Below are 510,000 nucleotides of genomic sequence, written 5' to 3'. Positions count from 1 at the left end.
ATCCAGTGTAGGTCGCCTGCCCCATAGACACACACTGCTCGCCGGTAAGAACCTGAGCAAGGAGGATAAGGGGCCCCCTTACTGATGTCTCCTTCACTGTAGGACCATTTCACCAACCTTGGAATGGCGTTCATGTCCGTCAGGTCAAATTTAGCACTAAAGGGGACTGACCCTGGGACTCCTGGCATCCGGTGCAGAGTGGCCCACAAATGTTCGTCTGGGCTATAAGTATCTTTGGACCACTCTATCAGTGCTTTTGCCATTGGATCTTCAAAAAGATGTTGAACAAACTCTCTGGTGACCACAATGTATGCGTTCCCAGTGAACATGGGGGAGCTTTGTGGAGGGGGGGTCTTTGCAGTGGAGGTTCTCACCACAGAATTCGTCACTTCGTGCCGGTACTTCCACCGGCCCTTTTTGCTCTCTGACGGTTTCTCTGACTCCATGTTGTTTTTCCCATTCAAAAGCTTTAGAGCATGGACAATCTCTGCGTTGGTTTTGATGGGGAAATCTGTCCCACAGGTGTTCAGGAGGTATTTCCAATGTACTTTGCTCTGAAGGAGGTCTTCCATGCAGTTCAAATCAGCTTGGACCCTGGACCACGAAGCATACACAACACGCTCCAGCTTAGATGCCACAAAGACATTCCCAAAGCAGGAGGCAATGGCCCGGACTGCCTCTTGGAAAGGTTCTGGGGCCTTCCTGTCAACGTGGACGCAGTACACATTCTGGGGGGCATAGATGGACCTCAACAGTCTCTCAAACATTTCAATCTGATCATGGACCACCATGGAGTAAGCGATGGGGAAATCCTCCTCCTCTTTGCTCAATGGGAACTCGATAAACCTCCGGCTTTCTTTGAAGAGTCCACAGTCCTCAGTCATGTTCAGGTACTCTTTCTCTCCCAGGAGAGCCCTTCTGTTTTTGAGTTGCAGCCTGCTCAGAATAGCCTTCTCGATCTCTTTGGGGTCCCCTCTGCTGATCCGTGAGCAGCTGATATTTCCCTTGGGAGCGAGTCTCACAGACTGGTAGAGCCTGTCTTTGCAGAACTGAATCCCAGGGTCTGCGATGTCTTTCCCCAAGTGGCTGAAGTCACACTGCCAAGTGGAGTATTTCAGAAGGCCAGTGGCAAACAGCATCAGGCTCCCAAACACCAGCAGGCGTGAGATTCGACCCAGGAACTTTCTTTCAAACCAATACATTTTGGGGGGCAGGGTGCAGAGAAGGACCCTGATAGTGAAGCCCAAAATCCTTTTCCCAGGCCAGTAAACTCCTGAGCCTACTCAAAGGTTTCTTGTCCACATCACCTAGGCAGCCACAGGTGCTCTAAGCAGTGCTTCCTCAGTCCAGCCTGCCTCATATCTGTGCTGCTGCCAAAGGTAACCTGAGAGCTCAGATGAGCTGTCAGGCGTCACCCAGGGAGGGAGGGAAGAGGCTTGTTTCACAGCAACGTCTTTTCGCCCTGGAGATGTTGCAATCCAGTGCAAAATGAAAAACAGGACGTATGGGAGGTTTAAAAGAGGCTTAACTTTCCATTAGAGCATCTGTGAACTTTAATAAGTTACTGGATTTTCTGGTAGATCTGGGATTCTAAATATTGTCTGTACCAAGAAGAATATAATGTGAAAGGTGGCATTTGTGATTATCGGGATCCAGTGGGGGCGGGGGAGACAGGTGTGGTTCCAATTGTGGAACTGCCTTCGCCGAAAGACTCATCTGGCATCTGCACTGTGTCTTTTCCGTATCAGGTGAATCATTACATTTTCAAAAATCTCCCCAGACTTTTTAGTTTCAGTTATTTCCAAGATGGGGTGGGAAACATTTCCCAGCCCAAGGGCCGCATTGCCTCATGGACAGTCTTCCAGGGGCCACTTGCTGGGGGGCGGGGCATAGGCAAAAGTGGGTGGGGCAACTGAGACATTGTCTTACCTGTGTAACATAGGCTACATTCCTACCAAGGGGAATGCACACAAACACACAACTCCATTCTCCATCCAGGCAAAGGACAGGTGTGGTTGTGGTTCAAGGACATGTTCCAGCCAGGCAAACACACTTGAGGAGGGCTGGTGATGGGTGTGGATTGGGGAGATAACTGCCATTTGGGGAGTGGGCTTGGCCTGAGGAGAGGTCCAAAAGCAGGATTCAAAGGCCTGACTTTTGCTTGTTTTCCTCTTCCTCTCCCACACCTGCCCTTTTCCCTTGGGGGTAAACTGCTCCAAAAGTCTTTCTGACCGAAGAGTCTACTGCATACTTTGAATATAAAAATATTTGTATAATATAGTGTATTTGTATAGTATAGTTAGTATATTTTTCTCTGCCTTTTCTCAATGCATTTGGACCCCTCTTAAGATATCATAATCAAATTTTGCACGATGGTTTCCTAAGAGCAAGGTTTCATCTAAGCTTGGATACAACTGGGTGCCATTTTGAATTAAAATAGTGGACTGAACCTTTCAAAACTGGGTTGAGTTTAACCTGATTTCAAAACTGCACTGCTTTTTTGTTGTTTGTTATTTAGAATTTCCAAGAAATGCCAGACACAACCAACTTGTTCTGTTTTGTTATGCATGATCTTGTTGAGATTCCTGCATTGCAGGGGATTGGACTAGATGACCGTTGAAGTCCCTTCCAGCTCTATAGTTCTATGATACTAGTGGGTTACAAATGCTTTGAATGGATGGATGGATGGATGAATTAAAAGCCAGGCCATGTCCACAGCTGCCAAGTGTCAATGTGTAACAAAAGAGACAGCATTTTGTTTTTTTGCTTTATTTTGGCAAAACTTGGAGAGAGGAGGGGAGGTGGTTTACTGATTAACTAAGAAGTCTTTCATTTTCTTGACAACCCTGTGATCCATTCACCACCCCCACCCCCACCACCCCCAATGCAATTCAACTCTCCCTTACTGTGACTTTTTATTCCTGTGTATTTGCTTCCTCTCTAGTCCATGGTAGTGCAGTCAAAAGGATAGTAAATTATCTGACTAAACATTGTTGACAGATCTTAGCTATCGTAAGGGTTTGATCCCTACCCAAACTATATATTTTAGCAGAGGCTCCCAAACTTATTTGGCTGACTGCCCCCTTTTCAGGAAAAAAATTACTTGCTGTCCCCTGGAAACCTACCTCCTTTAAGCCTCCAGGAGTGAAGGGGTGGGATTGGCACCGTAGCCTGGCTGCCATTGGCCAAATAGGCAGACAAGCTGCGATCCACTTTCCGGGCCTGGGTGAAGCTGAAAAGAGTTCACCCAAGCCCAGGAAAACCCCTTGCCTCCAGCACGACTGCTGGATCCAGGAGAGGTGTTGTCGCTGTCCCGCATTGGCACCCAACCTGGTGGTAAGTGTCATTTAGGGACGTGGGTGGCGCTGTGGTCTAAACCACTGAGCCTCCTGGGCTTGCCGATCAGAAGGTCAGTGGTTCAAATCTGTGCAACGGGGCGAGCTCCCATTGCTCTGTCTCAGTTCCTGCCAACCTAGCAGTTCAAAAGCACACCAGTGCAAGTAGATAAATAGGGACTGCTGCGGCAGGAAGGTAAAGGGCGTTTCCATGTGCTCTAGGTTCCATCATATCTTGAAGAACCCAGGCAAGCCGTAGGTCTACTGGTTTGTCAGCCATTGGCTGGATTATGGAGTTTAGTATGCTAGCACAGGCTGAACTGTACAAAGGGCAGATAAACATAACATGATATAGAGATTCAGATGTTTTCATTTCACAAGCACACGTTGCAGGGACTTGGCCCTTAGTGAATCTATGTCTCAGCACGTTTGTTGGAAAGACATTAAACCTAGCTCTAATGAAGGCATATCGGTGAGACGCGGCCATAAGCGATGTTAAGTAGGACGGAGTGCGGTAGATAGGGGTTATGCTGAAATTTAACGGCGAACAGGCTCCACCACCAGCTACGAAATTTTGGTATAGCTCCGCATCATCCAGCCTTTGATTTATACACCTTTTTGCCACATTTAGATCCAGTTTGAGCAATTCAGTGGGCGAGATCTCATAGGACTGCAATTTGGCAAGGATTTTTCCTGACCACAAATTTGTGAAGTCATCTCGCCACATGCACTGAATGAGATAGTGGTTCGGGAGTTTATGCCATAGGGATATCCAATAGATCAAAACTCTCCTCCATATAACTAACTCCACTGACGGGATCTTCATTTCTAAGTGAATAGCCGCATTACTTACGCATGTTGGTAATTTTAAAAGTCGGCGTAAGAATTGGCTTTGAAGTGACTCTAAAGGTGAGAGGTTTGCAAAGGCAGCCCATAAAGGTGCCGCATAGGCCATTGTGGCCATCACTTTGATGCTATACACTTTCAGGGCCGCAGGGATGAATAAGGCCCCCTCAGAGTAGAAAAAACGAAGGAGGGAGTGTGATAGGGCTTTTGTCTTGTTTTGAAGATATTCAACATGCGCTTTCCACCCTAAATTATATTGAAAATAAATTCCTAAATATTTAAATTTGTGTACTTGTTCGATTTTCGTGCCCTCCAGTTTCCATGAATAAAGTATTCGACTCCTTGAAAATATCAGTACTTTGGACTTGGTGTGGTTAATAGACAGATGATTAGAATGGCAATATGTCGCAAAAATCTTTAGTGCCCTCCTTAAACCCACTCTGGAGTAAGAGAGTAGTACCGCATCATCTGCGTAGAGAAGTAAAGGACAGCGGTAATCTGCTATACGAGGGGAGTGGACAAATTTATGTGAGACGGCTAATGGGTTCCTCATATCACTGATAAATAAGTTAAAAAGAAGTGGGGCTAAAATACAACCCTGGCGTACACGCTTATTTACTGGCACTGGGTTAGTCAGGTCTCCAGCGGGGGATAATCTCACCCTGGCCACGGACCCGGCGTGAAGTTGGGAAATAAGCCACAGGAGCCTTCTATCTATTCCCCAACTGGCAAGTTTATCCCATAGTAATTTCCTCGGGATACTATCAAACGCAGCTTTCAAATCTATGAAAGCTGCGCAAAGTTGGCCCCGTCTAGGTGTCGAGTATTTCCGGGCTAAGTGATAAAGAATAATTGCCTGGTCTGTTTTGGATCGGTTTAATCTAAATCCAGCTTGCTCATGTCCAATCAGGTCAGCCTCAGCTGACCACTTCATCAACCTTGCCAGCAAAAAACGGGCATATATTTTCCCAATGGACGATAGCAGACTGATATTCCGATAATTCCCTGGGTCACCGGGAGGGCCTTTTTTGTAGATAGGAATTATAATGGCCTCCTTCCACATTCCTGGAATTAAGCCCGTGGTATTTATTGCGTCGAACGTTTTAGCTAAAATCCCTGCCCACCATGCCGAATGAAGCTTTATAGCCTCAACAGGGACCAAATCTGGCCCAGGGGAGTTCCATCATAGGTTCCATCATAGTGTTCCAAGCGGTTTAGTCGTGCTGGCCACATGACCCGGAAAGCTGTCTGTGGACAAACACTGGCTCCCTTAGCCTGACAGTGAGATGAGCGCCACAACCACATAGTTGCCTTTGACTGGACTTCATTGTCCAGGGGTCCTTTACCTTTACCTTTTAAATGTCATTACATAACAGATGAAACATGACCAATTTTTCAAAATTCTCTTCTCTTCTCTTCTCTTCTCTTCTCTTCTTTATGCTTCCACCACCCCCTTATTTTTATTCAACACCCCCCCCAATTGCACCAGAGGCTACTACTGCCCCCCTGGATCATTTCAGCACCCCCAGGAGGCAGAATCACCCACTTTGGATAGCACTGTATTAGAAGATAATAATGATACACTTTTGAGGCAAAAGGCCAGTAGGAATCACAGTGGAACATATGCTGCTTTAACTGAACAGAAACTGATTCTACAATCTAAAAAACATTATTAACTTTAATAAAACCCCAAATTTGCTGTGAGAAAAAAGGAAACACCAGAAAAGAATTTTAACTGGAAAAGAAAGAAACAGAGCTTGAATGGAAGCAGTAATTTAAGTGAGTTTGAGATTAATGAAGTAGAGTTTGAGAAAATGAAGACCTTGATTGGGTGATCTATGTTGATCTTGAGAACAAAGGACCACATTACTTCCATCTGTTAGATGATGATGATTCCATAGAAAATTAAGGAGCAGTGTGAAAAGTCACCATAATTAAAATGGAGTCAAAAGGAGAGAGTAGTTTTTGCATCACTTTCATCACTCTTGAAAGTCATCCTGCTCCTTCTTTCATCAGTCTTTTCAGATTTGCTCTTCAGGAAATATTGCTGGCGACAGGCTTTGCCTGCTCTCACCTTCCTGTTGGGTTAAGATTGTCCATATGGCCAAACTTAAGAACACTGGAAGAACCTGCAGGATCAGGCCAATGCCTATCTAGCCCTGCATCCTATTCTCACAGTGGCCAACCAGATACCTGTGGGAAAGCAGGACTCAGTACAAGAGCTCTCTCTGCTTCTGTACTTTCCAGAAGTGGCATTCAGAAGCCTCTGGCTGTGGAGGCAGAGCAGAGCCACAAAGGCTAAAGGACCCCTGACAGTTAAGTCCAGTTGCGATAACCCTTTCTTCCATGAAATTGCCTAATCCAGTTTTAAAGCCACGCAAGTTGCTTTTTGAAGATGCATACAAGTATGCAGCCACAGATGGGGCCAGTGTGGTGAGGGTAGAATCATAGAATCGTAGAGTTGGAAGGGAACCTAAGGGTCATCTAGTCCAACCCCCCCCCCTGCAGGGCAGGGATCACAGCTAAAGAGTCCATGACAGACGACCATCTAAGTTCTGTTTAAAAACCTCCAAAGAAGGGTAGCACCTCAGAGCCATCCTCTTGCAGATTTAAAGCTAGACCATGCCCTGCCCTGTCCCAGTGCCAGGCACTGGCTCTGTAGCTTTGCCCCGCCCCACCAGCTCTGCTCTGCTGCTGTAGTTGCTCACCTACTCTGGGCCAACAGCTGAACTCCAAGTAAAATTCCACACAGGGGAACATGAGAAGCCGTGTTTAATGAGGCGGCTTGTTTCTTCTGTTAATGAATTACCAAATATGTACAAGTGATCAAAATCAGTTTCTTTCCCCATGTACATTATTTGTTTCTTTTAAAATGCATCCTTTACAACATTAAGTTCCAGCAGGGAACATCTAGCATTGATTAAACAAAAAAAATTGATTTGGGGTAGATTTATAAAAGCCCTATTGAGCATTAACAGAATAAGTTAACAGCACCAAAGTACAATTAAGTACTTCTAAGTTAGTACTAAGAAGGACCTCCTCTCCCCATATGAACTGACTCAGACCCTGCGATCATCATCTGAGGCCCTTCTTCATGCGCCTCCTCCGTAAGAGGTCTGGAGGTGGCAAAGGAGAACCCGGCCTTTTCTGCAGTGGCTCCTCATTTGTGGAATGCTCTCCCCAGGGAGCTTCGCCTGGCACCTTCACTACATATCTTTAGGCATCAGGCAAAAACTTTCCTTTATATCCAAGCCTTTGGCCTTTAACCATCTGTGGCCTTTTAGAAGTGGGTGGGAATTTTTTTTAATGTATTTTTCTTTCCTCTTGGTTTGACTGTATCTATGTGGGTTTTATTGTCTGTCTGCCTGTCACTTTGGGTTGCCTCGGACAAGATGAAATGACTAACAAAGGTAATAAATAAAAGGTTTATGATGCATGACAACAAGGGCGCTCCAAGAACATAGAAAAGAAGTTGGTTTAGCAAATTTAAAGGCATTGCTCTTTTTTTAACTGCTTCCGCATACTTCAAGGAGTGTCTTCTTCAACATATTCCTGCCCATTCAGCTCGGGGAGGCTTTTGTTGATATCCAGTCCTTTCAGGAGGAGTTAAATCTGGGGTTGCTAGCATGGAAACCACAAGCACAATGGCACCCTCTGTGCCTTCCCCTGGCATCCACAAATCGTCCGAGTCCCTCCCTTCCCCTGGTTGCAAGGTAGTAAAGGAGGTTACCATTTTCTTCCTTGAAAAGGACATAGAGCTGAAAGAGGAAGTAGAAAGGAGCTCTTTCCCGCTTTCAGCTCTATGTGCTTTTTTCTAGCTGGCCACTGCGAGAACAGGTTGCTGGATGAGATAGGCCATTGGCCTGATCCTGCAGGTTCTTCTTATGTTCTCAGAGCCCTTCATCCAGCAGGTCTTGATGTCTTTTCAGCATCAGGCAAAGGCCTTTTTTCTTTAGCTCAGGTGTCTATCCAGCATGCTTTATATCTGGCCTTAGTTCTATTTTTAGGGTTGCTTTCTGCTGGATTTTGCCAACCTATTTTATGGATGCTGCTTCTGTGATTTTTGTGTCAGCGTTATGGTTCATTTTTTCCTTTTGGTGCTCAGGTCAGGAGTGCCATTGTTTATGTAACCAAAATGCTAGTTTCCATGTGCACAAAGCTCAGTTAGCAAAATTACTACAATGCCTTGCTCTGGTGCCATGAAGGAACACACAGGGCAAGCCAGGCCAGTTGTCTCAGCACCAAGGAGAGCTCCTAATGAGCCACTTGCTCTGATGCAGGTCAGAAATGAACCAGGCCTTCTGAACCTCTGCATCCAGTTTGCCTTCCTCCTAGGCTCTGCCCTCCTTTGCGAACTAGAGTGTCTTAAAAGACTTGATCCTCTAGACTGAGGGGAATGTAAATTTCTTTTCTCCATGGACTTCCACCTGGAGCACTCCCTGCACCATTGCACTGGTGAGACACTCCATACCTCAACCCAGGGGTAGGCACCCATGGTTATCCTGGCTCTGGTTCCATGGGCCTTGGCACTCTTGGATCTAGTTCAGCCAGCTCCAGCTAGCTAGTGGTCCCCAATCACTGCCATTGAGCCAGGAACCAAGTCTGCCCCCCCTTTTTTTGCTGGTTGAGACTGTAGTTTGGTGTCCTGGTCACTACTATGCTTCAGGGGGGAAATGTCTTTAGAAATTGGGGTTGTGTGGACTCAAAAGCAGCCTAATGAGGGTTGAGTATGGATCAATGGGCAAGGAATCCTGACTGGATGGAATGGAGTGTCCTGGATGACAGCATGACTAGCTGGTAAACAGCCTGAACAGAAACACTCCACACTGCAACAGTTTGTTGCTGGTCCCATCTGTTGTTAACTTCTTTTATTTTCCTTGTTGAGTTTTATTGCATTTGTTTCAAACTGCATCACACTCTAGGTGCAGTGTACTGAAGTATGGCTTATAAACCACCAAATAAATATATAAAAACCATGTTCCTCCCTCCCTCTATCCATTTCCAACAGCAAGTAAAGGCGTGGCAGGTTTTTGTCTCTGTCCAACTGGACTTAGACTGGTATTTATTGCAAACTATAACTGTGGGTTATTTGCTCTGATGTTTTTATATATGTGTTTATGCTTCATGATGTTACTGTGCTTTTATGGTTGTGGTACAGTAACTTTGAGGATTATATAGCAGAAACTGACAAAGAAATATCCACCCATACCAGTAAATGACTGGAGGCAGGGCGGTGAGCAGCACTCTGGGGTGAGCTGGGAGCCACAGAACTTAAGAGTAAATCAGAACCATGGGGCAAGCCAGGAGTCAAGACCAAAGAACTACCAAAGGTTGCCAGAAGACCCTGCTACTCAAAGAATCATACAATTGTAGAATAGGAAAGGACTCCAGTGATCATCTAGTCCAACCCCTTGCAATGCAGGAATCACGGCTAAAGAATCGTTGACAGATGGCCATCCAGCCTCTGTTTAAAAACATCAAATGAAAGAGTCCACCACCTTTCCATGTAGTCCATGCCACTGTTGAACAGCTACTACTGTTCTTCCTCATGTTTAGTCTGAATCTCTTTTCTTGACATTTGAATCCATTGATTGGGGTTCTACCAGATGGAGCATGTGGCAGCCCTTCAGATATTTGAAGATGGCTATCCTATCACCTCTCAGTCTTCTCTTCTACCCGACTCCCTCAACTGCTCCTCATGAGGCTTGCTTTCCAAACCTTTTGGCATCTTGGTCGTCCACCACTGTATACATTCCAGCAGGAATCCTGGGAGATGGTTATGCAAGATCTCATGGAACCCAGATGGCCCTGCAAGCTCTCACAAGATCTTATGAGAACATCCCAGAGTTTGTGTGCTGAGTGGGCCTTCAAAGCTCTCCACCTTGCTTACTGGGCAAAGCCTGCTCAGTGCACTGGCTCCAGAATCCGAAGGATGTTCATGTGTGGGTGGTTCCAAGGGTTTGAATATATATGGTGTCTTCGTGGAACTGAACTCTTGCATAAGATGCCACTGTACTAAATATGTGCAACTTGGACGCTAGGCTGGGCTTGGTAAGGTTCTTCTAACTTTCATTCTGTTACCATATCAGGATTCCCTTTGCGTGCTGCAGGTGTGCATACAGTCTTCATACGAAGGAAGGAAAGGCATCCTGTTTCCACCAATGTGCTGTTTACTAGAAGAATTTGGACACGCAGCTGTGTGACTCATGCTATATAAGCAAGGAATAAGTGATTCATTATTGGCACATGGGGTGCGGAGGAGAGTATTTCTTCACTTACTGGGCTTCTTAGATACCCTATCTTAACGAGTACATTATGATCCAACCTGATAAGCCTTCCAGTAACCTCCTCATTGCTATTTTCTACTTCCTGCATGTTCTTGCTTTAGAAATAAGAATCCCCAATTAACGAAACACAAAAGCCCTTTGGTATAAGAGTGCTGTGATCCCAAATACATGGTGAATATTCACAAAGAAAACAATGCCCGACCTGAAGAATTTGGAGCAAATGATTCAGCAGAGGAAACACAGCCCAGAATAACTAAGGAGATAGTACAAGAATACTTGGCTAGTTTAGATGTATTCAAGTCTCCAGGCCCAGGTGAACTGCACCCAAGAGTATTAAAAGAACTGGCAGATGTGATCTCAGAACCACTGGCAGTCATCTTTGAGAATTCCTGGAGAACAGGCGAAGTCCCGGCAGACTGGAGGAGGGCAAATGTTGTCCCTATTTTCAAAAAGGGAAAAAGAGAGGACCCAAATAATTACCGCCAAGTCAGTCTGACATCAATACCAGGGAAGATTCTGGAGCAGATCATTAAGCAAACAGTCTGTGAGCACCTAGAAAGGAATACTGTGATCATCAAAAGTCAGCATGGATTTCTGAAAAATAAGTCATGTCAGACTAACCTGATCTCGTTTTTTGACAGAATTACAAGCCTGGTAGATGAAGGGAATGCAGTGGATGTAGCCTACTGTCAGGGAACTGCCATCGGAGAGACAGGTGGTGGACAGGCTCCAGGAGAATAGGAGAGAATCTGCAGCAGAAGAGGGAACCAGCAGGGGGAGTGCAGGAGTCACAGCGGAGGGGAGGCTCTGGGATGCTTCCAGTGAGAGTAGTGGAGAGGTAACGGGACCCCCGTTGGGAACTCCCACCCTTCGCTGGAAACTGTCACGCAGAGAGTCACGAAGGCGCATGTCCGTCAAACAGCTTTTATGTTGGCGTAAATTCCGTAGACGCCCACTGTCAGATTCTACCAGCGACTGACGGAGTCATGCTTTGGGGGCTCCGTTAGTGCATCGGTTTGGATGACCAGCCAAACCCCAGAGGGATCAAGCTTTTACGCACAAGCAGCTCATTATCCCATCACACCTACCTTGATTTCAGCAAGGCATTTGACAAGGTGCCCCATGATATTCTTGTAAAGAAGCTGGTAAAATGCGGTCTTGACTATGCTACCACTCAGTGGATTTGTAACTGTCTGACTGACCAAACCCAAAGGGTGCTCATCAATGGTTCCTCTTCATCCTGGAGAAGAGTGACTAGTGGGGTGCCACAGGGTTCTGTCTTGGGCCCGGTCTTATTCAACATCTTTATCAACGACTTGGATGATGGACTCAAGGGCATCCTGATCAAATTTGCAGATGACACCAAACTGGGAGGGGTGGCTAACACCCCAGAGGACAGGATCACACTTCAAAACGACCTTGACAGATTAGAGAACTGGGCCAAAACAAACAAGATGAATTTTAACAGGGAGAAATGTAAAGTATTGCACTTGGGCAAAAAAAATGAGAGGCACAAATACAAGATGGGTGACACCTGGCTTGAGAGCAGTACATGTGAAAAGGATCTAGGAGTCTTGGTTGACCACAAACTTGACATGAGCCAACAGTGTGATGTGGCAGCTAAAAAAGCCAATGCAATTCTGGGCTGCATAAATAGGAGTATTGCATCTAGATCAAGGGAAGTAATAGTGCCACTGTATTCTGCTCTGGTCAGACCTCACCTGGAGTACTGTGTCCAGTTCTGGGCACCACAGTTCAAGAAGGACACGGACAAACTGGAACGTGTCCAGAGGAGGGCAACCAAAATGGTCAAAGGCCTTGAAACGATGCCTTATGAAGAACGGCTAAGGGAGCTGGGCATGTTTAGCCTGGAGAAGAAGAGGTTAAGGGGTGATATGATAGCCATGTTCAAATATATAAAAGGATGTCACATAGAGGAGGGAAAAAGGTTGTTTTCTGCTGCTCCAGAGAAGCGGACACGGAGCAATGGTTCCAAACTACAAGAAAGAAGATTCCACCTAAACATTAGGAAGGACTTCCTGACAGTAAGAGCTGTTTGACAGTGGAATTTGCTGCCAAGGAGTGTGGTGGAGTCTCCTTCTTTGGAGGTCTTTAAGCAGAGGCTTGACAACCATATGTCAGGAGTGCTCTGATGGTGTTTCCTGCTTGGCAGGGGGTTGGACTCGATGGCCCTTGTGGTCTCTTCCGATTCTATGATTCTATGATTCTACTTCAAGGGTTCACAGCTTTTTGTTTCTTTTTTTTAAATCATCGTTGATTTATTCATCACCTTCCAAACAGGCTCCACAATGAGACTGACACATAATATTAAAAACTGTTATAAACAAAACAAACAAACAAACAAACCCAGATGAATTTTAAACAAGACTAAAACAATTCTAAGAAACAGCCACACTCATGGTAAAAAGATCAATTTATCCAGCTTTTTAACTTGTTCTCTAGATCATTGAAGAGTTCCATTAACGCAGGTGTCTTCAACCTTTCCAAGCCCAGGACCCACTTTTCAGCACAAACATGTGTTTGGGGAACAATTTATTCATATCTTGCCAGATAATTGCATGGTGGCTGTGCTCCTACTGTGAGCCACCTTGCATCAGGCTGAGTCCCAACCCACCAGCTGAAGACCAGTGCTATGCAGTCCATTTTTATCCATGGCTCCTTCGGCCAGTGAGCCAGATCAGCTTTTACTGGTGAGTGTGGCTACTCACTTTTCAATCCCTTGAAAAGTGATCGACACCTGTCAAAGTTCAAAGGAGGCTGCTGTGACCACCAATCAGCTGATCAAGTGGTCCAATAAAGTCCATTTGGAGGAAGCAGCTTCAAAGTGGACTGAAAAGCAGCCCCACCTTGGCTTGGCTTTAGCTGTGGATTGCAACTTCTCACAGTCCACAGCTTTCACTCCTACCAGCCAGCCACACGTCTCTGGCTCCCTGGCACCCTTGGGTGGCTTTCTAAACATGGATCCTCATTGTTCATTGTTATCATTGTCCTAAATAACAAATACTCCTATTAATCCTGGCTGTATGTGCATGTTTGGTGGTGCAAAAAGGTGTGTCAGCTTCCAACAGAGATCTGTGTCTGCTAGGCAGTTCCTGGAACCTCAGCAGGTATTGGCTCGCTACCACCTCCACCTGCCCCCCCCCATAACTTTCTCAGAAGCTAGCTTGGTGCAACTACGGGATTAATAACAAGGGGATGGGAAGGGAGGTGGTGAATTGGGCATTCATTAGCTGCAGTTACCGTAGTTCAGAATGCTGCAGCACAATTGCTGGCAGGAGGAAGACCTTGTCAGCATATGACACCTGTGCTTAGAGATCTGCAATGGTTGCTGATTTGCTGCTGGGCCACGTTCAAGGTGTTACTATTAGCATATGAAGCCCTGAACAATTTGGCACCAGATTATCTGACAGTTCATTTTACCCTGTATGGGCCTACTCAAGCGTCTAGACTGGTGAAATTGGCAGTATTACAGACGCCACATTCTGCACATGTAAGAATTTGACCTTTTAGTGTGGCAGCACCAACACTTTGGTACTCCCTGCCTAATGCTACTAAGCAGTGTGCTCTTTCCCGCTCCGGCTGAAAACATTTTTGTTTAGGCAAGTCTATCCAGATGCATGGAAACTTGATGCAAGTTCTTGATGCAAGTTCTCATCAGGTTTTAGGCTATTGTTATTTTAACTTTTGGTATGGCTTAAATTATTGTTAAATTTATTTTAATTTTAATTTTATTACCGATCATTTTATTGTTTTATCTTTTCTGTAAACTGCTTTGAGGTTTGTTGACAATCAAGCAGTGCATAAATTATATTAAATAAAGAAACAAATGCCACTCTTTTGAATTGTGTCCACTCCCAAAGGAAGTGTTAATGGAAAACCTAGCATCTGGTCAGAACATGTCTGAAAAAGGTATGTTTTCTTTCTGTTTTTAAAGGAGGAGGAGTTTGTACAGATGTGTAGATGTAAGGGGTCATAGTGACATCCACGTGGCACACAAACCTCAAGAGAAGGGCTTAGCCCTAGAGTGGGGCACCTCCATGAGCAACTTTCAGGCAGCCCCATCCCAGAAGGAGGTGAGTGCCACATGGGAGACCCGCGTTTGAATCCCGTCTCAGCCTTGGAGCTCCCTGGGTGCCATCTTGGGCCAGTCACTGCCTCTTAGCCTGACCTACCTCACAGGGTTGTTGTGGGGATTAAATGAGGAAGAGGAGAACCATGTACACCACCTTGAGCTCCTTGGAGAAAAAGGTAGGATACAAATGCTATGAATACAATTCATAAATTTTTAAAATGCAGGTTGTTTATTCTACCACCTGCACCCATACACCATCCTGCCTGGTGTATCAGGGGTGTTAAGATCAGGGGTCAGCAACATTTTTGGGGCATGGGCCGGTTCGCGATTCTGCAGATGCCACAGTGGGCCAGAGTGTGTGCGCGCATGCATGCATGCATGCATAAACACCATTTCCAGCACTCCTTCCAGCACGGAGGAGGCATGCACAGCTTCCCACTGGCTGGAGGAGCTTCTTGCAGCCAATGGGAAGCCACCCAGCATCCCGGAAGGCAGTCCTCGCTCTGCTCCACGCTGGGAGCCGACTGAGCGGGCGGCAGGGGTCCATGGGCTGGTTAAACAACCTCCACGGGCTGCTTCCGGCCCATGGGCCTTAGGTTGCCTATGCCTGCTTAGGATGTGTTTTGAGGGCCCACCTCCTAGGAACGCATCAGAGGAACAGGTGGGAGTGGAGGATGGTAAGCAGACTCCCTGCCTGCTCCTCAGCAAGGCCTCTCCTCTGTTAATTGAGTGCTCTGCATACGGACATAAGAACAGAGGAAACTGCTTTCTAATGAGTTGGATCTTTGGTCCATCTAGCTCAGCATTGCCAACTGGAGATGTCAGGATTTACACCTTGGATTGCTGCATGCAAAGCAGATATTCTACCACTGGCCTACAGCCATTCCTCACACCAATGATAGGTACTTGTAGTTGTAGTAGTATTATGACGTCCTTCCCTGCTCCCCTTTTTAGTTTTCTGCGTAGAACATTTTCTGTGGAATTGCACCATCTGGTGGTGGAAGAAACATTTTCATGTTGCAGTCAGAGATGCAAAAATTGATAAAATCATAGAATTTTAGAACTGTAGAGTTGCAAGGGACCACAAGGGTCCAAACCCTCTGCAGCGCAATGGTCTTTTGCCTAACGTGGGGCTCAAGCCCACATCCTTGAGATTAAGAGCCTATTGACTGAGGTATTTTAGGACTGATATATTTGGCACAAGGTCACCTTTTTTTGGTCTAGGAGAATGTTTTTTAAAAGATATGGATGTGGCAAGGGTTACTTTCCAGTTGAGGCAGCATGGAATGTATAAGAAGTTGGTGTATTCAAAAGCAAACTACGTTGCCTGGATTTCTTTGTTTCTTTCCGAAGTAATCATAGATGCAAAGTTAAAATTGTCATAAGTTGGAAGGAATGGCCTGACTTGGAATAGAGAAGCTTCATATGTTCCATGATCTCTTGACCATGGCACCCTAGGATGGGCAACCTATCTTTGCCTTCTCAGGCAGCTAATTTTGTGTGTCATGAGAAGCAAGCGAAAGATTAATTAATCTATTTATTATTGTGTGTTGATTTGGCAAGCTTTGTACTGCTCAACTTGACTTTGAGACAGGCCCTATTTGTGCCCCAGGCCCTAAAAGGGCTTGGGCTGGTCCTGTGGAGAGTATCAGAATAGCACTTTGCAAGGCCCGCTACAGAAGATAATAACATAATAAAATCCAAAACAGTAACGATTAATTAATTGCACATTTATTCAAAATCCAGTTAAAACTATTTCATAGAATCATAGATCATAGGCATACACAGTTGGAAGGGACCCCAAGAGTCATCTAGTCCAAGCCCTGAAATGCAAGAATCACTGCTAAGGAATTTCTGATCTCTGCTTAAAAACCTCTAGTGAAGGAGAGTCTACCATCCTCTGTCAAACAGACCTAGCAGCAGAAAGTTATTCCTAATGTGTAGTCAGACTCTCCTTTCCATCTTCCATGTGACAGCCCTTGAGATATTTGCAGATGGCTATCATATCTCCTCTCAGTCTCCTCTTTTCCAGGCTGAACATGCCCAGCTCCCTCAACCATTCCTCATGAGGCTTGGTTTCCAGACCCTTGATCATCTTGGTGACCCTCCTCTGCACATGTTTGAGCTTGTTAATGTCCTTATTCTGGTGCCCAGAAGTGGACACAGGACTGCAGGTGTGGTCTGGCCAAGGCAGAATAGAGTGGCGTTGTCATCACACCTTCGAGTTGCATTAAGCTTGTGGTCTACTGAGACCCCTATGTTTATACACTGCTTAATACAAAACAGCCTCTAAATAGTTTACAAAAATAATAAAGAAAATATAAATCAAATAAAAAGAAAAAAAGGCAAAGGATCCCTGACAGTTAAGTCCAGTCGCAGACGACTCTGGGGTTGCGGCACTCATCTTGCTTTACAGGCCGAGGGAGCCGGCGTTTGTCCACAAACAGTTTTTCCAGGTCATGTGGCCAGCATGACTAAGCTGCTTCTGGCGCAACAGAACACCGAAACCAGAGCAGCACATGGAAACAGCGTTTACCTTCCCGCTGGAGTGGTACCTATTTATCTACTTGCACTTTTGGGGCGTGCTTTCTAACTGCTATGTTGGCAGGAGCTGCGACCGAGCAACGGGAGCTCACCCCGTCACGGGGATTCAAACCGCTGACCTTCTGATCGGCAAGCCCAAGAGGCTCAGTGGTTTAGACCACAGCACCACCCGCATGCCCATTTGTCTCTATAGTGACACCACCCGCGTCCCGTATAAAACAAATAACAAACCATAAACATATCTCAATAAAACTACAACAGTCCTTATATAATACAATAAAATCTTAGAAAGGCAACAACATAACAGCAGGATTGGTGCTTCTACAGAATCAATCTTTTAGTGTGGCAGCACCAGCACTTTGGAACTTCCTGCCTATTGACAGTAAGCAGATTCCTTCACTGGACTCTTTTTGGCACTAGACAAGCCGATACAGATATATAGAAGGCTGATGTGTGCTTTAAACTTTTTTGGGGGGCTTATTGCTGGTTTTATTTTAATGTTTTAAATAGTTGTGTTTAACTGCTTCTACTGATGAATTTGTTGTTTTTTTATCATTGTAAACCACTTTGAGGTTTCACAATCAAGTGGTATAATAAATCTGCTGAAATAAAATTAAGATGAGTTCCCCCCCCCAAAAAAAGTGCCAGATTGAACCTAAGGCCTCCTGCTCTCAAAGCAGGTACTCTACTCTAAGCTATGTCATGTTTATATCCCACCCTTTAAATCAGCCCTGGAGAAACAGGACCCCTCCAGAAGTTGTTGGACTTCAATACCCATCAGCCCCAGTCAGCATGGCAAATGGTCAGGGAGGGTGGGATTTGTAGTCCAACAGCATCCTAGCGATCCACCAAGTTATCCATCCCCGTTTAAAATTAAAGGTGTGGCTGAAATGTTACCAGACTTCGCATTTATGGAACTCAGCAGCCCCAACTTATGCCAGTGGATCAGGGTGTCCTCAGTGCGGGGCATTTCCACAAGGAAAACCACGTGCCCAGAGAGGGCAGACCACATAATGAATGCCGCATGGAGTTTGGCTCTGAGCGAGCTGCAATTTCCAAGCATTCAAATGGCAACCCCATGCAGAAGACATTATCAAGGAAAGATCACATGCACCTGCTTGGATATGGGGCTTGCCCAGCTGCAAAGAAATGTTTTAGCACTTGAAAAGGGGAGCCAGTGAGGGAGGCAGAAATCTGAATGGGTACAGCAGCCTGGCAGAAAGGAGTGGGGAGGGGATGCTGTCCTTTGGAAAGGCTGACACCACTTGACAGACCACCCCTGACCCACCAAACCCTTGCCCACTCCCCTTTACTCAGACTATACACCTGCAAATAAAAATAATTTACAAAAACATCTTATTTTCACTGGTGAAATGTTGGGTGCTACCATGAGATCACATAGGAAGGTTTGGTTGTTGTTTTTAAGAAAGAGGTTTGCAACTGTTTTCAGAAGCTTGTTTTGAGAAGAAAGAGCAAGATATAAATTTAATAAATAATGACAGGAAGAGACAAAAACAGGATACAGGTTTACATAAAATTTATGTGTGGAAATGAACATGTCCAGATGCCAATTTAGAAGTCATTAATAAAATTTTGCTGTCCACCACTTTGAGAGCCTCTGGGCTAAAAAGCTGTAAAAAGAGACCAGAACATGATTCTTCCACCTACAGAAAGCTTGTTACGGCTTTTACTTCCTCTAGATAGTTAAGTTTGACCGCCTTCGCAGCACTCCACCAGGACCAAGGCCGACCCCTGTGGGGCCGATCTGAGGACCTCACTAAACCATCCAATCATAGACAGCATTAACACTTTAAAGAGTGTTATCTCACCTTGGAGTGGGGAGAGAGAGCCTGGGACCAGGTGACCTGCTGTGCGCCTGCTCAGTCTGCTGTCCAGGTGCTGCTACCCATTGATGGGCCTGTTCATGGCCTCCACACTGCATTCCATTCTTGTTGTTCCTTATCTTTAAACTGGTAGCTTATTTCAAGTGTTCCTTTTGCATGGGGGGATGCTACTTTGGGAACTCCACCAGGGATCCCAGCCATGTTAATTCAGCCTTGTCTGATCTTCTTCCCATCCCAGCTCCTCGCATTTTGAAATCCAAAGTTGCTGACATGCATTCCAGGATGAATGGAACGAAACACAGCAGCATATCCGGCACTAACTTAACATGCCCCTGATACAGGCTTAAAACACAACCTGCCAAGGGGATGTGCAAATGCCCTCCTGGTCGGGTCATGCCCCCTTGAGCATCTTAATTTGCAGAAATTTGCTGATGCAGATGCACTCTTGGCATCCATCCAGCATATCTTTATTGGTGCATTTCCCAAGATCTGCTCCAGCTTGCCTAAGGTCTGCCTAGTCATTAGTTCATCATTAAAGCACGATGAGGCCTTGCTAATGGGTTTTTGCTGTTCCAGCTGCTGCGCTGAGAGCTTCTTACTAGGTTTTGCTCTTTCCACATCTATGACTGATGTGGCGATGCTCGAGGTTGAGAGGGAATGTTCAAAGGGAGCCAGTAGTCTTTCTTTTCCACTTTCCCCCATGCAATAATAATCAGAGCAGGAAGGTAGGAAGATGTGAGCACTTTCCTTTGACATTAGCAAAATGATGGGTTCAGCTTGTCCTGGCATCCCACTGGCAAAGTCCCACTGGCTGAGCCAAAAGGGGTTTGCAGCTGATCACTGCCACTGCTGAGGCCTGTGCAGAGGGCATCTGTCAGAGATTTGACCTCTGACATACATTAAAAACCCTTTATGCCAGAACTTGTGAGGCCCCCCCCCAAAAAAACAGATTTCTAATAGTTATAAAAGTTATACTTGAACAAAATAAAGTCCAGGGGTCTCTTCCCTGCTCAGCCATGACTGCGAGCCAGTCGTTGCCTCTCAGTCTAACCTACCTTGCAGGGTTGCTGTGAGGATAAAATGGGGAGAGGGAAAAACATGTATGCTCCCTCGTACCTACGGGACCACCTCTCCTGGTATGCCCCCACAGAGAAACTTACAGTCTTCAAATAAAAACATCTTGAAGGTCCCAGGCCACAGAGAGGTTAGGCTGGCCTCAACTAGAGCCAGGGCTTTTTCGGTTGTGGCTCCGACCTGGTGGAACACTCTGTCACAAGAGACCAGGGCCCTGCGGGACTTGACATCTTTCCGCAGGGCCTGCAAGACAGAGCTGTTCCGCCAGGCCTTTGGCCAGGGCACAGCCTGACTCCCTCCCTCGGCAATCTTCGCGGAGCTCTGGCCCAATGGTGGCCAGTGGCTTGAATTTAATTAATTTTATAATGAATGATTTTAGAGTGTTGTTTGTGCTGTACTTTTGTACTGTTTTATTGTTGTTATCCACCCTGAGCCCGGCTTCAGCTGGGGAGGGCGGGATATAAATAAAATTTATTATTATTATTATTATTATTATTATTATTATTGAGCAAAGCTACAGGGAACCAGGCAGAGGGCCTTCTCGGTAGTGGCACCCGCCCTGTGGGACGCCCTCCCATCAGATGTCAAAGCGATAAATAACTACCTGACATTCAGAAGACATCTTAAGGCAGCCCTGTTCAGGGAAGTTTTTAATCTGTGATATTTTAGTGTATTTCTGGTTTTTATGGAAGCCGCCCAGAGTGGCTGGGGAAACCCAGCCAGATGGGCGGGGTACAAATAATAAATTATTATTATTATTATTATAGCAAAGTCACAGAATCATAGAGTCCAGGGGTCTATTCCCTGCTCAGCCATGACTGCGAGCCAGTCGTTGCCTCTCAGTCTAACCTACCTTGCAGGGTTGCTGTGAGGATAAAATGGGGAAAGGGAAAAACATGTATGCTCCCTTGAGCAAAGTCACAGAATCATAGAGTTGGAAGGGACCCCCAAGGGTCATCTAGTCCAGCCCCCTGCAGTGCGGTCACAGGATCCCAAGCCCCCTTGTTCCCTGGACACAGTCACACATGCACAAAAGGCCTTCAACTATGCCAGCTGGAATCACTTTTGGGCACAGGAAGGGGCAGAGGAAAACATTGCTCCCTCAACCTTGTGACGGCTGCTATGAGCTGGCAGAGCTCTGCCTATAGTGGTGTCTGTTTCCTGAAGGGTTGGATTGGTCTCTTACTGAGCATTTGATAACTATAAGGAGTCTATTCCACCCTTATAAGTAAATGGTTGCCATTCATGAGGCTTGAATGAGTGTGTGTGTGTGTGTGTAAGATAGTTTGTGTGCATATCTACAATCTCATTTTCAGAGATAAAACCTTTGCACTGCAGCTTGTATTAGCGACGGGAATCCCATGGCAACCCTGCCCATGTTCTCCTGTGATGTTTTCCTTTAAGCAGAATGTAGTGGTTTAAATATAGCTTGATAGTCAGCTGACATTTTTATGTTCCGAAGTTGTTCATTGCCAGGGAGATAAATATATATGAATTTAAAAAGGTCTGGAATACATTTAATGACTCCCCTTTGCTGGCACCTCTTTTGATTGCCTTCTGTGCTGGAAAGGACTTGACTTCTCATTCCTGATTTCACTGCACCTCCATGACTGTGGTAAATATCAGGTTCTTTTGCTCCCAGCTGAGACTGTTCCCACTTCTCCTGAGTGTCGAAAGGACAGACACTAAGCAGGTGAGATGATTGTTGCTTTCATGGAGGCAGTGCCTGTGGGTGAAAATTAACAGGAGGGCTTCTGACCTTCCGTGTTCTGTCTGCAACAATTTTTGTCAACCCAAAAGAGGGAGTGGAAAATACAAAGAGGCAATCAATGGCAGAGGGCCTGGCCTGGCTCCGGGGTGCCTCTTCTGCAGGCATAGGCAGACTCAGCCCTCCAGATGTTTTGGGACTACAATTCCCATTATCCCTAGCTAACAGGACCAGGGCCGAGTTTGCCTATGCCTGGTCTTCTGCATAGCCTCATATTTCCTATGTTTTGTTAGGAAAGGAGTTGTGGTCCATCACAGCCTTCCCCAACTTGTGTCCTCCACAACTTTTGGACTTCAATAGCCATACAATGCTGGAGCTGATGGGAGTTTTAGCCCCAAACTCTGGAGGACAGAAGGCTGGCAAAGGCTGGCCTTTGGAGCTCCCAGGAAATCCTACCGCTCCAGCCCTTTCTTCCTTGGACTGTGATCAAAACTAAACTTTCAGAAGAGTTGGGGTGCTCCTAGGCAGGTACTTACTGTGGAATCCGTACTGCCATTGAAAGCAGTTGATACACTGTTGGGACTCCAGATAAATGGCTTGCCAATGTGAAAGCACCATAAGACTGCATCCCTTGTGCCATTGGATATGCAGGTTCTGCACCATACAGAATGTGATGATCTGGCAGCACCTCATTAGCACAGGATCACCTGCCTGAAGGGGCACTCTTCCTCCACTTGCAGTTTAAGTGCCTGCACAGTCACTGCCTTATCAGCCTCCTAAAGGTGAACCAGGAATCCTTATGATACAAGAAATAGCCTGGGAGCTGCTTCTGTAGGTCTCTTCCCACACTGATCCAGGAATATTTCGACACATGAAGCACATAGGCAAGACCAAGAACATGGATGCCTATGGCGTGATTTTTACTGGGATGAAAGTAATGTCTAGGTGATAAGAGAGAATTTCAAGTCAGTCACAAAGAAACTCACGAAAAAGTGAAGCCTCAACACCACTTCAAAAAACTTTATTTTCCACGGCAGGGACAAGAAATCACTTGGCATTGGCTGTGTGTGAGTGTTTTTTTTTTTTTTTCCTTTTTCTCTACTTAATCTCCAGAGAAACACTGCAATGTTAAAGCCTATGATCATCAGGAACTCACAAAGGCTGCAGGTGAAACTCTGTGTGGTCTCTCTCTCCCTTTTTAGCCCTGAGCGTCTAAGAAAAAGGAAAGAAAGGAACTCCTGCTGACAAAACTACAAAACTTCTGGTTTTCAGTTCTAAGAAAGAGATGGAAATGAAATAACATTGAGAGGTGAGTCATCAGTGAAGCATGAAGCACTGTGGAATTCAACAGTCAGGCTTAACACTTTTTGTTTTTGAGTTATTGGGAAACTGTTATTTTTAGCTATCACTGATGGGGATGTCAGAAAAGTTGGCTTGCAGAAGAATAGATGAAAAGGAAACTTTTTGCAGAAGACAACACACCTGCTTAGAAACTCATTTGTGTTGACGTCTATATTCATTCATTTCCACAACACTAACCAAAAAATATAAGGCTGGCTCAATATATTTTGCTGCCTGAAGCAGGGTGGCAAATGGCACCCAAGATCAGCTAAGTTATTAAAATCTGAGTGTAATAACAATATTTAATATTTACATTTAATATTTATTTTGGAAACAACCTGCCCAACTTTTCTGTCAGCATTTATGCCAGTGGCTTACAATATAAACAACAAAACAGTAAAAACAAAGACAAAAAAGAGGAGGGGAAACCTGTGGCCCTCCAGATGTTGGACTACAACTCCCATCAGCTCCAGGAAGCAGAGCCAGTGGCAAAGGAGGATGGAAACTGAAGTCCTGTAATAGCTGGAGAGATGCAGGTTGTGGAAGGGTCGGCCTGCTTAGTGATTAGCCATGTATGGAGGCAGCATCTCTCAGGAACCGGCAACAAGCAGTGACTGCTGCCATTTTCATCCACTGCGTGTGAGCATCCTAGAAGCATCGGTCTAGCCATCGCTTGATACAGAAAGTTAGGCTAGATCAGGCAGGGGAAGCTGGTGCCCTCCCATCAGATTCAGCCAGCCTGGTTGATGGTATCAAGAGATTATGGGAGTTGTGGTGCGGCAACATCTGGAGGGAACCAGGCTCCTTATCCCTGGCATATGTTAAAGGCAAAGGATCAGCTCTTAGAAATGCTCAGCATGAGCATCAAACTCCAAATCCAACTGCCTGTGCTTTGAATTCATGACCTATTGGTAAGGAGGTGGAAGCCAACTAGGCAGGTGAAAGGATGTGGCTAAGTAGCAAAACATCTGTTTTGCATGCAGAAGGTCCCAGGCTGAATCTCTAGGCAAGCATCACGATGGGTTTGCAGAACCAGGAAAGTGCCAACCTCAGCAACACTGGAAGGTTTGGGAAACAAAGTGCACAGTTAAACTATGGAACTCGCTCCCACAGGAGGCAGTGAAGGCCACCAATTTGGATGACTTTAAAGTCTGGTGTTTCTCTTCACAATCAGCAATGCTTAATGTATGAGAGGGGGCAATGAGGAATTGGTACATAAAACATGAATATCCTTCATGTTACTGACTGCTCGACTAATCACTGAAAAAACCTCAAAGCTGGCAGTCAACTTTCCACAGACTTTTGTATATTATAATTTATTTAATTTATATGCCACCCTTTATCCAAAGATCCTAGGGCAGTTAAGCATATAATTTATGCAGCATAATACACAGCATAATAATAAAATAATCACAATAACAGTATCCCTCCCACATTTAATGGGCCATTGATTATTTATTTTATTCAAGTTTGCATGACAACACACCCTCTGTTGTGGAGATTAGCCTGGGAAAAGGTGGGGAGACGATGATGTACAATAAGATGACCATCGCAGAGGAAGGCCAGGATAAAAATATGTTTTCACCTGGTGCCTAAACATATATAATGATGGCGCCACGTGAGCTTCTCTGGGGAGAGCATTCTACAGTTGTGGAGCCACTGCAGAAAAGGCACGTTCTGCACAAAATGCTTGCAGAAAATTGACATTCAATGTAAAATTGGCTAAAGCAAAAGCAAAATAAAGCTCACTGGGTGACCTTGAGCCAGTCACCCCCTCTCAGCTTGAACCTACCTTGCAGGGTTGTTATGAGGGTAAAATAGGAAGGAGAAGGACTGTGTACACCACTTCGAACTCCTTAGAGCATGGGTTGGCAAACTAAGGGCCGGGGGCCGGATCTGGCCCAATCACCTTCTCAATCCGGCCCACAGACAGTCCGGGAATCAGCGTGTTTTTACATGAGTAGAATGTGTGCTTTTATTTAAAATGCATCTCTGGGTTATTTGTAGGGCATAGGAATTCATTCATTTCCCCCCCTGCAAAAATAGTCCGCCCCCCCCTCAAAGGTTTGAGGGACAGTGGACCAGCTCCCTGCTGAAAAAAGTTTGCTGACCCCTGCCTTAGAGGAAATGTGAAACATGAATATTAAATAAATTTCTTTTAACTTTTTTTTGCTACTCAAAGCCCACCTGTGGAATATGTTAAGGGACGTATACAAGGCCTTCATATTTTTTTTTTAAATGGTTTTTATTAAAGAATTTCTTGGGTTACATAAGTACATATAGCATCTCTGCTTTCAGTTCCTAGAGTCCTTTCTACAAGTCAGTTATAGTCAATGTGAGACACTAATGTTTTAGACAAGATAAGGTTGGGGAAGAAGAGAGGTGGGCAGAGAGAAGGGAAGAGAGAGGAGAGGGGTTGTGAACATTCATTATTTTCATTCTTAGTGTACTTTCAGTTTCACATGAGTGCGGTGCTCTTTCTATTCATTTATTAGAGGGGGGGCAGGGCCTGTTTGCTGCTATCCAAAAGGTTTGGATTTGGGGGCAATCTCACCACATGTGGAGGTATGTGCCTGTAGAGGTGCAACCTCTCCAACATTTTGGTGATGTTCCTGGGTGTATCAGTGCCCAATTCTGTGGTGTTAGGTAACGTCTATAGATAAGTTTCAAGGTGAGTTCCCTTCTTTTGGCTGACATGGATTTCAAGGGAGGTTTAGACCAGTTTAGTCCACTGGGTAGGGTTTATTTCGTAGCCTATGTCATGCTCCCATTGTTTTTTGATTGAGATGAGAGGGGTTATGGGATTCTGGAGTAGTATTTTGTATATTGTGGATACCGTCCACTTGCCATGTCCTTTTGGTGCCAGGAGAAGGTTTTCAAAGGTGGTCAAGGGCCTAGTGGCTGCTGTTCCTACTGCTGGGTTGTTTAAGAAGGCGTACAGTTGGTAGTGTGTTATCCAGGGTATTTGGGTGTCTCCTAGTTTGTCTTGTATTTCTTGTGTTGGTATGAGTTTATTATTTTGTAGAAGTATGATAGCCAGTACAGTATAAGCCTTTGGCTTGCCAAGGTTTTATTTGGAAGTTTTGGAATATTGGATGGTGGGCCAGGGGGGTTAGTGGGGCTGGGGACAGTTTACCTACCTTTTCTTTCCATGCTTTAAGCATGGACTGTGTGAACCTGTTTAGCACTGTGAGGATTTTCCTTAGTTTGTTTTAGAGAAATGGGTGCGCAGTGACAGGGGTGTTTTCAGTTGTGTCTATCTCCAAGTTCCATCTTGTCTTCTAGAATGTATGGCTGGTGATGTAGTACAGTTCTATATTGGGAATAGTCAGTGGAGACTGAGGTGCATAGGATACATGGTTTTATTTGCACATGTATACAATCTGAGCATTGGATGGAGGGGCTCACATCATAAACACCCCAATAGATATTGCTTTCATTTTCAGTTTCAGGGAAGCCCCCAAGCCACAGTGTTGGAGTCCAGCGCACAGCAAGATATGTCTCTGTCTCCCAAACTTGTAACATCAGCAAAACTCCCCCCCCCAGCCCCATTCTTGGCCTATTGTTCTTCAACCTAGGATGACACAACACCCAGCCAGGTGAGGTGAAAAAGCCCCCCCCCCCATTTGTCTCTATAAAGGTAAAGGTAAAGGACCCCTGAGAGTTAAGTCCAGCCATGAACGACTCTGGGGTTGCGGTGCTCATCTCGCTTTATTGGCCGAGGGAGCCGGCGTACAGCTTCCAGGTCATGTGGCCAGCATGACTAAGCAGCTTCTGGTGAAACCAGAGCAGCGCACAGAAATGCTGTTTACCTTCCTGCCAGAGCGGTACCTATTTATCTACTTGAACTTTGACGTGCTTTCAAACTGCTAGGTGGGCAGGAGCAGGGACCGAGCAACGGGAGCTCACCCCGTCACGGGGATTCGAACCGCTGACCTCCTGATTGGCAAGCCCAAGAGGCTCAGTAGTTTAGACCACAGCACCACCCGCCTCCCCATTTGTCTCTATAGTGAATGGTAAATGGCAGTACCTAGCTGGCCAACCAAGCCATTACCTTCATGAAGGAACTGATTTGGTTGGTTTCCTCTAATAGAGTCTAACCTCACATACACAAAATCACAGGTTTGGGAGGCTCCTGCGGGTATCATCCAGACTGACATTCCCTCCTCCCAACTCATAACATAGCTTGGAGGATATGGTCTCTGTTGTAGATGAGGTTGATGCTGTTCAGGGGCTGTGATGCGAATGTTTCCCTGTTTTTATGGCACAAATGAAATGTAGCATGATAGAGTCACAGCAAGATTCTGTTGGGAAAAGTAAGTACCAAGCCCATTAAATGAATTGATTAGAATACTTTATTTTAGCTAAGTGGGACCGATAATGTGCAGAAACTCTCAGTCTGTGCAAGCTGTTAGGAAGACAAACATTTTGGTAATTAAATATTGTGTTGCGGTAATTGATTTTCTGATAACTGTGCCGTGCAAGATAAATTTGGAAATACAGAACCTAAGACTATTCTCATGGGATGTGGGAGAAGGATATTTATGGTTTGTGGATTTTGTTTTCCTGCTTAAAACTTATCAGTGAGGTTTGCATATTAAAGCTTCCCACCCCACCTACACACTCCCAAATTTAGATGAAGACATTATGAACACTGTTGCCTCAAAGGCATAAGCAAGGATAATTAACTACGAACCCCAAAATTGTGGTTCCCTTCCAAACCTGTGCCAAGGTTTTGCAGTTGTTTTGCAGTGAAAAGTCTTGTGTTTTGCAGTCATTGATACATCAAACCTGGGATTCGTAGTTAACACCCACAAATTCAGTATTGTCTGGTTCTTTCCAAACCTGTGCCAAAGTCTGGCAATAGTTTTGCAGGAAGCACATCAAGGCCAGATAACCAAACTTAGAATAATAGAATTGTAGAATTGGAAGGGACCTGAAAGGTCACCAAGTCCAACCCCCTGCAATAAAGGAATCTCAGCTACAGCATCTATGACATCCCACAGTGCACCTGAACTATCAAAGGTTTTCTGTGGGTTTTAGGTAGGGAGGTACAGAATGCTCACCGCCATTAAAAAGGTCATTAAGTGGTATAAGAGTTGTATAGGGCATCTTCAGTTTCATTGTAGACAAAATCCACCAGCATCTCTAAAGTCAGGTATGTGTGCTATCAGGGGGCTGATTTTAGCTTACTCTCAGCTCCAGAGATGGTTCAATTTTCAAGATTTCCCCGGTGCTGATTTCGGGGGCCCTGGGTGCTCCAGCCCCCACCAGCTTCCCCATGAAGGGGCTAGGCACCCACAGTTTTTTTGCTGGGGCTGTGCACACTGCGGGGGCATGTGCACCTGACACCTGCATGCCCATCAGGCACACACTCTGGCAGGTGTGCTGACATCAGATGCACAAGCACCAGCAGCGTGCACAGCCCCAGAGTCCTGGGGAGGCCTGTCCCATGACTTAGTTGGCTGCCAGGCTTGGCAATGCCCTTGTTTTTTTAAAAATGATAATATCATAGACTCATAGAAATGCAGAGTTGGGAGACCCCAAGGGTCATCTAGTCCAAGTCCTTGCAATGTAGGAATCACAGCTAAATAATCCCTGACAGATGGCCATGCAACCTCTGTGTAAAATCATCCAGTAAAAGGGAGTCCACTGTCTTCTGAGGAAGTCTGTTCCACTCTCAAACAGCTCTTCTTGCCATCAGTTCAAATGAATGATAAATAGGCTGGGAACATACATTTAATTGATTTGGTCATTAGTTAGATTAATGGTCTTTAAAAAGCTTAATTGGCTAAAATGGTGACCTGTTTCCAGGCAGATTTTTTTAAAAAATGATGGAATGCAAGTGCTTATAAAAACTGCAAATACATAAAAGAGGCACAACCTCATTCTAAGACATGCATGTTTAGCATCTAAAAATAAAGTATGTTTCTTGCTTTGGAACTATTCTTTTTAACCATACAAAAATTTCATTGATAATCAATTAAGTGGCTAAGGATGCAGTCTTATACTAAACAACTTCTACCAAAGTTGATGGGACTTACTTCTCAGTATTCATGAACAGGGCTGCACAGTATGGTGGTAACCCTATAACACTTTCCTTGAAGTAAGTGGAACTCGATGAAAGAACTATGAGTTCAATTCTGGTACTAAGTCCAAGGGTGCTTCCAGACTGTTGTCATTTGGTGGGGGGTGGGCAGATTCAAACACATACTGGCAATTTTAAGCTGCATAATTAAAGTTGATTTGGTGCTCTTGTGTAGCAAACCTGCTCCCCCAACTTAAACTTTCTGTCATAAGGAAAATGTGAAGAAAATGCACAACAAAGCATGGGATAACAATTTTTTGAGGCAATATCATGTAACCTCCCAAACCAATAAGAATGAATAAATAGCTGCTGTCATCCAGCCTCCCCCAAGCTCTATGCTAACAGATTATTTATTTATTTTATTTAATAAGATTTATATACTGTACTGCTTGATTGCAAAACAACAACCTCAGAGCAGTTTACAAAAAGAAGAAAACAATAAAATTATATCAGTAAAAAGAAGTTATTCAACAATAAGCTGAAAGCAGATTAAAACATGTATCAACATCCTACAGATCTGTGGAGGCTTGCCCCAGCCAAAAAAGCTCAACAAGAACTTTGCTCAAAACAAGAAAGTTTGCTCAAAAGAAACGGTGAAAGAATGGTGTCTCCTCCCCACGGAGAACTACCTGCAGCTCACGGGGCTCTCGCAGGGCCCCTGCCTCGATCTCGGTATGATCATAGTGTGTTTTAGGGAGCAATTAGGCATGCAAGGAGCGCTCTTGACTCGAGATGCAGGCCCTATGCATATATCATGGGCCTGACAATAAAATTCACAACCACTTTGTGGAGCTGCCAACATTTTAGAAAACAACTCCTTCAAGAAGGGGAATAAAAATATGGAGAGTTGGGAAGTTTTTATTAATAGACATTTCTGCACAAGTCTGCTGAATTGTGAAAGCAAAGCACCTGCTTTCTGAATATGGTAGCTGAAATGTATGTGGGTTTCTACGAGATCAGATGTAGCAATTACAGCAAGAGACTGTATTGTGCTGATGGCTAACAAAACTGAACTGAACTGCCAAACAGGGGCAATGCAGCTGCTTTTATGTATTTCTGAAGGCCTGGGCCACTCCCACCCTCAACGTGACTGGCTGTCAAATACCCCAAGGAGCGAATCATAACCCAGAGCTTAAAAGCCTATGCCAGTAGCCCAAACCCTGACAATACTACGTGATCGGATATCCTTTATCCTTTATTGCAGGCATGTCCAAAGTCCATTTCGGGGGCCTAATCTGGCCCACTGGTTGGTTTAAACCAGCCCCTGTGGCAGTTTATTTCAATCCTTAAAAAAGCTCAAAAACTTCAATCCTAAAAAAGGGTTAACAACTTTGGTCGGCCCTCACGGCCCTTCACTTCATCAAATCTGGCCCTCTTTAGAAAATTTTGGACACCACTGCTTTACTGAATCAAACACAGGGCTCAGGATCCTACTCCAGACTCCGGCTTGGGCAAACACAGAACCCTGCCTACATAGCAGTAGCCAGACATTTTGAAGGACAGGATCACCAAGGCTCTCCTCCCTCTGCTCTCGATCAGCTGCTTTGCCCCATCACAAGCTCTTTGTCATACTGGCCTGGCAAGAGCTGAACTTGTCCAGGGCCTCTGGGCCCAGACACCTTTCCTGCTGTCCTCTTACTGCGGCAGGTAGTGCTCTGAGAAGGAGCCAGAGGAGGGGATATAGTGACCGAGGAAGGGGGAGAGATGAGCTCAATTATTCCTCCCCCCAAAAGATTAAGGAAACGGGGCCACAGGTCAGTGCATACCCTCCAAGTGTCCCTATTTTCTAGGCACAGTGCTGGAATTACAAAAGCCATCTCAGCTTATGATTTGATCCCGGAATGTCCCTCTTTCCCTCGCCAGTGCTGCTGAGCTTGGGGAGCAGGATGAGCCAGCGTTCGTCCTGATTCTGCAAGGGAGCATCCTGTTGCCTCTCCATGGCTTCTTCATGGCTGCCGCTGCCGGCCTCCTCCCTTGCCAGCAAAGATCCCCTGTGCTGTGAACAGAAAAATCTAGCAACCTAAAAGCAACACAACAGGCTAATAATTTGATTACAACACTTTATATAGCTACAAAATTGTATCTTCATTCAGAGTCAAGTGGCATACAATATATACAAGGTAACACCAACTAATGTGACTTCAGAGAATTTCCCAAAGTAGGACCTCTTATTTGCTGAGGAAGAAAGTTTGAAACAGTCGGTTATCCAGGAAGTGCTGTCCTGCTGGAGCTCCCACTTCAGCGTGTTCACTGCTAAATATATGAATAAGTCGTGAATATAACCAGCCGCATCTGTGCTGTGGTTGGGATTTTATATTTACTTTGGAAGGCATGTTGCCTCGAGCTTGAATCATTCTCTGTTTGATACACCATTGAAAATGTCCCCTACTTTGGGAAATTCTTTGAAGTCGCATTAGTTGGTGTTACCTTGCATATATATGTAATTCCAGGACTGTGCCTGGAAAATAGGGACACTTGGAGCCTGTCGTGTTGCTTTAGGTTGCCAGGCCTCCTCCCTTGGGCAGCTCATAGTGGCTGCTGGAGAGCAGGTGAGGAAATGGGGAGGCTGCCACCACAAAGGCCCAGCTCTGAGGGACAGGCAAAGGGAAGGGCCGCCCTGGGCAGGAAGAAAGGGGGAGCAGAGTGGAGCCCAAGGAGTCTTGATTTGTTTTGTGCATCCGTGTCTTGAGTCTGCAAGGGAGCATCCTGTCCCTTTCTAAAATGTATTGATTGATGTGTGGTTCTCTTTTTGTAAATCTACGAAGAGTAAAACAAATTCTGATCTGGATTAAGGGGTTTTCTCAGGACAAGGGCAGGTCTGTGTGCTGTGTTCCATCCCGTGGGTGTAGGGGTGGGAGAAATGCTCTGGGGGTTGAGATGAGGAGAAAAATGTGGCCGAGGAGGGTGAGTTGTGGGGGAACGAGAAATGTCCCTATTTTCATCTGAGGAATGTGGGAGGGTATGCCACAGGGTGGATTGAGGGAGGGGGGAATGTATGTGCACAGCCCTAATGAGAATTGAGAATAATACTGGCAAATGCTGCTTTTGTATTATGTGACTAATTCAAATGGATCTCTATGCACTTTCTATGTTTCCTTAAAATATGTGATAGCAGCCTTTTTTTTTTTTTAATTGCACTGGAGATGCAAACCGTGGGATGTGTGGTGTGTGTGTGTGTGTGTGTGAGAGAGAGAGAGAGAGAGAGAGAGAGAGAGAGTCCTTGAGGCTCTGCTTTGAATGAAAGATGCTTCAGTATTTAGGGATTAGTTTGGCCTTCATCTCTGCCAGGTATGAATTCTAAAACAGTGAGGCTTAAAAAGAAAAGACAAAAAACACTTCCTTCCTCCCCTGCATGGACTAGTTCTGCTACTTTATATGCAGAGAATTGTCACAGAGCATGTTTACATGGTTCCAGTGCAATGATGGGAAAATGGCCTGTTCATTCATATAATTGCATTCTATCTCTGTGTAGCCTCTCTGCACTCCGTTCGGCACCTGAGGTTCTGCACTGGCCTCACCTGTCTAATGAGGTCTGGCAGGTGGGCACAAGGGGCAGAATGAAAACTCTCTGGAGTTTTATTTTATTCACCTTCCCTCTGGCCTCGACATTTACAGACCACTTTTCTTTCTTCATTTATTAAATATATAGCCAGCTCTTCTCCCAAAGAAGCCCAGCAAAAAAAAAGGTTAAAGCAATAAAAAGAAGGGGACTGCTGCAACCAGTAAGTTGTTTGGAATTAAGAGTAATGGCTTTCCAGAAATTTATGCTAGAAATTTAACACTGTGTGTCATTTGCCGTTTAACTGTACAGGCAGTACTAATTGCCAGAAAACCTCTTCTTTCTACTTAGTTTAGAGGCCATTCTTTTCCATGCTAGGGCAGGGCTGACACCATGGGTGACTGGTGCCCATTGGTGCAGGGGTAGGGGGTGGAGGGCAGAAGGCAAGGATAGAGGCCAACATTAGGTGGAGCCAGAGACAATGATAAGCAGAGCCAACCAATTCTAGTTTTGCACCCATCCTCCTCCAACCCTTGCTGAGTTCTGCAAGTGACAACACCTGACACTATGGAGGAGGAAATGCATCATCAGTCCTGCCCACTGGCCTGGCTATAAGAAAGAAGGCAGGCAGGTGGGGGCTGGTTGAAAGCACACTGAGCTTGGTGGGCAGTGCCCCACTTGCCCTAATAGTCTAGTAGGCTCCATTGGTTAGCACTGTTGCTGGGCTACAGTTCTCATCGTCCCTAGCTGTTAACCATGAATAGGGTTTCTGCAGAAGAACTTTCTGGTGGATTGTGCCCTGCTAGCATTCCAGGCTGGTGGAATGATTGTAGTTGTAATGATGAAACTGCAAAATTAGTGTTTAGAGACCCCAACTGCTTTTTAAGGGAAAGCATTAGTCAGCCTACTGAGAGGATGCACAGTCCACTTGATTGAACTGGATTCTTATGGCTTTGTTCATCCTTATCTCCTCAGAACAGCATGGAGAATCCACACTCTACCTCCCCTCTTTGCACCAAAAAGCATACATTTTTATTTTTTTTATTTTGCACAACTACTTACTATTTCTCTCTCTCTACATCAAAGCTTCTGGGATGACAGAGCTCAATTTGCTATGCAAGGATGTATTTATTCATCAGCTCTGCAGCTTTTTCCTGGGGGTCCATTTGAGGATCCCTTCCACTATCTTTCTGTGGACACCCCTTTCCACTGCTTACCTCATGGAATGAATATTAATCTCAAAATGCTGCCTGTGGACTTGAATCTTGCCTCACTTGGGGCGAGAGTACAAAAAATACCCTTTTACAGCAGCACTATTCTTTCCTTGATATTTGATCCATTTTTTTGGATCCCTTAGAGTGACAGCAATTTGACATCTGTGCAAGCCAGGAGATTCCCACCCCCAACTCCTATCTTTCAGGGCTGCAACACACTGTGGACTCATGTTCAGCTTGTGGTCCACCAAGACCACTTAGATGCTTTTCACATGTACTGCTAGTAAGACAGGTGTCCCCCATCCTATATATGTGCAGCTGGTTCTTCCTCTCCAAGTGCAGAACCTTACATTTGTCCCTATTGAAATTCATTTTGTTTGTTGGGGCCCAGCTCTCCAATATGTTAAGGTCATTTTGAATTCTGATTCTGTCCTCTGCAGCATTAGCTCCCCCTCCCAGTCTGGTGTCATCTGCATATTGGATGAGCATCCCCTCAATTCCTTCATCCAAGTTGTTTATAAAGACATTAAACAACAACAGGCCCAGGACAGAACCCTTTTTCCCCAGGATGATGAAGGACCCTTAATGAGTACTTTTTGCGTTTGGTCAGTCAACCTGCTACCAAACCACCCAACAGTTACCTCATTCAACCCACATTTTACCAGCTTCCTCACAAGAATATCATGGGGGACTTTGTCAAAGCCCTACTGAAGATACACTACATCCACCATATTCTACTGATCCACCAAGCTTGTAACTTCATCAAAAAAGAAAAAAAGAAATGAGATTAGTCTGGCATGACTTGTTTTTGAGAAACCCATGCTGTTTCTTGATAATCACAGCATCCTTTTTTTCTAAGTGATCACAGGCCGTCTTTTGAATTATCTGTTCTAGTACCTTTCTTAGAATCAATATCAAGCTCACTGGTCAGTAGGTACCTGGGTCTTCTCCCCTCCCCCCTTTTAAAGATGGGGACATTTTCCCACCTCCAGTCTGCAGAACCTTACCTGTTCTCTAACAATTCTCAAAGATTATAGAGAAAGGCTCTGAGATTACAATCGCAAGTACCCTTGAGTGCAGCTCATCAGGCCCTGGAGATTTGAATTCATTTAAGGTATCTAGGTGTTCCCTTCCTACCTCTTTTCCTATCTTGGGCTGCAGCTCCTTCCTAACATCATTTATTCTGTTATCACCAGGTTGGGCATCACTTTTCTTTCAGGTGAAGACAGAGGCAAAGTAGGTGTTGAGTAGTTCTGCCTTCTCTCTGTCACCCAATAGCATTTCTCTGTGTTCCCCATGCAAAGGAACCTACCACATGCTTGTTCTTCCTCTCACTTCGGACATAGCCAAAAAAACCTTTACAGTATTATTGTTTTATCCCTAACTCTCTCTTGCAAGTCTGAGCTCATTCTGAGCTTTAGCCAGCCTGGCTTTCCCCCTGCAACTGTTGACTACTTGTGTATACTCCTCCTTTGTGATTTCCCCTTTCTTCCATTTCTTATACATGCCCTTCTTAGCTCATTTGTAAGCTCCTTATGCAGCCACATTGGTTTCCTTAGATGCCTCCCACTTTTCTTTCTTGCTGATATTGTTTGCATTTGGGCCTTCAATATTTCTCCATGGACTCCCTTCCCTTTGAGTATTTCTGACCAGTAGCTCCTTCAGGTTTTGTTTTTGTTATTGTTATTTTGAAATTTTGAAACCTTCTTAAAGTCCAAGAGTGCATGTCTGACTACATTCAGCTTTTCCTTGCCTGTGTATCATGAAATCCAAGTTTCTGAGTGCTTCTACTTTGTCAATCAGTTCCTCCTTGTTGGTGAGGACCAGGTCAACCACACTTCCACAACTCTGCCACCTACATTTTTTATTTCTTCTGTTGTTTACTACCTCATCAGCCCACCCACTATAAATCCTGGCAACCCATATGTTATTTCATAGTTGAAGGAACTATGTATATCTTAAGAAGAAGTGCCTTCCCAGCCTCAAGCCAGATAAGATCAACTGGTGACAGGAAAGACTCCTGTAATGCTAGGGAGCTGTTCATGGTGCTGGAATAAGATGCTTTCAGCTTTCATTGCCAGTTTACTAGGTCCATCTTGCTCTATGACACCATGGTTTCTTTTCTCTGGCTATCAGTTATTTATTCATTCAAGTGCTTATATCCCACTTAATATAGCAGTGAACTGTAAGGGAGACACAGAGATCTAAATAGTGACCATTATTTGTGGTGCGACACTCCTTTTGCTTGTATTTATTTTTGATTCAGATTTGTCATGGCCAATAGCTAGGAGAATAAAGTCATTTTGATTGGATTTATATCCCACTTTTCAAGGCAAAAGACTTCACAAAGTAGCTTAGTATAGCTTAAATCCCATCCATAAATAATAATATTCAGTAAAATCAGCCTTTACCTAAACATAACCTTAATGCAAATATTAAAAACAAGTTTAAAATAATACAAACCTGACACAACGCTATAAGAACAGGCTAAAACCCAGCACGGCATCTGAAGTAGGGCAGGGTGTTCAGATATGAACATATAGTATAGGAAAAGCAGGCCACAGCCTTCCTTAGACTTTAAATAATGATGATAATATTGAAAACCATCTGACTTCCCTGTGAAATTTTCCCTAAAATGCAGCCAGAAACTGCTGGCTTTCATAACTACTGGCACAACAGCACTACAGATTTAAGCCATTTCCAGATTGGTTTTACTGTCAGGACTTACTTCTCAGCTCATGAGAATGATCCCCAGGAGCACCATTTCAGGTTTAAGTAAAAGGGTATGAAGAAAAGATTAACGGAAACCTACTCAGGGATCCATTCAAGATGCAACTGCAACATAAGCACGTGTATTTTTAAGAGCATTTGTTGCATTTGCATTTTAATATCTCATTATCAACACAGGTCACACAGCAGCCTCCCCCTCCCCTCTGCTTGTTTGTTTTTAAATAAAAGGATTCATGCCTTTGGCATTCATACGTAGGTAGTTCACAAGCCCCTCCAATGTTTATAACAGTTAGGGAGCATGATTGACTTGAGCAGAGATATAGATGCTCCTGAGAAACAATCACAGCTGGTCTAAAACATTTTTGAGGGGAGGTTCCCCCTACTCTTCCTAAATGGCACCCCTTGTTCTGTTTCTTTCTTTCCCATTTTGCTTATTCACACAGCCACTTTTAGGACTTCCTCTGCATCTATTCAGATTACACAAATGAACATACAATTTGAAGAGCACTGGAAGACGCTCTGTCTGCCAGATGAGTAAATGCATGTGGACAATTTTTACCATGGCATTGAAAACTGTTAGAACTGGGGCAGTGTGCAGAAAATTTGTGTGCTGCCAGCAATAGCCCTATCATGAGATTGTGTGAGTTGGATTTAGGGGGTGGATTTGTGGCACCATTTATGGGGGCCAACTTGGAAACAAACAATTTACACTCATGGGGCACAGTCCCCTGGGATGTTCTCCTGTCCAAACCTTGCTAAAGTGAACGGGAGGCAGCTTAAGAGTACAGTGAACCATCAAACCCCTTTCTCTTCTTTCAAATGTTCACTCTCCAACATTCCTACCTTTCAGGAGTGACACTCCACAATGGAATCTGAAAGATCAAAGTTCAAATTCCTGCTCAGACAGTGCACGACTGCCAATGCCACCAATGCAGTATGGCGCAAAGTGCCACCCATACTCAGAGTTTGTAGTCAGCATTGTTGTATCTCCTCCAAACCTCTGCCAAATGGTTTTTTCCCCTTGTTTTGTGCCATAAACCCTGGGTTTCTGACACCACCAGCAAGCATGCATCCAGTTCTCCCAATGGCCAACCAGATAACCTGTGGGAAACCATCAAGCAGGATTCATGCACAAGAACCTTCTCCCCTCCTGTGGTTTCCAGCAACTGATATTCAGAAGCATGGCTGCCTCTGACTGTGGAGGCTGAGCAGAGCCATCATGGCAGGTATCCCTTGATAGCCCTCTCCTCCTCCATGAATTTAACTAATCCTCCTTTAAAGCCATCCACGCTAATAGCCATCCCTGCCTCCTGGGGGAGAGGGACTGTTGGCAACATCACCGCAAGTGAGTTTCTACATTCAGGTGAAACCGTCAAGCTCCCTTGTTGTTTTTGCCATTGCCATGTGCAATGTTGCTGAATTAATCTTTTACATTTACATCCCTCTTTTTTTCACCAAGGAGCTATAATTTAGGTTTACCAGACGTCCCCATTTCCTGGGGACAGTCCCTGAATTTGCGAATAAGTCCCTGGACAAATTTCATCCCTGGAACGTCCCTGGATTTCATCTAATGTCCCTGGGAAATGCAGCAGCGGCAGTCTCAGCAGCCTGGAGCAGTTGTCTCTGGCTGGCTTCAGGAGCTGCTTGGAAGTCCCCATGTGATGGTGGTGGAGGGGCTCTCAGGTGCAGCTTCTGGGCTGCCTCCACCTTCCCTGACCCCAGAAACTAAGCTGTGAAGGGAGGCTTCACGCTGCCTATTGGAGCAGCCTCCCAATTCCTACTTGCGTGCAAGCAGGAGGGGGCAGGGATCTCTCAGGCAACGGGAAGCCTCCCTTCCCAGCTGAGGGATCCCTGTCCCCACCTGCTTGCATCAGCAGCGTAGCGTGGGTTGTCAGCACCCGGGGCAAGGCAAGTAATTTGCGCCCCCTAACCCGGGGCAAGGCAAGTAATTTGTGCCCCCTAACCCGGGGCAAGGCAAGTAATTTACGCCCCTAACCCCTAACCTGCTGCCGCTGCCAGCTTCTTCTTGCTGCTGCCTGGGCTGGGGTATTTACGGTAAGGTAGCCACGGCGGCGGCGGTGGTGGCGGGTCCGTGTCAGGTGATCTGAGGCGAGTTGCCGCTGGCGCTGCCGCCCAAATGACGATGCCGCTTGCCCAGAGGAGGAGGAGGGCAGAGAGGCGAGGAAAATGCAACATGGCCCAGCAGCTGCAGCAGCAGCGGCGGCGGCGGGGCTGTGAGGAGGGGCTGCCTGGCGCGGCCCTGACGCATGGGGACCGCGGCGAGTGCCGAGAGCCGCTGCCTGCCGGACGCCTTCAGCCCGGATGTGCGCACAGCTCGTCGGTTCCGTGAGACATGGGGCTCTGCTACAGCCTGCGCCCGAGGCACTTCAGCGACTCTGGAGGCGGCGAGCGCGCCCCCCAGATGTTGCACCCGGTGTGGCCGGCCCCCCCTGCACCCCCCACGCTAAGCCACTGGCTTGCATGCAAGTAGGAGTGGGATTGGGGCTGCTCTGATTGGGAAGGGAGGCATCACACTGCCCAAGCCTCACCACTGCTGCCGCTCTCGGCCCTCCTTCTCCGCCTTCCATGCCTGACCCACGGCACACCGCTTCCCCACCACCACCACCGAAGAACCAACAACTCAGGGGCTGCTCAGGCTCATGGAGAAATGAGATAGAAGCTCGGAGGAAGGGGAAATGTGGCAGTTGAGGTCAAGGTGGCGGCCACCCCTCTGCCACTGCCATCGCGGCAGCATCAACGTCCCAAATGTGTAGTATTTATTTAATAATTAAAGTGACCCTGGATTCATTGAAAAAAATGTGGTAACCTTGCTATAATTACATTTTAATGGTTGCCTTTTCCATTTTCTTTTTTTAAAGCTTTCCCCCTATTTTATCTGTGGACACTTGACATGACATGACATGACATGGCTGCCCTTTCCATGGACTTTCCCCCTCTTGTGTGTGTGGAGGCCGCCTCGAGTAATCAGTCTTGCAGTTTGGGTCTGCCGCCTGGCGCCGCCGAAGGAGGAGCCCGCCGCCCCATCACCTCGGGTGGGCCGGGCCTGGCTGGTGCGCCGCGGCGGCGGCGGCGGCGGCGGCGGCGGCGACTTCATGGGGACGGCAGCGGCGGCGGCGGCGGCGGGGGCTGGCGGAGGCGGCGGCGTCGCGGGCTGGGCGGAGGCGCCGGCGGCGGCAGCCTGGTGGTGACGGGTCGAGCCCGGCCGGCCGGCCAGCGGCAGGTGAGGAGGCGCGCCTGCTCGGCTTCTGCCCTCGGGCGGGAGGCAGGGGACTGGGCGGCGGCGCGTCTCCTCCCCTCGGGCGCAGCCTCCCGGGTCGCCCCCGCCGGCCTGCCGGCCTGCCTGCCTTCGCGGCCGAGCCCAGCAGCAGCAGCAGCAGGAGGAGGAGGAGGCGGCAGCTGCAGCCGCCCGGCGGGGGAGGCGAGCGCGGGCCCCGAGCGGGAGGGCGGCGGGCGGCGGGCGGGCGGGCGGGCGGGGGGGTCTCCTTCGCGGCCGCCGCTCCCTTCCTCTGCTCCTCGCTCGCCTCGCCTTGATTTGAGAGAGAGAGAGAGAGAGGGGGCAGCGGAGAGAGAAGCCGGGCGGGTTGGCGAGGGGAAGAAGGCAGTGTCTGCATTGCAGAAGCTCCGTCTCTCTCTCTCTCTCCCTCTCTCCCCCCCCCCCCCGCCCGCCTCTCGCAGCTGCTCGGAAATGCCTTCCTGAGCCGGGATGCTGGAGCTTGGCTCGAGGAGGAGCAGGTAAGGGAAAAGAGCCAGAGTCTGCTGGACCCTGCTTGGTTTTTCAGCAAGCAAATAAATGGGTGATGTACCAAGGTGTGTGTTTGGGGGGGGGGTGTATCTAGTAGGTTGCTGGACTGATCATGGCTCCCCAGCATTTGAGAACACCCTCCGTATAGTGGAGGTGATGGGCCCCCACTGGCAAAGAGGAGACCATGAAAAGAAAGGCTGCTAGGCCACCCTGCTGCTAGTTGCCTGTACATCCGTTGCGCTGGTGCCGATATGTGTGGGTCCACATAGGCACATGGGCTGTGTACTGTTCTCTTCCTCTGCCTCCCTCTGCTGCCTGCAAAAGACGACCTGGCAAGGATCAGAGTGAATAAGCATCTGACAGTTACGAACAGGGGAACAGAGTGCAATGAGCTATCATGTGCCTGTCGAACGTGATGCATCTGCAACAGCAGCTAAGAGGGAAACTGGGTTTTGGGTTTTGTGTGCATGTGTGCTTTGGCATGATTCTGATTTCTTTGAAAGTGCCACTGGATCACTGCAGAAATGTCACACCTGTAGATGTTTCTATGGAGACCCTCCTGAAGCCGAAGGCTGGGGTGGTAGCCTGTGCCGTAGCTTCCCACCACATGCCAAGAGGATATGTGGCTTCACAGAAAAAGAATATGGTCCTGTTTGCTACAGAAATGGTACTGGGCTCTTTGGTCTTCAGTGGTACTCTGGCAACAGAGTGTGGGAAAAGATGTTGTCACTTGACCCTTCAGATTTGGCCAGGGCCGATGATGTCATCTGGTAACAAACTCTTGTGTCTTCATCAGCCTCTTCTTTCTCCCCCCCTCCCCCACAACAGTGCAGTAATTAGCAACACTTAACCTGGGCCTGTGGCATACAATTAAATGCAAATAGCCAATAAATTAGAAGAAAATGAATATGTGTCTTAAAAAAGGTATTTCAGAATGCTTAAATTATGGAATGGATATTTGGAATGGTCTGGGTAGTTCTGCATGAAACAACTGAAGACATGATTGGTTTTAACCAGTTAGCTGTTGACAGAGGCTAGCATTCTTTCACCCTAGCAATATGAAAAAAGTAGGTCCATTCTATATGAGAACTCGTTTGTTTTCATATCTTGAAATTTTATTTAACTCTTAAATAAACTGGTACTTAAATGTTTGCTTGTTTTGCACTCAATCTAGAATTATTCATGTCTAATATTTGTTAATGTATAGATAACGTCTCTCTAGCAAAAGGCCAGATTCCACATAAGGTATGGTGGGCAATTGTGCAGTGTAGAGGACTCTCAATTCTTTTTCTCTCTCTTGACCCTTGTGAGATGCTTCTGGTAGGCCAGTGAATATAGTTGTTTGGCTTTTTTCCTGGAGGATACGAATTGGGTCCTGGCTCATTACTGGGTGTCAAGGTGCCTCTCGGGCTCATTTCCCACTCTGTTAAAACAGGGGTATTATGAAGAGGAACAAGAAATCTTATTATTCTTGAGTCTAAAAATATAGCAGATGAGAAAAAATGTTACTTGCTCTTTTGATTTTTTAAATTATTTTCAGTGCAAATTGATCATATTGTTCCTTAATATTTTTTTAGTAATGAGATCAGAATTTGACCTCCACATGCATAAGTATTTTGCACTGTAATGGAAGTACAGTGGTACCTCGGGTTAAGTACTTAATTCGTTCCGGAGGTCCATTCTTAACCTGAAACTGTTCTTAACCTGAAGCACCACTTTAGCTAATGGGGCCTCCTGCTGCCACCGCACAATTTCTGTTCTCATCCTGAAGCAAAGTTTTTAACCCGAGGTACTATTTCTGGGTTAGCGGAGTCTGTAACCTGAAGTGTCTGTAACCTGAAGCATATGTAACCCAAGGTACCACTGTATGTATCTCTAAGTGTAATATGTGTGTTTCTGTTTTGTCTTGTTCTTTATTTGCAGTGCTGTCTATTCGTGTCATGCACATCATGCCTATAATCCTGTACCTGCTTACTTCAGAGTAAGCTCCATTAAACTCATTGAGACTTGCTTCTGAGTAAATGTGTAGGAGTGCTTTATGATTGTACTTCTGCTGTTTATGTCAGACAATATTCATGTATCTGTCCTATAGCTAGGATATTTGGGCCAAGAAGGAGATACACTGAGTTGCAATGGAGGCATTTAATTCAGTCTGTCAGAAGGCTTTTATATGTTACAGGTATTTGTTTTAAGGAGCATGTACATCCCATTGAATTCGGTGGTGCTTACTCTGAGGTAGGTTGTCGGATTGCAGCCTAAGAAAATAAGTTGAGGGGAAATCTGTATTTTATCATTTGTATTTGTTTTCGTTAGACCAATAGGACTGATTCTCACCAGCATGTCTGGGTGTCAGACAGAAGGAAGTTGTTGTATCTTCATTTTTCAATCTGGTGGTATGAAATAAACTTTCAAACTGTGGTAGAGATAAACATTTTCTCAGATATTACATTAATAATTTTGTTTTTGTTTTAAATGACACATTTTCAGTTATTGATATGGATTTAATGGTCTGCAGTGATAATTGTTATGAAGCAAGCAGAGTCCATTAGAAATTACAGTTGTATTTCATAGAAAGTATAGTCGCATAACACCCCCTCTTAGCTCTTTGTGTCTCTGTTTATAACATTTAAGCTTTCATATGGAAGGAGTCTGGAGCTGTGGCCAGTGTTAGAAACTCAAATATGTAAGGTAATTGCCAAATGGCACCATAAACCTAGGTTACGGTTGCCACAGAAGAAGGTGCCATTTCCCCCCACAATGAGCCTTATTGTTACAATTATTTTTCATTTCATTTCTATACCAACACATTAAAAATCAAATAAAACAATCCCAAATAAAACAAATTCAAGCTTCAAGGAAAATATTTCAGATGCTTCTCTAAGTGACATTTTGCTTTCCCCATATTTATTTATCTACTTAATTTATAGAGCTGCCCCATAGCAGAAGCCAGTGTGATTAGAGTGTTGGACCTGGGAGATCAGGCTTCAAATCTCCACTCAGTCATGAAGCTCACTGGGCCAGTCACAACTTCTTAACCTACCTCACAGGGTCGTTGTAGAGATTAACTGAGGAGGGAAGAGAACTATGTATTCCTTGGAGGAAAAGGTGGGATATAAATGCAATAAATAAGCTCTTCTGCTTAAGAAAGAAGAGGGGCCAGCCAGGTGGAGATGTCCATTGCCAACCTGGCATCCAGGTATCTCCAGGTTGCAGTTGGACCCACGGCAGTTGCAAAACATGCCCAGCTAATTGTGAACACTGGCTGGCACTCTCCAACAGATCCTTGGGAGGTTTGAATAGGAGAGAGCATTCCTTTCCATATGTCCTTTCATTATCTAGTGATGGAAAGATCTCTCTTCCAGTCCCTCTTCAGCCAGACTTGAGTGGATAAATTATAGTATAAGAAAGCTGGGCTTACCTTCCACTCCAGCAATAAATATTCCATCCCTAGTGCTTTTCTGAATGGTGAAATGGGACCAATAATGACCTCACAGGCTTCTTTTCTATTTGGAGGCTGATCCTAAGACTGAAGTACCTCACCAGACTCCTGTGTAAGCTTAGCAGTCGTGGGATAAAAGGAGAAGCAGAGAGTAGAACTCAATGGAAAGTTCTCCCAATGGAGAAATGTTGAAAATGGAATCCTTCAAAGACTGATATTGGGACCTATGGTTTTTAACGTGCATAAATGACCTAGAGTTAGGGTAAGCAACAAGATAACCAAGCTTGCTGCTGATACAAAATTGTTCAGAGTGGTTAATGCAAAAAGGGATTGTGTAGAGGCCCAGCAGTAAAATGGCAAATGAAATTCAGTGTAAGCAAATGTAAAGTGATGCACAGTGGGACAAAGTAGCTAATTTGGCATATATGCCCATGGCGAATGAAGAGGAACAAGAGCTTGAGGTCATAATGGATAGCTCAATCATGATGTTGACCCAGCTCTGAATTCCCTGTTAGGCATAATTAGGAAAGCAGTATATTCCTTTTCTTATCACAATCCTGTTATACAGCCACATTTCAAATACAGAACATAGTTCTGGTTACCTCACCTCATAAAGGATATTGTAGAACTGGAAAAGTTTCTGAAGAGGGTAACAAGAATTATCATGAACTGGGAGCAACTCTCCTATGAGGATATGTGATAACATTTGGTTTAGAGAACAGGGAAGTAAAAGGAGACATAAAGGAGGTGCATAAGATTATTCCTGGTGTGGAGAAATGGATATAGAGAAGGTTTTTCTCTTTCTCTCATCACACTAGAACACAGGGCCATCCAAAGAAGAAGAAAATAAAGTACTTCTTCACACAGTACATAGTTTGTGTAATTTGCTGCCACGTGATTTAGTGATGGTCACCAACTTGGATGGCTTTAGACAAATTAATGGAGGATCAGGGTCTCTTGCAAATGCCATCTTCTCAGGAGGTCCCTTGTGCACAATATAGGAATCAAGTCTTTAGTGCTCTATAACTTCCCCTTTGGAGTTCCCTCCTGTTAAATACAGTGGTGCCTCGCAAGATGAAATTAATTCGTTCTGCGAGTTTTTTCGTCTAGCGAATTTTTCGTCTTGCGAAGCACGAAATCCCATAGGAATGCATTGAAATTCAATTAATGCGTTCCTATGGTCAAAAAAAGTCCAAACAAAGCCAAATTTGGTACAAAAAGAGTTTATTAACTGCTCTTTAAAGTCACACATATTGTGAAAAGAGCATTTCAAAAATTGAAGGAACAATAAATTAAGTTTCTAAACATGACAGAAAAACATTTAAAAATCAACAAAGTGTACAGTACATTTTCTAAGACTCTGGGGGACCACTCGAAGAAGGTTCCTCTTCCACTCTTTGCTTCTTGCTGAAGAACCTGTCCATGGTCTGCTGCTTCTTCCGCCTTTTCAGCACCTCCCTGAAAGGCTTTTTAGATTGAGATATTGGTCATGTCATATTGAACCACACCACAGCTTAATTAAACTCTGTTTTAATTTGAACAAGACCATGCTTTGCTCCCCTGTTCCATTTCAGCCCACCGAGAAGGAAATCAGAGACTGGCTTGCTAAGTGTGAAGCAGCATTCATGGTTTGTCCGCTAACAAACCACAGTGTTAATTCAAGGATTGTTGGAAGACAAGCAAGTAAGGAATGTTGGTTTGCATGCTGCTGTTCCCCCAGCCACCCACCACACAGAAATTCAAACCCAGAATTTTTTTTTAAAAAAAACATGGCCCAATGGTCACAGAAAATCATAAAAATTCAAAAAAAAAAAAAAACTGCACAAGCTCCCAGATTCTTGCAAACCCCTCCCCAACTGTTCCCCCAGCCACCCACCACACAGAAATTCAAACCCAGATTTTTTTTAAAAAAAACAACATGGCCCAATGGTCACAGAAAATCATAAAAATTCAAAAAAAAAAAACCCCACAAGCTCCCAGATTCTTGCAAACCCCTCCCCAACTGTTCCCCCAGCCACCCACCACACAGAAATTCAAACCCAGATTTTTTTTAAAAAAAAACAACATGGCCCAATGGTCACAGAAAATCATAAAAATTCAAAAAACCCCCCACAAGCTCCCAGATTCTTGCAAACCCCTCCCCAACTGTTCCCCCAGCCACCCACCACACAGAAATTCAAACCCAGAATTCTTTTTAAAAAAAAAAAAACATGGCCCAATGGTCACAGAAAATCATAAAAATTAAAAAAAACCCACAAGCTCCCAGATTCTTGCAAACCCCTCCCCAACTGTTCCCCCAGCCGCCCACCACACAGAAATTCAAACCCAGATTTTTTTTAAAAAAAACAACATGGCCCAATGGTCACAGAAAATCATAAAAATTCAAAAAAAAAAAACAAACCCACAAGCTCCCAGATTCTTGCAAACCCCTCCCCAACTGTTCCCCCAGCCACCCACCACACAGAAATTCAAACCCAGAATTTTTTTTAAAAAAAGAACAACATGGCCCAATGGTCACAAAAAATCATAAAAATTCAAAAAAACAACAACAACACACACACAAGCTCCCAGATTCTTGCAACCCCCCCCCCCAAACACCAAGTCCTTGAATTCCAAACACCCCAACCCAAAATCCAGAAACCACAAAAAAGTTTTAAATGTTTAACTTACCAAATGGATGCAAAAGAAGTTTTGGAAAAGCTTCAAAAATCACCAAAGTCCTCAAAAACCTGAAAAAAGGCTACCAAACCGCGTGCTATCAGTTGCTCCTCGAAGTCAAGTCGCAACTGCACCTCTTCAAGCAATGCACCCTTGGTTTTAACGGTTTTACAAAAAAGGAAACAAAGTTGCTAAACGTTTTCGTCTTGCGAAGCAAGCCCATAGGGAAATTCGTCTTGCGAAGCACCTCAAAAAACGGAAAACTTTCGTCTAGCGAGTTTTTCGTCTTCCAAGGCATTCGTCTTGCGGGGCACCACTGTATTAGATAGGTGCTGCCTTCGTTGTCTTTTCAGCACCTGCTGAAGGCCTTCCTCTTTCAACAAGCCTTATACAGTGGTACCTCTGGTTACGTACTAATTCCTTCTGGAGGTCTGTTCTTAACCTGAAACTGTTCTTAACCTGAAGCACCACTTTAGCTAATGGGGCCTCCTGCTGCCGCCACCGTGTGATTTCTGTTCTCATCCTGAAGCAAAGTTCTTAACCCGAGGTAATATTTCTGGGTTAGTGGAGTCTGTAACCTGAAGCGTATGTAACCTGAAGTGTATGTAACCTGAGGTACCACTGTAATGGGAGATCTTTTCCAGTATGCATCTGTATTGGAATTGTTTTTAGTTTCTTTAAGATGTTTTGTTTTGCTGCTTGTGTGTTTGCTACTCTGGAATCCTTTTGGGGGGAATAGTGGGATATAAATTTAATACATAGAATAAATAATCAAATAATAAATACGGCTATCAAGAACTACAATCAAGGGAAGTATTAGTACTGCTCCATTCCTCCTTGGTCAGACCACAGTTTAAGAAGAATATGGACAAGAAGAATATAGACAAATTGGAACGTGTGCAGAGGAGGGTGACCAACAGGATCAAGGGTCTGGAAACCAAGCCTTCTGAGGAGCACTTGAAGGAACGGGGTATGTTTAGCCTGGAAAAAAGGAGACTGAGAGGAGATACAATAGCCATCCTCATATATCTGAAGGGCTGTCACATGGAAGAGGGAACAAGCTTGTCTTCTGCTTCAAGTTATAAGACAGGAGATTCTGACCAAACATCAGAAAGAACTTTCTGACAGTAAGAGCTGTTCGACAGTGGAATGGACTCCCTTGGGAGTTTGTGCGCTCTCCTTCACTGGAGGTTTTAAAGCAAAGTTTGGATGGCCCTGTGTCATGGAGGCTTTAGCTGAGATTCCTGCACTGGGGTCCCTTGCAACTCTACCATTCTATGATTCTACTAGCTATGCTGAATATGTCCTCTCTCCACTATTGGAGGTCGTATGCCTCTGTATACCACTTGTATACTCAAGTAGGACTCACAAGTGGGCAGAATGCCACGGCATCCTACGCGTAAGCTTCCAATAGGTACCTGGTTGGTCAGGGCTCTTCCTAGGTCTGTTACCCACAGTTATGGTAGCACATCACAAAATATGTGTAGTTGTAGATGGTTTATCCAGTGCAAATGTTTAGTGATGGAGTTGCAAGTATATAGTATAAGAATTTTTAAAAATAAGTTATATTGTGTGTAATAACCTTATTGTACTTTTAGGCCTGCGGTTCAATCTGCATCTGAATGGTGCTGGATGGGGGAATTTTTAATTTTTCCATCTTACTGAATGCCCTACTTTAATAAGAATTTGCTTTACTGTGTTGCCTTAAGTAAAATGAATTAATGCTTTAAAACGAAAAATCAGTGGTTTTAAAATTCATTCTTCAAAAGAGCTGGTAGAAAGCAGCGAAAGCAGCAATCTGTATTTTTCTAAGGAGTAAGATTGGAACTTGGTCAGTGAATCTTTCATAATTTAAGGCTGTGGCTTCCCTTCTTCTTTTCAATTTTTAAAAGACTTTTTAGATTGAGATATTGGTCATGTCATATTGAACCACACCACAGCTTAATTAAACTCTGTTTTAATTTGAACAAGACCATGCTTTGCTCCCCTGTTCCATTTCAGCCCACCGAGAAGGAAATCAGAGACTGGCTTGCTAAGTGTGAAGCAGCATTCATGGTTTGTCCGCTAACAAACCACAGTGTTAATTCAAGGATTGTTGGAAGACAAGCAAGTAAGGAATGTTGGTTTGCATGCTGCTGTAGCTCCTGGCACACTGATGAAAAGAGTGGGCGAGGAGCAAAGTGCACTTTTACATTATTTTATTTGTTTGCTGTCCTTAAAATGAGTCAAGGACAATGAACATCAATCATATAAAATATACAAAATGTTTTATACAATACAGTAAACTAAAATTATATAAAACAAAACAAAACAGCACCTTTAAGAATTTTAATTGATCATTTAAAACAAATATTTGTAAGTTGCTGATGAGGAGCCATACACTTATTTATCAGATTGTGGCAGCCTGAGCAAATAACAATGTTTTCAGTTGGTGTATGAAACCTAACTGTGTGTGGAACAGATGCACTTCTAAATGTGGATCGTTCCACAGTTGGGACCCTAAAACAGATAAAGCTTTTCTATACATCCCTTCAACCCCAGACTTGGTGGGGAATGCAAGCAGAGCCCCCGCCCTCTTAGGTTTTGAATTGGTTGGTAGTGGAGGAGGTGCTCCTGCAGATATTTGGGCCCCAAGCTGTATATCATTTTGCAAACCACCGTTGACACTTATATCAAGCCTAGTAGCATACAGGCAGCCGTTGCAGAACTTTGTAAGGTGATCCTACCTCATAGAACCAGTTCATAACTTGTCAGCCACATTCAGTCATAGTTGCTGGTTCTGGGCCATTTTCAAGTGCATCTCCATGTGGAGCGCACTGCAATAATCCAAACATGAGGTCACTGAAGTATGGATTTCAGCTAGCAGGATCTCCCAGTCCAGGAATGGGCCTACCTAGTGAAAGGCTCTACTTGCCACCTAGACCTCCAATGATGACTCTTGATCAGTGCCCACAATGACCGCTCCCCACTTTAAAAACGGGGGGCGCCCTTTGCGTGGACGCGCGCAGCCCTGGATCTGGAGTGGCTCCATCAACATAGGCTTTGCCTTCCCTCAGGTGGGATACCTGGAGGTCCCCGCCTACCCCAGTGAGTTGTCCAATCCCACCTGGGGGAAGTGTTGCCAGGGAAACCAGGCCAGGTAGGGGGAGGGATTACCTGCCCACACAATAGAGGGTGGGTCTTAATTGGTAATCCTCACTTGGCTCCAGAGCTTCTTGATCAGGGACTCTTGATCAGGGACTCTTGATCAGTGCCCACAAACGGTGAACCTGCTCCATCCAGGGGGAGTGCTGCTCCACTCAAACAGAGCATCTTACCAATTATCAGCATTTTCTGCTTTTATCCTTGCACTTTAGAATGCCTTTCCCTCTGCCATATGTGAAATATTATCAGTTGTTTGCTTCAGAGGTCTTGTAATGCTGTATCTTTTTGTGCAGTTTCCCTGATTCCTAGGATTATCACTAGAATTCTGTTTTTAACTGTTTTATGATATTTTACTGTGTTTATGTTGATTTGTATTGTTTGAACACTGCTTGGAAATGTTTAAATCAGTAGCTTAAAAATAAAAGGGTAAAGGTAAAGGATCCCTGACAGTTGAGTCCAGTTGCAAACGGAGCCAGCGTTTGTCCACAGACATTTTTCCTGGGTCATGTGGCAGACATGACTAAGCCGCTTCTGGCGAGCCAGAGCAGCGCACAGAAACGCCGTTTACCTTCCCGCCAGAGCGGTACCTATTTATCTACTTGCACTTTGAAGTGCTTTCGAACTGCTAGGTTGGCAGGAGCAGAGACTGAGCAACGGGACCTCACCCCGTCGCGGGGATTTGAACCGCCGACCTTCCGATCGGCAAGTCCAAGCTGCACAGTGGTTTAGACCACAGCACCCCCGTGTCCCTTAGCTTAAAAATAGATTTGGGGCAGGGATCTTGTCTTTTTTTTTTTGTTTATGCAACTTTATAAAGCACCATTTACCTGGTTATGCTGTTTAAACAGTAAAAGTGTCATTTAATCTTTTTTAAAAATGTAGCGTACAAAATAGTGTAGTGCAAGTTGCTGAAAGGAAATGGTGTTAGTTGAAAGAGATTTGGAATGGAATGTACCAAAGTCCTTAAAGAAAGCAGCATTGCCTCATGGAACTCTCTCTAGACACCTTGGGAAAGCTATTCTGTTGCTTCAATCAAGGGAAGGAGAGAGGGCACTTTTTGCTACCGGGAGTCTGCCTAACTAATGTGCATCTCATTTAACTGTAGTACCTCATACTGTAGTTCCTTCATAAGGGAGGCCTTTGGGAAACGACTGTACTTACTGAGGTCCGCAATACTTCCTGCTTAAAGTGTTTTGTGTTCACTTTAATTTTCAGTTGTAGTGAATGCCTTTCATTGCTCTGTTCTGTGACGAAAATTGTCTATAGGATGGAATTTTGAAAAATACTTTCGCATTTGCTAGTGTTTGGCGAACTCTACTCATTTCCTTTCCTGCAGTCTCTGTCTCCAGGGGCCATCAGAATATTGGAGTTAGAAAATGCAGTCATCGCGGGATGTGTGTGTGTGTTGTTAATTAAATAGTTGATATTACAACTGGAAGGAAATAAAGAGTGATTGTAACATAACTGGTCAAAGCAGACAAAAGGAAAACACCAGGTACAGAGGATGTACAGTAGTAGCAACAGCTTGTCCAACAGCTGCTCCTTTTCACCCAATCCTAGGGTGAGTCTATATGATCATTGCCAGTGGAGAAAGCATGTCACAAGTTGAGAATTTTCTAATTATCTCATAGTTGTTTGTTTTAATGAATATGCCCCACCCATGTGATGAAAATAATTGTGATGATTTACATTGAGACTTTATCTGTCCCCGATGAGATGAATTTGCGTATTGGATTTACAGTACAATTGCAATTTATGCGCATTTAACACATGTGGTTTCAACTTTATATGGATGAAATCTGGCCAGTTGAAATCACACAAATTAAATGCACAGAAAGCTTAAAAGCTCCTTTTGCTCAGGGTTCTTTTAACACAGAAAGAGCTTTTAAGTTCTTGCTTCCTTAGGGAGCAAGGTCCGCTCAGCACACAGCTCCAGAAAGGTAAGGATGGTCACACAGGGCCATTCCAAGGTTTCAGTATACATGTTTTTGCTTATACGGACCATCCCCGAATTGTAACCCCTGCACAAGACACAATGGTACTGTATTTGGTTTTTAGTATATATGTGCGTGCTTTTAGAATGCAATGTATTTCAACATTCTTCTCTGAATGGAAATGCAGAATAAAAATATGATTGAAAAATAAGAGTTTTTTTAAAAAAAACCTATTTTTTGTTATTGTTTATCTTCAGCTCTAGATAATCCCCATCCTGATCAAGAACACATGGGGAGACGGTCCGATGGCCATGTTTTTCAAAATTATAGCTTAGTAATTCAACTTCCCTGAAAAATGAAAAGGCCCTTTTAAAGTTAGTTTACCTGGGATAGGTTATAAGTGTTCCTCAGGAACTTTGATTTATTTCAGAAGGTGAATAATATTGCAAAACCCTGAGAATTTAAGTAGTTTGCTAGCTTCTGAGAATTTGGAAATTATGAAGTTGATTTAAAAATCACATCTTCTGTTTTATGTGTTTCAGTTTTAATTCTTAAGGGACACTTCTCTGAACCTTCCACTTATATGTTAAGGGCCAAACTAAGCAGTTGAAGGCTGCAATCCTATACACTTTTACCTGGAATAGGATTGCACTGCAAGCAATGTTAGAAACTGAGATATAAAAGCTACCGGTAGGTGCCAAATGGCATCTTAAACCTAGGTTTCAGTTGCCACAATGATATGGCTAGACATATATATTTTTTACTCAATTAGAAAAGCAAATGAAGAAAAGGTGTGGGATTTAGCTGAAGATGGAATAAACGCTGTGCACAAAAGGCAAGTTATTTTAGAACAAAGAAGCAATCAAGTGGAAAAGCAGTCCAGAAGAGATGTGACTGCAGCTTCATTCTAGCAAAAGTAAAAACCAAGTCTCTTTTACTTAATTAGAGCAGGATGTTTTCAAAAACCTGTATTTTTATAAATTTGTGAACAACTTTGCATAGAGAATTTATTTGGGTTGGGGTGTTGTTGTTTTTTTGCAATTTGTGGTATTTGGAGGGTTGAAACCAGCCATACCAAAACAGGTTATACAGTGGAACTTAAATTTAGGCATGTATAGGACAGTAGCACCCAGTGAACTCCATGGCTGAGTGAGGATTTGAACCCAGGTCTCCCAGGTCGTAGACCTACAAACACTCTAACCACTACACCACACTGGCTCTCACTGAGGTGAACCTTTTTTCTTCTACATTTTGTAGAGTCGCAGCTTCTCTGATAGGTGGAGCTGTCAGTGAGGGACATTGGCTCACTGTGTCCACTCATGTCCACATGATTATTTGCAAAATGCGAATGTTTTTATTTCTGTAAAGCAAGGCTCTTCCCTGTAAATCAGTGGTGGCCAAACTCGGCCCTCCAGATGTTTTGGGACTACAATTCCCATTATCCCTGACCAGTGGTTCTGTTAGCTAGGGATGATGGGAGTTGTAGTCTCAAAACATCTGGAGGGCCGAGTTTGGCCACCACTGCTGTAAATGGTACAGGAGCAGTCCTGCAAATCTTTTTAAAAGAAGGGTGATGCTCCACCATTTCAAAATCCTTGGTTTCTTTGAAGGTTTGCCCCCACCCCAAATTATCATTGCAGCTATAGTGTGTTAACTCCATAAGTGTGGATGGGAGAAAATCTTTGGGAAATGTTTGCACATTGTTGTTTTTTAAAGCGACCCTTTTATATTGATAACTAGGATTTAGCATGAAATCCCTCATAAGTGGTTGATACAAACCCTAACAGTGTGACGCGGCAGCTAAAAAAGCCAATGCAATTCTGGGCTGCATCAATAGGAGTATTGCATCTAGATCAAGGGAAGTAATAGTGCCACTGTATTCTGCTCTGGTCAGACCTCACCTGGAGTACTGTGTCCAGTTCTGGGCACCACAGTTCAAGAAGGACACTGACAAACTGGAACGTGTCCAGAGGAGGGCAACCAAAATGGTCAAAGGCCTGGAAACGATGCCTTATGAGGAACGGCTAAGGGAGCTGTGCATGTTTAGCCTGGAGAAGAGGAGGTTAAGGGGTGGTATGATAGCCATGTTCAAATATATAAAAGGATGTCACATAGAGGAGGGAGAAAGGTTGTTTTCTGTTGCTCCAGAGAAGCGGACACGGAGCAATGGCTCCAAACTACAAGAAAGAAGATTCCACCTAAACATTAGGAAGAACTTCCTGACAGTAAGAGCTGTTTGACAGTGGAATTTGCTGCCAAGGAGTGTGGTGGAGTCTCCTTCTTTGGAGGTCTTTAAGCAGAGGCTTGACAACCATATGTCAGGAGTGCTCTGATGGTGTTTCCTGCTTGGCAGGGGGTTGGACTCGAGGGCCCTTGTGGTCTCTTCCAACTCTATGATTCTATGATTCTATGATTTCTTCTGACATAAAAAAATGGAGTTTCCTTAAGAAGAGGCACTTCTTTATTTCATTTTTCACTTCCAATAAAGAAATGCAAGTACCGTAATACTGACCACTTGTAATTTGAATTATAAAACGTTGATAGGTCATCCTGGCATCCCTTGCACTTAAAAGATCATACAATTACATCCCCCTTTCTTCTGTTTCTCAAAGATTCAATTTTATAGCATGTGCGCCAGTTTAGAGCTTGTTTCCCACACTGCAAAACTATAATTTTCTCTTTGAACAGCCTTATCTCCCCTCCTGCTCCCCCCACCCCACAAGAGAGAAGCAATCCATTCGCTTGCAAACTACCTGCACAGATTGCTCTTTAAGGGGAGAGGTGAAAAGCAGGGTGCTCCCTGCCCCCTCCCCTCCTGCAAGAGAGAAGCAATCCCTTTAACTCTTCCCAGTTTGCAAACCATTTGTTTGCAAATTGTACAACAATGGAAATGTTCCCTCTTCAGCAAATCAACAGGAGAGAGCCTGTGGAAAGGGAGCCTTTGGCTCTCCTGCCCAGCCAGAGGAGATCTCTATTGCAAACCATGTGACTGGAAATCTCAATTTGGTCTCAAGAGGGCGGTTCTGAGTCATGACTGGCAACTGGTTCATTTTGGCGACTGGTTCTGAGTCATGACTGGTTCATTTTGGCGACTGCAAGACACAAAGATGCAGACCTACAATAAAATGTTGCAAGTGTATCCGCAGCCCATAACAGGAATGTCCAAATTCACAGCTCCAACTAGCCTTGCAGTCCCTTTCGAGACCTCCTGAAAGCATCTCTCAGTGCAGAGAAAAGCTCAGGATTTTGACTGTCTCTCAGCCCTGAGCCAGAGCTCTCTATAGCTTGGAGTGGGAAAGTCCAGGGTAGAGTTTTTAAATCTCATGTTATAAACCCCAGACCTTAATGCTAATCACCAGGCTACTTTCAAAGTGCTAGGGGGTCAAGGAAGTCCATCCTTTCTTCCTCTTTTTCATCATACAGTAGATGCTTTAGAAATCTCGTGGCTCAGTTGCCCTTAGTCTTTCTTAGGCACACACTCCCTTACCAACTTCTAGTTTATTTAGACCCAATTTTTTCCTTCCATGTGGTAGAAGTGAGAGCTGCACATAGAAAACAAGAGAGGAATCTAGGGTATAGAAGCCTATCCTGATAAGGATGCACTGCAGTGTTGGGGATACACTGTACTATTTTATTCTTTTGATGAAGGGTAGTATATAAATTTAATTAATTAATTAATTAATTAATCAATTATTATTATTATTATTATTATTATTATTATTATTATTATTTGTGGTGAGGCTTTATTTGTTTATTTTTAAAAAGCAATCTTTTTGTTATACACGCAGGCTTGGGTCGAGAGACAGCGGAGTCCCCTTCTGGGGGTGAAGTCAAATTGCTGCATTAGCAACCCCCAAGTGACCTCACCAGCATCCAGGCCTGGGTGGTGTGTATGGCGGTGCTGGGCTGCCCAGATGACAAGGGTCCTCACTGCTGTGGTCCATAGGAAAGCAGAGTAAGATGTTTGGCACTAGCTTTGCAGGAGTGCCCAGAAGGAGGCATGCAGGGCACCATCCAACCCCCTTAGGGACTCCACTACAGATTTGTGTTGAGCTATTTCTTCTCCCAAAGATATCCCACAAAGCAGTGGACGTTTTGGATAATAGTTTTTCTTTTCCTAGATGGGCTACTTTCCCAGGGCGGTGAGCCGCATCTGCCCTCACTTCGCTCTATAGCACATGCAGCAGGGCTGAGCAATGTCAGGCTTTCAACATTGTGATATATCACCAGTTAAACCAGGCATAGGCAAACTTGGCCCCCCAGATGTTTTGGGACTACAACTCCCATCATCCCTAGCTAATAGGACCAGTGGTCAGGGATGATGGGAATTGTAGTCTCAAAACATCTGGAGGGCTGAGTTTGCCTATGCCCGAGTTAAGCATTGCAATATATCATGATAGAAATATGTAGAGGTAAACAGGGTAATATCCTGGCTATTTAGGGGTCTAAAACTGAAACATTTTTTCTTACCTTTAACATACTGCTGCAACTATTACAGTGGTACCTCGAGTTACAAATGCCTCAGGTTACAAACGCTTCAGGTTACAAACTCTGCTAACCTGGAAGAGTTACCTCGAGTTGAGAACTTTGCCCCAGGATGAGAACAGAAATGGTGTGCTGGCGGTGCAGCGGCAGGAAGAGGCCCCATTAGCGAAAGCACGCCTCTAGTTTCAGGTTAAGAACGGACCTCCGGAATGAATTAAGTTCATAACTAGAGGTACCACTGTATTTTATAGTACAGAGCAACAGGGGTGGCAGGAAACATGGGAGAAGTGATGACCGGATCCACATTTTCCACCAGATCATGTTTTTTTGTGTAGCACACACGTACATAGTGACTCAGGATGTATCGCCATGTTGAATATTATGAAACTGTTACCACGGTTTGGATATCAAACAGATTTGGACGATGTATTGATACAACGCCCAGTCCTAATGTGCAGAAACTGCCTTCTTGACCTACTATTGGGCTCATCTAGTCCATCCAATGGAGCCTGTCTTCCCATGCAAGGGAAGTTCCTAACTCACAGAGGGTTTGAGTCCCATCAGCTGCCCACACCGGGTTTAACTGGCCAATCAAAGCCATTCCTGGGATTGTGGCCACTGTTGCAGGCTGGCAGTGCAGGGTGGGGTGGGGATCAAAGCTGGGCAAACGACCCCAGAAGGAGCCCACCAGAGGTGCTACCCCTCCCCCAACACCCCATATACCCCTTGTTGAGCAACAACAGCTCTAGCAACTTTTGTTGTTGTTGAACATTAAGTTGTTATACCACTGATTTAAAAAAATACAAGTGTTCTTGATTTACTCAGATTTGTTCATTTTTAAATAATTGAACACAAAAGTCTTTCCTAGATTTTTTTAAAAATTCAAGTAAAACTAAGTCATCTCCGCCAAGCTAAGCAGTTGGCTCCTTACCTCTCTCGCCCTGACCTAGCCACTGTGATCCACGCGACGGTCACCTCCAGACTGGATTATTGTAACTCGCTCTACGTGGGGCTGCCCTTGAGACTGACCCAGAAACTCCAGCGGGTGCAAGACTCCTTACGGGGTCCTCACTGCGAGATCACATTCATCCGGTGCTATACCAGCTGCACTGGCTCCCGGTGGAGTACAGGATCAGGTTTAAGGTGCTGGTTTTAACCTTCAAAGCCCTATACGGCCTAGGACCCTCGTACCTACGGGACCGCCTCTCCTGGTATGCCCCACAGAGGAACTTACGGTCTTCAAATAAAAACACCTTGAAGGTCCCAAGCCACAGAGAGGTTAGGCTGGCCTCAACTAGAGCCAGGGCTTTTTCGGCTGCGGCTCCAACCTGGTGGAACGCTCTGTCACAAGAGACTAGGGCCCTGCAGGACTTGACATCTTTCCGCAGGGCCTGCAAGACAGAGCTGTTCCACCTGGCCTTTGGTTTGGACTCAGTCTGACTCCCTCCTTTGGCAATCTTTACAAAACTTTCGTTTATGGTTGCCATCAATTTTGATTTTAATTAATTTTTATAATGTTTTTATAATGTTGTACTGTTTTAGTGTTGTTAGCCGCCCTGAGCCCAGCTTCGGCTGGGGAGGGCGGGATATAAATAAAATTTATTATTATTATTATTATTATTATTATTATTATTATTATTATGCTTTGAATATCAAACAGCATTTTTGAAGATCAAGGAAGCTATTAGTTTAGTCTTAATTTCCGCAAATAAATGTAATTACAATAATTTTTTAACCAAAGTTTTAATGAATCTTGTAAGGAGGATAAAGAAAAACAGGTATTGAAGACTTTCAGATACAATTTTATAGAATAATTAGTATTTGTCACAGTTCCATGCAGCTGTTGCATGATCGGACACCTAAACTGTTGTAGTTGTGAGAACTGCAACAATCACATGAGAGCTGCCTCTGCAAATAAATGGTAAACAAATCAATTGGTAATCTCAACTAATGATGTGTGTTGGCCCTTTGAGGCTAGGGCAGGTATTAATTGCCTATATAGCAAATAGTTATGGTTAAGAAGGTCAAGGGAGTGTACAAACACCACTTTTTTTTAGTAAAACAGTACTTTTACTAAATCAAATGTATTCAGTTTGCCTTTCTGATGTGGAAATCCAAACCAGCTAAAATAACTTTAGTTTTAAATACTTTAAAATACTAGCCATACAAATCTGAACAATAATAAATACAAGCGAAAGGGGTGTCGTGCCACAAATAATGGTCTCTATTTAGATCTCTGCGTCTCCCTTACAGTTCATGGCTATATTGTCCAGAGTTTCATTTCTGATCTTTTTGGCCACCCAAGTAGAAAAGGCAAATTTATAAGTCACTGAAGTGATAGGACCAGGGCTGTCTTAAGCATATCAGGCCCCTCGGCCGCCACACCCAGCGAGTGGGTCTGGTAGATGCTGTCCACCATGGCAAGTGCACAGAGGCTCCTGTGGGTGCGGATGAACGGGAGAGCGCGCGCACCCACAAGCGCACACCTAGCTGCTGCTGCTGCTCCCGCTGCTGCCAGCCATATAGTTGGAGGGGCGGGCACAGCTTCTATCCTAAGCCTCTGCAGGGATCGCTGTCCTCCCGTGGAGGCTTGGGAGGCAAGCTGCACACCCACCAGCCATATGGTTGACGGGGCACAGCTGGCAGGCATGCAGGGAAAGGGGAGGCCACCGGCAAAGCCGTGCAGCCTGCTGGGACACCCCTGGGAGGCCAGCACCCTGGCACAACGCACCACTAAGCTCAATAGGAAAGATGGCTCTGGATAGGACCTTCTGTGCCAGGGAGACATCTTTCCTGTATGGAAAGAAATCGGCTCCTGGGTCCAATGTGTAGTAAGTAGTGCAAGATGTCTTCCCTGTGCAGTTTCTCACATAAACTATGTCTTCATTCGGTACTCTGTTGTATTGTCCATCCAGGACGGTAGAGGGCATAGCTTTGAAAACACAGCCTCAAGAAAAGTGAGGCTGGCCAGAGATTTGACAAGTAATTGGCTCCAAAATAGACCGTTTTTAGAAGGGGGAACCAAGGAAAGCATTTAGAGGATTTGATTGGTGCAGATTGTGTAGTGATTTTGTCCAGTGGCACCAATCTCTTAATTGATGTGAAGTGGAAATGTAAAATCTTTTGAAACTTGGTTAAATTTAATACTGAAAAAAATTAATAAAGTCGTACCTTGGTTGCTGAACGCCTTGGTACTCAGATGTTTTGGCTCCCGAACGCCGCACACCTGGAAGTGAGTGTTCTGGTTTGTGAATGTTTTTTGGAAGCTGAATGTCTGACGCAACTTCTGATTGAGTGCAGGAAGCTCCTGCTGCCAATCAGAAGCCATGCCTTGGTTTTCAGACAGTTCCGGGAGTCGAACAGACTCTTAGAACGGATTAAGTTCGACAACCAAGGTACCACTGTACTGAAAAAATTGTTACTGTGACCCACCTAACCTATTGTATTTTCAAATCTGTGAGTGCAAAGGAAGTTGTGTGCACGTTGGACATTGAACATCTTTTGTAAACGAGGGCTATGGGAGTTAGTCAAAAAGTTGCTTCTTCTGGGTGAATATAGTATGTCTGGGAGAAAAACCATTTTCAGTACAAATGCCCTTTAATAGTAGTGGGTAGGTTTTCACACTGGTGGTGAGTCTGGAAGTTCTTGAGATTCACACTTTCACATTCATCATAATTTTTGATTTTGAGAGTGTGGTGATAAAATACAACTGTGATCTCTTTCAATTAGTGCTGTGAATTAGGGATGCAATGATATGGCGCATCCAGATTTAACAGCGTTGGTCTCCTCTCAATCTTTGCTTTGTTAAATTAGGTCATTGAATATATTGCTTTCTAAATATGAATAGAAGCACCAGAGAGCCTTCAAATGTAGTTAAAATATCTTATAAAAACTATAGCAGGACTGATATAGATCTTACGATGTGCAAATCATTATAATTATCAACTGCAGGAGAAATAAACTACTTATAATAAGAAGCCTGATACCAGGAGGGATGGAAGTCAATAGGTGCGTAGAAGAATGATTCAAATATTTAAAGATATAAAGATATAAATGAGAAGACAAAGAAACGTAATGGAAATTGATATTATTTACATATTATGTTTAGATATTTATTTAGGTTTTTTTATGTGTGTCGGGTTCAGAAGGAGAGACACAGGAGGGGGAGCAAATGGAGAGTGAGGAGGAGGAGTCCGAGGGGGGCGCAGGCAGTGACAGTGGAAAGAGTTATTCCACAAGCCTCTCCAGCGAATCGGAGGACTCACAGAAGGGAGCGCCGATGGCCAGAGCGAGGGGGGTTCCAGGGGGGAAGCCCCAGGAGGAAGGGGCCAGCGGGGAGTCCCTGAGCAGCAGTTGGAAATCAGGACCAGCTTCCCCACCAGAGCGCAGTGGGGAGGGGGAGTCCCAGGAATCGGGACCAGTGCTCTCACCACCAGCGGGAGGAGAGGAGTCAGGTTTGGTCACGCCCACATCAGGAAGCGGGGAAACGGTCAGGAGGAAGGCTACCGGCTGGGCGCGCGCGCCAAGTTCAAATGTACAGGCGAGCGGCACAGCAGGGAGCCCGGGTAGGGAGCCAGGTCCTAAAGCCCGCCGGAAGGAAGGGGAAGACCAAGGGGGGTCAGCGTCAGAGGAGTCCAGGAAGGAGGAGACCCCAGAGGGCAGAAGGACCCAGCGAAGGAAAGAACAGCGTAGGAGGTGGAGCCGGGCTAGGATCTTAAACTGGTGTGGGAGGAGCAGTGAGTCAGAGGGGACTTAGCCGGTCTAGCGTCGAGACGTGGGTCTGCGCGCCCAGAGCTTTGAAATGGAAACTAAACTTCAATAAAGACTTTTGTATATTATATCCACCGGGCGTTGGTCCTCTGTGAGCTGGGATCTAGAGGCAGACCTGACAATGTGTTTTGGTATTTTTTGCAACTGTTGTAACTGTTGATTTGTTTTTCTTTTTGGTGATTCAAGTGAAAAATAATAAAAAGAATTTTAAAAAAATAAAAAAATAAAAAGGAAGCCGCTGGACACAATGGAATATGGGAAGTTAAAAAAATACAGAAATATAACTGGGGCTTCCTCCTCTTTTCTGGATTTGATGACTTGGGGCTTTGGGGACCTTTGGCAGAACCTTGGCAGCAAGTCTTTCTAACTAGGACTGACCTGAGAAAGGATGAAGAGACCCCCCGAGACTTGAAGACCAACAAAATGGATTACCAACAGAACAGGCAGGGAGAGACTGAAATAGATTTAAAGGCCTCCGATGTGAGAAATCCGGGCTAGGGATCTTAGAAGAGGACAGCTATTTGGGAAGGGATAGATACCTGGGGCAGGGAGGGAAGGGGAAAAGTAGAATTTAAAACTTTATGATTTTTGGGTTTTTATAATGTTGATTCATATTTTAATACAAAAAAGGGGAAATTTTTGGTATAAGAATTTTGATCGATCTTAGAATAAGGATCTAATGTATATAAGCAAAGGATTATTGAATTGGGCCTAACAAAAAGAATCAAATTTAAACACAATAAGAACAGGATTGGGGAAGGAAACAAGAACTTGCTGAATTTAATATGGAAATTGGGATGTATGGGGGGGTGGGGGGAAGTCAGGGAAAGAGGGTTATGAAAGCAAGGATATGAAAGCATTCATATGTGTGTTGTGTGTGTGTGTGTTGTTATAAAATGTGAAAATCCAATAATTTTTTTTTTTTTAAAAAAAATCTTATAAAAACATTAAACTTCACCCTGATCTGTATTCAGGACTTTGTCCTCCCCCCTTCCCCTCCTTCCTTCCCTTTCCCTTGATCAAAGAGGGCAGGTTTCTTCTGAGCATTTCTCACAGTGATGAATGGCTGATTCACATAATTTTGTGCTTGTGTACAGTGCCAGCTGACCTTGGGCATGCACACAGATGCATGGGAAATGAAATGTTATATATGAACCGGACAATCACAGATGTAGATCTGCAGCCATTTCTGTTCTTGCCACAGCCATTCAGTCTCATTAATGTCAGTGGATTGGTGAAATTGATTAGCCCAGCTAGCAATTGTCTTATATCCCAATCTGTGCCACTTTTTATGGAAAACTTCAAAAATAAAACTATTTTTAAAACAAATGATATATTAACACTGCATGTTTGTTGACATAATGTCACCTTAAGAACAGAAAAGGAGTTTTGCTGGATAAGACCAGTCTAGCCCATCATTCTGTTCCCTCTGTCCCTGCTCACCAACGACTAGTATGCTGCTTCTGATCCTGAAAATAACATCTAGCCAACCTGCATAGTAGCCATTGATAGCCTTTTCCTCCATGGGTTAATGTAGTTCCCTTTTAATATAAGCTAGTTATTGCCATCACATTTTGTGGTAGGAAATTCCATAATTTAACTGGGGGTGGGGTGGTTAAAGTTATTATTTGATATAAAATGTGTAAAAAGTACGAGGTCCTTTTGTGGGATTGTTGTCCTTTATGCCAGAGGAAATGATTTTAAAAATGAGGGAATATGAAAACTGAGAGTGATGAGCATCAATTCTTTTAGGATCCTTGAAAGCATTTTAAAACCACTGTAATAAAAGCTTAAATGAATTGCTGGAAAAAGTTTGAACAATTATAAGAGGATGCCAGTTTGGTTAACGAACAGAATGAAGGAAGCTGTAAAAGGTAAGAGGGCTTCCTTTAAAATTAGGAAGTCATATGAGGAAAATATGAAAGAGCATGAATTTTGGCCAAAAAAAAAAGTAAGTTGACAATTTGGCAATAAAAAGGATTTTGGAGATTTATTACTAAAAAAAGCTACAACAAACAAGAGCAAGGGCGACAGAATCACTTGGAGAGAACTGGAGTTTAGGATACATGGGAGTCATGTCCACTGATCTTTCTAAGCTGCTTTTCAACTTTTCCCTCACTTTGTGATAGAGCCTTCTGCGCTAGGCTACTGTACCTTGTTAGTGTGACTCTTGGAAGTGGGGGCAGCACCCAAAACCTCTCACATGCCCCTCTCATGCCATTAGCTCTTCAGATGAAATTTTGCTCTTTATGCTTGTTTTCAGACGTTGGATATTATTTATGTCTGAGGTCTTTTCTGTAGTGTGTTACTTGGAGGTCACTTGCTCCTTCTTGATTTTAGAAAAGTGGTAAAACAACCTTATTTAAAAGGCCTTTGGGGGTTTTGAAGGAATTGCAGCAGTTTTATGAATTTCTGCTACAGTACTTGTTTTATTCTCCGGTGGACCTGGGTGATCTATCGATACACGAGGGCCGGAGCCTGGGGGCTGCTTCACCCAGCGCTATATTGCGGCTGAAGCAGCCCCCTCTCCTGAGTCCCTCTGCCACCGGAGGGTGAAGTCGCCACAGCGCTCTGGCCCTCATACCGCAGAGGGAGGAGCACGCTGACATGGGGAGGCACTGGAGCCCATGCAGCTGGTTCCTCCCTTCTTGAAACTTTTCCACTGAGGGGCGTGGGACTTTAGCAAAGCCCCCACTCCGACTTTTCCGATGAGCTGGAGGCAGGGGGCTTGATCAGCTGAGAAGTGGGCTTCCTTGAACCACCTGCTTCTCAGTCAATCAAGCCCCCCCCCCGGCTCATGTGAGGTAAAGTGGGGGCTTTGTTAAACTGCTCCGCTGAGGGGCATGCGGCTGCCCACACCCTTCAGCAGAGCAGTTTAAAGAAACCGGCCACCTGTGTCACCTGCTTCAGTCCCTTAGCCCGGACAGGCAGACGCTGGAGGAGGAGTCAGAGTCTTTGCCCTGTGCCTTGCGGGGCTGGGCTCCTTCCGTGCGCTGGGCGCTGGAGGAGGCTGCGGATTTGCCTGCCTGGCCTTGACAGGAATAGGCAGAAGCTGCGCACGGTGATGCTAATGGTTTCTTTGGCCAGCAACTGCCTTCTTCCTCCCCGCCTCCTTTCCGACATCTTAATATACAGCCATATCGCGAAGTTTAGCTGGTGGTCTATTATGATGTTGGAAAACAGATATCAGCCAGCCCTATTCTTAATACTGGAATTTTAATACTATAAGCTATTGAACAACACTATTGTTGTGCATTTTCATTGATTAACAGTTGCATAGATGACCAGTGTGCTGGAGAGATAGGATATACTTTTTAGAAATAAATACATTAATACATTAATAGAGACTAAGTGGGAATGTGATGCAAATTGCCAGATGGAAAGGAAGAGGGGTTGATTGTGTTTCTTCTGCATGGTGTTCCCCCTTTTTTGTGTATAACTAGCAGAAAACTGATTTTTAAATTCTGTTGTTAGGACTGCTTTTTGTCTTATTAAGCCAGGCATCCCCAACCTGCGGCCCTCCAGATGTTTTGGCCTACAACTCCCATGATCCCTAGCTATCAGGACCAGTGGTCAGGGATGATGTGAATTGTAGTCCAAAGCATCTGGAGGACCAAAGGTTGGGAATGCCTGTATTAAGCTATAAGTGGCAGAAAAAGAGTATGTTGTGGGGTTGAGTTCAGCTCAGTATGTAGAGAGAACACACTGGTTGAAATAGAAAGGGTATTAGGATTTGCGTTAAACATTGTTTTTCACGCCAATAACATAGCCTTAGTAGGACTTAAAAACAGAATTGTCTGAGCGTTCTTACTGTGCTGGGAAATATAACTATTCTTCTATATTACTGAAGACTGTATAAAAAGTAAGTACTTCTCTTAAATGCTTCTCTTACAGGAAAGGGCTTTGACATCTTCAGATTCTGTGAGCAGCGTGTGAAAGCAGGCTTGTTCTTGTGCAGATCTCAGATGGATAGCTGTAGTTATTCAGTGACTTTTCCTCCACAATCCATTTCCGTAAGTGATGAACTCAATTATTATAACTTTACTCATTGTGTACCATTGCTAGTATATTAGTGTAACTGACATTTTAAATGCAAATAATAAAATCAAACAAAAGCTGGATCTAGACACATCAAAAAATTGTTTCAGGAAAACGCGCTGTAAAGCTTCAAGTGTTGGTGAAAGATGGAACTTCACAGCGCTACCTGGTGTCACAGGGTGGTAATGCAAATAAAACGTTTTTTCTTTACTAATGTAGCTGAGTCCAAAATGTAATCTTTACAGATTGCCAGTAGTATGCACAGAGCTATTTGGGAGCACTAACTGGTTGGCCATTAGCCAACCACTGAAAGAAACTAGCAGTAGTGACAACAGCAATTCGTGCCTTTAGAGGTAGGCTTCTGATACTTCATTCCTAACAACCTGTATCAGTAGGGGATATATGTAATGAAGATCACTTTCACCTGTGGTTTGCAAAGCTTCCATTGACATATGTATCAAATAAGTGTGCCTCTGTTTACTGCCTGCTCTCTATAATTGTATTTATAGACAGGTTTTGAAAGTGATAGTTTAGCAGGAATCTACTACCACTAACAACTCTTCAGGCTTCCCTACAGTGCCCCACCTTGCACTTTCACAACCACCTCACTCTACAAAGGCCAGCTCTATCAAGGCCAAGATGGAGAAACTGAACACTAATATCCAGGAAAGGCTTGATGCTGGTTCAGCAGTTGTTCACCAGAGATTCCCCTTTGACTTAAAGCTATGAGCAGCGTATAATAAAACCAGGAATGAATTGTACTGTTAAGAGTATTGCAGGCTTATGTTCTCTGTTGGGTTCCTGTGAATTGTAGACTCTGCACTGAACTTGAAAATGTGGCAATTTAGAAGATGAGATTTTGTTAATATTTCCCCCGCCTTCCTTTCTCTCTGGCTTGTAGTTGTATTGAGCTCCTAGAATTTACACTGTGCAGTTGAACGCCATAATTTTCTGGGGTAGGACAGATTCTAGAGAATGGCCCTTAAATGTTCCTTTGTATACATTGATTTTCTTTTGATGACTAAGCATGTGGTGTTCACTTCTGGTTGTTGTTTTTTTGCCATTCCTGTAAGTGTGTGCTGTTTGATTGATTGTCCAAGACTGCTTTTCCCCTCATGTACTAAAGCAAATTACTATTGATGCAGTATTCCAGAAACTGCTGTGCTCCAGGAGACAATGTAATTATACAAATGGCTCCACAGTTTGTCTTTAGGTTCAATTTGCTCAGGGACTGTTGTATTTTACTTTTTAAAACTACCTCCACCTTCCTGCTCCTAGATCTGTACCTGTAATTCCGATCCTTTCTGCATATGCTTGGCTAAAGGGAAGAGAAGGCCTTGGCTCATCCATGCATGCCCAATGTCTCAGGTTCAAGCCTCAACACCTCCAGAGAGCTGCTGGTCAGAATAGACAATCCTGAGTTAGTTCAATTGTCCAACTTGGTATAAGGCAGCAGTTTATCTCCTTATGATGAATATAATTTCCCTTGCATATCATTTTCATTTTAAAACTCCATAAGATTAATCTGAAATAGTCTTGCTATTATTGGCCAGAATGAAATTAAATGAACTGAAGAGATTGGCTGGCGTGATGCTGATCTGCCCTGTCAATGTATATCTCTTTAAAATTGGCTGCAAGCCATCAGAAATATAATCCCTGATGGGGCTATAGTACATCTCGCCACCAAACACTGTCACTTCGTACTTATCCACAATTACTTCAGTTCTGGGAGAACTTGTATCTTCAAGTCAGTGACACTCCACACTATGCCAATGCCTTCATGGTTGACTTAGAACAATGCTTTCTTGTCTCCTGTCCTCAAAAGCCTCTCCTGTATCTGAAATATGATAACAGCTTTATCCTCTGAACTCATGAAGAGGAGACACTTGAACAACAGGACTGCAAGAATTTTAGCCACAATGCAAAGTGATCTTGGACCACTCCACACAATATACTAGCTTTACAGACACTTGTGTGCAACTACATAATGGACCCACATATAAGCATCATCTTATACAGTGGTACCTCAGGTTACATACACTTTAGGTTACAGACTCCGCTAACCCATTAATAGTGCTTCAGGTTAAGAACTTTGCTTCAGGATGAGAACAGAAATCGTGCAGTGGCGACGCGGCGGCAGCGGGAGGCCCGATTAGCTAAAGTGGTGCTTCAGGTTAAGAACAGTTTCAGGTTAAGAACGGACCTCCGGAACGAATTAAGTACTTAACCTGAGGTACCACTGACACGGACGCGGAGGTCCAGCTCCAACGGCCTTCTGGCGGTTCCCTCACTGCGAGAAGCAAAGTTACAGGGAACCAGGCAGAGGGCCTTCTCGGTGGTGGCGCCCGCCCTGTGAAACGCCCTCTCACCAGATGTCAAGGAAATAAACAACTATCTGACTTTTATAAGACATCTGAAGGCAGCCCTGTTTATGGAAGTTTTTAATGCTTGATGTTTTATTGTGTTTTATTGTGTTTTTAATACTCTGTTGGGAGCTGCCCGGAGTGGCCGGGAAACCCAGCCAGATGGGCGGGGTATAAATAATAAATTATTATTTTTATTGTAACCCCCACCCCTTAAGTCTCTTCGCAGACAACATTGCTGTCTTCCTTATTGCTGCTATAGTGAGTCTCCTCAAGGTCATGCAGAAATATCTGGCCTTCAAATTAATTACGATAAATCTAAATCACTCTTTTGGAACATCAGACCCCAGGCCCAATTGTTTTTCAGCATGACCTTGGGGATAAAGCTCAGGACTCCGACTCTGAGAAATCTGGAGGAATCTGCCTTACCTTTTTCAATTTAATATTCCAGCCCCACCCCCACCCCACAAAAAGATCAGTGGGTGGCATTCAGTCCTCAACAAGTTTGTTTTACAAGCTCAAAAGGCCAGGGCTTCATCATTTATTCTGTACACGAAGTCCTGCTTGGAGGTTGGGGCCTTCCTCATACAGACAACCCCCATTTTGTGTGTGTTCAGAGAACATGTGAGCTGTGTATGTGCAGGCTGTTTTTGGATCTGGAAGAGGGCATAATGGGGGCCTCATGGGGCGGGCTTCTGTGTGCTCCACTAACATGCTTGATGACCCAGAGAGCAACCCCTGCACAAATCAGAGTTGTCCCTACACACACTTTTATTTTGAAGCTTTCCAGATCTATCAGGTGGTTCCACAGTGGATAGCTGTGAAGGAACTGGAATTACCCTCCCCACACTTGCAGTAGAAGCAAACAGCAAAATAATCAGCATAGGCATGATGACTACGTAGAACCTCCACTTTCAGAAACTGTAAGCCACACAGTGCTACTTGCTGGGGAGAAGGAAAGGATCTTTGCCTCCAATCTCTGGGGTTTTTTTGGCTACTCAGACATTGGTCCCTGTGGGAAGCAGGATGCTGGTCTAGATAAATCTCTGCTGTTAATCCATCAAGGGTCTTCTTGTTTCTGAAAGAGAGAGTAATTCAAGGCCAGAAAAGGGTGAAAATAGGTCCCATGTTGCCTGGTGGAATGAAAAGTGGTTCCCAGTTCTGAAAAGGTTGCAGACTCCTGCTCTAGACAACTGAGACAATTGCTTATAAATTGGACGGTCCCAGCAAATCAAGCTCCCTAACCCAGTTTTTATCTTCCGCACCCAGGAGGCTTTTTCTTGATAACACACATTGCAGCTGCATCCTTTCCTTTGTCTGTTTATATAATGCCACTTTTCTTCGTTTTCTTGGCATATTAACTGGGATTTTTTTTTCCATTCACTAATGAAACCACATCTGAGGCTACCCATTGCCTTCCAGTTTGGTCTTATACTTAAATCTCATGACTGTTTACTTGATCGCCCAAGGTTGCAAGTCTGGAAAAATATTTACAGGGCAGCAACATCAAATTGTAGAAATCAGTGACATATTTTAGATATGCATAAGTCTGAAAAATAAATTGCATTACTATGGTATTTGGGTGATTAGCTTGCTTTTTTTTATCCCTTACTTGTAAAAAATGCATTTACAGCATTTTGTTTTCAACATCAAGTAACCATTATACTGGTCATTTGTGTCCAAATGTATATCTGATATTTTTAAAAAAATCTTCATTGTGCTATAGTTTTTTTAGAAGAGGAATTGAGAGAGGTAGTGGCTTGCAAAGCAAAAGGAAGGAGCAGAAAGATATGGAACGTCAAGAGTTATTAGCAAAAATGTTTTGTATTGAAAAGATTGGCAATAATGGTTTGTTTCTTTAAGACTATATATGCTATCATGTCAATTCACACAAATCTCATGGGACTAATTGTGTAAGACCTTGTTTTTCTGTATACAGTCAAAAAATGCTTATTCCGCTTAAAATTATTTGTTAAGTTACATGGTGAACAGAGGGGAATATATATATATATATATATATATATATATATATATATATATATAACCTTCAAACTGAAGGACAACCAGCATACATCAGAATTAGATTTTAAGCTTTGTAGGCTTAAGTTTCTCAAGAAGAGATTACCAGAGGCAGGGCTGTGTCTTTGAAAAGCTGTCATATGCCATACAAATCTTGGTAGTGATTGTAGAAAATGTCACATTAACTCTTATAACTCTGTGCTAACTTCTTCCTTCAGTATCTAGCTTGATGTTCATCTAACAAAAACTTAATTTTAGAAACGATGTGTTCATTTCCGGTAAGATTTTTTCTTTTAAAAAGGGAGTGAAGCTGAGTTGAACTATGACTCTGATATGTGATAAATAAATTTCCTTAGGAAAAGGTTTTACGACCTCAGCAGTACAGTGGTGCCTCGCAAGGCGAACGCCTTGCAAGACGGAAAACCTGCTAGACGAAAGGGTTTTTCGTTTTGGAGGCGCTTTGCAAAACAAATTTCCCTATGGGCTTGCTTCGCAAGACGAAAATGTCTTGCGAGTTCCTGCGGGGTTTTTCCCCTTTTCCCCCTTTTCCTAAGCCCTAAGCCGCTTATCAGCTGATCCGCTGATAAGCCGCTTATCAGCGGATCCGCTAAAAGCCGCTAGACCGCTAATAGCGCTAATCCGCTAAGCTGTCAATGGGCTTGCTTCGCAAGACGAAAAAACCGCTATACGAAGAGCCTCACGGAACGGATTAATTTCGTCTTGCGAGGCACCACTGTATCTCAGTGAGTCGAGCGTACTGTAAGTAAAAGCTTCATTGCTGATGAAATGGGTTTGGTTTCTTCTTCTGGAATAGTGCCAAGAAGTGACCTACAATAATAGTAGGCACAGTGAAGAACAAATGAACTAAGGATACAAGCTTGTAGCCAGTGTCCAGCATTCAGTGACAGCTAAACATTTTTTTCAGATGAGTGCTCTCCACCATCCACCATCCCCAGCTCCTAGTATTCAACAGATTCAAAACCACAAGCAATTTCAGGCCTGAACTCAATATCCTGTTTTTTATGTATGCCAAGATAAATAAAATAACTACATTAGGAAACCGAAATATTGACCTCATGTGTATTAGTAACGCAGCATTTTCTTCCCCAATACTATCTTTTATTTCAGGTGTCCTCACCATCCCCTGCCCCCTGGGTTATAAGTGTTAGACTTGTGCACACAGAGAGAAAAAATCTGTTTATCTTTTGGTTGGAAATTAGGTGTACCAAAGCCAGCAAAAAATATTACCAAGATAATGGCACATCTATTGCCCACGGTAACAAAGCTTAGGAATGATTAATAAATATTTGTCAGTTGAATTGGTTCTTGAAATCTAGAAGTGAAATAAGCTTAACCATTACTGTTGTGTATTGAGTCAAAGGATTTTATATCTGTATTATTATTGTCTGTATTTGCATTAGGGTAAAGTAACTGCCTTTTGGTTCCAGAGGGTACAGCTACTATTGGTTCATTTAAGCTGCTGTATTTGGATCCTCTGTCTTATTGGTTGCCTCCAAAAGGCAGGACTGTGATTGCCTGATATTGTTCCCTCCAAAATGTATCCCTTCTAGCTAGTTCCCTGTCCCTATAAATGTAGCTCTCCCCTCCTCAGGTCCCAGTCTTGTTGCTTTAATAAAGAAGTGTTACTAGAGAACTGTCTCCAGCATATTATGTCAAGAGAGCTGAAATCACAAACCCCATGTCACAACAACTGGCGACGAAGGTGGGATCCGGAACGCTGAGGAGCGGTTAAACGCAGCCCTGCCTCAGAGTCCGGATTGTAGCTAAGAACAAGACTCACTGGCCAGCTGAGAAGACGACCCTGCCCACAGGACAATGGAGAGTCCAAGGGTATTGGAGCCCTTCCAGCCATCAGAGCCCCACACGTGGGAAGACTACGTCGCACGCTTCGAGTTCTTCGCAGTGGCTCAAGGGATCACCAATGCCAGCAAAAGAAGGGCCACATTCCTGAGCTACTGTGGGCCTGAGATCTTCAAGCTGGCCAAGGCATTGCTTGCCCCAGCGAAGCTAAGTGAGACATCTCTCAAAGATATTCTTGCCTGCCTAACAAGCCATTTAGCGCCTACTGAGACCAAGATGGCCCGGCGGATGGAGTTTCATAAGAGGCAGCAGCGTGCTGGGGAGTCTGTATCTGCATTTCTAGCTGAACTGCGGAAGCTCGCTCAGCACTGCGACTTCCAAGATCTGGAAGAGACTCTCCTGGATCGGTTTGTCGGTGGTCTGAGCAGCAAGAAAGCCAGAAGACGCATTGTGGCTAAAGAAGAGGTTACCCTTGCTTCAGCCTTGAAGGAGGCCACCGCCACGGAGAATTATGAAAGAGAGGAGCTTGATGCCAGTCGCAGGGCCCCTAAGCCACAGATAGAAGTTGCGCATGCCATGGACGAGCTAGAGGCTACTCTGAGCCAGAGCCCAGTCCGTGGGGTCGAGTCAGAGCGTCAGGCCTGCACAGTGCACAAAGATCACCGAGGCAGGTGCCCTGGTTGTGGAGGAAACCATGAGTGGAAGAGTTGTCGTTTCCGGGATGCTATGTGCCGGACATGCGGAAAGACAGGTCACATCGCCAGGGTCTGTAGATCGGCGGCGTTGGGAGCGACAGGAGCACCTAGACTGGAGCATCGCAGATCGGCCACAGCAAACCATGTTCTAAAGGACTGCAACTACGTAACGGAGATCAACGGGAGGGTCGTGCAGTTTCCAGCGCAAGGCAAGGCACACGTCAAGGTGAAGATTGAGGGTCAGCTGTGCGACATGGAGGTGGACTCCGGATCTGGATTCGCTATCGTGTCGGACCAGACCGCGAGGACATTCTTCCCCAGGGGTAAGTTGCCCCCTCTGGAGCCCTTCCCGGCAACTTTGCAGTCATACTCAGCGGGCTGCATCCATGTCATGGGAATGTGTGCCGTGAGAGTACAGTTCCGGGACAAACAGGCAGTACTCAAACTGGTGATTGCGAAGGGCAGTCGCCCCAGTCTCTTGGGCACTGACTGGTTTCCCGCCCTGGGACTGAGTATATCAGGGCAATCCAAACCTGCCCCGAGATTAGCGAGGCATTATACAAAGAATTTGCTGGTCTCTTTAATGGAAAACTGGGTTGTTATAAAGGGCCCCCAGTTGACTTCGAATTGGACCCTGGGGTGGCCCCAATCCGACTCAAACCAAGGCGAGTGCCATTTGCACTGCAACCCAAGATCGAAGCAGAGCTGGATAAATTGGTCAAGCAGGGAGTTCTCTCACCCGTGGACTCCGCTAAGTGGGAGACTCCAATCGTCACGCCCCTTAAAGCAAATGGGGAAGTTAGGATCTGTGCTGATTACAAATGTACTATCAATAAGGCACTCAGGGGAAATTCATACCCCATTCCAGTCGTATCACATCTGTTGGCTAAACTGGCTGGGGGCAAGGTGTTCGCCAAACTTGACCTGGCACAAGCTTACCAACAGCTGCCAGTAACCCCACAATCAGCGGAAGCACAGACTATTGTCACATATAAAGGGGCGTTCAGAGTTAACAGATTACAATTTGGAGTTTGTGTGGCCCCAGGGATTTTTCAAGGGCTCATGGAACGCCTGTTAAGAGGTCTGCCGGGGGTCTTGCCATTTTTTGATGACGTTTTGATTGCTGGAAAAGACCCACAGGAACTGGTTGCGCGTGTCCGTGCAGTGTTGCTCAAGTTCAAGGAGGTGGGGTTGCAACTAAAAAAGGAAAAATGCAGTTTTGGGGTGCCAACTGTGGAATTCTTGGGGTTTAAAATTGATGCATCAGGCATCCACCCCACAGATGCTAAGGTTAAGGCCATCATCGAGGCACCACGACCACAGAACAAGACGGAGTTGCAGTCATTCCTGGGACTTATTAACTTTTATCATTCGTTCTTACCCCAGAAAGCTTCGGTAGCTGAACCATTACATAGACTGTTGCAGAAAAAGAATGTGTGGCGATGGGGGCAGGAGCAGCAGAAGGCTTTTGACTCCTTGCGAGGAATGCTGAGTAGCAAGAGCGTCCTTGCTCATTATGATGAATCGAAGCCGCTGGTCCTGGCATGTGATGCCTCTCAATACGGCCTGGGGGCGGTGCTGAGTCATAGGGAACCGGATGGGTCGGAAAAGCCCATCTCTTTCTATTCCCGTACGTTGTCGCCCACGGAGCGCAACTATGCTCAAATTGACAAAGAGGCGCTTGCAATTGTGGCAGGAATCAAAAAGTTCCATGATTATGTGTACGGTCGTCATTTCTCCATTGAAACGGACCACAAACCACTGTTGGGGTTGTTCAACCCGAACAAACAAACGCCACAAATTCTCTCCCCCAGAATGTTGCGTTGGTCTATATTCCTGAACGGGTTCCAGTACACCTTGACCCATGTGCCGGGGAAACGGTTGTGCCACGCTGATGCGCTGAGTCGATTGCCCCTTCCTGGCGGGAGCAATGAGGATCCTGCTCCAGCGGAGCACATAATGATGCTGGAAACACTTCCGGGGGCTCCTGTAACGGCTACTGATATTGCTGAGAAAACGAGGAAAGATGCTGTTCTCTCCCGTGTGCTCACTTGGGTGGGGAGGGGGTGGCCAGGTGGTCCGCATGAAGACAAATTCAGGCCTTATGCGACAAGACAGCACGAGTTATCCATGCATAAGGGTTGTCTCCTGTGGGGAGATAGGGTGATCATCCCAGCACCACTGAGAAACAGGGTTCTTGAGACGCTTCACATGGGACACCCGGGAATGGTCAGGATGAAGTCGCTAGCCCGATGTTATGTGTGGTGGCCTGGAATGGACCAGAACATAGAGCAATGGGTACGAACATGCAAGGCATGCCAAGAGGTGCGGCCAGAAGTGGCCAGGGCACCAGTTCACTGGTGGGAGCAGTCCAGATCTCCCTGGAGCCGGCTGCACTTAGATTTTGCTGGGCCATTCCAGGGGAAGGTCTTTTTGGTTATCGTCGATGCATATTCCAAATGGTTAGAAGTGGCGATGGTCCCTAGCATGGCATCAGCTGCCATAATCAAGGTGTTGAGGCAGCTGTTTGCAACCCACGGGTTACCTGAGACCATTGTATCAGATAATGGGGCAGCTTTTGTATCCCAAGAATTCAAGGCATTCTTGGCTGATAACTTCATAAGAGGGGTCACATCTGCGCCCTTTCACCCATCCTCCAATGGGCAGGCGGAGCGCATGGTAAGAACAGCCAAAGAATCCATTGCGCGCTTAATGGAGGGTAACTGGTCAGCTCGCATTGCGCGAATGTTATTTTTGCAGCATGCGACGCCATGTACTGCGACGGGCAAGTCGCCAGCTGAGCTGCTCTTGGGTAGAAGATTGGTAACGGTGCTGGATTATGTCCACCCGGATAAAATGTCAAACCATAATTCAAGAGCAAACCCCCAGGCTGAGACTGACACAACAAGGTATTTTGCCCCTGAAGATCTGGTCTGGGTGAGGAACTATTCACGAGGTTTGCGGTGGGTGGCTGGTGTGGTCACCCGGGCTAGTGGACCTGTGTCCTATTATGTGACCTTGGAAAATGGGCAAGTTTGGAAGAGACATATAGATCAGCTGAGGCGCCGGGCGCTCAGCAGGGAGGAGTCTGATAATTCATCCCTGGCTAACGACGCAGAGCTGCAAGACCAGAGTGAAAGGGTCTGCTAGTCCTCAGGATGACGAGGTACAGGTAGGGGACCCTGAGATGTCTGGGACTCCATCTGTTCCTGATGAAACCCCTATAGCAGCCCCCTACTACAGGTGACACCCAATCCAGAACCGGCAACACCTGTTGTCAGGAGATCAAGTAGAAGTTGTAGGACCCCACAGTACCTGAGAGATTACGTCTGCTGTGCTCACTAGGGGGGGAGGGGTGTTGTGTATTGAGTCAAAGGATTTTATATCTGTATTATTATTGTCTGTATTTGCATTAGGGTAAAGTAACTGCCTTTTGGTTCCAGAGGGTACAGCTACTATTGGTTCATTTAAGCTGCTGTATTTGGATCCTCTGTCTTATTGGTTGCCTGCAAAAGGCAGGACTGTGATTGCCTGATATTGTTCCCTCCAAAATGTATCCTTTCTAGCTAGTTCCCTGTCCCTATAAATGTAGCTCTCCCCTCCTCAAGTCTTAGTCTTGTTGCGTTAATAAAGAAGTGTTACTAGAGAACTGTCTCCAGCATATTATGTCAAGAGAGCTGAAATCACAAACCCCATGTCACAACAATTACCATATCACTACTACATTGAGTTGCTGCACTAGTTCTGATGCTGAACTGCAGTCTGTCTTGGTGTCTACCTTCAATAGTCCTGCTTTGCCAATTATATTGTACAGTATACTAAGCATATACAGTCATACCTCATGTTACGGATGCTTCAGGTTAAGTGTTTTCGGGTTGTGGACCACAGGAAACCCAGAAGTACTGGAACGGGTTACTTCCGGGTTTTGCTGCTCGGGCATGCGCAGAAGTGCTACATCGCGCTTTGCACATGAGCGCCAATTCGCGCCTGCACAGACGCAGCGCTTCAGGATGTGAACACTGTGGGTTGTGGACGTGCCTCCATCACGGATTACGTCTGCAACCTGAGGTTCCACTGTACAGTGGTACCTCTAGTTATGAACTTAATTCATTCCAGAGGTCTGTTCTTAACCTGAAACTGTTCTTAACTAGAAGCGTGCTTCTGCTAATGGGGCCTCTTCCTGCCGCTGCACCGCCAGCACACCATTTCTGTTCTCATCCTGGGGCAAAGTTCTCAACTCGAGGTAACTCTTCCAGGTTAGCAAAGTTTATAACCTGAAGCGTTTGTAACCTGAGGCGTTTGTAACTCGAGGTACCACTGTATAGGAAAAAACACCTCTTACCAATTTCATATGATACTGTCAGTGTCCGTCCTCTAGTGCCTCTTCCTTAAGCTCATTATAATCTTGTAGTTGGATAAATGTTTTTTTCTCAGGAGTCTGAGGAAATCATTTACAGTTTGTTTAATAAGAGGTTAAAAGCATTCTATTTGTTATTTTTACCTCCTCTATGTGTGACAATTACTACAATGATAGCCGTTCTGCAATGTGATAGAACCATTTAAAGTTGTTGCTGTTATTATAATTTCTATAGTGCTTTAAGTATACAGTATAAAATACCTTCTGTTTCTTAATTACAACCCCATTGCCATGTAAGGCAGCAGCTTGTCTAAGCTTAATGGCAGATTGTGGATGAATACCAAAACTGTATAACTATACAGTGGTACCTCAGGTTACATACACTTCAGGTTACAGAATGAGAACAGAATTACAGGATGAGAACAGAAATCATGCTCTGGTGGTGCGACGGCAGCAGGAGGCCCCATTAGCTAAAGTGGTGCTTCAGTTTAAGAACAGTTTCAGGTTAAGAATGGACCTCCGGAACGAATTAAGTACTTAACTCGAGGTACCACTGTATGACATATTGCTTTTGAAAGTTCAAAGAATTGCTTTCATAGGGAAACATGCAAATATTTAGTAGTAGTAGTAACAATTTTTTTTGCTTAGCTATAAGCTATAACAAAGAAAAAAGACATTCAGAGTTGAGCCCCATATTTGGCTCCTAATTAGCTGGTGTTAGGATCGTCCTACTCGTGTGTAGAACCCTGGCAGAGACACATGCCCTACTGGCATGTTCTCTCCCTCCTGGTCGATCGTTCGGGAGCTTCAAAAGCTTTCTCCAGCCCAAACATCACAGCGACTGATACCAAGAGGGATCAGCACACTTACCTGCAGAGTATTAGCGGTTCGCATAACTAATACAGCAGGACAGCATTTTGGCTAATCTACTTTATTTACACACAGTATAATACACTCAGAGCATTCTGACTTAGCTCCTTCCTGTTTCTCATCAGACAACAAAGAGAAAGAACAAAGGACAATAGTCCTACATCATGGAAACACAGTAATCCAAACATCCTGTCTCTGTCACTTCCCACTATGTGACAAAACAATCCCATGACTGCAAGCACAGAGCAAGAATCCTAACAGCTGGTAGCCAATGCAGTTAGAGAAGCATGCAATGTAATATAATTTTCCTATCTGACAGCAAAAAGCACACAAACTTACTTCATGTAACTTTTTTTCCTGAAGCTAAACTCAGATCATGAGAATGCTTTACAAAACATACAGAAATGCTGCTTCAAAGGATATTTCTTAAAACAGCCATCTAGAAGGGCAGAGGCCATAACTTTTCTTAATTCTGTAGAAGCAATTTTATGTGGGGCCAAAGTAATTAACTACAGATAGTTACCTTTTTATTGTCTTAATACATGGATACAGCCTGAAAAACTCAAGGAATGAATAGTTAACATATAAATCATAGAAGCTCTCTCATATCCAAACATTTATACCTGAAATTTAAACACTGATTAGATCATAATCAGCTCACTATTAAGTTCACTGACAACTGTATGTAAAGTAGTAACTTGCTTTTGAGAATTTATGGGTATGCCATAACCTAGAGAAACTAGACATGAAGATGACAGAGTTAGCATTCTGTTACAAAAGTTTTAAGAGTCAAATTTGCATTCTAGTCTGGACAGAAAGCCAACCCACAGAAGGAATGCCAACAAAGAGGACCAATACTATCATTAGACATAAATGTCGAACATCCTTCAATTCCTGGACTAATGATTGACTGAGACCCCAAAGCTTTACACCATATAACATGGAAAGAATAACCTTAATGAATATTTTAAGGTCTGGCATAACTATTTTCCTTCCCTTTGTATAAGAAGAACTTCAGAACAGCTCCTACAAGATATCTTGCTTTCCTGAGATAAGCATCCTGATCAGCCTTCCAAGAGGAAATAACTGTGAAAAGGACCCCTAAAAACAAAATGATTTAGTCCATTGAATAATTAGAATTAACTATTTAAATGTGGGAGGTTTCTTACTAAATACAACCTCTTTTGTTTTGGTAAAATTACTGCTAATTTGTTCTTCTCCCAGAAGTTAGTCAGCAAGTCCATCTGCTTTTTCAAACCACACCTGGTCAGAGATAATATAACCATATCATCTGCATATAGGAGTATACTGACCTTTCTATTTCCTATACCAGGTAGGCATGCATTCACTTACCAAGCAATTTATCCTGATCATTAAAATAAAGACTGAAAAGGAGGGATGCTCAAACACATTCCTGTTTAACTCTCTTCATAGTTGGGATTGGATTAGCTAAAAGACCATTCCTGTCTATACTGATTTTAACAGTAGTAATTTGAAGAAGCATGAGCAGTCTAGGGTCTATATCAATGGCATGCAATTTGGCCCACAGACAGTTTCTGTCTATTGAATCAAAAGCTTATGATAGCCCAACAAACACTGTAAAGAGCATTTCAACAGTTTTCCCAACAAGATGGGGCAAAGTATAGCAGTGATCAGTAGTGGAATAGAAATTACTAAATCCAGCTTGCTGTTCACACAAAATATAATTGGAGGATATCTGCTGTTGAAGTCACATATTTTAGAAGAGATATCCAACATTCTGACTGGTCTGTAATTTTGGGAAAGAGAACATGCACATAAACAATTTCCCCTACTTGTGCTTTCATATGCTTAATAATAATAATAAATTAATAATTATTATTATTTTATTTGTACCCCACCCATCTCACTGGGTTGCCCCAGCCACTCTGGGCAGCTTCCAGAATATAAAAAATTAAAAACTTCCCTATACAAGGCTGCCTTCAGATGTTTTCTAAAGGTTGCATAGTTACTTATCTCCTTGACATCCAATGGGAGGGCGTTCCACAGGCTGGGCGCCACTACCAAGAAGACACTCTTCCTGGTTTCCTGTAACCTCACTTCCTGCAGTGAGGGAACTGCCAGAGTGTCCGCTCTGAATGATGGGGTGGAGATGCTCATTCAGATATACAGGGCCAAGGCTGTTTGGGGCTTTAAAGGTCAGCACCAACACTTTGAATTGTGCTTGGAAATGTATTGGGAGCCAATATAGGTCTTTCAGGACCAGTATTATATGATCCTGGCTGCCGTCCCCAGTCACCAGTCTAACTGCCACATTCTGGATTAGTTGTAGTTTCTGAGTCACCTTCAAAGGTAGCCCCATGTAGAGCACATTGCAGTAATCCAAGTGGCAGAGAACTAGAGCATGTACCACTCTGGCGAGACAGTCTGCGGGCAGGTAGGGTCTCAGCCAGCATACGAAATGAAGCTGGTAGACAGCCGCCCTGGACACAGAATTAACATGCACCTTAATGGACAGCTGTGAGTCCAAAATGACTCCCAGGCTGTGCACCTGGTCCTTCAGGGACACAGTTACCCCATTCAGGACCAGGGAGTCCCCCACACCTCCCCATCCCCTGTCTCCCAGAAACAGTACTTATGTCTTGTTGGCATTCAACCTCCATCTTCCAACAGTCTCATTAATCCATCTTCCAACAGTCTCCAGACACTCACGCAGGACATTCACCACCTTCACTTGTTCCAATTTAAAGGAGAGGTGGAGCTGGGTATCATCCGCAAACACCCAGCCCAACCCCCTTATTATTTCTCCCAGTGGCTTCATATAGATGTTAAAAAACATGGGGGAGAGGACAGAGCTCTGAGACACCCCACATGTGAGCACCCAGGGGTCCGAACACTCACCCCCAACTCCACTTTCTTGTCACGCCCCAGAAAAAAAGGAGTGGAACTACTGCATAACAGTGCCCCCAGCTCCCACCCCCCAGATGGTCCAGAAGGATACCACAGTCGATGGTGTCAAAAGCCTCTGAAAGGTCCAACAGATCTAGGAAACAGCTTTCACCTCTGTCCTTAGCCCGCCAGAGACCAAGGCAGTTTCAGTCACATGATGGGGCCTGAATCCCAACTGGAAGGGATCCAAATGGTCCACATCCTCCAGGTGTGCTGCTCAATCACCTTGCCCAAGAATGGAAGATTTGAGACTGGGTGATAATTGACCATAATGGCTGGGCCCAAAGATATTTTTTAAGAAGCGGTTTAGTAATTGCTTCTTTAAGGGGATCCAGGAAGACTCCCTCACAGAGGGAAGCATTCACCACTCCACAAAACCCATTGCCCAGCCCTGCCTGGATCACTTTTATGAGCCAGCATAGGCAAGGATCAAGGAGACGGGTGGCTGGTTTCACTCATCTAAGAAGCCCACCCATATCCTCAGAGGCAACAGGTTGGAATTGATTCCATACAACATAACTAGACAGAGCTCTGGCACTCTCCCACCCCTGCCCTGCCCCCACTGTGGTGTTTGCCTCCTTCAGAATCTCAGCAATTTTATCTGTGAAAAACTTTGCAAAGTCATTGCAGGAGATCTTGGAGTCTGCACCAGATGCTGATGGCGAAGGTGGTTCTGTTAGACTCCAGACCACCTGAAAGAGTCTCCTGGTACTGTTTTCTGCAGATGCAGTAGAGGTGCAGTAGAGGTTAAACTTTATCATATCCAATGACTTCCCTTCTTCTCTTTCCATGATTCATTTTGCATATCTTACATCCCTGCATATTTTACATTAACTATTCCAATCGGTTTTCCACTATTACATCCGTAAAAAAATATTTATTCTGTTCAATTTATCTTAATGTTACCAGTGTTTTCAGCTGTACACAGTTATTTCCCATATACTCAATAAACATTTTCCAATCTTCTTTAAATGTATGTTCTTCTTGCTCTCTTATTCTACGTGTTAAATCTGCAAGTTGTGCATATTCTGTCAAATTAAGTTGCCAATCCACTTTAGTTGGGACCTCGCCCACTTTCCATTTTTGGGCTAACAAAACACGGGCCACAGTTGTTGCATACATAAATAACCTTTTCTGACACTTGGGGATTTCAGTCTGAGTTATCTCCAGCAGAAAGGACTCTGTTTGGGGGGGGGGGGGAGTTGTTGTTGTTTTTTTTTTAAAAAAAACCAGTTTATTAGAAATCATTTCCCAATACTCTCTTACATGTCCACCACATGTGAAAGAACGTTCCCTCCACCTCTTTACACTTCCAGCACTTACCTGATTCTGTCCTGTAAATCTTAGCAAGCCTACTCAGAGTTAGATACCATTTATGAATCATTTTCACATAGTTCTCTTTCAAAGAATAACATGTTGTAAAATTCAAGTCGCTTTTCCAAAGTTTCTCCCAGAGGTTAAAATCTTTTTTGTGTCCTATTGCCCAGTGTGTCACTGAGGCATTAACTAGCTCGTGTTTTGTTTCCCATTCTAATAACAGGTTACATACATTTTAGACAAAAGTTTATCTTTGTTTTGCAAGAGTTCTTTTTTGAATTGTGAACTTTGGTCTGAAAAAACATTTTTTTCTATCTAATTTCAACATATTATGTTACTGATGATATCTGATATCTGATATCATCAGATCCTTGCCATTTTTAAGACTGACAAAATGTGTTCCCAAATCTATTTATAATATTTCATCTACCCTGTCAGCAATTCTTACCTGGCCTATTATTATTTTAAAAAATACTTAATCGCACAAAGAAAGCCTAGATGAGAATAGTAGGAATACTCATATTTGTACTCCTATACGTTGTGTATGGACCTTTTTTTGGGGGGGGGAAGGGTTTTTTAAAACTGCAGATTAGGCTTCCGTTGGCACTACTGAATAAGGACTAAAATACTCTCTATATCTCCTGGCATGTTCCTTTAGGTCTCCTGAGGATTGTGTGTGTGATTTAGAATCACATTTGTTTTCCTTCCAATTAGGGACACTTCTCACTGCACTCCAACATTTGACATAACCTGTAACGTGTAAATGATTTGCTTTTTCTTTAGCCAAAGCTCTCCTGTCGCAATTGCTTGTGTGTGTGTGTGTGTGTGTACATGCATGTGAACATTTATTCTCTTCCCCAAGGCTCAAATCAATAGCAATTTTGTTCTATTTCTGGTTATCAGACATTCCCATTTTACGCTATCTATTGGTCAGCTGCTTGGTACTGAATGAATGAATGAGGTCACAGAATGAAGGCCATGTCATCAGGGAGCTGAAAGCGACTCAAAAGGCTGCCTCGTCCATCCTTGCTGCAAGACCTTCTGCTTAACATCTTGCCTCCTCAGACTGTGTCACATGCAGATCTTTAATTCTCCTTGACCTAATAACACATTTTGCCTTCTGCCTGCTTTCTCCTGTAGAGCTGCGTCATATACATTACGATTATGTATTAGGATATGACAGTTATTTATTACTATTATTGTTTATTAATTTTTATACTGACCTTAATTGGAAGATTACAGTGTGGTTCACAGCATAAAAATACAAAATGAGAGCACAAAATACCAAACCAACCAACCAATCAACCATTCCAGTAGCCCTCTCTCCCATAAACACATTTAGAAGACCATAGAATGTTTAATCAGCCAAACACCTGGTTATCGAGAAACATTTTCACCTGGTGCCTACAGATATGTAATGAGGGGCCAGGCAAGCCTCCTTGGCGGGAACATTCAGCAAATGGGGGGCCACCACAGAAAAGGCCCTGTCTCATCTTGCCACCCTCTGGACCCCTTGTGGAGACACATGAAGAAGAGGCTCAGATGATGATTGCAGGATCTAGGTCAGTTCGTATGGGGAGAGGCAGTCCTTGAGCTTCCCCTCAGATCTGGGTGTCTGTTAACCTATGTCCAAGCCGTGCTATCTGTACTTGCATGTTGTTCGTGTAGTTCTGTTGAACTTTAGGCCTATGTGTAAACAAGCATTAGCAGAAATTGCATTAGTGTTTTCCACTAGGGTAAAATGTGACTGCAGTGCCCCCATCCGTGTATTGTCTCATTTTTGATCATGACAGATAGTCCGTGAAAGACAAAGCTCTTTTTCTTCAGCTAGTTTGTGAACTAAGTTTCATAATAAGATCATTTTAGTTGGGATACATCTGTTTACTGGAAAGCAGTTTAAAATTGTGAGCTACTTCCTGACAATTGTGGTGTTTAAAGCAAGGATGCAATATTTAATATAGATACTCAGCTTGGTCTGCCTTGACAAAGTTGTTTTCAATGTGGTCAATGAGTAATGTGACTTCATTGGCATATCTTTAATTGATGACTAGGATAGGTTAAGGCTATCAATTAATAAGAAGGGAAGTGTTTAGATTGCGATGAGCATTTCTTAAATTTTTTGGCTGATGTGACATTTCAACCAGGAGCTTCCCGACTCACTTTTAGCTATTAGCCTATACCACCTCTGGTGGATTAAATCAATGCAATTAATCAACGTGAGCTTTAGTCTCAAATTGCCACAGGTTTGATAGAAACTTTTCTGGAATCTAGTATTTGTATATTCTTAGCTGTTGTATCCATACTTGCTCTAAAAAAATACTTTGAAATTACACAGGATTATCCACAATATATATTTTTCATACCAAGATCAGGTCTAGAATTTGTGAAGTAATAGAAAAGAAAAAGACCTTCATGTGTGATCAGAATCCTTTTCTATCACTGCGCATGCTCACGTAGGAGCCTACCTCTTAGGGCTTTCGTATTCATTCTCTCTCCTCCACTCTTTTTTAGAAAAATCATGCACTGAGTGTTTTAAAACTGAAGGTCTAATCTTATTGCTGTTTTTAATTAGCTTTGCAAAGTGAACATGATAATCAAATTAGCACTGGACAGAGAAAGCTGTCACGTGGGAGCGATACCAGTGAAGGATTTTCAGACATTATTTTGATGTACATGTTGTTGTTGTTCGTATATTTTTCTGCTGTATTTAATAGGGAATAAATGCTTTTAGTTATCTAGCTATTGAGTGTGGTCTGAATACAGAGAGCATTCAAAGCTCTCTTCATTTTTGCCCTGACATTATCTTATCCTTACTTTTAGCACCTGCTGCACTGTCATCACACAACACAAGCCGATTTGTTAGCTCCCTTATTTCTGGTTATGGAGATGATACAGGAAAATAATTACAGGTCTCTTCCTGAGCCCAGTCCATACAACTCCATGCAGTCCATAAATGTACACCACTAAAATTATACCTGTCACATACTAATAGATTTTAGTAGCCAGCTAGACTACGGTCTTGAGCCAGAAATACTGGAACAGCTAGGAAAATGTTTCCTAGCCATTTGGTTCCAGGCAAATCCCTCATGAATGCACATGAAATCACCTTCCCTTGATGCAAGATCCCACAGCAAGCATTTGAGTCATTCACCTCTTGGTTTTTTATGCTTTCTTGTCTATCTGTTTACTGTTCTAGACAGTTGTCTCATTTATTGTTTGTATGCTGCAGCTGCAAAGCAAGAATCAAGCATCTCTTACTTACTGCACTGGACAGCCAAAGAAGCAAAGGCATGGCAGAGAATTGATTACTGTATTCATATATGCAGCTGAATCCCAGATGCTGCTTGTCATTAATACAGTGCGTTCATTAAGCTGAATATGGTAGCGTGATGGATTTCATACTAACAGGCACTCTGTTTCCTTACAGATTTCTCAGGGGACACAACTTATTCACACACTCTACTGTGATAAAAATGAACTGTTGTCTTCATTGAAAAGAAGTGGTATAAGGTCCATCTAACACATGCCGCTCAAAACTGTTACTTAAAGTCTACTGAAAGTAAGTCAAATGGACTACTTGACAATAGCCTTAATAATCTCTCTAGCTATTTTGGGATGAAGAGCAGACAGCCTAAACAAGTGCACTAATTTTAGCAGGTTAAGACAGCTGCTGTTTATTCTTAAATAAAACATATTGAAGAAATAGATCCCAGAGAAGGAAATGAACATTTGCCCCTTGTGACAAGCATTGTCCCAAACCATGTGACTGTAAACCAGTGTGGTGTCTCTGTGTTAACTGTTTTATTTTAGTTTTTATCCCCTGCTTTTTTTCCTGGGATTCTAATATGCTCAGTGCATTAGATTGATTATTTATTTCTGTATCATCCAATCTCATCTTAATGATTTAACACAACTTGCAACAGTTTGGGAATCTTCAAAAACTAAACAAAAATGATGTATACTGTTTTTTGTTTTTATCTCTCAAAGTTATGTCATTTCTTACAGAATGAAAACGTTCACATGTGTGCATATGACACTCTTAATAAGGGGATGTGGGTGGCACTGTGGTCTTCAAATCCCCGCGATGGGGTGATCTCCCGTTGCTCGGTCCCTGCTCCTGCCAACCTAGCACTTTGAAAGAACATCAAAGTACAAGTAGATAAATAGGTACTGCTCTGGTGGGAAGGTAAACGGCGTTTCCGTGCGCTGCTTTGGTTCGCCAGAAGCTTCTTAGTCATGCTGGACACATGACCCGGAAGCTGTACGCCGGCTCCCTTGGCCAATAAAGGGAGATGAGCGCCGCAACCCCAGAGTCGGCCATGATGGGACCTAACGGTCAGGGGTCCCTTTACCCTTACTCTTAATAAGAAGAATATATTGCATTGTATCCCACAGAGTAAAATATAGCAGAGAATCATAGAATCATAGAATCATAGAGTTGGAAGAGACCACAAGGGCCATCGAGTCCAACCCCCTGCCAAGCAGGAAACACCATCAGAGCACTCCTGACAGATGGTTGTCAAGCCTCTGCTTAAAGACCTCCAAAGAAGGAGACTCCACCACACTCCTTGGCAGCAAATTCCACTGTCGAACAGCTCTTACTGTCAGGAAGTTCTTCCTAATGTTTAGGTGGAATCTTCTTTCTTGTAGTTTGGAACCATTACTCCGTGTCCGCTTCTCTGGAGCAGCAGAAAACAACCTTTCTCCCTCCTCTATGTGACATCCTTTTATATATTTGAACATGGCTATCATATCACCCCTTAACCTCCTCTTCTCCAGGCTAAACATGCCCAGCTTAATGCCCAGGTGCATTAAGAAATGCTTCTTTGGAGGGAAAATTTTGGTGGCAAACTTTATTTGATGTTCATTTACAACCAATTTATATTATATTTTTTCTAGACACAAGAGTTACAGCCACAGCATACATTTAAAGCACATCTATAGCACTTTAACAGTCATAACTTACCCAAGGATCCTGAGAACTGTAGTTCATCCACCACAAAGCTATAATTCCCAGCACCAGTAATAAATTACAGTTCCCAGGATTCTTTGGGGGAAGCCTTGTGCTTTAAATGGATGCAGCCATCTCCTAGGAGTATGAATTTGAACGGTTTATCTGTGCAAGCTCAGACTATCAGTGGGTTACACAAACATTGGGGCTTTTTGCTCCGCAGTTTCTCAGGGAAGGAGGTAGGATTGTGTTCAGAATAGGTGGGATGTTGGCACTACTTTTTTTGGACAGGGAGATCAAGAAAGTGAAGAAAATTAAGCTCACATGGTGTGTCATATAAATCAGTAGTCAAATGTGTATATTTTATGTTTCAGAATAGTAGTTTGATGCCTTGTAAAGCAAAATAGCAGGTTGTTGCCTTTAGCTGATGCTTTGAATCTCATATTAATTATCCCTCTGAAACAAATGAACTCTACTGATAATGAAGCACAATAAAATAAGCAAAAGGTTAAAATAAATAAAAAAAATCCTCTCTTTAAAAACAAAGAAGTGATCAGCATGTAAGATGAAGAGCAATTTGTTCTCATCAGGGAAAGTAACTAATTTTGGAATGTGGCTTTTTAAAGCGACTCTTCAGCAATTTATAGTGTGCCTGTTTTTGAAAATGGATTAAATACCTCTTCAGATGAATAATTTGAAGAGAAAATGATTTACTTGAGAGCTAGGAGGAATTTTTTTTAGCTCCTAGACATTTAAAAGGGGGGGGGGAAATCAATGTTCATTGATATTGAGTTTAATGTATGTTAGGATGAAACGCGCTGTGCATAAAACCTCAGCGCCTAGGACTTGCCGATCGCATGGTCGGCGGTTCGAATCCCCGCGGTGGGGTGCGCTCCCGTCGTTTGGTCCCAGCACCTGCCAACCTAGCAGTTCAAAAGCACCTCCGGGTGCAAGTAGATAAATACGGACCGCTTACCAGCGGGAAGGTAAACGGCGTTCCGTGTGCTGCTCTGGCTCGCCAGATGCAGCTTGTCACGCTGGCCACGTGACCTGGAAGTGTCTGCGGACAGCGCTGGCTCCCGGCCTCTAGAGTGAGATGAGCACACAACCCTAGAGTCTGTCAAGACTGGCCCGTACGGGCAGGGACACCTTTACCTTTACCTTTAGGATGAAACAGCATGAAGGTTGTAGCTCTACATTGCTTCTATTCAGGGCTCATTACTCCACCAGCTCTTAACTAAGCACTCTAGCAGACTTCTCAAACTTATTTGCCCTACTGCCCTATTCTCAGGGGGGTGGAAATATGGGGTGGGCTGGAGTGAAGCCTGCCTGCTCAGTCCAATCTGCCCCAGGACCAGGGTTGGTGCTGCAGCCCCCCTACCATTGGCTAAATAGGTAGGCAAGCTGCAATCCACTTCCTGGGCCTGAGGGAAGCCAAAAATTGTTTGCAGGAAAACTCCTCGCCTCCAGCATGACCGCTGGATCCAGAGGAGGCAGTGTCGCCATCCCACAACGGTGCCTGACCTGGCAGTCGGCATCATTACAGAACAGATGAAGCATGTACAAACAGGTTTTTTTAAATTCTCTTCTCTTCTTTATGCTTCCCCCGCCCCCTTATTTTTATTCAATGACGCCAAATTGCAACCAAGGCTGCTACTGTCCCCTGGATTATTCCAGCACCCCCTAGAATCACTCACTTTGGGAAATACTACACTGTGGTGTTAATGGCAATGCTATAGATAGCAATGTAGCTCTCCAGTTTGGGACTTGCTAGTTTAGCATATCCTGCAATCCATGTAATCTTTGAAGGCTTATGGGCTGATTTCTAATCTGAAACCCAAATGATTTTTGTGCCTTAGAGTGCAAGGATTAATACCCCATAACAAAATCTACTTCTCCCCTCCTGTCAAATGTTGCATGAATTCTAAAGTGCTCAGCTTTGGGTCTGGTTGCCTCGGACTTTCATTTAGCAGTGTTGGTTTGAGACATTAAACCTTGCTCCATTTTCTTATAGGAAAATTGGGCCTGGCTACCAGCTTTGAGCCTAAGCTCTTTGCTGCTTAGACATTTTGGGATGCAAAGGTGGCCTAAAATAATGAATAAAGAATAAAACGAATAAACACTGAGTGGGGAAGTAGAGGTTTGGGGAGAGTAAGAAACGACAAATTGTGTCCTTTTCCCTCCTCCTGAAAAACAGGACCACCTGGCTGCTGCTCCTCCTATGTCTGCTAATACTTGCTGTGGTTTGTGAGTGCACACAATCCACCTCCTGCTTCAGTCTTGCCATGAAGGGCATGAGATACCTGTGGGGAGGCTTGAGTGCTAGGAGTGATCTTTCTGTAGCCCCTTTTGCCAAAAGTGGTTCCTGCTCCTGTCCTGTAAGTGAAGGACATGTTAAAGAGGTTGGAATGTGAGGTAGGAGACCCATTAGTGGAGTCACTAAATGGTCCTCAGCACGTGAGCAAATGAGTGAATGAACTGTTGCTTGGCAACGGGGAGCATTCCTGCTCAAAATCGGAATACCTTTCTTATCTGTAAATCTTTCTGTGCAGCACTGGACTGCTTGTGTGAGGAGTATGTTCACTCACTACACAGAAGGTTAGTAGCACTGGGTTAGGGATGGCTCAGAAGTCAGAGTAAGTTCATAAATTCATTATTACCGTATTTTTCGTCCCATAGGACGCTCCGTCCCATAGGACGCACCTACTTTTTTTTGGGGGGGGAATAAAGGAATTTTTTTTCCTTTATTTCCCCCCCCCCAAACCAGGCCAGGGAAGAGTGGGATGGCAGCGCTGCGCCTCCACACTGTCCCCCGAGCTTGTGGGGCTGGCCGATGTCTGCCCGGCGCGCGGGGCGCTCTGCTTCAGGGCACCCCGCCCGCCGGGCGGCAGGCTGCGGACACCCTTTGGAGGGCACCCCGTGCTCCGCGCTGCAGGCTGCCGCCCGCAAGCCTTGCGTGCCCGGGGGGAGTCCCCCCCGAGCGCAAGGCTTGCCGACACCTGCGCAAAGCACGGGGCGTCCTCCAAAGGGTGCCCCATGCTCCGCGCTGCAGGGTGCCGCCTGCAAGCCTTGCACGCCCGGGGGGAGTTCCCCCGGTGCGCAAGGCTTGCGGACACCTGCGCGAAGCACGGGGCGTCCTCCAAAGGGCGCCCCGTGCTCTGCGCTGCAGGCTGCCGCCCGCAAGCCTTTCGCGCCCGGGGGGAGTTCCCCCGGGCGCTGCAGGCTTGCGGATAGCTTCCTGGAGCCTGGAGAGCGAGAGGTGACAGTGCGCACCGACGCCTCTCGCTCTCCAGGCTTCAGCGAAAGCCTGCATTCGCCCCATAGGACGCACCCACATTTCCCCTTCATTTTTGGAGGGGAAAAAGTGCGTCCTGTAGGGCGAAAAATACGGTATTTTAACTTATTGATGTTAACTGTCTTAGGTTCATTGAGGAATGGCAGGGTATAATTATTTGAAACAGAAGGTTGGGACATAATATTTGTGGGAGAGGAGACACTATAAAATAGGGTATTTATTGATCAATGAGAGTACTTAGGGTGAGCTCAGGTTTTTAAGGCTGTGCAGTTTATATTGAGTTATGAATATAATTTCGTTACACTCAGAAATAATGGTTTTGGTGGTTTTATTCAAAGTTCACGTAGTTAACTACATGCTTAACTATTTTCATATGGTAGGTCTAGGGTGATGGGTAACAGACAGTAGTGTTTTGGCGTAGGAAGACTAGAAACCATACTTGACATTTTTTCAACCCTGGACTTAAAGACAGTGATGAGACTTGTCACTCATGTCACATTATTCACATTTCCATAGAAATTCCATAGAAGATTGAAAAGATTTGCATTGTCAGCAAGCTGGCTTCAGCAATTGCTAGTCCGTTTGACTTCTGCAGTTCTGTGTGTAATGTGAAAGTTAATACACAAACTATCTTTGCATTTCTGAGAGGGTGAGTTGGAAAACATATTTGCAACATATTTGAATGGGGATATAATATTGCTATTAGTAGTAGCAGTAATAAGAAGTAACTGATGTACTAAATAATACTAACATCACTTGTTAGTACAGTGGTGCCCCGCAAGACGAATGCCTCGCAAGACGGAAAACTCGCTAGACGAAAGAGTTTTCCGTTTTGGAGGTGCTTCGCAAAACGTATTTCCTATGGACTTGCTTTGCAAGATGAAAATGTCTTGCGAGTTCCTGCGGGTTTTTCCCCCTCCCCCCCCCTTTTTCTAAGCTGCTAAGCCGCTTATCCGCTAAGCCGCCAAAAGCCACTAAAGGCCGCTAAACCGCTAATAGCGCTAATCCGCTAAGCCGTCCATGGGCTTGCTTCGCAAGACGAAAAAACCGCTAGACGAAGAGACTCGCGGAACGGATTCTTTTCGTCTTGCGAGGCAGCACTGTATTATTTATTACATTAGCGTCTCATGCTTCAAAAGGGCAGCAGGGGAGGCTTCTGAAAAACGCTAAGCAGTAAACATACAAAGTGCTGTACTTATATTCTAAGCAGAGTTAGTCCCTGCCCACAGGTCCACAATCTAATAGATGTGAGATTGGAATTGGAATGGAGAAAAGAGAAAGGACTTCTTACAAAACAGCTAATAAGAAGGACTAAAAAGCAAACATCAGGAAGGAAGGGGGTGGGAAGTCAAGAAGAAACTTTGTATGTTAAAAAAAATGTATATGATGATAAATGCTTTGAAATATTGTTGGATAATAAAAATGATATTAAAAAAGAGAAAGAAGAGGAAAGAGGATGGACAACTCAGAAACTGCATCACTTTATAGGAAACCTCAGTTGTTGTCAAGAGGTGTTTTTTACCCAAGTCCATGGCAGGGAGAAAGTATCAAATTCCCCTACCTCACCTTTGGTCCCAAGACAGCTCAGGCTTCCTTGTGGACATTGTTTACATAAAAAATGCACATTAATTACCTTAGTGGTTCTTATTTTGGGGGAAATAAAGCCGTGGACCCCCTCTCCAGAAAAATGGACATAAACACATACAAAATTGCATTAGAAATTGATTTCCTTCACAGACCCACTGAATCCCATTCATGGTTAAGAATCCCCAAATTACATCAGTACAATTAATGCCACATTTAGTTTGGCCCTGAGTTTCTCACGCTTTACTGAAGCTGGATCCCTATTCCTGCCAAGCCTCTCTCTGCAGCGCCATAGAAAAGCATGTAATTATAGTGCAAAACTTCCAGCGCCGCAGTATTTTATCTCTAGCAGGTTTTACCATGACACTTCAAGTGAAATGGATACAACCTGCCATATTACCTTAGTAGCACTCTCACACTCAGTGCAAAAAGTAGTTGTCTCATATTCAGATTTTATTAATAATAATAATAATAATACCCCAGCCACTCTAGGCGGCTTCCAACAGAATATTAGAACATGATAAAACATTAAACATTAAGAACTTCCCTAAACAGGACTGCCTTCCGATAGTTTATTCCTTGACATCTGATGGGAGGGCATTCCACAGGGCGGGCATCACTACCGAGAAGGCCCTCTGCCTGGTTCATTGTAACCTCACTTCTCACAGTGAGGGAACCGCCAGAAGGCACCTCAGTGTCCGGACTGAACAATGGGGGTGGAGACGCTCCTTCGGGGCTTTAAAGGTCAGCACCAACACTTTGAATTATGCTTGGAAACGTACTGGGAGCCAATGTCTGGGAAACGTACTGGGAGCCAAAGGATCAGTGTTATATGGTGATCTCTCCAAGCAGCTTCATATAGATGTTAAAAGCGCAGGGGGAGGACGGAACCCTGAGGCACCCCGCAAGTGAGAGCCCAGGGGTCTGAACACTTATCCCCCATCACCACTTTCTGGACATGGACCAAGAGGAAGGAGCGGAACAGTATAACAGTGCCCCCAGCTCCCAGCCCCTCTAGACTGTCCAGAAGGATGTCATGGTCAATGGCATCAAAGGCTGCTGAGAATCCAGCCATTCGGTTGGCTGGGGCCCACAACATATATTCTTGTATAGTACTGAAGCAGCCATTTAGTATTTGGTGGCATACATTTGGTTTATATGTTCAGAGCTTTTCAGCTATCAGTGTCCTTTTTCACATGTGCTGCTAAGGCAAATGTAGTGCAACTAAGCACTCCTGGAGAGAAGAATAGGGCTACTTCGCTTATTTTTGGTTTAGGTTTGGGTGTACTCTCATTTTCCTACTCGTATTGGAAAACTGCCCCTCAATGAGGCCAAACTTAGATTCACAAAATGTTTAGGGGTATGCGTCCCCCCAGAAAAAAAGCACTGGTTATTTCCAACCATCCAGTTGTTATTTATGCTCTTATCTACTACTTTAGTTTTAAGAGACATGTTATATACAGTAAAGTAAGAGCCTTTGATGACATTGTGCGCCAAGAGAAATAATAATTAGGAATTGGTGGTAAAGTGGTATAGTCACTGGATAGTGTAGGAGGTGATCTGTTCCTCCATTTTGAACAGACTGAATGCAGAATTTCTCATTTAACTTATTTTTCTGTGTTTCTTTCTTAGCTTAAATTCTTCCTCTTATCACCTTTACTAGCAAAGTGACACAACCCCTTAGTGTGCTACCACAATAGCATTTGTAATGCATAGTGCCTTCTTAATAATAATAAAATTTTTTATTTATACCCTGTCCTCCCCAGCCAAGATCGGGCTCAGGGCGGCTAACATCTGGTATAAAAACAATTGATTAAAACTTAAAAACAGGATTAAAATACAACTTACGGTAAAATGCAGCTTCATTTCAGTGGAAGCCCAGATCAAAAACTATTTGGGGGGAGAAAATGTCAAATCTTCACCAAGGCCAACTATCCAGACTGGTCCTATGTGGGGCAGAAAAAAGTCCCCAAATAGGGGTTCCATCCCAGAAGGAAAGAGGGGGAGAGGATCAAGTTGATTCCAAGCCAAAGGCCAGGTGGAACAACTCTGTCTTACAGGCTCTGCGGGAAGAAATCAGATCCTGCAGGGCCCTGGTCTCATGAGGCAGAGCGTTCTAACTTCCTTAGGGCCCAGGACCACTAGGGTGTTGCTATTTATGGACCTTGAGGCTCTCCGTGGGGCAGACTGGGAGATGCGGTCCCGTAGGTACGAGGGTCCTAGGCCGTGAAGGGCTTTAAAGGTTACCTTAAACCTGACCCTGTACCTGAAAACTTCCTCCGCATTCCCACTCCTGTGTAGCACCCTAGAAACCTCCTTTGGTATACCCACTCAGTTCCAAAACAGATGCCTTATGCCACTTCACCTATTATTGAAATGCACCACTGGTGAATTGACCCTTTGGTCAGTTCCTACAAATATAGCCTTTTCTGCTAAATATGGTCCCACACTTCAGAAACATTATCTTTAGCTTGAGCAAACTCAATTTGCACCAGTCAAGGATTTGACAAGTGACAGTCTACTGAAGGTGCCCCTTCCTCAGGTACGGGAGCCAGTGTGGTGTAGTGGTTAAGAGCGGTTAAGAGCGGTAGTCTCCTAATCTGGGGAACCAGGTTCGCGTCTCTGCTCCTCCACATGCAGCTGCTGGGTGACCTTGGGCCAGTCACACTTCTCTGAAGTCTCTCAGCCCCACTCACCTCACAGAGTGTTTGTTGTGGGGGAGGAAGGGAAAGGAGAATGTTAGCCGCTTTGAGACTCCTTAAAGGGAGTGAAAGGCGGGATATCAAATCCAAACTCTTCTTCTTCTTCTTCCTCACACATGCATATTCCCTCTCTCTCTGAAGTGGAATCAGCTTCGACAAAGTGCTGCAGTCACATCACTGTCTGTATGAATTAAGTAACCATATGGGCAAGGATAGTTGCATGTATCATTCCCAGCTGCCCAGGGGAGGAAAGGATGAGTGGGAAGGTTCCTCGTGACTGGCTCTGCCCACACAGACATTATTAGTGTTTATTATTGATTAAATTTGTATGCCGCCCTGTGCCTGCAGGTCTCAGGGTGGTTCGTACTTTGGGAAGCAGCTTCCACATTGTTGCTTGTGGTGTGTGAGAGTGGCCACTAAATAAGAGTGCAGTGAGGGTGAACAGGAGTTAGAAGAAAAGATGTAATCGGAATGAAATGACATGGGTGTTGTAATGGTTGTAAGGGGGTTACTTGTGCGTAAGTTGCCTTCAGTTTTAGTTATATTGCCTGGCCAACCATGCTTTGACTGACAGCTCACACTCTGTGACCAGTCAGTCACTTGCAGAATCCGTCAGTGGGCGTTTCTTGAACCTCTTCCAGCATAAGAGCTGTTTGACGCCAAGTCTCCTCCTACTTTCCCTGCGCGGAACTCGTCTGCGCAAGTACGGGGAAGGCAGGGGCGTGTCAGCGCTCTCTCCACTAGTCTCTGGTGAAGGGTCTTGGAGAGCTGTCTCCAATTCCTCCATCTCCCTCTCTTCTCTACTGGTGTTACGCTGAATTCCTTCCCCCCCCCCCGCTGGTCCCCTCTCCGGCATCGCTCTGGAGCCCTGCCTCCGCCTCTCGCTCTGATGTCAGTTCCCTGACATCCACCTCCCTCCCAGGACCCCCTCCACCCCCGGCCCGACCCTGTGACGTAACCTTGTCCCCCTCTTCAGCCGACGATGCAGGGAACCCCCGAAAGGAGCTGCTGTCGTCGTCCGAGGACTCAAACCCCGCTTCCCACCCGCTCCAATTTCTTCACATGGGACGGGCGTCCCAGTCTGATTCCTCCTCTCCTGACGCTTCTCCTCCTTCCTCTTCGGAAGCTGGAAAACCCGCAAAATCCTCCTCCTCATCATCGGTGGTAGCAAATTGCTCCTCCCAGAATCTCTCCAGGGGTTTGGGCTTCCTCGGATACCTGTTGTGGAACTCTTCCACCAGATATCCATCATCTATCTCCCCCGCAGGAACCCACGTGTTTTCAGACTCGGGTTCTCCCTCCCACGCTACTAGGTACTCCACCTGCCGCCCCCGCCATCGCGAATCTAGGATCTCCATCACCTGGTGGTGGTGTTCCCTCTTCTCCACTTGTGGGTGTGTGAGCCCTTCCCCTACTTCCCCCCGGACCCTCCCCCCCCGTACGGTGAGAGCAGTGACCTATGAAACACCGGGTGGATTTTCATGCTGTCTGGCAACTTGAGCTGGAATGCCACCGGGTTCACTTGGTGTGTCACCTCAAAGGGCCCCAGCTGTTTTGGCTGTAGTTTCTTACACCCTCCCTTGAAGGGTAGGCCTTGGGTGGATAACCACACCTGGTCCCCCACCCTTATAGTCTCCCCTTCCCGGCGACGTTTGTCTGCTTGCCTCTTGTACACTTCCTTGGCCCTTTCCAGATTAATCTTAAGCTGCTGGTGCAGGGCTTCCATTTCTTCCACGAACTGCTCTGCTGCGGGTACGCTCCACCCTTCCTCCCCCCTCCCGGGAAAGGCCCTGGGGTGACACCCATAATTAGCCATGAACAGGCTCATCCCCGTGGACACATGCTCGGCATTATTATACGCAAACTCCACCAGTGCTAGCTTCTCTACCCAATCGTTCTGTCTCTCGTTGACGTAGCAGCGTAGGTATTGCTGTAAAATGCTGTTCGCCCTCTCTGCTTGCCCGTTGGTCTCCGGGTGCCTCGCCGTCGAAAATCCCACCTCCACCTGCAATAAGTTCATGAGCCTCCTCCAGAATCTCGAGGTAAATTGTTTCCCTCGGTCTGAGATAACCCTCGAAGGAGCCCTGTGCAACCTGAAGATGTGATCCACAAACAACCGGGCAGTTTCCTCTGCCGTTACTGCATGTGAGCACGCTATAAAATGGCACATTTTGGTTAACAGATCTACTACTACCATGACTGCTGTCTTCCCTCTGGATTTGGGTAAATCTGTCATGAAATCGATAGACACCACCTCCCATGCTCTTCCCGGTGTGGGTAATGGTTCCAGTAGCCCTGCCGGGGCAGCCCTCTCCCCCTTGGCCCTTTGGCAGCGGTCACAACCACGTACATACTCTCGTACATCTTCCCTCACCCTTGGCCACCAGAACTGCCTAGTAACCAGTAACATAGTTTTGTGTTGCCCAAAGTGCCCCGCTGTTGGGTTGTCGTGAAGCTGTTTGAGCACCCTTTCCCGCAAGGCTTCCCTGGGCACATACATTGCTCCCTTGTAGTACAGCAGTCCTTCCCTTTCCTCAAAGCCTCCCTGGTCTCCCCTCGCTTCCCTGAGTTCTCTGATTCTGGTTTGGGCGAATTCGTCCTGGCGAATCAGCTCGGTCAGTTCTCGTTTCCCAACCAACGCTCCCCCACACACCCATCGTTCCTCTGGGAACACGTGTCTTACTTCCGGCGGTCCTTCTCCTTCCGTGTACTCCGGCTTCCGGGACAGTGCGTCTGCCCTCACGTTCTCTTCTCCCGGCACGTACTTGATCTCAAAGAAGAACTTGGAGAACTCCTGTGCCCATCAAATCTGTCTCTGGTTGAGCACTCGAGCCGTTCTCCAATATTCCAAGTTCTTGTGATCCGTGCACACCTGAATCTTGTGCTGAGCCCCTATTAGTAGATGTCTCCACTGCCGAAAGGCTGCGTAAATTGCTAGCAGTTCGCGATCATACACCGTGTAGTTTTGTTCCGATTTGCTCAGTTTCTGCGAGTAGAAGGCGCACGGTCTCCAGGTGTGTTGGCTCCCTCCCGGCTGCAGCAACACCGCTCCTACCGCCCGGTCTGATGCGTCTGTCTCCAGCCTTATCGGCTTCTGCAGATCCACGTGCAGGAGCTGTTCCTCCGAGGCGAACGCCTTCTTTAGCCTTTCGAAGGATCATTGGGCACTTTCAGTCCAGACGAACTTCTTTTTGCTACTGAGACAATCCGTGATGGGTGTGGTCAAGTGGGCGAAGTTCTTGATGAACTTCCGGTAGAAGTTGCTGAACCCGAGGAACCTCTGCACATCCTTCCGGGTTTTGGGGGTCTTCCATTCTAGCACCGCCTGCACCTTGCTGGGGTCCATGGCTAGGCCCCTGTCCGATAACTTGTATCCCAGAAATTCCACTTCTCTGGCGTGAAACTGGCACTTCTCCAGCTTGACCCACAACTGATGCCTCTGCAGCCTCTTCAGCACTTCCCTGACATCCTGGACATGCTGTTTTTCATTGTCCGAATAGATCAGGACGTCGTCCAGAAATGCTACGCAGTTTTTGTACAGCGGGGTCCCAGCACATGGTGCATGAAGCTTTGAAAACAGGCTGAGCCCGACTGTAATCCAAATGGCATGACTAGGTACTCAAAGGCCCCAAGGGGGGTAAACATGGTGGTTTTCCATTCGTCCCCCTCCCTCATTCTAATCAAATTGTATGCTCCCCGGAGGTCCAGCTTGGTAAAGATCTTCCCCTTCCTTACCCGAGTTAGAATATCATCAATTCTGGGCATTGGGAAGGTCACGGGTTCCGATACGAGGTTCAATTTTCTATAGTCCACGACCAGCCTAGGCTGACCCGTGTTTTTTTTTGTCCACAAAGAACACAGGGCTGCCCCCCACTGCCTTAGATTCCCTTATGAACCCCCTTTTTAGGTTCTTGTCAATAAAGTTCCGCAACTCCTGCATCTCCCGGTCCGACATGGCATACAGCTTACCCGCTGGCAGCTGCTCCCCAGGGAGCAGGTTGATTTGACAGTCAAAGGGCCTATGTGGTGGCAGCCTGTCCGCCTCTCTCTCGCTGAAGACCTCCTGTAAGTCCGCGTACTGTGGCGGCACCTCTGCTCTCGGCATCGTCAGCAAAGTCATCGTGCTGCAGCTCCAAAGCGTACTCTATTTCCGTTCGGAACCCATTATAGTCCTGGGGCTTCCCTCCAAACTTGTGTACCAGTCCCGGCACCTTCTTTGCCACTGGGGTGGGTCTAACCTGCGCATCCTGGGTTCGCCTCTCATCCAGCCGCGCCGTCAGCAGAGCTACATGCTGTTCCAGCTCCCGGTTCCTCTTCACCAGGTCCTGCACACCCGCAGCTTGCTCCGCTGCACCGGCACCTCCAGTCTGGCTCATGGTCCCCCTGCCTGCACACAAGTAACTTCAGAGACTGACGGATTGCTGTAATGGTTGTTAGGGGGTTACTTGTGCGTAAGTTGCCTTCAGTTTTAGTTATATTGCCTGGCCAACCATGCTTTGGCTGACAACTCACACTCCGTGACCGGTCAGTCACTTGCAGAATCCGTCAGTGGGCGTTTCTTGAACCTCTTCCAGCATAAGAGCTGTTTGACGCCTAGTCTCCTCCTACTTTCCCTGCGTGGAACTCGTCTGCGCAAGTACGGGGAAGGCAGGGGCGTGTCAGCGCTCTCTCCACTAGTCTCTGGTGAAGGGTCTTGGAGAGCTGTCTCCAATTCCTCCATCTCCCTCTCTTCTCTACTGGTGTTACGCTGAATTCCTTCCCCCCTGCTGGTCCCCTCTCCGGCATCGCTCTGGAGCCCTGCCTCCGCCTCTCGCTCTGATGTCAGTTCCCTGACAGGTGTGTAGGGTTTTTTTTAACTAATATGCAATGCCTTCTCTCTCTTTCATCATGCACTTTCTTACAGGCTGGATAAAAATTGTTTTTAAAATGTTTTTTCCCCATTTTTAAATAATAGCTAGATAATTAGGTAATCTTGACTTAAGCACGTTAAAACCAATTTGATCATTTCTTAAATATGAATATTTAACTTGTACTTTCCAAATGCAGGTATTTCATATTTACCTTGAAAATAAAATGCTCTAGTTCATCTAGCAATTATCTTGCCTTGCTTTAACCTGTCAGTCATGGGCATTTTATTTTGTGTGATTCTTAGATTTTGTGGCTGGAGGAAAGCAGAAAGGAAAAGGGAAAGCAGAAAGAAAAAACAGAAGACAATTGTCCAGTAAGCAGGTATTAAAGCTGCAATCCTATACCCACATGCCTGGAATCACTCAGTGGTGTTCACCTAACAAACCAGCATGGTTGCTTGTCCACTATAATGGACTCTATAAGAAAGAACCAATATGGGAATGGGAGAAAATGAAAACTTGCTAAACATACAGTATGACAAAGAGATGCAAACTTGGTTGTAAGAATTTAACATTCTGATTGGGGAGGGGGAGCCACCATGTATGAAGCCCACGGTGCCTTTCCTTCTCATTTCCCCACAAACAGATTTCTCCCTTTCCCCCCTTTTTGCTCTAATCCTAATTGTTGCATGGGGGAGGGAAAGATAATGAATGAGAGGGAATATGGAAAAGTTATGACACCCCTGGTGTAATTAAATATTGAATGGCATTCAACCAAGTTTTACTCTTAATAGACCCATTTAAATTATGAACATGACTAAGGTCAAATGGCCTTTTGTACGGGCCATTCACCATACAAAGCTTTTCTGCACTGGGCTTCCCATCCTCAGTGATTGAATTGAGGGTTTCACTGACAAGAAATCATGCTAAATACATGATGATGTCCTAGGACAGGGGTCAGCAACATTTTTCAGCCATGGGCCGGTCCACCATCCCTCAGATTATGTGGTAGGCCGGACTATATTTTGGAAAAAACCCAGAGATGCATTTTAAATAAAAGCACACATTCTATTCATCTAAAAACAATCTGATTCCTGGACCATCCGTGGGCCGGATTGAGAAGGTGATTGGGCCGCATCCGGCCCACGGGCCTTAGGTTGCCTACCCCGTCCTAGGATTTAGATCAGGCTTCCTCAACCGCGGCCCTCCAGAGGTTTTGAGACTACAATTCCATCATCCCTGACAACTGGTCCTGCTAGCTAGGGATCAAAAACATCTGGAGGGCCGTGGTTGAAGAAGCCTGATTTAGATGCATCCTGTAGTTTAGGAGATAGATTTCCCTGAGTTCTTTCAAAATCATGTGTCATAAGTTTGAGATTGGGTAAGAGATTGGAGAACTATTGGGTCAAGAATTTAATCATGTTTTGCCCTTTCTCCAAAACTGTTACTGCATGTGCCCCAAGATTTAAGTGGCACATGTGTTTTTCCAGATCCTCCAACTGAAATGGCGTCTGTAGTGTCTCAGCATCATTGCCTCCACATCCAGGTCAGCAGCAGCAGCAGTGCAGCTGTCAAGAGGGCAGAACCACATTGACCACGACTGCTGCACACATCTGGCAGGACCCTCCTAATCTGCTGTCAGACTTCTATAAACAGTTCTCAGTCAAGCCATATAATTGGGGGAAAGTAAAATAATTGAGCTATTTTATTTTTTTGAAAAAAAATTATGCCACCTCCATTTGATCTGAAACTATATAAGAAAATCTGGAACAAGGTGGAGCAGATAAATGTGAAGGAAGGAACTATGTTGGGATGGATGAACAAGGCAACTTCTGGAAGCATTGGCCACACAAAAAGAAGTCATGTTGTTCACCTGTATTCTATTATTATTATTATTATTATTAATTGAATTTATATGCCACCCTATACCTGGAGGTCTCAGGGCTCAAGACTTGCCACAGCTCTCTAAACTTCAAAATAAGATTGCTCTGTATCCTAAGACATTTAGATTTTTATTTCTCTCTTTCAGGTTTAAGATGGTACTATGGCTGCGTTTTATGTAGCAGAATGAGGGGCTCTGAGACTAAGCTGCCACTGCTGTCTGATGATGCCACCACCATATTGAAAACCAGAAGAAGTCTTTGAGCATTTTTTTCCTGTAAAAAGTATTCACCTGCAGATGGAAGGGCAATAGAAAGGTGATCTAACTGGCCTTAGTTCAATGGTGGAGCACATACTTTCTTTCACTTTAGCTTATATGCTGCATTTGATAACATTAAACCAGGCTTTCATTGAGCTTGAACTGATGCTTTTAAAAGTGCAAGCCAACCTGTATTTTTTTTTTTTTTTAGTTGTAACTTATACTCTAGTTTTTGGGGGGCGGGGGGGGCAGACCAAACTGGCTTTTAGCTGGTTTTATGCTGAACTAAAAGCTGAAACTTACACCAGTCTGATTTTACAGTGACTTAAATCTAAACACTAAGCTTCTTTTTTATTCCAAACTGACTCTCCCACTAACCAGGCCTATACATTGTGGAACTACATTAGCAGAGGCTGACTATTCTTTTGTGTTTACCCCTTTTCCAAAATTGGGATTTAATCTAAGTTCCTGGTGTATAATGTGGCTGCTCAGGATCTCTCTGTTTTGCTGGAGCTGAAAACTAGGTTTCTACAGGCTTTGTCTTACTGAGTTCACCACTAGGATTAAGCTACATTTATTGCTTCATTGTAGCTCCTCCATGATAATATGACAGCAACAATCGCAACTAACAATGGCTTTCAAAATGAACCATTCACAGTGGGATCAGGAGTTAAACAGGGTTGTGTTATTGCCCCAACTCTATTCATTATTTTCATTGCCATGATTCTACACTTTGTCGAGGGGAAACTCCCCACCGGAGTAGAAATCATATATCGAACAGATGGAAAGCTCTTCAATCTGAGCAGGCTGAAAGCAAAGAGTAAGGTTACTGTAACTTCCATCATTGAGCTTCAGTATGCTGATGACAACGTAGTGTGTGCACGCTCAGAGGATGACCTCCAAAGCATCCTAAATATCTTTGCAGAAGCTTACAAAAAACTTGGCCTATGACTCAACATCCAAAAAACAAAAGTGTTGCACCAACAAGTACAAAATAACCCCTCTGCAGCACCACAAATCCAACTCAATGGTGTAATGTTGGAAAATGTTGATCACTTCTCCTACCTGGGCAGCTATCTTTCCATAAGGGCCAAAACTGATGCCGAAATCCAGCATCGCCTGAGCTCTGTGAGTGCGGCTTTCTCCCGACTGAAGTGCAGAGTGTTTGAGGACCGGACATTCGCAGGGAAATCAAAATGCTTGTTTACAAAGCTATTGTACTACCAACCTTCCTGTATGCTTGTGAAACATGGACCACTTATAAACACCATCTCCAACTTCTCAGAAGATTCCATCAACGGTGTCTCCGAAATATTTTACAAATCACTTGGGAAGACAGGCGAACTAATATCAGTGTACCGGAAGAAGCAAAGATCACCAGTGCTGAAGCAATGATTCTTCAACATCAACTTTGTTGGACTGGTCATGTTGTGCGGATGCCTGATGATCGTCTTCCAAAGCAACTACTCTATTCTGAACTTAAAAATGGAAAGCATAATGCTGGTGGTCAACAAAAGAGGTTTAAAGACTGTCTCAAGGCAAATCTAAAAAAAAATGTAGTATAAACACTGACAACTGGGAAACACTGGCCTGTGAGCGCTCCAGTTGGAGAACAGACTTTACAAGAAATACAAGACAAATTAGGGGACACCCAAATGCCCTGGCTAACACGCTACCAACTGTACGCCTTCTTAAACAACCCAGCAGTAAGAACAGCAGCCACTAGGCCCTTGACCACCTTTGAAAACGTTTTCCTGGCACCAAAAGGACATGGCAAGTGGATGGTATCCACAATATACAAAATACTACTCCAGAATCCCATAACCCCTCTCATCTCAATCAAAAAACAATGGAAGCATGACATAGGCTACAAAATAAACCCTACCCAGTGGACTAAACTGGTCTAAACCTCCCTTGAAATCCATGTCAGCCAATAGAAGGGAACTCACCTTGAAACTTATCTATAGATGTTACCTAACACCACAGAATTGGGCACTGATACATCCAGGAACATCACCAAAATGTTGGAGACGTTGCACCTCTACAGGCACATATCTTCACATGTGGTGAGATTGCCCCAAAATCCAAACCTTTTGGATAGCAGTTCTATAGGAAAAATGCAAAATAACTAGACAGGTATTAGAAGCCACCCCAGAACTAACCCTACTGAATATTTTCCAATACAGTAACACACTCACACTGCAAATAACTCATAAGCCACCTACTCTTAGCAGCCAGGAGCATCATATCTAGACAGTGGAGGGACCTGTCAGGAGTGGAGGCAGACCAGTGGTACGAAACTGTATGGGAAATAGCCTTACTAGAAAAGCTAACCATCAAATTGAATCTAGCATGGGACAAACAAAAGGGGATGCCTCCACCCCAGTGTGACTCCTTTTTATTACACAGCCGAACAAAACAAGAACAAGAACCCACCCACAGCATATGAATTGATATGGCTAACTTGACCCAACCACCCCTCCCCCTCACACACGCAAACAAAACTCCCTGCAGTCAACTGAAGGCAAGCAACCAGGCCCTGCCCCCCCAATAAATGAATAGAAAGAGCACCACACTCATGTGACACTGACAGTACACTAAGAATGAAAGTTTACGACCCCTCTTCTCCCCGCCCCCTGTTCTTCTCTCCCCCACCTTATACTGTATATAGCATTAAAGTCTCACATGGATCTGTAGAAAAGACTTTATGATCTGAAAATAGAGACGATGTACGTACTTTTGTAACCCAAGAAAATATTTAATAAAAACCACTGTATTTTTCACTCTATAAGACACACCCGGCCATAAGACGCATCTAGTTTTAGAGGAGGAGAACAAGAAAAAAAATACTCTCTCCCTCTCTGTGCAGCGCCGCTCCAGCAAAGCGGGAGAAGAAATGGAAGGGGCTCCATTTCTCCTCCCACTTCGCTGAAAAGGCGCTGCGCAGAGAGGGAAAGCTGCGCAGTGCTTCTCCAGCGAAGCAAAGTCAGAACAGCAAGAGGGATTGCTGCGCAGCGAAAGCAGCGATCCCTCTTGCTATTCTGGCTTCTGGGATAGCTGCACAGCCTGCATTCGCTGCATAAGACGCACACACATTTCCCCTTACTTTTTAGGAGGGAAAAGGTGCGTCTTATAGAGCGAAAAATACGGTAATGGTAATAATAATAATAATAATAATAATAATAATAATAATAATAATAATAATGCTAAGTTGTGTGTGTGTGTTGTACAGGTGGGGGTGGGGGTGGGGTAGAGAAGCAGGTAGCTCTTGCTTTACAGCAATATCTTAATGGAAAAAGATTGTGCTTGCATTTCCTCAGCTGTGACTATTAGTTCCATTAGCTACCTACACACTAGCCCCTATTCCAATGAGTCACCCTCACATACTGGTGCGATTGCTGCTTTTCTCAGCAACTGGATGGTACAGACAGCTGGCGGTAGTTGTTGAACACACATTGCATCACTTAAGTTGAGAACAACTAGATCATTGTGCACAGGAAACAGGACTTCCTACCTCTTCAGAAAGAACTCTGTGCACAGAATTTATTATGTGATTAACTTGATATGTGCACAGTCTGCACTCTTCTTATAAGGTGTTCCATTTATTTTAGGTTATTACTGAGGTTTTATGCTTACTTAAAGTTTTCTGTTCTATTTAATATAATTCATGTAAGTTCAGAGTTATACATGTGGGATTTTGGAAGAAGTATAGTTGGCCAGTGTGGTCCTGTTGGCAATTCTGGCCCATTGTGTGATGACACAGGATACAGCCTTTTCTGTTGGGGTGTCCAGTTGTGGAACTCCCTGCTGCTGGAAGTGCAGTCATTTGCCTTGTTTGTCAAGGGAAACTGTCAAGATCAAGTGAAGACATCTTGGTTTCTCTTTGGAGCTTTTCGGGGTAGGTGAGCTAAAAAGCTGTCTGGTCTACTGCAGTGGTAATTTTGTGATAATTTCAGTTTTATAGTTTTAAAATTTATGCTGTTACATGGTATGTTTTACTGGAGTTTTGTATACCTCTCTGGGATCCTTTGGGGAGGACAAGAGTCTATAAGAGTCTAGCACCACCCCCAGGATGCTGGACTACGTAAACCAGCATCTGGTCTGATCCAGAAGAGCCGCTCTTAGGTTCCTACTAATTTGCTCTAGAAGTAGAAATTGCTATAGATATTATTTCTGTGCATAGTGGCAATATGACCACCAGTTTTATTTGCCTATAAATTCTCTTAATTGAAAAACACATGCTATCTGTTATCAGATTTTGAACAGTTGTGTGTTTATGTGTGTTTGAGAAAGAGAAAGAATTAATTATTTGGTTTATCCTTCATTGTGTTTTATTTGTATTTTTATAATGTTTCTAAATTATGAAGATATTTATAGCTGACATATTTTATATTAAGGGAATATTAAGGGACCGCCCTTGGTTGTGGTGAAGAAAAGCAAAATATATAAACAATAAATTACTCCATATGTAACAAAATAAGTATTAAAATAAACACTTATGTGTTGCCATGGGGATTTCACTGAGAAGGCAATGATATGGCCTTTATTGCAAAAAACCATTTTTATCCATCTGATTTGAATAATTATTGGCTAATATCCCAGATCCAGGTGCTCTTGGAGGAAACTGATTTTCTAGATCTGTTTCAATCAGAGTTTAGGCCCGATTGTAGCACAGAAGCTGCTTTGGTTGCCCTGCATAGTGACCTCTGTCAGGAGAGAAACAAGGGAAATGGGTCTTTGCTAATACTCCTCAACTCCTGAGCAGCTTTCAGTACCATTGACCACAGTATCCTTCTGGAATGTCTGTCCAATTTAGGGGTGGCTGGCACTGCTTTGTGGTGGTTCCAGTCCTACTTGGATGGACGTTCCCAGAGGGTGTTACTTAGGGAATGCTTTTCAGCCCCATGGAGCCTTCAATGTGGAGTTCCTCAGAGCTCATTCCTACCCCCCATGTTGTTTAACATCTACATGAAACTGCTTGGTGGGGTTATCTGGAGGTTCGGAGTACGTTGTCAGCAGTATGCTGATGACACTCAGCTCTATTTCTCCTTACATCTGCAAGTGAGGCCGTTGAAGTGCTGAACCACTGTCTTGCCTTGGTAATGGACAGGATGAGAGCCAACAAAGTGAAGCTTATTCCAAATAAAACTGAGGCACTGTTAGTAGTCCCTAGACCAGATGGATGGAAGCTTGCCTGCTCTTGATGGGGTCACACTCCCTCTGAAGGAGTGGCTATGTAGCTTGGGGGCATTTCTGGATCTGTTGTTGCTTGAGGCTCAGGTGGCCTCAGTGGCATGGAATGCCTTCCATCAGCTTTGGCTGGTGGCCCAGCTGTGACCTTATCTGGACAGAGATAGCCTAACTTCTGTTGTCTATGCTCTGGTAACCTCTAGGTTAGATTACTGCAACACATTATATGTAATGTTTCTGAATACGGTTCAGAAACTTCAGCTGGTACAGAATTCAGAACCCAGGTTGCTCACTGGACAAGACAGTTTGAGCATATAATGCCAATCCTGGCCTGACTGCACTGGCCGCCGATTAGTTTCTGGGCCCAATTCAAAGTGCTAGTTTTGTCCTATAAAGCCTGAGATGGCTCAGGACTGCAATACCTCAAGGACCACCTCTCCCCATATGAACCAGTCCGGACCCTGCAATCATCATCTGAGGCTCTTCTTTGTGGGCTTTTTCTGTGGTGGCTCCCTGCTTATGGAATGTTCTCCCTGGGGAGGCTCGCCAGGCACATTCATTTCATGTCTAGGCGCCAGGCAAAAACATCCCTCTTCTAGGCCTTTGGCTTATTAAACAATTGATGGCCTTCTAAACTGTATGTGTGAAATTACTTTTTTGTTGGTTACTATGATATGTATTTTTGTGTTTTTATTTTGTAAACCTCCCTGTGATCTTCAAATGAAGGGTGTGCTCTTCAGTTGTAAATATGCCTAAAGCCATCTACCGAGTTTATCTTTGAGCGTGAGAGTTAGATCCAAGACTTCAGATCAGAAGGTTCTTGGTTCACAGTTCATTCTCAAAGCCACTGAGCTACATCATCTGTGGTGTCTGTGTAACTCAAGGCTCTGCATATTTTTAAAGTTGGTTGATGATATTTTATATAACTACACATTTAAAGGGCCAGAACTTCATTCTTTGTGCTTAATAACAAAGCAATAAAATACATTACTGTTAATATGAAGTGGGCGACATAATTTGACAGTAAAGAGCCCTACAATGCTTGGCTGTTGCTGTTTTGTTTTGGTTTGGGTTTTTTTAATAAAAACAAAACCTTTCCCCTAAATGAGTCTACAGTTTCACTCTAAATACTAGAGTGTGACAACGGCTAGTTTAATCTTGTAAGTAGTTGGTTTCACTTCCCATGGTCATCACTGGGTGGTTGGGCCATGGCTTGGTGGAGAAGCAAAGCATAGTATCTTCATATACTGACATGACATATCATCATATTGCTCCTAAACTTGATTGTGATGCAACAAGGGGAGTGCAACAATGAAACAAGGAGTGCTACCATGAGATAAATATCATTGTATACAGCATTGGGCTCTCAAGCTTGCCATCTCAATTACAAAGCCACCTCACACTTTTAATATGAGAAGCAGCAATCTGGGAATTGCCCTGGGAATAGTATTCACCATTCTCCTGATGATTGCTATCATTGTTATACTCAGAAGAGATTCCCTAACATGGCTGTACAAAAGTCTGGTGAATCTTCCCTCTCTGACAAAACAGACATCACCAGTTGCTTCTGAGGAAAACTCTAGCGAGACCGAAAGGCCTTGCGATGAAAGAATTAGTAGCTCTGCATTGGAAGAGAAAAATGATAGTGGTCATCACACTTCAGCAGAGATGGAAGGAAACTTGGAATCCAATGCAAGCAAAACATCCAGGCATGGACTGATAAATGAAATGATAAGATTGTGAGCCTATGGGCAAGGCCTATAGTAGTAGTGGTTTTGCCTGTTTTAATATTTCAGTAATCCCTACAAGAATTATCTAAGGTTGTATATGGAACTATAACTGTGGAACTCATTCGGAATTGATTTATGCCTATGCTGCTTAAGCACAGGTCTAGAGCAATCTTTCTCTGCCCTGCTGCCTTTAACTGAGACTCGTAAATAGAGTGTGTATTTCAGAGCAGAATTCATTTTTGCAGTTTATTTTAACCAATCAGTAACAATCTTGTGGGGTGGAAGATGTGAGAATGTGTGCATGATGGGTTTGGGTATGATAACATTGGCTAGAAATGGAACAATGACAGCGACTGCAGCAAGAATGCTTGAAAATGTATAATGATTGTCAGCATCCCAACTTAGAAAGTTGACGTGGCACCTTTCGATAACCTTTTCTATATAATTACTTTACTTTTCTCTTTCTAGATGGATGTCTTGTAGCCTGTTGCCAAACCCTGCCACTGCTGCATGCCCAGCAGTACTTCTACATGATCCCATGACTCTTGATATGGATGCGGTCCTGTCAGACTTTGTTCGGTCCACAGGGGCAGAACCGGGTTTGGCAAGAGACTTGCTAGAAGGTAAGCTCAAGACTAATGGATCTCAGGAAATGATTCTTCATCATCGCCATCATTTATTAGTGACTTTAATAAATAATAATTCATAAATATTAGCTTTCCTTACAAAAGTGACCCATTGCAACTTACAAGCACAGTATAGAGACTAAAATCGATTGTAGCAGACACAAACAAATCAATAGGTTTCCTTCTCTCCATTCTGTGGAAAGATTCTTTTTTTATACACTCCTGATCCCATGATGTAGGACTTTCCTTCATCAGGCCAAGATGGAAGTTGGACTTTTATGAAAGATCGCTTTTTGGTTTTGATTCTGTTATCTCAAAGATGTCAGGAAGTTTCTTGGTTTGTTTTTTCACTTTCTTTGAGAACAACGTGGAGTGCTACGGAATGTGAATAGGTTCCCTGATTTTAAAAAAATTATGTACAAGTTTTAGCATTGATGGGTTTTGCTGCTCTGCAAGAGCTGAATGGCTGTTCCCATTCACTGTGTTGGGACTTGCACAGAAGAACTTTAAAGTAAGCTCTGTCCTCGTTTGGTGAGAAGTGGTGGTAGTGCGTAGACAACACTGGATCCCCACTGAGAACATCTTAGATTGGACTCAATATTGGCAGTCCACTTCTGAAAAAGTATAGATTGCTACAGAAACTGTTCATAGCAATTTAGGCAACCAGTTCATGTTTGTGGCAAAGTGGGCTCTCACCCATTAAAGAGGCCCAATACTCTCTGTTGTGTTCGTACAGTGGACTATTTTGGCTACCCTTCTGGAATATTTGTGGTGCACATGTTTAATGTAACTATTGCTTTTATCACAGACTCTGGTAGATAATTATTTCAGTATAAAACCAGATTATTTTAGCAAATGTGATTAAAATTGATAATTTTGAAAACTTCACCTGAACTTTGCTGTGTTTTAGGAATTGAATGTGGCCCTTTAATGACTTCAAGTTTAATCATTCAGGCTTCAGTCCTGTGCCTTCTTGCCTGAGAGTAAGCCCCATTGAACTCAGTGGGAGGCCACTTTATGGTCACCTACAGAATGTGATGGGAGTTTGAAATAAAAATGAAAGGAAATGCAAACTGAATATTGCCATTTCTGATGTCAGATTTGTGTCCTAAATTCAAATTCCCAGTGGGGGGAACATTTCAACCTCCCAGGACAGACTTAACCTAGAAGTAACTATCCTTGGCATACCAATGTGTCTGACTTATTTGTTTTCTATACTACTACTGTTAGTTATGTACAGGTGACTCCCCACTTACCCGGGAGTTACGTTCTGGGCCTCCATGTACACCAGTGAAATGCACGTAAGTGGGGAGCACCCTGGAGTATCCTAGTGGCTTGCGAGGAGACCCTCCCTAGAGGCAATAGAGGATGCAGCGTGTCAGGGCTGGAGTCAGGCGCAGGTCAGCAAGCAAGGAGCAGACTTTGTCAGAGAAGTTAACTCTTTATTCAAATAAATGGCATACAACTCTGCAACACTTCCCAGTAGCTCTTGCCCCTATAGAGCAATTGCTAGGACTGATGGTCCCTGCTTTCAACCCCCTCTAAGGCTCTTCCTCTGCTGGATGTTTCCGAAGCAGTCTTAAACTGTGCCTTCACATCTCTAATCTCTGCACCGCTCTGTGTGACCTTGGAGACAAGGGAGGAGAGGAGCTTGTCACAGTAGGAGAGGCAGGCTCCCTGTATTCTTCTGCAGCCTCTTACCCCATCTCCTTTGCTTCAGCCTCTGAGTCAGAACTGCTCCTTGTCACAGGCTCTCCCTGCTCACTAAATCCTGTTGCTCCCTCAGTATCTAACAACTCCTCCCACTCTTCTCCCTCTGACCTCTCCTCGGTGTCCCACCACCAATCCTTGAGCTCTGAGCCTTTCTTCTCTGGGCTTTCCATTGGGCTTTCCTCCAACTGGTTCCTCCCACCACTACTCATCATCCAGCCAGTCCCTGACACAGAGGGCTTTGTGGAGGCTGCTCAGCCTCCCCACATAGCACAGCAGCAGCAGTCACTTCCCCGTGCGTCAGCTGAGCAGCCAAACAATGCCCCGCTACGCCTCCAGCTGGCATGGAAACCCTTCCCAGATCCCAAAGAGGACGTCCTCTTCTGGCTCTGGGGAAGGTCTCACAAGCCAGGAGGGCTCTCCCGGGTGCTCCCCACTTCTGGGTTCCACTTCCAAGTTCCTGGCACTGCAAGTGTGCATGGTTGCAAGGAAGTAGATTATGCACAAATGGAGAATTGCCTGCAATCAGCACTCTTGGTATTTATCTGCATTTTATTTGCCCCTGATTTAAGAGTTTACAAATCCTCTTCCCAGCATTTGTATATTGACCTGTAACTCATATATCCTTGGCAGAGTAATTGTGGTATTGGCACTTTGAGTCTGGTTATAATTTCTTGGGTTTTGTGAGGAAAGTCACATTCTAACAAACTTAGTGAAGAAATCACTGTGATATTGCAGCATTTTTTTAAAAAATAAAACATTAATTTTAAATGGCAAAAAGAGCACATTTGTCTAAATCAGCGAATGATACATTTGTTCTTTTTTGCGCTAAGCCATCTGTATCAGAACTATATCGCCACCTGCTACTTGGAATAATTATCACCCACCTCCAGCTTAATATATTGCTTAATTGAGGTAGGTACAATTTGCCACAAGGGAGCCTGAATGACCACAGTCTGGTGAACTGACTCAGCACTAGTTAATACCTAGGTAATCCATCTTTGTATACCCCCAATGAGCACACACTTGATAGGCGCAGGCCCAGTTTTCCACCTACAGGTAATGGTGCATAATACCATACTTTTCCGTGTATAAAACTAGGGGTTGTTTTTGTACTAAAAAATAATGTTAAAAGGGGGAGTAGTCTTATACACGGGGGCAATCTCCCCCATTTTCTTAATGTTGAGTCCCCCAAAATAGGGGGTGTCTTATACATAGGGGGGTGTTATACACAGAAAAATATGGTAAATCATGCCCAACATTATTCTGCTAGCTATTCAGGTGATACAGAAATCTTCTGCTTCTTAAGAAATGAATGTTAAAACTTGGTAGAATTTGAACACTTTAAAGAAATTTGAGGAAAGAAATATTTGCTAATAATCAGCATGTATACATTTCTAACATCTTAATGTGAAATGTTCCTTTTTGAATTGTCAGGAAACCTGTAGTTTGACATATATGTCAACATTTCTACCTCCCTCAACCTACAGAAGTGGTTCATCTGTTTGAATGTTCACAACCATAGTTTGTGAATTGTTATATTCATTTACAAGCCATTAACTAATGCTCTTTTCTTATCCCGTATTGTCAACACAACACTGGCTTTCTGCCAGTCAGTATCAATGAGAACTAAAAAGTGTGTCACCTTTCCAACAGAGTAATATTTCATGTTCTTTTTCCAGTCAAGATAAATTGAAAATGCAGCCCTCCTGGTTATTTTCGTAACCTGCCATCTGAAGAATTTGGGAATAGAATTTCCATTGTATTTGTCTAATTTGGGATCAAAATAAATTTAAATTATTGAAGTGAATCTAAATAGATTAAGTAATTAATCAAAACATGTATGTAAAACTGTGCTTCAAAATTATCAGATATGTGCAAAACATTTCTACTTTTATTTTTTGCTTTTTAAGATGAAAATGTTCATTATAAAACCCAGAGCTCAGGCCATGTTATACACAAATATGTTCTGCATTTACTGTTCTCATCTCTTTATTTATTTTTTAAATTAAGCCAGTTAACATTTTAGGCAAAAGTTTCTGAGTCATAAAAAAAAAGAGCTAGAATAGGTGGTACAGAACGTTATACTTCTATTTCCCCCCTCTTATTCCTTTTGACTGTCAACAATAACATATGTTGTATTTGAAACTGCATGTTCATTCCATTTAAACACCCTGCAAAGTAATTTGGGAATAAATGTGCAATTAAAAAAAATAAACCCTGAGCTAATACATACTGAATAGTAGGACTGACTTCTGCCATAACTGAACAGGTTTTACAATATCAAATAATGTTAAATTCTAACCAAACAGAGCCAGATTGAAATAATAAAAGAAAGATGGTTCCTCTTTTCATCATAAAATGTAGAGGTGACTTATTATTACAAGGCCCGTCAACGTCACATTTCACTCTTACAAGTCTTACACATAGAATATTCTCTTGCTGGTGCCAAGAAAAGTCCTATGCAGTCCGTAGTGTATGTGCTTTCCCTGAGGTGTTTCTTTAAAAATAAAAATCTGGAGTGGCTATTAATATCTAGCATTAAGATAATTCTAGAATGAAATGAAAGTAACATTTAAATAATAGTGACTTGGAAAAAAACAACAACCTGATTGCCTGACGTCGGCCAGCTTTTTAAACATTGCCATTTAAAACAAATGTCAGCATCTAAACTAGTGTTAAGGATTGTCTCATTGTCAGCCTGTTTTTGAAGATGGTCTTCTCAAGAGCCTGCCTTGAGGGAGTCTGGTGATTTCTGACTGTGCTTTGGAAGATGGTTAAGTGCTTTCATCCTTCTGGTGTAAATGATGCCCTAATTCAATAGAGGAAAATGAGAGGCATTACGCTTTGATGAAAACGAATAATCATTGTATGGTTTGAGAGCCAAGGATTACTCATATGTCCTTTACTCTGACTGCTTTTTTGGCAGAGGTAGCTTATCCCATGCAACTCTTTGCATCAGCGTCCTGTTCAACTAAATAACAATGCTGCTTGAGTCCTTTCCTTAGGAATAACAAAGCTTTTGCTATGATAAAAAATAAAGTGTTGTTATTGTTACATGTTAAATAATTATATAAAAGCTATTTCCCCCTACAACAAAAAGTCTCTCAAGGTAGTTGGCTTAGGCTCCAGTGTATTTTTAAACCTACCGTATTTTTCGCTCTATAAGACGCACTTTTTCCCTCCCAAAAAGCAGCGGTGTAGCGTGGGTTGTCAGCACCCGGGGCAAGGCAAGTAATTTGCGCCCCCTAACCCGGGGCAAGGCAAGTAATTTGCGCCCCTAACCCCTAACCTGCCGCCACTGCCAGCTTCTTCTTGCTGCTGCCTGGGCTGGTCGGGTGTGGTTCTCTCCCGCGCTCAGCGCTGCGCTGGGCGGCCACTGCACTGTCCCTCCCCCAGATAGTCCCGCTCTCTCTCTGCTCCGCACCGCTACGCACGTCTGGCACCCTCCCCCTCCACAGTGGGCAGCGACCCGGCAGCTCGGATCAGATTCGCACAGCCAGCACTGCAGTGAGAGAGAGTGAGTGAGCCAGGTAGGGGCAGAGAGCTGCGAGTGCGAGTGCGCCCCCCCCAATGTTGCGCCCGGTGCAACTGGCCCCCCCTGCACCCCCACGCTACGCCACTGCCAAAAAGTATGGGGAAATGTGTGTGCATCTTATGGAGCGAATGCAGGCTGTGCGGCTAAGCCAGAAGCTAGAACAGCGAGAGGGAGCGCTGCCTCTTGCTGTTCTAGCTTCTGGCTTAGCCCTTCTGTCCCTTCCCCCATCTCCCAGAAAAGCCCCCAAGAGCCGCACACACGCTTTGCGCGGCTCTTTAAAGGGAGCGCGGCTCTTGGGGGCTTTTCCCTTGGGGCTGCCCTTCTCCCGCCTCGGGGAAAAGCCTGCAAGTGCCACACACACGCTCCACGCGGCTCGTGAAAGGGAGCACTGAGCAGAGCCTGGGATGCATGCAGGCTCTGCTCAGCACTCCCTTTAAAGAATATTTTCTCCTTGCATTCTTGAAAAGTTCCATTCTCATTATTAAAAGAATTGATGATTTTAAAATAACCTTTTGAAAAGTCACACATTTTCTGTTAAGCAGTTTTGTAGTGCCATTCCCTAACAATCTGTAGAAATGCTTTGCAGAGATATAAACTTGCTTTAGCGGTGTGCAGCCTTAAAGGCACTCCTACCTGTGGTTGGCTTCTGATATGTCTATGTGACTGCTGATACACAGCAAAAGCAAACTCTTGAATGTTTCAACAGGAAATGTGGTAGGAAGTGGGGTAACACACTAATAGATGTATAAAAATGAGCATGAAAAACGTCAAATGTTTTCTGTCTCCTACCTCCATGATAACAGAATCACAAATATGGGAGTGGTTAAGTCATAACCCCCCACTGCCACACAGAGAGTTCTGATTGCTAGGAATAAAAAGGTTTAGAAGGTCCCCCTCCTTCATTATAGTTAATCCGAGAATTCTTCTTCCTTATTCCAGGAGAAAAAGTGTGATGGTGAGTATTTCACCTTCTAAAATGCTGCCATGGAGACAAAGAGGGTTTCCCCCGCCTTTGCGATCAGATATAAACAGTTTCCTTCAGGGAATTTATGTCACAGGCTGCTATGCTTGTTTTTAGCTATGTCACAGAAATCCAAAATTAGATTATTTTGTAGCACAAAAGAACACGAATGTGCAAGGCGTTAATAATCATGGCTCATCAGAAACTGCCACAATACTCATGGGTGATTGTTCAAGCTAACAACCCTGCCTCGTAGTGTTAAAAATTATATGTACAAAATATACATCCAGTGAAACCATATTTAGTACAGATCCCATTGAAGTGAGGCAGTCTTGTACAATACTGAGAACTGCACAGCCTCTGCAAAATAGCAAACTCCACCTTAATAAAAGGAGCATCCTGTTGTCTGCTGGAATGTTGTTTGAAGTGCCCTCCAAATTAGTTTCCATGAAAGTCCATTGTTGTTCTTTGAACCAGTTTGTCAAGGTACATATTAAGATAGCATTTATTTGTTTTTAAAGAAATGATCTGCAACAATAAAGAGAATTTAATGAAGTTTTGGTTGCTCTTTCCTGATTGCATGTATTAATAACCACCATCTTTTTAAAACACGTCCCCTGCTGCAGTTTCAGTTATCTTCTTTGTGCTTATTTGCAACTAAGTGTGGCCAACGATTAGACCACAGCACCATCCGCGAATCCCCGTGATGGCGATTCGTGGATGGTGCTGGGAGCTCACCCTTTGATGGGGGTGAGCTCCCGTTGCTCGGTCCCTGCTCCTGCCAACCTAGCAGTTTGAAAGCAAGCAGTGCAAGTAGATAAATAGGTACTGCTCTGGCGGGAAGGTAAACGTCGTTTCCATGCGCTGCTCTGGTTTGCTGGTTTGCTAGTCATGCTGGCCACATGACCCGGAAGCTGTACACAGGCTCCCTTGGCCAGTAAAGCAAGATGAGTCGTTCGTGGGTCAGGGGTCCCTTTACCTTTTATGTCCAACAATTAATTTAACTGACAGATAATTTGCTAGTACTGCACTAAGTATTTATTGTAAATATTACTTACTGTACCTCTTGTAAATGTTTTCTCCTTAGGGCATTCACTATGTAGCAGTGATTCTTATCAAAATGTGTTCTAGGACTTCTAGGTGTATGATGGGCAACCTTCTCAGAAAAAAAAACATATTACCCATTGCTACCATTTCCCCCCTGTGGTGTGCAACTATAGAAAAGTGTTGAGTCTTTTCTGGGTCACATTATCAGCTTAACCAGAGCAATAGCAAGGCCCATCATACTCATCTGGGGCTGTTGCAAATTATGTGCTCACCTTAGAAATTGCCCTAGAATCCTCTTATAAGACACCAGGGAGTGACCTTGACAAGATGGTGGGGAAGGACTTCTTGGAAGGTAAAATGTTTGAAAACCATGGGTGTACACCATAAGCATGGCACTCTGCTCTTTGCCATATTAAAACACTATCATTATTAAAACATAACATTGTTTTCATGACTACAGAAGTAACCAGAAATAAGTTGAAAAATCATAGCTACTTGAAAAGCTGAAATATGCTTAATGGTGTGCAAAACATGCTCATCATAATTTGGAATGTGCTGAGTCTTCTAAGTATTTTTTAGAGAAGTCTTATAAAAAGCTTAGACTTCTGACAAGAATTCTCCAAAGCCTGAGAAGATATAGCCAGATCCAGAACCACAAAGCTGGTAATGGTAGAGATGCTATAGTTTGTCAGCTTTCCTTCTCTCTCTCCCCTACCCCTCCTTCCCAAATGTATCATTTTAAAACATTTAGGAGAGATAAAGTGCTTTGATTTCTCTCATACTCTTCTTTCTTTAAATAACTTGTTACTGGTGTCACCAAAGCTCAGTTCCTGCACCTCTTAGGTGGTCTCCATTGCCATTATAAGACAATAAGGGAGGCGTTCATTGTGAGTTCCAACCCCTCTTTTTCAAGAAAAACAGCATTGGTAACAGCTATGTTAATTCTGGTCTCACTAAATTTAGATTTTCTGGAGATGACATCTTTAAAGGCAGGGCTTTCATATTCACTTGATACTCCAATTCAAAAGAGAGGTTTTCAGTAGGATGATAAAAGATGAAGCTCCACAAGCAGACACTGTTTTTGGTGTGCAGGCAGAACATGGCTCCTTTTTACTCCAGATTAATTAATACAGAACAGTTGCCACTGCTTCGATACTTTCAAACACCAGTCACTCTTCCATGCATGTTGAAGTTGTTAACAATGCTCATGTGATGTCTCATTTTTAGGCAAAAATTGGGATTTGACTGCCGCCCTGAGTGACTATGAGCAGCTTAGGCAGGTTCATACAGCTAATCTGCCACAAGCGTTCAACGAAGGGAAGTATCCTAAGCCGCTGCAGGAAACGGATCCTTCCCAACAGGTGAACAAGAGTGAACGACCATCACTTCAAAGACAGGATGACATTGCTCAAGGTAAAGGGCTTCTAGCTCAGACTTTGATTGGCAAGCTGCTGTTGTAGGTTTCCTGTTAACCTAACACAGGTAAAAGGTTTATGTAATGGTTGTAAGGGGTTACTTGTGCGTAAGTTGCCTTCAGTTTTGGTTAGATTGCCTGGCCAACCATGCTTTGGCTGACAGCTCACACTCCGTGGCTGGTCAGTCACTTGCAGAATCCGTCAGTGGGCATTTCTTGAACCTCTTCCAGCATAAGAACTGTTTGACGCCAAGTCTCCTCCTACTTTCCCTGCGTGGAACTCGTCTGCGCGAGTAAGGGGAAGGCAGAGGCGTGTCCGCGCTCTCCTCACTAGTATCGGGTGAAGGGTCTTATAGACCTCTCTCCGAATCCTCCATTTCCCTCCCTTCTCTACCGGTGTTACGCTGAATTCCTTCCCCCCTGCTGGTCCCCTCTCCTGCATCGCTTTGGAGCCTTGCCTCCCCCTCTCGTTCTGATGTCAGTTCCCTGACAGTTTACTACTGAGATGCCAAAAAAATAAAATAGGTAGGCCCACTCCAAAACTATCCTGCCCTTGATATAGCTTCATAGATTCAGCATTGGCAACATACAAGTTTGTCAAAACTATGGATGTTAGGTTTTCATATTGTTGGACACATGTTGTAAGATAGGACTCTCTTTTTCTCCATTACCAAAGAGTTTCAGATTTCTGCCAAAGAGAGGGTGGGCATAAAAACTCAGAACAAACTATTATGTAAGCTAGCGATTACAAAAGACATTTACTAGCTTCTGATGCCATTTACTTGGGTATTAATAGGAACAACTTTTATTTATATGAGCCTAATTGGTTTATATAAGTAGAATCCTGAGGGTTTTTTTCTATCAACAAAAAAGCAGCAGTAGTGGTCTTTACCAATAGTACTAGTAATAATTATTTATATAGTTATATTATTAAATACCTGTTGGTGTTCAAGGTATTTTATAAAAAATAGTGAAATTCAACTCGGCAGGTATGTGTAAAATCTACTCAAAGCCACTTTTTTTTAATTGGGGAAGAAAAGAAAGAGGGATTCTTTAAAAGCTGAAGCGAAGAATTCACATGCTTTTGTAAAGATAAAAAATTGAGAAGTGGAAACCGAGTGTCACAGTAAGAAGCCCACCATAGCAAAGAGTTAATTCACTACCTTGATATACACTGCTAGGATTCCCAAACAGCAGGCAAGGTCTGAGTGAACATAACCAATGCTCTGGATGCCATTAGTTCAGCTGCTGGGATGTTAGAGAGGAGCTTTAGAGCAGGGATGGGGGACCTTTGACTCTCCAGATGTTGGACTCTGGCTCCCATCATCCTCTATTACTGGCTCTGCTCATATTGGGAGATGGAGCCCGACAACAATAGAGGAGGGAGAAAGGTTGTTTTCTGCTGCTCCAGAGAAGCGGACACGGAGCAATGGTTCCAAACTACAAGAAAAAAGATTCCACCTAAACATTAGGAAGAACTTCCTGACAGTAAGAGCTGTTCAACAGTGGAATTTGCTGCCAAGGAGTGTGGTGGAGTCTCCTTCTATGGAGGTCTTTAAGCAGAGGCTTGACAACCATATGTCAGGAGTGCTCTGATGGTGTTTCCTGCTTGGCAGGGGGTTGGACTCGATGGCCCTTGTGGTCTCTTCCAACTCTATGATTCTATGATTCTATGAACAGCTGGAGGGGGTGTAGGTTTCCCATCCTTGCCTTAGACCATGCAGCTATGAAGTCAGAGGCAACTGAGAATTCCTTGACCCACAGGCAACTTTGCACTAAATAAAATGGTACTAGACGGTGTTTATGCCATGGGCTTTCTGATCCTTGTGAATAAAAATCAGTTGAGCAGGCTCAGAGCTTTTCACTAGAAAAGGTCAGACAACATTTGCTGTGGATAAGATGCGATGTACAGTATTTTCTGATAGTCATGTATGTGCAGATGTCATCTGAGTCCACAGCACCAGGCAAAAAAACAGAACCTACCTTCAAATTGGAGCACGATTGTTACTTCTACTCAACTATTTGCAGATTAAAGCCAGCTTTGGTCTATTTGATGTTGTGCTGGGGTGCCAGAGAGTGACTTTGTGATGAATTTTATTTGATCTGTTAGGAAAGTTGAAAGTGAATTACTGAATAATTATTTAATAGATTTCATGATCAGCTAGTACCTATTTCTTCCAGAAAATCATGATAACTCTGAAGCCAGATTTTGCAGAAGCAGACTTCTTTCACTATCTTATATAAAAACAGGATCCTAACTAACTAGTGACATTTCAAGATAGGGATTAAGGGAGCAGCTTTTCAGGATTTCCAGTTTGGCTTACTGGGAGGTGGGGGACTTCAGTACTTGTGTACTGATTTTTCCACTGCAATTTATTCCAGACTGGAGCTGTGACATATGCAATATACTCTCAGGGAACACAAAGAAAGTGATGATTCATCATAAACTTGGGACTAGGTTACAGGAGAGACTGCATTCTCCTGTTCAGACCTGCTTGGTTGCCGATGTAATCTGAGGAGGTCTTCTTAGTGCTGCTGCAAGCCTTTGAAATTTGTATTGTGGCCACCCAGAGCATGGTCTTTAAACCTGCAATGTAGAATGCTCTACCCCTTGAAATAAGGCATTCACTGATATTCCAGTTTCTTTCCATTTCACACAAACCTATAGCTGTTGATGATGTATTTTGTGATATCCTACTGGTCACTGTGAAGTTTTAGTGTATTTTATGCTGTTTTATTTTGGTTGTAGGTATTGTATACATGCCTACATGTTAGAGTATACATTGTATACTCTAACATTGTACACTCCAACATTGTATAGTCCTTTTAATAAAACAGTCCTTTTAATAAACTACAATCAAAGGTCACGGGGTTCTATTTCATCTTGCCTTGAGAGCAAGAATATAGCACAGATGAGAGAAGAGATCATTGTCTCCATCAGGGTAAAAGTACTTTGGGAGTACAGTCTTAAAGGCACTTGCTAGGGAGTAAGCCCCATCACGCTCATTTACTTCTGAGTAAAAACATTTAGAATTGCTTTGGTTGTCTCATTCCCCCCCCCCTTTCTTTTGTTCCTGCACAGAAAAGAGGCTGTCTAGAGGAATTTCTCATGCCAGCTCAGCCATAGTCTCCCTTGCACGGTCCCATGTGGCCAGTGAATGCAACAATGAACATTTCCCTTTGGAGATGCCCATCTACACATTCCAGCTCCCTGACCTTAGTGTTTACAGTGAAGACTTTAGAAGCTTCATTGAGCGGGACTTGATTGAGCAAGCAACTATGGCCGCTCTGGAACAAGCTGGTGAGTAAATACTTAAGACAAGAGAGTCTGGCTTGTTTGGCCTTCTTGTTTGTGTACCACTCTTTTAAGCCCATAGTATTGTTGGAGCTGATTGCTTACATCTTAGATACATACGCAATACTGTAGAGTTGGTGAAAGTAGAAAACAAAGACAACTAAAATGGTGAAGGGGCTAGATCACCTTTGCTACATGTAAAGGGTATAGAGATTGGGTTTTTTTATTTTGACAAGAGAGTAATGTGAATGTATGAAGACAGTGGGGAAATAGAGTTTCTTTCTCTTCCTTGCCCCCTCTCTCATAATTTAAAAGTTGCACAGTGAATCAGATTGACAGTTAGGACAGACAAGGGGAGGTGTTTCTTCACACAATGATTAGCACATTCCTAATGTTCTGTGGCGGGTGGCGCTGTGGTCTAAACCACTGAGCCTAGGGCTTGCCAATCAGAAGGTCGGTGGTTCGAATCCCGGGGTGAGCTCCTGTTGTTCGGTCCCAGCTCCTGCCCACCTAGCAGTTCAAAAGCACGTCAAAGTGCAAGTAGTTAAATAGGTACCCCTCCGGCGGGAAGGTAAATGGCATTTTTGTGTGCACTTCTCTGGTTCGCCAGAAGCGGCTTAGTCATTCTGGCCACATGACCCAGAAGCTGCCTGCAGAGAAATGCTGGCTCCCTCAGCCTATAGAGCGAGATGAGTGTTGCAACCCCAGAGTCATCTGCGACTGGACCTAACAGTCAGGGGTACCTTTGCCTTTACCTTTAACATTCTGTGGATTGGCAGAAAAGGATCAGTGTTGCTTGATTTCCCCCTTCCCTCCCCTGTCAGAATATTAAGATGTCACTCAGGAACACAACACAAAGTCTGCCTTGCAAACCACAGTCTGTGTAATAGCAGTTGAGGGGTGCCAACTGTATATGCTGCATTTAGGTTGCATGGCATCTTGGGAATTCTTTGTAAGCTGATTTTGAGTGCTGTGTGGCTACATATAGAATTTCTTAATAATCTTGTATGTGGTGTAACCCAACAATTCAGATGGCTTAAAAAAGATTAAACAAATGTGTTTTATAGGACAGCAGAAATAAGAAATCTCTGAAATAACTGCAGTAGCATGCAGGTTGGCTAGTTCAGTCAGGGCCATCACAAATTGCCTCAATTCAGAATGACTAATGATACATATATTGTTCAGTTGTTGTTAGCCATGATAACTATGAATAGAAACTTCATTTTCAGTGGAACAGCATACCTTGGAGTACTGGATGGGCCACTCCAGTGGGTGGCCATTGCCTTCACACCCTATTTGTCCCCAAAGCGCCCCCCCCCAACCAATTGAACATTGCCAGTGGTCTCGACAGACCGCTTAATGATTTTTCTGCCTGATGTAGCCACTGCAGTGGGCTGTGCTTGATGCTTTATGGTTTTTAATTGTATTTCTATTGCTTCTTTTGTTTCTTACATTGCATTTTAGTGTAATGCAATTTGCAGTCTATAGAATTCAAGCTGCAACACAATGCAATTTAAGGAATTAAAAACAATAGAAATACAATGTAAAAATCGATGCGAATATATAATGTGGACATGCAGTGGACGACCTGAATGAAGATTGTGACCCACTGCTGGCCCACATACCACCTTTTGGGAATGCCTGCTTTAGAGGTTCTGTGGCCGCTGTTGGAGTAAGAAAATTCTTATGCTCCTGCAACTTCACTGTAGAAGAATATCTAAATAATTTAATTAGACAGAATAATAGATTAAAAGGCTTTTATATAATCTATATATATCTATGTTGTTCTGCTGTCTCAGCAAAGTCTCAGCATGCCATAGCAGCAGGCATTGGCAACACCTCTGCACTCTCCATCCCCGGAACAATTCTTGAATACATAGGGACTGTTTATTGAAAGTCCAGCCTAGGGCAACTTTCAACAGATGAAGAAGATGGAGACAGGATGGATTCCTGCACAGCTGATGCCTTCCTCAATTCCCATCATTATTATCTGGATAGATCCCAGTCACCTTTGAATAATGTCAATGGTATATGTTGGTCTTTGCTTAGAAGATGACCTACAACTGTGAGGTCTCCTTCGTAATTTAGGGTTTATATGTAAAGTGCTAACTTACTGAAGATCTGCTTCTGCCAGTTCTCAGAATTGATGGCATTTTAACTCCCATTGTGAATGTGAAACAATGCGTCATGTAAACCACAGCCTGCACAGAGATTCTTGATGTTTCTGCCTATGTATTTTGCATGGCATAATGGGATATGTAGTTTGCATGAACGACACAACTCTGAATGTTATTGTGCATATGTAGGACCATCAAGGCCACTCTCTACTGTCCTGAAGAGTCATCTGGGGCAAGTGGGGGTTGTAAAGGATTCAACCTGAATCCAAACCCAGGTCAGCATTTTTCCTGTTGAATTCAGGTGTTATTCTGAACCCTAGGGCCAAACTCACCCTCAAGGGTAGTAAGCCGCCTCCACTCCTTTTTCTGTCCAGTCAGCCTGAGCCAAGAGATAATCAGGTTGTACACTGGACATCCCCAAGATTCCAAAGAGCAAGAGCTTCGTTGAGTATTTGTTGTCATCAGTGCCGGATTTACGTATAAGCTAAACAAGCTATAGCTTAGGGCCCCACTCTCTTGGGAACCCCAAGTACATTTCCAATTGTATTTCAGTTCAACGATTATTTTGATAAAATACACATTTTCTTATGTGCAAATGGCTTTAGATACCTATTAGGTCCATAAATGACCATATACTGTAGCATATATTAAACACAAAAAACAGTGACAATTTGTTGTTGACAAAGGACAGCTGGACATATAAAGGACCCCATTACTTTATATGTCCAGCTGTTGTCATGTTTATGCTTTTAAAATTGGGAAGATTTTCTATAATGTAAGTGCCACCATTTACAACTTTGAAACCATTTTTGCTAAGTCATAGAAGGAATGGACATTGCTGGTATGACCTCTTTGGAAAACTATTTCTTAACACAAGAGAATTGTGCTTTATATCGACTCTGAAATGTAACAGGCAGTCCACCTTAGATTTGTTTTCTTAGCTATTACTTTCTTCACTATAAAACTCATATCAAGAAATGTATAGATTTTATATGGATTATATATGTCTCCTTTATGCAGCACCCTTGATTTTTCTTACCACGCCTACATTATTGTCAAAATCTTCTGCGTGGTGCAGGTGATAGTCTGTTATTTCACCATGCCTGCAAAAAAGGAGTTGCTAAAAATGAGGATATGTTACTTCCAATTTTATCACTCCCAAAGGCAGCCCAACCCACTTTAAATTATGCTTCCCTTGTGCACTCTTGATTTAGATTTCATAAGAATGGTTAGGCATGTGAAGTGTGTGCCAGCTGCTGCTTGTTGAATACATGTGGCGATTACCAAGTGTTTTTAATAACCCAACCTATTAATATAGCTACAATTTATATGCTTTTTTGGATATAGGGAAAATAGACTTCCAGTAGGATCTGAAATTCTCCTGGGTTTAAGTATAGCCACACATTTTCATGTTATAGGTTGCTTTAGCCTAATTTCAGTTTATTACGACCACAACCATTGATTTCAATTGAAAAGATTAAGCTATTTGTTTTTAATATCAACAGACAGGACTCCAAAGTGCTTAATGTTGGCAGTGTCCTTACATTTTAAATTAATTTTCATTTTTCAGGTCGTCTTAACTGGTGGTCCACAGTGTGTACAAGCTGTAAACGCCTTCTCCCACTGGCAACCACAGGGGATGGCAACTGCCTCTTGCATGCGGCTTCCCTGGGTAGGTCTTCTGGTAAATAATGCATTCTGAAAGAATAGGACAACTCTCTATCTTGCTTACAATGCTTAGATTCAATCTTTCTCCTTCAGAAGGATTGAAAGAACCTCACTTGAACAAGATGTGGACCCCATGGTGTACAAACACAATGTTGGGGGGTCTCTTCTTATCCGTGTTAGCAAATGATACTGTGATATATAGTAAGCGACTATTTGGACTAGATTCTGTGAGATCTGAGTACTCATCTCTGGTCATCCATAGACTTGCTGAAAGCAACACGGGACCTCTCAGCTTCAGTTTTCTGTTTCACAGAGCAGTTGTAAGGATCAGTGAGATAAGGACATCTAATGGGATAAGGGGTTGCTTGTGCGTAAGCTCCCAAAACGCTCCAAGTTGAGCCGTTAGTTAAAACTCTCCCTAGCCAGACAGCCCTCAGTTTGTGGCTGTCTTAATCACTGGCAGAATCCGTCAGTGGGCGTTTCCTGAACTTCTTCCAACATAAGAGTTCTTTGACAGAAAGTCTCCTCCTTGCTTCCCTGCGCGACAGCTTTCTGCGCAGAGTGGGCGTTCCAAGGGGAGGTCCTGAGCTCTCACCGCTGGTCTCGCTGGAAGCGTCTCTGAGCCTTACCTCCGACGCTGTCTCCTCCTCCCCTCCTTCTTCAGCGGAAGCCCTCCCTCTTCCCCTACTGGTTCCCTCCTCAGCATCCGAGGGTTTCCCAGCATCCGAGAGCTTCTCCACCACCCTGAGCTCTGATGGCAGTTCCCTGACATCCACCTCCCCTCCAGGCCCCCCTTCAACCCCTGTCCTTTCCCTTTCTTTGGGCGGCGAGGCTGGGAACCCCCGGAAAGAATCTCCCCCATCTTCTGATGACTCGAAAACCGCTCTCCACCTACTACTATCCCTTCCTCTTGAAAAATCTTCCCAATCTGATTCCACCTCTTCAGATCCTTCTTCCCCTTCCTGCCCCGAGTCCTGAAATCCCTCAAACTCCTCTTCATCTTCGGTGGTGCCAAATTGCTCCTCCCAGAACCTAGCTAAGGGTTTGGGCCTCCTTGGGAACCTCCGGTTAAACTCTTCCACGAGAAACTCATCCTTGATGGTTTCCGCTGGTACCCATGCATTTTCTGACTCAGGTTCCCCTTCCCAAGCCACTAGGTACTCCACCTGTCTACCCTTCCACCTTGAATCTAGTATTTCTGCTACGTGACTGCTGCGCTCCCTCTCTTCTACTTGTGGTGTCGCGGGAACCTCTCCCTCTCGTCCCTGAAATTACCGCCCTTCCCTGTATGGTGATAGTAATGATCTATGAAATACCGGATGTAGTTTCATTTTGTCCGGCAGTTTGAGCCTGAAAGCCACCGGATTCACCTGTTGTGTTACCTCGAAGAGTCCCAGTCGTCTCGGTCTCAGTTTCTTGCAACCTCCTTTGAACGGTAACCCTTGTGTTGACAACCACACCCGGTCCCCAACCCTTATGGTCTCTCCTTCTCTCCTGCTCCTATCTGCCTGCCTTTTGTACGTGTCCTTGGCCCTCTCCAAATTCAACTTAAGCTGCTGGTGTAGAGCTTCCATTTCTTCTACGAACTGTTCCGCTGCCGGTACACTCCATCTTTCCTCCCCTCCCCCTGGAAAGGCCCTGGGGTGACAACCATAATTGGCCATAAACGGGCTCATGCCCGTTGACACATGCTCGGCGTTATTGTAGGCAAATTCGGCCAGGGCTAATTTCTCTACCCAGTCACTCTCTCTCTCTCATTGACGTAGCACCTCAAGTATTGCTGCAATATACTGTTTGCCCTTTCCGCTTGCCCGTTGGTTTCTGGGTGCCTGGCCGTCGAGAAATTGACCTCCACGTGCAGTAGGCTCATGAGCTTCCTCCAGAACCTGGACGTGAATTGTTTTCCTCTGTCAGAGACCACCCTCAAGGGGGCGCCATGCAACCTGAAAATGTGTTCTACAAACAGCTTAGCAGTTTCCTCCGCAGTCACTGCATGTGAGCAAGCTATAAAATGACACATCTTAGTTAATAAGTCGACTACCACCATGACCGCCGTCTTCCCCCTAGATTTGGGCAAATCTGTCATAAAATCTATGGACACTGCCTCCCATGGTCTTTCTGGTGTGGGTAATGGTTCCAGCAACCCCGCTGGTGCTGCCCTTTCCCCCTTGGCTCGTTGGCAGCGATCGCACCCCCTGACATATTCTTGTACATCTTCCCTCACCTTTGGCCACCAGAACTGCCTGGTCACCAGCAACATGGTTTTGTGTTGACCAAAATGTCCCGCCGTGGGGCTGTCGTGTAATTGTCTGAGCACTCTACTCCTCAGTTCCCCTTCTGGTATATACAGCACCCCCCTGTAATACAGCGCCCCATTTTTTCCCTCAAAACCCCCTGGGTTTCCCCCTGCTCCCCTGAGTTCTCTGAGCTTGTTTGGGGCGTACTCATCGCCTTCTGTCCCCTCAGCCAGTTCCCGTTGTCCAACCAGTAATGCCCCACACACCCAGTGGTCCTCGGGTATCACGTGTCGTTCTTCCGGCGCTCCCTCTCCCTCCATATATTCTGGCTTCCGGGAAAGGGCGTCCGCCCTTACGTTTTCTTCCCCTGGTACGTAACGAATTTCAAAATGGAACTTGGAAAATTCCTGTGCCCACCGCACTTGTCTCTGGTTGAGTACCCTTGCTGTCCTCCAGTATTCCAGGTTCTTATGGTCTGTGCACACCTGGATCTTGTGTTGTGCCCCTATTAGCAGATGTCTCCAGCGTCGAAATGCTTCATAAATAGCCAGCAGCTCCCTGTCGTACACTGTGTAGTTCCTTTCCGACTTGTTCAACTTTCTGGAGAAGAAGGCACACGGTCTCCAGTCGGACGGCTCTCTCCCCGGTTGGAGCAGTACTGCCCCTACCGCTCGGTCTGATGCATCGGTCTCCACCCTCATTGGTTTCTGCAGATCCACGTGCAAGAGATGCTCTTCCGAAGCGAACGCCTTCTTTAGTCTGTCGAACGATTGCTGCGCCTCTTTCGTCCATACAAACTTCTTCTTGCTACTGAGGCAGTCAGTGATGGGTGCAGTTAAGTGGGCAAAGTTTTTGATGAACTTCCGATAGAAATTTCCAAACCCCAGGAATCTCTGCACGTCCTTCCTGGTCTTGGGTGTCTTCCATTCCAGTACCGCTTGTACTTTGCCCGGATCCATGGATAATCCCTTGTCGGACAACCGGTACCCCAGGAATTCCACCTCTCTGGTATGGAACTGGCACTTCTCCAGTTTGACCCACAGCTGGTTCGCCTGTAGCCTCTTAAGCACTTCCCGTACATCTCTGACATGCTGCTCTTCGTCCTCGGAGTAGATCAACACGTCATCTAAGAAGGCTACACAGTTCTTGTACAGCAAGGGTCCTAGAATGTGATGCATGAAAGATTGGAAACACGCTGAACCCCCTTGTAATCCAAAAGGCATAACGAGGTACTTGAAGGCCCCCAGGGGGGTAAACATGGTGGTTTTCCATTCGTCCCCGGCCCGCATTCTGATTAGGTTGTATGCCCCCCTTAGGTCCAGCTTGGTAAAAATCTTCCCCTTCCTAACCCTGGTCAAAATGTCGTCAACCCTGGGCATGGGGAAGGCTTGTGCTGGACCCGGGGGAAAGGTACCGTGAGCGTAGTCTGAGTCCACACGAAGAGGGGCGAGGTCCGAGGCAGAGAGCCGGGCGGGGAACAGGAACGCTGGAACAGGAGGCCGAGCAGGGAACAGGAGCAACGGATGGTCAGGAACAGGAGGCCAAGCAGGGATCAGGAACACAGGAAGGTCCAAAGCCAACAACGACGTTGCTCCCGCAACCTGGGACCGGGCTGACTGGGCTTTTATCCTCTTCTAAGGCCAGGGGCGGTCCCGGCCCCCAGGAGCCCCGCCTCCTCTGGCCTTAAGGCGAGCACTCCTCCTGGGAGCAACCAGTTCCCTTCGCCTCTCTGCCCTAAGCCTCTGCAGATCAGGAGAGGCCGAAGGGTTACTGGGCCCTGGAGGAGGCTCACCTGTAGCCACTGAGTCCTCAAGCCCCTCTGGGGCCTGAAGGATTTCACCTGGGGCCAGCTCCTGGTGCTCTGCCACAGGTGCAGGCTCTTCAGCATCTAGGCCTTGCCCCAGTTCAGCCGGCCCTGGAGGCGGGGACTCCTGTGCAGGCTGGGATTCCTCTGGTTCATCCTCTGAATCGGAATCCCAGGCCATCACACCATCCCCCCTCCCAGGCCCCCCCCTCAACCGAGGGTCCGGACCCGGCTTGCCGGGGTACGTCGCATGGAACTCTCGGAGGCAGGCAGGTGCGTGGACGTTGGCCGCTGGTTCCCAGGAACGGTCCTCCGGTCCGTACCCCTTCCAGTCAATGAGATACTGCAGCTTTCCCCTGCGGTATCGGGAGTCCAGGATGCGTTCCACCTCGTACTCAGGCTCTCCCTGAACCAACACTGGCTGCGGTCGGGGACGGTTCGGGTGGAACTCGTCGGGTGGGGCCACTGGACTCAGAAGGGACCTGTGGAAGACCGGGTGAACCTTCAGGGTTGCGGGTAACCGGAGACGGAATGCCACAGGAGAGACTTGGTCCACGATAGGGAACGGGCCGGTGAATCGGGCGTCCAACTTCCGCGAAGGTCGAGAGGGGTGGAGGTGGCGAGTGGAGAGCCAAACCAGGTCACCGACGCGAAGTTCCAGCCCCACCTGGCGGTGGCGGTCGGCCTGGGCTTTGTACGCTTCCTTGGCCTGTGTGATGGCCTGGGATTCCGAGTCTGAGAGTGATCCGGAGGAATCCCAACCGGCGCAGGAGTCCCCGCCTCCAGGGCCGGCTGAACTGGGGCAAGGCCTAGTTGCTGAGGAAACTCAAGAGCAGGCACCAGGTGAAATCATTCAGGCCCCAGAGGTGCTGGAAGACTCAGTGGCTACAGGTGAGCCTCCCCCGGGGCCCAGTAACCCTTCGGCCTCTCCTGATCTGCAGAGGCTTAGGGCAGAGAGGCGAAGGGAACTGGTGTCTCCCAGGAGGAGTGCTCGCCTTAAGGCCAAGAGAGGCGGGGCTTCTGGGGGCCGGGACCGCCCCCGGCCTTAGAAGAAGATAAAGGTCAGGCAGCCCGGTCCCAGGTTGCGGGAGCAACGTCGTTGTGAAGTATCTGCTTTACCCAGTCCTTGTTCGGCACTCTCAGTGTGCCTGTTCCTCGCCCGGCTTCCTGCTTCTGCCTTACCAGTGTTCCTGTTCCCCGCCTGGACTCCTGCTTCTGCCTTACCAGTGTTCCTGTTCCCCGCCTGGACTCCTGCTTCTACCTTACCAGTGTTCCTGTTCCCCGCCTGGACTCCTGCTTCTACCCTACCAGTGTTCCGGTTCCTCGCCTGGCTTCCTGCTTCTGCCCTACCATCGTTCCTGCTACCCCGCCCGGCTCCCTGTTGATCTTGGCCTACGGTAATAGTACCTCATCCCCCCTGGGACCAGCACAGTTTGCTCCCGCCTTACCCGCACTCCCCCTTCGTAGGGGTGCGTTCGGGAAGAGCCAGAGGCCATGGCTGACCAGGCGGCTGCACTGGTGGATTTGGCCCAGAGGAACCAGACCTTGACTCACACCGTGCAGCAGCTCAGTGACGCGGTTGTGGCACTTCAGCAACGCTTGGAAGCCCTACCGGCTCCTGGGGCCGACGCCCCGGCTCCTGGCAAGTACCCAGTGGCTTTGCCTGAGAAATTTGATGGAGCCCCGGCCAGCTTTCCCATGTTCCTGGCCCAGGCCAAGCTGTATATTCAGGGGCGAGCCCGGAACTTTCCTGACGACCGCACCAAGGTGCACTTTTTGATTAGTTTGTTAAAGGACCAGGCGGCCAAGTGGGCGTTGCCGCTACTCAGGCAAGACTCCCCCTTGCTGGCAGACTATACGGGGTTTTGCAATCATTTGGAGGCCGCGTTCGGCAATCCCCAGAAAGGGAGTCAAGCCAACCGGGCGATTCGGCGTTTGAAACAGGGCAAGTCCACGGTGGCCGCATATACCACGGAGTTTCGGCTGCTGGCACAGGACTTGACCTGGAATGATTCGGCACTGCGGGACCAGTATCTCGAGGGGCTTTCAGACGAGGTACTGGACCAGTTGGCCACAATGGAACGCCCCACCACGCTAGACACTCTCATTCAACGGTGTCTACAAATAGACGATCGGTTGGAGGATCGTCGTCAGGCCCGGGGTCGCCGACACTTCCAGTTCACGGCACCAGCTTCTTCCAGCAGCCCCACGGTCACAACTGATTTAACGGAGGAGCCTATGCAGCTCGGGGCAGTGCGGCCACGCCTTTCCCCTGCAGAGAAGGCGCGGCGTCGGGAGGGAAATCTCTGTCTTTACTGTGGCGGAAGTGGACACTTCGCTCGGTCTTGTCCAGAGAAACCGCCAACCCCAGTAGCTGATGGCCCTAGCTACCGGGGGTCCCAAACAGCACAGAATGGGGCCGCACCAATTGAATTACAACACCTTATGGTTCCGGTACATCTATACCCTCCAGGAGGGCCATGGATTCTTACCCATGCTCTGGTGGATTCAGGGGCAACCCGCTCTTATATGGACGCTGCTTTTGCTGCCCAGCATCGGGTGCCACTTCGGAACAAGCCAGAACCGGTACAGGTGGAGGCAATCGACGGACGGCCACTGCGTTCGGGCGCCGTCACTCAAGAGACCCAGCCCCTGGTCCTGTGCCTCCAGCAGCACCGTGAGATACGAACTCTGGATATTGCTTCTATGCCCCGGTTCCCCCTGGTGCTTGGGATGGACTGGCTAGAGGCTCACAATGTGCAGATTGACTGGGTCAAACGGACTGTACACTTCCCAGACCCCAATTCTCCTGCTGAGACTGAGATGCTAGCAGCTGCGCCCACTGAGGAGGCGGCTGCGACGCTCCCCGCTGAGTACCGGGACTATCACGACGTGTTCGAGGAACGGGGGGCAGACCAGCTGCCGCCGCATCGGTCCTTTGACTGCGGCATAGACCTCCAGCCCGGAGCGCCTCTACCGGTGAGTCGCTTATACTCGTTAACAGAGCCAGAGCGCGAGGCTTTGCAGGACTTCTTGCGCAAGAACCTGGAGCGTGGGTTCATTAGACCCTCTACCTCGCCCACTGCTGCACCAGTTCTCTTTGTTAAAAAGAAATGTGGGGAGCTCCGCCTTTGCCATGATTACCGGGCCCTGAACAAAATTACCATCCCGGACCGGTACCCCTTGCCCCTTATTTCGGAGTTACTGGAGCGGGTGCAAGGGGCGCAGGTGTTCACCAAGCTAGACCTCCGGGGAGCCTACAATTTGATTCGGATCCGCGCCGGGGATGAGTGGAAGACAGCATTCGGGACCCGGTACGGACAGTTTGAATACCTGGTTATGCCCTTTGGTTTGTGCAACGCGCCTGCTGTGTTCCAACGGTACATCAACCACGTGTTCCAGGACTTGCTAGACAAGTACGTGGTGGTGTACTTGGATGACATTCTGGTTTACTCCCGTGACCCGGCGTGCCACGAGGGCCATGTCCGGACCGTGCTGCAGCGCTTGCGCGAGCATCGTCTGTATGCAAAGCTCAGCAAGTGCGAGTTCCATCAGCAGTCAGTGGACTTCCTGGGTCATCGACTCTCACCAGGTGGGGTGCAAATGGATCCTGGGAAGGTGGCAGCGGTTCGAGAATGGGCGGCACCTCGGAACCGCAAGGACCTACAGCGTTTCCTGGGGTTCGCCAACTATTACCGGACCTTCATTGCGGATTATGCTCACCGCACCACCCCGTTGACCCGGCTTCTGCGCCCCAAGACGCCGTTTTCCTGGGACAAGGAGGCGGAGGAGGCATTTCAAGGGTTGAAGGCCTGTTTCCAGAGAGCGCCAATCTTGCAACATCCGGATCCTTCTCGACCCTTTGTGGTAGAGACTGACGCCTCCAGTACGGCTCTCGGTGCCGTCTTGTCTCAGCAGCACGGACCGGAAGCGCCACTCTTACCCTGTGCCTTCTATTCCCGCCAGCTCCTTCCAGCGGAGCGTAACTATACCGTGTGGGAGCGGGAACTGCTGGCCATCAAGGTGGCCTTTGAGGTTTGGCGCCACCATCTTGAAGGAGCAAGACACCCGGTGGAGGTGAGAACCGACCACCGGAACCTGGAATACCTCCAGACCACCCGCAAGCTGAACCAAAGGCAGATCCGGTGGGCGTTGTTCTTTTCCCGGTTCCAGTTCCGGATCCGCTACATCCCTAGCTCCCAAAACCAGAAGGCGGATGCCCTGTCCCGGAAACCTGAAGACAACGCAGACACGGTTCAGCAAGCAGCACCCACCACGATCCTACCACCAGCTGCGTTCCTGGCCACCCAGGAGGTCGAGCCACTGCAGGCTCGGGTGCGGGAACAGCAGCGGGTCGACGCTTGGGCCCAGGAACGACTCCGGGAACTGGCCGAAGGATCATGCCCTCAGTATCCAGGGCTGGTCTCGCATCAGGGTCTTCTGCTGCACTACGGGCGCCTGTACATCCCACCAGGGCCGCTGCGGGCTGAGGTTCTCCGGATGACCCATGACGCTCCAGCGGCGGGGCACTTTGGGCGGTATCGGACCACCCATCGGGTAAGCCGTGAGTTTTGGTGGCCCCGTTTAAAGGCTGACGTGGCTCGCTACGTCGCTGGTTGTGACGTCTGCAGGCGGGCCAAGGGGCCTACCGGGCGGCCCCCCGGCCTCCTTCAGCCGTTGCCGGTTCCACCACGTCCTTGGCACACAGTTTCTCTAGACTTTGTAGTGGAGTTACCCCCGTCTCGTGGCTGCACCTGCCTTCTAGTTTTCTCCGACCACTTCACGAAGATGGTGCACTGTGCCCCCTGCCCATCCATACCCTCAGCTAAGGAAACCGCGCAGCTGTACCTTCAGCATGTCTTCCGCCTGCATGGCCTACCTGAGCGTGTAGTATCCGACCGCGGCGTTCAGTTCACGTCCCGGTTTTGGCGTGCTTTGCACCAGGCCCTCGGAACAGAGGTCTGTCTCTCATCTGCTTACCACCCACAGACTGATGGCCAGACGGAACGGGCGAACGCGGTACTGGAACAGTACCTCCGGTGTTACTGCAGCTACCAGCAGGACGACTGGGTCGACCACCTAGCATTGGCGGAGTTCGCTTATAACAACGCGGTGAATGCGTCCACCCAGCAGACCCCGTTCCAAGCCAGTTATGGCCTTCATCCACGGTTGTTTCCGGATGTGCTGCCGGCATCTACGGTCCCTGCGGTGACAGAGTGGCTTCAGGAGCTCCAGTCCCAGCAACAGCTGTTGATGGAGCAGCTGCACCAGGCCAAGGAGGCGTACAAGGTCCAGGCCGACCGCCACCGCCAGGTGGGGCCGGAACTTCACGTCGGTGACTTGGTATGGCTTTCCACTCGCCACCTCCACCCTTCTCGACCTTCGCGGAAGCTGGACGCCCGGTTCACCGGCCCGTTCCCTATCGTGGACCAGGTCTCGCCTGTGGCATTCCGTCTCCGGTTGCCAGCAAACCTGAAGGTTCACCCGGTATTCCACAGGTCCCTTCTGAGTCCGGTGGCCCCACCCGACGAGTTCCACCCGGACCGTCCCCGACCGCAGCCAGTCTTGGTGCAGGGAGAGCCTGAGTACGAGGTGGAACGCATTCTGGACTCCCGATACCGCAGGGGAAGGCTGCAGTATCTCATTGACTGGAAGGGGTATGGGCCAGAGGACCGTTCCTGGGAACCAGCGGTCAACGTCCACGCACCTGCCTGCATCCGGGAGTTTCATGCAGCGTATCCCAGCAAGCCGGGTCCGGGGCCTCAAGTGAGGGGGGGGCCTGGGAGGGGGGATGGTGTGATGGCCTGGGATTCCGAGTCTGAGAGTGATCCGGAGGAATCCCAACCGGCGCAGGAGTCCCCGCCTCCAGGGCCGGCTGAACTGGGGCAAGGCCTAGTTGCTGAGGAAACTCAAGAGCAGGCACCAGGTGAAATCATTCAGGCCCCAGAGGTGCTGGAAGACTCAGTGGCTACAGGTGAGCCTCCCCCGGGGCCCAGTAACCCTTCGGCCTCTCCTGATCTGCAGAGGCTTAGGGCAGAGAGGCGAAGGGAACTGGTGTCTCCCAGGAGGAGTGCTCGCCTTAAGGCCAAGAGAGGCGGGGCTTCTGGGGGCCGGGACCGCCCCCGGCCTTAGAAGAAGATAAAGGTCAGGCAGCCCGGTCCCAGGTTGCGGGAGCAACATCGTTGTGAAGTATCTGCTTTACCCAGTCCTTGTTCGGCACTCTCAGTGTGCCTGTTCCTCGCCCGGCTTCCTGCTTCTGCCTTACCAGTGTTCCTGTTCCCCGCCTGGACTCCTGCTTCTGCCTTACCAGTGTTCCTGTTCCCCGCCTGGACTCCTGCTTCTACCTTACCAGTGTTCCTGTTCCCCGCCTGGACTCCTGCTTCTACCCTACCAGTGTTCCGGTTCCTCGCCTGGCTTCCTGCTTCTGCCCTACCATCGTTCCTGCTACCCCGCCCGGCTCCCTGTTGATCTTGGCCTACGGTAATAGTACCTCATCCCCCCTGGGACCAGCACAGCCTGGTGCAGTTGCTCCACCAAAAGCTGTTGCTGGGACTGGAGCTCTTGAAGCCACTCCGTCACTGCCGGGACCGCGGATGCCGGCAGCACATCTGGAAACAGCCGTGGATGATAACCGTAACTGGCCTGGAACGGGGTCTGCTGGGTGGACGCATTCACCGCGTTGTTGTAGGCGAACTCCGCCAATGCCAGGTGGTCGACCCAGTCATCCTGCTGGTAGCTGCAGTAACACCGGAGGTACTGCTCCAGCACCGCGTTCGCCCGTTCCGTCTGGCCATCGGTCTGTGGGTGGTAGGCTGACGAGAGGCAGACCTCTGTCCCGAGGGTCTGGTGTAATGCTCGCCAGAACCGGGATGTGAACTGAACGCCCCGGTCGGACACCACGCGCTCAGGTAGGCCATGCAGGCGGAAGACATGCTGAAGGTACAGCTGAGCGGTTTCCTTGGCTGTGGGTACAGATGGGCAGGGGGCGCAGTGCACCATCTTGGTGAAATGGTCGGAGAAAACTAGGAGGCAGGTACAACCACGAGACGGGGGTAAGTCCACTACAAAGTCCAACGAAACCGTGTGCCAAGGGCGCGGTGGAACTGGCAATGGCTGAAGTAGGCCGGGGGGTCGCCCGGTAGGGCCCTTGGCGCGCCGGCAGACATCACAACCAGCAACGTATCGAGCCACGTCAGCCTTCAGGCGGGGCCACCAAAACTCACGACTGACCAGATGGGTGGTCCGATACCGTCCAAAGTGCCCCGCTGCTGGGGCATCATGGGCCATCCGGAGAACCTCCAGCCGCAGTGGCCCTGGCGGGCTGTACAGACGACCGTGGTGCAGCAGAAGGCCCTGATGCAGGACCAGCCCTGGATACTGTGGGCTGGACCCTTCAGCCAGCTCCTGGAGTCGTTCCTGGGCCCAAGCGTCGACCCGCTGCTGTTTCCGCACCCGAGCCTGCAGTGGCTCCGCCTCCTGGGTGGCCAGGAATGCAGCTGGAGGTAGGATCGTGGTGGGTTCTGCTTGCTGTACCGTGTCTGAGTTGTCTTCAGGTTTCCAGGACAGGGCATCCGCCTTCTGGTTCTGAGAGCTAGGGATGTAGCGGATCCGGAACTGGAACCGGGAAAAGAACAACGCCCACCGGATCTGTCTTTGGTTCAGCTTGCGGGTGGTCTGGAGGTACTCCAGGTTCCGGTGGTCGGTTCTCACCTCCACCGGATGTCGTGCCCCCTCAAGATGGTGGCACCAGACCTCAAAGGCCACCTTGATGGCCAGTAGTTCCCGCTCCCACACAGTATAGTTACGCTCCGCTGGTAGGAGCTGGCGGGAATAGAAGGCACAGGGTAAGAGTGGCGCTTCAGGTCCATTCTGTTGAGACAAGACGGCACCGAGAGCCGTACTGGAGGCATCGGTCTCCACCACAAAGGGTCGAGAGGGGTCAGGATGTTGTAAGATTGGCGCCCTCTGGAAACAGGCCTTCAACCCCTGAAACGCCTCCTCTGCCTCCTTGTCCCAGGAAAACGGCGTCTTTGGGCGCAGTAGCCGGGTCAACGGGGTGGTGCGATGAGCATAATCTGCGATGAAGGTCCGGTAGTAGTTGGCGAACCCCAGGAAACGCTGTAGGTCCTTGCGGTTCCGGGGTGCCGCCCATTCTCGAACCGCTGCCACCTTCCCAGGGTCCATCTGCACCCCATCTGGAGAGAGCCGGTGTCCAAGGAAGTCCACAGTCCGCTGATGGAACTCGCACTTGCTGAGCTTTGCGTACAAACGGTGCTCACGCAAGCGCTGCAGCACGGTCCGGACATGTCCCTCATGGCGAGCCGGGTCACGGGAGTAAACCAGTATGTCATCCAAGTACACCACCACGTACTTGTCTAACAAGTCCTGGAACACGTGGTTGATGTAGCGTTGGAACACAGCAGGCGCGTTGCACAAACCGAAAGGCATAACCAAGTATTCGAACTGCCCGTACCGGGTCCCAAATGCTGTCTTCCACTCATCCCCGGCTCGGATCCGAATCAAGTTGTAGGCCCCCGGAGGTCCAGCTTGGTGAACACCTGTGCCCCTTGCACCCGCTCCAGCAACTCTGAGATAAGGGGCAAGGGGTACCGGTCTGGGATGGTAATTTTGTTCAGGGCTCGGTAATCATGGCAAGGGCGAAGTTCCCCACATTTCTTCTTAACAAAGAGCACTGGTGCCGCGGTAGGCGAGGTGGAAGGCCTAATGAACCCACGCTCCAGGTTCTTGCGCAAGAAGTCCTGCAAAGCCTCGCGCTCTGGCTCTGTTAGAGAATATAAGCGACTCACTGGTAAGGGCGCTCCGGGCTGGAGGTCTATGCCGCAGTCAAAAGGCCGATGCGGCGGCAGCTGGTCTGCCCCCCGTTCCTCGAACACGTCCTGGTAGTCCTGGTACACGGCTGGGAGCGTGGGTGTTGCCTCCTCCGTGGGCGCGGCCGCCAGCGTCTCGGATTGAGCATGGGAACATGGGTCTGGGAAGTGCACAGTCCGTTTGACCCAGTCAATCTGAACATTGTGAGCTTCCAGCCAGTCCATCCCGAGCACGAGGGGGAACCGGGGCATAGAGGCAATGTCCAAAGTTCGCAACTCCCGGTGCTGCTGGAGACACAGGACCAGGGGCTGGGTCTCCTGAGTAACGGCTCCTGAACGTAGAAGCCGTCCGTCAATTGCTTCCACCTGGACCGGTTCTGGCTTGTTCCGAAGTGGCACCTGATGATGGGCAGCAAAAGCAGCGTCCATATAAGAACGGGTTGCTCCTGAATCCACCAAAGCATGGGTAAGAATCCAGGGCCCACCTGGAGGGTATAAACGTACCGGAACCATAAGATGTTGCAAGTCCATTGGTGCGGGCCCATTCTGCGCTGTTTGGGACCCCCGGTAGCTAGGGCCATCAGCTACTGGGGGTTGGCGGTTTCCCTGCGGCTGGCGTTTCTCAGGGCAGGACCGAGCGTAGTGTCCACTTCCGCCACAGTAGAGACATAGATTCCCCTCCCGACACCGCACCTTCTCTGCGGGGGAAAGGCGTGGCCGCACTGCCCCGAGCTGCATAGGCTCCTCCGATAACTCAGTTGTGACCGTGGGGCTGCCGGAAGAAACTGGTGCCGAGAACTGGAGGTGTCGTCGGCCCCAGGCCTGGCGACGATCCTCCAGCCGGTCGTCTATCTGTAGAATCCGTTGAATGAGAGTGTCTAGCGTGGTGGGGCGTTCCATTGTGGCCAGCTGGTCCAGTATCTCGTCTGAAAGCCCTTCGAGATACTGGTCCCGCAATGCCGAGTCATTCCAGGTCAAGTCCTGTGCCAACAGCCGAAACTCCGTGGTATATGCGGCCACCGTGGACTCGCCCTGTTTCAACTGCCGAATCGCCCGGTTGGCTTGACTCCCTTTCTGGGGGTTGCCGAACGCGGCCTCCAAAAGATTGCAAAACCCCGTATAGTCTGCCAGCAAGGGGGAGTCTTGCCTGAGTAGCGGCAACGCCCACTTGGCCGCCTGGTCCTTTAACAAACTAATCAAAAAGTGCACCTTGGTGCGGTCGTCAGGGAAGTTCCGGGCTCGCCCCTGAATATACAGCTTGGCTTGGGCGAGGAACATGGGAAAGCTGGCCGGGGCTCCATCAAATTTCTCGGGCAAAGCCACTGGGTACTTGCCAGGAGCCGGGGCGTCGGCCCCAGGAGCCGGTAGGGCTTCCAAGCGCTGCTGAAGTGCCGTAACTGCGTCGCTGAGCTGCTGCACGGTGTGAGTCAAGGCCTGGTTCTTCTGGGCCAAAGCCACCAGCGCAGCCACCTGGTCAGCCATGGCCTCTGGCTCTTCCCGAACGCACCCCAACGAAGGGGGAGTGCGGGTGTGGCGGGAGCAAACTGTGCTGGACCCGGGGGAAAGGTACCGTGAGCGTAGTCTGAGTCCACACGAAGAGGGGCGAGGTCCGAGGCGGAGAGCCGGGTAGGGAACAGGAACGCTGGAACAGGAGGCCGAGCAGGGAACAGGAGCACCGGATGGTCAGGAACAGGAGGCCAAGCAGGGATCAGGAACACAGGAAGGTCCAAAGCCAACAACGACGTTGCTCCCGCAACCTGGGACCGGGCTGACTGGGCTTTTATCCTCTTCTAAGGCCAGGGGCGGTCCCGGCCCCCAGGAGCCCCGCCTCCTCTGGCCTTAAGGCGAGCACTCCTCCTGGGAGCAACCAGTTCCCTTCGCCTCTCTGCCCTAAGCCTCTGCAGATCAGGAGAGGCCGAAGGGTTACTGGGCCCTGGAGGAGGCTCACCTGTAGCCACTGAGTCCTCAAGCCCCTCTGGGGCCTGAAGGATTTCACCTGGGGCCAGCTCCTGGTGCTCTGCCACAGGTGCAGGCTCTTCAGCATCTAGGCCTTGCCCCAGTTCAGCCGGCCCTGGAGGCGGGGACTCCTGTGCAGGCTGGGATTCCTCTGGTTCATCCTCTGAATCGGAATCCCAGGCCATCACAAGGCTACTGGTTCTGATACAGAGTTAACGGCCCTGAAATCCACTACCAACCTGGGCTTATCAGTGTCTTTTTTGTCTACAAAAAACACTGGACTGCCCCCCACCGCCCTCGACTCCCTTATGAAACCTCTCTTTAGGTTCTTGTCTATAAATTCCCTCAACTCCTGCATCTCCCTGTCCGACATGGCGTACAGTTTGCCCACTGGCAGCTGAGCTCCTGGGAGGAGGTTGATTTGACAGTCAAAGGGCCTATGAGGGGGCAGTCTATCTGCTTCCTTCTCACTGAAGACGTCACGCAGGTCGGCGTATTGCGGTGGTATCTCCCCCTTTTCCCCCACCGCCAGCCCTGCCACACTGGCCATTCCCATCCTGGGGTGTCCCCCCCCATGGCAGTGTTCCAAGCAGTGAGCTGACCCAAAAGAGACCGTCCGCTGGTGCCATCCCACTAACGGATCATGTAGCGCCAGCCAGCTCATTCCCAGTATGATGGGTGGTCCCGCCAGGGTGGCTACGTGAAAGGCAATGACTTCCGTGTGCCTGGCCACCCTCATTCTCATGGGGACCGTCTGTTGGGTTACTTCTCCCCCCAGCAGTTCCCTCCCATCAATCGTGGTGACTTGCAAGGGGCTACTTAGGGGTAAAGTCTGCAGCTGGTGCTCTGACGCAAATTCCTTGCTCATGAAGTTGCAAGAGCTGCCTGAGTCTAACAGAGCTTTTATCGTAAGTGGGTGTCCGTTGGGTAGCTCTAGTACCACCTCTATGGCGATGGCTGCTCGGGGGGGCTCAGGCTTGGGCACGTTCACTGGTCATTGGCCTGGCTGCTGTGCCCTGTCGTCGGCAGCCAGGCGTTGGCTTTTACCTGCTCCTTAACCCCCTCCTCTTCACTCCCAACAACGCCCACCATTCCTTGCCAAGCCTTTCTTTGAGGGCAGACCCTGGCAAAATGTCCTGGCTGTTGGCAGAGGAAACACTTCTTGGCGGCTTTCCCCTCCTTCTTTCGCCCTTCGTTGGAATTTGAAACCCCGCGCACGCACGCGCACCTCCTATCTCCATTGGCTCCACTGGCTGGGAAGGCTGTTCTGGTATCTCAGGAATGCGGAAGTCATTCCAACGCTCTCCTCTGCCTTCCCGCTTCTCTAGAGCCCTTGCCTCCTGACGCGCTCCAATCGCAAGTGCAGCTTTAGTCAGCTGATCCATGGACTGCGGACGGGGCGCGCGGGAAAGTTCGTCTTTCACTGCGGGGGCTAGGCCTTCCTCAAATAACATCTGAATCGGGTCCGAAGTCAGATCCCACCCCAGGCGGTGTATGATCATGGCAAATCGCGACCAGTACTCTCAGACTGATTGATTCCCCTGTTTGCACGCCATCAGCTGTCTGCGTACAACACTCTGCTCAATTTGGCTGGAAAACATCAAGTCCATGGCCGCAAAAAATTTCCTCAAGTCTTTCAAGGAGTCATTATCCGCTGCCATCAGGGGTCTAACCCATTCTCTGCCCCCCCCCTCCAGGTGTCCGATCACAAAGGCTACTCTTCCCCCTTCGTCCACAAAGTCATCATACTGCAGGTCCAGTGCATACTGCACCTCTGTTCTAAAGGCCTGGTAGTCCCTTGGATCGCCCCCAAACTTATGCACCAGTCCCGGTACCTTCCTTGCAATGGGGGTGGGTTTCCCCTGTGCATCCTGAGCTCGCCTTTCATCGAGCCGCGCTGCTAGCAGAGCCAGCTGGTGTTCCAAATCTCTGTTTCTCTCCTCCAGAGTTGGTCCTCCCCTGGCTCCCTCTGCTCCGCCGACTCCCTCTGGTTTGCTCATGATGCCCTTTCCTTCGCACAAACAACGTCAAAGACTGACGTGTTGCTCTAATGGGATAAGGGGTTGCTTGTGCGTAAGCTCCCAAAACGCTCCAAGTTGAGCCGTTAGTTAAAACTCTCCCTAGCCGGACAGCCCTCAGTTTGTGGCTGTCTTAATCACTGGCAGAATCCGTCAGTGGGCGTTTCCTGAACTTCTTCCAACATAAGAGTTCTTTGACAGAAAGTCTCCTCCTTGCTTCCCTGCGCGACAGCTTTCTGCGCAGAGTGGGCGTTCCAAGGGGAGGTCCTGAGCTCTCACCGCTGGTCTCGCTGGAAGCGTCTCTGAGCCTTACCTCCGACGCTGTCTCCTCCTCCCCTCCTTCTTCAGCGGAAGCTCTCCCTCTTCCCCTACTGGTTCCCTCCTCAGCATCCGAGGGTTTCCCAGCATCCGAGAGCCTCTCCACCACCCTGAGCTCCGATGGCAGTTCCCTGACAGGACACATTCGTTTTCTTTAAATTTCAAGATAGAACTGGGCTACATTGAAATAAAAAGGTGTTCTTCAACACACACACACACACACACACACACACACGAGTTACATTGGATATGTCACTGGTCAGTACAATTTTATGGAAGACAGATGCTACACCACTTTGCTGGCACTGATGAAGGTACAGTAGCAAATTAATTTTTTAACCTGTGGGGCCAGCATTTGATATTCATAAAGTACTTACCTGATGTGGACAAATATTCCATTTATTTTAATAAGATTGTGTCAAGAACAGAATTGCAGGCAGAGGCCTGAATCTTCTGAAATATTTATCACAGAATTCAATGTTGGAAGGGACACTAGTGGTCATCTAGTCCATGCTCTTGCAATACAAGAATCAAAGCTGAAGAATCCCTGACAGATGACCATCCAACCCTCATTGAAACACCCAACAAAGGAGAGTGGAGTCTGTTCCACTCTTAAACAGGTGCTACAGTCAGAAAGTTCTTTCAAATGTTTAGTAGGAATCACATTTGTTGTCCGTTCTTAAACCGAGGTGCACTTTCCCTAATGAGTCCTCCCACCGCCGGTGACCTTCCACCGTTCGGATTTCGTTCTTAGACCGAGGTGGACACTAGGACACGATTTCCAGTTTTGCAGAGTTTGTAAACCAAATTGTTCATAAACAGGGCTGTTATTAAACCGAGGCGCCACTGTAATTTGAATCCATTAGTTTGGGTCCTCCTCTCTGGAGCAGAAGAAAACAAGCTTGCTCTGTCTCCCATGTGTCAGCCCTTCAGATATTTGAAGATGGCTGTCACATCACCTCTCAGTCTTTTCTTCTCCAGGCTGCTCCTAAGGCATGGTTCCCACACCCTTTATCATCTTGGTCACCCTCTTCTGCACCTGTTCCTGCTTGTCAGTATCCACCTTATATTCAGCTTATAATTCAAATGGACTTTATATCTGTTTTGTCTCATTGTTTGTTTTGCTCTTAGTGTAAAATGTAGCCCTATGATCATTAACAACAGAAAAAAGGAAAAGCATCAATATTAAAAAAAAAGAAAGTAGATTTCAAGTTGCAGAAGAAACACGTTTGTCACACCAACTGCATTCTTAATGAAGATGCTATTTGTCATGTCCTCTCCCCCTGCCCCCAGTGCCTCTGGAAACTTCTACTGCCAGAAATGCTGGTAACATGGAGGGAGCTCCCAGCACATACCGCCCCCCCCCCGCATCACAACATGTAGGATGGCACCACAGTACCTCAAAGATGCCCCACTGCCAGGCCTGAGGCATCCTTACAGGCAGTTCGGTCCCCCTTATGCTCCTTCCACCCATTGTTTTGGAGCACACAACATACACCGGGAAGGAAGGGGAAGGCACATGGCATGGAGCCCTGAGGAAGAGACCTGCAGAGAGTACCCAAAGCTCCCCCTGAGACAAGCGTTCAAGACTTTAACCCAAGCAGCCATGGTGAAGGGCCAGGACACACAACAATGCCAGACACAAATTGACCCCGGCTTAAAGAAGGACATTCTTTGGTAAAGCAGCAATCGGAATATTATTTATATTTGAATTAAAATAATTTCAGTGCATTAAACACAAATAATTTGCTGATTTTTAAGCTTGCAAGCCTGTGGCTGGTAGTATTTTTAGGATTCAAATATAGCAAATTCAAGTTCTTTTATAATGAACTTGGATTCCAGGGGATATTCATCCCTCTCTTGTGTAAGTCAGCCAGCCCTTAGGTTTTTGGGTCATTATTTCTGAAACAGTCAAAAGAGCTCCCAGTGATCATTAGACATTCAAGGCCCACCAATAGTACTCCAAATTTCTGAGGCTAAAATCAATAACATTTGTTTCCTTCCGGCAAAGTTGTGCATCAGGCAACTCAACTCTTCCATTGTTTCTAAAGAACATTTCCTAAAACTTGCTTTCAATTCAGTATTGCCCTATATTAACTTATTTAATGTTTGCACCTATTATTTGAAATGCTTAAACATAATCAAAGGGAATTAAACTCCAGTTAGGAGAACCATGCAAATGATTACACCTAGCCTTAATTCCTCTTCATGTGTGTTTTGTGGTATTCCTGCTTTCATACTTGCTCCTGTCACGCTACTTTTTGGCATTTAGGAATGTGGGGGTTTCATGACCGGGACCTTGTATTACGGAAAGCACTTTACACAATGATGCAAAGTGGTGCTGAAAGGGAAGCCTTAAAGAGAAGATGGAGGTGGCAGCAGACACAGCAGAATAAAGAGGTTTGTACAATATCAAGAATTTATCAATCTTAATTTTGAAGCCATGCTCACTATGGCTTCCTCATAGAGCCCCTTATTAGTGTCTGATGCTTGTGACAGAATGCTGAAGAATGACTTTGAGCGTGGACAGAGTGCTCCCCCCCACCACTGGATATCTTCAGTTAGTCCTCAGAATCCATGGGGTGGGGGGATGATTTGCAGGACAGCCCATAACCTTGCATCTTTCGCTTAACATTGAGACACTTAATTTATACTACTCAACTTTCAGTATCAGAAATGTTCCCTCTCTGTTCTCTTCTAAATTATTTTGTACGATGTCATTGTGCTGTTTAAACAAACATTTTGGGAGGAACATTTTGTTAAACACTTGGTGCAAATAGGCATTTTTGCACAGCAAAGTCTGGTTTGACAACCATTGGAAGTCTGAGACACTGACAACACAATTCTATGCATGTTTCCTAGGATATCAGTATCACTATATGAGGCAGGACTTACTCCCAGTAGTAGAGCATAGGATAGCAGCTTCCACACATGCACACACAATTTAACCTTTTTTATTCTGCCCTCCTTCCAGAATAATATTTATAAGAAAAACCAAATAAGATTGTTTCTATGATAACTTAATTCAAAGTGGGGTGGCTTACTTTGGTCATTAAAAGCAGCTGAATTAATGTATTTTTTGGGGGGGGGATACTGCAAATGAGCCTTAGCAATTGTGCTCTCAGGTTCCAGAGAACTTGTGAATACGTGAGTTCAGAGATCTCTTAACTCAAGAAATAAAGATACAAATCAAGGCACAAGGTATAAGTTACAGTTGTCTCCTTGTTTCTTGAACTGCCTTCTCCTCTCTCTCCTAGTCAGGGTTAGTTTACACAGAAGAAGAGTGGGAGCGGGAATGGAATGAACTGCTCAAACTGGCTTCGAGTGAACCACGAACTCACTTCAGCAAAAATGGAGGCACTGGAGGCGGGTAAGTGTAGGTTGCCCTGTTCCTTTTCTGATTTACTAACCTACCATGACATAATTTTTTTATATAAAGGTAGGAAAGGAAAGTTTTGTATCATCAAATCCTGCTTCCAGAAATGTATCTGGAGTAACAGGATGTGTTTCTATTGCTGGAAGTGATATGTTGTAGTTGATAAATGTCCAGTAAACCTAAAACACCTAATATTGTAGCCATTTCTTATAAGAGTTGAAGCACCTTGCCTAAGATGAGGGTAGTGTTAAGAAAACAAGATGACTTAGGGATTCATAAAATTATGAATAGCATGAAGAAAATAGGCAGAAAAATATCATAATAAAACGTGCATAATATACAACAGAGGCCCCCTTCAAGCAGCTGCTTGCTCCACGTCCCAACAGGCAGCAAAACAAGCACAGCACTAACTAGAGGATTTCCATGTTTCTTTGCCTGTCCCAACCTTTTTAAAAAGTTCCACAAGCCTGCCGACAGGCAGAAAATGTGCGGCAGGCAATTCCTGTGCTTCTTCTACTATTTCAACATACATGTTTTTTTAAAGCCTCTCAAGAAACTGCCTGTGAAATGCTCCACATAGCTGACAGGCAGCTAACAGGTGAATTCTGTGAATATTCACATGATTGTATTTCCATATGAGAAAATGCTTCACCTGTTGAATTTCTGCCTGACATACAGCTGTCAAAGAATCCTGTTTTCCCTTAATGCCAACCCTAAACCAAAGCATAGGTTGCCATGCTATAAGCACTTACCAGGGATTTAGTCCCATTTAAAACAAATATACTTAGGAGAAGACATGCATACCACTGTGCTATAGGTCCCCACCTGCATTACACCCCCAAATAATTGTGGGAACTGTTGTTTGTTAAGAGTGCTGAGAGTTGGTAGGAGGCTTCTGTTCTCTTTGCGGAGCTCCAGTAGCCACAGTTCCTTGGGAAGAGGCACTGGCTGCTGAAGCACTCTGGAATATCCTCTGTGGTATGAGACCGCGAATTACGAATGAGTGCCTGGTCTTTAGCCCCTGCAGGGCCAGAGACATGCCCAAACCTTTTCCCAAAGATTTTTTCATTTGTCCATTTTGGGGAAGAGGGATTCTTTAACATCCACCTGTACTTACTTTGTAGCAGTTTTTGCAGAAAATAACTCACCACTAGGTGAGTTGCTAGGAGAAAAGGAAGGGGAAGCTACAGAGATTTTGAAGACTAGGAAATACAACGGAAGCAGGAAAAGCACACTAAAGAGAAGGTGGAAAGAGCAGCTGTTTAAGACACCAGGGATTCATATTTCCTGGTGTCCAAAAAAGTCACTCATCAGTGGCAGCTGTGGCATCACTCATTTTAACCAATACTGACAGAAAGAAACAGCTCAGCTGGCTCATTTCACACAAATTGCTAAGAAGGGTACCTCTAAATTATGCTTCATAACTTTCTTTCTTTGAAGACTTATTTTTTAAACATTATGAAAACTCAGAGTCTGAAGGCCCTGCAGGGGTGTCAGTGAAGCGCATGGTCCCATGGCCACAGTGTTGGTGACCACAGATGTAAATAATTTTAGTTCTCACTCTCTCTGTGGGGTTGTGTGTGTTAAAAAATAATAATACTGTGCTGTTTCTGCATTTACTTAAATTTCTTCAAAATTGCTTTTTTTTAAAGTGTCGTAATCTGCACTACTTTTGTATTCAGGTCCTTATTAGTAGTTCTTGCAACCTCATTCTGTCCTTCTCAGGCGGTTTATGCCTCATGCTTTTGCACAGCTCAGTGTACTCCAATTAGAGATGTGCTGAGATGTATTTGCCAAAATAAAAGAGCTCAGTCCTTGAAGAAGTCACTTTTGACAGCTTTGCTTCTCTGGAAATCAAAACAAAAGTACCCATCCAACTAATAAATATTTTAGATGTCCAATACCACAGTTTTCAATGTGCAAATCAATCCTCCTTACGTGGAGCTGCCAGTCAGCAGGGTGGGATGTTGGCTCCCCCTGCCGCGCACCCACTGCCAGAGCTTTCTAGATCTTGATCTGCAGGGAGTATCTCTTACACAAATGTGAAAGACGATGACTTTAGTAAATATAGCATGGAATTAAAAGACCATTCTAAAAGCAGCCCAGTGGCTTAGAGCAATTGGGGGGGAGGGGGGAGTCCTGACCACACATTATTCTCTGGGAATAAACCTCAACTGGTGAGAGTCTCATGGACTTAAATCTCCACCCCCTTATGCAGGGGTCAGCAAACTTACTGCGCCTCGGGCTGGTGTGTCCAGCGCCGATCGCACGGCAGGCCGGAGGGTGGGGGAGTGTGTGCCCATACATGCGCGCGCACACACTATTTCCAGTGCACTTCTGGGTCGGAGGAGCACCGGAAATAGCATGTGCACGGGCCTCCTCTGACCTGGATGTGCAGCAGAAATAAGTCTTGCACATGCGCAAATAACACATGCACACAAGCTATTTCTGGTGCTCCTCCGACCCGGAAGTGGGCAGCCGCACAGCGCAGCGCCGGTAAGAGCGGGCAGTGGCAGTGGGTGGCGGGGGTCACCGCGAGCTGGATAAATGAGTCCCTCAGGCCTTATCCGGCCCACAGGCCTTGGGGACCCCTGCTCTTATGCTTCTTCCATATGGTGTGGAGAATGGAAATAGTGAACTATTCTGTACCTTGTTCATTTGAGTTTAGGAATGTTCTGACCTTGGGGTGCATCCCTAGATTGAAAGGATTGCAGGGCACCCAAGGAGAGCCCAAGGTCAAATAAAATTTGGTGCGGCCAATTCATGTGGTGGGCTCTGGGCTGGAGGAAGGTGCAAGGGAGCCCAAGATTATAATAGGGTTGAGATTTCTCCCCAGAGTTAACAGCTGATGAGGACTTGACAGTGGCAACCCAACTGGAAACCATTGTAATGTTTCTGGGTCCAACAAAAGGCACCAATAATAAGGAGTAGCTTTATAAAAAAAGCTTTATTCAGAGGAGGCTCTAAGACCTTCTGGTGGAATTGAAACTCAAGGCCTAAGGAGCTGCCTAGTTCATGTGATTCCAGGGGAAGTCCTCAAATTTCCAAGGCTTAACATTGACGGAGTGTCAACAAATTATGAGCTCTGCCATTTCACATATTTCTACCTAGAGAGAGCTGAGCAGCACTGTAAGGATTTTGTTTGAAATATCATTGATCAGCAAATTAGAATATTTCCTACTTTGTGCAAAATTCACAAATTTGCATTTGGATGTAATTTTTTTCACTGGAGCTTTTTCTGTGACAAAATTGAACTTTAAGTTACAAATATGCCGTCCCTGGAAGATGGTAACCACATGCATAATTTACTTTAAACCTCTTCCCTCCCAGTGGCAACACTCTGGTTTTGCTTAAAGCAAATAAACTTTTTAAACTCAGTGACCACATTGGAAACCATGTGCTATCTCTCTGTTTGCTTATGGTGAGGCAAGATGGGGAAGCTTCCTAGAACAATGTCCCTTTCCATCTGTCAAGCCAGCTTCCTTCTTTATGGAGACCAGGTAAAGTCTGTGGCCAGATTGGGATTTTGGTTTGGCACCACCCAGTGGTCAATAGGCAACATTGCAGGCTTGAATAATAATGATGATGATGATGATGAATTAAAACTAAGCTCCTCTCTGCTTCTTCAGTTTTTAAAATTTGCATCACAGAAAGCAGTCATTTCTCCTGGTGTTCTCCTTTCAGGCTGGTTATTTCCTTGCTTCTTCTGCCTTTTGCTGAACTTCTCTGTGTGTTTAGCCTCATCAGCACTCCTTCTCCCACTCAGATGTTTTCCTAGTCATTTTTTGAGGCCTTTTCAGTTGTTGGTTTCTTTATCTGCAACCTCTTGAGACTCTGTCTTGTCCTTTGCTTTGCTGACTTTAGTCATAGTAGACTCTGTATCCCCTCCACCCCACCCAGCCCCAGCCTTTTGCTCAGTACAGCTAAGGTTTTTCAAACCACTACTCATCAGTCAAAACAAAACAAATTCCTTCCAGTAGCACCGTAAAGACCAACTAAGTCAGTTCTTGGTATGAGCTTTCGTGTGCATGCACACTTCTTCAGATACACTGAAACAGAAGTTTCCAGACCCTTCTATATAGTGAGAAGGTGGGGAGGGGTATTACTCAGAAGGGTGGTGGGAATGGGTGATTGGCAGATAGCTGTGATGAGCCTGTTGACGACTCTTAACGACTGCAATAGGTCTTACAGGAAAAAGCAAGGGGTGAAAAGGTGAAAAATGGCTTTGTCATGTATAATGAGATAAGAATCCAAGGTCTTTGTTCAGACCAGGTTTTTCCATGGTTTTGAGTTTGGTGATAAGTTGTAATTCAGCAGCTTCTCTTTCCAGTCTATTTCTGAAATTCCTTTGTAGTAAAACAGCTACTTTGAGATCTTGTATAGAATGTCCTGGGAGATTGAAATGTTCTCCTACTGGTTTCTCTGTCTTGTGATTCCTGATGTCCGATTTATGTCCGTTTATTCTTTGGCGTAAGGTCTGGCCTGTTTGTCCAATATAGAGAGCTGAAGGACACTGTTGGCATTTTATGGCATACACAATGTTAGACGATGAGCAATTAAATAGTCCCGAGATGGTATGTGTGATGTTGTTGGGGCCAGTAATGGTGTTGTCCGGGTGTATGTGGCAGCAAAGTTGGCATCTGGGTTTATTGCAGGCTCTGCTGCCAGTGTCCGTGTTAGGTCTGGTTGTAGTATTATTGTGGGTTAGGAGTTGTTTAAGACTGGGTGGCTGTCTGTAGGCAATGAAAGGTCTTCCTCCCAGAGCTTGAGAAAGAGAACTGTCATTGTCCAGGAGAGGTTGTAGATCTCTGATGATGCGTTGTACTGTTTTAACTTGGGAGCTGTATGTGATGACTAGAGGTGTTCTGTTATTTTCTTTTTTGGGTCTGTATCTGAAGAAGTGTGCATGCACACGAAAGCTCATACCAAGAACTGACTTAGTTGGTCTTTAAGGTGCTACTGGAAGGAATTTGTTTTGTTTTGACTATGGCAGACCAACACGGCTACCTATCTGTAACTACTCATCAGTCAGTTACCCAAGTTTTTTCTGCTAACGATCAGTAAACAAAACAGCTTCTTTGCCTGCATTTAAATGGAAAGGTGCAAATGAAATCCGCGCTCTCCCACCAGGAGCAGATAGCAGCAGCAAAATTACAGTGTGTAAAGGCAATTGACATTTTTACAGCTAGCTCTGCTTCCACTCAAGATTTGGCTACAGCCCTCCCCAGCTCAGTTAAATGGCAGCACCCACCACTTACAGCTATGGCAGATCTTCCCAGTTTGCTACCTCTCCTGCCCACTCACCAAGGGAGTTCTATGCAGAGCATCTCAGAGCCAGATCAGGTGTGAGCTGAGGCAGTTTTACCCCAATGCCTCGCAGGGCCGGAGCCGAGGCAGCTTGTTCCTCACTTTCAACACTGTGATGTTGGGCTGGTGATCCATCGTGATGTTGTAAAGCTAACATCCCCCAGCCCTGGTGACAAGTCTTTCTCACAACATCATTTCCATCCCTACAAGCCAAAGTACTCCTGTCAAGGTCCACCAGAGTTGGGGATTTTTGGTCCTCCCATCCCACTGGAACAGGCAGTGTGGAGGATTCAAAGAAAATCAACAGTCTTGCTCCTGCAATGCCCAACAGAACAAACCCTCTCTCAGCAATATGTGCACGATCCTCCCACATTTGGCAGCAGACCATGGCAGCCCTATGGTTGCTGGACATTTTCCACAGTGGTCTCCACCTGGAATTAACCTGAACTCCACACATTTCTTACTGTCTCCAGTCTCATCAGGTCCCCACAAGAGGAATGTACTTCTTGATGCTTGAACAGCTGCCACCATAGAATCATAGAATCATAGAATCATAGAGTTGGAAGAGACCACAAGGGCCATCGAGCCCAACCCCCTGCCAAGCAGGAAACACCATCAGAGCACTCCTGACATATGGTTGTCAAGCCTCTGCTTAAAGACCTCCAAAGAAGGAGACTCCACCACACTCCTTGGCAGCAAATTCCACTGTCAAACAGCTCTTACTGTCAGGAAGTTCTTCCTAATGTTTAGGTGGAATCTTCTTTCTTGTAGTTTGGAACCATTGCTCCGTGTCCGCTTCTCTGGAGCAGCAGAAAACAACCTTTCTCCCTCCTCTATGTGACATCCTTTTATATATTTGAACATGGCTATCATATCACCCCTTAACCTCCTCTTCTCCAGGCTAAACATGCCCAGCTCCCTTAGCCGTTCTTCATAAGGCATCGTTTCCAGGCCTTTGACCATTTTGGTTGCCCTCCTCTGGACACGTTCCAGTTTGTCCGTGTCCTTCTTGAACTGTGGTGCCCAGAACTGGACGCAGTACTCCAGGTGGGGTCTGACCAGAGCAGAATACAGCGGCACTATTACTTCCCTTGATCTAGATGCAATACTCCTATTGATGCAGCCCAGAATTGCATTGGCTTTTTTAGCTGCCGCGTCACACTGTTGGCTCATGTCAAGTTTGTGGTCATCCAAGACTCCTAGATCCTTTTCACATGTACTGCTCTCAAGCCAGGTGTCACCCATCTTGTATTTGTGCCTCTCATTTTTTTTGCCCAAGTGCAATACTTTACATTTCTCCCTATTAAAATTCATCTTGTTTGTTTTGGCCCAGTTCTCTAATCTGTCAAGGTCGTTTTGAAGTGTGATCCTGTCCTCTGGGGTGTTAGCCACCCCTCCCAGTTTGGTGTCATCTGCAAATTTTATCAGGATGCCCTTGAGTCCATCATCCAAGTCGTTGATAAAGATGTTGAATAAGACCGGGCCCAAGACGGGCTGTGTTTCCTCTGCTGAATCATTTACTCCAAATTCTTCAGGTCGGGCATTGTTTTCTTTATCGGAGAAGACTGAGGCAAAGAAGGCATTGAGGAGTTCAGCCCTTTCTGTGTCCCCTGTTTGCATTTCACCATCTTCTCCTCTGAGTGACCCCACTGTTTCTTTCTTCTTCCTTTTGCTACGAACATACCCATAAAAGCCTTTTTTGTTGCTTTTAACCTCTCTAGCAAGCCTGAGTTCATTCTGTGCTTTAGCTTTTCTGACTTTGTGTCTACACGTGCTGGCTATTTGTTTGAATTCCTCTTTGGTGGTTTCCCCCCTTTTCCATTTTTTGTACACATCCTTTTTTAATCTTAACTCGGTTAAAAGTTCTTTAGATAGCCACCCTGGCTTCTTTAGGCACCTTCCATGTTTCCGTCTCATTGGTATTGCCTGAAGTTGTGCTTTTACTATCTCCCTCTTAACAAACTCCCAGCCATCATGAACTCCCTTTCCTTTTAGTATTACTGTCCATGGGATCTCACCCAGCACTTCCCTAAGTTTTATGAAGTCGGCTTTCTTAAAGTCAAGAAATTGAGTCCTAGTATGCTTGGCTGCTCCTTTCCGCTGTATAGTAAACTTCAGAAGAGCATGATCACTCGCGCCTAATGATCCTTCCACTTCTACCCCACTAACCAGGTCATAGAATCATAGAATCATAGAATCCTAGAGTTGGAAGAGACCACAAGGGCCATCGAGTCCAACCCCCTGCCAAGCAGGAAACAGCATCAGAGAACTCCTGACATATGGTTGTCAAGCCTCTGCTTAAAGACCTCCAAAGAAGGAGACTCCACCACACTCCTTGGCAGCAAATTCCACTGTCGAACAGCTCTTACTGTCAGGAAGTTCTTCCTAATGTTTAGGTGGAATCTTTTTTCTTGTACTTTGGAACCATTGCTCCGTGTCCACTTCTCTGGAGCAGCAGGCCATCAACATTGTTTAGATCTAAAATGGCTGTTCCTCTTGTTGCTTCTCCCACTTTCTGGACAATGAAGTTGTCTGCAAGGCCAGTGAGGAATCTGTTTGACCTTATGCTCTTGGCTGAGTTTGACATCCAACAAATATCCGGGTAATTGAAGTCCCCCATTATTACTACTACTATTATTACTACCAGAGTCCACCTGAGCTGTCAGCAGCTGTTTATTTTGATGCACCTCATCACTTGTCTACTTTTTCTAATAGTTCCTCCATTATACTTCTCTACCTTTCCTACCAGAGAGTCTCAGTGAATTTTAAAAGCAATATTTCTGTTGAAAGCCATCTCCATGCTACACTAGTACTGAATCACCTCGCTTTCTGGCTTGTTGCTTAAGAACTGAAAAGGGAAGAAGCTAAGACGACAGCTTCCTGTTTGAATTCTTTATTTTAATTTTTGCAATCTTGCTTTGCTGACTGTTGGGCTTCGCCAAACCTAAATCCCAATCTGGCAGTAGCTTTATAGGATCCAGAAATACCTTTCATGGTAAGTATAACAGGTTTTCTCTTTTAAATATGACTGTTCCTTCAGAAAAGCCTTTTCAGTATCATACCAGCCACAACTAATGTGCACACCCACCGCCTATGATTCTTCTCTAAAATCTTACTTGCTGCTCATGTGTCAGTGCTTGACCTCTCCCTTTCACCTCTACCTCTGCCTTGCTTGGCTAATAAAAGGGCAAAAGTAGGTATGATTTGAGAAATCAATGAACAGGATCTCTTACCTTTTCTGTAAGATCAGGGCTACTGTGGGACAGCATTGGTGCTGTGGCATGGGCCACGGGTTCTTCTTCCATTGTCCTCTGCAGCATATTTCTCAAAATTGCCACCCAAAGCTGCTGTTTGCCCAGTGGGGGGGGGCATAAGGGTACCTGCTTTCCAACAGTGTAAGTGCACTAATTCTATTTGCAGATCAAGGTTTTGATCTGAATTGCGGGGCTCCTCATAATTTTTTTTCATATACTTGCTCAACAATGGAAACTAAATTAGTCTTCACTGGGTTGGGCTTTTCTCTATTAGCTACCCCTAAAGCTGTTCATGTGTGTGTTGCTTGGGGGGGGGGGCGGTGGCCCCTACATATGGAATTGATTCTGCAACCCCTTCCTTGCCGGGATCCAAGGTGAAAATCTGTGGCGTGGGGATAGAAATGGGAGCCCTCTGTCCTTGTATCTTTTTGGGAACAGAACATTCCAAGAACCCTTCTGAGCCCAGAACCTCCCAGTTATTTCACTGTGCTGTTGCCAAGGCCAATTTGCATGATGCCCTTTGAATTATAGATGAGCCAGTTTTCTCTGGTGCCAGAACAAACTTGAAGCATTCAAAGTTGTGTCAGCTTCAAAGCAAACTGTTTTAAAAAGAGGAAATAATGGGTTCTGAGCTAGACTGGGCTGCTGCTGGTTGTATCTTAGGTTATTTATTTATTTATTTATTTATTATTTTGCAAGCAAACATGTTCTTTTTTGAAAAGAAAAGTACAAACATTGTCAACTTTCAGAGTTCTGAAGAATTAAATCAGGAAATATACAATGACACAAAACTGTCAACAAAGTTTCCTCGTGGGAAGTTCCCAAAGTGCTACTAGCAAGGTTTATTTACAGGTAGCATAAGGCATCTAATCCAGTCATTTCATTGCTAACCAGTTAGATGCCGGAGAAGGTGTGGTGATAACCCCCTGTTGTTTCCCACAGTATCTGGCAGTCAGAAATCCTGCATAAATCCTGTATCTATGTTCACTTGTTGGGTGGTGGTGTCTAAATGAGCCATCACTGATCAAACACTACAACTAGAACTTTCACATCACCTCAAACATAATGTTTCTTAGCAGAGTGAGTTCACACATTCAGTTGTCAGCTAGCAAGGGATGAATAACCAAGAGATATACAGCCCTGTGTGAACCAGCCCTGCCTCTTAACACAGAAATGCCATTCTTGGTGTGACTTGAGAGTGTCAGCAGTAAGTGTGTGCTAAGGCTTTGTGACTAAGCACATCCTAAAAGATATGAGGGACGCAGGTGGCGCTGTGGGTTAAACCACAGAGCCTAGGGCTTGCCGATCAGAAGGTCGGCGGTTTGAATCCGCGCGACAGGGTGAGCTCCTGTTGCTCAGTCCCTGCTCCTGCCCACCTAGCAGTTCGAAAGCATGTCGAAGTGCAAGTAGATAAATAGGTACCACTCCGGCAGGAAGGTAAGCGGTGTTTCCGTGCGCTGCTCTGGTTCGCCAGAAGCAGCTTAGTTATGCTGGCCACATGACCCGGAAGCTGTACGCCGGCACCCTCGGCCAATAAAGTGAGATGAGTGCCGCAACCCCAGAGTCAGCCGCGACTGGACCTAATGGTCAGGGGTCCCTTTACCTTTACCTTTAAGAGATATGAAAGCTGAAATTCTTAAGGTGCTTTTCTTGTGTCTCCTTGGCAAAGAATAGTGGCCAGATTTAAGAGCCACCTCCCAGGCCCAAGTGCACTTGCCCACACCTTCCTACTCAGCGGCAGCCATTTTACTTGTGAATCAGGCAAGGCGGCACTTTGAATCTCGTGCTGCCTGCAGCGCCATCTTGACTTGCACAGGGGCAGTTTCACTCAGCTGCCGGTGCTAAAAGTGAAAAATTAAGGAAACCCCCCTGTGGACAATCCCCAAAGCCTTTCTGCCCTCACTGATCTTTTTCCTGAGAGGAATGCAGGAGCAATTTTAGGAAAGTGGCTCCGGAGGCGTTGAGGGGAGGAAAGGAGGGAAATCCACAAACAAAAAATCTACAATCCCAACCCCTTGCCCACTCACAATTGGCCAAGCAGGCGGATCAGTTTTTCAGGGCAGGATGCCTGTTGGCTTTCCCGTTGGATGGGGGGGTGGCACTGGCCTGCAATGGCAGCCACCTGAAAGGTGCCGGAGCTGCAGCCCAGTGAGCTCCAGCTGAAAAAAAGCCCTCGTTCTTTAGTATATTCATACCCCACTTGTCAGCCAAGATTTGTTATTCGTTATTGAGATTTTTGTAAGGTATTTGTAAACTGCTTTAGGAAATAATCTTGTCTGAGAAGTGGGGTCAGTCTGCTGGCAGGTTATCTCCAGCAGTGAGCAGCCAAATCTCTCTTTAAAATGCAGTTGGAGCTTCAACTCTTTCCCAGTACCTGATTTGGGGTAGGGATTCCATTCTTTGTTTGTTGATGCCTTCCTTAACTGATGAACTATGTGCATTTTGTACTCTGTTATATATACCTCGAGTTCAACATTTAGCTATCCTGAGTGTCTTCTGGAAACTATGTAAGCATTTATTTTTATTTACATTAGCTGTTAGGAATAAAAATGGCTTCTGTGTTTTTCATTATATTTGAGTTGAGTTGGAAATGCATATAAACAGTTTTGCATGAGAAGAAGTAACTGTAAGGAAAGGAGTGAAAACTTCTTTAGTTCTGACTTGTGTGCCATTACACTTGGTTTTCTAGAGTTGACAACTCTGAAGATCCTGTGTATGAGAGCCTAGAGGAGTTCCATGTTTTTGTCCTGGCACATATATTAAGGCGACCGATTGTTGTTGTTGCAGACACAATGTTAAGAGACTCGGGAGGAGAAGGTGAGTCATTTTGCTGGCAATTATTTATTTAAAATGTTTTTATACCACTTTTAATAAAATCTTAGGTTGGTATATAGAGTTAATATTAAAAATACAACAATAAACATACATATGTAGAAACAGTAAAATATCCAACCTGGGGTTAATTAAAACCATTTGGTGCTTAAAGCCAGGAAAGTCCTGGAGAAAAGACGCTTGTCTTCAGTAAGCATCTAAGTGGTGGGTGCCTGACTCAGTTCATATTACACAGAGAGAGAGAGAGCGCCATGTCAGAATGGGCCACAACCAAGATAGCCTCCTTAGCTGACCTCAGTGGCCAGGCCAGTTGGTAAGAGAGAGGAGTGCCTTCAAGTCTCCTGGTCCTAAGTTGTTTTATATATCTACAAAAGCCTTAAATCAGGCTCAGTAGCATATTAGCAACTACTGGATATTAAGGGATATTAAGTAAACAAACTCATTTCAGTGGAAACTGTGTTAAACCATGGTACCTGGTAGGTGTGATATCTACTCTTATAGAGATTAAATATTTGTCTAGAATGGCAAAAAGCACAATTTAAAGGCTTCATATAAGTGAACAGGAGTTTTAGTAGTGGTGGTAGAATTCCACTGCTGGTGTTTTTCCTGTCCAGAGTGTGTCTGACAATCCAGTTTTTCCCCTAGTGGTTATTACTTTTATCTCCTAATGAAAAGAACCATTTCAACGCCTGTAATGGCTGCCAGTCCTCAAAGGAGCCATAGGCAGCCGTGCCTCTGGCTGAAAGTATTCTACTTTCAGCTCTCCCCTTGATCAGCAGTTAGGGAAAGAGGAGAGGGAGTGAGAGGTGGCAACGGTAGTACTTCATTCCACCTTTTGTCTCATTAAGAAATTTTGTCTCATTGAGATTATGACAAAAGCCTGAACAATGAATTTCTCCTGCTCTTCTGGATATTAGAAAATTCTTATCTAAGAATCAGTCATTTATGATGTGTAGAAATTTACACATTTCACCACAAAGTGTATTTGTGCCTTGGGCTGAATGAGAGATGCTAAATAAGTTCTAAGTGCATCCTCTTTGGAGTAATCATGGAAACTCTGTGTGATAAACTGAATAAGCCAAAAGAATGTAAGATTCAGCAGTGCACATTTGTAGCCAATAATAATTTTTTAAATTGCTGAAAATATTTTGATATCAGACATTGTTCACTATACTTTGTGTGTCTTATGAATACAGTAAAGAGAGCAACTATATACAGATCATCCCTCGTTTAGGGAAGGCCTGCACAATTTGCAACCCTCCAAGATGAGCATAGTCCAGCAGCAATTCATTTTGGCCTGTCAGCTGCTAAGCAAGCTCTCTTGCAGTTATAATCAAACAGCAGAATGCCCAACAGGCCACTTTGCATGATTGTGATGTGATGGGAAATGAATGAAGTAGTCAGGTAAAGGTAAAGGGGACCCCTGACCATTAGGTCCAGTCATGGCCGACTCTGGGGTTGCAGCGCTCATCTCGCTTTATTGGCCAAGGGAGCCGGCATACAGCTTCCGCGTCACGTGGCCAGCATGACTAAGCCGCTTCTGGCGAACCAGAGCAGCGCACGGAAACGCCGTTTACCTTCCTGCCGGAGCAGTTCCTATTTATCTACTTGCACTTTGACGTGCTTTCGAACTGCTAGGTTGGCAGGAGCAGGGACCGAGCAACGGGAGCTCATCCCATTGCGGGGATTCAAACCGCCAACCTTCTGATCGGCAAGTCCTAGGCTCTGTGGTTTAACCCACAGCGCCACCCGCGTCCCGAATGAAGTAGTACATCAATATTAAAATACATTGAGGCTGCTGAGGCTGCCTATTCCTAGTTTCACAACATGTTTGCAAAATCTTGGTTTCTCTTCACAGCATTTGCACCAATTCCATTTGGTGGAATTTACTTGCCTTTGGAAGTCATGCCTAACCGATGTCATTGCTCACCTCTGGTCCTTGCCTATGATCAAGCGCATTTCTCCGCTCTTGTTTCTATGGAGCAAAAAGATCAACAAAGGGAACAAGGTATGTCAAGTAGGAAAGAAACTGGTTTTCTTTTAGTGGAAAGGAATGTAGAGCTACTGTCTACGGGCATGCTATCTGTATGTGCCTATCATAAACGCTATGCTGAGTTAGAAATGATAGCAGCCACCGGCCCATGTTTTATTAGCCCCAAAATGGGAAGCAAGCAAGGTCCCAACCAAAGAAGAATGGCTACTTAAACTGATGGAATACGTGTAACTTGCAGATTTAACATATAGAATAAGAGAACAAAAAGAATACTATATACGTTTAAAGAAGACTGGAAACTGTTTACTGAATATATGTATGAAAATTGTGTTCATTTACAAATGCTGGTAGCATTAAGATAAATTTAACAGTGTAAATAAGTTTCGATGGATGCAACAATGGTTTACTGAATGGTTTAGTTCATGTAAAATATGCACGGATGTTTGGTGTGCAAAATGAACCACGGAAAGAGAAGAAGGAAAGTCATTGATTTAAGGTTGTTTAAATTAATATTTTGAAATGTAAATCCGTTCATATGAATCTCTAGAAGGTGTATTTTATGGGTCACACTGTAGTATTTTGAATCATTGCCAACATAGCTTGTAGAAGTGGCAATTCCAAGTTAACATTGTACCAATCCATTGTTGGTGGTGTGATTGGGCAGCGTTTGGTTCTTCCATCTTCCTTGCTTTTTTCTCTGATCTGTTTTCTGTGTTCTGCTTTTCTAAAAAGTGAAAGGTATACCAGGTAAGTCATTGGTGTTCCGAGGCACAGGACCAGACTCCAATTCCAAACCATGGTTTAAGACCCTGACTTGTTCTGAAGCTGGCACACATGGTTTCCTGGTTCAGATGAAATATTGAGCCAATATATGATTGTCTAAAAGTGGCTACTACCTACCTTTCCCTTAACTTCTACATTTCTTTATTTAATGGAACCAGAAATCCTCATTAATCCAGCATCCATGCCAGATAATTCCAGAGAGTTATTGGATATGCCACAAGTTCTCCTCCGCTATGGTTAAGGAAGACTGGTTTAGTCTCTGGACCATATTATGCAAAGCACTGTGTTAAAATACTAGCACCTTTGGTAAAGGCAACTAGGTTATTTTGCACATGCCTTGTCAACAGACTGGGCTTAGGCTTGCTGTTAATGTAGAGCTGAAGCATCTGTGTAATCGATGGCACATCATCTGTATTCATCATGTGGCACTGGAAAATGTATCACTGAGATGATGGAAATGTGGGAAATTTCATTTGTCTTGAGCACATTGTTTTTTCCTTAGTGTTTTGATGTTCAGTGGAACAGCTCTCACAACTGTATGGCAAGGCAGTTTGCCATTCCAATAACTGCAACTCACTGTGCAAATGAAGGAATTTAAAGTAGTTAAGATGACATTTTTAATTGGATCAGCTTCTGTTGGTGCAAGAAGAGAAGTAGCTTCTTCTGAACATTCATTTCTATATAAAAATGTCTATATCTCTTTGCTATTAAAAATATTAAAAACAGTGTACTAACTCTATAAAAACAAATTTAAAACACACAAGTAAAAGATTCAAACTATGGAAGATCCTCAAAGAATTGCAGCGTCTTAGGATGTGTAAAATAAACAAAAAACCTTGGCAAAAGTATTTTCCAGAGATTAGTCAATACAGTGGTACCTCAGGTTAAGAACTTAATTCATTCCGGAGGTCCCTTCTTAACTTGAAACTGTTCTTAACCTGAAGCACCACTTTAGCTAATGGGGCCTCCTGCTGCCACTGCGCCGCCAGAGCACAATTTCTGTTCTCATCCTGAAGCAAACTTCTTAACCCGAGGTACTATTTCTGGGCTAGCAGAGTCTGTAACCTGAAGCATCTGTAACCTGAGGTACCACTGTACAGGCTAAGAGACACGCCTCATCCACCAGTAAAGCCTCATGGGGGAGCAGCACCTGTAGTGGGGACTTTATCAGGAGGAACTGGCAACAATCCTAGGCACCCGGCTTGATTCCCTGTTGACCTCCCTGGCTGCATTCCCCAGCAGGCGCAGGCAAGGTCTCGATCCTTCCCATAACATAACAATTCAAGTTCATATGGGGACTGTCATTTCCCAATTTATTCTGGGCCTTTAAAGGAATCCAGAAGCATGACAAAAAACTATGAGCAAAGTTGGTTAAAGATTAAAATTATTTCCCCCAAACACTAATGTGATAGAAATGTAGTGGGCAAAGATATGAGACAAACAATATCTTCCAGGGTTTTAAGAAGTATGAATAACAGGAGCACAATACTTTTAGCCAGCACATGAATAAATGGTTCCCTCTAGTGTTGTTTTCTGGTCTGAATCCCCATCATCACCACCATGGCTGCTATTTCACTTTTAAAAAATGCATGCAGTCAAGATACCCTGCAGTAGGTCTAGTTTGGCCTTTGTTCTTTTAGCCACCGACGTACTGGAGATCACAGAAAAAGCCAAGCACAGACTTTGGATAAGTGCCTCCCAATAGTGTCAGGCAAAATTGTTAAGCAAGCAAAGAGAAGAAAGAGGGAGGAGTTTGACATTGCTAACTAAGAGAGGATATCCTCCCTAGGGCTTCATGAAGGCATATGATGGAACACAGGGATATTGCAAATTAATGTCCAGAATGCAAGAATTTGTTTGTTTTGTATACTCCAGGCTTCTGCTTTTATATATCTGAAGATGCTGAATTCCCACATGAAGACATTTTATACCTTCTAACAGATCTTTTTTATTTCAAGATCCTTTTTCTGTGCAGAGCAGAACAGCTAGAAGCAGGCCTCTTGATTTCTAGATCTTGCAGTATAAAGTAAGCAGCTGTTGTGCTGATATTTTTTAAATCATGAGTTTTTAGCTGCCTTTATTCATGAATTTGTCGGTTCAAAGGCACAAGTAACTCTTTCTGTCAAAGGACTGGTTTCCCATAAATGGATAAGTGTGATGGCTTTATTCCAGTGTTGCTCAAAGCATGCTTTGATTTCAACAGTACAAGGAGACACTATGAAGGAAAGAAATGCTGTGGTTGTGGGTGCCTACTCAGTAGACATTTCCAAATACATTTTAAAAGATTAGATGATATTCCCTGGCAGGTTGTGGGAAATTGCAGCAAAAGAACAAAGACAGAAGAAAAATTCATTCTATATTTTTATTTGATCTGGGACCATTTGCAACCCCCTTTCCATATAGGAATGTGGGCCGAGTCCGCTAGTGATTGCAAAGGTGCATCTCTTATTATTAAAAGAATGCCAGTCCTTTCCATGTTTGAATACAGCTTTCAAGTAAAAATTTCAAGCTATAATCTTCCTTCAAGTGCTGTAGATTAAGCTGACAATATTTTTGCTGCTGCTTTTTTGCTAGAAGATGTGTAGCCCTTCCAAAATTTATCTCCTACCTAATATCGTTTAGTTCTGCAGCATTGCTCTCTATAGCTTTGAAGCTATTCTGACTTTTGGCTAATTCTCAAAGATGAAAAACCCTCTAGCCAGCTGCATCTTACTGATTAGTGTAATTACCTCTGTGAAGGCTCTACTGAATATGTATAAGATACAAGGGTTGTTGTCATTGAATTTCCACTGCTTCTCAACGGTTCTTACCAATTTTCAATCAGACTCACAGATGTGAAGTTGCCACTTCTTTTACTGGCTGTTCTCATGCACATTTTATCAGCTGCCTCATGCACAGAAATTTACTGGTGAAGCTTTTTTTCTTTTTCTTTATTTATTTTTTTACTACTTCACGTCACAGCACACTGAATGTACAGTGTGGTTCATTGAGAACAACTCAATAAGAGGTCAGATTTTCATTCCTGCCCTTTCATTCTCTCTGGTTTTTAATCTCCCAACAGAAACTCAATATTCTTTTCTCATTGCACATGCTTGGTCCTCATTACACTGCTTTTTTGGGTGGGGGTTATCGCTTTAGGGGTTCCGCTCTAGTTCTGCATATCTTGTGATTTCTTCAAGCATTCTGATACTTCCCTTTTGTTCCTCAGCAGCTCCACCTTAGCTACATTGACACTGCCTTCATAACTAGGTAAAATGAGTTAACTACTGAAGAGTCTTCAGAACAGCAATAAAACTAGATACACAGGGGAAAGGAAAAGCACAAAGAGACAAGTAAGAACAATAGAGGATGAAAGAAAAAAGCAAATTAAAACATCTCAATTAATTAGGGAAGGAGTAGAAAATTATATATTTCATGAAGTGCTTCTGAAAGAGTGGGAGGGATCAAATCCTATGAATATCTAGAGACAATGAGCTTCAAACTCTGCACTAAAGACTATTTTTTAAAATTCATATTTTGCCACTAAATCTTGTTACAGAGCAGATTGAACTAAATGAATCTTAATGCCTTTCCCATTTCAGAACTGCCCCATGGGATGCCATTTACTTGCTGGTGTCAAGAGCAAGTAAGGCAATGTGATTTTGGAGGCTTTTTAAGGTATCAGAGATGGAGACAGGCATAAATTTTACAATTATGCCATGCCAAGCACTTTCCCATGGTTTCATTCCGTGCTGCTAGTGTTGTCCTTTAAAGGTCTGCAAACACCCATGTGACCTGGTCTTTTAAATGTTATGAATGTGAAGATCACCTTCTGCAGTGTTCTAGTAATGTCTGGGGTACGGTTATGATTGGGGTATGGGGAGAAACAGAAGGTTGGGCACCCCTCAATGGAAAAGTGTGACAGAGCCTGCAACCCGCCAGCCAGCTGAGCAGCCTCAATCCGGCTCCTGCTTGCAGGGTATTTGGAGCTTGCTCTGCTGGGGGGCGGGGCGGGTAGGAGCATTCCTGACCTCCAGCTGAGCATCACAAGACATCCCCACTGCTCACCAGGACATCGGGGCTTCCACAGTGCCCTTTCTCAGCATTGTATAAGACTCCTAAAACACCTCTAGGTTTAAAAAACAACAACTGCAGGCTGGGGTGGGTTTAATAGAGAGCTGCTGTTTGGGAAAGCCAGCATAAAAACCACACATTATATCTGGCAACCTATGCGCCCACTTATGAATTGTTAACAGCAGGCTGTTGGAGCAGTGTCTGCCATATTACATTTTAGATATTTAGGATTTTATTTTTAGGCATCTTTCCAGTGGAGTAATTAAAAATAAATGTGAAGACACACAGCCCACATGTTTATTTTCAAGTGCTTGCAAATGAATATGAAACAAAGGTTCTATTTAAAATAAGCCATTGAAAAATGCTAGCTCTCTGCACCAGTGGCTGATAATATTTTCATAACTCTTCTCATATTAGGATGAAGCAAACAGTGATGTGCATATCTTGAGAGAAAGTTACACAGCAAAACATCCCTTTAATGAGAGGAGAGGCTGAATACGTTTCTGTGTTTTATTCCTGAACAGCTTGAAAGCAGCTGTCCCCTTGCATGTTCTCATAGGCACAGCCCAGCCTGTACTTCTTTTAGCATGAGACACGTGAGAGGTTTGTAGAATAATCCATACATCACCCCTTCAAGAGCTGCTGTGTGCAAACAGTTACACAGGTGAGCTTCTGCAAACTTCTGGCTTTTGACGCAGTTAACTTTATAACTCGATCTAACTGTCCAAGCTCAATAAATAGTGAATGCCATTTTGACAGGGTTTGCCTTTCCAAAGCATATTCCCTACTACGCTTCTGAGCTTTTTATGCAAATAAAAACATGCAGAGTTCTTTGCATCTTTAACTTCTAGCTATTGACTTTGTTGGTACAATCATGCAGAATACAGCCTCAAATGAAGAATGCAATCACTTATGTTTTCCTTGGGAGAGAGAAATAACCTGAAAATATATTAGCTGTAGCCACTAAAAGAAAATAGGTTGTTTCGGTTTCTTTTGTTTTGGTTGTCTTGAGATGGAGAAATCTGTTTTTGTTTATAAACCTTTATTATCTGTTCTAGGAACTAGGAAAGGTCCTAGAACAGATAATTCAACAGTCGGTTTGTGAGCACTTAGAAAAAGAGCGCTATGATAACTAAGACCCAGCATGGGTTTCTCAAAAATAAGTCATGCCACACCACTCTCATTTCTTTTTCTGACAGAGTAGCAAGCTTGGTGCATCAGGGAAATGCTGTGGACATAGTGCATCTTTATTTCAGTAAGGCTTTTGACAGAGTCCCCCATGATATTCTTTGAGGAAGCTGGTAAAATATGGGTTGAATGAGGTAACTGTTACGCGGATTGGTAGCAGGTTGGTGGAATGAACCTAAAAAGTACTCATTAATGGTTCCTCTTCATCCTGGGAAAAGGTAACCAGTGGGGTGCCGCAGGATTCTGTCCTGGGTCCATTGTTTTTGAATGTCTTTATAAACAACTTGAATGAAGGAATTGAGGGGATGCTCATCAAATTTGTAGATGACAGCAAACTGGGAGGGGTAGAATCAGACAGAATCAGAATTCAAAATGACCATGACAGATTGGAGAACTAGGCACAAGCTAACAAATGAATTTCAGGAGGGGCAAATGTAACGTTCTGCACTTGGGGAGGAAGAACCAGATGCACAAATATAAGTTGGGGGACACCTGGCTTACTAGCAGTACATGTGAAAAGGATCTAGGGGTCTTGGTGGACCAGAAGCTTAACATGAGTCAACAGTGTGATGCAGCAGCAAAAAAAGCTAATGCTATTCTACGCTGCATCAACAGAGGTATATTGTCCGGATCAAGGGAAGTAATAGTACCACTCTGTTCTGCCTTGGTCAGACCACACCTGGAATACTGTGTCCTCTTCTGGGCACCACAATTTAAGAAGGATGTTGGCAAGCTGGAATGTGTGCAGAAGAAGGCAACCAAGATGATCAAGGATCTGGAAACCAAGCCTTACGAGGAGTACTTGAAGGAGCTGGGTATGTTTAGCTTGGAAAAGAGGAGACTGAGAAGAGATATGACAGCCATATTCAAATATCTTAAGGGCTGTCACCTTGTTTTCTCTTGCTCTGATGGGTAGGACTTGAACCAATGGCTTCAAGTTGCAAGAAAGATTCCGACTAAACCTCAGGAAAAGCTTTCTGACAGCAAGAGCTGTTCGACAGTGGAACAGACTCCCTGGGAAAGTGGTGGACTCTCCTTCCTTGGAGGTTTTTAAGCAGAGGTTGGACTGCAACCTGTCATGGATGCTTTAGCTGAGATTTCTGCATGGCAGGGGGTTGGACTAGACAACCCTTGGGGTCCCTTCCAACTCCTAAGATTCTATGACAACATTGCTTTTGTGCATGTGAACTGGTTCTGAACGCAGATGGCAACTACGGCTGTTAAAGGATTTGTGCTACATGCTCTCTGAATCAGAGTGGGTTACTGTGATCTGGTGCCACCTGGTGAAACTTTACTAATGTTACAATCTGCTACATTTTTACCTGTGACTGCTATCTTCACCAATCCTGGAAAAATACTTTCTGTTGCAAGAGGCCTTTCGGTAAACTCTTATAGTTTTCTATTTTTTAAGATTCTTGTAACCAATTTCTATATAAATGTAGCCCTGACATTCAAATATGTACATCCAAAAGTTGTGTAACCTTTTGAAATAGTTTGTTTTGCACAGTGACTAACAGACTGAGCTGCAAATCAGGAAGTTCCTAGGTCAAATCTCAGCTCTCCTGTGAACTTCTTGAGGGGTCCTAGGCAAGCCCCTGTTTTTCAGCCTGTTTTCCCATCTGTAATATGGGAAGAATATCCCTTGTAAGAATTGCAGCCAGAAAATGAATGTGACATGCTTTGAACATTTGAAAGCAGTATGCGCGTGTTAAACATTATTATTTTCCCTGACATTTAGTGTGTTCTCTCATTGTAGCTGTCTTACAGTAAGCAGGATACCTAATTTACAGCTATTCAGATACTTTAGTCTTTGCCTCCAAGTTTGTCACCAAAACTGTTCATGGGGTGGGGTCCCCCCAAATATAGCCTTGATGAATTACTTTGACCTGCATTGCCTGTGATTCTGCAAATCCAAAGATTCTGGAAATATGCATGGCCGAGTGTTTGCACAGCAAGAGCACCTATAGTGGCTTTTAATGTAGCACAGCAGCAACAGAATACATCAGAAAGCTGAGACTTTCATTCTTTTTTTAAAGGCAGTTGTACAAAAAAACCTCTAAAATGTATGTGGTAGTTTCTGCAAAGTGCCTCAATATTGTTGATAGCTGTCACCAGTGTTATGGAAATGTCAGTTTGCCTCCTTCCCCAAAATGCATTCTAAAAAAATGGGGAGGGGCATACCAGTTCCCAGAAATAAATGGGAGGTAAAATGAGGACAAATAATTTGAATTAAACACATTCTTTGCACATTTATATAACATTTTCATTGTGGCACAAATTGCTAGAGGGCATTACTGTATATTATTTTTCAACACGAGGCTTGAAGAATTGTGGTATTTCTGGTCTCAAAATGCTTGTTTTTATTGAATGTTAATTTGCACAAGGAAGAATACACTTTCAGTGTTTTTCTTCTCCACTGAACAAATTGCTATTACAATTACATCTGCTTTTTTGCAATAATGTTTTGGCAATCATTCTGTTTTGCCAGTAAGTATGTGGTGGTGCCAGTTTATAGTTTAACATTCTCCTCCTTCAGCCCACAGTTGCAATAAACAGGGAAGTTTGTAATCAATTTCTGTGTGATCTGTCAGCCCTGCTACCAACACTCCGGGGTGAGCAAGGACCAAAGATGAACCTAGTTCTTGCAGTCTGGCTGCACTGCCCTCTTGCTAAGTGGCGGCGTTTGCATGGATGATACATAAGGATGTTTTGAGAATGCTCTGCCATCCAGAATCTGGCCTAATTGCCTTTCTCTCAAGCAGGAGTTTGACCGTTCTTTCAGGTGTAAGGTCGGCATTGTCTTCTCTCAGATCCAGATTTAGAAATATTTTGAGATTCTTCCTCTCACGTCAGACCAGTACACTGCGACATTGCTGGTGATATCATTTATTTAGGTGGAGCCATACTATTTAAGAACTGTTCTTTGGAGCAAATCCATACTATATAAAGGAAAAACCTAAAGGTTTTTTGTGCACTCTGGGCGGCTTCCAGCAGAATATTAAAATACAATTCATCAAATATTGAAAGCTTCCCTAAACAGGGCTGCCTTCAGATGTCTTCTAAAAGTCTGATAGTTGTTTATTTCTTTGACATCTGTTGGGAGGGTGTTCCACAGGGCAGGCACCACTACTGAGAAGGCCTTCTGCGTGGTTCAGTGTAACTTCACTTCTTGCAGTGAGGAAACCGCCAGAAGGCCCTCGGAGCTGGACCTCAGTGTCCGGGCAGAAAGATGGGGGTGGAGACTCTCCTTGAGGTATACTGGGCTGAGGCTGTTTAGGACTTTAAAGCTCAGCACCAACACTTTGAGTTGTGCTTGGAAACATACTGGGAGCCAACGTAGGTCTTTCAAGACCGGTGTTACGTGGTCTTGGCGGTCACTCCCAGTCATCGGTCTAGCTGCCGCATTCTGAATTAGTTGTAGTTTCCAAGTCACCTTCAAAGGTAGCCCCACAAAGAACGCATTGCAGTGGTCCAAGCTGGAGATAATCAAAGCATGCACTACTCTGGCAAGACAGTCCACAGGCAGGGAGGGTCTCAGCCTGCGTACCAGGTGGAGCTGGTAGGTAGCCGCCCTGGACACAGAATTGACCTGCGCCTCCATGGACAGCTGTGAGTCCAAAATGACTCACAGGCTGTGCACCTGGTCCTTCAGGGGCACAGTTACCCCATTCAGGACCAGGGAGTCCTCCACACCTGCCCGCCCCCTGTCCCCCCAAAACAGTACTTCTGTCTTGTCAGGATTCAAGCTCAATCTGTTAGCCCACCATCCATCCTCTGACACGCACAAAGGACCTTCACCACCTTCACTGGTTCTGATTTAAAAGAGAGGTAGAGCTGGGTATCATCCGCATACTAATGAACACCCAGCCGAAACCTCCTGATGATCTCTCCCAGCGGCTTCAAGTAGATGTTGAAAAGCACGGGGGAGAGGACAGAACCCTAAGCCACCCCACAAGTGAGAGCCCAGGGATCTGAACACTCATCCCCCAACACCACTTTCTGGACATGGCCCAGGAGGAAGGAGCGGAACCACTGTATAACAGCACCTCCAGCTCCCAGCCCCTCTAGATGGTCCAGAAGAATGTCATGGTCGATGGTATTAGAGGCCGCAGAGGGATCCAGCAGAACTAGGAAACAGCTCTCACCTTTGTCCCTAGCCCGCCGGAGATCATCGACCAGTGTGACCAAGGCAGTTTCAGTCCCATGATGAGGCCTGAATCCCGATTGGAAGGGATCCAAATGGTCCACATCCTCCAGGCATGCCTGGAGTTGTTCAGCAACCACTCGCTCAGTCACCTTGCCCAAGAATGGAAGATTTGAGGCTGGGCGATAGTTGGCCATACTGGCCGGGTCTAAAGATGTTTTTTTAAGAAGCAGTTTAATAACCGCCTCTTTCAGTGGGTCTGGGAAGGCTCCCTCACAGAGAGAAACATTCACCACCCTGCGGAGCCCATTGCCCAGCCCTTCCCAACTCACTTTTTTTAGCCAGGATGGGCAAGGATCAAGGAGACAGGTGGACAGTTTCACTCGTCCAAGCAGCCTGTCCACATCCTCAGAGGTAACAGATTCGAATTGATCCCCTGCAACTTGACTAGATAGGACTCTGGCACTCTCCTGCCCTGGTCCCATTCCCATGGTGGTGTCTACCTCTTTCCGAAGCTGAGCGACTTTATCTGTAAAAAACTTTACAAAATCATTGCAGGAGATCTTGGGGCGCTTACCGAGCCCTGATGACACAAGTGGTTCCGTTAAATTGCGAACCACCTGAAAGAGTCTCCTGCTGCTGTTTTCTGCCAATGCAATAAAGCTGGTGAAGGAGGCCCTCTTCGCCATCGCTTTCGCCACTTGGTAGGCTTGACGTTGAGCTCTAACCCTTGTCCCGTCAGATTCAGAATGAGTTTTCCACCACCAGTGCTCTAGCCGTCTCAGCGATTGTTTCATCACCCTTAGCTCTAGGTAAAACCACAGGGCTGTCCAGGCTCCGTGCAATTGGAGAGGGCGCTTCGGAGCCAGACAGTCAATAGCCCTGGTTAACTCCGCATTCCAGTGGGCCACGAGGGAATCAGCTGAGAGGCCATCAACGTGGGATAATTTTGCTAGATTTGTGGTTGCAGCCTGAAAACTAAGAAGAACATTCATCGAAGACAATGTGGTGGACTGTAAAGTCTGATCGGCAATGTAATATTAGAAATTGATTTGTGGAGGTCTGCACTTCAAGGTATAGATGTATAACTTGCTTATCGCTTTATTTTAACAGTGTACCTATCCATATTCTGCACAGGTTGCATAGAACACTTTTATTTCCTTTTTGGTTGAAATGACCAGGATGGTCACAGCAACTAAGATTTAGTGTTCAGAGACTGGTATTATGACTCAGTAAAATCTGGAGTCAATAGCCTACTAATTATTTGGGGTTATATTCCACTTTCCTTGGAGGTTGCAGGTGAATGACAATATATTGTAAATGACAGTGAAAGCAGAAGCGTATAATTTCAGCTTTCAAAACATTTGCTTTAACCCTGTCCACCAAACCAAAAGAAAAGAAAAGGTTTGTTTTCATTTTGTCAAATGCTTTGGCTAGAGATGTGGTCAGTCTGAGATCTACGAAAGAGGCTATGGTTATCTCATATTATTAAACTGAAGAACACACACCCAGAGAAATATCCTAATTGCCATCTCTGAGAGCTGATGACTATTTTTCTTCACCATGAAGAAGATCACATGATATACAAAGGTGTCACTGTTTGCAAAATAAGCAATTTCTTATGAAAAATGCCAACATGCTATATATTTAACACAGTGTCTTGAACAAATGCTTCTAAAATTCTTTCCCCCTTTTCTTTAGCCAACTGTTGTTTCTCATCCTTTTCCCACCTAATTTCTTCACTTCTGGTCTTTTCCTCTTTCCTTCAGCGGTGATCCCTCTGACTGATTCTGAACACAAGTTACTACCTTTGCACTTTGCGGTTGATCCTGGGAAAGATTGGGAGTGGGGAAAGGATGACAATGATAACTCCAAGCTGGCCAAGTAAGATCTCTTTTAAATAATTAACACTTCAACACCTTGTGGACATCTGTGTGCCTAAAATGCTTGGTAACCTTTGATTAGCCTGCCCTTTTAAAATCAGTTTTTAGAACAAGTAACTGTATCGTTTTTGAGCCACATACATCTCTTGCATAGTTCACTAGCTGGGTGTGGAGTTTTGCCATCTACAAAATGCCAGTTGGTTGCCCCAATCTGGCAAGAACAATGTGAGGCTGCAAATTTCCCATAGCAAGCCCAGTGTCGGACTTATTTCCCATAGCAAGCCCAGTGTCGGACTTATTTCCTTAAGAGAGCATGGGGATCTGTAACTGAAAGTACTCTTGTTAAAGCTGATGGTTTTTTCTGTTTCTGTTGATTAAGTGTGAGTATATGGCTGTAAAATTTCAGTGATTATATGGTATGTGGTCTTTCCTCTTTTTCCTTTCTTAGTTTGATTCTGTCTCTGGAGGCAAAGCTTAATCTTCTGCACAGTTACATGAATGTAACCTGGATACGCATACCTTCGGAAACACGGGTAACCCTTTTATTCTCCATAAGTAGCTTGAGAGAAACAGGCCCCAACTGTGTGATCTTATGAAACAGATGATCCTGGGTTAGGCTCCCATCACTAGCGCAGCAGAATCCATTGCATCCTTGCTGTGTTGGGCTAGCGGTTCCGGGAAGCTCCTTTGGGAGGCAGGGGCAGGGAGAGGCAAGAACCAGGTCCCTGCGTCCCTAGAATTAATGCAGCATGGACTACTGTATGGCCATGCACTACTGTAACTGTAGCAGCAATGGATTTATCACTGATGTTTTGTAATGTATTTCTAATGTTGTACACCACCCTAAGATCTTTTGATAAAGGGTGGTATATAAATTGCTGTAGTAGTAGTAGTAGTAGTAATAGACTGTACTGTGCATAGATTAGAAAGGAAAAAAGATGCAAGTAAAGCAGCTGTCCTTCCTGCTGCTTTTGGTTGGAAATTCTGCCTTCTGTCACGGCATATGAGACGGTCAAAACCAAAGAGTAATTGACCAGCCTGTCTATCCATTGTCTGGGGAAAAGGCTGAAAAGCAGACTTTGTTCTGCTCCTTGCATTTGTGCAGTTCCACATTTGAGAGAATGGATTCTCAGGTCCAAATATCAGAATATTCTAGTGGTTTGACAAAAGTATAGGGACTATCAAATGTGAGACTGCAAAGTTGATACCCAAGGTTGTCAGTCAGGGGTAAGCAAATTAAGAGTTCAGCCAAATTTCCATGTGCACAACAGGGAGCTTTGGGGAACTGAATATGTTCTCTGAAATATCCCACTTACCTTATCATACTTGTTAATCATGCCTCTCAGAAACTGCTCCAACACTAGTTTTTTCATAAAGAAGGAAGTTATTATTGCTCAGTCATGATCCAGCCAATCATCAGTTGGTATGTGCTTGAAAATCTATGTGTTAATTCAATGTCCAGGACCAATTTCCATAAAGGTTATCATGTCTCAGTTTAGTTCCTGGTGATTAGTAGTACTTTTTATTTTACATGATAGGAAGGCTCTCTTGCCATTTCTATATTAGCCTTTTCAGACTAATGAAATTGTCAAGAAATCACACACATCACCCAATGAGACCAACTAAGTTAGTTCTTGGTATGAGCTTTCGTGTGCATGCACACTTCTTCAGATACCTTCAGATCTTTTATTTTGTTTTGATTATGGCAGACCAACACGGCTACCTACCTGTAACACCCAATGAGAAATATGGTCAGGTGAACTGGTTTTCAATCATTGCCCATTGTGAATAATTTGCAAGATTAATTTCATAGGGTTGCCTAGTTGTTCATTAGGTCAAGATGATCTGCAAGTTGCTTCCACTTCGTATTTTCTTAAAATACATCATGGCAAGCACAATCTTTTACTCAACTTACCTTTTTCTTATATAGGGATGGTAATCTGAAAAAATGTTGATACTTTTTTTGCCTAGCATTAACTAATTTTCTTGCCCCAGAAGAGTAGATGAGCAGAATTAGGCAAGTAAAAACAATCTCAGTTTCTTTGAGATAGGAGGATATCTGTTTAGGAGTCTTGGAAATGAATGTTTTGAAATGTACTTCTATAGTTACACTGAAAATTACTTGCACTGCATCCTATATTTTCAGGTATAAATGTGAACGGCATTGATAATTGAATTATTGCACAATTTGCTTTTTAATCCCAGATCAATTATTGCCGTCCTAATCATTTTTTTAAAAATACCCAGAGATTGGCTTCTGTATTTGTGTTATCTTTCATTTTGCATCTCTGGTGCCATTTGTACTGGAATGTATCCTACAACATAGCCTTTCCACACAGAATGGTCATCAGGACTGAACTTTACTATTGCTATCCTCCATATAATCCAAAACAGTGTCCCATGAGCACCGAGCAGGAGTAAGCAAGAAACAACAGATTATTTCAGATATGTTGAGCAAGAGAACCAAGCATGCTGCATAAAAAATTCCAGGAATACTAGCTGATCTATTTGAAGAGAGAAATTCTCTCCTAACCCATCACCCATTAACTTAATAATCAGAAAACTTGTAGTGAAGAGCATATCCATTCTATCTAACATCATATTGCAATGGTTCCTGATGTTTCAGATATAGAAAAGCATACAAAACGATGCACTGTTTTCAGATTTGGCTTTTACCATCTTGAATATGCTGTGAAATTCACAGCAAACATCTGAAGTTTCAACAGAATGACTTCCCGAAAGGACAGTCAGAGAGATCTGACAGGCTGTTATAAACCTGGATCTAGGAAGTTTCTTCCAAAGATTAACCATCTGTTAATGTAATTGTGACCCCTTATGTGCAGAACCATTCTTTTGAAGACTTGCATTTTTCAAATGCTAAATATCCTGAAAAACTGCATTCAAATGTAGAGAGGATCTTACTGCAGGAAATCATTGTGTAATTTCTAATTGTGAACTTCCTTCTCTTAATAGGCTCCTCTGGCTCAGCCAGAATCTCCCACTGCGTCAGCAGGAGAGGATGTTCAGTCTCTCGCTGATTCCATGGACTCCGACAGGGATTCCATCTGCAGCAATTCTAATGGCAATAATGGGAAAAATGGGAAAGAGAAAGAAAAGCAAAGGAAGGATAAAGAAAAAAACAGGGCTGATTCAGTTGCAAACAAACTTGGGAGTCTCAGTAAAACTCTAGGCATCAAGCTAAAGAAGAATATGGGTGGGCTTGGGGGACTGGTGCATGGCAAAATGAGCAGAGCAAATTCAGGAAATGGGAAAAATGGGGAGATCATTGAGAAAGTCAAAGAGAAGAAGTCCAAGTCACGCAAAGGAAGCAAAGAAGAATCTGGCCAGTCTGCAAGCACTTCTCCATCTGAAAAGACAACCCCCTCTCCCACTGAAAAGACAAGCATTTCGCCTGTTGAAAAAATGAATTCTAAATCCCCTTCAGATAAACAGTCAGACCCATGGAAGTACAGTACTGATGTGAAGCTGAGCCTCAACATCTTGAGAGCCGCCATGCAAGGGGAACGGAAGTTCATCTTTGCTGGCCTCCTCTTGACCAGCCATAGACATCAGTTCCATGAGGAGATGATTGGCTATTACTTGACCAGTGCCCAGGAGCGCTTTAGTGCCGAACAGGAACAGAAGAGGAAAGAGGCAGAGAAGAAGGCTACTCTCAATGGATCGTCATGCAGGAAACTGGAGCAAGAAATGTACTCAAAAGAGAAGTTGGAAGCATCTCCTCAGGGAAGGGCATCACCAGTCTTGCCTCAAAGCCATACGACTCAACTGGTTTTAAAGTTTAAAGACCGTACTAGTCCCATACCAGGGTCATTTTCGTCACCTAGCAATGGTGCCAAGAAAAGTGGACCCATTCCATTGTCTGCCCACTATAGCCATACACCCCCTGTTCAGAGGCAAAGTGTCATCCACTTGCACGATGTCAACTCCAAGCCATCAAGCTTCCAGGATGATACCTACAAACCGGTGGTTGGCACCTTAAAAACATGTGCCACATATCCCCAACAGAACCGGTCATTGTCTTCACAGAGCTATAGCCCAGCCCGAATAGCAGGCATCCGTACTGTCAACACAGTGGAGTCACTGACCTATGTTATGCCTACGGACCACAAGTCACAAACATATACCAATGGGTTTAATACCAGTGACATCAGAGACTGCTTGGAATATGCCGATGAGGATGCACCGCAGACCTGGTTGAACAATGACAAAAATCGAGGCAGGAGCACAGTTAGCCCGATATATTCAATCCAGCAGAACCGCTGCAAGAAGGAGAACTGCTCTTTTTATGGTCGCCCCGAGACTGAAAACTATTGTTCCTACTGCTATAAGGAGGAGCTGAAACGCAGGGAGCAAGAAAGTAAGGGGCACCGACATTGAAGGTGATGGAGCTCTTCCCATGAATATTTATTTCCTCCATTTTCTTACTTGTAAGGTATGTGGCAATGGATTACAGGAGGAAGGAAAAGAGAATCCTGCAGAGGGATCTGTGGGGAGAAAGGTCCAGCTTATTTGTTTTTCCCCTGCAGCAATGAAAAACTAAGAATTAATTTATCATAAAGAGTTTATTATTTTCCATTTTGTCAGTGTCTTTTTTACATACACTGGTAAGCTGAAAGGTTCTTTACTCCTTTGTCAGTGCTGTGTATACGTTTGGTCAAAATTTACTAATGGTGCCTGAATTTACACTGACATCACTCAGGTAGTAGGAAGATAGGGAAAAAGTCATAATAACTGGAAATGTGGTATTGTAATAAGATGTGTCTGTTTCATTCTTTAGAGCCATCTCATCTGAAGAAATATAACTTTTTCATAGCTCTTTCCTCTTCCTTTAAAATTTGGGGGAAGAATAGTAATTTGCATATAGTTCATACTAACATGCTAACATCCTTGCTTGTATTATTTTAGTAGTCCTGTTTTCTCCACAGATACACAAATGAAAGCCTGGATTCATTAGCAAGCTTCTCTTACAAAACACAAATTCTTGTTTTTATTGATGTAAGCAACTCCAGTTTTGTACTGCACAAAATGTCCAAGAATGAAATGCTTATCCTCCAGATGACATATCTATTTTATTTTTAGACAAGGCTCAAGCCCTCATGCTTGAAAATAAGTACTTTACAATTCAACAGTTGGGCAATTGGATGACCAAACAACTGCCTCAGTAGCTTTGCAGTCCTGTCTTACACCTCATTCAGTGCAACCACATAGCCAAGTGCCCTGTATCTCACTGATCATATCCTTTCCTTGGTCGTTTTGACCAGTTTATCAACGCTGCTTATTGGAACCACATTATTTAGCTATTAATTCCCAAGAATTAAAGAATTAAAATATTGGCATATGCAAGACTTCATATTTTTATTATTCATATAGCACAATGTAGATTTGCTACCTCTTTGCAGAGAAGACAAAAATTGTTACTGTTAATTTGCACATGTGTTGCGGGCAACTCCCTGTTTGCGCAGGAGTTGTATCATTGCGCACATCAGCTGAAAACGAAACATTGGCAGTCGTGCGTCAATTGGAAATGGGCAAAATGGTCTTAAACACTTACAAGGACAGCTCATGGATTTGTGTTTAAAGTCTGCTCTCAAATTTGGCCCTCTGAGATGAGTACTAGACAGTGCAGAAGATGAAATCTAAACACCATTGCAAAGACAAAAATGAAGCAAAGATTGTAATAGAGTTCAAAACTAGACAGAATAATTTAGATAACTTCTACGCCTGGTGCCCTTCAGATGTTTTAGATAAGAGCTGAATGTAACACTGGTGTCTACAGTAGGGCTACAGTTGGCATTGATATAAAAATGTTTGCCTTCTATCTATTTTGTTTCTAGTAAACCACCAAATAGCATACTTCATAATTTATTACAGCCCTCAGCCCTCCGGTGTATACTCTGCATGAAAGTCTGCTCTCAGTGCAAGATTCAAGAGCACATTTAAGGCTGTGAGAGTAGAGTATGGTGCCATTAAGAACCAATATACCCCGACTATAGAGCAATCCCAATGCTGGCTGGCTCCCCCAGTCAGCATTGTTGCCTTTGTATGATCTGAATTAAATTTCAGTTTACTCATCCATCCCATTACTGAGGCTCCTATCACATCTAATGAAAAGGGAAGAAGAAATACATCAGTGTCATTAACCTAATGGCACCGCTCTAAGCCCTCGAAGTGACCCTCTTTTATTAGGAAAGTTCATCACTAGGAATGGCCTATATTTTTGGTTCTTCTTTTTAGCTCTAATATTTTTAGGTAAGCTAAGAAAATATTCACTCATAGCCACATCTCAGTTTACGTAGTGAACTTGGTTTCTGCATCCTCGAATAGAAAGTACTTGAGACTCCTGTCTGTTCACCACTTGCACACACATTAAAACGTCTGTTTGTGAAGTACTTTGTGGTAGCAATCAGTAATTGATCCTATAATTCAGTACAAAATGAAGTAAGAAGTGATACTTAGTATTAATTAATAATAAATTTTAAGTTTGGTGGGGCGGGGAGGCACACCAATATTACTTAAGAACAGCTCTTAATGAATCCAGCCTTGCAGTTCATGTATCTCTAAGAATGTGTAGTGTATCTGAATTGGTATCTCCTTTTCCCCCAGAGGAAGATGTGTCACCACACTTAAGGGTGCACTCACACTGCAAGATGTTCCAGTGGTGGTGGTGCCAAGCTGGTCCCCATTCTTTTATGGGAAGTCTACTCAAGAAAGAGGATCAGCTGTGTCATTAGTGCCGGCTGACTCTGCAGTGTTCTTGTCCAGCTTTGCCATTTATTTCATAGCAGGGGGAAAGGGTGCCTTCCTAAGGGCCTCTTCTTCCCTTGCCTGTTCTGTGCTTCCAACTTAGAATTAAGGTGCAAAACAGATGTGGTTTGATGGCTGCTGTGTGGATTATAACACAAGTAACCTTTGGTGTGGTTCACTCATAAGAATCTCAGATGTTCCAATTTTGTCCAATACTCTATGCCTTTTTATGTTTTTAGTTAATTGTGAAAAATCCTCCTGTTTCTTTGGCCAAAGAAATCTGTGGTACCAGATGGACTTATCTTTGATTGTATTTGTGTGTGTGTGTGTGTGTGTGTGTGTGAGAGAGAGAGAGAGAGAGAGAGAGAGAGAGAGAGAGAGAAGAGCAGGGATGATATTTTCAAAGTTTAAGAAAGAAAATATTAGTAATTACTAATGCATTACTGTAGAACTAGCCTTTGGAATGCCTATAAATGCTTCTCTAGGTGGAGGTAGGCATGAGCCACTTGCTGCTAACAGTTTATGCTTTTCCATTTTGATTCAAGTATACTATCTGAACAAAAAGCTTTAAAAAAAACTTCACAAAGTATTATAATATTTTTTTAAAAAATAGTCATCAGGAGAATACATTTTAGTGGACACAATAATTTCATATATTCACATGGTACTATATATATATATATATTAATACACAGAACTGAATGAAAATAAGTTTTGCCCAGATGATAGAAATGCTCTCATGAGTTGCTCAAATCCATACCCTACCTCCAAGAACGGTTTTCTGGCACCCATGCTCTAATCTGATCCTTGTTTACACCCTACTCTTAGAAATAATTCACTAAACATTATTTACTTAGGGTAGCACCTTACTCTGTGTAAGAATCTAATTATATAGCAGAGCATCTCAGAAAAATCTTAGCTCTGAGTGCCACTTTCCTCCCCTAAAATTTCATCTGCAGAAGTTAGGGGTGAGACCAGTGCCAATTAGACCTGGAATGAGGAGCCTCTAGAGTTCTGGAGATCCGTTTGGCTAGAGTCAGAGCTGGACTCTTAGTGGAGAGTCAAAAGATATTAACATTGTTACTGCTTCTTTGACCAGGAAAAGGCAGAGGATCAAGCGCTGAGTCTTTATAACAGGCCTGGTATGTACCCAGAGGGTTCGTGCTGACACTGAAGCTCAGGTGTCAATGTCAATACCTCTATTCCTCTGTGTGCCTGAATTTAACTTTAACTTTAATTCAAGAGCAGTGTACATACAGTCATTGGTATCTCACTGGGCTAGATCTCCATTTCAAATTGTGCAGTTCTTGGTTCCTTCTGCCTGAGTCCATGAAAACAGACATAACCCAGGATGAGTTAGCACATTCAAATTGCTGTGATTCTATCTAAACCACCACAAAATGGGAACCAAGGTAACAAAGAGGACATGGTCTATTGGGGTGATCCTTGCATTCTATGCTCAAATTGTATAATGATCATTCCAAGCAAAAAGTGTGGGAATGTTCAAGGTGGCAGGAGAGGATACATTGTTTATTAATATCCTTCCTAACCTGCGATAGCAAGTTCCTTTATTTAGCAGAGTGCATTCCCCTTTACACAGCAGAAAACGAGTTGCAAACTCATGTGAGTTTCTTAAGACAATACACAATTCAATCTGGCTTGTCTAGATTGAAATGTCTTCTAATATTTTCCTGGTAAGACCCCTTGAATCCCTCCTGAAAGAATAAAGACACCATAGTCTTATTCATAAGCAATAAAAAGAGAGTTTACTCATGACCAGGCAGAGCACAGTGTGGTCCTGAAGGCAGACTTTAGGCTTAAAGTCACAAGCATATACAAACAGGTTTACACCATATGTGGGTTGACCTAGTGACTGCAGTTAGCACACCGGGAAGTTTGCAGGACGAAAGGAAGACGGAAAAGAGGGAGAGTGACAGCATGCCTTGGCCTTTTACCAGGTCCGGAAAGGTCACGCCCACCCACTAGTCACATGCAAGGAAGATGCTCCAGGCCAGGAGGAACAGGAAGTTTTGACTGGCTGGACCAAACATTCCCTTGCTGTATGTATTGTATTTGACTGAATGTTGTATTTGACTGCTCCCAGTGGATTACATCCCACAAAAAGTAGTAGGCAATTATGAATGACCTCACCCTCGGTGTTTTTAGGACTTTGTTCCTGTCTGCCTTATCTGAAAAAGAGGCAAGTGTTTGAATGAAGCCTCCGTAAAAACTATACAATTTAATAATAATAATAAATTTTATTTATATCCCGCCCTCCCCAGCCGAAGCCGGGCTCAGGGCGGCTAACAACACTAAAACAGTGCAACATTATAAAAACATTATAAAAATTAATTAAAATTTACAGAGAATAGTCCAAACTGGGTGAATGAAGTCCAATGGGAGTTCTTAATCACTCACTAAACAGATTTCTAAATTAGGGTGTTTAGTAAAATGGGGTTCCCAAGATTTTGCCATTGCTTTTAAGGAAAATCAATTTGACAATTTGATGTAATTAGTCTATTCAAATCAAAATAGGAGATTTTCTGTGGGAAATCAGAGATAAAGGTCATTCTCACTGGAAATTAAGTCAAAATATATAAGAAAATAAAAAAATTGTCCAGTAGCACCTTAGAGACCAACTAAGTTGGTTCTTGGTATAAGCTTTTGTGTGCTTTCATCTCTAAGGTGCTACTAGACAATTTTTAAAATTTTCTTATATATTTCGACTGCGTCAGACCAACATAGCTACCTACCTGAATCTGGAAATTAAATGTTTATGTTTATGAAACTTGTTGTTCCAGAGATTTTTTTTTTTTAAGGCCAAAACGTGTTTTGCGTGAACTCCCTGTCTCTTGTTCTCTCTCTTTCTCTCTCTCTCTCAATATATCTATATATAAACATGACTGCTGTTTCATCCAGCTCAGCATTTTCTTGGGTTGTGGGTTGGTCACTTGGTGGGTAACAAGTGGATATTGTAGACAATTCAGTATATAAAGGGCTAAGGGTTTGTGGGCAGTTAATTCCAAGTCAGGAAGGCTGGGCTGTGCAAAGACAAAATTTGATTGTTGAGATGGGAATTTGAGGCTTGTGTCAGAGCTTCTTTTGTGAAATATGACACAGTTCTCTGGGAAGTTCTCCTGCACAAGCATTGTTGAATTGAACAGTTCTCTTTCACTGGAACTTTTCACTTCCTTGGGCTTGCGCATAATGCGACTGCCAATGGGCTGTGCCCTTTGTTTGGTATTTGAGAAGTACAAAACATGGAACAGTGGTTGAATGTAATAAGTGTTGCTAACTGTTCTGGGGTAAAGTGATGTTTTTATAAATGAAAGAAAAAATGCTTTATGGTTTCAAATAAATTATAATTCCTCTGCTAATAGGCATCAGAAAAAAATGTGTGTTGGGGAAAAAGTAAAAGGCTGTATAAATTGTTCAAGCCACTAATCCAAAACTTGTCAAAGAAAATATGCAAAATGTTTGACTTTTCTTTTGTCTATGGAACAAAGGGTCTAAGGGTTATTTCAAAATGGTATTTAAGCATTCTCATACTTTGTAATAATACATGAAAAAGTAGTATAGAAAAGGGCTAATGAATGAATAAAACATGATACACTTTGTGTTTACATATAAGTTGTGTTGTGTGTTGTAGGTGGTTCTAAGCAGGTCTGTGGAAAGTTTTGCGGGTGGTCATAAGCCACAGCAAGCAAACATTTGGACTTGGTAGCAGAAGCCTCTCTCTGCTACTGCACTGCCCCAAGTCCAATCAGTTACTCATTGTTGTTCTTTCAAAGCAAAATGAAGTTGTATTATTGCGCTCCTGGAATCCAGATAACAGACAAATCTAATTCAGCGTCAGTTAAAATGTGTAATAAAGCACCCCTTGTCAGCTGAAATGGAGTTCTTGGGGGAAGGACTGGTGTACAGTGGTGCCCTGCAAGACGAATGCGTCGCAAGACGAAAAACTCGCTAGACGAAAGAGTTTTCCGTCTTTTGAGGTGCTTTGCAAGACGAATTTCCCTATGGGCTTGCTTCGCAAGGCGAAACGTCTTGCGAGTTCTTGCGAGTTTTCCCCCTTCCCCCCCCTTTTTCTAAGCCGCTAATAGCCGCTAAGCCGCTAATAGCGCTAATCCGCTAAGCCGCTAATAGCCGTGCTTCGCAAGACGAAAAAACCGTAAGACGAAGAGACTCGCGGAACGGATTAATTTCGTCTTGCGAGGCACCACTGTAATATATCACAGATAATGTGTGTCTTAGGCTGCAATCCTTTACACACTTACCTGGGAATAAGCTCCACTGAGCTCTGTGAGACTTCGGATTAGATGTGTTTAGGATTGCAGGAAACAACAGTTCCTGTTCTGCACTCAGCTTCTCATGAAAACAGACACATTTTGCCATTCCTACATTGCAATATATTTGGTAAGCACAGCCATATGTTTCATAAAAGTCAGAGGTAGAAAAATTGATCAGTAGCTGTTTTTAGTTTCCCCTTTCTTTTCCTCACCACCCTGTGTATTTCGTGCACTTAACTTAATGTGGGTGACCATTTAAATCAGCCTCTCTCCTTATGGAAAAAAACAGGCATGAATGATCAATAGGAGTTTTATCACCAAGCAGGTGAAGGGCATCATAGTGATTTTGCTGGCAATGCTGTTCCTGCAATTTTGTGCAGAACTGAAATTGCATGAATGCAGAATTTCAGCCCTTTCAGCACAGAGTACATACAGTTCTCTTTAGAGTGAACATACATATAAAGTTAAGCAAATTTATATTGACAGGTAAGAATCGTCATAACAATGGCACTAGAAGGCTGTATCTTTTGTTTTTAATGATTGTCTTGGCTGCTTTCCCTGTCCTTTTATGGTAAGCAGCCCAGTGTTTTTAACTTCTTTATCACACTTGTAATGGCATTGCCCCATTATGTTGACCATTGGACTGGAATAATGACAAGCTGTTGCACATGTAGTAAATGGGGAAGAGCTCATGTTAAGAATGGAAGGCCCTTTAATGGTACAATTTGTCCCAAGAACAAAGTTATTCCCTCATGGGAGCACTCATTTAAGACAGATGGGAGCCTTGCATTTTGTCAATCGGTGTTGATTACGTTCTCTTCCCAATCCAAAAGAATTAATACATTTCTAGTTCCAGAAACTGAGAATGTGATGTATTGAAATGTTGTAAATTGTGTCATGAAATAATTGATTACAGTGGTGGAGCCAGGGATTACTTCCTTTCCCTTGTATGGAAAAGCAGACATTATTGTGATGGCAAAACTACAATGGAAAAATATTAGCTGACCTTGATTGCAAGTGGCTTTTCAGCTCAGAACACATTCAGTTTTTTTGTAGTGTACTCTGCAAAATAAGGACTTTTTATTTGAGAGTATGGCAAACTTTGTAGAATTACTGCCCAATAAAACATGGTGTAGAGTTTAACTGACTTTAGTAACTTGTTGGCACATTTGCTTTTTTTATCGACATGCTTGTTTTTTAAACAAAGGAAACAATAGTACACACACACACACACACACACACACACCAGGCACCCCCAACCTTCGGCCCTCCATATGTTTTGGCCTACAACTCCCATGATCCCTAGCTAACAGAACCAGTGGTCAGGGATGATGGAAATTATAGTCCAAAACATCTGGAGGGCCAAAGGTTGGGGATGCCTGTTATACACCCACACCCATAAAGAAAGATGTTTGTAAGTGCATTCTGTTTGTAGACATAAATGACTCTATTATGTTGCAATTTTCCAAGCCAAGTTTAAATTATAATATAGAGATTATTTTTATATTACTTTCAAAATATGCTACAAAGCAATATTCTGCACCTTTATTATAGAGAGTTGTTGTCGTTTTAGTAGGTTCATCTGGGAAATGTAGTACTAACCTTGTGAAGAAAGCTTTGTAAATGTTAACGATACATTCTGAATGCTCATCGCCAGTGTCTGCCAGTGTCTGTTTGAAGGCTGGAATACAGAATGATTTTTACTGAAAAGCTTTATATTGTGGTTTATATATTTTGGTAAAAATACATGTTCCCTGTTTTATTTCTTTATGGAATCCTCTTTTATAGGACATAAAACATTGAGGAGATTTTTAACAAGACTCAGCAAAATAATAATAAAGAAAACATCATCAAGAAAATCAAACTTGAGATTCTCTCCCTGCAAATTTCGTGACAAAAGTGACCTGATGTTTTTGAAGCAAACTGAGATTGAATGTGAATATTATAAAATTTATTCTAAAGTTTATTATAAAATTTTCAAATAGAAGATCTCTTCAGTTTTAGCAAAGATTCAAAAGCTCACTTCATCTTCTTCATTCTTATGATAGCGCTCTGTGTGGAAGATGATCTCCTGAATGGGATCTCACATGGGAGGACTTGATGAACCTATCAAAACAAGCAGATCTCACCACAAAAGCATCCCCCAGCTCCCTCCAGTTAATAGAATAATCTTCATCTTTCACTCTTTATCACAAATATAAGGCAATCTAGGTCCATATATGTGACATATGAAAGAATTAGATTCCTCAGTAGTAATGCTGCATTATCTTCTTATGCAGAAATCCAAATGTTGCCAATAAAATCATAATACAGCATAAAACAGAAATAAACAAAAATGGCCACAAATTTGAATTAACTGACATTGCAATCAATTTAATATATGACTGAAACCATAGACTAGGAAAAAACCAAAAAGATTATATAAAGATTCCATAAAACAACAGTTTTGTTTCCACATTTGAATGTTGTGGTCCAGTTTCATTTCAGTTCTGGTTTTTCTGCTTTTAGGATCCAATGAACAGCACTGTTACCACCTTTTCTTTTACAAATTGCTAATCATAAGCAACAGCATTGGTATTTTGTTTAACTTGGACCAATAATCTGCTTGAACACTTAATCTCCCACAGCCTTCAACCTGGAAACGTGCAACACAGCAGATGAGTTCCAAAATTGGGTGGGGGTCATTTAGGTCTGGATCAATCTTCTTGAGTGTATTATTTATTCTAAGTACTTATATGTTGCCTTTCAGAGCAAAAACCTCCCAAGGCAGCTTACAATTAGTTTCATGCAAATAGAAGACAATTGTCATATTTATCATAGAGACTTTCAGATGGAGCTCTGTCTAGGCAAGATGCAGAGAAGTACCTCGGGTAGCTAGAAGGTGTGGGGCTCTCAACGGGAGCTGCAGCAGCTTCTTCCTCTGCATAGTTGTGTGTTCCCACCCACCTTCAGTGTGTACTTGCTGCATTGCTTTCATATAAATTTCTACAGACTGCTCATCGTTTGGTTAATTATATATTGCTATTCAGTTTCCTTAATTGTGTGTTGTTTGAAGATAATTTGTTTTGAAACCTATGACTCTTTGATGTCTGCCAGAATGGCTGGAACCCTCAATGAAAATGAATAAATGGAAGAGATTCCTAATACAGTAATTAGGTAGATCATTCTGTATCTATAGCAACAAGGAGTATTAGTGGAGGCAGAATTCTCAATATGAAAGGCCATTATCTCTTGTGCTCTTGACCAGGGATTTTAGCTGTTATTCTGTTTAGTTGTGGGAAAATTTCTTCTTTGCAAAAACCTATTTTAAGGTGTGGAGGTGGATTGTATTTTGCAGTTTTATTCAAACATTTTGGAGAAAAAATTGGTTTCGTGTGGAGTATTAGTCTGAAAGACGTAAGAGAAACATACAGTAAAAGGTCAAGAACAGCAGCCCAGTAGTTTCATTTAAAAAAATTTAATTGCCATCTATGACAAAGAGAGCCTGATTTCCGGATGCCATTCACTTTAATGAAGCTGCTTCTCCAGAAGTCATTGAAGAAAGACTTGAGAGTGTTTGCACTTTTCCAGCATGAAAAGTGTGTCACTTTGTCATAATTTATGTATTATTATTTTAGCTCTTTGAAAGTCCACCATCTAGGTGACTGCAATTTCTTCTCGTAAAGATGTGGTCCCTGACATAGCCTGATCATGGACCATGTTGTTCAGATTCTCAGCTTCCCTGAGCCCTCTTTAACTCCTTGGCTGTAGGCTGGCAAGCCCCCTCTGGCACCAGAGCACCTAAAGCAAAGGCAGGCAGAGGTGCCCTGCGAATGCAAAGAGATTAGTATGTCAGTGAAAGAGAGAGACAAAGAACCAGCCAATCTTTGGTCTTTCCCACTCAGTGAAAGATCTGAAACAAATGTGGTGCTCCTTCAAGCAAAATATCTGCGGAATTTCAGGGGGAAACAGGAGTTTAAAAAGGAAGAAAAGATGACTAACAAAACTTTCTCTGGAATATTTTGCACATTCCCTAGCTCAAAGGTGTCAAAAGAAAGGAGGTAAGACCTAAAGAAAATCTGAAGTGTATGGAGTTTGGGACATGGAAAGCCATCCAGAGGGAAGGATGACAACCTGCCATTAGTATATATTACTCTTATTCATTATTTTTGAAGTGGAATTAATTTTGAGCAAAGGCCTTTCCTTTTAAAAGCTATTTTGATTCAAAATAGAGGCTTAAGGTTGGCCACTGTCATTGGGGATGTTGGGACAGCGTAGCAAGAGAGATTTAGAGACCCTTCCCTCAAGACAGGACACTGCTTCCATAGGAGAACGCATTTGCATCCAAAATTCATGTCTAAATTTATCATTCATGTGCCTCTATTTGCTGGGAGACAGGTGTCTAACTTCTAGTGCTACAAGTGGATATTTGCCTTACATCTTGCCACCACCAAGACAGATGTGTGCATTGTAGTTGGCTTATCACACTTCCACAACTCTTCCAATAACGTTGTTATTGAACTTTGAAAAGGTAATGTGAAAAGTGCTCCATAGGAGTTTCACTTATGTCTTGAGTAGAAACGGAACATTATTCAGTGAACAGTGAAGGAGGGTCGGATTCAGTCTCAGGCCCTTGAGAAATACATGCTAACCAGACTTAGGCCAACCCTTTGCTAATCCTGGGGTTATCTGGATGGTGGAGTCAGACTGAGAAGTAACCTGTCTGACTACAATATCCCCTGTGGGTATCAGAATTCATAGGAAAAAATATAAACTTGATCAATAGAATTCCTTTTTCATATTGGAGCAATGGTTCCAAACTACAAGAAAAAAGATTCCACCTAAACATTAGGAAGAACTTCCTGACAGTAAGAGCTGTTTGACAGTGGAATTTGCTGCCAAGGAGTGTGGTGGAGTCTCCTTCTTTGGAGGTCTTTAAGCAGAGGCTTGACAACCATATGTCAGGAGTGCTCTGATGGTGTTTCCTGCTTGGCAGGGGGTTGGACTCGAGGGCCCTTGTGGTCTCTTCCAACTCTATGATTCTATGATTCTATGATTCTACTACATTTGCCATGGCAGCAATGTGATGCTGTGAAAAGCTCCCTTGAAAATATGCCTTTAGTTCAATTTAAACTGTTGAAAGATTAGTTTTGTCTGTTTATTTGCTACCTTGTTAACAAATAATATATCCCACCTTTCATAGGTGCTATAGGGCCGATGCCCCCTCAATATTTGTAGACAGGGGGCTGAGCCCCCCCCCCATTGAGTGGGCAGAGGAGGCATCTCCTACAAATGTTCAGGGGGCATCAGCCCTATTCTCTTTGTACTTCCCACCCCCCTCAACTGTTCTTCATGACAGATTCCTAGTCATATTGGTCTGAGAGTCCATGTACACTTATCACCAAAGTTTTTTTGTCACTTTATGCAGGAGGAGTGTTTTTTTACAGTGACCAATGGTCTTTGCAAATGTATAAACGAAATGCAGAATGCAAAAAAAAAAAATGTCCCTTGGTTCTTTTAGAGCAATATTTGACCATATCTTCAGAATATTAGCCTATTTTGCTATTCTGTAAAATTTTATACTTTCAGCATTGTATTGCAACAAAATACATTAAAATGACTAGAAAAACAACTTGTGCATAGATATTAATCCATGCAAAGGAATTTGGTTGGTTTTCCTTTTACTCTTGAGCCCTTATCCTAAACATTTATCATTATTGTTGTTTTTTTATTAATTTATTTACTGCTTAAAAAAATGTCAGTACAGCATCAATGAATCCCTGTGAATGCCTAAGCTATACTCTAAGGAGGCCCCTAATTACGCATTTATTTTCTGCTACATGTCATTGGATTAAACCCGTCAAATGGTTGCAGTTCATGTTTATAGCAAAAAGTGGAATCCAAAGAACTACTTTAGGCAAACCGTGGACTTAGGCATGGCTCATGGAATTTTTGACTTTCCCCCTCTGAATGACAGACGCCTTCACACAATATCACAAGCTGCTTTTGAAACTTTCCTCAGTTTCTAAAGTGGAATATCATGCAGCATTGAGAGCTGATGTTTACGTAACAAAAGTCCAAGACTTCCTTGGATTTGTCGATCTGCTCGTGTGCAGCTCTTTGTATCCTGTCCAGAGTTTTAGTTTTTTAATTTACCCGCCATATAATATTTAAAGTGATTGTTACAAGAAACAGGACCAGTAAGTAACTTGAACAGGTAACAAATGTTTCTCTTCTTATTGGATATGTACGTCCTTGAAATTTTTTCTACGTGCAATCTTCCTTCCAGTTAAAATTAAATGTTATTTTTATATGCTCCATTCTTTGACTAAGAAGATGTGTAAGGGCCATTTTTAGCAGTTGGGTTGTTATTTTGTAAAGTATGAAAGCATTAAACCAATTTTTTGCAATAGTTACTATTAAATATGGCTTCTGTTATGACTTCCAGTTATGACTGTCACTCTTTTTCTAGAAATGTAATTAATTTCTTTTATGAAAGAATTCTACAAGTTACTGATAGCTCTGTAATCTATGTGATTGGCTCCTCCATTGTTTGGAACAGAGGGTAGCTCTGATAGCTATTCAATAAAATAAACTTATTTGTAAAATAACAGTTTGTCTGAATTTTTGTGTAAAACTTTGCCATATTTCTTCTTGCTCCACTGTTTTTTGATAATTGATGATTTGATAATCAAATGCCTTGTAAATAATTAATCCATTCATTAAACTGAAATTTCATTTTTCAGAAACATCATAGCTTTTTGAGATTTTGAAGGATATGTGAGATAATTGACAGTGACGGAACCCATGCTTTGCAGGCATAAGATCCAAATTTATTATTCAATATCACTATCTAAAAGGATTCTCAGCTGGGCTAGGAGAGACTTTTGCTGAGGGAGCTGACCCTAGACAGTAGTGGACTAGATGGACTAAGGGTCTGGCTCTGTGCAAGAGTCCTCCTGTTCAAGAAGGAAGTTTATTCTAAAGCAGCACTTGCAGTAAAGTGAGCAATGCAACGGAACTGCATCACTCCTATTCACAAAACTGCATCTCAGGTTTAGGAAGGGATACAACGTGCCTTTAATGTATTGGTTCGCCCACTACTCAGGCATTCCACCTCGGAGACCAGCTCAGAGAAGGACGCAGATGCAGCAATAGAACATTTGCACTGTGTATTATATCAATAGTTAAATAGTTAATATGTAGGGTGCTTGAAACGCTCTCTCTCTCTCTGTTAAAATCTTGTGTTTCCTTATATTTGTGCCCACTACTCAAAAGAATAGTCAATCCATCTCTGCTTGGATGTTTGTCTCAATCTTTAGAAACTCCCAGCTAATTTCTGCCCTGAAATGTTGAAGCGGGAGATGTAAAAATGTTAATAATAATAATAATAATAGTAATAATAGTAATAATAATAATAATAATAATAATAATAATAATAATAATAATAATGCAGCTGCTGAAAAAGGGACTGTACTGAAAAACTCTCTACTCCTGTACAGTCACACTGTGATTTGGTGTCTAAGCAACAGCTTGCTCTGAGCAATCCTGGGAGGAAGAACTGCATTGCCCATGAATCGAGGAGAGAAGGATGCCTGTGTGAAAGAGTGGTCAGCCCTTGAATGAGTTAACTGGCTGTAAAGCTTTATGGGGAGGGATCTGTTTGATGCATGGAATATCCCCTTGAGGTCTGTGCAAGGCTGTTATTAAAGTGGTGCCAGGAGACTTTCTAATTCACTGAGGATAGGCATAGGCACTAGGAATTAGCATCAAGCCTAGGATCAGCTGACCTGCTCAGACTGCTGACTGCAAGGAAAACCTGCCTCTCTCCACAAAGAGTTCTCTCGGAGTGGGGTGGGTTTAAAGATTATATATTTGTAAGTGGGAAGCTGAAGAGAGGCGAGGCAAATATTTCTCTTTTGAACTGTTCTGAGTTTGTCTAATGTGGGACAAGCACACACTGATCTCTCTCCCCCCCCCCCCCAGGTGCTATAAACTGGTGACACTCCAAATAAATTTGTGAGGCTGGCTTATTCTCCGCCAGATCAGAGTTAAGCCTCTGGCAGATGAAATTGATGTTTTGAACTGGAAATATTTGCTCAGAACTCTGATGAAAAGATGAAAGAACACGATGAAGGCAAAGAACTGATAATATGTTCCATGTTAAAAGCCCCTTTTAAAAGCAGAGGTACTGAAAGCTCACCCGCTCTCATGTGTCTTAAATGGCCTCTCTTTATGCAGTATTTCTCACAGGGCAGGGGCAGTGGAGCAGTTAAGAACATTAATCATTAGGCAGCAGCAAAAATTTGTCCTAATAGCCTAACTAGACTGGGAACAGCTGCGGTGTGCTTGTGCATTTTTTCCTCTGTAGCTAATGGCAACTCCAGAAGGGGAACCATTTGGATCAAGGCTGCCAAGTAGGGGACTGGAGGGTTATATCCCCCTGCCCTGCCCCAAATTCCATGCAGCGCCAAGTTGGTTTTTTTAAAAAGAAAGCTACATCTTGAAATCACAAATCTCCTGCAGGTAATGTGCAACTAAGGCATAAGAGGCAGCATATGGGATGGCTGCATTTGTTCCTGTTGGTGACCGTTTTCAAAGTTCCCCTCTGACTGAGTCACCTGGCCAGAGACTTGCCACCATAAACTGTCTGAACATGTATACGGTCTGAACCTGCATGTAAAAACATCTCTATTCAGGGTGAGCATGTCATTGCCTCATTTGCCACATGCAGTGAGGCAAAAGATGGGAGCAGCTGCTGCAAATAGGTGGTTCCTAGATCCTGGGAAGTGATAGGTTTATTTAACAGGGTTGTGAATCCAGCTTTTGGTTACACTTGAATTGTGTGATTATTTTGATCTTGGATTTCAGTGGCTGGACTCAGATAGTTCCAGCATAGTGTTTGGCGGTGCTCTAGTTATGCATTATATATTGTAAGCTTTATGAATGTAACTGTTGTGACGTGGGGTTTGTGACTGCGTGGACAGGCGGAGTCCCCAGATCCCGAGTGGTCCCCCCCGTCATGTGGAATAACGACTCTAGACAACGTGCTATGGGATTAAATTGGCCACAACTTTATTAAATTTCAAATGTGGGTAGACCTTGGCTCAGGCATTGGGCGTTCTCCCTCCCTAGTCCCCAGCCGGGGACCTAGGGAGCATCAGGGTTATCCAGTGTGGGGGGGGGGATGGGCCGGCTCTGGAGAACATATGTTCAAGCAGAGATAGCCGCCCCCGTTACGCTGCCGCAGGGGAGAGCAATGACAACCTTTCGGCGTATGGTCAAAGCCTCCCTTCAAAAACCCCTTTAACGGGGAACCCTGGTATCGCCGCCGCAAAGAGGAAGATGGACTAAAGGATTCCGCCCAAGGCCTGATACCGCCAAAGTTGTGACGTTTTGCTACGGGAAAGGCGAAACCTGCCAATGCAGGGAAATTCCTTTCCGGCCCTTTAACAGCGACCTTATCGTAGCAGCGCCCGCATACCTGTGGAGACAGGTTAACCTGCAAAACCTATGAAGAAAAGTTAACCTGCAAAAGAAGACATTAACTGAGGGTGGGTAGGGTGGGAGAAGCTCTGGAGCCAAGTGAGGATTACCAATTAAGACCCACCCTCTATTGTGTGGGCAGGTAATCCCTCCCCTTACCTGGCCTGGTTTCCCTGGCAACTCTTCCCCCAGGTGGGATTGGACAACTCACTGGGGTAGGCGGGGACCTCCAGGTATCCCACCTGACGGAAGGCAAAGCCTATGCTTATGGGGCCACTCCAGATCCAGGGCTGCACGCGTCCACGCAAAAGGCGCCCCCCGTTTTAAGTGGGGAGCGGTCATTTCAGCTCTCTTGACATAATATGCTGGAGACAGTTCTCTAGTAACACTTCTTTATTAAAGCAAACAAGACTGGGGCCTGAGGAGGGGAGAGCTACATTTATAGGGACAGGGAACTAGCTAGAAGGGATACATTTTGGAGGGAACAATATCAGGCAATCACAGTCCTGCCTTTTGGAGGAAACCAATAAGACAGAGGATCCAAATACAGCAGCTTAAATGCACCAATAGTAGCTGTACCCTCTGGAACCAAAAGGCAGTTACTTTACCCTAATGCAAATACAGACAATAATAATACAGATATAAAATCCTTTGACTCAATACACAACAGTAACAGCAATGCTTTGTCCAAGAACCAGAGGACTGAAAGAGAATCTTAGACCTGGTCTACACACGCAGCAGAATGACTTAAGAGTAAGAAGGTAAGAGCCCTAAGGCGATAGCGGTCAGCAACTTTTGGGGGCCTGCAAGCACATTTGCAGACTAAAAAGTGGGAACTGCACATACCCCACAATACAGACATCACAACCCCATACATGTATGGCAGTCACACAGACACTTAAACCCCCACCACCACCCTGACTCCAGCGGTTAGGCCTGGGGAACATGTGCCTGCTTTTGCTCAAACCGAAGTGGGTGGGTGACCTTCCTGGAGAGTACAGGTATTAATCTTCTCTCCCCAGCAATAATCTCCACCAAAAAAGCTTCTCTGATACACGTCAATTAGGCTTGGATGAAAACCTTTTATTAGAACTGGAAGAAGGTTTCTTCAAGCCAAATTGTGGTAAGGGGGCATTTCCAGCAATGAAGAAGGACTCTGGCTGGAAGGGGCAATCTTTATCTCCCCCACTAACTCCGCCCTCCATTGTAATTATTGTCTACACAGGAGGTTTATTTGAAGCCTAACTGTAGCAAAGGGGGTCATAGCTGGGGAGGGAAGAAAGGAAGAATTGCTCCCTTTATGTGCCTCCCTGCAAGAAACCCCTCCTCCATTGTAATTAGTCTCCAAAGAAGCTTGCTATTGTAACCAAGGAGAAGCCTTTCTTGAAGCTTACATTGCAGTGGTGGGCAGCGCACGCCCCCCCCCCCCCGCACTGGTGTCACTCTCCTGAAATCTCTCACCCCCACCCCCACCCCCCATGCTCAACTAGGCTTGGGAAATCCTTTCTGTTGGCTGCAATGGAAGGTTCCTTTCAAGGCAAATGGAGGAGGGGGCTTCATGCGTTCCAGGGAAGGGCAGTGGGGAGGTGCCCACAGGGGTTGTGTCAGTGGGCAGTAAAGTAGATGGTACCATTTCAGACTTCAAGCGAGGGGTTTTGAATATGCCCCTTAGAAAACCTAGCCCAGAGCCTGATGTGCTGGTTGGCTTGTGTGTGTGTCTTTTCCACCTGCTGTCTGAAGTGGTCCAGTCCATGTTTGCTATGGCACTCTGTTCCACTTGTAAGCCAGCTTTTAAACTGCAGCAAGTTCCTCTTCTGTGATGGAATTCTTCTCCCCACATGCCTCCCGGCAGAGGAATCCTCCAGCACAATGGGATCAGAAGTGCCCCATTTCATTCCTTCCTGCCCCTGCCTCACCCAACTCATCAGTTGCCCTGCTTGATTTCCCTTATTGCTCGTCTCATGAAACAAGAAGGTTTTCTGCCCACTCTTTTTAAATTCCATTTGCAGATCTTGTTTATGATGCAGAAAGTGGGTGTTTTCCGTTTGTCTCAAAACAGATGAGTCAGTGAAGTTTCTTAATCTTCCTGTGCAGTTGAGAAAGTTCTTCCAGACAGCCGTTTTTTTGACTTGTCAACAACATATGCTGAAGCCTGGTCTTACATAAAACTGTCTGGAAGTAGAAGGAAACTTTACAGGTTGGAAACATTAAACTTCAAACTAGCACGCTAACCATTAAGCAGGCTGTTTCCCAGGAGAAAGACCATAGTTGAGTGGCCGAGCACATTATTATTTCTTACTATTTATTCATTGAATTTATATACCTCCCTATAACCAGAGGTCTCAGGGCGGTTCACAGAACAAAATAAAAATATAAAACCACAAAATATATAATCAAAATAAAAACAACAACCCAATAACACCCCCCCAAATGTATTGCATTGTAGAAAGTCCCAAGTTTGAGTGATTGTATTTCTATTCTGCTTTTCATTAAAATGAATCTCAAAGTGGCTTTCAAACAATGAATAACAACAACATAATACATAAAATGACATCACAGATACAGCATAAATCATATAAAATAATTAACAGATAATCAATAAAACAATGACAATCTATAAAACACTTTTAACAAAATAGCAACTAAAAATGAGCTAAACATAACAATGACTGCAAAAGTAATATTATATGACTAAAATCAATATGGCATTTAGAATCTATAAAACATTTTTTTATTTTTCCATGATTCTTTATTATAAAAATGAGAAATGTCTAGTTGACTTCAGTTCAGCTAATTTTTAGACATATGATGAATGCTAGTGTTTTTAATGACTTTTTAGATTTAAATTTTATTTTAAAGTAATAATGCAGTGGTACCTCGGGTTAAGTACTTAATTCGTTCCGGAGGTCTGTTCTTAACCTGAAACTGTTCTTAACCTGAAGCACCACTTAAGCTAATGGGGCCTCCTGCTGCTGCCACGCCGCCGGAGCACGATTACTGTTCTCATCCTGGGGCAAAGATCTTAACCCAAGGTACTATTTCTGGGTTAGCAGAGTCTGTAACCTGAAGCGTATGTAACCCGAGGTATCACTGTAATACAAGTAAAAATAAATATAAAAATGTGCACCCACCCCCATCATAATTATCCAACCTCCCAAAATTTCAGCACTTCTTGAGATGGTTTGACCCCTTTCCATTTTAACAGTACAAATTCTACAAATATATTCCATATCTCCTCAAAATCATTTCTCCTTCATGTTACCATTGAATCTATAAAGCAGTATTAACAACATAAACAAAATATCAATTTAAAAAATAAGCTAAGCACTCTTAAGTTCATACACACCTACATAACTCATAATCTTTCACTCTATTCGTTTCACTGAAATAAGTCAGGTCAGGCAGATGCTGGGCCAGCTAAGGCTCCTTGGGCCATGGTGGAGATGGTGGGGCTTTCAGGCCAACCATCAGTGGTAAGGTGGATGTTGACTCTGGGTAGCCTGCCCAAGCACTGTTCAGGAGGAACTTGCCCACATCACTCTCAATAATGAGGAGGTCCATTCCCACTCGAGGAAGTCCAAGATGAGCCTGCCCTTCTGGAGTGGGTAAACCATGACTGCACTTGGTGTGTCAATGGTATTTCCAGTAAAAAAACATCATGTTCCAAGTGATATGCAAGACCTGAAATCTTGGAGAGCTGCTGTCATTAGCTTAGTGCTTTTCTGTGAGTATTTTCTGCAACATGTTACTAGTGTACTAATAGGGGCATTAGTGAAATATGCTTGGTTGCCCACATATCATTGCATTAATATTAGTTGTTCTGTGATGCTTTCCCAAAGTTGCTGCCTTATTGCAATCCAGAGGGGTACTTGTGTTATAGCAGGACAAAAGCAGGACAAACCAGCCCTGAGATGTTTGTGGAATGAAAAGTTACAGGATTTCTGCAGGACGTTATAGGATATTCACCAATTGGAGATGAAGTAGTATGTCCACCCCAAAGTTTTTGTAAATGCAACTAGGAATTGTATATAACCACCCTGAGACCATCGTGAGCACAGATAATCATGAATGCACCAGGAAAGGGGCATGGAGGGGCCCTTAGATAGCCAAATCCATGGCTAGGCCAGTTACTAGACATTAGCCCTGAAGGCTAAGTGGAACCCTCACCTTCAAAAGACCAAATACCAGTTTAAGGAAGTGGAGGACGCTAATGCAAGACTCTTCCCTTCTTGCCCTCATGATTGTTGGCTTTGGAGGCAAGATTCCAGGTAGCAGGTTGGAGAAGATGGGCCCTTTAGATTGCCTGCAGATCTGAGCACATCCTCACCCTTCTCTTGATAGCTGGCAACTGTATGCGAGTTAGAAACTGCTTCAGCTGCCCTTCTGGCTCCTGCGTTTCAGATGCTGAATGTCTGGTGTCAGATGAGCAGGATGACATGTTCAGAAGTTTGTCTCTGGGCTTTTGCTTGGCATCCAGGGAGCTGCATTACACAAGCATGTGTGATGTAGTGGTTCAGAGCGGTGGACTCCTAATCTGGTGAACCGGGTTCGCATCCCCGCTCCTCCACCTGCAGCTGCTGGGTGACCTTGGGCCAGTCACACTTCTCTGAAGTCTCTCAGCCCCACTCACCTCACAGAGTGTTTGTTGTGAGGGAGGAAGGGAAAGGAGATTGTGAGCCGCTTTGAGAGGGGAGTGAAAGGTGGGATATCAAGTTCAAACTCCTACTCCTCCTCTTCTTCTTCTTTGAAATATTTCATGATTTCCTTGTTTTCTGAAGGCCTTTTGTGCCTAGAGGAAATGATAAGCTATCCTTACTTGAGCCACCTGGAAAGTGAAACTGCCTTTTCTATGTTTTTATTAGAATGCTTTCTTTAGTAGCATTAGCAGACACAGAGTCTCTCTTTTCAAGTCATATTTAGAGTGAGACAGTACTGTTATATGCAATACAGGGGTAGAGGGGAAAGAGGGGAGGAAATGGAGAAACTGTTAAATTTTATTCCTTAATATAGTATATGAGCAAAGCTTTTTGTGTCAGCATCACGTAGAAAGGTATTTTATTCCTGTAGGTGGTGTGAGAGACCATAGGGCCTAGGGTGTGGTTGGTTGCAGTGTGTCTGTGTGTGAAAGGGGGGTGGGTGTTGTTGGGTCAGGTTAACCATACAGATTTGTATGTTTTCAGGAGAGATAGGTGTTTATTGTCTTGCTGGTTTGCATATGTAATAAAGGGGAGCCACATCAGGGTGAAGACATCCTCTTGTGTTTTTCCTCATATTAACTTCAGTTTGTTAGTTAGCTTTTCTAGCAGGGCAGTTTCCTATATAGCTTGGTACCCATGGTCCATGTTCACTCCAAACAGATCCTTCCAGTGTCTAGTTATGACACTCCTAGCAGCTGAGAGTAAGTGGCTTATGAGTTCTTTGTGTTGTGTGTGTGCATTATTGCCTTGGAAGATATTTAGTAGGGTCAGTTCTGGAGTTGCAGATTTCTTGTAAGACTAATATTCAAAAGGATTGGATTTGGGAGCATTCCCACCACATGTGTAGGTATGTGCCCTCTCCAGTACCTTGGTGAAGTTAATGGAAGTATTATCATCAGCTTCCATGGTGTTAGGTATCATCTAGGTTTCAAATGAGATCCTTTCTTTTAGCTGAGAGAGATTTAAAGGATAGCTTAGATAGGTTAGGATGTCACCCAGATGACATCTTTAACCATGGGTAGGCAAACAAAGGCCCGGGGGCCGGATCTGGCCCAATCGCCTTTTAAATCTGGCCCACGGACGGTCTGGGAATCAGCGTGTTTTTACATGAGTAGAATGTGCCCTTTATTTAAAATGCATCTCTGGGTTATTTGTGGGGCATAGGAATTCGTTCATTATTTTTTTTCCAAAATATAGTCTGGCCCCCCACAAAGTCTGAGGTACGGTGGACTGGCCCCCTGCTGAAAAAGTTTGCTGACCCCTATCTTTAACCATTAAAGTAGAGCAAATAGACTTCTTGTTCAGACCCAGCAGGTGGCGCTGCTGCCTCTATACATAAACTTCTTTTATATTTTGACTATAAGTAATCTTGTGTAACTTCTCAGACTAATGGTGGATCCAGGCAGATTCCATATAGCACTACATGCACTCTCTTCTTTGATAGGACTTGTTCCCTTGTCCTCCTCCTCCTCCTCCTCCTCCTCCTCCTTCTTCTTCTTCTTCTTTTGTCAATCTTTGCCATTTTTTCAAGAACCTCTTCAGCTTATATTGCAGTTTCTATCTCCATTATTATTTATTTGTCCCAAGTATAACCCCAGCAAATATACCTTTGCTAAATGGTACAGATCTTTGCTGATGGTGATTATACATTTCTTTTTAAACTTCACATTTTTATTTAATGATATTTATGTCCTGCATTTTGGCCCAAGGAGGAAGATGGTCTGACCTCAAATGGAAGGGAATTTTAGACCTACAGTGCACAGCGCCCTCCCTTTTATGATACTTCATTCATGTAATTTGAATGGGGGATGTTCTGTCCTCCTGAAGAAATATCTTCCATCCTCTTCAAAATCACTATGATTGCTGGGCCAAAAAGGAAAAGTTGTGTTTGAGAAGCACATAAATCACTTGGGGGGGGGGAGGCATGTAATTATGTGTTTTCTTCAGGAAGGAAAGAAAATTCTATAGTTTACCAACTTCACTGTGATTGAACTCAAAGTGTTTCATTTAAAACAAACACAAATCTAGTTTTTCCTCTAGCAGGAGGTTGGCTAAATGCAGAGGCTCAAACAGGCATGTCAAGCAGAGGATTTCCCCTCCTGTCCTGCTAGCTTCCCTTTTGTGTTTTCTGTGTTATGCAAGGAGAGAGAAACCCAAGGCAGCGCTCCACCTCTTCAAAGAGCAAACATGGCTTTCTCTTGGGGCATGTTAGGTCAGACTCCATAGAGCAAGAATCTTTAACCTTTAGCCCAACCTGAAACACAGGATCCACATTTAATGTTATGCTGTGCCAGTCTCTCTGCTTTCTCTCTCTCTCTGGCATCTTTCTTTATTTCTTCTTTTTCTTGCTATTTTAAAAAATAACCCTAAACAAAGAAAAATAAGTGGTGGTGGTGGTTGTGTATTTTTGTGATACACAAGAGTTTTGTGTGGATGCTGGTCACCGATCCCTAGCAGGACTCTTAGCACAGCCGCAGCATGGTTTGTTAATTCACTTGCCTCTACAGTGAAGTAGGACTCAGCTTAGGTTGGCGCTTTTGGTACCCTGATTCCATGCGGCAGGGGGCAAGAGGTTCCCAAGAACAATACCTTCCATGCAGAAAGAATGGATGGTGCATGCAGAGAAAGCCAACCATGTCCCATTCCCATGCTCACACACAAACTCAAGATCTCTAAGCTGTTTGATCTGGGGTGGCTACAGAGGAATTCTATCCTGTCTCAAAGGATGAGCAAAAACCAGTGGCCTAGCCTTCCAAAAAATGATTTGGTATATGTGTGCATGAGCAGCAATTTCTTCTAGAAAAAGGTGCCGGAACTGCCCCTTCAGCTTCTCCACTGTGCCTCCTGCCCCCCGTGAGCCCTGCGAGCCCTTCCATGAAAGGCTGTGGCTTGCGCTCACAGTTTTTCTTTTCTCCAAGCAGGTGACAATGATGATAAAATAATTATTTTCAGAGCAGCTGCAACAGAAGCAAAAAAAAAAAAAAAAAAAGCATTGCGAAACCAAACTTAGTCACACGTTTGGTGACAGGCTGTGAACCATAGGAGAAATGGCCACCACAAAAAGGCTTCTGCCTGCAAAGAGGTTCCAATTGAAGGTAGAGTGAGGAAATTAGCGGAGTTTAGAGGGAAGAGAGGGCAATGTACCCAGCTGCAAAGATCCTTCCCTCCCTCCCTCCCTCCCTCCCTCCCCCTGCCACTGCCTACCAAACTTCCAACCCAGCCATGGAGTCACTGTGCCCCAGCCTGCTCTCCCTTCCGCACTCATGCATCCCCCCCCCCTACTCTGCCTCCAACACCTGATCTTATAGAAAGATGAGCAAGCTCTAGGTTTGATTCCCATTGCCTATAAAAATGAGTACTGTAACTACAAATCTAGTTTTTTAAAAAAGTGTGTGGAATCATGTTGGAGAATAATGGACAGATAGTAAAAATTGAACCTCTTTTGCCTTGCTTGGTTACTCATTCACAGGGGAAACCAAATAAGCCGAATGAGAATAGTGCAAGTTGAGTAGTTCTCTTGATGGATTTCTTTTCTCTGTTCCACTTGGACTCTTTTGGTAGGTAAACAGCGTTTGTGTAAAATGTGCACGTAGCAAAGTGTGGGAGTTGTATAAGGAAATGAAGAAGGGGAGGAGTTTATCGGTTCTGGTTGCTATTGTTCTGTTCTGTTTGGTGTCCCTGTAATTTTGTCTCCAGGATCTTGCAAGAATGACTCATTTGGTGAGTTCCCCACAACACCAAAGCCTGGGAAAATGCAAACATTCATCTCTTAAAGTCACAAACACCCATTTAACAAGCAGCAACAAAAGAGGATTTTTGAACATCCAATGTCTAAAAAGTGTGTGTGTGTGTGTGTGTGTGTGTGTGTGTGTGTGTGTGTGTAGCTGGAATAAAACTGCACACAGCTGCTGCTAGGTTCTCCCTCTACCACTAAGTGAGCCTTACAGACAACCCAGACTCATCTGCCTTTTGCACCCCAACAGCAGTTGCAAGGTGGGTGTTGGGGTAACAGGCTACTTAAGGAAAAAATGCAGATAATTTTTCTCAGTTCAAACATCATCATCATACTGAAATGAAATATGGGGTGACATTAGAGAGAGCATTCTTGGATCAGGCACTCCAACATCTTCCCCTCATATTTGTTTGGTAAAATCTATTGTTGTTGTTATTATTATTATTAATTATTATTATTATTATTAACCGGTCAAACTTTACCCAGCCTTTGGGGGCGTTTTTTGGTCTCTATGTCTGCTATATAGTTCATTTGTCTTGCTTCTATTTTATTGCTACTTATGTATTTCACTGCAATCAACAACAGTCATTATATCACCACCCTGTTCATTGTTTTATATGTATTTCCCTGGCAGCTGTGGTCCTGCTCTGGAATCATCTTGTAGGTTGAGAAGCATAATAAAGGAAAGCCAAAGGAATTTCAGCTCAGCAAAACGACTTTTAAGAGAGTATTGTTTGTTTGTTTGTTTGTTTGTTTGCTTGCTTGCTAAATTCATTTATATGATGCTCTTAATTTTTTAAAAAACTTGCAGAGCAGTTCATAAATAATGAATCCTGTAAATAATACAAATCACAATGATTAAATACATACAAGAGCAAAATAAAACCATAAAACAGCAGCAAGTAGACAATCTCATAGACTGTTCTACAAACCTCTTTTTTCTGCATCTAACTGACCAGAACCTCAAGAATGTCTGTGAGAAGAGCTGCCTGTCTTTGGCACCCACAAAACTGGCGTAAGATTGCAACCAGTAGTGCTCCAGAGGCAGCAAGTTCCTCATCCACGAAGGACCTCAATTCAGTCGATGCCCCTTGAGCATCATCTGGCAGCAGTACCCCAAGAAGGTCCCACTGCAGTGGCCAGGTTGGCACATACTGGGAGAGATGCTTTGTCAGATATTTGGGCCCTGAGCTCTTAGCACTTCCAAAGTCCATGGCAACACCTTAAACTGGTCTTGGCAATAAATAGGCACCAAGTGCCGCTCATGGAGAGCAGGGTATAATGTGCCTTAGAAATGATGTGTGGCTCAAAACCCAAACATTCTTCACTCGCTGCAGCTTCCAAAGCATCTTCAAGCGCAGCCCTGCATACAGTGCATTGCAGTCATCCAGGCGTGACGTTACCAGGGTAGGGATCACTGGGACCAGGATATTCTGGTCCAGGAACAGCCACAGCTGGCAAAGGAGGAGAGTTGTTCCGTCCCCTTGTTTTGGTTGCCCTTTAAAACCTTTCCCAACTCTTTTTTTGGAGGTGAGGCAATCAGAACTGTACACAGTATTTCAAATGCAGTCACACCATAGATTTGCATACGGGCTTTATGGGGGCAGCTTTATTTTCCTTTCCTAATGATCCCTAGCATGAAATTTGCCTTTTTCAGAGCTGCCACACACTGGGTCCGTGGCTCAGGCAAAGCACCTGAGAAATATCAGGAAAAGACATCAGGAAACGTTTTGATCAATTGAGCAAAATTTCAGGGGAGGGACTTGCACTTTCTCCAAGTGTGCTCCAAGTGATAGTAATCCACATACAATGAGGTAAAGAGACTGAGCAATGGGGTTTCCCCCTTCTCCTCAATACATTTCACACAGATCAAAAACCACACCTCCTTCTCACCTAAGGAGCATTTGCTTCCTCCAAGCATGAGCAAAAAAAAGTAAGTGGGTGCAAAGCACGTCCTACCTTAATGGCACCTAATCAGGTTGAGCAGGTTAATATTTTAGTTCATGTTCTGATGAGGCAGCTCTTATGCTCTGTAGGCATTTTCACTCCTAGTTGTATGGAGTAATTAAGTCCTTGTTGATTATTATGTAACTGTCTTCCAGGGTGCTATATGGGGCCTCTTGCTTTCTAAAATGCCACACAAGTATAATATACAGTGGTACCTCGGGTTACATACGCTTCAGGTTACAGACTCCACTAACCCAGAAATAGTACCTCGGGTTAAGAACTTTGCTTTAGGATGAGAACAGAAACCGTGCTCTGGCAGCGCGACAGCAGCAGGAGGCCCCATTAGCTAAAGTGGTGCTTCAGGTTAAGAACAGTTTCAGGTTAAGAACGGACCTCCGGAACGAATTAAGTACTTAACCCAAGGTACCACTGTATTTGTGTGTGCACATGTACATATGTGCCAGAGTCAAAACAAAATAAAAAAATTCCTTCCAGTAGCACCTTAAAGACCAACTGAGTTAGTTCTAGGTATGAGCTTTCGTGTGCATGCACACTTCTTCAGATACCTATTAGGTAGCCGTGTTGGTCTGCCATGGTCAAAACAAAATAAAAAAATTCCTTCCAGTAGCACCTTAAAGACCAACTGAGTTAGTTCTAGGTATGAGCTTTCGTGTGCATGCACACTTCTTCAGATATGTGCCAGAGTTCTTTTTGTCAGTTCTTTTTGTCAGGTTGCTTCCATCCTGGTTCACAACAAGAGCTGAGTTTTTCTTTTGCACCCTTCCCAAGAAAATCTGCTCTCACATTTATGCTCTTCTCCACGTTGAGTTAGGATTAAGGAGCCTGTAAATGGCTCCCTGTCTTCACTACTAATGCTAGGTGATAACAGAAGGTCACAGTACTAAACAGAGCCAGGTGCACAGGTAGGCTTGCCCTGCCCTGGCCATCTCCCACAGTCAGTTTTTCATTCTTACTTACTTTCTTCAATAAGAACACCTTTGTACTAGTTCCTTACATGCAGGTGTGCACTTAGCCACTTGAAATCTGCTTGCCTGAGCCAACACAGATGACTGTTTTAGCACACATAGCTGTGCAGTAAAATTATCCAGGACACTACAGAAAGCTTCATAGGGTCATCAGTTGTGGCTTAGAATATCATCATCCTGCCAAGTGGTAAAGAGAATGAAGTTGTTGTTGTTGTTTCAATTTATATACCGCCCTTTATCAGAAGATCCCAGGGCAGTATACAACATTAAAAGCTCATTACAGAACATTAATGATAAAAACATAATAAAAAGCAAACTGACGGGTAGCCTAACATAGTCATCATAATTTTTATGCTGGAAAAGAGGAGACTCAGATATGATATGATATGATGATACGATATGATAGCCATTTTCAAATAACTCAAGGGCTGCCCTGTGGAAGATGGGGCAAGCTTGTTTTCTCCTGCCCTGGAGGAAAGGACTTGAACCCAGGGCTTCAAGTTACAGGAAAGGAGATTCTGACTAAACATCAGGAAGAACTTTCCGACAGTAAGAGCTGTTTGACAGTGGAATGGTCTCCCTGGAAAGGTGGTGGACTCTTCTTCCTTGGAGGTTTTTAAGCAGAGGCTGGATGACCATTTATCACAGATGCTTTAGCTGAGATCCCTGCATTGCAGGGGGTTGGACTAGATGACCCTTGGGGAACCTTGCAGCTCTACACTTCTATGATTCTTTTATTCTGTAATAACCGTCCTCTCCCCCACACTTTCACAAGCCATAGATTATAAGCCTGGGTAAAGAGGCCTGGTGCCTAATGACGTGTAATGATGGTGCAAAGTGAGCTTCTCTGGAGAGCGCATTCCACAATTGGGGGATTTTACCACACAGGTTCAGAAGCATGGGGAAATGGTAATCTGTATCCACCCTCAGAATACACAGTGTAAAAGTATTAAGCATGTAAAGTACATTTGGTAAACATATAATTATGTGAAAAACGCAGCCTGAGGAGGTTCTCTGACATCACTGGAAGCCCTCATTAGGGGACGTTGCTGTCTACTGAGGACAGAACTGGACATCAGAAGTTCTGATGGTGGTGGTGGTGGTGATGATATGCCACCCATTTGACTGGGTTACCCCAGCTAATCTGGGTGGCTTCCAACAAATTAAAACACAGTAAGACATCAAACATAAAGAAACTCCCGATACAGTGCTGCCTTCAGATGTCTTCTAAAAGTTGTAGTTATTTATCTCCTTAACATCTGAATGGAGGGCGTTCCACAGGGCAAGCACCACTACCGAGAAGGCCCTCTGCCTAGTTCCCTGTGACTTCACTTCTTGCAGTAAGGAAAACACCAGAAGGCCCTTAGAGCTGGACCTCAGTGTCCACGCTGGACAGTGGGGTTGGAGGCACTCCTTCAGGTTTGCAGGACCAAAGCCATTTAGGGCATTAAAGATCAGCACCAACACTTTGAATTGTGCTCGGAAACATACTGGGAGCCAAAGGACTGGAGTTACCGGTATGTGGTCTTGGCAGCCACTCCCAGTCACCAGTCTGGCAGCCGCATTCTGGATTAGTTGTAGTTTCCAAGTCACCTTCAAAGGTGGCCCCATGTAGAGCCACACCAGAGGCATAGGAAGGGGGGGTGCAGTGGGTGCGGTCCACCCTGGGTGTCACAACTGAGGGGAGGACAAAATGGCAGTCGAGTGGGTGGCACGCCTCGTGCCCGGCGGCAGAGAGCAGCCCTCAGCCGTGGTGAGGTGCACCCGGCCAAGGCAGCTCTGTTGCCGGGTCATGTTTGACCTGGCTGCGGAGAGTGAGCAGCAGCTTTCCCAACCCTCTCCTATCCTGAACTGTGGCGCGTGGGAGGGCACCCTCCACGCCACGTCCCCCCCTCGGGAGCATGCCCCGGGCCCTGCCCACCTCAGGAGCGCACCTTCCCTGGGCAGCGCGGGCATATGCTCCACTGCTGAGCCCCACACAGAAGTTTTAAAGAGAAAATGTAAGAGGAAAGTGCCACTGATTCACACAACCCTCTGGATCCTTTATGCTTCTTTGATCAGTTTATTAGGTTCCCTAATTCAGAATGTAATCTCCATGTTATGGAAGGTATGTATTGCACAATACATGAAGAATTGTACTAGTTGGTTCTGGGTTTTATTTGCATTAGGTGCATGTGCTAGGAAGCCGATTTGTGCATGTCCCTTCACACAACATTTGGTTTTACTTTTTCCCCACATGAACAGAGAACACCAGCAGTTAATCTTTGTCCATTTGTGGTCAGCCACTTCTAAATAGGACCCATCAGAATGAGTTGCTAGGTGATCTACAAATGAGGCTAATTAGAATGCTTCTTGGATATGTGAAATACATGGCACGATAAAATATGAATGTCTTGGTACCTCACGTTAATAGCTGCAAGAGCGATGGTAATCAAGCCTTAGAAAAGTGATACTGATCCTACAGTTATCTGTGGCTAAGGAAGGTATGAGTCATTATGCTGATTAATAAAATCATCAGTTATAAACACGGGAGAGAAGAGCTCAAATGATTTAGGCATTTCAATAGGCGAGAGCACCACACCATTTATTCTGTACTGGAATCAATATAAAACAGTTACCAATATAAAATGGTTACTCTGGACATATTGAGTATGATATGATGTTATAAATAGGTTTAAACAAATACAAATGTAAATCCAATAAAAAGTAAGAGAGTGAGTTGTTGGGCTACTGCCAATTACTACTGAAGGCAGGGGGGTGCATTTTTACTTTTTTGTGAGTATTTGCTACACTACAAGACTAAATGGGATTAGCATTTATATCCTTTCCCCAGGGCATCCTGGGAACTATTGTTCCACGAGGGGTGAAGATATAGTATGCTCTAACAAACAATCTCACTTAACCACTGAATTCCCATGATTCCTCCAAGGAAACCAGAGTGGTTAAATGGGTATAAATCTTATGTACAGTGGTACCTTGGATAAGTACTTAATTTGTTCTGGGGGTCTGTACTTAATCTGAAACTGTTCTTAACCTGAAGCACCACTTTAGCTAATGGGGCCTCCTGCTGCCACTGCACCACCGAAGCCCGATTTCTGTTCTTATCCTGAAGCAAAGTTTTTAACCCGAGGTACTATTTCTGGGTTAGTGGAGGCTGTAACCTGAAGTGTATGTAACCTGAAGCGTATGTAACACGAGGTACCACTGTACGGTAAATGTTTGTAGCATAGATAGTGTCAGGTGGTGTTTAGTACACTTGAGTGCTGTTCAAGAACAAAATTCAGTGGGTGGGTTCCTTTTGTGCAAAGCTGGGAAACAATGCCAACCCTTTTGCATAGTGTACATTGATTTTTCCATTGTGCTTCAGTCTCTGTTCCTCTGCGCCATTATTCTTTCCTGCGAGGTTGTGTTATTGTAGCTTTAATTAGTCTCCAGTGATCTGTAGGAGGACACACTCCAGGGTTGTTTCCTTGCAAACCAGAGGCACAGTTAACCTTATGGAACACTACATTGTCAACCCCACATTCATTATCTCCTGCCTAGATGGATGCAGGCCAAGTCTCTGCAGAGTTAATGATAAAGCGTTGAGTCAAGGGAAAGGCAGACACTCCCATTAAACTACCTGCCAACCGTATATGCAGTCCTATGTGTGGGTGTTTGGGTGTGGAAACCTCTAACATTATTGTATCTGGGCAGTGACAGTTGAGAAAGCCCGTGCCAATACATTTCCTGAGAAGCAACTTTCAAAAAGATGGCTTTGGTTTTCATGTTGCTTTTATCTCAACCAGCTACACAACTCTAAGCATTTTACTTGGAAGTAGGTCCCACTGAGCGCAAGGGAATTTACTTCCTGGTAGGTACATTTAAATGTAAATGTTTGTAGTCTAAAGGTTCAAATCTGCTAATATGTTCAGTGAAAAGAATGCCAGATTTAGTGTTTCAGCATAATCCATCTGGAAGTTCTCCTACGCAGGTCCCATTGAAGGGAAGGGATGCGAGTTGAGTCCCCATTGCTCTCAATGGAATGTGTGCAGGAGAGTTTCTAGTGGATCCCTAACCTCCCCCCCCCCCATCTCCCAAGTTTAAGTTCCCTGGGGGTTTTTGGAAGAGGGAACAGTTTATGGTACAGATACACTCTCTATGTTATCTTGGAGGAAATGGAGAAATGCCTCCGTCTTAATCATTAATTTTATTTAGAAATGCAAACATCACTAATCATGCATACAAGTTGACATTTGACATTTGTTAGTTGTCTGTCTTTTCTGTTTGTTGATTAGGAACATTGTCACAATATATAAATCTATGCAGTACAAAATAACATTTTAAAAAATATTACAGTAGAGCAAGTAGAGATCAACATATGACTGTACAACTGCAATACTTCGATGTAGTGATTCATTTAAAAAATCCACAAAACATGACCCATGAAAGCTTTGAGGTGCTGCTCGGAAAACGGAGGAGAGTGAAGTGGTGGCAACTGCTGCCATTTTTCACCCTCAAAGTGAAGATATGTATGTAAACATGTGATATTCACATACTTTCATTCCTGTAATCACACAAAGATTTCAGTATATATGTACAAGTAACTAAAAGCAGTATACACAGTTGTGGCTTCAACAGACATAGGACCTGGAGGTGGTCTACACATTGCATTTACCATGCAGAAGGACCTCTGTGTTGCTGCTTGAGCCTTTTAGTAAGGGGAGGTTTCTGGAGGGTGATGTTTCTCCCGAAACATCATCTCATAGCAAGGCTCCTGTTCCAGGCCAGGAAGAGCCCTGGACAGAAACACCCCTGTCAGGAGTGGAGGAGACACGGCAACATTTTCGCAGATCCCCACTTACAATCTTGTTTTGACAGTGCTGGGTGGTACCAAAGGGCAGGGAAAGGGATGGTTACAAATACTGAGGAGGCAATGGGAAAGGCAAGCCTAGGAATGAGTGCCAAGTGTTCATCCCTAGATGAATGGCATGTTGTACCAGTAACCACATCCTACTTCCTCTTCACATGGGGCTTCTCCACGCTGTGGAAGGTGCTGGTGTTGGTCCGAATGCATCAGCCCCAGTAGGTGCTGTGCTGTTAGTGGTGCACCCCAGATGATGTGGAAGAGAATATGCTTCTTGATGATGCGATATGTTGTGATCATAAAGGGACAAAGGTTATAACCTATAGGCACTTTGGTGTGTTTAGAGTAATATGTAGACCAGCCCCAAGCCACAGATGAATGTTCCACTTCTCCAATATTCAAAGCAATATGTGCCCAGAAATTTTGGCCAGGCACATCATTCATTGTAATGAAATAAATACCCAGAGTTGTTATGAAGATATTCCCACTCAGTTGTGGAAAAAAACATTGCTATATATACTGTATTTGGATTCACTGGGGAGAAATAAACACATTCCTATCCCCAACATATAGGAGGCTATCTGACAGCTCTCTGCCAGGCAACCTGGTAAACAGCAAGACCTCCTATATATCCAAAGTCAAGTCATGGAGAGTTTTAGTTCAATAGCGACTAGTTGATACCATCACCCAAACCAAGGGTTAAACTTATTTCCTGGACTGCACCACTTTCAGGCCATAAGTGGGAGTGGGAGTTGCATGTTTGAACACCCCCATGTGTCAAACAAATAAACAAAAACAACCCTACACACAGACAAACAATATTTCAGGTCAAGGCTAAACTGAACCTTTCTTCTTGACTTGATAATGTGGCAGGTAACTCCTACCAACACCATGGTGGAAAATCCAGCCATGATTGCAAACTAGCTTTACTGCCCTCGCTTTGCAGGAAGAGCTTAAAGACTTGGTTCGGGTAATAGCGCATCCTGGCCTCTGATGGTAACCTGCAAAGAAATTCCCAGTGGATTACTCCCATTTTTATTTTTGCATTGTTCAAGTTCTACTTGGGAGTAATAGCACATCAGGAAATCAGTGTGCGTATGCAGTTGCCTGTTTAAATTTGCAAAATAAATGATTATGAGAAGACAAGCTTTATAGTCATACACGAAGTTTGTTTTCCTTATGCTTGGCTACATAAAACTTTTTTTTCAAGAAGCTTGCTTAACACACATGACTTAACTTCTAGAACTCTGATCATTATTGCTTGGATTAAGCGAGGTGTGAATGCTAATTGCCTAAAGTGGGTGAGAACCTTTGTGTGCCCATGTTGTGGAAACTGATCCTGAACATGACACTTAGCCAGTGCTTTACCGGTATTTCCTTTTAAAAGTGTTTAGGGGTACTCTCATTTTGACTCTAGAAAATCACAATTTTATAGTTCAAATCAGGAAAAATAAATACAGTAAATGGACAAAAGTACAAAGATTCACAAAATGTTTAGGGGTATGCGTACCCCTGCGTACCCCCCCCCTCAAAAAAGCACTGCTCTTAGCCTATATTACAAAGCACACCAAGTGTTTAAGGCTTTTAAGAACCAGCAGAAGGCTGCAGGGCTCAAAGTTATTGTGAGATGAAGGCATGATGTTTTACACTAAAATGTGTGTAAAATACAGAAAGCCATCAGGCACAGGTGTGTGTTCACTTATAAATATACATTACCATACACTATTCCCAGGACACCATTGTAAACAGCTACCAAATAACAAATGACGAATGGGGGGAATTGGGGGAATTGGGCCCTCCCGTAGCACAGAGCCCTCTTGCTTAGAGTTTCTCTAGTCATCAGCCCAGCTTCTTGGCCAATCTCTGCAAGCCTATAGAGGTATGGCAACTCACTATGCAAAACAAGTGGGTTGTGGTGGAAGAGGAGGTACAATGTGCTTTTGTTTTGAGAAATGCACTCGGTTCTTTGCAGTCTGTTTTTGCAGGGCAATTATTCCCCTGAATGCTCTGGAATGCATATGAGGGTCATGGCCCATCATGGCTCAATACAAAGTGAGGCTGGAGACCCAGGAACTCACTATGCTTCATAAAACTATCAGAACCATCAAACAAATGGCCCTGCTGATACAACTGGGCATCAGTATCCATATCCATATTCTGTTCTTCATGGTAGCAGCCAACAGCTGGCTTTAAAACTCTATCATTTCAGCCCCTTCAGATTGCAGGTTTGGGGTGGGTGACTGTTTGTGCAGTTCTCCCAGTGTTCCTGTCCTCTTTAGGTATCAGGGTGGTCCCTGTGAGAACAGAACAATGGACTAGATACTAGGTATTGGCATGATCCAGTAAGACTCCAGTAATCTTAACAAATCTTCCCTTCTCACACAAAACTATATTAGCTTGAGATAATAGCCCTAACATTTAGGGCTATGGAATGCCTTTTGTGGGGAAAGGGAAAGGCTGGCTAGACCTTTCTACCTGGCACAGCTTGGAGTGCCTGTCAGAAAGGGGCCCACCAGGGGACATTTCGCCTATGACCCTCTCAATCCTTGACCACCTGACCTACTGTTTGTGTAGACAAGCTCTAGCCTAAGTATTTTCCAGTCACCTTTGTCTAGTCAGGCAGCTGGAACCAGGTTATCATAAAGCCCAGCATAAACCAGCCTCAATTGTTGCCACTGGTTAGATTCAGATTCAGATGAAGCAGCAGACCCACCAGGGATTTTGAGTGGGGGTGGGTGGGATTTATTATTAGAAGGACTGTTCATTTTTCAGCACAGTCCAGGGGGAACCTTTGGACCTCTAGATGTTGCTGAGCCACAACTCCCATCACCCTGACCATCCGCCCTGCCTGCTGGGGCTGATGGGAGTTGTAGTTCAGTAATATCTAAGATGGAAGATGGTTCCCCACCCCGCCAAAGAGTCCCTACCACTTCCTAATATTTATCTGAATTTATCTGTTCCAAGCACATATGCACTTAGATGCTCTGTGGAAGCATCTCTATGTTGCTTATTGGGCTGCATTACAATACTGCAAATCACTCTATGACTGTGCCAACACCCACTGCCATGAGGTTGCTGTTGTAAAAGGAACAGAATATACCTGTTTCTCCTTACACAAGGGCAAAAGGGTAACCTGATACTACACTCTCCTGAGTGCAGAAATGGATTCTTTCATCTCTTGGATCAGTTATTTATCTGCACATGACACCAATACACAGCAAGTTTTCTTTTCTTTTTGCAAAATGTGCTATTGAGCATGGAGCTGAAAAGCCTGGGAATATTAATGTTGGGGGTGGGGGTTGCTCAGGAGGTCTTGATAACTTTACAGATAACTACATATAATCCAATATTTTGAGATAAAAAGAAAACACACACATACATGAATAAGGAAACTGCATCTGCCTTCATGTCTTGCTGGTATGAGCAAACTAGATGCAAGTTACACAAACAGTTGCCAGCAGGGCTGAAATGAGGTTTTGTGTCCTCTCTGTCACCAGAGAAACCCTGGGTGTTTTGGTGTATGTTTACTATTATTTATGAAACTGTAAAGAACAGAAATGTTTTTTTAAGTATCTCAGAAGCATGTCAGAAGCAATCGGCATGAACCCTCCAAATCCCAAATTAGAAATTATCCCAAATATATATGCAACACTTTCCCTTTTGTTTACATATCTAGGTGACAGTCCTGACCCATATGTACTTGTAGGTTACATTGAAATTAGTGAGACAGTTAAGTAGGTTTAAGAGAGTTGCCTGTATTTTTCTATTTATCTAAGCAATTCTCATGAAGAGGCTGCAAAGCTCAATGGAGGAACACACGCTTTGCATGTGCAAAGGATGCCAGATTCAGTCCCTGGCATCTCAGGTTATCAGAGATGGAAAAGACCAAGGAGAGTCATATTGGATTAGATGGACCCCATTGTGTCACCTAGCGTAAGCACTCCTACTCAATAACTGGTGCGAGGCTGGCAATACTCCACAACCAGATCACCTGCACCAGCATTAACTCTTTGGTATAACTCTTGGATCAAGCATTGCATCTTCCATGGATCACATGCAGCTTCATTCTGCACCCTTCAAAATATTGCCACTCTAAGCATCAGCTCAGCTTACTTGTGCGTTGGCCATGATTCAAAGGAAATTTACTAGTGCATAGTACCTTTTATTATTGCAATTTCACACTGCTCGTCAAAGGAAAAAGAGAGGTTGTTCTCTGTGAGAAATAGTAATGCTCTTTTAAGTGGTTTTTATTAACAGCTGATATGGTTAGATTAGATTTTACAGTCCTTCATATCCTACAAACTATGGAAATGAATACTTTCTCCTACCTATTAAAAAACCAATCTCTTTTGCTGGCTAGCTATATTCCTATTGTGTGTGCCTTTTTATAGGTAATTTATGTTCCTTCTTAGTTGTGCTGGATATTTCCCAATACCTACCCCCAGTCTTAGTTATGAAAATTATCTGAAATGTGAATTTCCTATATCTGAGTAGCTTTACTTGGCCAGTCCCTGCAAAGCTATAGAGGTAAGGCAACTCATTATACAAAAGAAGCAAGATTTTGCACATAATAGTAGCCAAATTGATCTGTTGTTCCTGCCTGTAGTTATAAATCCACACCAAAAGCCTTGTCTAGAGCTGTTTATAGCTGAATGAAGTTGGAAATGTTAATGAAAATGTGAACTTTGAAACTAGTGCCATATAATACAGAAATATCTAAATTTTGACCTGTGTTTTTTTGTAGGTGACTGTTCATTAGAGAGAGAACCATGTACTTAGAGCAATCTTTGTATGTACCTAGAAACGATGTTGTTGTTTTGGGAGTTTTTTTTGTTAAAGAGGTGGCAAAATGGGATTACTGGAAAGCAGGACACATTTGGAATGTAGATATACTTATTGTAAACAGCAGTTTGGGGTTGTGGAGTTTGTTTTGGTGTGCTACAATCAACTGCATTCATCATTTACAGTAAAATAATAATAATAATAACAATAATAATAATAATAATAATGGAAAATTACAAAGAAAAAACCCTGAATGTTTAATATACAGCTTCAGAACCAACCAAGCCGGCAGTAATGAGGTCTATGCACTTTGCAATGCATAGACCAATTGCTGGTTTAAAAAAGTTTGCATTTATAAATCTAGAACCTGACCCAACTGTAAGTGTTTAACAATGGGTGACCCAAGATAGATATGTTCACCAAAACAGCTTTAGCAAGATGTGCCTCCACTCCAGCAATGCAGGTGGAAGGCTCTTTATGCACACAAATCTCTCTTGCTGGGGTGAGGTGCCTATTTTTGAAATGGCCACAAATCTCCCACCCAGGCACTTCAGGATGGGGCCAGTTGGCCCCTCCAGCTGTGACTGAGAGAGATTTTCTTACAGATATTAGGCAAGTAACGTGGCAGATGGTTCTCCACTGTGGTAGCCAAGAGAGTGGGACGTCCATCTGGGAACCCTCGACTAGCTGGCTGGGAGAGGGTTCTCCTATCTATGCCCAGTCAAACCATACACCCATGGGATGCGAGTGTGGGAGAAATACGGAGTGCTGTTGAGCTAAACACCATGTTTGTAACACTTTCTAGATGCAAGTTCTGCTCTCTCTTTTTACCCTTTCCTAATAAGAGACCATTTTCTGATTACTACTACTTGGTTTCAACTTGTTACTTACTGACCAAATAGCTACAGTGCAGTGTTATATGGAAGCCTCTGCTTTGAAGCAATGTAAAACCAAGGGTCTTTATAACAAGTACCTGGATGAAGCTTTGATGAAACTTTATATAAACAGTTTCCCAATGTTGCTCCCCACCCCCACCCCCACCTCTGCATAAGATAAAATAGTTCAAGTTGATACAGTCTAGGCACCTATGTTTGGTAGCCACATGACAGATGAGCAAGCAAGACAGACAAGCTCAGGGACAACGTGGGGCTCACAAGCCTCTGAGAAGTTCTTCTGCAGAAGCCTCACTTATTCCATAGGGTGTTTTACAGGAGAACCCTGGAAAACAAATCCATAATGCCTAAAAACCACAAACTTGCCATTTTTAAATTAAATGCATTGTTCCCCAGTGTAAATACATTTCCCTATATTTGGGGGTGGGTGGGAATGATAAAGGCATCGAGTTCGTTAGTTTTTAAAAAAATCCCTTCAACCCACCCCCATGGGGTAGGTAGGACTGTATCGAACTTTATAGACAAGTTGATGTGGTAAAATCACCTCAGTATGAAATGACATTGACGGGGCTGGGGCAAGGAGAGGGATTTAATGAAGTCATCCAGGGGCATGCCATAGATGGTCCTGATTCCCCAAACGTATCTATAGCAAATGTGAAACCAAACCATTTGAGTGCGAAGTCCAGCGCTGGTTTCCTCCTCAGTGAGTGGAAGAACTCAGCCCCTCTCATTTTGAGTATAGATCTGTTTGCCCGCTGAGGCTGCAGAGAGTGTCTTCATTGTACTTTACTGTGTTACATAAATACTTATCCCTGAGAAAGTTGAGAGGAGTTTGTGGAGTGGTGGAAAGTCAATCCAGTTCAATTAGGCATTCCTCTTTTGTAACCTCTTTTTTATAAAATTTGCTTTGACACCTGAGCAAAGGTATTTTTTAAAAAATATACACACATATAGATATATTTAAAAACAATTAACAGGAGCATCTTCTTAAGGCTCTGAAGAGTGAAGGCTGACAAAATAACTGAAAATCTTGACCAGGAAGAAAAATTGCTGGCAGAAGACGGAGAAGAGGCTCATCAATGTTAGTTCCATTGTGCCAGAAATAATCTGCTGGAGAAATGATGTATAAAAAAGAAAGAAAGAAAAGATAGTGGGGGGGGGGGATAAGCAAAATGTGCAAGGCAAATAAAACTCCAAAAATGATATCTATAAAATGACAAGAGCAAAGTGCTGGCATCCAGTGCAGGCAGGTCTACGGGGAGCTGGAAGGACTGATGGTGGGACTAGAGGCATCTGAACGGCTATAGTCACTGACGGATCCTGTCCTGGAGCTGCTGCCGCTCCTCCTCTTGAGCATGCTGGGGTGGAAATTGCTGTGGCGGCGGGCGTGCTTCGTCAAGTGGTCACTGCGCATGAATCGCTTCTCGCAGAGAGGGCAGCCAAACTTTTTCTCTCCGGTGTGAGTGCGGAAATGTCGCGCCAGCTCATCGGAACGGGCAAACTTTTTGTTGCAATCTTCCCAACGGCATTCAAAAGGCCTCTCGCCTGGTGAGAGAGAGAAAGAGAGACTATGAAATAGCCGTATTTATTTTATTATTATTTTATTAAAATGTTTCTACCCTGAAAGACTCTGGAGGCAGGCAGCTTATAGCATTTTAAAATAATAACAAAATAAAAGCTGCAGCCTAGTCCTATTCACATTTCCCAGCATCGTAGCAGCAGCAAGACAATCAGATTTTACTAAATGCTCAAGAAAATGGAAAACTCTTCAATCCAGAAATGAAATGAATAAAATAACAATAAACTGGGGGCTAAAACAATGAAAGTGGGTTCCTGACAAACTGAAATGGATAGAGGAATTCAAAGGTGAGGCACTGGATCCCTGAGAGAGTTCGTGGGTTTTCTGCATAGGTAATGCTGCCATCCCTGTTTAGGATGCAGACTTTATATGCAGCAGCAGAAATTAGTTGAGTTAAATGAATCCTTGCTTGGAAAACACCTTTGGTTGGAAAGTATTCAGACTGAGTCTTGGTATAAAGTAAGAAAGGTTATGTTTACTAATGGAACTACACCAGGGGTCAGCAACCTTTTTCAGCCGTGGGCTGGTCCACCGTCCCTCAGACCTTGTGGGGGGCCAGACTATTTTGGGGGGAGGGGAATGAATGAATTACTATGCCCCAGAAATAACTCAGAGATGCATTTTAAATAAAAGGACACATTCTACTCATGTAAAAACACGCTGATTCCTGGACTGTCTGCAGGCCAGATTGAGAAGGTGATTGGGCCGCATCCGGCCCCCGGGCCTTAGGTTGCCTACCCCTGAACTACATTCTCAATAGGGAAGCGTTCTATAGTCCTAGCTAACTATCTAGTTGGAGGAGCAAAGAATCCATGCTTCCCCCCTTTGCTCTCAAAAGAAAGATCCAAGATAAACTCTCATCTCAAGGTCCAGAAAAAATGTGAGAGGAGGAGCAGGAAGTTGTAAAGAGGATGGAACCTTATACTTACCAGTCTAAATAAACTTTAAGGGGGGGGGGGGGAGGTCAGCATAGTGATAAAAGTATAGGGATAGCCTGGGAAGCTGGAGGTCTCTTGCTTCGTCTTAACCAGTGCAAACCCCTCTGAGCCAGCAGAGTTGCTCCCAGATACCCAACAGCCCCCACCTGCGTGCTCTCAGTAGAAGTTTCTACTCAACAGGAAGCAACACTTCTTCATTTTGCTCATCCAACTGTATGCACATTATGGGGCTATTTAGTCATATTGCTTTAGGGAACCCATACAAAAAACTCAGCTGTTGTTGTTGTTGTTGTTGTTGTTACACTTATTCATCACTTTCTACAACAACAAAAAATATTTTAGACCCTGCCATTTCTCCTGTATTTCAAGGCAGCTTACAAAAATAAAAAACAAACAGCACTTTTAAAAAGCTGTTAAGCACTTTAAAAGCACTTTAAAGCCAGAAAGGCTGCACATAATTGCAATAAGTAAGGAATTAAATTCAGCCTCTGAGCTTGCTTAACTAGCGGGCCTCAACACAGTGGCAAAATGCCAGCAAACCTCCCTGGGTTGGAGGTTCTCAAGTCTGGGTACAGCAAGAGAAGGTCTCTGTAGGTGATCTTAGTTAGTGGGCAGGTACATAGGGGAGAAGGTAGCTCATCAGGAACCGCATCCTAAAGCATTACAGCTTCACCATCCAAACTTTACCATTAGATCCCAAGATATTAATTCCAAAGTTTAGTAATAAAGTTTAAAAAACAACAACCTTATTTTACATCCCATATCAGAGTCTCACAGGTGAATGAGGGGATTTTTAAAAAAAGAAATACATTATGGGTTCCATGAAGACCATAACCCTGCTTTTTGTTAATTTCACTGGATATTGTTCCTGTCTCATTGCTTCCCGGCAACTCATGATATCACATCCAACAGTGGCTTTCCCTCAACATCCATTGTCTAGCTCGCTTCTTTCTTAGCCAGATTGCCTTTCCCTATTGAGCTGCTTTTTGCACAGGAGAAGAAGTAATTCATGCGGTTCATGCGTCGGGTTTTGACAGGGAGATGAATGAGGAGGCGTGATGAGGTTGTCAGTCCCACTTGCCCCTTGAATTATATCAGGCATGTTTTCCCTAATTCAACTAGCACTCTACAGTTTTAATCAAATCAGACCACAGAAGCTGAATGTACAACAAGCTTTCATGTAGGAAAGAAGAATATCCATCAAGTTGCCAGTGTTTTCTCCTACCCATAAGATGAATAGATAAAAATAAATATTAGTAAGACCAGCTTGGCGACTCTTACTTGACCTTCTTGTTTGAATCACCTGTTTCTTGCAAGGGAGCAGAAGTGCTTGCCATTACTGCTAGGACCAATCATAATTATTTTTAAATTTATAACCCACCCAGCTGGCTGGGTTTCCCCAGCCACTCTGGGAGGCTTACAACATATATAAAAGCACAACAAAACATCAAACATTAAAAAACAAAATACCTTATACAAGCAAACCAATAAAGAAGACACTAACAATAATAACCAACACCAACCCAACAAAAGCAAAACAGAGGAACCAAAATTAGAACTGTTTAAAACATTTTAAAACATTTTAGCCAGTTTCCCCAACCCAAGAGTCCCTTCAGGTGAGTCTGGGCCCCGCCCCCTGGGCCAGGTGGAAATGGGCCTTGCAGCAGGGAGCGGCCTTCCTTCCAGCACTCACAGCAGCAGCAGCAGCAGCAGCAGCAATGTCTCATCCCTTTCCCCTTGTGGCTGAGGGGCCATTACTAGATCTTCTGCAAAATCATACTCTGTTCCAGCACGTGATGAAGATCTCTGGGCATGGCACATTCGCCTTTCCCAGACAAGATAGGGCAGTGATCCAACAGCAGATGAAGTGCAGGGTTCTGTCTTGGGCCCGGTCTTATTCAACATCTTTATCAACGACTTGGATGATGGACTCAAGGGCATCCTGATCAAATTTGCAGATGACACCAAACTGGGAGGGGTGGCTAACACCCCAGAGGACAGGATCACACTTCAAAACGACCTTGACAGATTAGAGAACTGGGTCAAAACAAACAAGATGAATTTTAACAGGGAGAAATGTAAAGTATTGCACTTGGGCAAAAAAAATGAGAGGCACAAATACAAGATGGGTGACACCTGGCTTGAGAGCAGTACATGTGAAAAGGATCTAGGAGTCTTGGTTGACCACAAACTTGACATGAGCCAACAGTGTGACGCGGCAGCTAAAAAAGCCAATGCAATTCTGGGCTGCATCAATAGGAGTATAGCATCTAGATCAAGGGAAGTAATAGTGCCACTGTATTCTGCTCTGGTCAGACCTCACCTGGAGTACTGTGTCCAGTTCTGGGCACCACAGTTCAAGAAGGACACAGACAAACTGGAACGTGTCCAGAGGAGGGCAACCAAAATGGTCAAAGGCCTGGAAATGATGCCTTATGAAGAACGGCTAAGGGAGCTGGGCATGTTTAGCCTGGAGAAGAGGAGGTTAAGGGGTGATATGATAGCCATGTTCAAATATATAAAAGGATGTCACATAGAGGAGGGAGAAAGGTTGTTTTCTGCTGCTCCAGAGAAGCGGACACGGAGCAATGGTTCCAAACTACAAGAAAGAAGATTCCACCTAAACATTAGGAAGAACTTCCTGGCAGTAAGAGCTGTTTGACAGTGGAATTTGCTGCCAAGGAGTGTGGTGGAGTCTCCTTCTTTGGAGGTCTTTAAGCAGAGGCTTGACAACCATATATATGTCAGGAGTGCTCTGATGGTGTTTCCTGCTTGGCAGGGGCTTGGACTCGATGGCCCTTGTGGTCTCTTCCAACTCTATGATTCTATGATTCTAGGTTTAATTAAAGACAACTGCAGAATCACAAAGTAGTGAGCAAATATTTAAGGTTCGCAGAAGGCTTCCGGATAGTAAGCAAAAGAATGCAGGGCATTTGGGGAATATGGCTCTGTATTGCTATGATTTTGGCTGTTCCAATTGACTGACAGAGCTACCTCTGATTTGTTGGTAAAATGCAAACATAAGAATGCGCCCTCCTTGCCCCTTTGAAAGGTTCAGGTCAAATTGCCTTCAGCGAAAACCTTCCAAAGTTCATTTCAGGTGGTTATGTGAGGCTGTTCCATTCTGTCAAATCACTGCTCCCTTCTGCCAGGGTGAGGGGAACTGATTTCTTCTGTGACCCTGTGCAGAATGCAAAACGTCCTGCATTTTGCTTCCCCCCTGTGTGCAGTGCACATGTAGCCTGGCAGTGGATACACCTGAACTTTTCCATTAGCTCACGCTAAAGTGTGAGAGACTGTAAAGGGAGCACTGGATTTTCTCAGCCAGAACAAAAGGTGGTGGGGGCTTCCGATTATGTTATCAACTGCACCAAGCAAGTATCAGGTTGATTGTGTTTTCATAGCAACCATGATTAGTAAATGGTGCTGCCAAGGAGGATGTGATTTCTAAAGCTGGAATGGTAATCTGGGGTGGGGAATTCCCTTAACCATTATCATTGCTTTGCAACAGCTTTCAATTCATATTCATATTGTTGATTTTTTATATATTTGCTATATATTTTTCTATATTATCAGTATTACATTTATAGCCACTCCATCAACAACCCTGTGCAGTAGGTTAGGCTGAGAGACCATGAACGGCACAATGTCACAAGCTGAGGTTTGTGACTGATTTTGACCTCGGCCTCCCAAGTCCTTGTCCCCTTAACCCCCCTCCACTTTATCCCACATTCTGGACAAAAGATGTAGAAATGAATAAAGTGGAGGAGACCTATATTTTTCCCATAGGTCCAAAATTTGTAGGGTCTGTTTTTAACAGTCGTATGTGACACCTTTAAGACCAACCAGTTCAGGCTTCAATCCTGCACATACATACTGTATGAGGGAGCAATCCTCATATTGGAATTCAGTAGGGCTTACTCTTGAATAATGTACAGTTATTGCAGCATGAACCCACATTAGAAATTGTACAGTAGTGATTTTCAACCAAGGTAAGGCACTTCTGTGCTAAGTACTGATGAAAGTGAAAGGTTAAAGTGCCCATTCCTTTTTTACTAAGGAGGAGGATGGGGAAAGAACTGAGACAACTTGGCCACGCCCTGTGAGCTCTCATTGGCCATGTCCCTGTGACCCCCTAGCTGCCCCACCTAGTCTAGCAGACACTCAAACCATGGTATCTACTAGGCACTCTAATTGGCAGATGTAAATGAGCCTAGAAACAGGAACGGAACATGCTTGGTGTGCCCAGGTACGATATTATCATGCACTTAAGAATTGCTACAAGATCCTTTGGTGTCTTGTGGAAAACAGCCTGTAAAGTTAGCCTAAACCTAAAGCTTTGCACAAACACCACAGAAACAAACATGCCGTAGGATATTAATTATGGTGAGACTTTGCTCTGCACCAACACCCTGTATGGAAACTCTCAACTGGGGTTGAGGGGTGGGGATGCGGTTTTTTGAGCAGGTGAGATTGTACAAAGTGCTCTTCTGTTCCTGGCAGGAAATAAAGCAATCAAGAGAAATGGAGATTATAGGAACTCGTTGCCTCATATTTATTAGGGAAGTAGCAATGTGGCAAAGTCTTCTTGCAGCAACCTGAATTCTACAGGCTCCCCCCCCCCTTTTGCAGCAAAATAGCTGCCCCTGTCAACTGCAAAACCATGCTTGTTGTCCAGTACCCTGAAAGGGGGAGTAAAAAATTGCTTTCTATCCAATATTTTGAAGGCAACCAAAGAGAGGAATGGCAGACCTTTAGCTAACCTAGTAAGCATTTCCTCCCTGCTCAAACTGCGCTTCTTACTCCTTGTCGTGTTATTAAAGAGCTTTGGGTTACAGCAGGGATACAAGAGAATGGTGTCTGTGTGCCAAGGCAACACAGTAAAGATATTGCAAGCCACACTTCTGTGGCAACACCATATCAGATTTGGCAAAAGCTGAGGATTTGGCCAAACACATTGAACCAATCTGGAGAGGATTTATGCTTTCGCATATTCCCCAGATAATTGAGGGAAAGGGATGCTGCTTTCTAGTCCCTGTCACACATACAAATTATAATAGAAACAGGAGTCACCACCCATCCATCACTCACACTTTGGGGGGGCTAGCTTACGTGAACCCCCACCTGATGAGTTAACACTTATATAAAAAGCTGGGCATTCCTAGTAGGTTACTGTAGCTGGAGGGAGCTGTAGTAGTCCACTTTGGGGCAGCGGGGGGGCGGGTTCTTACAGTCAAGAGATAAAGAACATTTATAAAATAAAACAAATAATAGTGTTTTCTACCTAACATTCACATGAGTTGCCTTGAGGCTGCCTTGAGGTGCCAGCTGATTTTAGACTTTTATGTATTGTATTCTTTTATATTATATGGTGTAACTTAAGTATCTTGTCATAAGGACAACAAATACTGGAAGCAGAGCAGCAAGATGGGCCTACTTACAATTTAGGTCTTATCTGTTTGCTAATTACTCATCATCAAATGCATTTCAGTTCAGTGCATATCCTTGAAGGCATGCATCTAATTAAAACAAAACCTGCATAATAAAAACTATTTTTTAAAATGTGTTAAAATGACAATCTTGCATACATCACGTGGCAGCTTCACTTCTGCCCAGAAGAACAAACAAAGCATAAAGAACAAACTCATACCAACATGTTGTATTTATATTGGGTTCCCGAGGACTCTTAGGAGGCACTGCAGTGCCTTCCAAGCAGTTTGTTGCAAAGGAAATTGCACAGAGCCTTCTCGGTAGTGACACCCGCCCTGTGGAACACACTCCCATCAGATGACAAGGAGATAAATAACTATACAACTTTTATAAGACATCTGAAGGCAGCCTTGTATCAGGAAGTTTTTAATGTTTGATAGGCAGGGTACAAATAATAAATTGTTATTGTTTTGTTTTGTTATTATTATGCCTTCTCAGAAAGAAAGAAAGATTTTTTGAAGCTGGAACAGGAACGTTAACATTGGCAAGCACTGCATGGCAGCATTCCCTGTTGACTGCCAGTCTCTGCAGATGTTTCACAAATGCTTGATCTTCTCTACAATCAGTATCAATCCTACTGTGAAGAGAGGAGAGAAATGGCTGGGGATTCGGATGGGTGGACAGAGACCTTCTCCTGTGGTAGCTTGTTATCTATTGGCAAATAAAGGCCTAGGCAACTTGGGACCAGCTACCTTTGAGAATACCTTCGCTAGTATAACCCTTTCCAGTTCTTTAGGTCCTCAGCCAAATGCTCCTGAGGTTTGTCATATATTCACTAGGAATATAGCCTGTAATATAGCGGGGCCTGCCTTTTTTGGATGCACTTTGGGAAGACATCAGGCAAGCAGCAAAGCCGTCTTAAAACCTGCTTAAAACACAGCCGTTCACCTAGGCTCTCCCAGGGGCAGGAGATGATCCTTTCCCAAGTAACGTCCACCTGATTTGTGATATATTTTGTGTTTATTTTATGGATGTAGTTTTATTGCTGATCTTATGTCATTCACAGAAAGGTTTTTCTTAAAGTGGGTGGCATATGCATTTTTGCAAATAAATAAATAAACAGATCCTTGCACAGACAGGAGACTGTCATTGGTGTAAACCTTATGCCTGCAAGGCTCCGCCAGTGCAAGCCAGTAACTGGTCAGAGTTGGGAGTGTGATGTGAGAGAAGCAGGCAGCAGTTGCAACAACTTGAAGTTATCCTTGCAAACGAGGTGGTTAAATGAAAACATTTCCAGGGGAGTCAGTTGTAAGCCCCACATCTTTGGTATCAGGCACTCCACTTGTGGATCCATCTGCACAATTGGCTTGTTAGTAGAGTCTCTCCTTATTTGAGGAGGAAAGTCAAACCATTGCACACCTCACAAGTGGGCAAAGCTCCCACACCACGTGAATCAGGACACCGCCAAAAGCATTTATCAATCAGGCTTGGTTTATTCTGTTGACCACTAAAAGAACAGCTAGACTATTATTTCTCCAGAAGGCAAAAGGGAGGAGATTTTCAGAGATAGACCAATCACATAGGGTTTATTGGGGTGGAACTGTGGTCTGAGTAAACCAGCAAGTATTTTTAAACAAAGCATCCTTAAATAACTCTTGGCGTGGTCTGGGAAAGTATTTCCACTTCCACTGTTTTATATATGCACTTCAAACTGACCAACAAGCCAAACTTGGAACCATCCATGAGACAGCTGATGCATTATGCTGCCCCTGCTTTGAACAGTATCAAAGGTGCTTTCTTACCAGAATGCGCAAAAGAAACCCAGAGCTCACCCCTCTTCCAACAAGCCGGAAACAGAGCTATTTTAAGCCCTGCAAGTTATTTATTCCCTTTACAGATTTCATTTATTTCCCCCCTCAACTCTTTAGAGCTGTAAAAGCTCAAAGAGTCTCCAACACATACAAATGCCAGCTTATGTGTCATCATGGCCTGAACTCAGTTTTAACCACAGTCTTGGCAATGCTTAAAAAAAAAAATCTGTGCCACCTTGATGTTGGAAAGATGGCTTAGAAGAGACCTTCTGCATTTTCCGTGAAAAATATAAAAATGAAACCTCACTCCCCTGTCTGAATTATTCATTTTCTCTCTTTCTTCTGGCTCCCTCTTCACTACAAAATATTCATGAAGTAAAGTCATCTTGACATCAGTTTATTTCCAAAAAAATATTTGATGTTTCCATATTGGGTAACTCCTGAAGTTTAATTTTCCTGAGCCAGATAAATGACCTCAACCTATTTGACCTGGGTTAACCAAGTGGGGTTGCTTCCTTGGAAATTCCAAGACACAGCGGAGCTGACCCCCCCCCCCAACACTCTAAAACTCTAAAAAAAATAATCTCATTTCCAAAACTTGGGGGACTGCCCAGAGCTGACGGTTATATAGTTTCCAGTCTGGTTATATTTTTAGTCTTTCTGCTGACTATCAATGCGGTGAACCCAGGCACATAGCAAGCTTTAAGGCTTGGAGAAGATCAGTTTAAGTAAGGTTCTGAGAAAGAAGGAGGGAAGGTATATATCTCTGGGGGAAATTAAGGCTCATAAACAATCCAATATATTGGCAGCCAAGGATCTAGCCCTGACTAAGTGGTGTCCCTCTGTTGAATAATTCAGTGTTGTTGTTTTTTGGGGGGTGATTGTTCCAAAAACCTGTCATTCCATGTCCTTGTGAAGAACTGTGAATAATTCAGAACATGATCTTGTACAAGATCTACTCACTGAAGATCTTGTGGAAAGATTTTGTGGAAAGATTTGCCCAAACACACACACACACACACACAAAACTGGTGATGGCTAAAACTAGGGCTGAGTCATGGGTGGACGGTGGACCTCCTCCCTGGCCACGCTGTGTTGAGGAGGGAAAGAATCAACAGCTACTCCGCATGGAAGACTAGCCTGCCCATACCACTATGACAGATTATGGTTGAACCCATGACTCACTCACAACACACCACTATCAGTACGGGAACCTTACACATACAACAGAGTGCACAGCCCATGTTATGCACACTTAAAGCTCACCAGGGGGGAAACTCTGGTGATGGGAAATGATGGGGAAAGGGTGCTTTGTTCAAAACAGCCTGGTGTCAGAAGACACATGTCAGTCTGAGCACATTGCTAGCATACCTCTGCCCACAGCCCTGACAGTTAAAAACATATCTAAATAGTTAACAGTTAACATTGAATTCTGAATTTTTTAATTTAAAAAACCTTCATGAATTAATGCAAAAATGGAACAAAGCAGACCTCTGAACACAAACACATGTGAGAATGTCATGGATCAGAAATGGGCTGATGCATCCTGGAGGGGGTGGACTAGATGAACCTTGGGTTCCCTTCCAACTTTACCATTCTATGATTCCATCCCTCAGCAGGTGACACACAGGAGCCTTGGGCCCTATAAAGCCTCAGACTTTGGCCTGGCTCCATCGTCTGAGCAATCTGTTAATTGCTTTCAGACTGCCCAGACTTGTCACTGATTGCTTTGCCTCTAGATCAGCAGTTGTAAATGTACCAAAAAGCAGAGCAGGGATGAGCAGGGTACACCAAGCCAGAAGTGCCTACAGGCTACGTATTGTTTAGTAAAACAATACAGATGACTCGGAGTCAACCAGAACGCTGCAGGGGAAGACAAAAGCACACCAGAGCTGCTGCTCAACAGCTCCATACCAAAGAAGATTCCTTTCAGACTTGAAATTAAGCTGTTGATGCCAGTTCTCAGAAATGCAAAGGAGTTAGTTGGCAAACCTGTTTCTGGATTATTCCCTTGCAGATTGCAGGCATAGCGCATGTGATTGAACTTTCCGTTTGCAGGGAATAAATAATTATTGCACACAGAAAAGTGCCTTATCAGTGAAAAGGGTAAGCTACAATTCTTTCTTCCTGACAACTGGTTTTCTGTGCAGGGTTTTATTTTATTTTTGGTGTGGAGAAACATCCAATTGCAAGCTCTCGTTTGCAGTGCAGAATGATACAGACAAGGCATAGCCAGCTGTTCTTTGAGAAAACTGGCCTACAGATCAGAAAGAGGGACTCTCAGGCTTAGAGACCAAATGTTGCCCTCCCAGCCTTCAGGGTGGTCTCTGGGCCGCACCGCCTCCCCAGACTACATTGGACCAGCTCCACACTCTCCTCCAGCGCTTTACAACTAGCTGCAATGAGTCATGGAGCTGTTAATATAAAGGATAGTGAAGTGTGTATGAACCTGACATTTTCTTGATTTCATTATTGGAATGTAACCTGCTCTACAAAGGTTAAAGTCACGTTCACTGTCGTACCAGCTGGTGGTTCTGACCCTGCCCATCACTTGCACGTGGCCCTCCGGAAGTCTCCCCCATGAGGGAATGCAGCACTTGGGCCAAAAAATGCTCCCCACTCTTGCCATAGATGTTGGGAAATTACTGGAATTCTTCAAGAGAAAAGTTCCTTGGCCCTGCAGTGTACCAGCCATTCCAAACCACTGGCTTCCAGTAGGTTCCAGTTCAAATTCAATATGTTGGTTCAGATTTTTAAAATTTTAAATGGTCTGAGCATTGGATATCTCAGGGACCACATTTCCCATACGACTCTGCCCAAACACTCAGGTGGTGTGATCTGATACCATGAGTTCATGACTGTTAGAATGTGGGAAGTAGAGAGGAAAGGAGCCCTCCCTTTGATTTTCCACTGAATATAGAAACACAGGAGAGGAGGGTGGGCACAATTAAGCAGTTTACAGCAACCCCAGGCAATTAGAATACAGCATACAACTACCAGGAATGAAGTATTTGAAAAATTGTTTCATTGGCTGATATTTCAACACTAGACTTGTGTTCAGGCTTACAAAGTGCAATTACTGTTGGGTGGCATTATAAACTCATCGCCTTCACCTTATAAAAGCTTCTTCCTGAAATCAAAAGCTGGGCTTTTGTAATCCCGGATACACATGCATTTACAAGTGTCTTTGTTGGTAAGGAATGTGAGCTGCATTCCAGAAAGCAATATTTTAAAGAGTTTGGATTTTCAGTAGAGCCCCTGCTTGATTCAGTAATTACTGCTTGGTTTATCACCTGCCTTTTAGCTGATCAATTATAAGTGTGACTGTTACCAATATAGGTTCCTTCTTGCAATAAAAGTGAGAGTTAACATTTCTCTAAGCAGAAGTTACAACTTATTTTAAGATGCAAATGACACCCTTAATAGTCATTTTTATTTCTCTAGGGACAGCAGCAAACCAGAAGTAAAACAGGTGCTAATAAACAATGATGTGTACCCTTAATCAAATATGCACTGTTTAATCAACTAAAGATTGAGTTGATTAATTTACTGATTAAAACCTGAAGCCCTAGCAACCAAGCAATTTTGAGACCGTGGAAGGAGATCTCTAACCCTCCAAATATTGCTTGACTACAATTCCCATCATCCCTAATCATTGGCCATGCTGGCTGGGACTGATGGGAGTTGGAGGCTCACAATACCTGGAAGATGACAGGTTCTCCATCCCTATTGTAATGGAGGAACATGAACAGTTGCAGAATAGTTGGTTAGACTGAGATTCACAGGCTGTCATACTACTCCCCCCCCCCCTCTCAGCTGGCTCAGTCAAGTCAAAGCCAAATACACAGATTGAGTGTAAAGTATTGATTGAGTTTGTATAATCAATTCCCCACAATTCTTTCTAGTTCCCTAGCTTGCTTCCTCAGGCCTCAGAACCAAAAGGTTAGTTGAGCCTTTCTGAAGATGGAGGAAATATTTCAGAAATCATGAAAAGCAGTATTTAAAGATGTCTCCAGAGGGATTTCTCATAAGCTCCATTTTACATCAACCCTGATCTCTCTAGATTTGGCGGCTTATAAAACTGGGGTCTGCTGTGATTCCCTGCACAGCACAGGGCAGGACACGGAAAATACCTTCCCTAGCAGTGCTTCAGTTGATGCTCCCCTTTGCATCCTTTATTAGGCCTTGCAACTCTGCTGTGTGGAAAAAAGCATAGCTTGGGAAATGGCCAGAAATGTGTAGTCCCAAGCATATCATTAGGACTTAAGTAAATAGAGGAACGAGTGGGAAATCAAATGTAAATGCTTCAGGAAGACTTTGTTTTCTGTAAAAGCACTGTGAAAACCTTGCAGCGTTTTGATATATGCCATGAAATGCAGGCTATTCCTGAACGGAGCCTCTGTATCCCAGAAGCTGCCAATACAGTTATGTGGTGCTACAGTTGCCATGATGAACTGCCCCTTCACAAGGAACAGGAAGGAGATGGTTAATGGCCAGAGCTATTAACGGGGTCCATTTACTCAGTTATATATATATGCCTCGGCCAGCTAAACATGCCCCTGAATTTTATGTTCCTGCTGAGGGTTGATTCCTTCAGCCAAAATCTGTTTTGGTTGTTTGAGTAAGTACCCTGTTGAGGAAGGAGACACCACCAGTTTTTCCTGTGTAGCCTGGCGTTTCTAACATTACCAGAGTTGTTAGGAAGCCGTGGGCTGCTCAGTAACATGAGAAGGGCTTGGCTTTGACTATCCACCTGCCTCTGGCCCCTTGGATCATTGTCTGCTGCTCTGGAACTTGCTCCCTTCCCACGCTGGACCAGATGCCCTCCTGGGCCACTTTGATGGGCAGACCTCTGAGTCCTGGAACCCAACTGCCTGTAGCATAGCCCTTGTTGAAGTAATTGAAAGTGGAGGACTGCTGTTGTGGATGCAGTTGTACAGGAAGGATGTTTGGAAACTGCTCTTCTATGCCAGGGATAGGCTGTGCAGTTTTGGCTTTGCCAGACCACACAGAGTCCACAGTCTCCAGTCTAAGCAAGAAGTAACATTTAATTTTTTAAAAAAAGTTTGAGCAAGAGTCTTGCTCTCTGATAAGTTAACTTTTTCCCAAGAGATCACACAGTACTTACTGAAATGTCTGTACACAAGAGATGAGGCAAGCGGTGGAGATCTGACACACAAAATGACCTACTGTTTCCTGTCTAAGACTTTGTGGTATGAAGCTTCTTGAGAAGGCCATGTGATGCAATTAACAAAATCAAGCAGCTAAAATGTTTTTAGAAATTCAGGCTGCCAGTGAGACAGATCACGTGACCAGACCTTCTGTAACACAAAACTCCCTAGTGATATAAGACTGACATGGCTCTGTTCCCTCGATGCTAGCTTTGAATGGGGGGGGGGTGTTCTAATGGGAGAACATAGCAAATGTGCTGCTCACCATCAGGGACCTTTTCTTCCTTTTAAAAAGATCAGAAAGTACAAGCAGAGTGTTCAAAGGGTGTGGTTAAGACTCCAAAAGGCCTGCTCTCCATTTAATCCTGAGAAGAGAGGCCTGAAGGCAAGACTAGAAGAAGATCTGAGCACATGGATCCTTTCAGCACTTGATAGCGGGCTGCAGGCTGGGATGGGCGAATCTGTCAGTCTCGATTTCAGTTTCTCATTTTTTCAGGTTCAGCTCTCCACATATACACATAAAATGTAGATTGATTGATTGATTGATTGCTTACATATTCAACATCAGCATCTGGGTGTGAATTTCTCCTGATTACATGCAATTTTGTACAAGCAATCACCCCTACTATAACACATTTTGGTATGTTATTTTCACCAACATACACATTTTTGTAAACATCACTTGGCTGGAAAACTGCACTGCAAAAGTTATAGAAGTGTGAATTTAGAAAGATGGATGCGCTGTTCTCTGGGTTTCATTTTGAAAAATGCCTGTTAAGTGCAAACTAGATTTGATTCCCCCGTGGTCCTTGCTGGAGAGCCTGGATGGTGAGCCAGAGACTTCAGTGACTCAGGTTGCCAATTTGGGGGGTCGGTGTTGAATCTTCCAGGAAAGAATAAGCCTCATCTGGGGGAAACCTACTGACTAAGTTATTTAGGATTATTTGTACCAAATATGTTTTTGGGGCAGAAGCACATAAGAAAACAGAGGGATCTGTTCTGCTGCCAGCCCTGAGAAGTTCCTTTTTTATAAGCAGAAGTTGGATGGTCATCTGCCATGGTTGCTTTAGTTGAGATTCCTGCAATGCAGGGGGCTGGACTGGATGACCCTTGGGGTCCCCTCCAACTCTACCGTTCTATGATTCTAAATAGGTTTTGACAAAGCAGTGAAAGAATATGCATTCCAGACATCTCATCAGTAACAACCCTTCAATAAATTTTTCTAGATTCAGATTCATATGGGAATTTTGTATTTTCAACCTTTTTTGGCTGCATTTTAGATATGTTTCTATGTGTCATTGCTGCAACATATTGTATTTTCAGAGGCTGGGTGGCCATCTGTCATGAATGCTTTAGTTGATAGTCCTGCATTGCAAGGGGTTGGACTAGATACAGAGGCAAAACTGGACCCTTCTAGGGATGCAGGCTCAAGCAGGGGGCGCAAACATCACCTATCAGACTATGGACAGTATGATGTATGATGTCTGTGGGAACACAAAGCTGCTGTCTTAGCGAGATCAAATGTGGGAGAAGCTTCCCACTCTTCTCAGCTTATTTGATCTGCCATGTTCTAGGTTCCTCTGGAAGTTCTGGTGTGAGCAGGAATGTGGGGGAGGGGGAGGGGGAGGTAGAGTCTTCCATTCAGAAATATTGGCCTCTTGGTATCATGCCTAGCTCTGACCCTGTCTTGGACACAGACAGGATGAACCCACCACCCCACAGCCTGTGGATCTTGGGGAGAATGCACATCCAAGAAGAACCAGCACTGAAGATCCTCTTGAAGGACCATCTGAGGGAGATCTTGCTCTGAAAAACCCCAGCTTGCAAGAATGCTCACAGGCCAAAGAACAATGACATAAGGGTTTTTTTCATATTATGCTGTCCCTGGGGAGATGTCAGTTATACCTGGGTTTAGCTACTTATGAGAAGAGTATGTAAAAGCTGACATATGTATCTCTCCCCTTAATAAACTGGCGTTCTGCTTATGTGTTCATCTGTCCCTGCACTCTCTCTGTATGGTTTCAAGCCATATTTTCTAAAATATGTGTGGGTGCAGATGGGGCTCGTCAACCTAGGAAGGTAGCCCAACTAGGAGAAAGAAAACCATGATCCTAAACCTCTGCTGCCTTGTGGAATGTCCTTGGGAGAAGAAAAGGCTCAGGAGTAAAACCTGGAGTGGAGTCCCCAAGGTGGTTGGATGGCATTTTGTGCAGTGCCTCCCAGCAACTCCTACAGCCAAGCTTGCTCTGCTTTCCTTTGGACCTCATCAGCGAGGCTGATGTTTGGGCATCCCAGGACCTCCCTACACACTGCACAGGCTTGCACCCCAGGGAGGTAACTTCAGTGCTGCTAACACTACAGGAAGTGCTAAAGAGATAATCTGGAGCTTGCTCTTTTCTCAACCCTCAGTACAAGTGCCTGGGAGGGAGCCATGGCTTTGGTCGTTGCACCCGTACAATACATAGTAGCTGGTTGGCAGTCCTAGCTGGGTGACTGGACTTCATTCCCCTGCAGCCCAAAGAAGGCAAAACAAATGCCTGGCACCTCTGTCTGCAATGGTTTCCACCTCTCTTTCATTGAGGCTTTGCAGGAGAACTGCCTGGTGGACACAATCCACAAGAACTGCTTGGATTTATTCATTTAATTTGCCTGCAGCACTCAATGTCAAGAGCACAGCTTCAGAAACTATTCCTTTGTTGCTAGTTGACGCTGTTAATGTTACCAAATTTTCTTTTTCGGCCCAAGTGTATCTTCTGTACATAAACCACTGAAATAGCAAGCTTTGCAAAACACAGGATACGTTTGTCTGGCCTCTGTGTCTGCACTTAAATAACCCTCATTGTCTGACCGTTGTCTCACAATATGCAGCAAGATAATGATCTCACTGACCACGTGAGGCCTCATCTCCAGCAACAGCCAAGTGGGTGACCAGCAAGCTACAAAAATAGAAGTGTACACAGAGGGAGAAATCCCTCAAGAATTGCTTCTGAAATGGTTGCACTTAAATTTGGGTTGTGGTTTCTCCTTTCTTTTTTGGCTGGGTCAGCAAGAGCTAACATCCAAACAGCTGATCCAGGATTATTTGGAGTGGAAAAGGAGGAAAAACACTGAGTCCTGCATGAAGTTATAAAACAGAACTGGGAACCACGTGGCCAACATGGACTCGTTCCAGGTTTCCAGGTTTGGACCTGCACCAAACGTGCAAAGCCAGACAACAGAAAAATGCATTTGTGCTTCAAAATGTGGAAACAATGCTTTCTCTTCAAACAGATTCTGAATTGTTGCTTTATATTAATGTTTTGAATGTCAAGTTGGCACTGGTTTTGTCCTCCCAGTAAAAAAACCACAGCATATGCCTGAGTATATTTTCCTATGACTTTTCAGAAGTGCTCATGTGCTGAATATGGAATCACCTATTTGGGTCCTCCTCTTTGCCCCAAAGTCCTGATGGGCCCAAGGACCAAGGCAAAGCTTTTTTCATGGTCACACCCAAACCCTGTGCCTTCTTGCTCAATGAGGCCATCTTCTGTCACTGGGCTAAGACCTTCCTCTCTAGGAAGGCCTCTTTTTTGTGTGTGGATTCGTTTAAACATTGGTTTTAAATTTTCCAAAGTGCTCCTTTGTGGTTGCTTTCATTTTAATGATGTGCTAGGTGTTTTTGTTAAGGTCCGTATAGTTAAAGCCATGGTTTTCCTGGTAGTGATGTATGGAAGTGAGAGCTGGACCATAAAGAAGGCTGATCGCCGAAGAATTGATGCTTTTGAATTATGGTGCTGGAGGAGACTCTTGAGAGTCCCATGGACTGCAAGAAAATCAAACACATCCATTCTTAAGGAAATCAGCCCTGAGTGCTCACTGGAAGGACAGATCATGAAGCTGAGGCTCCAATACTTTGGCCACCTCATGAGAAGAGAAGGCTCCCTGGAAAAGACCCTCATGTTGGGAAAGATGGAGGGCACAAGGAGAAGGGGACGACAGAGGATGAGATGGTTGGACACTATTCTCGAAGCTACAAACATGAGTCTGACCAAACTGCGGGAGGCAGTGGAAGACAGGAGTGCCTGGCGTGCTCTGGTCCATGGGGTCAAGAAGAGTCGGACACGACTAAACGACTAAACAACAACAGGTTTTTTTTGTTGTATTTCTGTTTCTTTCCTTTTAGTAGCCACCTTAAACATTTTACATCTTTTAAATAAATAAATAAAAAGCAGCATCTAGTGTGGTGCTTCTAAAGACTGGCATGTTCTCCCTGAACACTGGTTTAACATCTCTGTAGCACCAATGTGACAAAGCTGCCTTGCCTAGGAAAGCATTTGGGTTACAGCTGATAAATACCCCATTCTGATCAATTACTTGCTTCTGTGTTTTGCCTGTATATAAGAACCAAACAGCCTTGGCTGCTTACATTTTTGACAAATAATAGCTCGGGGTGAATTGTGGCATGAAAACAGGTGGGGAGGAAAGGATTAGACATCACACATTGTGTTTCCAATCTGGATTGAGGTCGCATATTTTTATCAAAAAAGATAATGGACAGTGCTGCAGACACTTAAGCAACAAAAAGCATGCTTAAAGCAATGTATAACCTGCATTGTAGATTGTGTGACCTATTTCTATCTATGCAGCAGTTGAAGCAAGTAGAGATTGGGTTTTATTGCCCAAGTAACTTGTTCTCCCTTCTCTCACTATACGAAAAGGTCTCTTCCAAGGCATGGGAGACGCTGGGCTGGGGCATCTTCAGAGTGCTGCAGCATTGCAAGCCCTTGTGGAGCTCAGTAGTTCCACCTAAGGGAAGGGAAGCTTCTGCTCAAGATATGGCTTGGCTCTGATCACACACCCTTTTTAGGTATAGCCTTGATGGAAAGAGGATCAGTTAAGTCTGAAGCTAGCACAGAACTAAGCCCATGTTGGCAAGTAGTGTGGATGCTCAGGCAATGCAGGATCAAATGGTTCCTCAGAAACAAAAGAACTCACATTTTAATCCATCCAACCTAAATTTTGAACCGAGACACAGATCTTCCTGAAAATTCACTCTCTTCCAAATTTTGTGATACCATTCTCCTGTCAGGAAATGCATACAAAACAGTCTACATTTAGGGAAACTGTGTGTAGACTTGGTTATGTTAGTGAAAACATACATACATTATGGAAATTTACTTGCAAAATGTGTATATTAAGCATGATTGCATACAAAATGTTTGTTAGGTTTTGTTTTGTTCTTTAATGCAACCTGACATTGTAAACTGAAATTAACATTGGAAAAATGAGAAACTGAGACATCAAAACTGACAGGCTCATCTTTCCCCATTTCCTGAGGACGGGAAAGAGTTCTAAGCGGGATTTTTAGCAGTTTTTGATTTGCAATTCCCTCCCTTATCTGAGGACTGGTGGAACAATTTTACCTTGTGATTTGAGGTTTGTATAGTCTGGTCTTGAATTATTGTGGATTTGAGTTTATTATGTACATAGAGGAGATTTAACATACAAGGGAATTTTCCATTTTTAGATCTAAAGGAAAACTTCCTGCAAATTCATTGCTGAGTAGGGGAGCCAGCTCTATGAGGCCAAGGTGTCTTCACCCCTCTAATATCTGCTGGGAGGGGATCGCCTTGTTGTGGCCGCTCCTCCTGTGGGAGAGGAGCTGCTGGCCATTGAAACAGCGCCATGCTGGGCTCTGCACTCAGCCTCCTCCTGACCATGTGACGTCATGTGCATGATGCAGCTGGGCCCCCTGGGCACAAGTCAGCATCTCTGATGCTGAGTGAGTTGTCCTTGGCTTTTGCGAAACCCACTTAGAAGATATGTGAGTCCTTTTCTCAGGATGCCTTCCTTGACTGCCAGTGGTAGAGCATCTGCTTTGTATGAAGAAGGTCCCAGATTCACTCCCAAAGATCTTAAAGTAGGGCTGAGAGAGACTCCCTGCCTGAAACCCTGGAGGGCGTCTGCCAGCCACTGGAGCAAAGACTGAGCTACATGGGTTTATTTCATTAGAGGACAGCTTCCTATGCTCCTGTGTTCATGCCCAACTGCTTAGAGAGACAAAACAAATTCCTTCCAGTAGCACCTTAAAGACCAACTAAGTCAGTTCTTGGTATGAGCTTTCGTGTGCATGCACACTTCTTCAGATACACACGATATATCTGAAGAAGTGTGCATGCACACGAAAGCTCATACCAAGAACTGACTTAGTTGGTCTTTAAGGTGCTACTGGAAGGAATTTGTTTTGTTTTGACTATGGCAGACCAACACAGCTACCTATCTGTAACTGCTTAGAGAGACATTTCTGAGTCACAACTGCAGTTATCTGCAACAGATCACTTGAGTCAGAGGGTTAGGCTAAACTTGTTAAATCAGTTTGTCTTCTCCTTTTGGTGAATTTGATTGTTCTTTTAAAAAAAAACATTAAATATCTAATACATTTTGCCCTCTTAATTTTCTGTCGGAAAGTGGAAAACAAAGCCTACTGTCTCGATTGTGAGCTTGATATGTTAACAGGGCTAATTAGTCACTTGGCACTCCCTTGTCATTATCTCTAGCTAATGTTGCCGAGGAACTGATATGAAGCCATTTGACTCATTATCTAGAAGAGTTTGGAAGGGGGAATTGTGGGTGTTGGATAAATAGACGCCAGAGACAGAAAATCCTCCACCACTTATTCTTTTGTCCAAAGGCCAATTTATTAAAATGAGAGCTATAATGCAGAGCAACTAAAACAAGAGACCACCCTGGACCTTCAAACTGAGAGTCTAGATTCCAATAAGAAAGACTTCTTCATGCATTACCTTTTCAGATGTACACCTGAGATTATTTAATTCTACACCTTTAAAAATAAGCACACACCTAAAAATATAAAGTGTCAATATGGCAAACTGGGTGGAAGGTTGGAAGCATTTGTACTGTACAGGTGCTCTCAAATTGTCGCTCCCTGTTGAATACTCTTGATGGCAACAGCTAGGTGTTTTGCTGTCTAACATGTGAAATGGTGTAGAGATTCTACTTTAAACTTCCCAGATCAGATTATGGATGGTAAGCCAAGGACCTCTTCTCATGTTACTTGGTATACACTTTAGATATTACAAGTGTACACATAGGGATTTAGTTTTCTCTCAATTTCTCATTTCCACCCCCATCGTTCAGCCCGGACACTGAGATCCAGCGCCGAGGGCCTTCTGGTGGTTCCCTCATTGCGAGAAGCCAAGTTACAGGGAACCAGACAGAGGGCCTTCTCAGTAGTGGCGCCTGCCCTGTGGAACGCCCTCCCTTCAGATGTGAAGGAAATAAGCAGCTATCTTCTCTTTAAAAGACATCTGAAGGCAGCCCTGTTTAGGGAAGTTTTTAATATTTAATGCTGTGTTGTTTTTAACACTTGATTGGAAGCCGCCCAGAGTGGCTGGGGAAACTCAGCCAGATGGGTGGGGTATAAATAATAAATTATTATTATTATTATTATTATTATTATTATTATTATTATTATTATTATTATTATTATTATTTTCCAGTCTTACATTCAGTTCCTTATAGTTCCCCATTAGCCAGAGAATTTACTTTATTTATTTAGAAGCCTTCACAAAAATTCATCAGCATTTTAGTGTGAATTGATCCTAATATACACATGCTTGTATGCTATTTTGCCCAGTATACACATTTTTGCAAAGCAGGGCCTAACACTTTTTTGGGTGTGCTATTTTCACTAATATGTGCATTTTTACCCAAGCCTATGCATTTCTGGACAATTTTCTTGTTTGGAGAAAAGCATTGCAAAATTCAGAGAAGTGCAAATTATGAAGGGTGGCTGTGTTTTTGTCTAAGTTTTGTTTTGGGAAGTACAAATTGCTTTTAAATGTAAACTGAATCAAATTTCTTCCCCTTCCCTCACAGGTATGGTACACAGGGCTGGCTGCAGCTCCCTGTCACAGAGTGGCAAACCTGGGCAGAGTGATCCTCTTACTGCTATAGAGTCTGGTTCCTTTCCCAATAACCTCAGTCACTGGGTATCATCCAACACTGCCTTTGCTTGGTTCACACACGAGGCTGCAACTATGTTTGCTGAATGTCTGCAAGCACACAGCCGGAATGCATTAGATGGAAGGAAACACAACATCTCTCAATCTTCCCCCAGCTATTCAAGACAAAATGTCAGCTTTTCTATGTGTCAAAGGATGAACCCTTTCCTGTGAGCAGACATTTATCAGCATCAGCCTATCCAATCCCAAAGAGCTGGGTCATCCCATTCCCTATTTAAAAAAGCAACGAGGGCTTGAGGAGGATGTGGTAGTGTATGAATGGGAATTGAGGAAGAAAATTAAAACCATCAGCAGAGAAGTTCTCCCCTCCCTGCAAAGACAAAGCATTTTCTTCCCCTCAGAGGTAGACGAAGACTCTGTGGTGCTTGAAGCAGAATATCCAAAGGTACCATCTTATGTGTGAATTAACCACTGGAAAGGGCAATTGTGGAAGCCTTACAATGACAGTCATAGCACAGTTTACTTGCACAGCTCTTGTTAATATCGCTGGGGCTCCCACTGGCAGACTTCCCAGTGGAGTGGGCTTTCTCTTTCTCATTGAACGGTATAATGGCCTTGATTCCAGGTGGCTCTGGTGCCTTTCTTTCATTGCCCTGACTGGAATCAAATTTCACTTCTTTTGCATTTAGAATGCACTCCTTTCCCTTGACCTACAGAAATTATCAGGACTTTTGTCAATTGTAAGGAATCATGGGCTCCCATGGGAAGCAAACTGAAGAGGAATTGGAGAACTCTTGCCAGGGAAACTGCCCGCCCCTCCAGGCAAGCTTAAATATTTATTTTTATCATTGCCTTAAGGGCTTTGGGGATAAGACACCAAGAGGAAAATTCTGGGGAAATCTAGACAGATATCTCCTGTGCTACCATGTGACGCTTGTTTTGGTTTAGATCAGTACTGTACTAAATTTGCAAAAAAGGATAAGAAAGTTGAGAGGGTTTGATACTCCCCTCCCTGAAGAGAAAGCTGTTGTTTCTGGGAAATGTTGGAAGGGCACACAGCACCTACTCAGAGGCTGATTGTCCCAGCAGAGGGGGCAAATGTTTTGAATCTAACACAGGCTTTCAGCAAGTAAAAAAGGAAACCAACTTATCTGTTGTTAAGAATGTTTTGTCATGGTCGATGGTATTTCCATGCTAGTAGGATATTTCTGCCTTTCTGCCTTTTTTGCAAAAATGGCTCCCCAGGGACAATAGCAAGCTATGCTGTTCACATGTCCTAGATGGCAAAGGTAGATGGGATGCTGCTTTCCTGTTTGTTTATTAAATAAGGCTACACGCACAGGAATCTTGTGGCATTAAGTGCTGTGTGGTAACTGCTTCTTGGGTTGAGAGCCAGGTTCAGCCCCTCTGACATTGCAGGTGGCCTGGGGGAGGCTGTTTACCTGCTGGTGAGGTACAGAGCTGTGGCTGAAACAAAATTTCAAAACTAGTTCAATCTCTGGCACATGTTCTAGTTGGAGTTCTGTTTTATAAACTGAAAATTTCCCCATCATATTTGCTATTCACATTTCATTGATGTCAGCATGTGATTTCTGACTGGTTTTGATGCCCTTCCCTGCAGCTCCAATGGAGCATTTTCTGGTTGAGTGATGAATTGATTAAATGAAATGGAGGAAATCAGCAGATATTTTATTCAATGCTGTTGCAAATCAGCTGTCAGATTTTGTCAAGTATGAAGGGATGCTGCATGTCAGGTGGTGGGGCTGCATCTCAATGCTATTGGTGACTAAATGTTATTCAGATGTTACCCCCAATGTATTTGGAGTGGTACAGAAGCCTCTTGGCCTGTTTCTCATTGCCCATCCTCCTTACCACCTCTAATTGTCTAAAACTCAGAATGGGGCCAGGGGCTTACCCTAGACCCAAAAATACAGTAATAGGCTCTTTCTAGAGCTCCGGTAGGATAAAAATGCTGCAGGACTGCAAGGCTATAATTTGATTCTATATTTAAAAGCACCACCAGACTATGATCTCTAAACATCATGGTTGCTCTTCCAATAGTTCCTGTAGTCATTCTTGTGGAAGGAAGCTCAGGCAACCCCACGAGCCACCAATTTTTGCATTCATTGTAATTTTTATATTGGCAACAACTCTGTGAAGTGAGTCAGGCTGAGGGTTGGGGGGATGGGGTTTCAGTCTTGCAGGGGGTCAAAGATAGTCTGTTAGTGTTTTTAAAATTTAGTATATTTTATATAGCTTGTAACTCATCTTGAGACTGTTTTGTAAATGGTATCTTTAAAAAAATCTATTAACTATAATAAGTATTTCAAGTTTCCCCGGTACCGTGATGCCATATTTTTTTAGCTATACACCAATGATTTTTAAGTACACTCTTGAAAATGTAAACTATGGTTAAAGTATGATGAACAACTTGTGCTTATGAACACATGGGCAGCACACACTCATTTGGCTGGCAAAACAGGTCCCAGTGCTCCTGCTGTGGGATCTAAGGGACATCAGAAGCTACTCATATTGAAGGCTTTGTGAATTCCATGCTGGGGGTGAGGGTGCTCTGCACTGCCCGTCTAAATCCTGTGCCATAAAAAGATGGTATCTGTAACCTGCGTAGATTATGCAAGATAAGCAGATGTTTAAGAATTCTTTGATTTTAGTCCTGAGAAGGAGTTGGGGAGCAACACAGAGCCCCACTCCTCTACTTTCAAGGAGGTAGAGCAGGCATTTCAGGTCTACTTGTTCTTCTTCTCTTACACTTACATTTCATTAGTATATGGGCTAGAAACTTGGCCCTTCTTAAATTGAAGTTGGACTACTCAATGAACTGAATTCCACGCTTGGTGCCATGCTCTATTATTATTTTTCTGTGATCGCAGAGAATGGCAGCACAAACCCACCCCAGCCCCAGTTTTCCACTCACTCCAGCACTCTTCTTTTCCCTTCCGGCATGCGAGTTTAGATTTCTTTATCAACTTGCAGTGGGAAAACTACTATTTATGAGCACAGCAGCCCAAAGGAAAAAGACAAAAGAGACGCACACATCTAACAAGTACAAGGTGTCCCATATGTCTCTGTCTGAGTGTAATCAATCATTAGGTGATCCTCTGCTTTTTGCCTGAAGGGCTCCTCTTAACTTTCACCTGGCATATAAAATGCTGAACAAGTTATTCCGGTCTTGCAAGGTGTCTAAGTGACCCTGTTCCATCACAACTTTGTTCCTGCAGGAACTGAGACACACCGGGGGGGTAGATATTATTGAGGCGGTAATTTGCAGTGCTTTGGAGCCATGGTCCTCAGCGCAAACAACAAATGCTGAATCCAAGATGGCATAAACAGCTGAAGTTTTGGGTTGATCAACAGGGTCTGCCATCCTTCCATTTTAGGGAGGCAAATGATGGTGTGTGGGCAGGGCGGCCTGGACACATGGTGCTAAATAATTTATTTATTTTTTAAAGAAACCAACAGTAAGAAGTACTGAGCTAAGTGTTAGATGGAGAAATAGAAAATTAGCTCCATCTCACCAGTCATAATGTGAACTATTTTCCTTCTCTCCTGAAGATCAAGTTCTCAGTATGAATGATTGCCTGTTTTTCCGGAGCCCTATGAAATCCAAATCCAAGCATGTTTCAGGGGAGCCGCCAAAAAGTGGAAGCATCAAAGCAGAATTTCAGCTAGAATCTGCCTGGGTCCTGTTCATACTGTCATTCCTTCTCTTTTGAACAAATAGCTTTTGGATCTTTTTGTAGATCTTGATTATTTACTTATTTCATTTTCCAAGCTGCCCAGGGTAGCTTGCATGACTAATTCTGTAAAATACAACACACAATAAAAAATACAATTCCACAGTTCAAGAAGGACACTGACAAACTGGAATGTGTCCAGAGGAGGTCAACCAAAATGGTCAAAGGCCTGGAAATGATGCCTTATGAGGAACGGCTAAGGGAGCTGGGCATGTTTAGCCTGGAGAAGAGGAGGTTAAGGGGTGATGTGATAGCCATGTTCAAATATATAAAAGGATGTCACATAGAGGAGGGAGAAAGGTTGTTTTCTGCTGCTCCAGAGAAGCGGACACGGAGCAATGGATCCAAACTACAAGAAAGAAGATTCCACCTAAACATTAGGAAGAACTTCCTGACAGTAAGAGCTGTTTGACAGTGGAATTTGCTGCCAAGGAGTGTGGTGGAGTCTCCTTCTTTGGAGGTCTTTAAGCAGAGGCTTGACAACCATATGTCAGGAGTGCTCTGATGGTGTTTCCTGCTTGGCAGGGGGTTGGACTCGATGGCCCTTGTGGTCTCTTCCAACTCTATGATTCTATGATTCTAAAAACTGGGGGGAAAACACTGAGAATATTTATGGGCAGCAAAATATTTCCAGTATTTCAGCAATAGCCCTGATAGTCACATATGGCTTTCCACTCTCCATTATCGTCCAAAGGCCTGAATGATCAAATATACCTTAAGCTGGCATTGAAAGATTACTTTGCAATCTTGCTCATTCACTAATTCATACATTAGAGACAGTGTAGTGCAGCAGATAGAGTGTCAGACTAGGCCCCTGAAGACCAGATTGAAATCTGCACTTGGTCATGAAGCCTTGAGCCAGTCACTCTTGCCTCTCAGCCAAATCTACCTCACAAGGTTGTTGTGGAGATTAAATGAGGAGGGGAGAACCATGTGAGCCTCCTTGGGCTCCTGAGAGACAAAGGTGGGATATAAAAGCAGTCAATCAATTTAGAAAGCATGGCATAACCATACAAAGCAGGATTAAACTTCAAGTCCCATGATGGCATGCAACTGCAAGTAACGGGAAGACATATAACTGAAGACATATGGCCCCTTTTTCTGGACCAGAGGAATGCTTGGGAAATTCTGCTGGATATTGATAAAACAGATCTAGCTTTGCTAGCTCACACATTAACTCCATTATGTAAATACAGCTTTTGTTCGCTCCTTGTGGAAGCTATTCCTGCATGCTGAACCACCCACATGAAACAGATCAATTGCTGTGTATTTTGAATTGCTTTTCACTTTGCCTGAAACATTTTTTGATGAAATGTGGTGATAAAACAGCCTGATCCACATGGGGAGCTGTCCCACAATTTAGCTGACCTCTTTGAGGTAGCTATAATGTGTAAAGTAGGACGTATATAAAAAGGGAGGGGTGATTTTCACAAACATCTTGTCAGTGTTGAAAGGTCACACCTACTATTTGTGAAGCGTTACTCTAGATCAGTGTTTCCCAACCTTGGGCCTTCAGCTGTTTTTGGACTACAATTCCCATCATCTCTAGCTAGCCAGATCAGTGGTCAGGGTTTATGGGAATTGTAGTCAGAAAACAGCTGGAGACCCAAGATTGGGAAACACTGCTCTAGATAGACTTCTTTTGTTCTCATTTACCTGATTCACGTCCATTTCCTAGTATCATGTATGTGGACAGTCCTGGAAGCAGCATTCACTTTAAACAAGCTTTATTTGCCCTCAGCAATGTCAGCACTTAAAGTCCAAATCCGATTCATGAGCCTCACAATGTGATCCTATTGACAATATGATTCCAAAATGGCTGACGACATTGAAGAAGGAGGGTGTTTGAACTGGGAGAAAATTTCTGTGTAGTTTTATAACAATTGGGATGGCTTATACATTCTGTGTTGTAGGTTTGTTTGTTTTTACATTTGTCATGATTCTGTTTTCATCCCCAAAATTGAAATAGGTGTGCATCTAGTGCAGCCCTTCTGCAAACTTTTCATTTGCTGCCTCTCTATCCCAAAACTACCTCTCAGTACAGAGGGCCCTTCAACAAAACTTAGCCACTTTTTGGAAATGGAGCAAGACCTCCCACCTTGGGGACTTGAAGATGAAAAGGGAATGGGTGGTGCTGTGGTCTAAACCACTGGGCCTCTTGGGCTCGCTGATCAGAAGGTTGGCAGTTCAAATCCGCATGACAGGGTGAGCTCCCATTGCTCTCTCCCAATTCCTGCCAACCTAGAAGTTCGAAAGCATGCCAGTGCAAGCAGATAAATAGGTACTGCTGCGGTGGGAAAGTAAACGGCGTTTCTGTGTGCTCTGGTTTCTGTCACGGTGCTCTGTTGCACCAGAAGCAGTCTAGTCCTGATGGCCACATGATCTGGAAAGCTGTCTGTGGACAAACGCCGGCTCCCTTGGCCTGAAAGCAGAGATGAGCACTGCACCCCATAGTTGCCTTTGACTGGACTTAACTGTCCAGGGGTCCTTTACCTTTACCTTTACCTTTACCTTTACCTTTACCTTTACCTTTACCTTTACCTTTACCTTTACCTTTACCTTTACTTTTACCTTTACCAACCAAATGATCAAGGGGATGGAGCAACTCTTCTATGACCAAAGAAGCACTCTTAGTATAGAGCAGGGGCCGGCAACCTAAGGCCCATGGGCCACAAGCAGCCCACAGGTGTCATTTAACCGGCCCACGAGCTGCCCCTGAACTGAGCCGCCCGCTCGGTGAGTCCCCGCGTGCTGCACTAAACCGGTGCTGTGCGGCACGGAGACTTGCTTCTGCGGCACCGGAAATAACATCTGCCCATGTGCAGATGCAGATGCCAGAAATTGTGGGGGCGCGCACTCACACGCGCACAGGACCCAGCCCACGGAGGAATCTCCACTGGAGTGAACCAGCTCAGGCAAGGTAAACCTTGCCGACCCCTGTTACAGAGAAAAGACAAGGAAGAGGTGACATGACAGTGGCTTATAAAATTATGCATGGTATGGAGAAAGTGGAGAGAGAGAGAAATTATCTCCCTCTCTCGTAACACATCCAATGGACATCCAATGAAGCTGAATGTTGGAAGATTCAGGAAAGATAAAATAAAATTCTTCATGCAGCAGATAGTTAAACTATGGAGTTTGCAGCAGGAAGCAATGATGATCGCCAAGAGGGGTGGCTTTAAAAGAGAATGGGACAAATTCAGGGAGGGTGTCTGTTCGTGACTACTGGGCGCAATGGCTATGCTCTTCCTTATGTCTGGAGGCAGTGTGCTTCCCAATACCAGCTGATGTTTCTCTCATGTCCTACTTGCAGGCATCCCATAGGCTTTGGGGATGAAGCTGAATGAAATGGACACTGGGGGAGGGGAGAGAGGATTTTACCTGATATACACTTCTCTACCTGTCAGGTTGCTGTCCATGTCAATAATATTTGATTGGAAACATCTCTGCTCATGAAAAAAGCCCAGAAGGGGAGGTGACTTGTAGCTGTTCATGCATAGCTGTTATAAATGAGCATTCCCTGTCCTCCTTTTACTTTCTCTTGGCAAGAACTGTTGTAGTTTGGACTGACCTTCTAGGCCAACAACTATCCCTACAACCAGTGAAGTAAGAATTAATGTGAGCTGGTCCTTGAGCGCCACTGCAAAATGCTTTGTTATTATGAAGGGTGGACTGACAGAATATTAGCCCCCTCAAACTGTTTTCAAAGAGGGACCCACTCCTTGCCAAGAAGGGGAATTTGGGAAGGCCTGTTTTCCTCTTGTCTCTGGAGTCCTGCCTGAGTAGGAAATGGTTAAACAAAGAAGCTTGAAAGCCTTCGGGATTCAGCCAATCCTACAACCAAGCCCTGTCACTGCCACCTCTGCTTTCCACCTAGCTCTAGCAACACAAACAGCACAACTAAATCCTGCATCACAGAAGGAAAGAAGTGAATGAGGCAAGCTTCTTTTTAATAGTAAGAACAACAAAGGAGAGCAGGGCGGCAAGCCAGTGTCCCTATATGACTCGCACTTCCCCAGCCCATTCCTGAATGACGTCTACTAGCGCTTTCCTCCCCTCCCCTCCCTCTCCCCAGAGGCGTGAGCTGCCAAGCCCTCCTTCTCCGTATCAAAGAGGGGAGTTTTCCCAGCAGCATCCTCTGCTTCAGTTTCCAGTCAGTTTACAAGCTTAGAATCCCTTTGTCTCCATGTTTAAAGGAAGCGAAGGAAAGTTTGGGCAAGAGCAGAGTGTGGCGTGATTCATCTACAATTTGCCAACTTTGGGTAGCAACAGAGAGGATAGCTATTATTCATTAAACATGAAAGCTCCAGTAAGGGAGGGTGTCAGGAGAGGCAACTCAAAGGATGCAAACTTGAAAGAAATACCCTTTCAAATAAAGGGGACTTAATTCTAAAGCAAGCATTTAGGACTGAGGTGCCTGTTGTTTTTAGTGGACTATGGAGGGTGGTGTCACTTGTTCTTTGGAAAGCATGTTTTTAATGCCTTTACCAAGCAAAGCCCTGGTTTGTTGGTTATTCTGGAGGTTACTACAAAATGGGAGGAAGGGCGCGTCAGAAGCAGCTCAACAGTGAGGCAGCAGCTCACCTCGCCTCCAGCTGCAGCTTGGGTGTGGCTACAGGTGGCAGAATGAGAGGCGGGCAGATCCAGCCCATGGAGTATAACCCACCAGGAAGTTCTCCCAGCCGCTTGAAATTAAAGGGAGTTCCTATGCCAGGCCATGGCTGTGCTTGCACAGATCCTGACCGTTTTGAAGGGTCTTTCATGGAAGAACTTCCTGGTGGGTTGTGCTTCATGTTGTGGGAGGCACCAAACTGCCTTGGGTCATCCTTGTATTCTGCAAAATCATTAACCCGCACAACTACAAGTGGGTAACCAGCAGCCACTGGTCATATGAACTGAAAAGCAGTGCCAACTCTTAAATAAGGAGAGCGGGGGGGACGGACCCAGAAACGGCTGGCTGTTGCCATTAACTTCCTTGCACTCTGACTCGCGGCTCCCTTGATAAGAGCAAAAGTGGAAACAATAAGCCCCAGTCATGGTTGGTGTTGGAAAGGAGGCCAGTTTACTCATTGTGGCCAATGAATTGCCAAGATGATTTCCCCCCTCCTTGTGAAAATTTGTTGAAGAAAAGAGGTGACTATATTTTTGACACTATTATTGACAGTTTTTGTTCTACACTTTGCTTTAAGCACTAACCACTCTACTCTCTGTGTTGGTTACTCTTGGGTGCCCCGTTATGGATTCTGATCAATGTGTCCCTCTCTCCTTTTCATTCTTTTAATTTCTAGGCGACCTTTTAACAGATTGGGTCTCAGTATAGCTTGCGATACCAGAAGGTTCGCTGCAGAGAAACCATAGAAATGTAGACAGTACCACCGAAAGACAGTACTTACAATATAGAGAGCACCAAAATACCCCACGTCTCCACATCACTGTAAAACAAACAACCAAATAGCAACAACACCCACATGCTCCTTTTCCTAGAAGGGGCTGTTCTGCCAGCTATAAGTGGAGGAAGCTGAAACAATGCCTGGAAATAGGGCATGGGTTAAGGAGGGAGCAGGAGGGAGCAGAGATAGTGAAGAAAGGAGGGCAGCAGGTCACAGTTACACTTCTGTGTTTATTAAGGACAGGCTCGGCTGAACTACCTGTTACAGAAGCAACAAGAGCTGCAATGTAAGTTTTTAGGTTTACCGTTTTTCTCATTAACTTGTCCCAGACTTCAGTCCTGGGAGCCTGAACATCAGCCAGTTTCTCTTCCCCCTCCTTCCAACAAAGCTATTGGAAATAGACCAGCCAGTCACTAACCTGTGTGGGTCCGTAAGTGAGCCTTCAGATGGGACGACTTGCCGTAAACCTTTTCGCATCCCGCATAGTGGCATTTATGCTTCTTCTGAGGTAATTCAGGCTCAGTCCGACATCTTCCTTGTCTGCTTCTTTGCCTGGGGTTTGGCTGACTTGGTGCCCCCAAGCTGGTAGGTGTGGTTGCTCTGCCTCCTCCACGTTTGCCGGCCAGCAAGACACTTTCTTCCCCAAACTCTTTGTGGGAAAGAGAAGCCCCCCCTCTGTCAACGCTCTCAAGATTCTCCCCCTGAGGCGAGGAAAGCTTTGGTGGAACATGCTGGTTTAGGTCAGCTAAAATGCTGGCCACAGCATATACAGAGGACCCACCTCCATTGTCTCTCCCAACCTCTTTCACTTCGGGTTTCTCAGCTCTGTTTGAGATGATGCGGGGGGCAGCTCTCCCAACTGGCTGAGGGGCCGGTTCCCTCATGGAGCTGTGGATTACAGCACGGCTGGACATGGAGACAAGGCACTCGGCAGCAAAGTAGGCGGCTGTTGCCATTTTTCACGCCTCCTGAGGTGTATAAATCAACTGCAATTTTTCCTTTTGTGTTAACCTTCAAGAAACCCACATACACGCTCCTGGAGATTTCCTTTTTGTAGAAAATGAGATAGCTGGTTCCACAGCTCCCTGAAAAGTACTTTCTTTGTATGGGTCACACCCAGTTTCTCTCTTTCTGAAGAGGAAAGGCATCCAGGGAAAACACCAAGCAAAACAAACCCCGTCCGGAACAGCTTTTTGTCTGAAACAAAATTAATGAAGGTTGTCCACAATAACAAGCCTGCAGTTCCTCCAGTCTCCCGGGTGCATTCTGACGGCAGGACTGAGCTGGTCCGTTATTACTCCTTGGATTGCTTCAGACCCTCAAAGGGGTGTGGCTTTGCCAAACATCTGGCCGTGATGTCACATAGAAGCTGTACCCTGAGCTGATCAGGTTAGCAGCAAGTTGAGACTTCAGCTGCTCCTGCTGCTGCCGCCCGAGAGCCAGCGGAGAGAACAGAGCAGCAGCAATGCAGAGCAAGCAATGTGGCTGTGAACTTGAGTTTGGACAGAGCCTAAGAGCAAGTTAAACGAAAGGAAGGAGCTGATTGGCTTGGGATTAGCCAATCAAAATAAAAAGATCCACATTTGCACTTCTCTGTGGGCTAATGCATCCCCCCCCCCCCCGTATGACCCAACAGAAGGCAAGAAATTCAAGATTACTCTTAGGCTTCTCTTATGCAAGACAAAATATCTCCTTGCAGAAAGAGGTTGCCTTTTCCTCTGGCAAAACAGTACATGTGCAGTTGAAAAGCTTTCTTGTGTGTGCACATGCTGTCATGCGCAAAGTGACTAATGATGTAAGTAACTTTTGCTGCGGTCATTAACCTCTTATTTGTTTTCAGGCACATTCCTTCTGCAGAGCCTTCACAACTTGAGGGCACAATACAGTAAAGTGTTTACTAGGGAAGGGCAATTTAACAAGCCTTGAATTCTCTCAGGCACCTTGGACCCAGTACTTGAAATACAAAGGTGACGCTAGTAATGCCAACCCAGGAATGTTTCATAGAGTTGTGAAAAACAAATGAACCCACTGCAAATGTTGGTGGAACAGAACAGGCACAAACAATGTGTTTTTAGTTAACTGCAGTTCCACACTTTAATCCTTTTTTAAAAGGCAACTTGCTGGTGACTTCGGTCATCATCAGCAAACTGTCATTACTTTAATGTAAAGAGCTCTGCAATCTGTCACTGTCAGCAACTGCCAAGCGCCAAGCTGGATGGCTGCGTATTCTTGTGACCAATGTCACAATTAGGTGAGCACATACTGTTTTGATGAAAAGTCTAGAAGTTTCACCCTTTAGATTTGTCTCAGATATCACTTTAAAGAAAATTCAGCCATAACTCTAAAAATAAGCGGTGGGCCCCTGATTTAGCCCCAAAGTGGGCTTTCTAGGGGAAAGTGTTGTGGCAAAGGCAAAATGGCCTAGACCCATACTTCCTAGGTGAGGGAGAAATGGGAGTGTGGACAAACCCTTGATTTTTGTGATGGAAGCATAATTAGAAATTGCACCAGATTGCATACTCTAGAAGGCAGCTCCCTGAATACAGTGTGTGGCTTGTTGTAGACAATCTTTCTGGCCTATGCACTCAAATGTCATCTTAGAAAAGCTAAAGGTTGCACAGAAATGGACACATGCTCAACTGTATAGGTTCCTTCTACAACAGCATGGGCATCTTACTCATAGACTTTAGTGGCGCAGGGCGCCAGTGTCTGGTAAGGAGAGTCAGGGCGCGCTCCATTCCCCACTCTGCTCCTCACCTCTCAGCCACCCATTGGAGTGCACTGCCTCCAGCTCAGGGAAGCCCCTTTGTGTCCCCTCCCGCCAGGGCTGCCTGGGTGCCTGATGGGCGCGATTGGGGGCAGGCGGGCGCCCCTCTCTGGCCGTGTCGCTGCCTGCGCACCTCCCTGCGGAGTCTGTGAATGGAGCAGGGAAGCGCCCTGTGCAATCCTGGCGCCAAGCGAGGATGGCACAGTCGACATGCCACCTGATCTGCTTGCTGGCCCTCCTGTGGCGCAGACTTCCCCAGATGGGGGCAAGTAAGGGTCACCATCTACCCAAATCAACATCTACAAACGCACCTCTTTCTCTTTCATTCCTTCCTTCTTTTGCTGTCTTGAGGTAATGGGAGTTGTAGTCCCAAACTTCTGGAAGGCACCAGGTTGGCTGCTGTAAACAATACCAAGCTAAGATGGACCATTGGTCTGACTCAGTATGAGGCAACATAACAAAAGCACTAGTCAGGAGACCCTGGGCAGGCTCCCATCCAGTAACTGGGTTCTGGGAGTTGAAGGCAGTTAGCTTCCTGTGTTTGTCTATCTGGGTTTTAAAATACAGCATTGTGCTCTGGCTGTTCTAGAGGATTCACCTGACCCACCCTCCCCCTTTCTTTTTTAAACCTTCTGGTGGTTGCCCTTTCGTGGCTAAGAATCACTGACTAGAAACGAGTGTGTTGGTTGTGCTCAGTCCAGCAGGTGCCACCTAATTGCATGTGTTCATTTCGCAGCTGCCATGTGGGCCCAATGGCCAGCTGAGGAGGAGGAGGAGGAGGAGGAGGAGGAGGAGGAGGAGGAGGAGGAGGAAAGTTCATCTGAACCCTGGCATGGGCAACAGCCTTCTCAAACAATAGCACCATTGTTCTTGAGCAGGGTCGGTGAACGCCCAGGGGCAATGCTCAGAGATTAACACTTTTAAATTATTCCATGCTGTACAAATGCTGAACAAAGCTCCTCAAACCCATAATAACATAATGTCATGTGTGTGTTTGTTTTTCTTCAAAGTTGAAAAATTGTAAACACACACACACACACACGCGAAATAGATGGCCTTTGAGAACAAATGGGATTCCATTCCTCCTTGCAACAAAAGTGCCCACTCTCATGATTTCATTTCTGTTACACAAAGATAGAGAATTAAGTTGCAGCTGCAATGCTCCCAGATGTAACTATGCTCATTAATGTGAGTTATTCTTTTTTTCTTTGACTTTCCTCCCGCTTCGTACGCTTGTTTTGCTTTATGTTCTAGCCTGATCAGGCATGAGAGCTTGAGTTATAATAAGGATGTTGTGTTCATTTTCAGAGATGGAAGTTTTAATCACTTGTTGCAGTTCTCGTTAGCGCCCACCACTCCCAGCGGGGTTCCACTAGCCAGACCTCATGAACACATGCTTTATAATGCAGCTGAATTTGATAGATTAAAAACTTGCAGCCAAAGCTTTTTGAGGCTGTAGATGCTGTGTATATTTCTACTTGCATTGGCTATCTAAGGTCCCACTACACTGTCTGCTCAGATTAGAACACCATAATATTTAATGCTATATGGAAATATTTTATTAATTGCATAGGGGTTTATTGATTACATAGGGAGCGCTGGCACCAGGTGTGGTCATCTTACAGTGCTCTAGCTGATGTGGCTTGGCAATCTCTTTTATGAAGCCCCATGCTTCATGCAGGGCCCTAATTGTGTCCCTGGCACAATTCCCAGATTATTCTCTGGAAAGACCCAGCGCTGGCTGCCATATTTTGACGACATTATTCTATGTGGCTCAATGCAAGGTGGGCAAACGGTTCTCCCCTCAGATGTAATTGATGTTCCACTGTCTGAACTGCACAGAGCTTGGCACTGTGTCTAGCACATTCCACTCGTCTCTTCTCTTCCCCAGAAGTCGCAGGGATGTTGCTCGGCCCCTGGAACTCCCTGCCCAGGGTATTGTCTTTCAGTGCTTGTGTCTCAAAATTGCTGGGAGGTTCACAAAACAAGCTTTTCTGCAGTTAATCAGCACCATTTATTTGTTTGTTTGTTTGTTTGTTTGTTTGTTTATGTATATACATAATTGTTTAGAAGCTTTTGTTCAAGCGGGGTTGTAGCTGTTATTGATATTTTTTTGTATTTTTAGATCCTATTATGATTTAATGTAGAAATTGTTCAGTCTGCTTGTGTTCTTTCTGATGTGTTTTATATTTATTGTTTATGACTACAGTATTTTTCTTAGATTTGTAATCATGTAATTTTTTCCATGTTGTATGCCACCTTGAACATGGTTTTAACTATGAAAAGGTGGCATACAAATGAAATGGTTTGTTTATTTATTCGTAACAGCTGCATTGCGTCCTTCCTTGGTGCCGAGGGCAAACATGCGCACCTACGGGAACGCACCAGGCGGGACCAGGGGCTGGGCGCAGACAAAACCCACCGCACTGGCCCAACTGTTACTGCTGCCGCCACTGGCTGGGTGTGGGGCACAAGGGGTTTGTGGGGCCACACTGTGCCATACTGCCTGCCTGTGCAGGGGCAAGCCTGGCTGGCTGATGCCACCCTTGGTGGGTGCATCCCACTAACACTGCCATTCAGCAAGGAGGCTGGGGGTGTGGCGGCAAGACCCCCAGGGGCAGGCAGGCTGAGGATCCCTGTGAGAGGGCACCTGGCTCATGCCCCCCTCAAAATCATGTGCCCGGGGCTATGACCCCCCTGGTTCTGCCCCTGATTTATAAGCAGAGTGGGTCATTTTTTTCTGGCTTCTATTGTTGCCTTTCTCTCTGCACACCAGCTCTGCATTTCTTCACTGTTTCTTGATGCCTTTTACTGTTTTATTACTGCGTGGCTTCATCTCATTTTTAAATGGAGGCGTCCTGACAGATACAGCTGCCTGTTTGCAAGGCCCCTCCTACCTTGTGACATGGTGTGCATTCCGGGGCCCTATTGCCCCTCAGAGGTGGGCCTTATTATCCTCATCCCTGTGGCCTGGTGGCCCTGGCCACAGTGGCAAAGCAAGGTCAGGGGGCACCCGGTGCGGAAAATTTCTTATCAACCCCCTCCACATTGAAATTATGGTTTTTTGCCTGCAAAAATGGTTTGACTTTATTTCATATTGGGGGGGGGAGCCAGAGTTGTTGAGTTTTCTGGGGGGAGCCAAAGTCTGCCTGCACCCTACAGCTGAGGGGGAGCCAGCGGGCAGACCGTTTTGGCCGCGGGAAGCCCGCGTACGCCAAAGGCACAGCATCTCTCACAGACGCTGAGTTCCGCACAGCATTTTGTCACCCCCCTCGGAGGTGACACCTGGGGCGGACTGCACCCACCACAGCCACCTTGCTCCACCCCCGCCTGAGCAGTCTGGGATATGCAGGCAGATCTCGGTTTGAGAAAGCAGGCCTGGAAGTGCCTCACAGAGGGCTGAATAATGGTTTTTCACCAGCACATCCTTGCCATCCAATTCATTGCTGAGGAAGCTGGTGGGGAAAACAGTAGTGGCATTGCAGCTTTTCGGCTCAGAGAATGGGTAGATGTGGATGGCACTGAGTGGGCTTGGGAAAAGGGGTGGGGAATCTCCTCATCTCTCCTCCTGCATGAAACACAACTGGCCACTAGCTAATAACTAAAGAAAAGTTGCACTGTTGTTCTGAAGCATCTTCAAATAATGAATATACCATTCCATTCAGAGGAGAAACCAGTAGTGGGTGTTAGATATTTGCAAATATATACCCAGGCTCAAGAGCAGTCTACAGGAGCAACCATGACAGAAAACAAAGGCCCTGGAACTGGCTCCGATGTGATCCTTAACCAGTAAACCAGTAAACTCCTCAACGGCTACTGTGAACTGGGACACAAAGAAGACCCAGGGCGCTCATGGCATCCTCCTCCCTCCCTCCTCCAATCCTGGCCAAACACCCCCACAACCATCTGCATAGCCCTGGCATGAGCTTCAATATACAAAGTCCCCATTGTATTCCACATGCAAGTAATACCTATGTATATTTCAACAGACGTAATGTACTGTGGTAAGTCAATGGGGCAATTACAGGCAATGTGTGCAGAGCAGATCAAAGGGGATGGTTGGGTTTCTTTCCTCATGTCTGAAAGAATTGGATTTTGCCTACTTAAAATATTTCAGGACACTGCAACGTTTCACTGCTCATTAGCATTTTCCATGCTTCATCTGACGGGGTTTCAGATTTTATATATATATATTATTTTTTCAGTTGCTTTACAGTGGGACAAAAACCAGCCTTTTGTTTTACTTTGATTGCACTTAATTTCATTTTATTTATTTACTTAGATGACTTGCTCCCTCAATGCCCAGGACTTAGAGCTTTATGAAGAAAGAAAGAAAGAAAGAAAGAAAGAAAGAAAGAAAGAAAGAAAGAAAGAAAGAAAGGTAAAATGTAAGCCAGTTAAAAGCTTAACTCCATATATGAAAAGTAAGTCCAAATAGAAAGTCTTGCCAAAGGGTTGGAGCTTCTTGGCACATGTCTGAGGAGGGAAAAGGAGTCCCACAGCCTTCAAAAACACCAATGGACCCTGATCGTCCATAATGAGTGCCGGGCAGTTGGACAAATCAACCATAGTCTAAGAAATTACAGTGTGGCAGGAATATGTCGCTGCCCAGTGGAGAGCACTTGCCCAAACTCTCCGTTTCCAGGATCTGCAGGCAGGACTTACTGGACATCAGTTTGTGGGATCAGCAGCAAGCAGCGCTGTCCAGGGTGAGCACGGATCAACTTCCAGAGGGAACAGTCTGAGGTCAATAAGGCCAGAGGCAAATAACACAATCAAAGGCCAGCAAGATGCCAAGTTCCAAAGGCAGAAACCAAAAGTTTGATGGTGCAAAGGCAGGTAGCATAATCAAAGGCAGCATTACAAGGGGAAAGAGCAAGAACTTACTCACTGCAAGGTTTTGGGTGACACAAATTGCTCAGATTGAGGAAACTTTATACAGTCTGGTGAGCAGGGATTGGACAGCAGAGTCAGGTGACTGAGTGGTCAGGCAGACAAGAAGGTCTGTTCTGCAGTTTGGGAAGGGTCCTTGAATCATCAAGCTTAATCTGCAAAATGTGTGGACGATACAAGGAGGTGATGTTGCCGGCAGTCAAGTGAGGGAAGCTGGCTGCTGGAAACAGACCCTTGGGCCTGTGTGCACATGGACATTTGTGTTCACACACAGGCACTACAGAATGTGCAGAACTGTCCCAGTGATTACTGATGAAAAGGGATATGACACTTAGGAACACTTATTTAAAAAATAACAAGTGAGACATACATTTTCATGAGGGATTCTTATTCCAGCTGACATAAGAGAGCCAGGCTGACTTGCTCTTTTTTTATTCTTGCTGCAAATGTTATTATTATCCCCAGTTTGAGAATTGGCTTAATTAAACAATTCCATGTACAAGAAGTTACCACACAGCTACTTTTGTATCATGCACTCTGGTAGGAAGCGTGTGTGTGTCTTTCTATGAAAGGACGAAGACAGAATAACAAAACGTTAGTGCTCAGAATGGCAGGATTAGACAGTGCATCGCTACCATTTTTAATTCTGTTTCAATAGCTCAGTACACGAAGGCCATTGTCTAGGCCCAGCCCCTCTGCGTTTCTTCAGCAAAGAGAGACAGTGAATAGAGGCAATTATTTTGGGTTCTGGCTTTGTTCCACACAGTTAGCAATTCATAAGTCTTCACTTTCGTTCTAAAATTTACTCTTGGCTGAAATGCAAATGTACAGTACAAGTTATGCTTTCTCATGCCCTGCACTTTTTCCACAAAATGGGCTGTAACACTGTCTCATATTTGCTCTTCTGGTCTAACTTCAATAAATTCATTGGCAGTTGAGATTTCAGAGGCATGTTTGCCAGAGACACCAACACACACGCACATCCACGTATGGCGCGTCCATCTCCAACGTACGTGTGAGCTGTGTCCTGCACACTGGAACAAGGCTGCCTGGAGCAATGCTTATAACACTGGTTTGGTCTCTGTAGAATTTTTCAGGAAAGGTATTATAGCTTTCAGTTCCAAATGCAAAACATTTTTAATATCATCTAGGGCCATGCTAAATCCTAGCAAGAACTGGACGCGAGAAATGCTTCCAACAAGGTGGGAAAAGTCAGGCTGACAGAACCATTCTGCGCTTCTCCTCTGTACTGTCTCTCACTGCCTGATGACAAACTCAGTCCCGGGTTTCGGTTTCTGCCCAACTGTTCAATGTATGAATCTGGCACAACAAGGGCGAAAGGCACAACAGGTGGATTGCATGGCTTCCTACAAGGTGCGTCCTCTTGCCTCTTCCTTTTGAAGAGCCAGGTACAGGGGTGCCAACTTGAACAAAATATTGGGGGGCAGGTAAACCTCACCCCACATAATCGATCACAAGACACGGCGCATACACACCATTTGAATGGCAATTCCCCGTCAACTTGGGGGGCAGGATCCTCAGATATTTTATTGGGGGGACCTCAGCCCCTAGTAGTAGGCTCCTGTGATCAGGTGGGCACAAGCCTTAAGGTGGCAAAGAGGATGCATTTCTGCTATATGGGCAAGCAAACGGGTACTCTGGCGAGTGGGCGAGGCCTGTAAAGTTTGTTTGAGTTGGCACTGGCAGTTCCATGTCCTTGGTGATGGAGGTGCCTGCCCAATATCCGACTTACTCTCAGATGCCTCCCCAGAAGAGGTGCCTTATGGACAGAAATGGCAGGAGGGTCCAGGGACAGCAGCTTTTTCTGAGGTGCCTGGCTAGAGGTGCCTGATAATCATGGGGTGGGCACCACTCTGACAACCTTCCTGAGCCTTCCTCAGGATCCAGCTCCTGACCCACTTGACCCCTGACCCCCTTCGACACTTCTTGAGGCCCCAATTCCACCTCACTTATTCTGCTTGGGCCTTCCCATGGACCATCTATCTCCCATTCCCTGATCTCTTCCCCCACTTCTTTGGAATAGGACCATCCCCTCCATGGTATCTCCAGGGGACTCAGGGCATCCTCCTCCTTCAACCTCGGAGAAGTCACAGTAATTGTGACGTAGATGACTAAACTCCAAGGGGTCATTACAATGGTACCTCAGGTTACATATGCTTCAGGTTACAGACTCTGCTAACCCAGAAATAGTACCTCAGGTTAAGAACTTTGCTTCAGGATGAGAACAGAAATCGTTCTCCGGCGGTGCGGCAGCAGCAGGAGGCCCCATTAGCTAAAGTGGTGCTTCAGGTTAAGAACAGTTTCAGGTTAAGTACGGACCCCCGGAACGAATTAAGTACTTAACCCGAGGTACCACTGTATTCTGTAAAGTCTCTGAAACAACCACTGATTTGTTGTGGACTCCCTCCAGCATTGCGGGGGGGGGGTGGTGTTTGAAGACAGCCATAAGTGTGGAAGAAGCTGGATGGCTAAGTCAGGCCTGAGATTGCCATTTGCCTCCTTGTTGTCTGCCTTTCTCTGGGTGTGATACAGGCATGGGCAGGATCCACATTAAGGTCATCCAAGAGAGTTTCCCTCACCCACCCACCTCCCTGATATTTTGGGCCAGACCACAGGCTTCAAGTTCAAAAGCAGTGTGCCAAGACTTGCTTGCCAAAGGCTGCAAAGCTAACAGAGGTTGCTCCCACGTGCTCCTGTGGCAGGCCTGCAAGTCCCAGTCAGCAGGAAAAAATTGTAATGGGACTTATGAGAAAAGGGAGTGGAGGGCAACCTGGTAGTATTTATTTGCAGGCACCGTCCCATGTGAGCTAAGCAGAGGCAGGCAAAGAGCTACTTAAGCACCTCCCCCCACCCCCAGCAGGAGCAGCAGCAGAAGCTGGTTCAGATCCTGCCTTCTGAGGAGTAGCCACAGCCCATTGGTAAAGCAGCCATTTATCATGCAGGGTTCAGGTTCAATCTCTAGCATCAAAAGGATCAGTTAGCAGGTGATGAGGAAGACCTGCCTCTGGCTGGGGCTCCGGAGAGCTGCTACCCTCAAGAGCACTACTGTGACAGGTGGACCAGTTTCCTATGTATGTTGCAAACCTCCCTCCCTCTGGCCTGGCTTAGGCAGAGGTGTAATATGAAGCTACAGGTATGACGCTAAGAGTGTGCCTGCTCTTGCCATGTGCAGAAGTCTGGCTGATCCATTAGATGGCTTTGAGTCTCTCTTTCTTTCCATGTGTGTGTGTGTGTGTAAATGTTGCAATTGAGATAGGCTGGGCAGAGGTATGGGGGAAATGTCACCAGCTGCAAAAAAACAAAAAAAACCAGAGATGTTTTTCTGTTCTTGTGGTTACCATACAGAGTTAGGCAATATTTCATTTCCCAGCAGAAGTGCTTGACGCCTCTTATAAGTGTCAACACCACAAGAGGAGAGCGTATGTCAGGAATCCTGAGCAAACCCAAGTGGTTAAATTTCTTTCCCCCTCTTCTTAAGGTTAATTGATTTTAGACTTTCACAGAGGCTGGGGTTAGCAGGGTTAGGGAGGAGGAGATCTGCTAGGTGGGAACTGCAAGATTGTGAGTGGCACGTCCTCAGTACTGAAGGGCCCTGCAGTTGTGTTCTGGAAAGAAGCTCTGCCAAACAGTCACATCTGCTGATTCCAAGCGCAACAGGGTCAAGTTTCCCTGTTCCCACCACACTACTGAAATGAGTGCGGAGCTCTGCAAGCACTTGGTGGAGCTTGCTCAAGGAAGCTTGTGGTCAGAACTGAAGGGCTTCTTTCCTCCAGAAACAGACATCCGGATCATCTTCTAGGACAGCTAGAAAGATGCAGCTTGGCATAGGTTGCTTTGCAGATGAAAAAAAAAAAGACAAATGCCACCCAAGAGAAATAGACCCAACAGATCTTTTAATAATGAGCACAGAATCCAGAGTGGGGATCCTATTATTATTATTATTATTATTTAAAAAAATTACATTTAAATCCTGCCTTTTCTCCAAGAAGTTCAAGGAAGCATGTGTAAATGGACCATGGTGGTCCTTGGGATTTCAACGTGGCCAACACTCTAACCTCCATACCACACTGGTCATGACTAAATGCAAATGGCTTCATACTCTTCAGCATGCCATATGAGAGAATTGGCCTGACCACCAACACCCCTTCCTGCTCTAATATTGCAGTTTCTGAAGTTTCTCCCATCTGCCGAATGCTCTGCACTGCTAGAACAGTCAAAGTGGTGTTTTCTCCTGTAGATCAAAGATATACTATGGGGGGGGGGGAATAACTGCCCTACTGTCTGTTATCAGTTGTCCAAAATGACCTTGGGCAGCATGTGAAAAGACAGACTCTGCATTGCATTTCAGCATTCATGCATGTACTTGTTACATGTATGCTCATTGCAGGTGAGATGCATCCATCCTCTCAACTCAACTGAACTATTCTAAAATCCACAGACTTTTTGCAGAGGGAGAGGCTAAACCTTGAGGAATGCAGGTCTGGCAATTGCAACCATTTAACAACAGGGCATCTCTACAACTTGGAACTCTGATTTAGCAGGGATAAACAGGAGTTGCCCTTGGGTTGGAGCTAGTGCAATATTGTAGTCGCTTTGCTGTTTCCCCCTTAAAGGTCATCACATGTCTCAAAGTTAGCCATGGCCTGAGGGGGTGACTTCCAGGTCTGCATGCTAGAGCGCTTTTATGGCCTGACAGCACAGGCTGCAGTATAGAGGAGAATCATAGAGGTGGAAGGGACCATGAGGGTCATCTAGTCCAACCCCCTACAATGTAAGGATATTTTGTCCAACATGGGGTTTGAACCCATGACCCTAAGATTAAAAGTCTCATGCTCTACCAACTGAGCCATCCCAGCTTCAGCACAGTGGTGGCCCCATGTGCCTTTAGACCATGATGAAGTCTCTAGAATATCCCTGTCTCTTAGGCAGCGCACTGGCTCTTCCTGGCCTGCTGTCCAGGTTCAGCCTTGCCTAGACTTGGGGCCTGTGGTCTCCTTGGAGGAGGAGCAAGAAGAGCAGTTTTACAAGCTGCCAGTGACCCTGAAGAGTTGTTGGATCAAGGTGTCCCTTCCCCAGGGCTGGAGGTTTTTGGGTGGCCTGCCTAGGTTAGGCCTGCCTAACTGCCTAGGTTTTTGGGTGGCTTTCAGACCTGCCCATCCGCATTTCCCACAGGGCCACAGGTGCAGAAGAGACAGCCAGGGCTGTTGCTGAACTGCACACAACGTTACTCAGGAGGAGGGGAAAGCAAAATAATCCTGCCGCCTTCTCCTGTCTTCCTGTTTCTCCTGCACACTGCAGGGAAGGTTCGCCAAGCCCTGGGAAGGAATCTTGAGTGGGGGAGAGTGACCCACCAGCAGCTCCTGCTTCACCGGACGTCTGTGCTTCCACTCATTTATTCATTCTTTCCCTGACCACTTGACTAAGTTATGCTTCTTCTTCAGTTTCCTATGAGATTCTCTGGGCTAATTGTCCCTGCTCAGAACTGTGCTGCAGGCGCCTTTGACTAGGCAATTAATTAACAGGTTAAAGTGCACTTGCCACCCCACCCACCGCCAAGCTCTGCCCGCAAGTGAGCTGCGAAATTCACCTCCATTCTCCCATTCTGCAAGTCAATTATTCCTACCTCTTTTCCCATTTAGCCACTTACTGACCCATGAAAGGTGAAAAGTGCCCGTTCTTATCAGCTCCACTTGCCAGAGAGCCATTGATTGGCAAGCGACTGGGACAAGGCATGTCTCAGCATAATGAGCCATCTTTGTCCTTGAGCAGTTTAGGCAGCCCCTGACCCCACAGCCACCCACGAGTCCAAACAAGCGGGGGGGAGAGCCTTTTGTAGCCCAGGGGCCACTTTACCTTCTAGGGGCCACATGCTGGTGGTGCATGAGGGTCAGAGGCAAAACTGTACTTTTGTACCTTGGGGTACACTCTATCCACCAAACTTTCCAGCCAAGCAAAACCACATGGAATGTAAAGTGTGGGCAGCCAGGGCGTGACTGGTAGAGATGGGGGGTGGCCTGACATCTCTCCCCCCCCCCAATATGGTTCCTATCATTCCTACAGCTGCACCCCTCCTTCCAATGACCTGGGTGTACAGGGAACACCCTGTGGAGATAGAATGATGCTATAAATGGCGGAGAATCATTCTTAATGCCAGGGGCTTTCCTCCCACTCTGAGCCTTAGTGCTTTGTGTAGATCAGGGAGTTTTGGCAGGCGCAACTTGTTGTGGCATGGGGCGAAGGGGCAGGGCTGAGAAGCCTATCCAAACGTCCCTCCACTGCACAGGTACTGGAAGTGGAGGAGGCCTGCATTCTGTTGTATCAGCTCACCCTCCAGCCTGCAGAACCAGCTGTTCAGTAGAGACTGGAGACTGGGGGCAAGACTATTGTGGAAAAAATGGCTGTAGCAGAACTTCTCAAGGAAAGAAGCTTCAGTTGTGCTCTTCCATAGAGATCTGGTTGTGGGGGCCCCACAAGCCTCAGGAAGGCCAGAGGCTAAGTCATTAAAGCCTCCAGATTTGCAGTGCAAGACAGCTGCATGCGGGCTGTGTTTGAATGAGGAGTGAGCCCTGTGTGCGACTGGGTAGGGGAACTGTAGCCCTTTTAAGTACTGTGTTTTCAGCTGCAGCTGCTGCTGTCCTTAGGTGACCCTGCTGCTGAGTAGCTCCTCCATACTCCATGGAGCTATTAATACTCACACAAGGGGGAGGGCTTGTTCGCTGCTAAGCACGCGATGGGCGCTCCCCACTCAGCTTCAAGACACAGAGAGCTATCACTTGCCGGAAAACCCAACCCTAAGCAGCCCTTTTCTGAGCCAGCCTTCCACTGCACATAACTGGCTGTCAGAAAAGGCTTGAGAATTAAATCGCCCCACACTGCCAGCTTAGGAATCCTGAGAGGGGGACAAACTTGTGTGGTTGTGAGATTAATTCTTAGCATTAATATACAGTATATCTTTAGAACAATCAAAATTGGAGTAGTAGAGCAAAATGGGGCTGTAGTAGAGCAAAATGGTTTGCATGCAGAAGCTCCCAGGTTCAGACCCTTGCCATTGCCAGGGTCACCCCCCCCCCTTAAAGTACCAGGGGGCAGGACCTCAGCCTGAAACTTTGGGGGTCTCCTGCCAGTCAGAGTAAGGAACACTGGGCCAGATGGAGAAATACTTTGTCCTAGCCAGTTTCCTAAAACATTTTGCATACATTATTGTGCTCTAATCTTTACAACACTGTTTGGTGCACATTGCAGATGGAGGAGTGGGGCAGCAGGGTGTAAGCTGAGAGATTGTAGCCAATAGAAGGCTGCCTTATTAATTCATGAAAGAGTTTAGGCTTAAGCTGGGGACTTTCAGATATCATAGGTTGCTCACTTAGTCTCCAGGCTATACAAACACTCTTTGAGTCAGTGGCAGAGGAAGGGGTGTGGGGGTGCGGGGCGCCCTAGGTGTCATCACTGCTTTGAGTAAAGTAAAAGGTATCCATTTCAATGCAACCTTAATACCAGCAAAGTTCTGTGAGAGAAGACTCGGTGGTTGCTGAGTGTAGGAACAGGGCAGCTGCAATTGCTGATTGGAGGTGCAATTCAAATATCTGGAGGGCACCATATTGGCAAAAGCTGAAGTAAGTTTTTTCAGTCATGTGTAATTGGAGCTGAAGCAGCATTCTTGGTATGAAAGCAGGAGTGTTCCAAACAATGGTGGGACCTGAGGTCTCAAATTTCAGTGGTGCCTTGTGCAGTGCCAAAATTTGGTGCCCCCTGCCTCTTGCACTCTATAATAATAGTTGTAGCATCCCCTGCAGCACCCCTGAGGCTCCACACCCAGTGTGACCAAACTGGTTGCGCTCCCCTAAATCTGCCTCAGGTTCCAAGCATGTCTCTATTTTAGTTTGTGAAACGTTGATATGTAGTCTTGATGGGGGAGCTTCTGACTGCAACCTTCTGAGCTCATGCAATGCTATGGAATGTGCACCAACATCTCCCAAGGGAATAGAATATCCATGATGGCTTCCGGGTTAGCGCCAACATCTAATGGCGGATTCCCTCCGATCTCCGGAGGGAATCGGCTCAGTAGGGATCGGGTTCTGCTGCGCCAGCGACGCAGAGACCCTTAAAAACCACAGGTGTGGATGCCTGTGGACATGGTGACTCGGCGGGCACCATTAACGCCCCCCCGACCCGCAAAGTAGCCTTTTTAAAGGCTGCGGAACGGGGGCGGGGAGCGGCGCAGTGCTGAGAGTCCTCTGCTTCCCCCTGCTGAGCGAAGCCGCATGCCATGGATGGAGAGCGCTGACTTTTTCCTTCAATATTCGGACTAAAAGCAACAACCCGTGAGTAATACGGAAATTGGACTTTAAAGGGAAATTCTTTTTTAAAATTCGGCACGATCGGGGGAAGTGTAAAAAGGAAGTCCACCCCCCCCCCCGCCTTGTAGATAGTCTAAAGCAAGGACCAGCCAACTAAGGTTGGGAGAAACATCTTTGTCTTTTTGGAAGAAAAATTATTACCTTCGCGATTGGACAGTATATTTGATTTTGCTGGAGGATAAGAATTGGTTTAAATTAAAGTGCAACCCCCCGGGACCCGGGTGCGATCTGTGAAAGAGCCTGCTGGAAAGATACGGACTTTGACAGCTGTCAAACTAGCTGTCAAAGCTGGGAAATAAAAGGAAACGTTGCTTTCGGTGATTCTGCTGGCTAGATTTTCTTAAATTTGGATATAAATTGTCGGGAGCAAAGGAAAATAAGTCACATTTTGGTCTATTGGATTGAAATTATAAAGACACTAAGTAAACAGAATCCCCCTAGAGGGGAGTTTTGGAATACTGCAAGAAATGGCTGTAAGTGGAAAAATACTCGCTGAGCTGAATAGGACTTTTTATCTCCTGGGAAAGTTCCAGGACCAGAGCAACATCTTAACAACAAGGGCAACAGCACTGAATGATACCGTAAACAATCTTGTGGGAACAGGAAGAGATTTGACACAAGTTTTCGTTTCTGAACCAATAGCCCTTGAAGTTGAAACAGAAACTGCTGCAGCTGGGGAAACGAAGTTTGAAAAATCCCAAGAGACATATGAGGACTTGCTGGAAATTAAAGATGAAGCCACAACGTTGCAGAAGACAAAGCTGGACCAGAGGCCTGGTAGCATAAATTTGACTGAGATGGAAATTGGAGCTTTTGGGGCATATAGATTTAAAAGATTTAAGAAACAAAATTTGAGCTCCATTCTTAAATGCAGAGGCCTGCTTGGAAGAAAAATGGACATTATTGGGACAGAGCTTCTTCGAGAGTTGGTGTTGAAAACAAAGGACTGTCAAAAAGATCGGCAGAGAGAAACTGAGAGAGGTTTAAAAGCCTCAGGTGTTTGGGATCCAGGCTGAGAAATGGACGCATTTATGGACACTGGTTTGGGGATCAAAACCGGGAAAGGGAGGGTGGGATTTGGGAATCTGAAGGGTGATATAATCTGCTTAGATCTTGTTTATATGTTTATTTCTTTTTTGTAACTTTTATGGAATGTGGAAAAATCGTGGAAGGGAAATTTGGGCCGACTTTAGGAAAAAGTTTAAGATTAAATTAAAATTGGGTTTTTTAAATTTAATAGATATAAGGTTTTAAAAATAAATTGAGGAATGAAAGAAAGAAGAAAAGGAAAATAATACCATGACTTAACAAAATTATTAAATTAAGGTTGAGTAATAAGATATTTTTTTTAAAAAAAATAATTTTTATTAATTTTACAACATAAACAAAACAAACAAACATAACACGACTTCCCCAAACCTCCCCTTCACTGCATCCTTATTTTAAAATTTTTTTAGCAATCCTTCATCCCTTTTTATATTTAATTCTCTTTAAAGCTTTTTTTTTCTAAATTTCAATTTTTACAGCTGTAATTCTTTATATCCAATCCCTTGACATCTTAACATTCCGAAATTTTGCAACAATTTTTAAGATAGATTTTGAATTTTTTCCAGTCTTCTTCCACTGTCTCTCTCTTCTGGTCACGGATTCTGCCGGTCATCTCTGCCAGTCCCATGAATTCAGTCACCTTGGTCTGCCATTCTTCCAGAGTAGGTACTTCTTTAGTCTTCCAATACGTCGCCAAAAGAATTCTTGCTGCTGTTGTTGCGTACATAAAGAATGTTCTATCTTTCTTTGGAACCGTTTGGCCCACCATGCCCAAGAGAAAAGCCTCTGGTTTCTTTATAAATGTCCACTTAAGGATTTTCTTAATTTCATTATAGATCATTTCCCAGTAGGCCTTAATCTTCGGGCAGGTCCACCAAAGATGATAAAAAGTTCCTTCGCATTCATTACACTTCCAGCAATTGTTATTGGGCAAATGATATATCTTTGCAAGCTTGACTGGGGTCATGTACCACCTATAGATCATTTTCATTATATTCTCTTTCAAGGCACTACATGCCGTAAATTTAATACCTGTGGTCCATAACTGCTCCCAGTCAGCAAACATAATATCATGACCAGGTTGAGTAATAAGATAAGAACTTGTTGAGCGGAGAGTAATGAAATCATAATACAGAAGGGGGAGGTGTGAGGACGTCGAGGAAATAAGGTTTAAGAGAAAAAAGGATTGAAATTATACTTGTATTTTGTTCGTGTATGTTTGAGTATTTTTGTGTTTTAATGGAAACTTCAATAAATATCATTAAAAAAAAAAAGAATATCCATGATGAAACCAGTTTCTGTCATGGGAAGTAGGCCAACTTGTCTGAGATAACCCCTCATACGGAGTTGTCCTGTGGACAGTGATTGTCAAGCTAAGCAGGAACGGGGGGCAGGAGGAAGGCAACAGAAGGGACACAGTGGCTTATGAGAAGGGGCCAGGAGGCACAGCAGTCTGGGAAACAGCAAGGGGGTTGGGAGGGATTGATGGAGGAAGAGGGGGAAGGAAAAGAGCAGAGAAGGCAACTGAGGAAAGGAGGAGGCAAATGAGAAAAGGTAACTGTGGGAGAATCTCACCTGTCCTTCAGGAGTGGGTGGGTGGTAGGGAGAAGTATGCTAAGAGGACTGGGAGAGTGGCCAAGATAACTCAAGAAAGTGGGATGGATGATGCAATGGGCTTGGAATCAGGGGTGTGAAGAAATCCTACCTATAAGGGTAGGAGAAGATGAGGTTGGGATGGGGGCCGACAAGCTAGTATGAAAGTAAGGGAGCTTTGGAGGCCAAGAAACCAAGAGGCTGCACCCCAAGAGCTGAATGCTCAAGGTTTGCATAGAGAAACATTCCACCAGGAACAACTTCTCAGGTCCCTGCAGTGCAGGATGCTCATCCATCTGTTAGCTAGAGGCATAGGCAGGAAGGACAGAGAATTCTGATGTAAACAGAAACAGGAGAAGAAATTCCCAATATTCGCTTCCTGGAGCTGAAATCCATCCAGCAAGTATAGATAGTCTGTATTCACTATTGTTCCTTTCAATTCACAAATGATGGAGAATTAATTGTATTTCCCACCCATTTGCACTGAAATTAATGGGGTGAAACAATGTAATGACAATGCACCTTGCAAAAGTTATTTAATTAATCACATAACAAATTACATATTTTCTCCACAGCAAACGAGGTGAATAACATAGTTTTGGGTGGAAGGTGAACTGCAGTAGAATGGAAACGGCACTGTGTGCAATGAATACAGGCTGTAAGGTGAAACAGGGCCTTCTTAAATGCCTAAGCAATAGGGAGCAAATCTCAAGGATGCCTTGAAATAGGCACAGAGGAGGGGGAAACCCTGATATGTACAGTGGTACCTCTGGTTAAGAACTTAATTCGTTCCGGAGGTCCGTTCTTAACCTGAAACTGTTCTTAGCCTGAGGTACCACTTTAGCTAATGGGGCCTCCTGCTGCCACCACACGATTTCTGTTCTCATCCTGGGGCAAAGTTCTTAACCTGAGGTACTACTTCCAGGTTAGCAGAGTCTGTAACCCATAGTGTTTGTAATCCGAGGTACCACTGTACTGCTCCAGGCAAAGGTATGTGGATGACTCCAGTTTAGAAGTGGCACAGTGAGAGCCAATCACAGCTCTGGTGGAACCCTGCAGTTTACCAGGCTGTTTTTATCCAGGCTGTCAACTCAACCAATGGGGCCTGGTGACAGCAGAAAAATGTTTCCTAGGCTCAAAGCTTGTGAGGACAAAAGGAAAGGATTACCCCAGTCATTGTTCAGCTTGAAGGAGTGGGAGGGAGGGGAAGGTGAGAGCTGGGAAGAAATCCAGACTATCATGTGAGTACAAATCTTGGCCACCATTCCTAAGGGAGGGGCTATAGGTCTGTGGCAGAGCATCTGCTCTGCATGCAGAAGGTCCTGGGTTCAATCCCCAGCATCTTCAGGTAGGAGTGAGAATGTCCCCTGTCTGAAAGAGCCACTGCCAACCAGTGTAGACAACTCTGAGCTAGATGGGCCTATGGTCTGACCTCGTATAATGCAGCTCTCCCCTTGAGTACCTTCACATGCATTGTGGCAGTGACTCTGAAGCCCTTGCTTGGCTTGCTGGATTGTCTGCTTCTGTGGCCCTGGGGAGGTGGAGGGGAGATGAGAGCTGGCCAGGAATCTAGCGTCAGTGATAAGGTGGAGATGTGCTGGAGACTCTTGCTCCCTTTGCTCCTCCTCCTCCTCTGAAACCTTGGTTTTGAGGGCTGGGCAGGGCAGAACCCAGAGAGCAGTCAAGCATCTGCTTTACATGCATCTCCAAGCAGCAGATGATGCTGAAGGCCCTTCTCTGGATGAGCCTTTAGAGAACCTTGACAATGCTGGGCTGAGTGGGTGTCTGCAAAACAAGTCTCACCTGGTCTAGGGCAGCTTCCTGTCCTCTTAAACACTGAATTACAAAGTGTGTGTGTGTGTGTTTAGAAAAGGGAAACTATTATGGCTGGATCACTAGGACACCTGCTTCACAAGCCAGTACTGGACAGATTGTCACAGTAAACAAAAGCTACCAGAGAGGAAGAAGGTGCAATGGCAGCGAGGCATTCAGGCTGTGAGCCTTGGTGTGTTTGTGTGTGAAAATAAGTGCTCTAAGGGTACAGGACTGTCCTAAGTTGCGGGGGATGAGGCAGGCAGCACATTCAGCACCAGCTGATCATTGCATGTGCATAATGGGATTTCTGGCAGGTGTGATGCTGCTATCATGGACCATCTATCACAGATCCTCCCTCCCTCATCACCTTAGCCAATTATCTAACTGTGAGAGTCACGCTGGAAGGTGATCTAAGCCTATCATGAGCTTCCCATGTCTTAAGCAGATGGTGTGAATGTACCTGGAGGCAGCTCAGCCTTGGCTTTGTTGTACTGTGGTGAGCCTTAGCATAGACAGTTCCTGCCCACTTTGTTCTTTGAGCTGGCAAGGTCTGGGGAAGTAAAACCACTCCAACAAGGAGGGGGCAACATGGCCCTGCCTCCCCCCTTTAAATAAAAAAAGTTTTAGCACAAATTGTAAGCAGACAGAAGAGGCAATGCTTGTCCAGAGCCTTTGAAACAAAAGCCTGCTTGCCTGGTATGATTGTCTGTGCAGAGTTTGGAAAGTCCGCAGTTCAAAGCTCACCTTTGCCTTGAACTCACTAAGGCCAGGGACTTAGGCAAGTTGGAAAATTGTGTGACTGAGGCAGTCATACCTGCATATTTTTTTCTCTTAAAAATGTACTTAGCATTTATATAGCACTTCAGAATATTCAGGAAGAGACCATAGCTCAGTGGTCAGAGCGCAATGAGGAAGGTCCTCAGCAATCCGTTGCCATCTATTCAAAATAGATCAGACAGGAACTGATGGGAAAGATCCCTGGCTGATACCTAGAGAGCTGCTGCCAGTCAAAGTAGGCAATAAAGGACTGGATGGACAAATAGTCTGAATTGCTATGAGGCAGCTTTCTCTTTAAATACATATTGCACACAATTAACTTGCACGATTCCAACCTTACATGGTTGAAAACTGGCTGGCTGGCTGAAATCCTGCAAATTAATTGCATGCAGAGTAGAGAACTGAAAGGCTCCTCGCATGGAAAGAGCTTGTAAGCTCTCCGACTTGCTTACCGGGCTCTGAGAGGCTCTCGCAGGAACTCAGATGGTCCCCTGAGGAGCTTAAAAGCTCTCTGGCTTGCATGGGGTGTCAAGTTAGACTCATTCGGCACACCGAATGTAAGATTGCTCACATGGGACCAGTTCAGGTATACACATTTTTTCAAATATGAAATGTAAGCCCTGCACAAGACATGACCGTACTGTATTTACATGGATAGTGTCATTATGCAGTTTAGTCACTAGGAGACACTGGTCTTAGCAGAATCTGTCTAGAGTCAGGAACTTCCCATGTCTGTCCTTTTCTTGTACAAGAGAGAACTTGTTCAATGAATTTCTCATCTAGCTACTGACTGGTGTGTCCTCTGAGCCTCACATCATAGCCTTCCGTGACACATGGGCCCATGTGAGCATTCCATGCAGCTTCTTTAAAATGATTTTCAAAGTTTATTTCCTTGAAATATTTCTACCCCAACTTCCAACAATACAGCATTCAAGGTGACTAATATCACCTTTAACGTGTTTTGTTTGAATGGTGTTTGTTATCTAATGAACCTTCTATCTTGTTTGTGGCGGGTTTCCTGGGAAGCAAACAGTCAGCATTGCACATTGGGCCCAGCTAGAGAATGTCACCCCCTGTGCTCTTTTCTTCAAGGATGGGGTGTTCATTGACCCTGCTCCCCCAAGTATTTCTCTTCTTGATCTCCTCCTCCACAACAGCACAGGTCACGCTCATGCTGGGCACCAGCATAATCTCAGATCAGCAGCTGCCAGAGAGCGCCTGACGTTCATTTAACTTAACACCCATCCCTTTCTTCCTAGGTTGGCAGAGCAGTACTAATGTGTAAGGTGCACGAGTCACTAAGAGCTAGAGTGAACTGGGAGTGTTGTTCATCTTGAGCTTAGCTTTCTGGGGTGGGAGTAATCATAAAAATGTTGTTGTTTAAATCAGTGCTGCTGATATAGAGAGCAGACCTCATTTTCCATCAGGGCTTTCATCCCTATCCACACACTTTCCCTTCTGTCTCCTGACATTCTCGGTGTGCAGCAAATCAGTCTGTGGTAGCAACAGTTTATGTTAACAGGGCAGAAGTAATCTTCTAAGTGCAGCGACGCCCTCGGCCCACTGAACTCCCAGCGTCAAAGTAGGAACCTCAAGCGTGCATTCATAATGTGCTGCCCTTTGCACTTGGCAGACGTGAGTCAGTTTGCAAAAGGCTTTATGAACCCCTAGAGACCTTAGTGCCATGATATTCTTCCAAAGTGTCTACCAGCAAATTCCCTGTGTGTTATAAACAAGGGCTTTCTGTCAGGACCTGTTAAAGGATCATGCAAACAAGGGGCCCCAGTCTTTCTAACAGAACTTGATCAGCCCCAGGGAAAAGGGAGGGGTCAACACTGCAGCCTCACAGCCGAGAACTAAAGCAGGAGAGGATCAAGCAGATGGGAAGTGGGAGGAGACAGTGAAATCCATCCTTTAGGGGAGAAATAAGTACCATGGCCACACACAGACAAATGAGGATGTCATGGTGGAGGGAAGGTTATGCCACATGTGGGTATCCAGGGTATGTGGGGTGGATAGTTGCTTAGTAAGATGTACAAACATGCCTTTGACCTTTATATGACTTTGTGATCTGACCCCTGCATAATAATAATGCTTGTGTCTTCTTAAAACAGATGCCTTACATACATTTTGTTACTCATCCTAACAAGTTCCAACTCTACAATTCTGTGATAAGTATGTTGCCCAGGAAGACAAGGCAGGAACATACTCAGCTAGTGTTGAGATCCTGGGTTCAATTAAAGGCTTCAGTGTTGATTTTACAGTTTGCATATCTCAGGAAACATTTCTTCCTGCCCTGGAGACAGGGGAGCACATCACTGAGCACAAGCAGAGCTTTCATGGTGGCTGTCCCAGAATCTGGAATGGTCTGTCAGAGGCTGTCTGGTTATTGTCTTTCCCTCTTGGTTTCTTAGGAAGCACATACTTCCAGTTTGTCTTGGGGAACCTCTTGCCACTAGACATTTTTGTGTGTGTCTCATTTACTTATTCATATTTTTGCCAGATACTTGATGTGATTTCTTCTTCTATGATTAGCTATTTCAAACATTAGGAGTAGAGGTGAGCTGAAATTTCTCAGAAGACATTTCTCACCATTTATTTATTTATATAGGCCAGCCATTATTCCTCCACCACCAGCAGCTCCAAAATCATGTCCTATGATGCCGGTGGCTCTAGGGCATTGTGAGGGATGCAAAATGGTGTCCACCAGGCTGCCAACAGAGTTGTTCTTGCCTTTTTCCACTGCTGATGATGAGTCCCACTCCTGATGAGCCACTGAAGAATTTGTCAGTTTTGAAAAATGCCACGCTTGTGCCCACCCACCCACCCCCGGCCGATTGAATTTTACAGTTTAGTCTGTCATGGGGCAAGCTCATTGTGAAATGTCCTCTTTTTAAATGGTCTAATTCTGTTAGTGTCTTCCAGAAAAAGCTTTGTTGTGCTGAGTTGGGTGCATATACACAGGTGGTGCTGATTGTATGGCTGCCTATGGCACCACAAACAAAGAGGGATCTGCCTGCTGGGTCTGCCAAAGTTTCCTCAATACTCAGAGGGCAGCGCTTGCTTATCAGGACAGCCGGGGGGGGGGGCAGGCAGGAAGATGCTCCCCCTAGATCAAGTAAAACAATAGAAATACTTAACTAACTGACCAATCATGTCGGTTCTGCCCTGCCCGCAACAAAAATCCTGGCTACACCCATGGCTACACCTCTGTCTTTCCCAGAGCCAGGGGCTTGGAGTTGCTCGCCTATTCAGCATCCTTTCAGTGAGGCAGCCCTCTGGTTCCTGCGTTGATGAGTCTCCTGCAGGAAAACAATGTCTGGATGGTCCCTCTGCTGGGTTGCCTCCACTCCACTCTGATTGGTAATCGTAGCCCTCTAATGTTGGAGAGAAGCTTTATAGTTTGGCTTTGAGGAATCATAGTAATGTTGGGAGAGATATGGATAGGAGAGAGTTAATTCTTAGGGAAGCAGCTCTATTAAAGATGGTGTTTTCCAAGAAACTATTTTTTTCTGCTAGACTTCTAACTTGAAAATCAAACAACACACTGAAAACTATGTGCAAAAATCCTAGGCTGGGCTTCCCTGCTTGTCAGCAAGACCATGGGAGTGGTGGAGACCCCTCCAATGGAACCCAGGATCGATTAAGGGGGCAGGCGGGGTCTTGGTGCTAATCTCCATGCTTTCTCCTCCCACCCTGGGACAAAGGCTCTTCCAACTTACTGCTGCACTTGTTAATGGAGTCCAGATCCTTTTCACGCACAAGGAATGAAAATAAAACAATTTCTTACTTTCTAGTTGGAGTTGCCTGGTTTCTTTCTGCCTTTTTCTGTTGAGCAGCCTGAGAGGGTCTCTTGCCTGCTTGAGCTGGGAAGAGGCGCTGCAGAGAGTCATCTGCTGCTTGGAGCTGCAGCTCTTTGAGCAATTACCAGCTGGCAATTACCCACAACCCAGGTTCTGCCTTTGTGCTGGACAATCAACTTAAAAGAGAAGTCCCAGCAATATGCTATACCTTCTCCTTTTAGTCCTGGTGTATAAGGCCAGAGAGCCCTCCAGTGCCCCAGTGTGGCCAGGCTGATACCTTGGAATATTTCAATGGTGGCTTTGCCATATTTTAGCTTTTTAACATTCCATAGTGCTCTGAAAATTGAGTGTTTGAGCCTATAGTGTTCAAAGCAAACACTATAGGAAGCCATCTCTCGGGGCTTCCCCAGTTCTGCTTCTGCTGCCCGGAACTCGATGGGCTCTTTCTGTGTCATTGAGGGACAGTGGTATGTTTAAATTCTGGGAGTGTATCCAAACAATAATGAATTGCATCATCCCCCCACCCCGCTTCATCTTTCTCTGGTAGGTGAAAAAAAATACCTCTTATCCCTTTCTCATTTTTCCTCCAGCTTCATATTGAAAACTTCAGTCATTTGTAAGAGCTGGATCTCAGACTGGTTGTTTAGAGCAAAATTGTGTACATCATTTGCTGTTTTAGAAATATCTGATAGTTAGTTAGAAAGCATATCAAATTTCTGCTCAAATGGAGCTGGGGCTGCTCTCCAGTCCAAGGCCAGTGCCTTTATGAATATACTCATCTGAGTCTCTGTCATCCTCCATAATGGCAAATAATTTCCTGCCTTTTAGGAACTTCATGTTGCCTTTCATGTCTGAGGCCTTCTCTGAAGCCTAAGGCAGAGCTTCCTCTATTTCTTCATGAAGAACCTTGCAAATTTGCTTTTAGTTCCCCATATTTGTTGGATCAAAATCTTGCTGAGTCTGTATAAAACTTTTTGTTTAGATGTCAATAGAATCCACTCTGCTTAGATTTTTGTCCCAGGGCGATTGCAGACACAGAATTATGCAGAATTATGCAGAATTTAGCTTTCCAGGGAGCCCCCGCCGCCCGCCCCCAAATCGTGATTAACTGGAACCTCGGAAGCTGCCTCATCTCATGTCAGGGTTTTTTGTCCATCAAGCTCAGCATTGCCCACTTGGGCACCAACTTTTCAGAGTCTTAGCAAGAGAAGGTGCTTTCCCATTATGCGCTAACCTAACCCTTATAACAAGTGATAAGGAGAAAATTCCTGGGGTGTGGGTTTACTCTGCTGCCCAGCTTGTCGGGGTGCCACTCCCCGCAGGTTGCTCTGGTCAGCAAAGAAGGTTTCTCCAGCCGAGTTAAAGAAGCAAAATGGCAGTCAGTAGGTTTATTGTTGCAACAAGGTTCAAAGACACAAAGAGTAGGAACCTCAAACATGGGGTTGCATGCTTTTAAGACACTCCCCCCCTTCCCATAATACATTTCCAGTAGCATCATCAATACATCACAGATATGTCACAGAAGAGGAGTGGTTGGCATGAAGAAACATGAAACTGTCCCCCCACCCCTGTCAATCACCCCAGTTCCCAACACCCTTTAAGTACTTGCTTCCCCAAAAACAATAAAATTATTTACACATTTCTCTGGTCTCCAGGCTTTCCTGTTTGTGCGCTTTGAAAGGATCTGGTCTCAATCGACTCTACCAATGGATTTCTGCTAGAACATTGTTGCTCATGAACACCTCCTGCCCCCCACTGTGGGGTTTGATTTCACACCTCGTGGAGGAGTGAGGGGTATGTGACCATATGCTCAAGGGATTATGGAGGAAGGCAGGAGCTTGGATCTGCCTTCCCTTTAGGAGCAATATGCCATTGGAATGGAGAGAATTGTGAATTGTTGAAGGTTTGGTATGTTATACAGTGTAAGGCCGGGGTCCTCAAACTACGGTCCATGGGCCAGATCTGGCCCGCCAGGGTCCTGAACCTGGCCCTTCCGGCAATTGCAGAACCCACCGCTGTCTAAGGCGAAAGGAAGTATGGCATCCCATGTGCGAGCGCAACCTAAAGCCTTATTGCAAGCAATGTGGGAGCAGTTGCAAAGCATGAAGCAGCGGAGGTAGCGGGAGAGTGCAGGACTGTCAACTGTGCACCTTGCTGGGCTGCACAAAGGTGGCCCCGGGGGTTTCCGATGACCCGGCTCCGATCGTGGGAATGGCAAAGGCGCAGGAGCCAAAGCAAGCAGCCTGTGAGGTGGCAATGACCTGCACCAGCCTGGGGCTGCACCTGCTCATGTTCAGCTGCCCGTGGGAAGCCGCCACTGCTGCTGCCCCTGCCGTGGGCAACTCCGGGAGCGAGGAGCGCCATCCTGCCCTGGGGGTGAGGGGCGAGTGTATGTGGCAGCGGCAACAGATTCCCTCCCAGCGCCAGTGAGGAGGCAAGAGCTCTGACTGCTGATATGTAGGTCAGGCTGAGCCTCACAGGAGCAGCTGATCCACTTTGGGGTGTGTGTGTGTGTGTGGGTGTGTGTGTGTGGGTGTGTGTGGGTGTGTGTGTGTGTGTGTGTGTGTGAGAGAGAGAGAGAGAGAGAGAGAGAGAGAGAATATCACATTTATCCATCCATCTTTAATTTAGCTATCCGTGGGCAGCTGCCCTCCCCACCTAAATCAAGTAAATCAACCAAAATATTTAACTGAGGTCCTGCCCCCCCCCCATGAAGCCTGCCCTCCCTTCCATAAATCCTGGCTATGCCCATGCAGCTATCCCTCCCTTGGAAACACCTTTTCTTCCTGTTCAGTCCATCCCTACAGCAATGATGTTTGTGATATAAAATATCATATGTGCAGAATGCACAGGAATTCGTTCATATTTTTTTTCAAAAAATAGTCCAGCCCCCAACAGTGTCTGAGGGACAGTGAACTGGCCCCCTGTTTAAAAAGTTTGAGGACGCCTGGTGTAAGGGAACGGTCAGGCTCATCATCCTGGCCTTAGTTCAAGGCTGCGATGGGGGCTTTGGATTTTCAAGGTATTGCAACTGCCCCCGCCTTGGTTTTAACACTTGTGTTGGTAGGGATTGAACTGGGGAGCCTTTTGCATGTGAAGCAAGCTATGTGCTCACTGAGCTCTGGTCTTTCCCCAGAGATTGCAGGCTGATGGCGAAACCCCCCCCCCCCCTTGCACTGATCTATGCACGCATGGTCTGGTTTTATAGCCTCTGGCTGTTTGTTTAATCTTATTTTACATTGTACATGACTGTGGTCCCACCACCTTTTAACGGTTGCACCGTATGCCACCTTGCAAGTCTTTAGATGGAAAAGTAGGGTATGCACATTTTAAATGAACAAATAAAAGGAAGACCAAGAAACATCAGCCTGCGGCCAGGGATGAACATTAAGCCTTGCTGCCACCGCCCTTATTTACTCCACTTGCTTGTAAAAGGCAAACATTACAGCATGGAAGAGGGGAAACTTTCTCAGACTGTCCACCCCTGAAATTTGTCAGTCCTGAGCTTTCCCCTCCTTTCAAACAGGGCATCATTCCATGAAGACAGGGCTGTTCTCTTTTTCTTGCTTCTCCTTTCAAAGATCTCTGCTTTGGGCTTATTATAGACTCCTCCTTGGCAAGCAGACAGCTCTCAGGCTGCCAAAGGCCCAGTAAAGAAAAAACAACAACTCAGCTCAGACCTTTTCCTGTGTAGTCAAGACTTCCATTCCATCTCTGGGATGCATTGCCATATTTACTTCTTGTATTATGGAAGGGTCCAACTCCTTAAACACTGTCACTCTCAATTAAGACGTGGAACACAAATCACTTGTTCTAATTTTACCTTTTGGGGGAGAGAGGGAGGGGGTGCATGCCTCCTCCTCCTCCTCCCATATCACGTTCTCTGTGCTTCCTGCGGCTGCCCACCCCCACCCCCACCTGCCACACGCCTCCACAGCAGAAGAGAGGAGAGGTTATGAGTCATGCCAGCGCCACAGCAGCAGCCCGGCTTAGCAAAACAGAGCCCCACCCACCCCAGTAGGAACAAAGATTTCGATCTGCACAGCACCTGTTGTACAGTCAGGGTGTGTTTATTCTAGGGCTCCAGTGCTGAATGCAAAGAGGAAAAGTAGGTCAACCCTCAGGATTTGAATGGCAGAAATGTTGTTTTTGGGGCTGGGCCTCCGGAGAGATAGATTTTGCATTCAGGCATCTGTTCCTTTTTCAGAATGACAAGCCAAAGGAAAGAGCAAGAGGCAGAGAAAGCACTGGATCCCCATCTGAATCTGCCAGAGGGATTGTTGTTGTTTTAATGTCACTCTTTTAGGGAAAGTGTGCTGTCCAACAGGCCTAACAAATACGGAAGCCTCACCAGGAGAAGGGTTGCTCCTGACATCACCCTCGCCCTTGACTCTAGGCTTGCTTCTTATGGGCAGCTCCAGGGTGGATGAAGCATCCTCAGGCTGCACACAGAGGTGTGTCCCGCTCAGCAGTCAGCTGCACTCTCCACACCCAGTTCCAAGTACAGCAGGTTTGGTGAGATCCCCAGAGGGTCCCAAGGGTGGGGGAAAGACACCTTCCACTCACAGTTCTTCCTCCAGCCTCTGCCCACTTCTCCTTCAGCTGCTGAGCTCAGGGGGTGGTTGTGAATGGGCCAGGGAGGAGAACCATGTTAATGCCTGTTTGCTGCCTAGGAGGAAAGACATTATAGGAATGTAATAGAGAAGAAATAGAATTCCCATTACATAGGCCCAAGACGGAAGAGGTGCATCCCTCACCCCGCCCCCCGCCCCAGCTTCCCATCACTCTTCTAGTGAGACACTTAATGGATGCAAATTCAGCATGGATAGTCATCCTGCTTCGGGCAGGCTTTAAACACACACACACACTTCCTGGCATGTTTAGTCATGTAAATGTCTATGCAGTAGCTCAAAACAAAAAGTGAATTTAAAAAATGAACTCAAGGTGGGAGTGACTTTGTGATTGCCACAAAAGTCAGCCACTTAGGATTGGGCAGCTTCTCCTGGAAAAAGGAAGGACTAAACTGGTTGTTTCTGGGCTCACTTCACTTTTGAAATGCTTGCATCTTCCCCTGAAGTGATGGCAACAAATCCAAAGCAAGCTTACTCCTCGAGGTTCTGATGTTGTATGTCCTGAATATCGCTGCCCCCACCAATGGCCTCTAATGATATGGAGCTGTTATCCCCTTTCCTGCATACTTTTGGGGAAGAGCTGTTCCTCAGGGATAGAAATCTGCTTGGCCCACAGAAAGTCCCAGGTTCAACCCCTGATTGGACAGGGAATGCCCCTTTGTGGCACTTTGTGATGTAAGTGACGCTGTGGTCTAAACCACTGAGCCTCTTGGGCTTGCCGATCGGAAGATCAGTGGTTCGAATCCCCGCAACGGGGTGGGCTCCCATTGCTCTGTCCCAGCTCCTGCCAACCTAGCACTTTGAAAGCACACCAGTGCAGTAGATAAATAGGTACCACTGTGGCAGGAAGGTAAACAGCGTTTCCATGCGCTCTGGTTTCTGTCACAGTGTTCCGTTGCATCAGAAGCGATTTAAGTCCTGCTGGCCACATGACCCGGAAAGCTGTCTGTGGACAAACACTGACTCCCTTAGCCTGACAGCGAGATGAGCGCTGCAACCCCATAGTTGCCTTTGATTGGACTTCACTCTCCAGGGGTCCTTTACCTTTTTTACCTGCCCCTTTGTCTGAAACAATGACAAGCCTCTGCCACTCAGCACTGCCTGTCATGAGCTGGGTGGACTAGGATGGCGGTAGAAGGGAGCTTCCTCTGGGCATTTCTTTTAAATAAAAAAGCAAAATTTTGAGATTTCAGAGTACTCAAAGTTTGCAGAGTACATACAAAGTTCAAAGTGAATAAACAAAACAAAAAAACCCCTCTAGCCTGTGGGATTTGGAATTCTGTAAAGAGAACCTTGACCTATATGCACAGCACAGTTTCTTTTATATTTAAGTCTCATGCAGGATGGGGTTGGAGTGGGGGCAGATTCCTGCTTCCCAGAGGTGCCTGGCGCAGAATCTCTTGATCCAGCTATATGTGAAGGTCACCAAACAAGCATTAGACTTTGTGCAGTAATAATAATGCCTATATCTTAAATCAGAAACTGTTCAGAACTGCTACGACTTGTCCTAAACTGTGGCAGCCAGTAGCTTGCTAGCTCCATCAGGTGGTGAGAAAAGGCATGGTAGTTAGAGCCTTAATGGGATTTGCCAATTTCCCATAAAAACACCTCAGTAATGGCTCGAAAGCTCAACAACTTTTCTGTCTGCATTTTCACTATTTGAAATACGGCAACTCTACCTAATGTCATGTATGAAATGCCACCAGAATCAGGGCTTAATTTGTGCTAGAATTCAGCAGGATGCACTCTGGCACCTGTTTGCAGCTCAGTCCGAGAAAGGTGAATTAATCTGCCCTCTTGATGTAGTTAACTACGTATCAGAGACTGGACTGAAGAGCAGGGCTAGGGATCACCCCCTCCTTCTCCTCTGCTTCCGTTGGAGGAGGAGGGGGGAGGGGGAGTCGCTCCCCCTTCTCCAGTAGTTTCAAGAGAAGAGGGAGACAGAATTGAATTACAGCAGAACCCAGAGCTGCCAATCTATGAGGTGTCAGGAGAAGGAGGGGGAGAGGGAGAACTGCTAGCAGAGACATCCTTGGAAAGCATAGCAGCGCCACCATCCCCGCGTACTTGCCACTCAATTAGAATTCAAGAGCAAAGGGATCTTAATTTAGTTAACTACACCATTTAAAGCAACCAGTCCATAAGACTTAAAATCATTAAATCAGCATAACCAAAAAGACACAGCAGCAGCAACAGATCACTAGCAAGTATGGCTGAAACAAGTTGTTTTCTAAAATACGATTTGGAAAGTGGAGAAGGTATGCTGCAGCTCACCCCAAGGGAGGTATTCAACAAACTAGGTGCCACCACAGAAAGGACCCTGTTCTTTATTCCTGCTCACAATAGAAAAGACTCTGATCTCAGGGTTCAGGCAGGTCCATTTGAGAGCAGGTGGTTCTTAAGGTATTCTGGTTGCAGGCCATTAAGGATTTTAAAAGGTTAACAGTGCCACGTTGAACTGAGCCAGGAAACAAGTAGGTGGAGCTGGAGGTGATAATGGAAAATCTGAGAAGAGGAAGCACTTAGGCGCATGCAGATGGCTCAGCAAAGCTTTATTTTGATGCTTTGAGCATGTACAGGGAATCTAACAGGTGAGTTACATAAATTTTAGTGCTGTGCATAGCCCCCACTTCTGATTCCATACCCAATCCAGCACCTTAGAGCAGCTCCAGTCTAACCCAGAATCATCCAACCTAGATTGGGGCCCCCAAACCAATTCAGGGGTCTTTCGCAGGGTTTAATTAGGGTTTTGAACCTCCTACATATGTCTCCTCCCTCCACCTCCTGGTCACCAAACAGCCCTACCTTTTGACAGCCACAGATCACTCCAGGTGGACCTGATCCGGGGCTGCCTCAACCCATCCTGGCTAAATCCCAGGTTAACCCAAATCTATGCAAAACCATAGTAATGTCCTCTTAACTAGCAACTGTTTGCATCTTCTAAAGGAGGTCTCTTCCTAACTGAGAACTATGGAACTGGATTATTGACTCTTCGAGCTATGACCAAGTTTGACAGCTGGCTGGACTCCCCCTAGCTTTGGGACTTGCTTTGGGACTGAATTCCCATCTGGCCACAGTAGACCAGGAGAATCCAGACCTCATAGGCTGAGGAGCCCATAGGTTGCTGTCCCTCCCAGTGTAAGAGAGGACCCTGTAGCAGAGGGACCAGGCAAAAGCATTCGGAGGGGGGGGTTTCTCCTTGGTGAAAATAATAATGTGATGTGTTAAATCAAAGGTGAGGCCTCCACCCCAGCCTCCACCCCAGCTCTAGTCACTCTTCTGATCACCTCTGTTGTGAGTAAGGATGTGGCTGGGAGGGTGGGACTTTCATTCAGCTTCCATATAAGGACAAATGTGCCTGCTTCACACTTCCCAACACAATACTAATTTCTAATTTCTCCAAATTCTTAAATGCAGTTTTCCAGCCAAGTAATGTGTAAAATAAATAAATATATAAATAACCATATACAAGAGTGAAGTTTGCATAAAAATACAAATATTATTGAAAATAACATGCAAAAACACATTATATCAAGGGAAATTGCTTTGCCAAAATGTGTATACAAAGCAAAATTTCATACTAAAAATCTATACTAAAATGCTGGTGAATTTTCACGAGAACTTATTTTGTTGAAAAAGCTAATTTGCAACTGAGTTGGAGAGCTGAACTTAAGCTTCAGAAAATGACAAACTGAGAATCAGAACTTGACAAGGTTCACCCACCCTGGTCCTGACTCAGCTCTGCTGTTTCAGGCAATGAGCGAATCTCTCTGTGTAGAGTGGTCCTTAGCAGCAGGAAGGCTTAACCAAGGGAATTAGGAATTAGCATTACCCTAATACCCCCATTTGGAAAGTTGCAGCTCCTTCCCAGCCTCTCTGCCCTATGAGCTCTGGGAAGCAGCCTAGAGCAAAGAACCATGGAGACTTTGGGATGTCCACATTCTCTCCATATATAAAGCAGATGCGCTCCAGGGAAATGTTGCTGTCCTTATGTCTGATAAGGTAGGACGTTGCCTTTTCCCTATGAATTTGAACCAGGTGGCAGTTGGAAATGTAATGATGTAGAGGCTGTCAGGATGGAGGGAATCAGGATGTTGCCCTGCTTTCAAAGATATCAGCTCTAACCCAGATGCCCAGGGCAAGCTCAGGACATTGTCGGAAGAGTCTCCTGGTGCTGCATTGGACAGGATGAAATGCAAACATAAAACATTCCTCTGTATGGGAAAGTGTGAGTCCATGCAAGGCTTTTCTCAGCTGCACAAGTGTGTAGTTTTGTGGCACAGGCACTTAGTATACAACATTTGCGACGCCATTTCATGTCATGATCTGCAGGCATGTGGCACACTGCTGCCTATTCAAAATTCCTTTCTGTAGAGGAATACTGGCACATTTGAAGCAGCTTCAAGAACATATTTTTAAGTCTGGAATGTGTTGCTTATGATATCAGGAAGGCACCTTCATTTTGCGCTTTTTGGCACCTGCTCAAACCATGTTTGTTTAAGGAAGCTTACCCAGCTGCTGGTGCGCTTTTCAGTTTATTGCTGGTTTTATTTTTTTGAAAGTTTGAATTGTTTTTACTTTTGTTATTTTTGAAAACTGCTTTGAGGTTATTTACAATCAAGCTGTATATAAATTTTATGAAATAAATACATAAAATAAATTGAGAGACATCCAGTCAAATGTACACACCAGTCAATGCAGCTGCAGGGAATACACACAGTCCTTAGAGACATTTGAGAGCTCAGCCTAACCACTGTCAGGGAGTCAGCTGCCCCAGCCAGCCAAAAAGCAGGACCTCCACGTGGACATTCTTAGCTGAATTGTGTGCTCAAAGAGATGCTCCATCCAGAACTCTCCAGCCCATACTGCTGGGCGCATGTAATTTCAGTCACATATTCCATGGTAGCAACAACTAGGTGGACAGAAAGGAGGTGGCAGGTGCCGGGGGCAGAGAGGTGCTGCAAGGCACAGAGATGTGTTTGTGCCCCTTAAAGCAGCCTGCTGCCCTGAAGATGCCATGCTACTTCCCCTGTCAAAGGAAGATCCAGCTGCCAGCTTGGTTGGCTTCTGTACTTGGACTTGGGGGGGTCACCTTGTCTTTTGGCAGCCATGGGCTGGCCCTCCTCAAAGGGGATTGCATTTTGCATTCTGCAAATCTCTGTGGTGTGGTGTAGTGGTTAAGAGCGGTAGTCTCCTAATCTGGGGAACCGGGTTTGCGCCTCTGCTCCTCCACATGCAGCTGCTGGGTGACCTTGGGCCAGTCACACTTCTCTGAAGTCTCTCAGCCCCACTCACCTCATAGAGTGTTTGTTGTGGGGGAGGAAGGGAAAGGAGAATGTTAGCCGCTTTGAGACTCCTTAAAAGGGAGTGAAAGGCGGGATATCAAATCCAAACTCCTCCTCCTCCTCTTCTTCTTCTTCTTCTTCTTCTTCTTCTTCTTCTTCTTCTTCTTCTGGGAAACGTTATATGTGTTTATCATATACAGTGGTGTATCATGGGGGTGCAGGGGGGGCCGGACGCACCGGGCGCAACATCTGGGGGTTAGGGTTAGGGGGCGCTACGCCACTGATCATATAGCACTTTTTCTCCAAAAATCCTATGCAGTTTCCCACCCAAGGCAGCTTTGAGATTCAGACCTGCTGAGGTTCAAGTGCTGTCAGACCACCAGGTAGTGGCCAAGTTCAAAACTTACATCTGACATAATCTCCCAGATCAAATCAGGCAGCAAATCTTCTAGAACTCCCAGTCCCATGTGTACAAGATAGGGATTTAAATACTGACCTACCGTACAGGACTGTTGTAATCATTAGTGAACCACTTAAGAATGCTCTATATGGTGGTGGTTATCCGATACAATACAATACAATACAATACAATACAATACAATACAATACAATACGGTGGTGGTTATCCTACAGTATCTGAAAGGGACATAAAGAAATCATGTTGGGATATTTCTTTTCTTCTAGAAAGCTATGAGTATATGTGAGCCTCTTATTAGAGGCAAATTTATATCTTGACATATTCTTAGCCTTTCTTGCTTCCTACTAAGATAGAGTCAGGCCTCTGGTCAAAGATGTACTGGCAGTAAGACGTCATGCCAGGTGACTATGGTCAGAATGACAAACCAGAGGATCAGCTGGAAGGAAGGGCTGGAGCAGTAAGAAACTCCCTTGGCAGCCTGGCGAAGCAAAGGAGGAGATGTTTGCCACCAGGACGGAGGTCAAGGGGCAGGTAAGAGACCAAGAGCTGGGCCTTCCTATGCGGGCACAATGAAGTCAGTTCCAATCTATGTCACTGGCTAATCCTGGCACAATCCTATTAGAGCAAGGTCAGGGGTGTTTGGAATGATGATGATGATGATGATGATGATGATTAAAGGCTGTTGCTTTACTTCTCTCACCTCAGTTAGTGAATGGGCATATTTGACATGTGCCTGCTTATCGTGGCACAACCCCTAGGGACTTCTCTTAAATCCCAGGAAAAGCGCTCTCTCTCTCTCTCTCTCTCTCTCTCTCTCTCTCTCTCTCTCTCCTCCCAAGCAATATGCCTAGAAAGGGCCCTGACATTAACCACATCATCATCTACAAACACTTAGCAGAAGGTGAGGAAATGTTTGGCATCAGTTTAGAGGTTGGCGGTGGAGGAGGTTGAATAATAGGAAATATTATGTGGCTTTACAAGAACAGCTTCAGATGGTGGAGCTCAAACAAGTGAAAAGAGCTAGCCATGTTCCAGCCCAGTGGCTAATGGACCACTGCCAGTGCAGTAAATATAGCCATGATAGTCAATTGTTATTTACAGTCTCATTGGAAGATGATGGATTAAAGGGAGTGATGGAACAGTCTGGGCAAAGGGCATTCCTGGGCGTGACCCAGGTTGTATGGGGTCAGCCAAATAGCTGAGAATTTGTGTTCAAACATACATGTTTCCTTACATACAATGGCATGTTGATTCCTGAGATAAAGAATGTACAGTAATTACATATAGCATTTGGCTCTCAGAACAAGATCAAGGGCTCTGAGGATTCTGCATGATATGAAGTCTTAAATATTGCAAATGTAACTGGCTGTGCAAATTGGCTACATATGCTTCAGTCACAATATAATATTATTATTATATTGTGTTATGTTGTGTTTGTGGGGATTTTGCAGCTGTGGGAATAGCTCTTGTGTGTCTGCTTGCCTGGAAAAGTAACATGCAAAACAATAATTACCAGGTCACATCTGTGGTGAAAACACCATAATTAAACAGTGATTTCGATATCCAGACCTGGCAGAGGAAGAGAAATGTGTGTGCTCACTGCCCCAGTCCTCAAAGCAGCAGGCTGCTCTGGATGTTCCTTCTTGCACGAACATTGTTTTCTGGAGATATTTTTTATATTTCCAAACAACCCATAGGTGGGGGGGGGGGTCATGCTAACTGCTACAGCCTCTAATTTACATACAGAAGGTGCCATGTGCAGTCTCTGTGCATCTCTAGTTAAAAAGATCTCATGTTGTGCTGCGAAGGTCCCATTGCCAAAGAGAGGAGGCAGCTCTGGGTTCAATGCCCTCGGTATAAGGAGCTTCATTTATCAATATGCACTCACTGTGGACCACTTGATTTCAGGAACATTCGGCACCAAGGACAGCTTTCCTTCCAAAGTGAGGGTGGTTGCATTACCATGGCACAGCAGAAAAGGCTAAACCCGATTGTGAAGGGAGGGGAGGCGGCTCTGTATCTGCTATGTAAAGAATAATTAAAAAAACAGATCACACATTTCACATATTATCTAGATTGGTGCTTTGACCTTCAGCTCTGTCCACTTGCTTGTCAGAGACCGATTCAATTGGCAAATACACTATAGAGTGGGGGGGTGTACTTCACACAAACACACAAAAAGAAACATCATTTGGGGGCTTCGAATCTAAATGAATGAACACCTGCAATGAAATGCTATCAAATAAGAGGTATAAATTTTCAAAATATCCTGCAGATGGCACTGATGGCATTGAAAATGTCCTCTAATAAAAGAGCAGCAAAACACACACATTCCTGGTTAAAATGCAGCAAAGGACCTGTGAGCTGAAAGATTTATTATTTATTTCTTTTGAAATGTGTCTCCTCATCTTCACTTCAAGGCAGGGTACACACAACAAACACACACGCATATGGTCTACCTCTCTCTCTGCGTGTGCACATATAATAAAATAATGAAAATACATCGATAAAAATAAAATTTTATTCTACTACCACTACACAAAGGGTCAACAAACAAAAGTGGTTTTAGCTGTCCTCAAAACAGTCATCAAAACTGCCTGATCTCACAGGTGAGCTTGCTTCAGAGTCAGGATGTCACCACCAAGAAAACCCTGTTTGGGTTCTGGCAAGCCAAATCTCTCTTGGTGGTGCAAAGATCAACTGTGCGTCTCTGACTTGGGCAGGATGGAACTGGGAGAGGTACTATTTCAGAGAGTTGGACCCCAAAGGGATTAGGCCTTCCCAACCTTAGACTTAGTGTCTTATTTATTGGTGAGGGGAGATCACCCAAGGGCTACGCCTTTATGCACGTGAAATGAAAATGCGGCCATGGTGTACAGCTCATCATTTGTCTAAGACAACATGCTAAGCCAAACCACAGTTTAGTTCAGCACAGCAATAAAATGACTAGGGATAATAATAATAATAATAATAATAATAATAATAATAATAATAATAATTTATTATTATTTATACCCTGCCCATCTGGCCTGGCCTCCCCAGCTACTCTGGGCGGCTCTCAACAGAATATTAAAAACACGGTAAAACATCAAACTTTAAAAACTTCCCTAAACAGGGCTGCCTTCAGATGTCTTCTAAAAGTCGGATAGTTATTTATTTCCTTGACATCTGATGGGAGGGCGGCCATCACTACGGAGAAGGCCCTCTGCCTGGTTCCCTGTAACCTCACTTGTTGCAGTGAGGGAACCACCAAAAGGCCCTCGGAGCTAGACCTCAGTGTCTGGGCTGAACAATGGGGGTGGAGACGCTCCTTCAGGTATACTGGACCGAGACCATTTAGGGCTTTAAAGCTCAGCACCAACACTTTGAATTGTGCTCGGAAACGTACTGGGACCCAATGTAGGCCTTTCAGGTGTTATATGGTCTTGGCGGCCGCTCCCAGTCACCAATCCAGCTGTGCATTGCAGTAGTCCAAGCAGGAGATAAGCAGAACATGCACCACTCTGGCGAGACAGTCTGTGGGCAGGTAGGGTCTCAGCCTGCATACTAGATGGAGCTGGTAGACAGCTGCCCTGGACACAAAATTGACCTGCGCCTCCATGGACAGCTGTGAGTCCAAAACGACTCCCAGGCTGCACACCTGGTCCTTCAGGGGGCACAGTTACTCCATTCAGGACCAGGGAGTCCTCCACACCTGCCCGCACCCTGCCCCCCAAACAGTACAGTGGTACCTTGGTTTACAACCATAATCTGTTCCAGAGGTCCGTTTGTAAACCAAAACAGGTGAGGCCTCCAAAAACTTTTTTTCGTAATCCTAAAAAAATGGGTTGTAATTCAAATAAAGGTTGCAAACCGGGACACGCACTTCTGGGTTTGATGTGTTTGTAATCCAAAACGTATGCAAACCAAGATGTATGCAAACCAAAGTACCACTGTACTTCAGTCTTGTCAGAATTCATCCATCCTCCAACCGCCTCCAGGCACTCACACAGGACCTTCACCGACTTCACTGGTTCTAATTTGAAAGATAGGTAGAGCTGGGTATCATCTGCATACTGATGAACATCCAGCCCAAACCCCCTGATGATCTCTCCCAGCGGCTGCATGTAGATGTTGAAAAGCACGGGGGAGACGACAGAACCCTGAGGCACCCCACAAGTGAGAGCCCAGGGGTCTGAACACTCATCCCTCACCATCACTTTCTGAACACGGCCCAGGAGGAAGGAGCGGTCCAGGGAAGGGCAACGTAGTCATGAACTCTTCTCAGGGAGTCCACATTTTTTGCTCATGCTAAACTATGGCTTAGAGTTGCATGCGAGCAATCCCAGCATCTGAATGCCTCTCTTTTGCTTGCAGAAGAGAATTATGTTGTTGTTGTTGTTTTAATTTATTTATTTATTTATACAACAAGAAAAACACACACACACAAAAACACAAATACCAAATTGCACACAAATTACAAAAATAACCATAGCCACATAATTTTCTTGGCAAACAATAAAACATCTATTGGTCTTAACACTAAAGACCCAACTTCCCGTCTATTCCATATTTCAATTTCATGTTACTTACTGCCAATACACATTTTTTTTCATAATTAAACTTATTCTCAATAAATCTAATTTCTTCTATCTACCTAGTAGCTATTACTGAAGTTCCTCGAATGCTGCAACAGAATTTAAACTACTATATTTGTTTTTCAGATATTCTTTGAAAACCTCCCATTTAGAAACAAATTCCTGTTTTGATTTATTCTTTATCTTTTCTGACAAACCATCTAATTCGGCATATTCTGTCAGCTTTTGGATCCAATCTTGTATAGAGGGGATTTCATTACTCTTCCATTTTGCTGCGATCAAAACTCTTGCTGCCGTCGTCGCATATAAAAAGATACCCTTCCTCTTTTGTGGAATATCCAAATCTGTTATTCCCAGGAGGTAGGCCTCTGGTTTTTTATTGAAAGAGATTTTTAGCATTTTTTGCAGTTCTGCATGTATACTCTCCCAGAATACCTGTATTTTCCTACATGTCCACCACATATGGTAGAATGTTCCTGAGTCTTCGCATCTCCAACAATTACTTGACACATTTTTATACATTTTTGAAAGTTTCCATGGTGTTAGATACCATCGATGTTGCATTTTTTGAAAGTTCTCTCTAATCGTGTAACAGTTTGTGAATTTCCAATTGATCTTCCATAAATTTTCCCATTGGGCCATGGTTATTGAATGGCCAAAATCCTGGGACCACCTCACCATTGCCACTGTTACCTCCTCCTCCTTGACTGTCCAGTCAAGGAGGAGTCGGTAAGTTTTGGACAGAGTTTTTCTTTTAGAATTTACAAGATCTGATTCGAATCGGGAAATATCTACTGAGAACCCCTTTTGTTTGTCAGATTTAAATTTTTCAAATAACTGATGGCATTGGAACCAGTCTGAAATGTGTTCTCTTATTTCCTCAAATTTTTTAAATTTTATTTGGTTACCTTCATTTTTTAGAAGTATTTTATATGTTGGCCAGCTTTCCCGAGTATTTTTCCGTTTTACTGCTATGGCTTCTACTGGAGAAGTCCACCACGGGACTTTAGGCACCATCAGGTCTTTATATTTTTCCCATACAGCAAAGAGTGACTTTCTTATTATATGGTTGGTAAAATTCTTATGAATTTTCGCTTTTCCATATATTAGATAGGCGTGCCATCCCCAACGGTTGTCAAAACCTTCCAGGTCCAGGAGGTCCGGATCCTGCAACGTGCACCAATCTTTTAGCCAGGTGAAACAGGCTGCCTCATAATAAAGTTTTAGATCGGGTAGGGAAAAGCCTCCTCTCTCTTTTATGTCTATTAAGATCAGGTGTTTAATCCTAGGTTTCTTCCCTTCCCACAGAAATTTGGAAATTTCTCTTTGCCATATATTGAGACAACCTGCTTCACCCAGTATCGGAATCATTTGAAATAAAAATATTAATTTTGGAAGCACATTCATCTTTATAATGGAAATTCTACCCAGAAATGTTAATTTTAGTTTACTCCAGGTTACCAAGCTTTTTTCTAATCTCTAGCCAAGTTTTGGTGTAATTATCCTGAAATAAGTTTATATTCTTGGGGGTGATCCAAATACCCAAGTATTTCGCTTTTGAAGAGATTTTCAGGCCCAATATTTTTTCTAAGTCATCCTTTTCTTCTGTGGTTACATTTTTAACAAGCATTTTTGTTTTTGTTATATTCAGCTTAAAGCCTGCCACTTCTCCAAATTCTTTAATCAGTTCCAGCACTCTTTTCAGACTTTCTTTAGGGTTTTCAGTCATAACAAGTAGATCATCCGTGAAAGCTTTAATTCTATATGTTTTGTGTCCCAGAGTGATGCCTTTAACAAGCTGATCCCTTCTTATCTGATTGTTCAAGACTTCCATCACCAAGATAAATATCAGTGGAGACAGTGGGCAGCCCTGTCTGGTTCCCTTGTTTATTTTGCACTCCTCAGTAATTCTTCCGTTGATGATCAATTTTGCATATTGTTCCGAATAGATGGCGTTTATTCCTTTACAAATATTTTCTCCCAGTCCGATTTCTTCCATTAATTTTTTCATGAACTTCCAGGACACGTTATCAAAAGCTTTTTCAGCGTCTACCAACATAATAGCTGCTGGTTTATCAATTTTAATATCCAAATATTCTAATACATTAATCACACATCTAATATTGGATTGCATAAATCGTCCGGGAAGAAATCCGGTTTGATCTTTATGAATTATCTCTTTCAGCACCATTTTTAATCTATTTGCAAGAATGTCTGCGAATATCTTGTAATCGGTATTTAGCAGTGCAATGGGTCTGTAATTGGCCATGTTTGAGGCATCTGTTCCCTGCTTATGGATAAGAGTAATAAAGCTGTCCTTCCAGGTTTTCGGAAATTTTCCATTTGCCAGAATATTATTCATTAGGTCTTTCATGGGAAGAAATAATGCTTGTTCTAACTTTTTATAGTAATTAGCTGGAAGACCATCTGGGTCTTTCCTAATTTTGATCTCTGTATAGCTTGTTGCACCTCCATAGCTGTTATTGGTGAGTTCAAGATTTCAGTTTTTTCCTTAGGTATTATTGGTAGTTTATTTTTGCCCAAATAATCAATTATTTTTTCTAGAGTCTCTGGACCTTCTTTATATAGTTTCCCAAAAAAACTAGCAAAGTTTTTACTAATTTCCTTCGGTTCTTGAATCCATTTGTCTTCAATTTTAATTTTATTGATAATTCTATCTTCCTTTTTCTTCTTTAATTGCCAGGCCAGAAGTTTACCAGGTTTATTTGCAAACTCAAAATTTCTATGTCTCAACCATTTTATCTTCCATTCTATCTCTTCATTTATTATCATGGAGAATTGCGTCTGTAAATTTTTTATACTTTGCTTAATTAGTTCACCATCTGGTTTTTGGAAAAGGATCCTTTCCTTTTTTCTAATTTCCTCCCAGATCTCCATTTTCTTCTTCTCCTTTATTTTCCTTTGGAATGCGTTTTGTTGTATAAAGAAGCCTCTCATGACGGCTTTACCCGCGTCCCAAACTATCTCTAGATCTACTCCTTGATTTAAATTAAACTTAAAATATTCTTCTAAGATTTGCTTGGCCTTCTGTACAATTTTTTCATCGTTTAGCATACTCTCATTAAGTTGCCACCTTTTAACCTTTTCTTCTTTTCCTTTAAAATTAACCCAGACCGCGCTGTGATCAGAAATTGTCCTTGGGTTGATTTCTGCTTTTGTAATATTAATTAATAAATCCTTTGTTGTCCAGATCACGTCGATTCGTCCCGCTGATTTATGTGGCTCTGAGTAATGTGTAAATTCTTTCTCTGTTGGGTTCTTAAACCTCCAAGCGTCAAACAAATTCAGGAGTTCTATTAATTGGAAAAATGTAGTTGGGAGTTTGTTCTGCCTCTTTTTTTTTTCTTTATTGTCCTGTCCATGTTTGGATTGACTACTCCATTAAAATCTCCTAATAATATAATTTCCCCCCCTAAATATTCTATGACTTTTTCTTCCAGGAATTGATAGAATTCGGATTTTCTTTCATTTGGTGCATAGATTCCAATAACTATCACTTTTTCATTATTGATCTTAACCTCTATAATCACTGTTCGACCTTTTTCATCATTGTAAAGCAGTTTTGGCTCCAGCTGAGGTTTTACATAAATTACCACCCCTCTCTTTTTTTCTTTACTTGATGCAATAAACTCAAGCCCCAATCTCTTATTTATTAATACTCTTTTATGTTTTTCCGCTACATGAGTTTCTTGCAGACAGATTAGATCATATTTTTACTTAACCAGAATATGTTCCACCTTGTTCCTTTTTGATTTTTCATTTAAACCATTTATGTTCCAAGTAATAAATTTATAATCCATACTTTATTTCTTATGATATGTCAACGGGTTAAAAAATAAATAAATAAATAAAAATAAATAAATAAATAAAATAATAATAAAAATTATGTTGTTATTTGTTGACTTGCATCATTTAGTCACTGTTCTGTGTATGTGTATGTACCGTGGCCTGTGTATATAGACAGAATCTTCTCATGTGTTAATTCCATTTCCTACCAGAAGTCTGCCATTGCTGGCAGAAAATGTAATATGGGATGGTTATAGGCCCAAAGGGTGTAAACCCAAGCAAAAGTATGATAGCTCTTGCCATGCTACTACACAAGTTAACAAATAAATATATTAAATAAATTTATTAAATAAATACACAGAATAACCATTCTCTGTTTTTCTTGTTTCATCTTAGCACAAATCAGTGTGCCAACTCCAGTATCATTCCTTGTAACCCCGTGAGGTAGTTTGGAAGTATAGCATTTCAAAATGCTGGCCAATTGTCTGGCTCCATGGATTCCTCACCTTGCAAGTAGAAAAAAGTGCATTAGGGAGATGGCTTCTAAAGCTGAATAAGATGTGTACAAGAAGTCTATGACACAACCATGTGATTCCTCCCCTACTGCTTCCTGCTTTCTGTGAGATATTCCGTCAATCTCATATCAAGAGGACAGATTTCCACACCCTCAGCAGAGATGCAGAGCTGAATCCTGATGATGATGATGATCACTTATCAGCTTCAAGGTGCAAAGTCATTATGAGATTAGACCAGGCATGTCCAATTAGCATCTGGCAAGCAATAGGAAAGAGAATAGCAGTTGTCTCTGAGGCAATTAAAGATCTTGAGGAAAAGATAAGAATCATCTGAGGAACAGTGAGACATATGGCGGAAGATTTGTGTTTCCCAATTTTTAGCTTATCTGAGCAAAACTCCAGAAAAAAACTTATTAATGAAAAATGATGTAAGACTACTGTCCATAGGACTACTGTCCTTTTCTTCCATATTATGTGATCCTATTCTATTAGAAATCACATGTCATAGTGTCTCTTGGAGAGCATAGCATGGTGCTGGGGAATGGTGGTTTGGCACACTATTTTTCCACTATAACACCACCCCCACCACCCAGCCTATGTTCATATTGTAAAGAGAAATGTACTTTCTTGGAATTTAGGATAAACAGGAAGTAAATGAGCATATGAGCATAAATGAGCATAAACAGGAAGTAAATGAGCCTTTCATTCTTGCCTGACAGCTCCGTATCTTGTGCCACATTAAATGTGAAGAGAAGAAAGTGCTGTAATATTTTATCTCCCTTAGCAAAGACAAAATATATTGCCAGCTGATGTGTACCCAAGAAGAACCAAACCATCTGGCACCTCAGTCAGAGTTGTTGCTGAAATGTGCATTTCCTGGCTCAAAAATGCAAATATTGGATGGCTAATGATCAGGATTGGCTCAAGACACTTTGGTGCTTGAGACAAAGGATAAGGCAGAGCCCTCCCGCAAGGCGCATACAGAAGCCAGTTGGATTGGCGGTTGAATCTTACTCCAATAATGGTGAAAAGAAAGTATAGTGGTACCTTGGTTCCGGGATTCCATTTGACTCCTGAAACCATTCAAGAACCAAGGCGCGGCTTCCAATTGGCTGCAGGAGCTTCCTGCACTCAACTGGAAGCCGCGTTGGACGTTTGGCTTCTGAAAAACGTTCGCAAACCAGAACACTCACTTCCGGGTTTGTGGCGTTCGGAAGCCGAATTGTTTGACAACTAAGCTGTTCAAGAACCAAGGTCCCACTATATCCTCCACTGCCCTTGAGGGCAGCAGTCTAGCAAGGAGGCACAGGGCAAGCCACATGGCACTCACAGCTCCGTCCCCACCCCCCAACATCTACCCCCTGGGACAGCTGCCTCCCTCTGTCTCATCATAGGGCCAGCCTTGCTTTATGGTGGTTGCCTCAAATACACAGTGAATATTATGGTCCACAAAGTCCTTCTCTGACTTGAAGAGAAGCTGCCGTGCACCTCGGCAGAAGGGTGGGATAAAGCCCACATTCAGTATTCAGTCCTCACTAAGCATGCTCAGTTCTCATTGGTCTGTTCTGAGCTCCCCCCCCCCTTGAGGATATTTTCCTTTCTTTTTGGGGTAGTTCTGCTGATCTTGAGGTTCACCTGAGCTTGCTGGTTCCTCCCTCTTGTGGTGCTTGGCTACATTCAGTGCCTCAGCACCAGAAATAGAGAGGGTGATATTTCAGTTTGGAAATACATCAATATATGAATATAGAGAAGGAGATAGGGTGGCAGGTCTTCAAGTACAAACCCATAATTGTCAGAAATAATAAGCTACAGATTGAGAGAGAAAAAGATTACTGGAGTCCTGTGAAAGTAACAGCAGAATGAGAGGAGGTGGAGAAATGAAAGTAGATTACAGAATTAATCCGAATTTACACACACACACATGCACACACATGTTTAGTGTGTGGGTACTTGGTCCATATGGCCAATCTTGTTTTGGCTACATGTATCTCTTTCCTAGAAGCTCACAGCATTGTTTCTGGGACTTTTGTTCAGTCACTATACTCCACCATGATGAGCGTCATTTGATCAAACTGAGGATGAGCAAATCCAGAATTTTTTGTTTCTCTGCTTCTCATTTGTCCAATCTTAATATTGGTTCTCCACATTTCCATGTCAGTTTGCAAATATTTGGGTTTTCTTAAGTCCTCAGTGAAAATTTATTTTGTCTTATATACATTTTTGCAAAGCAATTTCCCCGAATCTATTGCATGTTTGTATGTTATTTTCTTGATCAGAGGCATTGTGAAGAAGATTTTGTTATCTCCCAAATGTGAACCTAGAGGGTGGTCCAGCAACACTTCTTGGCATGCATGCCAGCTCCCTTGCATAGCACAGCTTAAGTGTTGAAAGGATCAAGTTGCCCACGGCTGATGGCAATAAAACACTCATGGAAGCAGAAAAGCTCAGTCAGGCATTGTTTACCTGAAAGGTAGTATCAGTCTTGATGGTAGAAAACTATTTACTACCCCACAGATAGTAAGGCACACTTCAATCCTACATGCTGCCTGCACACAGCTCAGCAGTCTCTCACCTGTAGGATTTGCGCAAGGCCATAGCTGAGTGCTCCACACTTACTGCTGCTGAACAATCTTGCATGATGCTTCAAGAATCTTCTCTCAGTTTCTGGAAACGAATGGTTCTTTCTCACTTTAACACATTGCTATGAATGTTTTACCCTGGTATTTGCATGTTTGTACACATTACATAGTTGGAGAACTGCATTACAAAATTTGGGAAAGTGCACATTTTGTTATTGTTTCAGAAAGTACAGGTTAGGTAAGTTTGTGTGTGGTTTTATCCTTCGTGGGCCTTTGGGACCCGGATATATGATATGGACGATAATAGACTTCAGGTCTGGATGCAAATTTCATCTTTTTCTTTTTTAAAAAAATTACCAGATATCTTTATTGGAAGTTAATAAGTACATAATTATATGTGCACTAAATATGGTGAGACGTAAATAAAAGAGAGAAAAAGAGAAACAGCACCCGTGTAGAAGGGAAAGTATAAGGGGGGGACCCAAAACTGTATACTTTACAAAGTTGTTATTGTACTTCACCAGATCTTAACCTCCTTCAGTATTTGTAAGAATGGATTCCAAATATCATTGAATTTGTCCACGACAAATCTGTGTTCATATGTTGCAAGTTTGTATAAGGCTTCAATCCAATCATAGAAGGGGGGGCGCATTTTTATTTCCCAATTCATCAGTCTCAGTCTTTTTGTTGTGGTCAGGGCACGGAGAGTCCACATATCGTCATATACGCCCAGCACAGGTTCCATGTACTAGGCATATAATTCAAAAGGATATTTTGATCTGTAAATGTAAGGTAAATGTACAGTTCTGTTGTTTCAGCTACCTTCTGCCAAAAATCTTTCAATATAGGACAATGAAAAAACCAAATGTTTTAGAGAAGCATCATCCATGTTGCATCTCTAACAGATACCTTAGATAGCCCTTTTTAAAATGAACGTTATGGGGTCCAGTAATTCTCTCTCTCTCTATATATATATATATATATTGTATTAGCCTCAATTTAAGGACCAGAGACACTCTTATTATAGCACTTAAAACAGTTTCCCACTGTGTGGTCAAAATGATCTCTAATTCTTTATTCCTCCCTCAATACTTGTACATTATATCAAATTGGTTTGCTAGTAGTAAAGATTTATATATGTTGATGGCCTTTTTTTCTCCTTCCTTTTTTTTGCGTAGGAATTAATAAACTGCTTCAATATCTCTGGGGTCTCTGAGGCCGTAAAAGCTGCTATAGTAAGGTTAAAGCTTACTGGGAAATGATATATAATGAATTGAAAAAGATGTATGATGTTTGCAAAAGAAAACCAGAAGCTTTCCTTTTGGGAATTATAGGGAAAGAACAACCCAAACTGTACAGTGGTACCTCGGGTTACATACGCTTCAGGTTACATACGCTTCAGGTTACAGACTACGCTACCCCAGAAATAGTACCTCGGGTTAAGAATTTTGCTTCAGGATGAGAACAGAAATCGTTCTCTGGTGGCAGGCAGCAGCAGGAGGCCCCATTAGCTAAAGTGGTGCTTCAGGTTAAGAACAGTTTCAGGTTAAGAATGGACCTCTGGAACTAATTAAGTACTTAACCTGAGGTACCACTGTATAGAAATTCCTTCTATTTTTTTGAATCTCTCAGCCCTTTCACATTTAAACTAACTAACTTCATATCGTATATTATTAATTTCCTTCTGGACCCTCTTATTTTGGTCATAAATCCAATATTCCTTGTTACAAGGTTTCTTGCATATGCATACATATATATAACCTGCCATTAATGTATCTCATATACAATTTGGCTTTGTATACAATAATAGTCATAACCAAGCAATTTCATTACTATTGTAGTTGAAAGGAGGGGGGGGATAAAGAATAAAAAAGTGAAGACAAAAAACAGAACAACCATAAGAAGAGACAAAGAAAAGTCCCCTAACACATTAATGTTACATAACGAAAACAAAAAACAGATTATCCAACTTAACCAGTTTTGAAAATATAAGAAAAAGAGAAAAGAGAATCCAAATAGAAAAGGAAATATCATGCCCTCCAGAGTGGGCTGAGCTTGCAGTTTCCTCCTCCTCCTTTCCTATCCGCTTGACTCTGACTTGCTAATATTTTTATTCAAAAAGGGGTGGTGATTTTTGCTGCTTCACGTCGATAAACAGGTGATATAAAACATTTTCTTGTTGCTTTTCACGGCTGTTTACACTCCAGTCTCTTGGCGGAGCACCCAGACTGGCAAAATAATATCTTCAACAGTGTATCCTCTGTAGTTAGTTAAGCTTTGGTTCCAGAGTGTTCACCGATTTTAGTGAGGAATGCCTCTGCAAAATCCGCCTGGTGGAGTTTGTGAGTTTGACCTGAATATTGAATACAAAACTTTGCCGGGAATTGAATGTAGTATTTCACGTTCTTTGCCTTAGCAAGTGCTTTTGCTTAAACAAATTTAGAGCGTGCTTGAATCACATCCTTGGAAAAGTCTGGAGAGAAATATTCATCTGATTTTTGGTGGAATTTGTGTAACAACTCATCTCTATCTCTAACTTGAACACACGCTAACTTGACAATTACTGTATTTGAGGGAGCCTCCTTCCTTCGCCCTTTCACTGGGATTTTGAAAACGTGTTCTATGTCAAATTGACTCTGAACGGGCAGAGAGAGCACCTCTTTGAATACCTGTTGCAGGTAGTCTGCCAGATCTATTTCGCTTGACTGGTTTTCAAGGCTGAAATTTTCAGGTTCTTTCATCTTTGCTGAGATTCTAAATTGTTAAGGCGACAATGAAGAGTACTGTGAGAGGATTAAAAATGTCTCAAATGAGTCCAATCGGCCTTCACAGTTCGCCAATTTGTTACTCTACAAAACTCATTTGTTAGAGTTTTCAGCTGGACTTGTATATGGTTTAGGGTTTGAAGCTGGGCCAGGATATTTGGTAAAATAGCTGTATTTGGGTCTGCCTGTTTATGCTTGGTAGCCTCTGAGCTGCTTCTTCTTCTTCTTCTTCTTCTTCTTCTTCTTTTGTATCAGCCATGTTTCCACCCCCAGCTTCTGCCACTTTTCTTCCTTCAGTAGCTCTCCTGTTGGTAGACATGGCTATTTATCTTAATTAGTCTTGTAAAGAGACAGTAGAAAGTTTACTTACCCTTTGATGTTAATCTTTTGGCGGAGCTGCTTTCCAAAGCTTTTTAGTTGGAGAGACCAGAAGGACCCCCCTCACGGCTCCATTCCCAGACCAGGAATTTCATCTCTTAAGGAAGGTGGCGGAGGAAATTTTTCGTTTCCATTTTCATTGTGTTTGGCGGCAAAGAGAAACCTCATGGCCAATTGGGAGGACAAATGCTGATGCTTGCAACATAGAGGTTTCCAAGCAACCAATGTATTTTTAAAATAAACATAAATTCAATGTAATATTGACACATGCATTAAAAAATAATGCAGTTCAAAAAATATATATGTATAAGATGTGTCTAGGAAGCAGGGAGAACAGGATGGTGTGTGTGTGTGTGTGTGTGTGAATAATGGAGAGAGCGTTGTGGTGGGTGGCAGGGTGATTTCCCCCAAAGCCCCTTGCTTTCAGTTTTGAACCTTCAGTAAAACTACTTGTAGCTCATAAGAGAAGTCATGGTGCAAATAGACATGCATCTTTTATTAGAGCCATATACTGCAATTCTTACTTTCAAATGTTAAAACGAAACAACCATGTATCATAAATTGCAAAATATGAATTTAAACTTTACAAGAGTGAAAAACATTCTGTACTAACTACCTGGCTTTGGACCCATTAGCATATTTGCTATCAGAAGCAAACCCTGAGGGCCAGACACTTGCATTATCTTTAACCAAACATTTGCTTTCTTGGGATTTGAGCTTGCAAGCCACACCAAATAAATTGCTCAGAGGGCGGCTGTTGCAAGCTCCCTGCTATCTCCAAATTCCCTTTCTGGAGCCTTTCCTCATCACCTGTCTGCTGCATCCCACCACGCTTCCAGTCCTCTGCATCCCATCTGCTCTTTTCCATTTCCTTTCTGTTTGGCAAGCCAGATTTCCATCCATTCGCTCTGTGCTTTATGTGAACAAAAAACCTTTTGGGTCTGCTGCTTTCTAAAGTAGATTTACCTTCAATCACCATTTATTAAATCTCCATCCATTAGAAACCATCGCTTGCAAGAACTGTGTGCATTAAGCCTGATTATAGCGAGGCTGGGGGGGGGCAGGGAGGGGGAAGAGCTGTTTGTGCCAGTCCATTTGCTCATTTCCCCACTTGCCTCATGTGGGTCGCTCTGTCTTCCTACTAGGGAGCACTTCAGACTGAGGCAGGCATGTCCCTTTTCCTATTCCCTCAAATGGGCATTTGCCAGCCCTTGGCTTCCGTGGACCACTGCATGGAATGTGCCTGAAGGAAACCTGGCCTGGCCTTGACAGCTGGGATCTAGGCTGTGCATGGAAGGCAAGGGGCAGGGTACCAAAAAGGGCCTCGGGGGGAAGTTCAGTGGCTCCCTCCGGAGGATGAGCGGCTCCTTCAAACGCACTTCGCTGAAGGGCTCGGCATCAGGATCCCAGAAGGTAAGCCGGTAAAATTTCCGAGTGATCCGAGAGGGAGAGCAAGGGCTCCCACAATGAGCCAAGTCAAGCTGGTGGGCAGACTTGGTAGCAGGCATTGCAGTGGAGACATACAAAGCAGGACAATGGTGTTGTGTTGCTATATCATGCCAAGGTTAGGATTTGGACCTGTTAAGTGGGCTCTGAAGGTGATGGCTCTTCCTTCTGGCCACAGCTTTGTGTTATGAAACTGAGCTCCATGTGTGCTCCGCTGGACGTGCAAGGAAGCCTCACCATTCAATTCAGTGGAGGAAAGAGAGCTTTTAAACCCTAACCAGCTTAGGACCTGCGTACTCAAAGGACCACCTTCTCTCTGAGACCTGCTTTGGAAGTTCTGCAAGTTAGGGGGTGATGACTCGGGCAAGGGATTTTTATGATAGCTATGGAGTGCTGTCCCCAGACAGATTCAACTGGAAGCAACACCTCTGTCATCCAGGAAACAAGTTCAAGCCTTTTTGTTATCTGCAGCTTTTAATGAGGAATTGGTGGCTACTAATTTTATTGTCTCTCTGTATTTCTGTATTATTTTTCTTTAAAGTTGAAGCTACTGCAAACTCTTTCAGAGCTATTTTAATAATAATAATAATAATAATAATAATAATAATAATAATAATAATAATGATAGTTACAGATAGGTAGCCGTGTTGGTCTGCCATAGTCAAAACAAAACAAATTCCTTCCAGTAGCACCTTAAAGACCAACTAAGTCAGTTCTTGGTATGAGCTTTCGTGTGCATGCACACTTCTTCAGATACACAGATACACAGATACACAGATACACTTCTTCAGATATTCTTCAGATACACAATATTCTTCAGATATATTCTTCAGATACACAATAATAATGATGATGATGGTGAAATGCAATGCATGAACCCTACTAAACTTATAGCGCTATCCACTTCATTGAAACAAATGGGGGAACCTTTGTTCTTGGGGAATTTTGTGCACACTGAAATTCTCACTCCTGCAAGAAATTACTGGGCTGGGTGAGAGAGCAAAGCTGATAGCCATCGTCTGTATCTACAGGAAGCTTTGCTGCTGCTGCCCCTCTCCTCACAGCTGCCTTTGTGACTGGAAGGGACCACAGTGGAACCATGCCAGGGAGCACAGGGATTTCCTGCTTTCAGCAAGGAGGCATTTCATGGGAATATCTGGGACCTTGTGTTGTGTCATCCAGTCAGGAGTAGGCAGAGCTGCTGCATTTATCGAGCCTTGTCCTTTTGCCTCATAATCTTGGAGGGTAGATACAGCCCTCACCTCCTACCCAACCCCCTCAAAGTGCTCCCATCTGAGATGTTCACATAGGTACACATGGTCATCCGAACAGTGTACCTTGGCCAGCTGAGGGTGGACAGCTGAGTAGCTGAAGGGAAGCAAGGAAAAGCCTTGCAATACATTTGGGGGCAATGGGGTGTGAGAGCTCTCTTACCCACCGCAATTAACTGGAAAGCAGTGAGTTACTTAGGACAACCCTTTACACAACAGGGAGGGGACACAAGGAGATAAACAGGGAACCCACCCCAACCTAATTTGAGTGCTTAAATATTGATGGAAATTGATTATATCTAGATGCAGATATAATGATATGATGCAAAGTTCTGAGTTTTTAGCATTCATTTTCAGTGTCATTCAAAATTAAATCACCTTGGTTGCCTTCGTTAAAAGTCCAGTAGCTGGCTTTGTGAGAGGGAAAATTTGTATAATTTTGCCTACATTTTAGATGCAAAGGTTTGTGTTGGTATGTAGCTGCAAATTCATGCTAGTCTCCTAGGCGGGAGGCAGAGGGGTTTACTGTTGCGGTACCAACCCTTTTTTGAACATATTTTAAATACTTTAAATATGCCACTTGCAGCAGCCATCTTTGCCTGTGTGCCAACAGACCCTTTAACCAGAACCTGTTGTACTTAAACCCATGAATTGTGCCTCAGAGAAATTTGACCATCTAGCAAGCACCGTCTTTGCCAAGTGGCAGTGGGTGGCTCTTCAGGAGGGGGTGGGCAGAGCCAGACTGAGGCAGGCATGTCTAGCCTAATATTCTATAGCTGGAGGTAAACTCTGAATGGAACCTAGGACCTTGTGCTCACCAAGAAGGCACCTGACTACTGGAGCTATGGGCACACGAAGCCCTGACCATTTGGCAAGGCTTCCATCACCTTCCATCCAAGAAGGACTTTAAAACAGCTGTTTTGCATGTTCACTTGGAATCAGCACAAAAAGGTGGCCTCTCTGTACAAAAGATTAATCTCTGATAATAGCACAGTAAAAGATGCAACAGCTGGTGTGGATTAATATCCTGAAATATCTGCTTTCATGTGATTAATAGCTGTATGGATAAAAAATAAGGAAAAACCTCTCCAGCACCAGTGAAAGCAAGCAGAAGTTCCTAAGCCCTGATCAATTTGCCAGCACAATGCTTACATCCCTCTGTCTGCCCACCCTGCCATCTTAGTTAGTTGTCATTTTTTATATTTTAAAAAAGTGCAGTGATATGAGATACAGAGAGATATAGATATGGGAAGATACTTTCTTCATTTTTAGATTACTAAGCACTCTAGGTCAAGTGTCAAAAAGTCGAAAAGTTGGAAACAAAGGTTAACCCCTAATATCAGAATGTCCAAGTTTCTTTAGCAGTCTGATCCTACAGATCACCTGAGGGCTAAAATGTTGTGACCGCTGCCACAATTATGTAGAAAGACAGAAGCAGGGGCTGATTTTAACAGCAAAGGTGACCTATAATGAGGAGTGCAGGGGGTGGTTGAATCTGTCAGCCTGAGAGCTCTCAGTTTCTCACTCTAGGTTCCATCCTCCACATTTCCACACCAACTTGCAAATTTTGAAACAAAGTCTTACCATGAAAATCTGTCAGCGTTTTAGTACAAATTTCTCCTAATATGCAAATTATTTATGCAACTCCCCCATATATAACATTTTTGCAAAGCAGCTTTTTCCTGCATACATACACAAAGTAATGCATTTGTGTATGTTATTTTCACTAATATATGCATTTTTTAGGCACACTTTGCCCAACAAAGTTTTGTGAGGCCATTTGGGGAGCTTGATCATTTGCTAGTTTAAAGCCCATAAAAGTCCATAAAAGGGTCAAGTCTGCCCTGCCTCAGAAGCAGAGTTTGTTCCTTGATGGGGTCTTCTTGATGGAATTCCATCATGAAACGTTCCAGAGTAGAAGCACTTCTGAAAAAGGAACATCCACACATAATCCTGATATAAGAGACACACCAAAAAGAGGTAAAACATCTACTCTTTTAAAGGGCAAATGGTTAGGAGATCAAACCTTTGATCCAGGATCTTCCTCAGCAAGGGGTGTGGCTATATTGATTGCAAAAAAATGTGCATTTACTATTCAGGACTCCATGGCAGACCCAAAGGGTAGATACCTTTTGTTGAAAGGTTCACTAGGGCCCAAGAAACTAACTATAAGATGCTTCTATTCCCGCTGAATGAATGTTTAGATCTAATGCTTGACCATAAAGACTCCTCTTCTAGATCCCTAAATGTGATGGCCTGGGATTCGGATTCGGATGCTGAACCTGAAAAATCCCAGCCTGCACAGGATTCCCCGCCTCCAGAACCAGCTGAGCCGGGGCTGGGGCATGAGCCTGAAGGGTCCTCATCTGTGCTGGATCCTCAGGTGCAGGCACCAGCTGAGTCTGCTCTGGCTCCTGAGGTGATGGAGGACCCATTGCCTGCAGGTGCTCCACTCTCAGCCCCATCAGGGGAAGCTGAGGTTGCCTCTGGGTCTGGTAACCCTCCAGCCTCTCCTGAGCTGCAGAGGCTCAGGGCAGAGAGGTGGAGAGAACTAAGTTCCCGCAGGAGGAGTGCTCGCCTCCAGGCCAGGAGAGGCGAGTCACCTGAGGATCAGGACTGCCCTGTGCCTCGGGGCAGATAAAAGCCAGCCAGCCACAGTCCCAAGTTGTGGGATCAACTTCGTTGGTTGACAGTTCCTGCCTGAACCCTGTCCTGCTATCCTGCCGGAGCTCCTGGCCTCACCTGACTCTCACCTGACACCTCACTATCTGCCCTGCATCCAGCTTCAACTTTTACGGTCTGCCTCCATACTGCACCTTGGACCTCGCCTCGCAGTTAGCCCATGGGACCAGCACACTAAAGGCCGGTGAAGCCCTTGCTAAACATCTACGTGACACCTGGCAGCTGGGCCAACCCACTGATAGGGAATTTACATTCCAGTCCTAGAGGTATGGATCTATGGCCCGTTTCAACTACATATCCAAAGATCTCTGGTGTAAAGTGACAAAAACATATATAGGAATCATTTCAGTTTCAGACCATGCTCCAATCGCCATCTCCTTAGCTATGGACTCACCCCAAGGCCACTCCACTGGACTTTTGATTTCCTCTTACTAACAGATAACTTGGCTAAATAAAGTCTACATCAAGTACTAAAGTTTTATTTCCTAGAAATGCAGCCCCAAACACTAAAATCTCTACCCTGTGGGATGCCATGAACCCATTTATTAGAGGCCAATTCATAAGCCAATCCAGCAGGAAAAGAAAAGAAAGTGAAAATGTTTTTTCTTGATTACATAGGGAAATATGAGACCTGGAAATTTCTTATTCATCTAAAGACGACCACAGTTCTTTCAAATTACTACAAGCCAAGAGAAATGAACACCACTCCATGGAGACAGATAGAACACTGCAAGCTCTTGCCTTTCCCAGAAGCTTATATTATGAGTTCAGGAACAAAGCATCTAAACTACTGGCACATGCAATTAAAAAAAAATAAAATTGTCTAATTGATCCAGTGCATAAGAACACCCGAAGGCTCAGCTTGTTATGACACACCACCAGCAGGGAATTCTAACATTTTTTTTAAAGCCTATATATTTCCACAAATCCATCTCCAGATTGATCTCATGAACTGGACTTCCAACCTTGATTGATGATCATAGAAACTTTTTAAATAGCACAATCTCCAAAACAGAAATTGAGGAAGCAATTAAAGACTGAAAAAGGGTAAGTCCTCAGGACCCGATGGGCTTACAGGGGACTTTTATAAAGCCTATTATTGTTGTTTAGTTGTGTCCGACTCTTTGTGACCCCATGGACCAGAGCATGCCAGGCACTCCTGTCTTCCACTGCCTCCCGCAGCTTGGTCAAACTCATGTTCGTAGCTTCGAGAACACTGTCCCACCATCTCGTCCTCTGTCGTCCCCTTCTCCTTGTGCCCTCAGTCTTTCCCAACATCAGGGTCTTTTCCAGGGAGTCTTCTCTTCTCATGAGGTGGCCAAAGTATTGGAGCCTCAGCTTCACGACCTGTCCTTCCAGTGAGCACTCAGGGCTGATTTCCTTAAGAATGGATAGGTTTGATCTTCTTGCTGTCCATGGGACTCTCAAGAGTCTCCTCCAGCACCATAATTCAAAAGCATCAATTCTTCGGCGATCAGCCTTCTTTATGGTCCAGCTCTCACTTCTATACATCACTACTGGGAAAACCATAGCTTTAACTATACAGACCTTTGTCGGCTACTGATATACTATTTCCCCACTTAACTGTTCTATTTAATGCATGGGGGAGTTGCACCCCCCCCATGGAAGTGTTCAAGAATTGTAATGATCCCTAAACCCAACTCAGATCCCACGAGGATGGGATCATATTGCCCTATAGTGTTATTGAATAAGGATGCCAAAATATTGTCTTATATTGCTCACAATCAGACAGGTTTTATTCCTCAAAGGAATATTGCTGGTGCAATGTGGGTTATTAATATAATTCACAAGGCACATATCTCTAATGCCCCAACCACTTTAATTTCCTTAGATGCTGTCAAGGCATTTGATTGCATTGAATGGATTTGTCTTAAATAGCTTCTATTAAGAATGAGGTTTGGAAGTAGATTTTTGCATTTGATTAAACAGATCTACTCCAAATCTTTTGTCTGTATCAATGTATCAATGGTTGGGACTCTGCCTATTTCCGCTGCTGGAAAAAGAATGGAAAAGAAGGAAATAGAAACCATTTTTTAAATAACAGAAAGGGATGGGAAACCATGCCCAACAGGAATGGATGTGAATTAATGATTTTACAATACAGTGGTGCCCCGCAAGACGAACGCCTCGCAAGACGGAAAACCCGCTAGACGAAAGGGTTTTCCGTTTTGGAGGCGCTTCGTTAAACGAATTTCTCTATGGGGTTGCCTCACAAGACGAAAAAATCTTGCTAGTTCCCGCGGTTTCCCCCCGCTTTTTTTTTGCCCTTTCCCTAAGCGCTAAGCCGCTTATCAGCTGTTCCGCTGATAAGCCGCTTCTCAGCTGATCGCTAAAAGCCGCTAGACGGCTAATAGCGCTAATCTGCTAAGCTGTCAATGGGCTTGCTTCGCAAGACGAAAAAACCGCTAGACGAAGAGAATCGCGGAACGGATTAATTTCGTCTTGCGAGGCACCACTGTAAGTAAATAACTATGGACCATTGTCTTAATATATACAGCGAAAAAATTCTTCAGGGATTGATGACCAAGGACTGACTGTTTCTTAATATTGGAGGAAAATTTGTTATGTTGATCTGGAGGAAGAGTATTGTTGACTTTTATTCATAATAATGATCAGAGAAGCGCTTTTGGACTGCTTGTCTGGAAGGAAAAATGAATGAACTTGAGATGCCCAGACAAAGACTGGAAAAACATTGCCTAGCAGAGGGAGCAAAAGCTTGATAGTGAATTCACCCTGGAGTGAATATTTGAATATTTTGGAGTATGCTCATATATATGACTGACAGATGGATAGTTGGAAGTCCTTTTTACTTTTAATTATTCCTTATTTTTATTCTTTTAATATATTTACCTCTTTGTTATTTTATCTTTTCCTGTTTTGTTTTTGCTTCTGCTTTGCTATTTCTTTATGTGTTTGTTATCCTCTACTCAGGGTTAATGAGGGGTTTGAATACAGATGGAGGTGACCAATGGTTGGTGAAGGACCCTGTATGAGAGGCAGGGAAGGGAAAATCTCCCCAGGTGGGAGGCTGGAAGAAGAAAGGGAAGGTCCCACATGAGAGCTGGGAAGGTCCAGCTCTTTCTGGGTAGGACAAATTAAGATCTACCTGTGAAAGAGGACTTTGTATTCTTCTTTTTCTCTTTCTTGTTTTTGTTTTTGTTAGTTTGTTTTTATGGTAATGTATGGTGAAAGGCCTTGAAAAAATTATTGGAAAAACAACAACAACCCCGTGAGGCAGGCTAGTTTGAAAGATTGCTTAGTGAGCTTCAAGGCTGAACAATGGACCTAGTTGTTCTAGTTCAGCACTTTAACTGCTGCACCACACTGGCCCTCGTTTCCCTACCCATCTTCAGAGATGGCAAATGTGTACAGTACTGTAGCATCATCTATAGCTTGCTGATTTCTAAACCAGGTTCTTCTCAACCCAGAGGGCCATGTCCCACCTCAGCAACTTTCCTCTGAACAACTGCCGAACTGCCTTGGGAGTCAGTGTGGTGTAGTGGTTAAGAGTGGTAGACTCGTAATCTGGTGAACCGGGTTCGCTTCCCCGCTCCTCCACATGCAGCTGCTGGGTGACCTTGGGCCAGTCACACTTCTCTGAAGTCTCTCAGCCCCACTCACCTCACAGAGTGTTTGTTGTGGGGGAGGAAGGGAAAGGAGAATGTGATAAAGTGGGAAATCAAATCCAAACTCTTCTTCTTCTTGCTGTGGCCACACAGGAAGTTAGGAAGCTGCCTTTTGCTAAGCCAGGCCATTGGTCCATCTTGTTCAGTACTGTGTAGCCTGGCTGCAGTGGTTCTCTAGGGTTTTAGGCAAGGAGTCTCTCTCAGCCCAACCTGCAGACACCGATGATTGAACACAGGACCTTCTGCCTGCAAGGAAGATGCTGTACCCTGAGTTAAGGCCCTTCCATGAATGGCAAAGCTAAGCCAGCACTGGATACTTTAGCAAGCACAGCTCTTGTGCAGCTAACATTCTTTCCTCTGAGGCTTGCTCCTGCACTCCAGAGAAGCCCTATTGAAATGAACTGACATTACATGGCAGTTGTGCTCTGTGAATTGCTGCACAAAGCCTTGATCCACCTGAAATTTCCTCTGAGTAAGCCCCATTGAAATAAATGGGAGTCGTGCAACAACTTCCAGTAGGTCTGTACAGAAGAACACCCCAATGGACTGGGCTCTCAATATGTCCTTTGTCTGATTTTTTTTTTTTTTATGTTGAGCTTGTTTCCCAGTTCCTGCCAATATCCTGGGCCCAGGCTGCTGGCTGAGTCTCTTTGTAATTCTCTTGAAGGATCAGCCACAGATTAGCAAGGAGCAGCTGGTATGTTCTGTGAGCCAAAGAGGGTTTTGGCACATTTTCATTCAGTTTTGAATGCCCTTCTCTGAATAACTGCAGCCTCCTTTTTCCTCCTTCCCTTCTCTTCCTCCCACCCCAGTTGGGATTTGGGCTTTGAGGGTCCATGCCTGGTGTTGGACCAGAGAGATAAACTGGGGGTGCTGGTGGTCTATCAGCCACCCTATTGCCCATTGGCATCCCTTGCTGAGGGAGTCTCTGGCATGGTGTTTGGGGACCCCAGGATGATAGTTCTGGGTGACTCCAACATGCACACAGAGGCTGCCTTTGGGACAGCAAGATTCTTTATAGCCTCTTTGACAACCATGGGACGGTCTCAAAATGTCATTGCATGGACATTGAGGGGTCCAAGTGATGTGAGGGATAATCCGAAGGTTAAGGGAGGTACAATACCTCCCTTGTAATGGACCATTCCCTTGTGGAGTGGTAGCAGCAGTTGTCCCCTGTAAGGGTAATGGTGCTACAGGATGGCACACCCACAGGGACTGATTGAAGCTGATGCCCTTTTGAACATCACATTGAAGGCCTGGTTTTGCTATGGAATGGCAAATTGAAATTAGCCATTGACACAATCGCTCCCAAGCAGGCACATACTCTCAAACCTGCAGTCAGTTCCAAACATAGCCATGCAGTGAGCCACTAGGGCAGGCTTCCTCAACCTCGGCCCTCCAGATGTTTTTGGCCTACAACTCCCATGATCCCTATCTAGCAGGACCAGTGGTAAGGGATGATGGGAATTGTAGTCTCAAAACATCTGGAGGGCCAAGGTTGAGGAAGCCTGCACTAGGGAGATATACCTATCGTGTGGGCCACTTCCAATCACAATTGGAAGTATTTGTGCTGACCTCCTAAGCGCTATGCAGCTTCAGGCCAGGGACCCTGAAGGACTGTCTGCTCCCACATCAACCTGCAAAAGAAAGATCATAGAATCATAGAGTTGGAAGACACCACAAGGGCCATCGAGTCCAACCCCCTGCCAAGCAGGAAACACCATCAGAGCACTCCTGACATATGGTTGTCAAGCCTCTGCTTAAAGACCTCCAAAGAAGGAGACTCCACCACACTCCTTGGCAGCAAATTCCACTGTCGAACAGCTCTTACTGTCAGGAAGTTCTTCTTAATGTTTAGGTGGAATCTTCTTTCTTGTAGTTTGGATCCATTGCTCCGTGTCCGCTTCTCTGGAGCAGCAGAAAACAACCTTTCTCCCTCCTCTATGTGACATCCTTTTATATATTTGAACATGGCTATCATATCACCCCTTAACCTCCTTTTCTCCAGGCTAAACATGCCGAGCTCCCTTAGCCGTTCCTCATAAGGCATTGTTTCCAGGCCTTTGACCATTTTGGTTGCCCTCCTCTGGACACGTTCCAGTTTGTCAGTGTCCTTCTTGAACTGTGGTGCCCAGAACTGGAGACAGTACTCCAGGTGAGGTCTGACCAGAGCAGAATACAGTGGCACTATTACTTCCCTTGATCTAGATGCTATACTCCTATTGATGCAGCCCAGAATTGCATTGGCTTTTTTAGCTGCCGCGTCACACTGTTGGCTCATGTCAAGTTTGTGGTCAACCAAGACTCCTAGATCCTTTTCACATGTACTGCTCTCAAGCCAGGTGTCACCCAGCTTGTATTTGTGCCTCTCATTTTTTTTGCCCTAGTGCAATACTTTACATTTCTCCCTGTTAAAATTCATCTTGTTTGTTTTGGCCCAGTTCTCTAATCTGTCAAGGTCATTTTGAAGTGTGATCCTGTCCTCTGGGGTGTTAGCCACCCCTCCCAGTTTGGTGTCATCTGCAAATTTGATCAGGATGCCCTTGAGTCCATCATCCAAGTCGTTGATAAAGATGTTGAATAAGACCGGGCCCAAGACAGAACCCTGTGGCACCCCACTAGTCACTCTTCTCCAGGATGAAGAGGAACCATTGATGAGCACCCTTTGGGTTTGGTCAGTCAGCCAGTTACAAATCCACTGAGTGGTAGCATAGTCAAGTCCACATTTTACCAGCTTCTTTACAAGAATATCATGGGGCACCTTGTCAAATGCCTTGCTGAAATCAAGGTAGGCTACATCCACTGCGTTCCCTTCATCTACCAGGCTTGTAATTCTGTCAAAAAACGAGATCAGGTTAGTCTGACATGACTTATTTTTCAGAAATCCATGCTGACTATTGGTGATCACAGCATTCCTTTCTAGGTGCTCACAGACTGTTTGCTTAATGATCTGCTCCAGAATCTTCCCTGGTATTGATGTCAGACTGACTGGGCGGTAATTATTTGGGTCCTCTCTTTCCCCCTTTTTGAAAATAGGGACAACATTTGCCCTCCTCCAGTCTGCCGGGACTTCGCCTCTTCTCCAGGAATTCTCAAAGATGACTGCCAGTGGTTCTGAGATCACATCTGCCAGTTCTTTTAATACTCTTGGATGCAGTTCATCTGGCCCTGGAGACTTGAATACATCTAAACTAGCCAAGTATTCTTGTACTATCTCCTTAGTTATTCTGGGCTGTGTTTCCTCTGCTGAATCATTTGCTCCAAATTCTTCAGGTCGGGCATTGTTTTCTTTATCGAAGAAGACTGAGGCAAAGAAGGCATTGAGGAGTTCAGCCCTTTCTGTGTCCCCTGTTTGCATTTCACCATCTTCTCCTCTGAGTGACCCCACTGTTTCTTTGTTCTTCCTTTTGCTACGAACATACCCATAAAAGCCTTTTTTGTTGCTTTTAACCTCTTTAGCAAGCCTGAGTTCATTCTGTGCTTTAGCTTTTCTGACTTTGTGTCTACACGTGCTGGCTATTTGTTTGAATTCCTCTTTGGTGGTCCCCCCCCCTTTCCCATTTTTTGTACACATCCTTTTTTAATCTTAACTCAGTTAAAAGTTCTTTAGATAGCCACCCTGGCTTCTTTAGGCACCTTCCATGTTTCCATCTCATTGGTATTGCCTGAAGTTGTGCTTTTACTATCTCCCTCTTAACAAACTCCCAGCCATCATGAACTCCCTTTCCTTTTAGTATTACTGTCCATGGGATCTCACCCAGCACTTCCCTAAGTTTTATGAAGTCGGCTTTCTTAAAGTCAAGAAATTGAATCCTAGTATGCTTGGCTGCTCCTTTCCGCTGTATAGTAAACTTCAGAAGAGCATGATCACTCGCGCCTAATGATCCTTCCACTTCTACCCCACTAACCAGGTCATCAACATTGGTTAGGACCAGGTCTAAAATGGCTGTTCCTCTTGTTGCTTCTCCCACTTTCTGGACAACGAAGTTGTCTGCAAGGCCAGTGAGGAATCTGTTTGACCTTATGCTCTTGGCTGAGTTGGACATCCAGCAAATATCCGGGTAACTGAAGTCCCTCATTACTACTATCTCCCTTCCTTTTGCATGCTTGGCCATCTGTTCCAGGAAGGCATCATCTATGTCCTCCGTTTGGCTTGGGGATCTATAGTAAACTCCCACAATGAGGTCCCTGTTATTCTTCTCTCCCTTAATTTTGACCCAAATGCTCTCACTTTGGCTTTGAGGTTCTAAATCTTGGATCTCTTCACAGGTATACACATCCCTGACATATAACGCCACTCCTCCTCCTTTCTTGTCTGGTCTGTTTCTCTGAAATAGATTGTATCCCTCAATTATTACATTCCAGTCGGGGATTTATCCCACCAGGTTTCAGTGATGCCTATTATGTCATATTTAGTTTGCTGTACCAAGAGCTCAAGCTCATCTTGTTTATTACCCATGCTTTGTGCATTAGTGTACAGACATTGAAGTCCATTAATCATTCCCCCGTGTCTCTTATTTAAGGATTTTTTCCTCCCACCACTAGGTCTGCGTGCTGTTTGCTCCATTTGGTCTATGACATTTGGATGATCATCTTCATCAATTGATAGACTCCTACATTCAGGAGCACTGTCTCCCTCCCCCACATTAGTCAGTTTAAAGCCCTCCTGATGAGGTTTCTGAGATTTTTGGCAAAAACATTCCTCCCAACCGTTGTGAGGTGCAGCCCATCGCTTGCCAGAAGTCCATCTTCAAGAAACTGCAGTCCGTGATCTAAGAATCCAAACCGTTCCTGTTTACACCATTTGCGAAGCCAGCTGTTCACTTCCACTATTTTTCCCTCTCTCCCTGGGCCACGTCGTTCAACTGGGAGGACAGATGAGATGACAATTTGTGCATTTAATTGCTTCAATTTCCTGCCCAGAGCCTCATAGTCTCTTTTGATCTTCTGGAGGCTATTGCTTGCAGTGTCATTGGTTCCCACATGAACCAAGAGGAAGGGGTATTTGTCAGTGGGTTTTATGATTCCTTGTAGTCGTTCAGTTACATCTTGGATCTTAGCCCCGGTGAGACAGCACACTTCCTGAGACATCTTGTCAGGCCCACAGATCACTGCTTCTGTTCCCCTCAGTAGGGAATCCCCTATCACCACTACACGCCTCCTCTTAGGTTTGGTCGGGGTTCTGCCGTGAGCTGTCCGTTCCAAGGTCCCCTGCACATTCCCTGAGGACTGACTTTGCTGCTCGTCTTCATATACCTGATCGACTGTAATGAGGGAGAGATCCTCAAATGGAGTCTGCTCTTTGTCTTCCATGCTAGGGGAGAGGACCTCAAAGCGATTGTGTATTTCTAAACAATCAGAGCGAACCCTGGGCTTCCTACTTCTTTGAGTCACGTTTCTCCATATATCTGGCTCCTGTGTTGGTGAACCTGCCTCCATGTTGAGGCAGGTGATTAGCTGTGGGAGGAGCTTATCAGAGCTTGTAGGGCAGCGGCTGAAGAAGGAGGAAAAAGGTGTTTCTTGTGTGTGTGTTTCTTGTGGCTGATTAGCTGCTCTCCCTGTGCAAAGGTCAGAGGGGGCAGGGTTTCTGTTGAGGCAGGTGAGTAGCTGTGGGAGGAGCTTATCAGAGCCTGTAGGGCAGTGGCGCGCGCCTAGCGGCATGCACAGTTTGATCCATCTTTTAGATTTAGGGGAGCTAGTCTCAAACGTTTGTTGGGGGAGACCTAGGGTTTTTTGGGGGGGTGAGTTATTTGTCCTGTCTGCACGCTTCTTATGATGGAGGACCGCTGTAGCCAGCCCCAACGACACGTTCTCAAGATGGAGAGTGAGGGAACAGCTGCAGTCGCCTGCGGTTCCTGCACAATGTTTGCCATCTTGCCAAAGGTTGCAGGCAGCTTTACCTGCAGCAATTGCATGTTGATTGCCCTCTTAAAAGACAAAGTCCAGCAACTGGAGGAACGTGTAGCTACGCTCCAAAGAATTAGAGAGCTGGAGCTCTTCTTGGAAGCAACAGAGCACACCGTCTCCACCAAGGAATGAAACTGGCCCTATCAAGAGCTGCGCCTGAAACTTTCTAGCAGAAGCGGTATAGAAAGACTGCAAATCCTGCTTTCCCTTGTCAGAATAAACAAGAGTGGCACCGCCTGTGTAATTTAGCTGTGCGGCGAAGCATGTTAAATTATAGCTCACTTTAATCTGCCCCTTTTAACCACATTCCATAACTGTTGTCTCAGCCCAACATTCCAGCTCTCTGAAAGCTTTGATCGTGCACCCTTTTTTTACAAGAGGCTTCAGCCTTATGACACACGAATCAGACAGATGGCACGACCACCACCCCTGCAAAAAGTTTTTGCAGAGCACCAGACGCTTCCAAACCTTTCCTCCTTTCTTTTTGGCTGAAAAGTAAAATGCATTGCATTTGCATCCAACATTGTCCATACACAGGGAAACAAAGATTTTTTTAGCAATTATGTACCCAAAGCCAAGCAGGGCATTTTGAAGCCCAGCACTAAGTGCCCCCTCCCATTGCTTGTGGCTTTAAGGTACGCCAGATTTCTCATAGCCGATGGCCAGAAACCCCTCATTAGTCCAATAAAACTGTAAGTAATTGGAGCCCTCACAGCAAAGTCAGTTTAGCCAGCACTTCCCACCCCAAGGCACAGCAAGGTTAGCCAGGCTTCTGTGAGAAATTCTGCCCCCATAGTCAGGTTGCCAACAGCCCAGGAAAATAGCCTGGTGTCTGCTCTTGTGTCTTTTAACTGCCTTCTAGTCTGCAGGAATCGGCAAAGGCTGCTTTTCACAGCATGGAGATTAGAATGTTGCCACCAGCTGCAGCTTGCAGATCATGTTGCAGTTAGAGGTACAAGAGCAGGGGCTGGTTGAAATGTTGGCAACTCTACCCCAAAGCCCCTCAGGGGATTGTATTTTAGTTTATTAAGTTCTCTTTCCATTTCTTTTTAAAAAGCCTTTAATATTTCTGTATGCATGAGAATATTTGGGTGAATGAGTCCTTTAACTGCTCACATTCAGAACTGGGGACGTAGAACTGGATTTATAACTCTGGGTGCCTTCACAACTGCCTTTCTCCAAAGTAATTAATCCGGTTCTGCTTTTTTGTGAATACCACAGTCACTATTTTTATCCCATTTCATCTTAATTCCCAATTTCTTCCCATTTGTTATGAACATTCCTTGCTCTGCAACAATAACAACAATCATAATAGTAATAATTTTATTATTTATACCCCACCCATCTGGCTGGGTTTCCCCAGACACCCTAGGTGGCTTACAGAATATATAAAACATAATAAAGCATCAGACATTAAAAACTTCCCAATACAGGGCTGCCTTCTGATGTCTTCTAAAAGTTGTAGTTTTTTATCTCCTTGACATCTGAAGGGAGGGCGTTCCACAGGGAGGGCACCACTGCCCAGAAGGCCCTCTGCCTGGTTCTCTGTAACATCTCTTCTCACAGTGAGAGAGCTGCCTAAAGGACCTCAGAGATGGACCTCAGTGTCCAGGCTGAATGATGGGGGTGCAGATACACAGGCCCCAGGCTGTTCAGGGCTTTAAAGATCAGCACCAACACTTTGAATTGTTCTTGGAAATGCACCAGGAGCCAATGAAGATCCTTCAAGACTGGTGTTACTCCTGGTCATCAGTCTAGCAGCCACATTCTGAGTCGCCTTCAAAGGTAGCCCCACGTAGAAGCGTGTTGCAGGAGTGCAAGTGGGAGATAACCAGAGCATGTACCACTCTGGCGAGACAGTCTACGGGCAGGTAGGGTCTCATCCTGCGTACCAGATGGAGCTGGTAGACAGCTACCCTGGACAAAGAATTGACCTGTGCCTCCATGTACAACTGTGAGTCCAAAATGACTCCCAATAGCGACAGGACAACACCTCCGGGTGCAAATGGCCACAATTTCTTTTGATTACAGATGTAAGTAGACATTGGGTATGTATCCTGAATAAGCCAATCCTGATTGTTGGCTGATTGTTCTATTAGGGTCGATCCTGGGTTGAAGGATCCCCCATGATGCAATCAAATGGGGCAAACCCACCAGGCCACCGCTTGAAGTTTTATGGCCTGTTAACCCCCATCTGCAAAGTTAAAGGGACTTTTTTAAAAATCCAGTACCAGTTGCACTTGGTTCAGTTTGCATGTAAAGGCAAACCTACTAAACTCTCCAGGATGGTGATTCAAGTCACATGATTTAAGAGAGAACAAACCATTGATCTGACTGGAATTTGAGAAGATCTACAGCATGGCCAAGTAATAGATTTGTTAGCTGTTTCTGGGTGACCAGCATATATTTCTGTTCAGGCTGCAGCATTTACAATAAAAACTTGAAAATCTGCTTAGAGGTAAATGACTCCACTGTGTTCAGTAAGTTCTGCTTCCATGCAAGTGTGCAGAAATGCAGCTCTTGTTGGTTCATCTGTTAGGTTAATTGGTTTAAAACAGTTTGTCAAACTGAAAAAGTGTTCCCAATTAATCAGGCAATAGAACTGTAATTCTCTCTCTCTCTCTCTCTCTCTCTCTCACACACACACACACACACACGTATTTATACAAATGGCAAAGACCCTCAGAAGAGGCAGCCACTCCTGTATGAAAGAGGAGGATCCCTCCTTCTAAAATATTGGTGTTTGTTTCTTGTAGAATTGAAATATTCATTTTGAATGAACACCCCTCACTTCCACCAAGAATGAGGTGGGTGGGTGGCATTAGAACAGAAAGAAAACAGTCTGACACATTATCACCTTGACTATGTCAGATTTATATAAGATCCTACACACAAAATATTCCCAGGGAGGAACAGTAGCTCTTTTCAGGCATCTGACTGAATTGCAAACTCATCTGCTGCCCAAATTAAACAGTTTTCTTTGCTCGTGCAATTCTCCCTGGAGTGGGGCCAAGAAAGAAGAGTTGTGCTGTGAAATTATTTCATTTTGGCTTGATGGGCAAATACTACCCCATACCTAAATAAACTGATTATCATTTTGTATATGTTGTGAAAATATGGCTAGTCTCTATGTAAAGGAGTTCAACTGCTCAAGCTGAAAAAGACAAACCTGTTGCAATCACTTCCGCTTTACAAAATTGTAAACAGAATGTTCACTACAAAATAAAAAAATTCCTTCCAGTAGCACCTTAAAGACCAACTAAGTTAGTTCTTGGTATGAGCTTTCGTGTGCATGCACACTTCTTCAGATATCTCATACCAAGAACTAACTTAGTTGGTCTTTAAGGTGCTACTGGAAGGAATTTTTTTATTTTGTTTTGACTATGGCAGACCAACATGGCTACCTATCTGTAACTAGAATGTTCACTGTGATCCCCAGTCGACAGCTGGCCAATTTCTGCTAGGCCACTGATGATCCACATCAAAGGGAAGGGATTCATTATGCCAGTACCATTTCTCATTTTTCCAACCTTAAGTTAAAGTTTCCATTTGTATGCATCAGTTTGTGATTTTTCAAATAAGAAGTCTCATGAAAATTTGTCAGCATTTTAGTGCAAATTTCTCCCTATGTACACATTTTTAATACAATTTTGTCTGATGTATACATTCCTGCAAGTAATTCCCCCCTATGCATTCACTTTTTTGTATTTTTAAAGTAATATTTGTACACTTCCTCTATCAAGCATGCCTTTATTTTTTATTTTTTTATTAAATACTTTCTTGATTTACAAAAGTGTGTGCAATGTCCCTCTCTCATATTTTTTTCCCTATGTAACATTTTTACAGATCAGTTTCATTTGTTGAGACATTAGGAAGAAAAGGCGGGAAAGGGGGAGGGGGGAAGCTGGGTGGGGGTGGGGTCAGGTGGCGATGTTTCTATTTTACTTAATATAAGTGGGGTTTGGTGTCAGCGTTGCTTGTGCAGGTTCTCTGCTGTTCACTTGTGTTCCTTTGGTGGTGAGAGAGGTTGGGGCTGGCCCAGGGTGTGGTTGTTCATTTGTGGTTGGCTGTGGTGATCATTGTTTTCATGTGTGAGTGGGGTGGATAGGTGTTTTGGATCAGACAAGCATGCCTTTATACACGTTATTAGCTTGGAACACCACATTACAAAATTTAGAGAAGTGCACATTTTGAAGGCTGTGTTTGTTTGTATATTGTTCTGAAAATCTGAACCAAATTGAATTTCTCCCCCATTCTTAGTTGAGGGGTAGGTGAGTTTTAGGTCATCTCCTTACGCAGCACAGTAAATTCAGAGATGAAACACCCCCAGCAGACGGCTACCCACCTCCTGTTTGACGGCCTCCAGCCAGGGAAGGCTCCCCCACTCCTCTAGATAGCAAACTGCTCCTACAGTCAAGAAGCCTCTCTTCATGTTCAACTGAAATATGCCCTCATTAGATCTAGTCCTGAATTATGGATCAGTAGCAGATCAGAGAGCAGATCTTTGCTCTCTTCTCTGTGACAGCCCCTTCAGCTTCATGGAAGAGGGTGATAATACCCCACCTTTCACAGTCTTCTCTGAGCTAAACATTCCCAGTCCCTTCAACCATTCATCACAGGACTTGTTTTCCAACATCTTCATCTCCTTCCTTTATCCACATCCTTCTTAAAGGGCAGTGTTGAGAATTGGACATAGTATTTCAGTTGATGTCTGGCTAGTGCAAAATAAGGCAGAACCATTATTTATTGTCACCCGGAAACTTGGCTTGTCCTATTTTCAGAGGATATTTTACTGATGTGAGACCACATGGAAGAAAGCATAACACATGCTACATGTACATCAAATTTCTGTAATTGTTTCTGAGGAGGATGCATTGCGGGGGTCAGACATCTGCACATGCACTCCATGTGAGAGAGACATTGGATTCAGTTCCCACTTATAAGCTAACTAGTTCCCAAAACAATACATGAGCTGAAACACAGCAATCGTTCAAAATTAGCACTTCTCCAAATTTTGCAATGCAGTTCCCCAGCAGACAAATGTATACAAAAATGCATATGCAAGGGTAAAGTGTGCATAAAAGTGCTTATATTATGCTGTGAACTGTCCTGAGATCTTCGGATGAAGGGCAATATACTACTAGTAGTAATAATTGTAATTATAATGATTTTGTGAAAATAACATCTGAGATTGCACTGCATAAGGGCAAATAAGGGTGCATGGTCTCGCCAGAGTGGTGCATGCTCTGGTTATCTCCTGCTTGGACTACTGCAACATGCTCTACGTGGGGCTACCTTTGAATGTGACTTGAAAACTACAACTAATCCAGAATGTGGCTGCCAGACTGGTGACTGGGGGTGGCTGCCAGTCCTAAAGGATCTACACTGGCTCCCAGTACGTTTCCAAGCACAATTAAAAGTGTTGATGCTGACCTTTAAAGCCCTAAACGGCTTTGGCCCTGTATACCTGAAGGAGCATCTCCACCCTCAATGTCCAGCCTGAAGGACACTTGAAGACATCTGAAGTTAGCCTTGTATTGGGAGGTTTTTAATGTTTGATGTTTTATTATGTTTTATGTGTTGGAAACTGCAGCGTGGCTGGGGCAACCCAAACAGATGGGCAGGGTACAAATAATAAAAATTAATGGGATTATTATAAAATGGTGTTGCGAAAATGTTTTCTTATTTTAAAAATGTGCATGAGGACTTAAAAAAGAAAGCAATCACAAATAGATGTGTAAATGTGGAGAACCAATCTTAGGATTGGAAAACTGAGAAACTAAGGGAACCGAAAGCCCCTACTCCGTGTCTCCCATTACACTGTAGATCCTCTGCCCCCTCAAGTGCAAACATCCTTGCCCGTTTCCAGATGGTGCCAATGGGCCCTTGTGGATTCCGCTCTTGCACCCAGCTCTCCTTGCAAGCAAGGGAAAGAGGACTTGCTCTACAGCAGGCAAACCGTGCCATTTATGTCAAGCCATCCTCTTAAACAAACTCCAAGCCTGACAGCCCTTCCCACAGTCTAAGTGCAGGCATCCATGAAGGCTAATTTCTGTATCACTGCAGTTTCCCTGGGAGGCTGGCTCTTTGGCCATTCACCGTCAGCATTCCTTTCGACTATTCAGTCTGTACTTTGCTCTCACCCGGCATGAGTTTATTGTCAATTCAAGTTAGGACAATAAAGGGCACAGCCCACCCATCCTGTGCAAACCCGATTATCGATATTTGGGACCTGAGTGAGAGCACAGATCAACATGGGAAGCTGCTTTATTGTGAATCAGGCCTTTGGCCTATCTAGCCCAGTGTCATCTGATCTGAACCCCGGAGCACCTGCATTTAACATTAAGAACTGGTGTCTGAGTTTGCTTGTTTTCATCTTTCCTCCTCATCTTTTTCCTTTTGTGCCATGTATTTTAGTTTGTAAGCCACAGGCCAAAGATTGCCCTTTTTTATTGATCTGTAAGTAGCACTGGGTTTTTGTTTTTTTGTTTTTTAAAAAAAAAAGCTTTAATGAAAGAAATATGACAAATAAATGTAAAGCAATGCACTTCCATTCTGCTCTGGCTTCTCCACAACGTTATGTCTCAGCATCGTCTGAAAATGCCTTACAGGTCCTTGGTCCGTCCATTGGCGCAGCAGCAGCAGCAGCAGCAGCAGCAGCTCTTAATTTTTTTCAAGCAGATCACCCACCTCAGCCTTTGCTAGTAGAGAACCTTCTATCTGCCAATGCCAAGGAAGTGAAAAGTGATAGCTCAATAGTGGAGTATGTAGCCTGAGTACAGCACATGCCTTGACAGCTCCACAATAGATTTCAGGTAACAGAACTGGGGAAGACCTATGCCCCCTAGAGAGTTAGTGTCAGCCAGACTGGTAGGCAGTGGACCAGGTGATCCAAAAGTTTGGGTCATCCTAAGACAACTTCATGTGACCATGAAGAGCTATGGGTCCTCTCCCCAGGCGGATGCTATGTTTGCAAGTGAAACACGCTTTGCTAACCAGAGTCTAGAATATTGTTGGAGTAGTGCTGGGTGGAAGGGATTGTTGCATTTAAGGGAAGTGTCATGCAAGGCAATAATTCTGCTGAATAGGGGGCAGCCTTCACCTATTGGCTGTCTGAGCATCTGGGGCAGCTAGCAGCTGCTGATGTCTGTGTTCTGAGCAATATGTTCCCACATGATATTGTGCATTTATTTACTACGTTTTAATCCCCACTCCTCCCCACAAGGGGTTTAGTGTCCCCCTCCTGACTCTCACAACAACCCTGAGAAGCAGGTTATTGAGGAACAGAGATGTAGTTTGTGATTGTTCGGCTGGAAAGATCTGCACTGAACTTTGGGCTTGTATACATGCAGGAGTGGCTAAGGCTTTGCATGCAAATAGTCCCAGGTCCAGTCCCCTAGTGTTTCCACTTAAGAGGGAGCAGGCTAAGGGTAGATATCTGCCTGGACAGCTGCTGCCAGCCAGAGCAGACAATACTGAGCTAAACAGAAGATCAGTGCCCTGAATCAGTATCATAGGTGCTGGAGCCCTGGGTGCCCAAACACCCACAAAATCCCCATGAAGGTGCCAGACACCACAAATTTCAGTGCCGGGGCCATGCATGCTGCATGGCACCCATGCCCCCAGGTACCCATGGTCGCAGGGCCAAGCTGGCACTCCTGATTGGTATTGGGTGCAGCTCAAGCCAATATATTTCTTTTTGTACCATTCCCTGTAGTAGCGATAACAACTATGCTAACACCAAACGCTGTCGCTTGCTATTTAAAGTTGGCCAGCTCAGCCACACAGCAGTAATGATGCTGTATGAGGACGGGATATGTGTGGTTGTTCCCAGTTGTATGGCCTATTGACTGCTTTTCATGTTGACATCCAGCCCAAGTTCATTTTGCTCTAAAAAGGATTAGATAGAATTAATGCTATATGCCCTCCTTTCCCCTTTTCCCAAAGAATGTTGAGCTGTGCACCTAATGAGGACCCCATAAAGGGCTATTAGGTCCAATTGTCCCAATTATGCAGATAGCAGTGAAATTTCAGCAGAACAGAGAGGGTGTGTTTCAGATTAGAAATTGCAAGCTTCCAAAATCCAGCTGGCCTTTTCTGTTGAGCCAGCATTCTTACAAGTTGCTCTAAGCCACTTGTTTGGAAAAGGGAAAGAAGATTTAACAAATTGGAGATTTGGGTGCTATCAAAGTCAGTATGTTGTGCCTCGTTCTGCCATGAGATGGAAACTCCCTCCGGGCAGGGAGATGAAGAGTCATGGGACGTCTAAAGGATTACCTTCGAAAAGAGTCATGAGACTGGTTTGAACAAAGAATCAACTCACATGCTTATCATATGAGACACTCTTCTTAAAGTGAGGATTCTGGTGGACTTCAGAAAGACTATCTTTTAGAAGAGATTAAACAACTCTGTAAGCAATAGAAAGGAAAGTGGGACAAAACCTTAAACTTTAATTCTGGTTATCTCTGTTCAGTGTCCACCATCTTTCCATTCTTCAAAGTAAAATGTTCCGCGGAATAACAGGTAGGCTGACTTATTTCAAATTCCATGTTATTTCATCATTGCCACTGAAACTTATTTACGTGCATTTCGTTTATCAAGATGATGATGAAATATGTAATTTTGGATGTTGAAAAAGAGGGTGCAAGAGCTGCAGTAATTTACCTTTGGGTTTGTTGAATCTGGCAGAATTACTATGAAAGAGGTTGCCAGAGAAGATCGGATAGAGCAGCAGTGAAGTTTAGAGGCCAGCATGCTAAAGATGCTTTCATGAATATATGTGGGAATGCTGGAATGAGACCTTGGTTTTGCAACACCCCCCCAAATCTATAGCGCCTTCCAGTCTCTAGGATTTAAAAACCCTGACCTCATTGGTGTTTGCCAGGGATGTGCAGTGACCACCACCACATATTGAGAAATAGCTGCAGTCTTCCAAACAAAATTCATGCTTATCTTAAATTCTTCCAATATTTCTCCTCGGAAGGAACCTCCAAATTTACCTTGATTTTGCTCTTGGCAAAGTTTAGTCAGTCAGAAGTTCTCATTCCAGATGTGAATGGATAATTTCTTCATTGACTCAAAATTCCCAATAGAACAATCGGTGTAGGCAAGAAGCAGACAACATCCACTGGACTAATTAACAAAATAGACTGTTCTCCGTAAGTCACAAATGTGTGGAGGCAAACACAATTTTTCAGAAGTTATTGAAATGCTGCTTGCTTCCTCTGAAATTCTTGTGAACCTTCTCCTCACCAGGAAATATCCAAATGTGTCTTTAAATTTTAATTTGGGTGGTAACTAAATGAGGACATGCACACACCTTTAAAAAATATTTGGTGTCAGCTGCTAGAATATTTTTGGAGGGGCCATAAGATCCAGGCAGATTTCAATGGAAAGATTCATGACCAGAATTGTGACTTTGGGTACCTATTTGTGGATTGGTGCTAAAAAAACAGAAAACAAAACTTGCTTTTCTCCAAAGTTATTTCATGGAGGAAGTATATTGTCTCCAAAACTGGCCATGGTTCCTATTTAAGGAGGTAACCTCCTCCCCACCTTGCATATTTCTCATGCCATATATTTCTACCCTCCCTTGAGCTTCATAAAATGAGCCCTGGCCAGTCGTAGCTGGTGGGGTCCTGCAATAGATTCTGATGAGGGGAAACCAACCCCCACACCCTTGTTGCCAGGGGGCAGGAGGTGGAGGAGGCAGGAGGCACAAAGTGGCAGGCAGCTGGTGTCAGAACCATGCAGATCCTCGAATGCTGGCTTGCTTTTAATTCTGGAAGGGAAGGGACCACCCCATGTGAGTTTGTCCTTCTAGCCTCCTGCATCATCCAAGCAAGCAGTTATTCCCTGGCCTTTACATGGCACCCCAAGGGAAGCTTCATGTACATCGAAAACAGCCAGCTAGCAAGAAATTCAACACAAGAGGTTCCAGTTGCATCCTCTTGGGAGCTGCATGATGATGGTGATGCTGACACAAGAGGACAGTCCATTGTTAACCACTGACCCGAGATGCACTTCCAAAGTGGCTTAAACTTTGGTGTAAAATCTGGTGTCGTGGTTGATAGTGACCTTGCTGGCTGTGCTACATCTTTTCCTCTCCTGTTGAGCAGGGTAAGACCCTGAACACTGCCATTAATCTGTCATAATCCTTTCCGTGTTCCTTCATGCAAAGGCTCCTGCTGGAACATCCAGGGAGCTATGGCTAGCCATCTTCCTGGAGAGCCCAAGAAGACTTCATCTTGCAGAACATCCCCTGGGCATCCCACTACTGTGTAGAGGTGAAGCCAAACCAAGAAGATGCCATTTCTCTAAGACTGTATATGTTTTCACTACAGTGTTTTCAGTGGATTATAATCAAGCTTTTGGTAAAAGGATTAAGCCTCCTACAGCAGTGAAACACCAAAGGCCTACTGTACATATGTTGGTTAGCTTTTCCTTCCAGCGATTTATTGCACCTGCTTTTGTCTTCTCATTATCATGAGGAATATGCAGTAGGCAGGTACCAGCCATGGGAAGAAATTAGTTGGCTTTGCTTGTTGATGTGGACCTACATAAATCACCCTTCCCAAACCAAAATGCACACCAAAACAGCTGTTCTTTAACATTTGAATTTTTCCAAATTTTGTGATGCAGTTCTCCAATGTAGGAATGCTTCTTTTAAAAGGGGAAACATATTTGGGGGGAAATGTGCATCCCCTGCGCTACGCCCCATAAGGGGGTTCTCAAAGGTGGGTGAATGCTGCTGGTATAAACACAAGTGTTTATAGGTTTTTGTTGTTATTATGTAAAGGTGGACCTCTTCCTCTCCCTTTCCCATTTTGTCCTCACAACAGACCTGTGAGGTAGGTTAGGCTAAGAGATAGTGACTGGCCCAAGGACATCCAGTGAGCTGAGTGGGTATTTCAAATCCTTTTTGCTCAAAAATGATATATTTATTATGAAGTATTCCTAAATACCCACAACAAAGAAACACAAGGTTGCTTTTAAACTGCAGACATACCTCAGAGATATTGAGGGTTTGGTTTCAGACCACCACAATACAGTATAGCAAATATCACAGTAAAGTGAGAAAGTTGTTTCCCAGGGCATCTGAACATTCTATTTCCAAGACAGCGCAGTCTGTTAAGCCAGGCCACCCTGGCTGCAGAGGGGGAGGGGGGAGCCCGGCTCCAGCCCTCGCCAGCTCCACTCCCATGGCCAGAAGAGGGGCGGCAGTCGGGGTGTGGGAGGCTGGGCTGCTGCAGCTGCACCCGTGTCCTTGTGAGGAGCATTATCTGCAAAGCACAATAAAACGAGGTATGTCTGCATTTAGATCTTGAATTTATCCAAGCTTGAGCATCTGAGCAGAATTGCTGTAAATTTTAAATCACTTTTGACAGTCCTCTATTTGAAACACCAGGCATAGCCTTGCATGGAACGTTTGTATCGCCAGCCTAATATCAGCTGGTGAAAGACTTCCAGAAACACAACTAGTTGGCAAATCACGAAACTTGAGATCTTTGCATGGTTTAAGGTCGGCACTGGAGGAGATTTTGTGGTCAGCATTGGATGTATTTTTAACAGCTTTGTTAAAAGAGACTGTAAAGAGTTCCAAAAGGACCTCTTCACCGGCAGATAATAAGCAGAGTAAGCTTTTTGGAATGATATGTATGGAGCTATAATTATGGGGAATGATTTACCTGTTGATTTTCTGTCTTTGGGCCTCTCGTTACCTGTGTGTGACCCCTGCTTGATTTTTGACACTGTCTGCACCTGGAAAAGAGGGTTCAAATTTGTATGTGATATCCATTTTATGCATATTTGAGCCACCTTTGATAATTGTAGGAGAACCCAATCTACATATACAGTCTTCTGGGCCCAGAAAATCCCATCCCATTTCCACCCCACCCCATTCACATGCCATAGTCTTCAGATAATAGATTCAGAGATATTTTAGTCATGGATAAACCTTCCAAAATTATTCTGGGGCAGTAAAACCTCTTTCCTGCTGCCCAGAAAGGAGAAAATTATATTTCTATACCACATCATGTGTAAATGTCTTATCTATCCCAGACAGTGAGAGGACAATGATATTTCTTTATGAACAGAAGGTAGACCCCCACACTCAGAACAGAAGCTACCTATACATTCTGCTTTTGCTACCTGTGACCACCTCGCCTGGGCTACTTTTGTTCCCAGAAGTGCTCCCAAGCACCTGGGTTTAGAAACATCACCATTTGGGAAAACACAGAACAAGGAATCCTAGTTTGGGATAGTGAATGGTTTGGATTACTGGAATCTGGGGACATGCCCTTTCTTCCTTCTTCTGTGCAAGTTAATAGCAAAAATTATCCATGGTGTGCACTGGTTTAACATCTTTGTTGACTATGGCCCCAAATCTTGTTCCTGGTTCACTGAATTGCATTTGCCATTTTACTGCCCATTCTCTCAGTTTAGAGAGGTCTTTTTGGAACTCTTCACAATCTCTCTTTTGTTTTAACCACCCTGAACAATTTAGTACCATCTGCAAACCTGGCCACCTCACTTGCTCACCCCTTAACTTTAGATCATTTATGAACAAGTTAAAATGTGCAGGTCCCAATACTGGCCCTTGGGGGCACTACATCTCTCCATTGGGAGAATTGTACATTTATACCTGCACAACTCCATTAACCCCAGCTGGTCCAGGCTGGAGGGCACAGTTTGGCAGAGGCTGCTCTCTGGGTTTGCTTTGATTCCAGCTGTAGGTCTATTTGTCAGCAGCCAGTACTGTATAGCTCGGTGCCAGAGGCCATGCTTTGTGTGCAGAAGCCCCCACATTCAACCCTGCCACTCCAGTAAGAAGACTCAGACAAGCAGGCAATGGAAAAGGCAAGAGCCTTTTCTGCCCTCTCCTAGGACTCAGGGGAGCTTCTGCCCATCAGAGAAAGCAATACATTAGCAGACCCTCCAAGGGTCCCTATTTTCCAGGGACAGTCCCAGATTTACAGACATCATCCCAATTTCTGTTTTGATTCCAGAATGTCCTACTTTTCCTTAAAGGTAAAGGTTAAGAGACCCCTGACCATTAGGTCCAGTCATGACTGACTCTGGGGTTGCGGCGCTCATCTCGCTTTACTGGCCGAGGGAGCCGGCGTCTGTCCGCAGACAGCTTCCGGGTCATGTGGCCAGCAGGACTAAGCCACTTCTGGTGAAACCAGAGAAGCACGGAAACGCCATTTACCTTCCCGCCAGAGCAGTACCTATTTATCTACTTGCACTTTGACGTGCTTTCGAACTGCTAGGTGGGCAGGAGCTGGGACTGAGAAATGGGCGCTCACCCCGTCACGGGGATTCGAACCGCCAACCTTCTGATCGGCAAGTCCTAGGCTCTGTGGTTTAACCCACAGCACCACCCGCGTCCCTCACTTTTCCTTAGGATGTCCCTATTTTCAGTGGATAAATGTTGGAGGGTATGGAGTTATCTGACCCCCAAGCCGTCTGAAGGCAATCCTGTATAGGGAAGTTTTTTTAATGTTTAATGTTTTGCTATGTTTTAAAATATGTTGGAAGCTGCCCAGAGTGGCTGGGGCAACCCAGTAAGATGTGTGGGGTATAAATAGTAAAATTATCATTATGGAATTGGCCATCCCTATTTTCATCGGAGAAATGTTGGAGGATATGCATTAGTTAGACAAATAATCTGGCCTGGTATATAAGGCAGTGTCTTGTATTCCTAGTTGGCTGCTAGATATACCTGCTGTATAATATACCCCATAGGATTCTGCCTGGATCCTGAGGACTTTCTCTGCATGCCCCCATTGAGGGAGGCCCATAGGGGGACAATGAGAAAACAGGTCTTCTCTGCAGTAGCCCCCACCTCACCCGGTTGATGGAATGCTCTTCCCAGGGAGGCCCACCTAGCACCAATGTTATCATAATTTTATTATAATTCTGGTGCTAACAAAGACATTTCCTAGGCATTTGAGCAGCACCAATGATATGACACTGCACTGCTAAATCTCGTTGCTGTTTTGTTTACTGCTTATGTGATTCTTACTGAGTGTTTTTAAAAAAATACTTTGGTTGTAAAATGGTTCCAGACTTTTTTTAAAGTGGGAAGCAATGTATAAATTGAATTCACCTAACTTAACCCAACCTACTTGTAGTAGTAGAACTTAATGCAGGACTCCGTCTCCACAGTACAATGTAAAATTTGACTTTCCTAACAGTCTTGAAGTTAAGCACTCTGCTTAGCTGGTTTAAGTCTTGTCAAGATATACTATGCTGCTTTTGTTTTTCTTTTGTATTTGTAGTTCTTTTTTCTGGGGAGGGGGGTGGTTTGTTTGACTTCCTTCAATCATTGTTATTTCACATTTAACCAAACCTACTACCATGTGTCAGGACAACCCATCAAAGGGGCCCAGTTTCACACATGCAAGGACCATAGCTGTCAACTTTCCCCTTTTTAAAGGGAAATTCCCTTATTCCGAATAGGATTCCTTGCAAGAAAAGGGAAAAGATGACAGCTATGGCAAGGACACACCGTTTGAGACTACACTTGATCTTTCGAGCCCCTCGGCTTCTGGTTAATAGGAGGTAGGGAAAAGCCACCACAACAGATGCTCTTAAGATGTGCTGCATTTTTGTAAACTAGTCTTGAAATACATCCTTTTTTCAGGTAGACATCACTATCTACCATGTGACATCAAATTATGTTTTTCTTCCTTGCCTCCTTAGGGTCAAAAAGCTTGGATAGAAAAAACCTTTTTCAAGAGGGAGTGTATCTACATAATTGCCAACAGCAAAGATGCTACCAGGTGACCCATCTTCTGCTTCTGCATGTTGGTTTTGCGCACCAAACAAGCAATCTTTTGTCAGCAGCAGGAGGAGCAGCCCTCATGGGAAAATGGGGGGGGGGCAGGTGCTCTCCCTCCCCAGAATTTGAGGCGGTCACTTTCATTGCTCAGAAACAACTAGGGCGTGTCAGCCAGGATCAGGGTCCAGGCAGCTGGGCTCCAGGATCAGGGGGGAGCTGGAGTCAGTGCAAGGGGGGAAAAGGAGGAAGCTGGTCCAAACAGGCAGGTATTGTGTACCAAGGCAGGAGTAGAGGGCAAGAGGGCAAAAAGCAGGTCACATTAAAAGACATGCAGGGGGCAATTTCTAAGGCAGCTAGAAAGTGCAGGGGTCTATTTTATTTTTAAAAATCGGTATTTAGACAGCATCCTACATAATTAAAATGTTGTGGCAGTGTTCAGAGGTTTAGGCAACTTGCTCTTGACTAGGACTTTATAAGGCCGGGTAAACTGTGACTGGCCCTCGAGGTCAGCTGACAGGCTGCTCAGGCAGGCTGGTTCTGCAGCCTCCATGGTACCCTTGAAGCAGAGAGCTCAGGCTGCCAGTGATTCAGAAGGAAAGATGCTGGTCTGGCTTCTTGGAGCCCCAGCTGAAAACCTTCCATGGCACCTTATAACTGAGAGAGAAAGGGCAGACTTCTAGATGGTATAAGCAGATCTGACAGTATTCCATGAATCTGCTTGGGTGTGCAATGCTGCATGGAACTTGGCAGAAGATGAGCATACCATTTTGGCCCCAAAACATGCTCTTATACGTGATTTTTATTCCCTCCTCAGGGTCTAACTGATTTGCTTCATCTTTCTTTAAAAAAAACAAAACCCAAACTTGAATGCCTGAAAAAGTGCCCTGATTAGTCAGGTGTCAGGATTCCCCCACTCAGCATTAAAACTGCAGATGGAAAGCACTGTCTTAAAAGAGGTATTCTCCCCCTTTCTCATTCAGGAGGGAATATCCATTCTAAGATGTTGCAAGCCATGTGCAGCACCCCAAAGCAAAGGAAGCAAGCCTTTTCTTTTTACTTGCATGAAAATATATGCAAAATCAATCCATTAATTAATCTACTAAAACTCCTGTAATCAACTAAGTCCCTGCCCTGCACCACAAGGGGCAACATCCCTATTAGATTTTTAAAGATGAAGAGGGGAATGTTCTAAGTCAGCTGCTGGCTGCAGGCTCACAGTCGCTCTTTGCCCTCAGGTGCTGCTGTGGCCAGCTTCTTACACAACACACCCCAATTCCTCCCAGTATAACTGCGAACAAGAATGAAGAAGACGCAACGAAGCAGGTGGATACTCAGCCTGAGAAGTGGTTTGTCAGTAAACACACCCAGGCACTCCCAACTGATGCCTATGGAAATCTTGAGTTCCAAGGTGGAGGGCACACCAACAAGTCCATGGTATGTGGTATCCTCTATTTCACCAATAGAGACAATATAGCCCAGTGAAGAGAGGGGTAGATTCCGAAGCCTGGCACGGGGAATGTCCTTAGAGTGGCTGGGGAAACCCAGCCAGATGGGCAGGGTATAAAAAATAAATAGATAGATGATATTATTACTATTACTACTACTACTACTAGACAATGACCAGATTCCAGTTTTTGTTTAAAGTGAGTTTGGGAAAGTGGATTCTTCCTTTGGCAACTAGACCACATTGAGGGAAGCCCAAAATGTTAAGACTGCTGACATTTGTAAAGCAGTGAAGATAAAACGAGCTATTGAGTTGCAAATGAGGAGGCTTCCCAGTAAGCAAAGATAGGGGAATCCTCCATACAGCAAATGGAGGGGAAAGGGTCGATTAACCCCTTCTTCCTTACATCTGGATTTAGAGATGCATTTTTGCTGTTGTTACAGCTATCAAGTGTATCATCAAAGTGGCACAGTCCTGTCCCCCATAGTCCACCTTTTGTTTAGACTGGGCAAAGACACCTTGTGTCTTTGGAAGGGAGCTGAGCTCCTCCCCCTCCCCCTCTTACTCTTGAAATATTAGCGTGGTCTTTTATGGTGCCACAAGACGCCTTGTTGTTTATGTTGCATTATTGATTTGCAAGCCCGTCTTTGCTACCTTTGCTGTGTCACTCTGATTCGCCTGCGCATGTGCAGAGTAGCAGTATCCTAGAATGATCATGGAATTGTAGAACTGGAAGGGACCCTAGGGGTCATCTTGTCCAACCCCCTGCAATGCCAGAATCTCAGCTAAAACCTATCATGAAACTCTGCATTGCATTATGCTTGGGGCCATCAAATAAAAAAGAACAGCAGTGGATTTAGGATAGACAATCGAAAATACTTATTCATACAACACATACTTTCCTTTCTGTGAGACACTGTGCTGCTGGCCAGTGACTCTGATGGCTTTAAAAGGGAATTGAGTGATCGATCAATAGCTGTTAGTTGCATTAGCTGGCAAAACCTCCATATTCAGAGGGAGTGTACCTCCAAATGCTAGATGTTGGGGAGAAACATCAGGAGAGGGTCATTGCCTTCATGTGCTGCCTTGTGGATTTGCTTTGTGTGCACCTGCTTGGCCAGTATGGGAAGCTAAACTTGGTGAACTTTGGATCTGATTGAGGAGCATCTGATACATATATACTGCTTAATCAACAAAACCCTCTAAGTGGTTTACATAAAACGACATGAAACATTCTTTTAAGAGACTATTAAAATCACAGCTCAGAAAACAAATATACATAACATTTATCAAACTATAAGTAAAACCAGCAGTTTTGCAACAAATATACATAATAAAACTACATATCTGGCCAAGAAGTTTTTAGCAGGCACCGAAAGCAAGACAGCAAAGGCACCTGCCTAATATCAGTGGACAGGGAGTTCCAGAGTTGACAGTGCTGCCACACTGAAGGATAAATTTCTTGCAGATGTTAAGTGGCACTTACAAAGAGCAGGCATGGATGGAGTAAAGAGATCCTTTAAGTAAGCTGATCCCAGCTGCTAAGCTGTTTGTGTCCACCTGCCTTGCAGTACATCCGAGTGTCATATGACACAAAGCCAGACTCGCTGCTCCACCTGATGGTGAAAGACTGGCAGCTGGAGCTCCCCAAGCTCCTCATATCCATCCACGGGGGACTGCAGAACTTCGAGCTGCAACCCAAGCTGAAGCAAGTCTTTGGGAAGGGCCTCATCAAGGCCGCCATGACCACAGGGGCTTGGATCTTCACCGGGGGAGTCAGTACAGGTGAGAAGTGCACTGCTGGCCCGCCTACTTGTATGCTGACCTTTGGCTGATGAAAACGATTAGCCTGACCCCAACGTAATGTTTTCTTGCCGGGGGTGGGGGGGAGATGAGCAGGGATTTAATCCAAGGGGCTGTAACTGTGTTGTTTTCACGTTTCCTCTCCTCCCTTGGCCTGTGCTAGGAGCCTTGCCAGAGAGCTGTATAAATCCCCGTTTAAGAACCCTGTCTGTTTCCAACAGCCGGTAGTCAAGGTTCAACAGACAACACAGTAACAAGACATTTTTATACCATTTTCAGTTTTGCGTGGGACACCTCATAGAACAAAATGAAACAATGACATCCTGTGAATTTTTATATTAAACCTTTGTCCATGTGGATCTTCTTATTGCCAACTTTTGCGTTTTAAAATACTAAACCACCTCAAAACAGACTGAGTCGGGGCAAAAAGTGGAGTGTCACATACAAAGGGGGAAGAAAAGTCATAACCTTGCAAGTTATGTGAAGAACCTGGCCAGTGGAACCCAGACCGCCAACACTGGTTGTTTGATAAGGCAGGGATTATTGTGCTCCTGTGCATGTGTGTGATAGAGGGAGGCTGGGAGGGTGACTGTGAGAACAGACTTTTATTGAGCTGTGACTCTGGCATGCCCATCCATGCACACAACCGAAATGGAATGGGGCTCAGTCCCAGTTAATAAGTTCCATCACTTTCATTGAGAATGAGTCAAGACTCACTTTTGCTGGGGGGAGGCCTAAAGTGCTCAATTCTTTCTAAAGATTTGGTGCATTTAAAACCTTTTAAGCAACCTTCCTGAAAACACTGAGGAACATGGTACCGGTAAAGTAAGGGCCCAGGTTTATGTGTCTCTTCCATTAAAGCAGATTCATAGCTAGTGCTCCCTGGAGTATCTTAATAAATGAGAAATGAAGGGGGTGTTTTTACTGGAGAAGGCTCTCTCTCCCTCCTGTAGGTGTCATTCGCCACGTTGGAGATGCCTTGAAAGATCACTCTTCCAAGTCCAGAGGACGCATCTGTGCCATAGGAATTGCTCCGTGGGGCATTGTGGAAAACAAGGAGGATCTGATTGGGAAAGATGTAAGTTCCCACACATTCTGTGGATTTTTGCCAGATTCTCTTGTTCTCACTGCCTTTGATTTGCTAGGATCCCCTGATTCTTATCAGCAAATCAGATAATGCATTAAGGGGTTGCTTGTGTCGCCTTATGCAGCACTGCACCCAAAGGTCAGGGCAGGAGTTTTGAGGGAAGGGGGAGGATGGTGGTTGCCACTTTTTGTGCATTCTTTTGTCAACCATGTTACAGGCAGAAATCAACAGGTGAAGCTTTCCCCAGCTTAGAGATATGCAGCACCATGTCCATTCATTTAAAAGGAGGCAATCTTCACAGAGCTTTGGAGGCCCTTCTCACAGGCCACATTCACACAATACATGTAAAGCACTGAAGTTTATTACGGGTGCTAAGAGTTGTTAGGGGACCCCCCCCATTCCCCTCTGGAGAACTCCAGTTCCCAAAGTTCCCTGGGAAAAGGGGTTGACTGTTAAATCGTCCATTTTCTCTTTGCCTTTAGCCACCTTTATCTCAGGCTGAATGTAGCGCTAAATAACAATTATTATTATTATTATTTATTTATTTATTTATTTATTTATTTATTTATTTATTTATGTATACCCTGCTCATCTGACTGGGTTTCCCCAGCAACTCTGTGCGGCTTACATCATACATAAAAACATAGTAAAACATCAAATATTAAAAACTTCCTGATACAGTGCGGCCTTCAGATGTCTTCTAAAATCTCTGTAGTTCTTTATTTCCTTGACATCTGAAGGGTGTTCCACAGGGAGGGTGCCACTACTGAGAAGGCCTTCTGCCTGGTTTCCTGTAACTTCGCTTCTCGCAGGAAGGGAACCAGCAGAAGACCCTCGGTGGAAGACCTCAATGACCGATGATAATCTCTTAGCATGAGGGGAAGGGCCCAACTTTTTCTAGCCTAAGGGCAAGATTTTGTTCTGTGCAGCCTTCCGAGGGCCAGCTGCCAGCAGTGGTCAGGGCCAAGTGCGAAAGTGAGCAGAGCAATTACTGTGAATTTTGCCTTTGTGCAGCAAGCTGTTTTCTACACACTCTTGCAGATCCCTCTTTATCCTCCCTCCAGGCAGGCGAGAAGCATCATCCTTCCAGCCAGTTGCAAAGCAGGGCTGGTGTTGGCCGTGGCTTCAGAGCCTGGAGAGAGGGCCCTCCCCCGCAAGTCAAGCAGAGAGGCTGGGGGGGAGCCCTGCATTTGGCCCCAAGGTCTAAGGATTCCCAGCCCTGGTTTAGTGTTACATGAATGACATATCTCCAAGTGTCCCGATTTTCCAGGGACAGTCCCAGAATTACAAAAGCTACCCCGGCTGGAGAGCGGGTGAGGAGGAAGAGATGTCGCCACCCCAGAGGCCCAGCCAGCTCTGAGGGGCAGGGCCCCCTTGGGTGGGAAACAAGGAGGAGCAGAGCACAAGGGGTCTTGTTGTTGTTTTTAATGCTTTGTGCAGCCGCATCTAATATTTCCCCCTTTCTAAAATTTATTTATTGGTGTGTGCTTTTCTTTTTGTAAATCTACCAAAGAAAAGAATAAAACCAGGATTAAGGGGTTTTCTCGGGATGGTGGCGGGTGGGTGTGCTGTGTCCTGTTGCTGAAGGGGGGGTGGAAATGCTCTGTAGGGAGCGTGGACAAAAATGGGAGATCAAGGAGGATCAGCTGGGGGGGGGGAGTGAGAAATGTCCCTATTTTCATCTGAGGAATGAATGAGGATATGGGACGAGCCCCAGCTGCCCAGCTCCCCACTCCTCAAGGGAGGGCTCAGGCGTTTCCACTTGCAATCAAATGCGTGGATCAGAATATGCCTTATCATTCAGATTTTGCACATCTCTGGACAGTGTTCTTGTCTCTAAACGTATAAAAATGCAATTTGAAACACATCTTTAAAGTTTAATCTGTTTTTAAAGAAATGTTTATTTTGAAAGGAAATAAATACAGTGGTGCCTCGCAAGACGAAATTAATCCGTTCCGTGAGGCTCTTCATATAGCGGATTGACAGTTTAGCGGATTAGCGCTATTAGCGGTTTAGCGGCTTTTAGCGATCAGCTGTTAAGCGGCTTATCAGCGGATCAGCTGATAAGCGGCTTAACGGCTTAGGAAAAGGGGGGGGAGGGAAAAAAACCCGCAGGAACTCGCAAGACATTTTCGTCTTGCGAAGCAAGCCCATAGGGAAATTCGTTTTGCGAAGCGCCTCCAAAACGGAAAACCCTTTCGTCTAGCGGGTTTTCCATCTTGCGAGGCATTCGTCTTGCGGGGCACCACTGTATTCCAAAGTATATGGTGAATGAATATGCAAATATTCATGGAAGTTTGAGGAGGGGTGGGGATGCAGATTAATTTGGCAGTGGGACAGAATAGGTTTATGCACAAACACATGCAACAATGATATTATGCATTGTCAAATCCACATTTAAAGTAACCACAGTTTCCCTGAATTTTTCAGACATAAACGGGACACTGCTTAGTATGAAAGCAATCTCCTCCTTGCAGCTGTGCCAGAGGAGCAGGGCAGGTGCACATCTGAGTATGGCTGGATCTCATTCATCTAGTGCTTTAGTATTAGGTCTCTTGTGTGCAGAAAAAAGCAGAATGCAAATATTAGTATCAGTAAATCTTAGTGTTTGGAGTCTTGTGGCTTGGATAGCTGGGATAGAAGAGGAGAATTCAACAGCTGCATTTTTCTTATGCCTGTATAACAAGCTGCAGCTAGCAAACGTCTGCCTCCAACTTCACTCTTCCCCTTTGCACCCCAGACAGAATGAAGAGCTACCCAGTGGCTGACAGCTACAATCGTACCTTGGAAGCTGAACGGAATCCGTTCCGGAAGTCCGTTCTACTTCCAAAACATTCAGCTTCCAAGGCGCAGCTTCCGATTGGCTGCAGGAGCTTCCTGCAGTTGTTGCCACAGAAGCCCCATCAGACATTCAGCTTCCAAAAGAATGTTCGCAAACCAGAACACTCTTCTGGGTTTGCAGTGTTTGGGAACCCAAATGTTTGACTGCTAAGGCGTTCGTCAACCAAGATACGACTGTATACAGTCATACCTCGGGTTAAAGACGCTTCAGGCTAAATCTTTTCAGGTTGTGTCCCGCAGCAACCCGGAAGTAACAGAACGGGCTATGTTTGGGTTTCGCCGCATGCGCAGATGCTCAAAATGCCGTCACGCGCATGCGCAGAAGCGGCGAATCAAGACCCGCGCAGATGCAGGTTGCGTTCTGCTCAGGTTGCGAATGGGGCTCCAGAATGGATCTTGTTCGCAACCAGAGGTACCACTGTGTTCATCTGGGCCACTGAGATTGCCATTTACTACTCCAAAGACAGGAGCCTTTTATACTAAGCTGTCTTTCACTTTCTGAACGTGGCTTCACTGGAAATAGTGTCCAGAGGGGAGGTCCACATTGTAAACAGTTTTATACCAATTTAGCTTTATATCAGTGTTGGCTGAGCAGTGAGATCCTTAGCTTCAACTTTACCTCACACAGCCACAAATTCACAAGAAGGCCTTCAGCAAGCCAGAACCTTTCTGCCCTCCCTTTGCAATGAGAAGATAATCATGCTGGCCCACTTTGCAAGTGAGGAAGGGCTGCTGACATAACGTACATGAAAAGCTTCAAACCCTCTTTAAAGTGCCAAGCAATTCAGAGCCCGGGTGGAAGAGTGTTTAGTGTGTTAGATATGGGGAGGCAGCCTAATCTACTTCAAAAGAAGAAAGAAAATAGAAGAATGGGGGTGCTGTGTGATGGCCGAGAACTTTACAGGGCAAAAAACAAGTAAATGAATAACTGCCATGGTTTGCCTCCCCAAAGGATTCTGGGAATTCTAGTTTGGCAAGGTTTTTGAGAGATCTCTAGCTCCCTGATTACAGTTCCCAAAGATTCCGGAAGGAGATGAAATTACTGTTTAAGCTAGTATTCCCAGAATCCAGATGCAAGTGCAAATATGACCCAGTTTTTATTTGTTTCTATTTTCTTTTTAAATTAAAAATGCCCCTTTCTTTTTGACAGGTGACAAGAGTTTATCAAACCATGTCAAACCCACTAAGCAAACTCTCTGTGCTCAACAGTTCCCATACGCACTTCATCCTGGCTGACAATGGCACCTTTGGCAAATACGGGGCAGAAGTGAAACTGAGGCGCCAGCTGGAGAAACACATCTCACTCCAAAAAATCAACACACGTAAGTTGACCAGAGATATATAGCTCATTCACAAAACAGGTCACTGCTGAGTGCAGAATAGCCTCATGGGTATAACTCCCTATCAAAAATCCGTAGAAGATCAATAGACCTTACCAGGGCCAGGCCAGCAATGAGGTAGCAGGATCCACAGGGCCAGCAGATCTGCCCCCCAAGAAATGCATCACTCTTAGATCCTTATCCCCCCCACCTTGTGCTTAATGCAGAGCTTCACTCCCCCTGCTTCCCTGGAGGGGGGCATTTTGTGGTTCACCTGAGAGGTCAAAATGTCTTGGGCCAGTGCTGGACCTTACTGGGAGAAGTCCACCAGGAAGAGCATGGGCATCTTTCCTCTGGGAGGCCGTTCCTCAGTTTCTGTGGGGGCACAACGGAAGAGTGCAGGTGCTGGCGACTCCCGCTTTGCATCCCCTGCCCATGCACTTGCCCACCGCTACCCAAGAGTGATGAAAGTGGCTGGCAGAGTGGGCTGTATTCGTGGTGGTGAATGCAGGTGTATCACCCTGAGCAAATGCAGCAAGGAATCATGGGAAATGCCAGTTTCCTGCCATGGATGCCTATATGACGCCCACGGCTGGTAAACACACATTTGTTGCACCCACACGTTATATGTATTGACTTGTAAGTGCACATTTATTTGTTTATTGGCCTCAGCTGCCAGCCCTTTCCGTCTTCTGTAGATGTGCAGGTGCACTGGTGGTCTGAGGCAATATATCCTGTATAAATAGAATGGGTCCTCTTTCTTTCTCTGTTCTTTGTACACTGAAGTACACCACTGCCTGTGAAATCAGTGCCCTGAATCTGAAAACATACCAAAACTAACAGGCCTTCTACTGCCAGACCCATATTAAAAACTGTGCATGGATGCTAATTGCTTCCCTTGTTGGCAATTCTGGCAGAAAGGTGGAGGCATCTGCTGGGCACATAGGTTGACTTGCCAGCTCAGGCTCAGAACCTGCTCTGGAGCCCAGGCTCAATCCCAAAATATGGTTAGGAAGGTGTTTCTCTCTGTCTCTTGTAATACTAGAAGTGTGGCTTATCCCATGAAAATGAGAGGTGGTCGTTTTGGGACAGACAGTAATGAGACTCAGGACATAAATATGGAGCTTGTTGCCACAAGATGTGAGGAGAGCTTAGTTATCTTTAAAAATGGATAAGAGAAATTCATGGAAGAGGAGATGAGGCCTGTCTGTGGCTTCTCATCACGATGACTCTATGGAGCCTCCTTGTTCAGAAGCAGCAGGCTGCTGAATACCAGTGCTGTGGAACAACAATACTCCCTGCTTCATCCTCAGAAGCAGGGCGTTGGACTTCGTGGAAAGCATGGCCTCCATGAGGCCATCCCTGAATAAGTTTGGCCCAACTCATAGTCGTGAACATGTCTTAGACCTGGTGTTCACCTCTATGGATGTGGGTGATCTGACACTAAGTAAAAGCAAAACAAAAGAAGTGCCATGGTCAGATCACTTCCTGGTGCAACTGGACTTCTCTGTGTCCCTTCCCCTCTGCAGGGAGGTGGGACCGATTCGGATGGTCCACCCCCACCACTTAATGGATCCAAATGGTTTCCAGAGAGTGGTAGGGGATGTGTTATCCCATGTAGATGGCCTTTCAGCTGATTCCCTGGTGGCCCGCTGGAATGCAGAGTTAACCAGGGCTATCAATTGTCTGGCTCCAAAGCGCCCTCTCCGATTGCATGGAGCCCGGACAGCCCCGTGGTTTTCCCTGGAGCTGAGGGTGATGAAACCATCACTGAGACGGCTGGAGCACTGGTGGCAGAAAACTCATTCTGAATCCGACAGGACACGGGTTAGAGCTGAACATTGAGCCTACCAAGTGGCGATAGCGATGGCGAAGAGGACCTCCTTCAATTCAAAGTGTTGGTGCTGACCTTTAAAGCCCTAAACGGCCTCGGCCCAGTATCCCTGAAGGAGCAGCTCCACCCCCATCGTTCAGCTCCGAGGTCCAGCTCCGAGGGCCTTCTGGCGGCTCCCTCGCTGCAAAGAAGTGAGGTTACAGGGAACCAGGCAGAGGGCCTTCTTGGTAGTGGCACCTGCCCTGTGGAACACCCTCCCATCAGATGCCAAAGAAATAAACAACTGACTTTTAGAAGACATCTGAAGGCAGCCCTGTTTAGGGAAGCTTTTAATACTGGATGAATCATTGTATTTCAATATTCTGCTGGAAGCCGCCCAGAGTGGCTGGGGAAACCCAACCAGATGGAGGGGGTATAAATAAATATTATTATTATTATTATTATTATTATTATTATTACTACTATTACTATTACTATTACTATTACTATTACTATTATTATTATAGATGGACCACTGGCCTGATCCAGCAGGGCTCCTCTTATCATTCTTATGCCAGCTGGTGAGAGAGTGCCTCTGAGCATGCCTAGAGTGTCCCTGGGGACTAAGTAAGCGCAGTTTTCCTCCACCTTTCTGACCCAGCATAGCTGCCACTATCAGGTTACATCCAGCTGGAAAACTTCTGATTGCTGAGTGATCATGACACACATCAGTTCCTGGGGGACTTGGTTCTGGCATCCTTTGCCCTACTTGGCCCAAAAGCCAAGGTGGGACTTTCACCCTTTTTTCCACCCACCTGCTGCCACAAACTCATAACTATATTTTGGCTTTAGATCCCCTTTTTGCAGAACAGGAGTCATAACTGCCCCTTTCTAGGGGTCAGACAAGGTGTGGCATTAGAGGTGTCTGAATACATTCCGGTCATCTTTTGATTTACAAAGAGTAGCTGCTGAAAGTAGCCAAGCTGTGGGCTCCTCTGGATGACCAGTTTTTTTGAGCATTCAAAGCTTGTACAGAGGTTAGACTATGTCTAATCTTGAATGAGCCTTCGTTCTGACGTATTTCAATCTCTCCTGCAAAACAGTGGCACTTGGGAGAGTCAACTCTTTTCTTGCAGTTCATTTTCCTGATTAAAATCATTGGCAATTAAAGAAACAAAACAAAACCTATGTGTGAATGGACTGCCTATTTGATGGAGCTCAGCAGTAGAAACGGGATATTGGTGACTTGCCTCATGAACCACTTCTGTGCGCATAGGGTCCATTAGAGTACCCAGGGGGTCGGAGTTCCTTATCCGGAGGCTACAAAGTCTGACCTTTTGAGCCCCACAATCTTCAAAGTGCCCCTGTGATTCTGCTTAGTTAGGGCCGGCCCTATCATTAGACAGAATGAGGTGTCCACCTCAGGCAGCAGATGGTAGCCCTTCCAGAGCCCTCCTCTTGGAAGGAAGCTGTGTATGGCACATGGCCCCTCTCTGGTCCGCTATACTAACCTGCCACCTCCAAGTCCAATACAGGATGCAAGATTCAGAGCTGCCACTCCAGCTGGCTTCTATATGTGGAATGGAGAGGGGGAGAGGGAGAGGGAGAGGGAGAGGGAGAGGGAGAGGGAGAGGGAGAGAGAGAGAGAGAGAGAGAGAGAGAGAGAGAGAGAGAGAGAGAGAACGCCATCCTGCCTTTCACCTCAGGCAGCAAAATGCTTGGCCCATGGTTGAGGCATGGGGAGCCTGTGACACTCTAGGTCACATTCATACCATACATTTAAAGGGTCACAATACCACTATAAATAGTCCCCCAAAGAATTACGGAAGTCATTCTTTGTTATAGGTGCTGAGAGTTAGGAGACCCCTATTCCCCTCACAGAGCTACAATTTCCAGAGTTCACTGGGAAGAGGGATTGGTTGTTAAATTGCTCTTGGAATTATAGCTCTCAGCACCCTTAACAAGCTACAGTTCCCAGGATTCTTTGAGGGAAGCCACAGCAGTTTAAAGTGGTAGTGAAGTGCTGTAGAGTGTGGTGCGAATGTGGCCTGGGACTCTGATCAGCCAGTATGGCCAGGAGTCAGGAATGATGGCAACTGGAATCCCACTGCATCTGGAGGGCCACTGGGTTTCTCACCCCTCCATAGAGAGAAGTCTAAAGTAAAGGTATTGCTGGTTTGGAAGTAGGGATATGGTGTTCAAAGTGTTCTCTCCCCCATTTGTCTAATGTGCATGAAAAAGAGAATGTGGGTTTTCTTCTGCTTTTTTTGTTGTTCAGCTTTTACTACATCTTGAGACTAATCTCCTTATAACTCTGCCTGACCCCCAGCATTTTGAATTTAAGCACCTACTTCCTGAGGACATATCATGCCAAGTGCGAGATCATTATTTTTCTACTTTTAGTCCTCCAACTTCCTGACATGTGACCAAGTCTGCCTGGATCCTGTGACCTATGGGCTTCCCTTTGTCATCCTATGCCTGGAGATCACAGTGAGGCAGGGACAGCAAAGGGGTGCTCAGCTGTCGTCTCTAACGCCGACCGACCATTATTTGCATTCTAACAATAAACAGCTGATAGTGCTCCTTAGGAGAGCCTTCAGATGGCTGTCATTTTGCAGGCGGCATGTCTACATAACCAACACATGCCATTTCTATGCCACTGTAACTGCTGTGCCCTCTGTTGAGTTTTACGAGCAGGTTCTGCTGTTCATCAAAAGTACTGTGCCATTTCACAGATTATTCAGCAGCTTCTCCTTGTCTTATGCCCTGGTATTTGTACGGCATCCTGCTTCATTGAGAACCTGAAGTTTCCACTCTTTCAAAACATTCACTTGGTGTTTAATGGCCTGTTTGGTTTGTCCTACAGGGCTGGGGCAGGGGGTCCCTGTGGTTGGACTGATAGTCGAAGGTGGTCCCAACGTGATATCCATCGTCTTGGAATGCCTGCGTGAAGAGCCGCCACTTCCTGTTGTGATCTGTGATGGCAGCGGACGAGCATCAGACATCTTATCGTTTGCACACAAGTACTCAGAAGAAGGAGGGTAAGAATAACTAACATGTTAGAATTAGTGTAACGTAGTGGTTAGGAGACTGAGTCCCTATTCATACATAGCGCCAGAGCATGCTGTGACCAGCTACACAAACAATGTTGTGCCTGGGCACACTCTCCTTCCTCTTGCTTACCTTATTTCCATGTTCTTGAGAAACCACAATTTGCCATTGTCCCAATGCACACTTATCACTGAACCATTATTTAGCACTATGCAAACAAGCTTGATCAAGCCATGAGCTTGAGTGCCCCTGCTCCCCCAGCACATGCCAGAGGAGATGGGAAGCATCCTGGTTTAACCTAACCACAGTTTGCTGCTACATACAAACTTGGACAAATTATGTTTAGTTTCAACTTTAAACTTTATTGAAACAAGCCATGGCTAAACCATGATTTCTGATCTTGACTTGTTTTGATGAACCATAGTCTAAAAGAAACCACAGTTTCAGCTTTGGAGATAACAACACATCACAGTGAGCTTAAACAGGGAAGTGGACACCTCCAATCTCTTCCTTGTGTCTGGACTGGATGAGGAGAGGGGAGCTGAGAGTACTGAAGTTAGAGGCTTGTGCACTGTTCCTCATATGGAGCTAAACGGTGGGTTTAGTGTAACATCCAAACCAGACTGTTATGTTCAAACAAATCAAATAGTGCATGTGAAGACTAGGAGAGGAGGGAGTGCACAATGGAAGTCTTATTTGCATGGTGCAAAACCTGAGCTGTTGACCAAGGTTCCAATATTGTCTCCTCTATGAACTTGCTGGAGGACTTTCTGTCAGGGGTGAGAAACTTCAGGCTTAGGGGCTGAATGTGGCTCTCCAAGCCTCTCTATCCAGCCCTTGTGACCCCTCCCCAGACCACACCCCTCACTAGCCCTGCTTCACACCCTTCACAAGTGTTTTTGCCTGGCTGGAATGCATCCTTCAGCTGCGATAATTCCTTGTGTGGATGGAGTAATGAAACCTCTGGCTTTTGCATGGCTGGGGTGTTGCCTACTCCAGTGTTTCCCAACCTTGGGTCTCCAGCTGTTTTTGGACTACAACTCCCATCATCCCTTGCTAGCAAGACCAATGGTCAGGGATGATAGGAATTGTAGTCCAACAGCAGCTGGAGACCCAAGGTTGGGAAACACTGGCCTACTCTACATCTGTTGCTCTGCCCACTTTTTTTGCTGGACATGCCCAGCACAGCTAATGTGGTGTTGGACTAAGAACTGGGAGACAAGGGTTCAAATCCTCACTCAGCCATGAAGCTCACTGGGTGACCTTGAGCCAATTGCTACCTCTCAGCCTAGCCTACCTCACAGGGCTGTTGTGGAGATTAAATAAGGAGGGAGAGAAAAATGTACAGCTCCCTGGAGAAAAAAGGTAGGCTATACATGCAATAAATAAATAAATGTGGCATCCAGAAAGTTGCCTGCAAGGGAATGCAGCCCTCAGACTCCAAAGAGTTCCCTCCCCCTGCTTTTTAGGCACTGCTCAATTTCAGTCCTTTGTCCTCAAAGTAACAATCATTACAGCCTGTAGGCCAGATCCAATGTTAGTTCTGCTCACAGCAGACCCACTGAAATGAATGAGCACAACTATCTTTTATTTTTTAAAAAAAATAATATTTGTTAAGAGTTTAAAAATTACAAAAAGAAAGAAAAAGAATTAAACAAATCAATATAATACAATACAAAAACAGAAACAAAAACACTACATAAAATACTGAATTAACAAAACAAAACAAGAACAATTAAAAACACTTCCAATATTTTCAAGCTTATCTTTCATTCACTTGTTTCATTGACTTTCTCACGCCTCCCTTTTTGTATTCCACTTCAATTAACTGTTTCAGCAACTCCTTTCCATCTTCCTCTGTTTTCTGTCCTGTAATTAATCTTAACATATTCTAACCTTGTTTTTTCCCTTTAATACATTAACAGTCTATCTGTACCTAGTTCCTTATAACATTTCTGCCAAAGCCATATAACTTCATTCCACCATTTTTCTAAAGCTCATTAATTTTACAATATTTCTGTAAATAATCTTTAATTTTTTTCCAATCTTCTTCCACCGACTCTTCTCCCGAGCACAACTATCTTTTAATGGGTCTACTCAGAGTAGGACTACCTTAGATACAACTCTTAATTCACAGGGTGGTTGCAAGGATGACCAAAATATGCAGAGAGCTTTGAAAACCTTCAGGTATTATATAAATGCTAAGTATTACATTATTTAGATGTATTAATAAAAATGGGAACTTCAACTTCAGTATGCTCCAGAACAGATGTTCCATTTTTAAATATATTACTCACCAGCTTAATTTTCACAATTTCACCCCCATCACTTTTTTTAGAGAAAACCAAAGGCCTCTTCTCTCTGAGTTAACCTCAGAAGCTTCTTGCTGATCTGGCATCTCTGTGCTGGATCTCTCAGGTCCTGTCAGGCGAAGCCCAGGATCTGATAAAGGTTCTCAGGCTAAACAGCTTCCCTGATAACAGGAGCCTTTGGGGAGCTCTCTCACCTCATTCGGATTAGAGAGCAGAATTTCCCAAGAAACTCAGCAGACTCATGAGTCTGAGTGAATTGCCTGCTGGCCAAATTGAAATAAGAGGGAATTGGCCAAGGTTAGAGGGCTCTCATCACAGTGTGCTCAGGGAGGAGTGAGATAGCTTTTGAAGTCTTTTTCAGCCACATCTGATGTACTAGGACCTGTTTTTATGAACTAGCAAAATACCTGGCAGTGTGGTATAGTCGGACATAGATCTGGAAGACGAGGGCTCACAACTCCCACTTGGCCATGAAGCTCACTGGGTGACCTTGGACCAGTCACTGCCTCTCAGCCTAACCTACCTTGCAGGGCTGTTGTGGGGAAGAACCATGCATGCCGCCTTGAGCAGCTTGGAGGAAAAGGTGGCATATAAATGCAATCAGTCAATCAATAAGAAATTAAGAGAGTAATTCTTAAATACATACTTGGGTTAAAAGTGGGTCCTGGGTCTTTAAAAAGTTGAAGACTACTGTTCTAATTTGAGGGAATTTGTCATGCACAGGATGTGGCTTTACACCGTATGCTCAGACAAATAAAGATTAAACAGTTAGAACTGGTTAAACTGGTTAAAATTATATAATGAAGACTGCAGTCTTATGCATCATTGAATTCAGTTGGACTTACTTTGAGGAGAGCAACACAAGTTTGTACTCCAAGGGTTGTTTTCTGAAAACCAAACAAACAAATCCATTTGCCTTCATTCCTGAAGTCCAAGCATGAAAATGTTTGTTTTCTGTTTTGTCTCTTGACTTTAGCATCATAAGTGAGTCTCTGAGGGACCAGCTGCTTGTCACCATTCAGAAAACCTTTAACTACAGCAGGAACCAAGCTCACCAGCTGTTTGTTATTCTCATGGAGTGCATGAAAAAGAAAGAACTTGTAAGCATCTTACACTTTACTTGCAAAACCAATTGAGTATCAGGGCCAAACATGGCATGGGGGACGCTTCTCAAATAAGAGGCCCTGGGCACATTCTTTTTCAAGCAAAAGCAGCCAGAACCAGATCAAGGCCACTGCTGCACAGCGGGAGGAGAGAGCAAACCCTTTCCTCCCTGAGCCAGCTTCCTGCTGAAAAATCACACAGCACGCGGTGGTGGAGGAGGAGGAGGAGGAGGAACACTCGTGATGGAAGGCACAGCCAAGGCAAAAGGGTGACAGGCACCTCCCAAAGTGACCCACCTTCCTCACTCGCAACCTCCAACCCTCACTTCTCGTTTGGACCCAAGAGTGAGATCTGAGGAGTTCCAGGGATAGGGAATGTGGTCCCACCGTATGTTGTTGGGCTACAGCTCCCAAAATCCCCAATCATTGGTTTTGATGGCTAGGGCTAATGGGAGCTGGAGTTCAACATGTTACCTTTAAAATTGATTTGTTGCTGAATAATGATTTGGGACATCAGAGAGCCACTGCTGATCAGTGTGGGCAATATTGCCCTAGATCAGCCTTCCCCAACCTGGTGCCTTCCAAATGTTTGAACTATGACTAGAACTATGGACTAGAAAGACAAATGGGAATATGTTACTTAGCCTGATTCCATCTGCATCCATGTTGGAGTGACACTGGTAGGGAAAAACCCCTCTTCCACATTAACTGGATTTAAGTCAATACCATTCTTTGGCTAATCAGCATTTTAGGACTTTGCCACCCCTTTAGATATTTAGCCAGTCACGTGGCACCACCATCTGGGCTAGTAGGGAAGCCCTTCTGATTACATAATCTGTCCATCAAGCTTCTTAAAGGCCTCCATCAACAAATGACTTTTTTCGCATCTCCCTCCTCACAAAATAAAGTAAGCAAATTACAGAATGTACATTTTTCAGCAATAGCAATAGCAAAACATTTCCTCTTTTATTTTTTTGTTTTTGACAAGAAGTTAGGAGACAAATTTGATCAGATTAAATATAAATCCCAGTGTTCCAGTCTGAGGATAAATTGTCTCCCTCTCCATCTCTCCTGTGCCAATTGAATGATACTCTTTATGGCTTTGCAGACCTCTCCATGGACCAGAGCAGCATATTATTTAAAAACCAAGGCTACAATCCGCAGCTGAGTGGCACAGCAGCCTATCAGGCAGCCTTATTCTACCTGACTCTGCTGATTGGGGCTGATGGGAGTTGTAGTCCAGAACATTTGGAGGGCACGAGGTTAGCGAAGGAGAAAGGCTCAGGGCAGACATGATGGCAAAGTCCCGCTTAAACCCATCCTGCTGATACTCAACTTCACCCCACCATTGTAGTTCCTGCCAATGCTTCTGCCATGCAACACAGCTGTGTTGTGCAAGAGGCATGCTCAGAATCCTTGGAAGCCCTTCCCTGTGTCCTGTCTCCGTCTGAGGCCTGGTGGATGGGCACGCATGGTGACATGGCTTTCTTGGTGGCCAGACCTCATCTACAGAACACCATGTCCTGGAAAGCCTGCCTAGGGCAATGCTTGCCTGGCTTCCTGAGCATGACCAAAATTTGACTTTTGGGGACTGCTTTGGGGGATATTGTGTTCAGTTGTTGGGAGCATCACTGATACATGCAAGCAGTAGAGCTACACAGAAGAGCATGGAGGTGTTGCGCTTACACTTTCCCTTCACTTTTTGCTGAACTTTTAGATCACAGTGTTCCGCATGGGCTCTGAGGGGCAGCAGGATATTGAGATGTCCATCTTAACAGCTCTACTTAAAGGTGAGCTATCCAAGCAAGAATACGGAAAACTGATGAAATATATCACCTCCATTTGCATATCCGGCTAGCAAACCAACTGACTCATGAATCTCTAGGTTATGTACCAAATGTTAAATGTTTATTTGGGCTCACTTAGAATATAGAGAAGCACAGCATATAGAGGCTACATCTGCTACTGAATTTTCCATTACATTCTTTTTCCTGAACTTTTCCTTCTACCCTGGGATCATATGTGCTAGAAGATATTGTTTTTCTTTTAATGCAACACAGTAAATTACATTGATGGCCACTTGTGCTAAATGTTTAAAAACTGATGGGAGGAGAAGTATGCTAATGAAGTTTTTTGATAATCTAATATGACTCAGGACATGGAAGAAAAGAGGAGCCCTTCTTTGGTTTTAAAATTTGAACATGTTTGACTCTTGGCCTGTTCCACCTTCTACAAATGGTTTACGCTGAATACAGAGTCGGCACAACCAGTCACATTGACTTTCTTCATGCACAATGCATCATCTATGGTCTGCTCCATGCAGCCGCACTTGAACCAGCCATCCCATACACCAAGGCCACTAGGTGACCTGGAGTAGCAGTGATCTGATTTGCTGTGACCAAACAAGAGAACAGTGATATATGTGACAGCCTGTGTCTTCCTCAGTCACCCTGCCTTTAACTGTAAGACAGCCACAATAAATCACAGTGCTGCATGGTGAGAGGTATTTCAGCAGCTTATGCAAAAGTTCAGAGGACAGTTCTAAAACGTTTTCACTTTCAACTCAGTTCTTTGGATCCAAGCTATTGTTTTTGTCAGCAGCTGTTACAGTCACCCAGAGGCCTCTGAACACTTCAGAAGCTCCTGGATGAGTAAGACATTAATGTTGCAAGCATGTGTGCCTCCCTGCATTCATACCTTCTATGTCAGACGTGCATAGCAAGCATACCAGTGGAGACAGAGGAGATACGCAGTTCCCCACCAATTCTATGTTTTCAGTTCACTCAGTTTGCCAAAGATAGGAAAAAGACATATCTCATTCTTGCCTCCCAGCTGAAGCTGTTTTTTCTTGTAGCTTTTGAAACTAACAATTTGATATATTTCTTGAAAATACTTCCATTGTAGTGAGTAGGACTGGAGTTCTGAATTGCTTGCTTGCTTATTTAATTGGCAGAAAGCTGAGATTCTATACGCTGAGTGGTAAATACTTGCTTGTTTGCTTAGGTACTAATGCATCTGCACCAGATCAGCTGAGCTTAGCACTGGCCTGGAACCGTGTGGATATTGCACGCAGTCAAATCTTCGTCTTTGGGCATCATTGGCCGGTAAATCTTTGCATAGAGAGGTTATTTGTTTTTTAAATAAAATAAAATGTCACCACACTCCCACTTCTAGGTTGGACAGCTATATGATGCTCTACATCAGGGAAGATTGGGCAATTAGCAGTAGATCAGCACGGATTTCAGTAGCAAGTAAAGTTGCATCAGGGTGGGGAGAATCCTTGCAATTGCAGGTCTTGCATGCTAATTGCTTCTTTCTCAGCCTCAGTGCTCCTCAACTGTAAAATGGAAGTAGGAACACAGGAAGCTGCCTTCTACTGAGCCAGGCCATTGTTCTATCCTAGCTTAGTGTTGTCCCCCAGAGTTTTGAGCAGAGGACATTCCTAGCCCGACCTGGAGATGCCAGGGATTGAACCTGGGGCTTTTTGCAGCCCCTTTCTTCAGTCTTTCACCTGGTCTACTGGTCAGGTTTTTGTTAGAATCCCTGTTGCAGACTGAAATGTTGATTGGTATATGCATAGGCAGGGACATATGGGGCTCAGCAACCCCTGAACCTCCATTTTGTGTCCTGTTAACTGCAGCCACTGGGAAGCCTTGCAGTTACGGATGGGACAGCCCCAGAAAAGGAGAAGAAATCTCCGGCACCTCAAGCAAAAGCAGCAAGGGGGAAAGGAAAAGGCAAAAAGAAAGGTGGGAAACAGAAAGAAGAACCGGAGGAAGAAACAGATCCAAGGAAACTTGAGCTACTGAACTGGGTGAGCTTAAAAATGGCATTGCCCTTCCATTGCTCTGAACGCCAATTGTCTTCACCGGATCATTTACTCCTTTGTGCTTTTCCAGTTTCACAGCCAATTTCAGATGTATCTTTCTATCTGTGCTGGCAGGAGAGAAGTCCCCTGAAGAACAGCTGGGCCTAAACTGCACTGTGGCTTGGGCTGCCCTTTTAGAAGAAAAGTATTTCAGTGCCCCTTTTAGACATCTTCATGGTGTTGGGTTTTAGAGGCTTCACCCCCTGTTTTGTGGCTATGCATCACAAGATGACTTCAAGAGAGATGCTGGTCCTTTCTGGCCTATCACTCATGTATAGCTTGTGGGCATAACCTTTCCCACCTCCATTGGCACCATGTGTAAATGACAAGTATGCCTGAATGTGCCCTTAAGATGTAGGCTCCAGAAGCCAGAATCTTTACCTGAAGTGGCCCTTCATATGCTTACAGAATGGATTTATTCCATGGTTGATTATCTGGGCTTTAAAACCAAAAGGTTGGTGTAACACACAGCACCTGAACCATGAAGCAAGCCACCCTTTGCACGTTTTGGAATGCATGTAAAACTTTTGTTTAGATGGGCTTTTGGTGAATCACAGGAGTTGAAGAATCTGTAGCCCTCCAGATGTTGTTGGATCCTGGCTCCTGTCATCCTGGGCTGCTGGCCATGCTGGCTGGAGTTGGGAGTTCAACAACTTCTGGGGGCCATAACTGTTCCCAAACTGTGGTTTAACATAAATAATGTGTTTTATCCAATGCCTTGCTTTAACTCCTACAGTCCTCTGTTTTTCTTACATTGTAGTTTTAATAGTTGGTTTTAAATATTGATAGCTAGGGATCGGGGAGAAACTCAGTTCAGATCACATTTAAATGTGAGCTTACCTAATTTGAGCTTTCTGAAACAACAGGTGAGCCAAAACACAGCCATCCTTCGAAAGTCACACTTATCCAAATTTTGCAGTGGAGTTCTTTACTGAACTGTGTAATGACCGCTCCCCGCATAAAACAGGGGGGCAACCTTTGCGTGGACGCGCGCAGCCCCTGGATCTGGAGCGGCTCCATCAGCATAGGCTTGGCTTTGCCTTCCCTCAGGTGGATACCTGGAGGTCTCCGCCTACCCCAGTCAGTTGTCCAATCCCACCTGGGGGAAGCGTTGCCAAGGAGACCAGGCCAGGTAGGGGACGGATTACCTGCCCACACAATAGAGGGAGGATCTTACCTGGGAATCCTCACTTGGCTCCTGAGCTTCTCCCACCCTACCCACCCTCAGTTAATGCCTTATTTTGCAGGTTAACTTTTCTTCACAGGTATGCGGGCGCTGCTATATCAAGGTCGCTGTTAAAGGGCCGGAAAGGAATTTCCCTGCATTGGCAGGTTTTGCCTTTCCCGTAGCAAAACGTCACAACTTTGGTGGTATCAGGCCTTGGGCGGAATCCTTTTGTCCATCTTCCTCTTTGCGGCGGCGATACCTGGGTTCCCCGTTAAAGGGGTTTCTGAAGGGAGGCTTTGACCGTACGCCGAAAGGTTGTCATTGCTCTCCCCTGCAGCGGTGGCATAACGGGGGCGGCTATCTCTGCTTGAACATATGTTCTCCAGAGCCGGCCCATCCCCCACTCAAACACTGGATAACCCTGATGCTCCCTAGGTCCCCGGCTGGGGACTGGGGAGGGAGAACGCCCAATGCCTGAGCCAAGGTCTACCCACATCTGAAATTTAATAAAGTTGTGGCCAATTTAATCCCATAGCACGTTGTCTAGAGTCGTTATTCCACATGACAGGGGGACCGCGCGGGATCTGGGGACTCCGCCTGTCTTTGCAATGTAAATGTATTACACATGTTTTATTGAAACTAACTTACAAAAGTGCATTAAATAAGGGATAATTGCTTTGCAAAAATGTGTATATGCGGGGACAGTACATTTTAAGAGGTGCACAGCAGGGGAAATTTGCACAAGAATATTCACGAGAAGCTACTTTGAGGTTTTTAAATCACAAACTGATGTGGCAACGTGGAGAGCTGAACTTAAGACTACAAAAATGAGAAACCGAGAGAAACCAAAATGTACACATTCCCCATCCTTGCTGGTAACTGCCCAGAGTAATGCATAAGCCTTGTGTAGGTGAGAAATTAATAAAGAGATGAGGTCTGGCTCATGCTTGTGGGAGGCCTTGTGTGCTTCAGGCATGCAGGGAATGGGCAGGGACTGCTGCCAGGCAGGGGCGGAGGAAGGGGGTCCGGTGGGGGCAAGCCGCCCCGGGTGTCACCACTGAGGGGGCTGAGAAAATGCCGGGCAGCACTCACCGCAGGGCCTGTAGCATGCCTGCAGGCTCCACGCTGCCCCAAACGGTCCCCCACCCAGTGGTGTCGCAATGGGGGGCGGGGGTGGTGTGCTCCCATTGCCACATCTCTAGGGGTGACAAGGCAGTGCCCCACTGTGGTGGCGCAAGCAGCCATCACGCCACCGCCGCAGCAAATGGAGGATCCTCTACATGATGTGCACCCGGGGGTGGGGCATCGCTATGTAGCACACATGTGCAGCGTCGCTACGTACTACACATGCGCTGTACGTAGCGAAGCCTTACAAGCACGCTGCGTAGCAGTTTGCCAGCGGCGCGGTGCCGGGATCCTCTGCTCGCGGCTGCAGCTGCATGTAGAGGATCCTCCATTCGCAGCTGCAGCCGCGAGCAGAGGATCCCAGCACTGTGCCACCGGCAAACCAGGTACATAGCAACACCGCACATGCGTACTACATAGCGACACCCCACCCCCAGGTGCACGTCATGTTTGCCGCTCCGGGTGCCCATGCGGTTTCCTCCACCACTGCACCCGCTGCCTCCCCCTCAACTGTAGGGCAGCTGAGTAGGAGGAGGCAGGCAGACTCCTTGGAGGCCCCACAGAGCATCCTGCCCTGGCCTGCCCCAATCGGCTTGCTCCAATCAGCTTGCTCCGCCACTGCTGCCAGGCAGCACTTATCAGAGAACACTGTTAGTGAGAATCACCATCTTCACGTGGGGACTGTCACTGTATGACTTGTACAGTCATTCACAGCAGCCTCCACATGGTCCTGGTGCATGCATTAGGAAGTGGGGGAACCACATGCAAATCTGTGCTCAATGTGAAATAAATGTAATGTGTAATGAAATAGACCACAGGCAGTGTTGTTTTTCTGGGGAAAGAGGTGCCAGAACTCACCACAAACCCTTGTTATCTTAGAATGGCAATGGCAGCCACCTGAGAGGTGCCTGAACTGAGTTCTGGTGAGTTCCAGCTGAAAAAAAGTTCTGACCACAGATGATGGTGACACCTCCCAAACACCAACCTTTGACAAAGCAGGTCTTCCAACATGGTATCTTCACACTGTTTCTATATATTTGGAATTTCAATTCATAGTGCATTCCATCCTCTCTGTAGGTAAATTCCCTAGAGCAAGCGATGCTCGATGCTCTTGTGCTAGATCGGGTGGACTTTGTGAAGCTGCTGATTGAAAACGGCGTCAGCATGCAGCGCTTCCTCACCATCCCACGACTGGAAGAGCTTTACAACACTGTGAGTGAACTTTCTAGGAGCCCTTCCAAAACATCAAGGGGGCGGGTGTGCTCTTAATGCTAGGGCATTTTGAGATAATATGCCAAGTGATGATATGCGCACAGAGGTGGGAGTGCACAAGTCCCACTGGTCGTGCTGCTCTGATCCTAAGAGGCACCAGTTGCCTTGGCAGATCTGTATTGATTCTGTGTGCCTCTGACTGTCATAGACTAAACTGTTCTTGACAGATCTTGAAGAGGAGGTCCTAGGCTGGCAGGTGTAGAAGGATCAGGGCCTTGGAAACAAACGGCTGTATCCAATGTCATGCTAAGTTAAAGTCACTTAGCAGTATGCTTGTTCCACTAGCTTTGCTTTGCTCCCTTGGAATGTTGTTGTGCAAGAGAAAGCACAAGCAGGTTGCTGGTAGCTTTGTTGCACAAATCTGTTGTGTAACAAGTTTCCACTAGTGCAACTGTTCCATTTGATTCTTCTGTTGCTCTACATTAAAACTCGCCCATTCACTAGTGCAAGAGGACTTGTGGTAGTGGACAGAGAGTGTGGGATGCAGCCCCACTTTTGGAAGAGAACCTGGTTTGGAGGAATGAAGTAAAAAGCAGGAGGAGTTTGAGAGAGGAAAAGTATGAAAGGGAATGGGCAGCAATGAGAGGTGGACGTGGTCAGGAGCTGGTACAGTTCCCATATTGGTGCAAATGGGCCTTCACCAACCTAGGACCCACCAGATGTTTTGAACTACAACTCCCATCTGCCCCAGCCAGCACAGGCTGGTGTAAATAAGAGAATGCTTTTATTAAACCATTCCCATATTAAATATCCTCCTGACAGTGCCTGGCCATGTTGTCTTTTTCAGAGACTGGGTCCACCAAATACCCTTCATCTGCTTGTCAGAGATGTTAAAAAGGTATGGCAGAAATGTTTTCAGACTGGGAATGGAAGCAGAGATGAGCAAAATGTTTTTTCACACTTATCTCAATTGCATAAGTCAACAGGAAAATCATGTGTTATTTGATGGTGTGTCACATGTAGTCTCCAAAATGTTTCTTCAAAAATTGCATGTTTTCTGTCATGATAAAGTCAGCTTCTTGCATATGTAGTTATTTGGAAGTGTCATTGCAATAACATGGAATGATTAGAAAGGAGGATCTAAGGGAAACAAGGGTAAAATTTGGGAAGGGGGTAAAATGGGGGAGGGGTGCAAAATCATTCTGCATTTTCCCAAGAGTAGGGAGCTCCTATTTGTTTGACACATGAAGGAGAGGTATGTGTCAAACCCATTGGGCCCACAAGATACTACTTAGGGAGAGAAGAATCTGTCAAAGACAGTTTCTCTGTGTTTCTCACATTTCCAATCTGTGTTCACTTCTCCACAATTGCACAGCAGTTTTGATGGTGGGGGATCCCAATCCTCACGAAAATTCATCAGCATTTAAGCGTGGATTTCTCTTAATAAAACTTTATATGCAGTTTTAACTAATACACACATTTTGAAAGCAATTTCCCCTAATAAAATGCATCTTTTATATGTTATTATCACCAATATGTGCATTTCTATGCACACTTTCCCTCATATGTATACATTTTTGTGCACATTAGTTCGTTGGAGAACTGCATCACAAAATTTGGGGCAGTGCAAGTTACAAAGGATAGCTGGGATTCAGTCCATGCAATGGTTCTTGAAGTGTGAATTAGGTTATAATGTTTTATTTATTCTTTAGGACTACTTTCGTTATGTTGTAGTTATGAATTTTTTCATGCTGTAAGCCGCCCTGAGCATGCTTTGAACTGTGGAAATGCAGCATTCAAATAAAATGATGTATGTAAAACCATAAAAGAGTCACATATGGGTTAAGTAACAAAGTCCAAGGCTTGAAAGAAAATAGTTGTGAATAAAAATTGTCTTCTACTTATATGGCTTTTAAAAGTGATAAGACACATTAATGAAGAATGGAAGTCTTAAAAAGCTTTCCGTTAGCGATGATAACTAATGTGTGGAAAAGCCTGTGTTCAATGGCAGTAGACCTCTGAAGGGAACAGCAAGGGGAGATGATGCCCTCCCTGCTGGTGAGCCCCCAGAGGCAATGGACTGGTTGCTACTGAAAACAGAAAGTGAGACTACCCTGGCCTCTGGTCTGATCCAGCAGAACGGCTCATATGTTCTTTCGAGAGAAGGGAGACTAGCAAATAAGAAAGGACACGTTGCATTCATGGGGGTCTGGGTCATAGCTGGTCACATTCATGGTGTACTGGGTGCATGTTGTGAACTCATATCTCATGTTCCATGGCTAGCATTTTTCAATGTCATTAACACATTGTTGTATGCTTCTCCATCTCTCTCTCTCTCTCTCTCTCTCCCCTCCATTGCATTCCCGTGGCTCATTCTCATTCAGCGACAAACTGGGGGATTTGGCTGGGTTAACATGGAGGTGAATGGCTCAGAGTGTTTCATTTTCATCTTAGTTAGCTATTGTCCCATGTTTTTGTAGACTAGACCTCATTGCGCATACTCGGGCACATAAAAGACAACCAGCTTAAACAAGGAGGCATTGTGTTCAGATCAGAGATTCAGGATGCATGCCAGATTTTTAAATGTAGCCATCCAATCTTCAGCAATATGACAGAGGAGGTTATACAACCTACTTGTTTACCAAATCAGGGCTGCAGATTAATCAAAAGCTTGTTTGGCATAGAGATGCTGTGAATTGTTATGAACATGAGTTTGCTTAATAGCACCAGGTGGTCAGGTTTCTCTGTACCAAAGGGCTGCCCTGATACCCTTTGTGTGTCTCTGAAGAGCAGAAGTTGGGGAGGAGGGGACAGAGGAGGCATCTCCTATCCAAACTGAGATGGGGAGCACTGTCTTCTCCCAAGTTGTGGGAACGGAATCCTTTTTCTCACTAACCATTCTCCCTAACCATTCTCCCTAACCATTAAAAAGCAGTGGGTCCCAGTTTAAGAATCCTGAGCCACAACATCCCGATGGGCTGTTCACTCAGCAGCCCATGAACAAGTGACTTCCCTGTTCTTCGAAGAGATACGTTGCTGCAGTGGAGTGAATGGATGGGGATCAAAGGTGCTGGGAGGGAGGCTCTCTGTGTTCCCTGCAGCAGCTGTCAGAACCAAGAACACCCAGAGATGCGTTCAGGCATCTGCAGGCTTGTGAAGCTCATTCACAGGCAGCTGCATAGGCTAACACTGAAGCTAGCGACAGGAGAGGCCGGCTGCAATGTTTTGATAGGCACTCAACCTGGTTTTCCTGCTTGCTGGTTTTCCCAACTGTGTCCTGTAACAGCAGCTGACTACATCACACACTCCTGCTCACACCATCATTGTGCTACTGGAAAGGATCAAGGTCACGGATCCCAGTAGGGCTTTTACACAGCTTCTGCTCATTTCAGTGAGGGTTTTTCCAGAACAGCTTCCCATGAATGTGTCGATCCTTCCTTCCCCCCATCTGGTACAAATGTAATATCAACCAAGGGGAGGGGGAGCTTCCCTCTGCTGCATTATTGAAAGAACTTTGAACTGCCCTTAAGAAAATTGAATTCTTGAATGGATAAAAGCTCCAAATAGACAAAAGCTGATCAGATTAGGTGGAAGATGTAAAACCTAGTCAAAACACAGCCATTTCTAATGCTTTCAAAGATGCCATTTCATAGAGATAAAAAACAACAGGGGAGCCATCCGGGAGATGCCCTCTCTGGTGAATCAGTCCTAGTGGCGAGAATGAAATTCTTGGTTAGCGAGTGAAGATTTTTAACAGCAAAGGATTTTGCAAAGCAAAACATTTGGGATATTCCCTCCATTTTTAATTATTATTTAAAATTGATAAGAAATGGGAGTTAGTCATACCCTGGTGTAGTTCTGTTTCAGTTTAACAGAGTGAATACAGACAACAATTTATTGTGTCAATTTACCAAGGTGCATATATCCATGCAGGCAACTGCTTGTCTGCCCATCCCCACAATAAGGGAATGAGCGCTCACATCTTCCTTTGTGGGCACCCTTTGCAGGACCACACACATCACCTCGGCCCACATGGGACCCACCAGCTGGTTGGGCTGGCCTGTCTCCCTGTGCTAGTCATTGGAGGTAACAGCAAAACTTTAAGCCAGTTCAATCAGATGTCAGTCCTTCTAATTCAGAAGTCATTTCTGCTTAGGCATACATTTAACCCCACTGGGTTTAATGGGAACTACTTCCAGAGAAGTGTGCATAGGATTGTAGCATTAATCTACCACATATTTTAGAAATAAGTTTGTGTACTGTGCATGTGGATACCTCTTGAAATATCATAACCACATTTTGCATGATGGATCCTGAGATTAAAGAGCAGATTTTTGTCTATGCTTGGGTACAATTAGACACTGTAAATCTCATAAATGTGTGTCAGATTGTGTCCTAAATATATACCCTTGTGCTTACATTTTGCTTCAAAACAATTATTTGGGGGTTTTCTAGGGAAATCTGCCACCAGATTACCACATCAGCCTCATTGACATTGGCCTGGTCCTTGAATATCTCATGGGAGGGGCATATCGTTGCAACTATACACGAAAGAGCTTCCGAACCCTGTACAACAATTTATTTGGGCCAAAGAGGGTAAGAATCTGTCACAAGATTGGTGTCTGTTTTCTCCTTCTGTTTGATCTCTGCATGCACAGCAAGTACTGAATTTGGCTTGATCCCAGCTTTAGCATTCTTCTATGAAACTAGATCAGATATATTAGAAAAGAGGTACATGTTCCATTGGACTGGAAGGAAGGAAGGAAGGAAGGAAGGAAGGAAGGAAGGAAGGAAGGAAGGAAGGTGTTTGCAACTCAAAAAAGAAAATGAAATGTGACACAGGTGGATGGTTGGGTGCAGGCTAAGACTGGCCTGCCTTTGTCAAAACCCCTTTAAGGAAGGGGGAAGGAGGCGTGTCTTGTGTTGTGAGTCCATGGATTACATGGACCTTAAGTCTGACCCAGCAAATTCCTTTGTTCTTAAGAGCAAAGGACCATAGCTCTGTTGCACAGCTCATTAGTAAAGCACCTGCTTTGCATGCAGATGATCCCAGCTTCAGTTCCTGGCAGCAACTCCAGGTAAAGGGGGATCTAAGAGCAGGTGATGGGGAAGGCTGCCCCTCCCCCTCCCCCTCCCCTCCCCCTCCCCATAGTGCAGGGGTAGAGAACCTTTTTCAGCCTGAGGTCTACAGTCTCTTCTGGAGCCGCATGCCAGTGTGCTATATCTTGAGGTGGAGCGGGTGGGGGGGTGGATATCATTATAATGGAGAAGGAGGAAGCTAGCCTTTGTCTGCTAACCAATAGCATGAAAGATAGGCTTTCTTTGAAACATGCAGCAGTATCTGCAATCTAGAAGATGGACAAAAATAACATTTCTTCACAAACTAAAATTTTCATTTCTTTTTTGAAACATGCAGCCAAAAGCTCTCAAGCTTCTAGGGATGGAGGTAAGTCTTTTTTGTTTTTTTGTCACACAAGTTTCTTCTCTAATTAGGGGCAGGGGAGTAAATTTATCATATGGTATGTTTGGGCAAGACCCAAACCAATGGATTCAAAAGACAAGAAAGGAGATACTGACTAAACATCAGAAAGAACTTTTGGATGGTAAGAGCTGCTTGAGAGTTTTAAAGCAGAGGTTAGGCGGCCACCTGCCAGGGGTTCTTTAACTGTTATTCCTGCATTGCAGGAGGTTGGCCTAGGTGACCCTTGGCATCCCTTTCAACTCTCAAGTTATTTGATTCTAAAAAACCACTACCTTCTTTTTGGATCATCTCATTTTGCTTCCAAGTTTATTGGCACGCAGCAACTTGTGTTCAAGCTGTATGCTTTTAGGTACAGTAGAGAAAATCCATATAGACTGCTGGAATCACATATAGATGGATTACCTCATTTGGTCTGATTCTTCCAGGACAGAGCAGTGGATGCATACCTGCAGTGAGTACTCTGGTAGCAGCTGTTCCACATGTGCACTGCACCTATTGCATTTGGAAGGGAGCAGCTGTTTGCGTGCGTCCCCCCAACTTCATCCCGTTATGATCCTCTTAAATAACACATAGGTTTTCTGGAAACCTCAGACCAACCCATGCTTTCTGGGTGTTCCTTGAGCTATTAGGATAAAGGGGAGAGTGTCCCTGTGCAAAGTGTATAAGCCTTTATTCTAAATGGGCAGAAGAACTTATTGTTATATCACAGATATAAAATATATAAATACAAAGCAAAGCCAGGCGCGCTGAAAGCTTGTAAGCAGCTTTGCCGTGTTCAAAGGAGGCATCAACAAGGCTTAATCTTCTTTGACATCTCTTTGTCTTTTCTGATGAGTGCATGACAAAGCATTCATCCCTCCTGAGACAGGAGATGGCTGGGCCTAAAAAGCTTAAAATGGGCAACAGTGGCCCAAATCTAGAGATATTCCACATGCAGCTCGCCAGGCACCATTGCAGGGCACAACTGTTTGTGCCTTTGCTCCCAGGAGGTGGCAGCATGTTCACGTTTGAGTCTTAGAATGCCACTGCCTGTTCTGAGAGGGGTGGGAGACTGAGTCCACACAGGAAGAGACAATGGGACTAAATTCTGGCCGCTTTAAATAGTCATGGTTCCCGCAAAGAATTCCAGGAGTTGCAGTTTTTAAGGTTGCACTCCCTTCGAAGGAGCAGGTTCACAGTTTGGGGGTGCCTCTGGATTCAGCTTTGTCCCTGGAGTGCCTTTGACCAACTGCGACAGGTTTGACAGCTACAGCCATTCCTGGACCAGCCACAGCAGTTCATGTGTTGGTTACTTCAAGACCAGATTATTGCAATGTGCTCACACTTGATCTGGAAGCTGCAGTTAGTGCAGAATGCTGCAGCACAATTGCTGGCATGAGTGAGGCCTTGTCAGCGTATAACACCTCTGCTCAGAGATCTGCACTGGTTGCTGATTAGCTACCAGGCCAAGTTCAAGAAGAAGAAGAAGAGGAGTTTGGATTGGATATCCCGCCTTGCACTCCCTTTAAGGAGTCTCAAAGCGGCTCACATTCTCCTTTCCCTTCCTCCCCCACAACAAACCCTCTGTGAGGTGAGTGGGGCTGAGAGACTTCAGAGAAGTGTGACTGGCCCAAGGTCACCCAGCAGCTGCATGTGGAGGAGCGGGGAATCGAACCCGGTTCACCAGATTACGAGTCTACCGCTCTTAACCACTGCACCACACTGGCTCCCTCAAGGTGTTACAATAAGTATATGAAGCCCTGAACAACTTGGGACCAGTTTACCTACAGATCGCCTTACCCCAAATCAACCTATCAGCAGAACTGGCACTACTACAGGGGCCACATAATACCCCTTCTGTATTGGGAAAAACTTGATCCTTTAGTGTGGCAATGCCTATACTTTGGAACTCTCTGACTCTTGAGATCAAGCAGATGCCTTCACTGTACAGTCGTACCTTGGTTTTCTAACAGCTTAGTTCTCGAACATTTTGGCTCCCAAATGCCGCAAACCTGGAAGTGAGTATTCTTGTTTGCAAACTATTTTTGGAAGCCGAACGTCCAATGGGCCTTCCACGGCTTCCGATTGGCTGCAGGAGCTTTGGTTTCTGAACGTTTTGGAAGTCGAATGGACTTCCGGAATGGATTCCATTTGACTTCCAAGGTATGAATGTACTCTTTTCGCCCCCTGATAAAAACATTATTGATTAGGAAGTTGAGGTAATTTTAATCTGTTTAACTTTTGTATGTTTTAAAGTATGATTGTGATTTTTTCTTGATTTTACTTTTTTACCTTTTGTAAGTCGTTTTGAGGTTGTTGCTTTTGTTACAATCAAAGCAGTGTATAAATTTTATTAAATTAAATAAATAAGGGTTTCTAGGACACCCCTGTTCCCCTCATAGAACTACAACTTACAAAGTGATTTAGCAACAAATCCCTCTTCCCAGGGAACTCTGAACTGTAACTGTGAGGGGAATAGGGGTGTCCTAACAACTCTCAGCACCCTGGTAGGTAATTCTGGGACTTCCACTTGTTCTCCTCATTACCCACTGAAGAGCAATAACTGTGGAAAGCCTCCCTGTTCTAGGCTGTCAAGAACTGGTTAATATTTGGTATTTTCCCTCTAATTATGTTTCCCTGCCCCACCCTTAGCTGTGGCTCCACTGCCCATACTGTCTTTCTGTTACCTCCTTCCTCCTTGCCTCCCGTTCCAGTCGTAATGCTCCATCCTCCTTCCCCATTTAGGAGATGGGATAGTTCTCCCTTTGCTGGGTCCTCCGGCGTAAGATCTCATGTTCAAAGGTGAAATTTCCATCCAGCCTTCTTCAAGGCGCTCTTTGTCCCCGCCTGCTTTGCATGGGACTTGGCTTGTTCTTGGAGAAATACGTGCCCATGTGCTCATTCTAGCCTTTCTCTGCACCAGGAGTGCCTGCATGACTCAATCACACTGGAAACAGGGATACAGCAGGATGAGCCATGCTTAGCAAGGGCTGCTTGAAAGGGCCCCAAGCCAGATCAGCGATTCATCCAGAGACAGAATAGGTAACCCCCTTTAAAGGCAAATAGTTGTGTTGCACCTCTGCACCAAAAGGCCGAGCCATGCGTGATGCTGAGATGCAATAGTATGACCTGTGTCCATCAGAGGCTGCCTGGAAGGCAGTGGGAAGGGGGCAGATAATCATGCAGAGATGCAGGGGGTCAGCCTCCTTTACAGAGGGCACTTTGGGCTCACAGAAGCCTGTAGATCAGGGTGCCCAACCTGCAGTCCTCCAGATGTTGTGGGACTACACCTCCCATCATCCCTGATCACTGGCTATGCTGGCTGGGGCTGCTGGGAGTTGTAGTTCAGAAACATTCGGAGGGCCACAGGTTGTGCACCCCTGCTGTAAATAAGGAATGGATTATTTTCTCAGAGAGCTCCAGCAGTTCTCTCATGACACTACAGTGTACCTCAGCCACAGTTTGGGAATTGCTGGGTCATTTATTTAGAAACCTGATATTTAGAAGGTTTAGGTCCTTTTCCAGTGATTTCATTTGAACTCCAACATCATGCCAAATGATTTGAAGGTAGGATGACTGATGCATCGGTCTGAAGGACCTGCATCTGTCTATGTGCCATTTGCACAGGTAACATCATGAGCTGTGATACCCACAGAAAAGCACATGTTGTGAATTTGCAGTGACGCTTTGCGTGGAAGCATTGTCATCGCCATAAGAAGGCACTCTTCTACTAACAATTCAGGCACAATGATTTTGCATGCTTGTATTTCTGGCTTAACCTTCAACTTAACAGCAGTGCATGGCCTTTTCCTTAAGCATCTATCTTTATTCATGGGCACAACCTGTAATAATCTGCAGGAACGCCAGTAAAATGTAGCCTAAAAGTGAAATTAACTGAATTGCTCCTTCCTAGGATGATGAACCTCCAACCAAAGGGAAAAAGAAAAAGAAGAAGAAGAAGGAAGAGGAGATAGACATTGATGTGGATGACCCAGAAGTCAGCCGCTTCCAGTACCCCTTCCATGAGCTCATGGTCTGGGCAGTGCTGATGAAGCGGCAGAAGATGGCTCTCTTCCTTTGGCAACGTGGAGAGGAGACCATGGCCAAGGCACTGGTGGCCTGCAAACTCTACAAAGCCATGGCCCACGAGTCTTCAGAGAGCGAGCTGGTGGATGACATCTCTCAAGACCTGGACAACAACTCAAAGTTAGTCACCCAAAGTGTGGGGCTGGACTGTGTGGTGTAGCGGTTAGGTTGTCAGATCAGGACCTGGGAGACCAGGATTGAAAACCCCACTCAGCTATGAAGCTCATTTGGATGACGTTGGGCCTGTCCCTGGCTCTCGGTCTAAGCTGAGACTTTCTGAGCTAAGGCCCTTCTCCAGCTCCTGTTCTGCTTTTTTATATTTATATATTCTTAGTATATAGTTTATATTTATATTTTCTTAGTATTAAACATGAACCTGCCCCAATGTTACAATGATCTACTGATTGAGTCCTTCAGCTCTCTCAAGTTGAATCAGACAAAAGGGTCTTCTCTGTTGTGGCCCCTGGCTCTTGAATGTCCTCCCCAGGAAGTATCACCTGGTACTGAACCTGAAGTCCATTCAGAACCAGCTGAAGACTTTACTTGCCCTGGTCTTCCAGTACATCCTCAAGACTGGTTTTAATAAGCAATTTTAATAGATTTTACTGGCTTTACTGCTTTGACCTGTTGCATTGTTCCTGTGATGTTATTTTTACTCCCGTGTTTAATTTGTTAGCTGCTAGCCAATCTGGCATTCTTTATCTCTCCAGAGATTTTGGCCAGCTTGCTGTTGAGCTGCTGGATCAATCATATAAGCATGATGAGCAAGTAGCCATGAAACTTTTGACATATGAGCTGAAAAACTGGAGCAACTCTACTTGCCTGAAACTTGCAGTGGCAGCAAAGCACAGGGACTTCATCGCACACACCTGCAGCCAGATGTTACTGACAGACATGTGGATGGGGAGGTTGCGCATGAGGAAAAATCCGGGCCTTAAGGTAGGCATGGACTGCTTAGGCCTGCAGGCACCTGGGCTTGCTATATAGGAGGGAGGGGGAAACTGTACATATATGGAGGAGAATAGTACCGGGGGCAGGAATAATACCTCCTCCAGAGCCACAGTCCTGCTCCAGTTCCCCCTCCCTTCAATACATGCTGGCTTAAACAAGTAGAACCAAGAGACAGGTGATGTGATCACTGATCTCCAATCAGACATCTCCAGGAATTTCTAGTTTGGCCCTGAGCTGCATCCTATGCAACTAAACCATAAATTTCAAATCATAAATGGCTCTTGCCATGCACTGAACCACCCTTCTTCCTCTCATGCAGGTTATCATGGGGATCCTCATACCTCCTACCATCCTGTTCCTGGAGTTCCGTACCTCTGATGACTATTCCTACCAAACGTCAAAGGAAAATGAAGTCGGGAAAGAAAAAGAAGAAGAAAATGTGGTCAGTGGCAGCCCATCTCTACAAGCCTCTCAACACCACAAACATGTCTCACCTTTATTCCCTGTTTAATAGTCATCATGGCTTCCCCAATTGCCAAGAATGCTGAGAATTGTAACTCAGTCAGGGATGCTGAAGATTTTGTATTTGAGATTCTTGCTCTTCCTCAGAACTTCAGCAAGTTCCAAGGAAGGATATTGTCAATCTTTGTTTCTCTCTGTTTTCTTATTTTTCAACCTTAAATTCAGTGCTCCACGTTTCCCCAGCAATCTGCTGAGAAAATCTCATGAAAATCCATCAACATTCTAGTGTGAATTTCCTTTGATGAACACATTTTTATGCAGTTTTGAACAATATACACTTTGCAAACATTTCCCCCTAACTAATGCATTTTGAAATATTTATTTCACTAATAATTGCATTTTGATGTGCACTTTCCTCCACTGTTCGCATTCATTGCTTTTGTCCCACTGTTGTTATTGTTGTTTTGGCAAACAGGCTTTGCAGGTTTTTGAAGCATGAACAACCTATTTGACTACAGACAAGTCTACATACCTTAAGTCAGCATTTCTCAACCTGTGGGTCCCCAGATGTTGTTGAACTACAACTCCCACATCACCCCTAGCTAGCAAGGCCAGAGCTCAGGGATGATGGGAGTTGTAGTCCAACAACATCTGGGGACCCACAGGTTGAGAACCGCTGCCTTAAGTAATGAAGGTTCTAGTATGGCTCTTACAACTGAATAATATGTGCCTGTAGAAAAACAAGCAAACAAGCAAGCAAGCAAGCAAACAGGACAGTTTTCTCTCCTCCACCCCCTTTAACCTTGAATGGATGAGAGCCCTCCAGTGGGAACAATCTATGATCCTAAGCTACCTGTCTTTCAGGATGCAAATGCTGATACTGGTTCCCGAAAGGGTGATGAAGAAGATGGGAATAAAAAGCAAAGGAGCCTTCCCATTGGAACAAAGATCTATGAATTTTATAATGCACCAATTGTGAAGTTCTGGTTTTACACAGTGAGTGAAAATTTTTTTCATCCTTTGGTGAAAACAACATGTTCCATTCTCTCCTGCTGATGTAATGTGTCACTGCTGACCATTAGCCATGCTGATGGGAACAATGGCCTAGAACATCTGGAAAGCTCAATGTTGTGGTAGGCTGGCCTCTCACTTCTTTATTCCCTACTCCAAAATTACTGGTAATTACTGGTTTCCAAAACACAACAAAAAATTGTAAAAGGTGTAAATAGTGGGGGGAGAACCCTGCTTTGGGTTTCTAAGCAGAAATGTCATCATCATCGTGCAACCACCATCACCCAACATCCCTACAAATGAATCAACCAAAAAATGCAGCGTGAGGTCTCTTTTTATTTCTTTTTCCAGATATCCTACCTAGGGTACTTAATGCTGTTCAACTATATAATCTTGGTACCGATGGATCGTTGGCCCTCACTCCAGGAATGGGTTGTCATTTCATACATTGTGACTCTGGCATTGGAGAAAGTAAGAGAGGTAATTTTAACCATTATGGCAACTGTTCTTTTGAAATTCTCTACCTGCTCTGATGTCACAAGGAAGGAGGAAAACAGTTAGGGATGCAAAAGCCACTCCCCCTGGCATAATCCTACAATCCACATGTTCACTGGGGTGTCTGAATGCCCAAGGGACCTGAAGTAGGATAAACTGGCTGTAAGAAGGTAATAGGTCTCAAGCTTCTTTCTCCCATTACCACATTAAACACCTTCCTTTCTCCCTTCCCACCACTTTATTTTCAGATTTTGATGTCAGAACCAGGTAAATTGAGTCAGAAAATAAAAGTGTGGCTACAAGAATATTGGAACATCACTGATTTGGTTGCTATTTCTGTGTTCTTGGTTGGGGCCATTCTCCGTTTGCAAAACCAGCCATATATGAGTTATGGAAGAGTTATCTACTGTGTGGATATCATTTTCTGGTACATCCGAGTACTGGACATCTTTGGTGTGAATAAGTACCTGGGGCCTTATGTCATGATGATTGGAAAAATGGTAAGTAACTATGTTTTGAAACAGAGAGGGCAGGTGTCATGGCAGATATTAAAGAAAGGCAGAGTGGCGCTGCAGCTTATCCAAAAGCAAGAACCCCTAAGAAACTGAATGGAGAACTGGATACTTACTGGAGGACTAGGAGCCAGAGAGAATTGTTTCAACCCCATATGAATTGGGGTATTTCTGTGCAATGTTACATCAGATGGCTCTCTGCAACCTTAGCCCTCCATTTTAGCACAAATTGAACACTGTTGCAAGGGTTTGCTAACAGAAACTTGGATGTAGCCAAACATTAAGGTCACGATCCAGCCAAAGTGATGCTTTTTTAAGATCCATTGATGTTGATGGGAATGTTAATTATGATTTACCAGTAAAACTTTTATAGCCCACCTTTCAGTTTTTTAAAAAAACTTACAACATGACTTCCAATTTAAGTGATAACTATATCATCAAAAACACATTGCAGTTTTTTTTTTAGCAGAAGTCAGAAACAATCAACTGTCATTATATGTGACAGGCAAATAAAAGCATTTAAGCTGGTTACTTGAACTCATAAACTTTGGTTCCAGATAAATAATCCTGGGGAGACTGTTTCATAATTGATACGACACCACTGAGAAGGCCCTTTCCATAGCAACTGCCCACCCCCCAGTCACCTAGAAGATTAACCAAATTATATTTTAAAAGTTTCCATAGGAGTACCTTGTCATACCCTGAGAGTTGGACAGGTATTAACAAGGTGCAGATCTGAGGTCTGGAGCTGCTTGGCTTCATAGGAAGTGATTCATAAATGAAATATATAACAGATCGTGTTCATATTGTTTTTCAGTAATTTCTATGCTGATCCTTTCTTGATATGTTGCTCTACGCTCTTTCTTGGTGTAGATGATTGACATGCTGTACTTTGTGGTGATTATGCTGGTGGTCCTGATGAGCTTTGGAGTTGCCCGTCAAGCCATCCTGCATCCCGATGAGCAGCCATCTTGGAGACTGGTCCGCAACATCTTCTACATGCCCTACTGGATGATCTATGGAGAGGTGTTTGCTGACCAGATAGACCGTAAGAACAGAATTCATAGTAAGATTCTGTTTCCTGTTTCTGAGGCAGATGATCGGGTCCAAATTAATCAACATTTAATTTGGAATCGGCATCACTTTTTCTACTTACGATTATTGTAGCTTTGTCTTTGTGGCAGACATGATTGAACTCCTCTAAACTTTGCCATCACCCTCAATCAATTCCCTTTATTTTGTAGGTTAAACAGAAAGAGCATGCATATCTTCTTCTTCTTGTTGTTGTTGTTGTTGCTACTGTCATTACAATTATTTATTGCCCACCCTCCCAGGGGAGGTTGTGGCAATTGAAAATTCAGAATGACAAACAGTTAAAGCAGATTACATATTATAGGGTGGTTCCTGAAAACACACATTTCAGGTGTCCATAGACCAGAGCAAAGAGGCACATCATCAGCATTTGCTGAAAGATGCATAATGAAGGTGTCAGGCACACCTCTGCAGGGAGGGAATCCCTTAGCTTAGGGGCTGCAACAGAAAAGGGTGGGGTGCCACCAGCACCAAATTTCAGAGGAATGTGGAACTACCACTAGGGCCCACTCTGCTGATCTCAACACCTAGAAGGGTCTGTACAGAAGCAGACAGCTTCTCAGATATTTGGGGCCAAAGCCCTTTAGGGTTTTGAACACCAACATGAGCCCCTTGAATTGGACCCAGAAATGGACCCGCCTTGTAGCTTGTCTTTGTGGCAGACATGATTATCTCTTTCAAACTGTGTCTTCACCTGCAGCCAATTCCCTTTATTTTGCAAGTTAAAAAGAAAGAGCATTCATATATCCCTTCCCTTTTACAGAAAACCTCTTTTCTGTCAGCAAATCTTAGGCAAATTTGTGTTATGGACCTGTGTGCATCTTGAGTCTTTTAAGAACCTGATAATACAGTCAACAGGGGGAGGAAATAGTCCTGTGAACACACAGTTCTCTAGCGAAGAAGCCCTGCCTGGCAGGGGAAGCTTTTGTGTGCCCTACACAGCTAAGGAGCAGCTGAGCATTTTTGCACAATAAAATGAGCATCAAGGAAATCACCACCACCATATTCTTTGTGAATGACCCTTGCATTTCTTTCCAGTGAGGTTGTTCAAAAACCATTGTCTCATTTATTTATTTTTAAATGGCATGACTGAAGGTGCGAGCCTTCTGCATAGTTTTATTTTTTTTAAAAAAAGAACACCTCAATTTAACATGGTGTGCCTATTTCTAAAGAAATCCAGCTTTTTACGGTTTGTAGCCTTCTTGGCTTTACAGTGTGTGACTGATGCCTGCTGAAATCTTCCACTAGCAGCTATTCCTCTCTCCCTTCTGGACCTGAGCCGTGTGGAGCCCCTGACCCTTGCTGTAGCCTGAGATCCCTCTCTGTGAGGCAGATCTAGACTCAAGAGGGTGTTTCCAGAGAGCAAAAAGTGTTCCCAGGGCAGCCACACTGTCCATCTTGTGCAATTGCCTTGTGGTGCTTTGTTCTTGTGGTGAGAGTCTGCCCACGTCATCCTTACATAATTGAAATAGCTTGAATATTTACATGATCATCTGCCAGCTGCCTTTTGTAATTATCTTTTGATTGCCACAAATACACTGCCATACATAATGTTTCGGAAAGTCCAAGAGAAAAGGAAATTGCAAGGCCTTCTGGAGTCCTGACAAGAGCCATTGTTTCAGAGCATGTCTCTTGCCTGTTAAAACATTTGAAGGCCTTATCTTTCTCTAGCAGCTGAAGAGCAACCATATTGTCAGTCACATGTGTGTTTTTCCTTCCCTACTGTTCTTGTTCTTTTATCCCTTTTTAAAATGCTGCTTTTTGCATTTTTATTCTTTGCTTTCGGAACGCTGGGTAGTCTATGCCATGGAAATTAACCGTAAGTCTTTGCAGGGATTTGACAAATCAATTAAATGTTTTTATTGGTGGATTCCACACACCCCCCCTTCCCAGTGACCCTTTAATTAGAGTTCATCTCAGCTTTAGTGCAATACCTGCCACTGCCATGTTGTCATGACCTGGTCCCCAAATTCGCCACCACCTAAAACCTCATACACCCACCTTTGCCAGCTGAAGATTTGAGGTGTGGGTCTTGACCCATCAGAAACCCAAATTTTGCAACAAATCTCTGCAGCATCTTAGACAACCAGGGCAGGGTTTAGACCTATGCTGTTTCCATAGCAATAGTCCAAAATCCCCAGAAGAGGCTTTTAAAGCTGTCCAGCTGTTTGTGTGATTGCTTTAAAAAAAGTTCCAATATCTGTGATAAAGGAAGTGAATCTTGGCTCTGTAATAGTCATAGCTGTCAACTTTCAGATTTGAAAATAAGGGATCAGCAGCCTCACCTGTCCCGGGGACAGTCTACGGGATATCTAACAATCTGGGATAGCAGCGGGAAGCAGCAGGAAACGGCACTGGAATAAGGGAATTTCCTGCAAAAAAAGGGAAGGTTGACAGCTATGGTAATAGTATGACTCTGAATGTCTTTAAAGGAGCCTGCTTCTGTGAGAAAGGCGCTTCACAGGCCCATTGAAATGGCCCTAAGTTGGTCCTGTCTTATTAATTTCAGTGGACCTACTCTGAGTTAAACATACACTGACCTGGGTACCCAGTTAGTTCTAGTCCCAGCCAGTAAAACTGTGCTTTCAGATGACCTAATAAGCTGGTGAACTCTAGGCTGTGCCAGGCTCCACCCACCTCGTTATGCCCTGGTCCTGCCCACAAGCCAACAGGCTGCACCCCCCTCCCCTCACAATTCTGCCCTGACCTGCCAGATTTCACCAGTCTGCCCCTTACCAGATTTGGCCCCACAGAGTTGAATTCCTGTGGAGGGTGGGGGGCTGCTATTTTTTAAATCAGAAATGTGCATGGGAGGGAGAAGGTGGTTGTTTGTGTAAACCCATCTGGGTGTGTTCAGAGGCTGGACTGCCCCACAAAAAGGACAGTTACTCAAGCATGTGCCCTGTGCCCTACAACAACCTTGGGCTGGGTCCCTCTGATTTCTACCTTCCCCCAGTTACACAGAGCCCTCACTGTATGTGCTCCATGTTGAATAACCATAAGCCAATTCCATCCTCAGCTCCGTGTGGGGAAAACCTTTATGATGAGGATGGCAAGCGTTTCCCCCAGTGCATCCCTGGCGCATGGCTGACTCCCGCAATCATGGCCTGCTACCTCTTGGTAGCCAACATTCTCCTGGTCAACTTGCTGATTGCTGTTTTCAAGTGAGTGTTTTGCTTACGAGGGAGATACTCACTCTGGATTCCTTCCTACTGTGAAGAAGTCTGGTGGAGTTTATTAGGGGGACCCTGAGAAAGGTAGGTGAAGGATCAACTGTGGCCAAAGAGAGTGAGGCACGCGCATGCACAAGAAATGTCAGTTTTCCTCAATTTGGAATTGTTTGTGCTCTTCATGAGCATGCTGCTTTCGGTCTAGATGCTATCACCCTGCTGTCAGCAAGGGTGGGGGTGGATACTTGATACACACTTGAAAACCTTCCCCTTCATCAGGATATTCATGCCTTTTCCTCCCTGCACATGTCCCAGGGAAATAGAAAAGCAAGGAGTGACTGTGATCTTGGTACACACCAGACTTGGGGCAGGTGAGAATACACTCTGGCATTGCCAGGGCTGCCTACATCCATCTGTTTTCTGATTAAAATTTTGCACGGTAACGCAGAAGCAACCTGCAATGAACATTTCTTTTCAGAATGAAGCCAGTTTCCCAAGAAGCCCTTTTCTGGGGTGAAACATATGCAACAGATCTAGACTGTGTTTGGACTGTGTACTCAATCTCCATTGATTCTAGAATAAAGTGTTGTGTGTATGTAGGGCAAGGGCAAGGGAAGGGTAGAGCTTCATCTGTTTAGATTAGGACTGAAACATCTGTGGGCCTCCAGGTAGGAGCTGTGGTCCAGCAACAGCAGGAAGACCACACAAGTTGCCCTCCCTGGGTTTAGATGAGCTGCTACTAGCATTAGGTCTCATATGGCTGCTTGCTTTAACACGTACACACAAGCGGGGGAGATGCCTATATTTATTGCTCAATCACACTGTTATCTTTTGCTGCCAGTATCCAAAACTGGATTGCTGGTGGGTGTAGATCCATGCCATTGTCCTGGGCACTGTGCCCAGTTTGGGTGCTGTCCTTTGAAATCAGACTTGCTCACAAAGCTATCTTTTATTTTGCTATCTACAGTAGAATATTCAATAGCTGAAAAGGTCGTGCATTTTAAAAGGAGTCACATGCCAGTCGCAGAGCTAAATTTAAAAGGGAAAAAAGAAGAAGAGAGAAAGTGATTCTCTTGCATGCACAATGGTGGTTATCTGAAGGGACTGCAAATAAAATCAACATTGTAGGAAGTAGGTCATGCAGTTAACCCATCCTTGCTTGGTGGATGGGCCATGCTTTGTTGCACTGCCAATGCTTCTCTTCTCCTGCAGAAGACTTGGGGGTGCAATTTGTTGACTCTCACAAAAATGAAAAGGGACAGTGCAAGAACAGTGAAAGGATCTACATGGCCAAACACCATTGCACCAAATTGTCAAGTAGTAAAATATAACCATCACCATTAGGGATGAGGGAGAAAAACAATACACAAGCTGAAATGCAGCTACCTTTCAAAATTTGCATTTCTCTAGTACTTCTACAGCCAGTTTTTGGTATCTGTCAAGAGACAATGGAGTGTGCCTCTGTGGGTGAAGTCCAATGGCTGCATTAGCAGCACTGAAGTGACCTCCCTGGGGTGAAAGCCTGGACAGTGTGTATGGAGGCTGCCTCTGGCTGCCCAGATCACAAGACAACCCTCTTGGCCTCACTGATGTGGTCCAAAGGAAAGCAGAGCAAGATGTTTGGCAGTAGCTTGGCTGCAGGAGTTGCCAGAAGGAAGTGTACAAGATACCATCCAACCGTCTTACGGACTCCACTCCAGATTTGTGTAGGGTTTACTCCTTAGACTTTTCTTACTTATCCTACAAAGCAGTGGAGGTTTAGAATCACAGTTTTCCTTCTCCTAGAAGGGCTTCCTTCCCAGGTTGACAAGCCCCATCTGCCCCTCACTTCCCTCTACAGCACATGCAGAAACCACCTTATTGGCCATTGGACCCACTCTTGCTTTCATCTGCTCTGCTCCATCCACTGGAGCCTGTCTTCACATGCAAGGGAAGTGTCATAGACTGGCAGGGTGCTGAGTCTGACCCAGGAGAGGCAGGAGGTTTGTGAGGGCCTATACTAGCTGGGAGGTGAGAATCAGAGGCTGGAGAAGTTTCAGAGCTGGAGAAAGAGGAGGAAAAGGCAGGCCAGGCAAGTGAAGGACCAAGTGCTTCCCCACCCTCTCCTGCACCACTGTCTCCCAGAATCAGGAGGGAATTGAAGTGGGATGAGCAGAGGAAGTTTCCATGCAGGCAGAGTCTCTGGCTACATGAGCACAGCCCAGCTTGGAAAGGTACATAAATTGGTAGGGGTGGAACTGGGAGTAGCTGCCTAGATACCAGATTGATGTGTGTAGGTATCTGGAGCAGTAGAAGCAAAGCAACTATGTTATCTTTGACAATAAAGAGTGAACTCTCTGCCATGCACATTCCTTTGCCTGGAAGCACCCTTGACAGAAAGTCCCTAACTCACCAAGGTTTTGAAACCCATCAGCTACCTTCATCTGGTTTAGCTGGCCAGTTAAAACCCTTCCTGGGTTGTGGCTGCTGTTGCATGCTGAAAGCTTCTAAGAGCCACCAGTGAGAACTGAGTGCAGGATGGGGACCAAAGGTGGACAAACAAACCCAGAAGGAGCACAATGTGTCCCCCACCTCAGGCTGTTGGTCTCATGTATTCCCATTCCTTAAGAGATGTAATTGCTATGGATTTCCAATCAGATTTCTGAGAGTAGATTGATCAGTGTGGTCTTCCCAGAGGCAATACTCGGTCAGAGTTTTGGACTTGACAAAAGGGATATGTCTCCATGGTAATTAAGATGGCCCAAAGAAGCTAGGAGATGGTTAGAGAAAATGACACATCCTTATTTTTTCCTCTAGCTGGGGGTGGCAGAACAAGCTACCAGTGAGTAACAGCAGATTAAAGTTTGGTACTAAGAGAGACCCAGATAGCTGAAATAAGAAAAGGTTTTGGGTCACCTGAAAGACTAACAAGTGTATCATGGCAGAAGCATTTGTGGACTCAAACCCAATTGCCTGAGTTCAGGAACACTTGCGCCATAACAAATTTATTAGACTTTAAGACTTTCATATTTTTGCTACCAGAGCGTAACACAGCTGCCCCTCTAGAAGTGTTTTTCAGAGAGAAGTGTTTGGGATCTATAAGCAAACAGCTTCTGGGGGTGCTAGCTGCCTCTTTCCAGGTCTGGTGTGGGGGCAGTGGACTTCTGTGCTTCTACCTATGCTTAACCTGTCCACTTGTGAATAAACTCAAATACAAAATGCCAATATGCTTCCAGTAACCTGGTTTAGCACACACCCTGCACTATTGGCATGCAGCCCCCAACAAACTGACCCCAGGGGAATGCAGTCCTCAGCAGAAAAAGTGTTCCCTGCCCATTTTCTGTGAACCAAGTTCACAGAATATATTTCTGAGAGAGATTTGCAAACATTGCTATTTAGGTCAATCTGATCAGCATTTTAAAAAGCAAGACAATGTAGAGCTTCTATGGGCTTTGATGTTACAAAGGGCCTTTCATGAGTTGAATGTTTAATGTCACATCAAACGCCAGGAGGTGTTGTTTGCAATGCTCAGTTTGAGCCATGCTTCAAATAATCAGCCCCAAAAGAAATGATATTTTGCAGAGGTCCTTTGGCAGTGGGCAACTGGTGCAACTCTCTCCCCAGTGGTTGCCCTTCTAGTCCATACTGAGACATTATCTGGGCATGAGAGCAGCAATTGTTGGGCACCACCCTACTCTTGAAATCTCAGTAGAACAAATCTGCCCATTTCAGTTCCTCATTTTTCCAATCTGAAGTTCAATTTGCCTCATTTCTGCATCAAGTTCGGGATTTCTCTTCCATCTGCACTTTTGTCTGCATCCCTTCTGATGAATTTTGGACATAATTTTACCGAATATATGCATTTATGCAAGCAGTTTTCCCAATATAATGCATGTTTTTAAGGTTATTTTCACTTACAAGATGCACTTTCGTGCACACTTATTGGTTGGAGAAGTGTCTTGCAAAATTTAGAGAAGTACGAATTTCACAGGGTAGCTGTACTTCTATTTGCTTATTGTTTCAGAAAGTGTGAATTAGGAAGGTTAACTATTGCAAACTGAATCAATCCCCTTCAGTCCCTAAGCTCAAGGAGAACTGGTCCCAGATCTGTTGGATCTGCACTATCTCTGAACGGATGCCATCATTTGCATGGCAAGGCAAATAGGGTTCACTCTGGAGACAATTTCCCCTCTCTGTGCTATGTTCTTGTCCCCACCCCAAATGTGGCAACTTTAAACTGGCAACATGTGAAGAGACGACTGAGTTCTCACAACTTTCACTTAGCTCTCTGGCAATTTTGTAGTGAAGCTACTTATCAGGGGTGTATCTTTTGCAGCAACACCTTCTTTGAAGTGAAGTCCATCTCCAACCAAGTCTGGAAGTTCCAGCGGTATCAGCTGATCATGACCTTCCATGACCGGCCAGTGCTTCCTCCACCCATGATCATCTTTAGCCACCTTTACATCATTATAGTTCGTCTCTGCTGCCGCTGCAAGAAACGAAGAGAAGGGGACCAAGATGAACGCGACCGAGGACTGAGTATGTGGGGGGAGACAGACATTCTCTCTGTGCTATGAGTCTGGGTTGACTGGGCACCATAGCAGGGGTCAGGCAGGGGTTTGAAGGTCCCATCCATAGACCATCTGCAAGCAGAAAGTCAGCAGAGAGGGGCTCCAATTGGAATCCTCCTTGTTTTGACTTTCTGCCCACCTTTCATTTTTGAAAGGTGGGGAGAACTCAGAAACATCCCCCATCTATAGCCACTTTACTGTCTCATGCTGCTGTGTGGAGAGACCAGGCTTAGTTGCACTAAATCAAAAGCGGGTGGGGAACCTGTAGCTGGGCTACAACTCCCATCATCCCCGTTTGCTATCCAAAGTGGCAGGGGCTGATGGGAGCTGTAGATGCTGGAAATGGTTGTGAAAGGGGTACACAGACTGGGATAGGATATTGGAGGGATAATCTGTGTCCCTGAGTCAGGTGAACCAGCCCTAAGCGTGCAACCTTGAGCACACTTTCTCATTGAGCATAGTGAGTAAGCATGCATAGGGTTATTTATGCATGTATTTCATAAAATTCATAGAGCGCTTGAATGTTAAAGAAAAAACCCTCAAAGCAGTTTACAAAAAGGATTGGGATGCATATCTCAATAAATACGGTGGGCTTGTTTTTGAGTAAACATGATCAGGATTGAGCTGTTGATATTTTAGACTACTTTCCAATAGTTGAAAAAGTTTTTCTGACACAGGACTCCAGATTGGATTTTAATTTCTGCAAGGGACAGTGTGCAAACTGCCATACTATAGAAATTCAGTGTTTAGCTACTGCCTGCTTGCCAGATTTTTGCCATATGGGGCTCCAGGCTAGAATATGCACCGAACTGTACCTTAACATTGCAAGCCTCACCATGTCTACTCAGATCTATTTACTCCCAGAAAAGTGGGGTTAGACCTGCAGCATTAGAGCCTAATGTTCATTACAAGTAGCCTGAAAATGCACATTGAGGTGGTAGTAGTCTCTTCCGAGTTTAGGGGGTTTGATAGACATGGTAAAATACATGCTTTCCCTGCCTCAATTTCTTTCAGAGCTGTTTCTAAATGATGAAGAGTTGAAAAAACTGTATGAATTTGAGGAGCAATGTGTTGAGGAATATTTCCGACAAAAAGAAGATGAAGAACAGTCATCAAATGATGAACGCATTAGAGTTACTTCAGAAAGGTAGCCAGTGAATTTGTTTATTTTCTTGCCAGTTGCAGTAGGCAAAGAGGAAGCATGGACTTCAACACTAGTGTCCTTTGGAGATTTTGAAGGAAAGAGTAAGCCTAGGGCTTGCCGATCAGAAGGTCGGTGGTTCGAATCCCTATGATGGGGTGAACTCCCTTTGCTCGGACCCTGCTCCTGTCAACCTAGCAGTTCGAAAGCACATCATAGTGCAACTAGATAAATAGGTACTGCTCCAGTGGGAAGGTAAACGGCATTTCCGTGTGCGGCTCTGGTTCACCAGAAGCGGCTTAGTCATGCTGGCCACATGACCCGGAAGCTGTCTGTGGACAATTTTGAAGGAGAGTTGTGCTTAGGATCACATATTGGTTTGAGGGCTATGAATTAGGTCCATTTTCATTCAAATGCAAACAAAATATAATTTCTCTTCCATCCCTAGTAGCCCCCCGCCCCCCATGGCAGGGAATTAACCTGTAACTCTTTGGGTTCTTCTTACTCAGGAAGTTGGGATGATTTGCAAGGTGTCACCAAATATGCTGGAGAATCACAAGCTGCCTGTGGGCCCTCTGGCAGCGTGGCAGTGCCCACAGTACCATGCAAAAATATTCTAAATATCGTAAGAATTCAACCAACGGAAACTGCAACAGAGGAATGTGTGACGTCTAGCTATAATACTGTTATAATCCTTCTAAGTTATTCTAACACTCTCTGGTTCTTTTCTTTTCTTGGTTTTATTATAATTAAGTTTGTGGCAGCCAATGGCATGAAGAAATGAGTAATAACCTACTGATTAACTGAGTAAAACTGGAAGCTCTAATAATTAATAAAACAGCTGTCCTCCTCATAAGTGCTGTTCTGAGCTAATAATGACAGTGCAGGACAAATCTGTGTTGCTTAATGAATTTATTCCCCCCCCCTTGAATTCTATAGAGTTGAAAACATGTCTATGAGATTAGAAGAAGTGAATGAAAGAGAACATTTCATGAAAGCCTCTCTCCAGACGGTTGACCTTCGACTTTCTCAGCTGGAAGAACTTTCTGGCCGGATGGCGAATGCTCTGGAGAAACTGGCAGGCATCGACAAGGCTGAGCTGACTCACACACGTTCCCGGGCATCCTCGGAATGCGATGCTGCTTACCTCCTCCGGCAAAGCAGCATAAACAGTTCTGATGGCTACATGTACAGGTACCACGGTGATGATCTTTCCTATGATGACCTGCCTACCCCAATGTCTCCAGCCTTGGCATTGCGTAAAGCAGATTCAAAGCTACAGCTGGCTCCAGAACGCCAAGGAAGTATCCACTCTGCCACAAGCGCCTCTACAGATCACAGCAAAAACACTTTAGATGTTACGCAGAATGTTTCTCTATCCCGTTCTGGCTCAGTTGACAGGCAGGAACACTGTAAGAATGAAGAGACAACACCCCAAACTCTCAACCAAATGGATATGGTTGGGAATGGGCAGCCTGGAACTGGACCAAAAATTCAGAACCCTCATTTAGCGTTAGAAAAGGCCAAATTAGAAGCCACCATCTCCTATCCTTTGGACAAACCTAGGGCAATGAGGTACTACCCTTCTGAAACATTCAACGCTTGCGAAGCAAGCATGATGAAATCAAGGAGTTACATATTTGCACAAGGTGGAAATATGGTTGGAGGAGTTAACAACCGGACCATTATGGACCAAGAGTATAGGACCATCATGGATGAAGTGTGCCCTTCCACAATTGAACAATGGACTGCCGAGTGGAAGTATGAGGTTCAGCAGAAACTAGCTAGTGAGCCTCCTCCTGAATATCCTGGCATTGTGTCTGAAGCGGAGATGCAAGCTGAGCGGAAACAGCTACTGACTGACACCGAAGAGGACAGTGATGTTGGTGAAGTGGTGGGTCTCAGTGCCTCCCATCCTTCCTCACCTGTCACCAAAAGGATCCACACAGACAATTTGTTGTCAGTGAAATCTGACAGGACTTGTGGTTTTCCTTCCGTACGGTCAAAGAGTTTACACAGCCATTCTCGAAAACCCAAGTCCATTAAGGACAGGCTTAATAGACCAGGACATGCCAGCAGTGTCAGCAGCCTAGTGGTGACCTGTGGGACTGCAACGGAAGAGCAGAAAGCAAAACAAGAAAATGCCTCCGCAGAAACTGAATGCTAAAATGGCCTTTTCTTAACAAGCAATAGTTGGGAGATGTGGTTAAGCCAGGACACCACAGGTAGAAATGACACCCCCAAATGCCCATCCTTTAAAGAGCCAGTTTGCATTTGGTAGCTCACTATGTTCGCTTTTACAGATGCATTCATGTCCAACAGTTCCTGCTTCAAAGCACTTCCTGCTTTTGTGAAGGGAAGGTGTGCTCCCCCTGAGGGTCATAGCTACCTCTGGAGGGCCCGGCCAACAGTGTCAACATGGATTCTTTAATTCATCATGTCAATGATTCTAAAAGCAATGTAGTTTAGCGAGCTGGAGGCTGGATCCTCCTGACCCATAAGAGCACCACTGCTTAAAACAACGGGTCTCATTGAGCAATTGACAGGCCAACAGCACTCTTTGTGGGCTTCAGGGCAATGCTGCAGAATGAATCACCAAGAGGCCCTTTTTTAACACACATAAAAAGTGGCACAATCACCAGCTCTTCTTCTTGCAAAAGTGAATGTTGTGTGTGGCAAGTGTATATTCCCTCAGCACCCAGTACAGGTATTTATCAAGGATATACCCACATATAACACTGTATGTGATAATTCCTGTCTACACTCACTGCCTGTAAACTCCCTACACTGAGGATCCTTGAGAGACAGCAGTTTCCCATATCTATAGTGGCACCAAGGAAGAAAGTGGGGGGCAAGAAGGAGTACCTTGTGGAAGAGGTATGACTTTGTGAGCGGAGTCTTACTGGCACTATTTTTACACCACTGTTGTTGTTGTTGTTCTGGTCAGCCAGTTTGGGCTAGTGGCAATCAGATAAATCTTTTTTTCAGGCACAGTTCAGCCAACTGCAGACTTAAATAAATGTGTTTTCAGAGTTGGTTTTTTAAAGATCATCAGTGTTGAGGTCAAACATATCTCCTTGTTCCAAAGCTGAGAAAGTCCTGCTCTTGTACCCAACAGTCTCATTGCTCTTAGGAGAGGCCTCAGAAGCTTCATGCTTAGGCAGACTCACTTAGGTGTAAGTAGGTCATTAAGATAACATGGTCTCAAGCCATTTTTGAGGTAGAAATGTCACCACAGTATTATTTCTTTCACAAGAGTAGGTGGTATTCTGGAACCGCAGTCAGCCAATTAGATAAAGTGCTTGGAAACAAAAAAAAAATTGAACTAAAAAACTTGCTCACGAGTATGTGACATGGCTTTGGGGGTTTCTCCCACCCACCCACTCCAGTGCACCAGTCCAGCTGGTGTGCTTATAAAAACTAGTACCGTATTGGCCCAAACAGAAGCCACACTTTCCCCCCAAATTCTGATTGTGAAAAGTTAAAGTGTGGCTTATATTTATTACCTTACAGTATTGATGCTGAAACAGCTGCCCACGACGGCTGTTGGGGGTGCGGGACAACGGCGCCCGTCTCGATCGCATCTCCCAAGCCTCCCCCAAGCCACAGTAATGAAGGGGGAAGGGGAAGAGGCCACCGGCAAAGCAGCGCAGCTACCGCCCCCCTGCCAGGAAGCAGCCCGGGAGCATGGGGCAACAGTGCGCAGTCCACCTGCCACTCCCAAGCCTCCCTCGGTGCCAGTTTGGGGAGGTAGTGCCGGGAGGCAGGCGCACAGCGCACTCGGAACCAAACACCAGCCCCAGCCGCCCCCCTGCCCCCCGTTCAGGGTGGTAGGGCCAGGAGGTGGGCCGCACCCACAAATAAACCTTGAAATGTAAAGATGCAGCTTATTTGCGGGTGTGTCTTATATTCGGGCCAATACAGGAACTTCTAAGCTTGTGATTTTACTGTTTGGGGACACCTTCGCTTCAGGTGATTCCCATACCTCAAATGCTATCATGTGGCTCAGCAAGTAATGTCCTTGGTTTAAGGCAGTGGTGTTTTTTGGTGATCTGCAAGCAAAAGGTGAACGACAACAATGGGGACTTGAAACTTTAATTGCATCTAAGGGCAAAACTAGATGTTACACTCAGCTGCACATGGCATTACTCGGGTGGCCCTCTTTATATTGAAAAGATTATTTCTGGAAATACAGTCAAGATTGGAGAAATGGAGAAACTTAACTCACACCCCTGATTCAAATGATGTCCTCTCTCTACAACTTTCCCAACTGCATCTATGCCATTGCAAATGGACATTAGAACTTCCATGAGGGGGAAAATCCAAGGTGGAGGTGATCTGCAGCAGCATAATGGGGCGGGGGAGCAACCTTGTCCAGTCCCAACTGCCCTTCGAAAAGCTGCTTTTTCTGCTCAAAAAGGGGCATCAGGGTAAAGGTAAAGGGACCCCTGACCATTAGGTCCAGTCGCGGATGACTCTGGGGTTGCGGCGCTCATCTTGCTTTACTGGCTGAGGGAGCCAGCGTTTGCCCTCAAACAGCTTCTGGGTCATGCGGCCAGCATGACTGGCGAACCAGAGCAGCGCACGGAAACGCCGTTTACCTTCCCGCCAGAGCGGTATCTATTTATCTACTTGCACTTGACATGCTTTCAAACTGCTAGGTTGGCAGGAGCAGGGTTTGAGCAACAGTAGCTCATCTCGTCACGGGGATTTGAACCACCAACCTTCTGATCGACAAGCCCTAGGCTCTGTGGTTTAGACCACAGCACCACCTGTGTCCGGGTAAGAATGCACAAATTTGCCTGATTTGGCTTCTCTTGGTTTCTAATTTTTCCACTCTTAAATTCAGTTCTCCACACACACACCAGCATTTTTTATTAGTCCTTATGAAAATTCAGCAGTATTTCAGTGTGAATTTATCATAAAATACAAATCTTTGTATGCCTAAAATACACACTTTTGCGAAAGTTTCCCCAAATATACTCTATTGTGTGCTATTTTCACTATTCCATGCATTTTTTTGCACATTTTAGTACTGTCGTAACTTTGAACGGAATCAAAGTGCAGCTTCTGTTCCTGCAGCCAATTGGAAGCTGAGGAAGCCCCATCAGACATTCGGCTTCCAAAAATAGTTCGCAAACTGGAACAGTCACTTCCAGGTTTGCAGCGTTTGGGAGCCAAAACATTCAAGAATTAAATTGTTCAAAAACCAAGGTACGACTGTACATGCATTTTTGTAAACATAGGTTGGCTAGAGAATCACACTGCAAAATTCAGAGAAGTGCTAATTTCTAAGGAAGGCCACATTTCAGTTTGTGTATTGTTTCAGAAATCGTGGACTAAGATATCTAATTAAGATATTACTACTAATCCAGAATACAGCAGCTAGATTTGTGACTGGGAGTAGCCACCCGGACCATATAACACCAATCCTAAAGGATCTACACTGGATCCCAGTACATTTCCAAGCACAATTCAAAGTGTTGGTGCTAACCTTTAAACCTCTAAGTGGCATTGGCCCTGTATACCTGAAGGAGTGTCTGCACCCCCATCATTCAGAGTGGACAGAGATCTAGCTCCGAGGGCCTTCTGGGCAGTGGAGCCCTCCCTGTGGAACACCCTCCCATCAGATGTCAAGGAGATAAAGAACTACAACTTTTAGAAGACATCTAAAAGTTCCTTCCTATATCAGGAAGTTTTATTATGTTTTTATGTGTTGGAAGCTGCAAAGAGTGGCGGGAGAAACCCAGCCAAATGGATGGGGTATAATAATAATAATATCTCACACCCCTACATCAGGCTACTGTTACACGTCTGCACACATGTCTTGGCCTTCACAGTCTTGTATTATCTGTTTGGCATAGCCCCAAATTCCTGCACCTTCCTAAAAATCATTTGTTAATGTACCCTGTAGGTCTCTATGGTTTCTGATCAAATTATGTCGAACAGAGGTGATTGCCTTAAGTGATAGCATCACATGGGTGCTGCTGCCTTGTGGAAGAACTGTTAATGGACATTTGATAGGAAGGGACTGCTTCAGAGCACTCCAAATGCGGTGGGGGTGGTGCTATCTTTGAGTTACAGTAAGGGTGGATAGGTAGACTCTAAGGGAGAAAATTGAAGACTTGCTTAAGGGACATTTGTATTCAATGACTGCAGAAGCAGCGAAAGAGGAAATGAAACTTGCTTTATGAATAGAAGCAGGTGAAAGTTATGAGACCTGCTCAAGAAAAGAAATAGCAGCTGCATTGTACCCTGATCTACAAGTCAATTGCCAGAATCTCCCACAGAAATGCTGGGAATTGGGAGAAATTTAAACGGAGTGGTGGTGTTCCTTTTCCCCTCCCTCCTGCATCTAGCTCCCAGTGCCAAATGGGAGTGACAAACACCAGCAGGTGCAGAATCGTGTGCTGGAGAACCAGATGATACGTACCCCACAAACCTGCTTTTGCAAGCATTTCCATTTGGCACACACCAGAAATGCACAATCTATTCACAACTAGCTCTGCACCCTTATGACACAGGAGGAAAAGAAGATGAAGCTTCATACCGAGCCAGACCATCTAGCTCAGGATGGTCTACACTGACTGGCAGCAGCTTTCCAGGTTTTCAGGCAGGGAGTCTTCCCCAGCTTTACCTGGAGATGCTGGAGATAGAGCCCAAGACCTCCTACATGCAAAGCAACTGCTCCACCACTGAGCTCTGCCCCCTGGTTATTCAGATACAGCAAATGGGGAGTTGGCAAGTGGTTTTTTCTTCTTTAAAAACTTACTGGATATTTTTGTGGAAAGACTAAATCTGGATTAAATGTGGGAAAATCTGGGCTGGCAATGATGTTCATGTGGACGCTGAGAAAAACGTGCATGCAAGATAACACTAATCCCACAATAAACCCTTGTCTGGAAGCACTCTTCATTTACGGATAACAGCCTTTAATTTACCACAGCTGCTAGAGACATTGATTCAATTTGCACATACACTGTAGAACCAACATGCTAAAATCTAGATTATTTCATATTGTTATTTCTAAGAGAAACTTAGCATTTAACAATGAATAAACAACAACTAAAGTCAGATTAAAAAATTTGAAAATCTTATCTATTTTTTTAAATTTAAAAACCTTACTTTTAAAAAAACAAAAACGCGATTTTTATTTATTTGTCTTAGCAGAGCTTGCAGGAGGCTTCCATGAAAGGTGCACATATATGCACCCTGTAGTCTCAAAGTTGTGCACTGGGACTGAGTTGGATGTGCTCCTACACGGGCATATTGCTGGTGTAGCACAGTGGCCACTGAATCCTGTAGCCTCCTGAGCTTCAGCACAGAACGGCACAGTTACTTATCCAAAGGTTAGCTTTGTAGCATTACAACTAAATAATATATGATAATTTATTTCCTTTTGTGAATAGCATTCTATTATGAGTAACGGAAGTTCTTCCTATTCTTTCCAGGAGGCTGCTTTCCCCCCTGCAAAGGTGGAGGCTTTTTTCTTTTTAATCAAACCATTAAGCACATTACCTAAGTAAAAGAGGATTTCAGCTATTGGGATGGAAAAGTTAATTTTTCACAGATTAGAGGTCAAACGTTTATGTTTAACTCCTGGTAGTCCTATTATGTACAATAAACTTAAAGGTATTACAGCTGGATCCTGAGTTGCTTTGTATGGAGAATCCCATTTCAGTGGCTCTCCTCTTTCCCACAGTCCAAGGGGTTTTTATTGGTGGTCACTCTGTGTCTCCTCCCTACACTTAGCATTTTGATTCCCCTAACTCTTAGGCTTAAGGAGACAAGTCAATCTTAAGCCCCTTCTTCCCCGGCAGAAAAGGCAAAAAGACAAAAATAGGAACCCAGACACATGAAAGGGAAACCTTCCCCAACCTGGCGCCCTCCAGGTGTTTTGGACTACAACACCCATCAGAGCTGAGTTGTCCACAGCAACTGGAGGGTATCAGGTCAGGGAAGGCTGTTATAGAGTGTGCTCACAATGGAATCCAGAAACTGGCTTCACATACATACACCCACACCCAACTGATATATTGAAGCAAAGGCTTTCTTTGAGACTCCTTTTTAAGCATTATCTCAGAAGTTGTTTACAACGTCATGATTACAACAATGACATGGAATACAATTTGGTAGCATTGCCCTTCACAGTTTACTTTTGCATAACAGTTTTGTGCAATTACATGATCATTTGGCTTTGCATGTCTGGTAATGCTATTTGATATAATATGCAGATGCCTTTCATTGTTTGCCTGTATTCCATTAGCAAAAAACAAACAAAACAAAACCCCAAACCCAGCAACATCATTATGAAGTGATGTGTTAACTAAGCCTTTATCCTTTGTTTCTAGTACTGAAATGATTATCATACAAGTTAATCCAAGAATAATATGGAACTCTCTGAAATGACACCTTTTCTTATCTTTGTATTTTTGTGTAAAGCATTTTAAACAAAAAAATATATATTAAGTAAGGACTGTATTTTAAAATGTAATAGCATCTTAATAAATTCTCATTTTGTTTTTAAAAAATTGTCTTGGAAAATCACAACTCACTTTGTTTTCTTAACTAGATGTTGAAAGGAAGGAAGATAAAAGAGTATATGGAAAAATATATCAAAGTTCTCCAGGCTTCAGACTAAAAATAGGTGAGGAAGGAGGAAGGAGAGGGCACAGAAGCTGCACTGGCATAAGCTCCCATTGTGGCAGGGAAGACATTGCTCTCTCACCAATGCACATACAGAATCTGGCTAAACTGGTAGAGTTTAACAGGGGTGATGGGAGTTCTTCATTCACTGTACCTAAGCACAGCAGGCTAGCTTACAGGAACTAAAGGAGCAAGGGGTAGGGGCTGCCACCCACAGCATCTGCCACCTGAGGTAATTGCCTTCATCTGCTTAATACAGTGGTACCTCTGGTTATGTACTTAATTCGTTCCAGAGGTCCGTTCTTAACCTGAAACTGTTCTTAACCTGAAGCACCACTTTAGCTAATGGGGCCTCCCGCTGCTGCTGCGCTGCCGGAGCACGATTTCTGTTCTTATCCTGAAGCAAAGTTCTTAATCCGAGGTACTATTTCTGGGTTAGCGGAGTCTGTTACCTGAAGCGTATGTAACCTGAAGCATATGTAACCCGAGGTACCACTGTAGTAGAACTGACTATTAAGCACAAGTTAAGTTTAACTAGGAAGGAAATGCCTTACCCTCAGGCACCCCCCCCCCCGTGTTTTCTGCCATGTCCCCTCCCACACTTTGTGAAGTACAGCCATAAGGAAAATGCTACTCTGGAAAGGCTCTGGTAATTCTTTTCTGTGGAATGAGGATCACAACAGCCAGCATTCTTGCAGATAGTTTTCTCCCCTAAAATAAAAAAGGTTTGAAGCCTAAAAGGGCAAAGGTTGGAGAAACTGGGAAAGGGATAATTTACCGCTATGTGTTTAGAACTGTTAAACAAAAACTCTTAATGAGAAAACACAGGATGAAATCGAAGTGCATCTGTGAAGGTGAAATGTGGCCTATATGCCAAAGTTTAATCCAAGGAGACCTCCAGTTAACTGTTAAACAGAGGGATGAATTTTGTGCTATCCGCTGTGTTCATACTGACTAATAAGCAACCTGAAAGTGCACTGCTTTTGAAGCCAATATTTGTCTTAACACTACCAAAACAACACATACCCGTAAATTCAAGAAATTCAAGAAAATAAATGTCTAATATGCCAAAAGTACACTTTTGGCATATCTTGACACTTTCCTCAATAAACATAAATGTAATAAAAGAAATGAATAAAAAGGTAGTAAAGGGAATTTTGTTTCATTTTGCTTCTCTAATGTTTGAAAATTCACCAACATCACAAAGATAAAATTTTATTGCACCAAATTCAGATACTTAGGGATACACATAACCAAAAACCTCAACAATCTATACATCCACAATTACAAGCCCCTGTGGTGAGAAATTAACAAAGACTTCAGGAAATGGAACAACACCAACTTCACCCTCTCAGACAAAATAGCCGCGATCAAAATGATCACTCTCCAAAATTAACCTACCTATTCCAAACCTTCCCAATCTGGATTCCCCCAACCCAACTCTGTAAATGGTAGAAAAAAACTACACTCGTTTTTTTTCTTGCACAAAAAGCCAAGAATAAGCTCCAAATATCTGTACCTCCTTTCTTCAGAAGGAAGATAGGGAATTCCCAGCATAGAACTACATTGCCAACCAAGTGCACCACATAATACATACATTCTAGAGGATGAGATAAAACAATGAGTCCACTGTGAGAGAGACATATTCAAAAACACCCCCATCACAGCATACCCATTCCTCCAAAACAGGAAAATCCCCACAATGCTAAACAGGTTTACACAAACTAGGGGACACCCAAATACCCTGGCTAACACACCACCAACTGCAGACCTTCTTAAGACAACCCAGCAGTTAAATCAGCTGCCACTAGGCCCTTGACCACCGCAGAAAACCTCCTCCTAACAGCAGAGGGACACGGCAAGGGGCTGGTGCAGTCAAACCTCGGTTTTCGAACGTCTCGACTGCCAAATGTTTCGGAAGCCGAATGCCGAAAACCTGGAAGTGAATGCTTCTGTTTTCAAACGCGCCCCGGAAGTTGAACAGCTCCTGAGGCACATATTTTCATTTTTTTCCATTGACTTTGCAGCCAGCCCGTTGATCCTCAGTTTATGAACGTTTTGGAAGTTGAACGAACTTCCGGAACGGATTATGTTCAAAAACTGAGGTTCCACTGTATCCGCAATATACAGAATGCTGCCCCAGAATCCAACAAACCCCCTCAATGCAATCAAAAAACAATGGGAGCGTGACCTGGGCTACAAAATAAACCCTAAGCAGTGGACTAGAGGGGAGCTGGCAGGCAGCCCTGTCCCCAACTGAGCAGGGGCCAGGCTGACATTTTCAAGGCCCCCTCCCCCACACCAGGCTGGAAATGGGGAGGGCAGGAGGGGGCAGAAACTTGCTTTATTTTCTGGATACATTTCCCCTTAAATTATGGAATAATAAAACATATAATCTATGGATTTAAAATGTTTAATGCATTTTGTTAAGGTTCAATTTCTTCGATGAATAAAAATAATGTCTTTTACGACCATTTAATTCAATAAATGGTTGCCTATAAAAATGAAATAATGGAAATATAAAACCCTTATGATTATTTGGTTCAACAAATTTTTGCCCTAAAAAATTAAAATAGTTGAAAAGAAAAAACCCTAAATTCAATGCCTGTGTGCCTTAGCAATATTTCCCTTGATTGAAAAGGAAAAAACCTCATGATTATTTTTTCAATAAATGTTTGCCTTTAATTTTTTAAAAAATGAAAAGGAAGCCCTCCAACGGCCAGGCTGACTCCCCAACGCCTTTTGCGGTGCCTCCTCAAACTCAGCCAAGAGCATAAGGTCAAACAGATTCCTCACTGGCCTTGCAGACAACTTCATTGTCCAGAAAGTGGGAGAAGCAACAAGAGGAACAGCCATTTTAGATCTGGTCCTAAGCAATGTTGATGACCTGGTTAGTGGGGTAGAAGTGGAAGGATCATTAGGCGCGAGTGATCATGCTCTTCTGAAGTTTACTATACAGCGGAAAGGAGCAGCCAAGCATACTAGGACTCAATTTCTTGACTTTAAGAAAGCCGACTTCATAAAACTTAGGGAAGTGCTGGGTGAGATCCCATGGACAGTAATACTAAAAGGAAAGGGAGTTCATGATGGCTGGGAGTTTGTTAAGAGGGAGATAGTAAAAGCACAACTTCAGGCAATACCAATGAGACGGAAACATGGAAGGTGCCTAAAGAAGCCAGGGTGGCTATCTAAAGAACTTTTAACCGAGTTAAGATTAAAAAAGGATGTGTACAAAAAATGGAAAAGGGGGGAAACCACCAAAGAGGAATTCAAACAAATAGCCAGCATGTGTAGACACAAAGTCAGAAAAGCTAAAGCACAGAATGAACTCAGGCTTGCTAGAGAGGTTAAAAGCAACAAAAAAGGCTTTTATGGGTATGTTCGTAGCAAAAGGAAGAACAAAGAAACAGTGGGGTCACTCAGAGGAGAAGATGGTGAAATGCAAACAGGGGACACAGAAAGGGCTGAACTCCTCAATGCCTTCTTTGCCTCAGTCTTCTCCGATAAAGAAAACAATGTCCGACCTGAAGAATTTGGAGCAAATGATTCAGCAAAGGAAACACAGCCCAGAATAACTAAGGAGATAGTACAAGAATACTTGGCTAGTCTAGATGTATTCAAGTCTCCAGGGCCAGATAAACTGCATCCAAGAGAACTGGCAGATGTGATCTCAGAACCACTGGCAGTCATCTTTGAGAATTCCTGGAGATAAGGCGAAGTCCCGGCAGACTGGAGGAGGGCAAATGTTGTCCCTATTTTCAAAAAGGGGAAAAGAGAGGACCCAAATAATTACCGCTCAGTCAGTCTGACATCAATACCAGGGAAGATTCTGCAGCATATCATTAAGCAAACAATCTGTGAGACCTAGAAAGGAATGCTGTGATCACCAATAGTCAGCATGGATTTCTGAAAAATAAGTCGTGTCAGACTAACCTGATCTCGTTTTTTGACAGAATTACAAGCCTGGTAGATGAAGGGAACACAGTGGATGTAGCCTACCTTGATTTCAGCAAGGCATTTGACAAGGTGCCCCATGATATTCTTGTAGAGAAGCTGGTAAAATGCAGTCTTGACTATGCTACCACTCAGTGGATTTGTAACTGGCTGACTGACCGAACCCAAAGGGTGCTCATCAATGGTCAATGGACACCAAAGTAGGAGGGGTGGCTAACACCCCAGAGGACAGGATCATACTTCAAAACGACCTTGACAGATTAGAGAACCGGGCCAAAACAAACAAGATGAATTTTAACAGGGAGAAATGTAAAGTATTGCACTTGGGCAAAAAAAATGAGAGGCACAAATACAAGATGGGTGACACCTGGCTTGAGAGCAGTACATGTGAAAAGGATCTAGGAGTCTTGGTTGACCACAAACTTGACATGAGCCAACAGTGTGATGCGGCAGCTAAAAAAGCCAATGCAATTCTGGGCCGCATCAATAGGAGTATAGCATCTAGATCAAGGGAAGTAATAGTGCCACTGTATTCTGCTCTGGTCAGACCTCACCTGGAGTACTGTGTCCAGTTCTGGGCACCACAGATCAAGAAGGACACTGACAAACTGGAACGTGTCCAGAGGAGGGCAACCAAAATGGTCAAAGGCCTGGAAACGATGCCTTATGAGGAACGGCTAAGGGAGCTGGGCATGTTTAGCCTGGAGAAGAGGAGGTTAAGGGGTGATATGATAGCCATGTTCAAATATATAAAAGGATGTCACATAGAGGAGGGAGAAAGGTTGTTTTCTGCTGCTCCAGAGAAGCGGACACGGAGCAATGGTTCCAAACTACAAGACAGAAGATTCCACCTAAACATTAGGAAGAACTTCCTGACAGTAAGAGCTGTTCGACAGTGGAATTTGCTGCCCAGGAGTGTGGTGGAGTCTCCTTCTTTGGAGGTCTTTAAGCAGAGGCTTGACAACCATATGTCAGGAGTGCTCTGATGGTGTTTCCTGCTTGGCAGGGGGTTGGACTCGATGGCCCTTGGGGTCTCTTCCAACTCTTCTAGGATTCTATGACTCTATGGTTCTATGATTCCTGGAATGGCCGCTGGCCGAGCCCAGGGGAGAAGGCCTCCGTTCTCGCGGAGGGGCCCCACCGTCCTTTCACAAGGAGCGTTGCTGGGAGACGAGAGGCGAGAGGGCGGGCGGGGTGGGAGAGGAAGAAGCGGCTGCCCGCCCCCCCCGTCACGCCCCGCCCCGCGGCGTCTGGCTCGTGCTATTGGCCTTCCCCGTGGGCTGAGGCTCCTCCCCTTCCGGGGCGGGGCGCCGGAGCCCCTAACTCCCGCCTTGGTAACCTTCAGAGCGGCGTGAGGATGGCGGAGGCGGAGTCAGGAGGGAGGGAGGGAGGAGCAAGCAGCGGCAGCCGACGCGACGACGGCCGCGGAGGGAGCGCGAGCGCGTGACGTCGGGGGCGTGGCTTCTCCGGCGTAGTAGCCGCCGCCGCCGCCGCGGGCGTGAGGTGGGGCCAAGAGGCGAGCCCGGAGCTCCGAGGGAGAAGGAGCCAGCGAGGGGCGAAGGGGGTCGGCCTGGTTCGGGAGCCGCCGCCGCCGCCGCCGCCGCCGCGGTCATGTTTCCTCTCAAGCCCCCCAAGGCCACCTTCAAGTCCTACCTCTTGCCTCAGGTAAGGCGCGCGCGCCCGGGCGGCGGCTCCTCTTTCCGCCTCCGAAGTCACTTGGGGTCTGAGGTGCGAGGAAGCCCCTTTCGGAGCTCCGGCTTGAGCTGGAGGGAACCGCCGCCGCCCTCGCCCTCGCCCTCGCCCTCGCCCTCCTGCTGCTGCTGCTGCGCGCTGGGCTCCCCGCGAGTCCGGGGCAGGAGCGAGGGCGCCCCCTCCACCTCCGGGGGCCCCCTAATAGGACAGCGCAGCCCTTGTGTCTTGCGGGGGGGGGGGGTCCTGAGCGGATGACGGACCGTCTGCAAATCCAAGAAATAACAGCGATGGTAATAGGAAGGCTGGATTCATGCAGGCGCGTGTTTCGATGTCGTCGCTCGCCCTGGGACCTTAGAGTGGAGGGTGGGAAATAAATAATATCAATAAGTGCAATTCGCACTGAGCTCAGTGGGACTTGTTTCAGTGGGTATCATGATTTGGTTTGGTTTTTTACAGCTGAAGTCACCCGCTCCTGTCTTTGCTTGGTGGGACTTGAGGAAACACTGAGGAATGCACAAGTTTAATAATAATAATTAATAATAATAATAATAAACTGATTATTGCAGAAGTTGCTTAGCTAAACATCCGCACCCTGAAATGTAGCAGGTGCTCCGGTGCAGCAGCATTCTCTGCGCGTATGGAAGCTTCCTTGGCAGCAAGTCAACTCCATGGGCTGATTTCTGGGAAAGCATGTCCTGGAGCAGGGCTGTCACCTTGCAGTCCTAATGCATTACTTTGCAATGAGCCCTCTTCCCTCCTTTCCCTTAGTGCAACTTAACTTTTGAGGAAAGTGTGTCTAGGAAACCAGCTTGCAGTCTTGGGGGATTGACTTTTGCGTTAACATGTTTAAGATTGCTTTCTTATGCCCTGGTAAAGAATGCTCTCCTACACATCCCTCTTCTTGGAATAAGCCCCATTGGGGTTTGAGTCTGCACAGGCATGCATAGAACGGCCGTGTGAGAGGCATGCAGTTTGTTTTCCTGTTTCCTCAGAAGCAAGCTCCATTGCGTTCAGTCTGTGTGGGCTTGTTTGTTAATAGCCTGAAGGATCAAAGTACAGTGGTACCTCGGTTTACAAACTTAATCCATTCCAGAAGTCCGTTCTTAAACTGAAACCATTCTTAAACCAAGGCACGCTTTCCCTGATGAGGCCTCCCGCCGCCGGTGCCCTTCCACCATTCGGATTCCGTTCTTAGACAGAGGTAAAGTTCTCAGACCAAGACACTATTTGCGGTTTTGCAGAGTTCGTAAACCAAATCGTTCTTAAACTGGACTGTTCTTAAACCGAAGTACCACTGTATCACAGTCCCACTTTCCCAGAAAGTGGGCTGTGGAGATTCTAAGAAAAATTGTGCTAATAATTTTAAATACAATGTTTCTGAAATATATACAGAGCTTGATGGAAAACTCTTATTTCAAGCAATACAGTACTAAAATCATGCCAAATTTGGAAGAAAAATAGGCTTGTTGGTTCTGTATCATCCCCATGAAAGTGACAGAATAACACATTCCTTAAAACTCACAACTAACTTCTTTCTTTTCTGTAAAGCTCCAATTTTCTCCTGTAGTTAGTGAAATGGGACCGCAGCCAAATGGCTCCTTAAACCAAGCTTACAGTCGCCAAAATGGAATGTCTAGTTGCAATTTTTGAGCAGGACGGCTCTAAAGTCTTGTTTTTCAAACAATGCACTGGCTGTGCTTGATTATCAGTTAAACATCTGGCTAGTTCAGGTGACAACCTTGAACTAGGTTAAGAACTTTGAGAACTGAAAGAAGAAAAATCACTTTATCCAGGGACAGTCCACATATATTCCCACCTCTTTTTCTTAATGGTGACAATCCCATTCACAGTGTAAGAATATTCTTCACAACTTTGAGCAGGGCCGTGGGGTGGGGTAAGTGAAGATAAGCTACAACAATTGACTATAATGTTCACTGCTCTTGCTCAGGCTTTACAGAAAAAGCATTTTGGTTCATGAAATTCATTCTGATTGTGCATGTAAAATATAACAGATAGAATTCTACAGGATATGGTGTGAAAACAGTCAAGATCCAATGATCCCTAGACATGCACCTCCAGATGGTAGAGATGTCAGGTGCCATCCTGGCACCCAGGCATCTTCACTTGGTTGCAGGTGGCCGATAGCCAGGTGCAAAATGCACCTGGTGTCTGGCTGATTTTGAGCACTGACAAGGAGCCAACAGTTGCAGGGTGAAGGTCAGGCAGACTGAAGCTCAGAATGAACACAGACTTTAATCTTTGAGAATTCTTGGAAAAGAAGTGATGTCCCTGCAGACTGGAGGTGTTGTCCCTGTCTTCAAAAGGGCGGGGGGAGACCCAGTAACTATTGACTAGTGAGCTTGACATCAATTCCAGGAAAGGTTTATAAACGACTTGAATGAAGGAATTGAGGGGATGTTCATCAAATTTTCAGATGACATCAAATTGGGATGGGGGAGCTAATGCCACAGAAGACAGAATCAGGATTCAGAATGACCCTAACAGATTGGAGAGGTGACACTAACAAAATAAATTTCAGTAGGAACAAATGTCAGGTTCAGCTCTTGGGCAGGAAGAACCAGCTGCACAAATATAAGATGGGAGACACCTGCCTTGTTAGTAGTACATGTGAAAAGTATCTAGGGGTCTTGGTGGACTGCAGTGTGATGCAGCAGCAAAAAAGCTAATGCCGTTCTAGACTGCATAAACAGAATTATAGTTTCCAGAACAAGGAAAGTAATAGTGCCACTCTCTTCTGCCTTGGTCAGACCACACCTGGAATACTGTGTCCAATTCTGGGCACCACAATTTAAGAAGGATATTGACAAGCTGGAACATGTGCAGAGGAAGGGAGACCAAGATGATCAAGAGTCTGGAAACTAAGCCTTATGAGGAACAGTTGAGGGAGCTGGGTATGTTTAGCCTGGAAAAGAGGAGACTGAGAGGAGATACAATAGCCATCTTCAGATATCTCAAAGGCTGTCACATGGAAGTGGGAACAAGCTTGTTTTCTTCTGCTCTGGAGGGTAGGGCCCAAACCAATGGCTTAAAGTTGCAAGAAAGGAGATTCCAACTAAATCTATGGGGGCAAATTCTGTTAGTTAAGAGCTGTTTGACAGTGGAACAGATTCCCGAGGGAGGTTGTGGACTCTCCTTCCTTGGAAGTTTTTAAGAGGTTGGATGGCCATCTGTCATGGATGCTTTAGCTGAGATTCCTGTATTGCAGGGGGTTGGACTGGATGACCCTTGGGGTACCTTGCAGCTCTACACTTCTATGATTCTTTGTCACCTCTTTTTGTGTATAATGCATCTTTGCATACTTCCCTTTCCCCATTATTTGGCAACTAGTTTAAATATGTGGCCTTCTTATATACTTGGCAAAATTTGTATTTCAGTGTTACAACAAGAAATAGAGTTGTCTGGCTCTCCTCAGACTATCCCTGCTTTTAAATGTCCAGTTCATAACTTGGAGGAATGGCTAATATGTTTATAAGGATTACTTTAATCACCTTTTTATCATTAGACATTATTTGCTGTTAGCAATTACTTGCTGTTAATAGCTCAACAGGTACACAATTTTATATCACAGTATCTTGAAGTTGAATAAAACCTGCACCTGTTAAATGCTGAAGGCACAAACTCTAGCAAGACAAAAAATATCAACCCTGGAGCTACTTTAAATTGCCTTCAAAGTACAACAATTTGAGTATAACATTGCTTGTATCTTGTATTTCTTGCTTATTTTTAAATTTAGCTGTTTGTAAACGAACTTCAGTCTGGACACTGAGATCCAGTTCTGAAGTGAGAGGTGAGGTTACATTGAACCAGGCAGAAGGCTTTTTTGGTAGTTGCTCCCGTCTTCCCACTAGATGTCAAACAGATAAACAGCTATGTGATTTTTAAAAGACATCTGAAAGCAGCCCTGTTCAGGGATGTCTTTTGTGTGATGTTGTATTGTGCTTTTACTATTTTTTTTGTTGGGAGGGGCTGGGGCAACCCAGTCAGATTGGCTGCTGCATAATAATAATAATAATAATAATAATAATAATAATATAGTAATAGTAATTGTTGTTGTTGTTGTTGTTGTTATTTTCTTATTTTTTCTTATTATATTAAAAAACTAGCTTTTTTTTTCTTTTTAAAATTCCTGTTTGAAGGATTAAAGTTAAAATTCTACTTGATTCATGTTACTGAGAGATCTGAGGTTAATTTTTTTGGTACATCTAACTCTGATACAGCCAATTTAAACTGTATTTTAAACAGGAGCTTTTTAGTAAATGTGAAATACCCTGCTTTCAAGACTGATTTGCCATTAAACTTAAAAGTTGACTTCCTGAAGCAAAAAGGTGTTGGTTAGTGAAATTAAAGGGCTGGGAGAAGTTACTATTTTTTCACTGTGACATCAGATAAATTGGTGAGTAAAGTAAAAACCCTTGGAGTGGTGGCTGCTCATTTTTAAGTAGGGTGAGTCCTGTTTCATACATGCATGGATGGACACAACCAGAAAATGAATGGAAAAAGAAAAGCTGACACACGTGTCTGTCAAACCTGCTTACCTACTTTCCCACCCTTAGGAGTGAACAAAAGTCTTCAACAGGGAGGGGATGTTACCTCCCTTGCTTCCACCACATAGAGGGGGCCCTGGCAGTGTGCTTCATCTGCCTCTGTCACTTGAGTTCTGTTGCATCAGACAAAAGGCCAATGTAGCTCAACTTAGTTCAACCAGATGATCTGGGAAGCGCCCCCCCCCCCGAGCATGAAGGCAATAGCCCCCTTTTTCTATTGTTTCCTCGCAAACGGCATTCAGTTGCATACTGCCTCTGAATTGTATGGTACACATAGCAATGACATTCCCTGGAACTCACTCTCTTTTTTTAAAAAAATAATTTTTATTAACCAGCCAATCAAATCAAATTAAATCACATCACATAAATTCCGAATTACAAAGCCAAATTTTAAATTTTGTTGGGGGGACCCATATTTCAAGATCCGAAGGGAGATTCTGATCATCTTCTTGCTACTGCGTTAATGTCCAAATCAGTCCAAATCAATCCAAACAGAGTTCATAATTCTATCCAGTCTTATCTTACTGTTTCCACATCACATCTTGTTCATATATTTTCTCTTTTTTCTTTATGATCTCTTCTGATAGTCTCCTTAAGCCGATAAACACCAATAATAATCCTGTGTGAATTTTTCCGTTCTTCCAATCCTCAAATCGAGATGGTTTCCATATATCATCGCCTTCATAGATAACATCGCTCTTTCCATCATTAATCTCGCAAAGCTGTCGCTCTTAAGTCCCACTGAGGAGTTTCACCCACAATATAAAAACAGCTCTATTTCTCTATTTCTCCTCTCAGACTTAAGTCCTCCAACAGAACTTCCCAATATGGCGACGGCATTTTTAACTGCTTCATTCCAAAGCTCTTATACATTCCACGCTCTTCTTAAAACATGCTTTGGTTCGAAAGTTTATCTCCACACAGCCTTAAATCCACAGCTTAAGTCCTTAAAACGACATTTCTGACTCATGAGGGGAGGGGATTCTTGTTTAATCACATAAGGAAAGAAAGGAAAGTTCCCCCCTCCCCCATCAGTCATTTGCCATACCGTATCTTGGCGTATCTTCTCATGTTTTATTCTTGTCTTGTTTTATCAGAGATCTCTTCTGTTAGCAGTCTTTACTCCCCATCCTTCCTCGAAATATGTGCATTCCTTCATCCAAATTGTTTCTTTTGAAGTTCTTGCAGCTAGTGGCGCGGATCAGGGACGGCGTCCAGGAGCACCGGAATCCCACAGGAGGGCTTTGTGCCTAGTGCCCCCATCCCCACAAATTCGGGAGTGGTATAGGGCACAGCAGACAAGGCAGTCCCCCCCCCCCACTATCCTGGCGGGGGGTAGGGAGGCTAATTAGTCCCATCATAGCCTCCAAATTACCTCGTGTGGGTCGGAGAGATGTTATTGTCAGCCATCTTCCGATGCGCCCCCTAGTGACCCCCCTGACTGGAACTCACTCTCATGATGCCATCTCTTCTTGGCAGATGATAGATCTTGTGGAATATTGTTTCTAATTTTGCACCATGTGACAACACCACATTGCTGTGGCAGAGCTTCTGATGAAAACTCTCCCCTGATATTACAAAAAATTGAATTCTGCCAATTATCCATTCCTGGATCAAGGTTAACCATCGTAATTACTTTAAAAAAAAAAAAAAATCTGTGTCCCACTTCTTGACATAAAACTTCTTTTCTCCATCGTGTTGCTAATCAAAATGATTTGTTTTCCTTTTGGCCAAGCACAACTGAAATGCATTTGCTTAGATTTTTACTCAGTTTTGGAATTAAGCTTTTTTAAAAGATAGATTTTTTAAAACCCTTGTAAGAACTGTGGAAGAAAATGCAAAGAAATAGAACATGTGACTAAAAACAGCATGCCAAAAAATCCCAGTAAAAGTGAGGCTGTTCCAAAGGGCTTACACCCTCTTCTTATGCCTGAGAAAGTTTTTTTAAAGCTTCATGGCATGCTTTATGCTGCAGCAAGGTGTCCAGGAGGGTTTCTCACAGTTGCAGCATGTGCAGTTGCACATGCAAAGTTGATAAGACTTCCCATATTAACCCACTTGCATAGAAGCCAGTTGTTCTGATACTGCAGATAGTTGCCAGCCTTGTTGAAAGCATAATGTTTATACAGCAGTGGTCATGCACTGTATTTGCTACAGACAGTTATGTCTGTGCCATAACAGTCTCAAATTGAGAGCTAAGGGCGGCTACCTATGTTTCTTTTATCTTTCTTTAATATCCTCTCTCCATCTCTTCATTTGCTGTCTCTCTTGGTCCTTTTCTTTTCTTTTCATCTTTCTGCACGCGCACACACAGCACGAGAGAGAGCTATGGGTTAGGTTAGAATATGTATTTCAGACTAGGATTCTACAAGCAATTTAGATTAGTTCATGTATATTACATCTCTCTTTTATCACTATTGTGTTTCAGACTGAAGACAAGATAGCACCGGAGCCTAGACTTAAAAAATTGGAGCCAGTTCTTTTGCCAGGTAAGCATTCTGTCTGTTGCAGTGTTTTGGGGCCCATATGGGTATATGCGGGAACATGTTTGTCAATCTTTAAGATGGCTCTTCCTAATTCTGACATCTGATCCTGTTCTACTCGGTGTTAGAAACTGGGGTAAAAAGGCTGTTTGCCCCAACCTGAGCACTAAAATAGTATGTCTAGTTGCATTTTTTAAAAATTCAGCAATACTTTTTATTTGTTTGCTTCATTCATTCAGCCTTTATTGGCATAATTTAGTCAATAAAATCATAAGAGAGAGAAATCATGCATGAAACATTGGTAATCCAGACATACTAAACATATAAGACGTATAAAAGACTCAGTAGCCACCATAAAGTAAAATCAAGTAGTTTTAAATTTGACTTTAAATATCTTGGCTAAATATCCTGAATAATGTTGAAGAGAGGGCAACCCAAAATTATATGGTGTATTGCATCTGGTGTAATCATACCACAAGAGCAAAGTCTATTCTGGAAGGGTATTTTTTGGAACATTCCAGACAGTACAAATGAGGGGCATGTGTTTGAATGGGTTAACAAAAAAAGCTTTATGATACAAAGGGGTATCTAAATTATAAAAGTAGTTGGGTATCTTTCCATGACAAGGCTGCAAACCTAAGTAAGCAGATGTGCATACAGAGGGCTGAATAGGATAGTCTTTGAAATTCATGATCTAACAGCCTCTGCTTAATGAGAGAGCAAATATGTAACTCATCCAGTAAGAGGAGAGAATGTATTGCAATCCCTATTTGTTTTAGAAACTGATCAATCAATCAATCTTTATTGTGGTCAAAGACCAGACAGCAAAATTAACAGCAGCAACGTACGCTTCATCAGCATCAAGTGGCGGATTTAATTAAAAATTCCCTATAAACTTATTTATGTTAAAAAATAACACTCCTTCAACTAAAATCTGTGTTCCAAAGTTTAAAATCAGTGCTCATTCGTCAGCCATCACTTTCACCACACTGTCTTGTCCTTGTTGCCATAAAACAGAATTTTGTGACAGGCCTGGTGATATTCAGATAGTTGTCGGCAAGAAGGTATTTAATATAGGTTTCTTCAGAGCGGCCAGGTAATTTCCTTAATAATGGCAAAATTATCTCTCTTCAGGTATCATGATACAAAGGGCAGTATAGAAGAACATGCACAATGGATACAATCTCATCAGAGTTGCATTGGCATAATCTCTGTTCAGTTGGGATGCTGTGATATCTGCTCTCTAATAATGCTGAAGGGAGAACATTAAAATGGGCTCTGGAAAATGCCCAATGATATTTAGGGTTGTCCAGGGCACTTAAGTGGGGACGTGGGTGGCGCTGTGGGTTAAACCACAGAGCCTAGGACTTGCTGATCAGAAGGTTGGCGGTTTGAATCCCCGCAACGGGGTGAGCTCCTGTTGCTCGGTCCCTGCTCCTGCCCACCTAGCAGTTTGAAAGCACTTCAAAGTGCAAGTAGATAAATAGGTACCGCTCTGGCAGGAAGGTAAATGGCGTTTCTGTGCGCTGCTCTGGTTTGCCAGAAGCGGCTTAATCATGCTGGCTACATGACCCGGTAAAGCGAGATGAGCACCGCAACCCCAGAGTCGTCCGCAACTCAACTTAACTATCAGGGGTCTTTTACCTTTACCTTTTTTGGGCACTTAAGTAATTTGCTGGGCGTGATCTTTAAGGTTAATGTAAGGATTTATAAATTTTAGAGGACTGGTTAAGATCATTTTGGTATTCTATATCCCAGATTTGTTATTTAATTATACTGTATATTTTGCTCCATTAGACGCACTTTTTTCCTCCTAAAAAGTAAGGGAAAATGTCTGTGCATCTTATGGAGTGAATGCACTGGGCGGCAGAGGGATCCTTCTGGTCACGTGCTGAGGGATGCCTCCGCAGCCAGAGCCATGGCTCCCGTCCGTCACTCGCAGTGAAGCCAGCAGAGCAAGAGCCGCTGCACAGCTTTCGCTCTTGCTTTGCTGGCTTCACTGCGCAGTTAACGCTCTTGCTCCGCTGGCTTCAGCGATAGCTGAGCAGCGGCTCTTGCTCTGCTGGCTTCACAGTAAAGCGGGAGGAGGGACGGACGGGAGCAAGCAAAGCAAGAACCGCTTACATGGCTTCTGTCCCGTGTTGCACAGCTGTCACTTTGCTTGCCCATCCCTCTCCCACCTCGCTGTAAAGCAAGCAAAGAACCTGTCCCGGTATCTCCTCCTCTTTCACGGCAAGGCGGGAAGAGGGATGGGCAAGCAAAGTGAGAGATGCGCAAAGTGGGAGAGAAGCCATGTAAGCAGTTCTCACTTTGCTTGCTTTAAAGCATGAAAAGCGAGAGCCGCTTACATGCTCTGTGCAGAATTTTTCTCTCTCTTGCTTTCCCCTTCTAAAAGCTATGTGCGAAAAATAAGGTACTTCTAGCCCTTCCTGTTTAATCTCAACTTAAAAGATATTCTGGAGAAAGGCCATATAAACTCAGTTTTCTTGTGATTCTCTTCCACCATTTTGTTTGAGAATTATCAACCAGCATCAAGGGAAACAGCCCAGTTGGGGTCTTATTGACTCTTAGCCATGTATGCAAAGTTACTAGCCACTGTTTTTGCACTATAGGCCCTAACCACTGCAGGCACATTCTGATTACAATCGTTTAATTTGTGCTGCTGAACACTTAGCTGAGTTTGTTATCCTTTTAGGATGGGTCACCCATTTTATATTGTAATGGAAGACTCCTACGTACTTAAAACTTTTTGCTTGTTTGAGTTCTAACTTTTTACTTGTTCGATTTCTTGATCAACAATACGCCATATTTAAAAGGGCATCAGCTCTTTGAAAATACCAGAACCTTAGATTTTGTATAATTGATCGCTAGATGGTTTCCTTGACAGTATTGGTAGAATACTTTTAAGTACCTTTAAAGCCCAACTCTGGTAAAAGAGAGAAGGGCAGTGTCATCTGTGTATAGAAGTGTAGGAACTGCTTTAGATCCTAACATGGGGGGTAGCCTTTGACAGGGAGTAGTGATGGCTCATATCTTTTAAGAATAAGATGATTAAATGAGGGACAAGGATGCAACCTTCTTTAATACCTTTGGTGTTAAAACCTTTGGTAGATGCAAAACTAGAAGACTTATTTTTAATAAATAAATAAAATATTATAATAATAAGATTTGTTTATTTATCGTGGCCCTCCAGTTTGGACCGCAAGCTTACCATGGACTGGGGAGCCAATATGCTCAGGTTTTTTGCTTAAAGCCTTCCCACCTTCCTTCACATCCATCAAGTACAGTGGAACCTCGGGTTGCAAACGTGATCTGTGTGGGAGGCACGTTCGCAACCTGCAGCGTCTGCACACATGCAAGTCGCAATTTGGCACTTCTGCGCATGCACAAATCGTGATTTAGTGTTTCTGCGCGAGCGCTGAGACCTGGAAGTAACCTGTTCCGGTACTTCCGGGTTCGGCGTGGTGTGCAACCCGAAGACGTGTAACCTGAAGCGTCTGTAACCCGAGGTACAACTGTACTAACGCCTCTCCTTGCCCCAGGACTACTTTTCTCCTTCTGAAAGGACGTGTCTTGTGCTACATAGTTGCAAAGCCATGACGGGCACACTATATTCTCCTTTATTTTGGTGTGTCCCTCACAAGAGAGCAAAAGGTCAGCCTTGCCCCCTGTCACTGCTTTCCCACCTTTGGCATAACTTTTGGCCAGGTTGCCTCAGCGTCCCTTTCCTCAAAGGCATGTTGCACAGACACAGAGGTGCCGCCTTCCCGCATGTGGTTTCCAAGGAATCCCCCTTCCACATAAGATAGCTGACATGCCTGCCCCGCCGCCACTGCTGCCCCCATCTCTCCCCTTTGCTTCTGACCCTTCTCTGCTCCCTACCTTGGTATGAAAGGCTGAAGTGCACACCCACCACCAGAAGGAGAGCCAAGTAGACTGAGGAGCTCTGCATGTTGAACTTGCCCAGGCGCCCCTTTGGCTCCCACTAGAAGGCTGCCGACATGTGGGCCAGGAGCAAGCTCAGGGAGGGGTGACTTACACCGAGCAGGCAGAGGGACTCCTGTTAGAAACTCCTCCCTCTGTATCCTCTTCCCACTGAAACTCTCCCCACCTCTTCCCTCCTGCTCACCCCACCTGTGTCACACAGGACACCAAGCCAAGCTGCAAACAGCACCGAGAGAGGCCAAGATGGCCGCCTTCCTAGCAGCATCTGTGCAACACTCTCAACTTACTCTCTGCTGCCTAAGCCTTCTCTCTCTCTGTCTCTCTTTCCACTCCAGGATTCCTTTCCAGTTCCAGCAGTTTATTGGTTAAAAACCAGATACCAGCCCTAAGAGCCCTGCCCAGCCCTACACGTGCATGTGCCTTCCGACCCCACTGTACTTGGAATGGAGGCATGTGTCCCATGAGCCAGTACAGGGTGCATTTGCTTGGAAGTAAGCCCCACACAAGATAATGATGCACAAAAATAAGCATATTGAATGGGACTGCTTGGGGGGCTCCCTCCCAGCCCCAGCATTAAGAAAGAAAGGAGAGGTGAAGGGTAGATGGCAAGCCAAGAAGGGCGGAGGGGATGAGGAGGAGAAAAATAGATCAACCTTTTCCCTAAAAAGCAAACTGGGAAGTGGGGTGCAGATGAAGGCTGCCTACTTGGTCTCTTTCCACCCCTGGCCATACACAGCCTACATTTTTAACAGTTGCTATCATGTGGAATAGATGAATATTTATTTCCCAGAAGGCTCACTGTGAAACTCCACTTTTTCTCCAGTCCTATAATTTAATGTGAGATTAAGCAATAACTGATTGCCACACTTGGGTGCTGATAAAGCAAGTGATGAAGCTTGCCTCCAAGCATGGATTTTCCTTTTTACTTGGGCTTTAGGGTGAAGAGAGCTCAGCATCCAGCACTTGAGTAATGGTCCGTGTTTGTTGCTCATGTATTGTGTGAGAAGGGGCCAGAAATTCATGGTAGAGCACCTGTATGCAAATGGTCCCAGGTTCAATCTGCAGAAAGGGCTGGAAATGCATCCTTTCTGAAACTGTAGAGAGCAGCTGCCTGTCGTTCTGAACAATACTGAGCTAGATGGACCAGTAGTCTGTTTCAGTTGAAGGCAGCTTCCTATGATGTTGTTCCTATGTTGTCTGTACAGCACCAGTGACATGCACTCAGTCCAAGACCGCCACTGAATTGTCTAAAACTCTGTATAAAACATGTAACTATTAAATCTGTAAAAGATAACTGGCAGTGCCCCATCTGTGGGTGTAGTAATCTAAAGTAACTATGGTCTCTTAATTTGACTAATTATGTGCTGAACTTTGGTTTACAGCCCAATGGGTCTTTCTTTTATTGGTCAGAAGCACAGAATGATGTTGGCTTGTCCTGCACACAGCTCAACTGCATTCTACCATAGTCGTTGCACAAAGCTTAGTTTTCCACACTTCATGATTTATTGGTATTTGAGATTTCTCCACACTTGGCAACAGACTTGCTGTTTCAACCTACTTGCAGGGTAGGAATAGTTGCCGGGTCATGAACTGCAGAGAACATAAATAAATATCATACAGGAGGCAGCACACTGCCCCCCCTCCCCCTGGGAGCTGCTCCCAGATTATTTAAGCATACATTGCAAACAGATAAAGCAACCCCCTCTGTTAGCTTACAAGCTTGAAAGTGCCTCATCCAAGTTATCAGAATTCAGTTTTCCAATTAAAATAACAGCATAACTTTCGGTGTGTGTTTTCACTGAAGCTTTGACCCATGGAATATTTTTGTGAAGCATTCTAAAACTGCAAACAACATGGGAGGCAGTTGCTGATGTGGGTTGAAGAATGAGTCATTATTGAGGCCAGCTGATTCTGCAAAGGACAGTCTGACTAAAGAGGAATTAGAATGTCACATCAGAAAATAGAGAATTTAAGTGTGGGGGGACTGAAGATTGATACACTGTTAGGATTTATAGTGAATATTTTGCTTTCTCTGTATAGTGGGAGTGCGTCCAGAGTACAACAGTGTCTTACTTCCCTGTTAGAGGAGAAAAAAGGAGCTACACCTCTGTGCGATAGTTCTCTATCCTGTTGAATGCAGCTGCAACAGGGGTAGGTGAACGTCCAGCTTGTGGGCATGTAACATTGGCCCTCCTTGAATCCCAGGTTGGCCTGTTAGGCCCTTCCTTGTTGGAGTATGGCACGTTCTCCCCCCCCCCCCCTTTATGGGCAATGCAACTTACCTTGCTCCAGGATCTTGAAGGAGTGTGCAGTGAAACCAGCTGCAGTGGAGGAGAAAAATTCAATTTTAGCAGAGGTTTCACTTCAAACCCCTTTGTGTTCCTAGAGCAAAGCCTCCTTGAAGCTTCGGAAAGCTGTCTGGACAAACACTGGCTCCCTTGGCCTGAAGCGAAATGAGCTCTGCAACCCCATAGTCACCTTTGGTTCAGGGGTCATTTACCTTTTACCTTTACAGGCAACAAGCAATTTACTTGTGTCCAGTTGACTTGCAACTCTGCACACAAACATTGCGGTGACGCAGAAGTGGCCAGAAAAGGGTGCAGAACAGTGGCTGTGTGGAGCAGAGCATGCAGTTACCCAGAACGCAACACCCACACAAATTGGGGGTTGCCTGTAATGTCAAGTGCTTTGTGGGTGGGTGAATTTTTCAAATATGGCCCAGAAGGGGTCGGTCAGATATAACTGGCCCACCACACCCAAGGTTCAAGTTTCATTTTTGTCTGTACTAGAAAGAATATCATAGCAATGAGGAAGGTTTTTAATGCTTAAGCCCCATTTTCTCCTCACTTTCCAGACAGCAAATTATACAGTGTAAGTTTGGGACTTCCCTCCAGTTGTAGGAAGTACCGGTAGTTATGAGACTTAATTGGTCATCGTTAGTAGGAGCTTACTCTCCAGTGAGTTGATATTGCTGACAGCATAGAAGTGAAATAGGCATATTGACTGTGACTTGTAACAACACAGGTTTCTATTGAATTCTGCAGAAATTTAGGGTGCCATTTCCATGGGAAAGCTATTGCTAAAGTCCTAACAAACTTTGGCCAAAAAGAGGCCTCAGTTATTTTTCATGTTTCATCTTTCACAACCAGTGTACAGAATGCATAGTTAACCAGCTAATTCAGGATGCAGGCAGGTAGCATTGTTCCCTGCTAGATCTTCTAATTTCGTCCTAGCTACATTCCATTACTTATTCTATGCTTAGTTCTCTATCTCTAAATCAGAATATTTGAAGAATAAACTTCGTTAACTTTCTATCTATGAATGTTCTGAAATTTGCCCATTTTATCAGAACTCTCCAACTGTCCTTACTAACATCTTGAAAAGATGTAAACTCTGCTGCTGACACACTTCAGCAAGTTTAGTTGCACCCTGCTTGCTTGCATTACTTTTCTGATCAGAAGTGAGTTAGTCACTGTCCCTATTTAACATGCTCTGTTCTCCTGCTCCCAAAGAGCTAATGTAATTGGGCAGAACCAACTGATGTATGTAGTTTAGTTAATTGGTTAGAATGTCTTGATAGGCAACATTTTGTAAATTCAGATAATAAATGTTCATCTTTTGTTACCCTTTCTTCACACACTCTACTTCCTTCTGTTGTGTGGGTGGGTTCAACGAAATGTCCTTTATTTACTGTTCTCTCACCCCTCTTTTCTTCCCACATTGTCAAGATGGTAGTGCTAGATTCATAACAACAGTGTGGATTCCTGTACGTTAAACACTGAACCCCAAAACATGAAATTTTAAGCCAAGTTGGAGTTGTTTTTAAAAAGCACAGATTTAGAACGTTCTCTCTTTTTATATTCCTTCCCCATCAGTTGCTAGATGCATCATCAAACACAAATCACAGTATTCTAGAAGTATGTATACAGTTGAGTTATGCTATATTTCCAACCACCCCAAACCAGGTTTCTGTGATGCTATTATTATTATTTTTTTACATTTATAATAAAACACTTGCATTTAAAGGAGAGTTTAGTTTCGGAAGCATTGGTATGGCATGTGTCTAGTTCTATATTAAGCATTAAAATAATTTCTTACATTTGTGGTTCAGTGCAGGAAGTTCAATGACTGCTTTGGTTGTTCTGAGTTAGGAATGATTCATGTGCGAACATTCTACCCCTTACGCTTAAAACTTTTATGCAGGCTCTGTTAGAGGAGGTTGCATTTATGCATAGATGGGTAAAATTATAGGTAAGAGCTATCATCTCTAAACTAAGCTTGGACTAGTACAAATCACTGAATTATCTGAGAATACCCATGTTCCTATTTATTGTGTACTTGATATAACTCATTTTTATAGACATACAGAAAATATCCATAACAAAAGTTTTGACTGAAACTGAACCCATTTTCAGATTATTGTGGTTCTTTTCCTTTGTCTACTATTAAACCTGTGAACCTCTTTCTTCAATCAGATGAGAGGAGTCATACATATTTTATGCAACTAATTGTGGTCTGGATTTGGAACTGAGTGTAATGCACAAGAGGTTCTTTGTGCATATTTATAGTGGAGATCCTGACCTTAAATGACATGCAGATGATGGTTGGTTAATTTACAAGTGCTTGGAAAGGGGCATTTGTTCTCATCTGAGCCAATGAATGGTCAATAGCAGACCAGGTTGGGATACCAGTTAGTGTATGCCATGGTTTGCTTCTTTGGTTGTGCTGGAACAAGCTCTTACTTGGCACAACCAAATGTAGATCAGAGCTTTAGGAGACAAGGAGTTAAAGGACATGCTCAGGGTAACAAAGATGATCATGAAAATCAAGAGCGGTGTGTGTAATAGCGAGCCTTCTGGGGCTTTGAACTGGTTTTCTGAGTAGACATTTTAGAAAATGATTATTAATCTTACTATTTCATGAGTTTATATCATGTGTATATTTGGCTAATAAAACAATCTATGGCCTTTTAAACTGTGGGGGGTATTGTTTTTGTTTGTTACTATGCTATGTATTTTTGGGTTTTATGTTGTAAATTGCACTGTGATTCTAGGATGAAGGGTGGTATAGAAATTTAATAAATAAACAAAATAAAATATCCCACATTTCTCCCAGGTTGGAATTCAAGGTGGCTTCCAACATTTTAAAGTAGTAGTATCAGATACAAAGTTTTTATTTATTTTTAAAAAAACTAGTTAAAAACAGTAGTTAAAATACATTAAGACCCATTAGAAAAACAGTTTGGCCTGATAGCCAAGTGATCAGCATCGTCTGCAGCAGGAATGTCTTAGCTTGCCGGCAGAAGGATTACAAACTTGGAGCCAATCTAATCTCTCTTGGGAGGGACTCCCACACTGTGGGAGCTGCTAAGAAAAGGCTGCTGACTTGTTTTGATCCATTAGGCAGGTGAGGGGATGAGGGAAGAGGAAAGGTTGGGGAGTGGGGAGCCTTGTGGGTGCCTCATTGGGGTATGGCATCATAACTTCAAAGTAGGGGTTTGCTTGATGTACATCTTCTGGTTTGTTGTGTGTTGTGGGAAACGATTGACTTATCTGGGGCAGCGATCAACATTGCATAATATTAAAAAGTAATTTTTGTGACCAATCTGAAAAGCCTTACTCTTTTGCTCATTCTTATCACTTCCATCGTAATCACTTCTCTCTCTTTCCTGTAAAATTTAAGTCATCATGTCAAGAGATCCTACTGAACAATGTAAACTGTTACTCTTTCTGCAATGTCCAAATACTTTGGTTTCCATTCTTAATTATAAAATTGCCTCATTTTGAGCCTAGCCCCATGTAATCTGCCATTAGCGTCAGCATCTTAAGCATTAATTCACAGGGAAGGATATTGAATAAAATCTGAACAGGTGGCAACAGTTAAGATAACAGCATGCAATTACTTCTAGATCTCTTGTGGGACCACTAACACATTGTAAGAGCTCATGAAAATTCCCTTAAAGGTTTGTCAAAAAGCACTTCATGAGTTTACAAATAGAATCTCACCAGAATGCAGTTTTTCTCTTTTGAACTTTAAAATAGCTACTGAGCAAGCTGAACAGAAGATTCATTTAAACATGGATTAGAGGAAATTTACATATAAATGCTTGCTGCATGCTAATAAACCCATCCTGTTTTAATATTCCACTCTTCAGTAAGAACTTATGTGACTGAAAATGCTGTGAGACCATAATCAGGTCAGAAAGCAAATTTATTCAAGGGGTTTTTTTTTTCAGTTTAATATACTCGTTTGCTCTCTGGGTATCTGTTTATGTACAGTGCATGTGTAAACCATTATATGGTTGAGAACTACATCCATCTATATATGCTATAAGCTGCTGCTGCTGTACCATAAGTGCACCAGTTGCTGGGAGAAATTGTGAGAGTTTTCCCTAGAGAAGTCCTGTGTCCTAGGTAAGGCTGAATGATTTGCTGGGATGATGTGCTGGAAGTTCCTACTTCACCCACTTCATGGGTGGCCTTAGCAAACCACTATTTCTGATCCTCACTACTTTTTTGCCCGCCCTCCCCCAAGCTACAACTGTCTTGTGGCAGTAATGGTATACAGGTTGATATAGTCTGGATTGTTTTATTTGACTTTTTAATGTGTTGTAAACTGCTTTGAGATGGTTTTCTTTAAAATATTGAGCAATATAGAAATGATGATGATAATAATAATAATAATAAATATAAATGCCACCACAAAAAGAGTGCCTCAACATTCTGTTGTGGTGACAGCAACCTAGGTTTAAGGTGCCATTTGGAGATAAGCTTAGATATCTGCGTTTCTGATAGTGGCAGGAAGGCATCATAGGGCCCACCTCCAATTCAATACTACAACTTCTTATTTTTCCACGTGCCTATATCCTTTCCCCAGAATATATCCTAGGACATTTCCCATGTCAGCTGAGTGCATGCATTGGTGCTGGATTCCTAAAATGTACTGGAACAAATGAGCTTTTACATCAGAAATAATCCAATTGTAGAAATGTGCAGTAAAAAAAAAAATTCTTAGTCAAAGATTTTGAAGTTTTACAGCAAACATAAGCACGTGTTTAAAAGCACAGATACTGCTAATATGACAAGCAATATGGTACCCACCCTTCAGCCTAAAAGAAAATCTTGCCCAGCTTTCAGAAAGACAAGTCATGTTCAGGATGCAGCTGTTGAGTTTTGCTCCTACTTGACTTTCTTGGTTGCATTTCTCTTTGATACTTACATGACTTCCTTCCTGTTTTTGTCACATTAAGTAGACTTATTACATTACAATGCTTTTGGTACCAGTTAATTTTGCTGGCAATTTGCTCAACAAAACCTAAACACAGAACCCTAAAACATCAGAATACAATGCAACATAGACATGGGGAATGGGATCTCCAACAAACAGTTGATGATCAGGTGTTTTTTTTAAAGGTGTCCCATTCAGTCATTCATAGTACAGTATTTACGTGGCTTCAGTGCTCACTATGTGAAGTAACTTTCAGTGTTATGTCTCTGCTGTTTAATAAACAATAAGCTTTCATACTATTTTTCTATTGGCTGTTAACATGTTGAGAAGGCATAGGATTTATATATCTGTAGTTTACTCTTCAATTTCAAGCCCAAGAGCACACGACAGGTGCCAGGTTCTTCATCTGGCTTTGCCATATTTGCACTACATCTGGGGACCTTGTTCAGAAAATTCCTCCCATCTATACAAGTTGCTATGTTCAGTTCAGCAGGTAACTTTATTCTATTTCAAATGAGAGAGAGAGAGGGGTAGTATATATTGAAAATACCAGATTGAAATAAAAACAAACAAACCTTAACTGTGGACAACATAAAATAAATCTTGATTGAGGTGGAAGCCCAAGTGTTGGGGCTGGTTTCTGGAACCTAAAATCATACTCTCTGCTTTTTCTTCTGACCTCTCCCATCCCTCCCCATCTTTTTATAGCATGCTGTTGCATAGTGATATTTCCTGTTTTAGCATTTTATGCTGCCTCACTTCAGAAAAATACAGTGCTCACTTTCATACAGTGAACTGAGGATAAGCTATGTATAAGATTTTGAAAGTTGACATTAGAGCAAGATGCCAGCTAGCAAAGTGTTCATGGGTGTACTTTAAACAGAATCTTTTAATGAAATCAAATTGTTGCATGTGTTTTCTGAAAGTATTTGAAATGTAACTCAAATTTGAGAGAATGTAATTTGGATGTAATCCTCTGGCTGGATTAGTGAGCATGTCTCTGTGAATGTTTTCACAGTAATGTGGTGGGTGGGTTGTTTTCTAGTTTCTTGGCACTCATCTCCTGTTTCTGCTCTTTGGCTGTTCAAGTCACACACAAGTGACTGTCGTTCTGCCCTCAGAACAGCTTATGCCATGGAAAAGGAAAGTGAAGGAAACTGCACTGTTGCTCACTTTAAACATAATAGAGAGCAAATACCAGCTCTGCTGCTTACCTTTCCCTAGTGAAGCCAAACTCCTGAACTGTATTATTTGGCAAATAAATAAGGTTGGTGGGGTTTTTTGAGTGGCTATTGCAAGTCAATTTATCGCTTGCTGGATCATGCAGGTTTGGGATGGGAGAGTAGGACAACAAGTGACCTATGTTCTTTCTACCTTTTTGGCCTTGCTGGTTGAATAGAAGATCAAACATCTTCCCCCAGCCTTGCAAATAAGGATGGAGGATGACCACACTCCCCTGTCCAGTCTCTTATTGTCATTTTCTGTTGGGGGGGGCATAGACACAAAAGCCATTTTTCTTTAGTCTGGCAGCAAGCAATGCAGAGTACTTTTCACTGCCACCTCTGCATACTCTGCTGTGGTCTTGTGGTTGTATCTGTCAGTATATTTCTAAACAAATCTGATGATCTCTTCTTTGAAATTGAAGTCTGCAGATCTGGATTAATTAACCCATTAAAAGTGGTGTGACTGTCTAGAGGGATGGAATGATCCAAGGGTTGAAACGCTTTCTAGAATGACCTAAGAGGAACAGTGTTGTGAAAGGAATAGGAACTCTCCTCTTCTTTTTTTATTAGCTATTGTAAGCAGCCATTGAAAGATGATGTATGTATTTAAATAAATTTTATATCATGATGACGATGCAGTTTAAAATATCTGGAGGGCTCTTGGTGTATAGAAGAGAAAAATAGTTTTTAGTAACTGGAGATGAACATCTTGAAATTCAGATTTTGCATTGGATTGAGGTGGGGAACCTGTGGCCTTCCAGGTGTTGCTGGACTCCATTTCCCATCATCCCTGACCATTGAATACGTTGAATGGGGCTGATAGTAGCTGGAGACCAACATCTGGAAGACCACAGGTTCCCTCATACCTGTGTAAAGATACTTGGGTATCATGAAGCTTTTTATTCTCCAGATTGGGATTACTTGATTAATAGGTTCTATTTAGTAATCCTTTATGACCCAAGCAATACATGACCCAAGCAATACATACATTGAAGTAAAGCTTAAGCTCCTCACAAAGGAGATTCAGTATTTGCTTCACAACTAATTCCCCCTCCCCCCCAAAAATTACTTCGTAAAATCACAGATTCATGGGTGTGAATTTTCTCCTTGCAGGTTGCTGTGATTAAGACATTGAGTGAATCTTCTTTTAATCTGCTTTCCCCCCCTTTTTAAAGGTGAAATTGTGGTGAATGAAGTGAACTTTGTGAGGAAATGCATTGCAACAAATACAAGTCAGTATGATTTGTGGGGAAAGCTGGTTTGCAGCAACTTCAAGATATCCTTCATTACAGATGATCCTATGCCACTTCAGGTTGGTTTCTACGCCTATTGAGTTCCATAATACAATTGCCCTTGGCTGACAAGAGGACCCAAGAGACATCCATCCATTGTGGAGGTCCTTGTACCCATGACCTCCTACTTAGATTGTCTGCTGTAGCAGGACTCATCTGTAGCCAGCACACTTGCAATCCTGAGTCCATACATGTTCCAGGAGTAGGCCTTTTAATTTCCCAAACCATTCCAGGTTCCTTATCTTGAACCAAGCTTAATACCTTGGCTCAGAATTACCTGCATTTGCTGGGAGGGGTGTGTAGGCAGGGAGAAGCAGCAGAATAGGCACACATAGGTCTACTGGGCTCCTCCTGGTGTTAGCTACCATATGTTCTCCTGGATTCTTCATTCAGCCCTAATGTGCCAGATTTTGAATGCTTAATATTACGTTGCTTACCCTGACCCCAGTGTGTTAAAGTGGATAGAGTGTTGAATTTGCATGGAGACCAAGGTTCATATTGGCTTCCAATGGTAAATCTTGCTAAGTGGTCTTGAACAAGTTGCAATTGCTTGGCCTAACCTACCCCACAGGGCTTCTGTGATGGGAAACTGTGAGTAAAAATATGATAAATGAGTGACCTCAAGGAGTACCCTCATATCCATCCTCTTCTTACTGGCCACTGCCAGCTCATGCCAAAACTGTTGGTGATGCACTTTCCTTGACTTGGCTGCAGCTGCTTTAATGGACAGAAAGTTGTGGGTTCTACAACAAACATGGAATTGCAGCACGTATCTGAATTACTTGGCTGTCATTTTAATGGCCTCGGCAGTGTGCAATACCAGGGAAAGACAAGGCTGAAGCAGATGGATCTGCTTCCTAGTACTGGGCACTTCCCTTGGTGGCTTTGCACATCCACTGAGAGCTAGGTAGCCCATTGATACCCAGATTCAGGTGGATAGCCATGTTGATCTGTCATAGCCATAATAAATAACAAGATTGATACTCAGGCATACTTGGCTTCTTTAGATAGCTCGGCTTAGAAGTTGGAGAACAGGGACCTGGCCTGGCAATGAGGGGTGGTGTTGGTTGAGAGATGGGCCACTGCTCGTTCCTGACCTTGATGAAGAATGCTTCTGCTCTGATAATAATAAAGATTAATGTATCTAACATAAGAAGAGCCCTTCTGGTTTACTTAAAAGGCCTCTCTGTAGGCCAGGTTATAGAAGTCTTACTTACCAGGTGAAGCGGCCTTGGAGGGGAAGAGCCAGAGTGCCAGTGGTCCCAACTCTTACTGTGTACCATGTGCTCAGCATCTTAAGAGAGGCACACCCTCTCTGTTTTTTAAAAGAAAAGATAAATAATTGCTAAAGCATCAGTTTTTCCCCACACTCTTTGAATTTGAAAATCCAATCCAAATAACTTTATTGCACTAGCCATTGGCCATGACAAATCTGAATAAAAATTATGAGAGTGCTATTAAAGAATTAGAAATGGTGCAAAACCAATTTCTCAATTTGAAAATCGGTGCAAAACAAAGTGCCTGAAATGAAAATAAATTTGATGTAACTTGCCATGCACTTCAGCAACAATGGTTCCCATTCATCAACTCTTGTGTGCACTGCGGATTCCTGATTTTCTTACATGAGGAGATAGATGTCTGGTGTGTACAAAGTGGGGAATCGCCACATGTGTAAAGAGCATTTTCCTAGAAGAGAACAGCAAGCCCAGGCTTTGATCACAATTTACATTGCTTATTTTGCAAATGTAGTCTTGTTTTGTTTATAAACTTAAAAGTAGACACTGGAGTTTGATAATGATGCAGGTCCTGCTGATTTGCCTCCTTGCATGTTGAAATTTTAGCGGGGAATGTTATTGTCATACATCTAGATTATTGTTTTAGTTTACAAGAAAATAGGAATAGTTTGGAATGAAATTCCAAAGGTACACAACAATATGATCAGTGCATTATGAATTAAAGTTATTTTAGGGCACTCCAAATAGTAAACATATCTAGCATAATACTGTGGTACCTCAGGTTACATACGCTTCAGGTTACAGACTTCGCTAACCCAGAAATAGTACCTCAGGTTAAGAACTGTTCTTCAGGATGAGAACAGAAATCGTGCCCCGGCGGTGCGGCAGCAGCAGGAGGCCCCATTAGCTAAAGTGGTGTTTCAGGTTAAGAACGGACCTCCAGAACGAATTAAGTACTTAACCCGAGGTACCAAAGTACTATCAAAACAGTTGCACAGTATAAGTTAAAACCACCTAAACATTAGGAAGAACTTCCTGACAGTAAGAGCTGTTCGACAGTGTTCGACAGTGGAATTTGCTGCCAAGGAGTGTGGTGGAGTCTCCTTCTTTGGAGGTCTTTAAGCAGAGGCTTGACAACCATATGTCAGGAGTACTCTGATGGTGTTTCCTGCTTGGCAGGGGGTTGGACTCGATGGCCCTTGTGGTCTCTTCCAACTCTATGATTCTATGATTCTAGTATTAAAATAAAATAGTATTAAATAAAATTAAATAGTATTAAATAAAATAGTATAAAATTCTAGTATTAAAATAAAATATGATTCTAGTATTAAAATAGAAGGAAAGAGACAGCAGATCATAGAATCATTCTGGAGGCTATTGCTTGCAGTGTCATTGGTTCCCACATGAACCAAGAGGAAGGGGTATTTGTCAGTGGGTTTTATGATTCCTTGCAGTCGTTCAGTTACATCTTGGATCTTAGCCCCAAATGCTAAGATATCTTACCAAATGCTGAAAATACTTATATGGACATTAAAAATATACAAATAAGAACTAGACCAAATGAAATTTAAAAACTGCCAGATGATAGTAATGAGATACTGCCCTAAAAAACACACCACCATGTTCTTTGGTGCAGGTTAATTCTGTGTCCAGGGCAGCTGTCTACCAGCTCCACTTGGTATGACGGCTAAGACCCTACCTACCTGCACCCTGTCTTGCTAGAGTGGTACTTGCTCTGGGGCTACCTTTGAAGGTGACTTGGAAACTACAACTGCTCCAGAATGCAGCAGATAGACTGGGAGTGGCTGCCAGGACCATATAATGCTGGTCCTAAAGGCATGAGCACAATTCAAAGTGTTAATGCTGACCTTTAAAGCCCTAAACAGCCCCTGCCCTGTATACCTGAAGGAACGTTTCCACCCCCATCATTCAGCCTGGACACTGAGGTCCAGCTTTGAGGGCCTTCTGGCCCACTGCAAAAAGTGAAGTTACAGCGAACCAGGCAGAGGGTCTTCTCAGTTGTGGTGTCCACCCTGTGAAACACCCTCCCACCAGATGCCAAGGAGATAAACAACTTTTTTTTTCAATAATATTTATTCAACTTTTAAAAGATTACATAAAAGAACACAGTATACAAAAACAAAACATTATCCAAGATAAAAAAGAGAAAAAAAAAATAAAAATAGCAAAAGCAAAAACAGCTAAAAAAGAAAAAAAATACAATCCAAAAGAAAAATCAAAAGAACAAGTTAAACCTTAATATAACTCCCTTTCTTAACTTATCTCCTTGACCTCCTCACACCTCCCCTCTTTGTATTCTAATTCATATGGATATTTCAGCAAATCCTTCATCTTATTTTTATCCTTATATCTTAATATACTGTAATTTTCCATTCTTTCTTTCACCAATTAACCATCCACTTTCTTTATTTAATCTTATTTCTCATTAAAACTTATATATCTGAACTTATTCTTAAGACGTTTCCCCTAGGGTCAAAAAAAGATTCCATTCCACGATTTTCCCATCTCTCATTAAAAGAAAAAAAAGAAGCAAATTATATTATATACACTTTAAATTCCCAATTTTCTTTCACCAGCTCCCCTCCCCGGTTTCGGCCCCTAGCAATAGTTCTAACAATCTCAGAAAACCATCAACCTGGAGATCTTAAGTCCGAGGCTCTTAAGTCTCTTTCATGTCCCCTCTGCCGGTCTTTTTGGTAGTCTTTGGTGTTAAAAACCAAATCTCGGGGATGCTCCAACCCAATGGTAATCATATTCCTTCCTGCCAGACTTCCATAGTTAAAAGTAGGGCCTATAGGATATTCCAAATCTTGTTTCACACTCCTTTCAAATCCAGAGGCCCCCAAAGCTCCAACCTCAACCTGGCTCAGATTTGTATCCCAAAGGTCATTTGATCTCCACATAGGGTGATCTCTCCATCTTTCATTTCCCAAACCAAGCCAGGTTTCCATCTCCAAAAATTTGCTTCTCCTAATTGCCATCATGTAAGGCCTCAAGTTGTAGTCCACCATTTGCCTCTGTAGGGTTATGGCTCCCCCTTTCATCACTTTAATCAGAACAAGTTTCTCCTTCTCAAATTCTTCAATTTGTTCAATTTGTTCAGTTGGAAGAGGTTCCTGTGCCGAGTTCTTGTCAGCTTCTTTACTAATGCCCACTTTTGTTCCCAAGATTACAACATTAGTAGCCATAACATTTATCTGGTCTTGCAGCTTTCCCAACAGATAAAAAGTCCTGTTCAATTCACACTCAACTTCCTTCCCGACCGCCATCCTTAAACAATCCAAGGTCAGCAATTTCCCAGCTGCGTCCTTACGAGAATATCCCAAAGCTTCCTCTAGAGAGATTCAAGTTCCTTTTCACTCCTTCCAGCACAGTCCCAAAGGTCCCATACGTTAAATTGTAACAGTTCCTTCCTTCTTTTTAAACGTAAGATTGTAACAGAAACGGACAGTAGAAACAAAGTCCTTCTTTTGTAACTTGACAGCTGTCAAATTTATCTATTCACCATCAGCGGGCTCTCGCAGACCACTCCCGGGTTTAGGGAAGTGGCGCTTCAATTCCCGAATTTTAACCTTCTCCTGCAGGCTCCCCTGCTTCCCCCAAAAAATATTGATGGTAGTTTCAATCAGTGGAATTTAAATCCTTTACATAAGACTCTCCACGACCTTACTTAACAGGTTCTTTGCTTCAGTTTATTTACAGAAAGGGGAGGTGGACTTCCTGTTTAGACCTTCCCCGATCGGTGCCAATTTAAAAATACTTTGAAAATCCAATTTCCGTTCTACTCATGGGTTATTGTTTGAAATCCAATTGTCCACAAGAAAAAGTCAGCGCTCTCCGGCAACGGCTACGCGGCTTCACTCCGTAAAAATAGTGGTCGATTCAAAACACCGCGCCGCTCACCCCACGTCACTTCGGAACCCCCAAAAAGGGGGTTCCCTGCGGGTAGGGGGGCGCTCCTGGTGTCAGCCGAATCCCACGTTCCCAGGCTTCATCCGCCTGGGATTTCTAAGGGGTCTCCGCCTTCGCCGCCGCGGCACGACCCAAATTCCATGGAGCGGGTTCCTCTCAGTCAGAGGAACACCGCTATTGCCGATGGCGCTAACCCGGAAGTCCGGAGATAAACAACTCAATGACTTTTAGAAGACATCTGAAAGCAGCCCTGTACAGGGAAGTTTTTAATATTTGATGTTTTATTGTGTTTTTAATATTTTGTTGGGAGCTGCTGCTACTACTGATTGCTGCCCCTCCTTTAGTTTCTCTAATGTAGTTTGCAGGAGAATATTTTTAGCTTAATGTTACTCTGAGTGGCGATAAAATATTGACCCTCAGCCCTCAAGATGATTGCATCTAACCAAACAAAGCATACATCATACTTCATCTTCACAATTATTAGGCCAAAATATAAAGTAAGTTGTGGTATTTATCATGAACTTATCTCCTGTATTCCAGAAATTCCATTACAGGAACCTTCTCCTGGGAGAACATGATGTTGCTCTAACATGCATTGAGCAGATAGTGACAGGTACGTATTAAGGAGCTGGATATGAAAGATAGATTTTTTTTTTGCTTTGGAGGGGGGTACATTTATGTTTAGGAAATTAAAACAGAATAGTCAGAATTCCCAGCTTCCAGTTCTGCCTGCGACTATGGTGGCAGCTCTCTGGGGCTCAAGAGAAGCTTTGATGGAGTGGAGGGGGATAACTGAGTTGCTGTGCATCCCAAAACGTTTCGAGAAAATTACAGGGGATCTGTGGTCCCCATTTGTGCCTGCTCCCTGCCTCCATGAGGGACAGGGAGGGGTGAGGCACTGGGTCTTAAGCTTTCCATCACAGAGTCAGCCTCCATGTCTGCCATGGCAAATGACAGATTTCTTTCTCAATTCGGATAATTGGATATAAGTTAAAGGCACCCTGTGGAGAAGATGAGAACAGTAAGCTGCAAACAGTTTGGCTGTTAAGACTGAGGTTTTGTGAAGAAGGTAATTCCTGCCGTAAATGAGACCTGGAAGCGCAGAGGGGTGGATGTTTATATTTTGTATTAAGGTTTTCAAGCTTTTTGTCGCATCTATGCCCTCTTGATTAATAGAATAAAAGTTAACAAGTGTAGTAAACTTCTAGTAAAAGAGAATAAATCTGGGATTTGGCTGGAAAGAAACTGTGTATGTGAGTTGGTGGAGTAATGGCAATGGGGAAGGGACGATCTGCTTTCTTTTTCTTTACCAAGAGAACACTACCTACTTCACCTAAGAATGTTGAAATATAAAGAATTTAAAGTAAATAAGGATCTCAGGACACTGGAGTTGAGCACATTTGCTGTGGACAAGGATTGTTGGAACATACTTAAAACCTGTGAGGAAGGAGTGGATCCATTTGTGCATTTGACCATGAAAGGGGAGAGGTGGGCATGGATTTGTTAAAGTTTTCAAGATATTGCAGTATACCCCCCTCCCCACTTGGCTTCATGGGTCGATGTCTGTCATGATTTTTGTTAGACTGCATGGTGGGCCAGATGGCTGTCCTTGAGAACTCAACTTAATAATTGATAACAGACCACAAGCTTTGTGATATGAAAATATATCTTACACCAGTGATGATTTGGACAGGAAATGGCTTTGGTTAACAAAGATCTTAAGGGCACAATTGAAATTTGGGATGTTGGAACTGAGTGTATTTACTATAGACAAAGATTGTTGGAATATAATTAACCCTGCAAAGAAGGAGCAGATCTTATTTGCCTAAAAGGTAATCTGGAATTCCTAATGGTAGAGTGCAAGAATTGTGATTTGACTGTGAAAGGGGAGAGGTGGGCTTGTACTGGTTATAAAGTTTTCAAGATATTACCATAGCTGTCAACGTTTCCCTTTTTTTAAGGGAAATTCCCTTATTTCGAATAGGAATCCTCGCAAGAAAAGGGAAAAGTTGACAGTTATGGATATTACAGTACATCTCCCTTGGTTCTTTGGGTTGATGTTTGTGATGATGATTATTGGATTGCCAGATGGTGAGCCAGATGGTTGTCCTTGAGAACTCAACACAATAAGTAACAACAGATTACAAGCTTTGTGATGTGAAAATATACCACACACCAAAGAGGATTCAGACAGGAAAGGACTTTGGTTGAATGGACTGTGGAATTGGAAAGTAAAGGCAAACAACTAGGGAAAGGATAATACCAGGTTTCTTTACATGCAAGATGTAAAGGGATTAGTGACCTCACTTGTTGATATTGGAAATCTAATTGTTAAATAAATATACATTTATTAAATTTAAATAAATATACATTATTTAAATAAATAAATATAAATTTATTTAACTATATTATAAATAAATTGATAAATGGACAGCTGATGGATAATGAAAAAATATTATTTTTAAGAAATGGAATGTGAATTAGAGTAAATATGCAATATAATGCAGCAACAGGGAAAGCTATGGACACATCCAGGAAGTAGGGCGGGAAGTCACAAAAAATTGTATTTAATTTTATGTAATTTGATATTGATTTGTAAAAAAATTGGAAAACTAATACAGATAAATTGGCAAAAAAAAAGAATAGTCAGAATTTCCTTTTTGAATGTCTCTGTGGCCTGTAAAAATGGTAAAAATGTAAAAAAGTTGGGTGGCCATCTGTCATGGATGCTTTAGCTGAGATTCGTGCATTGCACAAGGTTGGACTAGATGACCCTTGGGTCCCTTCCAACTCCCATTTTCTATGAAAATATGTGTGCCAGTTAATGTGGCAGACAGCCTGATTTAGATCTGTTCCATGCAGCTTACACCCATGTAAGTGTGCATAGGGGGTGCACCACACCTTAGTGTTCTTTCCAGGCAGTAACCATCGTTCAGCTCAGCAGGACATGTGTTATTAGCACAAGTCTCTAAGAGGCTTGCAATAGGGGCTTGTATACTGTACTAGGACATTTTAGAAATTGCTATCTCTGGTCAACAGATTTGCATGCCTTCTAAATGAAACTGAACTAAGAAATAGGAAGCATTTGTAACCCAAAGCAACAGGGACACCATGCAAGAGTTACGTGGTTTGGACAGCATGTATAGTTGACTCTTGGGCCAGTAGTTCCAAATTATGCCAAATTATGCCAATAGTACAGAGGTGGGTTAGATTCTGACCAGAGGTGCAGTTGTTAGTGTTGAAATTGAATGAAAGAAACACAAGGGAAAATGTTATTTGTACACCACTTGGAAAACTTTTATCAAGTTATTTATACATTTTCTAATTAAATCGAAATAAATGAATAGTAAGCAGGTCAATGTACTCTTCAGGTGGGAGCTGTTGTATATCAGTTTGTTTCTGTTAAGCATTCATAATATGGTTATTTGTTATATGCATAACTGTCTCCTTTTTATTTTAAAAAAATCTCTCTCTTGCAGTAAATGACACAAAGAGGAAACAGAAAGTTCTCGGCCCCAACCAAAAGCTTAAATTTAACCCAACAGAATTAATAATTTACTGCAAAGACTTTCGTATCATCAGATTTCGTTTTGATGAAGCAGGACCCGAAAGTGCAAAAAAGGTATTGCAGCAGGTCTGATATTTGTCTTGAGTATTGCCTAGATGGAGAATTAGCCAACAATTTATGGTTTTTCTTTCAAAATGAAAACCTGCCAAATAATTAAATACCATTCTGGTGTATCTGAAACTGGTTACTTGTGTTTCATCCATGGGTTAATCGTTCCATTTACCACCATGAACATCAGTGAATAACTTTGAAACTATAGAGGTAAGATGATAGTACATGCTAGAATCTTGAAGTTGCTTGAAGTGACAATGGAAATGTTTTTTTACTTAGACCTGGCTCTCATTGAGGTGGTAGATTTGTGTGTGAACTATAACACTTGCTTCTGCAGATGGGGACTTGCATAATGGAATGTACCTTTGTATTTAAAAAAATTCCTTCCGCATAGCACATCAGGGAGAAGCTAAGCTTGAACCCTTGGAGGGAATTGGTTTGGGGGAGATTAAGTCTTGTGATCCCCCACCTTCATTCCAACACCAGTGGGTGCAGCCCAGACCACAGTGAGAACGAGGTCATGGGGTCCTAATCCCTTTCACTTACATTTATACACATCTGGCTTACGAGGTAGGAATAGTAACTCTTATCATAGGCTGATTCTGAGGAGGAGCTAACTAGCTCTACTGTATCCCATATAGACATGAAGCAAGTAATTAAGTGGTGAAATCTTGCTTAGCACTTAAGCCCATTTAATGTAACGTTAAGGCTTATGGCTAAATAAATTTCCTTGTTTATGTTAAATGTAACTTGCGTATCATTTTCATGAATCCTGCAGTTGCTAAGCCAAGTCACTTAATAGGAGATGAAAGATTTTGGGTAGTGTTTTTAATGCTGGTGGCATTTGGAAAAACATATACTGGCTTATTCAGCCAATATATTTGCAAGCCTTTTGCCTGCATATACAGTCATTTTGCTCCATCTTTTATGGTGTGTAGCAGCCAGACCAATAAGTTTGTGTTATATCCTGGCTTGTTCCAAAGTTGGTAACTATTGTTTGTAAGAAAAGAAGAAACCATGGTTAATTAAAGACTTTGATTGCTGTGCACTGCAAAGGAGTGGTGCACTCGAGCAAAAGACTTCTGTATCCATTTCATAAGCAAACACAAAAATACAGTCATCCAAACCAGGCCTCTGTGTTTTTTCTAACCCTTGAAAAATATTTTTCATCACCACCATATTAGGTTTTTTTCTGGTTCTTGCAGTTGCAGAATGTATTCCTTGCCTGTCTTTGCAGCAACCAGTCTTCTAATATCTTTGTTCCTTAAATGTTTAATACACAGTAAAAGGGGCTTCTGTTTTTTTGGAACCACAATTCAGGTAAATGAACACTTGTTTCCTCTCACTCAGGCTTGGGTCCACCTTCTAAAATGTCACTCGCACACTTTCTGTGACCTAAGGCCCACCATCTGTTTTGGTGTCTGTTCCCTAAACTGCTGAGAGCCAAACTAGATGCAGTATGAGTTCATGATGGGATTGCCCAGAACCTTCCGCTTTAGTAAAAAATAGCAGTGTTATTTATCTAGGTTTATTTCCCCATTTGTCAAAGCAGTTGCATGGACATGGTAATTTAAAAGAAAGCAGGTAGGTAATTTGGGTCATAGGTTTCCTACATCTGCTTTGACCTCTAGTTTTAGTGCATTAGTCTTCAGCCAATAAAACCCACTTCTGGGTCATCGCCCAATCTAAAATGCACCCCATTTCAAACTACAGTTTGAAAGTGTAGGGATTGAAGACTCAAATACTCTAATGGTTCATTTTAAACCCCCTGAGACTTCACAGTAGAGGTTTTGTTGATACTAGAAATGGAAACCGTTGGCTTTATGCTGACAGTGGCTGTCCTTTGAGCTGCCAGTAGCCAAAGGTTAGGACATGAAAATTTACACGTAGCTCCTGGAAAGTTGAAGTCAGAGTTTTCTCTGGCAGATGCTTAGCATTTTGCACTTGTTTTAAAAACTACTGGATGAATATTTAGGCTTGGTTAAAGAAAGAACAAGAAGTCCATTCAATGTGGCATCTGCTGTTATATTTGCTATTTTGGTTTTAAAATTCTCATAGAGCTATATGTAGAGCTAAGGGCTTTACTCAAAAACAAATTTCAAGTGAAAACTGTAAATACTTAATGTCAGAGCTGCCCGAAGTCCCAGCTCACAGAGGACCAACGCCAGGTCGTTGCTATATACAAAAGTCTTTATTGAAGTTCAGTCTCTATTTCAAAACCGTGGCGCGCAGCTCTACGTCTTAAACCCCAGACCGCCGAAGCTCCGTCTGAATCTCCTCCCCTCTGACACCAGTTTAAGACTCTAGACCTGCTCCACCTCTTCCTCTGCTCTCTCCTCCTCTGGGTCCTCCTGTCCGCTGGGGCATTCCCCTTTCTGGACTCTTCTGACGCTGAGTCCCCTGACTCCTCCCCCTGCCTCCGGCGGGCTTTAGGACCTGGTTCCCAATCCGGGTTCTCTGCTGTCCCGCGCGCCTGTACATTTGAACTTGGCTCTCGCGCCAACCCAGTGACCTTCCTCCTGACCATTACACTGCTTCTGTCACTACTTCCCTCTTCCGGGAGGCTAGCTGGACCTGGCCTCCCCTCCGTTCCCTGACTCTCCGATGGAGGCGTGGTCAGCCCTGACTCATCTTCTCTCCCTGCTGGGGGAGACGCTGGCCCCGAGCTCTGGGACTCTTCCCCCCCACTACGCTCTGGTGGGGAAGCTGGTCCTGATCTCCATCTGCTGCTCTGGGAGTCCCCGCTGGCCCCTTGCTTCTGGAGTGTCCCCTTTTGGACCCCCCTTGCCCTGGCCACCGGCGCCCCCTTCTGTGAATCTTCTGATTCGCTGGAGAGGCTCATGGAATCTCTCAGGCCACTGTCATCTTCTCCTACGCTGCCCTCAGATTCTTCCCCTTCGCTCTCCATTTCCTCTCTTCCCTGTGCCTCTGCTCCTGAGCCCCTGACACTTAATATCCAGAAACCAATACAGAGACTGAATCATGCTTTCTTGTGCAGCACACTGGTATTTTTTGTATATGAAATGCTTAAAATTTCATTCCCATAAGAAGTAACTAGGAGACATTTGGACTTTGAGATCTTTGAAGATCTCAGTATATACATTGCAATATAAACATTGCTTATATTGATAGTATTAGCAGAATCTGTACTTGAAATGCATGATTTGGGACTCAAACTTTGTGCATGTGTGATTGAGGGAGCAACATGACCAGCACATTGATAGTGAGATGCAGAATGCCGAATCTCCTAACCATGATTAGGAGATCAAGAACATGCCAAAGCCTGAAAAGCCACTTATCTGTGCCCGTCCCATTCTTCAGCTTGCTTTAACCATAATGTAGCATTATGTTTTTTTGTTTTTTTAAAAATAATATTTATTAAAGATTTTCAAATACAACAGAAAAAGAAAAACATCCAAATTTAAAACCTTATTTTCATTGGCATCTTCCCAGGACTTCCCCTCCCCTCCCCCTCTTGTATTCCAATTCTTTCAAATAGGTTCAGCAAATTCTTACCCCAAGTTTTAAAATTATTATCATTAACCCAATTTAAAAAATGTTTTCCCATCCCCTAAAATCGACCTGTTCCCTTCCACGAGTTCCCCTCTTTAGTATGCAATACAGATTAACATAAAAAATAGAAAAAAGAATAAAATGTAATTTAACACCCTTTGGATTCCAAATTTCCCTCCCCCCTTTCCCGGTTGCGTTCCCAATGTCCGTCAATGTCTACTGTCATCCTGGAGCTCCCACATCTAAGCCATAGTCCTTCACCAGTCCGCTTTGCCGTCTTTTTAATCATCTTTGGTTTCGAATGTCCAATCTTGGAAGGAGTCTATCTTCCAACTTTGTCCAGTTCTTGTTATTCTTCTTGTTCTTGTTGTTCTCTCTCCTCCTCCTTTTTTTTTTTTTTTCCTGCTCTCCTGCACAAATGTTCTAATTCCAAAAAGCTTCTAATTCCTCTGCAGAGGTTTTGTTATTCAGGAACAAAACATTACGTCAAGTCCCTTCCATTCTTCAATAGATAAATCTATTGTCTCCTTTAGTGTATAGACCTCTGTAGACAAAATAGTGTTCCATTTCTGCAGTTTCCCAGGAGATAAAAAGTCCTATTCAAATTCCATGCCAGCAGTACTTGTAATGTCCCACAGCTCCTCTAGAGGGATTTATAGTAACACAGTTTCCTTCCCGATCACACCCAGCAGTCAAAGTAACTTATTATTCCTTGTTTTAAACAGTTTATATCCAATTTATAACAAATGTAACCAGCAAAGTCCTCGTAACAAAGTTCTCTTTTTGTTCTTCCGCTTTGACAGCTCCTTTGACAGCTGTCAAAACCTCTATTTCTCCTCTCCCGGCGCTCTCACGGATCGCTCCCGGGGTTTCGGGGGGGGGGGTTGCATTTTAATTCACATTCCACTTTTCTCCTCCAGCCCAGCTTATAATTTTCCATCGCGAAATTAATAACTTTATCAAAAAAAAAAAAGGTTGCACTCGATCTTAGTTGTCAAATCCTTTGCTTTAGCTCCTCTACAACAGGGGGGAGGCTGACTTCCTTTTTGCACCTCCCCCGCTCGCTCCGAATTTAAAAAAAAAAAAATTCCCCTTTTTAATCCAAGTTCCAATTACTCACGGGTTATTCTTTTAAGTCCAAATTTTCAATGGAAGAAGTCAGCGCTCTCCGCCAAATGGCATGTGGCTTCACTCGGCAGGGGGAGCGGAGGACTCACAGCACCACCACCCCCTGTCACCCGCTCCGTAGCCTTTAAAAAGGCTCCTTCGCGTGGTCGGGGGGCGCAAACGGTGCCCGCCGAGTCACCATGCCCATGGGTTTCAGCGCCCATGGTTTTTGAGGGTCCCCGCGTCGCCGGCGCGGTAGAACCCAGCCCCTGCCGAGCAGGCTCCCTCCGGAGCTCGGAGGGAGTCCGCCATTCGGCGATGGGGCCAACCCGGAAGTCCCATAATGTAGCATTATGTTATTTTAGTGCTAAATATGGTATTGTATGTATTCTTTTGTGCCCAAGGCATGTAAGGCCACTTCTAACCCTGGTTTGGCTACAAAAGCAATGCTTGTTAGCGTCAGCCAGCAGAGGTGAGAATTTGCACTATAAGAAGGAAGCAATGAATGCCCACAGTCTGTTCCTGATACCTTAATCACAGTTCAGGGGGCCAGAAAGGTTAAAATCTGCACCATCTGAGCCTTTACCATCTTTCTTCAGTTTTTGGGGGGTTTTGTTTTGTTTTTTTTGTTTTTTTGAAGAAGTTGAGGGGTTGCATAGGACCAATGGTGGGAGCCAGTTCATGCTGCTCTCTTTCTTGGTTGGTATTGAACACAGTTTCTCACTTAACAGGCAGATGTAGATTTTGGGAACTGGCCGGTGTTTGGGCTGATCTCTACACTTGCTTTCGCCATAGTATTTCTCTCTAAGCATTTGTAGCCTTGCGTTTTAAAATCACATTCCTATTTCCTTCTGAAAACGGAGGAAGCCCCCTAGGCTTTTCTCTGTTGCAGAAGAATTCCTGATAAGTTTTGTAGCTGTTTGCATGGGACTAATAAAGTGATCCAAAATATTTATTGGTAATTTTCCTTAGCATTTTTTCTGTTCTGCTGAAACAAAGCTAACCGGCCTGGAAGGGGGGCCCTGTTACAATCTTTGGGAAGACAGAAGAGGAATGCTAATGGTTTTTCTTTTCTACAAATAAAGCTGACTGTGTTTGTACACTTGGTTCAAGTCTCCAAAAGTACATCAAATCTTCCATTGCTTCCTTCCTGAGTCTCTCCTCTGGAATGTGACATGGGGAAGAATCCCCGGTAGTAGTTGCCAAGGGAGTGTTATTGTTCCCTGGTCAAATCATAAAGGCTGTATGTAGCAGACTGCATCTTCTGTATCTGGTGGCCTTCATATCCAAATGGGTGAGCCTAGTTGCATACCATCTGCATGCTGCAGCTGGGGGGTTGCAGTCTTGCCTCCTCCCTCTCCAGAACCCCTTTATTTAAAAGCAAATTAGAACATGAAGATTTAGAAAATAACTTCTACTATATTTGCTTTTTTTTCTTCTTGTCATACTAAAAGAATAGGAGACAATGTCCCATAACCTACTGAATAATAAAAAAAATCCATCTGCAGTGAATTAGCCCTTCTGTTTTCAGTTTCCCTGACCATATGTGTACATGTTCATAGTGACTAATTAGCTTGAGCTATAAGGTGGTGACTAAATAGGGGTGGAGGGACAACACAAAACTCCGTGTTGCTTAAGTTTGTTATTCAGTTGTTTTTGCTGTCAAACTACAGCTGGAAATTCTCAAGGAAGACAAATAAGGTGGATGTGGGAGGAAGTGAAGGGAGGGGAAGGAGAAGATAAGTGGAAGCAACTAGAAGAAGTCAGCAACTTCAAAGGAAATGGAGCATTTTTAAGTTGCAGTCCAAAGCAACAGTTTCTATTGAAATTGGGGAGATGGTTATCTGAGATTGGTACTACAGCTAAAATTTCTGAACCTTGGCACGGGCTAATGATTAATATATCAGAAAACTAGTTTTTATTTTATTCCTTGCATTTTTAATTTCGGGAGCACCTGTATCTGCTTGGGTTATACAGGTTGCTCTATAGAAAGGAAACAAGGGTTGTTCAGTAGCAAAGTGCAAATGTTATTGTACACACTGCCAGGAAGCTGTAGGTTTTTTGGCTGTGGCCGTTTCTCCAGCGGCCCTGCTTTGCCTGACAAAACTGCCTGTCTCGAGCAGGAAACTCTTTTTAAAAAACAATGTTGCTTGTTATACAGGGTGCTCTTGATCTCTTCCCATTCTCTGATGTGAGTGCAGTTGAAGATAAAAACCTTCCTCTGCTAGTTTCTAAGAGGAAAGTTGGGTAGGATGGGAAAGAGTGATTGGCCGACATGCAAAATCTGTATTTAGTTTTTGTGGGGTGTTTGATGGCTGTTCTTCTACGTTTCCCAAAAGCACATTGCCAGTATAAGACATTAAAGCTGGCTTGCATGCAGAAGGTCTCCAAGTAGAGCTGGGAGAGTTTAAAAAGTTTAGACAGTGCTAAGATAGATGGACCATTGGTCTGATTTGGTAATAGGGCTGGGCACCTACCTGGGAGTCAAACCCATTGAACTCAGTGGGGCTTATTTCTCAGCAGACATATATACTGTATAGGATTGCTTGGAAAGTGGTCTTACCAAGAAGAGTTATGACTTCTATATATTTGGCTTTGATCCAAGTGTGTCTTCACCATTTTATCACCCATGCTGCTTCCACACATTTTAAAGGGTTCCCCAACTCTCAGGAATGACTTCCGGAGGCAGCTGTAGCAAGAAAGGGTAGGGGGTTCTTTGGATCCAACCCTTGCTTATTTTTTGTTTAACAAAAATGCTCCCAAGAAAAGGGCGGGCAGTGGTAGCATATATCATCTGCCACATGGCAGTACAGTAAACCTTAAGCGGTGTGGAACAACAAATGCTAACCTATATGTAGATATCTTGTATGTTCATTGCTACATGGTGAAGGTAGCTGGATTTAGGGGGAAGAGGGGCCTTTTTGTATATGAATGCAGACCTCAGCACTGCTTTTGCTGCACTGTGAGCTGATTTCAAGAGCTTTAGCTTGTGTATCCTAAAAGTTTATTCTTTGCCCAGTAAGCACTTGGGTGGGGCAGTGTGTGCAATGAAATAGAGAAATGTTTTCTCATGGCAGACAGAAAAATCTTGAACTTTCTCCTTTTCCATGACATTCCGTGTAAGTTCAAGGAATTTGCCATTTGGCATTAAGAAACTGCTTTCATTAAAGCCCTGGACAATGGCACCACTATGTGTAGTTTCTGTTTTAGGCATAAATAACAAACAAACCAGGCGTTTTGTAGAAAAATAAATCAGGATTTCCAGGTAGATAGTAATTTCTCTTGTCAAAAAATCCATGTGGCCATTGTTTTCAACAAAATCCTGTGGACTGTTTCTGTTCCTTTTCCCCTTGTTAAAATGCAAGTAAGGATTTATAGGGGAAGAAAATGTGCAACACGTGTAATAACAAGGCAATGGCATTAGGCCTTGCCTATATTTGTCTGTATGTTGCTTTGGTCAAGGTGAGAATGAATGGACTTCGTGCAGATTAGAACTGTTCCATGGCATAAAGTTAGCAATTTGATTTTTTAAAAATCAATGGAAATGTTTTTTTTCAATGCCTGAAATGGAAACTATGGGCAACATTTCTTCTCTTTCAGAATGAGTGGGAATATGTTTAAAGTGGAATTTTAAAATAATATGGTAATATAGCTAATTCACACAACTGCAAATCTATTCAGAGATGATAATAGCATTGCTGCAGCATCTACCTAGGTATCAGTTCTGAGTAGAAAAATAAACTTATGCTGGTATTTTCAAATGGAGATTATATTCTGGGCTGAAACACAATATAAAACAAATGAACATGGCATCAGGGTAGCTAATATTGTCTACAGGTAATATGAAACATGCAAAACAACCACCACAACCCATATTTGCTTGGAAACAAGTCCCAGAGTGGGGGCTATTCCTAGGTAAGTTCATTGAATTGCAGCTTTACTGCTCATTCACATCATGGCATAGCATGGCCACTTGGTATGCTGGTTATTGCTGAATAAAACCTAGAGACCATGTTAATTTCATAAATATACTAAACAGTACGTTTTTCCCAGGGTATATACATTATATACATGTTCTTGAAGTAACACAGTAAATTTATATTTGAAAACTTGTGAATATGTAAACTAGTTCCCCAGATTCCTTAAAAGTTTTTTATTTTCAATTTCCTGCAACTTCAATCCTTACTGAAACTATATATCAAGTTGCACAGAGGGCCCTCAGGATAAAGAAGGAGTGATGCTTCCCTCTGAAAAATGTCGAGAGCCAAGAATAAGCCATGGCTGACTCTAGCTGCCTAGCAAAAAAACATAGTCATCTTTCTGTTTAATGAAATTGGAAATTGGATTTTAGAAAGCACGTTAGTGACAAAAGCTGGGATTCAGATAACTGTATAAGCATTTTTCTTCACCCAGGGAGGATTCAGGCTTGTGTCATGGTTTATTTTACAACGCCTGGTGTCCACTGGGTATGGCACAGCCCTTGAGTATGCCTAAGGAGCTCTTTTGATCATGATCACTGTTAGTAGAAGCCATGTAGGTGATGGCACTTGGAAGTTGGAGGGATACAGCTCACCCTTCCTTAGACAAAATCACATAGTTTTGCTTTCTCTGGTCCGCCATTTCCTCATTCAGTCTAGTATTTTCTAGTAAAGAGTGGTTGGAAGCAGCTCAATGCACCCCAGTTCTTTTTGTTTTCCTCTGTTCAGGTGTGCCTTGCAATAGCTCATTATTCCCAGCCAGCAGATCTTCAGCTCCTCTTTGCATTTGAATATGTGGGCAAGAAATACCATAATCCAGGTAATTTACTTTCCCTCATAGACTTTGGAGGGGCCTTTTGAGTGAGAGCATGGCCGCCAACTTTTATGGGAGCTTTTTGGTGAACCCAGGGGTTTGTTTTGGAGGGTGTCATATAAGCAGTCCTACTTGAGTGGTGGTACATGTTTACATGCATAGAAAAGCTCACTAGAAATGTATCTGTGCCTAAGTGTGCTGGGGGGTGATTGCAGTTCTGAAGCTAAAAGAGAGCCTTTTGCTCATCAGTATGCACCATGAAGGCTGAGCTTTCATCTCCCCTTGCTGTGTTCTGGGTTTGCCAGAGGAGAAACAAGCTATGCTCAACGGAGTTTTGGAGTTCAAGGTAGTTTGGCTGAAAAAGAAGAACCAGCTTGTGTCACGTGGGAGTGTTACAATGGTGCCCTTCCTGCCTTTTCTTCCCAGCCTTGGTTCCTTGGCTGCAGTGAGATAATAGATTTGCCACTCCAAGCTCTACTAATGAGGCTAGAGTCACTTCCATGTAGACTTTTTGTAGCAAAGTAATCTGTAGGGGGAAGTATTTGAAGGTTGCTCATTTAAAGAACCTCTCAAGAATTAAACCGCTGAGGAAAGGAGTGGTAGTTTTCAATATGGTAGTTGGTTTAGCCTCGAAATATTGGGAATCTAATCCTAAATCCATTGAAACTTATGAAAGTTTGCATTAACAGAGGCATTCCTTAAAATGGCATAACATGTTGTCACAGATAGATTAAACACATTAAATTAATTTGACATATGGAAGGGGCAGATCAGAACTTCTCTTTGTTTTCCCATTTAGTGCAAGTTCATGTCTGTCAAAACTTGGCCAGACACACAATGGAAAATAATATGCTTTGGGGATGCTCTGGCCCCTACACAGCTGTATTTTCAAGATAACTTAACAGTTTTATATAAAGCAGCATTGGAAGTTTGGAGGTCTGTTTGTTTCCTGCAAGATATTGTACATCTGTTTATTTGCATGACACAACTTGGAAAGAACTTTTTAAAAAATCACTTCCTTCTAGCAAAAAAAGTGAATGGAATAGATCCTGGAGGAGGAGGTGGTGGCCAGCTGACTCCATTGTTTGAGACATACTCTGACTGGGATAGAGAGATCAAGAGAACAGGAGCATCAGAATGGCGTGTATGTTCAGTGAATGAAGGCTACATGATATCTACCTGGTAAGTTTGCTTTTCTTTTATAGCCAGGAAACCACACTGGGATTGAGAGGCAGAGTTGGCCTCAGGGCACAATTCCATTCCCTAGCAATGAGCCTCTTCTCAGTGATCTTTTGCAACCGGATTTTGATGCAGTTTGTGAAAACAACACTGCCATGGCTGCTGTTATGAATTGCATTGGTACATAGCTAACCACTCTGTCTGTGAGCCACTGGCTGGTAAAACTCTGGTGCTTTTGAAAGAGGAAATAGTTTTTTTCAGATTGCAATTGAAATAATGCAGTTTAGTAAAGAATAAGCTAGCTCTGCATTGTCATTAGAGATAATAATGACCAGATTAATCTTAAGATTTCTATGGTTGATTTCTAAACAAAAGTAAAACATTGTCATTTCAACTCTTGGCTTTAACATTCTAATCAATGCTGCATATAAAAAGACTTGACTTGTATGACATTTCCAAAGTAACTATTGTGAGTGTATTTTGTCTTGGCTCCAAGTCTTCCAGAATACTTTGTTGTGCCATCATCTTTGGCGGATCAAGATCTCAAGCAGTACTCCTACTCCTTCACTGGAAGACGGATGCCAGTAAGTGTGAAGCTGACATTGCTGCTTAATTGGTAGTGTTGCATCCCTGCTAGAGTGCAGCCCACTCCGCTAGACAACTATGCAAGGGATCTGCAACTATTGAGTTCCAAAGCCTTCGGGGTCAGAAAGGAAAGGTTCAAGGAAAGTGTAAGGGCAGCCCCGGTGAATCAGATTGAGGACTCACTGGGCAGCCAGACTCGCTGGAAGCCTAGAGCCCATGACACAAGGCCATTACCCTTCCTTGCTATTGCGCCCTAGCAACATTCAGAAGTACACTGCCTCTGAATTTGGAGATTTCATAAAGCCATCATATCTAACAGCCGTGGAAAGTCGGAGTCAAGGAATAAATTTCAACTGTCATCACCACATCTTTTGGCAATGAATTTCATAAATTATTTCTTGGACTAAGAAATCTTTCAGTCTGTCTCAAATCATCTTCCTATCAATTTCATTGGGTGATCCTGAATTCTAGTATTATGGGAGATGGAGGGAAAAATCCCCCTTTCCACCCAAATGAAGTGTAGGGAGGGGAGGTGGCAGATGAGAATATCATAGCAGTAAAAGAGCTAATGGAGTGTGATTGTGCTCATGTCCTGCTTGCAGGTTAACCATAGGCATCTAGCTGGTCGCTGAGAACAGAATGCTGGATTTGATGGACTCCTGTTCTTAAGATATTGTGCAGGGCAAGAAGGGAATAGAGTTCTGTAGGGTTGTAGGGTGGGTGGTAGTAGCCATAGGGTAGGAGGGACACCCCTAGAAACTATTCCATATATTTTAGCCTTGTGAAGGCCACACTTCACAATGTATTTCTGGCATTTGCAAAAAGCATGCTTTTTGGGTGGCACTGTGGGTTAAACCACAGAGCCTAGGACTTGCCGATCAGAAGGTCGGCGGTTCAAATCCCCGCAACAGGGTGAGCTCCCGTTGCTCAGTCCCTGCTCCTGCCAACCTAGCAGTTCGAAAGCATGTCGAAACACAAGTAGATAAATAGGTACCGCTCCGGCAGGAAGGTAAATGGCATTTCCGTGCGCTGCTCTGGTTCGCCCGAAGCAGCTTAGTCATGCTGGCCACATGACCCGGAAGCTGCACGCTGGCTCCCTTGGCCAATAAAGCGAGATGAGCGCCGCAGCCCCAGAGTTGGCCACAACTGGACCTAATGGTCAGGGCTCCCTTTACATTTAGTACCCGGTTGTATTTTTCCCTGGCTCCTGAATGCTATCTTTTAAGATATTGTTAATACCACGCTAATTTTATTGTGAACCACCTTTAGGTTTTTTAAAATGAAAGATGGTATAGAAATGCTTTAAATTAAATGCTGAAGATCATTTTGCTTTCTGGAACTTCAGCAGCTACAACCAGCAGCCTGTGACCTTTCCTTCATGAACACAAAGATAGTGAGCTTCTTATGGTCGTTTAGAGGCGCTGTAGGCTTCTTGAATATAGTCCTTTTCATGACTTGTACCTTGCCTTGTATCCACAATATAAAGGATTCACTTTCTTCTAGATGTGGTGCTGGAATCACTCCAATGGAAGCGCACTTGTGAGAATGGCCAGCATTAAAGACCAGTTGCAACAGCGAAAAATAGACCAACGGTAAAGATGGTAGTATTGTTTGCTTAGTGGGCAAAATCAGATTCCCTTTGACCCTGAGTTTGGAGATTTTTGGAAAATGTGTGTGTTCTTAATGTAGCATAGAAGCGAGTAGGAAATATGTTAAGGTGCAAGTGAAGGGTAAGATGCCTAATCTTTATGAGAAGTATCTGTGGTGCAGAACCGACTTCCTTTCACCTAACAGTAGGACCTTTGGCAAATGTTGCCTGTGACCCTTAAAAACTCGCCTTTCTGCAGAGAACTTAGTGATCAAATTCTGCACCATGTGCCACATCTACTATCTCATATTCTGTTGATAGAGGAGATGAATATCCCTGAGTGTTGAGTTAGATAAGCTAGTTGCTCTAAAGCATTGTTAACTTAGTCCCACTTGAGGGTCGTGATCAGATTCTCTGTTGGATGTTGAAGGCTATGTGGAGATGGGGGGGTGCTAGTATGAAGGTATGTAGTTGTGCTTTCTGGCCCCCATAGGTAAGGGCATCATCGTGCCAGTTGTTCCCTGGTTACAGGGTTCTTTCATATCTCATACCCCCACAAAATAGGAAAGCAGCAGCTTGCCATTGCAAAAATCACTTGCAACCATGCCCAGTCAGCTGGTGAAAATGCTTGTTATCAGATTTTAGGCCAGAGGATCAGCAGGGGAAGGAAATACTCTTAGGACACAAACTTTCCCTTCATGACCAACTTTGCTTCAGTACTTTTTTTATGCTAGGATTTGCAATGCTGTCACTAGAAGCCATCCACAAAGAAGTGATGTTTACAAATCTGATTTGGACAAGAGTCTGCCAAATATCCAAGAAATCCAGGCTGCCTTTCTCAAACTCAAGCAATTGTGTGTCAATGGTATGTTCTTGGCTGCTGTTTTCTGTAAAAAGTGTGCAGTTGGGTATCTCAGGACAGGAATTCCAACCTTTCAGGGTCTGTGAGCACATCTAAAATTTTACGAATTGCTTGTAGGTGCAGCCAGAATAGCTGCCATGTGGGGGTGGTGGTGACTGGTTTCAAAATGTTCAGAGTGCCTTCTCTATGTCTCCATAAAGTTGAAAGTGTAAGGGAAAAGATGCAGGCAGGAAGATGCCTGTCAAGTGGAGCTCACCCTCCACCAAGGACCCAGTTGCCCGAAGGTCCTTGGCAGCGACACATCCCTCCTTGTCCCCTGCATTTAACCAAGGAGCTCTGTGGCTCCCATCATCTTGAGGAGGTGCACATTTTAATACCCATCCACCCAAAATGCATGACCCGATGTTGGGCTGCATCCTGGAAATAGGAGCCAATGCTCCTAGGGTGAAGGACTTGTGCTGCCGTCCACTTGGATGAGGATATCCAGGAGAATAGAGAGCCTTGCAGGCCCTGCATTGAGAACACTAGCACTAACTTTTTCAGAAGAAGCAATGGGTAGGATGTGTTTCTAAATACATATGGTACAATGTATGTGTCTGAATTCACATGCATGTCCCTCACTAACATGTATTCATTCACACACTATCCAGCTGTTTAGGATCTCTTTCTAGAGTTATAAGATGTTTGTTATGATTGTGTGTTTACCCTTAACACACAAGAAAAGCCCATAAGCAGTTCTCACACAAACGGAATAAAGATTGGTCTATAACATGAAATGAAAGTGACAGAATATATTAATGCTGCTTCAGACAGCAAAATTACAATTAAAGCAGGGTTGAACTTTTACCTAGATGAGCAATTCTTATAATTCCAATATTTCTGTTGTCTCTTCCTAGAGTTTCCAGTCTATTTCCCATTTTGTTTATTCTGCTTGATTGAAAGTTTAAAAAATATAATCCTAGTGAGTGATGACTAAACTGGTTATCCTTGATTGTTTCCTGTTAAAGTTATTTTACTATTATCTGTGTGGAAACCATTCTTTTACAGGTGCTGGTAACTAGATTACATGTGCTGATCTTTACGAGTTCAGAATGTCTCGTCAATGCCTTCTAGAACATGTTTGAGATAGACTAGTACCAAGGTCAAGAAAAGTTCATAATGAGGACCCCCCCTTGCATATTAAGCTATGCCTACTTTACTCGTACCATGATCTACAATAATAAACCACAGAAAAAGTTCAGATTGTCACACACCTATTTACACATTCTCCTTGTTGTTGTTTAGTCGTGTCTGACTCTTCATGACCCCATGGACCAGAGCACACCAGGCACTCCTGTCTTCCACTGCCTCCTGCAGTTTGGTCAAACTCATTTTAGTCGCTTCGAGAACGCTGTCCATCCATCTCGTCCTCTGTCGTCCTCTTCTCTTTGCGCCCTCCATCTTTCCCAACATCAGGGTCTTTTCCAGGGAGTCTTCTCTTCTAATGGGGTGGCCAAAGTATAGGAGCCTCAGCTTCCTAGGGACCTTTAATTCTGAAGACCTGGAGAATACTGTCTGTGCCTAAAAGGCTGTTCATACATTTCTGGAGTAGAATAGGGACTTTAGGCTGGTTTGAAAACCCTAATTAGCAGGGTGATAATTAATGGCAGAGTTAACAAACTGTGGATAAATGGTGGGAGAGGTTGTGCTGTACCTTTGAGGGGAACTAGCCCATCCCTGATGCCTTAACCATAGTTAAGAGACATGTGGCATCTCTCCCTACTGTACTAGTCCTGTGGCCCAGCTAGCCTAGTAACCTGTTCTCACAGGAGCTACAAGCAGGACCTGAGCAGAACAGTGCACTGCGCTCCTTTGATTCTCAGCAACTGGTTTCCGGAAGTATACTAGTTTGTCCCCAATGAATGGTTCCCTTCTAAGGGGAGTATTTCCCTCTTCAAGAGTGCCACTCTCCATGCCTAAGACGCTCATGCTCCCTGACAGTAGAGGAGCTATCGTCGTGAAGTAGGATGCAACTATAACAACCCTAACAGGATGTTTGCCTCCCTTAGCTTTTTTAAGCCTACCACCGTGGCCTCAATGGAATGAACTTGTTCCTGCACAGCCAGGCACTCATTGCACCTCAGACACACCCACGGTTTCTCTCCGACAGGGAGAGTCCTACATGTGACACAGTGCAAAACACTAGAAAGCCTCCACACCCTCCTGGCACTCAACCCATGTAATTGTTTTTGTCATTTAAGATACTGTATTGAGAATATGGCTTTTATTAGATCATAGAAAGAAGGGGCAGATCATTGCATCCTGGCCTGCTTGCCCTCCAGGGAATGCACATATCTCCTTAACACACCTTGACGTTTTGTCATCATGGGATTGCATTGGGAGTGAACAGGAGGTGTTGATTAAGTGAGGAATGGAAAATGGGCAATTGGCTTGAGTCTGCTGGGAGTTGACTCCTCTAAAGACAGTAATATCACTATACGACCGTCATCTTTCAAATATGGGGAGCATGATTTCTTTTCTCTTCTGGTCACAGAACCTTTTGAAGAAACGGAGGAGAAATGGTTGTCTTCACTGGATAATTCACACTGGCTAGAGTATGTGAGGTATGTGCAGAAGCTGCAATTAAAAATCTCTGTTGACAGATTTATTTGCATCCCAGATCAGAGGTCGGCAACCTTATCCGAGGATGGGCCGGTCGACGCTCCGTCCGTCAGAGGAGGGTGTGTGCGCACACGTGCTCTTCCGGGTCGGAGGAGCGCCAATGCGCCCATGCTATTTCCGGTGCTCCTCCGACCTGGAAGTGGGCCAGAAATAGCATATGCGCATGGGCGCTTCTCCGTCCCACATGTGTGCGTACACACTATTTCCAGCGCACCTCCGGGTCGGAGGAGCGCCCGTGTGCATGCGCACAGGCGCCATCAACCCGGAAGTCGGTCGCCGCACCAGTAAGAGCGGGGGGCGCAGGGGTTGCCATGGGCCGGTTAGACAAGCCTCGTGGGCCACTACTGGCCCATTGGCCTTATGTTGCTGACCCCTGTCCTAGATGTACAGAAGATAAAATATTGACAAGCACTGTGTCACTTTGAAGTGAGAGACTCAATGAGATTCTCTACACAGTTTGTAAAAAATGTTGTTCTTGGACATATATGATTCTGGGAAACTAAATTTCACTAGAGATTTAAAGTGAGTTTGCCTCTGCAAATATCTTGCAGTGCACTGCTTATTCCAAAATAAAGGTAATAGTGGACTTGCTTGAGTATTGAATAGTTCTAAATAATTTAAATAAATTAATATAGGCTTTTTTTGTCTTGGTCTAGACTTTTCCTGAAACATTCCGCAGAGCTTGTATACATGTTGGACTGTAAGCATGTTTCGGTAGTTTTACATGGTAAGCTGCTCAAGTGTTTTTAAGCATGTTGATGCTGCTGCAGACATTATACCAGTATATTTAGGAATAATTGTAGTAGCTGTTATCCACTACTCAAAGTGTGGACACCATTATTAAATTTATCCTTTCCACTGTGTTTATCTCTGACCTCTTTTTTAAATTATGATTAAATTTGTATACTGCCCTTCATCCATATATCTCAGGGCGGTTCACAGTATAAAAATACAAGATTAAAAAACACAAAATACTTAATAAAAATATGAACAAAACCAAACCAATAACCTCCACCCCCTCCTCTTCCCTCCTCCTAGCCAGTTCCCTTCCTGGTGCTTGTCTGGTGTGCCTTGGCCTCGTGGCTTCATGACCTGGGCAGTGCAATAGGTGGGTTGTGCCTGCCAGGCAGCTGTGCAGGCGGACTCCCATTCCCCTCACAAGGAGGCCTTTTCTGCCATATTGTCCGCAATAGTCTTAAAAAGCTCCCAGAACCCAGTAGCAGGTTAGAATAGGAGGCTTTGCCTTTATGATTTTTGGAAACTTTACTGTTCAGAGATGGTGTTAAAAAGGTAACCCATCTTGAGTATGAAGAGGTGCTGGTAATATAGGCAGCCCATTACTGACCTCCTCTTCTACAAAAACAAACACTGTGCTGATTAACAACTAAATAAACACAGTTCTGAGCAAGCAGGTGTGTTACCATTTTATTGTAACGTTCTAAAACTGATGCTTATAGGATTGATAATATTTTGTAAGTGGCTTTGAGGTCCGTTTGAAAAGCATTATAAAAACAAAGCACATGACCCTGTGCTATTTGTATTGTTGTTAACATCTTTTCCCCCACTCACTTCATATTTCTTTTTTAATATCACTGTTACAAATGTCAACTACAGAGGAAGAAGGGCGCGACCTGAGCTGCTGTGTGGCTTCGCTCATTCAAGTGATGCTGGATCCCTATTTCCGGACCATTGCTGGTTTCCAGAGCCTGATTCAGAAGGAGTGGGTCATGGCAGGGTACCCATTTCTAGATAGGTGTAATCACCTGAAGAAATCTGACAAAGAGGTACTTAAGCTTAATAACGTGTGGTGCTGTGGTCTAAACCACTGAGCCTTGAGCTTGCTGATCAAAAGGTCAGCAGTTCGAATCCCCGCGACGGGGTTAGCTCCTGTTGTTTGGTCCCTGCTCCTGCCAACCTAGTAGTTTGAAAGCACGTCAAAGTGCAAGTAGATAAATAGGTACCACTCCAGCAGGAAGGTAAATGGCGTTTCCGTGCGCTGCTCTGGTTCGCCAGAAGCGGCTTAGTCATGCTGGCCACATGACCCGGAAGCTGTACGCCGGCTCCCTCGGCCAGTAAAGCAAGATGAGTGCCGCAACCCCAGAGTCGTCCGCAACTCAACTTAGCTGTCAGGGGTCTTTTACCTTTACCTTTTTTATACATTTGAAATGGACTATTCCAAGGAAATAACAGGATTTGGGGAAATCTCTGAGGGCAGGAGGCCAGAAGAGTGATGGATTGGGAAATGCACAGAGAGATGAGAAGATGCAGTTTTCTTTCAGGGCTGTAATTATTTGAGAACTGGTTTTAAGTTTGGGAGATGCTGGAATGTGTTGAAGGGAATTATTTGAATTGTCAAGATTTGGACTGTGCCTTCAGGTCAGGAATACAGTTGAAACCCCAATTACCTTGGGCAGCTCTGGCTGGCAAAAAAAGCAGGGAGGCCTGGCCTCCTTTTGGGATGCATAGCACCATGTTAAGAGCATTGTGCTTAATGAAACAAATCCCCCCCCCCTTTTAAAGATTTTTTAAAATTTATAGTCAGTAGTACAGAACCTTCCCTCCAGTGAGTATGTTGGAAATATATTTAGAAACCCCACTGAGGGGCCAACAACATTTTCTCCCAGTTTTATTCAAGTGAACATTATTATTATTATTATTATTATTATTATTATTATTATTATTATTATTATTATTATTATTATCATTATTTATTGTATTGGCATACCACCATCTGAATATCACAGGGCAGTTCACAACATAAAACTATAACAGAAAAGGCCCCATTCTTGTGCTGCCACCCTCCAGACCTCTCGTGAATGAGGCACACAAAGAAGGGCCTCAAAAGATGGTTGCAGGGTCTAGGTCAGCTTCTTTGGGAAGAGACTGTCCTTGAGGCATTGCTCTCCTGAGCTGTTTAAGGCTTTATAGATCAAAACCAGCACTTAGAATTGGGCCCGGAAACTAACTGGCAGCCAGTGCAGTTGGGCCAAGATCGGTGTAATACGCTGAAACAGTCTTGTCCCAGTGAGCAGCCTGGCTGCTGAATTCTGCACCAGCAGCCTGGTCACTGACTTCTGAACCACCTGAAGTTTCTGGACCATCTTTAGAGGCAGCCCAATATATAATAACGCATTGCAGTAATTTAACCTAGAGATAGGGAATCAATCATTTGAAGTCCATAATGTGACATCGGATTCATAATTTTTGACCTGGCAATATTGTGACTCGTATGTGTGCACATGCAAAAATCATGATGCAGGAAAAACCATGAAGCCAGCCAATGCCTCTACATAGCTCCATCCTTATTTCAGACATTGTGATATATCAGTGTGTTGTGATCTTTAGCTGGTGATATATCATGGTGTTGAAAACCAGATATCACCCAGCCCTAGTTACCAGAGTATAGATGAAAGAAGTTAGGCTATCCTTGTCTAGATATGAGTTGCACCTGGGCCACCAGCCAAAGGCCTTATGGAAAGCACTCCACACCACTGAGGCCACCTGAACCTCAAGCGACAGCAAAAGATCCAGAAGGCCCCCAAGCTACATACTTATTCCTTCAGAGGCAGTGTAACCCCATCAAGAGCAGGCAATCTCTCGGCCATCCAGTCTAGGAAATCTCCCACTAACAGTCTCCAAGTCTTACCTGGATTGAGCTTCAGTTTTTTGGTTCTCATCCAGTCCATTACCAAGGCAAGACAATGGTCCAGCATGCATGCACACTGACAGATGTAAAAGAGACGTAGAGTTGTGTGCCATCAGCATATTGCTGCCAATGTACTCTTGATGACCCCACTCAGCAGTTTCATGTAGATGTTAAACAGCATCAACCCTGAGAAACTCCACATTGAAGGCTCCACATTGAAGCCAAAGAGCATTCCCCTCTGGAAATGACATCCAAGTAGGATCAGAACCACCACAAGGCGGTGCCACCCACCCCAAACTTGGCAGCCACTCTAGAAGGATACTGTGGTTGATGGTATCAAAAGCCTTGAACAAGCATTGCTAATTTGAGGTTTGATTTACACAATCAGAATCAGAAATTATTGCCTTCAGGTTGATACTATAGGGTTTTATCCTAGATGGCCCCTGTCGACACAAGCAAAGAATTTCAGGGTGTTCTCATATTTCTGACTGTCCTGAGTCTTATGGTTTCTCTGTGGGACTACAAATTCCACCCTGTGACTATTGACATGCTCATTGGTGTCTTATCTTACCAAAAGTTTTCAGCTGTTTCATGAAATTTTAAACAAATCTGTTTCAGAAGTGGCTGTGCACAGTAATAGATTGTACAAGCAAGCCCTATGAAGAATCAGAAGTCCTGAAGTTTACAGAATCGTGTGGGATTAGAACTAGACATTTTGTTCTAATGGAATTGGTAGCTAGGTATAAGCTTTGTTGCAGCTAATCTTAGAGCCATGCAAGACAGAGAATTACAAAATAGAGCCTAAAAGCCCAGTGTTTGCTGAAACAGTGGTTTAGCAGAAATTAAAAAATGCAGCTAGTTAAAATCAGGGGAAGAGTGATTTGGGACCCTAGTACATTGGTGCTTTGAAATAAAATTCTCTCCTCCCAAGCTGTGAGAAATCTGACATCACTCCTAGCATAGGCTTCAACAAGCACTATTTTCACAATTAAAAATAAAATAAAAAATTCTGTAACCATGACAGACAGAATCTTAATTTAAGGAAACATTTATGTCCTCTAAAAAAATCTGAATGAAGAGCTGTCTGCCAGGCAGAAAACTACATTTCATGGTTCACTATAGTTCAAACAGCTAAGTTACAGACTACTGGCTCTAGTCAGAGGTACTTGAATGTAAAGTAGGCATTTCCATATATGTTACTCCAGTTTGTACACTTGCTTTGTAGTGCATTATATTTATGTAATAATAATCTCAGCATTGATTTAATGGTGACTGCAGTAAATGTAGGGCTTGAGCAAACTTGCATAAGTCTTCTGCGTGTAACATCTTCCTATCATTTCTCTCCCACTCCAGTCTCCCTTATTTTTGATGTTCCTGGACTGTGTCTGGCAACTGCTTGAGCAATACCCATCAGCCTTTGAATTTTCTGAAGCTTACTTGACGATATTGTACGACAGCACGCGGATCTCGCTGTTTGGTACCTTCCTCTTCAACTCTCCACATCAGAGAGTGAAGCAAAGCACGGTGGGTGCTAAACATTGTCTGACCTCAAGTAGAAGCTACAACACATGGTTAGGAAGCTGGAAAACCACCTCCAGTAGTCAAGGTGGAAGCCTCTTAACTGTTGTGCCAACAAGGGATTGTGGCTCACAGCTATGAGATGGAAGAGCAGTTGGCACATTAAGGACCAAAAAATAGACTCTGCTGATTTCTTATTTGTATATTGAGTTTTAATTAACAGTAGTGGTATTTGTCATCAACATTGCTAACGCCACATGCGAGGAACAAGTTGCACTTTGGTCCTGTGGTATTCTTGCCCTAAATTGTTAACCATCAACTTGAGAGAAACCTTCAGCAAAACCATCTGGGAGAAAGCCATTGTGATCAATAGATTTCAATATAGGTAGAAAGTTTGGGTTTTATTTTGCCTTTGTTCCTTACCATTTTTCTAGAATTCTTCGAGCACAAATGCAAAAATACCTTTTTAAAAAGTTAGGATTCTTATGGGATAGGTTGAGACACAGCCACATTTGTATACTGGGGAACAGTGGAACATATTTTGTCTGAATAGTTCTGGGGTCTCCAATGCAGAGGCCTGCAAGGCACTTCCTCCCTAATGCTGTGCATGATTTCTGTACTTTTCCTTTTATTCTCGACACACAACACAGTGGGGGGGGGGGTATGCAGCTATAGCTGTGCCATTGGAGCTGGGGGAGGAGAAGCACGGGACAGGCTTTGTCACCTTGCAGTTCCCCTCTGTAACAGACAGGGAAAGGGAAAGTAGCATTCCTCAGGGAGAAGGCTTATTTGACAATATATTGGTCTGGCTCTAGAGGAAGCCAAAAGGGGCTTGTTAGGTTGCCTGCTGTTGATTTCAAGGAGGTCATTCAGTTGAACTTAATACCGTAAATTAGAAAGAGCATAAGAGACTGTTTCAAAGTTGAAGAATTTCATTAACCTACTTCAAGAAGGCTTTAGCAATTGGAAGAATTGTGCTTAAATTCTGCCAAAACTCTTTTAAGGCATCACCCAGTAACGTGGCTTTCTTCTCTCTCCTCAGATGTCCATAGATGCCACAATGTTTGGCCTCATTCATTTTAATAATGTAATATAAATATAACAAAATCTCTAAGCAGTTCACAGAAGCTACAATAATAAATTCACAATGAAAAGAATCAGTTCATATCAAAATCCAATAAATCATTAAGCAAAGCATCACAAAAAAAATCCTTTGTGTTCCATTACCATAAAAAGAGGGGGGAATGCAGGATCTTTTCTGCAAAGAAAGAGTTTCATATTTATTGGTGAAGTGGGGTTGTATGTGTATATATGTGAACTTATCCGAATTTTCTTTCTTTCAGGAATTTGCCATAAGCAAAAACATCCAGCTAGGTGATGAGAAAGGCCTCAGATTTCCTTCTGTTTGGGATTGGTCTCTTCAACACACTGTGAGGGATCGTATGCTCTTCCACAACCCCTTGTACATTGGGAAGAGTGCACCGTGTGTGCACAATGGGGCTGTGAAATACTTTAAGCGATCAAAGGTAAGAATGGACCAGTGAGTCAGTCCAGCTATGCCAGTGGTGCTGCAGTTTAGCTGCTGCAAAGATGGTACCTCATTGCTGTTGGAACGGGATCCATTTTCAGTGCACTGGGCCAGTGCCCTTGTGCAGCCCAGCAGTATCCTGCTGGAGAAAATCAAAGAACTGAAACAGGGGCAACACATCTAGTCCCAACTCACTGGCCAATGCAGGAAATCCAGAATGAGAGCATTCCCAGCACTGGGCTGCCCAATCGCCGCTTGAAAATCTCCAGTAAGGGAGATCCCATCTATGTAACTGGCTCAAGAAGCTTCTCCCAATGTTCAACTCAAATCCTGTCCTGAAACAAGTCCATTAGATCTTGCCTTGCCCTCTGGGACAAGTGAGAACAAACAAGTCTTTGTCCTCTCGCAGGATCTTCAGGTAATGAAGTGGTGATACTTGCATTTATTTCATACTACATTGTTCATGAGAACTCTGCTTCAACTTTCCAGGTAAAGCAGTTTTCTAGCAGGTGATTCCCCACCCTCAACATGGTTAGTGGTTTTGACCTTATCTACCAAGGAAAGCAGTGTATGCTTGGTTGCCTCCAATCACCACATGATTCAGAGATAGTGAATGAGGGAATCTGAGGGCTGCCTACCTACTGACAATGTCTGCTAGGAGAATATAGTTAGAGGAGGGAGAAGGAAACTGATGGATGGATTCCCCAAATCATTCAGTCCCAATTGGTGGGATGTCGTAATACATACAGAGCCCATGAGCTGGGCCGGTGGGAGTTTCGTTGCAGTGTTTCAGTCAGTGCTTTTCTTCTGTTTTTAAGGGCAGGTACTGAGTACCCCCAGGAAAAAAGCACTGGTTTCAGTGATTTTTCAGAGCAGTCTTGCCTCTTATGCAGTAGTCCACCAGCCAGAGCTCACACAAAAGCCCATGTCGTAGGTGAATGAGCTTGCCGGGGGGGGGGTCTCCCTGCCTCCTCTGCACCCAGCATAGAAACAAAGCAAGCTGCTGGAAAAGAGAGCCCTAGTCGTCCACATCCAGTAGAGAAGTTACTTTTAGGGCCCTATTTTCAAGGTTTCTTTGTGTGAGTACTGCATTTCTTGCAAAGTTATTTCTCAGAACTGTTTCTTAGGTCACGGGATAATAGAAAAATAAGGGAGATAATAGTATTGGACCAGTTACTTTTTCAAGTTCACACATACCTTCTGCTGACATAATAAAAGGGTAGCTAGTTTTTACCTTACATGTGTGTGTTTTTAATAATGGAACCATTTTTTTAGCAAGCAGACAGATTAGACACAGCACTTCAAACACTGACCTGCATGAAATCCCATATTAGTGTGGTTATCTTTTTAGAACCCTCTACTAGAAAAAAAAAAATAGTGGAAGTGACTAAAATACTTGCATAGATAATCAGGTTTGCTCTCCATATAACCAGGAATTATCCACTATTTCATCCTACCTAATGAAGGACTTACTGCTGGTGAAGGATTGCATATGCTCTTGCTAATGGAAAGTTTCACATTTCCACATGCAGCTTTGTCTCATTACCTTTTTGGCCCCAGAAAGCACTTCATTATTATATGGCATCTGTTATTGCAAATTGTGCTGATTTTTCCAAATAAGATTTGACAAATTCATGGAAGAATAGAAGTCCATCATTTTGGGCTATATTAATAGTATCTAGAAGTAATTATTCCAGGGATGGGGGTGGGGTCTACTTAACTGTAACTGGAGCTCCGTGGAGATCAAGTTGAACCTGATGGGAAACTGAAGGTATTTTACTAACTTTTCCCTTCCCAGAAGAACTACAGTTCAACACTCAGGGGCCTCCCGCCCTCCCTGAAGAACGGTATTATCAGCGAGCAAGGCTTTCTTCCAAGAAGAAATTCCCTAATACTAAAACTGAAACCAGACTTTCTTCACCATACGGATACCACCACCAATGGCATGGAGCAATATTTCAGAGAGTGGTTTTCTAAGCCAGTCGACCTGCATGGTGTAATCCTGCCCCATCTCTCTGGAACACAAATCAAACTCTGGAAACTCTGCTACTTCCGCTGGATCCCTGAGGCCCAGATCAACAGTGGGGGCTTCATTACTGCCTTCCATAAAATCTCTTTATTAGCAGATGAAGTAGATGTTCTGAACCGGTGTCTGAGGCAACACAGCGGAACCCCACCTTTGCTCACTAACACTTCTGAACTCGATCAAAGCCGGATGTACTTTAGAGCAAATGGGCTCAATGATTCTTCCACAACCCCAGACTTCCTTTCTTCCTCTTTCCCATTTTCTCCTGTAGGGAATCTCTGCCGACGGAGTATTTTGGGAACACCGCTGAGCAAATTCTTAAGTGGTGCCAAAATCTGGTTGTCCACAGAGACACTTGCCAATGAAGACTGATGTCTTTAGAGACATAGAAGGGAGACAAGGAGAAGAGACTGACACATCCTTTTTTGCAGCACACTGCTAACCACAGCACCAGAAACTGTAATAGCTTTATATACTAAGGTTACTTATGTTTTGCACAAAGTATTTAAAAGCAGCTGTGTCATGCTTTCAGATCGCACAATTTTTATTTTTATTTGGGTTTTGTTTCATTTTTCTTCAGCAGTCCAATAACAGGCACATACCATTTGAGGTTAGTCTCCCCACAAACACACCACAATCTAAGGTCTGACTGTGTTTTGTTTGTGTCCCGAAGCTACTATTCCCTGCTGCTGATTTGAAGCACATCTCTTGTCAGCTTGGATGAATTAAGAGATGAAGACAGACATTAGAGTCAAAACAGTTGCTGCATCAAATTTGATCGCTACAATTGGTTCAAATATAAGAGCCACAAATTTTGTCAGTCATGTTTCAAATTCATGGCATGATTCAGCTGAGGGTAGGGACTTTTAAATCCTATTTATTTCAATGGTACTTTATAAAAGCACCTTTCCCGTTGAAATAAATTAAAGTGTTCATCTTGATCAGGTTGGCTATGGGAATGGTGGAGAGATCTAGTTTAGTCCATGAGCATTTTTCCTCTTTTCATTTAGTATCTGAAACTGCCTTTTAGTTTACAAAATCTGCCTATAGGACAACGTGTGCTGACCTCACTACCCCAGTCCCTCAACTGGGGTTTGCTTTAACTTATGGTTAAGGCGTACACTGGCGGCCGTGTTAGCTTGGCCTAAAGGATTCCCCCTTCACCTAGGATCAGCAGCTGTGCTTTCAAAGTAGGTGTCAGTTCCATCCGCTAGGATGAAAGGAGTCCTTGGTAGCACTAGCCATAGTTAAAGTGGAGAGGAGAATTAGCTGCCAATCTCATTACCATAGTTTGGTGTCATTACAGCTGAACAAACCTCAGAATAATGTCAGTCGATTATAACCTTAAAAGTGCCTTTTCCTGCTTTTGAAGTAAGATTTCTCTCTCTCCATCATGGAATTCAATTACTCTAATGTGGTAAGCTAATAGGCTACACATTAGTAGTATCCATTTCCAGAATCTCATTCATACCACAATTTATGGACGTTTCCAAAAGCATCTTATTCTTTGACTTTGTGATCTGGAATAGAAAACTTAATGAGAGTACCAGTGAAGTATATATTTAACTCAATGGGTACAGAATATTAGGTGGAAGATCTTAGGCCCAAATTAAGATTGCTGTAAAATGTCTTTCAAAGAAGATGCCTGTACTTGTATTGAAATTTTTATTTTAAGGTCAAGTTTGGTGCTCAGTGGATGCTGATTTTTTTTAATGGCCAAAACAAAATGGCATGCGGAATGTGTGGGATAGTGGTGTATGAAAGAATTAACTAGAAAACCTTGATATATTAAGAGTTTTTTGGGCTTTATTCCCATGCCAGTAACATCCCAGTTTACTTACCGAGTACCATACTGTTGCTTCATTTCACACGTGGTCATGAAGGTGGACTAAGATTCACATTCAAAAGTGGTCAGCTAGTTTATGCAGTGTCTTCAGTGGCATGTGCCAACATCCAGAATGTGACTTGTTTTTGTGCAAAATCAGCTCTACAGTAGAGCATCATGCCCCCTTTCCCCAGCTACCCCTTCCAGGTCTCTTAGCTTTTGCACATTCTGCCCCTGATCCAAAGCATGCATGTAAAAGCCAAGTGAAAAACTGCCCTTCTGCTGCTCAATTGTCTGGCAGGGTTTAGGGTTTGTTTAAAGCCAGGCTGCCTCACTCGCTGCAGATCAGAAGGCTTCTATGTTTACAGGAGCTGTGTGTGTGTGAGAGAGAGAGACAGCAAAAGACTTGGATCAGACTGGGATGTTGGTTGGGCATGCAGTGCCATCTTCAGCATGCCCAGCCCATTGAGCACCAGTTGCATTGGGTGTCTGTAAAATACTGTACACACCCCCCCCTTTGCACACTTGACCAAGCTTCCACTAAGTGAAAGTCAGGTAGACTAGTTTCACTGGAAAACAGGCAAGGGCTGATCAGTATCGGCTACCTGTCCAAGGCGCTTCTCCTCACAAGTTTAGTGTCTTGTTAGAATGGACAAAGCTTTGTTCCCCTAGTGTTAAATTTCATCACATGTCCAGTTTGTATACCAGTTCTCTTTGTACCAGATCATAGACTTTATTAAGGTGACTTTATATTGATTTTTACTTAATGCCTAATAGTCTTAATTACATTTCAGATGTACCAAATTTTGCTAATTAACTGAAAGTTGGATGAATATACTTTGCAAGAATTACTGAGTAAGGTGTTTTAACGTTTGAGACATGTGTCCCTTCCTTATAGGAGTTTTTTTTAAGTGCATTTTTGTAGCCTTTCTATCCTTTTGATGTTACTGAACTTTGCCTTTAAGAATTGCTGCCTATAAACTGTCCATTCCCAGTGGATTAGAACAAATGGCTTTAAGACTAGAGAGTAAGCTAAGCCAGGTTTATACGGTTAACTCCAGGCCAACAGTGCCTGGATGGCTGCCCAGGTTCGTACTACTGTAAATGAAAGAGACTGGGAAGGAAGCCTGTTTAGCAGGAGAGCCTGAACTTTGGAGTACCGGGCCTGTGATATTTTTAACTGGGCAAAATGCTGTGAGTCCTACAATCAGAAATCAAGGAAGTAGTGGAGTGGGGCTGGTGAGCAGTGCTTTCTGATCTAGCCTTACAGTGTCTTGTAATCACATAGTTATGGTGGTGTTGTTGCCCCTCCCCCTCCTGCCCCGTCATATGACGACATATAGAGAAGTCTCTGTGGTTTGACTGAAGTGGGCTGGGAGTGGCTACCCACGTTTCTTGATGCAGCGGTACCACAGGGCAGGGTGGAAGACAGGTGACTTGCCTTCTGAGTAGCAAGCAGACATTTAAACCTTCACAAAACCCGAGGTAAATTGCAGCAAGTCCTTGATTGAGGAAATCCAGGCTCCATTGCTTATTTAAAGGGCTATGAACTGTCAGGCTTCAGCCAGCCCCCTCTGCTACATGCAATGCCTTCACTCAGTTCAAAAGGGGGCTTGTAGGTGGGCACAGTCCAAAGGGATTGTACTTTCTAAAACCAGGTACCTTTTTAGGAATTTTTTGTAAGTGTAGAAAAGAATAGATGCTTATTTTTGTATTTTTTTTCACCCTAGCAACAAGCAAAATGCAGCTGCAATTATTAAAGGATATTTTTTGTTTAAAAAAGCAGGGGGGTTGGTGTATGGAGTTCTAAATGGATTATGGTCCACGTAGAAATCAATGCCTTTTAGTTACTGCAGAGTGGAAGTTGACTGTTACGTAACTTATCATGGAAGTGCAATTATATCCCTTGTGCAGGTCGTGAACCAAAGAGACACCACTGAAAAGTGTGCGTTTCACATTGGCAGAAGGAATCCCGTTTCTAGAGTGGTTTTTTTTGTAGATTCTCTTTCAGTTTAGCTGTTAAATCTCCAAAGAAAAGGTATACATTAAAACCAAACCTGTTGTAAAATTTTATTTAATTAAAGGCTGAAGTTGTTAATCAGAAAATTGACTGCAGCAGTCGGGACCCCCTGCAACTCAGAGGGTGAAAGAGCCCCTCCCCCTTTTGAAACGGAATCTAAAGCCTTGATGCCGAAAACAATGCCTTACTTGAGTAAAGCAAAGCTGACAGGAACACATACAAAGAAAACCCCAACCTGTCAATGTTGTGAATATGAAGTAAATCAAGACATAATTAAAAACAAACAAACCTTCCAGTGTAGTCTTTGTTGGTGTGGAACTTGACTTTTTAAGAATGGTGTGCATTAATTTACATAGTACAGTTACCATCCATATGTACCTGAGTAATGGGACATATCTATGTGAGAACAAGGTTTAAATATGTTCAGTGCATTTGAAGAACATTTAAGAGGATACTCTTGTGGCCTTTTTGCAACGAATTTGTGAAGTGTCACTTTGGCTTAAACATTCCCTACGTCCACCAGCATAAAGTCCAGTAGTGTTTTTCCGGCCTTCGTAAATTGGCAGTGACCCATTTACAGTGGGGCAGAGCTGAGAGCTCCGCTCCTGTCACTTGCTTGTCTTTGTAAGAACAGGAAAAAAGACTAAGTGCCAGCAGAGAGAAGGAACAAACTTTCTTACAAAGTTGTTAAAAGTAGGAAAAAACTTGAGGACTGTTTTCAGTCACATGCTTGAGTATGGAGGGAAAACACTTGAAGTAGGGATTTAGCTGTTTCAGGTTTCTGCACTTCAGAATTCCCTTGCTGTAGTCTAGAACATAACCCTAGTTCACCAATTCTGCAGATGACCAAACTGGGAGGGGTAGCTAGTGCCGAAGAAACAGAATCAGAATTAAAAATTACCACAGCCTTAAATATTTGAGTAAGATTGAAGAACAGAGACCATACTAACAAAATTAATTTCAATTGGGACAAATGCCAGCTTCTGCATTTAGGCAGGAATAATCAGCTGCAAAAATATAAGATGGGAGACACCTGGCTTGCCAGTAGTACCTGTGAAAAGAATCTAGGGGTCTTAGTGGACCACAAGGTAAACATGAGCTAACAGTGTGATGCAGCAGCAAAAAAAGCTAATGCTATTCTAGGCTGCATCAACAGAATTATAGTGTCCAGATCAAGGCACTCTATTCTGCCTTGCTCAGACCACATCTGCAGTCCTGTGTTCAATTCTGGGCACCACAATTTAAGAAGGATGTTGAAAAGCTGGAACATGTGCAGAGGAGGGAGACCAAGATGATCAGGGGTCTGGAAACTAAGCTTTATGAGGACAGCTTGAAGGAGCTGGGTATGTTTAGCCTGGTAAAGAGGAGACAGGAGATATATAACCATCTTCAAGTATCTAAAGGGCTGCCACATGGAAGAGGGAGTTTCTCCTCTTCTGGAGTGTAGGACTCGAACCAGACATCAGGAAGAACTCTCTGGTGGTAAGAGCTGTTTGACAGTGGAATGGAGGATGTGGCCATTCCTGCTGTGAAGGTTTTTAAGCAGGTTGGATGGCTATCTGGGATGCTTTAGCCAAGATTCCTGCATTGCAGGTGGTTTGACTAGATAGCCCTTGGGTCCCTTCCAACGCTACAATTCTATGATTCTAGTTTAAAATACACAAAAGCTACATATGTTAAAACACTGCAGTGACAAAACCCTTAAAAGCCTCTCTGCTAAATAAGAGGACATTTTTTGTTTTTTAAATAAGGTTTGCAGTAGTTTAACAGTTTTTGTTTAAGATGGGATACTGTTCTTTAACAAAACTCTAAACAAGCAAAAGGTAGCATCCCCTCTAAGTCATTCTCAGATCCCTGCAATTGAGAACATTCAGCAGGGTGGCCCAACCTGTGGGCCACATGTAGCCCACAATGCCTTTTTGGTGGCCCTTGGAATTCATCCAGAAGAGCAACAGCTGTGAGGCATGAGCGAGAGTCCTGTCTTTTCAAATAACTAGATGCCTCTGCCGCAGCCCCCAGCCCTGGAGAGCCAGGCGATGGAGCAGCTCTTGCTGTTGCATAGGTGTACTAGAGACTGAATTGTTATGGCCTGTGAAGGACAACATTTCCCCTCTTCCTCCTTTCCGGCACAGCGCTGTACAACAACCAAAGTTCCATGTTTATGACTTGTACCATGGGTTACTTTGTTTGTCGCAGCATGGTGGGTGGCTTCTTGGTGGCTTTCATCCTTGAACCAAGAGCAGCTCAGGTAAGTGGAGAGGAGAGAGCAGGATGGCAAACCAGTTGGCTGTGCATGCTCACGCAGACCCTTTGGGCTGCTTCTCTGTCATAAGGCACCATGGATGAACTTTTGTTAAGGCCACATAGGCTGTAATCCCAGGCATGCTTACTCTGGAGCAAGACCCATTGGAATAAATGGGACTTACTCCCTAGTAAACAAGTACAAGTTCAATAGGTAACCTTTACAACAACGCTCTCCAAATGTTGCTGGTCTGTCATCCCTACTTATTGTCAGTCCTTGTTGAGGATGCTGGGAGGCGGGGGCAGGAGCATCTGGAGGGCAGCAGGTGGGCAGAGCAGGAGACTGCTGTCCCACAGTGTTTGGGGGGGGGGCGCTGGAGTCACAGTGGCAGCAGCAACCACTGCTGTTGGTTCTCCTGTTCCTTTCTCCCAGCTTTCCCGTAACGGTTGTGTGTTCTGCGGAGGGCAGGGAGGCAGCACATAGCCTTTTACTATAATATTTGCATTAAATTCTCCTTGATAAATGTATCAAATCCATGAATTGTGTCTTTAATTATAAATTTGCAATTAATTGCACATATTACACTTGTAATTTACAATATGGAAATTTAATTCAGTGAGTGACCTGTGGGTTCTTTGTCAAAGTACCCTTGCAGCCCACTTGGTCCGAGAGGTTGGACTGCCCTGCAAGAGTGGGACTGCAAGTCACGGCTATTTCCCCCCTCTAAGCTCAGTCTGACTTTGGCAAAGCTTAATACATAAGATTGCAGAAAAATGCAATAATAATTAAAGACTCTTTTGGAAGAGTGTCTTTGACTTGTATTTAGGAAAAGGGCAAGGAAGGGTGTTAAACATACCCAAGAGCCCATTGCTGTGGATGTCCCAGCCAACTGCAAAGGCCAGGGCTTTTGCAGGAATGGCAATGCGCAGCCCAGGCTTAAATGAACCACATGGTGTCCCGTCAGGGTCACCACTCCCACTCTGAATTGAGCTGAGCCACCACCCAGCAGTGTGGTTTCCAGAAAGAAACACAAGCCTGCTGCATTTTGTCCAAACCCGTGTAGCTGAGACATTTCTCCTGGCATGAGACAGCAGGCAGCTGCCAGGTTTAGCGGAGGTAATGCTTGATTTCTGAGGGCTGTTGGAACAAGGAGAATCGGCCAGGGCTGCTATGTGCAAGAAAGGGTGCAGAAGTTAACCGAATTCAGAGGATTCCCATGAAAATGAAAAGTCACATCCTTTCTCAGAATGACATCTGAATTTGTGTCGTCTTAGCAGCTGCATGCTAAAGGAACGAAAACTCTGAAATGTGTCCAGCTTTTGTTACTCTGGCCTTGAGCCCAGCAACCACAATAGAGTCTCAGCTCAAGCGTTTGCTTTTAGATCCGCTTGCAACCACATGGCAAACTTCCACTGCTGCACCCAGCTTCTGCAACTCGGCAAGCCATATCATCTGCTTGTGAGAAAGGCGATCATTGGGGCCTTTGACTTCCACCAGCTGAAAAGATGATTCAGAGAGAGAAGGAGAAGTTTCTCAGTAGGTTTCAAAGAACTGCTTTAAGGGAGTGGGCTGAAGCAGGACTAAGGGTTTGCATCCATTTGGTTTTTTACATCCTATACCCAGAGCCCTGCCCTCAGCCTTTCCCACTTAAATCACATACATGAAATCTGCCATGTTAAGCTCTAGGTCCCTAGGGAGAGCCAACTCTTTTTAGTTACATTTCCATCCTAAACAGAAGTTGCAAGATGCAAAGATTTGCAGCCAGTGCCAAATCAAACCAGAGCAAATGAGCGCAAGCCAGGTGGCCTGTTGGCTCCAACCAGAGGAAAGCAATGATAGCCGCTCTTAAAAACACTTTTAGCACAAGGCTGATTCTGATGTAATCTTTTGTAGACATCACTCATCAGAAAAAATGACGACATGGTTTCTTTATTTGTGGTTTGTGTAGAGAAAAGGAGATGGGATGCAGAACTCAATTACCTGACTGAATAATATCCATAATAATATACCTGACAGGTAATATCCAAGCAGTCCAACTTGGATCTGCATTTTGAATCACTGAAAAATTCAGATGCAATGGCTGCCTGATGAAGCCAGTTTCATAGCATGTGTCTTGTTCTTCCCACAAGGGGAAAATAAAAACAAGTGCGCTTTCCTAAAGGCGCACAAGTTTTGCAACCTTGGGATCTTTAAGTTTGTTTAGCAGAAAAACAACAACCAACAGGATGCAAAATCATTATTCTGAGGATTTTTATTGAAGACTTGCAGGTTCATCCAGAGAATAATGATTGATATCTAATCAACTACTAGTGCCACCCATAACAGTATGCAATGTAAGACCACAGAATCAATAAAATTCCAAAGAAACAAACCCAAGAACACTTAAAAAAAAAGCCTGCCAAGCGAATTGTGCCTGCCAAACCTCTCTGAGGGGCAAATAGTTCCACAGCATTGGGGCAACCACTGAAAAGGTTCTGCTAACGCTGCTCCCTCCACATTCAGGAGATGCCACTTGCTCCAAAGCAGCTCATGCTCAACAGTAAAAACACTCCAGCCTGGCTCCAGCCACCTTCCAACTAGCCTGAGGCAGTCGATGCTCAGAGGCCAGGCAGAACCGCTGCTTATCAGCCTCATTTCTTGATATAAACTGCTTAGATATCATTTACACTGATGACTGCAAGATTGGGGGGGGGGGTTATTTGGCTCCACCTGTTGGGCACTCTCATACATCACATCCCTGACCTGTACACTCTGCAACTTTAACAATGCAGCTGGGGTCAAACCTTAAAATGGTGATCTTCTGTTCTCCAAACGACGAGATCAGGGAGGCCGCCCCTGCAGTGACGCAGATCTCTGCTCAGCTGTCGGCAAACTCCACTCAGGAAAGGACCCCCAAAGCAACACGCCAGGTGCTACCAAAAAAAAGACCACTTTTTCTCCCTTCTTCCAAACTGCAAGGGGCTAGAAGACGGGATGGGAACCTCTGGCTCATGAGCCCCTCTGCCCCCAACTTCACTCTCCAATGATAAGGGGGTTTTTGTTGTTTTTTAAAGGTTTGGCACAATGGAAGAATTTTGAGAAACCTTACTACTGCCAAGAGGGTGCCGACGGGAAGGGTTAACCCCTCCCTGTGCACTGCAACCCCCACAAAGATCATCTCCTCCCCTGGGGAGGCTACAGGTTAACTACAGAGTAGATGAATGAGCAATGAGCAAATGGATGTGTGTATGTGAAGCAGCATATATAACGGTTGTGATCGTACACCAATGAGCACTAACTGACTTATGCAACAACCTCATTTGTTGTTGTTTTTTGTTTAATTTCATAAAATTTATTCGGGCACCGAAAAGAGTGCGGTGACGCTGCCTGCCTGATTTCTGACAGGCAGGGAACTCCTCTAAGTGCAGTTCTAACAATTCATCAACCAACTGCATTTTCATTGATGTGAACACTGATAAGACTTCCATAGATTCATATTGCCACATTATTACGCTGCTTGCCAAAATCCACTAGTACAAAACTCAGGCAGTGCCCCCCCCCAAGCCCTCCTCCTCCAGAAGGGTTTCCTGCCATGCCATGGCTGCTGGGCTTTGCTTGCTTGCTTGCTTTCTAGCCTTAAGTTCAGAGCAATTCAAAAACATTATTTTGTAACTCATATACCTCAAATGCCATTTTTTTCAGTAAACTACAGAAGAGACACAATGCCTCAAATTAAACTGAAGTATCAAGCAAGATGGACGCCTCCCCTTTTCCTGTAAGAAGGGAACCAGGGCAGCTCAAAGGGCCTTTGACACCTACCTGGGCCTGCTGGAGGGAAGAGAATCGGTCCCAGCTGATTAACGCTGCCGCTTTGCCCTCCTGAGCATTCCAGACATCCGCAATCCACTTTTCCAGGGTTTCAGGCAAAGCCTCATGCAGTAAGCGGAGCCTGGATTCAATGGCCTCCCTCCGGTTCTCATAGAAGCTGTCAGTGTAGAGATCCAGGGGGGAGGTCTGCAGGAAACGGACTGTCAGTGTGGCCCTGTCCCTCACCTACTGCTTCCCCTGCAAGAAAGAGGCTGGCGACACAAACCGTCTTAAGTTGCCAGAGTGCAGTAAAAGGCAGAGAGGCCCCAAACTACCACTTGTGAGCTTATTTGGATACTTAATACACTGTCCTCCTCCTAAGTGAAATAAGGCAATCTATAAAGTAACACAGTCCTTGAAATACACAACAACTCCGAATGATTTTCTATTAGCAGCAGCAACTAATCCGTATATCCAGCTGGGTGTCTCCTCCGCAAACACCCACAGAAAATATGCATCTTAACCAGTCACCTAAAACTATGAAGAGATGGGAGCAGACACATCTCAGTTTGGGAGAGAGGTTCACATGCAAAGAGCCCCCACCCAAAAGGCCCCCACTGCACACTTCATCCAGGTGGGTTCTTTGCCTTCTATGGGCTAAAGCGGCTGGCTGAAGAACCTCAGGATCTCCACTTCATTTCCTCGGTGACTCCGGCTCGCAACTGTGTGTCTGGGTGTCATCAAGCTGACCCCAGGCCACACTCGAATTTTGCTCTCTGGAGCCACAGAAGGAATGGCTCCTGGAATATGATTGGGAACATCTGGCAATTATTCTGGTGCAGTGATAAGGAGAAAGGAGCTCAGTTTTTGACTCAGCCATGAAACCCACCTGGACATAAAAACGTAAGATGAGGCGGTCCATCACCCCATCCCCAGGGTGGGCAGCCAGAGGCCCCTTATGGGAAGCCCCAAAGCAGCACAGGATGGCAACAGCCCACTTGTGCTGCTGCTCCCCAGCTCCGCCTCTGATCTTGGATGTAGCTAAGAGCCATCCTGGCTAGTATGTGCAGCCCCTGCTATAGCCACAGCCTTAGCCTGATCTTCCATGAATGTGAGCATTAAAGCCACCATCTAAGTGGGTGGCAGCAAATTCCACAGGTTAACTACACATTTTGAGGAGACATTCTTCGGTCCTGAATCTCCAACCTTTCAGCTTCATTAAATAAACACAAGGTCCAATGGGATAAGAGATGGGAGTAAAACTTCTCTATCAATTTCCTGCACATGATTCTTGAACCTAGACACCTGCACTCTGTCTTCCCTTTCTCAGGTTCTTTTCTCACAGGGGAACTGCTCCACCCTCTTGACCTTCGGCAGGTTCCTATCTCTGACCCCATCCTGCCTACCTCACAGGACTGTTTTGAGGATCAAACAAGATGTATGTAACTAAAGAGAGAGGGAGTGAAGGATAAAAATGATTTTTTAAATCATTATTACTTTTTTTGCAAACTGTTTTGAATATCCTTTTCAAACATCATCTACAAGAATAAAAAGCACTTTAAAAACAAGCAAACATGCCTGGTAAGGATTCCTGAAGACATCAGGGATGCCATCCATGAAGAGAATATCCCACATCAAGAGGCTGTAGAGGGTGCTGAACGTAGATCCTTCGCCATGAATCCCTGAGGAATTATCACAGCATCACAATCATGAAAGCCACTGCAGGATATTTAAGCTGCCAACTAAAAATTGCTACCTCTGACACCCAGTTTATCACTAACACAAAGCTCAAAGATGCACAGAGTACAACTCAAAATGATTTGGAAATCGGCAATGATGGGGACTTCTGGAAGGAAAGATGACTAACTAGATGTCAACTGCAGACACTCCCATTGGCAGAGATAATTATGTGGTGATTAACGATAACCAAGACATAAATCTTGGTTGTCCTGCACTCCCTTTTGAGATAGTGAGACCTGAGATTATCCTCACATGCTCTGAAGAAAGTTGTTTGTCACACTGGACACAATACGTTTTTGTGTAATCATTTTTTTATTGAAGGTTTTCGACATAAGATACTATAAAAATAGAGGGGGGGGGAGATGAGGAAAGGAAGAGAATAAAAAAAGGAAAGAAGGAAAAGAAGGAAAAAAGGAAATTACTAAGTCTTCCCACAGCCTCTCCTCACCCTGAGAGATCCTCTCTGCCCTCTATCTTCAACCCATTACCTTCCTGTGTGTATCTTTCTTGATATAAGATAAGGAACTTCAAATTGCAGAACAAAACATAAGGATAATTGGGGCTGGGGGGGAGGAAGAAGTCATAAGTAAGATATAAAAAGTTTTTTGTTTGTTTTTTTAAAGGAAAGTCTTCCAGTTCTCTGCCAATTATGTATATTATGGTTTATAACAATTATTCGAAAATGTTGGAAGTATGCACTCCAGGATAACTTTGGGCTCTATTAGTGTCCAGCTATTTCTCCATCTGCTAGGCAATGTTTCCTCAATCTTCATTCCCAGACCTCAGAATTCCCAGAATTCCAACAACTCTTGACTGCGCTAGAGGTCTTCTGGCCAACACCCACATTCCACAGTGGCTGTTCTTTCCAGTCCCTCCAAGGGTTGTGAAGAAGTTCAGGCAGAGGGGAGGGAGAGAATGAGGCATGACCTTCTGAGCATGTGAGGCTAGCTCTCATTTCAAAAGGGAGTTTTGGTAACCAAGATATATAACCCAGTTATCTTAAATTACCGCATAATTATCTCTGCTGACAGGAGTGTCAGCAATCGATGCCTAGTCCGCCATCACCTTCTCCGGAAGTCCCCAGAGACAAAACGGTTTGGGATGCGGAGGAGCATCTTAGGAGCGAGGAACCGCCATCATGCCCAGATGCAACATAATAGCCCTCAAGGTTAGCCTTCAGGGCATCAGGTCAGCAAAACCTACCTTCTTTCAACTACTTTAGAACTTGGAAGCAATTACAACTTGGGTGACCTATCTGCCAGTTAATTTTCAGGACCCAAACTGATTGCTACGTAAGAAGAGGCATTAACAAAAGGTTGCAAAACAAAGCAAAAAGTTTGCCTTATTATTGATTAAGAAACTTTACAAACAGAAAGTCGGCCATGATTTACCACTTCTTGGTGATTCTATTCTGTGAGGAAATTATCTGTTTCCTAGTATCTGGCAGGGAGCGGGGTTTGTGGAGGAGGGGAAGGAGATGCACTGAAACTGCAGAATCCACAAAACCACCTGACTATAGGGCGTTTTTAACCAGCTTCAGCTGGTGAAACAGTAGCAATGGTTCCTGGACTAGGATAACTTGACCGCAAGTTGCTCATACATCAGGTTTGATATGTGTAAAGCATGCTTAAATGAGGCTGAGGTTAGGTCCCAGTCTGGAAGCTTCATGGCGGAGTGGGAATTTGAACCCTGGTCTTCCAGGTCATAGTCCAACAGTCCAACCATTAAGCCACACTGGCTGCTTCCTGGTCACATGGCAGTGTGACAGAGCATTGGGAGGGAGGGGCAGAGTGCTGGCTGATGGCTTTCTATAGCAACGGCCAGCCATTACCTTGATCAAAGCCATGCTGCTTGTAGTGGGCTAATGCCAGCTCCTCGACAGAGCACACCACAGTGGAGGGCTCAAGGTCTTCTCCTGGGTCTTCGGCACCAACATCTTCCATGATAAACATGGACTTCCCCATTCCGGTCTGTGGGCACAGCTTTCCTTTGATGGTAACCTGCAAATCAAAACTACTGATGTTTTTACTTTGGCTGCTACAACACCATGCTTTTACCCAGTGTGCCACCATGATATATTTTCTGTGAGAGCGTGGTTTAAAGGTATGTTCAAAATAAACAAAAGGAGACTGCAGAAGGCGACTAGGGCAAGACGGAAATGGTGAAAACTTTACACAGGCCCCATGGAGAGGGTGGGGGGTCAGGAGGGAGAAGGAGCAAATTAAATCATATCACTATACACAGAGAGAGAGAGACCTTGGAGTGAAGGGTGTGTGATATACTGAGAGAGGGCCACTACATAGAAAACAGGGGGACAGGTGGGAAAGGCTGGATTTCACATCCTGATGAAAAATAATCAATTTGCACACAGGCTTATTGTCAGGGAACTGCCATCGGGGAGAGAGGTGGTGGACAGGCTCCAGGAGAATAGGAGAGAATCTGCAGCAGAAGAGGGAACCAGCAGGGGGAGTGCAGGAGTCACAGCGGAGGGGAGGCTCTGGGATGCTTCCAGTGAGAGTAGTGGAGAGGTAACGGGACCCCCGTTGGGAACTCCCACCCTTCGCCGGAAACTGTCACGCAGAGAGTCACGAAGGCGCATGTCCGTCAAACAGCTTTTATGTTGGCGTAAATTCCGTAGACGCCCACTGTCAGATTCTACCAGCGACTGACGGAGTCATGCTTTGGGGGCTCCGTTAGTGCCTCGGTTTGGATGACCAGCCAAACCCCAGAGGGATCAAGCTTTTACGCACAAGCAGCTCATTATCCCATCACAGCAATCTGACAGTCTTTGAAAGCAGCTTGTGCAAGCAGAAGGCATCATGAGCGAACCAGCCGGAACCGGAGGAGCAGGAGCTGGAGCTGGAGCAGGTCCAAGCCTGGAAGAAAGGTACAGGGCGTTGGAGGTCCAGCTGGTGCTGCAAACGGCGAGGCTCGAGGAGAGGAGGGCTCAAGATGCAGATAAGGGGAAGACCACCCCACTTGCCAGACGGGTGCCTGGATTGGTGCAGAAATTTGGGGGGGATCCCCGGAACTATCAAGCCATTAGGACAGAGATGCAATATGCTCTCAATCTACTGTTTGATGACTTCCCCAACGAGAACTCTAGAGTGGCGTACGTGATTGGCCATCTAGAGGGAGGGGCGAAGGACTGGGTTCGGCCCCTGATGGCAGCCAATAATGAAATCTTAAAGGACACAATGAAGTTTTTTCGCGCCATGGACTTGATGTTTTCCAGCGAGATCGAGCAGGGAGTGGTGCGCAGGCAGTTAATGGCGTGTAAACAGGGGAGCCGATCTGTACGTGAGTACTGGACTGAGTTCACCATGCTGATTCATAGACTTGGGTGGGACCTTGCTAGTGAACCTATTCAAATGCTGTTTGAAGAAGGTCTCTCTCCGGCAGTGAAAGATGAACTTTCCCGGGCGCCTAGGGCGGAGTCTATGGATCAGCTGACTAAATCAGCGCTGTCCATAGGAGCACGCCAGGAGGCTAGAGCTATGGAAAAGCGGGAAGGAAAGGGGGAACGTTGGAAGGACTTCCGCATTCCAGAGATTCCGGAGCAGCCTTTCCCGCCAGCAGAGCCGATGGAACTTGGAACAGCGCGCGCGCGCGCAGTTTCAAACACCAGTGAAGGGCGGAAGAAGGAGGGAAAGAGCGGCAAGAGATGCTATCTCTGCCAACAGCCAGGTCACTTTGCCAGAGTCTGTCCGCAAAGGAAGGAATGGCAAGGGATGGCGGGAACTGTTGGGGGGAAGGAGGAAGAAGAAATCACGGAGCAAGTAAAAGCCAACGCCTGGTTGCCAACATCAGGGCACAGCAGCCAGGCCAGGGAGTAATGAATGTGCCCACGCCGGAACATCCAAGACCAGCGCTTGTGATAGAGGTGTTGCTGGAACTGGCAAACGGACACCCACTGAAGATAAAAGCGCTATTGGATTCAGGTAGCTCATGTAATTTCATGAGCAAGGAGTTTGCAGCTGAACACCAGATACAGACTATCCCATTGAGTAAGCCTTTGCAGGTTACCACGATTGATGGGAGGGAGCTGTTGGGAGGAGAAGTGAGCCAACAGACTGTACCAATGATAATGAGGGTGGCACGACACACAGAACTGATAGCGTTTAACGTAGCCACCTTGGGAGGAGCTCCTATTATCTTGGGTATGAGCTGGCTGGCGCTACACGATCCGCTAGTAGGCTGGCATCAGAGAGTGGTTTCCTTTGGATCAGCACATTGCCTAGAACACTGCAAGGAGGGAGAGGCTCAGGCAGGCGCCAGGGCCACTCTAGCAGGGATGGAAGTGATGGACAAGGGGAGGGTGCCACCACAATACGCTGACTTGATTGACGTATTCAGCGAAAAAGAAGCAGATAAACTGCCCCCGCACAGACCCTTTGATTGTCAAATTACCTTACTCCCAGGAGCACAATTGCCAGTGGGCAAGCTGTATGCAATGTCAGACAGTGAGATGCAGGAGTTAAGGGAGTTCATTGACAAGAATCTCAAGCGAGGTTTCATCAGAGAGTCACGAGCGGTGGGGGGCAGCCCAGTGTTCTTTGTGGACAAAAAAAACACGGGCAAGCCCAGGCTTGTATGTGATTTCAGGGCCCTAAATGCAGTGTCAGAACCAGCGACTTTCCCTATGCCTAGAATTGATGACATTCTAACACGGGTGAGAAAAGGGAAAATTTTTACCAAGCTGGACCTTAGGGGGGCATATAACTTGATACGTGTGAGAAAGGGGGATGAGTGGAAGACCACTATGTTCACCCCCTTGGGGGCCTTTGAGTACCTCGTTATGCCTTTCGGATTACAAGCGGGCTCCGCCTGCTTTCAATCATTCATGAATCACGTCCTGGGGCCACTGCTCTACAAGAACTGCGTAGCGTTCTTAGACGACGTCCTGGTGTACTCAGACAATGAGGAGCAGCATGTGCGAGATGTAAGAGAGGTACTGAGCAAGCTGCGAGAAAACCGGCTATGGGTGAAACTGGAGAAGTGTCAGTTTCATACCAAGGAGGTGGAATTCCTGGGGTACCGGTTGTCTGACAAGGGATTGGCCATGGATCCCAGCAAGGTTCAAGCGGTACTGGAATGGAAAACACCAAAGACCAAGAAGGACGTGCAAAGGTTCCTGGGCTTCGGAAACTTCTATAGGAAGTTCATCAAAAACTTTGTCCATTTAACAGCGCCCATCACGGATTGTCTTAGTAGCAAAAAGAAATTTGTTTGGACGGAAGAAGCGCAGCGGGCGTTCGAACGCTTAAAGCAGGCGTTTGCGTCGGAAGAGCAACTTTTGCACGTGGATCTACAACAACCAATGAGAGTGGAGACTGACGCGTCAGACCGAGCGGTGGGGGCCGTTCTTCTCCAGCCGGGAAAAGATACGTCTGAATGGAGACCGTGTGCATTCTTCTCGCGGAAGTTGAACAAATCCGAGAGGAACTACACAGTATACGACTGAGAACTGCTCGCCATTCATGAAGCATTCCGGAAATGGCAGCACTTGCTGATTGGGGCGCAGCACAAGGTTCAAGTCCGAACTGACCACAAAAATCTGGAATACTGGAGAACAGCCCGAGTGCTGAACCAGAGACAAGTGCGATGGGCCCAGGAGTTCTCCAAATTCCACTTTGAGATTCGTTACGTGCCCGGCTCCGAGAACGTGAGGGCGGACGCTCTTTCCAGGAAACCTGAGTACTTAGAGGGGGAGGGAGCGCCTGAGGCAAGGCATGTAATCCCTGAAGACCGCTGGGTGTGTGGGGCGGCATTGGTGGGGCAGAGGGAACTGATAGAGGGTACGGAGAACGATGAATACGCCCAAGAGAAACTCAGAGAGCTCCGGAGGACAGAGGAGAACACAGGGGGGTTTGAAGAAAAGAACGGGGCGTTGTATTACAAAGGGGCACTGTACATACCCGACGGGGAACTGAAGGGCAGAGTACTCAAGCAGTTGCATGACAGCCCCACAGCGGGACATTTTGGACAGCACAAAACCATGTAGTTGGTTACCAGGGAGTTTTGGTGGCCCAAGGTGAGGGAGGACATACGGGAATATGTCAGGGGTTGCGACAGGTGCCAGCGAGCGAAAGGAGAGAGGGTGGCGCCAGCGGGGCTATTACAACCCTTACCCACGCCCGAAAGGCCATGGGAGGCAGTATCCATAGATTTTATGACGGACCTGCCAAAATCCAAAGGCAAAACAGCTGTCATGGTGGTGGTAGATCTATTAACCAAGATGTGTCATTTTATAGCTTGTTCACATGCAGTCACAGCGGAGGAAACCGCCAAGTTGTTTGTAGAACATATTTTTAGGTTGCATGGCGCCCCCTTGAGGGTTTTAAGCGACAGAGGGAAACAATTTACTTCCAGGTTCTGGAGGAAACTTATGAGCTTACTGCACGTAGAACTCAATTTCTCAACTGCCCGGCACCCAGAAACCAATGGGCAAGCGGAAAGGGCAAATGGGATTTTACAACAATACCTGAGGTGTTATGTAAAAGACAGAGAAAATGATTGGGTGGATAAGTTACCTCTAGCAGAATTTGCCTACAACAACGCGGAGAACGTGTTCACAGGGATGAGTCCCTTTCTGGCAAATTATGGGTGTCACCCCCGGGCATTCCCAGGAGAGGGAGGGGAGAGGTGGAGCGTGCCGGCGGCGGAATATTTTTTTGAAGAGATGGAGGCGATCCACCGTCAGCTTCAACTTAACTTAGAGAAAGCCAAGGAAGAATATAAGAAGCAAGCAGACAGAAATAGGAGGGAAGGTGAAACTATAAGGGTGGGGGACCGGGTGTGGTTGTCCACCCAAGGGCTACCGTTCAAGGGCGGGAGTAAGAAATTGAGGCCCAAAAGATTGGGACCCTTTGAGGTCATACAGCAGGTCAACCCAGTGGCATTCAAACTCAGGCTGCCCAGTCACATGAAATTACACCCAGTATTTCACAGGTCATTACTGTCGCCGTACCGAGAGGGACGTGAGTGGGGGGAGCGTGAGAGAGAGGCCACCCAAACGCCCGTGATAGAAGAGAGAGAGCGCGACATGAACGTGGCAGGAATCATTGATTCCAGGTGGAAGGGGAATCAGGTGGAATATCTGGTAGAATGGGAGGGGGAAGTAGAGTCGGAAAACACTTGGGTACCAGCAGAGGTAGTCAATGACGAGGTTTTAATAGAAACATTTCATCAGCGTTTCCCAAGAAAACCGCAACCCGTGGCACGATTTAGAAGGGAACACTTTGGGACCACCGATGAGGAAGGAGAGTTTGAAGGGTTCCCAGAGTCAGGGGTGGGTGAAGAAGCCGACTCCGACGAAGAAGAGGAAGACGGGGAGAGAGACGGTACGCCATGGCTAGAAGTGTTAGAATCCTCGGACGACGAGGAGAGTTCCTTCAGGGGCTTTCCGCCCTCACCGCCAGTGGGAGAGGAGGCGGGAGGGGGTGAAGGGGGCCCTGGGGGGGAGGTGGATGTCAGGGAACTGCCATCGGAGAGACAGGTGGTGGACAGGCTCCAGGAGAATAGGAGAGAATCTGCAGCAGAAGAGGGAACCAGCAGGGGGAGTGCAGGAGTCACAGCGGAGGGGAGGCTCTGGGATGCTTCCAGTGAGAGTAGTGGAGAGGTAACGGGACCCCCGTTGGGAACTCCCACCCTTCGCCGGAAACTGTCACGCAGAGAGTCACGAAGGCGCATGTCCGTCAAACAGCTTTTATGTTGGCGTAAATTCCGTAGACGCCCACTGTCAGATTCTACCAGCGACTGACGGAGTCATGCTTTGGGGGCTCCGTTAGTGCATCGGTTTGGATGACCAGCCAAACCCCAGAGGGATCAAGCTTTTACGCACAAGCAGCTCATTATCCCATCACACTTATGCTAAAATCTGATACATCTTCTGTTCCTGGGGGAGGGGGGTGACTGGGGGAAACTTAATGTTTTTTTCATATTTGTTTGAAAAAACTTTTAAAAATCTTTTATATAAAAAACAATCAATCAAAGTGCAGAAATCAATTATTATCCTCTATATACCCCCTATGCAAAAGAGGGAGTATCCTCAGCCTTGGGAGAAGAAGTCCAAAGTTTGCAGAATGACAAAGAACCTTTAGGGAAAAGAAAAACCTGCAAAGTGGTAAAAATCCAAAACTAGCCCAATAAATATTGAGCATGCTCAGTAGCAACAGATTGTTGGGTGACCAGGCGGCGAGGGAGAGGAGAGAAGATGAATGGAGTATCCTGCCATTGGGCACAGCTGACTGGCTGGCACCCTGGACAAGAACACTGTGCACTGCAATGTTTTCTCACTTACAGAACTCTAAATTATAATGAGAGAGAAGTGGGGGGTGAGAGGGAAGAGAGGCTGCTACTTAAACTTCGCTAACACCAGCTAAAAATAAGACCACCCAGCGCTTAAGTGCTGTCTCCTTGTCAGCCCTTTGACTCATTTTGGGGACTGACAAATGGGGCTGCTGTAAGGACTGGAAATTTGTTCTCACATTGCACGTCTCATTGAACACGTAGGAAGGAAGCCCCATACGACTGCTGAAGCAGCTCTCAGGTGGGGACAGCAAAGGAGGAGAACAGCACAGAAGGGAACATAGGCCTCTGAAGCGTATTAAATGAGACATGGGAAGACACAAGAGGCTGGTGCTCTGATGGCAGCTCTTGCAGGAGAAAGAATGCAGTTGGGCAAAACATGTTCAGGAAAGTGGCAACTCAAGGATCATTTTGAGAAGTATAAGGATGGTAGGCAGTGAGGAGAAATAGAGGAGTACAGAAAAAGGATGGTTAGAATTGCTTCAAAAAGAACAACAATTTAAAATGCAATCTGCAAAATGCATCACAATCATTCATGCAGACAAGCATGCAAATAGTGCACACCCAAGACCACGCAGGTCAGATGCAGGACAGCACATTTCCCCAGGTTTTAATAACAATACTGTCCGAACAGACCCCACAAACACCTGAAGCAGCTTTGATGCTGTCAGATCTGCTGCTCTGATTCTGACTCTAGTGGAGTCACTGCAGGGCACAGAATGGCACCTTTTGGGTGCTTGCTGCAGCTCTGTACATATAGATAGGAGGCCCCAATTGTGCACCTCAGCCCCAAAATCCAGCTTCCTAAAAAGAAGGCCAGCAGTTTATTAATGGTTTGGACTGTCTGACTGATCAGCTGGCACATGCCCACTATGCCAGTCAGCTGAAGTGGCTCACCAAGGGAAAAAGTTATTTCCCATCACCTGCGATCTGAGATTGTTCTAATTGGCAGCACTGAGGACTGCGTCTGGGGCTTCTGCATGAGAGGCTGCTGCTCAGTCTCTGAGCTAGGGCTCCTACATTTAGTAAAACTCAATATAACCAGATGGTTTATACCAACTCAGACTATTTGCTCACCCACCTTCCCAGGGAGACTCTTTCTAACTGCAGGCACACAAAGAGCAGGTGCTACTCCTGAGTTATCTGAACGGGGCAATATGCCACACACAAAAACACTTCCTCTGGGATTGTGTTAGTTTGCATCAAAGAATTCCTAACACCCTGCATTGTGACAATAAAAGCTCATGAATGGCCGACGCAGAATGTGAACACCTAGTTTGTTCTGATCAGTTTCTACAACCAGCGGCAGACAGGCCAACAAGCCACAGCTTGTTTCGTCAAAGCTTGGCGAACATCCAGGGTGGAGTAGCTCAACAAACCACAGTTAAGCAAGGCTGCTGGATTTGGACATAATGCCCAACCACAGTTAAGACCACCAACAAACCATGGCTTGACACTGTGGCCTGTTGCCAAAAAACAAACCATGGTTAGCCTGCTGTCCTTAACATACCCAGTGCAAGGGGGACAAACAGCTGGTAGTTTAACTCTTTATTGACGAAGCATGCACTTAGGGCAGCTCCTAAGTTGTTCAGAACACACACACTCTTCTGGAGACCAAGTAGCTGGCACCCCCTCCCCCAGCCTGTGCACTGAACCGGACTGTTGGAACAACAGCATGACATGCCTTCACCCAAACTGTAGAACCTTCGTCTAAAGGGGCACACACAAGCCACCTGTGACTTCTGCTACACAGAAGTTGCTGTTGTGCCTGTCTCTTCAAGCCCCTCCTGGTCCTGAGGGACCGTGGTGGAGGGGATGGAGGGGATTCCACCGCCTCCCTGTCAGGCACTTTGGCTTCCTCCAGGACTGGCTCCTGCCCTGTATCCTGCATCTCCTCCCCTAGCTCCTCCTGCTCAGACTCTTCCCCTGCCTTCAGCCCTGGCTCCTGCCTTGCAGCAGGCACAAAACCCCACAAACCACTGCCCCCTTCCCCTGGGTCAGTCTCTGGCCCTACAGCCTCTGCCACCCACTCCTCAGTGCCCTGCCAGTCCCTGACACCTGCTAGGTTCACATGTACAAAAGCACCACCTTTGGCTAAACAAACCATGGATTAGCATTATGTATGAACTGGGTGTGAACCATTTTAGAAGCCAAGATGAAAAAGAAAAAAAAACAGTCTGGCACCTTTCCACATTCCCAATTTATAAATGTACACCAGACCACAAAAGAGAGGCTTCTCCGGACATCCAATAGCTACTCACATGGGCAACATCTTCCACGGAAAGAAGCGGCAGATCTTGGAGGAGATGCCCTATCTTCTTACACGCTGAAGAATTTTTCATCCTCTGGGCTCGCTGGGACAGGGAGAGTCGATGGCCTGTGCGAACAAATGGGTCCTGGAGACCTTTCCTGATGCACCTGATGGCCTAGCAGACAAGCAAGCATTGCAGAGAGGTGAGCAAACGGACCCCCCCCCCCACCAAACCAAGAGGGGCAGGTGGAGGTCCTCAAGCACAAGTTGCCCCATCCAGGGTTGACAAGCCAGATGGAAGAAGGTGCTTGTGGGAGAGCAAGGAGAGTAGACATCACCCTTCCAAGCAAGGTGCAAAGGGGGCAGAGATGGGTGCATTTACCTCCTCTGTGTCTTTCAAGTGCTGGTGCAAGTTAAGAGCCAGGCGATCCCACCACCGTCCTCTGCTGTCAGAACAATAAACGTCTTGGGCCAAAAGATCCTGAAGCTGTTCCACTGCCTCCTAGGGCAGACATGAGGCCAACAGTCAAAAAAAGGTGTGTAGCTTGGTGACCAAGGGACTAAGCCAGGGATAGCTAACCTGTGGCCCTCAAACTACGCTGGACTCCCAGATCTCACCAGCCCTGGTCAGAATGGTCAATGGTCAAAAGATGATGCTAGTTTAGATATCCAGCAACATCTGCAGGGGGCCACATTGACCATTCCTGGACCGTGCTGTGAATTGGGAAACTCCTATCTCACTCCTTGCCTCTGCCACAAGCTCTCTAGGTGGCCCTGGGGAAAGCTGGAACACCAGCTTTCTATATCTGCATTATGGGGGCACTCAAGTAATAGAAGCCTATCTTACAGGGTCTGTTGTAAGGATTATGGCAAGGGAAAGTATGTGAAGCACTTCAAAGACTTTAAACTGCAATACAGAAATGCTTAGTAGTAAAACGTGACAGTGGCCCTGCAACAAAAATTGCCTGAGTGTTAAGTAGTTTTTTGTTTGTACTTTTAGCAATCTTCAGGGTTTCCACCAAGCCCGTTGACACCTGCCCCCTTTGCATGGATAGTGCCCTTTCGGCCACATACCCTGAACATTGGAATTCGATACCATTTGCAGCCAGGACAGGCTGGTCCTTTCAGAGCTTCCAGTCAGCTTTATGACTTTGCTACAGAAGTGCTTGTTGTCCGGCATTCCCTGGCCCCAGCACATTGCGCATTTAAATGCCTGGCTTCTTCACCACACAGCTTTTCGGGAATGATGAGGACACACCTCTTTGCCCTGGCCTTTTGACAGATATCTGAGACATACATTTTCAGGGCCCACACTATTCCTTGTGAATACATCTCAATCATTTTTAATTCTGGATTTTTTAATTGCTGTAACCTGCCCTGGGACCTGCTGGTGAAAGGCACTTTATTTATTTATTCATTCATTCATTCATTCATTCATTTATTTTTAATTACCTTATACATATGTAGTCTCTGCAAGATCTCAACACCCTGGGAGAAGATTCGTGTGTACACCCACCCAACAGTGAAACGCCTCAAGTATTCCGGGAGGGCTGCATGGTACCTGCAAAGGGGGGGGGGGGGACAAAACATACAGGACAGGAAGTCTTTGCCATGGAACTACCCACTCTAGCTGTGATTCGTGTACTGCATGGGGTTTGAATAGATGACCCCTTGGGTCCCTTCCAATTCCATGATTCTATGAAAAAGGCTGGAGATGGGCAATTGCTTGGGAGAAGCAAAAGCTGTAAGACAGCCACCATTTCCTGCAATGCACAGGTATCCCTCCTATTGCTATGTCAGGGGAGAGTCGCAGCTCAGTGGTAGAGGGCCTGGCCCTGCACACAGAAAGTCCCGGGTTCAATCCCTGCCATCTCCAGGTGGAGATGGGGAAGACCCCTGCCTGAAATCCTGCCTAGAGTACAGGCATTACTGACCTAGATAGGCCAACAGCCTGGCACAGTACCGCACAGCCTTCCATGTTTCTAGGAAGGGGATATAGCTTAGTGCGGGGGTTCTCAACAGGTGAGGCAGGACAGGATGGCATGTGTGGCAGCAAGATTCAGAGACAATCAAAGAAACACTCAACATTTCAGTGTGTGACATGCACTGGACTCTTTTTGGATATACAACCAGAAACAGTATCCATGCCTCTCTTCAAGAGCCTTGGCTATTCTTCTATAGTTCTCTATGACATATTGTTGTGAACAGGGATTTTCAGCTCTGACAAATATGAAAGATCAGAAAAGAGAAAGACTTCTTTGTGGTGATGAGGAGACAAGAGTTTGTTCGTCTCAAATTAGACCTAATACAAATGAGATTACCTGGCAAAAGCAAGCTCACATACACCTCTCATTGAGTTAAGGTACAGATGTAAGAGGCTTTTTTAATAATTATATTTTGGGAAGGATTCATGTTCTTACATACCTGCATTGTTATATATTTTCTGGATGTTCCATGATCACATTATAAAGCAGTAGTGTTTATTATTTATTTTGGCTGCGTCAGACCAACACAGCTACCTACCTGAATCTAAAATAAAATCTGTGTTGCGCAAAAAAGTAACAAGGAAGGAAGGCTGGACTACATTTTGAAGGCAGTCGGCCAAATATCCAGAGCAGTTCACTGTAACTCTACAGAATCCTTTTGGAAGCGGAAGAGTCAACATGAGGCTGGTTCCCATATGCACAGGGTAACGAGGTCTTGCAAAAGGCCTCCCACATGGCCAAATCTCAGGACAACAAAGATTCGCCAGTGTACTGAAGAAAGCTTATGCCACAATAGATGTTAGCCTTCTCAAAGGAATCTTTTAAACTATGAACTATAAACTATAAAATGAGGCCCTTTATTATTCTCTTGAATTTCTGGCCAGGAATAATACCCTAAGCTATTCAAGGGTTTTACTGTCAAGAATAAATTCGCCTGCAAGCTCTTTTTCAGGGAAAAATGAAAACCCATTCCCCAATTCACCTCTGCGGAGCTGAGGAACAAAAACATGGAACTGTGACAAATAAACCCTGATGATCAATGCTTCCTAGAATACCAAAGCTGCAAACAAAACAGACTCTGGTTTTATTTATAGCAGAGAACATGAGCCACTTGTCAAAGGCAGGCTACACCCGCCCTGGATTCAGCCCTGATCCTGGATGCCCAGGTCTCTGCAGTGGCCAGGATTGCCTTTGCAGAGTTAAAGCCACTGTACCAGTGGAGATGCCTGATCTGTCCTCAGTTACACTCACCTTAGTTACATCCCATTTGGATTTCTGTAACACGTGGGGCTGCCTTTGAGAGGTCCTCAGAAATTGCAGCTGTCCCAAGGAGCTGCAGCCCGACTGTGGAGCAGGGCTGGTTATAGGGAGCACACGACTCCCTCATTATAGCAGCTCTCCACTGGCTGTTTCTGGGAACAATTCAAAGTGCTGCTTATGACCTATAAAGCCCTCATGGCTTAGGCTTAGGCTATTCAAAGGACTGTATTCTCCCACATGAAGCTGCCCAGCTCTTCAAGCGAGGCCCTTTTCTCAGTCCCACCTCCCTCCCAGGCACATCTGGTGCAAAAATGGGAAGAGGGACTTCTCAGTGGCTGCTCCTAGACTCTGGAACGCCTTTCCAGAGAAACTGGATTGGCTCCCTACTTGTCCTTCCTCCATCAGGTGAAGACTGCTTTAATTCTGCAAGCTTTGGGGAAATGACTGTTTTTAAGGAAATGGCTTTTAAGAGTGCTCTGCTATTTTTACATCTTTTAAATGCTATTATAGTTTAATGACTTTTAAAACTGTATTTTATATGTTTTGAACTTTTGGTGTTTTATCCATGATTAATCGGGGGGGGGGGACCTTGAGTCCTGCTTCTGGCAGAAAGGTGGGATGATGAGAATAATAATAATAATAAATAATAATAATAATAATAATAATACAGCGGAAATGAGATCACACTTTGTTTCAGCCCCCCTTCCACTTTTTTGAGTACAACTTGCATCAAGCCCTAGCCCACACATGTGTTCACTGCAGATCACACCCCCCCCCTTGCCTCCTCCTGCTCCACTCAGCCTTCATACCTCAAAGAAAAGTGTTCCCTCAACTCCTGCCAGATTTCTTTGGCCACCTCATAGAGTCTGTGCGCCTCCTTCCAGTTCCCATGGGTCACAGCCACAGAGATGTCATTTGATAAGTACGCAGCACTGGCATACCTAGTAAGAAATAAATAAATAAATAAATAAATAAATAAATAAATAAATAAATAAATAATAATAATAATTTAAAGCAATGATTTCAAGATGAAGGCCACCATCTCAGAACAGATTATGCTGTAGCATTTGTTTATGCAGTATTTATATCCCAGCTTTTAGAGATGAAACCTTTCTTCTAAGGTGCCTCACAATAGCATTATTAAGCAAATTCATACAACATATTTTTAAAGATAGTTTTGAAACACCTACTTAACAATAAAGATTACTGCTATAGCAGCAGCAGCCAGCAATCAAATCAGAACAGCATTCAGCCTGGTGTTTCCTCAGAGTTACAGAATGGTGTGCCACCATAATAACAGCATCCCAACTAAGATCTGTAAAATCCACCTTCCCCAGCCAGTTGCCCTTCAGGTGCTTTAGGAAGCAACTTCCATCAGACCTAGCTGACCACGGTCTGACCTGCATGTAGAGAGCGCCAGGTTGGGGAAGACTGCCTACAATTATGGTAAAAGTACCACCTGCCAAATCCCAATTAGAACAGAATTTCTTAAATGTGGAATCATGGCATCATGCCATAACTCCCAAACCTGTGAGCTGAGTCCCCAAATCTTTTTTCAGAGGTCCACAGGTTACGCACTCCAAGTTTAGGGTCTATATTTATATCAAGAGAGGTGGATGGGTAATTGGACCTCAACTTATGAACGTTCTTTCCTTTTCCACATACCGTAGGTTTCAAATATTTAATGTTTAAATTTGCATGCAGCTTTTTAATTTGCATCACTGTCAGAACAATCAAATGCCAAACCATTTCAAATCATAATATATCAACATATGGACCATGTCAATGGCCCATCTGGCCCAGCATCCTGTTCTCACAGTGGAAAAGCTGCAGGCAGGATCTGAGCAGCAGAGCACTCTTCCCTGACAGTCCCAAAAACAACCCAGTTGGATTATATGAAGAAGAAGAAGAAGAAGAGTTTGGATTTGATATCCCGCCTTTCACTCCCTTTAAGGAGTCTCAAAGCGGCTAACATTCTCCTTTCCCTTCCTCCCCCACAACAAACACTCTGTGAGGTGAGTGGGGCTGAGAGACAGAAGTGTGACTGGCCCAAGGTCACCCAGCAGCTGCATGTGGAGGAGCGGAGACGCGAACCCGGTTCCCCAGATTAGGAGACTACCGCTCTTAACCACTACACCACACTGGCTCACATTGTCACATTTTAAACTCATCATAAAGCAAACGTAGCAATTCATTAAAACATGTCAACAATAATAAGACCAGAAGCCACTGCATGGCAGTACTATACAAAAACTAACAAAATGTATAAAAGCTTTCACAGAGGTTAAAAATCGAAGGTGTGCAGAATTTCAGGTGGGAAGAGTGTGTTGCCCTCAAGTCCTGCTTGCAGGCTTCCCCTGGGCACCTGGCTGGCCACTATGAGAACAGATCGCTGGATTAGGTGGGTCTCTGGCCTCGTCCAGCAGGGCTCCTTCTGTAAAAAGTAATTAGAAAAACTACAGTAAGAAGGGCGGGAAACAGTATCCAGGGCCTTCTGGATGCCTCCCTACCGGATGAAATCATCCCGATCCTGGAATATCTGGGTTTTCCTGTTGACTGTGTAACTGGGGAAGATCATGCGGCCCATGTTCACCATGAGGACTGTGGAAAGTTGTCCTTGGCCACCACTTCCAGCTTCTTCATCCTCCACTGGGTCAGTCAGGGAAAAGAGCAGCAGCACCCGTGAGAAGACTGTCCGGGGAACTTTATGAACCCTGACAGATCTGCCAGCCACATCTTTTGCTCTGAGGAGTACGCAACAACAAGAAGAAGGAAAAGGAAAGTCAACATGAACTAAACACCCTCAGGTCTTCTACAGAGACACATGGTCCAACGCTTGCTTAGAATTATGTCCCACAATGTCCAATGGGGCTGACTCTTTTGTAAGGGCGAGGCTCTTTAAAAGGATTTTAGCCCCTAAACCATTTTTTTTCCAACTGTTTCTCTGGCAGATTACTAGGCCAGGGGTTGCCAACCGTTCTGGGCCTATGGGCCCATCTGCAGATGGGAGGCATTGTCCTGGACCCCTGTACACACTCACCGTCTGCAACCCAGTAAACAACACACCTTATTTGTTTGCTTGCAACAGGATGCTTCTTTGTAGTCTAATTCCATTGATGGGAGGGTGAGTGTGAATGTGGGTGTAAATGTATTTATCACAAAGCATACCTAAGGATAAAAGGAAGCAAGCACTTTCCAAAACCTTAGTGCCTCTTACAGAGTTGAGAAAGACTTGTAGACAAAACAAATCATCATCATCATCATCACATGCCCCATGGGATTGCAGGAGCTGCACTAGATGTCCTGTGGGGTACACATCCAACTCTACAATTCTGTGACTCCAAATGTCCACGTTCTCCTGCCTTCTCAAGTGACTCCTCCCTTCCCTCCGTGGCCCCGAGATCTGTGAACTCCTTCCAAGAATTCAACCCACTAGACGAACATCAGACCCAGGCAACAGGAATGGACAATGTTGAGCTGCAGTCCAAATTATCCAGAAGGCACCAAGGTTGGGAAATGCCAAGTGACACAGGACAACCTTCTCTCTCTCAGGTCCCTCCTCCCCCCCCCTATTTCTATGAAGCCACTGTCTGATCCCTTAAGCCTTGATGCCAACTGAAACTGGACCAAGTTAACTTTTTTGAGTCACTTCCCTGTTCCCCCGCTGCTAGAACAGTTACTGCATGCTCCTTGCAAACAGGTTCTTTGGATTGAAGGTGGTCCTTTTCCTAAAGCAAACAGCTCTGCAAACTTTACTCAGCAACAACATAATAATCTCAAATCATGCAACTGGAAACTGCTGGGCTAACTTCAGCAAGGCAATGGAACACACCACATCTAAATTTACTACACATATATTATCAAGATATTTGGTTTGCTGCTCTGATGCAAAAAATTAACACACAAGGTGAAAGCGCTAAGAAAAGGAAACCAAACAGACAAATTTGGTGATCTATGGTATCATTTCATTGAATTTGCATGTAACAAAAATTTAATATCCCCTCAAACACATGGCAATTTATGGCTAACAACTCTTGGTTAAATGCACTATCGTCTATTTTGCTCCTTGTACCATCGTATTGCAATGACCTTGTCCATGCATCAGTGATATTGATTTCTTGTAATTTTCAATCAGAAAGATCCATTTCATTTATGTTCACCCTTTTTATGCGTATGAAAGCGAAATGAGTATGTTTAAACAACATCAGCTCAGGAATAGAATTTCCCTTAGCTTTATGTTCTTCCTCTGCCACCTACAAAAATAGATAGAACAATGCAGCTGAAGTGCTGAGATGCTCCTCCAAAATTACACACACATCAACCAGGATATTCATCTGCTTAAAAACCAGTGCATAGTTCAAGAGTGAATTATAAAAAGGAGTCTCCTGAAAGGTGCCTGTTGTGCTTATGGCAGCTGTTGAAAACTGGATTACAGTGGAACAGAAAGTACAGCATTTCTTGAAGCAAAGAACAGAGGCTTTGCAAAAACCAAATATCCTCTAGCCTCTATCTTTCTTTAAAAAGTGTAGGAACAAATTATGGAGACACAGAATACTGGTATGTTTTCCTGTCTCTGTTGGGAACAGAATTCAACTTCCTGAGAAGTAGCAATCTCATTCCTTTCTTTTTTTGGAAGAAAAATGCACCAAAAACAGAAATGCAGGAAAGAGATATATCTCACAGATGCCATTTGAAAGGACGGGCTCAACAGTGTGACGCGGCAGCTAAAAAAGCCAATGCAATTCTGGGCTGCATCAATAGGAGTATAGCATCTAGATCAAGGGAAGTAATAGTGCCACTGTATTCTGCTCTGGTCAGACCTCACCTGGAGTACTGTGTCCAGTTCTGGGCACCACAGTTCAAGAAGGACACGGACAAACTGGAACGTGTCCAGAGGAGGGCAACCAAAATGGTCAAAGGCCTGGAAACAATGCCTTATGAGGAACGGTTAAGGGAGCTGGGCATGTTTAGCCTGATGAAGAGGAGGTTAAGGGGTGATATGATAGCCATGTTCAAATATATAAAAGGATGTCACATAGAGGAGGGAGAAAGGTTGTTTTCTGCTGCTCCAGAGAAGCGGACACGGAGCAATGGCTCCAAACTACAAGAAGGAAGATTCCACCTAAACATTAGGAAGAACTTCCTGACAGTAAGAGCTGTTCGACAGTGGAATTTGCTGCCAAGGAGTGTGGTGGAGTCTCCTTCTTTGGAGGTCTTTAAGCAGAGGCTTGACAACCATATGTCAGGAGTGCTCTGATGGTGTTTCCTGCTTGGTAGGGGGTTGGACTCGATGGCCCTTGTGGTCTCTTCCAACTCTATGATTCTATGATTCTCTTTATTTCTGCAATACACCAACTGTGTTATGGACAAAAATGCCTTATTTCCTTGCTTCTTCGGGAATCAACCTCAAAACTTTCTGCTAACAACTGAAAGGACAAGATTTTCATCTATCAGTCTTTAACAACAGAAAGTTTTGCAATGTAGTTAATTGGCATCTTTTACTGCATCAGGTGGCCCTGATGCAGAATTCTGATGTTTTTATTTCTTCATTTTAGAAGGGAAGGCACTCAAAAGTTAAGTTACCTTTTCAGAATCACATTCCGAATGCCAGCTTGGTTCCTGCTGAAGACTGAGCGCTGCTTTGACAACCGGAGGAAATCTTCCAGGAGCTGCTGTTTCTGTGCATTTGGGTTTGGAAGGTGGAAGACCTTTGCTAAGGTTTTCAGCTCAGGGGCAGAAAGCAAGTCAAGAGCCTCAGACAGATCTTTTAATTCTGCCTCTGCAGGTACACAGGGAAAAATGCAAGAATAATGAAAGGGACTCCCCATAGATACCCAAGTCCTTTGCTACATGAAATTCCAAAGAACGCCACACAGTCACTGTGTAAGTTACGACACATCCTCTGCTTAAAGTGTGAGGTTTTACTGCCTCATTACACACACACACCACACATATTATAAACCATGCTATGAATACCACAAATTTAAAAAGCTATTTGTGGTGGAGAGGCAGGGAGGGACTAATTTACAAAGGATAAGTCGACCGAGAGATGCTAACAATGACAGAGTAGAAGCTGCAGGGGCTGTTTTGGGAAAAGCTTTAAAGGTCTCTCCTGATCCTCTGAGGAGCCTGTGGCCCAGTCATTCAAGTCTGGTGGCAGAGGCACCTGATTGGTGTGCAGGGCATGAGATGCAGGCTCTGAAGCTAGCAGATCCCACATGGGAAGGACCAGGCAGCAGATCTGCCTCCTCATCAGGGCTACTGTTGTACTCACACCCCTCTCCCCAGCTATCTGATCCTTCAGTGGGAGATACCAGGGACTGAACCCAAGATGCTATGCATACAAAGTATGCAGATTCTCCTGCCTATAATTTAAGCTGAAACCCTGCAAACTGCAAAGGGGCATTCTACATTTACTTGTGTCCGTGTCCTTCCCACCTTGTAGATTTGGGGCAGGTAACAAGATCCTGAGGAATATCAAGGAGAGAAAATACAGGCAACTCTCAACTTACACAGGGATTATGTTCCAGGGATCGCGCCTAAAGCAAAAATTGCATATAGCAAAAACACCCTGAGTTCAATGGTGGGTGAGATTGCCAAAGTCTTTTTTCCCCCAGACGTCTGTTCCCTTTCCACCCCTATCTATCTATCTATCTATCTATCTATCTATCTATCTATCTATCTATCTATTTACCACACAAAGTTGCAAGTTACCTGCAGTACAAAACTGAAGGCACAAATCATCCCAGGCCTACGCTATTTCTGCAAGTGAGCGGGAGTGGCTGAGATCTTCCTGGATTGTACCATTCCAGAGTGTATGCAGGGAGGTCAACTTTTTGAATGCTGCCCATGTTTAAAACAACCCCCAAAACTCCTATCTTACGGAAAGCATTATTACCTCTCCCTCTCCCTGATATGCTACTTACAACAATATTTTGTTTTTCCTTTTCATATGGGGCTACTTTTTTATCTACTCCCACCCCCACCAAAAAAGCCCCACCTGCAGTGGCACAGTTCAGAAATGGAACTATCACATTATTTTATTCCACATAACTGTCATGCAAACTTTTAACAGACATACCTGACTGCAAGAATCCTGTTCCAACAAGCTCATTGATGTATGATGAGAGATCCTCAGCAATCTCCAAGTAGACTATCTTGTTCGTTTTTATCCAACTCAGCTTGCGTTGGAAAAGTCTGACGTATAACTTCTGAGCGCTGGCTGCAGTAGCATCATAAGCCAGGAGAAGGGCAGAGAAAATTCTAAAGGTGCTTTCTAAGTCTGGAATTGCATCCACATCTACACCAGTGGTTCCCAAAGTTTTTCAGGCTCCTGCCCCCTTAGTCCCATAAACTCATCCCCAATGCCTCCCACCCTACCCTATCAAAAGCATTATTCAGAACATATAATAGCTCAATAAAATTCAAAACAGTAACAATCAATGGCACATTTAGACAAAATACAATCAAAACTATTTAGTTAAATTAATCCAACAAAACAGATGAACTTGATGCAGTGGTCCTAGCTCTTCTTCTGGTAGTCATTTACAGTTTCACCGCTGCCCTAACATCCACTTCCTCTTAGTGCCCCTCTAGGTAATTCCACTTCCCCAGGGGGAGACACCACCCACTTTGGGAACCACTGCAAAATACAGTGGTGCCCCGCAAGACGAACGCCTCGCAAGACGGAAAACCCGCTAGACGAAAGGGTTTTCCGTTTTGGAGGTGCTTCGCAAGACGAATTTCCCTATGGGCTTGCTTCGCAAGACGACAGCCCATAGGGAAATCTCCGGGACAGTGGGGAAGCGCAGCTCGTCTTCCCCGCTGTCCTCAGACCTCCTCCGAAGCCTGGCGGCGGGGCGGGGACACCTCCTCCCGCCGCCGGGCTTCGGAAGGATGTCCCGAAGCCGAGCGGCGGGGCGGGAACGCCTCCCCCCGCCGCCCAGCTTCGGGGCGGGAAAGCCTCCCCCCGCCGCCCGGCTTCGGGGCGGGAAAGCCTCCCCCCGCCGCCCGGCTTCGGGGCATCGTCCCGATGCCGGGCGGCGGGGCGAGAAAGCCTCCCCCCGCCGCCTGGCATCGGAACGATGTCCCGAAGCCAGGCGGCGGGGCCGCGAAGCCTGAGGAGCGCTCCCGCTGCTTGCGGAGAGGTCCGCGAAGCCTGTCCTGGACCTCTTCTGAAGGCAGGCGGGGGGCAAAAGTCTTTGTCCCCCCTGCTTGCCTTCCCAGGGGCTTTTAAATCGCCCGGACAGCGGAGAAGTCCTCCGCTGTCCCGGGCGATTTTAAAATGCCGCCCGCCAGAAGAGGTCGGGGGAAGGCGGTTTCCATAGGAACGCATTAATTGATTTTCAATGCATTCCTATGGAAAACCGTGCATCGCAAGACGAAAAACTCGCAAGACGAAGAGACTTGCGGAACGAATTAATTTCGTCTTGCGAGGCACCACTGTAGTTGGAAGACACATGGCAGCTTTGCTGTCAAACACACATCAGCTGACCCTGATCGAAGTTCAAATGCATCCCCAACTCTTTTGATATATGACTTAAAAAAAAAAAAATGCTGAACAAGGGTGCTGCAAAGCACACTGGGATTGGCCCTGCTCAGGAGTTCGGAAAGCGGGAATCGCATCACTGCCAATCAGCTGCAAATCCTGATTGGATACACCAAGAACTTCTGAATGGGAGCCTTTGAGAGGAGCCTAGCCTAGCGGAGACTGCACCTGGCGCCAAATGTAAAAGGCACCCAATACAAGCCCTGCTTGCAAAGCAACAACTCTGAGGTTCCTGGTTCCAGCCCAGGATGCAACAGGAGAAAGAAAAGAATCGGGATCCCAATTATTGCCTTTCAAGTCAGGTCATCTGACATCACGCGAACGTCTGTAACTGACAAGTGGGAGGCCCTTACCATCTGTCAAACTGACCAGCAAAGGGTGAGGAGCTCAGGATATAATCTGCCATTGCATCCTGTTCCGCATCCCTGATTTATTTAGGTTGCTTTATTCACTTACACCTGGGGTTTTGTTGTATCTTGCCATTCTTATCCGTCTGCTCCTTGGTTTTATATGAGATGGGGGGGGCGCACGTTTAAGTCAGAAAATGACTACTAATTCATTTTCCCTTCTGGTTCTTAAACTTTCTTCACTTTCCCCCAACATTTTCCTCCACCCCAGGGTGTCACAATAAAGAGAATTTCATGCAACCTTCTACCAAGAGGAAGAATATACTCAAAGCCCAGGTTGTCATTTTCCCAGTGGGGATGAGAATCCTTTGATGTTCTCCCTCTGATACTTCCCAAGTCAAAAAGCCAGAAATAATGCTGATTTTACAGATCATCATCCCTCTTTCTTACTTCTCCCTTCAGCGGTGGTGGATAGGTGTAGGAGACACTTAAGATTTAATATACCATTATGTCCTGCTATTTTAAAAAAGCAAACTCAGTGCCAATATTACAGTAAAGCAAAACATCCTTTTCTAATTTGCGAAAGCACCCTGCTAGAGCAGATTCCTGCTCATCACGGGAGACCAAATGACTGAAGTCGCAATCAGGATACATGCTTACCTGAGAGGAAGACATACCAAAAACATACAAAAAGTCACCAGCTTACAAGGATCAGGCCTGCTTCCCAAAGTCATCCAAGTGCCTTTAGGAAGCCCACAACCTGGGAAGCTAAGTCTGAGTCAGACCATCTAGCTCTATATTATCTACGCTGATTCTTTGTGGTTCTCCAAGATTCCAGACTGGGGTATTCCCCAGCCCTATCTGGAGATTTCAGGATTGAACGTTCTGCATTCCAAGCAAATGCACTTTCACTTTTCCTCAGATCTCACCTTGGGACATGAACTCACTTAGATGGCTTTTAGATTATCCCTTCTCCCTGAGCCTCAGTTTTCCTTATATGTAACATGGGAAAAATATTATTTGCATACCTAAGAGGGAGTATTGGAAGACAGGCAGTGATCATGAACGGCTTTGAAAGCTCTAAAGCAGTGTTTCTTATAAGTACCCCACATTATATTCACCTGAGAAGGGATACGACTCAACTCTCCAAAGGGGTAAGAGATTAAGTTTGGGAAGTGCTCCTCTCTAAAGCATCATCCTTCTACCTTGGGTCCCTGGACATTGGTGGACTACAACTCCCATTATCCTTGCCAATTGGCCTCTCTGGTGGGGGACGATGGGGGCTGCAGTCCAATAACATCCGGGCATCCAAGATTGGGAACAGCATCTTTATGGCAACATGAAAGTATAGCAAGGTTATTAGGTGAAGGGCTAATTACAAACTCTCACTGAGATTTTATTTAAAACATTTCAGGTCACGGTTCCAAAAAGTTCAAAGCGGCTGTCAAAAAGAAGAAGTACATTAAAAATGCTGAAACATCAAGATGGAAGTGGACAATGGACGCAAGAGATGAGGGACCCTGCAGAGAGAGAGGCAGCTGATAAAATCCATGTGGGCCAGGTAACAAAAGACATTGGCAAATCGGTTCTGAGTTGGGAAACGCTTCCAACTGCATTTCAAAACACACGGCTTATAAAACAGCCATTCGCTTTATCACCTTAGTGGAGCAAGGATCGCCTCCAGGGGATCAGATAGAGAAGACTTACAAAAACTTTAGTTTTAGGCCACAGAAGGCTAACTTGAGCTATGAAGAGAAAAATGTTGTGGCCCAGCAGTTTATCAAAGATTAGGCTTGATGAAGAGGAAAGATCTCATGGGTGGGGGGGGGGGAGAGAACTGGATGCCCATTTTATCCAAAATCAACTTCACTCTCCTATAGCTCAAATAGGTCCCTGTGGATCACGCAGAAGCCCTGCTTCCCAGTAGCCCAGACTTGCAAAGCAGAAATTATTGCTGAAGCAGAGTGATCATGCCCTGGTGCAGCCTCTTTCCCAGGTGCTTATCATCAGCCCAACATCAAAGGCTCATAGAGCTGTAAAAAAGTGTATCTGCCTCTAACAGAAGCCAACCAATTGGGGAGCATGTAAGTTATGCAAAGAGCTCATCTAATGGCACGGCTTAACATCTCTGCATACAGGAACCAAACAGAAGCTGTCTGCTTGGCAAATTAATGTGCTCTGCTTACTGTCTTAAATCCAAATCCCACTAGATGTGCAGGGCACGAAGGGTCGCCCCTCTTCCCTCTCAAGTAAAAAAAAAATCAGGACAAGTGAGGAGGCCAACCTGTCCCCATCGATCAGCTAAGGAGGGGCAGGTCCAGTGTTAGAAACTGAGATATAAAAGCTATTTGCCATATGGCCCCTTAAACCTAGGTTACGGTCAGGTACATTAACAGAATGCTTAGGTGCCTGTTTAGGGGTTGTTGGTTTTTTGTAAGATTACAAAGCTGAAAATGAATTGTATATATTGTCAGCTCCAGCTAAAATCTGACTCATGCCAGAGCACCGCAGGGAGAAAAAAGCTGCTGTGTGTCAGGCGCCAATTCTGGCACCCAAGCATCTTCACTAGGTCACAAATGACTGATAGCCAGGTGCAAAATGTGCCTGGCTCATTTCAAAAACTGCAGGTGCCCCAGTGCTGGCTTCCTCCTTCCTCCTCTTCGTTTTGCCTATTAAGATTGTGAACCTGTGAGAAAGAACTGCCTCACACTTTAACAAATGTGCAGAGCTTAGAAAACAGCAGGTGCTTTTTAAAGTGGTGTATAATATTATTGTTTATTACTCTATGTGCATGTAATCATCTTCCCGCATCCCAACCCAAGAGGATAGTCATCACCTGTCGCTATATTACTTCAGAGGGTAGCTGCTGCAACCTCCAACTACCCAAAGGTGGGCCACAGGCCTTAGACCAGGCAAGATTGTTTGTCCATCCAGCCCAGGATTAAATAAATAATGACACAGTGTAATATGTCATGTGCTGTTGTTCATCTGAGGTTGTATTTACCTAATTTTAAGACCTGCTAAAGAACAGATTATTGTTATTATGTCCTCAAATGTAAAACCACAGAATTCAAATAGGGTGTACTTTCTTTTTCCCATGACTGTATATGTGAGGGTCACCCCTGGAGATTTTTATACTTCTGCAAATCTTGGGTTTACCTCAGGTCTGATGAGACTTACTTTTCTTGCGCAGTGTGGTTTTGATTCTAGATATACAGAAACCCTTGAGGGCTTGATAGAGATCAACATTAGAATATGGAATATAATATTAGCTACCTGAGAGTTGGTAGAACTTTGCAATGGTGTCCAAATCATTCTCATCAAACAGCCTCTGATCATCCTCATTCTCTAGCACAGCCTGCAGGACCATCAGAAAATTCTGAAGATAATATGGTTGCCCTCCTGGGTCTTCTCCACGGCAGAGTCCATTGAGAACCGTCTCTAAAATGTTGCTGCTTGGACTCTGAGAATTCATGTTTTCCAAAGGTCCCAAACCAACACAATCAACCACTTTATTTTTTAAGTCTGTATGATCTTCCATAGGAAGTACTTCCATGTTACCCCCCGCAAAAGAGATATTTTGTGTCTGATTGCAACAAATACCTTTCACATTGGGCAACAGAGCCTGTTCACCAGAAGAGAGGTCTGTGGTTTCCAAGTTTGACGGTGCTTCTTTACTATAAGCTGTTGAACATTCGACAAGCTTGCAAATATCAGAATCCAAGTCCTCCTTAGGAGTATTTTGCTCCTTGTTGTCCTCTGTTAGCAGCCCAACTTCAGCGCAAGCAAGATGATCAGATGGAAACAACCCAGGAGCAGAACCATCACCACCCAAGAGTGTTCGTGCGTCACCTTCCCATGTGGGCTCCAGGGTTTCTCGTTTGCCTTCGAATCCTTCTTTTGGACTAGTTTGTCTCTGAATCCTTGAAAAGGGCAACCAGTTTTCTTTCTGGGAAGAAGTGGTGCCTTCTGGATTCTCCACTCTAGAGCTGTCACACACATCTTGAGCTGGCCGAGACTTAGCATCCCAAGTAAAGATGCTGCCACCTTCAGCACGACGCTTCCTGGACAATTTGGTTGACAGCCTTCCCAGGGAGATCTTCCCAACTGCCTGAACCTCTGACTCACCATTGCCCAACGGGAGACCGCTGCCCTTCTTAAAGTATGGGCTCACCTGTCCTCCCACCTCAGGTTTTGTTTCAGAGTTGTCACCTACTAACTTCTCTGGAGTCGAGGCATTATTTGCAAAGTACGGACTGCAACCACCAGGCACATTTTCAACTGATGGGCCTGCACCCGCGTCAGGCGCCGAACCCACCAGAATCCTGTCATCATCTCGGCTCTTTTGACACACTTCATCAATGTGCTGGTTGATTCCATATCTTGCTACCATCTGCCCACACAAAGGACAGGCGACTCTGGCAGGGGGAACATTATTGAAAAATGAAGCAATTGAGAAAGAAGATGCAGATAAAGGCAGTGTCCCTTCCACACCCATTCCTTGCTTCCTCCTGGCAGGTTTTATCCTCTTCCTATTGAGGGCTGAGCTTCTACAAGGCCTTTTATTTCCTGGGAGCTCCTCTTCTGCCATTGCAGGAACCCAAGATAAGGTGAATGTAGGAGCCGCCTCATGCAAACGGAAAAAAAACTCTTCACATCAAGTTATCAAGAGCATTTTTCATGGCCTTGCCTGCAATGAATAAACGGCAGAAGTGATGGCTTAAGTTTTGCATCAACAATAACAATAAATTCATAGGTGGTAGGCTTATGGAAAAGTTTAAAATGTTTTGTCATTTTAATTATCAATCACATGCACACCTCACATTTCCTCCTAGGAGCTCAAGGAGGCATATATGGTCCTTTCCCCCAATTTATCAATACAACAACCCTGTGAGGTAAGCTTGGCTGAGAACTGCTGATTGGTCTAAGGTCAACAAGTGAGTTATATCACCAAGTGGGGATTGAACCCAGGTCTCCCTAATCAAATGTTCTAACCACTACACAACACTGGCTCTACTGAAGGACATGGAGTGATATCCAAGTAAGTCATAACCAGATGCAATCAACTTACTTAAGTAAAGAGTCAATGGGACTACTCTGAGTATCTTATCATTAGGTATCACCTAGATTCTGGAACAATTTGCCATTGAAGCTACTGGTACTATTGATATTAGGGTATCTTAAGGGATTTAGTAGTGAGGCAAAATTTAAACTTGGCTATTAGTTTCTTCCAGATTTTATTCCAAACTGGATTTAATGTAGAAAGTGTCCAAGTTAGTAAAAGCAAGTACACTTAATAAGGAGATTAGCAAGTATCAAATTAGTAATAAAAAAAAATTAATATATTTGGTTGCTTGAGCTGCCTTTTTGTTTTTGTCTCAACCTCTTAGTTGTTTTCCCATCAATACTAAACCAGAAATATGCAATTCTTTCTTCCATATTCGTCCACTGCTGCCCTTGCCTTCTTTTTTCTTGTTCCACTCTCCAAAAAAATAATTTGTAAGCATCTTGGGACAAGGAACCATATTTTTAGTCATGTTAGCATTTTGTAAAGTACACATGGGTGGACAGACTTCAGACTTGACGGATCTATTTGGCTTCTGCAAAAGTACCTTGAGATTCATCAGTCAGGGCCAGATGCAAACTGGTGGGACAGGCAGACCTTTAGAATTAAGGGCCAGGGTGCCTCTGAGTACAAGCCCAGCCCAGGAATTTGTTTTCAGGATTAGAAGCAATTTTACACTTTCATGTGTAAGTCCACTCCTGGTTTTCCCAAAAAGCATTTTTCCTTTCAGCAACAAAATTACATAACCAGAGATACCACTGTAAAGCTTCTTGGCTGCAGCCTTTGTCAAGTAACTGTGAACTTTCTTTGCCATTCTCCTGCAAATCAGCTGAACCTGATCTACCTTTTCTGCTCACTCGACTGTAAAGCACAAAGTACAAGACCTCTTAAATGCTTCTGTGATACCCTAATGATTCCAGTATAAGCAGATGAAAACATGTTAAGTTTTGAATATGCTATTAAGAAAGTGATCAATCTTAGCACTATTTTTTTTGAAGAACTACAGTACTATCCCATTTCCCACTCATGTTAATAATTAAGAGGAAAATGAGTAAACTGATTTATTTTAACATAACTGGGCGCATTCATTCACATTTGCCTTTTCATTTTTTAACCTCTCACAATTTGTTGCAGCCCTGCAATGTGTTAGTTGCAAAAAGTGCCTGAGAATCCCCATTTCAGAAACCAATTGATGGGCCTGTGCACCAGATTAGTGGATTCTCTCCCACCACTAGTGGCTTATAATAAGACAATTATTTATCCTTGTGTTTCAAAGGGGGACACTACTGCACCACAGCATTCAAGACACTCCATCAAAGCGAGACAGAAGGGAAAGATGCAGACTGCCATGATTTTTTAAATAAGAGACACAAATCAATTCAGAAAAGGGTTTGAACCCAGGTTCAGATTCTGGTTAAATCATGACACACACTGGATGGCACAGGACTAGGAATTAGGCCCAGTCTAATCTACCTCAAGTGGGACGCGGGTGGCGCTGTGGGCTAAACCACAGAGCCTAGGACTTGCCGATCAGAAGGTCGGTGGTTCGAATCCCTGCAATGACGGGGTGAACTCCCATTGCTCGGTCCCTGCTCCTGCCAACCTAGCAGTTTGAAAGCACACCAAAAAGTGCAAGTAGATCAATAGGTACCGCTCTGGCGGGAAGGTAAACGGCGTTTCCTTGCGCTGCTCTGGTTTCGCCAGAAGCGGCTTAGTCCTGCTGGCCACGCGACCCGGAAGCTGCACGCCGGCTCCCTCGGCCAGTAAAGCGGGATGAGCGCCGCAACCCCCGAGTCGGCCACGACTGGACCTGATGGCCAGAGGCCCCTTGACCTAATCTGCCTCCAAGGGCTCTTGTGAGGATGACACATGAGGAGAGAGTATAATACCCTCCACAAAAAGGGCCACTGCTGAATTCAAACACTTGAACAACCGGCAGGAAACCATCTTGTCTTTTTATCTTGCGAGCCGCGGGCGGAGCACAGCGCCAATTAAATAAATCCACGGCTGGCTCCGGCCCTCCTTTCCCAAGGCTGTGAAGCGAGAAATGGCGGCTCCCCAGACCGGAGCGGCTGCGCGGAAGGACCCGGCGCCTCGACCGCGGAGCCCGGCAGAGGCTCCGCCCACCTCCCTCCGCCCTCCCGCGCGCGCGCGCGCCCTTCTGACTCCCCGTTCCAGCGCCAGGCAAACGCAATCCATCCCCGAGCCATGGATCGAAGCGCGGCCCGGGATTCCCAGTTCCAGCGAGGACGAGAGTGGGCGGGGAGGCAGAGGCGGGGGGCGGGGCCTTTCCTCATCTACCCCGGGGGGGGGGTCGTGTTTCATTTTATACGTTATAGTCTTGGTTTGGAGAGAGGTGCAAGGCAGGGCTGCCCTCTTTCTCCACTTTTTAAAACACACCTTCATGTTCATTTCTATACTTCCAAACAGCGTGTCGCCAGCGCTATGAGTCTCTGATTCCGCGTGTGCACGGGGTGCAAGCTGTGCTTGTGCGGTTATAGATTTTATTATATTTTAGTTGAAAGCCTCGTTGGGAAGGTTTCCATCATTTAATGACAATGATAACAGTGGCCTAGAAGCGTCATCATAAGCAAATAAAGACAACTACCATTCCTAGTAGAAATAATAGTACCTTTTCCAAACGTGGTATCATCAGTGAGAGCAGTTAAATTAACCATACAATGTGTATCTGAAGAAGTGTATCTGTGTATCTGAAGAAGTGTGCATGCACACGAAAGCTCATACCTAGAACTAACTCAGTTGGTCTTTAAGGTGCTACTGGAAGGAATTTTTTTATTTTATTTTGTTTTAACCATACAATGTGTACATCATTTTAAACTAAGGCTGAAGAATTTGCATGCACTTACCAGAGAGTAAGTCCCATTGAACTAAATGGAGCTTACTTCTGAGTAGATATGCCAATTAATTTACTCACAGGATGTAAGCACCCAACCCACACACTCTTAAGTATATTTAGCTAGGTTTTAATATTTTTGGAGACCACTTGGTTTCACCTGAAAAGTGGTGTATAAATACAGTACTTTAATACATATCCCAAATCAACATTAAACTGTTAAATGTTGTGAAGTAAACATATTGTTATAGGATTTGTGGGCAAGGAGCAGGGTTGGTCTGGATGGCATCTGGGAATCTTTTCTAGGCTTGGCAGGTTTGGAATCTAGTAGGAGAATCTGTTGAACTGGTCAGACCAGCTTCTCTGTATATTTATCAGCATCGGAAGGAGGGAGATGTACTGCCATAGTGACAACTGAGGATGATTCCAGAAGGAGGGGAGTGGACCTTTTCCCACCTCACCTGGCTGGGTGGCATCATGTCATCCTAGGAAAAAGAACTATAGGCCACAGGAGACTGTCTGCATGTGAGCTTTTTACTAGGATGGAAGCTGGACAGAGGAGTTTGTCTTGCTTTGTGGTCAATCCCAAAGCTATATTTTATCTCTTGTGCTCATAAAATAAATACCTGAAAAAAATGTCAGGTTGCTGCCACCACCCCCCACCCCCCAATAGCTGGTGGTTATGCTCATGAACCAAATGGGAACTCTTGATTCATTCTCCAGTGCTGTACTGATGGCAGCAGTGAATACACAAACACACACACCCTAAGTAGTGACAGATCAATTGCCCTCCATGAGCTGGAAATAATTGCACAAGTGGTTCAGTTCTGCTACTGTGCACATTTGACAGCTACACAGCACAATCCTATGCACAGTTCCAAGGAAGCAGTTCCCATTAATCTGAGTGGTGAATGCAGAACTGTGCTGTTGAATTCCTGACCTGTTTGACACGCCCCATTTGCTGTGCTGTTTTTGCCTGCATAAGCAGGAGAAGAACCACTGGATGGGGAAGCTTACACAATTGTGTTTGTGGACCAGATGGGCCTTTCACCTTGGTGAAATCCCTCTAAATTCCACTTTCCCATAAACTTTCCTCCCCTCTCAAACAACACTGGAATGAGGTTATCCAATGAAATTTATTGCCAGTAGACTCTGGCCAAACAAAATATAAGACTTCAACTAGCACATAAGAGTATCTAAAGGAGGGATAGTTTGTTGTGCCCTCCAGAGTTTGATGCTCTCCAACTCCCATTGCCCAACAACTTATGGAAGGCACCACATTGGTGATCCCTGATCTCCCACACCCATACCAGCCCATTGAGCTCCTTAGTGGCAGTTCCACTGCATGTAGAACATGGATAGGCAACCTAAGGCCCAATCGCCTTCTCAATCTGGCCTGCAGACGGTCCGGGAACCAACGTGCTTTCGCATGAGTAGAATGTGTGCTTTTATTCAAAATGCATCTCTGTGTTATTTGTGGGGCATAGGAATTTGTTCATATTTTCCCCAAAAAATATAGTCCGGCCCTCACAAGGTCTGAGGGACAGTGGACCAGCCCACGGCTGAAAAAGTTTGCTGACCCCTGATGTAGAATCATTGTAGAGTTGGAAGGGGCCCCAAGGGTCATCAAGTACAACTCCCTGCAATGCATTAATATTTTGCCCAACGTGGAGCTCAAACCCACAACCCAGAGATCAAGAGTCTCATGCTGTACCGACTGAGCTATGCCAGTAATCCAATGAACTACCACCTGAGGTTCAGATCATGGAGATGACAGGGCCTTCCCAATAATGGCACCCAAACTCTGGAGCACTTTTCCTTGAGTCCTGGTCCTTGTTGACCATTAGAAAGCCAGGTAATATCTCCTTCTTCCAGCAGGACTTTCACACTGGACAGCTGTTCCCTGGCATTCTTAAACAGTTACGTGACATGCTGCCTTGGTGGCCTTTTGAGTAGAAAGGCAGCATATGCATTTTAATATAAATTGATGGCATATGTTGCCAAAAGATGTGATGATGATTGCTGTCTTAGACAGCTTTAAGAGGGATTTTAAAAATCATGGGGGAGAATTGGTTAAGCAATGGCTTTTAGCCATGATGGCTAGATGGACCCTCCCTGTTCAGAGGCAGTCTACCTTTGAATATCAGGACTGGGATATCCCCCTGCCTGTGGGCTGCCTAGAAGCATCTAGTTGATCACTGTGTGAAGCACGATGCTGGATGATCCTTTGGTCTGATGCAGCGGGACTCTTCTGATGTTTCTAAGCAAGGATTGAAATCCTATTGCTCTTCTTTGTTCTCTTGCTATTAATGCATGGCACCATGCAGTGTTCTGCAGGCAAGATTGGGGGGGGGCAAGAGAAAAACTTTGAATAGCTGCTCCTCTGTCACACTAAATCAACTCAATTTACCTTCTATTTCCATTAACTGTTGTGACCATGCCCTCGATCACTCTCTTAAGTAGAGTCTTTTAATTTATTTTTCAGATAGTGACCTTAAGGCCTCTCTCTATTAGCCATAATTGTGGTCTCTTGCGTTCGCTTGAAACTTTTTTTGAACGAATGCAGTTCTCCCCTCTATGTGACTTTAATTAACTGTGACAAATTCCGCCCAAAGCACATTTGCAAATAACACATAATTTATGAGGTCAGAGAAGAAGAAATATTTAGTGCCCTATTAAATCAACCGACAGGCATTTGTTTCAGGTACTTAATGGCATCATTTGATGGGCAGCCCACCCCCATCTTTGCCAACACTCTGAGGTAATGCATTTAGAGTACATACATTTCTTGGGAACTTTAAAAGGGGCAATTAAGGCAAACTATAGATCTGAAAGGTAATTTTGCAGGCAGGGAATGGGTGCCATGAATTCCCAAGCAATTTTGCCGAACTCCAACCTTAAGGTGGGATGACAGTGGTTTAACCATCACAGCACGATAGAAACACCAACTGTGAGGGTTAATCAAATATCTATTATGGGACGGCTCTTTGGGGGAAGTTCTTTGCTCAGAGGTGCAGCAGCCACTGTTTCTCCCAGACATTTGCTGGAATTAAGAGGGCTTGTGAAAGAAAACAGGTTTTCAGGAGACGGGCCATCGCTCAGGGGTAGAGCATCTCCTGTACATGCAGAATAATAATAATAATAATAATAATTTTTTATTTATATCCCACCCTCCCCAGCCAAAGCCAGGCTCAGGGCAGCTAACAACAATAAAATAATACAACATTCTAAAATCATTCCATTATAAAATTTATTCAAATCAAATTGATGGCAACCATTGGGCTAGAGAAGGGGCTAGGTTCAGTCCCCAGCATCTCTAGGTGGGGATGGGCGAGATTCCTGCCTGAAACCTTGGACAGCTTTGCAATCTCTCCTGGCCAGGCATGAACCTATGGCCCTGCCTGCTATCATTTTCAGAGCGTGGAATGGAGGGGACTGCTTATGAACAACATTGCATTTTACAGTAAACTAATTCTCAACAACCATATAAAGCAAGTCATTACTCTGAGCTAGATCTCACTCCACTCACCATGCAAATTTATTCCCAGGCCAGCCCGATAAATGCATATAGCCAAAGCACACTCCTTTTCACTGCTCATGGTACAGTATGCTTTCAACAAGGGTTACACAGAACCCAAAACAGATTTTTGACAGATTGCAAGGATCCTGAGGATTCGCAAAACAACTGGCTGCTTCCAAGTGGGGTTACACTTTGCTTGTGGGGACTTCAGGGTTTTATTCGTTTTAGTGTCAGGAGCGTTCACATCCCACTGGCCTCTTCAAGCGTCCTACTTCAAACAGCAAGCTGGAGTGCCCGCCTACAAGCAAAGGCACTCAAAAGAAGGCTGAGGTATTTACTTCTAAGGACCTTTGCTACACATGCACCACAAAAGTTCAAACAGCAGCACTGTTTGGAATCAGGTTTTACCAAGAGGGAATTTAACTGTCCTCTAGGAGTCAGAGTAGCAGCAGCAGCTAGGCCAAAAATCAAAAGGATTACATATTATATATGCAGGACTACAAAAGGGCATATGGATACTATGAAGGCAGGCAGAGAAATCAACAAAAAGCAAGTAAAGCACAGCTATAGCGTTGGGAAAGGGATCTGCTGACATCTCTGACTGAGGCTCTAATGAAATGAATATAGTAATCAATGCCCAATAACCAAAAAGCCAACTGTGCCAGACTTCCCTTAAGATTGCAAAACATAGACCAGCCTACTACTTTTTAAAAAGTTGAAGAAAGTGCTTCATGGTGTCCCAGCACTGAAAGGGGGATGGAGTGACATCTAGTTGTTCCTCTGTGCAGGAAGTCCCAAGTTTAGCATCCCTGAAAGATGGCTGTCCAGCCTCTGCCTCAAGACTAGCAAGCAAGGGAGAGCCCACCACCCCACTAGGTAAATTTATCTCCTGTATGTCAAGCCAATTAGATCTGGTCCTTCTCTCTGGGGCAGCAGCAAATGCATTGCTGCCCTCTTCTATGATGCCTGTGCGTGAATTTGTTTCATGTGTGTAGATCAGTCCACGCTGACCAACGCACAGTCTTTGAAGTAAGGCTCTGTTCCGATGGCATGAGTAGTCCTGGTGGATGAAAAAAGCTCAAGAGATCCAGCACTGAGCTGACACTCATGATGCACAGAGTTTCTTTAAAGCCACAAACACCATCTATGGGCCAATAAAGCATGGGATATGCCCCCTATGCTCAGCAGACGGTTCCACACTTCTAAAAGATCATAGAATCATAGAATCATAGAGTTGGAAGAGACCACAAGGGCCATCGAGTCCAACCCCCTGCCAAGCAGGAAACAAGATAAAAAAGCTATTGCACTGCGCTGGAAAGAGCATTACCAACATCTCCTTAACCGCAACTCCCCCATAGCTGCTGAGGTCCTCTCTCAAATTCCACAAAACCAAGTTAGAGGTCAGCTTGCAGTATCTCCAAATCTGGGAGAGCTGTGTACAGCTATTAACCAAATGAAAAACAACAAAGCCAGCAGACCTGATGGGATACCTGCCAAAATCTTCAAAGTGGGTGGAATTGAATTTAAACAACTTCACAAGCTCATCGAAAAAATCAGGGGGAAAGAAGAAATCCCAGCAGACTTTAGGGATGCCAAAATTATCAATCTCTTTTAAAAAGGTGACAGAACTGATTGCGGAAACTATTGAGGCATCTCTCTATTAGCTGCGGCTGGCAAAATTATTGCAAGGATCTTAGCCAACTGTCTCTTAACAATATCAGAGGTAACCCTTCCTGAATCCCAAAATGGTTTTCAGCCTTCTAGGGGGATAGTGGACATGATTTTCACCACTTGACAGCTTCAAGAAAAATGCAGAGAGCAAAACCAACCCCTGTATATGGTGTTTATTGACCTGACTAAATCGTAATGCCCTGTGGACTGTTCTTCTGAAAATTGGCTTCCCAGATAAATTTGTAAACATCATTCGGCTCCTCCATGATAATATGACAGCAACAATCACAGATAACAATGGCTCTCAAAATTAACCATTCACAGTGGGATCAGGAGTTAAACAGGGTTGTGTTATTGCCCCAACTCTATTCATTATTTTCATTACCATGATCCTACACTTTGTTGAAGGGAAACTCCCTACCGGAATAGAAATCATGTATTGAACAGATGGAAAACTCTTCAATCTGCGCAGGATGAAAGCAAAGAGTAAGGTTACCGTAACTTCCGTCATTGAGCTTCAGTATGCTGATGACAACATAGTGTGTGCATGCTCAGAGGATGACCTCCAAACCATCCTAAATATCTTCGCAGAAGCTTATGAACAGCTTGGCCTATCACTCAACATCCAAAAAACCAAAGTGCTGCACCAACAAGTACAAAATAACCCCTCTGCAGCGCCACAAATCCAACTCCATGGTGTAACGTTGGAAAATGTTGATCACTTTTCCTACCTGGGCAGCTATCTTTCCACAAGAGCCGAAATTGATGCCAAAATCCAGCATCACCTGATCTCTGCGAATGCAGTTTTCTCCTGTTTGAAGTGCAGAGTGTTTGAGGACCGGGACATTCGCAGGGAAACCAAAATGCTTGTTTACAAATCTATTGTACTACCAACCTTCCTGTGTGCTTGTGAAACATGGACCACTTATAAATGCCATCTCCAACTAAAAGATTCCACCAACGGTATCTCCGAAAAAATTTACATATTACTTGGGAAGACAGGGGAACTATAACCAGTGTACTGGAAGAAGCAAAGATCACCAGTGTTGAAGCAATGATTCTTCAACATCACCTTCGTTGGACTGGTCATGTTGTGCCTGATGATCATCTTCCAAAGCAACTACTCTATTATGAACTTAAAAATGGGAAGCATAATGCTGGTGATCAACAAAAGAGGTTTAAAGACTGTCTCAAGGCAAATCTTAAAAAAGATAGTATAAACACCAACAATTGGGAAACACTGGCCTGCGAGTGCTCCAGTTGGAGAACAGCCTTTACCAAAGATGTCATGGACTTTGAAGACACTCAAACTCAGAACGCAAGGGAGAAAAGTGCTAAGAGGAAGGCACACTTGGCAAATCCACACCGTGATCAACTCCCGCCCGGAAACCAATGTCCCCACTGTGGAAAGACGTGTGGGTCCAGAATTGGCCTCCACTGTCACTTACGGACTCATTGTTAAAACCGTGTTTATGGAAAACAATCACACTCGACAATGAGTGATCGCCAAAGAAGCAGCAGCCCTCTTTTATGTGGCAGCCCTGAGTAACTGAAGAGATGTTTCATGTCTCATTCCCCTGCTCATCTCAGTTCCTTCATAGTGTGTTTTCTGGGCTCCTGGCCATCTTCACTGCCCTCATCTGAAGTTGCTCATTTGTCTTTCTCCCCCCCCCCTTTTTTTTTAGAAATCATTTTTATTGGTTTTAGAAATACAAATAAACACAAACTAATAAAAGCATATCTATATAAAGAGATTCTCTGAATCTCAGGACTTCCCCCCATCCCCTCTGTGGGGTCTCATTTTAAACCTCTACAACTGCATATTCATCCATACTCCAATTTTTATATCAAACCATATTGTCCATAGTAATCTATACACTACACGTGATTCAAAATCTTGCTCGTTTCCACCTGCTTACAGTGGTCTCCAAGGTAACTTATGAATTTTTCCCATTCTTTTATAAAGTTTTTATTCTCTTGGTTTCCAAGTTTTCCATCTTGGCTTTGCCACCTCGGCATAGTCCATCAACTTCTCTGGTAGGCAAAGTTGTTCATTTGTCTTTCATGCCTTGTCCATTAAGCCCAAAGGCAACACATGGAAGCAGGGGGCAGTACAACCCTGCTGGCCCTGCTCTCCGGTGTGTCAACCAGAAGCCGTGAAAAAGAGCACTTGACTGTGCAAGATTCCTGACCACATACGCAGAGCATCTGCAGCCAAGTGTGGGTAGGGGCTTTACTCAACATTCCTGCCTACATGAAAATTTTGGCGGTGGAGTCAGAAGGGCAAATCATGTCAGGGGCTTGGCCCTCCTCCATATGTTTACAATTCCAGAATGGAAGGAAAGTGCAAACTATAGCTTACACATCTGACTATAACGGCAAACTATGGTTTGTTATAAATTGAGGGAGTATTTAAAGTACCCAAATGCTTGTTTGTGCAATGTGAAACTACAAATTGGAATTGCATGCCAACAAAGTTAGTGTCCCCTTAAAAATGGTGGGCATTAAAAAAGGTAAAAGATGCGTCTCTGTGTACATGAGCAAAAATAATGATTACAGTGGTACCTCTGGTTGCGAACAGGATCCGTTCTGGAGGCCCGTTCGCAACATGAAAAGAGTGCAACCTGAAGCACCGGATCTGCACAGGTGTGCAGTGCAATTTGGCACTTGTGCGCATGCGCGAAGTGCGATTTAGTGCTTGTGTGCATGCGCGAGTGGCGAAACCCGGAAGTAACCCTTTCCGGTACTTCTGGGTTGCTGCGGGACATAACCTGAAAGAACGTAACATGAAGCAAACGTAACATGAGGTATGACTGTACCTGAAAGTGCCTGTGGGACAGTGGAGCCCACCGTTTGATAATTACCAGCGTGCCTATGTAACCCATGCCCAATGGCCTCTTTTAAGTGGGCTTGCTTTGAATAATGGAAGAGTTATTTTCAATGTAACTTGTCCTTTTAAACAGCTTTATGCAAAGCAGGGAATAAAAACAGGCTTAAAATAGAAAAACAGAACCCTGGTTTTTAATTTATATAAAATACAACATGCATAATATATTACAGTTTCAGCTTCTGGGCAGAGAGTTCTCGTTTCTTAGGTTTCTTCTGGATTTTCTTTGCATCCTTAATTTGCATTTTTACTTGATCTTGCAGCTGAGAAAAGAAGGCTTGGGAGGACTTCAAAGCCTTGTCTTTGCCATCATCCTGTAGCAGAGCAACATTTATTTCAGAACAAATGGAAACATGCACATGTAAAGTAAAATAATGCCCCACAGTTTCAGCCAATTAATTGTTCCAGCAGAATGCATAAGAGAAAGACCCCATTTGTATTCCGATTGATAACTAAATGGCAAACAGCAGCTGTTATGTTATGCAATACCCTTTTTCTGGCAGCATAATAAATCCAGAAAGCGGAAGGGAGGCTTGGCGTTATCTACACTCTCATGCTTAATGCATGTTAATGAGAGATAAGCATGCAGCACTAGGAAAGCATCCCTTTATAATCGAGGACTAAGAGCAATGGGAGCCCCAGTGGAATTTTAAACCTTATTCCTTCAAGTTACTCCACCATAATCACTCTATCCTTTAAAAAGGGTCTTATGTTTCACCAACAAAGCATAGCAGAAGGTAGGTTTGTTTGCCATAATATACTTCATTTAAACAATGCCCAAGTTGTTTTGCGGTTCCACTGGGCTGAAGGTGCAGAGAATTATCAGAAATCCATCTCAGATATCATATTCAGAATACTATTATGCTTGTAACAGAAACACACCAGCCCCCAGATGAGTGAAGGACCTGCCTTCTCTGGCATCGGCTTGCTTGCCTGCCTGGGTCCTGCTCCACCACTTTTCATCACCTCAGCACCACCACCCCAGAGCCTCATTACCCGACCTCTAGTTTGCCCATGATGCTGTTTTTCAGGATTTTTTTAATTAAAAAAAAAAAAAGGCTGCTGAGGTGTGTGTGTGTGTGTGTATAGAGAATCAAGGGTGGATTTTTGTGTGACAGGATTGTCAGCTCAGTTTTGGTACTGAAATCAAATACCTGACCTGGGCTAAGCACATGCTCAGAGGCACTCTGTTTCTTAACTATTCCACCCCTACCCCATCCTCAAGCACTATTTTACACCTGGCTCCGTTGGGTGGATCTCAGCATTTCTAGCAAAAACAAACAACAAACTTGATCCTGCAAACCAAATATGCCTAATAAGCAAGTTGTAGTGCATCAGCCTTTGCTCCCCCACCCCAGTTCCCTGCAGATGTTTTGTACGCTTGAAGTCCAAAACATCTGAAGGGAACCAGGATAGCCTAGGCAAACACACCCACACACCCCAAGTTCAGGAGCAGAACACACAAAGGCCTTGGACTAAAGTCTGCTTCTATAGAAAGAAGAATAGATTGATTTCTCCAGTTTTTTTTTAGTAAACTTACCTTGAGCAAGGAGGTTCTACCTTCCTTGGTTAGCTTCTTCAGTTTCTCAGCCGAAGCCTTTTTGCTCAGTCTAGCCCCCGGCACCAAATTCTTCTCCAGGAGTTTTTGCCGCTTCTCCCTCTCCTTCAGCTTCAGGCGTTTAACAAGCTTCTTTTTCCTCCGTTCCCTTTTTTTGTCAGTGGGGTTTTTTTCAGCATTTGTTTTCACATCCCCACCTTTGTTCTTCTCCTAAAAATAAGAACAGACTGAGAGTGGGATCCAAAAGCAACATAGAAAACTCTCTTTCACACAAATATACAAAATCAAAGTACCAGCTATCAGGCTGCAGCTTTCCCCAAGCTGGCACCCCACTCCACAATTCTCTGGCCTGCAACTCCCCCCAGCCCTGTCTTAGGTCTTCAGCAGCTCACTCTTTCTGCCTATGAATATTAGGCGGCCGAGTACATACCAGGGCTTTTTTCACCACTGCAGTCAAATTTTGGTACTCTGTCCCCAGTATGCTTCCCTGGCCCCTCCCTCCTAACTCTTTACCCTTTCTCCAGCCTTGTAAATAAGCCCACAACATTTACTAGCCTGCTGATGGACAGAATGAAACTGCAGGCAGTTTACCCAGAAGTCAGTCTCACTGTATTCAGGGGACTAATGCCTGGGTGGCAATGGTTAAGTCACCGGCAGCCAAGTTGGCACCAGCTCCACCACAGCCAGGCAAAACACTACAGGAAAGGGACAAAAGGGGGAACTAGGCAGCTAGCCTCATGCAGGTGGCCAACAGAAGCAGTTCCTTCTCATCTGTGCAAAATTTGTTGCCTACAGCTACCATGAAAATGCTTAAAAACAAAATTGCCCTTGTCTTCCAGAGGGACTTGAGGTGTGGGTGCATTTTTTTATTATGTTCCTACTCTGGCTCCACTATTGTGATTATGTTCATTGCATTTGATAAAAATGTGTAAGTTAGCTTTTTATCCGCTGCTTTGGACACTCAGGTAAGGTGAAAAAAACAGGTCACAAGTGTCTAATATTAATAATAAACATTAAGATTCTGTTGAAAGAGCACGAGAGGGGGAAGCACCAGATTTTGAGAAAAACCTACATAAACGAAGCCAAATCAAACTGCATTTGTTTCCTCCGATTTCAGAGACCCTGGAATGAAACTGGGTTCCCAAGAATGGCGTGTACTTTGCTGCCCAGCAAATGATGGGCCAAGTGGAAAGCTACTGGGAGCTGTGAATTAGTGCCTTACCTTGATCTCTTCCGGTGCAAGGAGGGCAGCATCACTAACACTCACTGGTGCAACTTCTTCCATGGTTATTGCTGGGAGATTGGATACAATTTTAACCTCTGGGACAGGCTAAGGGAAATAGAAAAGGCTATGCACGTTAGATAACAGCGTTAAATGACTTCTACTGCAATCTTACACACACTTACCTGGGCGTAGACAACCCTAACCCTAAAAGCCTGTTCTTGAATTCCATTAATCCAGGGAGGGGGAAGTTGTGGCTTTGTTGGTGGACTACAATTCCCAACATCCCTGAGCATTGGCCATGTTGTTGGAGGATGAGGGAGTCAAAAAAACATTTGCAAGGCAAGAGGCTCCATATCCCAGAGTTAAGAAGTGATTCAGTTCCACTTAGGTCAATGGGGCTACAGTGGTGCCCCGCAAGACGAACGCCTCGCAAGACGAAAAACCCGCTAGACGAAAGGGTTTTCCGTTTTGGAGGTGCTTCGCAAAATGAATTTCCCTATGGGCTTCCTTCGCAAGACGAAAGCCCATAGGGAAATCTCCGGGACAGCGGGGAAGTGCAGCACGTCTTCCCCACTGTCCTCGGACCTCCTCCGAAGGCTGGCGGTGGGGTGGAGAGACCTCCTCCCGCCGCCAGCCTTCGGATGGCTGCTCCGAAGGCTGGCGGTGGGGCGGAGAGACCTTCTCCCCGCGCCAGCCTTGGGATGGCTGCTCCGAAGACTGGCGGTGGGGCGGAGAGACCTCCTCCCGCCGCCAGCCTTGGGATGGCTGCTCCAAAGGCTGGCGGTGGGGCGAAGAGACCTCCTCCCGCCGCCAGCCTTGGGATGGCTGCTCCAAAGGCTGGCGGTGGGGCGGAGAGACCTCCTCCCGCCACCAGCCTTGGGATGGCTGTCCTGAAGGCTGGCGGTGGGGCGGAGAGACCTCCTCCCGCCGCCAGCCTTCGGATGGCTGTCCTGAAGACTTGCAGTGGGAGGAGGGTTTTCCTTCCCACCGCCAACTTTCAGAATGCTGTTCTGAATGTTGGCGTGGGGAGGAAAAACCCTCCTCCCACCGCAAGCCCCGGGAACAGAGGAGAAGCGCTGCGCGCCTTCCCCTCTGTTCCCGTACCTGTCCTGAAAGCTTGCGGTGGGGAGAAAAGCCCTTCTCCGCACCGCCAGCCTGGCAAGCGGTCTCCATAGGAACGCATTAATTGATTTTCAATGCATTCCTATGGGAAACCGTGCTTCGCAAGACGAAAAACTCGCAAGAAGAAAAAACTTGCGGAACGAATTAATTTCGTCTTGCGAGGAACCACTGTATATGGATTTGACAAGGCTCCCTAGACTTCCTAATGGTATAGTGGTTAGAAGACTGGACTAGGGCCTGGGGACCTGGATTCAAATCCCCACTCAGCCATGAAATTCACTGGGTCAGCCATTGGCTCTTAGCCTAACCTATGTTGCTTAATAGGTTGGGTAATTTCTTACAGCGACCATCCAGGAAGGCAGAGGGCATAACACCAAGTCTTAATTTTGTAAAAGTAACTATACACAAAGCCAAAATAATTAACTCCAAATAGTTCACTTTCTAACCAATCAAAGACTTGCTCATACACAAAGAGGTCTACCCACAATTTAGACATTGACTGGGTTGCAATCAGCTTTCTAGCAAGTTTTCTAGCAAGTGTATGTAAAGCAGTAACTTGCTTTTGAGAAGTTATAGGTAATCCCATAACTTATGGAAATTAGATGTGAAGGTGGCAGAGTTAGCATTCTGTTACAGAGGTTTAAGAGCCAAACTTGTATTCCAGCCTGGACAGAAAGACAGGGACATGTGCAGCAGAAATACAAACAGGCATGGCCAGGAATATCTTTTTTTATTTGTTACAGCTTCTCTGTTGCTGTTACTATGTTATTAGGACAAAACAGGGAGAGAGTGAACCATGTATGCCACTTGAGATACTTGCAGGAAAGAGGATGTACACTTAATAACAAGGGGAAATATCTGGACCATCCAGCTAGCGCAGAAAAACAGCTTTCAACCCTTTTCTACAAAGATCGTTTCTTATGCACAATCCTGCAAACAAAGTTGCGTTACCATACTTACTGGTTTAGGTGTGAAGTGGAAATTAGAAAGGGCATCAAGTCTAAGGAAGAGCGAGTCCATCATTTTCTGTATTTCTGCATGCTCAGGTTTTTCTTCCTCTTCCGTTTTTTTCTGGATTAAGAGCAATGTGGGATTAGACAAGAGCAACTTCCAAGCAAGATTTTTCATTCAAAAGAAAGAAAATGCTACCTTTGGCCTTTTAGAGGCCAGGAAAGGGGAAGTTTATTTATTTACTTTTAAATGCACCCCCTTTTCTGGGTCCCTAAGAGTTACCAATTTATAGGCTCACTCGCCCTTGGCTAAACCCAGATGCTATGGGCTTTCTTCACAAAATACACAAGGTCAAAAAAAAAAAAAAAATCCCCCCGAACCATTCCTAATTGCCAAATGGTGAGTTTTTCAAGTCCTGATTTATATTTCAGATATTACAAGTTTAATCTGCATAATTCAGCTGCAAAGGAAACAAGAGACTATTTCAAATGGAATCAGCATTGAAGGGGAGGAAGGAGAAAATACAAAATGACTTGCACTTCCCTTCCCTCTGCTTATTTCTCAGGACCAAAATGGCTCCCTGGCAGCATCGTGCAGGGCCTAAATGATGCACTGTGTTGCAGGATCCTTCAACAATGGGATTGCCATGGAATGTGAATTACAGAAAATTTCTAAAGCCCATTTTTTAAAAAATAAAAGAAACAAACAATTGATTTAGAAAGGCTTGGAAGAGTAGAGTTGCAGTTATGAGTTGAGAAGGAAGCCACATGCAAATTCACTCTAGAGCAACTCTCCTCCTCCTCCTCCTCATCTTCCTTGACTCCTGGCCACGCTAGCTGGGACTGATGGGAACTGATGTCCCACAACACCTGGAGGATATCATGTTCCCCATTTCTGTCCTAAAAGCTTCTGCTCCTTTCAGGTCTGAGAAAACAAGGCTGAAGCTCTCAAGTGCCACAAAATGCAAACCTGTCAAGGGAAGCTCATTACTTCTACATCTGCCCACTGCCACAGATAAAGTTGGGCCCTCAAACACTCTTAACAACCAATACAACCTCCCTCAAAAGGCACCTGATTAAGTTTCAAATATTCTTGCTCATAAATTTCTGCAAGACTCAGCTTGCTTTTCTCGTGATCCAGAGTCAACCGCTTCTTATATTCATAGGGGTCTTCTTTTGGTTTTTCTTTACGAACGACATCGTCCCAAGCCTAAAACAAAGTTGTTGGTTTTTTAAAAAAACACACCACCACAGCCATATTAAAAACAATACAGAACCATGAGCAGCCTTTTCTGTAGGTAACAAGGAATTAAGGCATTCACATTCATTTGCCTTAACATTTCTATTCTGTCTTTTGTTTTAGAGAAGGGTAGTCAATGATATTGCATTCTGCTTAAGAACTCAACAGCTGCAAATCTACACATCACAGAATACTAAATCGTACAAATGGATGGCTCTTTAAAGAAAAATGTTTTAAGTTTTTGATGGCAGTCCTGAAGCAATGACTGGCTTCCCTGGGGAGGAGATTTCATAAAATGGGAGCCACAGTAGTGAAGACTATGCACCGCATTATGTGACAGAAGGCATTTTTTTGTGGCAACCTCTTAAACTGCAGAATTCCCTTCCCACAGAGCTGACTCTGAAACCTTCATTATGTAGCTTTCATCATATACTGAAGAGGTGCCTCTTCAATCTAACTGATAACAGTATAATAAGCAGATGGCAGGCTCTTCACTTTGTAGGAGATATCACCTACAGTGACTTCATACAGATACAGTGGTGCCCCGCAAGACGAACGCCTCGCAAGACGAAAAACCCGCTAGACGAAAGGGTTTTCCGTTTTGGAGGCGCTTCGCAAAACGAATTTCCCTATGGGCTTCCTTCGCAAGACGAAAGCCCATAGGGAAATCTCCGGGACAGCAGGGAAGCGCAGCGCGTCTTCCCCACTGTCCTCGGACCTCCTCCGAAGGCTGGCGGTGGGGCGGAGAGACCTTCTCCCCGCGCCAGCTTTGGGATGGCTGCTCCGAAGGCTGGCGGTGGGGCGGAGAGACCTCCTCCCGCCGCCAGCCTTCGGAAGGCTGCTCTGAAGGCTGGCGGTGGGGCGGAGAGACCTCCTCCCGCCACCAGCCTTGGGATGGCTGCTCCGAAGGCTGGCAGTGGGGCGGAGAGACCTTCGCCCCGCGCCAGCTTTGGGATGGCTGCTCCGAAGGCTGGCGGTGGGGCGGAGAGACCTCCTCCCGCCGCCAGCCTTCGGAAGGCTGCTCCGAAGGCTGGCGGTGGGGCGGAGAGACCTCCTCCCGCCGCCAGCCTTCGGATGGCTGCTCCGAAGGCTGGCGGTGGGGCGGAGAGACCTTCTCCCTGCGCCAGCCTTCGGATGGCTGTCCTGAAGACTTGCGGTGGGAGGAGGGTTTTCCTTCCCACCGCCAACTTTCAGAATGCTGTTCTGAATGTTGGCGGTGGGGAGGAAAAACCCTCCTCCCACCGCAAGCCCCGGGAACAGAGGGCTTGAAAAACTCGCTAGACGAAAAAACTCGCGGAACGAATTAATTTCGTCTTGCGAGGCACCACTGTATTCAATAGTAAGGGAGACAATAAGGAACTCCCAAGCATTTATCAGACCCTTTGAGAAGTGGGGGATACAGAAAGGGCATTGTTTAAAGCTTAAGCACCATTAGTTGTGTTCTTGTTCTTTTTCAATGTACGTATTCAATGCAAATGTAAAATCTGCTGGGTTCCCTTTCCCATTCTCCCTCCAATAGCAATGAAGATATGAAAACAGATCTATTAACCTGATCTTTTATCCTTCTCTTGATAATCTCTTCAAGCTCCAGAGTTGTTTCTTCTGTGATCACAGGAGCTGAGAATACAAAAGCAGCAAACTCAGGATTTTTTTTAATGAAATGCATTTGTAAATAACCTTATGGGTTAAGAGCAGGCTCCTTTCTCTATTGCCAGCTGCCACTTGAAAAGACATGTAACCATTCAATTCAGCAGCAGCAGCACCCAAACCTAAGGGTCATAATGAACTGGGTGCACACAGGTACAGCTGTTTGAGGGCAGCAGTGTAACCAGAGATGATCCTGGCTGCAAATGCAGAGGAGCTCCTGGGACAGACTAGGATCAGTCTCTGCTTGAGACTGGGAGACATACACAATTAATGTCCCCCTTAGCCATGACCTGACCGTGGTCTGGGAAGAGGTTGCCCGCCTTAGAAGGTTGATTTCATAATTTGCAGCTATTAAAGGTACAAAATTACAGTATCTCTACATAAAACATAGGCCTGGAGGCTTATAAAAATTCCAGGAAGAGGAAAAAGACAAAGGTCTGGCGCTACTCTTGCTCATGCAGAAGCGCTGTTTGTAAGACCGGATGCCCCCGTGCTACAGCCATATAAAAGGTTACCAGAATCTGCATGACTGCAGAAGGAAATGGCACAGCTGCCACACAGAAGTGCCGGTGCCTCCACATCAGTGACTTCTCCTGGCCCAGAGCTCAGCAGCACCCCCAACATAGTTCCCAGCTCTTCATGCAGGGGGTCACCTGCTGCTGCAAGCCCTGCCCTATAAGGAACATTTAAGTGAAAGCGCTGCTATAAAGTGCAATGTTTACCCATTTTGACTGCATGGTCAAAAATAACCATTTCCTCCAGAAGGCTGTTCTCAGGCCGCTTTTGTCCTGTCACTTCACCTCTCAGCTGCCAAGGCTTCTCCATCAGCAGTTCCTTTTCTAGCGATTTAATTTTTTCGCTCATCTGCAAAAAAAAAAAAGTTCTTAAGACACTTCGTTTCCCATGGCTTCAAACCCACTTTATTTCCCTTGGCTTCAATCTTACATGTTTACTTAAGGACATTTACAGAAGTACAGTTGATATCCCCTTCTCCCACTGCAGCCACCTGTGACCTTCCCCCCACCCACTCACTTGAAAACGACTCTCTAGAGAGTCTAGGGAACCTTCTAAAAATGCTGAACTGAGGGGTGGGGGCTGCTGTTGGAAGGAGGAAAAGAAGAAAAACTTCCATTCTGTGAACTTCCTTATCTTAGGCTCCAAGATCAATTTTGGGTGACGCCACCCCCCTTTCCCCATCAGTCTCCTGCACCCCATCCCCCAATGTTCAGGAGCCCCAATCCTACAAAAAGCTTTTTAGGGTGCATGGGGTCTGCCAGAGGCAAGAGGAAACATGAAACTTTCCTTCTGTAAACCTCCTTAAGTTAACTTATCTTAGGATCCCAAACACTGCCTTATTCTCTTTTCTGTTTTTTCATGCTTGAAGTTCTTATTTTTTGCTATAAACATGCTAGTTTCAGATGGCATGAGATAAACACAGTTGGTTTGGTGGGATGCAACAGAAAGTTTACCTTTTCCTGTCTTTTCTCAAAGGACGACTTTGTTTCAGCAGAACTATTTCTCTTTGCCTGGAACATATCTATCTCCTCTTCTATGTCGCTGTCATTTGGCAAGCTGAACGTCACTCTTTTAGAAGGTTCTTTGCTTTTTTCATTCCCTCCTTTCTGTTTGATTTCATCCATTTCCTCAGCTCTGTAGTTAAACAGCATTACATGAAAAAGAGACCTTTAAAGGACTTTCATTAGGCTTTTGATTCATTCATAAACACATGAGCCTGCTGGGACACCACACAAAAGTGCCCTGAGGAAAGTATCCATTCACAAAACATTCTGGACACGTCTGCAAACTGGAAAACCTGTCATGGACACCACACACACACACACACACACACACACACAGAGAGAGAGAGAGAGAGAGAGAGAGAGAGAGAAGCCTATTCTGCTGGCTACAAGAGAAGGCTTATTTCAAACCTAATTTGGGGGTCAGAGTGAGGAAAGAAGAGCCATGTGGGAACCAGGGAAGGCCTTAATGAGTACGTCTCCAGACACCATGTTGATGACCCTGTTACTATTCATACATGACTCTGCAAGCAGTATAGCTCTCCAGATAGGAAATATGCTATTGTATTGACAACACAACAATATTTATCTCCTCACAGAAGATTACCTCTGCTCCCCAAAATGCAATTCTATGCACACTGAGAGAAAACGACACTGAGTACAAAGAAACTAACATCTGAGTAAACATGCACTGGTCATTTCATTTTATTATCCACTTAGCACTGCCCTCAAAATATCAGCCACATACTCATCATCTATGTCGCCTTCTTCCTCTTCTTCCTTTCCCTCAATCTGGTCACTGTCACTATCCTTGTGTTCACTTGTGAAGTCTTCATAATCACCCACAGGATCAAAGTAGTCCTGATATTTAAGATCACGAGCACTTTTGATGATCTGCTGGGAAGAAGAGGAGAGAAACCAGCAAGAGGTTACAAAGAGGCTCCTGAAGTTTCAACGTAACATTTGAACAAGATAAATGAGTAAAGGGGCTATATTAAATAGTTAGGCTTATTAAATAAACTGGATAGCTTACAGTTTTTTCCTGAAGAAGCATGAACCAAAGTCTTAAAATACTTTATTAACAATCAATTCTATTTTCAGGACCTGCAAGCATGGATGTGGCCAAAGTGACCCATGTGATTTAAAGTTAAAAAGGACTTTGAGAATATTCTTCAACATGTTCTCATACATCGCTTTTCTTCCTGATCTGCTTTCAGATGCCTCAGGGATTCAGATACACCTTTGCTCCAGCTAGATCAATGAAAAGTTCAGCTGCCATTTTGCTGTTCTCCATTTAGTCCATTCTTAGTGGCAGTCAATGCAAATTGTGAGTCCTTTTCCAATTAACGAACACAATGCAAATAGTTAGCCTGTTATTTACCGACAGTTACAGGCAGCATGTGAGAAAGTAACTTTTCAAAAATACAAGATGGGAGGTTCTCTGATATATGGACTCCTTATACAGATCTATTACTTGAACGTTTGAGCAATGGGTTGATCTGAACCACCAGCTCCCTCACTACTTCCCTGCTCTTACCCCTTACTTGTACACATGGAGCATGTTGTCTTGATTTATTATGATTTTGTTTGTAATGTTATGATTTTGTTTGTATTGTTATTATGATTTTGTTTGTAATGTTATGATTTTGTTTGTATTGTTATTATGATTTTGTTTGTAATGTTCAACTGCATTTGTTTCCACAAAATGCTATTAATAAAAAAGACAGTTGCGATATGAAGTCATTACTAAACCCTCTGAGTGTTTAGCTTTTAACATATGATGTTTTACACCTTTTTATGCAGTTACCTTCGTTTTGGAGTCTCCAAATTCCTCTTCATCCTCACTCTCATCATCTTCAGAAAAAATGTCCTCAAAGTAATTTATTCCTTCTTCTTCATCATCATCACCCTTCTCTCCGATTTGTCTTTTCTCCACTGCATCCAAACAAGCCTCCATCTCAGCCAGTTTGAAAAATCTGTCATCCACTATGGACTTTTCTCCTGTTTTTTTCACAGTGCTTTTTGATGTTCGGGTTTGCTGCTCCAACTTATCAATGTCAAAGTCCATATTGGAATCATCGTCACTAAATGCATCGTCTTCCATGGTCCCAAGCCAATTTCTCTTTCCTTCAAGCTCACTTTCCTCTTCAAGATGACCATTGTTGAAATCTGCCTCTACTTCCATCTGGTCCTCATTACCCGCCTGATCCTCATTGTCTTCTGAGACAGAACCATCCTTGTCTGAAGCTGGAAGAAGGCATAGATCCTCCTCTCCCTCCACATCTCTAGCAACAGCTCTCTTGAAGTAACCTAGAACTGCATTATTCTGGAGTTCTAGCTGTTGCCAAATCTGCTCTTCATCAAAGTTCTCTATCACCAGTTCCTTTAAAGGACTTCCAGGAATAACATCAGCTCCAAGCATTTTGTGGAAATCGTATAATGTTTTTGTTAGAGAGATGAAGTCATCTGCAAGTCCATCCTGAATGCTGGAGTCAAAACAAATTGTAAGACATCGTACATTTTAAAAGTCATAAAGTTTAGGTCTTTGTCAGATCAAGATGCAGAAACAGGAAAAGTATGTGAATATACAGGCATATCTCAGCGATATTGCAGGTCCAGTTCCAGACCACCACAGAAAACCAAATATCTCAATAAAGCAAGTCACACAAATTTACACTATATTGTAGTCTATTAAGCCAGGTCCCCATGGCTGCAGGGGTGGGAGGGGGAAAACCTGGCCCCAGCCCTAGCCAGCTCCACTCCTGTGGCCAGAAGGGGAGCAGCAGCAGGGGAGTGGGAGGCTGGACTGCATGCAGCTGTGCCCATGTCCTCATAAGGAGCAATATCTGCGGAATAAAATTAGGTATGCTTATATATACCATTACTGCTGGTACAGAATGCACGCAAGTTGGCCATGCAACATCAGTTCTGAACAAACTGCAGTTTGCTAATACACTAACAATACTCAAGGTTTTGAGGTTAATGCAGAAAGCCTTCAATGACATGGGTCCCCAAAACTCAAAGGAGAACTTCTCCCTATATCTACCACACTGTGCTTTGAGATCTGCTGAAGAAGCCCTTCTAAATGGTCCATCTGACAGGCACTGTCCCTTGTCCGCCTTCCTAGTGGTGACACCCCACCTGTGGAAACCCCCATGGCTACAGTACTGAGGGTATTCTTCCAAGATCCATAGCAAAGTTACCTGGACTGCTGTTTGATGCTTTAAAACATTCTCTCTCCTCCTCCTCCTCTCTCTGTATACACATATAACACTGTGTGTGTGTGTGTGTGTGTGTGTGTGTGTGTGTGTGCGTGCGTGTGTGTGTGCGCAGTGCCAGATTTAAGGTGATGTGGTTGGTTCCAATGTAAAGGGCTCCGAGCCAAGGGGGTGCAAAACAACAATAATAATAGTAATTATAATAATAAAACCCATATTTATGGGTACCTACTGAGATCCATTTTAAAACAACTGTACGAAAATGAATTATGATTCTGTTGTGAAAATAAGAAATATTTTTGGAAGGGCACCAAATTCTGTCTTCGCTGAGGGCACCCTATTGTCCAAGTCTGCCCCTGGTGTGAAGTGGGTGGCTCTTAAGTCGTTGCTGGACTCCCCTGCCCCAGACAGCAGTGCCAACAATCTGGGATGGAGGGAATTGTAGCCCAGCACAGTGGCGTAGCGTGGGGGGTGCAGGGGGGGGCCAGCCGCACCGGGCGCAACATTGGGGGGGGGCGCTCGCACTTGCAGCTCTCTGCCCCTACCTGGCTCACTCTCTCTCTCTCTCTGCTGTGCTGACTGTGCGAATCCGATCCGAGCTGCCGGGTCGCTGCCCACTGTGGAGGGGGGGGTGTGCCAGGCGTGCGGGTTAGGGGTGCAAATTACTTGCCTTGCCCCGGGTGCTGACAACCCACTCTACGCCACTGGCCCAGCAAGGACCTACAGCCTGGACGACCACAGGTTCCCCACGCCTGGAATTACCCCCTACCTAATGCCTGTAACCCCCCCCCCCCGCGCGCGCGCGAGGCGTCCTGACGAGGAAGCCAGAGCCCACCCGGGGCCAGCATCGCGGGGGGTGGGCTAGATGCCCCTCGGAGGTCCCTTCCGACTCTACGATTCTCTGTTTCCCTGAAAGCAACCAACTCAGCTCCCAGGGTCTCAGTGGGCCCCACTCTGGCGCCGACCCTCGCCGGGTATCATTCGCCCGCGTGCTTCGGGATGCAGAAGACACGCGTTCTACTTTTTCCAAAATGGCCATAAGGCGAGCACGCGCTTCACCTGAGGAACCGCTCCGGGTGGGCCGCGGCGGCGCCCAGTCTCTCCCAGCAGGCGCCCAGCCTTCCAAGGCCCGCCATGGCCTCGCCGCCGTCGTCGTCGTCTTCTTCTTCGCCGCCTCCTCCGCTGCGCCGCCCGGCCCGGCCGCCTCCCTCAGCCCGCCGAGGAAAGTTCCGCCTCTCGGTCGAGCGCAGAAGGTTCCGCGCGCGGGGAAGGAGGAGGCGGCGGCCCAGGCGGCGGCCAGGCTGAGCTCCTCCTTCCTTGGGGGCCGGGAGACGGCGAGCTCGGGGCGGAGGAGGCGCGGCGGCGGCGGCGGCCTCTTCTGGCAGGCGAGGCTGCGGGGCCGCCGGACACCCGCGCAGAGGAGACACTCTTGCTTTCATAAAATCCACGCGCCTCTTGATTGCCCGGCGGTTTAAAAAGAGAACGAAACAATAAAATGATCAGTTTAAAAACCACAAGAGAAGACAAGTCGGAATCATTTGAAGCACAAAGCGAGCGGAAGGGGGCCCCAGAGGACAAATAGTCCAGCCCCCAGAAATGCAGGATTGCCGGGTGGCCATCTGCGAGGGACGGAAAACAGATGGCAACATAAATCCTCTTAGCATTCTAAGTCCTTTTAAATGTGTTTGTGGAAGGGGGAGTTGGGGGTTTGATTTCTTGTTCTTATTCTGTCTTTTGTATTTTTATGCTGTGAAATAAAATTAAAACTTAACTGTTTCTCTATAGATAGATAGATACACCCCCCCTTTCCTCCATGGAGCTTAAGGTGGTGTACATAACCCCCACTTCATCCCCACAAACAACCCCATGAGCCACACTGCTCTTTGCATGCCTACTCAGGAGTAAGCTCCATTGATTTCAAGCAGGGCTTGCTCCCAGTTAAGTGTGCATAGGATTCTACCAGTTGGTGGTTCTAGCCCACCAGGGATGGCTTTGGGCAGGATTCCTGCATTGCAGAGGGTTGGACTAGATGACCCTGGGGATCCCTCCCAACTCTACAATTCTGAGCTAATGCATCCCGGGGGGGGGGGGGGAGCGGGGACAGGTCCGCCCAGATGGTGACGGACTGCATCTTCCAATATGACCCTTGGACATGCTGGCTGGGGCTGTTGGTAGCTAGAATCCAACGGGATCCAGAAGACGAATAGTTTTAAATTCCTGGTGCATGCAGAGCATGCAGGCCAAGCATCATTTTATGCCACTCTATCATGTCTCCAGGGACGCGGGTGGTGCTGTGGTGTAAACCTCTTGAGCTTTGGGCTTGCTGATCCGAAGGTCGGTGGTTCGAATCGCCGTGATGGGGTGAGCTCCTGTTGTTCGGTCCCTGCTCCTGTCAACCTAGCAGTTCGAAAGCACATCAAAATGCGAGTAGTTCAATAGGTACCGCTCCAGCGGGAACGTTTCCATGCGCTGCTCTGGTTCGCCAGAAGCTGCTTAGTCATGCTGGCCACATGACCCGGAAAAACTGTCTGTGGACAAACGTTGGCTCCCTCAGCCAGTAAAGCGAGATGAGCACCGCAACCCGAGTTGTTCACGACTGGACTTAACTGTCAGGGGTCCTTTACCTTTATCATGACTCCTGCTAGGAGTTGTTTCTTTTTGCTTTGTTTTATGTCTTATCAATTAAAAAAAAAAACCTCAGTGTGGCATGAGCAATTTTTTATTCTGAAAGTGTGACCCAGAGAAAATAGTTTGAGAACAGACTAACATGACTATCCTTCTGCAGCTTAATATTAAGGCCACAGGTGATCCTGGGTCTTTAGTCCCAAGCATTTGGTATTCGGAGGTAGACTGCATCTGCAGATAGAGGCTTACTCTCTGTTTGGTAAAGCACCAAAGTACATATATTTAAATAATAATAATAATAATAAATAATAATAATAATAATAATAATAATAATAATTTATTTATACCCCGCCCATCTGGCTGAGTTTCCCCAGCCACTCTGACCTAAACAGGACTGCCTTCTAATGTTTTATAAAAGTCAGATAGTTGTTTATTTCCTTGACATCTGACAGAAGGGCCTTCCACAGGGTGGGTGCCACCACCAAGAAGGCCCTCTGCCTGGTTCCCTGTAACTTTGCTTCTCGCAGTGAGGGAACCACCAGAAGGCCCTCAGTGCTGGACCTCCATGTCCGGGCTGGACGATGGGGGTGGAGATGCTCTTTCAGGTATACTGGGCTGAGGATGTTTAGGACTTTAAAGTTCAGCATCGACACTTTGAATTGTGCTCGGAAATGTCCTGGGAGCCAACGTAGGTCTTTCAGGACCGGTGTTATGTGATCTTGGTGGCCGCTCCCAGTCACCAGTCTAGCTGCCGCATTCTGGATTTCTACACTTGTAACTACAACATAACAAACATAGTCATAAACAATAAATAAAATACACATAAAAAATACCCAGCCCAGCTGAGTGGTGCTGGTGGTGCGGCCTCAGATGCCAGAGTCAGGTAGAGCCTACCTTGTAGGGAGGTTTGATCATGGGCAGGCAAACTAAGGTCCGGGGGCCGGATGCAGCCCAATTGCCTTCTCAATCCGGCCCACGGATGGTCGGGAATCTGCGTGTTTTTACATGAGTAGAATGTGTGCTTTTATTTAAAATGCATCTCTATTATTTGTGGGGCATAGGAATTCGTTCATTTCCCCACCCAAAATACAGTCCGGCCCCCCACAAGGTCTGAGGGACAGTGGACCGGCCCCCGGCTGAAAATGTTTGCTCACCCCTGGATTTGATCCTTTATGCTTCTCATTAAACACACACACACACACACACACCAGATGCTGGGCACAAACTAGGGAAGGATGTTGGATTTAGTTCTGACTTTAGAGCTTCTTAGACCAGAAGTCTCCCCTCTACCCTTTGAGTCAAACGGGAGTATTTGGCCAAAGCCATTAGAAAAAAGGGTCGCGCTAGGACCGCGCGGCGGCTCCTTTCTGCCGCTCTCCCCGGCGAAGGCCGCCTCGCCATCTTTTCGCGAGCGCCGCCTCCCTTACCTTTTTGAGCCTGCGGCGGTGCCGTTGCCAGCGCTCTCTCGCCTTCGCTCTGGCTTCATGGAAGCCGGTTCTTCGTTACAGCTGCTCTGCCGGGCGTGCCAGGTTCAAAGATGGCGGCCCTCTCGCGACCCCTGACAGCAGGTAGGGCTTCCCAGGCTCAGGGGGAGGCGGGGCTCCGAGGCGGAGACCCCTGTGGGGCGGGGGGGGGGGGGCAGGCTGCACTTTGCAGGCGACCAGGGAAGGTACCTGGAGAGAAGCTTTGCTTTGCACACCTTGATTTGTCCCTCTTTTTGCAGCCTCCTGGAGAAGGCAAGGTCTCTTCCATTGGGTCCCCCCAAGGCCACGTCCGCGCCAGGCACTGAAGGCGCTGTGATGCCACTCTAAACAGGCCTGGCTCCCCCGCCAAGAAATAGTTTGCGAGAGGGGCAGAGAGCTACAATTCCGAGCTACAATTCCGAGAGTGGATTAACAACCATAGAATAATAGAATTGGAGAGTAGAGTTGGAAGGGAACCCGAGGGTCCTCTAGTCCAACCCCCAGCAATGCAGGAATCTCAGCTAAAGCAACCATGACAGCTGGCCACCCAAGCTTTGCTCCAAGGAAGCAGAGTTCACAACCCCCTGAGGGAGTCCATTCCAAACAGCTCATATTGTCAGAAAGTTTTTCCTGATGTTTAGTCAGAATCTTCTTTCTTGTAATTTGAACCCATTGGCTCAAGTTCTACCCTCTGAAGTAGGGTGAAACAAGCTTGCTCCTTTAGTACCCCTGGGTGCAGCTCATCAGGCCCTGGAGATTAAATTCATTTAAATAGCTAGGTGTTCTCTGACCACCTCTCTTCCTGCTGCAACTCCTCCTTGCATCATTTATTCTGTTGTTGCCAGATTGGGCACTGCTTTCCTTTTGGGTGAAGGTGAGTTCCCTGGGGAACTCTGGGAAGGGGAATAGGGGAGTCAGCACCTTTAACAAACTACAGTTCCCAGGATTCTTTGGGAGAAGCCACAACTGTTTCAGTGGCATGATACTGCTTTAAATGTATCGTGCAGATGGGGCCTCCCTCTCCGATGTCAAGTTCTACTTAAATATCCCCCTCCCAGAGCTACAATTCCCAGAGTGGTTTAACGAACTGTTATGTTTAGCTGCTAGGGATTGCCCACCCGCCGGATCTCCAAGGCTGACTGCTCTATGCCCACACACCCAATCTCAACACACACACACACACACCCCACGGATCTCCATGGCTGCTCCTTCACACCCGCCCACCCACCTGATCTTCATGCCCACCCTACATACTTCCATGTTTCAGACATCGTGATATTTAGGCATATCGCAATGTTTAGCTGGTGATGTATCATGATGTTGAGAACTGGATATTCCACAGCCCTAGTTGGAAGGGGACCCACTGCAATGCAGGAATATGCAGCTGTCCTATACAGGGATCAAACTGCAACCGTGGCATTACCAGCACAAGGCTCTAAGGAACTGAGCTATTCAGTTGCTCATGGGCCATCCCCCCACCTCTTGAATTTCTGGGGGAGGTGGAATTGCTAAGAGACTCCTGGGAGGGTCTGAGGGAAGGAGGCAATCTTTTCAATATTGGAGGCCTAATATTCTTCCTCCACAATCTCACCATCTGTTCTAATGTGCTCATGCACCCTGATGTGGTCTGTATCCTGCCAAGCCCCTTGGCTGCAAGGAGGGTGGATTGTTTCCCATGTGACTTGACAGCTTTACATGTGAAAAGGATCTAGGCACCAGAAAGCTTGACATGAGTCCACAGTGTGATGCAGCGGGGGGGGGGGGGGGGCTAAGGCTATTCAAGGCTGCATCAAGAGAAGTCTAGTGTCCAGATCAAGGGAAGTAATAGTCCCACTCTATTCTGCCTTGGTCAAACCACATCTGGAATACTGCGTTCAATTCTGGGCACCACAATTTAAGGAGGAGATTGACAATCTGGAACATGTGCAGAGGAGGGCAAACCAAGATGATCAAGTGTCTGGAAGTCATGTCTTATGAGGAACTGTTGAAGGAGCTGGGTATGTTTATCCTGGAAAAGAGGAGACTAAGAGGACTAATAGATTCAAATTACAAGGAAGGAGATTCTGACTAAACATTAAAAAGAACTTTCTGACGGTAAGTGTGCAACGGACTCCCTTGGAAGCTGGTGGTCTCTTCTTTATTGGAGGTTTTTAAGCAGTGGCCAGATGGCCATCTATCTTAGATTCTTTAGCTGTGATTCTGGCATTGGAGGGGGTTGGACTGGATGACCCTTGGGGGTCCCTTCCAACCCTACAATTCTATGACTTTGCCTTGAATTTCTACAGATAATGACTGCGAGTGTGTATGCTGCCAGGGTGCCCATGGGGGAAAGCTTTCACTATGCATTGAAAATGGGACACTTGGGAACTCTCCAGAAGAAACAGAATGGAGAACACAAGAGCAAATGCCAAAGCATTCTAGGAAGTGCTGGATAGCCTTCTTTCTCTTCAAGTGTTAATTCCAAATGCTCGTTGTTTTGCTTATGAGGAGGAAAAGGTATAGAAAGGAGAATTCCTGGATGCTAAGATCCAAGTGTGGGGCAAGTACTTTTTGATGAGAAAACCACAGGGGAGATTTAAAGTCACAAAATATGCAGCAAAGTAAGGGGTGGAAATATAGGCTGTTAGGCCTTTAAAATAAGGTTAACCATAATGCTAAGCAAACAAAAGAACCAGAGTCTGCTTCATTTGTTGCTCCTGAGACAAGAGCTCTGGTGGAAAGCGCGGAGTGCTGGTCCTGTATTATTACCGGAGCTGGTATTAATGGTCAGGAAATGCCCAGATAAGCAGGTGCATTTTTAGCTGCTGGCAGAAGCACCCCACAATTGATGCCTGCTTGATCTCCCACTCCTTTCTAATGGAATAGAGCTCTTCTCCAACATGGAGAATATGCCCTTTCTGATTGTCACATCCAGACAACAAGTTAACACGGAGTACTTGTAGGTACAGAGCCTCGGCTTGGGACCAAGGTATTGCTGCCACCATCGCATCAACTGGTCTAATCCCCTTGTAGAAGCACCAGCCATCACA

At 44.6% G+C, this 510,000-nt stretch overlaps 9 protein-coding genes and 2 long non-coding RNA genes across 21 annotated transcripts in view; 6 read left to right on the top strand and 5 right to left on the bottom strand.

The window, feature by feature from the left end:
- Positions 1 to 1,388, bottom strand: part of GCNT3 (glucosaminyl (N-acetyl) transferase 3, mucin type) — a 2,008-nt gene extending 620 nt beyond the window's left edge. The window contains exon 1 of the mRNA XM_081840532.1: positions 1 to 1,388. This exon is cut by the window's left edge and continues 620 nt beyond it. Within this exon, the coding sequence (XP_081696658.1) occupies positions 1 to 1,202 (1,202 nt within the window). The 5' untranslated portion in view covers positions 1,203 to 1,388.
- A 38,780-nt stretch (positions 1,389 to 40,168) lies between these two features.
- Positions 40,169 to 177,938, top strand: OTUD7A (OTU deubiquitinase 7A). Of its 4 annotated transcripts, XM_081838816.1 has the most exons (16): positions 40,169 to 40,356; positions 64,691 to 64,809; positions 84,632 to 84,763; positions 98,889 to 98,965; positions 100,613 to 100,781; positions 108,112 to 108,266; positions 116,753 to 116,938; positions 120,022 to 120,240; positions 123,922 to 124,023; positions 143,453 to 143,580; positions 144,438 to 144,550; positions 155,807 to 155,934; positions 157,808 to 157,957; positions 169,880 to 169,994; positions 170,442 to 170,526; positions 172,967 to 177,938. In XM_081838816.1, exons 6-16 carry the CDS (start codon positions 108,116 to 108,118, stop codon positions 174,389 to 174,391), a joined length of 2,802 nt encoding a protein of 933 aa, XP_081694942.1. In that variant the 5' UTR covers positions 40,169 to 40,356; positions 64,691 to 64,809; positions 84,632 to 84,763; positions 98,889 to 98,965; positions 100,613 to 100,781; positions 108,112 to 108,115; the 3' UTR covers positions 174,392 to 177,938. The 4 variants fall into 4 exon arrangements, with proteins under 4 accessions (XP_081694942.1, XP_081694943.1, XP_081694944.1 ...); XM_081838817.1 differs by lacking the exon at positions 84,632 to 84,763; XM_081838818.1 differs by lacking the exons at positions 84,632 to 84,763; positions 98,889 to 98,965.
- Positions 177,939 to 206,049: 28,111 nt separating this feature from the next.
- Positions 206,050 to 383,546, bottom strand: LOC309328937. Its single transcript, XR_014150917.1, has 2 exons — positions 382,709 to 383,546; positions 206,050 to 207,650 (listed from the first exon to the last, which is right to left on the bottom strand). It is a non-coding gene; the product is annotated as an uncharacterized lncRNA (long non-coding RNA).
- KLF13 (KLF transcription factor 13) lies at positions 208,095 to 246,082 on the bottom strand. Its single transcript, XM_081839297.1, has 2 exons — positions 244,853 to 246,082; positions 208,095 to 213,941 (listed from the first exon to the last, which is right to left on the bottom strand). Exons 1-2 carry the CDS (start codon positions 245,388 to 245,390, stop codon positions 213,649 to 213,651), a joined length of 831 nt encoding a protein of 276 aa, XP_081695423.1. The 5' UTR covers positions 245,391 to 246,082; the 3' UTR covers positions 208,095 to 213,648.
- LOC309328928 lies at positions 317,738 to 325,477 on the top strand. Its single transcript, XR_014150897.1, has 3 exons — positions 317,738 to 317,938; positions 324,122 to 324,201; positions 325,436 to 325,477. It is a non-coding gene; the product is annotated as an uncharacterized lncRNA (long non-coding RNA).
- LOC309328711 (transient receptor potential cation channel subfamily M member 1-like) lies at positions 325,500 to 355,278 on the top strand (the record flags this gene model as incomplete). 3 transcript variants are annotated; one of them, XM_081838989.1, is made up of 13 exons in its annotated part: positions 325,500 to 325,634; positions 327,216 to 327,429; positions 328,401 to 328,525; positions 332,526 to 332,697; positions 337,374 to 337,548; positions 340,847 to 340,970; positions 342,691 to 342,763; positions 343,977 to 344,077; positions 344,614 to 344,787; positions 348,212 to 348,346; positions 349,194 to 349,244; positions 352,802 to 352,942; positions 353,763 to 355,278. In XM_081838989.1, exons 1-13 carry the CDS (start codon positions 325,632 to 325,634, stop codon positions 354,009 to 354,011), a joined length of 1,737 nt encoding a protein of 578 aa, XP_081695115.1. In that variant the 5' UTR covers positions 325,500 to 325,631. The 3 variants fall into 3 exon arrangements, 2 of the variants coding, with proteins under 2 accessions (XP_081695115.1, XP_081695116.1); XR_014150843.1 differs by lacking the exon at positions 353,763 to 355,278 and having other exon boundaries at positions 349,194 to 350,345; positions 350,378 to 352,937; XM_081838990.1 differs by lacking the exons at positions 340,847 to 340,970; positions 342,691 to 342,763; positions 343,977 to 344,077; ... (3 more) ...; positions 352,802 to 352,942; positions 353,763 to 355,278 and having other exon boundaries at positions 337,374 to 337,552.
- On the top strand, positions 355,535 to 374,309 carry TRPM1 (transient receptor potential cation channel subfamily M member 1). Of its 3 annotated transcripts, none has more exons than XM_081838831.1 (12): positions 355,535 to 356,609; positions 357,721 to 358,013; positions 358,604 to 358,832; positions 359,164 to 359,286; positions 360,171 to 360,302; positions 360,669 to 360,797; positions 361,061 to 361,312; positions 362,198 to 362,390; positions 365,436 to 365,580; positions 369,902 to 370,104; positions 371,316 to 371,381; positions 372,217 to 372,376. In XM_081838831.1, the coding sequence occupies exons 2-12, from the start codon at positions 357,838 to 357,840 to the stop codon at positions 372,234 to 372,236; spliced, it is 1,668 nt and encodes a 555-aa protein (XP_081694957.1). In that variant the 5' UTR covers positions 355,535 to 356,609; positions 357,721 to 357,837; the 3' UTR covers positions 372,237 to 372,376. The 3 variants fall into 3 exon arrangements, with proteins under 3 accessions (XP_081694957.1, XP_081694956.1, XP_081694955.1); XM_081838830.1 differs by lacking the exon at positions 371,316 to 371,381 and adding an exon at positions 371,151 to 371,283 and having other exon boundaries at positions 355,540 to 356,609; positions 362,198 to 362,372; positions 372,217 to 374,309; XM_081838829.1 differs by lacking the exon at positions 371,316 to 371,381 and adding an exon at positions 371,151 to 371,283 and having other exon boundaries at positions 355,540 to 356,609; positions 372,217 to 374,309.
- Positions 383,547 to 385,362: 1,816 nt separating the features above from the next.
- Positions 385,363 to 444,233, top strand: MTMR10 (myotubularin related protein 10). 2 transcript variants are annotated; one of them, XM_081838975.1, is made up of 16 exons: positions 385,363 to 385,542; positions 392,563 to 392,623; positions 406,188 to 406,324; positions 412,013 to 412,085; positions 414,952 to 415,094; positions 424,418 to 424,508; positions 425,528 to 425,684; positions 426,178 to 426,265; positions 427,770 to 427,858; positions 428,589 to 428,719; positions 431,250 to 431,319; positions 432,034 to 432,104; positions 432,992 to 433,161; positions 436,377 to 436,547; positions 437,885 to 438,067; positions 439,868 to 444,233. In XM_081838975.1, the coding sequence occupies exons 1-16, from the start codon at positions 385,489 to 385,491 to the stop codon at positions 440,465 to 440,467; spliced, it is 2,289 nt and encodes a 762-aa protein (XP_081695101.1). In that variant the 5' UTR covers positions 385,363 to 385,488; the 3' UTR covers positions 440,468 to 444,233. The 2 variants fall into 2 exon arrangements, with proteins under 2 accessions (XP_081695101.1, XP_081695100.1); XM_081838974.1 differs by having other exon boundaries at positions 414,952 to 415,106.
- A 2,476-nt stretch (positions 444,234 to 446,709) lies between these two features.
- Positions 446,710 to 480,925, bottom strand: FAN1 (FANCD2 and FANCI associated nuclease 1). 2 transcript variants are annotated; one of them, XM_081838812.1, is made up of 13 exons: positions 477,686 to 480,924; positions 472,596 to 472,736; positions 471,098 to 471,293; positions 468,025 to 468,258; positions 466,324 to 466,455; positions 463,722 to 463,830; positions 462,652 to 462,771; positions 462,280 to 462,444; positions 453,540 to 453,708; positions 451,547 to 451,650; positions 449,981 to 450,175; positions 448,966 to 449,094; positions 446,710 to 447,679 (listed from the first exon to the last, which is right to left on the bottom strand). In XM_081838812.1, exons 1-13 carry the CDS (start codon positions 478,998 to 479,000, stop codon positions 447,542 to 447,544), a joined length of 3,147 nt encoding a protein of 1,048 aa, XP_081694938.1. In that variant the 5' UTR covers positions 479,001 to 480,924; the 3' UTR covers positions 446,710 to 447,541. The 2 variants fall into 2 exon arrangements, with proteins under 2 accessions (XP_081694938.1, XP_081694939.1); XM_081838813.1 differs by lacking the exons at positions 446,710 to 447,679; positions 448,966 to 449,094 and having other exon boundaries at positions 450,110 to 450,240; positions 477,686 to 480,925.
- Positions 480,926 to 490,512: 9,587 nt separating this feature from the next.
- Positions 490,513 to 504,167, bottom strand: MPHOSPH10 (M-phase phosphoprotein 10). Of its 2 annotated transcripts, none has more exons than XM_081838947.1 (11): positions 503,943 to 504,167; positions 501,473 to 502,151; positions 500,414 to 500,562; positions 499,618 to 499,798; positions 498,871 to 499,012; positions 498,051 to 498,118; positions 496,334 to 496,471; positions 495,272 to 495,382; positions 493,187 to 493,294; positions 491,947 to 492,174; positions 490,513 to 490,720 (listed from the first exon to the last, which is right to left on the bottom strand). In XM_081838947.1, exons 1-11 carry the CDS (start codon positions 504,017 to 504,019, stop codon positions 490,574 to 490,576), a joined length of 2,028 nt encoding a protein of 675 aa, XP_081695073.1. In that variant the 5' UTR covers positions 504,020 to 504,167; the 3' UTR covers positions 490,513 to 490,573. The 2 variants fall into 2 exon arrangements, with proteins under 2 accessions (XP_081695073.1, XP_081695074.1); XM_081838948.1 differs by having other exon boundaries at positions 500,414 to 500,559.
- Positions 504,168 to 506,924: 2,757 nt separating this feature from the next.
- MCEE (methylmalonyl-CoA epimerase) overlaps positions 506,925 to 510,000 on the top strand; it is a 5,665-nt gene continuing 2,589 nt past the window's right edge. Inside the window, exon 1 of the mRNA XM_081840209.1 lies at positions 506,925 to 507,076. Coding sequence (XP_081696335.1) covers positions 507,046 to 507,076 — 31 coding nt within the window. The 5' untranslated portion in view covers positions 506,925 to 507,045. The remainder of the gene's footprint in view (positions 507,077 to 510,000) is intronic.

The sequence above is a fragment of the Podarcis erhardii genome (genome assembly GCF_964252035.2).
Source record: "Podarcis erhardii genome assembly, chromosome: 14".
NCBI lineage: Eukaryota > Metazoa > Chordata > Lepidosauria > Squamata > Lacertidae > Podarcis > Podarcis erhardii.
Note: the sequence above shows the minus strand (reverse complement) of the source record. Positions and strands in the feature narration are given on the sequence as shown.

What these genes read in the sequence shown, in the direction of transcription:
- OTUD7A (XM_081838815.1), top strand. Translation starts at nt 107,324, where the DNA reads ATGAGAAGCAGCAATCTGGGAATTGCCCTGGGAATAGTATTCACCATT. An exon ending in GGCAAGAGACTTGCTAGAAG is followed by an intron (nt 108,267 to 116,752) that starts GTAAGCTCAAGA and finishes TCTCATTTTTAG; the next exon opens with GCAAAAATTGGGATTTGACT. An exon ending in AGACACAGCAGAATAAAGAG is followed by an intron (nt 143,581 to 144,437) that starts GTTTGTACAATA and finishes TCTCTCTCCTAG; the next exon opens with TCAGGGTTAGTTTACACAGA.
- KLF13 (XM_081839297.1), bottom strand. Translation starts at nt 245,390, where the DNA reads ATGGCAACAGCCGCCTACTTTGCTGCCGAGTGCCTTGTCTCCATGTCC. An exon ending in TCACTTACGGACCCACACAG is followed by an intron (nt 213,942 to 244,852) that starts GTTAGTGACTGG and finishes CTCTCTCACCAG; the next exon opens with GCGAGAGGCCTTTTGAATGC.
- TRPM1 (XM_081838829.1), top strand. Translation starts at nt 357,838, where the DNA reads ATGGTCTGGGCAGTGCTGATGAAGCGGCAGAAGATGGCTCTCTTCCTT. An exon ending in TGAAGTTCTGGTTTTACACA is followed by an intron (nt 360,303 to 360,668) that starts GTGAGTGAAAAT and finishes TTCTTTTTCCAG; the next exon opens with ATATCCTACCTAGGGTACTT. An exon ending in TTGCTGATTGCTGTTTTCAA is followed by an intron (nt 365,581 to 369,901) that starts GTGAGTGTTTTG and finishes TATCTTTTGCAG; the next exon opens with CAACACCTTCTTTGAAGTGA.
- MTMR10 (XM_081838974.1), top strand. Translation starts at nt 385,489, where the DNA reads ATGTTTCCTCTCAAGCCCCCCAAGGCCACCTTCAAGTCCTACCTCTTG. An exon ending in AGAGAGTGAAGCAAAGCACG is followed by an intron (nt 436,548 to 437,884) that starts GTGGGTGCTAAA and finishes TCTTTCTTTCAG; the next exon opens with GAATTTGCCATAAGCAAAAA. An exon ending in AATACTTTAAGCGATCAAAG is followed by an intron (nt 438,068 to 439,867) that starts GTAAGAATGGAC and finishes TTCCCTTCCCAG; the next exon opens with AAGAACTACAGTTCAACACT.
- FAN1 (XM_081838812.1), bottom strand. Translation starts at nt 479,000, where the DNA reads ATGGCAGAAGAGGAGCTCCCAGGAAATAAAAGGCCTTGTAGAAGCTCA. An exon ending in ACTTGAAAGACACAGAGGAG is followed by an intron (nt 462,445 to 462,651) that starts GTAAATGCACCC and finishes CTTGTCTGCTAG; the next exon opens with GCCATCAGGTGCATCAGGAA. An exon ending in TCTTCAGGAATCCTTACCAG is followed by an intron (nt 450,176 to 451,546) that starts GCATGTTTGCTT and finishes CGTTTCCTGCAG; the next exon opens with ACCTCCCCCCTGGATCTCTA.
- MPHOSPH10 (XM_081838947.1), bottom strand. Translation starts at nt 504,019, where the DNA reads ATGGCGGGCCTTGGAAGGCTGGGCGCCTGCTGGGAGAGACTGGGCGCC. An exon ending in CACCCGGAGCGGTTCCTCAG is followed by an intron (nt 502,152 to 503,942) that starts GTGAAGCGCGTG and finishes TTTTGACTCCAG; the next exon opens with CATTCAGGATGGACTTGCAG. An exon ending in TTGCACCGGAAGAGATCAAG is followed by an intron (nt 492,175 to 493,186) that starts GTAAGGCACTAA and finishes TCTTATTTTTAG; the next exon opens with GAGAAGAACAAAGGTGGGGA.